Source organism: Lissotriton vulgaris, chromosome 6 (assembly GCF_964263255.1).
Source record: "Lissotriton vulgaris chromosome 6, aLisVul1.2, whole genome shotgun sequence".
Taxonomy (NCBI): domain Eukaryota; kingdom Metazoa; phylum Chordata; class Amphibia; order Caudata; family Salamandridae; genus Lissotriton; species Lissotriton vulgaris.
Window position 1 is genome coordinate 982,997,280 of NC_141694.1, and position 576,716 is coordinate 983,573,995.

Here is a 576,716-nt window from a genome sequence, read left to right on the forward strand (position 1 = left end):
ATCGCGCTATTGGGGGGGGGGGCGGACACCGGCAATGTGTCCCGACGCCCCCTCCTCTCCTCCACAACACTCACCGGGTCTGGCAGCGGCTGTAGAAGGAGAGCTCCCACTCCTCGGGACTCTCCAATGCTGCAGCTGGACTCTTCCCGCTCCGGTGCGGAGCCTGGAGACGCAATTGATCCTGTGGAGGCGGGGTGGGCTCCCGTCCTCCTTCCGTCTTCCCTGCTTCTTTCTCAGGCTGTGGGGGGGGGGGACTTCCGGTCCCTTCTCCCAGGGCTGCGCAGCTATTGGCCCGCCAGCTACCTGCTTACGGGTCGCCGCAGGCAGCGAGCGGCCCGTGGGGCAGCTTTACGGCAGGAATCTGGGGCAAATGCCGGGTGGGCACCGGCTCTTTGGCAATAATTAATAAATCGAGGTGGGCACTCGATATTAAAGGACAACAGCGGCAATCTGGGGCAAATACCGGGTGGGCACCGGCTCCTCTGCAATAAATACCAAATCGAGGTGGAATAAAAGCGCTCCCAGCGCTAGAGGGAAATAAAGCGCTCTCAGCGCTAGGCAGGTGATTACAGCGCTCCCCAGCGCTGAAGGACAAAATGAAGCGCCCCCAGGCGCTATAAGCAAGCAGAGCTTCAGCAAAGTTCTTCTAGGCAGGCAGGGGGGACAAGGCTGGGCCCAGAGCCAGCTCACTGGGCCTCCAGGCAGGGAGGCAGTCCAAGTGGCGGTCCTCCTGGCGCCCAGCCACAGCAGCCACCCCCCTCTAGATAGGATCAAGAAGAGAACAAATTGTAAGTGGACACAGCCCCTCCTTTGTCTGGCTTCAGGGTGAGGGGAAAAACCAGTCGCAGCTGGTTTGTGAGCACTCTTGATGTGCTCAGCCCCTCACTCTATTCACTGGAAGGGCTAGGGTCATCAGTCGCACCACAGGGGGCGGAGCCAGCATTGTGTGGGGAAAGCCCAGCCCTATTCAGGACCCAGGTGCACTCCTCCCCAGCCATCAGCATGCTAATCTCCACACTCACCACCGGGCAGACCCATCCAGACTCCTGGAGCCAGGCTCACCAGCCAGCTCCAGCCAATCACGTGCCAGCACACTCACTGCACACGCACACCCATGTCTAGAAGTGGCACTTCCACACTAGACACATACATGCCGCATACATCATTGCGCAGCATTCAATCACACGAGTCCGCACATACCAAACTCGAGCCTGCACACCTCACGCATCAGGAGCTACCAGGGACACAGACATTCCCCATGCATTCCTATGGGAGGGCAGGCCAACCTTACTCCACGCACTCAGAGTGCGCACGCACTTTCCACTGGGACACAGTGAAAGTGCGCAGAAACCAAAAATCACTACCACCAATTCACATTTAAAAAGCAAAAAGTTTAGGGGTGAACCTGCCAGAAGGGCCAAGTCCAACAGGAAACATTTGGTGGGTCTGCAAAAAGGGCTCCTCTTTATAGTCCTTGCTCTGATGGTCAGATTGAGAGAGCGAATAGATTTTTTTTAAAGAAGGGATTCAAGCCGCTTTGGAAAGTAATCTTGATGTGTTCGAGTTTCTTAAAGAAAAAGTATGGAGTTACCATTTAACTCCTAATACTTGTACTGGAGTTTCTCCTTATTTGTTAATGAGAGGCAGGCAAGCAAGATCTTTGTTGATGCCTTTCTAAGGTAAAGAGAAAAGTTCCAGAGATAATTTGGAGATTTCTATTATTAAAGCTAGGAACAACAGAGTTTGCTCATTCAAGTAATGATTCTGGGAATTATTCTCATTTAAATATGTGTTTCTTTTATTTCTTTTGTAGTTCAGGATCATCTAAGCTCATTATGTACAGTACTATGGGAAAAGCATTGTTTTACATCATACAGAATGTTAGACATGTAATGTGGAACGTATCTGTGGGGAGCTCAGGTTTGATTGTCAGAGAAGCGGTTGGAGCTGATCTGACAAGACGCCTGAGCTTTTTCACCTGTGGGTCTTTATATTTATTAAATTATATTAAGTTTTAACTTAACCAGTTCCTCCGCTCTTTACAGTAGTATTCACGTCCACACACAGTAGATGAGGTTAACTCAGAAAGCAATAAAATTAGAGAGGCATTCTGGCACTTCTAAAGCACTTTATATTCAGAGGAAGGAGGGGCCGATACAGACAGTAAGAGAGAATACCTAAATCAAGGAACACCCAGTAGACTTGCTGAAGAAGATCGAGATGATCTAGAGGAGACACCAGTCCTGGAAGAAAATCTAGAGACAGTGAAGGCTTTGCCTAGTGGAAAGGCAACTGGCCTGGACTCTATCCCTCGAGTTTTATATCAAATTTTTAGATCAAATTAAAGAGATTTTCTTAGATTTATGTGTGCACATATTTAACGGGGGACAACCACTAAGGTCATGGTCAAAAGCCAAAATAGTAGTGTTCCTGAAGAAAGATAAACCTCCGGATCAGATGGGCTCCTATCGCCCCATCACCTTAATCAAAGTGGATTCAAAAATATATTCCAAACTAATAGCGAATCGTATGGCACCATTAATCCACAAACTTGTTCCAAATTCCCAGCACGGGTTTGTACCTGGAAGAGGAACCACAGATCACATTCATAGAGTGATCATCCTATTTGACAGTACAGAGGTGACGGGAGACCCAATGGCGCTTATTCTCCTAGACGCCGAAAAGGCCTTTGACCGGGTCTCCTGGTCATTTCTGTGGCTGGCAATGGGTTATCTGGGCTTTAAACAAGGATTCATTCAGGCGGTACAAAAGCTATACACCGACCCTAAAGCTGTAGTGATGGCAAATGGCAATCTTTCCAAAGAACTAGCAATATCAAGGGGAACTCGACAGGGATGCCAATGCTCCCCATTGCTGTTTGCTATCTACATTGATCCCTTTATTCGCAGTCTGGAATCTAATGCAGGTATTATTACTATAGTGACCCAAGGCTATATGACTAAAACTCTTGCATATGCCGACGATATCGCCATAGTAACACCAGATCCGGCATGAGCCTTACCTATAATTGAAATGGAGGCAAAAAACTTTGGTAATGTGGCTATTGCTATGCTCTCAACCAGAGTAAAACCCAAGTGGTCTTAAACAATAAATGCACTATGGTAGATCCTCGTGTGACAACAAAAGCGACCTACCTAGGGGTTTGTATCAGTCCAAACTTGATAAAGTGGTCGAACTAAATCTGAACCCCCTGCTAGATAAAATGCAGAAAGACCTTCGCTGTATAAATAACCTACACTTATCCTTGATTGGTCATGTAAATGCATTAAAAATGGTTTATTTCCCTAAACTGCTCTATATGTTCAGAGCAATTAATCTGGAAATCTCCGAATATTGGTTCAAACTGATGGAGCGCACTTTTTCTAGTTTTATTTGGTCCTATTCACAACCCCGAAGAGCTTACAAGCTCTTGACTCTTCCCAAAGAAAAAGGAGGCCTAGCCCTCCCTAACCTTAAGTTATATTATTGGGCATGTATGCTTTCATATAATCATGAACTTTTTTTTCTATTAGATAACAATGAGAATGTCACAGGGTAAGACCAACCATCAATTCATCAGCTAGTACTAGGCAATAAGAGCAAAGGCTATCTATGGCGATTTCTCCATGATAGCTACCACAAAAAGGTCCGCCTAAAGACCTTACTGGGGGGGTTTAAAGCGTGGAAAGCTGTGAGGAAATTACTGGGCATAGGACGACTCTCGTTCTACTCTCCTCTAGGCAACAATCTGGTTCTCCCTGAAATCTTTGGAGGAGCCTGTATTGATAGATGGACTACGGCAGGAATTACACATCTTGGATGTCTTTTCTCAAATGAAGGGTTACACTCTTTTGAAACCTTGAGGGAAATGTATCAAATGGAGTGGAGGGATTTTTTTAAATATCTGCAAATCTGAGACTTTTTAACACGAAGGATTAGGGAAAATACCTCATTTGATAAAATACTGACAGCGGAAACCTTAAAAAAAAACAAGAAATTCACAATTGGTGAGATATACGCTCTCTTGTTATCCCTCCTTCCGGACAATCTTGAGAAAACAGCACAGAAATGGCAGGGAAAATTAGCAATCACCACTGAAGAATTTAATTATGCCTATGATCTATCCCAAACTATCCTTATGTCAACCAAACTGCAAACACAGTTCTATAAAACCTGCTTTTTTTATGTACTATACCCCTGATAGAATTGCTAAATGGGGGAGTGGGAGGGGTACATGCTGTTTTAGATGTACATTATCTAATGCGGATAGCGTACACATATTTTCCTCCTGTGCAAATCTATCCTCCTTAAAACTGAGCATTAAACGGTTTTTAACTAATGTCCTAAAGACCGAAATAGTGCTCTCTAATGAAATGATTTTGCTTGGGGCAATTAATCTCGCAGAACCATCCCCCGGACATGAACTAGTATTTATTGCCATGTCGGTCTTAAGAATCTGTATCTCCTCCGCCTGGCTCGACCCTAACCCACCATCTTTCCAACAGTGGGTCTCTAGACTGTTAGCTATATTTAACTTGGAAATGGCTATATATAAAAGAAAAGGTAGAAGACGGAGGGCCAGGGGATTGAAAATTTGGAACCCCTTAATGGAGTGGTCTCAATCCCAAGTTAAATCCCTGTAAAATAAGGCCATAACCAGCGTGATTTAAAAACTGCTAAAATAAAATTTTTATTTGTTATGGTTGTAAATTGTTATAAATCTATAATCACTCAGATGTTCCCTGTATCTTTCCAAAGAGAAGGGAAATGTTTTTGTTGTTTGATTAACTTATTTAGCCATTAATGTATGAGTTATGAATCCAAATGTCCTAATTTCTCTGTGTTTATATGTGAAGTATTCTTTGTTGAGCCTGTCTGACTGGGGGGGGGGGGGGTACTTTGTAAATTAAAAACCCAATAAAGATATATTTTTTTTTAAGTAGATGAGGTTAAAGATGTTATTTGAAGATATATGAATCAAGTGGAACAGCCCCACCAGGAGCATCCAGCATGATGCTCAGCCCAATGACAACTCCAGGCCTTAGCCCACAGATTCCCAGCATTCTCATGCGCATCATAACTGCAGCATTCTACAGACTGGGCTAGTGGTGGAGAAAGCATGTATATAATATAAACAAGGTGCAAGGATACTACAATGTACTTTCCCATTTAATTCAAACAAACCTAAGGGCTTTATCCCAGGAAGAATGAGAAATTGGATTGGTTCATGTAAGACATCACTTATCGGTACAGGTCCCAATGGCATTTAAAGAGGTATGAGCAGCAATAGTACTGCGTACGGAGGCATTTGACTGCATCAAATGTGGCCTATTAGAACAGGATTGACCAGAACAGGCTACCCCCAAAATGTATGCGACTTTCAATCCATTCACTCTTCTAGAATTAGAGTTAATGGTTTGTTCTTAGCTTTATCTTGGAATATGAAGTCTGACAGAGAGATCTGCGGTTGCTCTCTCATTTTGATGTAGGGGCATTCCCAACCATATTTCCCTTTTTGCTGACGATGTCGTAATATATTTAATGGGTCCTTTAACAGACAGCCAAAATACTTTCATCTCTGAAAATAACCAGATGTGTTTCAGTATATAATTAATGTCCAAAATACTGAATGGGTAGACATGGAAGCTCATGTCAATATCTGCAGGAATGTACTAATCGACTCCTAGACCAACCGTTCAAGTTTCAAACTATCAAAAAATAACCTAAATACCTTGGGATAGGAGGGACCTCAAAGTCAATTCTGAGGCCAACTATGCTCCACAGTTGCCTTCTTTTAAGGAGATTGGAGACCATGTCATTGGTCATAAAGGGAAGTGTTTATACAATTAAAATCCATCTGCTCCAGAGAATCCTCCACCTATTCCAACCTCCATTTCAGTTTGATAGATGTGACAGACACTTTAGAAACACGAACTAGATCTTTTCTATAGGCTATGTCTCTGCTCAGAATATTACAGCAATTACGTAAGAAGAATAAACAGGAAGGAGGCTTTACCACACCATAATGTTATTATGCAGTGCAGACATTAGGTCTGACTTTTGATATTTCAACTGTCAAACAGAGCTTTTGCATCCAATATGAAATGAAAGGAATGAAATATGACACTAATAAAGCGCAACAATCACCCCCAAAGGGGCATCTCGGCACAATGTACATTGAGTGGTCTTTGGGTCTGCCTCCTTCAACCACTGGCTTTCCTGAACAAGCTTTTGTAAGCCATTTACTTGAAAGATTAATGCTTCATTGGCCGTAGACAGGGAATGACTGGCAAAACACTCAATAGTAATCTCTCAACTACTGCGCTTAGGAGGCATTCTTCCACCTCAATGCAAGTGCTTGCATTGGACTGCACAAAAACTATTCTGCATCTAGAGCCTTCTTTGCCTACTCCTACTGGTTTCAATGTGCTTACAATGCATAAGTTAGCACATGACCACAAACCAATTGGCTTTGCCAGTGCTTATTTGCTCCAGGCAAATGGCTTCACCAAGACATGACACTGACATGATGCGTTAATGGAGAGGGATTGGATGACACCTCTCTCATTGAACCTTGCAGCAGGGTCTAACCTACCATTGCAGGAAAATCCTTGTCTCATCTTTTGATGAAAACCATTCTAACCTTCATGCGATCTCTTATAGCGCAACATGCTGAATGCTGAAATAAAAGTAAATGCTGCAAATTGAAGCAACACCTACTCTACACCTTGCCCAAGCTGTTAGTGGCAGATTCGCAACTATATGGGCATCCAAGGGCATAAGACATTCTTCCCAAATTTGTGAAAGGGGCAAACTTAATTAAGAACATGTGATGGCCTCCTTGGACAATGCAATTTGCTACCTACACATTTTTATCAGTTCAGTTCAAAGACCTTTATTTCGGTCAATAAGATTATAAAAGTATGTATGCATTACAACCACAAACATAACAGTGTAAGGTTAAAACACGCCAAACAAGGATGAGGAAATTAAAATGCAACATCTGTGGGAGCAGGGGAAATTTGACTGCACAGGCCAGTAAGCCATTTGATTCGGAAAAAGTGCAAGTGCAATAATGACAAAAACAACGCACAGGCAAAGATGCAAGCAAGCAAATCAATTAGAAGGATCAACCAGTGCACAGCAAATTTGATAAAATCAATAAATAAATAAACCTGGAGAGGATTGTACATAAAATATCTCGATTAAAAACCATCATTTTATAGTAAAAAAAAAAAAACAGTTAAAAAGAATAAATTAAGTTTTTTCCTCTCTATTATTGCAACAATAGAACAATCTATGCACTAGTAGCTTGGGTTGTTGTTATATATTTTTTTTCCTTTTCTATAAAAACCCAACTCCTGCACCACATTGCATTTAAGAACCGAGAGACAGAAAAGACAATGGGCTTAGAGGTATTGTGCTTCAAAACTCTGAATACCAGCTGACAATGCACGAACCCCAAGTTCCTATACAACTGTATAAGCCAGCACCGCCTTGCCACTTTGTACCCAGGGGGAAAAAAAAACATGCAACTCTGACTCCTCCTGATAGTTACACGCTGGGCACCCACGTTGGGCCAATCCAGACCATTTGGAAGTGAAGGCCCGGAGGGGAAGGGTGCTAAATCTGAACTGGAGGTATAATTTTCTTGCTGAGAACGGTAGAATACCATTGTTACAGCTTACACTAAAACATGTATATTTAAAGTAGTTTATTCCAGCATTTGTGGCACAGCAACAGCAGCATCTGGCTGGCAAACAGGAACAGTGGCAACTGACCTGGTGCCTAGCAGCAGTAGAGATTCTAAATAGAACATCAATACTACTGAAAGATGCACAGTACTTAAAGTGACATAGCCATTGCAAATAAGTACAAACATAAAATGTAACATATATCCGTTTTTTAACAAAGAATAGCGATCACAATATAGAACAGAAAATGGCAAACTGCCAAAACAAAAAGAACATTCAGGTTACATAATCAGCAAACCTACGTGGTGGACATCTGGAGCGAACAGACGTCTTAACTCTCGAGGCAACATCATCATTAGGACTTTTGCAAAGAAGGATAGTTAGTAAAACCTTGCAAAGAAGGACATTTAGCAACACGTTTGATGTTCCATAACTTACCATCTTGAGTAATGATACTGTTACTAAAGACCTTTACAACCTTCATAGGTTTACCAAATGTATTTAAACACTTGGTGAGAAAACCAGGTTTCTTAATCCTGACCCAATCACCAATACAAAAATTTGACTTCTTCACCTTCCACCTGTTCTCATATCATTCTTTAACCTTAGGTTGTTTGCACTTCACTCTTTGTGCAACATTTCTTATCAGATCATCAGAAAATGATTTATTAGAACATTTGTCTTGAAATCACCATGGGCAAATAGAAGAGGCTGGGTCACGCCCTTTTAATAAACGGAAAGGACTAACTTCCGTTGTTGAGTGTGGGGTTATCCTGTATAACCAAAGTTTTTCTCTTAATAAATTTCTCCAACCAGACCCAATCTTGATGACATCAGAAACAAAACCTTTCAACACCCTGTTGAATCGTTCAACTAAACCATTCTCATGAGGTTCATAAACAGAAATAGTACAAAGTTTGATGTTTTGTAGTTTGAGAACATTTTCCATTTCCAAAGAGGTAAGTTGCACCCCATTATCTGTTACAAGAACGGAAGGACACCCTTCTCTAGAGAAAACTTCTTTGAAAAACTCTATCACCATGTTAGTGGACACTGAAGAAACAAACTTGACCTTCGCCCACTTAGAGTGGTAATCAACCAGAACTAAAGCATAACGCGAATCAAGGGGAAGACACATAAATGGACCCGAAATATCAAAAGCAATTTTCTTCCAAGGTTCATTGGGCCAAATTGAAGTTTTTGAGGGAGGAACATTGCCCCTCAACATTTTCTCACTCCCCATACAAACCTCACATTCTCTTACCTTGCGATCCGCCATTCTATCTATACCGGGCCACCAAAAACAATTCCTTATCAGACGCTTCATGGCAGACATTCCAGGATGCATTTTAAGTGCAATATCTAAAAGTACATTTTGCATTTCAAAAGGAGGTACACATTTTCCAGATTTGAAAATCAAACCATTTTCGAATTCCATCTCATCAAGAACAGTAAACATAGGCATGGCACTTTCCGATATATTCTTTGTGTCAGGCCAACCCTCCAAAATGTATTTCTTAATAGTCTGTAAAGTGACATCTTGATCATCCGCAAGTTTCCAATGTGTGCAGGGCTGCAGACTGTCCAATGCTTTGCCCCAGGGATGGGACGCTACCTACCCCAACCCGCCTGCCAAGGACACTGTCAACATCCACAGCAGCCTGTAACGGGACATGTGCTGCTTTATAAAGCGGTCAATAGTGATTTATTGTGGTATATTCTTCAAATACTTCACTTTCGAGCAGTGCGCACAATGTGTACATTTGTACATGTATTAACGTGTGTAAGAAAATATGTTCAGGGTCTCCTTGTATCCCGTCCGGGGCAGTGCTGCCAGTGCCTTATGAGGGATACCTCTGTGGGACTCTGAAAGATCATAAAAACGTAGCACTGATTGCATATATCAGCGGTTATTCCAATAAAAGACATCAAACCATGCAGTGTTTGGTTGCTTTGGTTGAGCTGGCACAGTTTTTATTGTTCTTGGCACGGTAGTCCAATCCCCAATCCTCACTCTGGGCCAGGCCCAATTTCATGTTAAGGATTTTGGGCCCCCCGGGGCAAGACATATTTTGGGGGCCCTGAATTGAACACAGTTTTATTACTATTTCATCATCAAGACGCCAAACAATACTGAATTATATGCTAAACTTTAACAGAGTAACAACAGCTAAAATATGTCATGCTCGGGCCCCAAAATTCCCTAAGATGTTGCTGGGTAGAGAGACAGAGTCACAGGTAAAAACAGGGAGAGAGGTTTAAAGGGAGAGACAGAATAGAAAGGAGGCCCAAGAGAGGGAGAAAGTTACAAAATGTTTGTCGTTTTGATAATTTTCAGGACGGTTTGTGAGTGTGGTTTCTTTGTATATTTTTGGGTTTGTGCTGGGGAAGTTGTTAGCAAATCAGAGAAACTCCTCGAGTCGCTCAGGATGACGAAGAGTGACAACGGGAATAGTAAGCAACTCAGTGGAAAATCCCAACATGTAAAATATCATTTTGCGGCAAACCAGCTCAGGCTTTGTAAAGTATTGTACTTTGTTATGGGAGCAAGCACAAGCAAACATAGGTGGATCCCGAACAAGAGCAACAAGAATAGTTCAAGTGAATTTAGATCCAAATGTTATCTTTTTAATCACTCACTAGTGATCTGTTCTCGACTACGTGGGTCCTGGTGAGGTTTAAAGGTACTCTGGTGTGGATCCTGCGGCGAGGCGGCATTCTCCCTCCTGAACCGCTGCCATGATGCAGTGAGGAGTGTTTCTGCACACCCTTCACTTGCATTCTTTGATTTAAATCTGTGATCTACAGAGCATTACCGCAGAAAAGGCATCTCCAACAAGTCAACCCGTTCCTGTGCAAGAAGTTTTGGGGCACCAGGCGCAATGATAATTTGCTGTTTGAGGGCTCCTTTTCGCTAAGCAACACAGTCGTTTCGTTGTTTAGGTGATTTATTGGAATCTGGTGCCCTCGTGTGGCCATTTGTAGTGGCGCTGTGAACCAAGTATCTCTACACAGACCTTAGCCAACAGCAAGTCTTTCATATCAGCTGCTGCTGGTTTTACGATAGTGTGGAGTAATTGAGACCGTGTCATTGAACAAGTGGAACAGTATATCATGTTATTTAATTATTTCCTGTAAGATGCATAGCTCCTGCCAACTTCAAAGAGTGCGTGTGCACTACTGTCCTTTCACTTTACTGAGAAGGCCGCACGGGCATCTAAATAGGCAACTGTGAGACATCACACAGGCACCAGGGCAGGATTTCACAGCCACTGGGTCTGAGAGACGAGGGCTGGGACAACCAGACATGCAGAACAAACAAGTGCGTGCTTGCACTGCAAGTTAAGCAAGACAAGCCCGGCTTTGAAAATGGTGCAAGCGCAATACTGGCTCACAGAACATCAAAGTGGCTGCGAAAGTGAAAGTGATCGTGATCAAGCGTGGCGAGCGATGCATTTAATGAGCATGACGAGGAAAGCCATATGGCGCCTCTGCTCATAAGCGCGACCTCGGCACATGCACGCAAGCTGTAGGCCGGCCATGGTAGCATTTTTTGAAGCCCTCACTAAAAGTCTAGCCAGTCTAGCGCCTGCGCTGGGTCAGGCGAGACCTAAAAAGACGTACTGTGTATCAACAGTAGAAAAAGGGCCAGTCCTCATGGGAGAATACAAATGAAGACAAGGCAGTAAGTACTACAGAGTGCCTAATACGCCTATTAACGAATTAGAAGCCAACATTTACGAAGGTCATTGACACAAGCAAATGACAAATATAGCCGGAATTCAAGTCTATACTGGAATAGAGCATGCCTTTGCTGCCCAGGTTCGACCTAATAATTACATTCTTTGTATATTGACAGTTGTGGAAAGTAGAAATGCTGGAAATCGAAAATAATCCCCTTCATGAAACAGCAGAGCAAAAGAAGAAAGGTGTGAGAAATGGGAAGACTTGCACAGTCTTGAACTAAAAGAACAGCTGTTCCTGCAACACTAGATTACAGTACTTGGATTGGTGGGTGGGGGTCAGAGTTGGAATCATACTGGTGATAGAAAGCGGAGTTAAAATGTGTGGATCCTGGACCAGTTACAGCCGTACCCTTTCGCCGAATCCACATACTTCTACTTTTCCTTAATTTAAACGCAGAAACTCATCTGTGGGTCAAGTATTAAAATCAGATGACTAGGCGCAAACTCTTTCATACTTCTCCTGGGTGCAAACTCTTTCCTGCTTCTCCTGACCTTCCTCATATGTCATTTAGTGCTGCGCTTTGACGCTGATATTGTCCGCAGTGTCACACATAAAATTCTGGTGAGGACACGGAAGCACTTGTATGCCCTGTACCTCAAACCATCTTCCTTTTGCCCAAATTTCTTATGTTTGGTTTTTATTAATATATTTTCATGTGCAAAATAATGTAATCGAAACTGAAATGTCAAAGTTTACTTTTGTCACCAAATTGCAGAATAGGTTAGTGAAGAGAAGAGTGCCTTCGACAAACTGTAGTGTGCATTATACTTTACCAATAATCCCTTTTATGCAGTGCACTAACATTTTAGGGGAGTACGAAAGTGTTTTGTGTAAATGCACAGGTGTATGGCTGTTACCTATTTTTTAAATAAAATATATGTCAGAAAAATCTGGAGAAAGAGAGGCCAAAGTATCGGGCCATACGGCAATTAACATTCATGGGCTTGTATTCTTTACATGATAGGGTATTCATCAAGGCCTTGGCATTTTGTTGATGGCTACATTTCCCCATTTGCTCTCCTGTTAGGCGTTGGTAATGGAGTACCAAGAAGTCTTTTTTTTAGACTGCGAATTCAATATGTAATTGAGACTTTATTTAATTTGATGTTTCTTGATAAGAAAAATGCTGTTTGCATTACAAGTCACTGGTATTCACAAATCACCCTTGCATTTTCACTGGTTTCACCTTGCTGTCTTGATCACGTTACTGAATTTATCGCCCATATTAGTGATAATGGTATGCACATATCTACAATACTAACCCTCCTGTCAAAAGTATCTACCAAGCATTGTTGTATACTTTTTAGGGTCACGCTTAAAGAAAACAAGTTACTTACCTGTAATTTTGGTTCCCCAGTATTGGTAACTTTCATAGATTCCCATGCTTTGTATCATTCCCCGTCGTCGGAATGGGAGCCTCGGTAAATAAAGAAATAACAATCATAGAAACAAAAGATAAAATAGGCCTAGGCCTCATCTCATTTTGTAGCATATCACCCTCTTTGTGTAAAAGAGCCCAAACTTTCCGCAAGGACCAATCAGAACAGCCTCACCCCTTGGAACCTTCTTGAGAGAGCTCAGAGCCTCAGATTTTCGTAGCCGTTGTGCAAACAGCCACCATCTCAGTAAAAAGGCAGAGCTTTCCCCGGGGAGGCGGTTGGGCGCATGAGAATCTATGAAAGTTACCAATACTGGGGAACCAAAGTTACAGGTAAGTAACTTGTTTTCTTACCCCAGTATTGGAACTTTCATAGATTCCCATGCTTTGTATCAGAATAGCTAGCAGTAAATCACCAAAGCACATTTTGTTAGATACATGGCATCACAAAACCATATGACCATTCTTATAGCATACTTTGCTAAATTGTAACCAAGAAATAAAAACATTGCTGATGCCAAAAAATGTGCTTACCAGGATGGAGGGATTGTAGGGAAAGCTCACCTCTTATTGAAAAAGATTCCTAAGGACTGCTTGACAAACAGCAGCGTCGTCCCATCCTGCAGACTCTAGGCAGTAGTGCTTCGTGAAGGTATGTGTACTGCTCCACGTTGCTGCCCTGCATATGTCCTTGATAGCGACTCCAGAGAAAAGAGCCACCGACTATGCAACAGATCTTGTGGAATGTGCACGGACCTTTCTGCCCAGGGGCTTGCCCGGCTCCTGATGGCAGAATTGAATGGCACTGGAGATCCAGCGTGAAATGCCACTCTTTGCCAAAGGAAACCCCTTCCGAGGTGCGCTGTAGAACACAAATAACTGCGATGACTTTCTAAATGACTGTGCGCGTTCTAGGTAAAATTTCAAGCATCTTTGAACATCCAAAGAATGTAATGTCCTTTCCGCCGGAGTAGAAGGCCGCAGAAAAAATGACTTTAAGATCAAGGGTTCATTCAAATGGAATTCAGACGGCACCTTTGGGATACATTTCGGGTTGGTGCGAAGGATAAGCACATCCTTTTTAAATTGAAGGAAAGGATCCACTATTAAAAGTGCCCGGAGCTCACTAACCCTTCTAGCTGATGATAGCGCTAAAAGGAGGGCTAGTTTCCTAGGTAGGAATTTCAAGTCCGCCTTGTGAACCGGCTCAAACGGAGCTTTCATGAGTTGAGACAACACCAGGTTGAGCTGCCAAATTGGAGGAGGTGGGCGAACTGGAGAATACAGCGTTATAAGCCTTTTAAAAAACTGTTTAACAATTCTAGAGGACCATAGGGACGGGCCTGAAGAAGTGCGTCGAAATCTCGATAAGGCTGCCAGATGCCCCTTTACAGAAGAATGTGCCAGCCCAGATTTAGCCAAGGATAGAATATATGGCAAAATTTGATGAGGCAGAGATTTGTAAGGATGGAGACCTTGTCTTTGACACCACAGGCAGAACCTCTTCCATTTTGCCTTGTATGTTTTATTAGTGCTTGGTGCTCGAGCCTGGGACAACACCTCTCTACACTCCTTGGGGAGATTTAGATGACGGAACTCTCTGTGTTCAGGAGCCACGCTGTTAAGTGTAGTGACTTCGGATCCGGATGGAACACCTGGCCCTGATCCCTCGATAACAGAGATGGAATCTGTTGCAAGCGAATTGGATGATCCTGGGAGAGTAGGAGTTGTGTGTACCAGAACTGCCGGGACCACGGTGGTGCAATGAGAATCATCTTGCATGGCTCCGCCTTGATTTTCCGGAGTACCCGTGGTATGAGGGGAATTGGCGTAAAAGAATGCGCCGTACCAGGCAATCGAAAGTGCGTTCCCCAAAGATCCCTGATGGTGAACATTGCTTGCGTAGAACCGGCATTTGGCGTTCTCCGGGGACGCAAAGAGGTCTATGGTCGGTGTTCCCCAGACTGAGAACACTCCCTCCAGAATGGACTGGTTCAATTCCCATTCGTGAGTCACCTCTGTCTGGCGACTCAGAGCATCCGCTGTGATATTGAGAGAACCTGCCAGGTGTTCGGCCCGCAGATTGATCTTGTGAAGAATCGCATAATCCCAGATTCTTTGAGCTTCCTTGGACAGAGTTTGTGATCTCTTTCCCCCTGGTTTGCTGATGTAGTGCATGGCCGTCGTATTGTCCGTCCGGACCAGCACTGTTTGATTCTGAGCTCTGGGAAAGAAAGCCTGCAAAGCTAACCGAATGGCCGTCAGCTCCAAAAAGTTTATATGGCACTGGCGTTGCTCTGGACTCCAGTGTCCGCTGACTTGAAGCTCTCGGAGCACTGCTCCCCAGCCTTCCAAGGAGGCATCCGTGGTCATGACCATAGGAGATAGAGGAATCCTGAATGTTAGCCTTTCTGCGATGTTGTCTTTCACCAACCACCACTCGCATGCCTTTCTCATTTCTGGCGTTACCAACACCTTGTCGTTGAAAGAGCCCTCTGCTTGGCACCATTGTTTTTCTAGCTCCTCCTGCAGAGGACGCATTCGCAGCCTGCAATGCAGTATTAATGGTATGCAGGACGACATCGACCCGAGCAGGGACTTGTAGAGTCAGACTGAAAGGCATTTCTTGTTCTGCACCTGGCGCGCCGAGACGATCAATTTCTGTTGACGCTCGTCTGACGGACAAGCTGTGCATTGTTTTGTGTATAAAATGGCCCCAAGGAATTTTGTGGACCTGGAGGGTTGCAGGACTGACTAGTTCTTGTTGAGCTGAAGGCCCAGGTGACTGAACAAGTGGATGCAAGTTGAAACGGCTCGGGAAGCTTCCTTGAAAGATGGAGCTTTGACTAGCCAGTCGTCCAAGTAGGGGAAAACTTCTAGGGATTGCTTTCTGAGAAAGGCCGCCACTGGCGCTAACACCTTTGTGAATAGCCGTGGTGCAGACCGAAGGCCAAACGGAAGCACCTTGAATTGGAAATGGCTCTTGCCTACTGTGAAGCGTAAATATTGTCTAAGAGCTGGGTATATCGGTACGTGGAAGTACGCATCTTCCAAATCCAGAGACTCCAAATAGTCGCCTGGGTTTAGTAGACGAAGAATATCTTGGAGAGTGACCATCCTGAAAGACAGTTTGATGAGATAGGCGTTGAGCTCTCGTAGGTCTAAGATGGGGCGCCAAGTGTCTGCTGTCTTCCGAACCAGGAAGAACCTGGAATAAAAGCCTTTGCCCCTCTGAGAGAGAGGTACCGGCTCTATTGCCCCCTTGATGAATAGCTGGTGGGCTTCGAGATGTAACAGTCCCAGATGTATTGTGCGGTTGGCGCCTGGAGCTCTTGTTGGAGGAAGATCTTGGAATTCCAACGTATGGCCACTCTGAACAATATTCAGGACCCACTGGTCCGATGTAATACTCTTCCAGCTGTCCAGACAAAAAGAGATCCTGCCCCCCACTGATGTGACTGGAAGGGGAGGAACAGTAGTAAGAGCCAGGAGGCCGCTATTGCCTCTTGGCATTGTCGCGTCCCAGGCGGTTCTGACGCCACCTCTGAGATTGGCGAGAGAAAGACGACGATTGGCCCCGGCGTTGGTTCGAATATTGAGTCTTATAACACAGCGAAGACTGCGATGAATACCTCTTCTGGTTGTTGCCTCTATAAGAAGAGAAACCTCTCCCCTGTGCTCCTCTAAATGGGACCTTTCGATAGTTCAACGATCCCAAGGACTTAGCTGTGTCAGTGTCCTTTTTTATACTTTGCAGGGCGTCATCAACATGCTTACCGAAAAGCATCTCACCATCAAATGGGAGGTCCAGGATCTTATTTTGGACCTCCTGACGGAACCAGGTGGCTCGCAACCAGCCCTGACGGCGCAACACCGCCAACCCTGCCAAGGCACGGAAAGCCATAGAAGCTATGTCCATAGCACAATCAATTACTTTGGAGGATGATTTTTCTCCCTCCAGCAGAACTCTCCTGGCTTCTTCCTGTGTTGAGTCCCGCAGTTGTTCCACAAACGGCTCTAAGTCACACCACATCTGGCGATCTTATCTGCCTAGAATGGCTAGAGCATTTGCTGCTCGAACAAGCAGGCTGGCCATGGAAGAAAACCTCTTCCCCACGCTATCCAAGCGCCTACCATCCTTGTCCGGAGGCGTAGTCAGAGGCGTCAATGGGTTTTTGGATTTGCTTTGCGCGACCTGCGAGATCACAGAATGAGGCTTAGGCTGCCCCAGAAGACACGCCGGACTGCCATCCGGAGCTCTATATTTCTTCTCCAGCCGGGGAAGTAGAGGGATGACAGCGGCCGGATTCTGCATGATCTTGATCCCCTCATCCCACACATGTTCAATTATGGGAATGGATCTGACTGATTTTTTGTACTGCTCCTTGAAATCATACAGGAAACAGTCAGACTGCTCCCTTGTCATTGGCAGTCCGAACCTCCTCGATGCTCTCTCCATGAGGTTATGGAACCCCCCCAATATCTGCTGGCGGCGACATGGATGTGTCCCGCACAGTGGCATCCAGATCTTGTAATCCACGGTCACCTGTATCCAAGTCAGGGTCCTGTAATGGATCAGACCAAGGATCCGCCTGTACCTCCTCATCGGAAGATGTATCCTGCAGAACGGCATTGGTTGGTTCAGGGTCCATTGTCCGTGATAGCACCGCTGGTATGACCACTGGTGGTGTCTGAGGTACCACCTGTGTAGGAGGTGGTATGACAACTGGTTGCACCTGAATCATCACCGGAGTTGAAGGTCGTTCAGGCTGCACTGTATGTTGCGATGGAAACCTGGATTTGTAATCTTGCAGCATCATTTGTAGATCCGAGACTAGAGAGGCCGGCATGGCCACCATGTCCTGTCCCAAACCTGGAGGACGCTGTTCCTGAGGAACATAGTGATGCACCTGATGTTCATATGCATGCTCATAGTAATCTTCAGTGTCAGTCTCTTGAAGTTTCACATTCAAATCTGAGGGACTGTAGGCATCCCCATAATGGCCTCCATCCTCCTCATCCGACTCATCATCCAGAAGCATTGATGGTGGAAGAGGCGTAACACGTCTTGGAGACGTCATTTCCGGTGTAATTTTCAGCTTCTGTATCGGAAACTGCAATTTTTGACCCGTCGACGGTGTCGTCGCCGAAAATGCTTTCGCCATCGACGGCACACTGGACCTCGTCGATGGAGTCTTTATTGTCGGCGGCGGCAGTATCGTCGACGGTTTCGTAGTCGAGCTCGTCGTCATCACCATCACTGTCGTCGACGAGGCCGTCGACAGAACCTTCCCCGACACCATCATCGACGACGAGGAAGTAGTTATCGTCGACAAACAAACAGGCACCTTAAACACCGATGGAGTCGTCGACGTCAACCCCACCATCGTCGACGGTCCCGTTGACTGAGTCAATGAAACAATAGAAGTTTTAAGAGAAGGAATCGTCGTCGACGGATGCAGTTTTCTCTCAGGTATGGTCCCTGGATGGACTGCAGAGTGCTTTTCGACAGTCTTTTCCTTCTTGGACGGAGGAGAAGGGATAGAAACCTCCTTTTTGTCCTTTGTTGCTGTCTCCAATCCAGCAGCCTGTCCCAGCCCCTCCTTTTCACTGCCCTGAGGAGATTTAATGGGACTAGCCTTCTCAAACCTGTCAGATCTTATGAGGGGCCTTGACAGGGGGCTCGGCTGAAGTAGAGGGAGAAGACCTACCCCTCTTCTTGGATCTCCTGGAAGAAGACATAGATGTAGAATCTTCCTCATCCGACGAGAGCACCTCCTTCAGAGTCTTCATCTTTTGCAGCCAGGTCAATAACCGGCCCTCCCTGTCTCGCAATGTTTTTGTAGAAAAGGTTCTACAAATTTTGCAGTCTGTGGCTTTGTGGTCCGGATATAAGCAATAAATACAGCTTTCATGCCCATCTTCCACAAAAAGTCTCTTTTTTCCAAAAGATGCACAAGACCTGAATAAAGCCTTCTTCTCCTTGTCAGACATAGTTCCTTTGTAGATGAAAAAATTGAAGAAATAAGTTTATTTGAATTGAAAACTGAGCAGAGCTCAGTGGAGACTCCCTAGCACAACGTGCAGTAGAAAAATCTGAGGCTCTGAGCTCTCTCAGGAAGGTTCCAAGGGGTGAGGCTGTTCTGATTGGTCCTTGCGGAAAGTTTGGGCTCTTTTACACAAAGAGGGTGATATTCTACAAAATGAGACGAGGTCTAGGCCTATTTTCGCTTTTGTTTCTAGGATAGTTATTTCTTTATTTACCGAGGCTCCCATTCCTACGACTGGGAATGATACAAAGCAATGGAATCTATGAAAGTTCCAATACTGGGGTAACACAAACTTTCATTTTTAGAACTTCTTTTCATAACAATTGTGTTAGAATGGACAGCCTTAGTGTGGTCCACCCCCCCCCCCACACACACACTTTTAGCCTTCCTACTTCACTCTTCTGATCTTGTTTTTGCTGGCATTAGGACTGCACACTTTACTGCTGCTAACCAGTTGTAAAGTGCTAGAGCTCTCTCGGCTAAGCATATTGGTTCATCCCCAATTGGCATATTTAATTTATTTATAAGTCCCTAGCACAGTGGTAATACCTGTACCCAGGGCATGTAAATTAAATGCTACTAGTGGGTCTTCAACACTGTTTGTGCAATCCACTTAAGTAGGACTATAACCATGTCTCAGGCCTGCCATAGCGGAGCCTGTGTATGCAGCTAGCACTGCCCGGTTGACCTGCAAAAACCTTTCCTTTTCACTCCATATATGTCACTCCTAAGGTAGGCCCTAGACAACCCAGAGGGCAGTGTGCAATGTGGTTAAACGGCAGGACATGTACTTTTAAGTTTACATGTCCTAGTGGTGAAAAACCCTTAAATTAGTTTTTCACTACAGAACAGAAAGGCTTATATCTCCTGTAGGATAACATTGGGAGTACCTTATTACGGTTTATATGCTTAATTTCTAAATAAGAAGATATTACTGATTCAAGTTTGGGATCTCTGGAATCATAATTTAAAATCCTAACTTAAGGTGAAGTCAGATTTTAAATTACAATTCTGAAAATGCCACTTTTAGAATATTCGGTACAAAAGGGGGTGGTGATGGACAGAGCATCTGAATCAATCAAACACTCACACCCAGTCAAACGATCTGGGTTTAATCCATCACAGTTCTTTAGCCCACTCTGTCACCCCAGTTCAGAAATGGCTATATGCAAATCAGTCTGACCCTGTGCCTCATGGGAACAGTCCAGCCCGAACTGCCAAGCCATGTCTTCCCTGGACCGGAAACAAGCTTCCGAGCTTCAGCCCGGCTTGCTTGAATCCAGTGGCAAAGTGAGCAAGGGACTCACGTCTGAGCCTACCCTGCCACACTTATGGTGGCCAAAAGCGGTACAAAAGGGGGTGGTGATGGACGGAGCATTTGAATCAATCAAACACTCACACCCAGTCAAAATATCTGGGTTTAATCCATCACCGTTCTTTAGCCCACTCTGCCACCCCAGTTCAGACATGGCTATATGCAAATCAGTCTGACCCTGTGCCTCATGGGAACAGCCCGAACTGCCAAGCCATGTCTTCCCTGGACCAGAAACAAGCTTCCGAGGACCGGTTTATGGCATTCCAGCCGTCTTCAGCCCGGCTTGCTTGAATCCAGTGGCATCACCACCTCCTTTTGTACCACTTTTAGAATATTGGCATTTTCTCGCTTTAGCCATTTGGTTTCTGTAGCCTGTCTCTGATCACATGCCTGGGTGTAGTTGGCAGCTGGGCTTTGTGTATTACTCCTAGACAGCCACAAACAATGGGAGATTAGGTGTGTCTAAATAGTCCATCTCAGGCAGGATGGGACGGGGAGCTGGGCACAGCCTCACTTCCACCTGAATAGGCTGTGTCCTGTCAACACACAAAGGCCAGCATACCCCCTGTAGTAAGTCTAGAGCTAGGGCAGGAAGGGAGGACCTCTGTGCACTTCAAAGGCATGTCTCTAAAGTCTTCTCTGCTTCAAAAGAAAGCGTTGGGTAGAAGTACTGGATCTCAGACACCACCACTTCAGTACACTTCTGGACCTGTGGATACTCTACCAGAAGGACTGCCACTCTGCTGCACTCCTCCTTTGCTGTGTTCATCTGCTGCCCTCTTGCCTGGATGAAAATTACTGGACCTGCATCTCTTGACCCAAAAGTCAGTGACTCAAAGGGCTAGTTATAACAGGCTTCCAACCTCTGCACCTGGACTCTGCCATCTGCAAGGCTAACCTGCCAATTGGTGCCACCCCATCCTGGACCCTAGGAAGAGGACCTAAGGTGCTTGCCAGAAGAACCCATGCAACTCCTCTGTCGAGGAACCAACACATTGCTGCTTTTGCATGGATTGGACCTGTCGCAAAAGACTCGCATCACCGCTTCCTCCTGCATCGCTTTCGGAACCGCTGCTGCGCACTACACAACGCTTTGCAACCAGGATTTATGGTACACTATCCAGTGGGCCTAACTGGGTATCTGAAGCCGGCCCGTGCTCCAAGTCTGGTGCAACAAGGTATCCCCACTAGTGCTTTGTGGAGCTATTTTAAACTATAAGCTTTCAAACTCAATATCTCCAGTCTCCTAATTGTGTTTTTGTCATTTTAGTCTTGTTTTATTTATTAAAGTCAGGTCTATTTTTCTTACTTGGTGTGAGATATGTTTGTGTGGTGTGTTCACTGATTTACTGTTTGAAGGGTTGCATAAGTACTTTACACATATCCTTTAAGTGAAGCTTGACTGCCACATGCCAAGCTACCAGAGGGTGAGCATAGGTTATTTAGGGGTTGCCTGCCTCTTACCTGGACTAGAATTGTTGATGCTGCTTGACCAGTGTTCATATCCAAGTTAACTAGTAACCCAATTTCTAACAACTCTTCTTTGAGCGAACAGCTTAACTCTGCGGATAAAGTCTGTTCAGGAAAGGGGCCCTACTTCCTTCTTCCGTATCACTGTAGCTCACGATGTTATTACATTATGGGATATTCATTCTATGACTGTTGGGACAATACACAAAGTCGCCCAACTATTATCAAACTATCTTCTTAACAAAAAATAGACCTAATGGGTAAAGGGAGGAATATATCTTTAGCTAGGCATTTAAGAAAAAAAGTGTCCGATATCTAGGTTCATGTACAGCGAAAGACACGTTAGTAATTTCAAATAAGATCTCATGATGGAGAAGCAGTCAATCACTGTTCTAGGCTCCTTACCTCCGATGTAAACACAAGGATTTTATATGTATTAGTTCCTCAAGCAAAGTACGTCCATCATTCAGATGCCGAAGGTGAAATCGTACTACATTTTCCTGACGAAATTACGTCTTTATTAAATTATAAATTTTGTAACAAAACACAACTCATAAAGGAGACACCACAAATAAAATGGCAAGGATCAAGAATTCAAAGCCTTTGGGAAATTCCAGATCATGAACAGGGTTTATAAAGATCAGCAGCATCAAAACAGGAAGTCTTCTCCATTTCAATGTTTAGCTTTCTCTGCTGCAAACGAAAACTGAAGAATGGTTACAGTTTACCCATTAAACACTCCGTTACTCAAACACAAAACTATGCTGCACATGAATTTTATCACTTATCCATGCCCTACTTTCAGCATGGTTTCATTTTGTATTTAGTGTTTGTAGACTTACTTAATAAACACAGTGTCAGATAATGAGGGATGCATGCTGGGATACACTGACAAAATGTAATAAGATAAGATGCTAGATGGGTGAAAATATTAATAAAATGAAGACCTCTTGAATAAGCTACCTACAGATTCCTACATTAAGACAGCTTCGTAGCTGAAAAAAGGGGGGGGGGAAGACAACTTAAGGCACAGAGCAAGTTTCCATTCAAACACAGTTAGGTACATGTGCAACGCTAATGACTGTAAGCATTTCACAAGAGTCTTCTGTACGCTGGGCAATTAGACATCAGTCACTGTTCACTCTCCATCTGGCCTTCTAGGGGCCATGTTAGCCCTTGAATGCCCACTGTCAGCGCCACTTCTATCTTGCACATTGTGGCCTGCATTTAAATTTAACAGTCTCTGTTGCACTGATGACAAGTGAATCTGGGTGTCAGCAGATCTATCCTCACCATCACTGCTAGTATCAGATTCAATTTCTTCCACAGAAACATCTGGGGACGCTAGCCTGCCAGAAGACTCAATTCTGTCCTCTTCTCCTTCTAGCCTATGATTCCAGTCGATAGGCCCCTCTGCATTTATTTGCAAGAGGGCAAAAGAGGTCTCTATGGAAGTGCTAGTATCTACAGATTGCATTAACGGGCTTGTAGGTTGATCACTGATTGAGGTAAGGGGCCCAGTGGTGAATGCAGGATTTGGTGGTTGAACTGATCCAGCTCCCTGTGCAACATTAATGTCTGCTCCATCAGCCGAACTTTCTCTAGATAAGCTGAGAGATGTAGGCGCACAATCTAACCGGAGACCAGCAATACCCTTTTTTGGAATGTCTGTGATGTCCCTCTTGATTTTGCGCCGCCTGCCCTGCTCATTGCGCCGGAACTGTACCATGTTTTCTAGATCTGCTACGTACAAAAACCCAGCAATCAACATTTCTGTGTTCTTTTTGCCTTTAGTAAAGGCATCTTCTAGCTCTCGGCTGGTGCGCTCGTCATACTGCCACCATCCATTCCTGCCCTCATAATACCATGCTTGCTCTCCATTCCCTCTACTTGCTGCTTTCAATTCCTCTTGAGACAATAAGTTTGGTTTGTCAAGGAAGTCCTCAGGAATCTCTTGGCGGCACAGGGCACATCGCTTTCCAAGCCAGGAAGCTCCCTTCACACACAGGTAGCAAAATACATGTTTACATGGCAAACTGACTGGGTGCACACACGTCTGGAGGCAAATGGCACATTCGGGAACAGGCAGAGAAGCAGTTGCATTAGTACATGGCTCAACAATTTTCTTGCTGGTAGGAAGCATATTATCTGAATGATCAATGTCTCCACAGCCAGCCATCCTGGGGAAAAAAGGTAAAAACATATTTAGTACCAATTCCATGAGAAAAGTGGTAAATTCAGCAAAACAAGTTCAGCTGCTACAGGAGTTATTCTCAAGGATTACAATTTTTATGAGGGGTGATTATCTTGTTGCATTGCCCAGGATCGGTAGCTGACTCAAATCCCATTACGTTTAAATATGTACAAAGGGTATCAAACATACAAGGGTTCTTTTCAAACAATTCTTTGATTTTAAACTAAGATATTTGAGAATAAACAACGCCCTGCTCGCACTTCAAAGGAATTTTATTACCGCAAAAAGAAAAGTAGCTCACAACCTTCGATCAAATATTTTTATTTACACTGGTCCTTTTTCCAATTAGGACAACACACTCAACTTTGAACTCACAAGCACTGTTCGAGGAAGGCCCAGGGACAGGCATATTTAAAGCAAAAACCTTCAATTGCAATGAAAATGCATCTCTGAACCAATTCCAGCATATAAATAATAGAAGGGACTAAGCAAATATTCTGATGCATTATCACTTGCAATAAGAAGGCAAATCTAGCTAGCCTTCATCTCCACAAGGTTTTTTGGCAGAATTATTTCATACACGTTTTGCTGATGAATCACAACACACAATCAAAACACAGGGATGTGGAATTCCTATAGTCCAACGTCCAGGACATATTGTTCGGGGTCAAGGGCAACAGGTTTTAATGTGTATTTTGTCCTTGGGACAAGTAGGCCGGACCCCCTGCAGCACAAACCCTTTGACTGCCAGTTTACAGTAACATTATATATCGAGGAAGGGCATTGTCTGGAGTTAAGGTAATATTTGTGTCCATGCTTTAATGCTGTCAAACTTGTATTTATGGTTCATTAATGCAAAGCCTGTATTATTGGGGTTAGCGCTCTAAGTAAATGGCGTAAGCTCGGACTGCACTACTGACAGTAGTTCCTGTATAAAAATGGGTACACACGTTTTCAAAGTTTAGCAATATGAGTATAGGCTATGCTCCCAGAATGCTCTCTGATTAGATGCAAATATTTGCAGAAGCTTCAAAGCAAGATTGAGTCATTGCTTTCAAAATAAAATGTTCATATAAAAAAAAGGAACTACGGGAAAAAGCTAGCTAAACTACTGCAAAAATGTAGGTGCCATTTCTAAGCAGCATCATTTGGTAAAATGTGTTGATGCATGCTAGTATTTCCCAAAGATATTCATATTGGAAAATCAGTGTGACTAGTTTCAATAAGATTATGGGAAACAAAAATAAACACACATTGTCAAAGCGGGCAGGTCTGAAATTGGTGGTCAGCCTTTTGGTTTTGTCAATGTGTGACTTGTTTTGGCATAGTTTTTGTAAACCTTATTATTGTGGGAGATGCCGGGCCTTCACCATTATAACAAACAAGCAAAATTTATTTTTGGTCTCTAAAAGCACACATTGCCACAGTAGTTCCTGGCACTGAACAAAACTACTTTGAGTGCCAATATGCTCCTAGTGAAAGAGCAGAATGCTGTCACTCACAGTGAAGCCAGCCAATAGACACAGAGAAAGATAAAGAGTGAGAGAATTTTAATAAAACGCAAACAGTCAAGGTTAATGCCAGGCCTAATTAGGGGCCCGATTATTTAAGAAAGTCTCAAACGTGTACCCATGATATCCGTCATTGCATTAAGTGCAGATACACAACGTCCGTGAATTCACAAGAACTTACAGACGTAGTCCATCTATTAGAACTCCTAGAAAATATATGTGAACTGCATTTTAGCATGGACAAATATGTATGTGTAGATTTGCTCATGCAAAAATCTGAGGTGTTTGCAAGTTCACTTTCCCTCCAAATCTTTTTTCCCAACCCTGGAAGAAGTTTTACATCTGCCATTGTCAGGAGTAAAGTTACAACCTTTCTCAATATGGTAAAAGATTAGAGACGAGTTGGGGAAAACCCGTAAAACATTAAAGTTAGTAGGTTTGCACATACTCAATAGGGCATTCAAACCCTGGAACTATTGTTTAACGCTACCTTCAGCCTCAGTATGTAGATCTGTGGAAACGAGGCAACATAAGAGAATAGCTAGTATTCAAACCCTACTATGGTATGAGCCCTGGCATAATCAGAGAGGCATAATCTACTTCAGCCTCATTATGTAGATCTGTGGAAACGAGGCAACATAAGAGGATAGCTAGTATTCAAACCCTACTAAGGAATGAGCCCTGGCATAATCAGAGAGGCATAATCTATCAGAGAGGCATAATCAGAGCTCTTATATAATGAGATTGCGGCCACAGTTTGACGCAAAGGGAAAAGTGGGTTTTGTTACATGACGAGTAGATTTATGAAGCAACCTGCCTCATGGACGAGTAGATATTCTATTAAATTCCACACCCCTGAAAACAATCATAACTGCCCAAAATAACATTCAGAGCATTCACATCCATACATGAAGTAACCAGTAACTGAAAATACAGTACTACACACATGCTTAGCAAAGACACAAACAGCAACTCATTATAGAAATCTGTAGTCCCCTCTAAATTCACTTTCTTTTTCAGAGGGACTCCTACCAAAGAAGAAATAAGCACTAGAAAAGCCAATAGGTCGACACTGAATGCTAGTCTTTTGGCTTACTAATGCTTGTTTTTTTGTAAAATGTCACTGTTGAGCGAGCTGTTTGGCCCTCTAAATTACAAAATCTATATATATAAAAATGTAGTGTAAAAGCGAAAATGAACTTGGACTTAGCATTATGAGAGAAATTAAACCATCTAGAAACAAAATCACTATAAAAGGTTTTGCTGTGCAAAAGCAGCTGCGGTGCATTTTTTTGGTTGTGTTCTTTTATCATTTTATTATTGGTGAATCGTACTGAGAGGTGATGAAGGGATAAAATGCTCAGTTGTGGTCAAATGGCATCCTTCAGCCCTCCAAATGGAGAGGAGTTTTGTTTTAAGTTCTATAAAAGTTCTTTGTTTCTCCTTTTAAGAGAAAAATGTGTTAGGTGGTGTGGAGGGCAAAAAAGGGGCTGAGCACTGGTTAAAAGGAGGCTGTGCCAAGGGGAGCCCATGCCATGGGCAAGAGGCTAGTTTCATGGTGCAGTTAAATGTACAGGGGGAAAGCTATTGGTACACCAGTGTTGCACCTGATAGCCAAGAGATGAGGGTATGTAAGTTCGGTTTTGGAACAGAAAAGTTGCCTGAGGCAAATATATGCTGGAAAGTTAGAAATGGTGAATCTCACTGATGTGGTGAGTGGATGAAAGCTTTGTGGCGCAAAGGAATACTACGATTCTTCAAGATCGCCAGTATCTTTCATGTTGAATTCTCAAAAGGGTTACTCTATTGCTTTATCATATTGTGGACTCATGAGGGGGCTCCCTCCGATTAAGGATGAAAAAAATGACATTATGAGGCTCTGAATAGTAAAAGCGGAGAAGGTGGGAAGGTGGTGGCAGGCGTACAAGAGGAACAGAATGTTAGTTTTAAACAGGCTGTGACAAAGTAAGTACAAACCATGGTCAAAAATGTTTAATTTGAAGTGAAATGCACTTTACAAGCCTTCATTGCTCTTGTGAATTATTCAGTAAGCAAGAAACATACTTGTGTCCTTAGGGCATATTGTGAGCTAGAAAGGATCTGATATGCCTTCTTTCTGTGTAATCAATGCCTTCTTTCTGTGTAATCAGCTGATCAGATGCAATTGTTGGCAGAAAATTACAAATGTGCTCTTCTTGTTTAATCCGACTGTTAGAGGAGTAAAAAGACAATGAGTCTGTATTGTGGTATAAAAGGAATTCTAAAATCCTTTGAGAATGTAGGTACATTTTGTAGGAATTCCCGAAAATTACACTAATATTTAATGAAGAGCCCTCTGACGCGCTAAACCATAATGTCTATCAAAAGGAAAGGGGGAAAAGGGTGAGAGAGCTAAGAGCAGACTTACTGAACAAGCGAAATAGGACTGCTTATTATCCTTCTAGGCTTGTCACAGGGAGTCTAGCTCAAGAGTGCAAGTCATTTGGGGTTGGGGTAGGGGTGCGGTCTAGAGATCCGACTTAGACCAGGAATCGTCTACAGGCTACGTCAGTGATGCTCAACCTCTAGGTAAGCCACCACCTACCTGTATCAGCAACCCTACACTATTCTCAAATCACATTAACACACAAAACCAAATCAAGACAATTAACATACACAAGTGGCCTCTGATCCTCCTTCCCTAAGTCAATTTAAAAAGACTTTATTTCGGTTTTACAAAAACCATAAAAGTACATATGCATTAAAACAGTTAAAACACATACATTGTAAACACATTTCATAAAGTGCCATAAGTTAAAAAGTACAGTATCATCTTTACATCGGGAACAAAGCGACAAGTGCATTCATCTCAGAAAACCATTACATATCCAAACAATTTCTTAACCTAAATCAGTTTTAAAAATTCAGTAATATAGAGAATACTGTCATTATGCTAAAGTTGTAAATACATTAATGCCGGTTTTATCTGGGTAAAATTTTTTTTTTTTTTTAAAAGAGTTATCAGGTAGCGCTTGCGTGGATATTCATAAAATCTACATAAAAATATAAAATGCAACATATCCAGTGGAGACTTTCCGTCGCAGCCACAGGGTGCTGCCAATTTGTTAAAAACATCAGTTTTTGGTCTAATAAGCAGATGATGGAAAAGATTTAACCTGAACCTTGTTATCAGGAACTTTTCATGCGAGGTCAGTGAGCCCAACAAGTACGGCTCTGCAGTTTCACAGGTTTTCAACATGACAAATTTTCTCACGCTTTGTTTCTGGAGTTCCGCTTCTTCCCTTTGGGTCTTCCTAACCACGAGGAAGTCCCGTTTAATTACCTTCAGATCGCCCGTAACAATCTTACTCGGGTGTGCGAACAATTCCGAGCGTCCAAGCCTAGCAAAGCTGGATTTCACATATTTTAACCAAGGGGAAACCATTGCCTTCTCCTGGGTCATGTAATCATTCAAAATCAGATGTGTCAGTGGTATATCCTGGTTTAACCACAGTTTTAGCCAACAGGTCAAAGGGCGTAAAGACAAAATGTCACTTAGATATTGCATCCCTAGCTCTTCATGTACCGGGAGATTAGGTGTGCCTGCAGGAACGCACAAGATACGCTTCAGGAAGAAGTTTTCAATAATCTGGAGCTGCTCACCGGCAATGTACCCCCAAATTTCACTACTATAAGTTGCAGTTGCTACCGCTTTTGCATTATAAAGTTTCAGCATGGCACTGGCACTTAGTGGAGAAGTGTGGCTCAATGGTTAGAGCAGGCAGACCTCGGGTTCGATTCCTGCCTCGGCGGGTCTCGGGCTCATTAATTCCCCTGACCGGATATTCTCGCCTCAGTGCCTATTCTGATCATGGGTCCCACGCTGCAACTCTGGGCAATAGCTTGCTTAGTCACCACAACGGCCCCCACAACGCGAGGGATGCCTGGTCTGCACCACGGGGGTGCCCAGGAGTGGACACTTCACAGGGAAAGCCAGGAAGGGTTCCCTTGCGGTATTCGATCAAGCGCCGGGAAACCCACTGTGGGTAGCTGTGCGCTATACAAGTACAAAAACATTTACATTTACATTTTACCCAGTTTTGATGCAAAACTGAAAATGGAGGCATTAACCCTGACCATTTCCCCTTTCTTTTTTGTAAGATGAGGACCCCAATTAAGCTTGGAGTCAAAAAGGACCCCAAGATACGAAAATGTCTGTTATAGGAATCACTTCATCATCAAGTTTAAAGGAAAAGTTCCTGCTAGGTTGTTGGCCAACTTGCATGACGAATGATTTCGAGTTGTTGACCATAAGGTCTCTATCCGTCATGAACAGTTTAAAAGCATTTAATAAAGCCTGAAGGCCCCTCTCAGTTCTGAAAATTAAAACCGCATCATCTGCATATAAAAGTACAGGAATCCCCCGCCTGCCAACTCTGGGGCAGTCAGCCTGTACATCCTGCAACGCACTGTCAAGGTCATTAATATAAAAATTAAAAAGGAAGGGGGCCAGGATACACCCTTGGCGAACTCCCTTCCTGATGTCAAAATTATTTGTTGTGCTCAGATCTTGGGAGTATCTCACATTTGCTCTAGTATTGCTATGCAAATCGGCCAGGAAGTTGACAATTCCACTATCTACACCCTTCACCCTCATGGACTGCCAGAGCCTTCCCCTGTTTACACAGTCGAAGGCTGAGGACAAGTCCATGAAGGAGAGGTGGATGGTGCCCCTTTGAACTACAGTATACTTGCTAAGTATTAGAAAAAGGTTAAGACACTGCGTCACTGTGGATCGACCACTACAGAACCCATACTGACTGATAGACATGATATTATTTTCCGACGTCCAATCAGATAGTCTCTGCAGTACGATTCTTCCTATGATTTTAACCATAGAGTCTATTAAAGAAAGGCCTATAACAATTTGGGCTACTTTTGTCCCCTTTCTTAAAGACCGGGACAATCGTAGAGACCCCCCATGATTGTGGACAACCATATTTTGCTGCAGCATTAAAAAGGAACTCTAAAATAGGTGCCCAAAAACTTGGCTCAGATTTAAATAGATCAGGAGGAATCCCATCGGGACCAGGAGCTTTCCCAGCTGTTAGTCTCTCAATACCCTCGATAACCTCATCCCTAGAAAAACTAATCAGCTGACCATTAACATTTCATCCACCGGGCTACAATATAATTGCTTAAAATGTTGTTCCCACTCTTCCTTCGATATGTAGGATTCCAGGCCATCACCCGGTACCTGTACCAGGAAAGGTTTCTTCATTATCGCCCAGAATCTAGAGCTACACCGTAAAATGGAAGGGTCAAGAATCTCTCTCCATGCCTCCTCTCTTAGGAATTCCTTGTGTTTGGTAATAGTGGATTTATAGTATTTACGACACAGTTGAACGGTCTCCTTTATTCTCGGTTTAGCTGCTAGTGCCAACCTTAAATTTCTGGCTGCTTTAGAACGATCCCGATTAAACCACTTTGGTCCCACAGATTAAAATTTCTTTGCTGGGACCGACAATAGCTGTGTTACCTTGGCCGACAAACTTTGGAAGGCTTCAATGACCTTCCTCGGTTGTGGGCCTTCTTGTGTACATGCCAGGATTTCATCAGCGCAGATGGTTTTAATATCTGTATACAACAAATCTGGGGTAACTTTAGACCATTTAAGACGACGTCTCCCATCAGTTGTGCTTACCCTACCTGAGATGGATTTGGGCCAGCATTAGCTATCCAGGGACCCCTCAAGTGAACAGTGAGTGGATTATGATCACTGAATTCACTTTCTTCAATGGCAAAGGAATTCACAAAGGACTGCATTGGGGAGGTTATTAGTACATAATCAATAAAAGTTCCCCTACCATGCCCCTTAAAAGATGGAATCTCAAAGCACTTTGTAGGGTCAGTCAATGCCATGGTCGGTGTTAGATCTAGGTCATTAAGAAGATCGTTGAGAAGTTCCCCCTCTGTCGTATGTTCCAGATGCATACCCTCTAAGCGCGGACAACGCAAATCTGAGATACTTTTCGAAAGAAGATCCCCACAAGGATGAACATTAAAATCACCCAATATCATAAGGTTGTGAATACAATCCCTCATGGAATTTCTAATAAAAACATTCAGCGCGGATATCTCACTATTAACTGAGCATAGATTGACAGCATTATAAAAATTGACCAAACCAGACATACAATTTTCTCCCATTAGAATTAGACCGATAATGCCAGAATTGTTTGTAATAGCTCTGCGAATTTTACACGATAACGCAACAGAGATGAACGTGACCAATCCCCCCTTTGCTCTTCCCCTGGTTGTTGCTGTTGCAGGAACATAAAATGCTTTGTAACCTTCCAAAAAATGGTTACATTCAACTGACCAAGTCTCCTGCAAACAGATAACCTAAAACTGCTTGATGTACGTAATCCAATTACAGTCCTCCATCTTGGCACCCAATCCTGCAATGTTCCAAGAAATTACATTATTTCCACTTAATCTTGCCTGTGTGCTTTCCTCATGTCCCATTTCATCCAGTGTCTGTTACTTGGCCATCAGATTCCTCACGTCAATCGCACGCCTCCAGGCCTGAGAGTGAATCAAATCTGTTCTGAGTTACAACATTAAACCCATTCATACCATGACTATCAACATTGTACCGATATACTGCTTCAGGAACCGGAGGCTGGAAAGCTAAATGGACCAGTTTCCCCGCGTTTAGGAGGGGCTTTAATTAGATGGGTATAAAAGTACCCAAGGGGACGCACACACCCACTGTTCACATTGTAAACTAAAGAGGCTGCTCTTAATAGAACTGTAGCCATGTGTTGGGGGTGTTTGAAATTAACTACAATACAGTCCCCACTAGATGTTTTTGTAGATGGACCAATCCAGTTAACCCTTCGAGTTGACAAAATTTGGTCAGAGTAAGCAATTGGAAAGCCACATTTATTGTTCAACCATGATACCGTTTTATTTTTTAATGAATCATGGGATTCCTCATGTGGCTGAGCTAAATGAGGATCAATGGACGGAACATTTGTTAAAACAACCACATACCGTGTACAATCAGGAGGAAGGTTAATGTAGCGACTTTTCTTTACTTGTCTAATATCTGGGTTACCCTCAGGAACTACTATAGGCTGGGTATTCTGACCGATTGAGAGTGTAGAACTAGATGGTGCGGATTCAGATACAGCCATTTTCTGACTATTCTGCTGTGAAGGCATTCTACAAGTGCCCTGCCCATCTCTATTATGACCCTTATCCACAGTCTTCGGTTTTACGGCTGAGGTAGAAGATAGGTGTGTTGTTATCAATGCACCTAATCTATTAACTTCTAGGGCCACACTATCCAATTTAGCTGTCAGGGGTTTCATTAACTCTTCAATCTTTGCCTCTAGTTTTTCTTCAAGGGTACTAATCAATAAAGCAAATTGCTTCAGATGAACATAAGTTACTTACCTGTAAACTGTGGTTCTCCAGTATTGGTGTCTTTCATAGATTCACATGCTTGAATATTCCCAGTCGTCGAGGTGGGAGTCCCACGGTACATAAAATAGCAGTAATATATGCATATACAAGTCAAATTATCATGATTATATAAATATATAAACATATATATACACAATACAACAAATATCCAGAAAACTCAAAAGTACCATAGAACAGAATAGGCCCATAGAAAGCCTAAGGGAGAAACTCAACTTGGTAACATAGTGTCATTATGTTTTGGTCCAAATTCCAGCCAATCAGGCTGTAGCTCCATCTAGAACCTTCTCCTCAGAAGCCCAAGACCTCAGATTTTCGTAGCACAGAGTAACCAAAAGTGCCTGAGGAGAAGAGAGCCTCTGAGGGGAGGACGGGAGGGTCGCATGTGAATCTATGAAAGACACCAATACTGGAGAACCACAGTTTACAGGTAAGTAACTTATGTTCTTCTCCAGTATTAGGGGTGTCTTTCATAGATTCACATGCTTGAATAAGCGTAGAAAGCAGTAATCATCATATAAGTCATAAAGGTAACAGTAAGTTCAAGCATATAATAAACATATATTAAAATGAAAAAACCTTTATGACTGGAGGCGGGTAGCAACAGAGGCTCACCTTTAATGGAAAAGATTCCGCAGCACCGCTTGTCCTACTGCTGCATCTGCGGCGTCTGTTGACTGCAGACAGTAGTGCTTCGTAAAAGTATGGCTGCTCGACCACGTAGCAGCTCTGCAAATGTGTCGCAGAGGTACCCCCGCAAAGAGGGCATTAGAAGCTGACACAGCTCTAGTTGAATGAGCACGTACTGGAGCTGGAAGAGGCTTGCCAGCCCGTTGATGACAAAAGGTAATGGTGGAAGAAATCCACCTAGTAATAGTTTGTTTGGTAACAGGTTGTCCTTTGCAGATCGGGCTAAAGGCCACAAACAGTTGATCAGATTTCCTGAAGGATGCAGTGCGCTGAATGTAAAACTTGAGACAACGTTTCATATCCAGGGAATGTAATGAACGTTCCGCAGGAGTTTGTGGATCAGGAAAGAAAGTTTTTAAAATGACTGGTTCATTGAGATGAAAATCACTGGGTACTTTCGGAATAAATTTAGGATTAGTACATAGTGTAACAGCCTCTTTTGAGAACTGGAGAAAAGGAGGCTGAATTGTGAATGCCTGAAGGTCACTGACACGCCTAGATGACGTCAAGGCGAGCAATAGGGCAACTTTCCACGTGAGGAATTTTAAGCTTGCTGAATGGATGGGTTTAAAAGGAGGTAGGAGGAGTTGAGACAAAACCAGGTTTAAGCGCCAAGCAGGCGGAGGACGCCGAATGGGTGGAAACATACGGAAGAGGCCTTTGAAAAACTGTTGAATGATTCTAGATGAATACAGTGAGGTAGTACCATCATGACGGAAGCGCGAGAGAGCCGCCAGAAATACCTTCAGAGTGGAGTGGGAAAGTCCTGACTTTGCAAGGGATAGGAAGAAAGGCAGGATCTGTTCTGGTTTGGCGGTCATCGGATCCAAGGCTCTGGTGTGGCACCAGACACAGAAACGCTTCCACTTCAACTGATAGGTTTTAATGGTGGAAGGAGGACGGGCGTGCGCTAAGACCTCTCTACAGTCAGCGTCGATGGTCAGACGCGCAAATTCATGGTGTTCAGGTTCCAGGCATGGAGGTGGAGGTATGTTGGATCCGGATGGCAAATCTGCCCCTGCTGCATCGTGAGGAGGTGAGGCAGTGGATGAAGCGGAATTGGCTCGTTCTGGGAGAACAAGAGCAGGTCCGAGAACCGTGGGCGCCGCGGCCACTTGGGTGCGATCAGGATGATATGGCAGGGTTGAAGCCTCATCCTGTGCAACAAGCGCGGAATCAGCGGAAGCGGATGGAAAGCGTAGCTGAATGCGTTCAACCAGCTGATCGAAAATGCATTTCCGCTCGACTCTCTGTGGGGATGAAGAATTGCAAAGCGTTGGCATTTCCTGTTGGTGATAGTCGCAAAAAGATCCATCTGCTGCTGGCCCCACTGGCGGAAAATGAACTCGAGAGTTGGTTGATTGAGTTCCCACTCGTGGTTGTCCGAGAAAGACCTGCTGAGTGAATCCGCCAGAACATTGGAAACACCCGGCACATGGATGGCTGTGAGATGAATTTGATGGCGAATCGCCCATTTCCATATCTCCTGTGCTTGTTGGGAAAGCAAAAGGGACCTTGTGCCGCCCTGTTTGTTTAGGTAATGCATGCTGGTGGTGTTGTCTGTCCTCACCAGCAGAGATTGGCCTTGAACGATCCGTTGAAAAGACTTCAGGGCAAGGAAGATCGCCAGAAGCTCTAGGCGGTTGATATGCCAAGTGCGTTGGACCGCAGTCCATTTCCCTTGTACTGACAGACCTTCGAGATGCGTCCCTGGAGGGCTGGGGAGCGCATCGGTTGTAAGCGTCAGAGTTGGAGCAGTGTCTTGAAAAGACCGACCTTTTGAAATGTTCGGAGGGTGAGCCCACCACTCCAGAGCCTCCTGAATGTGAGGCGTGAGAAGGATCCGGTTGTTGTATGATCCTGAAATCTGTTTCCACTGCTTGTCTAACTCCTCTTGGACGACCCTCATATGTAGTCTGCAGTGGGGAATCAACTGTATGGCAGAGGAAGCCATGCCGAGGAATGATTTCAACATCCGGACTGAAACGTACAGTTTTGACTGCAGGGATCGTACCATCTGGAGCATATGGTCTTGTCTTTCCTGGGAGACAAAAAACATTGCCAGCTGAAAATCTAGTGAGGCTCCTAGAAAATCTCGCCGCTGAGACGGGCGAAAGTGTGACTTCTGGCAATTGATGGAAAGGCCCAAGTCCTGTAACAGGGAGATGCAAGACTGAGTATGCTGGATTGCCAGTTGGAGGTTTGGAGCCTTTATGAGACAATCGTCCAGGTATGGATAAAACTGTATGCCTTGTAGGCGCAGAAAAGCAGCCACCGGGGCCATGATCTTGGTAAAGACCCTCAGTGCTGAACGGAGGCCGAACGGCAGGACTCTGAATTGGAAGTGTAGGTGTCCAACTGTAAAACGAAGATATTTTCTGTGCCTGGGGTGGATCGGAACATGAAAATATGCGTCTTGGAGGTCGATCTTGGAGAACTCTCCGGGATTGAGGTAATGTAGAATCTGGAGCAGGGTCAACATTTAAAAAGTTTTGGACGTGATTCATTTGTTTAAAGCTCGTAGATCCAAAATTGGGCGCCATTCCTCCGATTTTTTCTTGACAAGAAAAAAGCGGGAGTAAAATCCTTTGCCCTGCTGGCCTTGTGGTACTACCTCGATAGCACCCTTCCTGATCATTAATTTGACTTGAGTCAAAAGGTCTTTGAAATGGGGAGGAGGTGGACCAGTAGGAGGGCGAGGTGGAGGAAATTTTGTGAATTCCAAGGTGTGTCCCTTTGAAATCAGATCTAGGACCCACTGATCGGAAGTAATGTTGGACCAGTTCAAGATGTAATTTGAGATTCGACCTCCAATTTTTACAGTCGGTGGAGAAATAGTGCTGGGACTGTCACTGTTTCTTTGCATTTGAACCACCTCTATAGGTAGTTTTTCTTTGGTATGGTCTGGAGGAGGTCTGACGACTCTGGGACTGGTAAGTTTGTCTTTGCCGGTTGTCATTGTAGGAGCGATATTGGTTTGATCCACAAAAAGTGGAATAGTTGCCTCCTCTACCACGTGCTCCTCGAAAAGGGCGTTTCTTATATTGGAGAGACCCCAACGCCTTGGCAGTATCCGTGTCTCTTTTGATTGATTTGAGGACCTCGTCGACATGTTTTCCGAAAAGCGATTCCCCATCATAAGGAAGCTCGAGGACTTTAGCTTGGATTTCAGGGCGAAATGCTGTTGATTTTAACCAGCCTTGACGCCGTAAAACAGCAGCTCCCGCCAACTGTCTAAACCCCGTAGAGGAGATATCAATGGCGCAGTCAATGATCTCCGAGGAGATTTTTTCACCCTCCTGAATGATGGTTTGTGCCTCTGCGCGAATAGCATCTGGAAGTTGTGGAAGCAATGCTGCAATCTCGGACCACATTTGGCGGTCATACAGTCCAAGAATGGCCAAGGAATTAGCTGCCCTTACAGTGGTGGCAGCCATGGTAGTACATTTTTCCCCTATGGAATCCAGCTTTCGGCCTTCCCGATCTGGAGAAGTAAGGGGCGTGGAAGGATTGCGAGACCTCTTGAGCCGCCTGAGTAATGACGGAGTCCGCCTTAGGTTGAGACACCAAACATGCTGGAGAATTTGCTGGTGCTTTATATCTTATCAAGTCTTGGCAGGACAGCTGGGATCGAATTCGGTCGCTCCATTAATTTGAGACCTTCTTCCCAAATGTGGTCAATTATAGGGTAGTGTGAGCTTGCCTTTGAGGTAGGTCTTTAAAATCGTAGAGAAAACAGTCAGTTTGTTGGACGTCCAAAGTTAGATGAAACCTCTTAGCAGTGCGGACCATCAAATTGTGGAAGCTGCCAATGTCCACAGGAGGCGAAGCCAATGGCGACGTTGGTGGAGTGGAAGGCGTGTGAGCCCTGTAATCATCCCATTCTTGAAGGGCATTGTCATCATCATCATTTGGATCCATATTTTGAGGATCAGGATAGTCATTGTCCGTATCAGGCAGGACATGCACCGGTGATCGTGACGGAACTGGTGCAAAGGCTTGTGTTTGCGGAGGAGGTTGCGGGACTGGAGAAACAGGCCGAGATGTAGGAAATCTGCGGTTATAATCATCCAACATGTGTTGCAGATTCCTTACCAAAGACAGTGGTATCTGTCGTTTGGTCTGACATAAGTGCTTCCGACCTATCTACTGGAAAAAGTTCTGTCCCATCTTCGACGTACTCTTCCTCCTCCTCATCATCATAATCCTGGCACTTAATGTGCAGCTCGGATGGACTATTCGCTTGACCAAAGACATTATCGTGCTCCGAATCATCATTGGAGTCCTCCTCCGCAGACTGAAATAACTTGTCAGGAAGTGCAGAACCACTCTTAATTGGACTCAGTTGAATTAGAGGTACGCGCCGCAGCGTAGAAGCAGTAACCACTGTGAAGGTGGTAGCTGTGGCAAAAGAATGGTGCAGTGTCAACGAGCCAGTCGACGTGGCGATGGAAGAGTCAACAGCTGGTTGAGGCGTCTGCACTGTGTCCACAGGTAAGGACTCCGTCGACGGATGTGTCTTAGGCTTCGTCGACGAAGATTTCTTCGCCGTCGACAGTGCCGTCGACAAGGCAATGGACTTGCTCGTCGACGAAGATGGTCTCGTCGACGAAGGGACAGCCGTCGATGAAGCCGTCGTCGACGGTAAGGCAGTCGTCAACGAGGTAGCTGTCGACGAAGCAGGTCCCGTCGACGGGCGACGACCTGTCGACGATGTAGTAGTCTTGGTCGAAGACGAGGAGTGCGTCGACGAAAGGCGCGTCGACTGTTGAATCTTCGTCGACGAGGTGGATTTAGCAGCCGTCGACGAGATCTTCAAAACAGAGGTAATAGGCCTCACCTCATGTGATGTCGTCGACGAGGTGGACGTCGTCAACGTAGTTCGAGGACATAGAGCATGTCGTCGTCGACGTGGAGACAGCATCCACGGATTTCGTCGTCGATGTCGTCGACTGACGCGTCGACGCGCCCGTCGACGAGCCAGGGCCCATTTTAGAGGATGAAGGCATGGCTTTGGACAATGACGCCAGAGAACTAGGTCCCGTAGGCGCATGTGGAGGTAAATCCTGTGGGGAGACAACCTTAGAAACATCAACAAGTCTTTTTCTTTAGAAAAGGAGAAGGTATCTCAGTCTCCGACCCACGTTTCTGAGAGGTCTTTGAGTGAAAAGAAGAGACACTCTCATCCTCCGAGACCATAGCGTCCGTAGTCTTCAACTTCTGAAGCCACAGAAGGAGACAGGCCTCTCGGTCTCTTAAAGTTTTAGGTGGAAAAGTACGACAGTACTTACAGGTCTTCACTTCATGGTCAGGGTAGAGACAGTAAATACATTTACTGTGTGGATCTTCATGAAAGACGCAGTTTTCCACAGGATGGACAAGATCTGAACAAAGATTTCCTTGAAGAAGACATGAAGAGTTGAAAATACAGCTAAATAAGTTGAAAAACTGAGTAGAGCTCAGGGAGACTACCTTCACACGACGTGCGGTAGAAAATCTGAGGTCTTGGGCTTCTGAGGAGAAGGTTCTAGAGGGAGCTACAGCCTGATTGGCTGGAATTTGAACCAAAACATAATGACACTGATATGTTACCAAGTTGAGTTTCTCCCTTAGGCTTTCCATGGGCCTATTCTGTTCTATGGTACTTTTGAGTTTTTCTGGATATTTGTTGTATTTTATATATATATATATATGTTTATATATTTATATAATTATGATAATTATACTTATATATGCATATATTACTGCTATTTTATGTACCGTGGGATTCCCACTTCGACGACGGGGAATATTCAAGCATGTGAATCTATGAAAGACACCCCCAATACTGGAGAATAATATTTATGGCTGCTACATTATTCCCCACAAGCAAATCAGATTCTCTGGCATGGCTATTTGGCGCTGGTTGCACTATATCTGCTCTTTTCTTTCCATGCTTTCCCCCGCGTTTAGTCATTGCTTTCTACATGATCTCACTGGTCTAGGAGAAGGTGAGGGCAATGGCTGCTCAGTTGCCTCAGTAGATATGTTGGATACATTTTCCTCGAAATCAACATGAACCTGCGCTGACAGACCTATAGCTTACTTCAGGTATATCATCTATGGCTAAGTCTACAGCTAGGGGCGGCATAACATCATCATCTGGCATCCGGTTACTCCCACGACCTAATGAGGCCCTACGTTCACTGTTAATTTGAGTTACCTTTTTAACAAGATAAGTATCCATAGTGCCTAATCCAGGTGCAGGCCTATCTTTATTTACTTTGGACATTGTCCCAATATAAAACAAGACAACAAGCTTCAAATGCACTTTAACCGTTAACAAGTGAAATACAATGCAAGTCTCACTTGGGTAAACAAGTCCTTGAATGCAGGCCCAAAGTCCGTGGCCCAGTCCGGCCTCCTCTGGCCTAGGAGGGCTCGCCCTTTGCCCGGCGTCGCCCACGCACGCGTCCCGCGACGCAGGAGGGTCTGCTTAGTTTTATGCGCCTCCGTGCGCGGAAGTTCCAGGAAGCTGTCAGCGTCCCAAGTCCAGCAGGGGTTGCTGGGAATTGTAGTCCGCTGCCCGCCCCACTCTGCGACCGCGTTGGCTGTTGCGGTGGCGGGGGAGAGCTGCGAGGTCCAAAGAGCTCCCTCAGGTCGGTCACACAGCTGCTGCACTTTGCCTCTCTAGAGTGATGTTAGCCCCAAAATAATATAGGAGAGCTGAAACCGGTCCCCCGTCGGCTGCCACGCACCGCCAGGAGCTATAATTTAAGATGCAGAATTGTTATATCAGCGTAGAAAAGGACAGGGCATTAAGCCCCTTTCGCCATTGTGTCTCCTTGGACGAGGACACGCTAAAGGAGTTTTCACTCTTAACTTTCTTTCCTATCTAGCCCAGGACCAGCCTCGAGGCCACAGCGCTAGCAGCAGCACAGTCAGGAAAGAGAAACCCAGCGCACCAGCATCAGAGAGACAGCTTGCCGTCCCTTCAAAAACTCCAGCCTCCCTCTCCTCACCTCCCTGCACTGGCGTCCAAGAAGCAGCAGTAGCCCAGATGCACGGAGAAAAACAAATGAGCTCCTCCACACTGCAGGTTTGATCGAAGGAAGCAGCCCTGCTCTGCCACGAAAGGAAGCAATTCAGGTCTGGAGCAAGGGAGCAGCGCCTCTCATCCCGATTCAGGTCTGGCTCCCAGTCACACGTGCAGAAGCTACGGCCTCAGACGGACAGAGAGAGAGAAGAACGCCAGCGTGTCCGCAGTTTCAGCAGGTACGGGCCGCCATTGCTGGGGGGCGGGGCGCCAATCACCAAAACCTTCCCCAAAGTCAGCAATGAAGGATCTCACCAGTGCCACTCACTTCCCAACAGTGTATTGCTCACTTCCCAGCTGCTCCATTTTGATCTCTGTAAGCAGAGCAGGGTGGGAGTATGAGTGATAGAAACTCACATCGGAGTGATAGAGTGCATAAAAAACTCCATGGAAGAATGCCAGAACAGAATATGGATCTGCCCCTACTAAGCTGCAGTCACTTCTCAGCTGAATGCTGGTGAGGGTGTGTTGTGACTCAAGTGTTGTCATACATTTTCTTTAGCTCACCTTCCCTACTGCTCAGCCAGGGTGAGTGTTGAGTACTTGGTGATAAGTGGAATGCTGAATTGGTGATATCATAGAATGCATGGGTACCTGATGAAGTGTCAGTTGGAGTGTGCAGGCTGAGCAGCAGGGAGGCTGCTCCTGGTGGAGCTAATCTACTAAATGTCCTATCTTCCACATGCTTATTTACGTACTTTAAACTCACCATCATGACTTGTAACTAAATCATAATAAACCGTCTTCTACAATCTACTCTACGGCCATCATGGACTTTTTATACCTTATTATAGGGTGTCTTCACATGTTTTCACCCTTACTTAGCACATGACAGTTGCTGAACTAAGTAAATGGGACTGAATGTTTAGATGTAAAAGGCGTAAAAGGCGCAAAAGATAGAGGGATCCCAAATGATGAACAGCTTTATAACCCACACAGAGTGCCTTCAAAAGGCCCAGGCGCACAACAGGCAGCCATTAAATAGAGGCCAGCTGGCCAGAGACAGAAACATGTTGAGGAATACACAAAAATGGCTATGACAACAGGTCAGGCAGGAAAAAGTCAAGAGGTACTGGTGGGTGACCAGATTTTCACCTTCACTTGGTTACTCGCACCACTTGTATAGGATCAGTGAGCGTGACTTAAAAAAGAAAGGGGAACCCTGGGGAGTGGCTTGATACCTCACTAGCAGGGCTATTCCTTGGAACCACGTTCAGTGGCTGAGACCCAGTATTAATAACAATGTAAATCTGGAGGGAAACGTTTATCCTTGGCAGCAGACAGAGTGCAGGCACACTAGGCATAACTGTTCCAAAGTATGCGATATAGAGGCTACGTAGTTCATATGCTGCAAATAGCTGTGGGCATAACATAGCTGGAAGTTACATGATGAAGATGATTTCGAAGAGGGAACAGATCCGAAAACACCAAATGCTGCACGGCTCGGTAAGCCCAAGAAAGGTGGGGGGTGGGGAGAGGGACTATATCAATGAACATGAGAGAAACCAGTTCCGATCTACATTTAGACAGAAAAGAGGAAGGGTGCCAAGGTATGCAGAAATGGGTGCATGCCATGCATGATGCACGTGTTCATGCACAGTACTGGCACACACAGCTCAGCTTTAAAGTAGCTACAGAAAAAGAGGTTAATAATGAGGGGAAAAAAAGAGACAGGCTATAACAGTTAAAAGGGTTAAATTCTCGAGGGATAGAGCAAATCCTTCAGTTACAGTTTGGAGCACAAGGTCTTGTATTTTGGTTATGGTTTGTCGCACATCAGAACAGTGATGCAGCAAGCAGTCATAAAACTCTTATTTTCGATGCTCAGATAACAGAAGGGACATTGACTTCTAATGCATTTGTACTAGGAACCAGGTTGGAGTATATTATGAAGGACGGATACTGGTCAGACAAGTTGAATTTCAAAGAATTTTATTTTAACCCAGTGGTCTCAGCAGTCTGGATAAGCTTTGCAGAGGATTACTACGTACTCCCCTGTTGTTTAGATTCTGGCAATGAGAGAGGCAAGTACTTTTCCCATCCTTGAAGCAGAAAATGCAACACTGAAAACTGCTGTTACTTTTTCATTGTGTGTTGTTCTGCCGCCATTATGTTTTTTTTGTTTCCATTACAGAATTTAGGGTTCACCGTAGTGTAATAGATATGATGTTTTGCGCCCTTCTAGACCTCTGGATGCTTATTTTCCCGAGGTATGCAGAGAAATGGTTTTGGCTGATGCGGATACTGAAAAACACAGCAAGATAGGCATGCAATACTAGTGTTGAGGTTGTTTGCACAAGGCAGCTTTACAGCCCTAGAAAGGTAGATAACAATAATTCACTCAGGTTTTATGGGAACATTATTTTGTTAAACAGCTCACAGCCGCAAAAAGACAAGTAAAGAGACAACCATAATACGTAGTGGGCCCAAATCACAAACTGCATTTTGTAGCATGTAAAGTAGTAAAGCTGTAGTACTTTTTACTAGAAAATGCAATTAAAAAACCTACTAGTATACACCTCCCCTTCTATTTTTTTTTCAATAAGAGAGCCCCACATGTGTAACTTTACTACTTAGGGGCAGATAACGATCTCGTTAGGAAGGCCTCCAGACAGTTTGCGGAATGAGCAAATCCGTTTCGATGCTTATGTTTCCGATTGAATGTTCCCCATTCCGAAAGTCCAAGTACGATGAAAAGATATTGTCCGCGTTGACCGAATCGCTTCCGAACCCAATCCTGCCAGTCCGACTCGTTCGCAGCCGAATGTACCACGCAATGGCGCCGGCTTCCGAATGAGCAAGTATGATGCAGATAGCCGTATCGTCTCGATCTCAGCGAGACGAAACGGCTGCAGGAATTGGACTTCGGGGGGCTGTAGCAGGCCCCCCTTCACCCGGGGCCCTCTGAATCGGTCCAGTGTGGGTACCCATGGGTTCCCTCTTTACATGCATGCAGTGTGGCGGGCATCATGGATTGCCCGCCAAAGGATGTATGCCTTTACCCACCCACTCCTTTTTGCTATAGGATCCCCTATACACGTTCAGTATACAGGCTCCCATAGAGTTCAATGGGAGTTCCTAGTCTCCAGCCCTAAACCATGGTCCCAAGCCATTAAAACTGCCCACCTCCCCATATCCCCAGCCCTAAACCCTAGTCCCCAGCCCTAAACCCTAGTCCCCAGCCCTAAAAACTGCCCGCCTTTCCTGCCCCCAGCCCTAAACCCTCAGACTCGCGGAGTGCAATTCACTAGGAAAGCCCTCCGGATCAGAGTCGTGTACACGGCTTTCCTAGTGAGTTCTTACTTAGTAGTAAGTGTCAAGAGGACCAACGGAGAGTAGCTGGAAAAAAAAAAAGAAGATTTACTACTAAATGGGGGCAGTTTAGGGAACAGTAAGGAGGGGATGGTGGATAAAGATGGACTTAGGGAGGAACAGACGCCCACTTACAAAAGGGTAAGCCTATTCCCATTCACAAACTGGGCTTCTAAAGTTAATATAGCCAAAAAGGGCCATAAACAGTAGTAAATGTACTCCTGCTAGAGCTGGAGAAAGTCCAGCATCCCACGTAGCCAACTGCTAGTACTGCAACGCCCTCCCATAGAAAGTATTTGAAGGCAGTGACTTAAAATAGAACCCCATGGCAAATAATGTTAACATTTAGTAATTTAGATTTTTTTTTAGCAATATATACATTTATTTGAATGTTAATATATATGAAAATAATTTTTTTATGGTCAAATATTTTGATGATCTTTTTAAATGAATGTAATCGTTATAAAAAAATGTATACATTCTAAACAGTAACGTAATTTTAATACATAAATAAATATAAACCTTTTAGTTTGTGCGATTTTTATAAAATAAGTCTTTAAAAATAATTTAAATTTAATATTTGATTCAAAATTAGGTTATAAGAGCAGTAGCTTACATTTTTGTTTTAAATTTAAAATAAATTAAATGTAGTAAAATAATTGACGTTAATATTTAATTAATATTTTTATAATTTTTTCGGGAATATAATAAAAATTTTAAAGTACAAGTTACTTACCTTCTGTAACGATATATCTGTAAGAAACATCAGTTAGTGAATTACCCCCAGGCGTCAGACTGGATCCAGAAAGTTTTCGTCAGCAGTACCCCTGCGTGTCAGGTGGTGTCGTTCAGCTCTGCGTCCGTCGTTGGTGTCGTGGTCGCTGAGATGATGTCACGGCAGCTACTTAGACGCTGCCCTCGCTCGCTGACGTCAGTTCTGTACACGACTTTCCATGTCAGATTGCAGAGCCATGCAACATACTGACCACTGGTGCATTGAAACTAGGACCCTGAAAGGATAATCTTCACCCTAGAAATCAGTTCGCAGAATGGGGAGGATGGGTGAGGCCGTAAGGAATCTATCACTAACTAATGTTTCTTACTGATATATCGTTACCAAAGGTAAGTAACTTGTGCATCTGAAAGAAACACATTAGTGATAGATTCCTTACCTTAGAATAGATACCCCAGCAACACAAACCCCGGTGGTGGATCTGCGAACCAAGATCACACCAGGATGTCCCGGAGAACAGAACGGTCAAAGAAGCCGTCTCTCCGGACTTGTCTGTCCAGGCAATAGAGCTTAGTAAAAGTGTGCATCGAGGCCCACGTAGCTGCCTGACAGATGTCTTGTAAGGGAACACCACGTCCCAATGCCGTAGTGGCAGCCGTCGCCCTGGTAGAATGGGCGCGGAGCCCCAACGGAGGCTCCTTTATTGCTTGCGAATAACAGGCTTTAATACACAAGATGACCCATCTGGAGATGGTCTGCTTGTGTACGGCCAGACCTTTCTTGGCGCCGACGTAGCCAACAAAGAGCTGGTCATCCACCCGGAACTGCTGTGTGCGATTCAGGTAAAATGAGAGCGCACGTTTTGGGTCCAGATGGCGGAGCCTCTCATCCTTTCTGGAAGGATGCGGAAAGAAGGTGCGCAAGGTGATCTGCCCGATGTGAAAGGCAGTGACAACTTTTGGCAGAAAGGATGGACGTGTCCTGAGCACAACCTTGTTCGGATAGACAGACAGAAGAAAGAGCCTGGAGCTCACTCACTCTCCTAGCCGAGGTGATGGCAACGAGGAAAGCAGTTTTCAGAGTTAACAGATGAAGAGGACAGATGTGAAGAGGCTCAAATGGAGCGCACATTAAATATGTGAGAACCAGGTTCAAGTCCCTCTGTGGCATCAAGAAGGAAATGGGAGGAAAAAGGTGAGTAATGACTTTGAGGAATCTGTTAACAACAGGGGACCTGAAAACAGAGGGTTGATCAGGGAGCCTGAAAAAGAGCAAAATAGCAGAAAGGTAGCCCTTGATAGTGCCCAGAGCAGAGCCCTGCTGGGCCAAAGAAAGAAGGAACAGTAGGACTTCAGAAAGAGGGGCAGAAAGGGGATCCAAAGCCTTTGCTGTGCACCAGGCCACAAACTTGTTCCACCTACAGGCGTATACCAACTTGGTGGAGGGACCCCTGGCTGCCGGAATGACATCACAGACTTCAGGAGGCAAGTCAAAAGGAATCAACTGCCACCGCTCAATCTCCACGCAAAGAGGTGGAGAATGGACAGGTTCAGGTCCCCTGCTGCTGCGACAGAAGATCCTCCCTAAGAGGCAGTCGGATCGGGGATCGATGGTCATACTGAGTAGCTCGGGATACCAAACTCGTCGAGCCCAGTCCGGTGCCACAAGAATGACTTGGGCCCGGTCGTGCCGGATGTTCTTCAGCACTCTGGGCAGACGTGATATAGGCGGAAAGGCGTACAACAGACCACAACTACACTCACGATGAAAAGCGTCGCCGAGCGAGTGCCGCCTTGGAGATTCCAACGCGCAGAACTGCTGACATTGCACTTTCTCTTCGGTGGCGAATAGATCTAACCAAGGCTCTCCCCACTGTTGAAAGAGACCTTGTGCCACGTACGAGTGAAGACGCCGTTCGTGATCCTTCATGCACCTGCGGCCGAGTTTGTCTGTCCTGGCGTTCTATTTTTTAGTGTGTATATCAAAGGTTATATTAGGGTGAGAGGAGGTCTGCCACTCTATCACAAGTGATCTGGGATGTCATCAGTGATGTCATGAGTGATGTCACTGACCAGGTCATGAGTGATGTAATATGTGACGTCATCAGCAGTGCATTGCGGGCGAGTTATAGTTAGCTAAACTAACTATAACGGGGGAATTTCAATGGTTTTGTACGAGTGAAATGTCCAGCTATAACGCCCCTGAAACCTATGGTTTTTTCAGTGAATTTCAAAGGTTTTTTAAATGCTAGTTTGTAACTATGCCTACAGAGATAGGACATGTGAAGAAAGAAGAAAAAACAAAGAGAAAGAAAAAAAGAAATGCAGAAAGAAGCAACATGAGTCCTCAAAGACGCAGAAAAGAGCAGGAAGAAGGAAAACGTGCAGAAAGAACAAACAGAAGAGCAGAAAAAAGCCTTGTTGCAAAATCATCCTGTACCCTCAACTTTTTCAGACGGATACTGGTGGTAACGGAGTCTGACTAACCAGTCCTAGAAAAACCAAAGGGGATGATGGACAGAGCGTTGACAATACAAACACTCACCCCCACTCAACTGATCTGGGTTTAATCCATCACCGTTCTTTAGCTCACTATGTCACCCCAGTTCAGACATGGCCATATGCAAATCAGTCTGACCCTGTGCCTCATGGGAACAGTCCAGCCCGAACTGCCAAGCCATGTCTTCCCTGGACCGGAATCAAGCATCCCAGGACCGGTTTCTGGCATTACAGCAGTTTTCAGCCGGGCTTGCTTGAATCCAGTGGCAAAGTGAGCAAGGGACTCATGTCTGAGCATACCCTGCCAACTTAGGGCGAACAAAGAAAAACCAAAGGGGATGATGGACGGAGCGTTGACAATACAAACACTCACCCCAAGTCAACAAGCTTGATTCCGGTCCAGGGAAGACATGGCTTGGCAGTTCGGGCTGGACTGTTCCCATGAGGCACAGGGTCAGACTGATTTGCATATGGCCATGTCTGAACTGGGGTGGCGGAGTGAGCTAAAGAACGGTGATGGATTAAACCCAGATCAGTTGACTGGGGGTGAGTGTTTGTATTGTCAACGCTCCGTTCATCATCCCCTTTGGTTTTCCCTAACCAGTCCTAGAGCCAGTGCTATATAAAAAGACACTTATAATACAGTGAAAACTCCTACATACACTAGGGAACACTATGTGTTGGGGTTCCCCTGTGATTAGCATGACCTCCTCTGTAAGCTCCTAGTATATAATAGGGCAGGGGGTTTGCCCACGTCACCTCAGGCCCAGTCCTCTCCCTTCACCACTGTGCAAACACGCTCTGTGGCCGTTTTAAGTTGGGAGAATAAGTCCCCTTGAATCCTGAGGGTCCCTTAGGTCCAACTAGCCCACTAGGTACCTCCAGTAAGCTCTACAGAGCTGCGTTGCAGAGAGGTGTAAAAAGTGTAACGGCCTGAACCAATTCTCTGCAACGCAGCGCGCTTACTGGAAGCACTGGGTGGGCTAGTTAGCCCCCAGGGGCCCTCGGGATTGAAGGGGAATTATTTCCACAATTTAAAACGTGCCACAGGGCGTGTTTGCACACGACACCTCAGGCCCCGTCCCCTCCCTTCACTACTGTGCAAACACACCCTGTGGCCGTTTTAAGTTGGGAGATTAAGTCCTCTTGAATCCTGAGGGTCCCTATGGGCAAATTAGCCCACTAGGTACGTCCAGTAAGCGCCATTGGAGGTGTATAAAGGGGCACGGCCTGCATCACCTCTCTGCAACGCAGCGCACTGGCGCTTACTGGAAGCACCTGGTGGGCTAGTTGGCCCCCAGGGTCCCTCAGGATTGAAGGGGAATTATTTCCCCAACTTAAACGTGCCACAGGGCGTGTTTGCACACGTCACCTCAGGCTCCGTCCCCTTCCTTCACCACTGTGTCAACGCGCCCTGTGGCAGTTCTAAGTTGAGAGATTAAGTCCCCTTGAATCCTAAGGGTCCCTAGGGTCAAACTAGCCCACTACATACCTCCAGTAAGCGCCACAGAGCTGCATTGCAGAGAGGTGTAAAAAGAGGCATGTGCTCTGAACACCTGTCTGCAACGAAGCTCTCTGGTGCATACTGGAGATACCGGTTGGGCTAGTTGGCCCTCAGGGGCCCTCAGTATTGAAAGAGAGGTAATTCCCCAAATTAAAACGCTACACGCGGCGCGATTGCACAGTGGTGAAGGACGGGGGCGTGGGCTGAGGTGACACGTGTGCAAACACACCCAGTGGCGCGGCTTAAGTTTGGGAATTAATTCTTGTAGCCATTGGGACCCCATCCCCCGGGGCTGGCCCTCTCCGTTGGGGACTGGGGGGGGGGGGGGGGTCCCCACTCCCACCACGGGCCCGCCGGCTCCCCGCGTCCCTCGGGAGCCGGCATTGCTTTTCCACATGGGCGCTGCTAAGATGCAGCTCCCAGTGTGGAAAAGCAATTCGGTTTGAATTTTGAAAGAGAGCAGGTTTTCTGCTCTCTCTTTCAAAATTCAAACCAAGTTTGTTATGGCGGGAGCCCTGCCATAGCAAACTACAGTGTCCTGGTGGTGGGCACCACGAGACACTGCAGGAACCGGCCCTGGGGGGGTGGCGGTCCCCAGGGCCACAACAAGGCTCCATGAGGGGGTCTGCGCGGCCCTCCTCGACAATTTCCAAAGCCCCGGGGGGTGGTGGTCCTCGGGGCTGGGGGGGTCAGTCACGGCCCCCCAATTTAAATATTTTGAGCCCGGCGGTGGTGGTCCACGGGGCTTGGGGGGGCCTTAGAGGCCCCCATCATTATATTTACAAGCCGCCCCCGCAACTATTAATGCTTTGCCCTGGGGCTTTATATATAAGGAACAATATCCCAAACTGTATTTATTTGTAGACAGTTATTAAGGATATCTGTACAGTATTATCCGGACGGAAAAGGAGACTCATTTGGATTGTCTATGTGCTCAAGGCATCTTTTATTAAACATTTCAAAAGTTTAGAGGATAAACATAATTGACAGTTAATTTCAACACTGCAATTAATAAATAGTATGTGACAGCCCAAGGTTGTACAAGGTGCACGAGTGCAAGGTGAGTGACACTACGGCGACACAAGTGACAGTGAGAGCAGCGTGGACGGCGCAAGGTGTATAGTGAACAATTATGTACACAACAACAAAGTGGTTACACATTAGTTCCAGAGGATTGTTATTAATTTTCAATTTTTTGCAGAAACCACTGTGCGAAAAGCGCATAGAGTCTCGCTGGAGAGTCGACGGCATTTCGATCCGTAAGATTTAGGATCATCATCAGGACAAGAGCGGGGCTAGAGGCAGTGCTTTTGGCCACAGTTAGGTGGTGGAGTGTAGCGGGAAAAGTCCATGAATTGAAGATTTGGGCGGGTGCCAGAATTGACGTCCCGTGGAGCGGTAAAATGCGGGCTCAGTTGAAAGGTACTTCTGATTCAGTACAACACGAGTAGGATTGGATGGTCAACCTGGATTGCGATGTCCATGCATAGGTTGGCGCCGATTCCAGCGTGATCAGCGAGGGTGGGGAGGGACAGTGAGTCAAGGGTAAACAAATTTCCAAAACCGCCGTGGTCCAAAAGGTATGTATACGCTGAGCCCAGCGCGGTCAGTGGCAGGAGCGGAATGATTCGGAAGCAAAACGGAGTTAGGCTGGTCCGGTGGTCAGTAAACTCTGATCCCAGCGTGATCGCGGCGTGAGAAGAGTCAATCTTTCCTCAGAGTCGGGACGGGCGATAGAAGCGCTGTCCTGGCGTTGCCCTGGGACTGGCGGTCCCGATGCAGTTTTTTGGGGGGGGGATTGGGCCCCCCCACACTTTGTTTTTGATCATGCCCCCGGGATTCTAATTACCAACGAAGCGCAGGTGCCCGCGCTTTTTTTTTTATCAGCAGGACCACGCACCCTGCGGGGATCTTGCAGTTTTTAAAAAAAATAAAACATTTTGGCCTTGGGGGTCCTTGTGGGACCCCTGACCAGGCCTAGGGGGTCAGGGTGTTTCTTCCCTGCCCCCTTTTTGTGTTTTGCAAGTATTTCTTTCTGCTTTTTTGTGCCTCGGTTCTACCGAGGCACAAGATGGCTGCCAAAACTTCCTGGTTATGAGTGTTGACAGCCAATTAGCATACAGCTCGTGCTCGGCAGGGTGCACGGATCCACCATGGTGATAGATATATATGTGATTTTAGTTCTCAGCAACTACTGAACGGATTTACACCATTTAACTAAATGGCATGACTCTGAACCAAGGGCAGGGCTCGAAAAATGTACTCGCCCGCTCGCAAATGCGAGTCAATTTCTTTCAGGGCGAGACAGTTTTTAGGCCTACTTGACCGGCCTGGCGAGTGAACTTTGTCGCTGTGCTAAAGTGCAGTGCCGGTAGAAGGCTCTAGAGGGCAGCTGTGCAAAATGTTCAGGAACTGCTGTGACAAAATGCGAGCAAAGCAAAGGTGTTGATTGGCTGATTGCAACTAGGCCTCAGCAGACCGACCCCGCGTTGCAATCAGCCAATCAGATGGTAGCTAATCTCCGCACAGTAAAGTGTATAGAGCATGTTTGCACACTTCTCATTGGCTGATTGCAATGAGGCGCGCAGGATATACTGCCTGAGAAGCGTGTAAATTGTCTTTGCCAACCCCTGTACCCAATTCACTTGACCGGAGGCAGGCCATGAACGACACTGGTGCCCCAGCAAAGCAGAAGTTCTCCTGCACCTGGGGTGTTTAACCATGATCCTGAGAGCCCTGCGCGTGAAGCTCTGCCCGTGGTGTAAGCCTGCGCCTGCCGAGGATGGCTCGATCTCTCTATAGGGGGCCCTACGGTAGGTGTGCTTGGATGGGGACACCGCCGCGGGTCAGGGGCTCTTGCTCCGATTGTTGGGGAGGGTGGCTTTGAAGGGGATTAACACACAGCGGGGCTATTGTTACGCTTGCTATTGTTTCAGACTTCAAGTCCTGGAAAAGCACAAACTTACCTGCAATGTAAATAAACCTAGTTGATTAGAAATTAGGCATAATTATAATTAACATGTGCGATCACATTAGCACTGCGAACTGCGATCACATTAGCACTGCGAACTGCATTTGGTCAGAAGGTTGATAGTGCTCAGAGAACCACAGCTAGATGAGGCACATGAGAAAGGTGAAGGTTGAGATTTCGAAAAGCATTCGTGAAATCTAAGAGGGAGGCACAGGCGACCAGAGGGAACTCCCTGCGCGTGCCTCGTCCAGTGGTAGCTAGCGAGGTGCCAACAAGCTGCCTGTGGTGCCCGTCAAGGAGCCAGATGTCAGCGCAGGAAATGTTGTATTTTCTCACAGCTAAGAAGTTAGATTACCCAGCTCTGCAAGGCGGGTGCAGTCGGGGGTGCACCGACGGGATGCAGAGGGTAAACAGCGCCATACAATTCCATTTGTTATTTTAATAATTACAAAAATATCTAGCTGCATAATACGATCTACAGTAAGGAAGGAGTGAATGGGTGGGTTGGCAAAGATAAAAGTGGTATAAATATAAGGAGGCTGGAGAATAGTGGACAAGAACGAAAATATATGTCTACTCCAAATTGTACAAACAACCACGTTAAACGCATATCTTTTTATTTTCCTGTGTGATTTGCATTTATCTGCATATGAAGAACGGCCGTTCACTAGGAGGACCAGGCTGGCGCCGACCTCATTAAGTTGAAATGCCAGCTAGGGGAGCCCACCAGGAAGTGAAACAGATGTAGGGGCAGGTTGTAATCACAATCTATGGTGTGAAATCGCACTGGGAGGCTTCCCTGTCACTTGACAAGATAGGTCCCACGTCAGCGACATGGAAAAGAGAGTGATGGAAAATGACGATATCATGTCAAGAGCAAGCAGGGTAATATTGTTTATATGGCTCTAGTTGTGCTAACACAGCATGACTGGTCTGATAGCAGGAACATAAAATCAGTGCTTTAAATGGGAAAAAATAAGTGCAGGTACTCAATAAAATAAGCTAGAGGTGTGGCAAGTGGGCGGAGCTAGGGGCGGGGCTAAGGGCAAGATTTGATGGTACATAAGGATTCTGTACCAGTTGCAGCACATATCATAACACATAAAATGCGTCTATGTAAACTAAACAGGTTAACTCATTACACAAAACGAAAGCCAAACAGGAGATGTTAAAATGTCCTTGTTTTGTAACATTTGCTGTTCCTTAATGCCCTACTGTTATTTTTTGTTGTTTGGCATAATAATAATTCTCAAGCTCGCACACAGATCGAAACAAGCAGACGTACACAAAAGCATTCCACACATTCCCTTTAATATATCTCCTGAGAGTGTCCTGATACTCTCCCTCTTTCTTACTCAAAAGCAGGCACACAGAAGCGGGCAAGCACACAGACATGAGCAAACTCACATTTAAGTCCATTGATGATTTCAGAACTCAGCAAATAAGTTCGAGCTATAAAACACTCTCCCCAAAAAATAACTGTCATTTTTATCTGAAAAAGCGGCAAATCCTAACTTCACCTATCAACTCACTTTATATTCCTCCCTCCCTCGTCCTATGTTCCTCTCGTGTTTTCCCCAACCAAATGCATCAACAGTTGTCATGGGAGCTAATTCCCCGGAGTGTTCCAACATTCCCTGCTGTGCATTGCCCTAGGGGCAGAGCTGAATTCACACCCATTGTCCCAGTACCCTGCTGCCCAGTCCGTGTTATCTTGTAAATGCTAAATGCAGCAATTTGTGTTTGGGGTGGGTGGTGTGGAGGGCACACAAAGGGAGCAGCTCCTGTGCTAAACATAAAGATTAAAAGAAAAACGTTTTGGTCAAGGATTGGATTGCGCAGCCACATGTTTTAGTAGGGCCAGTGCAATACACTAAATGGGACTGGATGACTGTCTGGCAGTCCCAGCCCATTTCATTCACCTAATGGGGAGGGGGCGGGAGAAATCGCTTTCAGCGGAATGGTCATTGCGCATCTGATGAACAGTGCAGGGTCGGTCTAGACCCTGCACTGTTAATCACAGCGTGATGTAAGACCTCTCAACACCCTGCAGTCTTGGGACATTCAAGGAGGCGCTGCTGGAATCTTCCAGCAGCGACTGCCCTGAGCTTGAGGAGATGCCTAACCTGCGTCTGCCGTGCCGATGATCAGGGTACCGGTACTCTTCCCTGGCTGCAGAGAAGTGCCGGTACTGACGGCAAGAAAATTCGGAAGTGCCGGTACTCAGTACCGGTGAGTACCGGCCCATTTAAAGCACTGCATAAAATACAATTGCAAGACCCCGTAAAAAACGTTCCAGTCATACTGTTATTTCTTTTCCAAGCCATGGTGCGATCTGCCCTTTCCTAGGCCGTGCTCTAGTATGTTTAAGGTACAGCGGTGTACCCAAGTACTGGTAAGAGTGTTTTTTTAAAAGATTTATATAGCGCTTACTCGACCCGAAGGTATTGGAGCGCTTTACATGAGCGCCAGTTACGTTACACAAGGACACATTCGCTTTTGTTAGGCATGGGGAGATAAAGTTATTTGCCCAGAATTACAGGATGCTGAGCCGCCGGGGCCGAACTCTAGTATGTTTAAAGTACAGCGGTGAACCTGAGTACTGCTAAGAGTATTCATCCGGAGCCACGCTCTAGTATGTTTAATGTACAGTAGTGTACCCGAGTACTGCTAAGAGTGTTTATGTGAGGCCGTACTCGTAACTTTCAAAACATTGCAGTGAGAATAGTAATGAGGCAAAAAAAAAAATTTGATTATGTCTTACTGGTCATAGATCAACTGCGCTGCCTATGTTTTGAAGAAAATGTGTATGCAACCAATTTGTGGGTCGAGTGCATTGGTGATAGGTCGAGAAGAAAATTCTTGTCACTAGACCTGCAGGTCAAGTAAGATTTTTAAGATTTGTCGAGCCCTGAAGGGCTACCTTTTTGCCAAATTTGGTGTAATTCCGTTCAGCAGTTCGGGCTTTAGCTGCGAATAAAGGTTCCTATGGAAAATTGCATGGGGAAAACACGTTTTGGAACCCCCTTTTTTTCTCGGCCCCAGTTTGACGAATCACCCCGAGACTTTCAGGATAGGAGCAGATTGGAGCGCCCCACGAGTTGTGAAAAGTTCGTGAAGATTTGTTAACCGGCGCCATAATTATTGGGAATAGAATGTTGCGGATTTCCTATGGAAAATAGGTCCTAACTATAACTACCTACAGGCGACCGCCAGTAGGTAATATATATATATATATATATATATATATACACACACACACTTATTTTAAGTATATATACACATTAATTTAACCTCATTTGAAATGGGGTTCAATTTTAAGTCCCTACCACCATCACTTTCTATGAGAGGGCGCTGCATTACCAATGGCTGACCATGTGTGGTGCTGGACTTACTCCAGGTCTTGGCTACTACAGTTTTGGGTCTTTTTTAGCTGTACTAACTTTACACTTGTAAATTTAGATTTACCCACTATTTCATTGGGTGGGGTATGCGCAAGTCTACACTTTGGTGTAAATATAGACTCTGAAACTGCCAGTAGCAAATGTACTACAAAGTGTAAGAGCAAATTTGCACATGTAGATTTAATCAAGTGTGAATTTACCAATGTGAATAGACCCCTACGTCTTTAAGAAAATATATGACGTTGTCCCAGAAAATAATTTGTTTTCAAGACGTCCTCCTACACTTATGTGGTTACAAAGGGACAAAATAGGTACTTGATGGCACAGAGATCTTAGAATGTGTTTAGGTTTAACATGAATACACACTCATTCAAGGACAAACGCCTGCTGAATATAAGCTTGGCATTCTAATTGTTTTCCCTTTTTCATTCCAGAAACAGGTGAGTGATGTGAAAGGTGCTGGACTTGGGAGGGCCGCCCCCAAACCTTTGCCTTCCTCCTATTTTTTGTTGAATTTGTTTTTCTTGGTCTTAGGCTTGGTGCACTTTACCACTGTTAACAAGTGCTTAAGTGTTTGTGATCCCTCCTGAAAAAATAGAAACAGTGGCTTGCATTCAATTGGCATATTTAATTTACTTGCAAGTACCTAGTAAGGTGACACTACCTGTGACCAGGTCCTGTAAATTAAATGCCTGTGCTGGGCTTGAAGTACTGACTGTGCCACCCACTTAAGTAGCCCTTTAAACATATCCCAGCCCTGCCTTTGCAAGAGCCTGTGTGTCCAGTTCAAACTGCCATTTCAACCTTTTGATATGCTCAAACCTTACCTTTTCAGGTCGAGCCTAGACAGTGCTTAACCCGTCAGGTGATCTGCGGTATGTACTTTGTGCGGTCTGACTCCTCCCACCGCTTTTAATTGGCTTTTGTCTGTATCATTAAAAAATAGTAGCCTGCAAATGGCTAAAGGTTGCTGCATGCCCCACCAACTCTTACAAGCTAACTCCCAAGGAGTATTGCCGCGGGAATGAGCTGTGATGCACGCTGCTAGCGTGCCTTATCTTGTCTTTCTAAACTATTCCCTGAAATCGCATTTTATTGTTGAGGGCGTAGCATGCTTGTTGAGTTCATAGTCACTATATAGTGCTGCATCAGGACGTAGAAGAGGCTACTCTTCTGTTAGCTCCATCGAATAAAACTATAACTGCTTGTAGTTATTTTCAAATGTACCCACCTGTTCAGCCACATGTGCATGTAGATGCTTGTTCTGAACACCACTAACTAGTTTCACATGCGCCGCGTACGAATGTTGAAAATCTGCTTGTTTGTGAAGTTTCTTCAGGAGTACAGGAAACAACCTCACGCAAAACAGTTTTTATGATTCACTTATCAATTAAAAGATATATTTGTGCAAAATCCAAATGTCTTTGTGGAAAGAAAAATGTAAGGCCTCATGATGTTGTGTATTCATATGTTTTGAGCATCATGTAGTGGCCTCTTCTCAACACTGATGAAGTTCTATATTTAAAATCTTTAGAGCTATTTTATGAACATAGTGGTTACATAGCCGAATCAACATTCTGTGTTATTTATTCGAGGTTGTTGGCAATCATGTATTGATGGAATACACTTACCCACAAGGCCAATTTACTTTCAATGAACTTAGGGTTCTAGAACCAGGAACAACTGAAATTCGGCTAACTCTAGGTTAGGCTGGACAGCACACCTGCCTGGAAGATTGTTTAAAAATGCATATAAAGGGCTTCGGCTCCACCTGGAACAAACAGCAGCACTATCTCACCTCATGCTATTGGTTGCTTGATCCATAATTCCTTCTGTGGATGCATGGCAATGCTTGGGGGAGCATTTTACATCTCAAGGGTACACTGGATCACACATTAAGTTCTCATATATGCACTGTACACAGAAACCATTTTTGTTTTGCTAATCACATCATTTTTGTTTCATGTTTTAGTCAGGATTCCATGTTCGTTTTCCCCGGTCTGTTTTATCCTTTATTTTCAAAATATTTGCCTTTCATACTGACAGTTGCATGGATAGTTATTTCTTGTTGTTTTCCCTTGTATGACTTTTCAAATTATTTTCTCCATCGGTATATTACCCATAGTTCTTACTCAATGTTTTCATGTAAAAAGGGTTGGACAGATTCAGGGGACCCTCCTAGCGGAGGGTCTGGATAGTGGGGAGGTTACTCTCATGTCATTTGTCCAGTTTCGCGCCAGAACAGGAGCCAACAGCTCCCAGGACTGGTTTGAACTGGACTATGCACAGGGACACCAAATCTGCCGTTCATGCAGTCTTTTGGTCGCAGGCAAACGCACCCACCCAGCCCTAATGCACTAAATCCTGTCTGTGAGGTGGTCACACCTCCCTGTGACCGTATGCCTATTGTTCTGTATTCCCCTGCTAGAGCTTGGCTCAGCATCAGGAGGGCAGAAATGTGTCTCTGGTCGGCAGCAACCATTTTGTGCTGCCTGGGACTAGAAGGTCGGTACCGGGAACACCAGAGACCCAACGAAGCTCGATTCTGAGGGGTGGAATCATACCTCCCACACCTGTTATGGGTGTGGGGGTATGATTCCACAATATTTTACACCAAACACGATAGGGTAACTTTCAGCTGTTTTAGAGTTGGGCATCATGGGGTCGCATAATTCCACTCTATATGTTGTTAATGGGTGATGCACTGACAACCCAGGAGAATGGACTCTAGGCTGCAGGGGTGTCCTGCTCATGAAGTGGCACCCTCTCACTTAGAACCAATCACCCTGCCCTCAGGATTGCAAAGGCCTGCTAGAGGGGTGACTTATAGGTTTTAAGTGCAGTGACCCTTAGATATAGTAAACCCATATCTTAAGTCGTGCATGTGGCAACTTACACAGGCTGCCATGGCAGGCCTGTAGGTTCCATTTTGCATGGCCTCTCATGGGTGGCTTAATACCTGCTTCAACCCATGGGAGGTCTCTGGGGTACCTATACCCTGGGTACATGGGTACCACATACCAGAGACTGACAAGGTTACCCCAGTTTCCAATGTGGAGTGTACCAAAGTACATAACAGTTTAGGGAGAAAGCAGCTAGGCTGGGGCCCTGATTAGCGGGATTCCCATCAGACTAGTCAAAAAGAGTATCGCATTTAGCAACAAGCATTTACAATGCAACGGTTTTGCCTTTGGAAAAGTTAGAGCTATTGGCATTGTAAATGACAATTTTTTTATTTATGTGTTCGTTTTGAAAACCGATAAATAAATGTCATTGTCATTTACAATGCCAATAGCTTAATCTCTCGCAAATGCCACACACACCCACACCCACAGAGAGCCCCCCCCACACAGAGCCCCCCCCCACACACACAGGGCCCCACACACACCCACACAGGGCCCCACACACACCCACACAGGGCCCCACACACACCCACACAGGGCCCCACACACACCCACACAGAGCCCTCACACACACTGCGAGCCCTCCCACACACCCAGACTGAGCCCTCCACACACACAGAGCCCCCCCCACACACACACAGAGCCCCCCACACACACACAGAGCCCCCCACACACACACAGAGCCCCCCGACACACACACAGAGCCCCCCGACACACACACAGAGCCCCCGACACACACACAGAGCCCCCCGACACACACACAGAGCCCCCCGACACACACACAGAGCCCCCCGACACACACACAGAGCCCCCCGACACACACACAGAGCCCCCCGACACACACACAGAGCCCCCCGACACACACACAGCCGCCCGACACACACAGAGCCCCCCGACACACACACAGAGCCCCCCGACACACACACAGAGCACCCCGACACACACACAGAGCACCCCGACACACACACAGCCCCCCGACACACACAGAGCCCCCCCACACACCCACAGAGCCCCCCCACACACCCACAGAGCCCCCCCCCCACACACCCACAGAGAGCCCCCACACACACCCACAGAGCCCCCCCACACACCCACAGAGCCCCCCCACACACCCACACAGAGCCCCCCACACCCACACAGAGCCCCCCCACACCCACACAGAGTCCCCCACACACCCACACAGAGCCCCCCACACACCCACACAGAGCCCCCCCACACACCCACACAGAGCCCCCCACACACCCACACAGAGCCCCTCACACACCCACACAGAGCCCCTCACACACCCACACAGAGCCCCCCCACACACCCACAAAGAGCCCCCCACACACCCACAAAGAGCCCCCCCACACACCCACAGAGCCCTCCACACACCCACCCCACACACCCCCCACACACCCACACAGAGCCCCCCCACACACCCACACAGAGCCCCCCCACACACCCACAAAGAGCCCCCCACACACCCACAAAGAGCACCCCACACACCCACAAAGAGCCCCCCACACACCCACAAAGAGCCCCCCCACACACCCACACAGAGCCCTCCACACACCCACACAGAACCCTCCACACCCACAGAGCCACCCACACAGAGCCCTCCACACACTGTGAGCCACCCTGTGCAAGTTATACACTGTTAGAGATGAACCGACCGCATAGGTAACCAACAGGTGTAAAAAGGACTTCAAAGGTGACAGACTGGGGAGAGAGATGATGATGTAGGGGTGAGAGAGAGAGGGATTGTGCAGATAAAAGAGGAGTGTGAAAAGGGTTGTACACAGCAAGAAGTCGGAGAGGGAGTGTGTAGATAATGGGTAGGTTTGGGTGGGAGAAGCTCTTTGTGTAACATCAGGTGTACAAGGGATTGTACAGGCAACAAACAAGTGTGAAAGGGGCTGCAATGATGTACACTGGTGAAAGGGAGTGCTGCAGACAATAGCGAGGTGTCACAGAGGAACAGCAGACAGTAGGTAGGTGTGAGATAGCTGGGCTGTGAAACTAACTCAAAGGTGGGAAAGGGTTCTTCACAGGCAAGAGACAGGTGTCAAAGGGTGTAATATACTTTTGCACAGAGCAGGCTGTGAGAGATGGGGGAAAGCAAGTCACAATGCACTTTATTTCCAACAGGCTTGTGCTATCTGCAGAAAATGGTCAGCACCAAAGGAGATCAACATGAGGCCAAGTGAAGGCACCCAAGGGGTGCAGCAGTAGAGGGGGATTTAGAAAGTACCACAGTCACAGTACATTAAGAGCACAACACAAAGCCTTGTCCGTGCCAGAAAGTAAGGGGTATAACTAAATGCATACGTACCACTAACGTCAATTTCTGTGGCTTAATGTGCAGTTTTCATGCCACAAAAACTATAACTGAGCCCTTTTTAGGTCTCGCCTGGACATCGCATCCGAAGGATGCGTCCAGGCTGGAGACTTATAGTCGTCTGACACGGGGGAATGAGGGACACAAAACTGTGACGAGCGGCTGGATTGAGCTGCGTGCACGCGCGTCAACATTCACGCATGCGCACATCACAGCCACACGCATACACAGCACTCACGCATGCGCACATACACACGCATACACAGGCACACCCCCGTCACCTACACGCATACACAGAGACCCCTCCACACACACCAGCCCCTCTCCTCTCGGCTCCACACACACGCACACGCATTTACACTTACACAGACACGCAGGCACCCAGACAGGCAACCCCCCCCCGTCACACACACGCATACACACAGACTCCAGGACACATACACATACACACACACATGCACGCTCACACACATACACAGTCCGCCGCCGCGCGCGCGCACACAGATGCCCCCCCACCCCAACAAGGCGAAGCCCCACTCACCGGCATCCTCAGTGCAGCGGCTCCCACCGGCAGCAAGACTCTTCTTCCCTTCTTCGGCACCGGGGCGCAGGGTAGGCTCCTGCCTGCTCCGGTGCTCCAAACAATCGCGGCTCTTCCGTGGGAGGCGGGGTAGGCTCCCGCCCTCCTACTTCCGGTTGTCCCGCCCGGCCTGCCTGACTTCCTGGTCGCAGGCCGGCGCAAAACGCTGCCTAAAAAATGCTTACAACAAAGGCTGCTTCTCAGTTTCCGCGACCGCGCTCAGGTTACCGGCGTCTTGTGTTTTTTCTTTTTTAATTGCGAGCCTTATATTTTCAACATTTTTCAGTCTCAATTAAGTGCATACTATTATATAACTGAGTTAAGGTCCCGCGACGAGGGGCTGAGCAACCGTAGTGGCGAAGCGAACCTGCCCTGTGAGGCGGCCTGATTGCTGTGGCGGAGCCGGAATCGCGGCGCGACAGACCGAGCCCGGGCCTCATTCAGGTGCGGAGAGAGGCGTCCGCGAAGTAGCAGCAGCTCCGGACTGAATTCCGGCCGCCTTTACCAAGATGGCGGCCGTTTGAGTGAGGTTCCGGACCACAGACGCGGAGACCGAGGGAGAAGCGGAACGGGTCCCACCCGCGAGGCACGGCGCTTGGTGGAGGTGCTACCCGGGAGCAGGGAGCGGGGGGATCCCTTCACCTCCCCCCCCCGCACCCCTCCCCCTCCAACGACGAAAACCGCGGGCGCTTGGATCGGCGGAGCTGGTCCGTTCCCGCAGGCGAGATTGGACGCCTACAACGGAGGTGAGCCCAGGAGTCAAAAGCGGAGGAAGGGACCGCTTGGGGGGAGGCCTTGCGCCAGCGGCCTACCGGTCCGGTGCATACCCCCGAATTCCCATTAGTGCCACCCGCATCGACGGAGGTGCCCTCTCCCCACCCCCCATACACACATTCCCGCCTGTGGAACGGCCGGTGGGGAGGACACACGAGACACGGGGGCAGGCGACAGACTACGGGAGGCACCAGCAGCGGAGGCTGACCCCGCCAGGGACGACACTAGCAAGGAATCGGGGCCACGCAGGGAAGGGAGAGCAGAACGATCACGAGAGCGGCAGGGGGTGAGACTCCGGACATTGCCCCCCCTCCCTCTACGTGACAAGGCACACAGCCGAACGGGGAAGAAGGCCCTGAAGCAGCAGTGGGGATACTAGGAACTGGAAGAAGAGATAGTGCCCCCCCCACCCCCCCCCCCTGCACCAGGGGTCATTGTGAGAGGACAAGCGCTACACGGGAGAGGGCCGGACCATATTCACGAACCGGGCGGAAGGAGAAGGGATGAGATAGCCACCTCAGCCAACCCTGACCTCAAGGGCCACACGGAGATAGACCACTTGCAAACGCACAACACGCCCCTGCTGGCAGAGACCCGCCTGGGATAGCTCCAAGGGACGGGCTTCGGAGCGACTGAAGACTGAGCACAGGGAAGAAAGACACCTGGATACGACGAGGGGGGTGGCAGGATCGCCCCACCCGGAACCCTGAGGTGGGTGCAGAACCAGACAAGCCCGATACTGTGCGTGCAGAGTGACAGTGAGTGCGGAGTGACAGTGAGTGCGGAGTGACAGTGAGTGCAGAGTGACAGTGAGTGCAGAGTGACAGTGAGTGCAGAGTGACAGTGAGTGCAGAGTGCGTGCAGAGTGACAGTGAGTGCAGAGTGCGTGCAGAGTGACAGTGAGTGCAGAGTGAGTGCAGAGTGACAGTGAGTGCAGAGTGAGTGCAGAGTGACAGTGAGTGCAGAGTGACAGTGAGTGCAGAGTGCGTGCAGAGTGACAGTGAGTGCAGAGTGACAGTGAGTGCAGAGTGACAGTGAGTGCAGAGTGACAGTGAGTGCAGTGACAGTGAGTGAAGAGTGACAGTGAGTGCAGAGTGACAGTGAGTGCAGAGTGACAGTGAGTGCACAGTGACAGTGAGTGCAGAGTGACAGTGAGTGCAGAGTGACAGTGAGTGCAGAGTGACAGTGAGTGCAGAGTGACAGGGAGTGCAGAGTGACAGTGAGTGCAGAGTGCGTGCAGAGTGACAGTGAGTGCAGAGTGACAGTGCGTGCAGAGTGACAGTGAGTGCAGAGTGACAGTGAGTGCAGAGTGAGTGCAGAGTGACAGTGAGTGCAGAGTGACAGTGAGTGCGGAGTGACAGTGAGTGCAGAGTGCGTGCAGAAACAGTGAGTGCAGAGTGCGTGCAGAGTGACAGTGCGTGCGGAGTGACAGTGCGTGCGGAGTGACAGTGAGTGCAGAGTGACAGTGAGTGCAGAGTGACAGTGAGTGCAGAGTGACAGTGAGTGCAGAGTGACAGTGAGTGCAGAGTGACAGTGAGTGCAGAGTGACAGTGAGTGCAGAGTGACAGTGAGTGCAGAGTGACAGTGAGTGCAGAGTGACAGTGAGTGCAGAGTGACAGTGAGTGCAGAGTGCGTGCAGAGTGACAGTGAGTGCAGAGTGACAGTGAGTGCAGAGTGCGTGCAGAGTGACAGTGAGTGCAGAGTGACAGTGAGTGCAGAGTGACAGTGAGTGCAGAGTGCGTGCAGAGTGACAGTGCGTGCAGAGTGACAGTGAGTGCAGAGTGACAGTGAGTGCAGAGTGACAGTGAGTGCAGAGTGACAGTGAGTGCAGAGTGACAGTGAGTGCAGAGTGACAGTGAGTGCAGAGTGACAGTGAGTGCAGAGTGACAGTGAGTGCAGAGTGACAGTGAGTGCAGAGTGACAGTGAGTGCAGAGTGACAGTGAGTGCAGAGTGCAAGTGCGTGCAGAGTGACAGTGAGTGCAGAGGGACAGTGAGTGCAGAGGGACAGTGAGTGCAGAGGGACAGTGAGTGCAGAGTGACAGTGAGTGCAGAGTGACAGTGAGTGCAGAGTGACAGTGAGTGCAGAGTGCGTGCAGAGTGACAGTGAGTGCAGAGTGACAGTGAGTGCAGAGTGACAGTGAGTGCAGAGTGCGTGCAGAGTGACAGTGAGTGCAGAGTGACAGTGAGTGCAGAGTGACAGTGAGTGCAGAGTGACAGTGAGTGCAGAGTGACAGTGAGTGCAGAGTGACAGTGAGTGCAGAGTGACAGTGAGTGCAGAGTGACAGTGAGTGCAGAGTGACAGTGAGTGCAGAGTGACAGTGAGTGCAGAGTGACAGTGAGTGCAGAGTGACAGTGAGTGCAGAGTGACAGTGAGTGCAGAGTGCGTGCAGAGTGACAGTGAGTGCAGAGTGACAGTGAGTGCAGAGTGACAGTGAGTGCAGAGTGCGTGCAGAGTGACAGTGAGTGCAGAGTGACAGTGAGTGCAGAGTGACAGTGAGTGCAGAGTGCGTGCAGAGTGACAGTGCGTGCAGAGTGACAGTGAGTGCAGAGTGACAGTGAGTGCAGAGTGACAGTGAGTGCAGAGTGACAGTGAGTGCAGAGTGACAGTGAGTGCAGAGTGACAGTGAGTGCAGAGTGACAGTGAGTGCAGAGTGACAGTGAGTGCAGAGTGACAGTGAGTGCAGAGTGACAGTGAGTGCAGAGTGACAGTGAGTGCAGAGTGACAGTGAGTGCAGAGTGACAGTGAGTGCAGAGTGACAGTGAGTGCAGAGGGACAGTGAGTGCAGAGGGACAGTGAGTGCAGAGTGACAGTGAGTGCAGAGTGACAGTGAGTGCAGAGTGACAGTGAGTGCAGAGTGACAGTGAGTGCAGAGTGACAGTGAGTGCAGAGTGACAGTGAGTGCAGAGTGCGTGCAGAGTGACAGTGAGTGCAGAGTGCGTGCAGAGTGACAGTGAGTGCAGAGTGACAGTGAGTGCAGAGTGCGTGCAGAGTGACAGTGAGTGCAGAGTGACAGTGAGTGCAGAGTGCGTGCAGAGTGACAGTGAGTGCAGAGTGACAGTGAGTGCAGAGTGACAGTGAGTGCAGAGTGACAGTGAGTGCAGAGTGACAGTGAGTGCAGAGTGACAGTGAGTGCAGAGTGACAGTGAGTGCAGAGTGACAGTGAGTGCAGAGTGACAGTGAGTGCAGAGTGACAGTGAGTGCAGAGTGACAGTGAGTGCAGAGTGACAGTGAGTGCAGAGTGACAGTGCGTGCAGAGTGACAGTGCGTGCAGAGTGACAGTGCGTGCAGAGTGACAGTGAGTGCAGGGTGACAGTGAGTGCAGGGTGACAGTGAGTGCAGAGTGACAGTGAGTGCAGAGTGACAGTGAGTGCAGAGTGACAGTGAGTGCAGAGTGACAGTGAGTGCAGAGTGACAGTGAGTGCAGAGTGACAGTGAGTGCAGAGTGACAGTGAGTGCAGAGTGACAGTGAGTGCAGAGTGACAGTGAGTGCAGAGTGACAGTGAGTGCAGAGTGACAGTGAGTGCAGAGTGACAGTGAGTGCAGTGACAGTGAGTGCAGAGTGACAGTGAGTGCAGAGTGACAGTGAGTGCAGAGTGACAGTGAGTGCAGAGTGACAGTGAGTGCAGAGTGACAGTGAGTGCAGAGTGACAGTGAGTGCAGAGTGAGTGCAGAGTGACAGTGAGTGCAGAGTGACAGTGAGTGCAGAGTGACAGTGAGTGCAGAGTGACAGTGAGTGCAGAGTGACAGTGAGTGCAGAGTGACAGTGAGTGCAGAGTGACAGTGAGTGCAGAGTGACAGTGAGTGCAGAGTGACAGTGAGTGCAGAGTGACAGTGAGTGCAGAGTGACAGTGAGTGCAGAGTGACAGTGAGTGCAGAGGGACAGTGAGTGCAGAGGGACAGTGAGTGCAGAGGGACAGTGAGTGCAGAGGGACAGTGAGTGCAGAGGGACAGTGAGTGCAGAGGGACAGTGAGTGCAGAGGGACAGTGAGTACAGAGTGACAGTGAGTGCAGAGTGCGTGCAGAGTGACAGTGCGTGCAGAGTGACAGTGCGTGCAGAGTGACAGTGAGTGCAGAGTGACAGTGAGTGCAGAGTGACAGTGAGTGCAGAGTGACAGTGAGTGCAGAGTGCGTGCAGAGTGACAGTGCGTGCAGAGTGACAGTGCGTGCAGAGTGACAGTGAGTGCAGAGTGACAGTGAGTGCAGAGTGCGTGCAGAGTGAGAGTGAGTGCAGAGTGAGTGCAGAGTGAGAGTGAGTGCAGAGTGAGAGTGAGTGCAGAGTGAGAGTGAGTGCAGAGTGAGAGTGAGTGCAGAGTGAGAGTGAGAGTGAGTGCAGAGTGAGAGTGAGTGCAGAGTGAGAGTGAGTGCAGAGTGAGAGTGAGTGCAGAGTGAGAGTGAGTGCAGAGTGAGAGTGAGTGCAGAGTGAGAGTGAGTGCAGAGTGAGAGTGAGTGCAGAGTGAGAGTGAGTGCAGAGTGAGAGTGAGTGCAGAGTGAGAGTGAGTGCAGAGTGAGTGCAGAGTGACAGTGAGTGCAGAGTGACAGTGAGTGCAGAGTGACAGTGAGTGCAGAGTGACAGTGAGTGCAGAGTGACAGTGAGTGCAGAGTGACAGTGAGTGCAGAGTGACAGTGAGTGCAGAGTGACAGTGAGTGCAGAGTGACAGTGAGTGCAGAGTGACAGTGAGTGCAGAGTGACAGTGAGTGCAGAGTGACAGTGAGTACAGTCACTCAGCACCACCACATTATCACTCAGAACCACCACAGCATCACTCAGAACCACCACAGCACCACTCAGAACCACCACAGCACCACTCAGCACCACCACAGCATCACTCAGCACCACCACAGCACCACCATAGCACCACCACTGCATCACTCAGCATCACCACAGCCCCATTCAGCACCACCACAGCATCACTCAGCACCACCACAGCACAAATATGTTCTCTCAATGTTTCAAGCTTTATTACAAATGTCACAAAAAGATGTTAATATTTCACTTCTGTTCTTGGATTTTGTTACAATAAAATACACTGAACATAATCTTCACAAAAGTTATTTACAAAAGTTTAAGCTATTGCCATTATAAATTACAATCACTTTTATTAAGTATTAAAAAAAATTAAAAGCCATTGTTATTTGTAATATCAATACATCTAAGTCACGTAAATACAAATGTTGCATGACAAATGCTATAGGTGTCACATTTGCGAAAGTTATAACTATTGGCATTGTAAATGACAAAGCTATTAATTTAGCTATTTTCAAAACCAACACATAAATGAACATTTGGTGAATTTCCATTAAAATATTTGACTTTTTTACTAAGATAGTATTATACTGTTTTATGCAAACAAAATTTAGATACTGCATAAATAACTTTAATAAAACATATTTTATATGAAGCTTTTTATGTAAAAAAAAAAACTATAGCATAAAGCAAAAAACAATTGCCATTTACAATGCTAATAGCTCAAACTTAAATAATGCGAGACCTATTGCATTGCAAATGCTTGTTCTTTTTACTCTTTGTTAAACATTTTCTGGACTTTGGGTGAAAAAAAAACAGTATTATAATGGACAAAGCATCGCTTCCAGTTCACACTGGTCATTGTATAATTATGTAAGGCAGGGTGCCTATTTTGGAGGCGAACGTAGCAGACAATCTGTAACAAAACTATTTTAAAAAAAAAGAAATTTCACATGTATTTCTTGCCGCTGAGGTATAAAGATGCTTGAAGAACAAGTATTGACAAAACCAACAGAAATGGCCTTTGGGACTCATTGATTTTGCCACTGGTTTTTAGCAATGATCTACAGCGTGCGTGTGGTTGCGAGTGTGTAAGAGGCGTGCGTGTGGTTGTCAGTGTGTGAGGGGTGCACGTGTGGTTGTGAGTGTGTAAGAGGCGCGAGTGTGTAAGGCGTGCGTGTGCCTCCAGAGTGCTGGTCTGGGAAAGGTGCGCGTGGGGCTGAGGGCGTGCGTGTGGTTGTTAGTGTGTAAGAGGTGTGTCTGAGAGTGTGTAAGAGGCGTGCGTGTGGTTGTGAGTGTGTATAAGGTGTGCGTGTGGTTGTTAGTGTGTAAGAGGTGTGTCTGTGAGTGTGTAAGAGGCGTGCGTGTGGTTGTGAGTGTGTAAGAGGCGTGCGTGTGGTTGTCAGTGTGTGAGGGGTGCGCGTGTGGTTGCGAGTGTGTAAGAGGCGTGCGTGTGGTTGTGAGTGTGTAAGAGGCGTGCGTGTGCCTCCAGAGTGCTGGTCTGTGAAGGGTGCGCGTGGTGCTGAGGGCTGCTGTGAGTGACTGCTGAAGCATGGGTGTGTGCGTGAGCTGTCAGTGGGGCCAGACTGCTAGAATGAGAGCACGGTGTGTTTGGGGTGCTGTGGGGAAAGGACGGCCTGTAGTCTGGAAGAGTCGGAGATGCGAGAGCTGAGTGTAAATGGCCTCCTGTGGGGCACTGGCTGTCATGTGCGGGGCGTCAGTGAAGCCCCGGGTGTGACCAATGCACGTGTGTACCTGCGCCAAGGATCCAGCGAGATGTCTCGAGCAAGGGCACCTGGTACAAGCTGAACCCTGATGAGACATAGTCCCCGGCAGTGACGTCACTCCTAACGCGCACATCTTTTCTATTGCAGTGACTGACGTGGTTGACCTGGACCTCGGCCTCTCAGGCCGCTCCGGCGGGATGGTCACAATCACCGTGCTGCTGGCAGTGGGGCTCTTCACGCTGGTTCCGGCTCTCATTGCAGCACTGGTCGTTGGGCGGGAAAAGTCACTGCTCCCCGACCCTATCTGGATCCCCAAACAGAAGTTCAAAAGGGCTGTAGCCAACCCCCTTCCGAGGACCTCTCTGTAGGCAAAGAGAAGGCAGGGCAGAAGTCAAGTCAAGTCAAGTCAAAAAATTTGTATAGCGCACTACATACCCAGAGGGTTTCAAGGCGCTTAGGAAGGGGAGGAAGATTATTTGTCAAATATCCATGTTTTGAGCTGCTTTCTGAACGCTAGGTGGTTCTGGGTGAGGCGAAGGTAAGCGGGGAGTGAGTTCCATGTCTTAGCAGCCAGGTAAGAAAAGGATCTGCCTCCCATGGTGGTCTTGTTGATGCGAGGAACAGTGGCGAGGGCTTGGCTGGAAGAACGTAGTTGGCGGGAGGGGGTGTAGAAGGATAGTCGAGAGTTGAGGCAATCTGGTCCGATGTCGTAGAGTGATTTGTGTGCGTGGGTAAGCAGTCGGAAAGTGATCCTTTTATTGACGGGTAGCCAGTGGAGGTCTTTAAGGTGACCAGAAATGTGTTCGTTGCGTGGGATATCTAATATGAGCCTGGCTGAGGCGTTTTGGATTCGTTGGAGTTTCTTCTGGAGTTTAGCGGTGGTACCTGCGTAGAGGGTGTTTCCGTAATCCAGTCGGCTCGTGACCAGAGCGTGGGTGACTGTTTTCCTTGTTTCGGAGGGGATCCAGCGAAATGTTTTTCTGAGCATGCGAAGAATGTTGAAGCAGGAAGAGGATACGGCGCTGACTTGTCTGTTCATTGAGAGTGAAGAATCCAGGATGACGCCAAGGTTCCGTGCGTGGTCTGTCGGGATGGGTGCTTTTCCGAGGGCTTCCGGCCACCAGGAGTCGTCCCAAGCAGAGGGGGATGTTCCTAAGATGAGGACTTCTGTTTTATCTGAGTTCAATTTCAGACGGCTGTCTTTCATCCATTCGGCTACTTCTTTCATTCCTTCGTGTAGGTTAGTTTTGGCGGTGCTGGGGTCATTGGTGAGAGAAAGGATCAGTTGAGTGTCGTCCGCGTAAGAGATGATGTTGAGGTTGTGTTGGCGTGCGATGGCCGCGAGGGGGCTCATGTATACGTTGAAGAGGGTGGGGCTGAGTGAGGATCCTTGAGGTACTCCGCAGATGAGTTCAGAGGCTTCGGACTTGAATGGAGGAAGGCGGACTCTCTGGGTTCTTCCGGTGAGGAACGAGGTGATCCATTCTAGTGCTTTTCCTTGGATTCCGATGTTATTGAGGCGTTGTAGAAGGGTGCTGTGGCAGACTGTATCGAATGCTGCAGAGAGGTCGAGGAGGATGAGGGCGACTGTGTCTCCATTGTCCAGTAGAGTTCGAATGTCGTCTGTTGCTGCGATGAGGGCGGTCTCGGTGCTGTGTTTTGCTCGGAAGCCAGATTGTGAGGGGTCGAGGGATTTGTTGGCTTCGAGGAAGGTGGCGAGCTGGTTGTTGACGGCTTTCTCGATGACTTTGGCCGGGAATGGGAGAAGCGAGATGGGGCGGTAATTTTTGAGTTCGGTGGGGTCGGCTGTTGGTTTTTTCAGAAGGGCGGTGAGTTCAGCGTGTTTCCAGTCTTCTGGGAAGGTAGCGGAGTTGAAGGAACAGTTGATGACGTCTCTGAGGTGCGGTGCTATGACGGAGTCTGCTTTGTTGAAGATGTGGTGAGGGCATGGGTCTGTGGGGGATCCTGAGTGGATGGAGTTCATCAGGCGGATGGTGTCCTCAGTGGAGATTGGGTTCCAGTCGTTAAGGGTGTTCACGGGGGGAAGATGGTCAGCAGATGGTAGGGTGGGTTGGTATCCGGGCTGGTTGTTAAAGCTGTTGTGGATGTCTGCAATCTTGTTGTGGAAGAATGAGGCTAGGGAGTCGCAGAGGGTTTGAGAGGGGGTGATGTCGTTGGAGTTGGCTGAGTGATTGGAAAATTCCTTGACGATGTTGAAAAGTTCCTTGCTGTTGTGGGCGTTGTTGTCAAGTCGATCCTTGAATGCTGTTTTCTTGGCTTTTCGGATCAGTTGGTGGTGAGTGCGGGTGGCGCTTTTGAAGGCGTCCTTGGTGCTGGTGGTTGGGTCTTTTTTCCAGGCCTTTTCAAGGGAGCGGCAGAGTTTCTTGGACTTCTTGAGATCAACGTTGAACCATGAGGCTTTCTTGCTGCCAGGTTTGTTTTGACGTTTTTTCAGTGGGGCTAATGAGTCAGCGGTGTTGGATAACCATAGGGTGAGGTTGACGGCGGCTTCGTTGGCGTCAGAAGAGAGGGCTGGGGAGTTTCGAAGGAGCGATGCGGAGATTTGGTCCGTGGTGATTTTGTTCCAGTTTCTTTGCAGGGTAGGTTGGGAGTGGTTGATGGGTTTCGGCTTGTTGTAGGTGAAGTGAACGCAGCTGTGGTCGGTCCATAGGAGATCCGTAGTGTGACTGAAGGAGACATGATTGCTGGAGGTGAAGATGGGGTCGAGTGTGTGACCTGCGATGTGGGTGGGGGAAGTGACTAGTTGTTTAAGTCCGAGGTTGGCGAGGTTGTCCACGAGGGTGGCGGTGTTGTGGTCGTGTATCTTTTCAAGGTGAAAGTTGAGGTCTCCTATAAGAATGTATTTTTTGGAGGGGAGCGCGTGTGGAGAGATGAAGTCCGTGATGTCTTCACTGAATTTTGCGCAAGGTCCTGGTGGTCTGTAGAGGAGAGTGCCTCTGAGTGTTGTTTTGGGGTCGATGTGGATCTGGAAGTGAAGGTGTTCCGAGTTGGCGAGGTTGGCGTCAGAGCTAGTAGAGATGTGGATAGATTTCTTATGGACGATAGCGATTCCTCCTCCTGTGTGGCTGGTACGGTCTTTGCGGGTGATCTTATAGTCTTCAGGGATGGCAATGGTGATGTCTGGAGCGGAGGAAGCGTTCATCCATGTTTCTGTTAGGAAGGCGACGTCTGGAGAGAAGGTGTCTAGTAGGTTCCATAGGTCAATGGCGTGCCTGTGCACCGATCGGGTGTTGAGAAGGATGCATTGTATGTGGTTGGGGTCGGGAATCTGTGGTGTGATCGTAGCGGAGATGTTGTCGGTGCCGATGAATTTGCAGGAGTAGCAGGAGAAAGGTCCATGGGTGTGTCCAGGAGCGGCTTGGACGCAGGTGGGGGAGCGGCCGGGGTTGAGGGCTAGGAGGGTGGCGGCATCATAGGTAATGCGGGGGGGCTGGGAGGCGCGAGGGGCAGGGGGTCTGGCGCTGGGCGCGGTCCAGGCGCGGACGGGCGTAGACGGGCTTACCTTTGGCGCACCTTCGGCGCGGATTGGGCGCAGTCGCTGCGCGTGAACGCTGCGCGCGGGAACTACTGTCATATGTAGATAGTGGAGGGGGAGGGGCGAGGGCGTCACAGCTGGGAGGCGGGGCGGGCACACGAGGACAACAACAAACAAAATGGAGGCGGAGGGGGGGGCACAGCGTAGCGCTACAGTCAAACGCACTAACAGGACAAAGCAGTGTGGAAACAAATAATAAAGCGCTAGCGAAGCAAAGCGCCAATAAGCAACACAGCAGATGAAGAGTCTACAATTAAAGCAGTTCAGGCAAGGCAGCGCTATTAATACAGCAGGCGGAATGTAACAAATCAGTTCAAACGAGGCAGCGCTAACAAATAATTAATGCAGCAGGCGAAACCAAATGAGAGACGCTTTTTAAATCAAGGTTCTGGCAATGCAGCGCGATAAAACCAGATGCCTGCAAGAGACACTGGGAGCGACCACTCAGCTTGTAGGCGAGGAGCGAGTCACGGCGCATGTAGGGAGTGGAGCACTCTTTCAATTCTGTGGGAGGGCGTCACAGCTGGGAGGCGGGGCGGGCACACGAGGACAACAACAAACAAAATGGAGGCGGAGGGGGGGGCACAGCGTAGCGCTACAGTCAAACGCGCTAACAGGACAAAGCAGTGTGGAAACAAATAATAAAGCGCTAGCGAAGCAAAGCACCAATAAGCAACACAGCAGATGAAGAGTCTACAATTAAAGCAGTTCAGGCAAGGCAGCGCTATTATTACAGCAGGCGGAATGTAACAAATCAGTTCAAACGAGGCAGCGCTAACAAATAATTAATGCAGCAGGCGAAACCAAATGAGAGACGCTTTTTAAATCAAGGTTCTGGCAATGCAGCGCGATAAAACCAGATGCCTGCAAGAGACACTGGGAGCGACCACTCAGCTTGTAGGCGAGGAGCGAGTCACGGCGCATGTAGGGAGTGGAGCACTCTTTCAATTCTGTGGGAGGGCGTCACAGCTGGGAGGCGGGGCGGGCACACGAGGACAACAACAAACAAAATGGAGGCGGAGGGGGGGGGGGGCACAGCGTAGCGCTACAGTCAAACGCGCTAACAGGACAAAGCAGAACATCCCCTTTTTCGCATCAGCTTTTCTGGGAGGCCCATGATTATGCTCTGGAGGGTTTTGTTGTGTCTCTCAACTAACCCATTGCATTGTGGCTGATCGGGTGTGGTGAACTTTTAGTTCACTCCACACTCCTTCCACATTCAGGTGACATGAAATTTGTACCTCTGTCAGTTAATACCGCCTAGGGGAAACACACTCTGGCAAGAATTCCCAGGAGGGCCTGGCCAACACAGGTGCTGTGGAGGTTCTGAGGGTTATTGCTTCTGGATACCTAGTGGAATGGTCCACCACCACTAGAATATAACTGTGCCCAAATGTTGTTGGAGGGTTCATGGGACCAATGATATCAATCCCAACCCTCTCAAAAGGAACCTGCACCACAAGTAGTGGTATGAGGGGGGCCTTTGTGGTACCCCCTAGGTCACCCCTGGCTTGACAGGTAGTACAGGAGTAACAAAACTGCTAAGGGAATTTCATGTGCCAAGGTGAGTAGGAGCCCCTAAACTTCAGAAGAATGCCCAACCTCTTGGTGGCACCAGGCTTGGGGTTTCTACCTTCTCAGTAAAGGAGTCCATCATCACAATAGATCCTGTGGGATCCACCGACACTCCCAGCAGCCTCAACAGCAGCTTGCTGTCTGAGGGGGTTCAAGAGTGGGGCAGGTTTGCTGCTCCATACTCAAGTCAGCCCTGGAAGTGTACCTGTCCCCAAGAACTCAACTTGATCAGGTGCTAGTTCATCTGAGACAGTTCCTTCACAGGGAATAAGATCATATCCTTACAAGAGACTGATCCTCACTCGGAGGGTGGGGGGGAAGACAGGGCCTTACCCCTCCTGCTCCTTCTCTTGGAAGGTCCTTGGTCCATTGTTCCAGGATCTGTTCGGTGTTTGTCAGTTTGGCCTGACCTGGTCACAGCAAACACATCTGCAGAGATGTCCAGCATTGCGGCAAAAATCCTAAGTTCCACTTCCGCCCAGGCTGAAGTCTCCAAATCATCGCCCAAAAAACATTCTACTGGTAGGTCTGAGCTAACAACAACTTTCTTAGGGCCAGTTACCCCTCCCCAGCTGAAATTAACAACTGCCAAGCAATGGTCAGTCCTGACATTGTTAGCATTGGTCACTTGGTACATTCTCCAAGTATGATTTGATCAGGAGCCACAAGATCCTGTGTCACCATAGTGACACTTGCACCTGTGTCCCTGCACGCTATGACCTCCTTACCATTGTTAAAAGGCTGTATTTGCCCAGATTACTGGGACGGACAAATAGGGTGACAATATCCATGCCACCACCATAGACTAGCACAGCCTGAGCTGGCGTTCTGACTAGTCAATAACCCATCTCAGAGACCAAGGTTAAACCTACTAATTCCTTGTTCCCTGTACCACCACTTGTACTTGTGCTAAGGGGCGCAGTTGCCTTAGGGGCAGTGGTGGTAGGAGGATTTTACTTGGCTTTTGGACCATCAGCATCTCTTGTCCAATGTGTCTTCTGTTTACAGAGATAACACAAAGGTTTATTTTTGCCTTTACATTTGCTGGATTGTGAATCATCCCCCAGGAGCATGTTTCTGGGGCCCTGATGACTGTTTTTGATCTTTACCCTTGTCCCAACCTTTATCTAGATTCTTGCTTCTTTTGGTTACCACCATTGTTCTGGTTTTATTGCTTCACCCTGGTTTTGACCCACTTATCTGCCTTCTTTCCCAATTCTTGGGGAGAAGTCAGATCAGACTCAATCAGGTATTGATGCAATAACTGATTTTGGCAAATAAGGATATACTCTCTCATAATCACATTGTACACTCCCTTAAAATCATTCACTTTGCTGCCAAACAACCAGCCTTTCAGAGCCTTAATGGCACTATCCACAAAGTCTACTCAATCCTGATTCTGTGCCTTCTGAGTGTCTCTGAACTTAATCCTATACTGTTCAGTGGTTAAGCCAAACCCATCAATGACAGCACTCTTCAAGATTAAGTAGTTGTCAGCATCCTCTTCTTTAACAGTGAGGAGCGTATCTCTACTTTTGTCAGCAAAGGAGAGCCACAAAATACCTGCCCACTGCTCTTGAGGGACCCTTAGTACTTTACAGGCCCTCTCTAAAGCAGTTATCTATTTATGGATGTTGACCGCAACATGGTAGGGAGGGACAATCTTGCGCAGGTTCCTATTATCAAAGGAATGTTCCTTAACTCTACGGACACTGTTGCTGCCACCATGGGTATCTAGTCCCAATTTTGTTCTGGCTCTCTGGACCTTTAGGAACTCGTTACCAAGGGTCAATTACTCTTGCCTAAGCCTAGCTTTCTCAAGTTTGAGAAACTGGTATGCATTATCATAACAGTGGTCCTTCTTGCTAGATACAGAGGTCCCTACAGACTGTCCTGAGGTATTACTTTCTGCAGAGGGAGATTGTGATCTCTTTGGTAAACTGTACACTCTTCCAGGAGGAGTAAAGAGAGGGTCCTCCACTCTCTTCTGGAAGATCTGAGTTGTCCAGGTGGGAACCATCAGGTTCCACCTGGTCAGTGTTAGATTCTACGTCATAGCAGGCGTCACCTCCTGACCTCTCTTCATTACCTGACCCACCAACTCGGTCCTGCTCATCTGACCCAACTTCCTTAGGTCATCTAACAGTAAGTAAAACTTTATTCGGTTTCAATATCCAGAAAACCATAAAAGTACATATTTAAAAGTACATTTATCAGAAAAGGAAACGTACATATACACTATTGAAAAATACCAGTTAAATAAAATAAAATGTACAAGATTTTTTTTTAAAAGGTTATGATTAAAGGTTCTTTCTGTGTCTGATACAGAATTTAAAAAACTTAATAGGTATAGCAAAATGTTCAAACTCTAAATGTTGAAGAACCAAAAGGGCAGGACGACATTGACGTAAGCCAAGACTTTTTAAAATTGGTACGAGATAGCGCTTTCTTGGTTCTGCATAGAATTTACAAAAGAGGGTCATATGTAATGTGGATTGGGAGGAAATACCATCACAGAGACATTGGGAGAGCAACCGCAACCAATCATTAGCTTCAGGGAATGCAGTTAACCTGAAAATTATATCCAGCCTAAAACGAGTCAGCAAAAGTCTGTCATAGCTGCCTAGAGGCCAGGTTAAATAGGGCTGAATCAACGTTGAGGTTTGAATCGATAAAGCGTGTTGAGTTGAGGATTTGTGGACTTCAACAGACAGGCGAAGCTCCGCTAGATGGGATAAACATTTAATTTTCAAAGTTTTCCTGCTGATATGACTTAGTTCTAAAGGGTTTAAATAAAATGGCTCTAGGCCCATATCATACAAGAACCCTTTAACATAATTGAGCCTTCCAATCTTTGAAGAGCTTTCTAGCAAAAGACAATCCTTCACAATATTTTAGGAGAAAAGTAGCTTTTCCGAGGTCTATATATGGTGCAATAGGAGTATGGGCTCTGCTTTAATGAGATCAGTGATATAGGGCAGGCTCAGCTCAAGATGGCAACTGATCGTGGATGTTCCCTGGGGAACTGCAAGAAGGAACCTCAGAAAGTTTTTCTTCACTTTTTGGAGGGAGTCAGCTTGAACGTATCCCCATACCCCAGCCCTGTAAGTAGCTGTGCTGAAACATTTGGCCTGGTATACTCTAATCAATTCCTTGGGCGCTCTTTTTCCTAATCTCTGGGTAAACTTTACCAGGGCCATAGTAGATTTTAAGAACTGAAGTTTTCTAGCCTCTATAGCTTTTTTCCAGGTACCTTTTTCGTCTATCAATATTCCCAGGTATGGGTATGTGGGGGTGTTCTCTACACTGGAATTGTTGATCTAAATCGTCATCCCTTTACCTCGTTTATGGCCACAGTTCATGATATATGTTTTTTTAATTTTTAAATCAAGATTTGACATGAATTTGATATAACGGGACAGATAACGCTGTAGTTCTATGGACGTGCGGGCTATGATCACAGCGTCGTCCGGATAAAGGAGGGCGGGGATTGGACGACGCTGGATTAGGGGTATGTCCTTTGCCCCGTCCAACATGGCTAATTCTAAGGAATTGGTGTACAAAATGAAAAGGAAGGGGGCCAGAACACAGCCCTGTCTGACCCCCGCTGTACTCTAAACGGTTCAGTCAATTCTCCCCCAATGCCGAATTTCACTCTGGCTGTGGCATTTGAATACATTTCCCGAAGAAATGTTACTAACAGTGCATCTACTCCCAAAGCAGTTAGGATGGTCCATAACTTCGAGTGGCCTACGCAGTCAAATGCAGCCGTAAGATCTACGTAGGCAAGTCGAAATCTTCCACCTTTTGCGTCCACGTACTTCCCCTTTATTAAGGACAGATTCAGAACTTGCTCAACCGTACCCAAACCTTCCCTAAAACCGTACTGGATATCCAATATAATCTGGTTATTTTTGGACCAGGACTGAAGTCGATCTAAGATTTTGCGGCCCACCGTTTTTCCGAATGAATCCAGTAGGGAGATAGGGCGGTAGCAAGTTGGGTTTAAACGATCACCCTTTTTAAATACTGGGATAAGAATGGACTTTGACCAGGAGTCTCAAAGGCCAAGTTTGCAGGTAGCATTTAATACCCTCAGTAAAATGGGGGCCCATAGATCTAGATTGAATTTGTAAAGATCCACTGGACCCCACCGGGCCCCAAGGCTTTACCTCCTTTACTGGCTTTTAATGCGGCCTCAACTTCATTTAAGGTGAAGTCCAGTGCAAGTGGAATGAATGGGGCAGTGTTTGTGTCCAGACTCAACTTTAGGGGTGGCTGATCTGTATTTTGGTTATCCACTATTCCAAATATATTTGAGAAATGGGCAATACAAGACTGTTCATCTATAGTTACCTCTATCTTGTTTATGTCTTTAGAACCTGTCAGGAAAGGTGAATTTATCACTTGCCAAAAGGCAGCACTATCATTTAAGCGACAGCTTTTGTGCAGTTCTGCCCATAATTCCTCTTTTATTTCTAGTTTTCTTGCCCTTAAGCCTTTGTTATAAATTTTCCTGAGATGAACAAGCTCTTTACTATCCCTGACTGGAGCGTTTAGTGCAATTTTCAGGTTTGAATGGGCTTTAATACAAGAGGAATTAAACCATCCTGCCTGATTGCGTTTTACTCCTTTGGTCTTAGAGGTTAGAGCTTTTTGGATGGAGTTGGCTACTAGCATAAAGTTATCTATGATCTCCTCTGGGGAAGAATTATCTGCTAACCAGATATTTATTTCCTACATGGAGTTCTTTTCAACTTTTTCCGTGATTTTTACTGGGTCGACTTTTGCCCACTTCAAAGCGTAACCATTTAGCCTAACCAATCTTATAGCCTCCTCCCGGTAGAGGTTCCGCTGTTTGTTCCTTTCTCCTAACATGGGAAGAGACAGGGAGATCGATATAGGAAAATGGTCACTAAATACAGAATCATGAAAATAATTTACAATAAAGGAGGAAGCAGTGCTTGTTAGAAAAATAAAATCAATACAGGTAAAAGCACCATTTTCATGAAAAGTTGGTTTAAGGCGTACCATAGGAGAGACCATTTCTACTGCCAAAGTTAATTGTAGACTCAAGATTGACTCATTTAAACAGTCCCCACTTTGGGAGTGGGTAAAAGGAGTGATATTTACATCATTTTCATCTGTGAGTCCACATGTATTTTTTCCATTGTGGGTGCAGAGCGTCAAATTAAAAGTCACCTCCCCAGATAATTTAAAGGTTTTTTCCTTGATATCTAATATTAAAATCTACAAGGTACGTACGAATTTCCTTAAAAATAACAATCAACTGTGTTGGAGATAGAGAGATAGATTATAGAATTTTCCTATCAGGATGGGGTCCGTATTATTTACATCAATTTGGATTATCTGGTAGTTGGGCTCGTTTTTTTAGGGCCGTGATTTTCCGGAATTTAATTACGTTGGTAACATACACCACTAAGCCTCCTTTTCTCCTTTTGCACGACACGCAGAAGATGAAATTGCGGGAGAGAAATACGTTTTATAGCCATTTAAATGGGCAGGAGAAACTGCCCAAGTTTTTTGTAAGTAAATGAGGTCATAATCCCGTACAAATGTAAGCCACTCGCCCATATTGACCTTTGTAATAAGGCCAGCAATATTCCAATAGATAATTTTAAAAGTTGCCCGCTCCCTAAGGGTGCAGCAAGTGGGGAAGTTGCTAAACAACTATGAAGATCATTGCCTTGAATTGAGTTAAACTGGTAAGCCAAAGTAAGCCTGGAATGAATATTGTGAGGGGATATCTGAAACGGGCTCAATTGGTGGTTTGGACAGGGAATCTGTGTTAATCCGTTTTTGGGAAGTCTTAATTAAATCTAAAATCATTGATGGATGGATTGTTTCTCTGGATACACTTGAGGGTACGCTTGAAGGAAAGGTCTGTAATGGGGTAGGGAAATAAACCCAACTGTTAAGTTTCATTTCGTCCAAGTGCAGACCCTTGATCGAGAGTTGATGGTCAATCGATTTCTTCAAGGGCAGATAACTGATTAAACCTGTTAATACTGAGCCATTTCCTTTTCCCCTATGATTTACTGTTGCCTTATAAAAATATCCCAAAGGAACAACCATGATGGTTGGATCAAATGCGGAAATTAGCTCTTTGTTATTTGAAAGAGATCGGACCATTCGTGGGGACCTAAAAGTTACGACGATACAATCGCCATATGTTGTTTTCGGCGAGGAACCCAACCATCCCACCCTGCGGACCATAAGAATTTCCTTAACGTTGCAGGGATTAAAGCGCTTATATTTTATTAGCCAGTCTGCTACTTTGTTTCGGAGCGATGACCAGGTTTCAATTTGGGCTTGTTTCAGAGGCAGAACCACCGTGAGGATTAAAACATATGGACATGATGCTGGGGGAAGATCTAAAATTACTCGGTTTTGTCGAGACAGGATAGTAGATGGATTATCATTATTTGATAAGTCATGTTTATTAATATGCTCTGGTGGTGGTCGTTGGGAGTTTGAGCCCAGTGTCATGGTTTTTCAGGGTTTCTGTGTTTGAAACTCTTGTTCTACCCGTCGTGGCCTCCTGAGTACTCTGGCTAAGACCTACATTTTGTATGGGTGCATCTGCCCTTGCATCTTGGACTGAAATTTGATTCGTAGTGGATAGTTTATATGACTCAATATCCTCTATTAATTCATCCAACTTGCTCTCTATTATGCTAAATCTCTCGTTAATAAGGGTGCTCACCAATGTCATCATAGCCTTGGTGTGTTCTTCTAAGAGACCCTTGATAAGCGTTTCAAAAATTGAGTTGGGACTGGTTATGCTCTTAGCAGGGGCCTTAATGGGGAGGGGGGGGGGGGGGGAGGATTGTTCTGGTTAGATAAGAATCAACCACCTCTATTTGTGAGTCTGAGGAGTGCATTTCCCTACAGATTGATTTTTGGGGAGCCTTTTTTCTCCCATTGTTCCGCCCTTTGATACCCTATTTCTTTGAGCATGGTATTGGCCCCTTCTTTGTTTTTTGTTGATTTCGAGTTTGGGGGGGGGGGGGGAGAGATAAGGGTTGGGGGTTTGAAATGGTAGTTCTTTGCTGGATTATGACCCTCTGTGCTAATGAGGTAAAATTTTCTTCCCCCCTAGTTAAAGGGAACAGTGTTGGGTCAAGCGAAAGCCTCCGTTCCGTCAGCTGAATCTCATCGCTGAGCAGGGATTCGGCTCTAACCAAGAAGGCATCCAGGGTTCCCACTGTGCTCTTTCGTTTATCCATCTTAGTTTTGCTAGTTTTAGGAAGGATACTCAATGTAGACGCAGAGAAAGCTTATAAACAGAAGACTTGGGGTTCTGGTCTACACAGGGGTCAATTGGGTCCCAAAAACTAGAAAATTGAGCTAAAGACAAAGTACCAAGGGGGGGGGGGGGGAGGGGGGGGGGTGGCCCTGCCCTGCCCCTTCCTGGCCCAGACGGGCCCTCATTTGGCCCGGGCTTGGCCCGGCGCACGTCCCGCGCCACAGTACGCGCAGCGGGGGTTCGTACCTAAAAATATAGGCTGTGGGCGGCGGAGCGCAGTGTTAGGTACAGGGCTCCTGGGTGTTGGAGTCCCGATTATGCTCCCACTCTCCCTCAGCTGGCTACAAGTTCTGGCAAGAGTCCCGTTGGTTCCAATGTCAACCGCTGCGAGCAGTAACATCTCTACCAGACATTGAGCATTGGCACTGCTCCCTGTGTTCAGCTTTCTAGAAGAACACAGGGCTTTCAATTCCTGGAATGAAAGCTCACTGTACAAGGCAGAGAGCCACTGGCATCTCCTTTAGTAGACATACTAAGTGTGGTGAGGTGTTGCACCTCCCTAACCTTTTGGGAACTAAACTCTCTCAGGTTGGAGGTTGGAGAAAGGGTGTGCGAGACCCTTGACTTACCCAACCCTAAGTTCAGTAGAACTTACTTATTCTAAGCTAGTAGTATATGTACAAAGTACTAGTGGTTTCTCAGTTAATCAATACAAAGATTCATCTGTTAAAACAATGCAGGCTTGAATCCCAGTGCTGCCACCAATGTGAGAAGTTGGCCTGGTATATGCTGTCCACTAATTAAAGTGGGCACCTTGCACCAGTTCAAACGACCCTTATGGTGATTTAAGAGGTCAAAGATAGCCTTAGAAAGGTATCCAAGTGGTAGGTGTGGAGAGCAGCCTTCAGGCTTATTCTTGAAGGAATGTTAGGCAGCTTGTTTTACCAGAATGCAACCATATAGTATTGTTTAAATGAAAGGAGAAACACACAGTAGTTATATAAATATGTATTTATTAATACAACACTTTCTAATGTGACACCGTATCTCATACACAGAGATAATCACAAAGCACACAATACTTTAGCACAGAAATGATAGTAAATAGCAATAATACACAGTGGGCCCCAGGAGGGACCAAACCATATACTAAAATAGGTATAAGAACCACGACTCGAGTCAAGACAATGTCTAGAGGTTGTAGAATCGCTTGGACCCCAAGGAACCACCCAAGGTGAAGTAGGTAAGGACCCCACGGAGGACGGGTCCAGTGTGGGAACACAACTGCGTGCTCCATACAATTCTATGGTAATGTCGCGGTTGACGTTTTAGAGTTTAAGGATCCTTCCCAGTGGAATTCGAAGAAACCCTGTATAAGTTAGGAGGTTGGAGAGCCACCCCACCTGTGGATCCCGAATTACTAGAGTTACCTAAACCAGGAAAGCCGGGTGTATGGGTCTGAAGTGGTGTCGGAAACCGCCATCGAACCCAATGGAGGACTACGAAGAGCCGCTGTTGGAAGGAAGAAAAGTGTCCGTCAGAATCCAGGTGGATTCTTGTTGAAGAGTACCTGAAAGCAGAGAGAACATAGTCTGGGTCACTCAGGAGTGACCAGGGGCTCGGTAGACTAATGCCCACCGTTGTAGAGTGTTTCAGGTGCGTTGATGGAGTGCTTTACTCTTCAGCTATAGGGACCAGGAGACGCTGAGGATGACCAGGAGCCGGATACGAGCTGTCCTACAAAGGATGTCGAGCACTGAGGGGGTCGGTGTCCGGCGTGAGCACCAACAAGCCTTGGCAACGACAACCCACGTTGATTAAGGTTTGGACCAGCAAGGTCCTGGGGTCTCACCAAACACAGGGGAGTCAGGACAGGCCTGGAGCAACCAGGAGAGCCCAAGAAAAGAAAGTTGACCCTCAAATGGAACAACAGGCCGGAGGCACAGGAATTGCCAGAGACCTCAAGCACTTTCACCAAACAGCAGCCCACGGAGCACTCCGAGTGAGGAGGCCGGAGATCTTGGTAGGAAATGGTGCCAGAGGTTGGGGCTATCCGGAGCCCAATACACTTGTTAGGGAAATGCCAACAAGCATATTCAATTGAAAATGTACGCAGTGCACAGGGGTTCGGGTATTGCAGCCCCCAGGAGGGGTTCAGATCTCAAAATTGAGAGGGCAGCTCGGACCTTGAGGGAAGTAGGAACCCACCTCCTGTGTTGTTGAAACCTTCAGAGTCCGTAGGAGCTCAGGGTCAGCAGACGCGACAGCAGTGTTGCGGTGCCTGCAAATGAAGGGAGTGACTCCTTCACTCCAAGGGAGATATCTTCAGTTGTCCTGAAAGTGCCACAGGTCCTGCATGGAGCCTGTATGGTGCACAGGCACAGACGATGCTTCTGAATGAGAGGGAGACAAAGTCGGGCTTAAACGAAGTCCAGCATGTCCAGACGGTCGAAGTGCAGTTGTTTCTGGTTCAGAATCTTGCCCACCTCGAATCTAGGGTCCTACAGCCAGGTTCCTTTCGTACCCATGGGAGAGGGTTGGACAGACTCAGGAGACCCTCGCAGGGGAGGGTCTGGACAGTGAGGAGGTTACTCCCTTGTCCTTTGTCAAGTTTCGCTCCAGAGCAGGAGCCAAAGGCTCCCAGGACTGGTTTGAGCTGGACTATGCACAGGGACACCAAATGTGCCCCTCATTCAGACATTCGAATGCAGGCAAGCACTTCACCCAGCCCTAATATACTTAATCCTATCTGGGAGGTGGTCACACCTCTCTGTGACAGGATGCCTATTGTTCTGCCTCAACCTTGGCTCAGAAGCAGGAGGGCAGAAATGTGTCTCTGGTCAGCAGCTACCATTCTGTGCTGCCCGGGACCAGAAGGCTGTTACCGGGGAAGACCAGGGACCAAGGAAGCTCGCTTCCGAGAGGTGAAATCATATCTCCCACACCGTTCGAGTATGATTCCACAATGTTTGACACCAAACACGATAGGGTTACTTTCAGCCGTTTTAGAGTTGGTCATCATGTGGTCACATAATGCCACTCTATATGACATAAGTGGCTGATGCACTGACAACCCGAGAGAATGCTCATGCAGTGGCACCCTCTGACTTACAACCAAGCACCCTGCCCTCAGGATTGTAAAGGCCTGCTAGAGGGGTGACTTATAGGTTTTAAGTGCAGTGACCCTTAGATATAGTACACCCATATCTTAAGTGGTGCATGCACCAACTTACACGGCTGCCACGGAGGCCTGTATGTTCCATTTTGCATGGCCTCTAATGGGTGGCATAATACCGGCTTCAACCCATGGGAGGCCTCTGGGGTACCTCTGCCCTGGGTACATGGGTACCATATACAGGGGACTGACAAGGGTACCCCAGTATCCAATCTGGAGTCTACCAGAGTATATAACATACTAGTTTAGGGAGAAACCAGCTAGATTGGGGTCCTAATTAGCAGGATCCTAGTCAGACTATTCAACAAGCATTGGCATAGCCAATAGGTCTCACCTTTGGGATCTTATAAGTGTTTAGCTACAGTTAGCGGTTTTACTAATGTTTGTAAGCTATTTTGTGGAGTATTGTGGCTGCAGTGCAGCATATTGATATTTTATAATAAAAAAGTGTTAAGCATTTTTGTAACTTTATATATCATCAAGAAGATAGTGTACAACTGAACAACCTTATGGGAGGATGGAGTTTGGGAAATAGTTCCTAAATTATAAGGCGAGCAGCAGACGGACAGTAGGGAAGAATGAATAGATGCCATATTTCGAGGGCGTATTGAGGCGGTGCTAAGGTGGTGATGTGCTGGTGCGGTGGTGATGCATAGGTGATGCTGAGTGATACTCAGATGGTGCTGAGCTTGTGCGTACCTGCATGCGCAAAGGATAGTAGTAAGCACTTAATCTCCCTGTACCTACCAAAAAATAACTGTGCCCTTATGTGATGTAACTTATGCTCATGTAAAAGCGCTTCCATATCTTCGGGTTGAGTTTGCGCTTTATAAAAAAAAAATTAAAAAGGGAAAGTTTTCTGGATGCGAGAGAAAGCAGAAGACATAATATATTTAACCCACCTCATCCACTTTGAAGTGTGAGGCTTGAGGAACGGAGACAAGATAAAGATACAGCGACTCCATGTGAAGCTGTTGCCCCACAGTAGGGCTGTTTGGGTTTGTAGTTGTTAATGTTTCTATTAACAGCTAGAGGTGGACTTGCCATAGACGTTGCAAGAGGCCTGGGTCAGAATCAGTGACATTTCAGCATTTCCAGTGTCTGCCGTATATGCTGTTTCTGTGACAGTCGCAAAGCAGGCTCCACTATGAAAGGCCTTTAGGGCAGAGTCAGTGGCATGCTAGGTGCATGACTGCAGGCCCAAAGGATAGTAGTAAAGTATTTTTCAATTTGTAGATTGTGCGGTCGTTGCAAGCAGAGTAAACCATTTAATAAAAGTTAATGGCACAATGTAAACAAAATATAATAATGCATCAAACGCTTGCTGTTTCTCTGCTGTGGTTAAGGAACTAATGTTAAAAAGTGCATTACATTAACCAATATATCTCTCTGATAATAATAAACCCTTTACTGCAATCAACAAAGACGGCTTGATCTTACAAAAAAAATTAAAAAAACAATACGAAAACAAACAGGAATTATGGGTATTCACCCATACACACAGGAGCATGTTAAACATCGGCTTCCACTTTAAACTGTGAGGCTGGAGGGATGTAGGCTCAGTAAAGATACTGTAACTCCGTATAAAGCAGTCGCCCAGAGTGGGGCTGTTTATGTTTGTAGTGGCGTATCGGGTGCCTCGCCTGGTTGACAGGGCTCCAAAGGATACAAAGTGCAGCTCTCCCGGAAGATGAAAGAGTAAAAGATTACAAAATTGCCAATAAACCGAGAGGCGTTTGAGCCCCCCATCGTGGGCTGGACGCTGGCAGCAAACTCTAAAGAAGGGGTAAGCTCCTGCTGAGGAGATCATTCCAACACTATGAATTTTAAGAAGCCACAGTGCCAGTAACGTATGTTGGAAGCATTTGTTCTAATCGTAGCAGGCATGCAAGCTCCAGCTGCTGACACTGAGCCAAACCGAAGCAAAGCAAGCGCACGCATCTCACGCTGAAGGTTAGAGCGGCCGCGAGCAGCCCTATGAATTTAAGGAGCCACAGTGCCAGGAACGTATGTTGGAAGCATTCGTTCTAACCGTAGCATGCATGCAAGCTCCAGCTGCTGACACTGTGAGACAAACTGAAGCAAAGCAAGCACACGCGTCTCACGCTGAAGGTTAGAGCGGCCGCAAGCAGCCCTATGAATTTTAAGAAGCCACAGTGCCAGTAACGTATGTTGGAAGTATTCGTTATAACCGTAGCCGGCATGCAAACTCCAGCTGCTGACACTGAGACAAACCGAAGCAAAGCAAGCGTGTGCATCTCCCACTGAAAGTTAAAGCGACCGCGAGCAAACAGCTCTTATCAAGCACTCGTGCTTGTGCTGGCATCCATCTTGCGGCACAAGAGCCATCTGTTTTCAATGAGCACGAGCGTCGATGCTCGCTCCCGCAAGGTGGATGCCAGCACAAGCATGAGTGCTTGAAAAGAGTGAGCTGACCAATTTCTAAAGGTCAGTATCACATTTAGCAAAAAGTGAGGGTAACCACAGGAAGCAGATCCTACTTTCCTACACCTATGGTCTGCCTTTACACAAAAGGCCTAATGACCCAGCATTGTCACTTCAATCAGCTTAGAACAAGGGTAGGGGAGACAGGAAATTCCATACCCTTTAAAGCAACTGTCTAGAAGCTTCTCTGACCTTCCAGAACCACGAAACCAAGGTATAAATGCTGGACCTCAGACCCTAACTCTTCAGTACACTTCTGGACCTGTGGATACTTTATCAGGAAGAAGAACTGCTGTGCTGCTGAAGGACTTCCACTCTGCTGGTATGCATTCTGCTGGTCTCCTGCTTTGATGTGCAGACCTGATGGCTGCTGCCAGCGGCCTGGGTGAGGAGAACCATGCCTGAATATCTTGAACACAGAACCCAGAAAGACTAAGGGTTAGTTGGTTGACCTCCTGATCTAGGGTGACAGTGCATTCCGGGTTTGCCGGGAAAGTCCCAGTTTTTCACCAGCAGCCCCGGCAGATTTCGGCAAATTTCACACATTACGGTTTTCAGAAAGGGATGACTGTAAATAGCGGAATATGCATTAATATGCTTTCTGAGCTAGGACGAGGTAGCAGTTCTTAAAAGAAAGCAATTTAATTAACACACAGGAGGCTGGGTTTTAAGTCTGCATTTTATTTAGTCCCTTGTCTGTGTTTGTGTTGATGAACACTGTAATTAAAGTATTCTGTGCCAATATAAAATTGTAGTCCTTCTTCCATGTTTTTTTTATGTCCTGCTTTTTGGTTTTCAAAAACTGGTTAACCTATCCTGATCTGAAGCCTGAGAGACAAACAGGCTTCCAACAACCTTGCTTCTACACCTGAACTCTGCCATCTGCGACTTTGCCCTGCCAAGAGGTGCCACACCAGTCCTGGACCCTTGGAACCAGGCTTAAGGTGCTTTGCCAGCTCTTTGGAGCCAGTGGAAATGACGCATCTCTGCTGCTGCACAGTGCAACCCCAAGCAAAACCGATGCATTTCCACTACTTTGTGGATTGGATGCATTGCAAAGACTCACACTGTCGCCACAGCCCGCATCGATTTTAGAACCGCTGCTACGGAACGCCTCTTTGGCACAGGCCCTCGCATTTCTCGTCGACGAACTTCGCATCAACCGACTGCGCGACACTTCCCAGACTTCGGATCGCAAGCCCTCTTTGTCAGGATCCTCATCGTCAACGCAACAATCACTGTGTTACTGTTTTAAGTGTTGCACAAATAATTTACACATTGCCTCTAAGTGAAGTCTGACTGCTCTGTGCCAAACTACCAGAGGGGTGGGGCACAGGTTCAGTTGGGGTTTGCTTGTGCATAAGCATGACAAGGACAGTCAACCAGTAACTTTACAAAAGGCCAACACAGTTCCAGAATATGATAAGCTTATCTTCCTGGAGAAAATGTGTTAAAACCCACCTGCATGTTCCCATGATGTAATTTGATGTTATTACGTCCAGAGGTTATGATATGGCCCCATTCTTCTTTGTAGGTACTTCAGAGACGAGTACATCCTTCACACAGCCATTATAGTTTTCCAGTCTCTTTCTTGCATTCTTGTCACCTGCAAATGATTGATGTCACCATTCAGGTTTTTAAAGTAATGCAAGATTGCCTTGATCTTTAACAGAGTTGTTAAACAAATAAAAGTAAAATCTAGAATTTATTCATGCCGTATTGGTGTATTCCTGTTAATGTCATGGGTGATATATTTTGAATAATAGTATGAGGTTAGCTGGCAAGGGTGAACAAAGGAAGTAAAACAATTGACCAAAAACATAACCCAATATTGCCGGACCTAAAGGGTAGATGGTATAGAAGGAGAGTAAAGCTGAAGTAAACATGAAGATATTTTTCAGCAACCAAGCAAATTCCAATTCTCCCTCCCTAAAATTCAATTAACACATCAAGCTATAAGTATAGTGTATCCCACTAAGCATTACTTGAACCCTATGCTTCTAGAGGTGCAGATGGAGACATGCAGCAGGGACTAAGCATACAATTCTATGGCAGGACCGGAGGCTTCGGATTATGCCTTTCTTCATTTGCTTTATTGCCAAACACAGCAGCAAGAAAAACTACAAACAACTAAATTTCCCATGAACATTAGTGAAAGAAAAAAAGAGTCACAATGGTAGTCCTTTGTTGCTCTCCGCACTCCGGCAGCTCCCATCATGCCTTGCAGCTGCTTCCTCTTCCTTCGCTGATCAGCAGCAAGTTAAGTGGTTTTCTTTGCTTCTCTGTGGCTTTTTGGGACTGTGTGGGTAGCGTTTTGGGTTGTAAGGCAAGCGTTGACCTTCTCATTCTTTCAGAGTCCCTTAGCGATCGCGGGACGCTTTTTAGCGCTCCTCACGCGATCTGGTCCTAGTGTGCTGTGCGGTGTGCGCTTTCCACCGCTAGGGGACGAGTTTTTCCTTTGTGTATAGTGCGCCTGAGGGACGCTTTTGAAGCGGTGTTGGCGCGTTTGTGTGACTTACTTACAGTGCCCCCTGCCTCCCGGCCTGACACCCTGCGGGGTTGTAAATTTAGGGTTGCCCCAGGTTGAACGCCCGAGAAGGGTTGTATCTTTCTGTTTTTGGTGGACACCCTGCGGGGTCGTAATTAGCGCCGGCGTGCTGGTGCTGGGAACGCTTTTGCTGGGTTGGCGCCCTGTGAACTAGAGGGCTGCAGCGTTCCCTGGGCTCTGTCCCGTGAATTGTGTGCCTTAGTGCCCCCCTCACTGTCTGGGCCCCCTCCCAGCTTACATTTGGTGCCTGTTAGGGCCTGTATTTACTGGCTGTGCTGCAGATCCTTACTTGCCAGAACTCACTTCAATAATGCAAGGGGATCACAAGCAGTATGCAGAGGGAGACCCCCTCAGCTACGCATTGTGGGATGACTATTTCTATCAAGCCGTGGATGATTCCATTTATAGGGCGGTGGACCAGGCCATGGTGCCCCTGGAGCAGCGACTCACGGCGTGTTTGGATGAGGCTTACTCCAAGTTGGCGGCTCTGATTCCCGCGCCGGCCACGGTCCTGGACTCTGCGTCCTCGTCCACCCCTCCTCCACCCAAAATGCCCTGTACAGAAGGGGTTGACGCAGAAGCTTTCGCTCGTGTTAAGAGCGCCTTCAAGGCGCTTGAGGGGTCCCAAGCCAAACCCAAACCCGCGGAGGTCCCCCCCCCCCCCGACCCCGCGTACTCTGTCCCCAGTTCCTCAGGACGATGAGGATTCCCCGGATTCGGATGAGGAGGCTTGTTCCTCGAGGTCCTGGCTCCCGTCTCAGGCGGCTTCTTCAGAGGGCCCTTCAGACATGTTGGACCCGGACGACATCGTCCACCCCGGTCCTCTGACTGGGTCCCGGGTGACAAGGTGGCCAAGTATGTGGCCGGTCGCTTGCGCAAACCAGTAGAGAAGGACGCACGCAACCGCCTTCGGGCGGAGTGCCCTCGGCCTACCCTGGAGGGCAAAGTGGCTATGACGCCAGACATCGACCCTAAAATGGCGACGTTCCTGGCAAAGTTTGTTAGGGATCCCCGTAAGGGGATTGACAGGTCCTGGCGCACTTGCCAGGAGAAGTTGTTAGATGCGGTTGGTCCTCTGACCAAAATCCTGGACATGGCAGAAGAGGCCAAGGTCACAGGAGATCAAATCTCCCCGGAGGTCCTGTCCAACTGGGCCCAGCGGGCCATTGTCTTTCTTGGAAATGCGAATTGTGCCCTCTCTACGGAGAGGAGGAGGTCTCTATTGATTAAAATTGACCCTAAATTGAGTGACCTCGCTTCTTCGGAGGCCGGCGCTGTGGCTCAGGGGGGTCTGTTCGGGGACCCTTTTATTAAGGAGCTTGGAAAGTTCGTGGCAACCTTTACTTCCTTGGACAGGGCGCAGTCCAATATCAAGAAGGTTTTTGCCCCTCAGGTTTTTGAGGGGGCCGGACGTGGCAGGGGCCCCTCGTTCGGCCGTGGCAACCCCTCTGATCGGGGACAAGGCTCCGGCCGCGCCCAGGACAGTGCCCGCTTCAACAACTTCTACCCCACCCGGGGCCAGCAATTTCGGGGCCGTGGCGGCGGCCAGAGGAGGTGGAAGAGGTGAGTGTACTGCCCTCAGCGAGTTTGCGGGTTGGGGGGCGCTTGGCGCAGTTTCTCCCCGCGTGGGCTTCCCTGACCAGCGATGCTTGGGTGCTGCAGACGGTCCAGGGCTTCCAGTTGGAGTTTCATGGCCGTCCGTACCAGCCTCAGCGTCCCCCTCCCATTGCCTTTTCGCAGCGCGACGCAGATTTAGTGCGCAACGAGGTGTCCGCCCTCTTCCACGAAGGGGCGATTTGTTGCGCGCAGGAGCACCCCGGGGGTTTCCTCAGCAATCTATTTTTGGTCGACAAGGTCGATGGGGGCCGTCGTCCAGTCATCAACTTGAAGGAGTTCAACGAATGGTTGGTTTACCGCCATTGGGAATCCATCTTCTGAGGGACGTTTTGCGTCCATCAGATTGGATGGTCAGGCTCGACTTGAAAGACGCTTACTTGACCGTGCCCGTTTTACCCCCTCACCGTTGTTTCCTTCAGTTTGCATGGGACGGTCAGGTCTACGAGTTCACCACGCTACCTTTCGGGCTCTCCTCGGCGCCGTGGTGTTTCACAAAGGTGTTGGATCCGGTAGTCGAGGCTTTGCGGGCTCAAGGTATCCGGATGATCGTTTACCTGGACGACATGCTCTTCATGGACCAGTGTCCAAAGCGCCTTTCGTCCCAGCTTCAGGTGGCTGTCAACCTCCTCCAGGATCTGGGTTTTGTTATCAACGAGAAGTCGTCTCTTCTGGTTCCCACCCAGTGCGCCACCTTTTTGGGGTTCACCGTCGACTCGGTGGCAGCCACCTTGAGCCTTCCTGCTTGGAAGATGGCGGAAGATCAGGCACGAGTTGCGTCAGACGCTGGCGAAGTCTCACACATCCTTGTGCCATTTGGCGCGGGTGGTGGGTCTCCTGTCCTCTTAAATTCAGGCCATCTTCCCAGGCCCCCTTCACTATCGGGCCATGCAGCGCCTGAAGGCGTATCACCTCCGGAAGGGTTTGACTTACTCCCAGATGATCCCATTGTCGGAGGAGGTGAGGGACGAGATGCGATGGTGGCTAACGCACATGGAGGCTTGGAATGGCCGTGCGATCTTCGGCTCCGAGCCGGATGTCATTATCGAGTCCGACGCCAGTCGCTCTGGTAGGGGAGCCAGGTGCAGAGAGTTTTCCAGAGGGGGAGCCTGGTCAGCCCACGAACAGTCATTGCATATCAACTGTTTGGAATTGCTAGCAGGCTCCTTTGCGGTCCAGTGTTGGACGAAGGACAGGGTTCAGTCTTGTGTCCTTCTCTGGATAGACAATGTATCAGCGGTCTGTTATATCAACCACCTGGGAGGAACCAGGTCCAAGCTGCTAGCGGACCTTGCCAAGGATTTTTGGCACTTTTGCCTGGACCGGCAGGTGTCGGTCACGGCGGAGTACCTGCCGGGTCGTCAGAACGAAGTGGCCGATTGGCACTCCCGGCACCTGCTGGACGCCAGTGTATGGAAGTTGGACCCTCTGGTGTTCTCCTGGTTAGCGGACAGATGGGGCCCCTTTTCGGTGGACCTGTTTGCATCGCGTCTGGATTATCAGCTTCCGAGGTACTTCAGTTGGCGACCGGACCCTCTGGCAGAGGCGACGGCTGCTTTCCTTCAGGACTGGTCGGGCGAGCAGGGGTACGCGTTTCCCCCGTTTTCCATGATAACGCGAGTGTCGGCGTCACTCCGCCGTCAGTTGGCGGAGGTGGTTCTGATCACCCCTTGGTGGAGGTCTCAAGAGTGGTTTCCGGTTCTTCTGGAACTTTCTTGGGATTCTCCAATCCTACTCCCCCACTCTCCTCATATTCTGCTCAGTCCGGAGGGGCTTCCCCACAGGTTAGTGCAGGAGGGGTCTCTGCGTTTGATGGTTTGGCAGATCTCCGGCGTCGCTGGACGCTCGCAGGCCTTTCGGGAAAGGCAGAAGACTTACTCTCCAAGGCATGGGCCGATAGCACGACCAGGAGATACCGGTCTGCTTGGCATAGATGGCGTCGCTGGTGTCTGCGACGGGGTCTTGATCCCGTGGGGGCAGAAGTAGTGCAGGTACTGAACTTCTTGGCGGGATTGGCAGAGGATGGCCTGGCTTACCGGTCAGTGAATACCTTCGGTTCAGCTATCTCAGCCGGTCATGACCTGGTTCAGGGTTCCCCGGTTGGGGAACATCCTTTGGTGTGTCGTCTTTTGAAGGGGATTCGCCCCTCGTTGCCCCCAGAGCCACGTTACACCGTCCTTTGGGATGTGAACAGGGTTCTGAACTTGTTTCTGTCCTGGCAGCCAAATCGTTTTTTGTCTCGCAAAGAGCTCACAGCTAAATTGGCTATGCTGCTGTGTTTGATATCTTGCAGGAGGGTTTCGGATGTGCGAGCATTAGACATCACTGCTAGAGTATTCTCCCCTGACGGGGTGTCTTTTACGGTTAGTAGGCGGACTAAGTCCCTTTCGAGAGTGATCTCGTACCCGGCCTTTCAGGACTCCCCTAAGCTGTGTGTGGTGTAGTGCCTCCGTGCCTATGAAAGTTTGACTGAAGACACTTGTCCTCCGGGCGAGAGACAATTACTTATTGCCCTACGTAAACCGTACAAGGCAGTCTCTTCCCCAACTATAGCCAGGTGGGTGCGTTGGGTAATGCTGGAGGCAGGGATTGATACCAAGCAGTTTGGTGCTCATTCAGCGAGAGGGGCGATGGCCTCTAAAGCTTTTGCCCGTGGGGCTCGGTTGGAGGATCTGATGAGGGCGGGCGATTGGTCCTCAGACTCCGCTTTCAAGAGGTTCTATTTTAAGCCAGTGTAGGAGGTTGCCCGGCTAGTGGTCGACAAGCATCGAACTGGCATAATCCGAAGCCTCCGGTCCTGCCATAGAATGAGAATTTGCCTAGCCTTGGTGCTGGCAAGTTCCAATTCTATTAAGGACTCGGAGACGAGGATTATCCCCCCAATGACTTCAGGGAAGTGGACCCTCCCCGTACGGAATGCAAGTAATGCATTTATGAGGTTTTTATTACTGGCTATGCTGATAGTACCTGCAATGTTCTTTGACATGCGTTTTTTACACTTGTAGCTGCTCGGTGTCTGACACTGCGTATTTTGCAGGGAATGACGGTAATAAACAGGAGGCGTAAGATGAATGGAGCATGGGCTTCGCGCGAAGGAAGAGGAAGCAGCTGCAAGGGATGATGGGAGCTGCCGGAGTGCGGAGAGCGACAAAGGACTACCATTGTGACTCTTTTTTCTTTCCCTAATGTTCATGGGAAATGTAGTTGTTTGTAGTTTTTCTTGCTGCTGTGTTTGGCAATAAAGCGAAGGAAGAAAGGCATAATCCTCGCCTCTGAGTCCTAATAGAATTGGAACTTACCAGCACCAAGGCTAGGCAAATTCTCATTAACTTCTAGTGTGGAAAAAAACTGCACGATGAGCGAAAGCTTAAATAAATCGAACCTTTCCCACTTAGACCACTGTTAGGCCCTTAACTTACAGAGCAATCCAGTGCTAGTAGAACACATACATAAAAAATACAATGACTATTTTTGTTAAACCATTAAGACACAACCTGCAGAGCGAGGTAGTGGGCAATCCGATCTACATTTTCACATATGTCTCTCAAAAATATCTACCTTTAAGCCCAACCCTTCTAAAATTGTTCCAGTTCTTTCCCTCAAAAAAAGGAGTAACAAAATCAATGAGTGAGGCCACCATTATTATCATACCAAAAGAAGGGAAGGATCCATTACTAACAAAAAACTATAGACCGATATCCTTGATAAACCTGGACTGCAAGATCTACGCAAAAGTCCTAGCGTCCAGACTGGACTTGATCTTACCTAAATTAATTAGTACATCACAGATTGGGTTCCTAAAGCACCGTATGTCTAATGACAATACGAGACTTCTCTGCCATGTTATAGAAAAGGCCAAGGCATTTGATGCCCCCTCCGTGGCGATTACCTTAGACGCGGAGAAGGCGTTCGACAGAGTGTCCTGGCTCTTCCTTAAACATTGTATGTCCACCTTCAACTTGGGTAATACCTTTATAGATATGGTCATGGCTATGTATCTCTCCCCATCCGCTCGCATTGCCATAAATGGCTCATTGTCAGATCCCTTTAGCCTGGAACAGGGGACCAGACAGGGTTGTCCCCTCTCCCCATCACTCTTTCTACTGGCAATGGAGCCTCTCATCGCCAGCATTAAAAAGAACGAGAACATCAAGGGCGTAAACTTTGGGGATACTTGTGTTAAGCTAGCCGCATATGCGGATGATATCCTGATAGTGACTGAATCTCCGGAGCCTTCCATCACCACCTTGATGTCAACCATTGAATTATACTCCACCCATTCAGGGTATAAACTTAATCGGGAGAAATCGGAGGTCAAACCTCCAAACATCCTAGCCACTAAGGACATGTTGGGGAACTCAGGACTCTGTTGGCAATCGGGGTTTATAAAGTACCTGGGGATAGAGTTTCGGGACTCCCTTATGGAAACCCTTCTACAAAATGAGAAGACCACCCTAAATAAAATAAAAAACCAACTGGATGGATGGTCCCCTCGCTTCATCACGTGGTGGGGTAGAATAGAAACCATCAAAATGATGATATCCCCCCTGGTAAACTACCTTATTTCAATGCTTCCTCTAACACTCACCCAAGACTTCTTCCATAAACTGGACCAATCTATAGCCAACTTCCTGTGGAAAGGGAAAAAAGCGAGAATCAGCATAAAAAAATTACGATTGGACAAATCTTTAGGAGGGGTCAACCTACCGAACTTTAGACTCTATGAGACTATGAGACCGCTTTCCTAGCGAAACAAGGTTCCCACTGGATAGCCCCCGCGATAAACTACACCCCGGTCTGGCTGGAAGTCGAACAAGCAATCCTAAACTGAATCACTCCGGCTGCGGCCCTCTCACTCAATTTAAATGAACTATCCCACTCGAAATCGATCTTTCGCAACACGAAAACGGCTCTTCTTAAAATCGATAAATTCCTAGATCATAGCATATGCCACTCAGGTTGGGAATCTTTATGGAACAATCGATACATACTACACAAAAGGCAAACATCTGCATAATTCTCAGTGGGTTAAGAAAGGCATCTTCTTCCCGCACCAATTATTCGAGGGGTCATACTCTATCCCGTTCAGAGTCTTGCAAACTACCTATGGCCTGGCGCCGCTGGACTTTTATACCTTCCTAAACATAAAAACAGCACTCTCTAGGGCGAAACTCTCCCTACCACCACCCTCCCTCCCATCTTACCTCAGTAGATTAAACAGACTTGGGCATCAAGTATCACATCTTTACAAACTTATTCGCCCCCAACATACCAATCTCACCTCTGCACTCACTCAGTTTTGGTCCGAAATGTCATCTAGACCAATTTCAGAGGAGGACTGGGCCAATACCTGGGAATCTTGCATGCGACATAAAATTAGCCCGACTTTATCCCAGACCAAATATTGGTTCCTCCACAAAACCTTCTGGACTCCTGCGCGTCTTTATGCCCATAACATCAGCCAAGACGCCTTCTGCTGGAACTGTAAACGGGCGGAGGGCGATCTCGCACACATTATTCTACATTGCGACTGTGTTACCCAATTCTGGGACAAGATATTCGACTTCATCAGAAAAATTTTCCCCATCTCCCGTCCAGAGAACTTCCTTAACTAGCTTTTGGTTTCACCCTAGAGCCCTCCCTCCACGCCGACGACAGGGCGTTACTTGATCTCATGCTCACTGCAGCTGTTAAAATTGTCCTCTGTAATTGGAAGGATTCTAGCAAGGCTACCTTTGCTTGCTGGCTTAACTGGATAATTAACCTCAGGGGAGCGGATAACATAGCTCTCCAACAATCACCATGGCGCCCCCCTGTGAGAAAGATGTTGTCTACCCTTGACAGTTATTTTACCACCCATAAACCACCTTAGACATTATCTCCGCCCCCCCCCCGCCCTCCGTTCCACTTGACACCATCACAATCCAACAGTGTGGAGCTAATCTGTTACTTCAGTTCACCCTGAATTCCTGAGCCCCACCTACATACCTTTGGTGCTCTAATTTACATGAAACTGCCCGGACACACCGCCTACGGAAGTATGTATTATCGTGTAACCTATTGTGTATTGCTTTTTACCCCTTTCGCTCTATTGTAATGTACTGTTCATCTGTATTAATGTATGTCTTTAAGTCTGTATTTTTTGTATTTATTTAATACTGAAACACCCAATAAAAACCTATTTGAATTTAAAAATATCTACCCGTATTTTCAATGTAGTGAATAGGAATTTTACTAGGACAACGATTCAGGGAATAATGTAACTACATCATGATCGTCTCTGCTGGCAAGAAACTTGTTGGGAGCCCTTGGTTCACTAAAATTGTTGTATTGGCCTTCATTTGTAATTGACGTCAGATCTGGACCAGTGAAGCCAAATGTGATTCTTGTTTTTATTATATGGTGGAGTTCCAGAACAGATCATAGTTTAGTTCAGACTGTCATACAAATTGCAAGCTGTATGGAAAACATGAAAATTAAGGAGCTTGAGGTGGAAAGGGGGAATATAAACTTTTTTTTTAAGCCCTGGTGGTGGGGGAAATGATGGACAAGCTGGGCGTGGGATGAAGAGAGCAACATGAGGCGCATGGGGTAGGGCATGTGAGGGGAAAGGAGAACATGAAATAGAAAGCAGGAAATATTTCTCTCATGAAGTGCATAAAGAAAACGAAAAAAAAAAAAAAAGGTTTCTGAAGGATACAAGTCACCCAATCAAAAGTATGGTAAAGAAGCTATGCTCCAGGGGAAGGACAAACAAGAGAAAGGCATTGAATAAGTAAGCAAACAAGCAAATGAGAATAAGAAAGCCAACCAATGATAACAGCTCAGCTCTGAGTCCAAGGTTTGTTTTTTGTTATGGTCACCAGGAAGTCTTACAACAATAGACTGTACTAAGTACGAAGGCTTATTGAAAACCCTCCAGTAGCACCAAGCCCAAAATGTTCCCTTTAACCTGATAGGGGAATCCATATATTAAAGATTTAAGTGAGTTCCTTGAATCATGTTTAGCTCACTTCATCACTAACACTTTACACCACCCCACCAAGAAATCCCTCGCACTGTAGGGCACAGCAGCGCCAGCCCGATGAGGAGCAACCGCCCGATGATGAAGCATGACATTCCTTAGGATGTGTGAGGGCAACAAGAGATAGGCTTGTTGACTCATCTACGTTTTGCCAAAAACCTTGACACCCTTTCTTCCTTCCATTCCCAGGAACAGTGACCCAACCTTTGAATTGAACAATAAAACGTAGATAAGTCTTAAAAAGCAGAGTATATTGAGTTGTTAGCACACACAATGAGTGGTTAGCACACACAACAGAGGTAGAAGAAATGGTCAATTTCAGCAAGAAAGGTTGTACCAGTATCTCTATTATCCTGTGCCACTCACTTCAACGACACGTGCAACCCCAAAGCCCCGCCAACGCATGAACCCCTCTCATGCCTATGTTTGCTGAAGACCTGCATTATCTCACAACCCAATGCCTGTCTCTATAGTCCCAGTCTTAGAGCATCTATAGAAGATAAGTCCAAACATGATTTGCAAGAATGTGGAGTCTCTAACAGTGTTGAGCAACTAACACAGGTCCCCATGAATTAAGGTAAGAAGGAATGAAATTCAGGGTGGTGAGGCAGTAAGGATGCTAGTCGAGAAGAGCTGAATGATACTGAAGGCCAAGAAGTAGCAAGAGAGCCGGTATTTAATAAGAGTGAGTAAGAGGCAAGGTACAGGAAGCTGAGAGATAGTAAACTTAGAAGCAAAATAGAAATGGCAGTAGAGGCACTCACAAGAAGAGTATATAATGGGGGCACTAATAACTGATAGAGAAAATGGAAGTATATTTGAGCTGAAAGAACTTAACCTAGGGGCAGCAATCCAGTAATAGTTTTTAGAAGAAGCATCAGAACAGAACCACTATTAAAAAAAGGGAGGGCTGCAATATGATATACTAACATATATGGGGCAGTTAAAAATAGCTACCAACAAAAGATTACGAAAGATCTTTAGCAGGCAAAAAAATGGAAATACAAACTGGTTTACCTTTAGAAAGTGACAACTTTGATTGGCAAAACAGTTTACATTTGAACTGAAATGAGAAGACAAAATGGACCGGTCCAAACTGGGCTCACTTGATGGGCCCAAGACTCCTCCATGGGGCTGTTTCTGTACCGAGCCAGATGGTTGGTGCACTTAATTTCATGCTGCAATGTATCCTTTCTACTTCTCTCTCTCTTGAACACACATATGTAAAGTAATATCCACAATGTAGGTGGTTCAAGCAGTGGCAGGAACAACAAACGACTCGACCAAGCCCTGTATTGATCATGCACACGATGAGAAGTGCACAAAGAATCCAACAGCATACTTACTGTTGTGCAAAAACTGGATCTTTTATTTTCAGAAACTAAGGTCTCAAACTTTACCCTAAAAATGGTATAATAAGAAATTCAGAACAATGATACACTTCTTCAGTTTACATATCTGACAAAGGATTCCCTATTGTGTATCACACTTTCCTCACAACAGGTCAGGCGGTATAATAAATAGTACACTGCATTATAGATGGTGTTGCTTTGCTTTTTACACTGCATGTTTGGACAAAAAAATGGCATCAGCCAAAGCGTTGTTGAATTAAAATGCCAGTACAGGTTGAGGGTGTCACGAGGCCACCAACCCGCCTGGCGTTTCCAGTAGCTAGGGAGAACAACATAGCCTCTGCACAGGTTCCAGTGTATGGATTGTATTGTGGTGGATGAGTGCCTGAACGTCGCTGCATTAGTTCATGACAGCTGCTCCCGCCAATGTCACAGCTGGCCTTGATGTGCCTGTGCTGTAAAAATGCCCTCTAAATGATTGGGAGGGGAGGCGAGAGAATGTCAGCCTGGGAGGATGGGAGATGACTGGCAGTATATTGAAAGTTTAACTGAGCCCAAGGACATGCACATCTACCAAATTGCTCGGTGTATAGGGGTGCAACCCTTTAGAAAGCAATATTTGCATGGAAAATATCAAAGCACCCACACTGGACGCATACTTCCACATAGGAATAGTATGCCGATTCCCCTTGGCAAAAGCTTGCTCATTTGTTCATTGTCTCAACACCCTAATACAGTGGTTCTCAATCTTTTGACTTCTGTTTACTCCCACTGAATCATTACTGGAATCCAGGGACCCCACTGAGGCATTATTGGAAGCGGGAGGGCCACAGCCTAAGCAGTTTCTATGATTTGAACTTTAAACAACACACAATACAAAACCAAGTATATACCAAACAAATGCTCAAATATTGTAATATTTTTGTTTAATTCCCAATAAAATCTAGATTGTTTCCCCACATTTCCAATTTTGCTTCTTTAGGTGTATTTACTTCATTATTTTAATGTATTAATCTTAATGTTATTTATTTTTGTAACACCATTGCGGACCACCTGAGTAGGCCTTGTGGACACGCTGAGTAGGCCTAGTGGACCCGCAGTAGTTCACACCACAGGTTCAAAACACTGCCCTAATACACAAAACATTATAAATGAATACTATAGCATGGCAATAAGTCCAAACAAGTAGCATTGGTTTTTTTTAATTCAGAAAGCATATACTGGGAAGCTTACTTACATGCTTAGCCTATCATCACTCTTAAGTATAGTATTTGTAAAGTGTTTATTAAAGAATCATATACATTGAACACAACCCCACACCACACATGGCCAAAGGCTGTGCATGGCATGGAGTTCCATGCCTGCAAGAGGTTGGCTTTATGAATGGTAATAAAATATTACTTTATGTCAAACCATAACAATCCATAGAAAAAAACAAAGGTTAAAATGACGTTACAGTTAGGAAAAAATGTCATTAACAAGGTAACGTTTTGAACTAACCAGTTATAGTTATATCTAGTAACCATAAGACAAAGTCAGTAGTTCTAACTTACTTAAAATGAAACCTTTATATTCAGCTATGCATGTCTGCCGGAGTTTGCCTAGCAAGCCCTGTGCCCAAACCCCTACTGCACATGGCTTGTGCTCAGCGGGGGTTTGGGCCTAGGGCCTGGCCCACAGCCAACCACATGGTCAAAGGTCTGTGTGGCGTTGGATGCTTGCAAGAGTTTGGATGCAGGGCCTGGTCATTGGTACTGCTAATTACCTCATGTAGTACATCACTCATGGCATGTTGTCTGACATCATTAATAACATCCCTGCACCAACTGAAATTACATAATTGATGACAACACTGTGAATGGTGTGGGAGCAAGTTACAGTTACTTTCGGGCACAAGTTACAGTTTCTTGAGATAAATATAACTGGTAAATTTCAGGGGTTTTGTTAGTTTAAAATGATATGCTTTAATTGACATTTTCACCTAAATATAACATCCCTGTAACCTTTATTTTTTTCAGTGATTTTCAATTTTTTTTAACGCAAAGTAATATTATTACCATACCTAACTATAGCATCAACTTAACCTTTACTTTTTTCGGTGAATTATTATATATATATATATATATATATATATATATATAGATATATATATATAGATATATATATATATAGATGTGCCCATCAATTGTGACGCAAACTCTGATTCTCAGGCCATAACAAAGACCGCAAGATTGAAATGTGTTGCCAGTGATTAAAATTGATTTGAAAAACTAATCCTGGATTTTGAGTGTTCATGTCCCAATTCATGGGCACATCTTTATTTGGATATTCACAACGGGACTTGCACAAGTTATACGCACCGACTCCAATAGGGGGAAGCAACCGGACTTGCGCAAGACACGTTTTTGCAGAGCTATATATAAATATATTACCCAGTGGCAGTCAACACTGGGTAGTTCTAGTTAGGTTTGTGGTTCCATAGTAAGTGCATATTTTGTCTTGCTAATAACTTTGGCCTCATTTGACAAATCTCAACGAAACATTGTAAACGACTGCTACTTTGACTAGTTTGCCCATGGAAAGTTTCGAGGTGATCCATGAGGGACAAGATCACTTTTTCGGCATTCATTTTTACACAGGAACTTTAGACACTACTACAGCTCAAATTGATGAATGGATTTACACCAAATTTGCCAGAAAGCTACATTTTGGTCCAGGAAGAGTGCTTTTTGATATAATATCCATTCAGTCGTTTTTGAGAAATGAAGGTTAAAAGAAATTGTATATATATCACACTGCACAGCCGGCAAATCTCAAACTGAGATCTGATTGGCTGCCACCACCTGAACCAGGAAATGGTGGCAGCCATCTTCAGACTCAGGAATCAATCGGAGTCCCAATTTTTTAAAAAAATAAGACATAAGAGGAAAAGGGCCCCTAGGACCAAAAACGTTCTTTATTATTTTGGCGCGAATTTGGAGGATACGCAAATCTGCAGCTAAATTTTAAATACAACAAGCATTTACAATACAATGGTCTCGGCATTATTAAAGGTAGAGCTATTGGCATTGCTCATGACATTTTTTTTCATTTTTTTCTTTTTAAAACATAAATATATGGTACTGTCATTTACAATGGCAATAGGTGAGCATTTGAGTGTAGTAGAGAGTATTCACGGACACAGAGCCACACACACACACTCGACTGGACTGAGTCCAAACTTCTACAGCTGGCTACAGTGAGTCTAAGGGATACAGATACAGCGAGTCTATCTACCTGGTTAAGCGACAAGAGCACTGAATGCTTGGGAAGCCGCTGTGGAAATGTAGTAACAACCACACAGTATAAGGGGAAGATCTGTAAAGGGAACAAGTGACTGCCCGAAGATTACTTAACGGCAGTGCTCTAAATGGACAGACCCTCGCTTCTTGAATGTGAAAAGGGGAGTGCCATATATTTTGAAGGATGTAATGCATTTAATGGGAGAGTAGCTGCACTTCTCATTAGCAGCTCAGCTCGACAGCATGGGAAGCCTGCAGCTTCGCACTTCCATTTTCAGAAAAAATGTTCAGTGGTACCCTAATGGCAACAACAATCACTGGGAAGGTGTTTTGAACAGCATAGTGCGAGGCTCGTGCCTGTGAGACATTCTGAAGTCAGTTTAACTGTGCACACGTTGTTTTATAACGCTATTCTTATCAAACATGTCTACATAATTAAATTGGCATGCGTTCATTTCATAGTAGTTTATGGAATGTGAATCTACCCCCTCTTTATCCACCCCCTCTCTATTCACCGAATCACTGGTGCATAAGACTTTCACCTAAATTGCATTTAAGAGAAGGCCTCTTTCTATTCAATATTCTGAATCTTTTCATTATTTGTTTTAGTCTTTTTGTAAAACGAAAATGATTTTTGCAATTTTGCTATGAGAAAATGGTGTTTTATTGCTTTACTTATCGCGACGTCTGGAAAGGGGCCGGTAAATTTGACAGAAAGCTACATCTTGGTCCAGAAAGAGTGCCTTTTGTGTTTTGGTGTGAATCTGTTCAGTAGTTTTGGAGAAATGTATACATCACACTGCGCAGCTAACAGATCTCAAACTGCAACAGGAAGCGGTGGCAGCCATCTTAGGACTCAGAAATCAGTCTGAGTCCTTCACATTTTTTTTTAAAAAAGACATAAGGGGGCAGGGTAAGGAAATCCGGACCTCTTACGCCTGGTGCCAAAAATATATTTTTGTTAATATAATTTTGGCAAGAATTTGCAGAGGATGCACAAAACTGCGGCAAAATACAAAAAAGTAAAAGAAGAAGGAGAAGGAGAACAAACAAGAAGACAACCTCCCTTGCGTCTTTTTTTTTTTACAACCCCACCCCCACCCCGGGTCGTTAGTTTATTTTTTAGGGGAAGGGACCTGCATGCCGTTTCTCGAGGATGTTTTGGGCCTGGGACCCCATTCCCCAAAGTTATTTTTAAAGGGAGGGTGGCGTGGGTCCCCTCCCTGAGACGCTTTAGGCCCCAGGGACCCCATCTCATTGGGCCTGATTTAATATATATAGGGGGGCCCACGTTGACCGAAGTCTTCAAAAGGCCCCAAGGACCCCATCCCCCAGAGCTGCTACTTGTTAAGAATAGGGAGGGGGCCGCGCAGCCCCCCTCCCTGAGCCATCAAACGATCCAGGTACACCTTCCCCCAGGGCTGGCTTACTTGCTGTGTCCTAAGGAGCCCACTTCCAGGACACAGCAGTTTTCCTGCCTAAACAGGTGTGGGCAGGGCAACTTGTGCTTTCTCCTGCCTGGCGGGAGCATTTTTAAAACTTCTGTCAAAGGTGAGCAAACACAAAGACTTTAAAGGCTTTAAAAATGCTACCACCCGCTGAGAGCAGACTTTTGATCAGTTTTCCTGCCTGCACTGATTCGGGCAGGGAAACAGGTCAAGATATTGCTTGCAGCCGGAGGGAGCAGCATTAAAATGTGCTCCTGCGAAGGTGAGTGGTTCGGATTATCGGGAAGAAGCAACACTGACTAATTAGGGAAGAATCAACGATGACTATCGGTTAGAAGCATCACAGACTATATTTGAAGAATTACAGACTATGGGTTGGTAGGTGGGAAGAAGCAATAACTACAGGTGGGAGGGTGGCACAAAGCAACACCGACTACGGGTGGGTGGGAGTCAAGAAGCAACACCGACTACGGGTGGGTGGGAAGTTTAAAAGCAACACTGACTAGTAAGAAACAACAAGCCGAGAGACTAAAGAAAAAGAGGAAGAAGTGATACTGACATGTGCTGGCCAATTAGGAAGCAGCACATAAGAGTGAGAATGAGGCCAAACAATGGTAAGCAATGGGTGGGCTCAAAGACCCTTGTAAGCAATATCTCCTGAAAGCGACAGTACAGAGGAATTTTGGAGTGCAGGGAGAGAGAAATAACCAGGAAAAGAAAGGGGGAGGGGGGCTACCATGATGCACTGTAAACATGGTAAGAGTAACCAAAATCATAAAGTACGATCTAATTAAGAAAGAGGATGTGGCGTTAGGGTTAGAGCTGCTGACTTTGGACTCCGAGAACCTGGTTCGAATCTCTGCGCCGGCTTAACATCATGTGACTGAGGGCAAATCACTTAATGTCTCATTGCCTTTAAAAAAGACAAAATCAACCTTCTGTAATGTAACAGGTGCTCATGTAAAGTGCTTCAATAGCTTTGGGCCCAGTTCCCATTGTAAACAAGCATTTGCAATGCAATATGTCTCGCATTAGGAAAGTTTGAGCTATTGGTATTGTAAATGACGAATTTTATTTATTTATGTGTTTGTTTTGAAAATAGCGAAATTAATAGCTTTGGCATTTACAATGCCCATAGTCTTAACTTTCAGAATTGTGACACCTATTGCATTTGTAATGCAATATGTGTTGTATTTACGCGACTTAGATGTATTGATATTACAAATAACAATGGCTTTTAATTTTTTTAATCATTAATACTTAACTAAAAGTTATTGTAATTTATAATGGCAATAGCTTTTGTAAATAACTTTTGTGAAGATTATGCGCATTGTATTTTATTGTGAAGAAGATCCAAGAACAGAAGTGAAATATTAACCTCTTTTTGTGACATTTGTAATAAAGCTTGAAACATTGAGAGAACATATTTGAACCAGTTGTTGTTGAATGGTTGCACAGATTGATGCTGTGGTAGCGCTGAGTGATATGGTGGCTACGAGTAATGCTGTGGCGTTCAGTGATGCTGTGGTAGCGCATAGTGATGTTGTGGTGCCCCTGAGTGATGCTGTGGTGGTGCCGAGTGATGCTGTGGTGATGCAATAGATAGATATAGTGAGTGCGATAGATAGAGTGAGTGCAATAGATAGATAGAGTGGGTGCAATAGATAGAGGGAGGGTGATAGATAGAGTGAGGGCGATCGATAGATAGAGTGATGGTGATACAGTGAGTGCGATAGATAGACAGATAAAGTGTCTTTATGTTGCATTGAGTATAGAGTAAGTATGTGGCATGTAATTATGTAGCACTGAGTGGGAATATGGGGAGTGTATGTTGTATTCAGTAGAGTGTAATTTTGTGGTGTGTAATTATGTGGCACTGAGTGGTATTTGGAGTGTATGTTGCATTGAGTGCAGTGTAATTATGTAGCATATAATTATATGGCACTGAGTGGTGTTGTTTGGAGTGTATGTTGCATTGAGTGCAGTGTAATTATGTAGCATATAATTATGTGGCACTGAGTGGTATTGTGTGGAGTGTGTGTTGCATTCAGTAGAGTAATTATGTGGTGTGTAATTATCTGGCACTGAGTGGTATTTGGAGTGTATGTTGCATTGAGTGCAGTGTAATTATGTAGCATATAATTATGTGGCACTGTGGTATTATGTGGAGTGTATTTATGTTGCATTGAGTAGAGTAATTATGTTGCGTGTAATTATGTGGCACTGAGTGGTATTGTGTGGAGTGTGTTGCATTCAGTAGAGTGTAATTATGTGGCACTGAGTGATATTTGGAGTGTATGTTGCATTGAGTGCTGTGTAATTATGTGGCGTGTAATTATGTGGCACTGAGTGGTATTTGGAGTGTTTGTTGCATTGAGTGCTGTGTAATTATGTGGCACTGAGTGGTATTTGGAGTGTATGTTACATTGTAGAGTGTGTGAGGGTGCAGAGTGTGAGGGTGCAGAGTGTGTGAGGGTGCAGAGTGTGTGGGGGTGTGGTGTGTGGGTGCGGTGTGTGTGGGTGGGGTGTGTGGGTGCAGTGTATGAGGGTGCAGTGTGTGTGAGGGTGCAGTGTGTGCGAGGGTTCTAATTTTGCACAAAAAAATATATAAAAAAGCAGTGTTGTGGTAGGGGGGGCGTTAGCAACAATGTGCTCCGGACAAAGTGCCAACAAATGGGCATACACTGGCACTAGTGCACGAGTGCATGCTTAGACAGCCGCTCGCGCCTGCCGCAGTACATCCTCTTACTCTTGGGATGATCAAAAACCTGCATTTCCTGAAATGTGCTAGTGAAATAAAAAAGCATTCGTTATTTCAGACTGTAAAAACATTGTTGTGCTTATACTTTCTTAGGCTGTTGCTTTAAGGCTCATAGCTGCATTGAATACTATATTATCACTTTTTAGAAATATTGAGTGTGTCCACTGTTTGCCAAATAACAACAAGCATTGGCAAATGATGAAGGAGGTGTGCCTAGATTGAGTGACCACATGAGGAGGAGGAAAGAGGGAGGAACAGGAGAGGAGGGAGCAGCGGCCGGATGTGGCATAACAGCCAAAGCAGCTGACCGTGAAGCTGGGGAACCATGTTCGAATCTCGGCGCTGGCTCAAGTATCCTGTGATTGTGTGCAAATCACCTAATCTCCCTGTACCTGAAAAAGGAATGTGTCCATCTGTAATGTAACTGGTGATCATATAAAGCGCTCTGATCCCTTCGGGTCAAGTTGGTGCTATATAACACTGCAAAGAAATATAATTTTAAATAAGCAGTGTGGTGAGCGGTATGAGGGGGTGGCTTGGTGGGGGTGGCACAGGGATAATAAGTGGCGTCAAAGGCGCAAAAAACATCTGTGTTGGCTGAGGGGTCAGCACGAGGAGATTGTGGTGGCAGAAGCTTAATAAACACAGAAGCAAAGAGCATGGTAATTGAAACTGCAGCTGTAAGCCTTTCATGAAGCCAGTGCAGGAAGTAAACAGTCCACTGAGCAGCGGTCAGGCGTGGGATAATGGCCAGAGCAGCCTACCTTCAAGATGGAGAACCAGGTTTGAGTATCGGCTCAGGCATCCTGTGATTGGTGCAAATCATTTAATCTCCACATGCCTGAAAATGTAATGTGTCTATCTGTAATGCGGTTTATGTAAAGCGCTCGGATCACTTCGGGTCCAGTTTACGCTTTATAATTTTCCACCCCAAAAATATATACAGGGGCGTGGCTTGCAGCCGAGCATGGCGGCAGCCTAAAAGGCAAGCTCCGTGAATAGAGCGGCCTCTCCAACTATCCGACCGTCAATCCGTATAAATTACGAACTCCAGAGGAGGGACCCGAGGCCCGGGACCGGGCGGAACAGACGGCAGCGACTCCGGTCACGATCCGACACCGGAGGGTGAAGCTGTGGTCGGCGGTACTGATGGCCTGGGCAGCACCACAGATCCGGGAGCTATCCTGTGGATGTAGCCGGCCGGAAGTGCAGCGAAGCCGGAGGCCCTGAACAGGAAGTGCCCGGTCGGGAGGCACGGAACAGCAGTACAACAGCAATCGGCCGGATTGGAGGACCGGAGGATGCGGGGGCACTGAAGAAAGGAGGAGTGTGACACCGTAACACCGGTGGAGAGTCAGGACCCGGCCTGTGGCTGCAGCAGGCAAGGAACATACAAGGTGTCGAGCCGCCATATTTACCGGAGCCACCGAGCCCCTGGCATGGGAAAATCCCGGCGCACGCATAATTGGGTGGAACAGTGGTGAGTGGCCAGAACCAGGCGCCCAGGACTAACGCGCACAGGGCTCAAAGGCGCCTTAACCCTAGACTACGCGGGGAGCACAGAGGGAGCTCGGGGCACCGGAGAATATCCTCAGACTCGGAGCGACCGGCCGCTTGTTACCCTGATATTACCTTAGTGCGACCCAAGACTAAGTGCTGGAAGACGCGGGCGAGGTGGCAATTTGAGAAAGTACCGGTGGGGGTGGAGCTGTCCCGTGGACGTAGCCAACCGGAAGTCGGATACCCTGAACAGGAAATGAACCGGTAGATAGGCAAGAAACTACAATGCATGGGTAACCAGCCGGACTGAAGGACCGGAATATACAGAGGCTGCGGAGACTCTGATGTGAGGCACGGGGTGGCACCGAAACACCGGTGGAGAGTCAGACTTCAGGCTGTGACTACGGCTGGCAGGGAATGATCGGGATGTCGAGCAGCCATATTGATCGGAGCTAACGAGCCCTAGACACGTACAGATTCCGGAGCTCGCAAAGTGGGGTATAACAGCGGTTTGTGGCCCGAGCAAGACATCCAAGACTAACGCGCAAAGGGATTGAGTGCCCCATAACCTCACATGACACCGGGACCACGGGGGGTACTCAGGATACCGGGAAATACCCTCAGGCACGAAGCACGCGGCTGCTTACTACCCTGCATATTTTAAGGAGACAATAATAAGAAGACACAGAATAAGTGACACGCTGAGAAATTCCCGGTGAGAGAGAGAAACCGGATCGAGTCAGGAGCCCCGGGGGTACCAGAAGCACCGTCGGAGTAGGTGAGCTGCCTGGGCGAAATAGTGCCCCGAGTAGCACCCCAACACAACACTGAAACATACCGGCGCTCCTCCAACAAGTGCCCTCACGAACTAGGTCCCATCATTGAACTCGGGAACAAGTCATCATGGCGGGCAAGGCCGGGAAAGGTAGCGCCACGCAAACCCGGATGGACAGATTCGCCTGCGACAAGGGCGCACCGCCCTCAACTGACGGAAAATCACCGGCTGGCAAAGCGACGGAGGGCGCAAATGGAAAGAAAGCAACACTGGACGATGTGATGAAGGCTTTGGCGCAGGTCCAGGCAACAGTAGGCACGATCTCCACCGAAATCACACTCATTAGGGCGGACTTCCACAAAATGTCCGAGAAGGTGAGCTCCATGGAGGTGGTAACAAAGTCGCTGGTGGAGGACGTCTCAGAGCTCCAAACTGCGATGGAAAAGATGTCGGCGGAAAATAAGGTGTTGCGAGAAAGACTTGACGACCAGGAAGGACGCTCTCGAAGGAACAACGTGAGAATCCTTGGGGTTCCGGAGTCTGAAGGCACGAGAGCGATGGACCTATACGTGGAGGACTTGATCAAGAACAAACTCAAACCCAAGGGCCTGTCCACTTTCTTCTCAGTAGAAAGAGCGCATCGAGTCCCAGGGGGTCAGCCGAAACCCGGCGCAGCTCCGCGACCAATCCTGGCCAGACTATTCAATTTTAGGGATCGCGATGCTATTTTACAAACGGCACGAGTGGCACCACCAATTAAAATCCAGAACTCCACGCTGGCCTTCTTTCCGGACTACACAGCAGAGGTTGCCAGTCGCAGGAGAACGTTCTTTGATGTTAAAAAGGAACTCAGGACACGAGAAATTCCATACTCAATGCTGTTTCCAGCCAGGTTGCGGGTGGTGGCAGACAATAAAACCTGGTTTTTCGACAATCCTGAGATTGCCCGAGACTGGTTGGACGGCTGGAGACCAGCAAGTAATCCACGTAGGTCACAAAGGTCGCAAAAGAACCGAGAGACAGGACGCTCTCTAAACTCCCAATCGTCTGGGCGTGAAATGGGGGAACACTCGCCGCTGGAAAGAACTGAGGCGGAAGATGATGAAGAAGAGCAGTAGCTGCCCGGCGCACACAGAACGTTCTATTGTTTTACATAGCTGCCCGATGGACTGCCTCTGGACACTGGGCTGAGGGCATCCAAGGAGAGGGAGAGAGGCTGTCGTCTCCGGAAAGTCCTTCACCCCAGCGAGCAAGTATTGTTGGAAGTGGGGTTGGGGTTAAGCACTCTGCTAAGTTGGGGGGGCGGGCAGTTCAAGGTCCGTATAGCAGGGAGGCAGGAAGGGGGGGTGGAAGGAAGGGGGTTGCGTTTGTTTTATTGTATTGTTTTGGTTTTCTGACAAAGTGATATGATGAGGCACATTGCTCACAAGAATAGAGCATGCAGTCGTCGGATGTTGCTGCCGCGCGCCCCTCACTCAGTTCAAGCTAGAAACAGCACACCGCACAGAGGCCAGCTACACTGGCACCAGACGACCCCATCAACACAAAGTAAGGAATAGTTACCCCAAATCCCAAATGGCTAGTCAAATGCAGACTAACACACACAATGGCAATTCTCCAGGAACTCCGGTGTCACCACTGCATATCATGTCCTGGAATGTCAGGGGATTGGGCGATAAGATCAAGCGGGGACTGGTGCTGCAGGGTATAGGAAGAGTGGGGCCCACTTTAGTCCTTCTTCAGGAGTCACACCTTACGGGTGCGGCCAGGCAGGCCCTTGACAGGCGGGGATATTACATGGTAGCGCACTCGGAATTCGCCTCTGGATCGCGGGGGTGGGTGTTCTGTTGCGTAAATATTCACAGTTCATAGTCCAGATGACCAAAGTGGATGAGCAGGGCCGCTTTGCGGCCGTACATGGGCAATGGGAGGGTACTCGGTTAAACATTGTATCGGTGTATGTTCCTCCGGCGTTACATGCGGTAGCCTTACCTGACCTGGGAAAGTTCCTTCTAGAGCTTCCGGAAGGCGATCTGATTATTGGAGGGGACTTTAATGCAGTCATTGACAACACGCAAGACAGACACCCACCTGGCGCTTCACGCTTTGGTGCTTTCCTGAAAGCACAGGGGCTAATCGATATCTGGCGCCACATGCACCCAAATGAACGACAATACACCTACTACTCAGCTACACATAATAGCCTATCCAGAATCGACCTTAGGCACCGACCGTCTAACGATACATGAGGTACAAATTAGACCGAGAGGCATCTCAGACCACTCACCGTTGACGCTAACCTTGTCCAGTAAGGAAAAGGCGTGCAAAAGAATATACCCAAAACACCCGGGATACCTCAGGATACCGTCCGTTGGCAAAGATCTGACAAGGGCCACGCGAAACTACTTCGCGGAAAACCAGGCCTCGGTTGAGTCCCCCTCGATATTGGGCGAGGCCTACAAGGCGGTCCTGAGAGGACAGGCTATATCTAGCATTGCAAGCCACAAACGTACTCAGAGGAGGGAGTTGGTGGAGCTTGAGATGAAACTCGGCAGAGCGAATGAGGCCCATATGGCTGACACGTCAGACGACACACTGCACGCTCTTCAGCTGCGTCAGCGTCTCCATGATGACCATCTAAAACGCCAGACGATGGCAGACGTAGCGGCTACCGCCCACAGGGTATACGACATAGGGGACAAGGCCAGTAAGCTTCTGGCTTGGCTAGATAAAAAAAAGGGGGTACCAAGACTATCCTACAGATAGCAGATGTGAACGGGGTAATGCACACTGATCCTGAGAAAATTGTAGATATATTAGCGGATCACTTCCAAGGGGTATATTCCCCAACGGTGGAGTTATCGGCAGACATGGCGGTAGCAGCGCTCTGCGATGTGCAGGCGCCGACTTGAGGACTGAAGAGATTCAGTTGGCTATAAATGCAATACGGTCAGGCAAAGCCCTAGGGCCCAACGGGATACCAATCGAGTGGTACAAAAAAATGTCAGAATCCTTGTGTGAACCCTTGTTGGCAATGTAGGAGGAAAGCCGGGAGACAGGTATCTTGCCCTCCGATCAACGAATGGCGACGATTGTGGTGATCCCGAAACCGGGCAAACCACCTTGAGACTGCGCGTCCTACAGACCGATATCGCTTCTTAACGCTGAGGCCAAAATCCTAGCGAAAGTGTTAGCGAATAGGTTAATGCCCCATTTGGCACACCTGATCCACCCCGACCAGTCGGGCTTCATGCCGCACAGAAGCACGGCGCTCAACTTACGTAGAGTACATGGAGCACTGGCGCGTGCCCCGTTATTAAAGGAGCCGGCCGTTATACTGTCCCTAGATGCCAAAATGGCGTTTGATATGGTGGAGTGGCAGTACCTCTTCGCGGTTCTGGCCCACATGGGGGTCGGCACCACATTCATCTCCTGGGTGAGGCTGCTCTACACGAGCCCGGCTGCACGAGTGGTGGCAAACGGACATATCTCACGTGAATACCGCTGGCGAGGGGAACCAGACAGGGATGCCCGCTCTCCCCACTGCTATTCGCACTCGTTCTGGAGCCATTGGCCGTGACGATTAGGAAGACCCCACTGCTAAGGGGGATTTGTTAGACTGAGGCCTGGAAAGACAGTCTCTCTGTATGCCGATGACATGCTGATTTATCTGACAGACCCGGTGAGTGGAGTCCCGAACTTGTTGGAAGTGTGCGACACGCACGGGCGTGCGTCGGGATACACCATAAATTGGGCAAAGTCGGTCATCTACGGCTTAAATGGCTCCACTCCTAATCTTCCGGAGATATGCCCATTGACGGTGGCGACCACCTCCTTTAAATACCTAGGGATCTACGTTACTCAGGACCCCAACGAATTCTTTCTGAATAATTTGCAACCCCCGCTTGTCAGGCTGCGGAATGATGCACAACACTGGAAGGCCCTTCCGCTGACGTTGCTGGGTAGAGCGGCACTATTTAAAATGATGGCGCTGCTGCGCTTCCTCTATGTGCTTGAGAACACACCAACATTGATACCTCCAAGTTACTTCCAAAAGCTCACCGGGATAGTGACAGATTTGTTGTGGGGGGGGGGGGGGGCCCAGCCCGTATAGCGCACGTAAAACTGAATAGAAGCTGGTATGATGGTCGCATCGCTCTGCCCAATGTGCAGTTGTATTATTGGGGAGCACAACTCAAGATTATTAACCAATGGTTACATGCTCCGCAGGACGATCCGGCCTATCTTGCAGACAGGACCCAGCTGGGCACACATAGCTTACTGGCACCACTATACCACAAGGGAACAGTGGCTAAATTAATAGGACCCACCAGACACACGGCAACATTATGGCACAAGGCACAGGCGAGGTTGAAGTGGGAGGGAGTCATAACAAAGCTAACACCGTTATGGGACACAAGGGCTCTGGGATTCCTACGCCGCTTCAAAGGATTCACCCAATGGGACAATATAGGGATCTCTACAGTAGGAGATTTGTGGTCGGGGGAGGGAGTAGTCCCATTCTCACACCTTCAACTACATAACAACCTAGGTCCAACGGAAACATATAGGTATGTGCAAATTAGGCACGCCCTAATGGCAGTCATCCCAGCAGGTACTGCGGTGCCGGAGGCCTCACCACTCGAGGATCGCCTACTCACTGACTTCATGCAGGAGGGTGCGACATCCCTTACGTATCGTAAAATCATGAATAACCTACCTGACCCATTAATAAAGCTGCGAGAAAAATGGGTGGACGAGATAGGTGACATGGATGAATCAGACTGATTAGCGGCATTAGCGTCTCCGCGCGAGGCGGGTATCTCAGCTAGATTCCGCCTGGTACAATTGAAAATACTGCATAGAATATACTACACCAGAACGACACTATTCAAACTTTGCAGAGCAGTACACCCACTCTGCCTCAGGGACTGTGCAATGGAGGGTACCTTCCTACACACACTTTGGGATTGCCCAGCTTTGATAAGATACTGGCAGCAGGTGATGCGTATCATTTCGCAGACACTGGGACTGTCCCTGGTGCCCGACCCGCGGATATGCCTACTGAATATATGGGGCCCGATTATGGGTCACGATAGGAATAATGACAGCCAAGAGGGACATAGCACAGAAATGGGGGGCGGCGGAGTTACCAACCCTGTCACAATGGTGTAGAAATATGGATGCAATTATGGTAACAGAGCGGGCGGTGTATCAACTGAGAGTGAACCCCCGCAAATGGAACAAAGTATGGCTGCAGTGGAACACATACAGGGGCGATCTATGTGAACCATTGGAGGAGGAAGATATTGACAGCTCGGGGGATGAGATGGAAGATATTTAGCACATGGAGTGACAGATTGCTGGACTCATTAGACGGAGGGGGAAGGTTGGGTCGTAGACCACTCTAGTAGTTTAGAGCCGGGGCTGGGGGGGGGGGGGGGGGGGGGGGGGGTGTAGGGGGGGGGGGGGAATGCGGGGTGGTTGAGAGGGGTGTAGTAATTGCCATATGGTAGAGCAGATGATGTATAGCACACAATGTCACTTATATAACTATTGAGTCAAAAGTTTGGTTATGTTATTAAAAATACAAAATGCAAGATGATACTTATTTATGCATACAATAGCTACGACACAATTGCGATGTATTTTAAAAGATATGCTGCCGGACCGATGGTTGTCGGCTAAATAGCTGTGTAATTCCTGCCTAGACTAATTAAGGTTGATTGTAGCAGGCCCCAGGGTTGTAGGCTTGATACGGTACTCTATTGAGATATCAATAAAATCTTGCAATAAAAAAAAAAAAAAAAATATATATACAAACAAGGAAAAGTACGGACCCAGGAGAGTCTATGACGCTCGCTGCTGACATCAGCTGTGATGGAAGTTTCCCAAATCCAACGAAAAGTAGGGACCCAGGAGAGTCAGTGAAATTATGGAAAATAAAAGGAAGCAAGCACTGTGTTTTACCGTCCCGATTACACACAACCTACTCCTCAGGGACCAACTCCAAAATGTATTCCTTCATTTTATTCAATGCCTGTAGCACTAATTAAATTAGAAACAACGTTCACTTCAAAAACCACTTCGCCATTGTCCCTGAACTCCATTGTGCTGTACTTGCGTCCGTAGAAGGTGGCGCATCCCGGTAGCCAAAGTGCATGAAGTGTAAATAGACCCTGAAGCATATTATATCCAAGTTATAAAATTCCCAAACGTAGGCAGACAAATAAAATTACTATCGTTTTTTTTTTAAATAATGTGGTTTTGGGCAATACGTTTTCAATTTTGGTTTACATAACTTCGAGTTCATCTTGTTATTTTGTAACTATGATCATAGATTGTAATCTATTGTCATTTGTTTAGGGAAAAAAGACAGACCGAAAGTCTGGTATAGTGTGAAGTGTTAGCATGTGTTTGCAAGTTGGGAAAGGAAACCAGGACAAGCAAATTGCGTGCTTAGAGCCCTGCAGTAAAGATTGTAATCTCTTGGCTCGCAGCATCTGTGAGATGCAAATGAACAACCAGCAGGATGATAAGCTCCTAAAAAAAATATGGGTTACTGCTAAAGTAAGGGGTATAAAGACAACATCTCCAGTGCATTTGCATATTTTTAAATGCACGCTAAATGTAATTACCTTTTTAAACTTGAGAAAAAAGAATACTTAATGTTTTCCCAAATCCAACAAAAAGTACGGACCCAAGGGAGTCCGTGACGCTCGCTGCTGACATCAGCTGTGATGGTATAGTTTCCCAAATCCAACGAAAAGTACGGACTCAGGAGAGTCAGTGACGCTCGCTGCTGACATCAGCTGTGATGGAATAGTTTCCCAAATCCATGGAAAAGTACGGACCCAGGAGAGTCCGTGACGCTCGCTGCCGACATCAGCTGTGATGGTATAGTTTCCCAAATCCAAGGAAAAGTACGGACCCAGGAGAGTCTGTGACGCTCGCTACTGACATCAGCTGTGATGGAATAGTTTCCCAAATCCAATGAAAAGTAGGGACTCAGGAGAGTCTGTGACGCTCGCCGCTGACATCAGCTGTTTACCAAATCCTACATAAAGTACGGACCCAAGAGAGTCCGTGAAAGAGAGTCCGTGAAATAACAGAAAATAAAAGGAAGCAAGCACTGGGCTTTACCGTCACGCTGTTTTGTTCTGTGCCAACTGCAGAATAAAGTTAAGTACTTGTGCCGACGGCAAAATGAAGTAAGCATTTGGCCACCATAGTAACGACTTAATCTCCCTGTGCCTGAATATGTCCTTGTGTAACGTAATCCATGCTCATTTAAAGCGCTCCAATACATTGTAAATAAAACCTAATAGCACTTATTTGAGGGGGCGTAACATGTAACAACCTATGCAATTAAATATTCTTAAAACTGAATGAATTCCGAATCAGATAGCTGATCGCTTATATTTCTGCTTTGTCTCACTTACTACAATCACCTTAAACGAAGTACAGCAGGATTAGGAAAGTGTGCCACTCCTCTGTATATTAACAAGTGTCTTCTTGAGCACGGCATCCAAGTCAAAAACGTTTTTGTATCCAGTGGGGTATGGAGTCTGTGCAATGCCAAGGTCCAGACAGCCTCCCCTGGGAGCAGCACAGGAGACATACAAGTGATTTTAAACATAGGGGTCATTTAGGAATGTAGCTCGCTTAAATTAGGAGTCTATTTGGCGAATTATAGCTGGAAAGGGCTAGGTTGGTTGCCAGACAATGGACAAAGTGCCCTCTGCTGGCCTAATTACAAATCTTTGTCGGACGGATCTATTAACTTCATGGGAACGTGCCTCTTTGTTGATGGTCTATTAAAGTCGAGAAGGAAATGGGCTGTGCTCCTGTTAAAAGCCCAGCTCGTAACAGTGTCTGGTGTCTTCGAGCCCAGAATTTGCAAAATTAGCAAATCCAGAGATTGCAGACCGGATCATTCCGCACATGAAGGCACTCGGAATTGCGGGCAGAATTCTGCCCGGAGATATAGCTCTGCCCGACTTTCTGCAATGGGTAATGAGGGCTAACTAACTAAAATCCAAATGTTTTTTCTATTGTAAAACAATGCTGATCTGACATGAAATTGTGACGCTGCTTTTATTACTGAATGTGTTTATTTTATTAGGACGCTCAGAGACAGGCTGTTCGAAATACAACTTAAACTGTGCTTTTCCTAAACTCAACGCCCCCTGCGTCTTAAAACAGTTTGTTAACTTGGTGAGAAGTGAGAACCAGAAAGCATGCAAGGCGCCCGTTCACTGCGTATTTTATGTGACTCAGCGGACACTGCATGCTTCCATGTGTCGGCTGCCCGCCGGGAGGAATTTATAGCTGAAAGCTGTCGACATCACTGGGCAAAACCTGCCGATGGCTGGGGGGGGGGGGGCGGAGCGGGAAGAGCTGCTCTCGAAGGCGGCTTTGGAACAGATGGTAATTTAAGTTAAAAAAAAGCCTTTGATGCGGCAGGGGGCGGAGCGGGAAGAGCTGCTGGCGTGGGAGGGTGATTGATGGGCGGGGCAGTGCTGGGGAAGCCTTTGATTTGGCCTGGCGGTCGTGGAGAAATGCTGCTGGCAGTGGGAAGGCTCGAGCATGCTCGTCCACGAGGAGTCACGTGACTCTCGTGCACTGCCCAAAATCCGCCTGTTAGGAAAGGAATTTTCTGGGTTAGCAGTAATAGGTTCGAGTAAACTCGACCTAAAAACTGCAAAATATATAAATAAAGTTTATTTAGGACTTCATCTTAGGCTGGCTGAAAGTTAAATAATGGCTGCATTTAGCCCTCTCCTACACCAACCCTGTCAGCTGACAAGGAGGTTACTTGTCATTTTAAAGGGGTAAGATAAAGAAAGAAATCACACTATTCATTCCAATAACGAGAGTGGTGACCACCCTACCAACACTAACAGTCAGGTAGGGTTGGATACTCGCCCCTTAGGCCCTGTATCCTACAATCTCAGGGCCAGGAACCTTGTTGGTGTCACCAGTACATAGACCAATACCAGGCACTCACCCACACTATCGCTACACGCCTCACCACCCTCTACACCTACTAATTCCACTCCGCCTCTCCCTATTCCCACTCCAAGCTCTGATCCCCATCTCCCCATCTCCCTATGTAACTGTGCCAATGGTCCTACCCAAACCACTAGTAACCCTATAAAAGTGGATCCTATCTCACCTGAGTGGGCTGCTCCTCCGAATAACTGCTTGAACAATCATGGCCTTGAGAAGAAGATTGATGACCGCAAGCATGAAATTTCGGTAGTCAAAGAGTTGGTGCAAAGCATTCTGCAGTTCTCCTTGAAAATGGAGAAGCGTTGAGTTTCACCCCCGCGATGAGGAATGATAACCACAATCCACAGATTATTTACTCTACCAAAGGTATTACCTCCTTCTGCTCCCATCTTAGCTCTAGCGTGAGCTAGAGGCCTCTACCTAACCACCACTCTCGGCCCCACAGACCCCCGCCTCAGTTATCTGATGAAGACATTCTCACTCTGCTTGCGTCCTCCAGACCCCTACCTCAGCTATCTGAAGAAGACATTCTCGCTCTGCTTGAGTCCTACTCTGACCCTAAAACGGTCACCCAATCCAACTCTACTCTCACCATCCCTTCAATCATTGCTGACCCTGCCAGGGAACTGAGCCTTAACCTCAGAAAGTTGACCATAGAAAACCTACGTCATATAAACACCTCGACTCAAGAAGTGGTCACTTCGAACCTGCACATCAAAGCAATGCTTCTCAATTGTAGATCAGCTGTGAAACATACAGCTGATATGTCTGATCTCAAAGTTGCACGTAACTCTGACCTTCTGATCATTACTGAAACCTGGCTCAATGATAATTCCTCCCCAATTCGTGACGTCTTAATACCTCCCGACTACTTTATACTCAGAAGTGATCAACTGGATAAAACAGGAGGGGGCATTGCCCGCATTCATCGCTCCAACCTCACAGTTAAAAAATCCTCTTGTACGGTCTAATTCTCCTGTGAACAGCTAGTCTAGCTAGTCTTTGAAATCTGGAACAAAGGCAAGAAGATTTGTGTGCAGCACTCAATCTATCACCCTCCTGGTGACAATCTAGTCTTCACAGAACAAATCATGGAGGTCATTAGCTCGAGCTCGAATCAACCCTGCCATATATTCCTCAGAGTCTTCACCCGTCATTGGACACAAATTATCCAATTGTCTATTCCTTTAAGACTTTCCTCTCTGACCTCAATTTCTCACAGCTCTGTAAAGGCCCTACTCACAATAAAGGCGCCACTCTAGACCTCATCATTGCCAAAGACAACTTCATACAAATAGGAGAAATCCTACCCTGTGACTGGTCTGATCTTATTCAAATTCCCTTCCTCCTTTTAGACAAGGGACTGGGTCGACAGGGCTAACCCATTAAAGCGAAACAAAGGACTCGCAATATGAGAGACCTCGACATTAGTATGATAACCTCAATTTTAAAAAGCAGATTTTATGTGCATAGGTCCATGGTAACTGCTTTTGTCACAGAGATTATTTTGCTACTGTGCACTTCATAAGTGACAATCGTAATCTAGCAGAGGGACCTATAAGCTGTCATCAAGGAGCTGCTTGCAAACTGCATGGTACCAGTTAGTAGCTTATGTTTTTCCCCAGTCATTCATTACCCTGATGCTGCTAAAAAGATTTATTTGGGAAGAAATACATTTTTAATGTTACAGTGCTAGCCACTGTGTTATGTTCTGAATCCTGAGTTTGTGCTTTTCCAGACCAATCACTCTTTAAAAATGCCTACCAGTATGAATGACATGTGAATACTACACCTTGTTGTCTCCTTTACCTTATGTAACATTTTCTATACACTGATTTACATGTATGATTCCTTGTCTCTATATGTGTGTGATGTAAAGTGCTCTGACATCCTACAATGGTATGAGAGATGCTATAAAACAAAGCAAATACATGTGACAGAGGGGGTATTCCTTCCGCGAACCCGTTTGCGCATGCAAAAACCTATTGGGACATGTACACAGCCTATTTCGTGAGTCCCAATTTTTTTGCTACTTGCTACATAGGTTTTGCAACATGCTATTTGGAAGGGGCATTCCCTTCCAAATAGTGAGTCTCAAAACCATGTACAAATGTTTTGCGACTGCAATTGCGGTCGCAAAACACTTGCAATTATCACCTACTTCAAGTAGATAGTAATGCATTCGCAAATGGGAAGGGGGGACCCCTTCCCCTTTGCAAATGCATGCAAAATTATTTTTTACGGGCAGGTAGTGTTCCCAGGGACCACTGCCTGCTCTTTAAAAATGAAACGAGTGAGTGAGGAGCTACACTAGCTAACAAGATGGCTGCTTAGGCTCCCGGCTCCGCCGACCTCCGTCTCCTGCCAGATGATCCTGTCATTTATCCTGTCTTTACGCCCTGCCTCCTTGTGTATGAACCGGACTACAGCTCGATCCCGAGATTTCTACCAGTTTGGTAGACAGAGTTATATAGTGTTAAAGTTTGCGGCCTAGCCCAGCTTGGAAGCCGGGGTCTCGAGTACTGGCCCAGCCGGGTTCCAGTTGAACAACATCGGCCGTGAGCGTGTGGCAGGGTCCGGTCTATTGCTGTGGAGGTTTTCTTGGCCCGATTTTGATGGCGGTCTGCTGAGTTGGTAAGCATCGAAGGAGGGGTGACGATGCACGACTGAGGCTGTGGGTGGAGGTCCCTGACCCGGTGGCCCGGTTAGCCACCCGCCGGCGTTCGCTGGGTTGGGATCTTCGCTTGCAGTGGCGAAGCGCAGATCGATGCCGCTGTTAACATTGAGTCCCCCTCTGCTGTGGTCCGTTCCACTTTTGACTGTTCCCCCGGGGAGACCGGGCTCTATGGTAGACGTGAAAATGGTCGATATCGAGCAAGGAGCAGTGGAGCGGACTGAGAATGAACCGTTGTTGCGAACTGTGCTGGCGGCCATTGGGGCTCTTCATACTAACGTGGAAGCCCTGATAGCGAGTTAGTTTGAAATTGGGCGGATTGGACCGGACCCTGCTCCATTAAAAGGAATGAAGCAGTTCGAGATACCCACGATGACCATTTTGATAGAGGAAGCGGGCCCCGTGCAACGAGAGGTGTCGGAGCCTCCGGCTGGTGTGATGGCCGATAGGAGCGAGATCGGTGCTTTGAATGGATCGCCAAGCCTACTATCAACGCTGACTGTGGAAGGACTAATTGGTGCTCCCTTTCCAGAGACTTTTGATGAGAACTGTTTTGGGCTTGAAACTGCGTCTCTCCCCTATCCGCCAGTTCCATTACGATGGCGGAGGAAACAACGTTGGGAGTTCATGCCGGTGAGGAGAGTCTTTGGACCTGATGGAGTTCTCAGTGACTTAACATCTTTGCTTGATCTCAGTTTGAACTTTGCTGCACTTTTCTCGTATTTTGACTATCCTGTGGAGGCGACAGTTCGTCCGGAAGCGGTTCGCACGTCCGATCGGAAGGGTCAAGGATGAGACTGATTGACTGGGTTTGACATCGTGGTCTTGATGGATGTGGGATTTGCTACCGTGATGCTTGCGGGAGGTTGGGCGGTGTTTACAGTTTCCCCTGTTGCGTACTGAATTAGCTTCTTGTGGATTTACTCTGGGGGATTCTTGGTTCTGCTGGGAGGGAGGGGGACCGGGGGCACGCACGAAGGTACCCTCCTCCATTTTCTATTTTTAGTATTTAGTTAGATGGGGCGACAGGCACACTGCTAGTTGGGGTTCGGCGAAAGCCATATGCAGGGGTGCAGGGTGAGGGGTATGGGTGTTAGTGTAGTTAGTTTAGGCTGTGGCGTGAATATTTTTGTCATTTATCCTGATTTAGTTTTTTCGTATCTGGGGGCACTACGCCTTTCTTAATCTTGTTCTGTTGGGTGGCGGCGACAGAGTACCGTAGCGCATCAAATGTAGCTTAATTGTGTGCAGTCAACCATTATTGAACGATATACGCTTCGATGTTTCAATGACCCCGCTCACTGTTTTTTTACAGAAATCCTGATATCTGAAAATGTTTGCTTATTATTGAAACTGAATGTGGTGTCCCAGATACGTCTTTGTTTTATATTTGAAAATAGAAATATATTAAAAAAAAAATGAAACGAAAAAGTTTAATTTTCTTTTTTTTAAATGCATGGAAAACGGGCTGCATTTTTTTTAAAAACTGCTTTATTTAAAAGCAGTCCCAGACATGGTGGTCTGCTGAGCCCAGCAGGCCACCATCCATGGGAGGGCTGGCAAATTGCAAGAGGCTCATTAATATTAATGAGCCTCGCAATTTGCGACCCCATTGGGAATCCCAAACAGTGTTAAACACACTGTAGTACATTTCATTTAGCGACTCGCAATTTGCCACTCGCAATGGGTCGCCGATTGTGAGGCTCTAAATAAAATGGTCGTACATCTGGTGCCCCAAAATCCTTAGTACTTTGAGTATTTGATTTGTGTGCACACGTGTTTTTGTTTTTTTTAATTAAATACTGTTTTAATATTTGAAATTTAACTCATACAGATTGCTTGGGGGTCCCCGGCTTCCAGAGGTGACTCAATGGGGCTCCTAAGGAGTCAAAAGTTTGGGAACCACTGTCTTACAACATAGGATGGGATTGTCGGGCCCGGTCCTAAACTGGCTAGTCTCCTTCCTTCACAACCGCACACCAAGGATCAAAATGAATCATGCCCTCGCTTCCAGTACCCCTGTCCTGATTGGAGTCCCACAAGGTTCTATGCTCTCGCCCACTCTCTTCAACCTATTTATGGAACCTCCTGCGGTCATTCTGAAGAGAGCCAACATCCAATACCACATGTATGCGGACGACACGCAATAGTACCTGAAGATCTCCTTGCAAGAGGACATAAAAAATGTTAATGCTGCACTTGCCCAAACTCAACAATGGCTAGCTCAGAACCATCTCCTACTAAAAACTCTCAAAACGAAATTTGTTTTTGGATCACCACACCTAATCACTCAGCTCCTACCCTTGAATGGATTAAACACCTAACTGCTCTGAACTGCACTCCTCACGTTGTAGACTCTGCCAAATCTTTAGGTATCACCTTGGATAAACACCTAAACATGCAAGCACACATCAGTGTTACTACTAGGGGAGACAATTTCCAACTCAGCACACTGAAGAAAATCAAACCATTCCTCCACCCCGAAGATCTCAGGCCAGCGATTCAATCTGTGATTATCCCTAGATTGGAATATGGGCTGGTGACCCTCAAAGGACTTCCCAAAGCTAGTCTGGCCCCTCTTAGAGCTACCTTGAATGCATCTGCCAGGCTTTTAACAGGCTCTAGGAAATTTTATCACATTTCACCCGACCTTTTGCAGCTAAACTGGTTATCTATTGAAGCAAGGATCTGACTCAAGATAGCCAGTCTAACTCATAAAGCCATACACCACAATACCCCATAGTATCTAGCTAATAAACTTGTGCAAAGGAACCTCGGAAGTACATCCACCCTTCTCTTGAAACCTCCAAGATTCAAAAACAAAAAGATTGTAAAACTGTGCATTCTCCGGTCTTGCTCCAAGAATTTGGAACTCCTTACCATCAGATCAAATCCTTCCACTACTTCCTTTAAAAAGTTGGTCAAAAGACTACTAATGATTGAACGTTAATCACGCTGATCATGTTAGTGTGTTCTGTTAATAACCAAAATCTTGAAATATTTTTCACTGATGTTCTATGACATATTTTTCCCTTCTTTTGATTCTAGTCCTAGATAGCTCCTTTAACTGCATCAAGTTGATTTTTGCTTGCTCCCTTTTTAGGTCTCGGCCTGCGTAGGCTGCGCTTACGCAGTCTCGCTGGCGAGTATTTATGTTTCTAGAGTAAGGAGCTTAAACCCGCCCCTCTTCTCCATTGGCTGGCTTCCTAAAGGGAGGCCAGCCATTGGAGAAAAGGTTTGTCTTTACATTTAAGCCCCGTCTTTTTCCGATTGAGGGGTGTGTTTTTTAGTTTCTTTCTCTCCTCTTCCCATTGGCTGGAATTTTACATTCCGGCCAATGGGAAGAGGAGAGAAAGAAAAACACGCCACCCCAGTCTGAAAATGACAGACGTTTCTCCGATCCATTTCTGCTGGACCTCGGAGAAACATGGTGGTGTTCATGGCGTGGTTCGAGGTTCATGACCATGTAATGCCTCCTGAAACGTAACTACAGTTTCGTACCTGTTCCCACTGTTAACTCAAACAGCGTGCGGCTCCTTTCTTACTACCGCCATGTATGCTATTTCGATTAACGTGCCTCCGTGGAAATAACTGCTTTGGCGTGTTGTGTATGCCTTGGCCTCTGTCGTATATTTTTGCTATGCCTCTCATTCAACTATTACTCCGTGCCTCTCTTCTACCCTTGTGGAGCGTCTCATTTCACTATAATTTTGTGCCAGTCTGCTCTGCCTTTGCCAAAACTCCCATTACACTATATATTTGTTTGCGGCTGTTATACCCCCATTAAACCTCCCATAACACATTCCCCATCAAATTGCATGTCGATCACGGGGTGCTCTACCCTCCAGTTATCTCTTACATTAAATACCAATTTTCTGACTGTATATTCTAACCTTGTAAAGCGTTATCAAACTACAGGTCCGTACCCGTCAGTCAGTCAGTCTACTTTTATTTGATTTGTACAAAAAAATCATAAAAGGGTGGAACTTACCACCATGCGATCAACATTTACATCTTTAAAACTGTACAAATAAACAACAAATCGATTAAGAAAAATAAAATAAAATAGCAACATGAAATTACACAAGCTTTACAAAGAATGTTCTAGAAGGAGACTAAGACTTAGGAAAGTGGTGTAAGTTAAGTCACGTTGCGCTTTTTTAACTCAAATTTAAAAATATTTACACTATACTAGAGAATGAAGAAGAAGGTATCCATTGAGTAAAATAAAAATGAATAAATAGAAATTAAGAGAGGGTCCATGACCGACTATAGCCAGGGCTATTACCCAGAGTCCTCTTTAGTTGGTGCCTTGTTTTCCAGCTCTTGAGCGGCGTACTTCAGAAATTTTATAGTATTGCAGGATAATTGGATCCAAGACCCGCTGAGGCATTTAATAACAGCCGCCCTACACGTTCTCACCTGAGCGTCTCTTAAGACTGGTAACAGAAGTGTTTTCCTTAGTTCCTGGAGTGCCGGGCATATACATATTAAGTGCAGAAGTGACTCTACGCCATTGCCGCAAAGGCGACAGTCAGATGTTGGCCACGTCCGTAGCTATTTAGGGGTCAGGTCTTTGCTCGAAAAGCAGCCCAGCCTTAGCAAACTTAATTTCCTTTTGTAATGGTCCCTGAAGCAGTCTTGCAAATATGGGTGGGGTTTCAGATAGATGTATGATAGCAGGACCATCCAGGCGTGGCTTTTACCAACCACGGCTGCTTTGTCCAGCAGTAATGACACTTGTTTGATTGATTTGTTAGTGATCTGTTTAAAAGAAGTATAAGTAATGGGTAAAATCCAGGATTCTTCCAGTCCTAACGCATGAAGTGCTTGCCTAAGGGACTTATATGTGGAATTAGGGCGGCCTGCCTGTTTTTCAACTTCTAGCCAGCACAGGTGAGCCAGGGAATGATCTTCTGCGTCCCTCATTCGCCAATAGTATTTGGCAAGGGCTCCTTGTCTTGCCGGAAACTGATTTGTGAGACCATATTCCAAACATATCTGGGCTTGGGAAATGTGACACGGAATTGAAAAAAGGTTTTTGAACAGTCTGGATTGGGCAAGATTTAGGACTATGGAGTCCCGGGTTGCCATCATCTCAGAGCCGTATGCAAGCGATGGCAGGAATTTAGCAGCTACAATCTTTAAAATGTGGCCGGTGGAATTTCCGCATAGATGTTTTTGGACGGTTATAAAGGCAAATTGGAAATGCTTAGCTTTCGATTTCCCCTGTTCCAAATGCTGTTTGTACCTTAACTTATGATCCAGTAAAATGCCCAAGTATTTGTATTGGTCTACCTGAGTTAGTATGGTGGAATTTATCTTCCAGGCAAATTTATTTCTCTTCTTGCGTGAACCAGAGAGACATAAGATGTTTGTTTTCTTAAGATTTATTGATAATTGTGCATTCGAGAGATATGTCGCGAGTTTGGAGATCATGCGTTGTAGACCAAGAGGAGTTTGTGACAAGAGCACAATGTCATCTGCATATTGTAGACTCATTATGGGTGAACTACCCAATTTTGGTGGGTCTCCCTGGATGGAGCGCAAGTCACTTCCTAGGTCCGCGGTGTAGATGTTGAAGAGGCAGGGGGCCAATACACAGCCTTGTTTTAAGCCGTTGAATGTACAAAATTTCTTTGTCAAGCATCGGCCGTCTCCTTTTTTCACTTGGACCCATGTGTCTGAATAAAGCTCTATGATTGCTCCCAGTAGCTTTGCCGGCGCGCCCCAGGCTTTCATTTTGATCCAAAGTTTGGATCTGGGGACTTTGTCAAAGGCCGCTTTTAGGTCCAAAAAACAAGTGTACAGTGAGTTTGAATTGTCAATTGCCTTTTTAGCAAGGAGGGTTATCGCGGATAGATTTGTGAGAGTACCCATTCCTGGGCGGAAGCCTGTTTGTGTCAGGGGGATTAGCCCTATACTGCTAACCCAAGCTTCCAATTCTACCAGTAAAATTGACGCGTAGATCTTAGTCTCCACATCTATTAAGGCTATTAGCCTATAGTTGTTAGGATCCGAGCGAGACCCGGATTTGTGTATTGGGTGTAAAATGCTGCCCCTCCACGATTCGGGGATGTTCCCGGTACTTAGACTGTGGCTGAATAAGGGGAATAATTGGCTGGCCCAAAAAGTAGGGTTTTTCCTGAATAACGCATTGGGAAGACCATTTGGTCCAGGCGCTCCATCTGCTCTTGTTGCTTTTATGACGTTAGAAACCTGCGTAGGTGTAATCAAATCGGTTTCTTCTGTGTACTTTATTGTTAATGGTTCGCTGGTAGCTTTAGGATCAATGGAGTTTAAATCTACTATTGTTCTGAGACTTGATGGAGGAGTCTCTGGGGGAGACTCGACTTTGTTGTCTATGGCTATATTGTCTGTGGAGTTATATAATAAATCAATGTGGCTATGCCAAAGCTGATCAGTCATGTCTGAGTTAAACTGCTGTGTTTGCCATTAAGCAAGAAGTTTATTTTTGCCCAAAAGACTTTTGAGTTCTGCAACTTGCTTGCATGAAGTATGGTACACGCTAGTTTTTCCCTATATACTCGCTTGGTTTGATTGGTCTCTCTTTTTTGCTCTTTTTTTAAGGCTTCAATTGTTTTCAAAGGTTGTTGTGAAAAATTAAGTTCCTTTTTACGTTCAGCCCTAAGAAATGCATTCATTTTCCTTTTTAATTGTCGTAATTTTGGGGTAAACCATTTCCCTCCACTGTTTCTTATGGTTTTATGTCCTCTGTGGTTAGATTGAAATTTCTTGTTTATATCTACTACAAAGGACTCCCAGCTCTTTATTATATCGTTTGATGTATCAGATAGGGAAAGCAAGGCCTTGCATGACGCCATTAGGTTTGGGAGGTTTTCTTTGTTCCAATTTAGCCGTTGTAGGTTAAAGATTTGGGTGTTCAAGGATAGGGGCAGCACTTGGTCTGACTTGCTTAGATGGATAGTCAAGGTGAAGGTCTGTGGGGGAATGATCACTTTCTCCACGTTCCTGAATATGGAAGTCTCTGATATAAGGAAATAGGTCGGGGTCAGCCAGGGTATAATCTATGGTTGATCCAGAGTTCTTAGAGACCCTTGTTAGGGCGGACGGTGTATCTAGGTGGCCCCTTCCATTTAAGGTGTACAAGTGGAGCGCTTCCAATTCTGTGTCACATTTTCTTCCCATTGCGCTTTGTCTACCTTGATTGCCCTGCCGTGGATCAATATGGGTGGGGAGGGTTTCCTCCTGGCGTTGAATTAGATTCATATTGAAATCCCTGGTTATAAGCATGTTTTCGCTTGGGTAGGTGGACTTTAACATGTTAATGTGGACTGGGCTGATTGCCCTGAGGCACTAGCGATAGCTGGAGGTGGTGCAGAAACGACTGGGACAACGGTACGTGGTGTTAAAGAAGGTTTTATTGGGATACCACGATGATTTTTCATCAATGTTCTCCTGGTTCTAAAGGTGAGTCTCTCCTTGGCGAACTGGCTGGGATCCGTCTTGGCGGTTGGAGTTCTTCCGTGGCTTTTCCTGGACACAGCGCTGTCTTCTAGGTCTGGTCAGGGTCCTGAGGTTAGGGCTGGTCTTGGCTCCGGTCCCCCATGTAAGAAAAGACCAACAGAGAGGGAGCCGTTAGTTCAGCCGTCCGCTGGGGTAATATTGCACCGAAGGGACCGGGTGATATGTGAGGGAATATTTGTCACCAGTGGGCTTGTCACTCAATCCTAAGTCGGTGCAGTGGGTGCGGGGGAAGGGACAAGACGGTGAGGGATATACGCGGGGTAAAGTGAAACAAAAGGGAGGGATCACGCAGGACACAAACAGGGGCTATTTACACTATCACATAAACTTGCTTTCCGCCCAAGCCGCCATACGCTGCCGTACCTGGGAAAGCCACGCTCCTCCCCCGGGAGAGTGGCACGGCGGCTCGCAGGGTCGTTGGCCTCCTGGCACTCCCTCGGTCTCTCCTCCGCTTGCTCCTAGGAATTCCTCCGTATTTCTCCTTCTCTCCGCGCTCCTCGGTTCCCCGTCTCCGTCTCCGCTCCTCGCCGTCTCGCTTGGGGTGATGTCACACGCCAAGTAATACACTTCCTCCTCCTTATCCAATCCTGGGCTAGTGACGTGCGTCGAAGGCCTGTCCTCCTCCTCTGAGTACGCCCACTTAAAGGAGCCATGTTCCTCTTCTTCAGGTTCGTCCTGGTCCGACCCCCATGTCTCAGTCTGCAACGAATCAGGGTGGACTAGGTCATTCCTGGGTGCCCACCACTCGTCACCCCTACGCATCCTTCCCACCCAGTTACAGTTAATTACGGTTACTAGTTGTTTTATTCTTTCCCCTTTTTGTTTCCCGCCGAGGTGCATGTAGAGATTCACAATCAGAAGGCCCATGTTAGGGGAAATCTCAATTTTAATGCATTGCATCCATGTAGAGTCTAGGTCAATGCGACTATAGGACCACACCCATGTCCACTGTTAGAAACAAACAGCAAATGGCTGTATAAATCAATAATTGATCCACCAGGAAGACCTATTGTCTCAAGCATAGGAAGTCTAACAGAACATCTGTCTGAATTTGTTGACGGATTTCTGAAACCTTTAGTACTTAACTTACCCTCCTATGTGAGGGACACAATGGATATACTAAATAAGCTGGAAAATGTGGTTTGGGAAGACGGAATGAGCTTTGTAACCCTGGATGTGGTGGGTTTATATACATGCATTAACCATGACACAGGGGAAGCAGCATTAAAACATTTTCTAGGAAAGAGAAGTGCTAGTTTGGTAGAACATTCTGAAATGCTCGTGGCCATGAGCTCTCTCATACTCAACAATAATTATTTTCTTTTCCAAAACGAATGGTACCATCAAATCAGGGGGACGGCGATGGGATCCAGGTTTGCTCCTTCTTATGCCAACCTATTCATGGGTTGGTATGAGAGGGAGCATGCCTGGAGCCGAAGAGCCGCCAATTGGACCGACCATATACTTTTCTGGGGTCGTTTCATAGACTACATTCTAATTCTTTGGAGAGGTACTGAGAAACAGATGGAAGAGTATTTGGCTTTTTTGAACAATAATTTGTTCAATGTGACACTAACCATGAACTTTCAACATGAAAGGATTGAATATCTGGACGTGGAACTCTTTGTAGTGGGAGATACTGTTAAAAGTAAACTTTTCAGAAAAGAGACCGCAACCAATTCCGTTTTGAGGGCAGACAGCTCACATCCAGTATCAGTTATTAAGGGCATACCATATGGCGAAATGGTCAGAATCAGGAGAAATTGTAGTAATGATGGAGATTTTAAAATTGAAATCAACAAGCTCAGGAATAGGTTAAAAAAAAAAAATCGGGGCTACTCCAAAAAACTTCTAGATTCTGCGTGCAAGAAAGTAAGTCAAATAGATAGGCATGCAACTTTAATACCCAAACCTAAAGATAAGGAGATAAAGAGGCCTGTGGCATTTGTAACAACATATAACACAGACAAAGACAACATTTTCAGGATTCTTAACCCCTTGCATGCTGATGACGGAGCGGTTCCGTCATCAGCTACGGGTGAGCTGTGCTGATGACGGAACCGTTCCGTCATGACTCCGCCCGCGCAAGGCGGAGTCAGCATGGGCGGGGAATTCCCGCCGCACGCAAGGGGTAAAAAAACATTGGCATTTGCTATTGGGGGTACCAGGTCTCTTGGGACAAATTGGAGCTATACCAAAAGTAGTGTATAGGTGTGGCCCGACTATTAGTAATCTTATTACCAGAAATTATGTTCAACCAACGATAACATTTAAACCAAACTGGATGCCTGTCACCCCTAATGGTTTTTACACATGTGGGGGGTGTAATATGTGTCCTTGGGGTATGAACAAGACCAAGGAATTTCAATACAACAGGACATGAACGTACCAGATCAAACAGTTCAATAACTGTAACAGTACAGGAGTGGTATATGCATTGATTTGTGCATGCAATAAAACTTACATTGGGAGCACTAAAAGAGCTCTCAAGATTCGCATGCAAGAACATAGAAGGGCTATTCTTAACGAAGATGTCAAATCACCCATCTTTGTTCACATTAAAAGATGTCATGAAGGACAAAAAGATTTAAATTCTCATGGTCTCCAAAAAAATCGAACCTGGTGTGAGAGGGGGAGACTGGGAACTATATATTAGGAAAGAGGAAGCGAGATGGATCAGTCGATGTAGAACAGTGAAAGAGGGGTTAAACAGTGATTCGGAAATGCATTACTTTTTGTAAGATTACCCCCACAGTCAATTCTGCAAAAATTAGTATAACAGCGTTTTCTGTTTAGTGGAATGTTCACCAATGTGACTTTATTTATGTCATGTATCCAACTTTATTTGGCTGAGAATTAAAATGTGTTTTACTGTAACAATAGTAGATAGAAGAAATAAACGTAATTCATAAGAAGAATACGTTAGTTTACTATAGAAGTACACATTTATAAATAGCATCTGGCTCATATACTCTGTTAAGATGTTAAATAGAGATAGTATTTGTAGACAATTGCTCTCACATCATGTGTAGAGATGGTCTAATTGTATTCTCTAATTATACTTATTGTGGTACTGTAAATCCGGACCCTGCTGTTCCACCGATATCGAGGTCCAACACCCGTATCACAAAATATCGTCGTACCATGACGAATTTGGTATCTACGGACCGGTAATGATTAGGACATTATCCCTATGCATTTGCGTCATGATTGAGTGATGCTAACACCCTTAAATCGTGGTTTCCGTCCCGAACCCTCAGACTCCATTTTGTAAACGGCATCCATCTTATGACTTGCCCTCATATAGTCAATTGATTAAGACCGAGTTTGATCTGAAAGGACACGTCCACCGTAGCTGACTTCCCCATGACCTGGCCGAAGCTGACTCCACTGCCTCCAGCCAAGCCTGTTCAGGCAGCTCCTCGCCCAGTGGCCGAGCAAGATATCATCAAGGCACAACATGTCATAAACCATTCACTACATACAGACCCTGTTTTCCATACACCTACACCTGTCCATGATTCTTGTTTATGACCAGTTTTACGATGGGAGGGTGCCCGACCTTATTGGTGTTTCATCGATATCTGATGGGAATTCTGGATCTGGCGGGGTAATCCATCACAAACTGGACATCTAAAATATGTGCTGACCAGCATGACTTCGCTCTTTGTATTATTGTAGAAATATGTGTATAGCCATATCATAAACTCGAGAATTCTTGCCCGCAGCTGTTATTCATGTATATAAGGAGAAGGCTGGTTCTGTAAAAACGAACAGTCTCCTGAGAACTTACGTCCCGTGCTGTCGTACTTCTAGGACACATGTTACTTGGTTGCAGCCAATAAAACTCGATCTCTGACTTCAACTAGAAGACTCTGTGTTTCTGTAGTCCAGAACAGGGAGAACCTAGAGGTCTTCGGGTGTGATCCCCTGGCACCACCGGGTCGCTAAAAACCCGGCACCTCTGTTGGCGCTCAACTCGGGCGATATCAAGCGGTGACGGTCCAAGCCAGATGTTCGTGAGGAGCTTCGTCTGAAAATTCCAGAGGACGGCCAGCCACTTCAGCGACCCCTGCATGTCGACGTGGTTCCGAAGGTCTTTGCTGCGAGGTTCCCCGTGTCCCGACGGCTACGAAGGACTGCTGCCCTGACTATCGCCCTGTTTTGGACCCAGTGATCCTTGGTAGAGCGAAACGATAGACGAGTCTTCTAGTGACGTCACCGATCTTCAATATTCAGTTAAGTATAAGTGGAGCGTCTCCCAGTTCTTAGTTTGGTTCTTAGTTTTGGTATCCCAGAGATACGGTTTGTATTGGTTCTTGCAAGCACCAAAACTGAGGGATTCGTGTATTCACGACAATATCATAATTAGATAATCCCTTGAAGTTTGAAGCTAGACTAGTGAGCGAAGATGCCTGGTCTCAGCAGACTTGGAAACTTGTTTTGTCTTGGTTGTAGTAGGGACTCCCGATTAGAGGATTTGTGTCCGGTTCCTCCGATTGGAACTCCAACATATGAGTTATATATAAAGCACGGAGTAGGTCCTATCACGTATAATGAGGTATGGATAAAATACACCCGCAAGGATGGTGTTTTAAAATGGCCCCAATATGGTAGTTTTAACTCCGAAATATTAGACAACCTCGAGGTCAAATTGTTCAAGAAGAAAGCCCGGCCGGCGATGTTTGACTCTTTTCGCTTATGGCGCAAAGAAGCCAAACAGAAAGAAATAAAATTAGCAAAGAAAAATAAAAAGAGACATGTCGATGGTACAAGCTGCCATCGCATACAGGGATAATGAGGAAGAGCAGGAAAGTGAACAAATGCTCAGAAGCAAGAAACTAGCAGTAGATAAATGCTACCCGATGTTACCACATGAGGGACAAGACTCAAAGGGAACATCCGAGAAAGATCCATTAATGTCCCATTTATTGAACTCACCACCCCCATATACATCGAGTATTGTTGGACCCCCGAAGCGTATTGTTATACCGCGCCCTGGCGCACGAAATGCAGCTCTTGCACAAACACCAGCTTCTCAAGGGCCGCCGCCTTTGCTACATACTCCATCTACTTCTACAACTTTGCCTACTGCTCCAACTATTCACTATGATACTACGTCCGCTACTGCCTCAACTTCCTCTGCTGTTGCTTCAACTTCCTCTTTACATCAGCCTGTCTTTTCTGGCGCATCTGCCTCGCCGCAAGCTTCTCCTTCTGTCAGACAGAGAGTGGCAAGTACTGTCACTGGTCTATTCTCGCCCTTCTTTGGGTCGCCTAAAACGACCCCTAAAACAGAACGTAGACAGTTGCGGAGTCAACTACCCGACTACGAGGAAAGAGAAGTGCTGAATAAGTTAGCGCGCAAATGGGTTACTGATACTGTAAGATATGATGTTCAGTCTGTTATGGAAGTTTTCCGTCAGTGGGATTCATCCACTCAAAGATATGTATTTGAAGAGATGTGTGTGTACCTCTGGGAAGATTTACAAGACAATGACCCAAAACGCAGAATGCAGGAACTAGCCCGCATGCGATTCAAATTTTACGAAGGCATGATTATAGGTGCAGATGTTGAACGAGCAATGGATCTGTTGTTATCTTATAGGAGTAAGGGAAACAGCTCTAGATCGTTTAATGAGGATGATATGTCTGGTAGGAAAAAGACGCGACAGTACCCCATGAGAGAGGTTCCTCCAGTATGGAGGGAAGGTGATGCGAATGTAAATCCGCCAATTCTGCCGCATTTTCAGCGTGTATGGGTACATGTCCCCTGGAAAAGATCCGAAGTTTTAGCACTCAAACAGACACTACCTGATCCACGTAAAAACCCAGCTGGATATTACAAGGAATTATCACAGACCGCCAGCTCATGTGTAATGAATTTAGCAGATATAGACATGTTGTTTGGGAATGTTGTTCCGCATCCTTTATGGAGTAAAATTCGTCATGCAGATCATGATCAAGAACTAGGTGACTCATGGGCTAATATTACTGCTACTGATGCTAGACAAGTTGGTGGTTCTAAACCCGAGCCTTTAATAGCAGAACTTCCCGGTAGGATTATCGCGTACATGAAAACGTTAATGCCTGAATTACGTGTAAATTGGGACAAGCTATCTGCATGCAAGCAGAAGAAAGATGAGAATGTGTCTGACTTTTTCACGAGATTTGAGGAGACCTTCACCGATCATAGTGGTCAGGACATGGCTACCGAGGGTGGCCAAAGATTGTTTGTAGACAAATTTGTACATAATCTGCTTCCTGAACTGTGCAATAAATTGAAAGATTCAGAGAGTGCTTGGGCTGTTTCCACGTTAGCGCAGATTTTAGCCACAGCCCAGTACTATGAAAATAGACGCAAAGACGAGCTAGATAAGACAGACAAGAAGACTAAAGAACTAAAAACTAAAGTTCTTCTCCAGCAAGCCTATCCGCCTCGCACTCCTAGTCAGCCCTATTATCAGCAACCACAGCAGTATTCGAGAAACGCGCAAGGAAACGAGTTTTCCCACCAGCGTTCTCCGTATGGCCCGAATCAATGTGCATATTGCAAAGAAGAGGGTCATTTCAAAAGTAATTGTCCAGCTCTTGCGCGACGCTTAAACAGTGTTTCCGGTACAAGAGGTAGAGGTGTTCAACAGGCTCCTAGAGGTAGGGGCCGTGGAAATTTCCCCCAGAATACCACTTCTTTTCCGCCTCAGAATTCTATGAATAGCTTTGACCAACAGAATAATGCGTCTTCCAGGTCAGCTCAGTACTATGCAGATGACTATTACGCAGAAAACGAGAATGAGGGTAATAATTGCTAGGACAGCCATGGACAAAGAGAGGGAGTTGTTTCAGTTCCAGTAGATCAGAATGGACCTTATGTCGAGGTGATTACATCCGGAGTGTCGGAGCCATTTCTGCGGGATACTGGTGCTACAAAAAGTTCTATTATGCACTCAAAACTTCCTGGCGCACCTTTGTCCGGCGAAATGAATGTTTCAGTAGGTTTTTCTGGCGCCCCTGTTAGAAACCCGATCTCCAGTCCCATGCCCCTTTCTGTTGGCCCATGCGAATTAGAAGCACCCCTCATTCTTACAACAGGTTGTGGCGAAAATTTGTTAGGTTTGGATTTGTTGAAAAGATTATATGCGACTTTGTACTGTTCTCCTTCGGGAGTACAACTTACCCTTGGTAAGAAAGTGATTTCCCCGATGTATTTGTCAAAGGAAAGAATTCCTACTGAGTTGTCATCTCTTCCAGATGTACTTTGGGCGAATGGTTCTAATGATGTAGGTCATTTGGAGATAGCACCGTATGTCATAACATTAAAAGCTAATGTTAGGTTGCCACGTATTCCCCAATATAGAATATCAAACGAATGTGAAAAGGCTCTGTTAGCGATCGTCTACGATCTGATTGCGAAAGATGTCATCGAAGAGACTACAGGCAACATTTGTAACAGTCCTGTTTTGCCTGTTTTAAAGCGTACCGATCCTTCACAGCCCCCTGTGTACCGATTTGTGATCGATCTAAGGGAAGTGAATAAGATTGTTGTACCACAGTTTCCAGTCGTCCCCGACATTACTGCCTTATTGACAATGGTTCCAGCCTCAGCCAATTGGTTTTCAGTGATTGACCTGAAGAATGCTTTCTTCAGCATCCCGATTGCCGAGCAGAGATATCTTTGGCTTCAATTTAGGAGGACGAAGCTTCCGCTTTAAACGCGCTCCTCAGGGCTACTGTGAAAGTCCATCAATATTCAGTCAGGCTCTGAAAACACAACTCGATACGATTGTTCTACCTGGTGGCGTGACTCTGATTCATTATGTAGACGATTTACTGATCGCTGCAGATACTGAAGAGATTTGCAAGCGAGCTACATTGTCATTGTTGCGTCATTTATGTGACATGAAGCACAAGGTCTCGCTTTCCAAATTACAATTTTGCAGACAAGAAGTAACCTACTTAGGTCACATCTTATCGAAGGAGGGAAGGAGACTGACCCCAGAAAGAATACAGGCAATTGCAGAATTGAGTGTCCCAAGGACACAAAGAGAAGTGCGTGCCTTCTTGGGCATTACATCGTACTGTAGACAATGGATACCGAACTTCTCACTGTTGGCCAAACCCTTGCTGGCATTAATGCGTAAAGACACACCCAATCCTTTGCCTTGGTCTGAAGATTGTCAGGCGAGTTTCCATGAGTTGCGTGAGGCATTATGTTCGGCTCCTGTGTTGGGCAACCCTGACTACAGCAAACCTTTTACATTATATGTCCATGAGAAGGAAGGTTGCGCATTATCAGTCTTGACGCAGCACTTTGGGGACAAACAACGCCCATGTGCATATTTCTCCGCGACTCTAGATCCTGTAGCTAAGGCATTACCAAGTTGCTTGAGGGCCACTGCTGCAGCGGCTGTCTGTATTCGACAGTCTGCTGGGTTAGTCATGAATAATACTCTGACCGTCATGGTCCCACATGCAGTAGATATCCTACTAAACAGGACGAAAACACAACATCTAACTAGTGCTCGACTATCCAGCTATGAATTGACCCTGTTAGCAAGTCACATTCACATAAAGAGGTGTGATACACTCAACCCTGCTACGTTACTACCCATTCCAGCAGAGCCAGATGAGGTCGGCAAACATGATTGCTGCTTTAGGACAGAGGAAGAGACAAAAGGGAGAGTAGACTTGCAGGACACTCCCCTCCCTGAATGTAATGATAATTTATGGGTTGATGGTTCATGTTTCAAGTTGCCAAATGGTGATACGACTGCAGCATATGCCGTGACAACATTACACACGATTGTAGAGACAGCTCGCATCCCCCACAATTCTGCGCAAGCAGCAGAGTTAGTCGCACTCACAAGAGCGTGTGTGTTGGCGAAAGGAAAACGAGTGAACGTGTATACTGATAGTCAGTACGCCTTTGGCGTAGCCCACAGTTTTGGACGATTGTGGCGTGAACGTGGGTTCCTGACGTCACATGGTGCGAAAATTCAACACGGCCAGCTAGTACACGACCTTCTCGAGTCACTGACCTTGCCCCTACAGGTTGCGATTGTGAAGTGCAGCGCGCATAGAAAGATTCGAGATGATGTTGGTCGAGGGAATGCATTTGCCGATGAGGTCGCGAAAGAGACTGCAAGGAACACAATGAGTCGGATGTATGTCGTAGGTCCTGCTAGATGGACCCCTGATGTGGGTATGTGTGAGGACACCATCAAAAGCGTGAAATCTATACAAGCTGATGCTACTGAGAAAGAGGTGAATGAATGGAGAGAAAGCAAGGGTAGATTAGACGCGAATGGTTGTTGGGTCGAACTGTCAGAACATCAGCGATAGTTGTTACCTAACGCCTATGTGCTCGCAGTGGTAACGATGGCCCATGGAATGGCACACATCAGTGTGAAAGGGATATGTAAGCTGTTGGCCCCAGTATGGCAGAATAGTGGTATCCCAAAATGTGCAGAGAATCTGGTCAGAAATTGTATGGTGTGTTTGAAGCAAAATCCCGGTAGGGGAACCCCAACCCCAGCTGGTCATTTTGCACCTCCAACGTATCCGTTCAAGGTCTTGCAACTCGATTTCATTCACATGGAGAGATGCAATAACCTGAAATATGTCCTTGTTGTCGTTTGCGCCTTCTCCAGGTGGGTAGAAGCGTACCCCCTTAAGAACAACACTGCATTGTCAACTGCCAAAGCCCTTGTCAAGGAATTCTTCCCTAGATTTGGCATGCCTAGAATTGTCTGGAGTGATAATGGAAGTGAATTCGTGGGACGAGTGATGAAGAGAGTGTGTGAGTGTCTAGGCATCCACCAGAAATTCCATGCTGCAAATCATCCCCAATCGGCAGGATTGGTAGAGTGCTATAATGGCACGTTAAAATTGAAACTGGCCAAAATCTAAGCCAGCACAGGTCTCAAGTGGCCAGACGCCCTGCCTTTAGCACTCCTGTCTACCAGGATGATTGTCCATTCCAGGTTAGGACTTAGCCCACACGAGATCGTGTTCGGGCGCCCAGCAAATATATGGGGAGTACCGAGGCCCAGAAAGCTCAGTGAGAGAGTACCCTGCACTGTTTGACTATTTGCACGAACTGACAACTAAACTGCATGCTTTACATCAACAGGTCCACAGCTCCTCTCCACCGGCGTCTGACGATCCAGGCCACGCCATCGAACCTGGCTCCTGGATCCTAGTTCGGAACTTCAGGCGAACAAAGAACGAGGAGCCTCGCTGGACCGGACCTTTCCAGGTCTTGCTGTCCACCCGCTCTGCAGTACGTGTCCACGGGAAAAAACACTGGGTGCACGGCGCCCATTGCAAAAGGGTCCCGCTGCCCCTTCCATATGACCGATGGGTCCAGCAAGGAGTTGCTGACTCCGAAACAGAGTTTATACCTCGTTTTGTCCCCTTCAGCGATGCACGATTAAAAGGAACTGGTACCGACAAAGAGAGCGATTGTATTTTGCAAGGATCTGTGCCACCGTCGATGCAGTTGGACACTACAGAACCTGAAACATTGTTTGAAGATCACACCGTGCCTGGAAAGGAACGATATAATCTGAGGTCAAGACCAAGGAACTGACATAATCGAATTAGTGCGATTTTCCCTTTTCTCCATGAACTATTTTTGATTTTACAGCTCTCTCGCCCAGGGAACTAGCTCATTTTTGATTTTCGAACCGCCATCCGGTTCTGCTGCTAGGGCCGCGGTTGAAGTCTGAGGAGTGCAGCCGGGGACGCCTAGGTCAACGGTTCTGGTCAGTCTGAGGGAATTACCCCGGACTGGACAGAGCGCACATCTTGGCAGAAGCAACCTTCCACCGCGGGCAGCAACCAGAGGATGGAGTTTCCGAGGGTAGAGAGACCTGCTAGACACATGAACTTTAAAACGAAAATATGCACTGTGATGGCCAGGAAGAAATTCCTGATAATATGTATTTTGATGATATGTAGCATAATGATGTTCTTGATTGGTTACACCTTATCCACGTTTCAAATCACCCTTGTAAACAACACTGAGCCCACACCTTCTCCGACTGCTTCTTTACACTCCTTTCACCCTCTTCCTGAACACGAGTCTGCCAGAAGACAAGAGTTCGTAAATAACTCCTTTATCCAGCTCCTACACCAGCACCAGTCTATAATGAACACATCGAATTGTTGGATCTGCGGACTCATGCCGCACACGACAGATAAGGGCATTCCATACTTCATCCTACCATTCAGTTATTACGGTTCTCTGTGGGCTTTCCAGAACATGTTCCTGTTCGCCCTAGAACCATACCCGCCCCGTTCCATGGAGAGCGATTCCAGCAACAAGGCACTAGTGGTAGGAATACGAAATATGAGTAGGGATGTTGACACGTATCAAACGATTCCTAAAGATGAACTCACTCCCTACAGCCGTTGGAATGTGACTAAATACGGGATCTCTTTGAATAAAAGCCAGAAAACAAAGAAATCCTCCCCAGTCTGGATAGTGCCCCACCGAGGTCACTTATGTCTGCAAGGTATTGGCAGGGATCCCAAAGCACAGTTGGGGAAGAGCATATGCACGGAAACATATGTGTTTGCCTCCCGAACTTCCCCTCCATTCTTGGCGGCTAAAGGCACCTATTTCGTCTGCCATGACAAAGCCTATACATGGTTGCCCCCTGACTTCTCGGGCACGTGCTTTATCTCGTTTTTGCTGCCACCCACCTACACGGCCGGGGCAGATTACCATCGGACAAGGACAGTTAGGGGTGTCGTGAGTCAAGACGACACTGCGGGTCAGGAGTTTGGAGACTTCGCAAAGGGTTTTCTGCCATTTTGGGGGCCCATGGTGAACAGCAGGAACATTCGACAATTGACGAGGATAGTTGAGTCCGCTGTGACTGAAACGGCCGGTGCCCTTAGCAACTTGACAGCTGAGCTTCAGTCGGATCGACTTATGACCCTTCAGAACAGGGTAGCCCTAGATGTCATACTTGCAGACCGTGGTGGTGTATGTAGAGTGATCCAATCTAGTTGCTGCATTTTCATCCCCGATAATGCTCCGACAGTGTACCAGGCCATCTCCAAATTACACAAAATCTCTGATTCCCTTCACATGGAGAAAGGGGATTGGTCTCTGCTAGGGTGGTTCCGGGAACTGATCTCTGCCTGGGGATGGAAAACTCTGATCTTCATCGGGATGATCTTAGCCGTTCTGTTTATGTTCTGCCTGTTTGTGCAGTGCGCTCCTGCAATATATGGCCTCTGCGCTACTTCATGTGTAAGGAAGCCTGTATCAAGGGACGATTTGAGCAACAGAATGATGCTACAGCAGCATCTCCATGAATTCATCAATACAGATTTGGACTCAGATTAGCATGAGTTATTGCCTAATGTGAGGGCAAAAGGAGGGTCTGTGGTACTGTAAATCCGGACCCTGCTGTTCCACCGATATCGAGGTCCAACACCCGTATCACAAAATATCGTCGTACCATGACAAATTTGGTATCTACGGACCGGTAATGATTAGGACATTATCCCTATGCATTTGCGTCATGATTGAGTGATGCTAACACCCTTAAATCGTGGTTTCCGTCCCGAACCCTCAGACTCCATTTTGTAAACGGCATCCATCTTATGACTTGCCCTCATATAGTCAATTGATTAAGACCGAGTTTGATCTGAAAGGACACGTCCACCGTAGCTGACTTCCCCATGACCTGGCCGAAGCTGACTCCACTGCCTCCAGCCAAGCCTGTTCGGGCAGCTCCTCGCCCAGTGGCCGAGCAAGATATCATCGAGGCACAACATGTCATAAACCATTCACTACATACAGACCCTGTTTTCCATACACCTACACCTGTCCATGATTCTTGTTTATGACCAGTTTTACGATGGGAGGGTGCCCGACCTTATTGGTGTTTCATCGATATCTGATGGGAATTCTGGATCTGGCGGGGTAATCCATCACAAACTGGACATCTAAAATATGTGCTGACCAGCATGACTTCGCTCTTTGTATTATTGTAGAAATATGTGTATAGCCATATCATAAACTCGAGAATTCTTGCCCGCAGCTGTTATTCATGTATATAAGGAGAAGGCTGGTTCTGTAAAAACGAACAGTCTCCTGAGAACTTACGGCCTGTGCTGTCGTACTTCTAGGACACATGTTACTTGGTTGCAGCCAATAAAACTCGATCTCTGACTTCAACTAGAAGACTCTGTGTTTCTGTAGTCCAGAACAGGGAGAACCTAGAGGTCTTCGGGTGTGATCTCCTGGCACCACCGGGTCGCTAAAAACCCGGCACCTCATTATCAAATATAGTAATTCAGTTGATATAGATTAATAGTGACTCATAATATGTCAAACTAGAACACTTTATATGTTTAGAATGATTATATTAGGACTGAGAATAATGATAGGATATGCGCGATTGGGTACATGCATACAAACTACTATGTTTGAGGAGAACTGTTAGTTTGGCCACCCCCAGTTTGGATGCGATGTTATATGTTCATATAGTAATATTTATCGGAAACATTACACTGGTTTCCACTTTGAGCACAATGAGAGCAGCACAAAATTATGTCACTAGGACTCAAATATGGATATGCAGACGAAGTAGGGAATGTAAACGCCCAAATTAAGTCGGCCGAGGCGATAAGGATATACAACACTGACTAGTTATTGCCACACCGAATTTGCCTGTATATTTCATAATACTGTAATCAAGATACATATTCCCCCTTGTATATATAGCAGTATAAGACGCAATCCATGTGTTACGTTATTTTCATTTTACGGACAAATACACATTAGATTGGCGGCACCTATCACTGTGACTGCCTCACAAACCGGAAACATTACTAGGATTTCCGCCTAATGCCTAACGGGACCGACATTAAAGCTACAAATACGCAATTGAACATGCGGACCTTGTAGGGAACTCATGTTATACCATTAAGCCGGCGCTTGGGCAAGCATTAGGCAAGATTCTTATTGGTCGAAAAATATACCGGAAATGCTATGTGAATTTCCTCTTTAAGCAAAGCGGGACTGTGGTTATAGCTACAACGCAAATTAATATTCGGACGTTGTAGGGAACTTAGGACGCCTAATTGAGCAGACTTTTTGGCGCAAAATAAGTTAGTTTTTGATTGGTTCAAGATATATTTAAATAACGTTGATCTTCAACACGGAATTGTCGACTCTTTACCAGGAGAGTCGATGCGGATGAAGCTGATCTTCACAGACGGAGGTAGGCGTATACTAGATACTCTCTTGATGAGTCTCCTTGCTTGTCAAAACAGACGTCCTTTGGGGTTACAACAAGGGGATCTTTAATTAAGTTTTGTTTTACATTTTCTCTTTCACAGAATTACAATTTTTGAAACCCTATCCTTACTAAGATTAGTTTCAAGACAAAGGGACTGAATTCACAGCTTTGGGTGAAGTTTGAATGGTATGATTTGCAGTTTATCTTGGGTCCCATGACTTACCACAGTCTAGTTTGTACTAGATAGCCTAGTAATGCTATCACCCAAATTAACTTAGTCATTGTACTTATTTAATATTAACCAACGAATTTACAAAACAGATATTTTCCTTTGTTTAGATTACTGGACGCTATTAATCTCATGCTACTAGTGCTGAAGACTTCTTTTTACCGCATTCGTTCCAACAATTTGATTCTAAAGGAAAATATTCCTCATCAATAATCCTCATATACTCTAGGTGAGCTCATATCACTATCTTTTTATATGAGTTTCTAACGTGCTTATAGCATCCAAACAGGGGGTACCCATTCAATATATAGGAATGTAATTATTCAACTTTTCGTCATGATAAAAGGTCTCAGGTATTAATGTCTTTTAGATACTTTTTATAACTTATGTGAGTAGCAGTTCTGTCAAAATTTCTCAAATTAATGGCGGTGTTAATTAGAATGTTATATAGGCAGGCTTTCTTAGAGCATCAGCTTAGATTGTTAAATAGGTAGCAATATGCAGACCTAGTGTTAATAAACTGTTAAACCAAATAATTATTCCAGTCATGTTACAGTGTTTAGATGGTTCAGCAACTGGCCATAACAGACCAAAATTCCCTCTTTTCTTTTGAGGTTGTACAGAGAAATGATACTATGAGGAAATTTGATTTGTATTCTCTGATTTATAGTCAGTTATAGATTTATATTACAAAATATTGTTTTTCTTTTTTACTTTTTACAGCCCTGATGATGTCCCTGTGAGGACGAAACGCGTAGGCTGTAAGATAATACATGTGATCATCAATTGAAGTGGCTGTATTTGAAACATCTATGATTTTGAAGCATCTTTAAACAATCACAAGTGAAGTGAAAAAGAACAAATAAAAATTGAGAAGAAGTAAAGCCTGCTTTACAGAGTTTTCTTTATATGAACTTTGTCACCAAAGGACTTTTTTGAAAATATGTTTTTTTTTTAAATATGTGATACTCCTTGGTTTTGTGTATATACAGTATTGTTGTAGTGGCCTTTGCGGTGGACCACTCCAAGTTGAGTATCTAAAAAAAATTCACTATTGCAAATACTAATAGATTAATCTCTTAAAGTGCAGGTTAGTAGGTGACTCTCGCCGCATTGTTTAGTATAGTAGCAAATGGCGGCCGTCTTACTAGCGCGGTGTATGCTTTTCCTATTGGCGTGCCCCTATGACAATCACTGCTTTTGCGTATTGTGTATGCTGTTCGATTTGGTATGTCATGGTTAGTTTTTTTTATTTTATGCACTTAGTCCGTGCCCCTGTTGTCTACTTCTTATGGCCTTCATTCAACTATACCTCTGTGCCTATCTTTTACCCTTGTGGAGTCTCTCATTTAACTACAGCTTCGGGCCAGTCTGCTCTACCTTTGCCAAAGCTTTCATTACAGTACAAATTTTTTCGCGACTGCTCTACCCCATAAAGCCTACCATAACACTATAATTCCAAGCCTTACTGTTTTCCCCTCGTCATCATTTCTATTACTCTGCCATCTTGTGCCTCTTGGTTTAAATTGCGGTAAGTCTACTTTAATATTTCAATCATTCCTTTCACTCTCTTATTAGTATGAGTCAAAGTATACTACAGCTCTGTGCTTTCGAGTTGCCCTGCAAGTGCGCAGGCAACTCCAACGTTGGGGGCAGGTGTGTGTGTGTGTGTAGCTCTGTGTGCGGGGCGGGGACTCTGTGTTCAGGGGGGGGGGACTCTGTGTTCAGGAGGGAGGGGGGGGGGACTCTGTGTTCAGGAGGGAGGGGGGGGGGACTCTGTGTTCAGGAGGGAGGGGGGGGGGACTCTGTGTTCAGGAGGGAGGGGGGGGGGGACTCTGTGTTCAGGAGGGAGGGGGGGGGGGGGACTCTGTGTTCAGGAGGGAGGGGGGGGGGACTCTGTGTTCAGGAGGGAGGGGGGGGGACTCTGTGTTCAGGAGGGGGGGGGGGGGACTCTGTGTTCAGGAGGGGGGGGGGGGGGACTCTGTGTTCAGGAGGGGGGGGGGGGGGGACTCTGTGTTCAGGAGGGGGGGGGGGGACTCTGTGTTCAGGAGGGGGGGGGGGGACTCTGTGTTCAGGAGGGGGGGGGGGGGACTCTGTGTTCAGGAGGGGGGGGGGGGACTCTGTGTTCAGGAGGGGGGGGGGGGACTCTGTGTTCAGGAGGGGGGGGGGGACTCTGTGTTCAGGAGGGGGGGGGGGGACTCTGTGTTCGGGGGGGGGGGGGGACTCTGTGTTCAGGAGGGGGGGGGGGGACTCTGTGTTCAGGGGGGGGCGACTCTGTTCGGGGGGGGGGCGACTCTGTTCGGGGGGGGGGCGACTCTGTTCGGGGGGGGGGCGACTCTGTTCGGGGGGGGGGCGACTCTGTTCGGGGGGGGGGCGACTCTGTTCGGGGGGGGGCGACTCTGTTCGGGGGGGGGGGGGACTCTGTTCGGGGGGGGGGGGACTCTGTTCGGGGGGGGGGGGGACTCTGTTCGGGGGGGGGGGGACTCTGTTCGGGGGGGGGGGGACTCTGTTCGGGGGGGGGGGACTCTGTTCGGGGGGGGGGGACTCTGTTCGGGGGGGGGGACTCTGTTCGGGGGGGGGGGACTCTGTTCGGGGGGGGGGGACTCTGTTCGGGGGGGGGACTCTGTTCGGGGGGGGGGACTCTGTTCGGGGGGGGGGGGGGGGGACTCTGTTCGGGGGGGGGGGGGGGGGACTCTGTTCGGGGGGGGGGGGGGGGGACTCTGTTCGGGGGGGGGGGGGGGACTCTGTTCGGGGGGGGGGGGGACTCTGTTCGGGGGGGGGACTCTGTTCGGGGGGGGGGGGAGGACTCTGTTCGGGGGGGGGGGGAGGACTCTGTTGGGGGGGGGGGGAGGACTCTGTTCGGGGGGGGGGGGGACTCTGTTCGGGGGGGGGGGGGACTCTGTTCGGGGGGGGGAGGACTCTGTTCGGGGGGGGGGGGGGGACTCTGTTCGGGGGGGGGGGGGGGGACTCTGTTCGGGGGGGGGGGGAGGACTCTGTTCGGGGGGGGGGGGGGAGGACTCTGTTCGGGGGGGGGGGGAGGACTCTGTTCGGGGGGGGGGGACTCTGTTCGGGGGGGGGGACTCTGTTCGGGGGGGGGGGGACTCTGTTCGGGGGGGGGGGGGGAGGACTCTGTTCGGGGGGGGGGGGAGGACTCTGTTCGGGGGGGGGGGGAGGACTCTGTTCGGGGGGGGGGGGGAGGACTCTGTTCGGGGGGGGGGGGACTCTGTTCGGGGGGGGGGGGACTCTGTTCGGGGGGGGGGGGACTCTGTTCGGGGGGGGGGGGGGACTCTGTTCGGGGGGGGGGGGACTCTGTTCGGGGGGGGGGGGGACTCTGTTCGGGGGGGGGGGGGGACTCTGTTCGGGGGGGGCGGGGGGGACTCTGTTCGGGGGGGGGGACTCTGTTCGGGGGGGGGGACTCTGTTCGGGGGGGGGGGACTCTGTTCGGGGGGGGGGACTCTGTTCGGGGGGGGGACTCTGTTCGGGGGGGGGACTCTGTTCGGGGGGGGGACTCTGTTCGGGGGGGGGGACTCTGTTCGGGGGGGGGACTCTGTTCGGGGGGGGGGGACTCTGTTCGGGGGGGGGGACTCTGTTCGGGGGGGGGGGACTCTGTTCGGGGGGGGGACTCTGTTCGGGGGGGGGACTCTGTTCGGGGGGGGGACTCTGTTCGGGGGGGGGGACTCTGTTCGGGGGGGGGACTCTGTTCGGGGGGGGGACTCTGTTCGGGGGGGGGACTCTGTTCGGGGGGGGGACTCTGTTCGGGGGGGGGGACTCTGTTCGGGGGGGGGGGACTCTGTTCGGGGGGGGGGACTCTGTTCGGGGGGGGGGGACTCTGTTCGGGGGGGGGGGACTCTGTTCGGGGGGGGGGGACTCTGTTCGGGGGGGGGGGACTCTGTTCGGGGGGGGGGGGACTCTGTTCGGGGGGGGGGGACTCTGTTCGGGGGGGGGGACTCTGTTCGGGGGGGGGGACTCTGTTCGGGGGGGGGACTCTGTTCGGGGGGGGGGGACTCTGTTCGGGGGGGGGGGACTCTGTTCGGGGGGGGGGGACTCTGTTCGGGGGGGGGGACTCTGTTCGGGGGGGGGGACTCTGTTCGGGGGGGGGGACTCTGTTCGGGGGGGGGGACTCTGTTCGGGGGGGGGGACTCTGTTCGGGGGGGGGGACTCTGTTCGGGGGGGGGACTCTGTTCGGGGGGGGGGGACTCTGTTCGGGGGGGGGGACTCTGTTCGGGGGGGGGGACTCTGTTCGGGGGGGGGGGACTCTGTTCGGGGGGGGGGGACTCTGTTCGGGGGGGGGGACTCTGTTCGGGGGGGGGACTCTGTTCGGGGGGGGGGACTCTGTTCGGGGGGGGGGACTCTGTTCGGGGGGGGGGACTCTGTTCGGGGGGGGGGGACTCTGTTCGGGGGGGGGGACTCTGTTCGGGGGGGGGGACTCTGTTCGGGGGGGGGGGGACTCTGTTCGGGGGGGGGGGGACTCTGTTCGGGGGGGGGGGACTCTGTTCGGGGGGGGGACTCTGTTCGGGGGGGGGACCTCTGTTCGGGGGGGGGGACACTCTGTTCGGGGGGCGGGGGACACTCTGTTCGGGGGGGGGGGACACTCTGTTCGGGGGGGGGGGACACTCTGTTCGGGGGGGGGACACTCTGTTCGGGGGGGGGACACTCTGTTCGGGGGGGGGACACTCTGTTCGGGGGGGGGACACTCTGTTCGGGGGGGGGACACTCTGTTCGGGGGGGGACACTCTGTTCGGGGGGGGGACACTCTGTTCGGGGGGGGGGACACTCTGTTCGGGGGGGGGGACACTCTGTTCGGGGGGGGACCCGGGGGGACACTCTGTTCGGGGGGGGGACACTCTGTTCGGGGGGGGACACTCTGTTCGGGGGGGGGACACTCTGTTCGGGGGGGGGACACTCTGTTCGGGGGGGGGACACTCTGTTCGGGGGGGGGGACACTCTGTTCGGGGGGGGGGACACTCTGTTCGGGGGGGGGACACTCTGTTCGGGGGGGGGACACTCTGTTCGGGGGGGGGACACTCTGTTCGGGGGGGGGACACTCTGTTCGGGGGGGGGGGACACTCTGTTCGGGGGGGGGGACACTCTGTTCGGGGGGGGGGGACACTCTGTTCGGGGGGGGGACACTCTGTTCGGGGGGGGGGGACACTCTGTTCGGGGGGGGGGACACTCTGTTCGGGGGGGGGGACACTCTGTTCGGGGGGGGGGGACACTCTGTTCGGGGGGGGGGGGACACTCTGTTCGGGGGGGGGGGACACTCTGTTCGGGGGCGGGGGGACACTCTGTTCGGGGGGGGGACACTCTGTTCGGGGGGGGGGACACTGTTCGGGGGGGGGGACCTCTGTTCGGGGGGGGGGACACTCTGTTCGGGGGGGGGACACGGGGGGACACTCTGTTCGGGGGGGGGACACTCTGTTCGGGGGGGGGGGACTCTGTTCGGGGGGGGGGGACTCTGTTCGGGGGGGGGGGACTCTGTTCGGGGGGGGGGGACTCTGTTCGGGGGGGGGGGGACTCTGTTCGGGGGGGGGGGGGACTCTGTTCGGGGGGGGGACCTTCGGGGGGGACTCTGTTCGGGGGGGGGGGGACTCTGTTCGGGGGGGGGGGACTCTGTTCGGGGGGGGGGGACTCTGTTCGGGGGGGGGGGACTCTGTTCGGGGGGGGGGGACTCTGTTCGGGGGGGGGGGGACTCTGTCGGGGGGGGGGACTCTGTTCGGGGGGGGGGGACTCTGTTCGGGGGGGGGGGGACTCTGTTCGGGGGGGGGGGGGGGACTCTGTTCGGGGGGGGGGACTCTGTTCGGGGGGGGGGGACTCTGTTCGGGGGGGGGGGACTCTGTTCGGGGGGGGGGGACTCTGTTCGGGGGGGGGGGACTCTGTTCGGGGGGGGGGGACTCTGTTCGGGGGGGGGGGACTCTGTTCGGGGGGGGGGGGACTCTGTTCGGGGGGGGGGGGACTCTGTTCGGGGGGGGGGGGACTCTGTTCGGGGGGGGGGGACTCTGTTCGGGGGGGGGGGACTCTGTTCGGGGGGGGGGGACTCTGTTCGGGGGGGGGGGGGACTCTGTTCGGGGGGGGGGGACTCTGTTCGGGGGGGGGGACTCTGTTCGGGGGGGGGGGACTCTGTTCGGGGGGGGGGACTCTGTTCGGGGGGGGGGACTCTGTTCGGGGGGGGGGGACTCTGTTCGGGGGGGGGGACTCTGTTCGGGGGGGGGGAACTCTGTTCGGGGGGGGGGACTCTGTTCGGGGGGGGGGACTCTGTTCGGGGGGGGGGGACTCTGTTCGGGGGGGGGGGACTCTGTTCGGGGGGGGGGACTCTGTTCGGGGGGGGGGACTCTGTTCGGGGGGGGGGACTCTGTTCGGGGGGGGGGACTCTGTTCGGGGGGGGGGACTCTGTTCGGGGGGGGGACTCTGTTCGGGGGGGGGACTCTGTTCGGGGGGGGGGACTCTGTTCGGGGGGGGGACTCTGTTCGGGGGGGGGGACTCTGTTCGGGGGGGGGACTCTGTTCGGGGGGGGGGACTGTGTGTGTGTGGGTCTATGTGTTTATGTGTGGCATTTGCAAGAGATTAAGCTATTGCCATTATAAATGACAATGCCATTTATTTTTCGGTTTTCAAAACCAACACATAAATGAAAATGTTGTCATTTACAATGTCAATAGCTCTAATAAATGCTTGTTGTTAATATTCCTTGATGCACATCGCATATCTTGGTTCTTTCCATTTGTATGATGTTTTACTCGGAGCGCTATAGTGCACCACTTATACTAATATATTACCTTCTTTATGTTCTGTATAATTGCTGACGACAACGCTGCACAGCGCTCTGATACCCCCTTGGGTCTTGTTTGCGCTCTATAAAACTTTCAAAATAACAAATAAATAAAATAAAAACACCTATGATGCTGCCCCACTCCCCTATACCACATCTATCCTACCATTTTAGACTAGAATAGTGGGATATTTTAAATATGCAAGTGGGGAATGAATTTTCCACATTGACTCCTATTGAAGCAGAGCCAATTTCAGGTGGGAAACAGCCAAAGAAGCCATTTTTGCTCTTCAAAAATCTGGACTTTCCTGCCTGAATCGGGTTCATTGGCATGTATGACACCAAATGCAGCCGCCGAAATAAAGAGTAAAGTAATCAATTTTTCAACTGCTAGGAGTGGGCCCAACGCTTGCTGAGATATAGCCTGCACTGAGTGGACAGTAATTTGGCAACCTTGCTGATGAAAGTGAATACAATAAGGTAGTTGGGGGCCCATTTGTGTACACAGATCAGCATAGCAGCCAAGGTTTATTTAATGTTTCCATGTGTGACATTTTCATAATTTCAGTGTAATTACGAGTTACACCTCAAAGACTACGAGTGACACGTTCTTACAAGCAAAATCAAGCAATGAAGACATGGGAAACATTTTGCACTCCTTAATTCCTTGGCAGGACACAATACAATACTATAACTTAACAGATAGAAAGTAAAAGTACTGTAAACAAGTGGATGGAAATGAACACTGAACCCTCACGCACATACTGCATACTCTCTTCTTACTCCAGAAAATAGAACCATCAAAGACCGCTCTATCTCACCCGAATCGCCCATAGCTTAGCTACCTCACGTTGATGAGGGCGTTTTGGTGTGTGTCAGCAGAGCTGCGAACCCCTCCCCCAACTAGGGCAAGGAAGGGAGCCAATGGGGTGTGAAAAACAACTCCCGAGGTATGATAATGAGGGACCACTTTAAACTGGCAAATTTGACAAAGAAATAAGCACGCAGGAATACGGACGAGCCTGGAGCACGATAAGAGAGAGGGGCGCTGCTGTTTGCATAACCAAAAGGCACACAGCTCAGTGCGCCTGTCATAAGACTGGAGCGCTCGGCCTGCGTCCAGCTCGCCCATTTGTGCGTGGGCATTGGCGCAGCCCAGTACCGTAAGACAAAAGAATCAAGTTCAACACCGACAGGGGGAATGTTTAGCACAGAAGAAAATCCTGTTGAACTGGGTGAGATTTCCGAGGGCGAGACTTACCTTCAACCTCTTGCATACTACAAAGTCACACACCGATGCCTGCCGCTGCTGCCCTCCAGCCATTGCCGTCGTTCAAAGCACCGCGCACGCGCGAATGTCAGGACTCGCGCGTGCGCACTACTAACAGCCAACGAGCCAGCGAAAACTTTGCACCTCATGATCCTGTCTAAAATGTGACACTCAAGCGCACTTTGTATCCCATGACGCTGTGCTACATTGAATGCGTCATTCACATAACATACAATTAATAAGAAAAGAGAAAACCTTCCTACCAAAGGATGAATCAGCTGCCGTGCAGTTGAACTCTAACCCCGGAAATTATCGCCCCAGCTGCCTAACAGCCGTCTTGATGAACGCCCCACCCCCCTGCTGAAGTCTTCGATGCCGGGTGTTTAGTCACGATTGCTTTGACAGGGAGTACCTGCTGTTGGCATCCGACCGACGTCGTCGTCAGACAGATCACAAGAGCGTCCACTTAACGTCGGTAGAGCAGCTGAGCAGGGTGCAGTGTCTGATCAGGTCGGTGTCAAGGAGAGCATACATATCTGTCAAGGTTTCAGATTGCAAGTGTGTGACATTTCCATAATTTCAGTGTGATAATGAGCGACATTTCAACGACTATGAGTGAGAACTCTGCGGTCGATATGTGGATAAGACATCTTTACCCCACCTAGTAGCTAATAAAACTCCTAGTGGAGAAACACCATCTGGTCTGCTATTATATAGCAGTACGCCCTCCATTAAATCCACAGATAATTTTTCCCCGCAGATTGATGTACAATCCCCGCATTTTAATTTATCGGGGATTTGTCCCCTTACATCTTCAAATTACCCAAAAAATGATAAACCCATCTCAGAGTCACTCATAGCCCTTGAGCAAATTCTGTCTTCCATATTACTTTTAATGGGAAAATTTGCTGTAAACTCTGATTGTATTTTGTCTTCGGTTACTGAGATACTGCAGGCATTGTTGGCACAAAATGTGAAAATTGTTGAAAATGTAATTAAGCCTCTCGTTACTCCTGCTAACACTGTTCTTGCTGTTCATAAAGAGGTTGATAACACTACTGAAGTGATGGGAAAGGCCCCTTTGGGATTATCTACAGAGGCGGAGATTCATAAGTCATCTAATCAATCCACTTCATCTGCCCTGCTTCTGAGAACCGAACCATTGCTAGTTGAGCAGGAAGAAAATGTGAGTGAAGTACCTCAAACGGGGGGCCATGATCTCTTTCCCATTTTTGTACATGATAAAAAGGAGCCAGAAGTTTCCTCGGGGTCTCCTAGAGCTGCCAAAATGAAATCAAGAGGGAAAAAGGGGAAACCTACACGTAAATATAAAAAGAAAAGACCTAGACAAATTATTTTTCCAAAACATATAATAACTGAAACACCCGCTCCTATAGAAAGAGGGTATAGCCCACCTTCTGATATTCCGGATAAGGTGGAAGTGGAAAGTATCTTAAATGATTCCAATGGAATTTCCCCGGTTGAAGTAACTATGGACAGGGTGGTTTCTGGTCCAGTAGTTGATGCCCCTGTTCCCCAACCTATAAGTATCGATGATAAATATTTCCCGATAGTAACAAGAGTATTTAATCCAACAGCTCCTATCTTTCTGCCTCAGACGGAGGTAGCTAGGAACGTAATACCTCAATCAGCAAAAAGCCCTATTTCATTTGTGGATACTTGTTCATTGGATTTTCTTCCATTATTTGATTCTGATCTAAAAATGAACAGATCTTGGCTACTCAGCTGCTTCAATGAGATTGAAAGTTTAAAGTTGGTTCTAACAAATGATATAGATTTAGTTCTCCCAATAAGATCTATAAATGGCCAACGAATAAGGGTAACGTTTTACTCTAAAATAATTGCTAATCTAGTTCTTCAACAAGCCGAAGCATTCCAATGTAGAGGAATTGACGTGCTACCTTTTGTTAATAAAAATTTGTGTCTTTCTCTTAATGAAAGAAATACAAAGTTGACCTCTGGACAGGATGTTTTTCCTATATGTAATAATGACCTAAAAATTTGGCTCTCCAGAGGCAAACGTATGGTTTCCCAGGTCCTTCCCTTACCTGGTAGCACAGATAACCCTCTAACTGAAGACTCTTCGATGTGGAACTGGTTACCTGGAGTTCTCTCAAATACCACCTCGAGAAACCCACGACCATCTTCACATCTTTAACCAGTGTTTAAAAATTGTCTCTTGGAATGCCGCTGGCTTGTCTAATTGCCCTGAAAAATTTGATTATCTCCTCTCCTTGAATGCGGATGTGTTATGTATCCAAGAAACATGGTGTGATACTCTTCCTTATGGAGGGAATGACTACTTCGTCCTAGAGGCCGCTGCAACTCCATCTAAAAAAGGCCATGCTAAAGGCGGAATTGCCTGTTTATTAGCCAATGCATTACAATGGCATTTCTCACATTATAAGAACGAGAGTAATCTATTCCAATCCATAACTATTTCTAACCTGGATCCTGTTGTTCAACGGTCTTCGTTTATAATATTAAATGCCTACATTCCTCCTGAAGATAATTTTACGACAGTTTTAAAACGTATGTTTTCCTATATAAAGCAATTATTAGAGGTGGATGACCCCCCATACTTACTACTGGTGGGGGACCTAAATTGTAAAGTGTCTAATACTTCCTTAGACATATTTAGAAATAAAGCAAAGGAAGAAGTATATAATATTCCCCAAGCTCTTCTGCCCAATAAAATAAAAACTAACAAAAGGGGCAAGATTCTTCTTGGGGAACTCAGTGCCGTGGAGGGAATTATTATAAATGGCAGAATGCCTTCAGATACCCCGGCTAATTATACTCATGGTTCAACCAGGGGAGAATCTATTTTGGACTATGTAATAACAGACTTTGACACGTTCTCTTTTCTTAAAGATTTGGTAATCACTCATACCCCCTTGAGTGACCATAAAATTATTAAATTAACTGTCTCATTAATACCCCCTGAATCTGACCTCTGGTCCTTAAAGAACAGAGGCTTTACTATTAATCGCCACTCAGATAGATGTTATTGGGGATCTAGTCATAATAAAGATGTACAAAACATCCTTACCCAATTTCTAACTGAGCTCGACTATTGGCAAGGTAGGGAATTCATGTTCCTTGAAACCCTCATCCAAAAAATCACCGAAATGGCTAGGAGTACAGGAAATTATAAAAATAAATATTTTTCTCCTAGTCCTCTATTAAGGTTAAATAAAGAAATCAATAAACTTGTTAGGATGCAATACCTTAATAGATCTGGGGAGAATGGGTTACAGCTAGCTCTGTTAAAAAGAAGGAGGGTGAGATTGAGAGCCAAGTTAAAAAGAGACAAAGAAGACACTTTATGGATCAAGCTAAGAGAGGCATCAAATTGTAAAAACTCTAGAGATTTTTGGTCCATAATAAGGCAAGGATGTGGATCTGTAAAAACGTCCACTCCGATTGTTATTACTGAAGATGTCTGGACCCAATTTGTGACCACCTTATATGCGCCCAATGATGCAGGGGGCGATGCATGGGTTCCAGATTTTAATACCGATTCTAAAATGGAACTCCCCACTGAGCATTCCATAGCTATCGCAATCAGGAGCATGCGCTCTTCTGGGGCTATGGGACCCGACGAATTGCCCATGTCTATAATTAAGCAAGACGTAATCACTTGGAGCAGGATTCTTCTTCCAGTGTTTCGGGCGTGTTTTAAAACTCGAACAGTTCCCGACTCTTGGCGGGGAAGTATCCTGATCCCAATTTTTAAAAAAGGAGACCGGGATAATCCCTCTAATTATCGCCTAATTGCTTTATTGGACGCGATAGGGAAAATTGTTGCAAAACTTTTATTAGTATTAATAACAGAATGGGCAAATTTAAATAATATTATACCTAGGGAACAGACAGGATTTCGAAAAGAGCACGGAACTCTAGATAACCTAACTCTGCTACAGGTAATTGTAGACAAATATGTTCGTGTACGTGGTGGGGGCATATATGCAGCATTTATAGATTTCTCCGCAGCGTTCGACAGGGTGGACCGACCGACGCTGTGGAGAAAGCTGTCGGCATTGGGTATGCCGGGATACTTATTGGATTTAGTTAAGTCCCTACACTGGAACACATGGTGTAGGGTGTTACAAGGCGGCGAAAGGGGTCTCTCTCAAGCTATCCCCTCCCGGAATGGACTAAAACAAGGATGTATATTGGCACCCACACTGTTTTCCCTGTATATGGCCGATTTGCCAACCGCTGTTGCAGATTGTGAGGGACTAGCCCCAAAAATTGGAGGAACTGCTATATCTATTCTAATGTATGCAGACGACATACTTGTTTTAGATCTGACCCCGAAAGGTCTCGCTAATCGTCTCCATACATTGAATGAATTCGCTGATGCACACTATATGAAAATCAATAGCTCAAAAAGCAAAATCATGTGCATCTTTGGTAAGAAGAAGTGCAGATCCAGGAGTTTCAACTGGACATTAAGCGGAGAAAAACTTGAGGTAGTTAACTCCTACACGTTTCTAGGCAAAATAATATCTTCTAACCTTAGTGAGAAGCCCCACATCGAAAATAATTCTAGAAAAGCAATGGCCCATGGTAGGGGATTATGTTCCTTGTATAAAGCGACGGGGAAGAGGCACTTCTCCTTATGCTTGGAGGTATTCCGAGCAAAGATTCCTGCTACCCTCCTTTATGGAATGGAATTGGTGGATCTAAATCAATGGGATTTTATGCAAAAAATGGAGGGGAAGGTATTAAGGAAAATTTCCTCATTTAATTCAGCCTGCTCCACATCTTCTTGCAGGCTGGAATTCGGACTGCGAAGTTGCTGGGCTCAAGGGTTGGCTGCTCTCGTAAGATGGGTAGCATGCTTGGCCCGAGGTAAACCAGGAACCTTACGAGAAATTTTAAAAAAGGAACTTTTGGGCAACTTTAATGAGTTCTCGCAGCTGGTAAAAATTTTTAGAAAAGCTGTTTCGATACTGGAACTGGATGAAAGTACGTTATTTTCACTTTCTCCATCAGAATTAAAGTTAAAGTTAAAAAGTATGTCCTGGGAACTATGTTATAAACTGGATATACTCGCCCAACAGAAGTATAAAGAAAGGGAAGCCCTGGTTTTAACCTATACACCTAAACTAGCCCAACAATACTTAACTTGGAACATTCCGCATGGTGTCCGTAGGATATGGTACCTTTTACGTCATAATTTGCTTCCACTTAATACACTACTTGCAAAATGGTATGGAGTGTCCCCCTTATGCAATTTATGTAATAATGCTGTTCAAGATCTCAACCATGTACTGTTTATTTGTCCGGTATTGCGCCTATTGCGAAAAAAATGGATAAAACCAATTTGTTTACAACTGGGAATTATGAATGTAAAAATGTTCTTCCATGCTCTTTTTTGCCCCCCTAACGAAATGTTCTGTTTCAGAATTTTTAAATATTTTAAAGAATTTTTAGATATATATTAATGTGATTCCGGGAGATGTTGATGAGTGCATTATTTGTAGATAACAAGTGGTTATTTCTGTTGATGTATGTAGCTTGTGTTTATTTTTGTTATGTTAATATGTACGTTATTTATGTGGCCCTCAATGAGAGCCAAATCATAATAAACTTTTGAACTTTGAACTTTGACTATGAGTGAGACTTTCTCGCGAGCAAAATCACACAATGAAAATTAGAAGAACATATATATATTCGAAATATGACCCTTCTCTCCTCCTTTGGAATTCACGAGGGACTGTTTTAAAACACAGGTTTCTGTCATTACTCATTACATTTGGTATATCATCAACGCTTAATCAGGCAGAGCAATTTATATGGATTGCACTGCTAAAAGCGTGTTTTCTTTGAATATTGTCAGAGCTGGAGTTAGAGATTCAAAAAATACTAACGTTTATAAAGCTTGCTTGTATTTTCTCTGCAACTGTTATGAGAGGTTTCAGCCTTTCAAAAGCCTGCTCCATCACTAACGCTGCTCACGAAGCAGAAACCGTAGTAAAACACAGGTGGTATCATCCCTTTGTGCTTGTTGTGACCAAACATGACAGGAAGGCAGGTAACTGTTGTACCTTACAATGTTGGTCCTCCTTATCGGCGACCTTAGTTATCCTCCGCTGTTGTCACTGTTGACCCTACGTCACACAATCCATTTTGGAATGCTAGGATTGTTACTTATTGTAGTGAATGAAATCCAGACAAGTTAGTGTAGATAAGGAGATTTAATGCCAATAAGATAAGTAATAAAACAAGTGGGAGCCAGGGAAGCGATGTCTTCAATCTCAACAGCTAATCACAGAATGAATGTCCCACATAGAATCAACACATCATACCATTCCACATTCTGACTCGTGGACTTAAAGAAACATACAACATAACACATCCCCCCCCTTATACAATGAAAGAAAATAAATACAGAAGAAAAAGAAATACAAAAAGAAACAAGTCAATAAATTACATAGCAAAATCTTTAAGCCAACCAGGCAAGGCTCTAGTTCTCTTATCGGGTAAAATATCGACAACCTTGCTCTGAAGAGTATCACATACATCCAAACGAGTAGTTGTCTGAACATCAGAACTGCAACCTTCGCCCACTCCCCCCTCATTACACAGGGAAGAACAGGGTTGCCTGAAGATACTCTGTTCAGAAACAGATACAGAATCATTACCAAGTTGAGACTGTACATGACTATTCTCAAAATGATCTTCTACCCAATCAAAATTATTGACAACAGGATTAGAAAACACCTCTTCACACTCTTGATCAGGATTCATGGCAATGTTTTTAAGATTCCACACTCTTCCATCGTCTAATCTTACCGAATTCTTTAAAACTTCAGCAACTCTACATGGTGGTTCAAAGCAACTCACGCCCTTAGGTACCTCAAAAGGTTTCTTAACTCTTACCCAATCTCCAACCTTGACAAGAACATCTTTAGTGTTATGATGACAATCATAAAACTCCTTGCTTCTATCATGAGTAGACACCAACTTATCCTTAACATCAACAGGAGACCAACTTGCTATTTTCCCATCAAAAAGCCACCCAGGGTTAAACTTACACCTCGCTGTTCTGCCTCTCATCATGGTGAACGGGGACATGCCAGTGCTGTTTTGCACAGTAACTCTATATGACCAAACTGCCTTCTGTACTTGCACCTTCCAATCTAGCTTACTATGCACAGAGGCCTGAATAACCCCTTTGATCACTCTGTTGAACCTTTCAACAGTACCGTTCCCACTAGGGTTATACAATGCTGTGGTTTTATGTTTAATACCACACCTGTCAAAATACTCCTTAGCCTGCTTGGACGTAAATTGGACACCATTGTCAGACAGCACACAAACAGGTAAACCCTCCACGATAAACATTTTATCTAAGAATTTAAGCACAGTCTGAGTGTCAACTCTCTCAACAAACTTAACAACCGGCCACTTGGAGAAAAGGTCAATGGCAAGTTTTTTGAGGTCATCCATCCACTCATCCACAGTTTCTTCTTTAGTTTGTTTCCTTTGAAAGAATTTGTGTCTTATGACCCCAATACACACTTTTGGTGCAAAATATTTATCCGTATTTCTGATAGCATTCTCAAATTCATCCAAATTGGGGTCATCAGATTTACTCATCCTGGAAAAGGTTTTTAACCCAATAGGTCCTAATGAATGTAGTAAAATTCTTGTTTTCTGCTCAGATTTCATTTTTTTTGTTTCATCAACAGCCTCTAAATAATTAACAAAATATTCTTTCCATTCTATCCACTTAATATTGGGTTGAGTGCCTTTAACCCAAAATGGTTCAGGAGGGCTTATTGAAAAATTCTGTTGTGCCATGTCTCTGTCTTTATTAGCAGTGCTTAAAGTGCAATCACCTTCTTCCATGCACTATACCACACTTAAAAAAATGAATTCAATAAATACAACCTTCTCCCGACTTCCTCACCTGTTGTAATAAATAAAGAGAAATATTCACCATTTACTTTTCTTTCACTTCTCTTGACCGGAATGTTCTTTTCATACACGATGTAATAATTAGTATGATTCGCGCTGTTAAATTTAAACTGTAACCTCTTATGTCACAGTATTAATTTCCTTCGTGACACTCTTCATAAATGTAAACAAATAATTAACAAAATGGCCGCCACGCTGGGTCGCGTTAGGTGACCTTACGTTCAGCGTCGTCTTCCGTGTAATGACGTGCCTTCAATCCGCTTTGCGCATGTGTTGTGACGCGCCTTTGCTTGCGTAGTCCTCCTCACGCTGAGCGCTGTGCGCATGGGCGCATGCAGAGTGGAACGGCAAACATGGATCGAAAGATGCAGGCAAGCCGGTATCACAACGGTTTCCAAAGATACAAGGTACAGCGCAACAGTAACGTGAAAGTTATAACGAACAGCGGTAGATACACAATCCAAATTACGATGTTAAATAACTCACAGGATAGTTCTTTTCCGGTCTGTTTTTTCCATAAAAAAAAATATTTCCTTAGAAACTCGCTCTTCACAACGAATCCAATATTAAAAGGTGACAATGTCCAGTTTCCCTCGTCGCCAATTTGTAGTGAATGAAATCCAGACAAGTTGGTGTAGATAAGGAGATTTGATGCCAATAAGATAAGTAATAAAACAGGTGGGAGCCAGGGAAGCGATGTCTTCAATCTCAACAGCTAATCACAGAATGAATGTCCCACATAGAATCAACACATCATACCATTCCACATTCTGACTCGTGGACTTAAAGAAACATACAACATAACACTTATGTGACGTCACCACCTGTCCCGGCCATTTCCCCTCTTTCTCCTGTCCCTGCCCCTGTCCCAGCTGTCCCCTGTCGGCCTTTCCAGCGTATCTTATTAGTAGATATTAACAACCTTCCTCCGTGGTCCGTATCTACTTTGTGGCAATGGCGACGAGGGTCTAAAGGAGGAGAGGCTCACAGGATCATCAAACCAACGCGAGTAAGCCGATGTGAGGAAAGCAGCTAGAAGTGCAGGCGGAAAACAAAGGTAGCGGGAATCCGAAAATAAAAATAAAGAAGACTGAAGTAAGTGAATCGGCGAATGTTGACAGCTGAGAGGAATTTGACTGGGGCACGGCGAAATTGACGCGCACGTAAAGCATCAAGGGATTGCTCAAGCGTCACACTGGTATTGCAAGCCCATTGGTGAATTGGGACTGACGTCATCGGGGCGGCCATCTTAGCGAAACCCCAAAGGAATCCTGTCAGTTTCACTGACTGAAAGAAAAGTAAAAGGATAGCGCGTATCTAAATATAAGCAAAATAAAGCTAACCCAGAGCACACATATGCAAGCAGAAATAACGGCCGTGTGAAGTAAATAAAACGGCAAAAGGGGTACAGGAAAAGAGGAGGGGAGGAAAACGAACAGAAGTAAATAGCCTGTTGGAATGTTTTGAAGGAAGCCAAAGAAACATTAATGCATGTGGAAAAAAACCGAAAAGGTGTACATGAATAAGTAAATAAAGATAAAACACAGCACAAATAAAGAATAAGACACACTGACAGCGAGGTGAAGAGAAAAGAAAATGGCCCAGAGTAACAACATCTTTGTTCCGCCACTATTTCTAGAGGAACCCGGAAAACCAGTAATGAAGTGGAAAAAATGGTTAAGGGCATTCGAAAACTATATAGTGTCAATAGATGGCAAGAAATATGACGCAGAAAGGAAGTTAGATCTCTTGTTCGGATTGTTAGGGAAAGCAGGACAGGAGGTGTTTGATAGTTTGCCAGAATACGAAAATCCACCAGGGGTATTCATACCACTCAACGAATATGAAGAAGCAGTAAAGAGGCTTGAGAAGCTGTACAATGAGGAAAGCAACATAATGGTGGGGAGGCATAAGTTTGCGCTCAGGAAGCAAGAGGAAGGCGAGACTATAGAAGAGTATATAGCGTGCCTAACAGTGCTAGCAAAGGATTGTGAGTTTAATGAGAGGACTGATGTCTACATAAGAGACCAAGTAGTGTTCTATTGTCACTAAGAAGGTACAAGAGAGATTGTTGCACGTGCAGGAACCCCACTCTACAGGATGTAACAGATATAGCAAAAGCAATTGAAAGGTCGTTGGTCACTACGAAAGTATTGTCAACCAGTAGTAGTCATGCCAGCGTATGTTACATACAAGACAAAAAGAAAAGTGAGCACAAGGGACCCGAGAAAAATTGGGGAGACAGGAGAACAGGAGGTAAAAATTTGAGTTGCTTCAGATGCGGTTCGCATGAACATCTCGCAGATCATAAGTCATGCCCAGCGATCGGCAAAATATGCGCAAAATGTAAAAGGTTTGGCCACTATACAACCTTGTGTAAAACTAGACTAAGAACAATGGAAAATGTGATGGTGAATAATGTGGGAGATTTTGACGAGGAAATGTGCGAGAAAATAGTATTGTATGTAGACATGGAAGGAGGAAGGATAAAAGGACCTATTGGAGAAACAAAAATTGGAGACATAGAGTTACAATTTACTGCAGATTCTGGGTCGCCCATAACAATCATATCAGACCTGATGTTCGAGGAAAAATGGCCAGATGTATCACTGAATGAAACAGACTTAAACCCCAAGGCTTTCGGAGAAATGGATATCGAAATGAAAGGATATTTCAATGACTCAGTCACGTTCAGAGGAAGAAAAATAAACACGAAGATATACGTGGCGGTGAAAGGCAGGATCTTGATAGGGTGGAAAGACTTGGTGAAGCTAGGCATGATACTCCAACCAGGAGCAAAGGAACCAATCATCTTAAGGGAAGAGCTAGTGAACAACATATGCATGGTGGAAAGCCAAGGGACAGTTGAAGAAGTAGTGGAAAAGTACGGAGAGGTTTTTAAAGATATTATTGACTGTGTACGTGGATTTATACATGAGATCAAGCTGAAGGATGGTGCAGAGCCCATCAAACACAAGGTGAGGGCAATACCATTGTCCGCAAGAGGAGAACTGAAAGAAGTGTTAACCAAGCTATGCAAAGAAGGTGTAATAGAGGAAACGAATGCATCCGAATGGGTGTCTGCAATAGTGGTCTCGAAGAAAAGGAAAACGGGTGAAATAAGACTATGTGTGGACCTAAGGTCGTTAAATAAAAACATTCTAATAAACTGCCACCCGCTCCCATTGTTACAAGACATCCTACAATCAGTGGCCGGATCAAAGTTCTTCACCCTGATCGACCTAAAAGCCGCATATCATCAGGTCACATTGACTGAAGAATCCAAAAACCTCACTACATTCATAACGCCCTTCGGTGCTTATAGATACATAAGATTACCCTTCGGCCTGGCCTCCTCCTCAGGGGTGTTCCAGAAATTGATGGATATGCTGTTTGGCGAAATCGAAGGAGTAAAAGCGTTCCAGGACAACATCCTGATACACACTAGAACAGAGCAAGAACATCTGCAAACGCTTGGGAGGGTACTAGACATCCTAAGGAAAAGAGGAATGACGGTGTCGAAAGAAAAATGTAAATTCATGAGAAGGAAGATAGAATATCTAGGACATGTGCTATCGTCAGAGGGGATAACTCCGAAAGACGACCTAGTCAAAGCTATCTGGGAGGCACCAGAACCGAAGGACAAGGAAACCCTGAAGTCCTTCCTGGGACTCAGCGAATATTACGCAAAATTCGTGAAAGGATACGCAGACAAGGTGGAACCCCTGAGGAAAGTGTTAAGAAAAAACACGAGCTACGTTTGGACGACTGAACAGGAGCTGGCATTTCAAAAAATAAAGTAAGACATAGCAAAGGCACCAGCACTGAAAGCTTACGACCCCAAGCTGGAGAACATAATCACAGTAGATGCCAGCGCAAAAGGCATTGGGGCAGTATTCTGCCAGGCAGAAGAAGGCAAAGAAAACACCATCACATTCATCTCAAGGAGACTAAACGACACTGAGAGACACTATAGCACGATAGAGCGTGAAGCACTAGCGTGTGTCTGGGCAGTGCAAAAGCTAAAGAACTACCTGTGGGGAAAGAAATTCAAAATTGTTACTGACCACAAGCCGTTGGTACATATGATGGACGAAGAAGGTAATGGAAGCGGAAAAGCAAGCTCCAGACTCATAAGGTTTTTGTCTAAGCTCCAGGAGTACACATTTGGCATAAGGCACATAAGCCTGAACAGTAGAGCTGACTGCCTATCATGGATGCCTATGGAAAACCAGGAAAATTAGTCATTGGATGACGTAGAGTGTGTAGTGGCCTGGATCGATGCATTGGATGACGAATGTGGGTCCATAACTGAAGAAGAATGGAAGGAAGGAATGGAGAAAGACTGGATAATAAGCAAGGTAATAAATTACGTGCAGACGAAATGGCCTCCAATAAGGAACTTGAAAAACGAATTCAAAAGCTATCAGCAGATAAGTGAGGAACTAACCATAGAGAACGGCCTACTAAGAAGATGCGAACAGTTAATTCCCCCGGCAGCATTGAGGGGGAGAATAATAAAATTGGCTCACAAAGGACACCCAGGAAGTAGCTCAACAAAGAACATTATCAAAAAGCACTACTGGTGGCCAGGAATACATCAGGAGGTGAACAACTTCATTGACAAATGCGAGTCATGTCTCAAAGCAAACAAACATTGGAAGGTAAGAAAAGGGGAGCTGCAGATGGTGGAGATACCGAGTGGACCGTGGCAAAAAATTGCTGTGGATTTCGCCGTCCCGTTCCAAAGATTGCCAGAAGACAACAAGTACATTATAGTCATAACGGATTACTACTCCAAATGGGTGCATTTCAAGTTTGTACAATCTATCACGACCGAAAAAGTAATCAAGTTCTTCAAAAAGACGTTCGCTGTAGAGGGACAGCCTAAAATCATAGTCTCCGACAACGGAGCATAGCTTATATCTGCACAAATGGTGGAGTTTTTGAAGAAGGCGGGCATCAAACAAGAAAAGACGCCGCTATATAGCCCAAAGAGTAACGGCCAAGTTGAAAGAGTGAATACGTTCATAAAAGAAGGGATCCAATTGGCCATCGCTTCTCAATTAAATGTTAAGGACAGCATGCGAGAAAAAATAAACACATATAATAACACCCCGAATGAAACAACCAAATTCACTCCGTTTTACCTTATGAGAGGGAGAGAGTGTAGGGACATGCTGACGTCTAAATATAACAATTGGTGTAGGAGTGGAGGAGAAACTGAACTGATAAAAGACAATGAGCTACATGTCAGAGAGAGAATCATATGCAAACAGGAAAAGACCAAGAAGTACGCTGACCAAGCCAACAAAGCCAAGGTGAAGGAAATAGAACGCGGGGACTGGGTTATGGCGAAGAAACCAGGCTTGGTGGACAAAGGAGAATCAACCTACAGTGGCCCTGTGCAAGTACAAGAATCTGCAAAAGGAGCAGTGTATCTAGGAGAAAAGGGTTGGCGAAGCAAAGACGATGTAGTCAAGTTGAAACATGGACAAGAAAAGATCATAATGAATGGGAAAAGAGTGGAAGAGGAAGGCGCTGATGATAGCATCCTAGAATGGGATGACGTTTCCGATAGCCAGTAACAATTGAAATAAAACAAACTAGGCACTTAAATGTAACACTTGTCAAAAACAATATTATCCACAAAGAGAGGTTACAAAAGGTCCACATTCAATATTTATTAACACTGTTATTAAAATCACATATCAAATTTCAGTTAAAAAAAAAATTATAATTCATATTCCAAATACCAAAGACACAATAATTGGAAATACAATAAAAGAAAAGAAAATAGTTCTTAAGCATAATTAGTAGTTGAAAAAAACAGTAAGAAGTGTCAAAGGGAAAAAAATCTCGACGCGCGTTTCGGCGGCCAGCGCCGTCTTCGGGAGAATAGCTACGTGTATTCTAAAGAAAATAAAGAAAATATCACAAGAAATCCAAAATAAGAATAAACCCAATTGGTAATATAAAATCTAAACAATTAAGAGTTTCTAGGACAACTTTATCACCTCTCATTTTTGAACAAGTTTACATAATTAATATCAACCCATGATTTTTTTTTTTTTTTGTAAATATCTTTTTATTGCAGTAACATCAGAAAGGCATACAGTATATTCGATCCATTCCCCTTGGTGCTCTGTTGAAGCGCCGCTCCCTCACCCCTGTATCACACAGCCATTCAGCTCACACCCCGGAGGTTGAGCGGCAATATCATGGGGGAAAAAAGAAACTGCGCTGGAGCATTCTGTATAGGTCAATAACTACCAGGTGGGTGGGAAATGGCAGAGCTGCTTTTCGGTCCCAACGCTCCAATTAATATCAACCCATGATGCGGGCTTTTCATTTCCTTGTTCACTCCGAAGAACCTCAGCCCAGGTAGTTACCAAAATAAACACTACATTTATAAGGAGGTAATATTTGCTCAACCTGGATTATTTAAATAACATAATATTAGTTTCAGTGAACAGACCTATGCTTTATTTTATTATGGAAGAACTCCTAGAACTATTAACAGAGGGTTCAAAAAAGGCAGGTATGTCTATCTAAGAACCAATGATGATGAACTCCATTAATAAGTGATATAAGAGCGTACTCTCAGCATGTCTCATAGAGACGGATATGACGGAGACTTATAAGTAGTGACATTTCATGGGTTTAAGGGATTTGCATTCGTAACGGTTGCTTTTCTTAAGGTTATGATACTTACATATAAATTTAGCAAGATGGTATTTTTAAAAAAGATCTTGTGAATAGATGAAGAGCGTTTCTTTGCTTCCAGACCGCACGGAATTCAGATAGACTGCAAAAAATTGTTACAGTTATTCTTCTGCTAATATATATTGGAGGAAGTGGAGAGTAGTGGTAATAGCTTTATGGGCTGTATTTAATACCTAAATTGATGCTGAAAATAAAAGATTCAGTTTGTTTCGGCTAGTATTTGGTAATTCAGCTAATTCTGCGACATACGCAATTCTCGCTACTTCTGTCGGTACTTCTGTCGGTGCCTGGTCGCCTAAACCCAAAATAAAACAAAAACACCCTTTAATGTCAGTGTTCCTAGAGGCATGTGAAATGGTATTAACACATAGTTGTCATTTTGAGTAGCCTTCAAACTAGAAACTCGTCTGATTTATATGTTGGGTTCAGGTCAGCGTCACAAGTAACCTCCGGTTTTAGTGTGATGGAAATCTAGAGAGTTAAGATGGCATAGACTGTCACTAATTTCTAAATTTGTCGACTGACAAGCTATTGACATGTTCAAAATAAATATCAATTACCTGCTCCTATTTCGAAGAATCACGACTACGGTAATTTTGTATAAAACCAATGATAATAGGCTCTATGGATAAAGAAAGTTGAAATATATAAAGGTAAAAAATCATTCAAAGCGCACATATTCTAATAGATAAGTCGTAGCGCAAAAGCGGCGGATACCTGTTTCAATTTCGAGCAATTCATGCACTCGCTCCGCGGACCGGTAAACATGTGATAAGTTACCAGCTGGAAAGTTAAAGGGAGAGGAGATAAATCACGACTAGTATTGATAAATGCCTAAGCGTTTGCAATATATCGTACAAGGTCATTGAGCAGACCGCAATAAATGCATACCTTGGCGGCTGCAGATGAGAGTAAATCTACTCAATGTGGAGATTTCTTTCACGGTCCAATATTCTTTTTAAAAGGAAAAGAGAATAAATTCAAATTTTCTTGTTGGAATTCAAAGAAGAGCAAAACCAACCCTATCCTAACTTCAATAATAGGGCGGTATGTCAAAGGGAACGTCGTATATCAAGGAAACGCCCAGAGATCCGCGTTACTGTAAAGAAACTTACTGAGTAGAATTAAGACAGCAGTTCGTAAGAGTCCAGGAGCGAGGATCGGGGTTCTGTTTAGCTTCTTTTCAAACCGATACTAACCGAGGGAGGAGTTCTACTTCGCTATTTAATCTGTTTTGGGCGGGTCAACAGGTTACAGCTGAAATGAATGAAATATTCACCCTCACGCTAAAAAGCGGTGAAGCCTAAAACGGACTGTGAAACTATGATGTGGACACTAAAAATGGACTAATCGAATTCAATTCAGTGGGTAAATACAAAGGAGGACCATTTAAAGTGACACGTAGTGATTTAAAACGGACCACGATGTGGATACTGAAAACTGACTAATCTGATTCACTCCAAAGTGTAGAAACAAACGCAGGACCATTCAAATTATAGCGTGGTGAAAATAAGTGTTGTCAAATGTCGCCTGATATGCAAAAGAACCATTATATGATCACATGGTTGAAACTATGCCTGATGAGATAGGCATTAATTCGTCAAATTCTGTCAATAGGGTCATTAAATAATTCTCATATTGGTTGCACCCATATAGACAAAAAATATCCAGAGATTTACGATAGCCAGTACTCTAGGGTGGAAGAAGAGTTGGGCAACCTGTCCAATGTTGGGAGTATGGCTGAAAGCGGCATCTTCGACAGGAGTCACCGCAGGGAAGACACAGACATTGCCCCAGTCATCTCCCCAGCACTGGGTGGAGTAGGAGTCATGACTAGAAGCGGAAGGCAAATCAGAATGCCCAAACGTTATGAAGACTTTGTCCAAGATTAAATGTGTTGTTAAGGGGTAAAGGAGGGAGATGTTGTACCTTGCAATGTTGGTCCTTATCGGCGACCTTAGTTATCCTCCGCTGTTGTCACTGTTGACCCTACGTCACGCATTCCATTTTGGAATGCTAGGATTGTTACTTATGTGACGTCACCACCTGTCCCGGCCATTTCCCCTCTTTCTCCTGTCCCTGCACCTGCCCCTGTCCCAGCTGTACCCTGTGGGCCTTTCCAGCGTATCTTATTAGTAAATATTAACAACCTTCCTCCGTGGTCCGTATCTACTTTGTGACAGTAACATTGTAAGTAGGTTTATTCTTCCAAGCACATATTGTCGCAGCGTCCCTTGCACCTCGGCCAGCAGCAACTGCCAAACTGACATGGTCGAGTAGAAAACCGCATCACAGTAGAATGTTAGCACAGAGATTCCACAGAGGTGCATGGCCAGTGACCACCAGTGAAATCATAACAGTGCTCAGTACTCTATTTAATGATGCTGCAGGCAATGTTTGTTGTAATATCTGGAAACACCAGGAGCACCAGACCAAACAGGACTATAGACATGGCAGTACATGAAGAAGGATCGTGGCCAGCAGACCGTGCCAGGCTAAAAGCACATTTTATTAAGCAGTAGATGTGGTGTCGTGGGCGCTAGGCCCACATACTGCAGGAAAGACTGACTCAGACACAGTGGTGATGGTGGTTAACTGGCCTCTAGCACGTGCACCCGGGCCCTTTTATTGACAGGGCCACGTCAACCGTGGCACCCGTGATGGATGGGTGTGGGGGTGCAGTGTGTCCAGCCCTCAAGGTAGTGGCTGGGAGTCTAGCTTCCTGCGGAACACTAGAATGTGTCCCGCAGGACATTACACTCCTCCCCAACTTTGAGGAACAAAGTGTTAGTCCAACCTGTAGGGATAAAACAAACAGTTAACTAAATACCACAGGGTCCATCAGTCTCTAGAGTCAGATGGCAGGACAACAGCAGACCTGGACTCGTGACTTTGCTTGCAGCAGAACCTTCTCGGTGGGCACCCGTAGTTTAACCTGAGGGGTTCAGGACACGACTGCTGGCTCGGAGACGTCCGCTGCATACAGTCAGCTCGCTGACGATGAAATGTCTTGCATGGCTTCCACTTTGCTGACGTCTGTGATGGTCTGTGGTGAGTTCTAAACAGTTCCTTTTAGTGGGTTGCGTCGTGAACATGGATGGAGTCCCAAGTGAGAATTCACAGAGGTGTTGCTGGACTGACTGTCCCTGTTGAACTGCTTGGCTGTAACCGGTAACCTATCGATGGGGCAAAGTCTCTTCTCGCTCTCCCGCCTGGGGAGGCCCGTTGTCGGGGTTGCTGCAAGACTGTAGGAGGGCTGCGCTGGGGCTCGCTTGTTTGCCGTCTGGGAGCATCTGCAGGACCGCCGAGGAGCCGTTACTTAGTCGCATGCACAACCCTCACGGGCGGATGAGTCTTGGCCAAGACTTGCACTCGCTGCCGCGGTTCCGGTGTAGGCCAGGTTCACATGTGGCCTCTGGTTTCTTTTGTAGGCTGGTGTGGCGACGGTGCAGGACTCCAGTCCGCCAATCTTCTGGGAGTGGTGTTGTTTGACGCAGGTGCTGATGGCTGGCGTGATGGTGGTTGGCAGGCATATGGTGACTCTGGATGACAGGTGGTGGTGACTTGCTGGGAGTGTTGTATGTCCGGAGGGACTTGGCAGCCATGTGCCTCCGCCTTGCTGAGCTGGAGTGCCTGTGGCAGTTTGAGTGTGGAGCTCCTCTCTTGCCTGGCTTGGGGCCACTGATGATTCCATTTTGAGGCAGTGTGAGGACGGACACTCTGTGCTGATTTTCACCCGTGGCATCTGTGGACAGGAGGAGGGATGCCACTTGACTTAGACTGCCGACGCTCGGGACGGACGGTCGCCTGGGGAAGCGTTAGGATGAGACGCGGTTGGCGCTTGCTGCGGCACGTTCAGTTCACCCATGAGGCTGTATCCAGGGACGTTAGTCTGCCTTGGTGGCTGTCTGGTGTGTCAGGGTGTGCTCTTGGCTTGCTGTGAGTCCTTGGTCTTCTCCCTTTGTTGGTTTGTGCAGCCCACCTGTGTTTCTCCGATTTTCGGGATGACAGGGCTGTCACTCTCTTCTTTCTTCGAGGGTGTTGTGTTTGGACCTCAAGGCGGCGCTGTCATGGTGCCTGATTTTGCCTTGGTTCTGGCGCGCTCCTTGTTTGCTGGGCGATGTGAGGTCCGGTCGCGTGTCGCTGGTTGTTGGAGCGCATGTAGATGTGGCGGCCAGCCACGTGGGACGTGCGGCTCCTCTCTTGCCTGTCTGGGGTCGCGGCCGACTCAGTCTTAAGGCAGTGTGAGGGAGGACACCATGGGTGGTCTTAGGCCTACTGTGGGGCTTCGCTGGGGTGATGGAGACTTGGGTGCTCTCCTACCTGCATTCAGCAGTGCTTCTTTGTGGAGAGGTCTCCTGGGTGCTGTCTGGTTCACTGGCGCTGTCCTCTGCGTGCCTCTGACTTTGCGTGCGCTTTCTTCTTCCTGGACTCTCTCTTCTGGCACTTGGTGTGCCTGTGGTGTGGCTTGCGGTTGTGCCTGTTCACCAGTAGGAGCGGGTGATGCAACCTCTTCACTGGTGGTGACGTTGGGCAGCCATGTGTGTTGCGGGCTCCGCACCAGTCTTTCTTGCGCTGTTTCTGGGGGCAGTTTCCTGGAGACTTTGCTGTCTTGGCTGGTCGTCCACTTCTTTCTAGCAGGGTTGTCTTTGGTGTCGTAGCTTGAGCTTGGACAGCGCTTGCCTGGTCTGGAGAAGCTTTTCTGGTGGCCTTTGGTGATGTGCCATACATAGTCTTTTCTCCTTTGACAGTCCTGGCAGCCCATTAGGGTGGTGTGCCATGCACCCTGTCCGTCTTTGTGTGCATCATTTGGGCTTGGCGTCTTACTGGGCTTTGCCGTCTTTTGCTTCTTGGCACGTTCTTGTGCTGGGGTAGTCCTGGGCCCTTGGCATCTCCTTGCTAGGTGTGGGTTTCTCGTGCGTGCATCCATCTGGCACATTGGGCTTGCTGCATAGGGACAGAGACACTGTAGACCTCTCATGCTCCCTTCTCTTGCAGGGCAGCTGGGTGCAGTCAGTTCTGGTACTGGCTTTGCTTTGCAGCCTCAGTTTCCATTGAGTAAGGGCGGTGCAGAGCTGTAGACGTCCCTGTTTTCGCCCGTTAGTTGAGGTGGGGTTGGATGCTTTCTTCTGTTGGTATGCTTCCTTTACTCCTCCTGGGCGTTGCATGATCAGGCTGCACTGCTGTGGGCTTTTGGTCGCACTGTTCTGACTGGGTTTTGGTAGGTGGCGCACGTTTGGGCTTCTTGAAAACTCTCTGTGGGGTTAACAGTCTCTCCCTTGTGCTCCTTGTAGCCCCTGACCTCATTACACAGTTTCTGTTGTAGCTCGTGCGAGGCACTGTGGTAGGGGCGACCAGGTGGAGCTGTGGTTGCGGTGGTTGCTGACACTGCAGGACTCTGTATGCGGCAGTGTGGGGTTATAGTGTGGGGACTTCTCAGTGTGTGTAACTGTTCCTGTTTGGTTTCTTTTATTGTGTGCGCACTTCATGCACTGCCTTACTGCTCAGGCACTTGGTAGCTTTTTATTTTGTTTTACTGGGGTCTGGCTTGCTTTGACTGGATTGTGGCTGCAACAATCTCCTTGATTTGGCCCATCTGACCTTTTGAGAGCTGGCTGTTTCTTCCCACAGTAACAACCGGCCGGGCTCTCGTGTACTTGCTTTATTTTGTGGAGTACTAGTGATGGTCACTAGGTGGCAGTGCTGCGCCTCTGCTTTGCAGGTAGTTCTCGTTTTATCTGCGGCCGTACTGCTCTTTCCTGCACCGTGGGGATGCTGGCCTTGCTGCTGCCGGTACCCGGAGTGTTCATCAGGGCACAAGTCCTAAAAAAAGAAGTGGGAGGACGCTGTCATCGGAAGTGACATCATGACAGGTGGCATGCACCATCGGGCTCATTGCTTCCCCGCTCACCCCTTATATGCGATTGCATCTGAGAAATCAGTGCGTGAGCAGCGCGCTGTGAGCTCCGAGCTCCTCGTCCCAGAGAGGCCAAAGAGTTAAGCCCAGCTGTTTGGCAGGGGGGGACGGCATCCACCTGGTAAAATAAGTGGGGGGACGCCGTCCACCCGCGTGGTACCCCGACTCGAGCCCTGGTGTTCATCGCAGTTCAAAGGCAGCCGTTGCTCTCCTTTGGACCCGAGTCGTGCAGGGTTAATGATAGAGGCAGGAGCTCTCTCCGCTGTAGCTCACTTCACTGCCTACTAGGCTGCCACGCTTCTCCCCTTCAATTGCTGACATTGGAGCCCTGCTGCGGCGACCCCTGGCGTTGGGCCCATCCTTCTGCCGGTGAACAGCTCACGCGCCCACCTTCGTACTGCCCTGGTTGTACGATGAAGGTAAGGGGGCTGTAGAGCAGCGCACATGGGCTGGGAAGCTCGCTTTCTCACTCCTTTTTGTTCATCGTGGCCTGGGTATTTTTAGTGCAGCATGCTGCAGTGGAGTAGATGCAGCTTAGTGCCAGGATTCGTCCGCAACACAGTGTAAAGGAGTTAGCAGTCCAGTAGCTGGGGTGGGCGGAGCTAGGTGGGCAGAGGGGAAGAGGTGGGGACAGGACAGGAAGGGGTTAGTTAGAGTAGGGACAGGGAACTGATAAGACATACTGAATAAAGCTCCAGTTAATACCTAAGATATGTGTATGTGTTCATTGTAGCTGGATGCTACAACTGGCGACGAGGGTGGGATCCAGTCAAGCCCACTGCCTGCAGAAAGTTTAAAGAGACGCCCTGTCCCTGTCCCAGGCAGCCTCAAGAAAAAAAAACGCAGCCGAGAAGTGCAAGCCGCTGATGCCCCAGGAGAAGAGGCCAGCCGCAGGCAGCTTGTTCCCCTTCGTGAGGGAGCCGTGAGGAGCTGTACATCCGAGCGCTGACAGGCTCGAAGAAGAGAGAAGTGGAGCGCGCCGACACGCGACCCCGCCAGAAGCGTGAGCATTGATAGTGCAGAGATCGGGAGCCTACTCCGACTCTGCTGCGTGCCCCACAGTGAAAGAAAAGTGCCCCAGTGTCGAGGACAACGTCCACCCCGACCGCCCAGCGAGAGCGATCAAGCGCCGGTAAACCCGAGCCTGAGACCCCGCCGTCGGTGAAATCCTCACGCGGGATGCGTGTACGTCGGCAGGCCGCCGCGAAAGAAAAAGCGGGAACGTGCTGAGCAAGGCGGGAGCCCACCCCAACCTCACCTGGTAGCTGCGGTGGCCAGAGAAAAGTGATGTGTGCTGCCCCCGAAGACGCCGACCGGTGAGTCCAGAGTGAGCTAGCAGTGCATGAACTGAGAGAGAAAGCCTCGTGTACCGGTACTGACGGCGGCCATCTTTAAGTCAGGCGCTCGTCAGGACAGACCCCTTGACTGTCATAGGGCGGCCATCTTGGAGTCAGGCAACAGCAAGAAGTCATCAAGCATTGGCAAAAGTAAACAAGCATTGGCAAAAAAAAAGGAAAAAAGTGAACAAGCATTGGTAAAAGCGATCAAACATTAGCAAAAACAAAGAAATAAACATTGGTAAAAGTAACATTAACAAGCAGTGACAAGGGAACCCAACGAATCTCGACAAGTGAATACTGGCAACAAGAACCGAACAAGCATTGGTAGCTAAAACAATTACAACTCTTGGAGACATACACCGGCAACCAAAATAAAAGAAAATAAAGGTCGGAAACAAGCACTGAAGACCCACCGTCAAGATGTCCAACCCTCCCGCACCAAAGAAGTCAAAGGAGGAACGCATCTACGAGCACCGGAGCCACTAACAGTCACAACTGGAAGCAGCATGGGCCTAAAATGGCAGGAATGGCTAGAGGACTTCGAGGACTATATTGAAGGGTCCAAAATAGAGCCGGATAAAGACAAGATAATAGCCCTTCGCAATTTAGGGGGGCGTGAAATAGGCAAGATTGTGCGAGAGATCCCAACCACAGACGGTGACACCTATGCCAAAGTGAGAGATGTGCTAAACAACCGTTTTCTGCACAAGAGAAACGTCGACTACGAGCGACACAAGTTCCACCAGCAGCGTCAGGGAAAAGAAGAACCCCTGAGCTCTTTCATACATCGACTGCGACGACAGTCCCAATACTGTGACTTTACAAATTTCTCGCCTGATGCAGCCATTAAATCTCAAATAATCACTGGATGTCATTCGGAGTCGCTGAGGCGACGGCTACTGAGAAAACCGCAAGAACTCGCAGAAATCGAGGAGAATTCCCGGTTGTACGACCAGGCTGAAGAAAATGCAGCGGACATCGAAACCGGTCCCAGTACTAGTAATGAACAAGCCAACCGCGTCTCTGACCGGCGACCTGGTAGACAAGATCATCGTGACAACAGCAGACGTAACCCACGTGACAGGTCACGTCGCTCCAGATTTTCGCCCCGGCGTCGCCCGGATTACAGAAGGAAAGAACCAGAGAGGAGGGATCGGCGACCCGATCGCACGAGGCGGTGTTTCAGGTGCGGTTACGACTACCCTCACATCGACTCCTGCCCTGCCATGGGCCAACGTTGCAGAAAATGTGGACGGTCCAACCACTTTGAGGCCATGTGTGGTGAATACCACAGAGAAAGACGCAGTGACAATGACAGACGTGATAGCCAGCAGAGGCCTTCGAGATCTGAGACCAAATGTCACCACATCAGAGCGGTTCAGGGTGAACCCACTCGATCTCCCGCGTCCTCCCACTCCAGCCACGAGTCTCGACGCTCCAGATGGGACCGTCGCTCTCCGTCAAGAGAATCTAGATCGTCTTCGTCCAGGCGGTCTTCATACACCACTGAGTACATCAACATCGCTGACAACGATCAGTTCAAACGTTACCCACGTCTCAACATCAAGGTGGGCAACCACGCAGCCAAATTCGTGATGGACAGTGGCGCGTCGCTCAACTACATCTCAGTTGCTGAACATGAACGCATGAACCCAAAACCTCACTTGCGTTTCGCGCCTGTCCGTGTGTACACCTGGATGTCGAGGAAACCACTCCTGTGTCTCGGCAAGTTCGACACCACCCTCACGCATGGCAGCATCTCCATCCCGGCAGTCATCCATGTCATTAAAGGACCCGATGCCGACTGTTTGCTGAGCCTCCCCACAGCTGAACGCCTTCATTTGGTGCATGTCCTCTTCAATGTGAATGACAGCTCAGACTATGTTGTGAAATTTCCATCGCTATTCCAGGGCCTGGGTAAATTGAAGGGCCGACAGATTCATCTGCACATAAATGAACAAATCAAGCCAGTGGCCCAACATCCACGGCGGGTGCCCTTCCACTTGCAATCTGCGGTTGAAGATGAACTGCAAGAACTCTTGGACGCTGACATCATCGAGTGCACGGAGGGTCCCACCCCCTGGGTGTCCCCGGTGGTCATTGTTCCCAAGAAGGGGACCCCCAACAAGGTCCGTCTCTGTGTGGACATGCGCCTGCCGAACACGGCCATCGAAAGGGAGAGACACCACGGCCCACATTTGAGCGACATGATCACAGCGCTCAATGGGGCGAAAGTATTTTCTAAACTGGACCTGAACAAGGGCTATCATCAGCTCGAACTCGATGACAGCTCTCGCTCCATCACTACTTTTGCAACGCACCTTGGTCTATTCCGCTATAAACGGCTCCGTTTTGGCGTCTCATCGGCTGCCGAAATTTTCCAAGAGGCGATACGTCTTGTTATCCAACACATACCTAACGCACTCAATTATAGCGATGATATTTTAGTTTACGGATCTGACATGCGAGAGCACGACATCGCCCTTGACCGTGTCTGCCACGCCTTGATGGACGCCAACTTGACCCTCAACAAAGGAAAATGCGAATTTCATCAATCGACCCTGAAATTCTTCGGTCACATCTTCTCGTCCAGTGGCATGAAACCGGACCCTGACAAGATCGCCATGCTCAACAACACCAAGAGTCCAGCCGACGTCAACGACCTACGCTCCTTCCTAGGAATGGCGAGCTACTGTGCCCGCTACATTCGTGACTACGCCACCGTAAGTCACCCACTGAGACTTCTCACAAAAGCTGGTCAGTCTTTTGATTGGACCCCGTAGTGTGAGCGTGCCTTCATTGCCATCAAACGCGCCGTGGAATCGGCCGACTGCCTCTCCTATTTCAACCCCAGGAGGAAAACAGAAATCACTGTAGACGCAAGCCCCGTAGGCCTGGGAGCCATCCTGGCTCAGTACGACAATGAATCGGACCAGAGGCGGATCATCGCCTACGCCAGTCGGAGCCTGACTGACCCCGAAAGGAAGTATTCTCAACCTGAGAAGGAGAGCCTGGCCGTTGTGTGGGCATGTGAGCACTTCCACATCTTCGTATACGGGAAACATTTCACGCTCATAACCGACCACCAGGCACTTGTCACAATCTACGGGAATCCCAAATGCAAGATGCCCCCCAGGATCGAAAGGTGGGGCTTACGGCTACAAGAGTACACCTTCACGATCGTCCACAAACTGGGGAAGGCAGAGAATCCGGCGGATTACATGTCCCGCCACCCCCGTGAATCCTCAGAGACTGCGCCCTCCATCGCGGAAGAATACATCCACTTTGTGACCGGTCATGCTCGTCCACCAGCTATCCCCATGCTCGCCATTCGGGAAGCGACCAACTAAGACAACATCTTACAGACTGTACTGAAGCGCATACAATCCAACAAGTGGAGGTACCACCCGCAGGAGGAAGAGGAGGACCCCGCCGTCAAGAAAGAACTTCAGGCCTTCCGACATGTCTCAGACGAACTCTCCGTAACCAGTGATGGCCTCCTCCTGAGAGATCACAGACTAGTCATCCCGGCGACACTGAGACAAGGAGTAATTGACCTCGCTCACGAAGGCCATCGAGGGGTCGTATCCACCAAAAGGGCACTGAGAGAGCGTGTCTGGTTTCCAGCCCTCGACCAGATGGTTGAGGACACCTTGAAAGACTGTCATCCATGTCAACTGACCAACCACAGCAACCCACCCGCACCTCTGCAGATGACCCCATTGCCCGACGGAGTATGGCAGGAAGTTGCCATGGACTTTTATGGACCCCTGCAATCAGGGAAATACGTAGTTGTCATCATGGATGAGTACTCCAGATTCCCAGTGGCCCAGTTCATATCATCCACTAGTGCCGCCTGCACTCTCAAGGTGCTTGAAGAAACCTTCGCGACATGGGGTGTCCTCAAGGTCATCAAGACGGACAACGGGCCCCGGTTCAACGGTCACGAATTCGGTGACTTTGCGAAGCACATGGACTTTCAACACCGCAAGGTCACGCCACTCTGGCCCCAAGCCAACGGCACTGTAGAGAGATTCATGTCCACCATCAATAGAACTTTCCAGTAAGCCACCGCCGAGAAGAAAGATTTGAGGTCAGCCCTGAATGAAGTCCTTTGTGCCTATAGAACCACTCCGCACTCTACGACGGGCCAGTGCCCGGCCACTCTCATGCTTGGGAGGACAATGAGAAATAGGATCCCAACCTGGGATGGAGCACTGAGGAAGCCCCTCTCGGATCAGCAACACAGAGACATGGTCGCAACGGATCAGTGCCGCAAAGAAAAAATGAAAGAATATGCTGACCGCAAGCGAAGGGCCCGGTCACCCTCCCTCAAGGAAGGCGACAAAGTCCTTGTCAAGCAAGAACAGCGCCAAAAGACTGACTGTCGCTTCAAGGATGAGCCCCTCACAATTATACAACAAAAGGGCACCATGGTGACCGCAGAATCGGAAAATCGGCGAGTCACCCGCAACGCTTCTCACTTCAAGAAATGTCCTCCTGAGGACCACGAAAACATAATCACAATCCCCACACCTGAGAGTCGAGACAATCCTGAGTCTGTCGCATCCGACACCGGACATTCATCGGCAAAGGAATCGTCTGCTGAGAACATTGTGTCCACACCAGCGAGACCCCGACGTCATGTGCAGCCCCCTAAGAGACTGATTGTAGAGATGGACTAATCTCTATTTCATTTGTTACGTTATTAAGAAAGGGGGAGATGTAAAGGAGTTAGCAGTCCAGTAGCTGGGGTGGGCGGAGCTAGGTGGGCAGAGGGGAAGAGGTGGGGACAGGACAGGAAGGGGTTAGTTAGAGTAGGGACAGGGAACTGATAAGACATACTGAATAAAGCTCCAGTTAATAACTAAGATATGTGTATATGTTCATTGTAGCTGGATGCTACACACAGATCACACCGGCGCAAGCTTCCTGCCAGTTAATTGCCGCCTCTGCTTTCTCCTTCACTGGTTGGGTGTGCACTTAGCTGGCGGGGGATGGTCTTCTCGCTCCTGCGCGGACTGCTTGCTTCTGGCGCCGCTTCGGGCCAAAGCAGTCGGGCGGTTCCTGGGTGGTCGCCGGTGTCTTGCAGACAGAGCGGGAGCACGGGGATACTCATCGCCCTCCTTTCTGTGCCAGCCGCCCTCCTTTGTCACGGGCTGTGCTGGCGCATGCTGTGGGGTAACTACCGTCCGTGTTTGTGCTGCAGACACAGAGACGGACAATGGTGGATTGATGCCTAACTTAGGGGTGGAATGACCACCCTCGGGCGCTGCGCCGTGCGGGGCGTAGGGCTCTTTGATTGCGGCGGTGAATGCTGGAGCGTGGTGGCTACCGCACCGCGGGCATGGTGGGGAGACTCATGCTTCTTGTGGCATTCTGATGGTGCCTGCAGGGGCGCTCGTCCACTCCTCTTCTGTTCGTTGCCGGGGCCACTGTAAGTTGGAGACGGCCACTCTCCGTGCCTTCCTTCTGAGAGACAGATGGCCGCGTGCTGAGCTCGCTCCTCACCACAGGCGCAGGCGGCGGACCCTATTCTCCTCACGAGGTACAAGGAACCATCATGCTGTACGATTTAGAAAAGGGGGTGGTGATGAACAGAGTGTCTGAGTTAAGCAGACCACTCTTACCCAGTCCAAAGATCAGGGCTTGATCCATCACCGTTATTTATCTCACTGCCCCATCCCAGCTCAGAACCTGGCTATATGCAAATCAGTCTGTCCCTGGCCCAGTGCATCATGGGAACAGGGCAGACCAAACTACCAAGCCAATTCTTCACCAGAAAGGAGACAAGCTACCGGGGACCGGTTTCTGGCATTTCAGCCTTCTTCGGCCCGGCTTGCTTGAATCCTGATGGAGCAGTGAGAAAGGGACTCATGTCTGAGTATACCCTGCCACACCTATAGTGGCCAAAAACGATTTAGAAAAGGGGGTGGTGATGAACAGAGTGTCTGAGTTAAGCAGACCACTCTTACCCAGTCCAAAGATCAGGGCTTGATCCATCACCGTTATTTATCTCACTGCCCCATCCCAGCTCAGAACCTGGCTATATGCAAATCAGTCTGTCCCTGGCCCAGTGCATCATGCTGTAGGCACATGGGGCTGGCTGCCCGCCTCGTCGCCAATGTGGTGTCGTGGGCGCTAGGCCCACATACTGCAGAAGGACTGACACAGACACAGTGGTGATGGTGGTTAACTGGCCTCGAGCACGTACACCCGGGCCCTTTTATTGACAGGCCACGTCACCTGTGGCACCCGTGATGGATGGGTGTGGGGGTGCAGTGTGTCCAGCCCTCAAGGGAGTGGCTGGGAGTCTAGCTTCCTGCAGAACACTAGAACGTGTCCCGCAGGACATTACAGTAGCATACAAGCTATTTCTTGGACTAAAGTAACCCTCACTCAAGCCACTTACTTGCAGCATCCACCTGCGAGCGAGTCGACGTCACGAGCAGCAATTTGGTAAACGGACACGCCTGATAGCTGCAATAAGTCGGACCGGCTCTCCCAGCACTGCATGATCATTGAGGGCTGGTGTGCTCTGGGCAGGGCTCCGGCTGCACCACGAGAGGTGCTCTGCCATTGCCGTCAGCAGCCAAATAATTATCATCTGCTGCACGTTTGCGCCGTGGCGGCAGGAGTGTGCACCCGCCTGTTAAAAGTGTGTGTCTGACAACTATGTCCTGACCACACTGACCACAACCATGTCCTGACCTGGGCACTGCCTCCTGTGACGTCAGTTGTAAAAGTAATGTGCACAGTGTCAGGTGAATCAGCAATGATTATCAATGTGTTGTTACATTGTAGCACTGCAGCCCATAGAGCTGCAAGAAGCTCAGCCAGCACCCAAGTCTGCCGGGAGCCGCACGTACTATGACCAGCGCTGCTACCCCAACTCTTCATTTAAGTCACTGTCAGTAATAGTGCATTAGCAGTCCTCCCGCTTTGACAGCTGAGATGGCGGTGATGCAGACCACCACACTGAAATACGTTAGCTAATACCTGATCCGTTTTACTTGGCAGGGCATGGAATGACAGTTGTAGGAAAGTAGTATCTGCTTCTTATGGTTACCCCCACTTTTTGCTTAATATCGCACTGCTTTTGACTAGTCTGACTTGGATCCTGCTAATCAGGACGCCAGTCTATCTGCTTTCTCCCTTAAATTGTCATGCGTGTACTTTGGTACACTCTAGATTGGATACTGGGGTACCATTATCAGTCCCTTTTATATGGTACACATGTACCCAGGGCACAGATACCCCAGAGGCCTCTCATGGGCTGAAGCATGTATTATGCCACCCATGAGAGGCCATGTAAAATGGAACTCGAGGTCTGCTACTGCAGCATGTGTAAGATGATGCTTGCACCAATTACTTCAGATATAGGTTCACCATATCTAATTGTCACTACACTTAAAACTTATGAGTCACCCTATAGCAGGCCTTAACAATCCTGAAGGCAGGGTACTGGGTTTTATGTGAAAGGGTCCCTTTGCATGAGCAGAGCCTCTCTGCAGCCTTTGGAGACCATTCTCCCGGGTTGTCTGTGACTCAGCCAGACATTTAGGTAGAGGTGCATTATAACCTTGCGGTAAATGCTGTCTTGAAAGCGGCTGCATAGAAACATATCTAGTTTGGTATCAAACACCTTGGAATCATACCCTCACACCAGTTACTGGTATGGGATGTATGATTCCACCCTTCTGAAACGAGCTTCATGGGGTCACTTGTCTTACCGGTGCCAGCCTTTTCAAACCGGACAGCACAAAATGGATGCTGCCAACCAGAGACCCATTTCTGTCCTCCTGCTGCTGAGTCAAGCTCGAGCAGAGAAAGGCAGCACAATAGGCATCCTGTCACAGGGAGGTGTGACCACCTCCCAGACAGGATTTAGTGTATTTGGGCTGTGTGGGTGCACTCTGAAAGTGACTGAAAGTCTGCACTTGGGCCACATTTTGTGTCCCTGGGCATAGTCCAGCTCAAACCAGTTCTGGGAGCCATTGGGTCCTGCTCTCACTGGAAGCTGGACAAAGGACATAGGTTTAGCCACCTCTCAGTCCTGCCCCTCCCCTAGGAGGGTCCCCTGAACCTGTGCAACTCTCTCCCATGGGTACAAAAGGGCTGACCTGGCTGTAAGACTTTAGATTTTACGTGGACAAGATTCTACTCGAGGAACCACTGACCACCTCGACTGGGTTTGACTTCGCCCCCGCTGTCCGTCCGAAGCTCAGTTTGTGCCGTTGCTCTACACAGGCTCCGTGCAGGACCTGTGGTGCCCTTAAGAGAACAGAAGAATCTCCGTTGGAGTGAAGGAGTCACTCACCTGCTTCACAGTCACCTTACCGCAACTGACCGATCTGCTGCTTCTGAGCTCCTGCGGACTCCGAAGATTGCAGCAAGACAGGAGGTGGGATTCCGAAGGTCCCTGAGGTCGATCTGCCCTCTCACCGAGTTTGAGGCTAGTATCCTTCGGTGGGACTCCATAACCTGAATCCCTGTGCACCGTGTCCATTAGCAGTTGCATATGCTTGCTGGTGATTCCTGAGCTTGTGCATTGTACTCCGTGTAGTCCTGACCCTGAGCACTTTTTGCACCAAAGAACTCTGACCTCCTCGCACCGTATGCTCCGTGGGCTGGTGCATTGCAATATTGCTTGAGGATTCCTCGCGACTCACGGTGATTCGCCCTCTGGGTCCTCCTGTGGGTCATCTTGATTTCTCGTGGGCTTCCCTGGTTGTGCCAGATGTACTTCTGGTTATTCGGCCTGTGGGTCCTCCTGATAGTCATCTTGACTTCTCGCGGGCTTCCCTGGTTGCGCCAGACGTGACCTGACTCCCCATTGCTTGGTGAGTCTCCTGGACCTTGCCGGTCCACACCGTAACCTGCTTGACCTTCTTGCGTGGGTTGCTTTTGCCAACGCTTGCTGGTGCTCCCGCCGGACACCGGCCCCTCAGCACCCGACATCCTTCGTGGGACAGCTCACCTCCAGCTCCTGGTCATCCTCGACATCTCCTGGTCCTTGTGGCTGCAGAGTCTAGCATCCCTTCTTCGCACCTGAAGCACCCGACATTGGTGGGCATTCGTCTCCCGAGCCCCTGGTCACTCGGAAGTGACCCAGACTCTATCCCCTCTACTTTCAGGATCCTTCCTTCCAGAATCCAGGGAGGATTCCACCGCACCCTATTCACCTTCACGGCAGCAGTACTTCTTCACAGCCTTCCGTTGAGAACGACAAGAGTTTCCAATGCCACTTCAGACCTATGCACCGGCTCTCTGGGATAGTTAACTCTGGTACTACGGTATCCATGGGTGGGGTAGCTCTTCAAACTCTTAAGTTCCAAAGGGTTCGCTCGAAGTCCTCCTAGAAGGGTCCTTAAACTTTAAAAGTGTAACCATAACTTCCCCATAGAATTGTACGGAGCCCGCGGTTATGTTCCCACACTGCACCCGGCTTCCATGGGGTCCCTGTCTACTCACCTTGGCTGGTGCCTTGGGGTCCCAGCGAATCTACGTGCTCCAGACATTGGCTTGATCTCAGTCGTGACTGTTATACCACTGTTTTAGTACATGGTTTGGTCTCCCCTAGATCCCACTGTGTATTGGGCTACTTACAACTGTTCTATTGAATTTGTAGTGTGTGCTTTGTGTTCTATCCTCGTGTAGAGGATAGTAGTGGGTATTCTATTAATAAATACATATTTTTATATAACTACTGTGTGGTTCTCCTTCATTTAGGCATTCAGGAGGTGATATTCTGGTAAAACAAGTAGCTGTACATACCTTCAAGATTAAGCCTGAAGGCTGCTCTCCATAGCTACCACTAGGATAGATTTCTAAAGGTTATATTTCACCTCATATATCATAAGGGTCGTGTGGACTGGTACAAGGTGCCCACTTTGATTAGTGGACAGGTGAGGTAGGGATCGAGTTTATTTCTGACTTAGCAGCCGTTCGGCCACTCTTATTGTGGCGTTCTATTTGGGCTAAGCCAGAGACTCGATTCACTCAAGAAATTATTCTTGATTGTATAGGATTGGACTACTCATCACGCATCCAGTGGTTGAAATACATTCATTCCTGGTATAAAACTTTATTTGAAATTGATGTTCTCCTTGACCCCGAACTGGCGGTTGCAATCCCCAAAAAAGAAATTAAACAAACATTTTTTAATTTTAAAAAGAAAGGGCGAGATAAGGTGTATGGCAAGCTAGCCACCGTGAAGTTCTATAAGGAACTAAACTTAACCCCGGGGTTTCAAGCCTACCTTTCGAATGTCTCTCGTCCCTCACACCAATTTGTACTAACCCGAGTCAGGTTGGGTATTGTACATCACCTTGTCGCATTCCCAAACCAGAAAACAAGATCTGAAACTCCCTGCCCGTGTAACAATACTTCACGCCAGAGCTGCTGTCATTTTTTACTTTTCTGTAAATTTTATCACTTTTTAAGGGTAAGGTATCTAAAACCTATCCTTTTAAAATACAATATTCGATCTTCAAAAAACGCTCTAGAGCTACTATCCTCCCTAGAGAACGTGGATATCTGTTTCTTTGTTGCCACTTTTATTTTGAAATGTACAGCTGCCAGGAAGAGCATAGTGCTGCTATAACTTTATATATTCCTGTCTGTACATAAATGTCTTTTTTAAATTTTTTTTTTTGGTGCAAAACAGAGATAACATCGACATCATCATCAGCCACATATTCATATACATTCGTAGGGACTTTTGAAACTACATAGTAGATGTACGAGGATAAACGGTGTATCAGCCCTCTTAGGTCCTGGCGTGAATCCAGCCATCTTGGTGACTTGATGAAATGGAATATACATGTATCGTAAAAATACAGTTTGCATTTTTTGTTTTTTTGTTGTCTACTTTTGTCTGTGTTTTGCCTTTAAAAAACATAAACAGTAAAAAGAGCACACATAGTTCGGCACGTAGGTGAGGTAGTTTCATCAGCATCTCGCATCACAGTCCATCCACAAGGGGACCAATCAGTTGTTCCTAAACCCCCTGCCCTTTTCACCCCCCCATACCACCCTCTTAATGTAGGTCCCGCCCGCGTCCGTGTATATCACCCAGCATTCATTTACACGCCCAATCAGAGGTCCTCATCACTCTCAGATCCCTCGAGATCGTCCTCTTCCAGTGGTTCACATATATCCCCCCTATATGAGTTCCAGGGCCGCCACACCCCGTTCCATTTACGTGGATTATCCCTCAGTTTGTATACCGCCCTCTCAGTCAGCATAAGCATGTCCATGTTGCGGATCCACTGGGCTAACGTGGGGAGATCAGCCGACCCCCACTTCTGAGCTATGTCTCGTTTCGCCGTCACCATCCCCACCGTAACCCAAGTTCTTGCATAAAAGGTGAGGTCGTCGGCCCCCAGATATTCAGCAGGCACAGTCGTGAGTCTAGAGTGAAGGAGGTGTGTAGTGTTTGGGCCATGGTGCGGAATACCCGTTGCCAGTAACTCACAATCAGTGGACATTCCCAGACCGTGTGTATGAAAGAGCCTTCCGCTCTGCAGCCTCTAAGACAGTACGGTTGATCAGCCCTGTGCAGTTTGTGTAGCATCGTGCGAGTGTAGTAAATCCTGTGTAGAATTTTTAACTGCACCAGGCGGAATTTGGAAGATATGCCTGCTTCACGTGGGGATGCCATGGCTACGTTCCACTCGGTTTCGTCCAGATCACCCACCTCCAGCATCCATTTGTCTTTCAGTTTCCCCAGTGGATCAGGCATATTGTTAACCAATTTGCGGTACGTCATCGATGTCGCCCCTTCCTGCAAGTAGTCAGTGAGTAGACGGTCCTCCAGGGGGGGAGTATTCGGGTGGGGATGTATCGGGCGGGATCGCCGCTTGTAGTGCATGTCTGACCTGAATGTACCTGTACAGCTCTGTGTCCCTCAGCTCATATTGCTCCTGAAGAGTTGCAAAGGAGATTACTCCTTCCCTCGTCCACATGTCCCCCACTGTGGAGATGCCGATGTTGTCCCACTGCGTGAAGCCCTTAGAGCGCCGCAGGTGGCCCAACGCCTTCGCGTCCCACAGAGGCGTCAGTTTTGTGACGATCCCATCCCATTTCAGCTTTGCCTGTGCCTTGTACCATATTCGAACCGTGTGTTTCGTAGGCCCAGTGAGTTTTGCCGCCACACCGCGGTGGTACAGTGGGGCCAGTAAACTGTTCGTACCCAGTTGTGCCCTGTCTGCCTTGAACGCTGGGTCCTCCTGCGGGGCGTGTATCCACTGATTAAGGATTTTGAGCTGAGCCGCCCAGTAGTACAGCTGTATGTTGGGTAGCGCAATGCCCCCGTCATACCACCCCCTGTTCAATTTTGCGTGGGAGATGCGTTGATTGCCCCATAACAGGCCTGAGATCTGTGCCGTTATTTTCTGGAGGGAGCTATCCGGCACCAAACACGGAGCGTTTTCCAGGACGTACAGGAAGCGTGGCAGAGCCATCATTTTAAAGAGCGCTGCCCGTCCTAGTAGAGTTAGGGGGAGTTCTTTCCAATGGCGTACATCACCACGGAGTCGGACTAAGGGGGGCTGTAAGTTCAGTGGTGCGAACTCTGCCTCGTCCCGGGTGACATGGATCCCCAGATATTTGAAGGACGTGCGTGCCAATTCTAATGGACAGGAGTCCGGGAGTGGCGGAAGTGGTCCCCGTAGTTCAAAAATTATGGATTTAGCCCAGTTAATGGTGTAGCCCGAGATTCGCCCATGTGCCGTACAGAGAGCCAGGAGGTTAGGGAGGCTCTCTCCCAGGTCTGTAAGATAAATCAGCATGTCGTCCGCGTAGAGGGACACTCTGTCCTCCCATTGCGGGGTCCATTGAATTCCTTTCAGGAGTTGCGTGGTGCGAATCGTAACCGCCAGCGGTTCTAAAACCAAAGCGAAGAGAAGGGGTGAAAGCGGGCACCCCTGTCGCGTGCCTCGGCCTAAGGATATGGTTCTTGAAATGTGGCCATTGGCCACCACTTTGGCTACGGGGTCTCTGTATAGCATGCGTATCCATGATACGAACACCGGGCCAAAACCCATACGCGCGAGCACCGCAAAAAGATAGTTCCACTCCACCATGTCGAACGCCATCTTGGCGTCCAATGAAAGGATCGCGGCCGGTTCCCGTAGCAGTGGGACTCGCGCCACCACTCCATGCACCCTGCGGAGATTTAAAGCGGTGCTACGATGTGGCATGAAGCCGGATTGGTCCGGGTGTATCAATTGGGGTAAACATGGCAGGAGCCTGCTCGCCAACACCTTAGCGATAATTTTGGCCTCCGGGTTCAGCAGGGAAATGGGTCTATATGACGAGCATTCACTGGGGGGCTTACCAGGTTTCGGTATTGCTACGATAGTTGCCATCCGTTGATCCGGCGGCAGCGTACCCTTCACTCTAGATTCTTCGTACATGTTAAGTAGGGGTGTGCTCAGGGACTCCGTCATAATTTTAAGCCATTCAATAGGGATCCCGTTGGGGCCCATAGCCTTACCCGGATGAAGGGCGCCGATAGCCAACTGAATCTCCTCCACCGTCAGGGGTGCATCTATGACTTTTGACGCCTCTGCCGTCAATTCCGGCAGGGGAACGTGCTCAAGGGCAATCCGGACCTCATCTTCTCCCACCACCGTCTCTGGGGTATACACTTCGGTAAAGTAATCCGCGAGGACTTCCACTATCTCGTCGGGGCGGGTGTGGTTGTTGCCATGTGGGTCAGTGAGTTGTAGGATGTTCTTCCCTCCCCCCTGCCTCTTGTCCAACCATGCCAGCAGTTTACTGGCCTTGTTCCCGATGTCATAGACCCTATGTTGCGTTGCCGCAATGTCCGACACCGTGATTCTTCGCATGTGGTCAGTGAGGCGACGCTGATGGACTTGGAGATCATGGAGAGTGTCATCTGAGGGATTTGCCATATGGGCTGTGTTGGCCCTCTCGAGGCCCAATTCTATGTCCAAGGCCTCTTGTCTGTGTGCCTTTTTATGATTCGCAATTACGGCTATGGCCTGACCCCTGAACACTGTCTTGTACGCTTCCCATAACGTAGAGGGGGAGTCCACCGAGGACCGGTTTTCCTCGAAGTAGAGCCGCGTTGCCTTCTTCAGGTCTTTATTGATCTGGGGAACTTTAAGATAGCCAGGGAAGACCGGAAATAACCTGTGTCGTTTCGTGGCCGTGGTGGTGATCGTCAAAGTGAGTGGTGAGTGATCTGAGACACCCCGTGGCTGTATACTTGTCTCGGCTACAGTAAGATGTCCGTTAATCAAAGCAAAAAAATAATCTATTCTAGAGAGGCTGTTGTGTGTGGCCGAGTAGTACGTGTATTGCTGCTGGTTAGGGTGTAGTGTACGCCATATGTCCACCAACCCCTGTGCATTCAGGAATGTCTGGAGCCTGTTGGGCCCTTCTATGTGTGTGCGTGGGGGGAAACGGTCTAAAGTGGTCGTGAGTGCCATGTTAAAATCCCCACCTATGAGCAGGTCTCCATCAGGGAGGGTCAGCAGGAATTTGCCAAGATCCGGCAAAGCCTCAGAGTGTAGTGCTAGTGGTATGTAAACAGAAACTACGTTTAAAAGTTTCCCCTCCCACTGGCCATGAACTGCCGCAAATCGGCCATGGGCATCGGTTGCTGTAGATTTTACAATGAATTTGGACGATTTCTTCTGCAGGATACCCGTGCCACGGGACCCCGAAGTGAACTCAGCGTGCACTATCATGTGATAACCTCTCCTATCTAGGGCCTTCGTGGCCGCCCCGTCAAATGTGTCTCCTGCAGGAGAATGAGAGCCGGCCCCCGTCTCCTTATCCCCTGCAGCACCAGCCCCCGCTTAATCTTATCCCCTAGACCTCTGACGTTCCAGGACATGACAAGCAATGGGTTCGTTGTGGTGTGACTATTCGTCGCAGCCATACGAAAAACAGTGATCCACCATGAAGCCCCCTCGCCGTTGGCGAGGTGGCAAGTAGAGGCAGGTGTAGGGCAGGCGTGACTGTATCTCACAGTCCATTCCCCCAGTGCCCCGAGTAGACCAGATGCTCTCAGTTACGTAAAACATACCTAGAAACATACGTGTGCTTAGAACATGAACCTGCAGGACCAAAAAGTCCCGTAGTGCAAACTTACCCAACTCCCGTTCCCCCCCCCTCCCTGCCCCCCTGCTGCACGGACTCAAAACTGCCCGCCCCACCAACTGAGCAGAGTGCATACCCCATCCCCCAAACAGTGTACTTGCGCGTTGGGGTGAGGGACTCTCCGCAGCCGGCAGTCTCTCATTCACACCCTCGGAGGCCCTTCACCCAGTGTCCAATGGCGGGAAGCGCGTGTGCAGCATTAAAGTCTCATTACCAAAACAAACATAAAAGATGACCAGATGGTCATTGTTCCCCGAACTCTTCCCTGCCTCCTTCTGCTCCCAAAGAGTCACTGTTGTCCGGTCCCCCTCCCGAAGCCTGGGATTCCTGGCGTTGGCCTCCAGTCCGATCTTTCTTGGGACGATTTGTCCGTCTGTGGTTCTGACCCGGTCTCCATCCCTCGAGCCACTCCTGTACGTTTTCAGGGTTGTCGAAGAACCACGTCTTGTTCTCCGCCACCACCCGTAGTCTCGCAGGGAAGAGCTTTGAATATGGCAGTTCTCTGGACCTCAGTTCTTTTTTCACCTCAAAGAACGTTCGCCGCCGACGGGCGACTTCCGCTGTGTAGTCGGGGAAAATGGCAACGGTGGCGTTCTGGATCTTGAGAGGAGGGGAGGTTCTGGCTGCCTGCAAGACTGCGTCCCGGTCCCGGAAATTAAACAGGCGTGCCAGTATGGGTCGTGGGGTAGCCCCCGGTTTCGGTTGGCCTCCCGGGACTCGATGGGCCCTTTCCACCGAAAAAAAGTTGGACAGTCCCTTCGGCTTTAGTTCATTCGTTATCAGGCTCTCTACGAAGAGATCCATAGCTTTTACGCCTTCTGATTCCGGCACCCCTATAATGCGGATGTTGTTTCGCCTAGAACGCCCCTCTTGCTCGTCCAGCTTCTCCCGGAGCATTCTATTGTCCTGCGCCATCTTTCCCATTTCTCGTTGAAGTTCTGAAACGTCCTCCACAAGGGATTTCGTTACCACCTCCATGCTCTTGACTTTCTCAGACATTTTGTGGAGGTCTGCTCTAAGTAGGGTGACATCCGTGGAGATTCCGCCAACGGTCGTTTGCAGCTGGGCCAGTGCGAGCATGACGTCGTCTAGTGTCGCCTTCTTTCCTCCTGGAGTGTCGGCCGTCTTGCCACCTTGTTCCTTCCCCGCTGGGGAAACGGTAGGCTTGTCGGAGGTAAATCGGTCAATGCGGGTCTGTGTGACACCGCCCTTAGGGCCTTTCCCCGCCATGCCGTTAAGTGTCGTGCTCCTCGTGCCCCTACGCTCCAGGATGTGAGGAGCGGTGCGGACCCCCTGTCCAGTCCGGTTTGGCAATAATCAAGTCTCAGCGGCGTCCTCCGGGTGGCGAGAAGCGTTGATTGTCGCCAGATGCGTAGCGACGACTCCGATCAAGAAGATGGCGGACGCCCGCTTCGTGTCCGTCACCTGGACTCTCGGTGCTGCCGGCGACGACCGCAGATTCGGTCTGGGCTCCAGAGATTACTCCGTGAAACGCCACTCCCTTGGTCCGCGCGGATCTCTGCATCCGACTCTCCAGGACGTACTTGGTCTATCGGCTCCTCCGCCTCATGGGCACTTCCGGTCTAGAACCCCCGGTTAGCATGCACTTCCTGCTGGGTTGACAGCCAGGGAAGGTCCCGGCTCAGGAGGTTGGGGCAGGCCGATCCGAGGCTTCGATGTATCTCGGGCAGCGGACGTCGGATCTTGTCGCCGCTTGTCGCTGCTTACTCCACCCGGTCCTGGGTTCTGGTACCTGCCTGTAGGGCTTGTAGAAGTGACGGATTTTGTGTTGGATCGACGAAGAGGCCGCTTCAGCCGCGGAGCTCGTCCCTTACGCTGCCGCCATGATCGGCTGCTAGCCACGCCCCCCATAAATGTCTTTTTTAACAGTATATTGCATTTTAATCTTGTATCTTGCCCACCGCATGTAAATGCATGGTCCTTTATCTTTTTGTTTACACATGAAATTAACCTCCCCGTGTTTGCCCGAGTCAGATTGGAACCTTTGCTTCAAAATGTACAGCTGCCAGGAAAAGCACTTTGTGTGATAATTATATTTATTCCTGTCTGTACATGCACGACCTTTTTTAGCTTTTTAGCTCCATATTATACCTTTAACTATGTATTGTTGACCAGCGTACGCCAGTGTATGTTCCCTTCTTCTTTATGAATTATTCTCGAGTTCACTTGAGTCACTTTGTTTTAGAACAATTACGTTTGCAATGAATTGTTTTTATATGTTTTATGCTTGTATGATTTGTATTTTTCAAATCGAATAAAAGCTTATGACTTGACTTGATTAGTGGACAGCATATACCAAGCCACCTACTCACATTGGTGTGCTGTGGTTGGGACTCAAGCTTGCTATTTTTTTACCAGATAAATCTCATTGAATGATTAACTGAAAACCACTAAAGTATTAGGCACATATACTACATCAAAATTAGAATGAGTAAGTTCTACTGAACTTGGGGCTGGGTAAGTTAAGGGTCTAGCACACCCTTTCTCCTACATAAGAGAGTTTAGTTCCCACCAGTTTAGGTAGGTGCATACACCACACCTAGTATGTCCTCTAAAGGAGAAGCCAGTGGCTCCCTGCCCTCTAGATAAAATGGCCTCTCATTTTTGGATTTGAAAGCCATGTGTGCTCCTGGGAAGCTGAAGACAGGGAGAAATGAAAACACCCAACGTCTCATTGAGGTATTACTCTTAGATCACCTTAGGAAGGCCCCAGGGCCTGATGAGGTAGATAGAGTGGGTGGAACAGGGAATGAGGACAGGCCAGGAAGTGAAACCGTCTTTGACCTAGGATCAAACCCTGACCAGGAGTACCAAAATGATTCCCCTGGACAACCTAGATCTTCCAGGAGGTGGGGGAGAAAACCCCAGTGGCCATCTCTTCACTCCACCAGGAAGAGTACAGAGTTTACCCAGGAGATCTAGATCTCCCTCTGCAGAATCTCACTATTCAGGAATTTCTAGAATGATTTACATATCCAATAACAGAGATAGCTCTTATGACAGACAGTGCCAATTTCTAGAGCCTGAGAAAGTCAAGCTTAGGCTCAGGCAAGAGCAATTGGCACTAGAGAATGAATCCTTAGAGCTCCAGAAGGGTAGAAAGAGATTGGGACTAGAGTTCCATGGTGGCAGCAACAGTGTCCCTCTGGTAAAGGAATACACGACCATAGGAACTTGAGCAAGACAACCCCTCCCTTCCATGGTGGGGATGACATCCACAAATGGATAACTGCTTTACAAAGGGCGTGTAAAGTACAGAAGGTCCATCAAGAGCAGTAAGCAGCTATCTTGTGGCTCTCCTTTGCTGACAAAGGTAGAGATAAGCACCTTACTGTTAGAGAAGGGAATGCTGACAATTATTCAGTTTTGAAGAGTGCTCCCATTGATGGGTTTGGCTTAACCACTGAACAATGCAGGATTAAGTCCAGAGACACCCAGAAGTGACAGTTTCAGGACTGGGTAGACTTTGTAGATTGTGCTAATAAGGCTCTGGAAGGCTGGTTGCTTGGCAGCAAAGCGAATGATTTCAAGGGATTGTACAGCAGTAGATCCTTAATACTTGCCAAAACCAGTGGTTGTGTCAGTACTTGGTTGACTCTGATCTGACTTCTCCCCAATAATTGGGAAATAAGGCAGATAGGTGGGTCAGAACCAGGGTGAAGCAGAAAAATCTGAACCAGGGTGGTGACTAAAAGAAGCCTGATGCTAAACCTGCAGAAAAGGGTAGGGAGAAGGGTAAAGACCAGAAGTCTTTTCCAGGGCCCCAAAACTTGTATCTGAGGGTGGGTCACAATCTAACAAGGGAAAAAAGGCAGAAAGAAGCCTTGGTATTTCCCGTGTAAGGAAAAGAAACATTGGCATAGAGATGCCAATTGTGCCAAAGCCAAGGATCCTCCTACCAACACCACTGCCCCTAAGGCAACTGTTCCCCCTAGTTCAGCTCCAAGTGGTGGTACTGGAAACAAGGATATAGTAGGGTTAACCATGGGATCTGAGATGGGTTCTGGCCTAGTCAGCACTCCAGCTCAGGCTGTGCTAGTCTGTGATGGGGGCATGGATATTGCCTCCCTATTTGTCAGTCCCAGTAATCTGGGCAAATGCAGTCAACAGCCTTTGATCAATGGTAAGGAGGCCATGACATGTAGGGACACAGGAGCCAGTGTCACTATGGTGACTAAGGATCTTGTGAGCCCTGACCAGATCATACTTGGTGAGCTGTACCAAGTGACCAATGCTAGCAATGCCAGGGCAGACCCTTCCTTGGCAGTTGTTAATTTCAGCTGGGGGGGGGGGGTAACTGACCCTAAGACGGTTGTGGTTATCTCAGACCTCCCTGTGGAATGCTTGTTGGGCAATGATTTGGAAACTTCAGACTGGACTGAAATGAAACTCAGGACACATGCAGCAGTGTTGGGCATCTCTGCAGATGTGTTTGCTGTGACCAGGTCACAAGCAAAAGGTCAGAACCACCACAGCTCCTTTGGTGGCCAGGGCCCTCCTGGGAATTTAGTCCAGAGTTGGTTTCCCTAAGGAGGTCTCAACTGACAGAGGTACAAACTTCATGTCAAGTTACATAGCTGCTATGTGGAAGGAGTGTGGAGTGAATTACAAATTGACCCCACCCTATCACCCACAATGCAATGGGTTAGTTGAGAGATTCCACAAAACCCCGAAGGCCATGATCATGGGCCTCCCAGAAAAGCTTAGGCGAAAATGGGGTGTACTGTTGCCCTGCCTTCTCTTTGCCTACAGAGAGGTTCCTCAGAAGGGGGTTGGTTACAGTCCTTTTGAACGTCTGTTAGGACATCCAGTTAGAGGTCCCTTGTGTCTAGTGAAGGAGGGATCAAACCACCTAAACAAGACATAGTGGACTATGTACTTGGTCTCCGCTTCCGGATGACTGAGTACACGAAGAAGGCTTCCAAAAACCTTGAGGCTAGCCAAGAATTACAGAAAGCTTGGCATAGCCAAAAGGCTGTTCTAACTGTGTACCAGCCAGGGCAGAATGTATGGGTGTTGTAGCCTGTGGCCCCAGCAGCTCTCCATGACAAGGGGAGTGGACCCCATACCATCATTGAACAGAAGGGAGAGGTTACCTACTTGGTGGACCTTGGAACTCCCAGGAGCCCCCACAAGGTGCTCCATGTGAACAGGCTCAAGCCGTATGTTGAGAGGGCAGACATGGGATTGCTCATGGCTACTGATGAGGGACAGGAGTAAGAGAGTGACCCACTCCCTGGTCTCCTCTCACAGAACCCTGATGATGGTTCAGTTAATGGCGTAGCCTTGGCAGGCAGCCTCACTGAACAGCAACAAACTGATTGCAGGAAAGTCCTCAATCAGTATAGACGTATCTTTTCCCTGACTCCTAGTCAGACCACTTGGTGTACCCATGAAGTGGACACAGGTGAAAGCCTGCCTGGTAAAAATATGCTCAGGCAACATGAGCATGTCAGGCACTGCATCAGGACTGAGGTTACCAAAGATGCTGGAATTGGTAGTAATTGAACTATCAGACAGCCCTTGGGCTGGCCCAGGAGTCCTGGAACCCAAACCTTACACCCAGGGTTATAAAAGAGAGATGATGTTTTGTGTAGACTACAGCGGCTCAATGCAGTCACTAGGACTGATGTTTATCCTATTCCCTGGGCAGATGAACACGTTTCTGATTACATTTGACCTCACTGCTATTTATTGGCAAATCAGACTAGCTGAGGGTGCCAAGTCCAAAACAGCATTCTCAACCCCTAGTGGGCATTATCAATTTGTGGTGATGCCTTTTGGTTTGAAGAATGCACCTGCCACATTTCAAAGGTTGGTGAATAAAGTTCTCACAGGCCTGGAAGACTATAATGTAGCTTATCTTGATGATATTGCTTTTCTTTAGTTCCACCTGGGAGGATCGCCTGGTCCACCTGAGAAATGTTCTGGAGGCCCTGCGAAAGGCAGGCCTCACTGTCAAGGCAACTAAGTGCCAGAAAGGGCAGAGTCAGGTTGTGCACATGGGCCACCTTGTGGGTGGAAGCCAGGTTCAACCATTGCAGAGCAAAATCCAGACCATCATGGACTGGGTTGCTCCAACTACCCAGACTCAGGGTAGAGCTTTCTTGGGCTTAACCGGGCACTACAGGAGGTTTGTCCAGGGATATGGATTCATGGTGACCCCCTTGAATGATCTGACCTCTAAGAAAATGCCTAAGAAAGTTCAGTGGACAGTCAGCTGTCAAAAGGCATTTGATGACCTAAAGCAGGCCATGTGCACTGCTCCTATTCTGCAAAGTCCTGACTTTTCCAAACAATTAATTGTTTAAACTAATGCATCTGAGTTGTGGGTAGGGGCTGTGTTATCACAACTGAATAAAGAGGGTCAGGATCAGCCATTAGCTTTTATAAGCAGAAGGCTGACCCCCAGGGACAAACGTTGGTCAGCTATTGAGAGGGAAACCTTTGCTGTGGTTTGGGCTCTGAAAAAGTTGAGGCCATACTTGTTTGGCACTTACTTCATTGTTCAGACAGACCATAAGCCCCTCTTATGACATAAACAGATTAAGGGCGAAAACCCCAAACCTTTGAGGTGGTCCATTTCCCTACAGGGTATGAAGTATACCGTGGAACATAGACCTGGGAGTAACCATGCCAATGCAGATGGACTTTACAGATATTTCACTTAGACAATTAAGACTCAACTGGTCTAGGTTAGTCTCATGTCCTTTCGTTTGGGGGAGGGGGGTTGTGTAGGAAAGTAGTATTTCCTTCTTGTGGTTACGCCTACTTTTTGCTTGATGTCTCTCTGCTTTTGACTAGTCTGGCTAGGATCATGCTACTCAGGACCCCAGTCTATCTGCTTTCTCCCTTAAAATATCATACATGTACTTTGGTACACTCCAGATTGGATACTGGGGTACTCCTATCAGTCTCTAGTATATGGTACCCATGTACCCATGGCATAGGTATCCCAGAGGCCTCCCATGTGCAGAATCATGTATTATGCCACCCATGAGACGCCATACAAAATGGAACTCAAGGTCTGCTACTGCATCCTGTGTAAGATGGTGCTTGTACCACTTACTTTAGATATAAGTTCACTATATCTAATTGTCACGTCACTTAAAACTTATAAGTCACCCCAATAGCAGGCCTTAACAAACCTGAAGGCAGGGTGCTTGGTTTTATGTTAGAGGGTGCCCCTGCATGAGCAGAGCCTCTCTGCAGCCTTCGGAGACCATTCTCCCAGGTGTCTGAGACTCTGACGACATATGAGTAGAGGTGCATTATAACCTCGCGGTAAATGCTATCTCGAAAAAGGCTGCATAGAACCAAATCGAGTTTGGTATCAAACACCTTGGAATCATACCCTTACACCGGTAACTGGTGTGGGATGTATGATTCCACCCTTCTGAAGAGAGCTTCGTGGGGTCACATGTCTTACCTGTACCAGCCTTCTCGACCCGGACAGCACAAAATGGATGCTGCCGACCAGAGACACATTTCTGCCCTCCTAATGCTGAGCCAAGTTCGATCAGAGGAAGGCAGCACAATAGGCATCCTGTCACAGGGAGGTGTGACCACCTCCCAGACAGAATTTAGTGTATTGGGGATGGATGGGTGCACTCTGAGAGTGACTGAAAGTCTGCACTTGGGCCACATTTGGTGTCCCTCTGCATAGTCCAGCTCAAACCAGTTCTGGGAGCCATTGGCTCCTGCTCTGGCGCAAAACTCGACAAAGGGCATGTGTGTAGCTACCTCTCTGTCCTGCCCCTTCCCTAGGAGGGTCCCCTGAATCTGCCCAACCCTCTCCCGTGGGCACAAAAGGGCTTACCTGGCTGTAAGACTTTATATTTTATGCAGACAAGATTCTACAAGAAGAAACCACTGACCTTCGACCCTCTGGACACATTGGGCTTCTCTGGACCTCGGCTGGGCTCGACTTCGTCCCCCTGTCTGTCCAAAGCTTAGTTTGTGCGGTTGCTCCATACAGACTCCATGCAGGACCTGTGGTGCATGTAAGACAACCGAAGAATCTCCCTTGGAGTGAAGGAGTCACTCCCTTGCTTCGCAGGCACCTAACCGCAACTGACAGGTCTGCTGCTCCTGAGCTCCTGCAGATTACAAAGATTTCAGCAACACACGAGGTAGGTTTCCCAAGGTCCCTGAGGTCGATCTGCCCTCTCACCAAGTTTGAGGCTGGTATCCCTCGTGGGGGCTGCATAACCCGAACCCCTGTGCACCATGCCCATTTGCACTTGCATATGCTTTTTGGCGATTCCCAAGCTTGTGAATTGGACTCCGTGTAGTCCTGACCCTGAGCAGTTTTTGCAACCAAGAACTCCGGCCTCCTCGCTCTGTGTGCTCCGTGGGTTGGTACTTTGCAATCTTGCTCTAAGTCCCCTAGCGACTCCTGGTCATACAGTCTGTGGGTTCTCCTGAGGGTCATCTTGATTTCTCGTGGGCTTTCCTGGTTGCTCCAGATATGCCCTGACGACCCATTGCTTGGTGAGTCTCCTGGACCTTGCTGGTCCAGACCGTAACTTGCTTGACCTTCCTGCGTGGGTTGCGTTTGACAAGGCTTGTTGGTGCTCCTGCTGGACTCCGACCCCTCAGCACTCGACATCCTTTGTGGGACAGCTCACCTCCGGCTCCTGGTCGTCCTCCACGTCTCCTGGTCCTCGTGGCTGCAGAGTCAAGCATCCCTTCTTTCCACCTGAGGCAACCAACATCAGTGGGCATTCGTCTCCCGAGCCCCTGGTCACTCTGAAGTGACCCAGACTCTGTCCCCTCTGCTTTCAGGTTCCTTCCTTCCAGAATCTAGGCTTGGATTCCACCTGGCCCTTTTCACTTCTTCACAGCCTTCCATTGAGAATGACAAGAGTTTCCGACGCCACTTCAGACCTATGCACCCGGCTCCTCTGGGATAGGTAACTCTGGTACTACGGTATCCACAGTGGGGTGGCTCTTCAAACTCTTAAGTTCCAAAGAGTTTCCCTCGAAGTCCTCCTGGAAGGGTTCTTAAACTTTAGAAGTGTAACCGCGACTTCCCCATAGAATTGTATGGAGCCCGCGGTTGTGTTCCCACACTGCACCCGGACTCCGTAGGTTCCCTGTCTACTCACCTTGGGTGGTTCTTTGGGGTCTCAGCGATTCTACATGTTCCAGACCTTTTCTTGATCTCAGTCGTGCCTGTTATACCACTATTTTAGTAAATAGTTTTGTCTCCCCCTGGAGCCCACTATGTATTGTGCTACTTACAACTGTTTTATTGAATTCATATTGTGTGCTTTGTGTTCTTTCCTCGTGTAGAGGATAGCAGAGAGTGTTATATTAATAAATACATATTTCTATATAACTACTGTGTGGTTCTCCTTCATTTACTCATTCAGGAGGTGGTATTCTGGTAAAACAAGCTGCTTTACATTCCTTCAAGATTAAGCCTGACGGCTGCTCTTCACATCTACCACTATGATAAGTTTCTAAAGGTTATCTTTGACTTCATACATCATAAGGGTCGTGTGGACTGGTACAAGGGGCCCACTTTAATTAGTGGACAGCATATACCAGACCACCTTCTCACAACAGTGATGCTAAGTATAGAGTTATTCCTAGTGTTCTTTTTTCTCACCTATGTCTGTTGGGAGACATATTGCTTTCTTGCAGTGGGCTTACAGCCCGTACATCGCTTGCCATTGGTTAGAAGTGAGGAGCCAACAAATTAATAGGGAAAGATGAGCCAGAGCCAAGTCAGATCTCTGGCTGGGCTCTACAAGCCATTGCAAGAGCCCAGCCCTGAAAATAATGACCATCTAAATCATGCAACGAATATAATTTAAAAACATGATTGTATCTTTAAAATTAAAAAAGGCATTTCTTTAACAACATGCATAAGCTTTTCACCTCAACACATCGGATTACCGTTGTACAGCCCACACCAGGAAGCCATCTATTGAAAGTTGATCTTATATCTGATAATAAAGAAAAAAATGAGGCTGTAAATTGAAATATATGCCTAGGATCACAAAATTTGGTCAAGCAGGGAAAGCCAGGACTGATCCCAGGATTTCTGGTTTCACATTATGAAATGCACCCAGTAGATGCCTACCTCCTATGTCCTTTTTAATACCAAAGGTTCATGCTTTGTTTGTATTTCTTGGTGTATAATCGTAGTGTGTGGTTGGCATGCAAAAGCCACATTAAAACTTGGCTAGTTTTAGCCTTAAGGGTCCAAAAGGACCTCAAACAGAGCCAGGCTTCTGGCTCAAGTCTTAAGTGGTTTTCCAACCTCTACCATTAGTTGGCTGTAACTCAGGGCTCGAAAAGCTATTTTTAGGGACCACTTGCCCTTTCTGGTGAGCTGGGATCCTCCATCTTCCCAGACAACCTGTGTTATGGGAAGCACTATTCACTGTCTCACTACACGTGATAATTTATTCTTTCTTCTTCATATATCAATAATCATATCTCAGCATATAAAATATGTCACAAAACAAGTTCATGCGAAGCTTTTATCAGCAATCTTACAAATCAGATTGCTGATGTATCCATCATGCAAAATACACAAAGCAAAATGTAAAATAAAATGAAATGAAATATGAATAACTCTCATCAAACCGATGGGTGTATTTCTGTCCTTCAAGATTGTTTTTATTCTTCTTAAATATCAGAAGAAATGTAAATCAGAATTCTTCAATCAACTTTCCATCTTTACACAAGTGAAGTCATATCCCAATGCATTTCGGTATGCACCTTCGTCAGGGGAATGCACTACAAATAACAAAGAATTCATCAAATCATACCCCCAGAGTACATTACTATTTACAATCACAATTGTATTTGCTTAAAGTGTTAAGCAGAAACCAAAGAATCTCTCGTTATATAAAACCACAATCTGTGCGTGATTGCACCTCATGCTCGCAAAAGTTCATCAAATATTCTCCATTAACCTTATAATCCGAAATGAAATTAAAAATAATATTAAAATTAACCTCCATGTGACCTCCACCTCTTGCCAGGTACCTACATGCAAACCCAAATCATTAAAATGTGCCTAATCTACTTCATATCAAGAGTTATCAAGCTCATGTCCGCTTACCTTCATAAACCACAATAGAAGCAGCTTTAATCAAGATTCGTGATCTCCTATTCTGTAACCACAAATGAAACAAACACTAAACTTACTGTTGTATTGAAAACCTTGTAGAGACAGTATTTATCTCAACGTGACTCCACTTACTTATTTTTGTCTCCTGGTTCCCCTTTACGTGAAACCTCTATCACGTTGTAACTGATCTGTGAAACGAGGGAGGAAACTCTCTTCCCCACGAAGTCCCTTTATACCCTGTGGATCTATCTGTAAGACGAAAGAGGAAACCCCCTCAGTCTTCTTATATTTGAAAATGCCATCAATTATACTATGCAGCAGCAAAACTTGCCTACCTTACTCGCGCTTGCATGATGTTTCTCCTCTCGCGTCTCGCTCTCTTGCTCTATCGCTCTATCGCTACACCGGCTCGTGTGCACGATGCCGGTATAAGGCGTCTGACGTCAGTAATTATTCACCGACAACAAAAACGGACCTCTATCCCGTGCGTCCCTATCCAAAATGGCGGGCGCAAATGTACCGATAACTCACCAAAATGTGCCATACAGCTCACATTAGTCAAGCTTGCCCACTTAAAAAAGGGGAAATAACTCATTTATCCTAATGAGTGTGATATACACAAAAAATATTAGAAATAAATAATGTTAGAAGAAAAATGAATTTTAACTAATATGAAATACAAGATTATTTCATAAGATTTTGGGAGCATGGATATCACAGCACTTACATGCTAAAAACATTACAATACAATACCAATAGTATCAATTTAACCAGTCTCTTATAGGAAGCATATCATTTCAATCTTATCATTAAGACCATAGGGGGTCAGTGTCCTGAGGGACTTTATCCAATAAGTTTCCCTTTGCGCTAGTAATCTAGTTGTATCAACATGTGATCTTTCCACCAATCTTTCTAGCACAGTGAATTTTAGTTGAGGTATTGTATGCCCTCTTTCATGCCAGTGTACAGCCAAACAAGATTTCATGTTCTTAGTTCGAATCATACTTTTGTGTTCGGTCATACGAACCTTCACCTTTCTTGTAGTGCGTCCAACATATACAAGTCCGCAAGGACATTTTATTGCATAAATTAGAAGACTTGAATTACAGTCTGATGTGTGTCTTAAGGTTATGTGTTTACCTGTTTGGGGGTGGGCAAATGAATTACCCACTAATACGTTGCCACAGTGGCCACAATTTTGGCACTTCATCATACCTTTCTTGCCCAAGTCTATGTTGTCGTGTCTGCGACCTTTCAATATCTCCTTAATGTTTCTTGATCTTGTTTCTTGATCTCGTATGACCGAACACAAAAGTATGATTCGAACTAAGAACATGAAATCTTGTTTGGCTGTACACTGGCATGAAAGAGGGCATACAATACCTCAACTAAAATTCACTGTGCTAGAAAGATTGGTGGAAAGATCACATGTTGATACAACTAGATTACTAGCGCAAAGGGAAACTTATTGGATAAAGTCCCTCAGGACACTGACCCCCTATGGTCTTAATGATAAGATTGAAATGATATGCTTCCTATAAGAGACTGGTTAAATTGATACTATTGGTATTGTATTGTAATGTTTTTAGCATGTAAGTGCTGTGATATCCATGCTCCCAAAATCTTATGAAATAATCTTGTATTTCATATTAGTTAAAATTCATTTTTCTTCTAACATTATTTATTTCTAATATTTTTTGTGTATATCACACTCATTAGGATAAATGAGTTATTTCCCCTTTTTTAAGTGGGCAAGCTTGACTAATGTGAGCTGTATGGCACATTTTGGTGAGTTATCGGTACATTTGCGCCCGCCATTTTGGATAGGGACGCACGGGATAGAGGTCCGTTTTTGTTGTCGGTGAATAATTACTGACGTCAGACGCCTTATACCGGCATCGTGCACACGAGCCGGTGTAGCGATAGAGCGATAGAGCAAGAGAGCGAGACGCGAGAGGAGAAACATCATGCAAGCGCGAGTAAGGTAGGCAAGTTTTGCTGCTGCATAGTATAATTGATGGCATTTTCAAATATAAGAAGACTGAGGGGGTTTCCTCTTTCGTCTTACAGATAGATCCACAGGGTATAAAGGGACTTCGTGGGGAAGAGAGTTTCCTCCCTCGTTTCACAGATCAGTTACAACGTGATAGAGGTTTCACGTAAAGGGGAACCAGGAGACAAAAATAAGTAAGTGGAGTCACGTTGAGATAAATACTGTCTCTACAAGGTTTTCAATACAACAGTAAGTTTAGTGTTTGTTTCATTTGTGGTTACAGAATAGGAGATCACGAATCTTGATTAAAGCTGCTTCTATTGTGGTTTATGAAGGTAAGCGGACATGAGCTTGATAACTCTTGATATGAAGTAGATTAGGCACATTTTAATGATTTGGGTTTGCATGTAGGTACCTGGCAAGAGGTGGAGGTCACATGGAGGTTAATTTTAATATTATTTTTAATTTCATTTCGGATTATAAGGTTAATGGAGAATATTTGATGAACTTTTGCGAGCATGAGGTGCAATCACGCACAGATTGTGGTTTTATATAACGAGAGATTCTTTGGTTTCTGCTTAACACTTTAAGCAAATACAATTGTGATTGTAAATAGTAATGTACTCTGGGGGTATGATTTGATGAATTCTTTGTTATTTGTAGTGCATTCCCCTGACGAAGGTGCATACCGAAATGCATTGGGATATGACTTCACTTGTGTAAAGATGGAAAGTTGATTGAAGAATTCTGATTTACATTTCTTCTGATATTTAAGAAGAATAAAAACAATCTTGAAGGACAGAAATACACCCATCGGTTTGATGAGAGTTATTCATATTTCATTTCATTTTATTTTACATTTTGCTTTGTGTATTTTGCATGATGGATACATCAGCAATCTGATTTGTAAGATTGCTGATAAAAGCTTCGCATGAACTTGTTTTGTGACATATTTTATATGCTGAGATATGATTATTGATATATGAAGAAGAAAGAATAAATTATCACGTGTAGTGAGACAGTGAATAGTGCTTCCCATAACACAGGTTGTCTGTGAATTGTGTCTATGTAGTACGAACTTGACTGGGGCTAGTCAAGATATGGGTAAGCACCAGTTGTAAATATTGTAAAGAAGGGACATAAATTTGTTTGAGTAAGGAGTGCATATTACACATTATTGTTTGCATCCTCCATCTTCCGTCATAGAACACACGTAAATGTAGGAAGATAAACTGACTTTTGACCTCTGCCTCTGAAAGCAGAGAAAATGATACACGACAGGATTTAAAGGCATCTTTATTGCTCACAAAGTGAAAGAGCTATAAAAATGCCTTTGAATCTTATCTTTCCACATTCTCTGGCTTTTGGAGATGGAGGTCAAAAGTCAGTTTGTCTTCCTACATATAGTTCTCTTTCTGTGACTAAAGTTAGAAAATTTTGTAAAATAAACTTTGTGACAATTGAACTGTGGAAGGCCTGTTAAATGAAAGGCTGTAAGATGTCAGGCTTTTTTTCTAACTCAACACTCAAATAGCTAAGTGAACTGTTCAAACAGTTCAGATATATTTCACTAGTTATAAAGACTTATTGTTGTAATTCTATGGTAAAAAAATATTTGTACAGGATCAAAACCAATTAGAACACTGTATTTGGTAATGTGCATGTTTTAAATATTTTTTATTGTAACCCAATTTCCAAACATTGTTTGTGCTCTATTATCAGTAAAACTGCATGTTAGTGGAAACGTTTTGTGGCTATTTCAATGGAAATATGCTATGTGTAAATGACAGTGAACTTCCACATCAATCTTTGGTAATATATTTATGGAAAGTGAGTTTTTAAACATGCACTGGGAATTATTACTGCTTTTGCCCATCCAGATGACAATACTACTAGTGAACTAAGAGGCAAGCCAAGGATAATGTGTACCCTGTATATGGGCTTGATTCGTTTCATACATGGAGCAAACATTTAGTCTAGAAAATAACAAGAGTTTTTTGCACAGCAGAAATAGTGAACTTGCATATTTGAAGGAGCTCTCTTATTTGATAATAAATAAAAAGGCGGCTTGCAGTGAGTTCAGATCACACCCACGTTTTTATTAGGTCTTCATTACTGACCTTGAGGGCAGTAAATGCACTATGTTACCTTTTTTATTTCCTTTTTATGCAAGAGAAGAATCCCTTTCCTAGAATACTCATTTGTTTCACTTGCTTTTTTTAACACTTTTTTTATTGTTGACATAGAACATACAACAGCAGCAGATGAGACACCTCACAGTTTATATTGTCAACGTTTCATGCAGTACATGCTTCCACAGTACATAGTTTGAGGTCTCATCTTTCTCTACGAGTTCAAGCTGCTTTGTATCGCCTTCAAAACAATACATGAAACATGACCGCTTTTCATCAGATTTAAAATCACCAAACACATTCAACAAAGGAACCTCCATTCCAGATTGGTATCTTGCCTCAACATCCCACCATACAAGAAAAAAAACATTGGTGGCACATCCTTCTCTGTTCAAGCAGCCAACCTTTAGAGTTTATTACCCCCAAACATTAGATCCAGGCATAATTATCTTATCTGCAGAAGACTACTCAAGAGTTGGCTGTTCCCTAAATAACGACCGTACTCAAACACAAGCGCATATACAACCTTTAATTTGAATACATGTATGTATATAGATGTGTGTATTTCTTTGTATGACTATGCATAACCATTATGTTTTAAAAATATATATTTTTTATTCTTCAGGTCTGCTTAACAAATGTACATATTTGTTATGGCTAAAATATATACATATATTATTCTATGCTTAACATGTATGTCCATCAATTGTTGTTTTTGCTTTTGTCACCCCGAGTGGGATGGGTATGCTCAGACGTGAGTCCCATGCTCTCCACACCACTGGATTCAAGCAAGCCGGGCTGAAGATGGCTGGAGTGCCAGAAACCGGTCCTCGGAAGCTTGTTTCCGGTCCAGGGAAGGCATGGCTTGGCAGTTCGGGCTGGACTGTTCCCATGAGGCACAGGGTCAGACTGATTTGCATATGTCCATGTCTGAACTGGGGTGATGTGGAGTGCAAAAAAACGATGGATTTAGGCCCAGATCTCTGTACTGGGGTGAATGTATGACATTGTTCTGCATTCTGTCCATTCTGGTTTTTGCAATCAACATGTATATAGGTCACTACATAGTTTTCATGTAAGTTATTTGGTTAGATGCTTATTGTTCTCCATTTATTTATCTATCTCAATATGTAAATATTATCACTATTTATCTACAATTGCTTCACTATTGAAATATTGAAAACATATTTAATAAACAAACACACAGAAGTACATTTGCTTAAAGTACAGCAACACAAATACAACTTAAATCTTGAGATATTATCTTCCTTATACATGTATACCCTACATGTACTTATATGCCTGTATCATTTTGATTGTCACCAATGCACTACCCTGTATGTCACCCTGTACCTCTCTCAAAATATCCTCTACCTCCACTCTGACATATGCCAAACCTCATTCTACTACTGTGATCTCCCAAACAACCCTTTCTAAATTCTCCCCTCATCTATCCCTCCTTAGACTCATCTGAAAATTAATTTTACTACTATGATCTCCCTAATCCATTTCTAGAGAAGTTTCCCTCCTCCATCTCTGCTTTTCTCATCCAAAATCTTTTCTTACTACTATGATCTCCTCCCAATAAACACTTTCTAGACTCTTCCCTCTTCTATCCCTCCATTACCCTTTTCAATACAACTAACAAACTCACATGTCCACCGCTCAAATTAACAAATTTTTCCCTATACTAATTTACCACTAATCCTTTTTGAATTTCGCAGTAGTGTGCTACTCTCCGAAAAGCACATAGATGCCTTGTCAGGTGTAGTAAGCGTCATATAAATAAACTTACAATAATAAAGCATCACCTAATGCGTTGTCCAATGGATTGTGAAAAATCACACAATTGTTACTAGACCTGCAGGTTTAGTAACTTAAAAAATCTACTTGACCTATCTGTAATGCACTTGACCTCTGTCTCTGAAAGCATTGCAAATGTGACAAGCTAACAAGATTTAATGGCATTTTTATTGCTCATTCACATTGTGAGCAATAAAGATGCCTGTAACTCTTGCTATCTTGTCACATTTGCTACCTTTCAGAGGCAGAGGTCAAAAGTCAGTTTGTCTTCCTACTCACCAGAAAGAGTGAGTAGGAACTAAAAATAGCTCGACCTGATTGAATCTGGCTCGCAAGTGCGAGCAGGCGAGTGGATTTTTCGAGCCCTAGATCTGATTTTAAGAGAGTGTGTTTTGAATAAAGGGTACAATCTGTCCAAGTGTAAGAGTTTCATACATCAAAAGGCACCTAAAGTTGATGTACAAGTGCAGGCACAAGTACATCATGCCAGGAATAGTGATTGGTATGGGGGAAGATGTACAACTCTTTTTGCGGCCGCAAATGGGAGATCCTCCCATTTGCGACAGCAAAAAAGGGAATTGGCATGTACAAATGCTATTTTGCGAGTCACTGACTCGCAAAATAGCATTTGCGACTCCCGCTTATAGGAAGCTGCGTCCTTTCCTAATAACGAGTCACCATGCCATTGACAATTGTTTCGCAACCAGATTTGCGGCTGCAAAAAAACCACTTGCAGTTTACCATCTACTTCAAGTAGATGGTAAACCTCTCACAAACGGGAAAGGGTCCCTTGGGGACCCCTTCCCCTCTCTGAGTATGTGAGAAAATATTTTTAAGAGCAGGCAGTGGTCTCAGCGACCACTGTCTGCCCTTAAAAAATGAAACTGAAAAGTTTCCTTTTTCTTTTTAAATGCATCCTGTTTTCCTTTAAGGAAAACGGGTTACATGAAAAAAAACTGCTTTATTTCAAATCAATGCTGACCCCAGCAGGCCACCATCGCTGGGAGTGCTAGCCATTCCTAATGAGGTCGCAAATTGCGCCAGCCTCATTAATATTCATGAGGCATGCAATTTGCAACCCCATTAGGAATCGCTAACAGTGTCTGAGACACTCTTATACATCCTAATTTGCGAGTCGCAAATTGCTGGTTGCAAATGCGATGCAATTTGCGAGTTGCAAATTGGTTGGTCGTACATCTGGCGCTTGGAGTATAAGTAACTCGCTTGTGTACTTGGCTAAGAACTGACAGCAGGGACTGGGAAAAAAGTATCAGGATGCTGGGGATGTCCATAATGAGTATAATATGGGGAGTGATAAGTCTATGTTCACAGGCATGAATGAAGAAATAATCGGACAGTATGAGATGCCATTGTGCTTTATGTTATCAGAGAATATCTAACAGTGGGAGAGATTCTCTAGCCCTATAAAAGTGAAGGAAGTAAACCCTATCTTGAGGAAAAGTAAAAAGCATGGTAATAAAAGAACATTCTGTCTTCCTTCTCTTATCGACTTGTCCTCTATGCAAGAGGGAGAGGATGTTTGGCTAGTAACCGAAACAGGAAAGGAGAGACATCTTGAGACTCAAGAGGGAGAAACTGCCTTGCCACATGATAAAGAACTGCAAGGGGGTTAAGTACTAATTAACATCAAATGGCTGCACTCAGTGAGCAATATATTGGATTCTCTAGCCTGCGAGACTTGTTAAGTATATTGACCATAGCCGAGATACAAATATGTTAATACTACATCTCGTGAATCTAAAAGCTTGCATCAGAAGCCGTATAATAATTTCTCCGATATTTAGGTACAGCAACAAGAGGGTGAAGGTTAGACTCCCTGCTAGACAGATCTACAAATGATTGAATTGGAAGTAGGAGGATGTGCTCCTAATCACCCATCAAAACCCTGATAAACTTAATGACCAAGAGAGAGGGTTAGGGGAAAGACACTCGTCGACTATACCCAAGCAATGGATAAAGCTAAGCTCAAACATGAGCCCTAAGCAGAATCAACTGAAAAGGACATTGCCTATGAAGACAATGAGTGAGCTTTAGTAGGCCTTAAGTCTGAGAAAGAGGAGGGATAATAATATAAGGTACAGAAGAACGCTTTCTCAGTTTTTTAGAAGAGTAGTGGTCGTAAGAGATGACAAGAATAGAATGCCTAAAAATGTCTAAGAAAAGGAAAAACTGAAGAATAACTAAAAAGGTGGTGAGAATTTTTAGGCTTGCCACCTTATCGTTACAAAAGGAGGCTAACTGCCCCCTGGAAAAAGCAAAGTCGATGGTAGTAAGAACCAATATTGATGAGAGGACTATTCAGTAAACCAATGTTAATCGAAAAGCATGAGGAAAAAAAATCTTAGCCTAAACCACAAAAATTTGGGTAAGTGTAGAAACATTTGAGGAAAAGCTAGATAATATATCATTGAAAGAACCAGCCAAGTTATTAATAAAAAGAACTCCAAGTCCTTAGATCATCACTAAATCTCCATTGACGTCTGTAACCCAGAACATTGTGGAGGATGAGTTCCCAGGAGACAAACCCAGATGCCAGGTCAATGGTGTAGTAAAATACTTAGGAAAAATGAGGAACCACAGTAGACATGACACTGATGACATAATAATATTGCGGGTGGATATATTTTCGTATGGAGGTCATGAATCTTTCTTAAATCGATCAAGGATTATTTTTTTTAGCTCTCTTCCAAAGCTATCAAAAGTAACATCCCAAGATATAATCTTGGTGATGTTGCTTAAACATAATACTCAAAGGTATAAAAACCAAACTGCATTGGTACACTTTTATTCAGCACTACCTGCAGAAATGGTCGTCAGCTGCACAGATGATTTGCAACGTTCTGACTATGATGTTTATGAAAATAACGAAAATATTGATTTACATTTCAAAGGAAATCAGAGGTATAAACTAATCAATCAATCAAGCATTTATAGAGTGCAGCAAATCACCCTAGGGGCTCAAGCTGCTGGAGCTGTTTGCCGTTGCGTTGAGATTTGATCATTCAAACATCCAGGTCTTTAGTTCTCCTCTGAATTGCTGGAGCAACAGTGTGATCCTGAGGGGGAGGTTGTTCCAAGCTTTGGCTGCCAGTGTGAAAAGGAGCTTCATCCACTCTTGCTCAATGGATCCGTGGGGTGTCCGCAAAGGAGAGGGAAGCTGATCAAAGGGGTCTGGTCTGTTGCTGGATGGTCAGGCGTTTGTAGATGTATGCTGGTTCCTTGTTGTGCAGGGCCTTGTGAACATGGGTCACCATTTTGAACTGACATCTCTTCTTAATTGGGAGGCCCTTTTGATTCCTTGAGATGGGGTGTGATGTGGGTCCTTAAGGGGAGGTCGAGTATGATACTTGACACTGAGTTCTGTTTTGTCTGGGGTCTTTTCAAGGAAGTGTGCCATAATTCCTATTTAGCAAAAACAACAGTTGATGGACAGAATGCTGAAGAATGTCATACATTCACCCCAGTACAGAGATCTGGGCCTAAATCCATCGTTTTTTTGCACTCCACACCACCCCAGTTCAGACATGGCCTTATGCAAATCAACCTTGACCCTATGCCTCATGGGAACAGTCCAGCCCGAACTACCAAGCCATGTCTTTCCTGGACCGGAATCAAGCATCCTAGGACCGGTTTCTGGCTATCAGCCGTCTCCAGCCGTCTCCACACCACTGGAGTCAAGCTATCCTGGCTGAAGCGGCTGATAGCCAGAAACCGGTCCTAGGATGCTTGATTCCGGTCCAGGAAAGACCTGGCTTGGCAGTTCGGGCTGGACTGTTCCCATGAGGCACATGGTCAAGGCTAATTTGCATATGGCCATGTCTGAACTGGGGTGGTGTGGAGTGCAAAAAAACAATGGATTTAGGCCTAGATCTCTGTACTGGGGTGAATGTATGACAATGTTCTGCATTCATGCTCTCCACACCACTGGAGTCAAGCTATCCTGGCTGAAGACGGCTGATAGCCAGAAACCGGTCATGGGATGCTTGATTCCGGTCCAGGAAAGACATGGCTTGGCAGTTCGGGCTGGATTGTTCCCATGAGGCACAGGGTCAAGGCTGATTTGCATATGGCCATGTCTGAACTGAGGTGGTGTGGAGTGCAAAAAACGATGGATCTAGGCCCAGATCTCTGTACTGGGGTGAATGTATGACATTGTTATGCATTGTGTCCATCAATTGTTGTTTTTGCATTTGTCACCCCGAGTGGGATGGGTATGCTCAGACGTGAGTCCCATGCTCTCCACACCACTGGAGTCAAGCTATTCTGGCTGAAGACGGCTGATAGCCCGAAACCGGTCCTAGGATGCTTGATCCCGGCCAGGAAAAACATGGCTTGGCAGTTCGGGCTGGACTGTTCCCATGAGGCACAGGGTTAAGGCTGATTTGCATATGGCCATGTCTGAACTGGGGTGGTGTGGTGCAAAAAAACGATGGATTTAGGCCCAGATCTCTGTACTGGGGTAAATGTATGACATTGTTCTGCATTCTGTCCATCAATTGTTGTTTTTGCATAATTCCTATGTAGAGCATGTTTCCGTAGTCCAGCCTGCTGATGATGAGGACCTGTGTGACGGTCCTTCTGGTGTTTGCCGGGAGCCACTTTAAGATCTTGCGGAGCATGCGAAGGGTGTGGAAGCAGGCAAATGAGACTGTGTTGACTTGTTTCTTCATGGATCGCTTCCTATCCAGGGTGATGGCAAGGTTGCGAGTGTGGCCTGTTGGGCGGGGGTGGGGGGGGGGAGACTACCGAGCTCCGCGGGTCACCCCGTGTCGGTCCATGTCAGGGTGTTGTCCCCAAATAATGAGGACTTCTGTTTTTTTTGGTGTTGAGTTTGAGGCAGTTGTCCTTCATCCAGTTCGCAATGTTCATCATACATCTCTGGAAGTTAGCTTTTGTTGTGAAGGGATCTTTGGACAGTGAATGGATTTGCTGTGTGTCACTGGTGTAGGAGATGATATTTAGTCCGTGTGATCTGACGGTGATGGGCAGGTGCGTCGTGTAGGTGTTGAAGAAGGTCAGCTGAGAGACAATTCTTGGGGGACTCCGAAGATGATCTTATTGGGCTTTGATGTGAGGGTGATCCTTTGGGTCCTGTTGGTGAGGTACGAGGTGATATATTTTAGGGCGTTTCCTTGATGGGATGGAGTCTGTGGGAGACAGTGACAAATGCGGCGGACAGGTCTAAGACGATGAGGCCTGCTGTTTCACAAGGGTCCAGGAGGGCTTTAATGTCATCTGTGGCTGCAATCAGGGCTGTATTGGTGCTGTGGTATAAGGAGGATCTAGATCAATTCAATCAGCTAGGTAATTCTCCGATTAGAAGCATTAACCAGACTGGTTAGAAACATAATGTTGGGTAAAGTAAGTGAATCGTTATAACAAAAACTGATAAAGGAAGACTAATTTTTTTGTTTGAATATGTTTTATTAGCATTTCTTAATCATGCCAGTTATAGTCAGTACAGACAACGACAGCAATCAGTGGAATATGAAAAAAAAAAAATACGTACATCATCTACAGTTTTCACAACATCATAGCGGCTACATTATTCAATAGCGGTGTGAAAGAAGACTGTTCATGCACAGCGGCGTTCTTACAGGTAAACTGTTGAGTTCGAATATGATGTATTGTATATTCCGGTATGTGCGGTGTCGTCCAGTACTGGTGACGGCTCAGGGGAAGACATGATGATGCGTCGTAGTGTGGGGCTGCATGTTCTCCCTGGGATATCGTGTTCCCTGGCCATTCCCTGCAGTCAATGTGCGATGAATCGTGTACCATAGGAGCGTATGAAAAGTTCTGAGCGTCAAATGAAGTGTAATAACTAATAACATATATGCAAAATTTAAATGAGTCTTACCAGTGGGGAAAATACCCTGGTTTTATAACGTAACCGTTGTAGGAACAGGGAGGTGGGATAAAACAGGGGAGAGAAGAAGGAAAAAAAAGTGAAGAAAAAACTTCCTCAGGTACACAAATAGGAAGGGGGAGATTGTGAGAAGAAAAGTGTTCTGATATAATTAGATTGAGGTGAGAGTGCTAATGAGGTGTGAGGATATGCAATCGCGGGGGCAGTTCCATTAGGCCTTGGGGAAGACGCCGGCAATGTCCAGCGTGTGGGGGGAGTTCCCTCCCAGGGGGGGGGGGGGGGGGGGGGGGGGGGAGGATGGGAGGTAGTGTGGTTGTGCCTAGTGTTCAAGAGGGCGTCAATATCAAGGGGCGTGGGGGTGTCTGATACATTTTGCATTATGTCCTCGTGTTATTGCTGCGTTGTAGAACCACGTGATGTGTCATGTGTCCTGTTGCTGACGGGGAAGATGATGGGCGTGTGGGGTTACCGCCCTATCCCATGTCTATCGTCAGTTCCGAAAGAGGGTCACTTCTCAAGTGATTCCTTGTTCCAGGCTTGCTTGCTCGAAGGAGTTCAGGGTATCATCCCAGAGCTGCGCAATGGGGAATTTCCTCAGCCCTTTCGTCTCCTCTCGGCGTAGTATTGTGCCTTCCGCCCTCGCCCAAATGGTAAAAGAGGCATACCAATGTCGAATTTGTGGGGGTTCGCTGTTCTTCCAGCGCTTGGTGAGCAGACGTTTAGCCGTGACAAGGCCCAGATCCCAGAACCTAGCCGGTACTTTATTCAGTTTGGTTCTTTTATAGAGCCCTAGGATGCAGGCTTCCCATGTGCGTGGTATATTCTCTTAAGTGCACTGTCAGCAGTGTTGTGATCGCGTCCCAGTATGACTGGACACTGGGGCACAACCAGAGCACGTGTAAGAGGTCCGCTCTTACCAGGGAGCATCTCTGACATGCAGTGTTGGTGACCGAAAAATATCTGTTGATCTTATCAGGCGATAGATATGCACGGTGCAAGATGTAGAATTGTATGGTCTTGAAGCGGGAGTTACGTGGAACATTGACTGGGCTATTCAACACCATTGTCCATTCTTTGTCCGTCCAGTCCCTCCCTCTATCCGCCGCCCATTTGTCTCTTAGCTGTAGGGTAGAGTGCTGCGTATGTACCAGTAGGGCCTGTGCTAACCAGTGCACCACGTGGGTGCCGTTACCCATGACATGTAGATATTGCATGAAGTGGTGCATTGGCGGTTCCTCAGACATGTCACCCCAGGTATCCGCTAGCTTACGTACTAGAGATGCATGCAAAAGAAACTGCCCGGCCGGCAGGCCCGTGCTCGCAGTGAGTTCTGCAAAAGGAAGCAGGGTTCCATTCGCATAAAGGTCTCCTAGTGTCTCTACTCCCGCCTGTGTCCATCTTTCCAGTGTGGCTTCCGTTACTACTCCGTCCTCCCTGGGAGTGCCCAGCAGGGGGAGCACCGGGGCGTACGGCCTCACCACTCGGGTCAGTTTTAAGCTGCGTAGGAAGCACTTGCGTGCCACCGCTAGGTGTAGTTGTGTAGGGCAGGGGGTCTTAGTTAGGGGATGGAACAACGTGCAAATTTGTGTGTGGGTCCAGGCAGTGGTGTCTGTGGCAGTATCCTCCAAATTCCTGCTGTCCAGCCATCCCGATACCAATTGCAGCTGTGCCGCCAAGTAGTACAATTCCAGGTTTGGGACTGCAAGGCCCCCAGCTTTAGTGGGCGTATATAGCCTTGTTAGTGCCACACAGGGTCGTCCTGTGTTCCAAATAAGGCCGCGGAGTAAGGTTTCCAATTCACGAAACATTCTGGTAGGGACGTAGTTCGGGATATTGGCGTAGTAATACAATAGTCGTGGTAGGACTATCATTTTCGTCAGCGCCATACGGCTTGGCACATTCAGGGGTAGGGTTTCCAGAAGGTCATCTGCGCGCGCAAAGAGGAGATAGCTCTCATCAGGTTCCCTTCCAGTATGTCCGGTGGGTTCCTGTATATGTGTATTCCCAGATACCTGAACGTAGTGGGATACCAATTAAGTCTTTCGCCACCTATTCGGACATCACACTCAGGCGTATCTGGGCTAAATGGATAAGCGCCCGATTTGGCCCAGTTGATTCTTAAGCCTGACATGCCCACAAAGGTCTGAAATATATCAGTTAGAGACCTCGGGGCGCAGGTAAAATCCCTGACGTACAGAAGCAGATCATCCGCGTAAAGCGAGACCGCATGTATTCCATCCGCCATCGGGATTCCCCATTCCTCCCCCCGTGCCCATAGTATCGTGGCCAGGGGTTCTATAGCCATAGAAAACAGCAGAGGGGACAGGGGGCAATCCTGCCTGGTGCCCCTCTGCACTCAGACGGCATCTGAGAGGAGTCTGCCCGTGCGCACATGGACGGTGGGGCGCTGATATAACAAGCTAACCATGTCGGTATAACCGTCCCCCAGGTCGTACTTTTCCATCACTGCTGTCAAGTATGGCCACTCCACTGAGTCAAATGCCTTTTCGAGGTCCAGTACGAGGCACCCCGATCTTGGCCATTGACGAGTAGCGTATTCTTGTACTCGAAACAGCCTGCAAATATTGTAAGAGGTGCTGCGTGTGGGAACAAAGCCATTCTGGTCGCGGTGCACCAGTGTTGGGACCAAAGGGGCCAGCCGCTGTGCTAGGGTAGAGGCGAGTATTTTGTAATCCGCGTTCAAGAGGGCTAACGGGCGATAGGAGCCCATGTGTGTACCATCTCTGCCGGGTTTTAGGATGGAGATGAGGTTGGCTTCATTAAGCGTGGGAGGAGTCTTCCGCGGCCGCCGCATACACTTTCAGCAATTCGGGAATGAGGATATCTGAGCAGGCCTTGTAAAATTCGGCGGGTAGGCCATCTGGGCCGGGGGATTTGCCATTGGACAAATTGAAGATGGCAGTGCGGAGCTCCTCAGATGTGAGCGGTGCTCCGAGATCTCCCTGCTGCGCGGCAGTCAATCGCGGCATTTGTAAAGCTGAGAGGTATTCCACGATATCCGTTTGGGGGACTCTTAGGCGGGCGTTATATAATTGTTTGTAGTGTCCCGTGAAAGCATCGTGTATTTTATTCTGCGTGTAGACCATCCCACCCCCATCAGTGTTTATCGCTGACACCGGTGCCGCGCGGTCTTCCTGTTTAATTAGCCAGGCTAGTAGCTTGCCAGGTTTGTCGCTGAGGTGATGTGTGCATGTTGAATGAGCTGCGTAATTAAGGTTACAAAGTCGTTCTAACAGCCGCGCGTGTTCCACGCGTGCCGCTAGTAGAGGGCAGTCAGCACCACCTATTGCGTCCTGTTCTCGTTGGAGCAGATCAGTCTCCACCTGTGTCAAGTCTCCCTCTAGTTGCTTCTGCATACACCCCTGTGTGCCCAGGCAGTGTCCCCTGATCACAACTTTGAAAGCGTCCCATTCGACCTGGGGGGAGGACGCAGTGCCTGAGTTGTCCTCAAAATATTGCGCTGCTTGTGTGAGGAGGGAGTCTCGGAAAAGTGCATCTAGCAATAAGGACGGTTGTAGCCTCCAGGTGGGGATGGGTGGATGTGGTCGCTCCCATGATATGTCTAGTATGTGCGGGTTGTAGTCCGAATGGGTGCGGCCCATGTATCGTGTGTCAATGATAAGGGGTAGCAGTTCAGCAGATACCATTTATCTATCCAGTCGCACATGTTGGTCATGCGTTCCCGAGTAGTATGAATATATCTTAGTAGTGGAATTGTGTGAGCGCCAAGCATCATGTAAGTCCCATTGCGTGGCCCAGCTGGTCAGCACCCTCATGGCCTGTGTGCTGGTGTGCCGGCTTGAGGTCGGGAGGAGCGGTCCAGTGTTGCGTCTAAGATGCAGTTATAATCTCCCCCCAAGATCCATGGGACGTCAGGCCATGGCGCCAGTGTTGGCGAGATTCGTGCGAAGAAATCTCCCTGGTCAGTGTTTGGAGAGTACAAGGAGGCCAGAACTACTGGTTGCCCATCCAGTTGGCCATGGACTATCACAAATCTGACATCAGGGTCATGTGTGTGTGACACTGCCAAAGGAGTCCCAGGCCGAACCCACAGTAGCGCTCCGCGGGCGTATGAGGAGTATTCTGTGGCGTATAACTGCCCGCGCCACCTGTGGTGTAATGTACGCACTTCCGTTTTGTTCAAATGTGTCTCTTGCAAGAGTGCAATATGTATCCGATGTCGTTTTAGGTAGGAGTATATCTGATATCTGCGAGACGGTGTGTGCATGCCCCTGACGTTCCAGGTACATATTTTTATCTCAGCCATTTCGTCCGTCTAGGTGACTCCTATTACCTCCATCCACTCCTGACCACACGCATTCTCCCCTGAACCTCCCGCACCTCCTCCCGCCTCCCGTCTGAACATAGTTGTAGTTGCATTAGCATGTAATCCTCATAATAGCAAAAGTGGTGGGAATATAAAAACATAACAGACCAGGAAAGGCCAAAACAGTAAAAAATACCAAAAGGTCGGTTGCTGAACATGCTGCCGTCCAAACTCTCAAAAGAGGCAATAAACCTTACAGTTATAGGGGGTGTTAAGCGCTAGGCACAAGTATAGCGATTCAGTAGTATTATCAGCAAAAGGGGTGTTTTCTCATCCCGGGCCGTAGACTACAGGCCACAGCCATCAGGTGTCACTGAGGGTATCACAGCTTAGTTCTATAGGTATGTGTCTGTCCAACGCAAGTCTCCAAGGGAGAGACCCCGCAGGGGCACAAGACCCCGGTCAGTTCCGGCCATAAGTAGCCAGAGTTCAGCTGGTAGGGATAGGGGGAGAATGGCACTAGCGTGATACACAGACAGTGTTCAATGTCCGGGAGTATTACTCACTGTGTATCTTCACTGTTGCTTCCCAGGGACTAGGAAGTCTCGCACCCATCGTTGCATGGCCCCACTCACAACGGGGTGAGCATGGAAGTCACGGACAAGACATTGCAGACCACGTGTCACTCAGAAAGATCTTGTTACTTTCTTCAATTGAGTAGATCCGCTGTCTGTGGCGTAACATCGGGTGGGTCCGCAGATAGCTGGGAGTCTGGTATTCTATAGATATCCTCATCATCACTCGGAAATGCGCGCGGACTAGCATTCAGGGCAGAGGACGGTGTCGGGGAGCCACTGATTTTTCGTGACCTTGCGGAGTGCATCCTGTTGCTCCAAGAGAACCAGGTCTGCAGGCGGGGAATGTGTTGTTGCCTCTTGTGTTTGGTGGGGTGCGGGTGATTTGCGTCTGCGGCGTCATCGCAATCCGCGTGAGCGCGACATTGTGGCGGTCCCCTGTGCTCGTCGGGGCGCCTCGTCCACGCCGCTATCCAGCCAGGCCTCAACCTCCTCAGGGCTAGTAAAAAAGTGTGTCTTGTCCTGTGCCACCGCTCTCAATTTGGCGGGGAAGAGGAGGGAGTACTTGAGACCCGCCTGTCGCAGCCTCCGCTTCACTACAAGGAAGGAGTGTCTCTGGCGTTGCACCTGAACTGTATAGTTGGGGAAAAGCATTATTTTGGCGTTATCGATCTGGACCTCTCCGAGTTTCCTGGTTTTGCGTAGGATTGCATCACGGTCTCTATAATTAAGGACGCGAAGGAGCAGCGGTCTGGGGTTGGAGCCCGTGGGAAGTGGTCTCATGGGCCCACAATGTGCTCGCTCCATCACGAAATGTGGCGACAGCGTGCCCTCTGGCAGTATGGCCCTCATCCAGTCTTCCACACGTTGTGTGGGGTCCGTCCCATCCCACTTCTCCGGCACACCCACGAGTCTAATGTTATTTCTTCGTGCCCGCCCTTCTGCGTCCTCAACACGGTCCTCTAAAAACTCGACTCTGTTCAGGAGGTCTTGTATGTGTTTATCCGTCTGACTCACCCGGGGCTCCAGGCCTGCTACCGTGCCCTCCAGGGACTTAGTGCGGTCTGCCAATTTTTTGTGGTCTACCCTGAGGTGATTGAGATCAATCGCCACAATGTCAATTTTAGTCTCCAGGGAGGTACGAGTCTGTTGGAGTGACTCTCCCATGCTTTCCATGACAGCCAGCACATTGTCCAGCTTCGTCGTCACGTGGTCGGCGTCCATTTGTGGTAGTGATTTATCCAACTTTCCCTTCGTTGATGCACCTCCGGTGCCAGTGCGTGTCTTCACACCCCCAGACATGGGCAAAACGGTGAGCGTTAGCGCCCGCTGTGTCCGAGAGGGTCCGCCTCGGCGGGGGTCACTCTGTCACGTTGCTCAGGCAGTTGGGGCACCAGGGTCCGACCACCCCGGGAGGCAACCAGGGCGCGCAGTATGTCCGGTGTGTGTGCCGCCAACTCTCCCCCTCATCAATCCTCAGCGGGTACAATGATCAGTGAGGTCAGCTGATCGGTCAGGGGCTGTTAGTTATGGCGATCAAGTAGAACATGGGGCTGGAGCTTCAGTGCCGTTTCGCGGTGGTGCAGCGCATGGCGCGATCCGTCAGTCTCTCCCTAGTGTTGTTTTCGCATCGGATCAGGTACCTAGTGCAGGGCACTCAGTCCCCGCTTCGCAGGGGGGGCGCCCACTCTCCCCGTCTCCGCCCGCACTCTCCAGCCGTCGTCCGCAGCAATTCGTTCCGGGAGACCGCTAATCTAGGGGGGTCACTTCAAGTATCCGGTGGTATAGTTCCAACGTGTTAGGGCAGCGGTGCGTCCCGGTAGTGATCAGGCCTCAACAAGCCGGGGGTGCGCGTTCCCCCCAGCACCTGGCCCTCAGGGGACTCCGGTTCCACGTGGTGTGAGGGTCCACCGCCAGGCCCAGTCCCCCAGCGGGATCTTCAGTCACTCGTGGCTTTGCCTTTCCATCTAGATTATTAGGTCTCAGCCGTGGTATGGGGGCGATCGGGTGTGTTCCTCCCGCCGTGGGCTCCCGTAGGAGGCGTGGTGTAGGGTGTGCCTCTCCTCAGAGTCCTCGAGGTTATTCGCGTCCGCCCAGCGGCGCCAGGTCCCAATGCGGCCAGGAGGACAGCACCGCTCCCCCAGGCGTGTCATGTCACTTCTGTCCGCTCCCTTTGCCAGGCGCTCGGAGCGGTCCCGCCTCTCCGTCTCCACGTGAGTCCCGTGCAGAGGTAGGTACAAAGTGTCTCCGTATGCTGTGTGTCAGCCTTGGCCTAGGTCTCTGGAGGTGCAAGTACAGCCGTCCGGGTTCGAGCGCCGGTCGCCGGGTGTCTCGGCAGTTCACCGCGTAGGCCGCGTTATCAGGCCTAGCGCCCAGGCGGAGACCTCGTCCTCCCGTGATCGCCCCCTCCGGTCTAGTGGCACCCGACGCGGCAGGAGTCCGCCGGGTAATGCCGGAGCGGTTCTGAGGAAGCGATCGACGTCAAAGTCGGCAGAGGGGTGAAGGTGTGTTATCTCTTGCTCCGCCTGTAGTTGTGGCCGGATCAGGATGATTGAGATGGAGAATCGGCCCGGGAAAGGGGAGCTCAGATCGGAGCTCTACCCTGCTGCTTCCGTCGCCATTGCGTGCCAAGCCACGCCCCCCCCCTGATCAAGGAAGACTAATGTATACGAATAGCAATGACAGTACCATTACGAAAATTGATAATTGGAATTGGATAGTGACAGCTATAAACTCAGAATGCCAGATCCCTAATTCACTACCCTGTAAAAAGCAATGATGACTTCATACCTTGTACGTCTTGGAATATTGCTGGCTTAAGAAGGAATTGGCAGTTGTTTGTTAAGAAATTGAGGGAAATGGACATTACTGTTGTTACATTACGGGGCATTTGCGAGTCAAATAATAATAATAATAATACACATTTGTAAAGCGCGAACAATCACCCGTAAGGGTCTCTAGGCGCTGGGGGCCGTCGGGAAGATTAAGCAAGCTATTGCCCAGAGTCACATGGTGCTGGGCTAATCTGCTGCTGGTGCCGAGGATCGAACCCTGATCCCCAGATTCCATTGTCAGTCGCCCTGGCCGTGGCGCCACACCTCTCCCTGATGATGACTGATTTTCTTACGTATAATGTTAATACTGTGTAAGGGCAATATAGCAGGGTATTTTGTGGTCTCCTAACAAAGAGAGCAATAAAGTCTAGGAGGAGTTGTAATGAATTTAAAGTATTTTTTTACAGTCCTAATAACAATTATGAATCAGAAGATCCCTCATAAGCTCTGTGGAGCTAATGATTTTATTATTATAAATATATATTTTCCGCCGAACAATCATCATGATAAGCAAGTCCATCAAATGCCACTTCTCTTGAATAAGATAAATATATCATATCCACAATGTAAAATGTTGCTATTTGGTGATTTCAGTGCAAAAATGTATAATCCTGATCTGCGTGATGCCTTAAAGTAGAAAGTAGAAAGGGAGGCAAGTTTAAATATTCCAACTCAATTAGTAATAAATAAAACTAGCAACCCCAAAGGGAGGAAAATGGTGAATATCTTAAATGAATGAAAAATTTCCTAGTAACCATGACGGAAATTTTCAATTCTATTAAGGACGTGGAGGTGAGGATTATGCTGTACTTTCCTTTATTCCGACAGCCAGCAGTATTCTACATAAACATCTTTTATTTATTTATTTTTTTACAAAAAACTAACAGTCCCAAGATGCCTTAGGCAGTTCACAATGTCCACCAATGAGCTCCCTCCATTGCTTCTGAAGGCATGTGCTTCCCAGGTTAACCTCCTCTTTCGAGACTGCGGCCAGAACCAGAACTCAAACCATCACTCATTGTTGGCTCCATCAGACCCTGAAAGAAAAGCAGAAGCCATGACTCTGCTTCTTTAAACTAAACAAGCAAGCAAGAAAACTCAACCAACAAGAAGGATTACCAAGAAACATATATTATCATGAAACAGTAATAACAATAAAGTAAGAGATACTTATACCATACAAGGCCTCGATCTTAGGAAGTGAATCTCACCCGGGCGGGAACAGGAGTTCGGAAGAGCCCTGGGCGGGAAAAATCCTCGCCTCTGCTTCCTTAATAGAATTGAAACTTTCTGTCATGGTTACTAGGAAATGTTTCATTCTATGGCAGGACCGGAGGCGAGGATTATGCTGTTTCAAAGCTTATCCACCACCAGCGAGGCCATATCAACGACTGGCTTGAAATAAAATCTCTTGAACATGGAGTCCGATTACCAGTCAGCCGCTTTCAAAATATCCTCCAACCTGGCCCCCAGGGAGAAGGCTTTGGACGCCATGGCTCCTCGCGCTGAATGGGCACAAAACTGCGAGACATATATACCCGCTTCTTGCATACCCATCTCACCCAGCGAGCAATAGTTAGTGGTGAAACCGCTTTGAAGGGCTTACGTAAGGAAATCAATAACTGCCGCTTACCTGGCGGCCGTGTCTCTTCAGTCATAGACTCATACTCCTTGAGGCATCTGACCACACATAACTTAGGAGATTGATCAAACGCTGGATAGGAAATGATTCTAGAATCTGTTTTCCTCCTACGAGATACATGATAGGTTTCCCCAAGAGGGGTGTACACCCTGCTTGAGATATCCAGCGCCCGCACGTCGGAGACTCGACAACAGGAAACCAGGCATAGCAGCATTGCCAGTTTCGCAGAGAGTTCCTTCCTTGACAAGAACCAATTAGATTGACAGGACTTAAACAAGCGAAGAACTTTATTAACGTCCCAAAGAGATGAATACCTCCGCTCCGGAAGGAGCGTCAGCCGAATACCTGGCAATAACTTGCACACCAGAGGACGTTCCCCGGCAGGGTGGCCCTGGACCTGCATATGACCAGCCGAAATCGCAGAACGGTACGAATTAATCGTCCTATAAGCCAAACCCTGGGCTGTCAGAGAAGCCAGGAAATTGAGGATGGCTACCACTTTTCATTCCATGGGATCGAGATCGTTCCGTACACACCAACCGACCCATCTAGCCCAGGCTGACCTGTACCGTTTGTGAGTGCCATCGGCCCACGCTGCTCCCAGCAGTCGTTTAGTGTCTTTCGATAGGCCACCAACTCTCCAACGATGCCTGAAATCTGCCAGGCCACCAGGGGCATCCGACCTTGTTGGAGGAGGGGGTGAGGGAGACCTTGAGGAGCCCTCAGGAGAAAGGGATCGCTGGGTAGAAGGATTGGAGAATCCCAAGTAAGTTCCAGAAGAACTGGAAACCACACTTGAGACCTCCAATACGGAGTTATCAGAACCACCCGCGCTTTCTGTCTGCGGACCTGAGTCGTGAGCCTCCTGATCATCGCGAAGGGGGGAAAGGCATAACCTACTTCCCTTGACCAGTCCTGCAGGGATGCATCCGTCGCTGCTGCTAGGTGATCCGGCTTCCAGCTTTAAAACTTTAGGAGCTGGTGATCCAGCCTGGACGCAAAAAGGTCCACTGTGAACGGCCCCCATGCCGTTGCCGAGATATTGTGGGCAAGACAAAAGGTCCATAAATCCTTGGCTAAATCCGCCAGAGCTTTGGATTTCGTGCCCCCTAGGTGGTTGATATAATGCACCGCGGAGACATTGTCCATCTTGAGAAGGACATTGCATGAGACTTTCTTCTTGGTCCAACACCGGATGGCAAAGGAGCCTGCCATCAATTCCAGGCAATTGATGTGCAATTGACTTTCCGTGGCAGACCCCTTTTCTCCGGAAAAGGAGTCCCCGCATTGAGGCCCCCAGCTATGCTTCCTGGTGTCTGTCTCTATGATCAAATCTGGTTCGGAACCAAAGGTGGCTCTGCCGTTCCAGGCCTCCATATGGTCAAGCCACCAGCGCATTTCCCTATGCACCTCTTCCGTGAGGGGGACCTGATCCACATATTGGAGACCTTTGTGAAGATGGGCGGCCTTGAGGCGCTGTAAAGCCCTTTAGTGGAGCGGCCCTGGGAAAATGGCTTGTATCGACGAGGACAAGAGGCCCACTACTCTTGCTATCTGTCGAAGCGAGGTGGAGGTACGAGCTAGGGTTCGTCTGAGCTCCCTGCGAATATTGACAATCTTCCTGGGGGGAAGGCTCAAGGTACGGGTCACCGAATCAGGCACTGCTCCAGAAGCAGAATATCGTCTAAGTACACAATGAGCCGAAGGCCCCTCGCCCGAAGCGTTTCCACTACCGGTTTCAGAACCTTTGTGAAACACCACGGGGCAGAGGAGAGCCCGAAAGGTAGAGTCGCGAACTCGTAAACCCGACCACTCCACAGAAACTGCAGAAAGCGTCTGTGTGGGGGGCACCATCCAGTCGCCGGGTTGTAACAGGTCGGGAAGAAGATGGATTCCTTCCATCTTGAAGTGTCGGTAAACCAGCCATTGGTTGAACTCCCTCAGATTTATGACAGGGTGTTGCCCCCGTCCGCCTTGCCACCACGAAATTATTGCTGACAAATCCCCTTTGATGTAAAGAGGTGGGAACTATAGCTCCTTTTCGCAAGAGATCGGCCACTTCCTTGTAGATAAGGGCGGCCGTGTCCCGAGCGAAAACCAGCGGCCTGGGCCGAACCGTCTGCGACGGCGTTCCGTAAAATTCGATCTGAAAACCTCAAACAGTTTTTAACACCCAGGCGTCTGAAGTAATGGTCCTCCAATTGCTTTCGAAAAGAGCTAGCCTGCCCCCCACCCTGGGTAGTGGTGAAGGAGAGACACCCACATGCTGTGGCCATCTGTTGGCCTCGACCTCTGCCACCACGACCTCTGCCTCCCTGATGGGATTGGAGGAATTCCTGATGCCCCGAGTCCGTGGACTTCTTACCCCCTCTTTGAGTGCCTTGGGTGAAGAACTTGCTGGCCGAGCGCCCTCTGCCTCGACCGGCACTGACAAAAACATGTGGGTTGAAAACCCTCTTGATAGAGGATTGAGCCTTGTCGAGAGAGGTGAACGTTGAGACAAATTTAGTCAACTCCTTAATGAACGGATCACCGAATAAGCAGCCCTGGGCTACCGAGCCCGCCTCCGAAGAGGCCAAATCGCCGAGCTTAGGGTCCACCTTCAGCAGGAAAGAGCGGCACCTCTTCATAGAGAGGGCGCAATTTGCATTGCCCAAAAAGACTATAGCCCGTTGGGGCCAGTTGGAAATCCGATCCGGGGACAAGGTTGAACCTGACGCTTTCGCCTCTTCAATCAACTCCAATATCTTGGTCATATCCAGGAGTTTATCCTGGTAGTTCTTCCAGGAACGATCTATGCCTTTTTTTGGGTCCCGGACGTACTTTTGCAAGAAGGTCACCATTTTGGAATTTACCTCAGGAGTCGTGGCCACCTTGCCCAGGAGGGCTGTTCTAGGGCACTCTGCCCTAAGGCAGGCCCTGACTTCCTTCTCTAGAGGCTTAGGCAGCCTACTGGCCACAAACGCCGACACCTTCGGAGAGGGGGTCCAGGCCGAAGACCTGGGGTGGACCAAGTCCTCCGGTACCAACATGTCTGAAGGCACTTCAGGTTGAGACGAGAGCTCTGAGGGGGGGCAGGAGGACACCAAGGAGCAGACGGGCCTGCCTCGTCCAGAGAATCCCCTGCTGAGTCATCTTCGTTGTCCTCGTTGGAAAACTGCGGTTCTTCTGTCGCGTCAGGGTCGTAATCCTGTTCCAGACGCTGAGACTTTGCCAGGAACGCAGACTTTAAGCATTCAAACGCATCCGGTGCAGGCGCCGTGGATGACTTGCGCTTTCCCACGCGAATGGTCTTGTCGGCCTGCTCAGCCTGAATAGCGTAAGCATACTTCATGATGCGCCATTCAAATGGCCCTATCGCCGTCTGAACTGCCTGGTGGATCGACGTATCCACCGCGTCGCAGAATTCGTCGTCCAGGGAAATGACCTGGAGGGTTTCCTCTTCCTGATACTCCGCCTCCATTGAAATTAAGGGCCCATTTTAAACGCAAAGCATGCCAAAATATATATGTAAATACACAGGCGCAAGGGCAACGATGGCTGATGTTATTAGGCGCTCAGCGCTAAGTTTTGTCCCGCCCAACAGTAGGTCAGAGTAATGGGGGCGACTCACCCTCAATTCACTGGGTGTCAAGAAAAAGGTCTGGGCCCGACCTCACCCTGCAAGCAAGCAGTAATAAGCTGAGGCGCTTGCAAAACGGCCTCACGGCAATCAGGCTGACCCAAATGGGTGTCAGGCTGTGGCACAGAGAAAAGGTCTGACCTGCAAGCAGGTGTACGGGTTCCACAGACCGGCATTGCTGGGGGAAGCACGAAACTGCAATGGACTCTCGGGCAGTAACGAAACTCGATGATCCCCACCTCAGAAGCGGCCTGGATCATCGAGTTCGCACTGCGCCCCCCTGCGAGCCGACACGCACCGCAGCAAGATCGGGGCAGCGAGCAGAGCTTGGCAACGGAGCTCCCGTGGCCCTGCCTGAGATAAAGAGAACCCATAGCTGCCAAGGTTTCAGATTGCTATGTGTGCCATTTTAATAATTTTAGAGTAATTATGAGTGACATTTCAATGACTATGAGTGACACTGTCTCGTGAGCAAAATTAAGCAATGAAGAGGAGGGAAACAATAATATCAGAAGTTGCACACATTTGAGGAACGAGAAACTAAGTTAACTGCTGCAAAACGTAAGAAATATAAACAACTTCCATTGATCAGACTCTAGCTAAAATTATAGAAATTGGATAAAGCAGCTTGGAAGTGGTTGAAAATGTCATTATAATCAGCTGAGTGACTCAGTCTCACTCAACAGCCACCAGTGACCTGAGCTAAAACGAAACTGAAAAACAAAGCAGAGACGTACTGTGTGAATGACAGGGGCATAGGCAAACTCAGAATAAGTCTAGAATGGAGTGCATTTGCTAGTAGGTGTCTGGGTAGGCACGTGATTGAGATGAGCCACACTTCACACATAGAACTGGGTACGCTCTCAGGTATGTTTGTACTGTCTGTTTTTATTAGTTTAAATGGTTAAAGTTCTCTGTAGTTTAAAATGCCCTAATAAATCGAAAGTAATCAATGGCATTTATTTGAACGGCGTGAATAAACACGGCACAGTTTGTTCTATTTAATAAGAAGCTAGTGGGGTTTGATGTGCTGTGCTAGCTGCCCTGACCCGGGCAGACTGAGTTTTTCTGAATAAGTGAAAGATCCGCCGTGGCCTTCATGTGCTGCGTCTTATCTCTTTTCCTCTACTTGTGAGGAAGAGTGACGCTCTGAACAAACAAGGAGGCCCAATGAGGGAGTGGGTGGGGGGGCTCCTTTACCAAGCAATAAAAAAACCTTTCCAGTCGCTTCAGAGCCCCGCGACCTCTCCCAAGGCTTCACCGAGGAGAGATAACCGAGGTACGGTGGAAGGGAGCTGCACGTGGGGGCTCAGCCAGCATCTCAATTTTGCGCACACAGGCTCTCTCTCCCACTGACCACGACCAGTCGTACATATGGCAATAGCAAAAATTTCACTAACCTCACAGAAGAAGGGCCCTCCACCTCCAGTCTGTCCAGGCAGCCCCGGTGTCACTGACTTCACTCCGCGACGATCGGCTACAGTAAGATATTTCATGATTCAAAGGGGGCGGTAATAACAATAGCTAGCACGTGGTGCCCGAGCAGATTAAAACCGGCGGACGGTGCCGTAGTTATAGACAGCACTACCTCTAAAGATGATGACATGCTGCGCCGCCTGCAAACTATCCAGCCGCATCGAGCGCCCAAAATAAACTGCGCGCGCTTCTGCAGTGACGTCTCACCGTGATGACATCAGCCTGCCAGTAAGAGCCGAGCCGGGGCAGTTACATTCAACCAGGATACATTGTACTAAAGCTGCGTTAGCTCAACTGAATCCCAAGCCTGCTGGAGCTGCCACAGACTCTGTTTTAATCAGGCTTGACAGTCAGGCTTGACAGTGAGAACCTAAAGTACTGATAATACACTTAGCTTTTAAATACGCTTATTTGCGTGACAATCCTTTAACATGCGGTAATGCGGAAATGTAACTAAAAATGCGTTAGTGTCACACCGGATGTGTGACATTTGGCAGGGCTGAGAACCAAATGTGAGCAACAAAAACCAAACGCGGCGGACCGCGCCACACCAAGAGGGCAAACCGTACCTCAAAGCGAAACCGAGGTCGCGGTAAACAGCCCAATTAAATGCCACACACAAGCAGCTCTGTCACAATGCGGCGAAATAAACAATAGCACAATACCGGTAAAATGCAACACCATAATATTCAAAAACGTTTTCTTGTACCAAATTGCAAGAGAAAAGGTACTTATCTTGCTGGCAGCAGGAAAGAAAGAGGAGGTTAACCTGGGAAGCACACACCTTCAGAGGCAATGGAGGGAGCTGATTGGTGGACATTGTGAATTGCCTAAGGCATCTTGAGACTGTTAGTTTTTTGTAAAAAATACATAAATAAAAAAAGAGATGTTTATGTTGAATACTGCTGGCTGTAGGAATAAAGGAAAGTACAGCATAATCCTCGCCTCCGGTCCTTCCATAGAATTTAGTTTCATAGATATTAATGGAAGATGTAAAAATTGATCAACCAAGTAAGCCTACTTTTGACAATGGCAAAACGTTCTCCTTGATTGATTATGCAATAATATTTATACAGAAGTTCTGTTTAGTTGATGATTTGGTAATATGGGAATTAGCTGGTAGTGATTATCAATCACTTCTATTAACACTTCACTGGGTGACCAGAGAAAGAGTTATTTGGTGGAACTCAGCTCCTATTCAGTGTAAGAAGGGCTGAAGAACAATATGGTCACTGTAAATAAGGAGTGAAGTAAAACGAATGGTTCAGAATCTCCTGATTTTATATTTCCGAAGCCCAGGCAATGAAATAATGATGGAATATGAAAAATTGATAAATGATATCCCCAACTGTCATTTAACCCCTTCGACGCTCATGACGAGCTCAGCTCGTCATGAGGTACACCTCTCGTACGCTCATGACGAGCTCAGCTCGTCATGAACGCATAGGCTTCTGTTTAGCGTTAGCGCACAGCGGAAAGACCAAGGCCAAATCATGGTCTGAGCAAGAAAAATTAAAAGCTAAGTCAGCTTTGAATATATAAATATGGAATGCATATAAATCTTATCATGAGGCTAGAAATAGGATGATTTAAGGTGTATAGGAGAAATTTCAGAATGGAAATAAGAATAATTGATTGGAAACAGAAGGACAGTCTATGGACGTAAGTTATTACAGCCCTCTGAAGAGTAAAACTAGGGGCCATAAAGAAACTTGAGGCCTGTCTAGTAGATGAAGAACAGTAGGTTAAGTATATGACAGACCTTTGTGTGTTCAAAACAAACGTAACAATGAAAATGAATTGCAGGAATGTCCAGTAGCGTAGTCATTCTATATTTATTAGGTATTTCTTGTGATCCTTTTCTAAAGATTGGAACCCAAATACTACCCTGCCAGGAATCCAGGGAATATAAATTTAAGTAGGGGTGAGAAGCATTTAATACCCTCAATAAAGGAAGTGACAACTATAATAAAGAACTTAAAGAGTTCTCATGCCCAAGACCTGGATGAGCTGTCAGCAAGCAGATATACTAAAATTGGACCCTGCCCTTTGTGCACAAGCTCTAAACCCCCTGATTGCTAATGTAGCTTGTGGGAGTAGAATACTGGATTCCTGGCAGGGTAGTATTTGCGTTCCAATCTTTAAAAAAGGATCACGAGAAATACCTAATAAATATAGAATGACAACGCTATTGGACATTCCCAGTAAAATGTATGCAAAACATTTGCTACAGGTCCTAGAAGCATGGGTTGAACAAGAAGACATTCGCCCAAAAGTCCAGTTGAGTTTCAGACAAAACCACTCACTGTTGATGGGTGCTTTGCATTTAAACTGATAATGGAAGACTATGTCCTAAATAGAAATTATCCATGTAAGTAACATATATAGACATATCTACTGCTTTTTATATGATTAATATGGAAAAAAACAAGAATTGGAATATACCCCCTGGTCTATTGAAGTTGATTGCCCAAATGCATGGTGGTTCTTGGACTCAAGTGGAACTGGGGAGCAATGGAACCCTAACAAGGAAAAACTATACTCCAAATGGCCAACGCCGAGGTTGTATATTGGCACAGGTGCTCTTTTCATTATATATATATATATATATATATATATATATATAAACTCAGCTCCTCCTCGGCTCTCACAGCGTTTCAAGCCGCAGCAGCACACGCTTGCAGATGAGGGAGACAGACCACAAAAGTCAGCAAAGATGGAATTTTATTTGCAACCTCTACAGAGACCAGCAGCTACGCGTTTCAGGCGGGTTGCCCTTGATCACGCTGCAACAGTGCAATAAACTAAATGCTTTTTTATACATATGCAGTGCTAAGTAAACACCCCCTAGTGGTGACATCATATATCATGTGTTAAAACAAAAAGTGAAGAAATACTATCACTAGGCATGTTGCGGCTAAGATTGCACATTAAAGTTACCGGATAAATCCATACATGTTGAAACAATTTCCCATATAAAAAAGGGAAAATCTACTGCGAGTGATAAAATCCATTGATAGTTAAAACAATAGATACACATAGCAGCTAAGCTAGAAATCATTGTATAAATACATATTAATAATCTTGTTCAAAGAGTAATAAAGGAAAGTAACTTATTAAACCTCATAAGATTCATGTGCAAAACTAGAATTAAGCAGCCATGGATAATAAAGAGCTAATGATGGTGCAAATGTGTGTACACGAAGTGAACAACAAGAACAGTGTGCAACCTAATCGACATCTAAGAGATAAAATCATTATTATATACAATACTACTCAGATCCCTGAGATAAAGTGGATATATTTACTTAATGACATAATATATCTCTTAAAAACAATCGATAAAAGATGGTAGCAAAAATTTCATAATAACATTTTTTGGGATATAAATACAAACCCTTCACCTAATACAAAAGTAGTATCAAAAAGATTACAAAAGTACAAAAATACAAAAACACCTAATAATGAATTCATTCAGGGTTTCTTAAATAACCTAATAAAACAAATGGTCAGAAATGTCATCCTATATACACATATATAAAATATATGCACGTAAATCTCAGGAAATAAATAAGGACCTATATGCAAAACAACGTTTTAGGAATAGAACATCAATGAAACAGCTGATCCATGTACAGGAAAGTGCAGTATACAGATACATCTAAGAACTGTATTTTGTATTTGTCAATATGGGCCGTGAAATTCAAGTTATAATATATATATTTATATATTTATATATCAAATTAGATATCATGGTTAATTTAAGCTCCAGTCGTAATTTCCCTCCAAAATTCGGGGGGGGGGGGGGATTTCAGCAATTCTACATGATGATGACACTATCCTATTGGATCATACACCGTTAGGCCTTCAAAAGCAGTTGAAGTCTTTCCCTACTTATTGTCCAACTGATGACAAACATTGCAAAAACGAAACTAATGATATTCTCAAAAGCAAGGAAAAAGAAAAATCTATTTAAATGATTGATTAGAATTAAGAAATTTTTAGGTCGTAAAATAATGTGAAAATGGGTATACTTTTAAAATATAGGGCCAGATGTAGGTCACCAAATGCCGGTCGGTAACGGCCGATTTCGGCCGTTACCGATCGGTATTTGGGTTTTGACATGTAGGTGGCCTTAATTTTACCGGATGTAGGTGGCACTTTAAACAGTGCCACAGGCCATTACCGATTCGTTATTTACCACCAAATACTATTTGGTGGTAAATAACGGATACCTGTGTACGTGCATCTACACCTGTGCCATGTGACACACATACATGCCCTTAGGGCATGTATGTGTGCCACATGGCACACAAGCCAAAATCAGGGGTGCAACAGGGTGTCAAAGTGACACCCTGTTCCCCTTGACAATTCTGTATTTTTACTGAATCGTTATTTACCGATTCGGTAATTGAAATTGATTCCTGTGGGCCTCAAGGCCCATAGGAATCAATGGCAATTACTAAATCGGTAAAAACCGATTCGGTAATTACCGAATTTTTAGCTACATCTCATTTACCGAATCTAGAATACCGAATCGGTAAAATTCGGTATTTTAGAGTCGGTAAATGAGGATTACCTACATCGGGCCCTTTATCTTTAAAAAAATATATGTTTATATGATTCTTTTTCGAGAAACAAAGTTATATCTCAACTGTTCCCCAATTCCCCCAACCAGAAAAGAGCAATTTACAGTACAATCTGTTAACAGTAATACAATTTCAGCAGTATCTCAAGACTTATGATTTTCAACAAAAATTAAAGACATCATACGCATTATGGACATTACTACCAGTTGAATAACAGTACACACCTAAGGTCTCATATCATTGTCATTTGGTTTTGTTGCCATATAATCCATGGTCTGTTGCAACTGTATCCCTGCAAACTCCAACATCATTTTACCATCTTTACACTGTCCAATGCAATCCAATTTGAGCCTCACCCCACAATCAACCTGTACCCAGTGCACATATTCTTGCAGCCAATGCCTATTAGGTAGGTAGCCTGGGTGTAATCCAACTTCTTGCTATACATCTCTTTGCAACCACTAGCCGCAGCTCAACAATTTTTCCTGCATGTTTAGTAGACTTAGTTCGAGGCACCAAACCCAGCAGGCACATCGGGACAGAGCATTGCAAGGGTAGGTCAGTCACGTCCTTCACTGTCTTAACCACTCCCCCCCCCCCCCCCCCAAGTCTTGTATCCCTGGACATTCCCACCACACGTGTATAAATGTCCCTGTAATGTACCTGCATTTAGGGCAATTGTCTGATTTAGAGGAATCTATCTTTTGTAACCAGCTCGTTGTGACCTAATCCCTGTGGATACATTTATTATGGATTAGTCTGAATCTTGCACTGCGCGCTACTTTCCTACAGTTGTCACACACGCCAAGTCTCGATCCTGCAGTTCGTCACTGAGATCTGTTTCCCGTTGTAACCTCAATGCACTCATGCGTGGTGCATCTTTCGGTGAAATCAAGGTATATAGGCCTAGTAATTAATGTACCCTCTCCTCCCATGTCCGGTAGGGTTTGATTCATGATGTGTGTTTCTGGTTCCTGTGGAAATCCCGCCCAGGCCTTGCGAAGTGCTGCAGCCAACCCAGCATAATCCAATAAGCTGTTCTCTGTCAATTTCCATTTAGCCGTCCATCCTCATATACATCTCTTAATGTGTGTGGAGAATTGCCTCTTCCCGTCTCAAAAACGCCAGTAATAAGTCCCGATAACAAAGGTATAAAGTGTTGGGAATACATATACATGTTGTCTTTCGTAATCTGTTGCCATACGTCTAGTAATGTCCAGATCTGCATCTGCAGTAGCCCTCTTTTCTTCCTATGTACCAATGGCAAGGCCAAGGGCTCACATGCTTTCACTGGTCTGGCAAGTATATTTGTCTTTGGGTCAGTATACTGTTCCGAAAACCAGTCAACTATGTATTGCAATTGGAAGGCTTGATAATAACTGCGGAATTGTGGGGCTCGTAACCTCCCAACATCCGAGGGTAATTGCAGCACTCTCAGGCTAATCCGTACTCTCCTATTTCCCCAATATAATAAGCAGAGTATTTCTTCTAGTAGTCTGAAGCAAGCATCTGGCACCTTCATAGGCATATGTTGCAAAACATACATCACTCTGGTAGAATAATCATTTTGCTAATCGCTATCCGTCCCATGATCAATAGCGGGTTCAGCCAGTGATGGATACTAAGCTCTACACTGCCCAGTAATGCCCCCACATTGGCATTGTATGGCTCTGTCATGTCTGAACTTAAATACACCCGAGGTAATTGGAGTCATCCGTAGATGTATGCCAGAGAAAGATCCTTCCTCAGGTCAGGTGTCTTTACTGGATACAGTACAGACTTATCTGCATTAAGTGTAAATCCCCACCTCCTTAATTGTACCATCTATTGCACGTCATGAACGTTCAGTATGTCGTAGGGTCAGCAAGATATAATCTGCATATAGGGAGACAATAATGCAAGAATCAATAGTGAAGGAGGCCCCTCTTTCCACCAACCAGCTATCCGAGAGCCTAATGCCTACCTTAAACCTGGCTTTACTATCTTTGTAAAGTAATTGTATCCACTTTAAGTAGGTGTCACCCAGTCTATACCTTTTCAATACACAGGTCATGGACTGCCAGTTTACAGTATCAAATGCCTTGTGTGCATCTAGGCTTGCTACCGCTCAAGGCTCCTCTCCTTTCAGAATCTGATCTATGATTGGAAATACCTTCCTAATATTAGTGGTAGTGGTTCGGCCCCCCACGAGCCCTGCCTGATCAGGATGTATCTGTTCCTTCGCTACCTTAGCCAAACAGTGATTTAGTATCTTCCCCAGGATCTTTGTATCTAGATTAATCATAGACAGGGCCGGCTCTAGGGCGGAGCGATCGGTGCCACCGCACCGGGCGCTGACTTGGGGTGGAGGCGCCATGTTTATTGTTTTGAAAGTACCAGAAGCCACGTTCTTTGTCCCAGCAATTTTCAAGCATTAATACAAATGTCTTGATAACGCCGGTGATTAATGTTCTTCCTCTAGAGCAGAGGTCTTCAAACTTTTTGATGCCGAGACCCCCTTGTAAAACCTTTTTAGGCTTAAGGACCCCCTTCCAACAAAAGTTTCTAGAAACTGGTACTCCTCATCATCAACAACTATCGAAAACCATAAATGTGTCTGTTAGACCTCATCACATCCATCCATCATTCATCCACCCTTTCATCCTTCCATCCATACATCCATCCTTCATCCATCCACCCTTTCATCCTTCCATCCACCCATCATTCATCCACCCACCTTTTCACACAGCAATCCATCATTCATCCATGCAACCTTTTATCCATCCATACATCCATCCATCCTTCATCCATCCACCCTTTCATCCTTCCATCCATACATCCATCCACCCTTTCATCCATACATCCATCATTCATCCACCTACCCTTTCATCCATCCATCCTCCAATCATTCATCCACCCACCTTTTCCCACTTCCATCCATCCATCATTATCCATGCAACCTTGTATCTATCCATATATCCATCCTTCATCCATCTACCCTTTCATCCTTCCATCCATACATCCTTCATCCATCCACCCTTTCATCCATCCATTCACCCATCATTCATCCACCCACAATTTCACACATCCATCCATCCATCATTCATCCATGCAACCTTTTATCCATCCATACATCCATCCTTCATCCATTTACCCTTTCATCCTTCCATACATACATCCTGCACCCCTCCACCCTTTCATCCATCCATCCTTCATCCATCCACCCTGTCATCCATCCACTCAGCATTCATCCACCCACCTTTTCACACACCCATCCATCATCCATCCACCCTTTCATCCACCCTTTCATCCACTCTTTCATCCTTACATCCATCCATCCTTCATCCGTCCACCCTTTCATCCTTCCATCCATACATCCATCCACCCTTTCATCCTGTCACCCATACATTCATCCTTCATCAATCCACCCTTTCATCCATCCACCCATCCATCCACCCATCATTCATCCACCCACCTTTTCTGTGCCTCTCTCATGGGGTGGGGTCAGTATCTCTCTGCGTCTTCTTCCTTCTCTCATGGGAGGGCACCTCTGTGCCTCCCTGCTGGGGGCGGGGTGGGGGGCAGACAGGCTGTAACAACATCTCACCGCGAAGAACAGACTCTGGCACACTTCTCGGCACAGGCGCCAGGTATATGGGCTCGTGGGACTTGAACCAATGATTTATGGGACGTGTCGGAGAGGGGGGGTGGGAAGAGGACCTTTCGTGTGCTTTACTGGCGGGACCCACATCTCCAGGCACTCAGCGTCCATTGAACTCAAAGGGCTACAGCCTCCTCCCCCAGCCATTCCCCCCTCCCCCTTGAGCCCGGCTGAAACAGCTTCAGGGACACACACAAAGCCACACCAGAGTACTTCCCAGGTCTTTAAAAGACCTTTTACTTGCTAACGAGGGTTTGATGTTTTTCACCCCTCGGTGTGAATTAGGCCTCCACCGTGAGCACCCTCAATCAGCCCGACGCCACTAAGGCAAACCACACAGGAACTGCACGCTCTGACAAAATCTTCCACCCCCTTCCCAGGACTCCATGACCCCCCTGGGGGTCACGCCCCACAGATTGAAGACCTCTGCTCTAGAGAGATCGGAGCTTTGTCTGCTAGAGGAAGTTTTGACTCATGATAGCGCAGAAGGTTAATATGCCTGTTGCAAAGAATGTGTCCCATTCAGACACTATAAATAGGTCAATGGGTTATCGTTTAGTAAGAGAGATTCTTTTGTTACTGGCTGTTTAAAAGTTAAAATCCTATTATAGAGCAGTCAGCTATTAACTGTCTTCAAAGAGCTGCATGCAAACTGCAAGGAATATACTCCAGCTACATATATTTTTTTGCCCAGTCTTTCCTTATCCAAATATTGAAAAAAGGATTCATTTGGGTAGAAATCAATTCTTATTATTAAATAAAACTCCTAACAATGGTGTTACATTTTACTTTCGAATTTGTGCTTTTTCAGAACAAGGACTCTTAACAACTTGTGTGCTGGGGCCATCATGAATCAAGGTAGTCATATGCTCATGACGCCCGGGAGCTGTCGGAGCGTTGTCACTCCGCCCACGCGATGTTAATTCCCCGCCTGTGCAGGAGAATTAATCAGTGGGCGGAGTTCGGACGGCTCGGGGCCGTCATGAGCACACGCCTACTGTGACTCATGATGGCCGTGAGCCGTCCTCAGTATGGCAGCGCCACGCCCAGCCCGCCCCCTCTGGCACCGCGGGGGAATTTGCCCCGCAGCGAAGGGGTTCAACTGTACTGCCTACGAGTATGGATGACATGTGACTCCTACACCTTTTAGGCCTCTATCTTATGTAACATTTCCTATACACTGAACAAGTATGATTGTCTCCATTCAATGTATGTGTGATGTAAAGTGTTCTGACACCTTAAACTGGTATGAGTAACGCAATAAAACAAATTAATCTAAGAGACAGTGGTTACGGAGACTTGAGGGGCACTGTCAAATGGTGGCAGTGAGGGAACCTGTGGTTAGGTGGTTCATATGGAGGCGCCAACAAACATTGTTGCACAGGGTACAACCAGTACTAAAGCCGGCCCTGATCATAGATCATGAGCAAAACGATTCACAGTCAGTTGCATCCCTCCCTGGTTTAGGCAGTATAACTACACTTCACTTAGCATGGCAAGTAACACTCCCTGTTCAAATGCTTCCTCACTTGCTTCATCACACCCTTCTTGCTTCTCTTATAAAGTAGAGTAAAACTCTGCAAAACTGCCTAAAATACCTTCATGCGTTATAAGAGTCGCTCCCTTTGTGCCTTTAATTGTAATGCCTTTATTCCCTCCCCATCTCTATTAACCAACCACATTAATAACCGGCTGGTGTTTCACCCTGTTCATATTGGATCTCTGTTTATGTCTTGTAATTATGATATCTGAGAGTTTCATATACTTCATCTAATTCCCCCTGCAATCTGTATCGTTCCTCCCAAAATGCTTTTGAGTGTAGTGTCTATCTATCTATCTATACCCTCAATTTGACGCTCCAAGTTCATAATTATTCACATTAATGATTGACGCACTCCATAAGTAGTAGCCATGCTGTTGCCTCTTTCAGTGACTGTAAAAGCATCCCAGCGGGTCCCAACCGAGGTCACTGAGCCTGTATTAGTAACAAAGAATGCCCTCACCGCTTCACCGATTACCTTCCAATAGGCCCGATCCTGTTGGTCGTATGGCTAAAATTACTACTGCAGTAATGAGGCCACGTACTCTCGTACTCGGATTATGGCCACCAAAAGGGCATGATCTGATAACGTACGATCAAGATATCGCAGCTCCCCAAAATCCATAGCCTGCCCAGTGTGTACAAACATGTAATCAATCCTAGTAAACGTACAATGAGGGGGAGAATAGAAAGAATAGCCCTAGTCTGCCCTCCGTAGTTCTTTCAGATTTAGTGTGCCTATATTCTCCAAGAGCGCCATTGGTGCCCTGCCCAACGGTTGCGCCACCAGTCAGGAGCAGTCAAGTTCCTTATCCGACACACAATTGTAGTCCCTAATCCAAATAATATCATTGTATGCATAGGGTGTCAAAACTCTTGTCAACTCCATAAAGAAGTCAAGGGTGTCTTAATATTGAGGCCATATGAAGTAAGAAACACCCTACGGAGACCTTCTTTTTCTCCTACCACTCCCACGTATCACCCATCTGCTGCTTTTAACTCTGTGGTTACTCATAATGAACGCTGTTCTCTACCCACAACAGCACCCCTCTCGCCGACGAAGTAAAGCTCGCAAACGATAGTCTGCCCCCCATCTTGTCGGGGTGGGCCTCAGCCAGGCCTACCAGTGCTAGGGGTTCGCCCTTCTCTGCACAAGTCCTCAGACCAATAGGAAAGAAGTGGACACGGAAACTGGAATGTAAAACAAAGCTTTAATTAATAAACCTCATGAGGTGGAACCAATTCACACAACACCCTTTGGTAGTGTATGAAGTAGCACACTGAACAGAAGGAGCATGGTCCTTTTATACCCACACAGGTGCTCAAAAGAATGCGGTACAAGTACAGAATAGAAGGGTTACATACAAAAAAGGTCATACAGAAATGCACAGTCAACAGAAGGGTGGAGCTAGCAGTTTGCTGACTCCGGTAAGAATAACGTGACATTTACAGACTAGAACAGGTGTATGGACAGTCACAGTCTCCTCTGCGCATGTGCAGAGTAGTAGAGCCTAAATATAGTCTGTCTATAAGCAAAATGCAAGAGTAAACAACAGCAAGGTAGGACAGAACACACTTTATTGAGATGATTATTAATCCTTCCAACTGCCGTCTTTCCAGAAGCAATTAAAAGCGCAAACCAAGCTTGGCAAGAACCCTTAGGAGAGAAAGGAAGATGAATAAAAGGTGTTCCTCCTTTCTTCTGGTGAGCAGGTTTCATCCCACACACCCAACAGTTGGTAGTATTTGTGGCATTGTGAGTGTGATGCAACATCTGAATAAAATTATTATTTAGGTAGGATTGTCAATGCTTTTGCTCATGGTAAGGAAGCATAAAGTAATGATGCTCAACTGGTTCTGGAGTAGTGGCCATCAAAAGCAGTCGAACAGGAGCCACTTTCTCAACAAACCAGGTTGTACTGCTATAGCCACCATAGCAACAACAAATCCTACAGCACAAATGGTCTTTTTATTACAGATCTTAGGAACAGTTGATCTCCCTGTAGACATGATCACTTCGTCATTGAAACAATTGTTGGAGTTCTATGCCCTGGGCATCCGTTGGTTTCTTCACCGAGGGTCAAGACGGGTGTCAATACTCAGGACTGATCCCCCCTCCTTGCCACATCGGCGCTCCGTTTCACCAACCCAGGACAGCAGCTCAACCAGTCTTTTTCAACAAGGCAGATTCTTTACTCGGTGTCAGTTGGTATCGCAATACTCCAGGGATCGTGTGGTCCGGGAAGACTCCCTCAGATTTGTCAGGTAAAATAGCGTGGCCCTTCTCCGTTTCCAGAATCTCTCGATGATCAGTCAGCGCAGCAGGTTTCACCAAGGTAGGCGACACTCGATGGCAATGAGTGCTATGGACCCAGCTCGTCCTGTTCGTCACTCGAACAGCTGTCCTCGTAGCTAGGAGCACCTGCTCCGGTCCTCGCCACCTCGGCTCCAAGCTGTTCGACATCTCGAAGGCCTTGACCATCACCTGGTCACCAGGACGGAGTTCGTGGGCCTCACCAACAGATCTGTCAGGAAGAGCTTCTCGAAGCTGTTGATGAATAGAGATCAAACAATCGGTCAACTGTGCTAAGTAATCATTCATCAGAACACAGGGTACATCATGTATGGAGCGTGGCTTCATCAGCCTCTCAAATACCACTTCATAGGGTGTAAGCCCAGATCGTGAATGTGGCACCGATCTAATGGACAACAATGCCAAAGGTAGTGCATCAGGCCATTTGAAAGACGTGGAAGCCAGTATTTTTGCTAATTTCAGCTTCAAAGTAGCATTATACCTCTCCACTAATCCTGCTGATTGTGGGTGGAAAACTGCATGGAACTTCTGTTTGATCCCTAATCCTTTCAGGACATGCTCAACAACTTGCCCAATAAAATGAGGTCCGTTGTCACTCCATAAAAGTTTCACAAACACCAAATCTAGGGAAGAATTCCTTTAAAAGCACCTTTGCTGTGGTGAGAGCCGTATTATCCTTTGTAGGGTATGCCTCTATCCATTTACTGAAGGCACATACCACCACTAGAACATACTTCAAGTTAATGCTACGTTCAAGTTGGATATAATCCATTTGCAAAACTTCAAAAGGTGCAGTTGGTGTAGCAAACCCTCCTCTAGGAGTCCATGTCCCTTTTCCAGGATTGTACTGCCAACAGATCAAACAGGACTGTACTATTCTCTTAGCTGTGCTTGCAATTTCTGGATGCTCCCAAACTTACGTAAGCAATTTCGTCACTGCGGAAGCTCCAACATGTGCCGGCCCATGTGCCATCTGAACTATAGGCTGTAAATAGGCTATAGGCAGTTTCCACTTATCCATTTCTTTGTTTCGCCAACAGGCCCTCATCATCTAACATTCCCTCTTTGGACCTTGCTCAAGTTCTTCCACAGAAGCAGATCTCTGTATGTCTAACACTTCTTGTCCAGCACCATGCCAGCGTTCAGCTTGTGACTTCACTACGTACATAGATGTAGTGCTTCGTTGCATTGCAGTCTCACGAGCTACGTGATCTGCAAAGGCATTGCCTTGTCCTGTCTTATCAGTCACTTTCTTGTGTGCGCTACACTTCACAATAGCTATTTTCTTTGGATATGTCAGTTCAGTCAAAGGATTATGCACTGTCTGCATCCAGTGGGACGTAAGAAAGCCTCTTTTCTTCCAAAGTAGGCCAAAATCATGGGCCACTCCAAAAGCATAGCGGCTGTCTGTATAGATGTTCACACGCAAGTCAGTGCTAAGTTCACACACTTGTGTCAACGCTATTAGCTCAGCTGCTTGAGCCGACTTCTGTGGTATACAAGCTGTCTCCACTACTGTCTAAAGTGTCGTAATTGCATATGCAGCTGATGTCATGCCATCTGGTAACTTCAAACAAGACCCTTCAACCCACAATTCCCCATCTACATCTGAAAGGGGCGTATCTTGCAAATCAACGCGACCCTTTGTCTGTTCCTCAGTAAGGAATATACAATCATGAAACTCCTGTGACTGAGGCTGAGTCGCTGGATATGGTAACAAAGTAGCTGGGTTCTGAGTCGCACACCTCTTCAAGGTAATGGGAGGGGCTAACAGTGTCAATTTGTATCCTGTCAAATGAGCACTAGTTAAGTGTTGCGTTTTAGTCTGATTCAAAAGGGCATCAACTGCATGGGGTACTAGCACCAACAATTTTTGTGACAAAACTATTCCTTCACTCTGCCGTATGGACCCAGCTGCTGCTGCAACTGAACGGAAGCACCCAGGTAATGCACGAGCAACAGGATCAAGAACCGCTGAAAAATATGTGCAGGGACGCTGCTTGTCACCATGTGGCTGCACTAAAACTGACAATGCACACCCATCTTTCTCGTGTACATTGAGTGTAAAAACCTTCGTGTAATCTGGAGTGCCTAACACTGGTGCAGAGCAAAGAGCTTGATGCAACTGACGAAAAGCATTCTGGCATTCAGTCGTCCATGGAAGGGGTATTGGAGTGTCTTTGGTCAAAAGCGCTAACAATGGTTTAACAATGTGTGAAAAACCTAATATCCATTGCCTACAAAAAGAAGTAAGACCAATGAATGCACAAACATCTTTCTGAGTAGAAGGTACTGGTGTGTCTAAAATTGCTTGAATGCGATCTAGTGTAAGTGCACGTCCCTCCTTAGACGGAAGGTGGTCTAAGTAGGTCACCTTCGGTCTACAATATTGCAATTTCTTCCACGACACTTTATGGTGGTGTGAAGCAAGAAAAGAAAGTACAGACAAAGTACATTTTTCACACTGTTCAGGCGTATCGGCTGCCAACAAGATGTCATCGACATATTGTATGAGAGCCACTCCTTCAGGCAAAGTGAAAGAATCAAGTTGTCTTTTCAATGCTTGGCTGTAAATACTAGGACTCTCAGTGTACCGTTGAGGAATTCTACAAAATCTGTACGATTGATTATTCAAAGTGAAGCCAAACAAATATCGGCTATCAGGATGAATAGGAATCGAAAAGAAAGCATTTTTCAGGTCTGTTACAGTAAATGTAGTTGGTGTTGGAGGAACTAAGGTAAGCAGTGTTATGTCAGAAACCAGGGGGTATTGCGGTACTACAATCTTGTTAACTTCTCACAAATCAATGATGAATCTGTAAATCCTAGTGTCAGTGTCTTTTTTCAAAATGGGAAGAATAGGACTGTTGCAAATGTTATAGGGAACTTCTTCCACAACCCCCACTTCAATCAAATCATGGACAATGCGTACAAGTGCTTCTTCGCCTTCTTGAGAAATTCTGTATTAAGGCAAGTGTGGCAATAAAGCACCCTCCTTGACACAAATATGTACTGGTGGAATAACCATTTGCCCTACATCAGTGTCTGAAGTAGCCCACAAAGTACTAGGGAGTGAAGCTAATGCAATGTCCTCTTTAACAAGAGATCTCTCAGTCACGGAGTAGTTGTCATTCAAAACACGTACTCCTTCCGGAGAACATCGTATCGTAGCCCTGAAATATTTGAGCATATCAAGACCCACAATATTGTCTGGGGTGTTCGGAGAAAGCAAAAATGGACATGGAGCAGTAAATTTGTCAACATGAAATGCAAGTGGTTGTGACAGTGGGCTAAGGGAAGGTGTTCCATCGAAACCTATCGATGTAATGGTTAAGCCAGACAGGGGAGCCCTTGGATCCAATTGTTTAGACAAGGCGCTGCGAGTAGCTCCTGTATCAACCAGAAACTGATCAGTAGAACCCAAAACATGCGCTGTAACATAGGGACCATTCTGATCTACTGAAACTTCAACTGATTCCTTACCCCATCCTAGGCAGTCCTATGCATAAGCAGAATCTTTCAAATTAGACTGCAAATAATCAGACATTTGATATTGATTCCGTCTATCAAAAGTGTTAAACCCATCCTGTCCACGTGTATTAGCATCAAACCTAGCACGATCATCTGTGCTTCCTCTAGGCCCTAAATATCCTGAACGATTTCTCATTTGTCCCCGTCCACGTGGATACTGCTGAGCACGCAATGCCGGACAATCAGCAGCCCAATGCCCAAATTTCCTACAGTACGCACATTTGTCAGCAGACAAAGTCGAATGAGTATAAGGAAGAAAAGACGGACCATAAGGCCCACGTCCACCTCTATCAATACCTCTAGAAGGCGCACCATAAGCTTGAGCCAACATAACCTTTGTTTTTAACTCTTTAGTCTTCGTATCCTCATTACCCTTCGCTTCTAATTACTGTTGCTCGTAATACTGAGCCATAGTCAAAAGAGAAACCGGAGAAGAGGTAGTCCATGAACTCTCACTGGCCTTTAGGCGACTAGCTATTCCTGGCAACAGTTAGGCGACATATTTATCGACAAACAGATGCATGCCCATGTCATCTGTCAATGACTGGCCTCTAAAACCGTGGAATGCCTCCTCAAAGCGTGTAAAGAAGTCAGAAACCGATTCATCTGCTTTTTGCTTGCAAGACGCTAATACATTCCAATCTATCTTTTTGGGTTGAATAATTGTCTTTAATTTAACAAATATAGCTGCGGGAAGATCTAAAATTAACTGACATGGCTTCTGTGCAGATTCCCTTTCTACATCCATTTGTTCCAATTCTTTCCACAACACCCCAAAAGTTGCACGATCATCAACTTTACGAACAGTCCTCCACATATCAGGGGGTAAATAAATCCGAAAAACATGTCAATATTAGGCAGAGTCATAGTACAAGAGCTAACGGCTCCCTCAATTTCCTCATAAAAAGCGGCTGGATTTTTCCGCGGATCAGGCAATGCAGTTTTAAGAGCCATGACATCCGCTCTGTTCCAAGGAGTATAAACCCAATTATAAATTAAATAACCCTTTGCATCAGCGGAATCCTTATTATCACTTGTTCCCTCGCCTCTAGGAGTAACATACAAAGGGACGGCTTCCTGCATAGGTTTCGCATGAAATATCATAGTCTTATCTGTTCCAGAAGCAGAAGCCTGTGTCACGCTGATCTGAGATGTTTGTGCAGCTGCCTCTGCTGCCTTTTTCTCTTCTCGCAAACGGACTGCTTCAGGACGCAGTTTAACCAAACATCTGATTGAGTCAGCCACCTGGGAAAAGACAAAAAGACCATCACGCATTTGCTTACAGTCATTTGCTACATCAACGGGCTCTAATTCCTCCGAATGTTTCCTAAACCGCTCAAGGACCTCTGCTGCAAATACCTCAGTAAAATATATTTTCTCCCTTTCCTGCTAACGTTTCATGTCATCTAAAAGTTCAGAAGCAGGAGCAACACTTCGAACTGCTTTACGAGCAGCAGATCTAAGCTCAGACGCACGCTCAGCGGACAACATAGAACAAGTTTCCCGTGCTTTCTCCTGATCTGCAGAAGAGTCTTCATCTGACTCATGAGGAGCAGAAGGAAAAATATACGGAGGCAGAGAACGATCTAATAACAAGAAATCATCTTGCGATTTATTAATGATAGGATAGAGAGGTCGCCGAACAGCGTATTGGCCAGTTACCTACAAATGGCGCTCCCTATCCTCTCTTTTAGTTCTTTCATTTCTTTATTTTTCACTTCTAACGCTTTCACATGAATGTTCTTGCGCTGTTCTTTTTCAATCAAGCCTTGTTCACGCTTCATTCGTTCACGCACTTCTTTCTCCCACATTTGTACACAGTCAAACATATCTTGCCTAGTCTTTCGCTTAAACATACATTGTTCCACATACTGAATCTTTCTTAAATCAAATGACCCATGCATAGGCCAACGCAACTCAGGATCCTTACTAGTTTATTTATTCCATAACGTGCTGTACATTATAGAAGAAATACCATACTTAATATACATGTCCCTATTAGGCGTGCCCCCCGGGGGGGCCGGTTGTGCTTCATCAAGTCTCAAACTGGTACCACTACAAAAGCAACACATCCTAAGGAGTGTGCTAGAAACAGGCATGCCGAAAATAGTGCAGAAAATGCAGTATTATACACAAAGTACACTTGTACGGTGCGCCGTTCAAATCTTAGTCAAAACAGAGAAAATTCTCCTCATTACCTGCCTATATAAATTGCAATTTACATATGAACAATCACAGATTCCAAAATTGGCCAATACAAATTCCAAAACCAACAGTAAGTCGTATAAAACGATCTTACCAATCACTGATATCAAACCAACAGCAAGTGTCACATAACGACCCTTACCAATCCTTGGCGTCCAGATTCCAACTGCCAAGTTCTTAAATCAACCAAACGGTCACTGCATGGCAAATCAACAGAAGAGATCTAAGTCGAGGACTGGCACCACCTGGATGGTCAGATCAGAAAGAGAGGAAAAACGCTGTGGTTTGCCAAGACGCGGGTCTCTTCAGGCAATGATCGTCCGTAGCGAGATTCCAATCCTTTGTTTCGACCACTCCTTCGGGCATCCGAGTCGCCGATGAGCCCCACTGGTTTGGCGTCAATTTGTTGGGGTGGGCCTCAGCCAGGCCTACCAGTGCTAGTGGTTCGCCCTTCTCTGCACAAGTCATCAGACCAATAGGAAAGAAGTTGGCATGGAAACTGGAATATAAAACAAAGCTTTAATTAATAAACCTCATGAGGTGGAACCAATTCACACAACACCCTTCGGTAGTGTATGAAGTAGCACACTGAACAGAAGGAGCATGGTCCTTTTATACCCACACAGGGGCTCAAAAGAAGGCGGGACAAGTACAGAATAGAAGGGTTACATACAAAAAAGGTCATACAGAAATGCACAGTCAACAGTAGGGTGGAGCTAGCAGTTTGCTGACTCCGGTAAGAATAACCTGACATTTACAGACTAGAACAGGTGTATGGACAGTCACAGTCTCAGTCTCCTCTGCACATGTGCAGAGTAGCAGAGCCTAAATATAGTCTGTCTATAAGTAGAGTGCAAGAGTAAACAACAGCAAGGTAGGACAGAGCACATGGTGAGCACATGGCAGACAAGATGGCTGCCGAATACAAGATGGCTTCAGCTAAATGCTAACCCGATCGCTGCCAAACTACAACAATCTAGCCCACAATTACTCATGTTCTTGGAGTAATAGATGCGTCTCTTGGAGCATAACTATTTTAGCTTTCTGCCTATGGGCGTAAGACCATATCCTTTGACGCTTTATAGGATTCTGGATCCCTTGACATTCCATGATACAATTGTTGCCTCCATGTGTTTACGTGTAGGTCCTCTCACATGCACATATTAAATGTACTGCCAATAAATACTGTTCTAGCTTTGGTTTTTTTATAACAGTTTTATTGGCTTTTCATCAAGTTACACAATACAGGCAATATTCGGTTTTCATTATGCAAATACATATAATAATTTCTTCTGTTTACACAATTCAGCATAGCATCTAGATATCAACGTCTGCTATTTTGTATTACAACAAATTTGCAAGTATTGGATGATTGAATCTTTGGAAGTTCCCTCCCCCATGGGTGATCTCTAGACTTCACGTGGTCTGAACTCCCTCCCCCAGCAACCACAGACATCAAATGACAATAGTAGTCCTTCCTCTCCTCCCTTTACACCTTAACACACATCCATTATATCTTCAATATTTCAAGTTCCTCCCATCATGGGCTTGCTTCAGGATCAGAGAGATCTTGTGGAGGTTCACATAGGTTTCCCCGATAGTCGTTCCATTTCCCCCAGATTTTGGACCATTTTTTGGGACAGCCCCTATGTACATATACAACTCTTTCTACCACCATCGCTGCATCCATATCATTCCCCCATTGTGTGCTCGAGGGTATCAGTCCGGAACCCCACCTCCTAGCAATGTTCCGCTTTGCAAGGGCCAGGCCCAGCGTCGCCCAGGTCTGTAACCCTCGATTCAGATCCGTAGGTGACCAGATATTTAATAGATAACACCTGGGTTCTGGCTGCTGTTCTATCTCACTGGCTTCAGAGATTTCCGACAGAACATCAGCCCAATACGTTTGTATTCTGGGACAATCCCATAGTATATGAAAGTATGTGCCCTGGAACCCGCAACCCCGCAGGCAGTTAGGCTCTGGGATGTGACCTAGCTTCTGCAGTAGCGTGCGGGAATAGTATATTCTGTGCAATATCTTTAATTGTATGAGTTTTAGCCGAGACGGTATGGAGGCCTCTCTCGCCGATGCAAGTGCGTACAACCAGTCTTCGTCATCTATGTCTCCTAGTTCCACCTCCCACTTGCTACGGAGAACCACCGTGGGGTCCGGGAGATTGTTCACCAGTTTGCGGTATGTGAGTGAGATCGCTTTCTTTTCAGGGTGGTCAGTGAGGAGTCTATCCTCCAGGGGGGAGGATTCGGCAGGTGTCGTACCTGGTGGAATGGCCCCTTGCAGAGCATGTTTGATTTGGGCGTATCGATTCTGCTCGGTATCCGCCATTCCGTACTTCTCTTGCAGAGCTGGGAATGTGATGATCTCACCCCGTACCCACAAGTCGCTTATTTTGGAGATACCAATGAGGTCCCATTGCCTGAATCCCTTAGTATTTGCCAAGGTACCAAGGCGATGTGTGTCCCAGAGCGGTGTGGCCAGCGTGAGCACTCCCTCCCATCCCAGGGCCCTCTGTGCCATATGCCAAATCTTAACTGTGTGGGCCATAGGGCCTGTGAATGTATGGCGCCGTTTGTTCGTATAAAGAGCCCTCAACAGCTGGTCTGGGGGATGTATAGTCCTATCAAGGCTGTAGGCTGGATCATGTTGTGGAGCATGTAACCACTGGTTGACTACCATTAGTTGTGCAGCCCAGTAATACAGTTTAACACTTGTTATGTTATGTTACATTTTATTTGTTCAGCGCACGTACTCCCGTGGGCTTCATGGCGCTATTGAGGTTTTTGAGAGCACAGCATAACACTTAAGGTACATTGGACAAAGGTATATTTCACATTAATTTAAGAATAAGTCTGTCTAAAAAGCCAGGTTTTAAAGGCCTGTCTGAAGGTGAGAAGAGCCTCGCTCTGTCTTAGCGACAGTGGTAAGGAGTTCCATAAGGAGGCGGCAAGAAAATGGAAACTGCTGCCGCCCTGACGTTTTTTCTTGTATAGAGGAACCGTTAGCAATTCTTGGTGGGCCGAGCGAAGATTCTGTGAAGGGGTATATTTGCCAACCAAATTCCTTATGAATTTGGGTCCCTTGCCCTGCAAAGCTTTAAAAATAATGCAGCCGGCTTTAAATGCAGCTCTCTGAGCTACTGGCAGCCAGTGAAGTTTTTCTAGTCCTGGTCTGATGGATTGCCATTTAGGTTGCTTACAAATGAGCCTGGCTGCCTGATTCTGGACATATTGTAATCTCATCAACTGACCTGCTGGAAGACCAAGATACAGGCTATTTGAAAAATCAAGCCGAGATAGAACTAACGCGATAGTTACCTGAATCAGAGCAGAATGAGTTAAGAGATGGGAAATTTTCTTTATCTTTCTCAGTTGAAAGAAACTAGATGAAACTACCATCCCTATATGACTTTTTAGCGAAAGATCCTCACTGAGAGTCACCCCTAAACTCTTAACTGTGTGGGATTTAGTGGGTTGAATTCCCATGTCCGATGGCCAGAAATGGGGACCCCAACTAATTTCACTTTTCCCGGGCAAGATGAGTCCTGTCTTGCCCGGGTTAAGTTTGAGGTGATTCAGATTCATCCATCTCTGGATATGAGACATAGTTTCCTGAAATTCCGCCACAGCGTCAGGGGAGTCCAGTGAGAAAACAAGTTGCAAGTCATCTGCATAGTTAAAAATTGTGACTTTATGATTTTTCAAAGAATACAGTAAAGGGGGTAAGTACAAATTAAAAAGCAACGGAGACAGGGATGATCCCTGAGGGACACCACAGGTAGAGACAGTTTTTGGGGCTGTAAATGTCCCCAATCTAACAGACTGAGTACGTTCGGAAATGAAGGACTCAAAGCAGGGCCTCTGAGGCCGGCCTGCTCGATACGGTTGACAAGAATAGAATAGTCAACCGCGTCGAAGGCAGCCGACAAATCAAGGAGCACCAGTGCCTGATGAGCGTCTCTATCTGCGTTAGATCTCAGGGTATTCTGGACCGCAAGTATCACTGTCTCGGTAGAATGGCATGGGCATGGGCCACTTGACAGGGTGATCCCCCCGTCGTACCAACTGCGGATTAGTTTGGAGTGCGCTATGCGGGCTGGTTTTCCATCCCATAATAGTGAGGAGATTTCTGCAGCTATTGACTTAAAATAGGTGAGAGGGACCAGAAATGGGGTGTTTTGCAACGCATAGAGAAACCTTGGGAGTGAAAGCATCTTAAATAGCGCTGCCCTTCCCAACAGTGTCAGTGGGAGGGAGCGCCAGTGTGTTACATCTGATTTTAGCCTCTGTAGAGGTTTCAGTAAGTTTTCTTCCACAAAAATCGATTCCTGTGGGGTGACATATATTCCAAGGTATCTAAACCCTCTAGTCACAGTTTGTAGGGTGTAGGCAGGAGGCAGCGTAGGTATTCGTCCATGTAATACATATAAAATACATATAAAAGCGATTTGGCCCAGTTAATCGTGTATCCTGACACTTCCCCGTAGGTCTTGAGTACGGGCATCAGGGCTGCCAGGGATGAGGTAGGGGACATTAAATATATCAATACGTCATCGGCGTAGAGGGAGATGCGATCTTCCCAGCCCGCCTCCCATGTGATCCCACATGTGATCCCACGGATCATAGGTTCCGTGCGAATTTTCACTGCCAGTGGTTCCAATATGAGTGCGAATAGGAGTGGGGATAGTGGGCACCCCTGCCTTGTTCCGCAACCTAGTGTGATTGTACGCGAGGTAGGGCCATTGGCAACCACTTGTGCCAGGGGTGCTGTATAGAGTAGTTTAATCCAACCACAAAATTTGGGGCCAAAGCCCATCTTTCTAAGTACCGCCAAAAGGAATGGCCACTCCACCAGGTCGAACGCCATTGTCGCGTCTAGGGATAGAATGGCCGCGCCTTCACCTAGCATTGGAATACGGTGCAGTACCCCATTAAGGCGTCGCAGGTTAAGGGACGTGTTTCGCCCGGGCATAAAGCCCGATTGGTCCAGGTGTACCAATGTTGTGAGGTGTGGCTGCAATCGCAGTGCCAATAGTTTCGCTAAGACTTTCGCATCCGCGTTCATTAGCGAGATCGGCCGATATGAGGACGTTTAGTCAAGCGGTTTGCCCGGTTTGTGAACCGTGACGATGGTGGCCAATCGTTGGTCAGTTGTAAGTGTGCCCTGTGCTAAACACTCATTATACATGGGAAGCATATATGGGATGATCTGTCGCGCCATTGTTTTATATAGTTCCACAGGTAAGCCATTCGGTCCCATTGCCTTGCCCGTGTGCAAGGCTGCTAGGGCCTTCCCCAATTTGTCCCCTGTTAAGTCGCCCTCAAGAGCTTGTGCATCCTCCTGTGATAGAGTGGTAAGGGGTACATCTTGGAGGAAGTGCATGCTATCCTCTTCTGTCACCCTGCCTTGTGCAGTGTATAAATTTTCATAATAGGTGGCCAGTTCCTCCACTATCCTTGGGGGAGAAGTTGTATGCGTGCCATCCGGGAGTGTTAATTTGGCTATCCACCTATCTGCTCTGTCCTTCCTTTCAAGCCATGCAAGCATTTTCCCTGTCTTGTCTCCTGATTCGTAGACCCTATGTAGAGTGTCAGCGAGTCTAGTTTTTGCCATTTCCTCTGCATATGTCCTATATTCGTGGGATGCTAGGGCTAGTGTTTGCGCCTTGTCCTCCGAGGGATCTGAGGCATGGACCAATTCTGCAGTCCAGACTGCCGTTTCCAGCGACTCAATGGTTGCCCTCTGGTCTTTCTTGTGTCTAGTGATAGTGGAGATAGCTTGTCCCCTAATCACTGTCTTGTACGCCTCCCAGAGGATTGACGGCGAGCCCACAGATACCACGTTTTCGTCAAAGTATTGTGTGGTTGAGGTTTTCAATGCTTTCGCAATTGTGTGGTTTTGTAAATAACCCGGATAGACTGGGTATATTCTTTGTCTTCTAGTGGGTCGTACTGTGTAGGTGAGTTGAACTGGGGAGTGGTCTGATATCCCCCTCGGCAGGTGTTCTAAGGCCGTTATCCTTTCAGGAGGGATCACTAGTGTCAACATATAGTCTATCCGGGAGAGACTATTATGGGCTCCCGAGTGAAATGTGTAGTGGCGGTCATTTGGATGTTTAAGTCTCCACATATCTACCAGTCCTAAAGCGTCCAGAAAGTTTTTAAACATTTGGTTAGGCTTGGTAGCCTCTCGAGGAGGCTTCCGATCTATCGCCGTGTTCAGTACTGCATTGAAGTCGCCCCACATGATTAGTTCCCCTTCCGGGAGTTCGAGTAGTAGTTTCCCAAGGTCTTGGAAGGCCCCTTGGTGTAGTGCCGGGGGGATATATACCGATAGTATATTGTAGGTCCGCCCCTCCCATTGACAAGTGACCGCCGCAAAGCGCCTTTGGTCATCAGTCCTTGTGTGTTTGATCATCAGTGGGGCACTTTTTTGGACAAGGATGCCAACCCCGCGGGAGCCGAAGGAGAACTGCGTGTGTGACCATTTTGAAACCCCAACGGTTCAGAGCCTTACAGGCCACTCCTACCAGGTGTGTTTCTTGACCAACTAAAATGTAACGGAGGGTGTTCATGAGATACAAGATCGATGTTAACCGTACAATGTAAATATATACATAAAGAGTATATGTGTACATCACAAGAATCAATCAATCAATCAATCAGGAGTTTGTTAAAGCGCAACTACTCATCCGTAAGGGTCTCAAGGCGCTAGGGGTGGGGGGGATGCAGGTTCCATTCCATCAAGGAGGGGGTCTGTCGAAGAGCCAGGTTTTGAGGTTTCTTGCGAAGATGGGGAGCGATGTTGTCTGTCTGAGGTGGAGCGGAAGGGCGTTCCATGCTTTGGCCGCGAGGAAGGAGAAGGAGCGGCCTCCCGATCTGGTCTTTCTGGTGTGGGGGACCACGGCGTAGGAGAGCTGGGCTGATCGTAGGGTCCTTTGGGGTGCGTGGAATTTAAGCCGGCTGTTCAGGTATGCTGGTCCGGTGCCGTGGAGGGCCTTGTGTGCGTGGGTGAGCATCTTAAAGGTGATTCTCGCCTCGACGGGGAGCCAGTGACGTGTGCGCAGGTGCTGGGAGATATCGCAGTGTTTTGGCAGGTTGAGGATGCACCCTGGCCATATGAAGCACCACGGGTGGGAGGGGAGAATCGTTCCCAGTATTCGAAAAATGTCCATTGCATTATAATGGTACTAGCATGTATTGACTGATATCTTTCTAATACACAGAAGGATACCGGTTACAAGAACATGATGACCCCATATTGAAATTAATCTGTCCTGAAGAAGGTGTGACCACATCCACGGCCTTAAACACCAAAACGTGTCGACGAACCGAATACTATAGAATCCAAATAAAGTCTAAAGGGACTCCAGCTATACTCCAATCTAGGATACTGGAAGTCACATGTGATTGCTGTTAAGACTATTGGATCTCATTTACTTGTAGCAAACATCGTCCGCTTTATTGAGTAAAGGGCTTTTTCTTTTTCTTATTCGCTTTTTTATTCTTGTTTATGTGAATATGTACGGTATGACTATACTTGACAATTAGGCTACAGGACTTGTGTTTCTCTACGTACATAGATACATGTTTTATTAACTTGATTTATTAACTTGCTGCACTATTGATTGCTTGATAGGATTTGTGTTTTCCTATGTATATAGATATATATTATATTAACTTGATGCAGTATTGATTGTTTTACTATATTTTACTGTATTATATGAGATGTCTCAATGTGAATTGTTTTCAGAGAAACACTTTCCCTGAAATGTAAAATTTTTTGTGTGTCTCCGATTGGAAGGAGAATCTTATCTGAATTTTAATAAAAGACTGTGAACGTTACATTTTAGTTGACTAGTAATTCAAGAAATACACTAATGTGATGACCTGAGTGAATGGATTGTAATTAGAATAGAGCCTAGTGAGTATTATCATTATCATCTAACCAGTCCAGGGATAGCTCTTCTGACTTTGATTGTCTACAGTACCCTGTTCCCTGGAACACGTGGGGTCTTCTCTCTTTCCTCTTCTTTCTTGTAATAGAACCAATGTGGGTGCTTTTCTTTTTAAATATTGGAGGACCAGTCCCCGTTTGATTTTATGTCCTAGGCCGTTTACATTCCATGATATAATAGTCAGTGGAGGGGAGATCAATGGTTGCGATTGGGGGTCAAGTGCCGCGAGATCGTGGTCTACCATAGTATCTGGCGTGTAGGTTTATCAGTACTACCGAGTTCTGCACCTGGGCCGAAGCCCGGTACATGCTAACGTCTGGAGTTTACTCCAGTGCGTCTACCAATCGCCCCATAGGGTGGGTGCAGTGTCTGACAGAGAGTAACAGGCGTCTCGTTAAGACTCGCCTCATTCGAGGCAACATGCCTGATTGTGTTGATAGGAACCAGAGTGCGTGGTGTGTGCACATATGAAAAGCCAGCCAATTCAGAAACAGGTAACAATAACAAAAACAAAACCAACTTAGTATGTGTAAATCCCTTACCCCCCCACCCTGCCTCCCTGCCCGGTGGATAAAACCTTTCCACCTCCCCAACTGAGCAGAGTGCTTACAGTCCCAACTCATGAGTATTGTTCGTGGGGGTGAGACTTCTGTGTCCTCTGTTGAACCCCCCTCCGATAATGTCCATGCAGTGCTGTTTGTGATCAAGAGTCCTACCTGCAGGAGTCCCTTCTTGCTTGACCGGAGTCTTACCATGTCCAGCCATCTACGACTGTCGGTTAGTAGTCTCTTCGCTTCCCATGTGCCTGACATATCTCGGCTTCTTTACAGGGAGTAAGTAGATGTCTTAGTCCAATAAACAAGTACCAAGGTGACGGGTACAAGTCTCAGCGTCCATAGTGCGACGACCCGCGCCTATTCGGTCTCGTTGGTTTCCTGAGGGCTTCTATTTCCGTTGTTCCATTGCGGGTCGCGATTTCTGGGTCCTCTCGCCGGTCTCCATCTTTCTAGCCAGTCCTGGGCTTCCCGCGGTGATTCAAAGAACCATGTCTTTCCTTCCGATTCGACTCGGAGCCTCGCTGTAAAAATCATAGAGTACTTGAGTTCCCGAGCTCGTAGTTCCTTTTTTACATCCGTGAAGCCTCTTCGTTGCTGAGCTACGGCCGTCGTATAATCTGGATAGAAATTAATTTCAGATTCATCAATTTTTAGCGACGGGCATGTGCGCGCTGCTTGCAAAATAGCGTCCCGGTCTCTGAAGTTCAAGATTCTGGCTAAGATGGGCCGTGGTGGAGCCCCTGGTTTCGACTTCCCTCCGGGTACTCAGTGGGCTCGTTCCACTGAGAAATATTTCGACAGCCCTTTGGGTTGGAGCTGATTATGTATGAGGTCTTCAACGTATAAGTCCAGGGCCGGGCCGCCTTCAGATTCTAGTACACCGATCAGGCGTACGTTATTATGTCTCGAGCGACCTTCCTGATCGTCAATCTTAGCCCTCAGTGTTGCATTATCGTCTTCCAACCTTTGGACTCTACGCTGTAGGTCTGACGTGTTTCCCACGAGCTCAGTAGTTGTCTTCTCCACCTCCACGAGACGATCCGACATTTTCGCAAAGTCTGCTCTAATCAGGGAGACATCCGTAGATATTGCGCCCATGGAGGATTGCATCGTTTTTAGTGCTGCCATGACGTCATGGAGGGTGATCTTATCGGCGTTATTCGTATCGGCCGTGGGCTGGGGCGGTGTCCGCGACGGCTCTCCTCTTACAGTGTCCGGAGGGTCTTTGTGGTAAACAAATTTGTCCAATTTCGAGGCCTGTTGGCCTCTTGGCCCCCTGCCACTCATTATGGAGGCCGCAGGATATATTGCGTAGCCTGGTGGTCGGGTTTGCTCAGAGTATCGTCACATAAAACACTATAACAGAGCGTCAGCCCCTCCAATCTATGGGATAGCAGGTCGGATTGAACGTGGTCTGTGCACGAGTGTGGCTTCTGCCCCCTGATTAGTGATGGCTAGGCCGCTGCGTCAATGGCCTGTAGTGCGGCCGCAATGGCAATTTCACTTTACATGCCCCTCAGTGCAAAGTCCGTGCGTTGCGATGGCCAACGTGTGGGCGGGATGCCGGGATGCCGGGGAGTCACCACGGCTCGTTAATGGGCCGGACTCTACCGACTTACGTAGGCAGCGCGCTTCCCTTCCTCACCTTCGCGGTGTCCTCAGCCCCCGGAGGCCGCCCTTGTCAATGGTGTGTTGCCCGCCGCATATTCCTCTCTGCATGGGTGGTCGGCCAGGGTTTAGCGGGACGTCTGTCTATGCTCTCAAATATTCTGTGAGCGCTGCCGTCGTTTGCCTTCAGGACGCGTCTTGCGTGCCGGATTCGGCGTCTGCTGCAGTGTGTGAGTCCCGCTGGGCTTGCCACTCACGATAGTCCCCGGCTCCTGGCGCCAAAACAGGCTGCAGTCCTTGCCACAGCGTAGCTTCTCGGTTAGACCACGTACAGGGACACGGGTGGGATTATCGTGCACCGGAAGGTCCGCCGCTGCTGGTTCTGCAGTTTAGCAACTGCGGTGATACAGGATATATGATCGGATCAGTGGAGGAGGGCTCTTCAGTTACAGAGCTCCTTCAGACTGCGGCCATCTTGGCTGGTCGCTAGCCACGCCCCCGTTCTAGCTTTTTTTTGCTTCCTCTCCAGAAACGTGTGACAAACATTGTCTCCCCTCCAGTGTGGCCTCCCCCAACCTGGCCACCACAATCAACACAATGTGTGTCATTCCCCCCTTTAATAACAACAGAATCAAACTTCCCAATTACAGCCCAGTGTTCCCCGAGGTGCCTGGTGTAGGTTCCCCAGATTCAACAACGCCAGTATGAACAGGCATGCCAAAAATATATCATGTATCAATCAATCAGGGGTTTGTTAAAGCACAAATACACACCCATAAGTAAAGGTCTCCAGGCGCTATGGGTGGGTTGCAGGTTCCATTCCATCAATGAGGGGGTCTGTCGAAGAGCCAGGTTTTGAGGTTTCTTGCGAAGATGGGGAGCGATGTTGTCTGTCTGAGAAGGAGCAGAAGGGCGTTCCATGCTTTTGCCGCGAGGAAGGAGAAGGAGCGGCCTCCCGATCTGATCTTTCTGCTGCGGGGGACCACGGCGTAGGAGAGCTGGGCTGATCGTAGGGTCCTTTGGGGTGCGTGGAATTTGAGTCAGCTGTTCAGGTATGCTGGTCTGGTGCTGTGGAGGGCCTTGTGTGCGTGGGTGAGTTTCTTGAAGGTGATGGAGCTAGTGGAGGGTGCGCAGGTGCTGGGAGATGTGGCAGTGTTTTGGCAGGTTGAGGACCAGTCTTGTGGCGGCATTCTGGATGTTCTGTAGCTTGTAGGGGAGGTTTTTGTTTATTCCGGCGTAGAGTGCGTTGCAGTAGTCGAATCTGCTAGTGATCAGGGCGTGAGCGACAGTCTTTTTGTGTTCGAGGGGGAGCCATTTGAAGGTCTTACGAAGGAGGCGTAGGGTGTGGAAGCAGGAAGACAAGACAGAGTTGATCTGGCGGTCCATTTTGAGCTCTGAGTCCAGGATGATTCCCATGTTGCGTACATGGTCTGTGGGGGTTGGCAGGTTTCCGAGGGGGGGGGGGGCCACCAGGTGTTGCTTCAGGCATCGGGGTTTGGGCCCATGATGAGTACTTCTGTTTTGTTGGTGTTTAGATGTAGGCAGCTGTCTTTCATCCATTTGGAGACAGCTTCCATGCCTTCTCGAAAGTTGTGTCTGGCAGTGTTGGGCTCGTTGGATAGGGATAGGATGAGTTGGGTGTCGTCTGCGTATGACACAATGTTGAGTCCATAAGGTTCTGACGAGGGGGGTGAGTGGAGCCATGTAGGCGTTGAAGAGCTTCGGCCTGAGGGAGGAGCCCTGGGGGACTCCGCAGGTGGTAGGTGTAGGGTCAGAAAGGAAAGGGGGGAGTCTGACCCGCTGCGTTCTGACGGAGAGGAAGGAGCGGATCCAGTCGAGGGCCTTGTCCTGGATTCCTGCATCGTAGAGTCTACGTACTAGGGTGCGGTGAGAGACTGTGTTGAATGTCGCTGAGAGGCAAGACAGACAGACAACCATTTTAGGACCACGCCATCCAGACCCATCCTGAATTTGAGGCGTTCAGGTAGTTTTTAATGGTTGACCGTATCGAAGGCGGAGGATAGATCAAGGAGGATTAGAAGGCAGGTTTTGCCTTGGTCTAGGGCTTGGAGGACATCGTCCACGATGTGGAGCATAGTAGTTTCAGTGCTGTGCCCTGGTCTGAATCCAGATCGGAAGTCGCCAAGTAGGTGGAAGTTGGTGATGTGCTGACTTAGTTGCTGTTGTACACACTTCTCCAATACTTTGGCTAATAGCGGGATATTGGAGATAGGTCTGAAATTGTCAGGGGAGGCTGGATCCAGTAATGTTTTTTTTCAAAATAGGGAGGACTTGGTCGGCTTTCAAAGGGTCCGGAATCAAACCTTGCTCGAGAGAGGCGTTGATTATTACAGTCCAGCAAGGAACAATAGATTGGGAGGCGGCAGCGAGGCAGTTGGAAGGTAGCGGGTCATTAAAGTGGTTATTTGGGTGTAAGATAGGGAGGATTTTGGAGATGGAGTCTTCGTTATAGTATTCTAAGTCAGTCCAGTGGGCTTGGTTTTTAGGTGAGGCCAGATGGGGTGGTGCGGAAAAAGGGGGCAGGTCAGGAAGGGGATGAGAGTAAGCGGAGGTACTGAGTTCAATTCGTAATGCCGTGGTTTTATCAGCGAAGAAAGAGGAGATTTCCCCTAACGATATTAGGGATTTTGGGGATTCTTTCGGTGTTTTAGCCAGTTTATTAAATTGGAGTTTGACCAGTTCAAAGAACTTGCGGTGTTTATTCATGGCGTTCCCCAATTCCAATCTGAAATATTCTTTTTTGGAGGATGTGCTTGTTGTAGGCGTTTCTCGCCTGGCGGAGAAGTTTTAGATGCGTTGCAGAGGGGTGTTGGCTCCAGATTCTTTCCGATTGCCGTAGGAATCTCCTCTCCATGTTGAGGGAACCAGTAAACCAGGGGTTTCTGTCCTTGATTTGTGTTCTTTTTAGTTTTAGAGGGGCAAGGTCGCCCAGAATGTTTGAGATGGACGACGAGTAATGTTCATTGAGGTCGCTGACCGTGGTTATGTTCGGGGGGGGGGGGGAGGTCAGATTTGCAGCGAGCCTCTAGTTTCATAAGGTCGAGGTTCTTAGTGTCTCTGGTCCAGCGTTGGGAATCACCGGTTGCGGTGTCTTTGTCTTGCGGGTCCCGGGTAAAGTGAAAGAGATGGAGTAATGGTCAGACCAGTCACATGGGTCTATGGAGATAAGTTTGACTGAGGATTCCTTAGAAATGATCCAGCCAAGCATGGCCCCTTTTGAGTGGGTTGGCAGAGAGCAGGCTTGAGTCAGGGCTTGGTCGGTTAGGAGGTCTTTGATAGCGTTGACGAAGGGATCTTTACTGTCATTCCTGTACAGGTTGAAATCACCCAGGAAAATCTCTGTGGCATTGGAGGAAATCTTAGTTGTGATGATTTCAAAGAGGTGGTCGGTGAAAGAGTCATTAGAACCTGGAGGGTGGTAAAAAATGTGCAAGTTACAATGGTGTAATGAGTTGCTGCAAATGGAGAGTGCGAGGTATTCGCATGAGTCAGTGGAGTCTGCCAAGAGTTCTGTGACAAGCAGGGAGGATCGGTAGATGCAGGCAATGCCTCCTCCTTTCTTGTTGGAATGTCTGTCCAGCCTGGCGATGTTGTAATTGGGAGGGACTAATAAGTCCAGGCAAGGGGAAGAGTATTCACCGAGCCAAGATTCAGTTAGTATAGCTAGGTCTAGATTTTTGTTCAGGATGAGGTCCCCAATATCAGCTGCATGCTTGACTGTTGAACGGCAGTTGATTAAAAGACCAGATAGGAGGGGGGGGGGGGGGGGTCTGGGGGAGTGTCAGGAGTCTGGACGGACAGAAATACAGGTGTGAGGTTGCTTTTTACCACACTTCTGTTATGGAAGGTAGCTGGCCTGTTGGGGTTGATGGCAAGTAAAATTTTATCAGGTCAAACTATTTTTAGCACCTACTAGTCCCATCTGGTGTGAAAACTCAGACTGGAAAAAACTGGTATTCTGTTCATGCAGAAAGTGAATGACTAAAAAAGATGCCATTAAATCTTGTTTTTATCTTGACACATTTGCTTTCTGTTCAAGAAAAAAGGTCACATTTAAGTTTGTCTTTCAACTAAATGCTGCTTGAAAACTAAGTTTTATTTCTCTCTCTCTTACTAGAGTTAGAGGTTTTTGTCAAGTGAGCTGTCTAAAGGTGTCAGTTATTTTTCTCTAGCATATTACTATTTGAAATAAATAGCCAGTAAATATTAAAAATATTTCAAAATATATCTGGAATTACAAAAGCACATTTTTTTGTAATTAAGAAGTGTGATGCAAACAGAGTTAAATAGGAGCAAAACAAACCAGAACACTTTACTTGGTGATGTGCAAGTGACACATATTTGTTGAAACTCTATTCACAAACTTAATTGTTTGTACACTATATAGTTTTATCAGTAAAGCTGCATGTCAGTGGGAAGGTTTGTGACCATTTCAATGTAAAATCTGCTGATCACAAATGACAGTGTGCTACCACTTTATGCTTTAGTTATGTATTTATTAAAAGTGATAGGTTTGAAACATGATTTCAGAAACATTCCTGCCCCTGCTCTGAAAAAATGCTGGTAATGAACTAAGAGGCAAGTCAAGGGTCATGTGCATCCAATAGGTGGCCAGATTTGTATTATATCTGGAAAGAGAGTTTAGTCTATTAAATCAAACAGCAGACATGCTGAACTCGCACATTTGATGGTGCTCTCATATGTGATAATGAAGAAAATGGCGGCTCAATTAATTAAATTAATTGCCTACGATCACATCATTTGAAACTAGTTTGTGAGCCAAGAGCATTACAAATACGTTGAGTAGATCATTTAAGTCACTAGACATGCAGGTCCAGTAACATTTTTATGATTTTTCGAGGGCTGTGCCATGCCGTCAAGATAGCATTCACCATCATATGAACATTAATGACGCTCCACAAACTGCATAGCCTCTTTAGGGTGGTCAAAGAAATGCCTCTTGCCCTGCCAGTCAACTCTCAAACGTACAGGAGGTAACAATGTGTATTTTCATCCTTTTCTCTGAGTTTCCTTTTAACTTCTACAAAAATCTTGCATATTTTTCTGAGTTACCATTCCATAATCTGGGTAAAAGGAAATTTTGTTACCATTATATTCTACTTCTCCTTGTGCGCGAGCTGCTGCCAAGATACCCACTTTATCTTAGCAAGCGTGCAATCAAGATATGTGGTGGCGCTTCAGGCTTAGGCGTGCCACCAGGAGTTCTATTAGTTCAATATTCTAGCAATTGGCCTTCCACACTCAATCCTGGCAGTACCGTGGGGAGCCAGCCCTCTAGTAACAGTTCCACTGGAGCCATCTCCGTGCACTCCATCAGCCCAGGAATGCACATGTTATTATGGCGAGACCGGTCCTCCAAATTACCACGTTTTTGCCCCTGGTCCCTTAGTTGGCTAGAGTGTGACCTCAAAAGTTCTTCTGTACCTCATGTTCTCTAACCCAAATCCTTAACACGTTCTCACAGCTTATCCATATCTTGGCACAACAGCATCACTGTTATTGGTACTCCATAGATTTTGTTTTTTCTTCAGTGATTACTTTATTTCCTAAGATAAGCTTCATTTTGAGGCTCATATGGCCTGCAAGGAGCAGAGGGCCAAGGCTGTTGCTCGGTCCATAAAGAAGATGGACTCTGGTCTGGGGCATAAGTCTGTTGAAGTTTTAAGAAAAACGTATACCCTAAAAATAATACGTTTATTACTTTATGACTCTGAAATCATGGTAGAAGCAGATATACTGCACCTGCAATCAGTAGAACTAGCTATTTGGAAAAACTGGCTGAGCCTCCCAAAATTTTCAATTAGTAGTGTACTTACGCTGGAATTGAGCCTTATTAATAGTAAACAAAGATACTGGCAGAGAATTTTAAACTATGGTGTAAAATTATTGTAAGCACCCAAGAGCACATTTAGGCACTTAAGCAAATACCAGTTAATTGAGGTGCAGACCATGTATTTGTCCCCTGATTTAACTCATATTAAACTTTAATTTGGGTGCTAGTAAAAATAAAGTAAAAATATGCTAAAAAAGCATGCTCTGGAAGCTGATATCAATAATTGCAGGAAGAGACCACAGCGTGCCCATTTACTATATACAAATTACAATGAGAAGTTACAACGGTACTTAAAAGATATAAAATCAGGTGTGGCCAAGATGGCGGTGTGAGCGGACGTGTCTCGCAGCACTACTACCGCACCCCCCAGCGCTACAATACTCCGCTGGTGGTGGGAGGCCATCGCAGCGATTCCGGCAAGGGAAGAGATCCGCTAGACGATCGGAGAAGGCAGAAACGCTTGCCAGACATTCCGAGCGACCTGCGGTGCAGCGAGGTGAGGGTGATAGAGCGCGCAGTTCTCCCGGGCCACCTGGGTTACCAATTCTTTACACGCACTGGGCCCTGGCGTGCGAATTTTCCAAACACCACACTAATAATTTGGGTGAACCGGGAGAGGATTTCTATATTTCTCCTCCTGCACGCTGCTATGAGTAATTAAGGTTTGGTTTCACCTCTGCATACCATGTACCTGACTTACCACAGGCACAATTCTTATGACGGATCTGGAGCTATAAGGGAAATAGCAGACAGGCCTAAAATCAGATACTCTTTATAATCAATACAATACTTATCCACAATTTCTGTAAAATGACCACAGACACCTGAGGATGTTTAAAACTTTATGTAAAGTTCAGAGAGAATATGACAAGGCAATAAGTGATAGGCAGAATAATGCGTCTAACATCAAAATCAACACCATAAAATAGCTATAGATTAATGCTAAGACCATTTGAGTATATGGGAAGACTAAAAGGTAGGACTTTTAGAACAAAACTAGTCACTGCAATTTTATACTAGAACATAGGATGTGGATGGGACCTAGAACACGTACTTAACCTAAGTGATTAAACTATTCTTACTATGTTCACCGCAATCAGGCTAAAGGTAAGGGAAAAATTGGAACATACTAATACAATATAACAGTTGGTAATTATATAAGGGAGGGGAGAGAAGGGAACAATTCTAAAACAATTGCATATAACTCGTTCTCAAGGTGATAGAGCAATATCACAGTCAAGAGTGCTTTATTAAGAAAATAGAGAGAGAAGACGAGAGAGAGAGAGAGAGACGCAAACCCACAGGTTAATATTTACCTAGGTCTGAGAGAAGACTAACCCTGGCCACGGGTCAGTTGGAAGGACGGGGACAAGGACCCTCAGGAAGGAATGCCAGAATGCGAGCAGGTACAGCTCACGGACAGTAAGGACAGGATACCCCTCAGGATTTGGGATCAGGACTGGGCTCCCCAAGGTACGACCAACACCCACAGCTTCAGAAGCAACGCCAGCGTTACCCCTTTCTGCAAGTAATCCGCCAGTAACCCCGATTGGGTTTCGAATTCCCCAGCAAAGTGCTTCGCCAGCACCTAGGATTATTTCCACCCCTTAGGAGTTTGTGGAAAGTATGGACAGAGTGCTCCGCAGCACTTCAGATTGAGCACCTATAGAGTTCGTAGGGTCAGTGACAGGTCTGCTACTCGGACAAGTCGGACAATTTTCCTAAGCTAAACTAGGGCAATTATACTGTTTTGGGGGCTCTTAGACCACCCACTAATGTTGCAAGTGACAGTTTCTCACATTATGATTGGTCAGAAGAGGTGGTGCGGTCATTACCACCTCCTAGAATTCAATTTTCTCATCCCAAATATTAAAATTTTCCTACCCGCCCCTTGGGTTCACGTTCCCATGCATAGAGTACAGCAATATAGAAAAAGATCATAATAGGTAGCAACAGTATTGCTTCTTCCAAGGTAAGATTTCGTCTTCCCAGAGATGTTCCCAGGCGCATTGTGCTTCAGGAGCCAGCTGGCTTGTTTCAGCTTCTGCGCAGTGGAGGTTTTCTCCAGTCATGTGACGGTGCCCAGCAGAGCCTCAAGTATGGCTCCGCTCCCGATTTCCCAGCCCCAGAGACGCGGTACATGAAAAGTAAGCGAGAACGAATTAAAATCACATATAAAACGATTACACTGTATACCATGATAAAATACTAACCAACCCTTATTTTATAATGACTATAGCATTATTGGTTTAATGCGAAAAAACAGATAGGCTGAAGCAGCGGTAGCAAGCGGAGAGCGTGGTGAGAGACAAGCGGCCATGTTTGCAACAGTGCGCATGAGCACAAACTCCCTCCAGAATGCGAGTGCGTCACATCACATGGGTATGACCGACGCATGCGCAGACTGAATTTCAGCGAAGCAGCCGTTTTTAGTGCAAGCTTCGTTCGTATGAAAAAAGACATACAAGCAAGCATCCTGGGGACACCCGCGTGTTTGGGAAAACACTTAATAAATGACGAACAATAGTGTTAATATGATTATACGGTTTAGGCAAGGGTTTTGTATGAGAGCAGGGCGCTTGCACGCGAATCCCAGCTCCATCAATCCCCTCTTTGATGATATTTACTATCATCACCACATAGAAGGAAACAGATGCCAACTTTTCTCATTCATCCATATCATTCATCTGAATTTCAACAAATTTTTCGTTGAGTTTTCTTGCAGCTTCTCTATGAGAGTGGTGATTTTTCACCTTTTTGTAAATTTCACTCTTTAACTCCTCTAATTCTAAATCATCAATATTTCTTTTCACCCCCCTCTTATTTACAGTATATTTCTTTTTGCACTTCTGGCATTTGCAGCAGATAAAAATGATTAATACAACTACACCTATTATAACTATTGGCATCAGTATTTTCCACAAAAGACTTCTACCTAAGTTAGTAAACCAACTACCTATAGAGGAGAGACCTCCAGTCAGTCTCGTCCAAGCACTGTCAACCTCCAACCTTTGAGTTCCTTTTCCAAATTAGTTATGTTTTTCACATATTGCTTTAGTTCGATACTTTTATCAGGAATGTAGGTGCAACAATGTTGCGCTTTCAGCATTCTACAGACTCCGCCCTCTTTTGCTAATAGGGTGTCAAGGGCAAGACGGTTTTGCAAAACCATTGATCTGATCGCAACCATTTCAGTATTGACCAGCAGGAATCCAGCAGCAGTGTCAGTAGATAACCGATCCACTACTGTAGACAATTTGCAGATTCTATGAGTGTTCAGAACTACCCCCATTCCAGGTATCAGTGCACTAAAAATATCACCTATAATTTCACCTACACTTTCACGTTTACTACGCACTAAGCCATTAGTCTCTTCATCGCTTCCAGCTGCATTATTCACATGGTATATTTTCGGGAAAACAATGCCAAAGTAGCAGCTTCCATACCAGTGATCTGGCAATTTGAAATAAGCCTTGTTCCCACATATATAATATATTCCGGGGAACACAGGTTCTGACCCATTTTTGAAACCCCAACCTCCAATTACCTTGTAATTATGTTCACACTCGCTGGAACCGATGAATACATTGTTATAGTACTCTGTCTTTTCCCTGTGGATACAAAGTTTCCCCTTTCGTTCAAAATCCAGCAACAAGGCAGGACTAGCTTCGCCTTGCGAGGTGTTATCCAAGTGCTCAGCCCACCTAGGGACTCTATCCTTTTCGTCATTTGCCTTCTTCTGAAACTTTTCTCTCCTTCTGTCTGCCATCTTTATGAACATCTTTTCCTGCTCTTGCAGAGAACAGGTCAGATTAGCTTGCCTTGCTTCATCTAAATCTATGTTACCTATAGTCAGAAAATATTCTCCCATATAACGGGTCACGTCACTTTTAATATGTACACGGTTCAAGTGTCCTCTAATAGGAAGTTCAGAAAATACTACGTCAGCATTTGAATAATAATACTGCAAAGTGCTCCTATAAAACAAGCTAGCTAATATGCTACAGGAAATTCCATAGGTTAAAGGTAGATGGTGATATGTCACACCTTCAGCCACTGAAGTTGGTAGCTTCATGCAGACATAACAGTCCTCTATTTCCATAGCTTCTACATAATGCACTAACAAGTTAGCAAAAACATTTAGATGCGTCTTGTTTCTCATTCTGTGAAAGTGTAGTCCATCCTCATCTGATGCTTCTAAATTAGGTCGTGTGTGTGTCAGTCCTACTCGTTTGTCGCGTCTTTCTAGGCTTCGTGGTGTTTCTGCAGTCTGCACAACCCCTACGTCTACTGCTTCGGGTTCAGTAGGGGACAAGTTGGGATTTTTGCTTATCATAAAAGGTAGAAAAACTGTTAGTCCTATCCACATTACTATTAACATTGCTACACTACACACGCATATTTTACAACAGGTTTTAAGACACCCACACCGGGATCTTCCAGAGACATTCGAATCAGACATTTTTAGCTTACAGGTGGCTTTTGCTACCCCTCTTAGTTTCTTTGCACCAAAGGCTCACTTCGGGGCTCTCTCAAGGAGGGTCTTCGTCAGAACTCCGATCAGCGATGGACTCTTCGTCACTGTTGCCACTGTTGCGTGGTTCGTCTATTTCCTCCAACACAAAGTAAGTCCACTCAGGGCTCCGATACAGTCGGTTTTGTTTCTTTAGTCTGTCGCTTTTTCTTAGCGATTTGCCTTGGGCTGCCTTTCTTTCACTTTCAGCCCTTTTTCGGTCTTTCAGTTTTTCTTCGACTGTCTTTAGTCTGAGCCTCAGTCTCTTGACGTATCGGGGTGCACTTCTGCCTCCGTGCCTCCCAGTCGTTGAGGAAACTTGGCCTTCTTCGTGCACTCTTTTTACTTTTTGATGTGGCACCTCTGTTTCCCTGCCTGTCTGACTTGTTCCAGGTCTTTCGTCTATTTCTTCTGCCTGGTCCCTAATCTGTCCCTGCTCAGATTCAAATCGTACTTTCTTTTTACTTCTAGTTATTGTTGTTTCCGTTGTCTGAGCACTTTGATCTAATTCTATCTGTTCCTGTTCATGCTCTTCGATCTCTTCGCTTTCTTCTGCATGAACGTCAGCTCTAATTTCTAACTGTCCCTTTCCAACTTCTGGAGTTTCAGGAGAAGTTTTGATGTCTTGATCTGACCCTTCTTGGCCTACGTCCTGATCAGGTGTGTTGTGATTTTCGTTGACCTGACCTTCTTCCTCTATTTCTAACTCACCTGGACTATCCCACTCACTGTCTAAATAGGAATATTTTCTGGTTCGTATTGGGTCATGAACCGGGTCGTCGGCGGGGTACCATTCAACGTCTCGACTTGTGCTCGGCAGTTCAATGTCAGCTAGCTCCGGACTCTCCTCCTCGGAAGCTTCTTCAGCTGAGCTGCCTTCAGCTCCAGTCGCGTTTTCTCCAGATACCCGCTTTGTGTGGCTGGCGTGGATCCACTTCGGTACACCAGCGCACTTTACAGCAGTTGTAGTGACGAGGATCACTTGTCGTGGCTTTCCCCACCTTGGTTTCAGGCAACTGCTCCGGGTGTGTTTCTTTAACGCCACCCAATCTCCTGGTTGCAGTTTATGTGCCGGAGTCTTTGGCCACTCGTCTTCAGTCTCTCCAATCTGCTGAGAGAGAGAACGCACTTGGTCACCCAGCTGCTTGCAGTATTCTAATACCATATCATCAGAAATGCTTAGCAGTTTGTGTCCGGGTACCCAAGCCTGTCGCATCACTCTTCCCATCAACACTTCATGGGGACTTAGGCCAGTTTTTCTGTTCGGGATACTTCTCAAACTCATCAGCACAAGGGGTAAAGCCTCTATCCAGTTCATTTTTGTGGAATCACACATTTTGGCCAGTCTGGATTTCAGGGTGCCATTTATTTGCTCTACTACCCCAGAAGCCTCTGGATGGTAGGCACAGTGCAGTCTTTGCTTCATTTTGAATGCTTTACAGAGTTCCAATAGGACATCGTTGGCAAAATGCCCACCTTGGTCCGTTTCGATTGTCTCTGGAATTCCGTACCTAGGTATCAACTCCCTGAGCAATAACTTGGCTGTGGTGAGAGCATCATTTTTCTTAGCTGGATATGCTTCCACCCACCTGGAGAATAGGCAAACTATGACTAGGATATATCTATACCCTTTACATTTAGGCATTGTTATGAAGTCTGCCTGCATCCTGACAAAGGGACCTATTGCCTTTCCAACCGTACTCTGTTCTACTACAGTCTTTTTCCCTTCATTGAATTGCTGACACACTAGGCACCTCTGGCAAAGCCTTTCCGCCTGGTTCCTGAACTTTGAATTACAGAACACCTTGTCAAACACCCGACACACTGCGTCTCTTCCCATATGTGTTGGTTCATGTATCATTCTGATCATGGGGTCGACCAAGCTATCAGGCAGTACAGGCACCCCAGTCGAGTTTACCACCACACCATCATCTCTCAGTTTGCATCCATTTGCTGCCCACCTTCCTTTTTCCTGCCTGTCTGTTGCCTGTTGCAAATCCTTTAATTCCTCCCACGTTGACACATTCTCAAACAACATAAGTTGGCAGCTGGTTCCATCCCACAGCGCAATTTGGAGTGACATATGGTATCGGGCACAAAACTGTGCAATTTGGTCAGCGTACCTATTACCGGCAGTCACATCATCATTTCCAGATTTGTGAGCCGCACACTTGACCACAGCCAATTCTTTGGGCAATTGGATAGCTTCCAGTAAGTTATGCACCACCTTTCCATTTCTGATAGGGGTACCTGAGGACGTCATGAATTCTCTTTGCGGCCACAACTGGCCGAAGTCATGAACAACCCCAAAACAATACTGGCTGTCTGTGTAAACAGTTATTCTCTTGTTCTTACCCCTCTTACATGCTCTGGTTAACGCGATGAGCTCTGCCACTTGTGCAGATTTCACCTCGCTCATGTAAGATGCTTCTATGGTTTCTGTCAATGTAACCACAGCATAGGCAGCACTCAGGCTCCCACTTTCATGTCTTAAACACGAGCCATCCACGAACATTGTTTTATCCCCATCAAGTAACGCTATTTCACGGATGTCAGGACGGGGCTTGGTACTGAACTCAGTTAGATCGATGCAATTATGCTCCCCTTCCTCTTCCATTTCTACATCCAGAGGGATAGGTAACAATGTCGCAGGGTTTAGGACATTGCACCGGGAAATAGTGACATTTTCGGCACCAATCAAAATTCTCTCATACTTAGTCAGCCGACTAGGTGTGAGGTACTGGGTCTTAGTTCTAGTCAGTAGGATGACAACAGAATGAGGAACATATACAGTGACGTGATGTCCCATGACAATGTTCTCACTCTGTTCCAGACTGACGCAAGTAGCAGCAACTGCTTTCAAGCATCCAGGTAATCCAGCAGCCACCGGATCTAGGGTGGCCGAAAAATAGGCCACTGGTCTTCTAATTAGTCCGTGCTCCTGGGTCAGGACTGAAAGAGCACAATTCTCTCTTGTGTCACAGAATAGCTCAAAGGGCTTGGTGTAGTCAGGCATACCCAATGCAGCAGCAGAACATAGACAGTTTCTCAAAGTCACCCAAGCGTTCATGCTCTCATTGTCCCAACTGACGGGGTCTTCTACGCCTTTCTTTGTCATATTTATCAGGGGTCTGGCTAGAGCTGCGAATCCTACAATCCATTGTCTGCAGTAACCCACAACTCCCAAGAACATTCTCACCTCCTTCTGAGTTCTGGGCAGTTCCATTGCTTTAATTATTTTGATTCTTTCGGTAGTAACTTTCCTGATTCCTTTTTCGATCTGGTGCCCCAGATATTTCACTGAATTTTTACAAAATTGTAGCTTGTCAGGTGACACTTTATGTCCTCCCTTTCCTAGGTGATTCAACAAGGCAATGGTGTCAGTGACGCAGTCATTTTGGGTTTTAGATGCTACTAACAGGTCATCTATGTACTGTACCAAAACAGACTCTCTTGGCAGCACTAGGGATTCAAGGCACTTTTTTAATATCTGGTTGAAAATCGATGGACTTTCGGTGTACCCCTGGGGGACACGATTTCAGACATAGATATGGCTGTCAAATTCAAAACTGAAAAGGAACTTGCTTTCTGGATGCAATGGGATGGAGAAGAATGCATGGCACAGGTCGATGACAGTGAACCATTCTGCATTCCAGGGAATCTGATATAGTATCACGGCAGGGTTGGGCACAACAGGGCATCAAGGCACAACAATTTGGTTTACCTTGCGTAAATCTTGCACCACCCGGTACTTTCCACTAGGCTTTTTGATCCCAATGATTGGTGAATTACAGGGACTGCTCATCACTTCCTCGATTATCTCTGCTTCGAGTAGCCGGGTAATTTCAGTCGCTACTCCAGCTTTTACTTCTGCACTCATTTTGTACTGTCTAGTTTTGGGGTATACAGCATTTGTTTTTATTGCTATCTTAACTGGGTCCACATTTGCCATTAAACCTACATCCTTTCCTGTGAAATCCCACACTTCTGGAACTACTCTTAACTGGAGCTCTTCAGGTAAATCTTCAACTGTTAAAGATTTGATATCAGAATCTTGTCTGACTAACATCAGCTTGTACACACCATCTTCATCGGGTGTCTGAAGTTCGACGCCTTTTGGTGTGCAATAGATGGTACAATTCATTTTGCACAACAAATCACGTCCTAGCAGGTTCACAGGACTGGAATCACAGACTACAAATCTGTGCATTTCTTTGAAATTTCCTATAGAAACTTCCATTGGTTCAGTTACTGGAGTACTTATTATTTGATTTGAGACGCCCACTACTTGGATCGCTTCTCCCGAGAGGGGTAGGTTAGGAACATCCACTGTTCTTACAGTAGATCTGGTAGCACCAGTGTCCAACAGAAAGGTGACGTCTTTTCCCTCAACCTTTCCTTCAATGTATGGTCCAGTCTGGTCTACCGGTAAGGAGGCGCCAAGCACGCACTCCTCATCCTCCCCTCTCAGGCCCCGTCAATCTTGATCTTCACAGAGGAAGGTATCATTTAGCAAGTACTGTGGAATGATTGCGTTTCTTTCACTCTCAACTTCCCATACTTCCGCCCTCTCATTCTGCTGACCCTGACCCTTAAAATTCTGTCTAGGAGCGCGAGGTACGGGGGGTAATTTTACCTGTTGCTGGTTCTTTCTTGTCCCCTCTTTCGGCACCTGTGGATTTAAACCATTTACAGGGGCATTACCGGCCTGCAGGTGTGGACACTCGTCTCGCCAATGCCCTATCTGGCCGCACCCATGGCACGGAAACTTTTTCATGGCTTCTTCCCGACTCATTTTAGCTCGGGGCTTTCCTCCTCCCCCAGCAGTGGCATTCTGAGCATTATTACTAGCAGTCAATTTACTTAACTGTTTTTCCTGCTGTTCGGCTAATTTCACCTGTGCCCACATTACTTTCTCCTTGAGGGCTTTCTTTTTATTTTCGATTTCATCTTCGCAGTATTTTGCATATTTTAGGACATCATCTATGGGCTTTCCCTGCCAACTGATTTTATTATCTCGAATCCATTGTGAGATTTCAGGTCTTAATCCTAGCACAAACCTGTAACTGAAATGGGTCATGTCTTTCATGTCTACGTTATCGATACCACTGTAAGTTTTAAATACCTGCAGTAACCTTTCATAAAATGAGTGCACCGTTTCATCACGTTCCTGGGTGGTTCTATCTATTCGGGTCCAATCTGTCTCCTTTGCTGGCACCTTTTTCTTGAGGTATTGTATGACTTGCTCATACTTCCTCATTACTTCAGGTGCGGGAGCTCCTGTTTTCTCATCTCTGGGGAATTCCTCACTGGGCCAATCAATTTCAATTTTACAGTCGGTCCACAAATCTACAGGGACCACAATGTCGAAAAACCCATCCAGGTCTTTCAGCAGACACTTCTGAACTTTTATGAAGCGTTCTACCTGCCTGTACCAGTCAACTGGCTTCTCACGTAATTTCGGGAAGTCATTTGTAAATGACACAATATCCTGTCTGGACCAAGGGACATGGACATATTTTCCTCCCGGGACCTCTCTCATGGGGCACAATTTTTCTGTAGGAGTTACTTCTTTTAACACGAATTCTGAAGCCTGAGACTTAGCCCTGCTGTCTTCCTTTTTCTTTGCCCACCGGGTTCTCCATTTCCCCACTTCGCCCCATTTCTGCAGAAGCTTCAATAATTCCTTTATTTGGATCTGTTTTCCCATTACATTCAGGCTTTCTAAATCCTTATCTGAAAAATCTACTCTGTAGGGTTTCTGAAGAATTTTGGAGCGACTAACATCAATTCCCATTTCTGTGGCTGTATCCATTATCCTTTCATGGAGCAACCTAGCACTCCGGGTAAGGTTTTTGCTGATAAACAGTAATTCTTCTTCACTGTACGAGCTTAGGCGCTCAACTCCTACATTCCCAGCCATCATTTCTTCTATTTCTATCCTTAATTTATATATTTCTAATGCTTTAGGTTGGGGAGTGGTCTCCTTCTCTAGCTCCTTTGTCCATCTGTCTAATTCTTCTGGGGAAACTACGGTGGCACTCCTAACCCCGGATGCACCTTCAATCAACACTTCCTTTGGTCTTGTCTGGCTTCTTGCCCCCGATGTACTAGTTCTAGACTCTCTTATGGGCAAATCCATCAAAACCACAGATTCACACTCACTTTCCTGATCCTCATCTATGAATACTTCCTTCCTCGGGGTCGGGATGCTAGGAGTAGGCAGTATTGGGGTGATAACAGGAGGATGGGGACTAGTCAGGTCATTTCTATACAGTGGAATAGCTGGACCAATAGTTACTGGAATAGTCAGGGAATCAGGATGGGGATGTATCTGGGCAATGGTTCGAACTAAATCCTCTCGCTGTTTAGCCAGGGCTTCTTTCTCTTTTTCCCGCAACACCTTTTCTGCAGAATTGTCATGCAATACCTGAGGTACCAAGGAAGGATAAATACTTGGGGCAGTTGGAGTGACCAATCGGGGTGGACCTTCTCCGAACGGCTGATAATTTGGGACCGTGGGTCTAGGTCTGCAAAACCCGTCCCCCTCACTGGCTTTACTGTCTGTACCTGTTCCATCTGTATCACTATCCCTCCCACTTCTGGGATATTTGGCAAAGGGATTTGGAGAATGCATAGGCTCTGACTCTGCAACATATGGAGGTGGATTTTTCATTAACAAATCTTCCAGGTGCTCATCTTCTGAGTCCCCTACGGGCATTAGGTGATGGGTCTTTTCTTTACATTTTCCTTTTCTCTCTTCTAATACCCCCATCATAGGAAATAATCCTTCAGTCAACATAGATTGCCTCCACTGTTTCATTTTCTGCTCTTTGGTCTGCGCTTGAACCCTCGGATACCATTTACTCACTCCCTTATCCATCCGGGGTTTATCTCGCTCTGCAGCCTCAATTTCCCATTCCTCCAGGGCTTCGTACTGTGTCAACCTAGGTCTAGGGTGTAATTCATTCATGCGGGTCCTTAGGTTAAACAGAATCCGACCATTAAATGTGCCTTCAACAGGAAATGCTAGGACTCCGTCATCTACAGTATACTTTGCCCAATTTTCTAACCAGACACAAGTGTGGTACCCTTTATCAAACAGCATGAAAGAAGCAGGGGTATTTGGCGGGGGAATGAGCACGCCTTCCCTCGTTCTAATGGGCTTGTCGGTTTTGAAAAAATTCTTTATTTTATCAGAAAATGACAGTTTCCTCTTTACTCCATACATCATGTGCGGTCTACCTCGTATAAGCTGCTCCTTATGAAATCCTAGGTGCTTTGGATTCGGTATGAAATCTGGATACCACATACAACTCTCCAGACTCGCTTCTAACTCGGCTTGATTAATTTTGTTTACCTTTGTGCTTCCAATGCTAGCGCGACTTATATTTCGCACCACCCAATCAGGTCAGAGAATACAAATACTGTTAACCAATGGGTGCGCGGCCTTTTCGCAAGACAGAGTCTCACGCTTCGGCACTCACCCCTCCTTTGCAAATTCAGCTCCACTACACACCCGCTGTCTTGACCAATGCCAGCGCGGCACGGAGTGACGTCAGAGCAGCTCTCCGACTGACTCCCTCCTTCACAAGGTAACGGAAACTTTTTACTCTCTCTAAAGTGCAAGTGCACGTTTTAGTCAACAACACACAACGTTTGCCACTATGTCTGAGTGTTCTAAAGAGAGAAAAGACTTTTCTTTCGCTACTAGTAAACCACTTCTGTCTACTTTTCATTCACTCTGGATAGACTTCTTTGCCTGTCCCTTCACACTAGTAACATAGAACCCGTTATTCTTCTGACTCATCCACCTTAGTCGGGGATATGTACTGAGCCAGGATTTCACCAGCGAACTATCTTACTTACCAGACAAGCCTCGGAGACCCTACTACTCCTTCCGTATGCGACCCTTACTAGGTGATATCGCAATGAAAGTTTTATAAAAGGCTCGTAGCTATCATTCACTCCAGAAACAAAGGTCCTAATTAGTGCTTCCAGTTATCCTTAACCCTGCACTAATACCTCAAACCTAGTGACTTCAACAGCTAACCGGATTCTGCTCACCGTTAGCTAAATACTTCCCCGGGGATTCGGACTACACTGAACATTCACAAACAATAGTTAATATAACATTTATAGCAGCAATGCAAAAATCATGTACATTTACATATAAATCCTTAAAACATTTCAAAATTTTTTGAACCAATACAATAGAAAATCAGCAGCACATTTTATTTTCACGGTTTGTTTATGACCTATCCTGTCTACCTAATCTAATTAGTCCAAACCATCCTCTGGCTGCCAGAAAATTACTGATAGAGCGCGCAGTTCTCCCGGGCCACCTGGGTTACCAATTCTTTACACGCACTGGGCCCTGGCGTGCGAATTTTCCAAACACCACACTAATAATTTGGGTGAACCGGGAGAGGATTTCTATATTTCTCCTCCTGCACGCTGCTATGAGTAATTAAGGTTTGGTTTCACCTCTGCATACCATGTACCTGACTTACCACAGGCACAATTCTTATGACGGATCTGGAGCTATAAGGGAAATAGCAGACAGGCCTAAAATCAGATACTCTTTATAATCAATACAATACTTATCCACAATTTCTGTAAAATGACCACAGACACCTGAGGATGTTTAAAACTTTATGTAAAGTTCAGAGAGAATATGACAAGGCAATAAGTGATAGGCAGAATAATGCGTCTAACATCAAAATCAACACCATAAAATAGCTATAGATTAATGCTAAGACCATTTGAGTATATGGGAAGACTAAAAGGTAGGACTTTTAGAACAAAACTAGTCACTGCAATTTTATACTAGAACATAGGATGTGGATGGGACCTAGAACACGTACTTAACCTAAGTGATTAAACTATTCTTACTATGTTCACCGCAATCAGGCTAAAGGTAAGGGAAAAATTGGAACATACTAATACAATATAACAGTTGGTAATTATATAAGGGAGGGGAGAGAAGGGAACAATTCTAAAACAATTGCATATAACTCGTTCTCAAGGTGATAGAGCAATATCACAGTCAAGAGTGCTTTATTAAGAAAATAGAGAGAGAAGACGAGAGAGAGAGAGAGAGACGCAAACCCACAGGTTAATATTTACCTAGGTCTGAGAGAAGACTAACCCTGGCCACGGGTCAGTTGGAAGGACGGGGACAAGGACCCTCAGGAAGGAATGCCAGAATGCGAGCAGGTACAGCTCACGGACAGTAAGGACAGGATACCCCTAAGGATTTGGGATCAGGACTGGGCTCCCCAAGGTACGACCAACACCCACAGCTTCAGAAGCAACGCCAGCGTTACCCCTTTCTGCAAGTAATCCGCCAGTAACCCCGATTGGGTTTCGAATTCCCCAGCAAAGTGCTTCGCCAGCACCTAGGATTATTTCCACCCCTTAGGAGTTTGTGGAAAGTATGGACAGAGTGCTCCGCAGCACTTCAGATTGAGCACCTATAGAGTTCGTAGGGTCAGTGACAGGTCTGCTACTCGGACAAGTCGGACAATTTTCCTAAGCTAAACTAGGGCAATTATACTGTTTTGGGGGCTCTTAGACCACCCACTAATGTTGCAAGTGACAGTTTCTCACATTATGATTGGTCAGAAGAGGTGGTGCGGTCATTACCACCTCCTAGAATTCAATTTTCTCATCCCAAATATTAAAATTTTCCTACCCGCCCCTTGGGTTCACGTTCCCATGCATAGAGTACAGCAATATAGAAAAAGTTCACAATAGGTAGCAACAGTATTGCTTCTTCCAAGGTAAGATTTCGTCTTCCCAGAGATGTTCCCAGGCGCATTGTGCTTCAGGAGCCAGCTGGCTTGTTTCAGCTTCTGCGCAGTGGAGGTTTTCTCCAGTCATGTGACGGTGCCCAGCAGAGCCTCAAGTATGGCTCCGCTCCCGATTTCCCAGCCCCAGAGACGCGGTACATGAAAAGTAAGCGAGAACGAATTAAAATCACATATAAAACGATTACACTGTATACCATGATAAAATACTAACCAACCCTTATTTTATAATGACTATAGCATTATTGGTTTAATGCGAAAAAACAGATAGGCTGAAGCAGCGGTAGCAAGCGGAGAGCGTGGTGAGAGACAAGCGGCCATGTTTGCAACAGTGCGCATGAGCACAAACTCCCTCCAGAATGCGAGTGCGTCACATCACATGGGTATGACCGACGCATGCGCAGACTGAATTTCAGCGAAGCAGCCGTTTTTAGTGCAAGCTTCGTTAGTATGAAAAAAGACATACAAGCAAGCATCCTGGGGACACCCGCGTGTTTGGGAAAACACTTAATAAATGACGAACAATAGTGTTAATATGATTATACGGTTTAGGCAAGGGTTTTGTATGAGAGCAGGGCGCTTGCACGCGAATCCCAGCTCCATCAAGGGTGTGTGAGCGGTGTGCCCCGGGAGTCGGTCGGACCCTCGTCTGGCTTACTGCTGCCCCTACGAGGAGCTTCTTGTCATCAAATGGCACCCGCTGAGCCCCTCTGAGACGCCACAAGCAGCACTCCTCGATTTCCTGCAATGAGGCAGATTGCTTTCAGGCCTGGTGGTGTGGCACGGAGCGGCAGGGGGAATTCCCGGCAGCGCTACCGGTCCTTCTCCATACACAATGGCTTCACTAGCTCTGGTCTCTCTTAGGTATGGAAAGGCTGTCCATGGCTACCGTGGGGGATACATCTGAGTATGCGAAGATATGGTCCCCTTTTATCTCCATTCTTTCTATGGAGTTCCAGGAATTGACATGTCCTTCTTATCTTCGTATTCTGAACTTGATTCCGGCCAACTAGGGGGGGGGTGTAGGGACGGGTTGTTTTTAATGAGTCCCCTACAGTACTTTTCTCTCTCTATCATATGGCCCCATGCTGGGCTACATCCAGCCCTTGTACGTAGTAAGCGATTTTCCCGGAGAGGGGTTGAGAGGGTGGGGAGGGGAGGGCGGGGTTGTTGGTCATTCTATTCTGGACCTTTGCATGCTTTCTTTTTTCCTTTTGCTTGTTGTGTTTTAGTTGCTTGTTTCTGGAAAAGGCAGACTAAGCTTCCCAGGCCTTGCTGTAAAGTCGCTGGGTCGCTCTCCCATGCATAAATATGCGTAATGCTTGCAGGTCTCTTATATTGCCAATATAAGTACGACCTTGGCAGTCTCCTGCTTTCCTTCTCCTTACTGACGTGGGCAGCCCAGGTTGAGTTGTAGGCGGCTTGCTGTGTTCTTAACATATGATAGTGTACTGCATTTTACCCCCTAATTACCCCTATGTAACCGGCCTGTTGGGTTGTAGGCACTGATGCAATGTTATGACTTGCTATGTGTTCTGCTAATAAACACTGATTTAATTCTAAAAGATATAAAAGCAAAAAAGATAAGACAATAGATGCTGAAGATGAGAATCAGCCAAGTACCGTCGTTTATAAAGAGGCGACCTAGTACTTTGATCTCCAACAAGGATCCCAAATAGAGGTTCTCTGTCGGTGCTGTGCACAGATCACTTTAACTCTATGTCATATATTAGAATTTTGTAGCGTTTTTAAATATGAAAGAAATGTTACTTTTCAGAGAGCTCCAGATACTACATACCTAAGACTTACTATTCTCGATATTGGCATGTAGCATTATCAAGCTATTCCTATAATGGTGATACATTTTTAGAAAAGGTAAATAACAGTTTGAGAAAATAAGGTGAATTTTAACTGTAATTTGAGACCTTTGTCAGTGTTGATAAAGTATAGGCTTTATACGATTCCCTTTATATTTTTTAAGTTGTATTGGAGTAGTTCTATTCAGCGCCGAGACACCTTCGGATATTTGTGCGCTTTATAAATTGCATAAATAAATACATAAATAAATTCTATTAATCGAGGTTATTATGATTTTTATGGAGTTAAATTGTATTTAGCCTAATATATATTTATTGTATTTATAATTTACGCATAAAGTCACATTACTAGAAGTAGCAATGGGTACTTTTTTTGAGCAGAGGGATGGGAAATTCAGATTGACTAAGGTGGCGTTATTTTATTTAATTTTAATGTGAATGTATTTGTACGTTTGTGCGCCTTGTTTGGCTCAAATCAAACAGTAAATCTGAAATGAAATTAATTTTAAAGCGATTTATATTTTTATATGACAACTCTGATGTACATGCCGCATAATTTAACAGCTTGGTTTAAAGGGCCATTCCGAACTTCTATCTCAGCTCTAGCTTCACTGTCCCTGTTAATGTACTGGCTTGCTCGCATGTAGGTGCCACTAGTAGAAGAGTTAAGTGCAAAATGGCTGCTCCCGCAGATCTTACATTTTGAGAATGTATTTAACTGCAACAATGATAAAAGTGTGAGTAAGCTGAACTACAGAATAACTGATGTTTGGGTAAATTGGACTGCCCCTTCCATAATGGATATTGTGAGGACTTGCTCAACATGTTACTACACCTATGAAATGATAATGATAGTAGTACAGGCCAGCATAGGTTCAGCAACAGGGATTAGTCACTTCCTAAAGAAAATGGGGAGCATGGAGCCCCACATTTAATAAGGCCTATAGCAGTGTCCGAGTATGTATGTGTTGGTGAAGATATTGCCTTTGCTGAAAAAGCACTCCACCTCGCATCCTCCGTCCTAGTCATTTGGGTAGCAGCCCCGCTATTAATAAGTGTATTATGTAATTCAAGCAAACAGTGTTCGATTCTTTCAAGCTGAATCTTTCTTTTTTCTGCATTTTCACTAACCTCCACTGACTAGAGCATAAAGGTGTTCAGTAAATAATGTTCACCTATTTCCAGAATGTTTTAGAATAATACCAGCAGCATATTTAAAACAGTGTCGTTTCCATAGGAGATCTGTAACCAACAAGTGACTGAATCTCAATGGGGGCGAGGAGAGGGCTTATGGGACACTCATTGCTTTGTTTTTATTCCTTCATACGTTAAAACACCTGAAAAGATCCATAGTCAAAGCAAATAAGCCTGGCCTTTTGTTAGGGCAAGGGTTTAGTAATAGTTGGGTGAGTTTATGTGTATTGTCACAGATCTCCTCAAAAGAAAATCACATACCTGAGAGTAGGGCCCTTTGCTAGACCAACTGCATTGTCAAAATTAATCTGTATCCTCAAAAATGAGTATCATGACAAAGAATTAGAATATCAATTTTACATTGTAAAACCAAAACATATAAGACAAACGCCACAAAAAAAGTATTGTAGATACTTATGACAATGGGCCAGTATCTTTGTTTAATCTTTGAGAAAGCATACATGCACCTATACTTTAGTTTGTGATCAAATAAAGCCATAAATCCAACAAATGTTATCATAACAGCTGAAGAATACAAATGAATGTGAAGGGTGATTAGTGAATAGCACAAGTCTTTATTTAAGGCTAAGGAATTAAAATAGCAGCATTTCCAAATCAAACGACTATAATAATTAATGGGAAAAAAACTGGGTCAGCAAAATAAATACACCAGACAACACACACTGGCTACAAGCTATATGCCACATTTCACCTGCAGTCTAACTAAAGGACTATTTGGCGTCTATTCCCAAACCCTAATGGGAATACAGGGGGGGTAATGTGAGAATTCACAAATGCCATTGCCTTGATAGACAGCCCAACCAGGCAATGGTAAGCCTTGTAAAATCACATGAAAGCCAACAGCTGAAGAAGGCAGACCCATAGTCCACTCTGTATGTACTTCTTACTGTACCTTTTTGAAGAATTAATGAGATGGGATTTTCCAGTCTGCTATACGTGTCCTTACCCATACCTAAAAATGAGAAAGCTTGTCACTGCATTGTCACTGCATACCGTGTTTTAAATGTAATACAGACTATGGCCAGAATTAGGATGACCAATTTTCATCCTGGTGAAAAATATATTCTCTTCTAACCCAGTTTAGACAGTCTAGAGAATCGTGGGCTGAAAGGCGTCTTGTCTGAAGTAAAGCAAAGTCTCCATGTTACTCTGAGTGAGTGTTATTTATATATATATTATACCTTTTCTTGTTTCTTTCTTCTTTTTTGGATATATATATATATATATATATATATATATATATATATATATATATATATATATATATATATATATATATATATATATATATATATATATATATATATATATATATATATATATATATATATATATATATATATATATATCCCATGAACAAGAAGCATTTGCTTCGAAATGCGCTGGGACATTTTTCTTTGTGTTGCCTTGAATTAAAATTCACGCTGAACGAAATTGAGCCCTGACCGTCTTGCATTATTGGGAAGAAGTAGAGTGCTGAGGATTGTAGGGGTTGACACCCCGTTAGGGCCACCGTCATTAGAGACGAGGGAATCGGCATTCAGGAGGGATATATATATCGGTAGGGTAGTTATTGTTAGGACCATATTTCCATGGGAAAAACATTTTTTAACTTGCCTATATCTTTAGCGCCGTTTGACAAATCTTCACAAATTTTTCCCAAAATAGTGCACCAAAATTCTAGTTGTGTATGGAAAGTTTTGGGGTGATCTGTCAATCAGGGGATGAGAAAAAGGGGGGGGGGTAATTCTCTCCTTTAAGTGCAACAAATACTCAAGTGATCAACTGGGTAACAAATTCAAGAAAGCTAATACGTTTTAAAGTGATTTGCCCTATTTGAGAACTCATTTTAGTTTTTTAGAGCACTAACCATCATTTCTAAGTGAATAAGACCCTTAAACTTTTATAATTTCTAAAGGAAATGATTTCAGTATTACAGTTTTGATTACATCAAAATGACGCCAGGTGTGCAACACTTTTATAATAAACATAGAATGTTAGCAATCTAGTTGATTATTAGAATACTGCGGGGAGGCAGCTGTCCTAGTAGGAGACTGTGATAATTGAGAGCAGCGTGCAGAGTCAACAAGTTTAACACACTGGGCCGACTGGAGGAAGGGGCAGTGGCAGCATAACAGACCATGAAGGGCAGGGGAAAGGGGGGCACACCTTGCAGGCTAGGCAAGAGAAGCTGTGGGAATATAACAGACCATTGAGAGCAAAAGGAAGAAGCAGTAACAGTACAGCCATACATGCCAACAGAGCAGATTTAGGCAGGAGACTCTCAATGTTTTTAAGCCTAAAATTGATTTATTTTCTCTGTCCTCTGTCTAAAATCACTTCTTTTTCAATGTAAGTCAATGGAGAAAATCAATTCCCCAGGTTTTATTTTCAAAATCTCCCTCTTACCAAGTTCAAAATGTTGCCAAGTATGGTGCATTAGAGGACTGAGGGCAGGTGGAATGGGGTAGGGACATGAACTTGGATAACAGAGGGCAGGAGGGAAATGGGCAGAGGCACCAAACTCACCTTACAGGGCAGGCATCAGGGGTTGCAGCAGCACAATACACCACACAGGTCAAGCGGGATGGCAGTGCCACACAGTGGACAGTGGAAAGCAATATAGAGGGGACAGGGCCATGCACATGTACAGCCGTGAGAAGAGGAGAAGGAGGCAAGGGCAGCAAGCTGACCATACCACACAGACAGGAGGGACAGTTGCAACATAATGAACTATGAAGGGCAGGAGGGAGGGGGCAGAGACACGACAAAGAACCAGACAAGGAAGGAGGGAGGGAATAGGGATCTGTTCATGGAAAACAGAGGGCGGAGGGCAGGGCTTGAGCAACGAGCTGACCATGGATGGCAGGTGGAATGGGCACTGGAAGCACAAAACACCATGGAGGGCAACAGTGAAACTATAATGACATACACACAGACATGGGAGGGAAAGTGGTAGAGGATCAGAGGCAGCAAGCTGACCACACAGGGCAGGAGGGAGGGACTGTGGCAGAACAGAAGGTCATGCGTGGCAAGCAGGGTGGTTAGTGGCAACACAATGACCATAGTGGGCAAGAGGCAAGGGGTCAGAGGCATGCACAAATGACCATGGAGGACGGAAGGGATGGGTAGGGGCTGGACACAGGCAAGAGAAGGCAGTGAAAGGGGATTCACAACAGACCACACATAGCATGCAGAAGAAGTTGCAGCACGGCAAAGCATGGATGGCCGTAGGACGTGGCAGCAAAGTGAACCATAGAGGACAGGAGGGAGGGGATATGGGTTACGGAACTCAGACAGGTAGGGTGATGATGGCAGGGAAAGGCAGCAATAATCTGACCATGCTAGGCAGGTGGGAGGGACAGTGGCAGCTCAACAGAACACTAGGAGTAGATAGGAGGAGCAGTGGCAGATCAATGGAACTTGGTGAGCAAAAAGGAGGGAGCAGAGGCAAGCAAACAGACATATGAGGGCGGGGGAAGGAGGATAGTGTCAGAAAGCTAAGCACAGAGGCTGAGCAGGAGCGCAATGATGGGACATAAAATTGGGCAATGGAGGGCAGGAGGAATGGGCAGGGACTTCAAACTAAATGGAAGGCAGTGGCATTGAACCATGCAGGGCAGGAGAGAGGGGGCTAGAGCATGGACTAGGATATCAGACGGTAGTGAGGAGATGGATGGGGCAAACAGACTGTTCATGGCAGGTGGGAAGGGCTGTGGCAGAACAATGGCCACACATGACTATAATGAGGGAGCAGAGACATGGACTTGGACAATGGATGGCAAGGAGGAGGGGCATAGGAACAGCAAGCTTGGTTTGGGGTCAGACCAATGCCAGGCCAGGCCCAGCATCCAACCCCCATTCCCCCACTCCAGCCAACTGTGCATTGCGATGGGCATTTTACTTAGCAATAAAAAAAACTAGAAATTCACTGAAAAAGCAAAGGTTACAGGGACTTAATAGTTAGGATATAGATTTTTTTTAAACCGTAGAAATTTACTAAAAAACCAAAGGTTACAGGGACATTATAGTTTGGTTTGGATTTTATACGCACAAAACCATTGAAATTTAGCTGTTATGGTTAGAGTTATTTCAAGTAATTATAACTTGTGCCCTAAGGCAACTATAACTTGCGCCCTCGCCATGTACTGCTAATTACCCCATATATTACAACAATCCAGGGGTTGATTCTACATTAGTGCTCTAGGGCTGCTCCCCCTGAAATTCCATCACATTCCTGTATAAATATTAAGTAGATCAAATTATTTAGAGATACAATTGTGTCTCTAAACAAATTGATGTATTTAATTCTGGGCTGTCTGTCCCAAGCTACCTGCCCCATTTCGCTCTGAAGCAGGAGACAGAAACCAGGTAGTAAATACATTTTCTGAACTGTGACGTATGACGCAGGGCTTACTGTTCTAAAGCCCTTCATTGCCATTGTAGTCAATGGCAGTATCCACTATAGGCCAGTGATGCTGTCAGTGTCATGGGTTTGGGTGCTGGGTGCTGGAGTCTCCGTCCCAGTGTGAGAGCAGCGTCCGTCATTCATAGGTATAGATCCCATTCTTTCCCATACGTCACATGTAGGAGTGGATGCAAGCAGATGTGTTTTGGTGCCTTGTTCTTGTTAATGGTAAGTGTTAAAATGCTAATCTTCTGTTATGCCTATTGCGCTGAGACCTCTCACCACGCTATCCTCCCCCACTGTGACACCCCAGGCCCTGGCTGCCTGTCGTTGGCCCAGTTACAAGTGGAGCTGCTGTATTTGTTCCCCTGCGAAATTGATCCAAAAGACGAGCAGGCCAGTGTTCTTGTTTCCTTGTGAAGTTGATCAAATATCTGAGTGAATCGCAAAGCGAGAGATATGTGTTTACAGTAGACAGTTATCTTCTGTATGACATTGAAACTGGTCCTATCCCCATACCCTTAAAACATTATTGCCAAAAAAAGATTGATTTACAAACAATGAAGGTTAAAAACTTTAAGGCAATGCATGTCAGTGATTCAGTTCCTCTCTTATTTCAAGTTTTACTTAACCTTGACTTCCTCAAGAGTTGTGTTTCTGTATTTTTTTCTGTGCATACTTTGAGCCGTGCCAGGTGTTTATGAGGAGCTTTGATTGAGAGCTCTGATGCTGACAAAGAAGCCAAAGCAAGGTGACTGTCAATTGGCTGGCCTCTCTGCAGAGCACACACAACAATTGTCATGTATTCCAGTTTAAAAAAAAAATCTTTTCATTGATTTTCATCAAAAATAAAGAACATAGTTTAACCAGTCAATAGAACTCAGGCCATTACATTTCTGCATTCATCATCCATGTGTAATTATTACATGTATATAATTAAAACAGAGTTAACTTTAAGATGGTGGCGCTTCCTCGTCTGGTCTATCAACTACAAAATCATCCACATCGGATTCCGCCCCGCTGGTTTCAGCAAGTCAATTCGGCGCTGGGGGGGGGTATCTGTGGGCTGGGGGAGCTGTGCGCGTGGCGCTGCGAATGTGTTTTCTATCCTCATATACCGGGGGGCTGGCCACATCTGACGTGCTTTCATACTACCAAGTGGCGCACCTGATGGTTCTAAATGATTGGTGGTATGGTGATAGGAGCGACCTGGCCTACGCGGTTGAACGGTTTTTCACGGGCTCCACGTCTGTGCATACACTGCTGTACTCGGCGCCGCTAAGAGGGTGCCTTCCTGTGGCCACCCAGGTGGTTTTCCACGTTTGGAGGGCTGCGCTACGCAGGATGGGATGGTGGAACGTGCTCACTCAAAAGACCCCCCTTTGGCGCAATGGTCGCCTGCCCCACCTGGACGCATTACTGGGCTTTAGAGGGTGGGATGTGATTGGTATTTCCACTCTAGGCGACGTGATGTCAGGTCTCTCCCTGAGAAAAAAAAAAACTTGTGAATATCAAAGGCCCCCTGAATTCTAAGTCGCGAAATTCCTAGGACAGGGAAAACAACAATGTGAGAATATATATTTCCTAGGCAATTATTAGATAATAATAATACTACATGGAGGGCTCAACGGAAAACAGAAAAAACCAATGTCTAAAAATACAGCATATTTTATTATATATTATGTACCAACTCTAGTATATTGGAGAGGTGTAACATAACATATCAGAGCACATTATTGCAAACAATACATAATATCCACGTAAAAAATCATCTAAGTTAAAAATACATAATACAGTAGTAATTACTATGTAGTATTATTATTATCTAATAATTGCCTAGGAAATATATATTCTCACATTGAGGTCTCTCCCTGAAGTCATTTCAGAATTTCCAGGACGAATTTGGGATGCCCCGCTCACAGTTGTTTAAATACCTCCAGTTCCGACATGCTTTGACGCCCTACTTGGCTGACCTGGAGAGCCTTCCTGAATTTAATCCTCTGGAGGCCAAGCTGTTTATGGGGGAACTGCCAGATAAGAAGCTCTCCTGTATTTATCAGACGCTAGTCCATCATTGCTCTTCCGACTTGCACAGACTTAAGTCCGCGTGGGAGGGCGACGTGGGGGACTTGGAGGATGAGGATTGGGCGGAGGCCCTGGCAAGCCCGAGGGGGGCAGCAATCTCTACACGCCTGCGACTTATACAGTTTAAGTACCTCCATCGCACTTACTTCACCCGACAGCGCTTGTAGAGGGCAGGAATGGTTGGTTCCCCTGACTGTCTCTGCTGTGGGTCGGAAGTGGGTACGCTTTTACACATTGTGTGGGGGTGCTCAGCGCTATCTAGATTCTGGACTGGGGTATTTAGCTGTTTATCTGAAGTGCTGGCTTGGGAGCTTCCCCGCGACCCCAAACTGGCATTGCTGCATGTTATGGAGGGGATTGGGGGTAACACCTTCAAACGTCATTTATTACTCCTGGGTCTTACCTTAGCCAAACAAGACATTGCCAGGGCTTGGAAGGCGCCCTGCGCCCCGTCGCTGGCTGCCTGAAGGAATGGACTTCTGCATGGGACTGGAGCAGCCTGTGTTCTTGGCCAGGGGTTGCCCATCAAACACTTTAAAATCTGGAAGAGGTGGGCTGATTACCGAGGGCTGGACTTGGACCCTCCGCCTGAATTGTAATGCCGAGTGATTGTGTTTTTGTCGAACGAGGCAGGCTAAAGGCTCTAGCGCGAGTGCGAAAAGCAGTGGCGATAAAGGGCACCCCTGCCTTGTTCCTCTTGCAATAGTGAAAGTGTCTGAAATATAGCCATTCACCCGTACTCTAGCTACCGGTTTTGTGTATAGTAGCTTCACCCACTGTATGAACATCGGGGGAAACCCCATCCTTTGCAGGATCGTCAGTAAATAAGACCATTCTATTGAATCAAAAGCCTTAGCGGCATCTAACATGACCGCTACGGCTTTAGTTGTTGGCGTTAAATAGTGGGAGAGGGCAAAGAGTGTTCTGGTGTTGTGAGAGGTGGCCTTTGACGGTATAAAACCAGCCTGATCCGGTAGTACCAAATTTGTCATAAGCGGCTGTAACCGGACTGCTAGGATCTTAGCCAGGATCTTTCAGGATCTTTAGTTGGTTTCAGGAGGGGTATTATCACCGCCTCCCTTAACTTCGGAGGTAGTACTGCCTGATCGAATGCGCTGCCATACATAGCTACCAAATGGGGGGCCAATATATCCACATACGTTTTATAGAATTCGCAAGTAAACCCATCTGGACCGGGGGCTTTCCCATTAGGTTGTGATTTTATAATCTCCGTAACTTCCTCCACAGTTATTGGCAGCGACAAGTATTCCCTCTGATTGTCTGACAGCCACGCAATGGCTACATCTTCCAAATAACTAAATATTTCCGCTGGGGGGCGCTGTTAACTGGGCCCTGTACAGCTCGCTATAATTACTTACAAAACTTCGTAGGATGCCCTCCATGTGTGTGATCAATGTGCCATCTCCAGCCCGTATTTGTAAGATTGCCTGAGTGCCTTTCCCTTCACAAATCTTAGCTGCAATGACTTTGCCCGGTCTGCCCCCTTCGCCAAATTGTCTAGCAGTGGGTCTCTTGGAAATATATTTGAGCTCATCCTCAGTGAAAGTTTGGTGTTCTGTGTATATCTGTCTCAATTCCCCCAATAATGCTGAATTTTGCGTTTGCTCATATTTAGTTTCTAGCTCTTTCATTCGGGTTTCACATTGTGTGATCTGTCTCCTAATATCTCTTAATATACCTAGCGTTGTGCCTATGCAGACCCCTCTCAAAGTTGCTTTAAACGCCTCCCACAGAATGCCCGGGTCTTCAACCGTCGACTCATTTAACTGGAAGTAATCTTTTATGGCCGTGGCTATGGTGTCTGCATAGATGGTGTCTGTAAGTGCTTTGGCGTTAAATCTCCAGCTGAATGGAGGGGGGGGAGTAGTGCGGTATCTGGTGTGATAACAAGACCGGATTGTGATCCGAGAGGGTTCTAGGCAGTGTTTTCAGGTTCTCTGTCCATGGTAAAATGTTATCTGATCCCAACCAATAGTCTATGCGGGACCAGCTTCCATGTGCCATATTAATGTGTGTTGCCCCCGTTATGTCTGGATGTCTCTCTCTCCAGAGATCCCTCAATATTAGTTCCTCCATTATATCCTGAATTTTCGCATGTGCCTTTCTGTGTGGTTCCCTGGAGGTCACTGACCGGTCAATGCGATCTTTTAATGCAACATTAAGGTCTCCTCCCCACAATATGTTGGTATCACTGAGCCCATGCATATGATTCCAAAGTTCCTGAAAAAAATCTGGGGTATCCACGTTGGGACCATATACATTAGCTAGCGTTATCTGCTGCCCCCTCAATATCCCTGTTAGTATAACGCACCTCCCATTGGGATCTAGAATCGTTCGAATCACTTTAAAATTTACACTCTTCCTCACTAGTGTCATGACCCCTCTGGAGTATGACGAGTAGTTAGCGGCGTGTGTCGTTTCCGCCCATCTCGCACCTATAGTTTTATGCGTGTTTGGTGCTATCTGAGTCTCTTGTAATAAAGCTATATCTACTTCCCACCTATCTAGACAAGTAAATATCTGCCTTATTTTCTTTGGATTCGTGAATTCCCGTACATTCCACATGAGGAGGTTCAAACTTGTTTTACCTAATGACTGCTCTCTATGAGGCATCATATGCGTCGTAGCAATTCCATGGCAATTTCATGTCAACAATGTCTTCTCCCATCTCCCTAAGTGACCCTTTACGAGGCATCTGAAGTACATCATGAATTTCAGCAATGCATCTTAAATGCTTTGACCTGTTAATGAGAACATAACCCCAACACCTCCCACCCCCACCCACTTCAGCAACCCAATCCTGCCGAAGCCATATCCCCCAAGTAACATTTCTAGATAACATAACCTTTATGGGGATCACCCATGTGGAGGCCCACCGAGGGTACACTACACCACCCAACTTAATGGATGGGGGCAGACCTAACTTAGTTATACAGACGCTCTGTTTCAGAAAACAACGAGGTGCATTGGCCTAGAACATCGGCGCCAATATCAAATCAGCAACATAAAAACGATAACCCACAATATCCTATTGTTTTATCCCATCCACCTCCTCCTGATTTGACATCCAAGGTGTTGGCAATTTCACAAACATGTGCAAAGTTAACCTTTCATCATAGAGTTCCTAGGACATAGTGCAGTAACTCCGTCAACTATCAGTCCAGCGTTAAATTATGCCTCCTTAAGCATGCAACAGCTAACTGGACTGTCCTCTGTTGGCCCCGTTGCCTGCTGTCGGCCACCAGTACAACAGACGATCAACAACCACTAGAGGAGTTCCATCGCAGCGCCAATGTTCAGTAGCTGTAGCACGTGTGCATGGTGTAACCGTGATATATTCGCTCATCTGCCCCCATTTTGCATAATAGTCCTGCCTATCATTGCATTCATCCGGGTGTAATACAAACGATCAAACTCAGCCATGGGTCCTCAGATTGCAATACAATCGGCAACCATACCGTCTTACCCATGATAGATATACTCGGTCAGAGTACAACACAGCTGGATGTCGCTGCAGTCGCTGCACTCAGTCATCATTCCAGTACCTTACCATCAATCAGAGTCTTGCTGCTGCTCTTTTCTGTCCACTTTCTTGCCTTTGCTTGTTATTTTTTTTATGAAATCCTGAGCCGCCTTAGGATTGGTGAGAATTACCGTCTTCTCCTCCCAGGTCACCTTTAAGCGTGCGGGATAGAGCATGGCGTAGTTTATCTGTAATTCCCGCAATTTAGCTTTGACCATAGTGAACTCCCGTCTTGCCTGTTGTACTGCAATGGTATAATCTGGATAAAATTCCAGCTTATTCCCTTGATGATGGAGCTGACCATTTTCACGTGCGAGCCGAAGTATGTTGTCACGATCCCGATAGTTCAATACACGAGCTACAATGGGCCTCGGCGCAGCACCCGGTGGCGGTTTCGGTGCAAGAGATCTATGTGCATTCTCAATTATAATAATTGGTGACAAAGCGCTCTCTCCAAAGACGTCTTTGCATAGCTGCTCAATATATGATTCCACGCGGCCCGTATTTGTTGATTCAGGAAGTCCCGCTATCCTTACATTATTCCGGCGGGAACGGGCCTCCAACTCCTCCGCCTTTGCCTTGATTACCTCGAAGCAAAACCGACGACAATAGATCTCGCAAAAGAACAGCGCATGCGCTGCAACGCAAGGGAGACCTAAAAAGTAAAATAAAACAATAGGTGGCAGTCACACAAAAATCAAAAACACAATAGCATTAGGATCCTACAGGCATAGATGACATATTTACAACATTGTAAGAACTTCCTTGAGGGACATGAAAAGAGATATATTAATTCTGGAAGTGTCTTTGGAAGAGAAGAGATGTGAGGTCAGTTTTGAAAGTCTGGGTAGAGGACTTGTATATAATATTGAAAAAGCTTCCACTTAAAGCCTTGGTGACACCACAACGATGTTTCTGCTCCTGCGTTTCAAAAAGAGAAGGGAAATCCAGAGAGAAAATGACTCTTTAAAGGATTTCCCTTCCCCTACAACGCTCACCTGCCATTACGTCATGCCGTAACTTCTCCACTAGTGAGAAGTGAGCAGTGTGAGCAGTGAGCACACGCACATTTTTGAGCACCAGCGTGTGGCCGTGAAAAATACGGGCCTGGCAAATAATGCAATCTGAGTGCTACCTTTCGTATGGCCCTTGTCTGTAATCAACCCTGTTTAAACACAAAATGCTTTGCAACAGCATTGACCTCAGTCAGCTTGGTCATCCCACCGTCTGACAACGGAAGCAGGCAAGCCGTTCGGCACAGAGCCCTGGCTCCAACGATAAATTATGTAGGTTTCGTGTTGGTACTTTTTTCAAGGCATGCTGTGGTGTGTTTTTCGTATGTCCTGAAACCATTATTTTTTGCTGTCTATTTAAGTGAAAAAGGTAACAGCGATAGTTTAGCCTTCCTGTCCTACTACAGTATGCGGTCCTGTCTCCTTGAACTGTATTATAAATGTTATTACCGACGTAATTAACCTTTTGACTACAAAATTGAAGGGTCTTTTCTTAAATCGTTTATGTATTATATTTCTTGCTAAAGTTTATTATTGCTGCTGCCATTAAAAAGAAATTTCTCTTTCGACACCAATTATTTTAATTTTGAATTTAAAAATAACTTGATCTTTTAAAGCCTAAAGTGCCCTCTTTTATTGGATGTTGTAAAAGCGTGCAGTGCATAAAGACACTGATTGTTGCAGAGGTATGCTTAGCTTTCTTTCTTTACATTTCTAGAGATGGCAGCTTGTACATGGAGACGTGTTCTGGAATTCTCAAGAATCAAACAGATGCAGCTCAGAGCCATGTCTCTGTACAGTGAGGCGCATGGTTTTCATGAAGATGTACTGAAGAGACAACTTTGCCAGTTTTCTGGTGGGTCCGTTGACCTTTCTCTTGGTGATAGTGGCATCGGTGTACTCACCTTGAACAATCCCAATCGCATGAATGCATTCACAGGTAATGCAAGTTTACGTTATCACTCTGGTGCTTTCTCTAGGTACCCTGGAGTCTACTTACTTTGCCACGGCACGCCCCCTTCTTATCTTTGAATGACCTGCTTTGTTGCCCACCATATTTTGGGTATCTCGCACACAAACCATATTTTGTTAATTCTAGAACTTAAGTAGTGCGTATGTTGATGAGTGCATTTTTGTATGCCCTGACCCTACGGCTTCCGTGCAAATGGGCTTATTGTAGTCCATTCCAATTTATTGGCTTGCTCGCACATCTTAGATGCTCTCTGCTCTGTGCTTACGTATCACACTTGTTTTTTACCAACCAGTTGCGAATGACCAGTCCTTAAATTGTGTGTGGTTTTTTTTTGTTAGAGAAAGCACAGATGTCCCAAAAAATGCAAAATAAAAACTTTTTATATAAATTATTTTCATTGTATAGGGATTCTCAGATCAGAACAGAGTGTACTAACTAGACACTATAGAAGCAATACAAGTTAAGAGGGGTTTCTTTACTCTTGCTTTACCGTTTTTCCCCCTTAACCAAGACTTAGAATTACTTCATAGGTGTATTTTATTATCTTAGGTCACTTAACATGGTGTCACCTGGTACATATGACATTATTCCTATTGTAGCACTCCATCCGCCCCACATAGTCTTAAAAAGTTCATGACCTTCCCCTTGACTTGTTTCAAGTTTGCAATTTGCATTAATGCCAGGTCAATTGCAACCCACGTCGTGACCTTTAATTCAGACGGCAACTGCACGATTTCACATTAATAGAGCAGTCATACAATACTTTTACTACCAGAAATTTCATACGCCACAAATTCCAGGGAATCTTCAGTTGATCACCCATTTAGCAATCTTTCTTTGTCCAATTGTTAATCCAAACAGCGTTTCACCTGTCTTACCTGTTTTTTGATCTTTAATGTTTAGGGCATGTACTCTCCAGGCATCATTCGCTGGGACTACTGTAGGAAGCTGGCTCTTTATATGATATACCAAAATGAGATCTATTGTGCACAGAGTCCAGGGGTTCCCTTTCGAGTAGCAGGGGCTTGCTCTTGCAATCCCAAGGTGCTCACCTAGGGGATTGTGTGTGGTCATTACAACGATGTACAACCTTATTCTACAATTGGTATAAAGATTCGGTAACTCAGTTTTCTAGTGGGTCTGCCTCTTCAAAAAGATGATTCTACCCCACATTCTCTATTCCACGCAAAACTACTTCTGTCCAGTCCCTCTACAATGCTTTCCTTCATTGCAGCATGCATTCACACGATTCCTATGGACACAGGCACTCCACAATTATCAATGGCTAAATGTACACAGCCCACGTTTGAGTTTGGGTTGGGAGTCTTGTGTGATGGTCTTTATATTGGAAATGTAATACATTTGTTGCATAATAATTCATGTATATATTATTATTTGTGGTGAAAATGCAAATAAAAAAGATGTATAGAAAAACATATCCCGAAGCAGATGGGCCTTGACCCCTTAAGTGCAAACTTTGGACAATGGAACACGGGTGCAGTACCGCTCCAGTGTGTCTGTTGGCCATTGGTTGACAAGCTCAGGAAGACGCTGGGAATGGAGCTCGGCCATCCCCAAGGGGGTCGGCCGAGCTCTTTGCCAGGGCCTGTTTTGGTTCCCAGTCCGGTCCTGGAGGAGTGGAGGCCATGCTGGGCAGTTGGTTGCATTTCAACCGTGCTGCCGTGTTTTGTACTACCTACAAACTTGACAATAGAGCATTGCCGTAATCCAGCCAGCTCACAACAAGAGCCTGTACTAAGTTTATTCTGACAGACAAAGGGGGGAATGGCAAAGCTTTCTTCAGTAATTGTAGCATATGGAACCAATTGTACATAGAACTTGCGCTTTCATGTTAAATTCACGATCTACCATGATACCAAGGTTTCTTACTACCTTGCTAGGAGTCGGTCATTGCCTAACTTTGTGGCCACCAGTCCACAGTCCATAGGATTTGAGCTTTCCCAAACAGAATGATCTCTGTTTTCCCTGGATTCAGCTGGAGAAATGTATTTGACCTCCACTCGTTCCCAGGGCCGGCTCTAGGGCAGTGCGATTGGCACCGGGCGGCGCTGACTTGGGGCATCATTTTAAAAAATGTATATTATCATTTTAAAAGCACTTGCTGCCTCGTTCCTGGACTCCAGCAATTTTCGAGCATCGATTAAAATGTCAAGATAACTCCCATGATTAATTGTCTTCCTGAAAGGAGACCGGAGGTTTGTCTAGTAGAAGTTTTGACTCATCCTAAGGTAGCGCAGAGGGTTAAAATGCCTGCTGCTGAGAACGTGTTCTATCTAGATAACAAAGTGCATTTAATTTAAATAGGTCAGTGGGTTATTGCTTTTGTAAGAGAGATCCTTTTGTAACTTGTCATTTATAAGTAAAATTCCTAATATAGTACATTGAGCTATTAACTGTCCTCAAAGAGCTGCATTCAAACTGCAAGTTATATGTTAGAGCTATATGTTTGTTTGCCCAGTCTTACATCATCCTAATCTCGGGAAGAGGGTTCATTTGGGTAGAAAACATTTCTTATTATTAAAGAGAACCCCTAATAATGATGTTACGTTTGAAATTCTGAATTTGTGCTTTTCCAGAATAAGGACTATAACTATATTGCCTACCAGTATCGATGACATGTCACTCCTAAACTACACCTTGTAGTCCTATCTGATGTAACATTTCCTATACACGAATTTACAGACATATGACTATGTCTTTGCAATGTGTGTGTGGTGTAAAGTGCTCTGACACCTTACACTGATATGAGTGGTGCTACAAAACTAAATGAATCTGAGAGACAGTGGTTATGGAGACTTGAGGGGCACTGTTAAAGGGTGCTAGTGAGGGAATCTGTGGCAGAAGTGGTCATTGGGGGGGGCGCCAACAGACATTTTCGCACAGGGCGCCACCAGTGTTAAAGCCGGCCCTGCTCGTTCATTCCGGCCGAAAAGCAGTCCTTTACTTTGTCAAGATCCTCATCAAAGGAAATGATAAGCTGAGTGTCATCAGCAAATGATAAAATATCAATACCATATGCTCTGACTAATTTGGCCAGCGATGCCACATACACATTAAATAATGTAGGGCTCAGACAAGAGCAATGAGGGATCCCTTTATCGACTAGCCTGGGCCTGGCTTTGGAAGTTCCCAGTGAGAAGCCCTACATTCTATCTTTCAGGAAATCCTGAAACCAGGCCAGGGCAGACCCATCGATTCCAATCTCTTGTAGTCTTTGGAGTAGGTTAACGTGGGACACAGTATCAAATATTGGGGATAGGTCTAAGAGCATGAGCATGGCTGGGGTGTTGGTATCCAGCGAGCACCTGATTGTATCAGTCACAGTAACCAAGACTGACTCAATGCTGTGCTCTGCTCTAAAGGCTAAGGGGATTTTCCCTGACTTGATAGAGAGGTTAAATAAAGATCTTACAGCCGAGGCAATCTGGCTTGCTAATAGGGCTACAGTCCTGGCGGGACAAGGGTCCAGAGGAGAACCAGATTTGCCTCTTTCGAGCACATACTGCACCTGTTCCAGGGTAAAAGTTTGGAAGTTAACCCGCCTATAGCACCTATTTCACAATACTATGTGAGATGCCTATATTCCTGGGGAAGACGCCCGACCCCATAAAGGCAATAGTCGAGCACCAAAACATGTTAATAGAAAAGACAAGTGGGGTCCGTTGCTCTGCATTCCTGTTTTTAATCTTGTGGTAAACAACATTTTAGCTCACCCACATACAATTTTAATATTAGTCTAACAGTGTAACAAAAGAAGAACATAAATGCTGACATAGGTAACATAACCGCACCCAAACTTGGGAATCCATAGCTAAGAGACGGTGTGAACAGTAATACTTATGAATGCTTCCAATTGTAAAATATGGAACCCACTGATAAAGAGTAGCACACTAGTTAGGTGAGTGTTCATCATCCTATATGAGTTTATGAATGTATGTTAATTCCGTAAGAGATGTGGTTGTTTCTTCCCGATCTTTTGTACATCTTGTATGTTTATGGAATTTGTACAACAGTACTTTATTGCCTCTCACTCTTCAGTGTATTAGCTATCTGTGTTGTGCCTGTCCTGTTTGTGTGAGTGAAAACTGGTTATGTCCCTTCTACTACTGCCAAATGCCCTTAACTATTTATGTTAGAGAAGGTTGTGTGCTGCTATCAATGTTGTACCATTATTGTGTGGTGAAGATACCCAAAAGAAAAAAGATTCATATTGCCAATGCTTGTTTAAATGCATCATGTGAGTGAAAGAGTAAACCCTCCCAAAATTATTTTTTAATGAAGTAGTCAACTTTGTAAAAATGTAAAACATAGCTGACTGTGCAATTATTAAAACACAGCTGACAAGTGGGGAATTTGGGGCATTTTACCGAGAAGCACTTTGTATACTTTGTATGCTGTGGTCTTGAACTCATAGTAAAACTGTTAACAGAAAAACGACAAGCCCCGCAGTGCAACAAGTTGTTGTTTGAAAAGAAAAAGAAAATTATATGTAATGGTATTGTTATATTCTGTGCCTGGAACAGGACACAGATGAAGTTCATTCGTGCTGCCATTAAACCTTACTTTAAAATCATCTTTTCTCTGCTTGGATGATTGCTACAGGTATCCTCTGCCCTGCTTCGGAAGTGGAGTTGTGAAAGGCAAAATCAGTTAGTTTCTAGCATTCTTCCTGTTTTATTCTGGGCAATGAAGGGTTAAACAGTCCAGTGGCAGAGATCCCTTTCAGATGCAATTTTGCCTCTCACTGTTAATCGGCTAACATTAATAGTCCTTAGACAACCTGCAATTGGTGTAATTTACCAAAACAATGCAAGCGACAACAGTTAGATGTGTATACAGACACTCGAGCAGGAAGTATAATGTCCAGTCACCGCTCTTCCCGAACACGTCCTCAGCCTAGAACGTGGTGGGATTTACAGCAGCTTAGAAGCGCCCTGCGCTGAGGAAGTGCAGCTCGAGCTGCAGGTGCCGACCCGTAAGGATGTCATGTCCTCCTACCAGGGATCCAATTCCAATTCCGTAGTCCCTTCTGAACCCTCCCTCACCATCCACAGCTTCTCCGATGTTCTCACGACCAAGTCACATCAAGCCCAGTAGAGGAGGGCCAGGGAAGTGAAGATGGGGGCTCAAGCCGGTAACGATCCCAAAAGCAGAAGGATACAGTGAATGGACTCATTTTTATGACACCAAGCTATGGTTGAGTGGTGCTTCCTTTTGCTCCATCATTCTATTGTCCTGCATTGAAGTAGGACTCACCTTACAAGTAATAACTGGCGAAAAGTCATGCTGTTTGTTCTCTTGTTGACAAAAGTCTCAGACAAATGTAGATTCTCCTAGTTTTATGATCAGGGAATCTGGATTTCAGTAAAGCAACGGAGGCTAGCATTATGCACAACCTTTTATTGCTACTCCAAACTGCAGCATTGTAAAGCAAACTTCAACTACACTTAAAGTTCAAGAATTAGAACCTCCTTTACAGTCTGTATAAACCAAAGCCCAGCAGCCATCTTCCTCTTTATAGCTTCTCCGAGACTGAACTTTCTTGGACTTGTAAATGATAAAATAACATATCCTTCTGATAGATACATCTGCCGTGTGGATTCCTCACCTTGTGAATATCCCCCTTGCGCCAGCAACGTTCGGAAAATTCTTCGTAGCACGCCGGCGTGGACGACGTCATAGGAGCACGGCATCGCGCGCAACTCCGTCTGACGTCACCGACTCCATATAAGGCCCACGTCGGCGTGATGACGTCAGTTCCCTTTTTTCCGCGTCGTCGACGCTAACGGTTTCTGGGATCTTCTGCGATACTTTTGTATCTTTTCGCTGTTTAGCTGATTCTGTTTCTCTGTTGGAGTTCACTTCAACGCCGGAGATGTCGTCGAGGAAGACAGGTTTCAAACAATGTGGTTCCTGTTCCCGGATGATGTCGATCACCGATCCGCATTCCGACTGTCTGTGGTGTCTTGGTTCAGGTCACAATGTTAAGAACTGTCGTTCCTGTGACAAGATGAACCCCAAAGCCTTGCGTGAGCGGGAGGCGAAGCTTCTGCTTGCAAAGGTGAAGGGAAGGGAAGCCGGAAGGTCTTCGAGGTCAGTGTCCAGGCGCTCGAAGTCGAGACAGCTGTCGCGGTCGAAGTCGAGGTCGGCTTCGAGGGCCAAGTCGAGGTCGAGAGAGAGATCGAGGTCCAGAGGGAGGTCGAGGTCCGGTTCCAAGTCGGCCTCGGGCCATGCTTCGGGCTCCTCGAGAAAGAAGCATAAGAGGAGTAAACATCACTCCAGACACCACTCTGGCAAGGAGTCTTCGGATTCGAGGAAGAAGTCACGTAAACACCACAAGGACTTCGTGTCTCCTTCTCCTGCTCTATCTCACGTTGGTTCTCCAGTTCAAGAGCCCGAACAGGATCTGGAGTCGCACCATTCATCGGTGCATGAAGAAGAGGTTCCTCGAGCACCGACTCCGGTTGTGGAGCCTGAAGAACAAGAGGGCCAGGGTGCGCCTTTGCCGGATCAGCCTCCTTCGGAGCGGCCGTTGGGTTCGTACCCACCCTTTCCAGGTCAGGATCCCTCGCAATTTTTAAACGCCATGTTTGGTGTTTACTCGAGGGCAATGTACCCCTCTGGTGCGCATGTTGGTCCCATGGGTCCTTTGTCTTTCAATTTGGGTGTGCCCCAGGCTTATGCCCCGGCCCCCTTTATGCCGTTTATGCCGACGCCTTGTACTCCTTGGCTCGGTACGGCGCCGCCGAGGTCGTCGACTTCGCATGCGGCTTCGCCGACTCCGGATCGGCCTCGTGTGGATTCGGATCGTGGTGCTTCCCGTCCTCCGGCTCCTCGCTCGACGTCGGCTCCGGCGCCGTCGGAGTCGTTGCCGGATCCGTCGACTTCGGTCCGTATGGATTGGTCGAGGCGCAGGGCTCAACGCCTCTTGGAGGAGAAGGAGTGTATGGACTCCGAGGTTGAGGAAGGGGAGTTGCAAGATCAGGGGGATTGTTTTGAGGACCTTCAAGACGCAAGTGGCCTGGAACTTTCTCCTGAGTGGGGTTTGCCAATCGTTTCAGACACTCCATCTAAGGACTTGGCACCCTATCATGTTATTATTAAGAAGGCTGCAGAGTTGCTAGGCTTGACTTTGCCCACAGTTGAGTACAAGCCCAACATCCTTACGGAAGTTTTGCATTCGCCTTCTTCTATTGTGGAGCCTACTCTTCCTTTTACAGAGGCATTGTCTGAACCAATAAAGGAGGTCTGGAAGAGACCTTTGTCTGCTCCTGCGGTTTCCAGGTCAGTGGCAAGGCGTTACAGGGTGGGCCCTGATGACCCTGATTTTCTTTCCTCGCATCCTGCACCGGAGAGTCTGGTAGTGCAGGCCGCCTGTTCCAGCAGGGCTGCCGGCTCTTTCCCTCAGGTGCCGGCAGACAAGGACTCTAAGAAATTGGACCAGTCTGCTAAAAAGATTTTCTCCTCAGGTAGCATGGCCTTGAAGTCCACCAATGCTACTTGCCTTTTGGGGAGGTACGTTCATGCCTTAATGGACTCTGTTAAACAACTTTCTCCTAAGCTTCCGGAGGACGATAGGAAGAACTTTATCGAGGTGGTTGCTGATACTCAGGCTGCAGCTCGTATGGTTATACAGAGTGGTATGGACACGGTGGACTCTGTTGCCAGAATTATGGGCTCTACTGTTGTTACAAGAAGGGCCGCATGGCTTAAGTCCTCTGATTTTTCTTCTGATGTTCAGTCTACATTGTTGGACTTGCCGTTTGATGGGACAGGCCTCTTTGGCAAGAAGGCTGACGCAGCACTGGAGAGGTTCAAGGACAGCCGAGCTACGGCGAAGTCTTTGGGCCTTCAGATGAGGGGCTCTGCGGCTAGGAAGTACAGGGGTTTTGGCAGATCCAATTTTCGTCCCTACAACCAGGGACAGCAGCAGCAGCAGCAACGTCAGAATCCTCTGTATAAATCCTACAGAGGAAAGCAAAGGGGCCGTGGTCGTGGACGCCAGGCCTCCTCCTCCTCTTCCTCTTCCTCTAATAACCAACCCCCTCCCCTTGCAGCAAAGCAGCCCTAGATCCGCCATTCTGGATCATGTGGCTCCGGTGGGGGGTCGGCTTACTCATTTTCTACGGGATTGGGAATTGGTTACATCAGATCTTTGGGTTCTCAATCTCGTAGAAAATGGGTATGCTCTTCCTTTCCAGGAGTTCCCTCCCAATTACCCTCCTTGCCAGGGTTTTTGTTCGGAGGACCACCTTGTTCGCTTGCAGGAAGAAGTCCTGGCTTTGTTCAAGAAAGGTGCGATAGAGGTGGTTCCAGAGCAGGAAAGGGGTCAGGGGTGCTACTCCCGGTATTTCCTGATCCCCAAGAAGGATGGCAGGTTACGTCCAATCCTGGACCTCAGGATTTTGAATCTCTATCTCAAGCAGGAGAAATTCAAAATGCTCACTCTTGCGCAGGTTCTTCAAGCGCTGTTGGAAGAAGACTGGATGGTGTCGATCGACTTGCAGGATGCGTATTTTCACATCCCGATCCTGAAGTCGCACAGGAAGTATCTCCGATTTACGGTGGGATCGCAACACTACCAGTTCGCGGTCCTTCCGTTTGGTCTTACTACTGCGCCTCGAGTTTTCACCAAGGTGATGGCAGTGGTGGCGGCACATCTCAGGAGGTCGGGGATACCTGTATTCCCGTATCTGGACGACTGGCTGATCAAAGCGGAGTCGCCCGAGAAGGTGCTTCATCACCTGCAAGAGACATCGCAGCTGTTGTTCAGGTTGGGTTTTTCGATAAACGTGCCCAAGTCTCACCTGGTGCCCTCCCAGCGCAACCTGTTCATAGGTGCGGTACTGGACACTACTGTATGTCGTGCATTCCCTCCTCCGCAAAGGATTCGTGACATTCAGGAAATGATTCCTTTGTTTCACAATGGAGCGGTTGTTCCGGTCCTGAAGGTCCTTCGCCTGCTCGGTCTGATGGCTTCTTGCATTCTCCTGGTCAACCATGCACGCTGGCACATGAGGGCACTCCAGTGGTGCCTCCGCAGGCAGTGGTATCAACACAATGGAGATCTCGGGGAGTCAGTGAAGATCTCCAGAGAAACTGCGGCAGATCTGTCTTGGTGGGGCGTGGAAGGCAATCTGTCTCAAGGAAAGCCTTTTCAGCTTCCACCTTCGGTGGCCACGGTGATAACGGATGCATCCACTCTAGGGTGGGGTGCTCATCTGGGGGATCTGGAGGTCAAGGGTCTTTGGTCTCCGGAGGAAAGGTTGCTTCACATCAACCTTCTAGAATTGCGGGCCATACGTCTGGCGCTCAAGGCCTTCCTCCCTTCCCTTCGCGGTCGGTCGGTCCTGGTCCTGACGGACAATACGACCGCGATGTGGTACATCAACAAGCAGGGAGGAGTAGGGTCGTGGTGTCTTTGCAAAGAGGCTCTGCGTCTCTGGTCCTGGGTTCAGGACCACCAGATTTGTCTGATGGCAAATCATCTGGCCGGAGTCCTGAACGTACGTGCGGACATTCTCAGTCGGCAGTTCTCTGCCGACCACGAGTGGAGGCTTCACCCGGAGGTTGTTCGCAACATCTTTCAGATGTGGGGGACTCCTCGGGTGGATCTGTTCGCCACTTGCGAGAATGCTCACTGCCCGTCATTCTGCAGTCTCCAGTATCCGATGCAAGGAGCATTGGGGGACGCGTTTCAGTTGAGCTGGAGAGGTCAGCTCCTTTACGCGTTTCCTCCCATACCCTTGATTCCTCGGGTTCTGAGGAAGATTCGCCAAGACCGGGCCCAAGTCATATTGGTCGCCCCGGATTGGCCAAGAAGGGTGTGGTACACAGATCTTCTCCACCTCTCCTCTCACCCGCCGCTCCGTCTCCCTCTCAGGGCAGACCTCCTCTCTCAGATGGAGGGGCAGGTTCTACACCCCCACCTCCAGACATTACACCTTCATGCCTGGAGATTGAACGGGGCAATCTGAATTCTTTCTCTCTCCCTCACGATGTGGTGGATGTCATACTTTCTGCCAGGCGTGACTCCACCAAGTCCATTTATTCGTATAGGTGGTCTAAGTTTGTATCTTGGTGTAGGGAGAGGGATGTTGACCCGTTAAAGGCTCATTTATCGGATATCTTGTTGTTTGCTCTTTCTCTGGCACGGCAAGGGTTTGCTGTTGCCACTGTCAAAGGTTACCTTTCGGCCTTATCGGCATTTCTCTGTTTGCCGGATCAGCCCTCTCTTTTCAAATCTCCGGTGGTATTGAGGTTTTTGAAGGGACTCACTAATAGGTTCCCTCCTTCTCCCTTCATTGTGCCTCATTGGGACTTGAATCTTGTGTTAACCTATCTGATGGGTTCGCCGTTTGAACCCTTACACAAGTGTCCAATGAGGCTTCTTTCTTTTAAGACGGTCTTCTTAGTTGCAATTACCTCGGCAAGGAGGGTAAGTGAGCTTCAAGCTCTTAGTTCTAAGCCCCCGTTTTTGTCCATCCATGCTGAAAGAATGGTTCTTAGGACCAGGGCTGCTTTTCTGCCTAAGGTGGTTACTCCCTTCCACCTGGGTCAATCCATTACCCTTCCTACCTTTTATCCTCCCCCACACCCTTCCAAGGAGGAGGAGAGGCTTCATCGCCTGGACCCGAAGAGAGCGGTTAGTTTCTATCTTGATAGGACTAAAGACTATCGAATAGACGATCAGCTCTTCGTGGGTTTTGCTGGCTGCAAGAAGGGCAGATCGGTGCACAAGCGCACACTTTCCAGATGGATTATTCTCTGCATCAAGATTTGCTACTCTCTGGCGGGTAAGGACCCTCCTGAGGGTATTAGAGCTCATTCAACTAGAGCGAAGTCTGCTACTTCTGCATTGTCTAGAGGTGTTCCTGTTGAGGACATTTGCAGGGCCGCGACTTGGGCCTCCCTCCACACTTTTGCGAAGCACTACTGCTTGGGTGCTGAGGTGAGGAGGGACGGCCACTTCGCGCGCTCTGTTCTCCAGGATTTCCTGGTGTAGCGGAGTGGACACCCTCCTCCGGGAGTGGGGACTGCTGTGGGACTCTATTCACAAGGTGAGGAATCCACACGGCAGATGTATCTATCAGAAGAACAAGTTACTTACCTTCGGTAACGCTTTTTCTGGTAGATACAATATCTGCCTGTGGATTCCTCACTGACCCACCCGCCTCCCCGTTGTCCACTCTGCTATACCTGGGTTTATGTGCAAATGTAATTTTGTTTTTATCTGATTTTGTATAGTTTTGCACTTTAATTGCTTTTGATTTGCATGTATTGTGTACATTGTGTATATATATATATATGTACTCGTTGGTCCGTCCGGGTGCCTCGAAGGCACGGAAAAAAGGGCGGAACTGACGTCATCACGCCGACGTGGGCCTTATATGGAGTCGGTGACGTCAGACGGAGTCGCGCACGATGCCGTGCTCCTATGACGTCGTCCACGCCGGCGTGCTACGAAGAATTTTCCGAACGTTGCTGGCGCAAGGGGGATATTCACAAGGTGAGGAATCCACAGGCAGATATTGTATCTACCAGAAAAAGCGTTACCGAAGGTAAGTAACTTGTTCTTTTGGCCACTCTTTTCTTCTATGCTCCGGTTTTTCCACTGTGATCAATTTTCTAGAAAAAAACAACATAACACCAAATGTAAGCTGAAATTTCTACAAACAACATAACTTTGGATTCAATTTATACATTTCACCATACATTTAACAAAACCTTAAACAAAATCCTCACTCTCCCTTCAATGCAACATTACTTGGACAGGGAGGGTGGGATAATGCTAGCCTTCGTGTCTTTCATGAAATCTAGATTCTCTGATCATAAAACTAGGAGAAGGGGCGTGGCCAGGCAGTCCAACATGGTGGACAAGCCGTAAAGAAGCTCCCCTAGCCACACAGTAATCCTGTATTTATCTTGCCAGATCGGCCTTCGAAAACGCACAACAACCCAGTGTAGTGAGTACATATACCTCACAGGTACCCAAAATGGTCCCAAAATCGCCCCTGATGTGAGTGGAGGGCTGTGGCACAGCGAATTCATTGCAGCCTTGAGAGCCCCGGCCTCAACGGAAAGGCAGCGTCTGGACCGAGGCGATAGACCAGCGTATACCGGAACAGCGGTTCCGACGTGCTCCACCTGTGCGGCACAGAGATCGTGGGCTGGGCCACCTTGAACGCCTTGGTCCCGTTGCGAAACCCTAAGGTTCAGCGGTTGAATCGAACCGTGGAGTGGGTGCCCTGGACAGATATTATTGGTTGCTGAGGAAGGTGAGGCCTCCGTCTGTGTGTGTGGCTGTCCTGAGGTGTGCCTGCAGTGGCTGCTTGACCGATAGGCAGCCTCCCAGCCTCTACATCGGCGGCGGGGTCGGACCGCGAGGTGTCGCACACATCAATGCATGGGACTGGGCTGCAGCTGTGAGGCGGCGACCGCTGGATTGAAGGGGCCTCTGGCGCGTGACTACCTGGGCCCCCTCTATGCAAATATCAGCAGTCAGATTGGACCTCAAGCCCAGATGCATTCCGGCTATGGAGGGGTAAATGAGGCCGAGTGCTGGGCGCAGGCCGTGGCTTGGGCGCGGCCACCGCCGCTGATGAGACACCTCACCCTTCATCTACATATCGGCGGTCGTTTCAGGCCGCGGGGCGTGTTGTGCATTGGAGCAGGTGGCCGGCACGACGCACGGGCTGAGACTCCTTGAGACACGCTCCCCATCAGCACAAGGGTGGCCGGGCCAGAACGTTGGGCGGTGTGTGTGTGGTTCTGAAGCTGCCTGGGTGAGTTCCAGTTTGGTACGTCGTACTGGGGGCAATATTGGCTACAGTGATCCCCTGCCCGAGGGATATAACAAAAGTGATTGGGATCCACTGAGGGAATAGAGTGTTTACAGATACAGATGAACAACCCCCATGAGTGGGAATCACCCAGCAATTTCATTAAACTCGCAGGGGGTCACACCTGCTTTGACCAGCTGAGAGATACCAATACATTGTGGGACTATTAGTGGGGAGTGGATCCGACTTACACGACGTTACAGTCATCCTGGTAATAAACTCCTCTGAGGTGTGACTACAACAGTAAGACGTCTACCACATCAGTAGATCGTCTTTGGTCTTATACAACACAATACAGGTACACGTGCTGCGCCGTACAGATCCCACTTATTGTTAGATACCAGAGTGGGCCTGTGACTGAAGATTTGCCACTAATATGTATATATATGACTCTAGCTGATCTCCGCAGAGAGTGAGGGGAATAGTGACTACATCCGGGGCAATTCATAAAATTGGGCCCCTGTCTCATCCGGATCTGAATTTATTGTTAAGCCTCTGTGGTCCTTCTTAAAGTGTGTGCCCCCTGCTGATATGTGCAACATGACTAAAGATAAGCTCCCAGATGCGACGGCCAAGCAAAGCACCATAGACAAATATGCTAATGCTGCGGCCCAGGCAGCTCCTCCCGGGGACCGGACGGTACCCACTCCCGATACTGCGGCTATTTTGGCAGCCATAACACAGTCCAGAGAAGCACTCCAGGCTAAAATCGGCGCGGTCGGCTCAGACATTGTTACTGAGGCAGGACCTTCGCAACGCAGAACAATGAATAACCAATGCCGAAACCAGAATATCGTCGACCGAAGATGTGATGGCTACCCTTCAAAAAAAGGTTTCCACTCTGGAGATGCTTACGAGGGGACTGGCTGCGCACACGGAGGATGCAGAGGGGCGCGTGCGCAGAAACAATCTCCAGTTCGTGGGGTTTCCCCAATGGCTGTGAGGGGAGCAACATGGAGGACTTTCTCGCTAAATGGCTCACCGACTGGTTTCCCAGGGCTGTTATCATCCTGCTTTATAGAACGGGCGCACAGGGCCCTGCTGCAGAAGCCGCACCCGGACGCCTGCCCGCCCTCAATTTATCATTGCTAGGTTTTTAAACTATAAAGACAGAGATGTAATTGTGCAGCAAGCCAGGCTCGAGGGGACCCTTACATACTCTTCCCATCCAATCATGATATTCCCCAATTATGCAAAGATGGTTCAGCAGCGTCAGCAGTCATTTGCGGAGGCCAAGGCTAGGCTACGTAAATTCAAAATTCAATACTCTCTACTGTTCCCTGCCAGGCTATGGGTGTCTTATAAATCGTGGACACACTTCTTTGAATAACCAGAAGAGGTGTTCAACTGGTCAGATGAAATCGTCTGATTGAAGCAGCACACTCCACCTAGAATAGATTCAGACGCATCATCTGGGGGCCTGAGCAGCAAGATCTCCCTGGCTGACGGAAAGCAACGCCGCAGGTCCCGCTCTGAGAGACGTTCTAAAACCTGCAGTAAATCCCGCATTCGATCAGCAGAAGATAAGTCTGAAAGACCATACCCTAACTGATTCTCCACAGGATAACACTGTATTCACTGCTGACAGCATTATAACCTGAGCTACTGTTGTCACTGTTCTCCCTTGATTCAGCAGACATTTGAATGTGCAAGGGAACTTCATTAGGGATCCATTGGCGATTGGCGATTCCTGACCCCCGTTAAAGTTGGGATATTCACCACGCCGCAACAGATACTTCAATGTTCCTGAGGTATTGGGGTCAGGGGAAGGGATAGGGAAGATGGGGAAGTTATTATTTAATTTCAGTGTCATACTCACACTTTTCCAATATACCTGCTCACGTAGCACGTTGCGCATGTATCATTTCCTACCCACGCATATCATTATCAATAACAACACTAGCTATGTCTGGAGCGTATGATAGGTGATTATGCATTGTCAGCTGGAACGTCCGTGGCCTGTTGGACAAGGTTAAAAGGGGGGCAGGAGTGTGCCAAGCAACACAATACGGGGCTGACGTGTTACTCTTACTGGAAACTCACTTAATGGGTAATAGGATGCCATCCCTGGCGCGCTTTGGATTCCTCCAGACTTTTCACTCTGGATTCACTAGGGGATCTTGTGGCATAGCTATTATGATCCATCGTAGGATCTCCTTTGTTCAATATAAAACATGGCTAGAACCCCAAGGTAGGTATATCGTGGTCATAGGCACTTTATATGGCGAGCTACTAGTGCTGGGCAGCGTTTACGCTCCCCCACCTCTGGCGTGGAATTTGGTGGGACTGCTGTTGACACTATGGATGAAGATCCCTCAGGGTCTAACAATAGTTGGGGGTGACAGGAACGATACCCTCCGTCCCTATACAGATAGGTGGTGCTCTACAGCAAAACCGCTAGGGATAAGAGAATCAAGACTATGATCCCTGATGCAGGGAATGGACTGGGTGGGTGCATGGGGACGACTACATCCAACAGACCAAGTGTATACATACTTCTCTAGTACACATGAGTCTTTTTTCCCGTATTGACTACACCTTTATATCCACCGCCCACATACACAGACTAGTAGCGACAGAGATCCTATCCAGAGGTTTGTCTGACCATTCCCCAGTACAGCTAGACCTACGACTGGGCTCTAAACGGCCCCCCTTTAGATGGAGAATGTCACCGTGGCATCTACAGGATGACACCTACAGAATACATGTGCATACTGCCATCACATATTATTTTACCTTTAATGCCGGAATGGTTGAGTCCCCAGAGATCCAATGGAAGGCTCTGAAACCAACACTTCGAGGGGTCGATATTGGTTATTGCTCCGAACAACGCAGATAACACTGTGAGAAACTAGTACAGATGGAGGCCCAGATACTAGACCTGGAACACAGAGGTAGGGCGAGAGATGGTGATGCGGTACGCCGACAACTACTCCACACACAACAAATATATGCCAGCAAACTTATTGACAAGGCTAAAATGGCTCTGCTAGCTACACGTAGCAGGATAAACTAGTGGGGGGATAAATCCACCTCTCTACTATACCGTCTGTGCCAACGCGCACACTGTCCACTAACTATAACAACTATCCGTGGTCCTACTGGGGACATGCTTACGGATCCACTCCAAATTGCTGGAAACTTTGCAAGATATTACGCAGACCTATATGCCTCCAAAGAGACTATTACATCTTCCCTCATTTATAAATGTATTGACGATATGACTCCACGGGCCCTTGCAAACTCGGTGAGAGAGGAACTAGATGGCCCGATAACGCAAGACGAACTCCAACAGGCACTCTCTACGATGCATTTGGGCAAGGCACCAGGCCCAAATGGTTTTCCGTGTGAATTCTATACAAAATATCCGTCCCTATAGATGGGCCCTTATCTGGCGGCACTTGGCGCGGCTATGAATGGTGGGTGCCTCCCAGTGAACTGGCGCCATGCCGAGATAGTAGTTTTTCCAAAAAGGGTCGGCCCCTGAAATGCCACGCCTCGTACCGTCCCATATCCCTCCTCAACGTGGAGGCCAAATTCCTGGCTAAGGTCATAGCTAATCGTATAGTACCGTACATTACAGATTTGGTACACCCTGATTAAGCAGGCTTCATGCCAGGTCACACCACACAACACAATTTTCGCTGCGCACACAATGCCATTGCGGCAGTAGATTCTCTTGGTGAGCAAGCAGCTCTTTTACTGCCATATATTGATTTGGCATTCAATTTACTCACCTGGACATACCTTTTCACGCTCCTGAGCCGGTTGAATTTTGGCCCCCGCCTTCTTAAGTATATTCAACTTCTGTATCCTGACATTACCGACATTATTGCCTCTGTCCGAGTTGCAGACTCAACCTCTCACACCTTCCCTATCGGACGGGGCACCCACCAGGGGTGTTCCCTGTCTCTGTATCTATTTGTGCGGGCTATGGAGCCCCTGGCGCCCTGCATACGGATAGATGGACAAATTTGGGGGTTTGATTGGTACCGCGAGGTCTCCAACCGGATAGCGGTGTATGCAGATGATGTCCTGTTCTTTCTTACACAGCCTAGTCGGTCGGGACCAAGACTGTTCTATATACTGCAGATCTTTGATGAGACATCCGGTCTGTATATGAATGCCCGGAAAGCCTTTCTATGGCCCTCTCGGGGCGAATGCCATGTGGGCAAGTAGGCGGATGAGATGACTGTGACCCGCAATGTGTTTAAGTACCTTGGGGTTTTTCTGTCACCCTTCCAGGCTCTGTCGTGGGAAGGAACTTGGCCCCACTGTGGGTACGGATTAAAACACAGACCCGGTCATGGGCACATCTGCCACTCTCTTTGTTTGGCAGATCAGCCATTTTCAAGATGGTCTCTCTACCCCGCCTGGTATATCAACTCCAAAACCATCCATACTTGATACCATACACTTCGGTTCAGCAAATGAATGCTACCCTTAGACATTTTCTCTGGGGCGGGGGCTCGGCTCAAAGAGCATTGAAAACCTGTTTCCAGTTCACATACTATGGGGGCCTTACAACACCTGACGTCCAGTCATACTACGCGGCCTCACACCTCCTCATCCTAAATGATTGGTGGTAAGGAAATAGAGGCGAGCCTGCCTACGCAGTTGAACGCTGGCTGATGGGCAATATGTCACTACATACAATCCTATATGCCAACCAGATACTGAAGGTACTTCCACCGGCAACTGCTACAGTATTTCGGATGTGGAAAAAATCACTACAGAAAATGGGGTGGTGAGATAAACTTACAAGAGAAGCACCTCTCTGGCACAATGGTATGCTTCCCCAGCTGTTGGGGTTAGTAGGGTTTTCCGGTTGGGAGGCTATCGGTATAGCTACGGTTGGAGATGTTCTCTGCAGTGGAGACCTGATGCCTTTTCAGGAACTCCTACTAATAACAATTGGGGCTGGCTCTAATCAGTAAGGCTGAGACTAAAACTAAGCTATTTATTAGAAAATATTCTGTTTGAACTGTTACACTAAGTTTAATATGTGTACAATCAAAATATTTTCTTATAAATAGCTATTGAATGGCATATCAAAGTATTGAACTGTGGTCTGTACTTTGACTACAATCTTGAGTCAAAATTGAGTATCTGTACTGGCAATTCTCTCCTGTTGTTTATTTTCAGGAACTCCAGCAGGGATATGAAATGCCCAGATCGCAGTTTTATAAATATCTCAAATTCCACCATGCCTTTTCCCCCTATTTTACATGCCAGGAAACTATACCTGAGTTCAACCCTATCGAGGCTAAAGTATATATGGGTGAGCTTGGAGAACATTCACGTCTGCTAGTACCAGCAACTCTAATCCGATTGTTTCTCCGTCCCTGCACACAACTTTAGCCCCCAGCACCCTTCCTCTGAACCCACTACATCCGCCCTACTCTTCTACCTCTACACCCATTACACAGAATACCACCTTAGGGCCTCCCTTTCCTTTGAACTCCCCTAGACCTACCACATCCTCTTGCTCTACACCCAGAGCACAGGATACTACCTGTAGGGCCCCCCTTTTGCATACTCAAAGGTTTTCTCCTCAACCTGCTCAGATCCCTAACTCCATCTATGCCAATCCCACTCTACCTTTGGAGCCCATAACTGAGCTCAAGCAGGGGTCCATCTCCCTGTGCAAACTTATCCTGTGTGGTTACCTGAAGGTGACGCCCTTCGACGGATTGAGGAACAACTGGCTGAACTGAAGCTGGACCACCTTACTGTAAAGGTTACCCTCCTAGAATGTTCATTAAAGGATAAGAAGTTGTACAAACCTCATCTTCCCCCCGGGTTTGGATCTTCCCACACCCCCTGCAACTACTTTAAGTGGTGAAATGGAAAGGTCCTCTGTTACTTGCCTGAGTAACCCACGCTGGCCCTCTCATTGTCTTCCCAACCTCCATTCCAGACCCTTTAGATTCCAGCCTCAGATGTCGGAGGAAGACACGCTCGCACTCTTACTATCATATGAGGACTATGTGGTCTCTCCTAGCATCATATCCACTATCACATCTGATCCGGATTGAGAACCTAGTGTTCACCTTAGATCCTTGAATAAGGATAACTTACTTCAGATCGTCACATCTCACCTAGTGGGAGCAACTACAAACTCTCATATCAAATTGATGCTTCTCAACTGCAGATCAGCAGTGAAGCATGTAGCAGATATCTCAGAACTAATCATATCACAAGAATTAGACCTCCTGATTCTTACAGAAACGTGGCTCAATGACTCCTCCTCCCCAATATTTTACATTCTAATTCCACCTGGCTATGACATTATCGGATGCGATATGGCTAAATCTAGGGGGGGGGGAGGGGGGGCATTGCCTGCATACATTGGTCCAGCCTCGTTTTGAACCAGACTCACATGGACATGAGGTCCTCCTATGAGCTCCTAATCACTGAAATTCGGAACAAGAGCAAGATTGTGTGTGTGCTTCACTCGATCTATCATCCCCCTGGGGACAACAACCTACTTTTCTTAGAACAACGAATGGAATCCATCTCTACCAGCTCAGCCCTCCATCCTAACCATATCTTCCTCTGTGACTTCAACCTTCAATGGAATGACTCTAATATTTGCTCTTTTAAGACTTTCCTCTCCGACCTCAACTACATACAGGCTTGCAACGGACCCACCCACTGCAAGGACGCTACCTTTGACCTCATCATAGCTAGTGATCACATCATTCAACTGGATTACATAGTACCATGTGATTGGTCAGATCATCACTAAATCTCCTTTCACATTCAGGAAAAGGTATTGCTTAGACAAGGTCAACCGCTCAAAAACAAGCAACATACTCGTAACCTGAGAGATATCAACATCTCTAACCTATCGAACTTGAGCAAGAATCTTCTGGAACCTCCCACTAAAATGAATCATTTGGAAGAGTTGACAGATCATTAGTTCAATGCCATGTCAAATATTCTCGACTCTGCAGCCCTGAAGCTACTCAAAAGGATTCCTTGCAAACAATCCAAACCTTGGTTCAGTGGTGCCCTTAATGACGAACGTCGCAAACTAAGGCTCTCTGAGAGACGCTGGAGAAATGCCCCCTCCCACCTCTAGTCTCAAACAGTTAAGGAAGATGATAAGCTCTTATAACAAACTCATTCGCATTGCTAAATTAGATCATTTCAGAGATCAGCTTGACAGCACTAAAAACCATCTCAAGAAACTGTTTGATATCCTCAAACAACAGGCTAATCCTATTACCGCAATCAAAATCGCTAGACCCTGTGAGGAGGGCTTCTCAGTGCACTTTGCTGAAACGTCTAGAAGTATTGAGCGGGAGCTGCAACGTGCGGCTGCTAACCTGTTGTCTATGAGCTCCTCGGGTTTGACTGTACCCACGGCAGTGTGTGCTCCACTTTACCCCACAGAGTACAGATCCAAAAACAATGCCTGCTGCAATACCTTCCGGCTACCGGATTTGGAGGAGCTGTCCCATTCCTTGACTTCTCTGAAACCATCCAACCATTTCAAGGCCTTACTCCCCGCCAAGTTGCTCAAAGTCCTCAACGTGGCCGTTCTCCCTCTCTGGTCCAGGATCATCCAACAATCTCTCTTACAGGGGAGGATTCCCGACTGTCTTAAAATGGGGCAAGTCACACCTATCCCCAAGAAGTCCAATGCAGACCTTACAGATCCCAATAACTTCCGGACAATCAACAACATCATGTCTTTAGCAAAACTGCTCAAGAAATACATTCACACACAGCTCTGCGACCACATCGAGAAATTTCAGCTCCTAGACCAACATCAGTCAGGCTTTAGATCAGGTCATAGCACAGAAACATCTCTAACTCACATTGTTGATGACACTCTTAACCAAGATACGCCCTGTCTTTTTTTTTTTTTTTTTTTGTATTTAAAAAACAAAAAAAATAATTTTTGGCCTCATTCGCCAGAAATGATATTTTCAGTATTGATTATACCGAGAATCTTTATGGATGCTCTTTTTGCAGACACCCAGAATGTATCTCACGGTACCGCCATGATAACAGTCAGCTCAGTCTCCCAATTTTCCAGACCCTTAAACTGATCTTAGGGTGGTTCATTCCGCAAAAAGGCATAATCATTGGACAAAGTTGTTCATAGTCCATCGAGCCAATTAATACAAGGAGTCCAAAAATGCTTCCTTCTCTTCCAGACCACTTTATCCAAACTAAGAGTATGCCTAATTGCCCTGTAACTAAGGAACCTCCTGAGGCTTGAGCCGGGAGTAGAGCGGAAACGCTAGCTTTTTAAATTGTAAACTGTTGTATGTCTTTTTAAAACAACTTGCTGCACTCCCCGTTCTGAGCACCCAGCACTGCGCAAACCCCCGGAGGTCAGCTGAACAAGACGCTGCCACCGGAGAGTGTTTGTTTACCTCGCCGCCATTACGAGGACACAGGCCACGCCCACCGGATAGGCCACACCCCCTCCTCACTCGCTACTTGGTACAAAAGCGCGCTGAATACTAGCGCTGTCCACTTGTAACTAAGGAACCTCCTGAGGCTTGAGCCGGGAGTAGAGCGGAAACGCTAGCTTTTTAAATTGTAAACTGTTGTATGTCTTTTTAAAACAACTTGCTGCACTCACCGTTCTGAGCACCCAGCACTGCGCAAACCCCCGGAGGTCAGCTGAACAAGACGCTGCCACCGGAGAGTGTTTGTTTACCTCGCCGCCATTACGAGGACACAGGCCACGCCCACCGGATAGGCCACACCCCCCCCTAATTCAATCTGCCTTCCATAAATATGTGTTCATACAGGAAGCGCAGCGGACGAGCGCAGCGGGCGCGACGAATGCGCGCCGAAGGCGCGCATAAGGCAAGCTCGTCTGCGCTCGTCCGCGCAGAGTCCGGGCCAGGGGCCATACCCCTTACAACCCAGGCCAAACAGACCATAGCCTACAGCACAGACGCTCTCCACGGCATGAGGCCCGTGGGACAAGACTGTTTGAGGTACTGTCTTGATACTACGCCCCTTCCAACCACTTGTCCAAAATGTCACGCCCCCCTCTCCACAGGGCAGAGCAAACCCTCAAAACATGAATATTTCATGCTTCTTTTAAACTGCAGATCCCTTCCCAAACATAAGGTGGAAATATCCCTCCTTCTGGAGGAACGCAAGCCGGACGCACTGTTTCTAACGGAAACATGGTTAACATCTGACTCTGACCCTGATGTGGTAGCAGCCCTCCCCTCTTGTTATCAAATCACTCGTCAAGACCGCTCAGATGGCAGAGGGGGAGGACTAGCAATCATATTCAAAGATCAATATTGTTGCAGACTCGCCGTGGAAAACATCCCAGACTGTGAAAGTCTAGCCTTTTCATTGGAGTTTTCCCCCAACCACTGCTTCTCGGGCACTTTGATATATCGCCCACCTGGCCCCCTCAAACAATTTCACAACTTCCTACCAGTAATAGTGGCGTCACGCATCTGCACTGCCGCCAACTTCACTGTGTTAGGCGACCTTAATTTACACTTCGATTCATCGTCGGACTCGACGGCTATTACATTAGCCGACGACTTGGCCGCATTACAACTCACTCAACGAGTAAACACTTCAACTCATGTAAAAGGACACCTTTTAGATCCAGTCTTTAGTAACTGTGTGGAGTCTGTAATTGAGTCCCCATTCCGCCTCCCCTGACCATTTTTTGGTGCCTTTCACCTGGCTTACCCAGAAACCCATCCCGGTAATACCCTCGACTAGATATGCTAGATCCTGGGCACGGATACAAGTGGAAGAATGGACAAACAAATTATTGGAAGAACTTCCCCCTAATAACGAAGATCCTTGTCTGGCAAACCAGGAGTACGAAAATTGGATTTTGCACTCCCTCGAAACTATCCTCCCTCTTAAGAAATCTATGGTAAAACGCTCCCACAAGACAGCACTATGGTATTCGGAAGCCCTCAGGAATAAAAAGCTCCAATGCCGGAAAGCAGAAAGAAAATGGCGCTCAAACTATTCTACGGAGGAAAAAACCTGATACCGGGAAGAAATAAAAGCATATAAAGAGGATATAAAAACTGCCCAAACAGCATATTTCTCTGACAAAATCCTAGCCTCAAAATCTAAATCCAGGGAAATCTTCCAAACCTTGCAAAAACTGACCAAACCACCTCCCCCTAGTGTATATGAGGAGAAATCTGTCTCCCAATGCAATGATTTGGCGGAATTTTTCTCGGCCAAAGTAAATAAAATATACACTTCCTTCCCTCTTGGCACTACTTCTCCGATAGCTCAGGATACCACCAGGGGGCCAGACCTTGGACTGGCCTCCTCGCCTACACTTGACCACTTTCCCTGCATGGATCTGGAAATGGTAGAATCTATGGCCCGGAAAGTTAAATCCGGCTCTCCAACCGACCCGGCACCTCCAGAGGCCATGTTACTCGCATCTCAGACGGTCCTACCTATCATTAAGAACCTTTTGAATGCCTCCATTGATTCTTGCATTGTCCCTCCTGCCTGGAAACAGGCAATGGTCCGAGCATTGATAAAAAAACCAAACCTAGACCCATCGGATTTCGCCAACTATCGTCCGATCTCACTACTCCCCTGGGTGAGCAAAATTGCGGAGAAATATATCAATCTCCAACTGGTTAGCTTTCTGGAAAACAACCAGCTGTTGGACCCTACCCAGACAGGGTTCAGGCCGAAGCACGGAACAGAGTCCGCCCTCCTCATGGTCATCGAGGAGTCCAGGAAAATTCTTGATCAAGGAGGATCAGTGGCAGTGATCCTCCTCGATCTTAGTGCGGCGTTTGATACGGTCAGTCATAACACCTTACTGAACCGTCTATCAAGCGTCGGCATCGTGGACAAGGCCTGGCTCTGGTTAAAATCATTTCTCAGCAACAGGTCGTTCCAGGTGTTCGACGGACAGACAGTCTCCTCCAGCATACCCCTGAAGTGTGGAGTCCCCCAGGGCTCCTCTCTAAGCCCTGCGCTTTTTAATATCTATATGAGGCCACTGGCTGAGGTAGTTCGTCCGTATGGAGTTAAGATCATCTCCTATGCGGACGACACCCAGCTGGTGGTCTCTCTAGCGCAGGAAGCTCAACACCCACTTTCAGGTGGATTAACAAAATGCTTGGAGGAGGTGAAGTCCTGGATGACCCTGTCATCACTAAAGCTCAACGGTGATAAAACGGAGCTCATGCTCCTGGGCCCGGCTGACCCGACCTTCTTCAATTCATTATGGCCCACCTGTCTAGGCTCCCCCCCGGCCCCGAAAGAAAACATCAAAAGCCTAGGGGTATAGCTGGACAGGAATCTCTCTCTTAATACTCAGGCCACAAAGCTTTCCGCCACCTGCTCTGGACTACTCAGGTCATTGAAGAAAGTTCTTCCTCTGCTCCCAATGGAGGCAAAGAAAACAGTCATACAGGGCATAATTCAGTCACGCCTGGACTCGAACAACGCCCTTTATCTGGGAGCCCCAGAGTACACATTGAATCGGCTACAGCTGGTACAAAATTGTGCCGCCCGTACCTTACTGCAAATCCCCCGCAGAACCCCAGTCAGGGAGGCACTGACCAGCCTTCACTGGCTCCCAGTACGCAAGAGAGTCTCTTTTAAAGCAATGTGTATTGCCCACCAGGCCTTCTGGGACTTGGGCCCCCAAATCACGCGTAGCCTAGTCAGCCAATATCATCCAGGCAGAGACCTGCGCTCTAGCCAGGCTTTTATGGCAACAGTCCCCAGAATTAAAAGGACTAGATCAGGCGGAAGAATGTTCACCTTCAACGCCTCAAAGATCTGGAACTCTCTTCCTTTTCATTTAAGATCGAATCCTGACCCTGTTTCTTTCCGCAAACAATTAAAAACACATCTCTTTAAATCCCCTTAAATAATTCAGCGCTATCCCCCCTTCTCCCAGTCTGCTATCCTCATTACCCCTCCATCTGGTTCCTCTAGCGCTTGGACGCCCCAGGGCAGCAATTCGCGCTATAAAAATCCATTTTCATTTTCATTCATTCATTCATCCAATCTACATATGACGGTACAGTAGTGCTCACCCACAATTTACAAATTTCCCTACGCGCTAGGATAATTAAATAAAGAAATAACTTATTACTGTCTTGAGGTACTTCCTCATAATTAGAAGGGATTCCAAAAAAAACTTGTTGCGTACTAACCTGTATTTCATACCCAAAAAGGGCTTTCATACCTTCTTGTACTTCAAACCAAAATTCTCTAAGTGCGGGACAGGTCATAAACATATGGAGGTCATCTGCTTTTTCCAGATTACACTTTGGACAACAAGGAGTAGGCCCCTTCGAAAATTTGGCCAGCCTAGCCGGAGACCAGTATACTCTATGGAGAGAAAACAAGTGATTCCGCTTTAAATTGGCAGGTGAGACCGTAAGATGTAGTAAGTCAAAAGATACTTGCCATAAATTCTGCAAGTCGGCATCCAAAACTTGGTCCCTCCAAAGTTGTTCCGGAAGGCCGAACTCTCCATCTTCTCCCTCCAGAATTGTCCAATAAAGCACTGATGTTTTGAGGATGCTTGTTTTCTTCAATAAGAGTTCATCCAAAACAGTCTTGACGCCTTTATCCTCTGTCACAGCCTGGGCCCAGCTTTTAATTTGTAGATACTTAAATTTAGATACATTTTTATCTGTAAGAACAGAAATGTCCTCCCAGCTCAAAAGGTTCCCTTCCGGGAATAACTGGCCCCATAATTTGATGTTTGCGCTCTGCAAAGCTATAGATAATAAGTCTGTAGTCCATTCTGGAGAGCCTGGGGAGTCCCAGATTGGAGCCATAGCAGAATAATATGCAATGTTCAGCGTTTTCCTGACTCTGGCCCACACATATGCCATGTCACTAAGGACCTTTAATCGCACTTTTTTTTAAAAACGCATGTCGCCAAACTTAAACATAAATGCATGAGACCCTCCCTGAATCTCAGATAGCATAGTTTGAAACATAAAGTCTGTTTCTGTCCCCCCTAGGGTATCAAATAACCTTATTCCTGCCTTCAATAATAGGGTCTAGGCATATCCTCTCAAGTCTGGTGCACACAGTCCACCCTTGCCTTTCTTTCTGCGGAGCTTTTTCCATGAAATTCTTATGCCTTTTGATGCCCAAATAAAAGAATTCCATTTAGCTTGGATCTTAGTTAGTCTGGCTTCTTTAAAAGCAACTGGAATATTCTGAAATATATATATTATTTTAGCTAACAACACCATTTTTACTATATTGATTCTTCCAATTAAGGTCAAGGGGAGAAATGACCAGCTTTTTAAAGATTCCGCCATTTCCTTCTCAATCTTTACAAGATTTTTTTCAGCAAGTTGATTTATATCCTGCGTAATTCGAATTCCCAGATATCTAATTTGGTGTTTCAAAATTGGAATAGGGTTTACCTGGGTTATATTCCAGCACATACATTCTGATTTAGATTGATTAATCAGATATCCAGAAACCTGGCCAAACTGCTATGCTGCTTTATATATAAGAGGAATTGATTTGATAGGGTCTGAGGTATACAACATTAGATCATCCGCATATAGAGCGACTTTTTTCACCCAGTTATTGTATTTGAAGGGTAGGATGCTTTGGTCTTGTCTGATCTTTTCTGCAAATGATTCCATGTACAGATCAAAAAGCAAGGGTGATAGCGGACACCCTTGTCTTGTCCCTCTTTGGATTTTTATAGGAGGAGATAGACTTCCATTTATTAATAGTCTAGCTATTGGAGCCTGGTAAAACGCTGCTATTACCCTACAAAAGTTTCTACCCAAATTAACATTTTCTAGTACTTTGGCCAGGAATTCCCAGTTAACGCGGTCAAAAGCCTTTGCGGCATCTAATGTAATAACCGCTAGTGGAACTTTATATTGAGAGGCAACATCAATTGCACCCACCAAAGCTTGAGTAAGATCTTGTATGGAGCGACCTCTGACAAAACCCTTTTGATCTAAGTGTAATAGGTGACCTGCTGCCCCGTTTAGTCTCTCCGCTAATATTTTTGCCATAAGCTTGTAATCTGAGTTAAGAAGAGAGATTGGCCTGTATGAATCACACTGGGATGCTCTCTTCATTGGTTTTAAAATAAGGACCACTATGGCATCGTTCCAGGAAACTGGAATTTTGCCTCCTTCCTCGTATATAAAGGTAAATAGCAAGTTCACAACTGGTATGACTACCGGTGCTAAGACTTTATAGATCTCAGAAGGTAGACCAACCGGGCCCGGGGCCTTACTTCTCTTGGCAGAATCTATTGCCGAGGCTATTTCAGCGGAGCTAATCTCTTTATTAAGATTATCCGAAGCCTGGTCATCCAAAGCTTGAACCTGGTATTGATTAAGCCATGACTGAATTGATTGTTGTTGTGGAAGTAAACCTTCTTTAAAGACTTCATCAAAAGTGATAGTAAAAAACCTGTTCAATATCTGCTCTATTGTTTGAGATCACATCCGTATTTGTGATCTGTACTTCCTTAATATTACTCTTCTTAATTTCCTTTTTTGTTTTCCAAGCTAAGAGCTTTCCACTGGCCTCTCCATATTCAAGGTGAGCTAATGAGCTAGCCTGCCATCGTTTCCTCAGCCTTTGATCTAATACCTGCTCCAACTGTGATTTACAAATTAACAAGTCTTTTTTACTGTTATCTCCATCTGCAAGACAGGGATCTGATACAGCTTGTTCGAGGGCCTTAATTCTTGCTTCAATCTGTGAAATTTGCGCCTTATATGCTGTGTGTTTTGCAACCTGAAATGCTAATAGCCGCCCTCTCAAAAAGGCTTTATATGTATCCCAGACAACCGGGAGTGTAGCTGTACCTAAATTAAGAGTAAAGAACTCGTTTGATTTCTCAAGCAATTTATCTATTACTTCTTCCTCCAACAGAATGCTTCTGTCTATAGTCCATCTCTTGACCAAGTGTGGACCTGACAATTTTAAGGTTAGAGTAACCGCTGAGTGATCAGAAATGTGGGCACCAAGGTGTTTTATCTCCTCCACTTGCTGACCTAAGTGTTCTGCAATTAAGAAAAAATCTAATCTAGATTTATGTCGTAATTTCTTGTTGTGGAATGTGAATTCTCGTTTTGTGACTTTTTTTGTCGCCAAATATCTTTCCAGCCGAACTGAGTAATCGCGTTAAATAATACAGCCCTAGTTTTAGGGTTATGGGAGAACCTTACAGTGGGTGATTTATCCAACTGTGGGTCAAGTACTAAATTAAAATCCTCTGCAAGAATCACTGGGTCCTCAAAATCCAAAAGTTCAACAAAAAGATCTTTGAGAGGAAGGGTATCATCCAGATTTGGACCGTAGTATCCTACGATCGTGAATTTATACGAATAGTGCTTTATTTTTGCTATAACCCATCTCCCCTTTTTATCAGACTTTGACTGTAACAAAGTAATCTCAGAATTAGATTTAATCAATATAGCCACCCCCTTAGTGGAGGTTTGTTGCGAGGTAGTTATCACCTGCTGAATCCATTTTTTCTTCGTACAAATATCTCTTATTTCTTGTTCGGTGGAGTGGGTCTCTTGTAAAATAAACATGTTTTCAGGTGCGTCCTTTAAATACTGAAGAATTCTCTCTCTTCTATGCTTAACCCGTAACCCGTTCACATTCCACGACAAAATCTTAATATAGGATGAAGGAGCTATCCTACCTTGCGCAATTTCTCCTTCCAAGAATATAAACAATTAGAATTTGAATATGGCGATTTGGACATTTTTTTTATTTTTTTTCCCCAATGCTCCCCACCCAGTGCCCTCACCTCCCCCCCCCCTGTCCTGTCCTCCCCCGGAGAACCCCCCTCCTTTTTCTTGGCCTGACTTGGGCCATTGAGACTCCTCCCCCCGGGTGTCTAATCAGTGTATGTTGAGAGCGCTAAGAATATATAGTTGAACATGTTAATAATAGATAGTACATATGCTATAATCTTCAATAACCTTAGTGTTTGTTGGCTTGCTCTCTTTGGTTCTCATCAGTTAGTAATTGAAGATATTCTTCTGCCTCATCCAACCTTTTTAGGACTTTCATTTTATTTTTATACATCACTTTTAGTGATGCCGGAAACTTAAGCTGGGCAGTAGCACCTAGTTGTTTAAAGGGCTCTAGCAGCTTACCAAGCTCCCACTGCCTAGACTCTGTAATAGAGGACACATCAGATCTGATCTGAGAAGAAAATCCGTCTAGCGACAGCTCGCTGTTTCTTAAAGCTCTATTAAGTATCTCTTCTTTTAGGGTATAGGTCAGAAAATGCACTAAGATCTTCCTGGGTCTGCTTTTATTTGGATTCAGCATGAATGGGTCTCTGTGAACTCGTTGGATATATTTTATTATTTCTTCTTCTGACACATCAAGCTCAATAGTTTGTTTAATTAGTCTGGCCACAAACCCTTTAATATTTCCCCCCTCAGCCCCTTCCGGAACTTTCAGGAGGCGCAAATTATGTCGCCTTTGTGCGTTTTCTAAGGACTCCATTTTTTCTTGGAGTCCTTGCTCCCTTAGTCTGAGATCCTCAAGCTTTTTACTGTGCTGAGTAGCCACCTTTTTAAAATCTGTTACTGAAGACTCCAGTTCGGTAGTTCTGGCAGCTAATGCGTTGAATTTTTCCTTTATCTCCTGTTGGTTGATTAGTGTTGCTTCAAAACCACTTTTTACCTCATGACTCAGGGCTTGTAGCATTACTATGACGGACTGATCTGTGGCTAGTGTATTTGAGGGAGTTACAGATACATCATCCTCACTATTAGTATTCATTCTATTAGTATTCATTATTGGCGTTGATACTTCCCCTTCTAACTCAGATTCCTTAACCTCAGAACTTTGCATGGTAATATGTTTTGAAGTTTCTTCCAGCTCAAAACCTGGCTCCACCTCCAAGTCCGCCTCTAAACCCTCCAGGGGTTGATATTTGTTAGCAGTTTGTATCCCCCTTAAAGACACCCCGGCTGAGGTCCCCTCCGACAATTTAAGTTCCAGAACTGAAGGCACGGTTTTAAAATATGCCTTCAAAGACGGAGGTGGTTTAGCCTTTTCAACCGGCTTCTGTACTTTAGCGTTTTTTTTGCCAATTTTCTTTAGAGATTTTGCCTTGGGTTTAGCTGAAGAGGGGGTATCTATGGAGACATTTAGTATAGGTTGCTTTCCTCCCTTGCTTCTGAGGGTATACCCGGAAGCCTGGGACCCTTGAGTCTCTCTTTCTGACATATACAATTTAGGGACTGAGGGAACTGTTTCAGCAAAAGTCTTACTTAGCCCATTGCATTGTGGTCTGGGTAGTTTTGATTTCGTAGTTTCTATGTCTCCCCCTAAACAAAAAAACCTGTACCCAGCTCTTCTCCCCTTCCTGAGCTCATATGCTGCCTTTGTCCATCGTATCAACCCCTGTCCTGAAACATTATGTGATCCTACCTTTGAAATGCAGGGAGAAGTCCGTGGAAAAGGGAGAGTTACGGCTTTCGCCGTATCAATGTAGATATTCCTCTTCAGACTGCCTTAACTACAGAATGCCAGCGAGGAGAAAGAAAAAGAATATCGGACAGCAAACAGCTAAGGCCAGTCTCCGTCCTCACACCGCAAGAAACCCTGTTGCACAGCCCGCTGCCGCTGTAATCGGCTTGTACTTCGGGGTTACAGCCCCGCCTTCCTTTCGCCTCCTTTCACCTCCTCGAGTTTGTTTGCTGCGGCGGCTGCATTGTTTGCTGTGGTTCACGCTGAAAAGAGTCGCGTGGAGGCAAGCGCGACTTCGTACAATTCTTCTGCCCTCAATTAGGAAAGAGTAAAAAGCTGTTTTCGCTGCTTCACTGCTTCACTCACATCCCGCGGAATGCGGCCACCCGAGTCTCTGGAGTCTCCGACTAGCCACGCCTGCTAGCCGCCATGTTCTCCATCACCCAAGATACGCCCGGTCTTCTAATTCTTCTGTACTTGTCCTCTGCTTTTGACACTATCAAACATGATAACTTGATTAACCTTCTTCAATATGGGATGGGGTTTTCGGCCCCTGTCCTAAACTGGTTCTCCTCTTTCCTGCATAACCGAACACAAAGAATCAAAGTCAACCAATCTTTGGCTGCTTGCACCTCGGTCTCTATTGGGTTGACTTAAGGTTCTGCACTTTCGCCCATGCTCTTTAATCTAGGCATGGAACCTCTAACTGCCATTCTGAACAACTCAAACATTCAGTACCAAATGTACGCGGATGACACTCAACTATATTTGAAGATCTTTCCTCCAGATGACATTAAAACTCTTAATGTAGCGCTTCAAAAAACTCAACAATGGCTAACGCATAACCATCTGTTACTTAATTCCCTCAAAACTGAATTTCTCCTGATTACCCCCGCAACCACGAGGCCCCCACGCAAAACTGGATAAAAAAAATCTCGGCACTCAACTGCACCCCGTATATGGTCGACTCTGCTTGCTCTTTAGGTGTCAGCCTAGACACATTTTTAAACATGCAAAGTCACATCAGTGCCACCATTAAGAGTGTCACTCATCAGCTCAACACTCTTAGGAAAATCAAAGCGTTCCTACCTCCCGAGGACATCCAGTCAGCAATCTAATCCTTAGTTATCTCACAAGTAGAATACGGATTTGTGACCCTAGCTGGGCTTCCTAAATCTAGGTTGGCTCTGCTAAGAGCTACTCTGAACACATCTGTCAGACTAATCACATATTACACCTGACTTAATCTAGCTTAACTGGCTTCCCATTGAAGCAAGGATCTGCTTCAAGATAGCCTGTCTGACACATAAAGCTATACATTTCAATAGCCCCGTTTACTAGGCAAAAAAACTCCAGCTCTCCGGATCCAGGCGAAACTTAAGAAGCTCGAGTACCCTACTACTGAAACATCGAAATTCAACAAAAAAAAGAACTTACAATCGCACCTGCTTAGAAGGGCATTCCAAGAATTTGGAATGCCCTTCCAACGGAGATCAGAGCCAACCCCTTGACTGCTTCATTAAAAAAACAGGTCAAATGGCTACTGTTAGAAGAACTTCATCACTAATTGCCTCTATGTCATCTGCTAGACACTTACCTTTCGTGCTTGAAAATCATTTTTACTTTGTGTGTTGAAATGTATGCTTGACAATTATTTTCACTTTGTGTTTGAAATATGTGCTTGACAATCATTTTTACTTGGGGTTTAAAATGTATTTTGTCATTCTTTGGAAGCCATTCGATGCTGAAACTGCTCGGGCCCCATCTAGGTGGGCTTTTACCTGTTTGTTCACTTACTACCTCTTCTTCCCCTAGCACCCTCTTTTACTTTATGCTTCAGGTTCCTCTAATGCTGCTTTATTGTATTGTGCTTATACTGTCTCTGCACGTCAACAACAGTTTTCCTCTTTGTACAGTGCTCTGATACCCATCTGGGTCCTGTTAGTGCTTTATAAAAAATTTCACAAAAATAATACATAAATAAATAAGATCACCAAGATATATCGGACATTGATTACAAACAATCTCACCACCCTTAGCAAAATAAGAGATATCTGGCAGGAAGACCTTTGTCCCCTGGATGATGAGGACTGTACTGAGGCACTCGAATGTCCACAGGGCGCGGTCATTGTGGCACGACTGCGGCTAATACAATTTAAATATTTACATAGGTTATATTATACTAGGAATAGGCTATGGCGTGCTGGGCTAATCTACTCTCCTCTCTGCCTATGGGGCCGCGCCATGGATGGCACCTTTATTCATACTGTGTGGCCGTGCTCGGCGCTTTCTAAGTTCTGGTGAGGTGTTAATACATGTATGTCAGAGGTCTTAGGATGAGATATCCCGAACTCACCACGATTGACTTTTCTCCATATCACAGACGATATTGGGGGTAACATATACAAACGACATTTATTGCTCCTTGGTTTCACACTGGCAAAACACGATATAGCTAAAACATGGAAAGATGCCTCCCCACCATTAGTGACAACATGAAAAAAGGGTCTTGATTTGTGTATGGGGTTGGAAATACCGGTGTCTAAAGCGTGTGGATGCCCTCAAAAACATTTTAAGATGTGGAGGAAATGGGCAGACTACCGGGGCATCTATTTGGAGCCCGTCCCGGATGCATCATTAGATTAGAGATTGACAAATGTCAATTGATGTGGGATAAATATAATTGTAATTGTTCCTCTACATGACCAGGGGGGTTATGTACAGCATACAGCCGAATTTCTATCAAATGTATGACACTATTGTTTATCGTTCGGGAAATGTGTTTGATTATGTTTGTTTTTCAATTGTTGTATTTGAATTAAAAATCAAGATCACATATGTTAATATTAAGGCTCCCTGTTTTCTGTTTTAACAGATTTTTATAGATAAATACAGACAGATAACAATGTGTTTTCTGTCTGTATTTATTTTTAAAAGTGGATAAAAACAGAAAATTGTGCTCTTTTTAAGTGACTCGCCGTGCTGTCTTTGATGAATTATAGACCAGTAGTTGAGAATGTGGACAGCATGGAAAATTACAAAACAGGATGAATTTCTTGAAATAATGGCATATGTCAACATACATTTATGGTATAATGCTAGTATTTACCAGTGGATGTACTGGGATGTAATATTTGACAGCTTAAATAGCGAAAACACAACAGACATCAAATTATGAGTATGCATGTATCAGTTAAATAAATATGGAAATTACAGTTTTTCGTTTTCATTTATACGCAAAACAAAAAATAAATATGGATAAATACATATAAAATGGTAAAAAAATAAATATGGATAAATACAGACGGAAATGTTGAAAAAATAAATACCATAAAACTGGGAGCCCAAGTTATTATGTATATGCTAGTATCTGGGAACCAGGTCGTCTTATACCAGCTGCAGCTGGTATAAAAAACAAACTAGTAGAATCTACATTTCCTGTCCAGACCAGTGGCTAGCATTATGCATGTTCAAAGCTGCGATAACACAATCGATGATGCATTCTCGATATGTTTTAAATAAAACCTTGCATATGCACCAGCATTTGACTAGTCTGCCGCCTTCAGAATCTCCTCAAGATGTCCCTCAGATGTAAAAACCTTATTTGCTATTGCACCTCTTACTGAATTTTTGCTTATCCACTCCTGCTTCAAGCATACATAATCTGGCCCAACGCACAATATTTGCTGAACTCACAGGATTAAATAGTTCCACATAAGAAATAAACAATTGTGTTACTTCATCCCTCCTGAATTCAGCAATCCTACTCTCATATTCCTTCAAACAACGCACAATACAAAGCTTCGGATGATCATCAAATCTTGGGTAAAATACTGAAGATGACATTGTTGTAATATTAAATATCACTCCATCTGGTTTGTAGAAGCGGATACTTACCTCTAAGGCGCAAACATCTGAAAATCTTGTAAAATACATCAAGCATAGTAGAGTGCGATCTTTTTAGATAATTGCCTTAGAGTCAGAATCATATTCGATGGCCAACTCTCTAATTTTACAACAATCAAATTAAATTCCCATCAAACATTACACCTCGGCCTAGAAGGCCTCTGCAACTTTATTTCTTTTATCACCCTGAAAATTAAAGTGTCTCTTCCAATGGAAACCCCCCTTCTGGAGCATGCCCTGCAGCCAGCGCTGGCTCATAACAATTTATAGTTCTGTACCTTAGTCCCTTCTCAAGTCTCTCACTAGGCACCAAGAAACCCATTTTTTCCACGTTCCAACATAACGTTTTCTTGTTCCAGGTACCCAGGACATCACGCTAGCAACATTAAATGGTGGACGGAGGATTAGACCCTCGGCTGTCAAACATCGTGCCTGGAAGTCAGTCCGTAAAAATGACTTTATGTCAGCACTAAGTGATAGGCCTGCAATTGCTACTGACGCTAATCAGGCTGCAACAGTTTTTCATAACTGGCTAAATAGACCAGCTAACACTGTTGCACCAGAAATGATAATGCGATCTCAACATAAAAAGGCCTCGTCCCCCTGGTACTCTGCAGATCTTAAACTAGCTAAAATTAAGTGCAGGCAAAAAGAACGTATCTGGAGATCTCAATATAACACTGTACAAAGGAAAGTCTACTGTGCTGCCCTTGAAGAATATACGGTCGCAATCATACAGGCTAAAACTGCCTACTTTACTGCCAAAATCCAAGAGGCTACAAACTCTCCAAAAGAATTGTTCCAAACAGTCTCTGCATTATTCAAGTGTCCACAGGACACAACATTCACACCAGACCAAAAGTTCATAGACAAACTGGCCGGCTTTTTTCAAAGCAAGGTCCAGTCTGTATATAATGACCTCCTAAAATCAGCTAAGGGTACAGCGAGAAATGTTTCAACTCAGCCTGATGACAAGGTCGAGCATTGCGGTCTATCGCAGTTCCCATGATTGGCAGAGGAGAAAGTGGCGGACCTGTTGTTAAAAATCAAATCAGGCTCTCCCCTGGACCCTTGCCCTCCATATATACTACATCTGGCTCAGGAGGAGATAAGTCCCTCGCTATCCCCTGTATTAAATCAAACTTTGATTTCAGGAGTCTTTCCAACGTCCTGGAAAAAAGCCTGTATTCATCCCCTCTTAAAAAACCCCAAGCTGGACCCACTAGACGATAAAAACTATTGTCCCATCTCCTGCCTGCCAAAGTTCTTGAGAAGGCTATGAACTCAGAACTAACATCTTATCTAGAGACTAATAACATTCTTGATAATACACAACATGGCTTCCGATCAAAACACTCTACGGAGACAGCCTTGATCATTGCAGCAGAGGAAATACGTAAGGTGATGGATAATGGAGGAAGGGCTGTACTGGTCCTGCTTGATTTAACAGCAGCCTTTGATACCGTGAACCATGCGGTATTAATAGAAAGACTTCAGCATGTGGGTATCAGTGGTATAGCTCTTGCCCTCCTCTCCTCCTTTCTATCGTCTGGGGAACAAGTGATTTTCTGGGATGGATATCGGTCTGAGTAGTTCATACTCCCTGACAGGGTCCCACAAGGCTCGCTGCTATCCCCGACACTTTTTAATATTCATGTAGCTCCCTTCGCTAGACTAATAAAAAGCTACAGTTTCACGCTGGTGTCATATGCTGATGCCACGCAGCTTATAGTGTCTGTAACTCAGTCCGTGGATGCCACGGCAGCCGAATTTTGCAAGTGCACTTCTGCCTTGATGACCTGGATGAATTCTAACTTTCTAAAGTTGAACACTGATAAAACTGAAGTTCTAGAGTTTGGTCAGAAAGTCTCGATTTGGAATCATCTCTGGTGGCCAACTGCAGCCGATACCTGTCCCGTTTCGGTCAACAAAGCCAGGAACCTCGGCCTTACGTTTGACAAAGACCTCACCTGGGCCTTTCATATTAATCAAGTGTCATCTGCTTGTTTTTTATGTTAAAAGGCCTGAGGAAGATTCTCCCATTCATCCCCTTTTCTTTGAGGAAAACAGTGGTAGTAGCCACGATTCTGTCCAGAATTGACTATTGTAATGCTCTATATTTGGGAGCATGTGCTGCTCAATTTACCAAACATCAGTCAATCCAGAACGCGGCAGCTAGGGTTTTGCTCAAATTACCCAAACATCACCCTACATCGAACAGTATGAAACAACTTTACTGGCTCCCAGTCCGAAGACATGTCGATTTTAAGACACAAGGCCTGTACATAAAGCCTTGTTTGGTGGTGGGGCTGAGGATGTGCAATCCTTGTCTTCTCGTTACGTACCATCACAGTCTTTAAGGTCAGCCACCCTTGCCGTGATACAACTCCCTAAGATAAAGAGAGTAAGATGTGGAGGCAAATGCTTCTCTTTCCTGGCATCCAAACTTTGGAACTCATTGCCTACACACTTGAGAGTGCTACCAAATAGATCGGTCTTCAGGAAGGAAATTAAAACATGGCTCTTTTCCCAACCCTAAACATGCCAGCAGTTATCTTTAACCACATTACCCAGCGCCAAGACGCCTCAGCAGTAGTGCGCTCTATAAATACCTTCATTCAGTCAGTCAGTCAGTCAGTCAGGATTCTTTGAGCAACTCCTGAGCCTGTTCTGAAAGTCCTTCAAAATGGTTTCCTCCACTGAAATGTTCCAAGCAAGAAGGCTCAACTCCCCATCCAAATCTAAAGGATGAACCTCTCCTCCTGGACCTGTCAAAATGTCTTCTGAAATTTGAATCAAGAAATGCTTGTCTACTACTAACTCCAGTAGCCCTGGACACAAGGCTGAGCTGTCCAGGAATGATTAATCAGAATAAACTAACATTTCTGTCTCTTCACCATCAACAACACCCTCTGAATCATTAAATGAGGGGAAAACATGACCCTTAAGTCCCTTCCAAACCTTTGAAAAGCATTCACAGCCTCGGCCTGGGGATCTGGTCTTCAACTGAAATACTGAGGCAACTGATACGTCAACCTTGACGCAAACAGATCCGCCTCCAGAGGGCCCCAAATATTCTGTTATCTCCTGATTAGATGCACACTCAACTCATTGTAATCTCAGAGATATCTTGAGTTCCAATCCGCTGCCGTATTGAACATACCTAGCAAGTATTCCACTTGCAAAACTATATTTTGTTCCAGACAAAAAAATTAAAATCTCCTTTGCTACCTGGGTTACATTCTTTGACTTGCTGGTACCCAATCGATTTATATTGAACAGACGTCTGACACATTGTCCATCTTTAATAAAACATTGCAATTCAGTGCAAATGTCCTGCTTTCATCTCTAATCCATTTATATGGCTCTTACTATCCTCCAATGACCATCTACAATCTGTCTCCAGCTGATCTAAACCAGCTCCCCAGCCGGAAAGGCTTGCATCTGTAAAATGTGAACATATCCCAAAAATCATTCGGCCATTCCATGCTTCTAAATTGTCTAGCCACCAATTAAATTATTCCTGTGATTCCACTGTTATCTGTACTTGGTCCCCATATCACAAACCTTTCCTTAGGCTTTCAGTTTTCAGTCCCTCTCAACCCCTGTAATGAAGAGGGCCCAGGAAGACCGCCTAAATAGAAGAAGAAAGTAAACCTATAACCCACAATAAAGATCTCAAAGTAATGAATGGTTTCTTCCGAATCTGTTTCACCTCTGATTTTATTTTCACAACCTTTCTTTTTGGTAAACTCATTCGCATGAGTAGTGTTCGCCTGAAACCCAAGGAACTCCATCTCCTGACAAGGAATCAGTCCTGATTTCTCCAATTTGATCAAAAAACGCAGGGACTCCAACAGATGCAGAACTACAGAAAGCTGTGTCATCCACTCCTGATTCAGGGACATAAAAAGGAAATAATCCAGATACATAATTGTTCGAATTACTCCCTGGAAAACATGCCACTGGCCTTGATGCCTTCGTAAAACGCCAAGGTACTGATGCTAATTCAAAAGGCAGGCAAATGAACTGGTGAAGGGCCTAACCATCTGAATTGCAGGAATCTACACCTCTTCTCCGCTATTGGACTGGTAAAATAAGCGTCTTTCAAGTCTAGTTTTACCAACCAATCTTTCCTTTCCAGAATATCACTTAAAAGATGGATACCCTTCACCTTGAAATGGCTGTAAATTAAAACCAAATTCAGATTTCTCAAATTTATTACAGGGAGTGGTCATGGCTAAGCAAGCGACCAAGATGGGTGCACAGCATTGAAGCTCCGGAGCATTACCCAATCATCTCCTAATCATGCAGCTTCTAACGTAGCTATGGGCCATCTTTTACCAAAAATTTTGTGTTGTTTGTGTTCTGAGCCTAGTTGGTTGCTGCCAGCTTTCCAACTGCCCCTAACAGGCCCGCACTGCAAAGCTGCCCGCCAAGGCCTGACTTAGTATTCAGAGCCCCCGCGGGGCCAGGACCGGTGGGTGAGTCCGCGGGCTGGGCCGCGGAGTGAGCACTGTCGGCAGCAGACACACCCCATTACTTCCTTAACTCCGCTGAGCTGTTGGGTTGGGCTCAGCCTCGACACAGATATCTGTCACCATGACACTGCTGCAACTGGACACAACCCATTGTGCGGTGAGTTCTGGACCCGATGCCTGGGTTCAGCCTTGCTGCGGGCCCATCGATAACCTGGAGCCTTCTCTGGATTCCTTTATCTGTAGTCCTGCTGCATGTATGGCTCAGAAGCATTTGGGGTAGCTGGCTGGTTTGGCGGCGGACTGAGGATGGGGCCTTGTGTTCTTTAGAGATGCTCCCAGGCCTTCTCATTACCAGCCTGGTTCCGGCCCTCCTCGCGTTGCCACTGATGGTTGGCAGGTGGATCATTACCCGCCCCTGGCTGGGGCTGATGTTGCACTACTGCACTGACTTACGTGTCAATTTCATATTCCTCACATATACTCCATCTGCCTGCTACGCTACTCACCTGGTTCTATTGGGGGCACTCTCATCTGTATTATATAATCAGAGTCCCTACAGACTCTAGTTTGGGTTGGTGCTCTTGTCCCCCCCTGCGCCTAATGATCAGCCAGTGACTCCCTTTGCAATTACTTGCTCCTTTTTCTTTTGCGTTTAGGACGTCACTACGCGGGGTACCCTTTCCCTCCCTTTTCAGAACGCTATTTCCAATTTGGCCTCCCCTCCTTCCTTCTTTTGGAGATTGTGGTGTGCATTAGTATCATGCACAACAATGTTGCAATGGGTAGTGATCCTAAACAGAAATGCCTTAATTTTGAGCCAGCTAGAACCCAGCGCCGCGAGCGTTCATCCACCAATGGTCAATGCAGGTCCATACATTGTGTGGTGTGGAACAGAATGTATAATTACGCTGACAGGGAAATTTATGTTGCCATGCGTCAGATAAAGGAAACAAGTGGGGGAGATCAATTAATCAATCAATCACTGCATTTCTAAAGCGCGCTACATACCCGTGAGGGTCTCAAGGCGCTGGGGGGGGTGGCTGCTACTGATCGCAGAGCCAGGTCTTGAGAAGTGTTCTGAAGGCCAGTAGGTCCTGGGTCTGTCGTAGGCTGGTGGGGAGAGTGTTCCAGGTCTTGGCGGCGAGGTAGGAGAAGGATCTGCCGCCGGCGGTGGCTTTCCGGATGCGAGGAAGTGTGGCGAGGCAGAGGTTGGCTGAGCGGAGGCTTCGGGTGGGGGTGTTGAAGATGAGTCGGTTGTTGAGGTATGTAGGTCCGGTGTTCTGTAGTGCCTTGTGTGCGTGAATGAGGAGCTTGAAGGTGATCCTCTTGTTGACGGGGAGCCAGTGCAGGCCTCTCAGGTGGGGTGTGATGTGGCTGCGTCGGGGAACGTCGAGGATCTGTCGTGCCGAGGCGTTCTGGATTCGTTGTAGTTGTCTCAGGAGCTTGGTTGTTGTTCCTGAGTAAGGGCGTTCCCATAGTCGAGTCTGCTGGTGACAAGGGCGTGGGTGACGGTTTTTCTCGTGTCGGGGCGATCCATTTGAAGATCCTGCGGAGCATTCGGAGGGTGTTGAAGCAGGACGCGGAGACGGCGTTGACTTGCCTTGTCATGGAAAGGGTGGAGTCGAGGATGACCCCCAGGTTGCGTGCGTGGTCTGTGGGTTCCGGGGCTGCGCCTAGCGATGTGGGCCACCAAGAGTCGTCCCAGGCTGATGGGGTGGGTCCGAGAATGAGGACCTCCGTCTTGTCTGAGTTCAGCTTCAGTCTGCTGTCCTTCATCCAGTCGGCTACGGCCTTCATTCCTCTGTGGAGGTTGGCTTTGGCGGTGTGGGGGTCTTCAGTGAGGGATATGATCAGCTGGGTGTCGTCGGCGTAGGAGATGATGTTGAGGATATGTTGTCGTGCGACGTGGGCGAGCGGTGCCATGTAGATATTGAACAGCGTCGGGCTGAGTGAGGATCCCTGTGGGACGCCGCAGATGATCTCAGTGGTTTTTGAGCGGAAGGGTGGGAGGCGGACGTTCTGGGTTCTGCCAGAGAGGAAGGATGTGGGCCAGGCCAGGGCCTTCTCTTGAATTCCGGCGTCGTGGAGGCGTGCTGATAGGGTTCGGTGGCAGACCGTGTCGAAGGCTGCTGTCCATCAGGATCCTGATGTCATCAGTGGCGGCGATGAGGGCGGTCTTGTTGCTGTGGTTGCTGCAAACCGGATTGGGAAGGGTCCAGGATGTTGTTGTCTTCGAGGTAGCGGGTCAGCTGTATGTTGACAATCTTCTCTTTCACGTTTGCCAGGAACGGGAGCAGGGAGATGGGCCGGAAGTTCTTGAGGTCTTTGGGGTCCGCCTTGGGCTTCTTCAGAAGGGTGTTGATCTCGGCGTGCTTCCAGCTTTCCGGGAAGGTTGCTGTCTCGAAGGAGCTGTTGATTGTTTTCCGGAGGTGGGGTGCGATGGTTGTGCTGGCTTTGTTGAAGATGTGGTGAGGGCAGGGGTCGGATGGGGATCCGGAGTGGATGTAGTTCATGGTTTTGATGGTGTCTTTGTCACTGACGTGGGACCAGGGGGTCAGGCGGCTGGTGCGGGTGGTGATCGCAGAGGTGGTGGTCTCGTTGGTAGGTGCGGGGTGTCGGAGTTGAAGCTGTCGTGGATGTCGGCGATCTTGCGGTGAAAGAAGGTGGCCAGGGAGTCGCACAGGTCTTGCGATGGTGAGATGTCGTTGCTGTTGGAGCTGGGGTTGGAGAGTTCTTTCACGATGCTGAAGAGCTCTTTGGTGTTGTGGGCCTTGTTGTCTAAGCGGTCCTTGAAGGCGGTCCTTGAAGGCAGTCCTGATGAGTTGGTGGTGTCTGCGGGTGGCGCTTTTGTGGGCTGTGTGGCTGTCGGGTGTTCGGTCGTGGAGCCATTTCTTCTCCAGCTTCCGACAGGTGCGCTTGGAGATCCGGAGGTCTTCGGTGAACCAGGCAGCTTTCTTGTTGGTGTGGTTGGTTGTGGAGGTCTTGAGAGGGGCGAGGGTGTTGGCGCAGTCGTTGATCCATTGTTTGAGGTTGGTCGCGGCGGTGTCTGGGTCGGTGGGGTTGGCGGGTGGTCTCAGGGCGAGGGTGGTAGTCAGTTGGTCCTTGGTGATCTTGCCCCAGCAGCGACGTGGTAGCTGTTGGGTGCGGTGGTGTGTGGTGGGTTTCCTGAAGGTGAAGTGGACGCATCTGTGGTCGGTCCAGTGGGGTTCGGTGGTGTGGTTGAAGGAGACGTGGGGGCTTGTGGAGAAGATGGGGTCCAACGTGTGTCCAGCATCGTGGGTGTGTGTCGTCACGAGCTGTTTGAGTCCGAGGTTGGCGAGGTTGGCGATCAGGGCGGTGGAGTTGGGTCGTTGTTGTTCTCGAGGTGGAAGTTTAGGTCCCCGAGGAGGATGTAGTCCGTGGAAGCGAGGGCATGGGTGCTGACGAGGTCGGCGATGGTGTTGCAGAACTGTGGGCGTGGTCCGGGTGGTCTGTAGACGAGTGTTCCTCGGAGGGTGGTGTTGGGGTCGGTGTGGATCTGGAAGTGCATGTGCTCGACGGTGGTGAGGGTGTCGTCGGTGTTGGTCGAGACTCTGAGGGTGTCCTTGTGGATGATGGCGATTCCCCCTCCAACTCCATTGGTGCGGTCTCTGCTGGAGATCTTGTAGCCCTGTGGGATGGCTATGGCGATGTCTGGTGCTGAGGTGGCGTTCAGCCAGGTCTCCGTCAGGAAGGCGACGTCGGGAGCGGTGGAGTCTAGGAGGTCCCAGAGTTCGATGGCGTGCTTGCGAGCGGAGCGGGTGTTGAGGAGGATGCAGCGGAGGTGGTTGGGATCTCTGGTTGATGGTTTGGCGGGCCGGATGCTGGTGAAGCTGCAGTTCCGGCAGAGTCTGCAGGGAACTAGGCTTAGTAATAAGGGTAGAGCTCTGTCTGCAGGGAACAAGGCTTAGTAATAATGGTAGAGCCTAGCTCTACCCTTATTACTAAGCCTTGTACCTTGCAGACACTTCTGGATCTACCACACTTGTTTCCTTTATCTGACGCATGGCGACATAATTTTCCCTGTCATCGTGATTATACATTCTGTTCCACACCCCACAATGCATAGACCTGCATTGACCATTGGTATTTATCCCAAGGGGTTCTTTTATGGTTATGCACTATCACTCAATTTCCTCGCACACTGTTTGACCATGTTCTGGTCTCAATCACCCTGGCTATTGGTACACATGCTTCAATGGTCCATCATTTGCGTTTCCCTACTGACGCATTATGCAATACTGTCTTCCGTTCTGAAGTTCGGGCGGCTATTCTAGAATTCTTTTCGACTAATTTGAATCTGTTGAGAAGCACTCTTGCCTTTGGGAGGCCTTTAAGACCTATATCAGGGGAGTTTATATCTCAAAACGTGCAAGCCTTCCCCGCAGTGTTCACCAGGAACTCACCAAAGTGGAGGACAAACTTCAGGCATTGGACTCTGATGATGTAACTGCACTACACACCCATCATCACTGTTACGGGTCACAACTACTGCAGGAATTCCTCGCTAAATGTGAAGCCACTTACCTTGCGAAGTATGTTAGGGCACGGAGGTACAGTGAGGGTGAACGTCCTGGTCAAACGTTGGCCCGTTTCCTCCTCCCCACTTATCATGCCATATATGTAACTAATTTACAGCGGCCTGAGAGCACTGATGTCATGGATGATCCTACCATACTGGCAGACTTTATGCACTACTATAAACCACTACACAGCTTTTATAAAGTGTATAAGCCCCTTTTGGTGCCACACTTTTTGGAAGTGTATGCTGAATCACTTAACCACAACTCTCTCCCGCCCTGCTACGGAAAGTTGTCATCACATTATTACTGAAACCTAATAAATCTCCCTCTCTCTGCTCTTCATATCGTCCACTGTCCCTTAAAAACCATGATGCTAAAATACTCACCAAGGTATTAGCCACTCACCTTTCTTTAATAATGTACCCCATCATATCTCCGATGCAGTCTGGTTTTATACCACATCGCTCCACTTCCATTCATTTACGCACCCTTTTCTCTAGAATCAATACAATTTCCCCCACCAACCCATTGGCGGTCGTCTTGTTAGATGCTGAAAAGGCATCCAATTCACTCAAAAGGTCCTTTCTCCATGCTACTTTTGCTAAATTGGGCCTCCCCAATGGTTTTGGTAATTTGATTTGCTTGTTATATTGTGACCCTATGGCCCGACTACGACTTAATGATACGCTCAGAGAACCATTTGCCCTGTCATCTGGCCCTCGGCAAGGATGCCCTGTCTCTCCTTTTTTGTTTATAATTGTCATGGACCCTTTGGTCCGCAACCCACAGGAGAGGCCTTTACATAAGTTTCTTTAGGTTCCCACGAGGGACATTACTAGCTTCCCTTTAGGCGGATGATATTATGCTTTTTGTTCATGACCCCTCTGTAAATCTGCTTCCGCTTGTTCGTGAGGTGCAGCGTTTTGGCATTTTTTCCGGCCTCTGGATTAATTGGAGCAAACTATTTGCCATTACCAATGCCAATGTGTTTTGCGATCTAGATTTTCACCCCTGCAGTGGTGCCCAGACTCCATCAAATATTTAGGCATTCATGTTCATAGAGACCACTCTAAGGTGGTTTGTTGCAACTATGGAGCTGCCTAAAGTTAACTTGAGATGCAAGTGGAAAGATGGATAAAGCTCCCATTGGGTATAACAGGGCAAATAGCCATTATAAAAATGGTCGTATTGCCTCCCTTTTTATATATATATATATATGTATATATATATATTTTACATATTCTCATTCCCCTTACTAACAGTTTTTTCATCTCCTTACGCAGTCTACTCATTTGATTAATTTGGGCGGGCCCCGCATTCGTTGGGAAGTCCTTACGCTTCCTTATGAGCGCGGCGGATGTGGAGTCTCTGATTTTCAGCTTTATTTGTATGTAGCCCAGGCCCATTATGCTTACTACTGGTATCAACCTGATGCCTGTCTACCTTTCCTAAAACCCGAAGGAGCCCAGTTAACACACGGGAAACATCACTTACAACGCAACTATTACCACGCAGTGCCTTTACAACGCGGTCATTACAACGCAAACCATTACAACACATTGCGCTGGGGGGCGCTCTAGGATAGGGAATAGATTTAATTTACTATCCAACACCTTCCCTAGTGTCCACGGGGACTGGAGTTGGAATAGTAAATTAAATAATTCACTATCCAGCGCCTAAAAGCACTATGCGTTGTAATGGTATGCGATGTAAAAACCGCGTTGTAAAGGCAGGCGTTGTAATAGCCTGCGTTGTAACGTCATACATCCTTTTTTTATTTTTTATTTTTTTTTATTTTATTGTTGCATCAGAAGGCATAATCAATGAAAAAAATCAGTAGTCGGCAGGGCGTCAACATTCCGCCTCTGTCCGTTATTTGCGCAACTTTTTGGTTCCTCAATTATCAGTGTATCACGTATATCTACAACATGAATATATAAAAACAACCCCAAAAAAAGGCAGCATACACCTCCTCTTCCCCCCCCCCACTCCCCCAGACCCACCTTACCTCCCCCTAGTCAAGGCATCCTTCCAACCCTCTCACATAGCCTGATCAGTCAATTTCCTTAAGGCCCCTGTAGTTACTTCTGACAGATCCACTGCTTTCTAGGCCCTCCCGTCCCTCAGCTCCTTCCCCTATGGGCCCCCCTCCAAACCATGATATTGCCTCCATTTTGCCCACACTCTCCGGAACTTCTTGGGGCATCCTCTGGCTTTATAAGTCACTCTTTCGGCGGCCATATACAAGTCCAGGCCCCTCCTCCACTCCTCTATATCTGGTGTTTCCGCTGCCCCCCAATATTTTGCAATGTCCCTTTTTGCCACCACCAACGCGAGTACCAAAAAGATAAGCAGAGGGCGTGTCAAGTCCACCTCGGTTGTCATACCTAGTAAAGCTAATCTAGGGTCACGCGTTAGGGCCACTCCCAAGACCTCTTCTAGCTCTGTGAATATGTGACCCCAGTATGTTTGTATGGCGTCGCACGCCCAGATCGTGTGGAAAAATCACCTCGCCGGTGGCGGCACCTAAGGCACGCCGAGTCTGTTATCCTTCCCATTTTAAGGAGGCGTACTCTGTCAAAATAGGTTCTGTGGAGCACATTCAGTTGGATGAGGCGTAGCCTTGATTTAATCGCCACCTCACGGGGGTGCATGAGTACAATCTCCCAGTCCAAATCTTCCATCCCTCCCACGTCTGCCTCCCACATTCTCCGTAGCCCTGTCAGGTCACCTAGCATGTTGTTTGTCAGTGTTTTATACGTGAGGGATACCGCCCGACCCATGACCTGCTCCTGAAGCAACCTACCCTCCAACGGTGCATACTCTGGAATATCTGTAAGCGTGATGTTGTGTGCCCTCCATGCATGCCTCAACTGTGCATATTTGTAGAACTGAGTGTTGTGCAGTCCAAATTCGTCTCTAAGCACCTGGAAGGACTTTAGTTCCCCCCTTGCAATCACATCTCCAATTGTTGAGATTCCTATATCATCCCACCTCCTGAAGCCTCGCAGTTTGCTGAGTTCTCTCAACCATTTGCAGTGCCACAGCGGCGTCTGTCGGGTAGGCCTCTTGTCCCACCCCATACGTCTAGTGGCCTTGTTCCATGCGGTCAGTGTGATCATCGTGGCCGGTAGAAGCGATGCTCGCACCGCCCCCCGTATAGATAGTACAGTAGGTTTTTGGTGGACATTTTAAACCTCTCTAACGCATAGGTAGGGTGATCTGCTGCTGCGTGTAACCAATCATTGATTGGAGCGAGGTGCTCCGCCCAATAGTATGCCTCTAGGTTAGGAAGGGAGATCCCTCCGCTGTACTGGTGGCGCTGTAGAGTTGACAGGGCCACCCTTGGTTGTTTCCCTAACCACAGGAAGGCCCGAAGGTCCGCATGAATTTTGTTCATCGTTTTTGCTGGCAGCTGGTAATACTCGTTCTGGAGCGCATACAAAAACTTCGGGAGGATAATCATTTTGTATATTGCCGCTCGGCCCAGTAGGGTGAGCGGGAGCTGCCGCCACCTGTTCATCTCTGTTGTTGCGCTGTCTACGATTCGTGCTATATTTTTGCTAAACGAGAGTTCCCTGTCTAGAGTAATGTATAGACCCAGGTATTGGAAGCCCTCCTTGGTATGTATTAGCTGCCCCGGGAGGCATCTCCCTCGCTCCAGACCCTGCGGGTCATAGAGGACGGATTTGTGCCAATTAATGGCATGGCCTGCCCTAGCACCAAAGCCATCCAGCTCCCTGAACAATTCCGGGATTGTTGTGTCCGGCTCGGTGATATACAATAGCACGTCATCGGCGTATAGGGATATTTTTTCCTGTGCAGAGTCAGAGTCTCCCCAGGAAAAGCCCCGAATCCCATGGTTCTGTCTGATCTTTATCGCTAGGATTTCTATGGTGAGTGTGAACAGAAGGGGGGACAGTGGGCAGCCCTGGCGCGTGCCCCTTCCGATTTGGAATTCACGGGACAGCCTCCCGTTAACCCGAACCCGCGCCCTCGGAGCTGTGTATAGGAGCCAGACCCATTTCTGGAACTTAGGGCCAAACCCAAATCTCTGTAGTGACGCCATCAGGAAAGGCCAGTGTACCGCGTCGAAGGCCTTCTCCGCGTCCAGGGAGAGGAACCAATGGGGCGCACTCCTCCCCTTAACTTCCTGTAGCCAATTATGTGTGCGGCGGAGGTTCAACTTGGTCGCCCTGTCTGGCAGGAACCCTGACTGATCCATATGTATGAGGTCCGTTATAACCGACCGCAGGCGTTTAGCTAGAATAGTGGCCAAGATCTTTACCTCCATATTGAGGAGGGAAATGGGGCGGTATGAGGCACATTCGTCTTTCGGCTTGCCCTCCTTATAGATCGGGATGATAGTGGCCAAGGCGAGGTCCGTGGTAGGCTCTCCGCCTGGTACGCCTCTAAATAGAGGGTTTTTAAATGGCGTTGCAATAGATCAGTAGCCCGTTTGAAAAACTCTGCTGGAAAGCCATTCGGCCCGGGGGTTTTTCCCGGCTTCAGTGAGGCTATGGCATCAGATATATCCTCCAGGGTCACCTCCGCCTCTAAAGCCGTGCTAGCCTCGGGGGACAGTATCGGTATCTCCGTGCCACCTATGTAACGCTGCGCGTCCTCACCCGTACCCAAGTCCCTGGCCCCATAGAAGCTCTCATAATAGGACACAAAAGCGTCCGCTATGGCCTCGTCTGTGTGCACCTGTCTACCTTCCGCCGACTTGATCCGATCCACCCACCTCGCTGCCCTTTCTTTCCTGCCAAGCCAAGCCAGGAGTTTGCCGGACTTGTCCCCCACGTCATACAATCGGTGGAGGGTTGCCAATGATTGAGTACGTGCCTCATCAGCGACCACCTCCCTGTAATTTCTTTGTGCATCTAACAGTTGTCTAAGTAATACTACCTCCTTCCGTTGCTGGTATTCCGTCTCTAGGGCCAAAATAGAGGTTTCCATGCTAGCTACCTCGGCATGTTGTGTACGCCGTGCCTCTCCCAACCTGCTCTGTATTCGATCCCTCAAGACCGGCTTCATTGCCTCCCAGAAGGTGACCCCTGAGTCGACCGTCCCTTCATTTTCGGCCACGTAGACCCTGATGTCTGCTCTGATGCCCCGCAGTATTTCCGGTGTTTGGAGGTCCCACGCCGCCAGGCGCCATTCACCCCCCCTTCCCTTCTCCCGCCCCAACTGTGCATAGAGTGGAGAGTGGTCCGATAGTCCCCTCGCTTTGTATTCCGCTATTTCACTCAAGGTAAGGTTCTGTCTGGATGTGAATATGTAGTCTAGTCTTGAAAAGACCCCTTGTGCCCCTGAGTAGAAGGAGTAGGCCACTTGTGTAGGGTGGAGCCACCTCCAGACATCAGTGAGTCCTATGACATTCATCTGTCGTGCTAAAGCCGAACTTGTCCCCACTTTACGTGCCGTCCCTGTCCGATCCTGTGCTTCACACATAACATCGTTAAAATCGCCACCCACTATTTGTACGGTATCTGCTGTATCCATGAGAATGGAGGTGATTGCTTTGAGGGTGCGCGCCTGGAGCTTTGGAGGCGCATATACCGAAATGATAGTGTACCTACGCCTTTTCCATGTCCCTTGCACGCCCGCGTAAGTCCCCTGTGGATCCAGCCAGGTGCGGGTGATACTGAATGGTGCCGTTTTTTTTATTAGGATCGCCACCCCCCTGGAATCCGATGTGTACCCTGCATGCGCTAGCACTACGTGGCAGCCTCTCGCTATAAACGCGCACTTATTGCCTCTGAGGTGCGTCTCCTGTAGAAGGATGATATCTGGCGCTACTCTCTTGAGGTAGGCATTCACCAGGCCCCTCTTAATCTTGGACCCTAAGCCATTCACATTCCATGTTAAGACGGTGACCCCTTTGTCACCCAATTGCGGGGTGTCTAGTGTACTTGCCATTGTGTAACGCGACTCTTTTCCCCAGTGAGTCCCTGTGGTGGAAGAGTTACAAGGTGTATCAAAGTGCGTTGCTGCTGCTCCTTAACTGTCCCCCCCCACTCCCCCACTTGTCCCTCTCTGGCCCCAACTCGTGGGATTTCGAAAACCTTCCCCCCCCCAACTCCCCTCCCCACCTCCCTCCCCTTCCAGTCGCATCCCAACGTGGGACCAAACTATACACGGGAGAAGGCCTGTCGCCCTCCCACACTTCCCTCCCATCACAAACCAAAGAACAGTAGAAGAAACTCAAAAAACATTGAAGGGCGTGTCAACTTGCGTGCTCCCCTTAGTCGAGCTGCAATCTCCCTGGTCCCTGAGCACCATCGTTCATGAGTGCGAGTCCTGTGTGTCCATAGTGGGCACCTGTCCCGATTAGTCCTGCTCCAAATGTTGGATTTCTTTGACTAGCGGGTGTACTGAATCTCCAACGCCATCTTCCTCTTCTCCTCTGGAGGCGCGGCTCTCCGATTCGTCTTCCTCATCTCCCTCCGAACGGATGCCATTCCGCAAGCAACTGAACCTAGAGCCAGGCACGGAGTCATTTCCCGGAGATGTTGATCTGCCTCCCCTCCTGTCACTTGTGCCATGGGTCTGATAAGGTGTTGCCGGTGTCTGTTTCCTTATCCTCCTAGTTTTCCGTCGCTGCGGTTTCGGTAGCTCTCATCGCGACCTTTCTCGCAATGATCTGTCCAGTGCTTCCCTTCCGGCCGCCTCTAACGTCATACATCCTTAACACACCTACTGATGTTCACTATATTGCCTTAAGGCCTTCCGTGTGACTATAACACTATGCAGATGCTTACCACTACTAGTTTGGCCTGGTTTAAACTACTATGGTCTCTTAGTGGTGGCACCATCTAATCCCCACACTTCCCACCGATAAGGAACCCCTGGCTCGCGCTCACTCTGGAACAACTGGTGCAGCGTTCTCTTTGTGCCCATGATTTGCGTACCATGAGTGTCTGTTTGCAGATAGCATACTCAGCCCCAGTTTCACTATGGCAAAGGGAGGACGGTCCACAAATATAGAGAGCTTCATATTTTACCGGTTGCACAGCATGTTGGGTCAAGTGGTGCCAACCATCCGACTGAGACAAAAGACTTCCCACCACTCTCGTTAGTGATCGTTTCCCCAGACAACAGTCTCCTTGTATCCAAACTGTACCACAATTCCTTACAATTGAAGCCCACTAGTGTGGAGAAAGACTGGACTGCAGGGGAACACAACTTGGATATTTCCATTTCAGATAAGACATGATATTACTGCTGCACGCAGACCAAACTGATTTCAGGGAATCAACGCCATAAAATATTGCATTATAAATACCTCCACAGGGCCTATACTACCCCGGACGCTGTGGGGAAATTTGACCCTACTAGATCTCATTGCTGTCCCAAGTGTTAAGTGGCTCATACAAACTTGTTTCACCTGACATGGACCTGTGGGGTGATAGCCTCCTTTTGGAGTGATATCTTCTCCAATGTATCCCTAATGGTTGGGCGATCTCTTTCACCTGACCCCCTTATATCCTTATTGGGGTACGTTCAACCATTGCGGTTATGTGGTTACACTGCCATTGCTTTATTACTTGCCAAATGACAAATCTCACTTCACTGGGGAACTCGCCCCCCCTAACGAGGGCCGCCTGGTTCAAAGCCCTGTCATATCGTGATACTACATCTGAGTAATACGCTTCTCTACTGCCAATTACATCCAGGCCTAAAGACATCTGGTAACCACTGCATAACTATTTGTTAGCTATCAATTGTGCTTCAGATGACGAAACAACAGACTACATTTTTTATCATTTGACAAATGCTTTTCACTCTTTTTTTTCAGTATTGTTTTTAATGATATTTGATATGCTACCTAGTCGTTATATACATATATATGTAATTGCTCTTTAAATCTCTTTATACTTGCTCTTTGTCTCTACTCTCTCATATTTTATCTGACCTTTTCCCGGTTCGCTATTCTCTATAACATTGGAGACCTATTGTACCACTTATGTAAAGGCCATTTAATTTTTCTTTTTGGCTTATTGTATGTATTGTTGTTAGAAAAATCATAAATAAAAGTTAATTATAAAAAATTATTGTAGGGCGCCAGCCCATGTCCTTCTTTCTGACCAAAAATATTGTGCTCACAAAACCTGCATCCGTTCCAGATAATCTCTCTATTGCTCCTTTTTTCAATATCTCTTGAATCTCCAAATCCACCAACTTCTGTTGGTCTTTCCCTTGTTTCCATCTCCTGAACAGGCAGGTCCCTGAACTCTATTGTGTATCCTTTTACCGCTTGTAGGACCTGTTGATCCCCAGTCAAACACTCCATTTGTCTACAAATTGTTTCAAAGTACCCTCTACCTTACCTTGGAAAGAACCAGAAATCGTCCTCGTACCTACCTTGATTTCCTTCTGTAAAAAAGAGCTCTTCCTATGGACTGATGTTCTTGGATTCTTCTTCCTCTTTGAGGATAGAAACCATTGGCAGACCAAAATCCTCTAAAGGAAGCTGGTTCTTGTGATTGGTAATGGGACCTTGAGTATTATCTGGCTAGAGAAAAATTCTCTTGCATTGGCCCTGTCGAAAACCCGTCCCCGAATACTCTTCTGAGAGAACTCTGAGCCCTTTCAGGGCTTGTGAAAGTCGAAAGCTATTTTTCCGCACCTTTCACTAAGCCTTCTCCAAATAAATACGCTTTAGTGTCCTCACTAGGCTCCTCTATAGCAAAATCCCCTAACTTAGGGCTAATGCGCATTAGGATAGCTTTTTGCCTTTCCGCCATCAACGCTGCATTCTTGCTCCCTAGAAAACAAAATGCTCTTTGTGACCAAACCCCTTAACAAATCTGTATCCACAGAAACTGACTTTGACTTAGCTTCCTCAGCCATGTCTAATATTCTCGTAAGACTGCCAATAACATCAGTTAGTCTATCCTGACACTGTTTGAGTGCCCTGACTAGACCCTTCCTGGGGTTACCACCCATCTTAAAAACAAAACTTATCAGATCTGGGTCTACGTCCAGGGTCATTCACTCCTTATCTTTAATCACAGGACGGGAGCATGCTGCTCTCATTACAGCCCGTGCTTCCTTCTCCAATGGCCTCTTTATCCATAACGTCACAAAATCTGAAACATTTGCCAAAGGCTACCATTCTTCACTTCTAGGGTGCCTTATCATATCAGGGCTAAACATATCAACCCCTGTGGATCTTTCATAATTCCTTTCTCCTTCCGTATTTTTTCTTTCTTATCAAAATCTAGATCCCAACCATCATACTCATAATTGTCAAGGACAAACTCATCGTAACTATGCCCTTCGGAATTGTAGGAATTTTCCTCATCAGGTCTTGCCTGGATCTCATGTGTGCCATCAAAGACACCTTCCTTTATGCCATGCTGGACACCCTCCTTAAACGTGATGCTTAGACCACATCTCTGCCATGCTAATAAATTAGCAGTGGCCATCCTTTTCTTTCCTGTACTTATAAATGTATTCTGCTCATCCTCCTCCAAGGACCAATATTCCTCATCTAAATATCTGATGCCTTCCTTTTCCTCCCTATAACAGAACCTAAAATATACTTCACAGAAGCCCTTACCTCATCCTGGACCATTTTCTTAAACATTTCAGCATCATTCCCAACTCCAGATGGTCCCCCTTTCTCACCCATCTTTTCAATTGTTTTAAAAATAATTCCTCACTTCAAGTCCAAACAGTTGTAATTTGTTTCCCTTTTAAAAAGTTAGCTGATATTAACTTACTCCCCTTGAGAGCAAAAGCGCCGTTAAAATTACGATTGTAACAAGCTGAAAATTAAGTGCATTACTTTGCTCACAAAACTGCTTGCCGGAGACTCCAATCTCCCAGGCAACCGCTTTCCCAACAAAATGGTTGCCTGTTCTGATGACTCAGTGATGTGCACACCACGCACAACATAATCGCAACAGGAGCCACAAAAATACGGCCAGCCACAGGGAACACTCGCCCCCCTCGCGCCTGAGCCGAATGAAAGACTGTGTCGGCACACAGCCCAAATAGGAAAATACCATGCTTTGAGACAGTTTCTCCCACTCTTCATGCACTTCTAGATGAGCGGTACACAAGGGTTGTTAGAAATGGGATCCCTGGCTGGCCAGGGCTTGTGCCAAAGTCAGTCAGAGACCACCATTCCCAAGTCAGGGCAAGGGAGTTACACGCCAAGATAACCCCTGCTCTCCCTCTAGGTAACGTGACGCGAGCAGCAAGGCTAAACTTGGAGGCTATGTAGGTTAAGTGTTTGTGCGCGCACCCAGCAACAACACCCAAGGCCCACCACAAAGGAAACTCCACACAAGGTTATATATAAAAATAGCCTTTGTATTATACCAAAACACATTAGATAAAAACACACACTTTACAATGTGCCAACAGGCACGGGCAGAATTTACAGGGGATATGTACAAGACAGGGACACCTGGACCACTGTCAGGAATATGCACTTTCAGACTTAGTACTTGGTAGAATTAGCACTTGGAACATAGAATATAAAATCACTGTAGCACAAATTAGCACACAACCAGTAACTACTGGTAACAGGTAAGTACCACCTACGCAACCCTAACCACCTTAGGAACAGGTCACGCAGGGAACCAAGACCTCACTAGCACCATCTGTACAAGGAGAAAAACAACCACCTAAGTATCACCATACATTTAGGGGTATAAGTACATTACACATGATGCATCACAGCATTCAGAGGTGTAGGGAAGGAAAACACATGATGCATAAACATACATTCAGCGGTGTAAGAACAAGGCACATGACGCATAGAAACACATTCAGAGGTGCAGGAAAACACAATTGCGCCAAACTCACATAAGTCACCACCTGTGACTGTCCCTAGGCCAACTGGCCTTGTTGGGGCTAGGACGCCCTGGGTCCCAATGTCAGGGGGGGCCTAAATGTGGCAGCTGCCCACTAAGTGCTGGGCAGCTGTGTAGACAATGAGGGGGCCAACGCTGGAGTCTCGCAGGCTCTGGCCAAAGCACTTGTGTCCCCCAAGAGCCTCGTGGCTCTAAACCAACAGAATGGCACTCCAGAGCCTCTCTGGGGCTCTAAAACAACTGTGGGCTGGGAGCCTCGCAGGGCTCAACAAATATGCCCCCACGAGCCTCTCTGGGCTCGCACACAAAATGCCGCCTTTTGGAGGCTCTCAGACTCGTAAACCAACTATGCCCCCGAGCCTCTCTGGGGCTCTTCAAGGATCGCACCCGGTGTGGGGGGAGCGGTGGGGTCCCTCACGGGGGACCCGTGAACAACTGGAGAGCCTCTCGTGGCTCTAAGCAATAATGCCCCCTGAGTGCTGCCACTGAACGATGGAGCGGCCCTCTGCCATCCTGGGCCGCTCTCGAACCACTGCTGAGCCCCCCAGACACCCACACTCACCGGGCTGCTGTGGCGGGGGCTCCTCTATGCGGCGGTTCCCTTTACTGGCTGCGGGGCCTCTCGGCTCTCGTGGCCGGACTTCTCCCTTCCAGGCAGGCGGCCGGGGCTCTCCCTCATGAGAGCCTCACTGACCCGACGCGGCAGGTTCCTTCCTCTCGGGCTGCGGGGGCGGGACTTCCGGCCCTTCTTCCGGGGCCGCGCTGCGGTTGGCCGACCAGCCAGCTGCTTCCGGGTCGCCGCGGGCAGAGCGGCGGCCCGAGGGAATGCTCTCCTTGTTGGTAGTCAATCCGGGGTAGGCTCCCGGTCGATGGAGGATAAAGACGTGGGGTGAGCACTGTGGGAAATAAACAATAAATCGAGGTGGGCACTCGATATGCTCAGCAATCCTGGGCAAATTCCAGGTGGGCACCGGCTTGGCACACAAAGCGCTCCCAAGTGCCTGATGAAAATTTAAAGGTCCACAAGTAACCATAAAGCGCTCCCTGCGCTATAGGTAAAAAGAAAGTGCTCCCTGGCGCTTAGAGCAAAGTAGAGCTTTTCAAAGTTCTTGAGGCAGGCAGGGGGGCAAGGCTGGGCCCAGAGCCAGCTCACTGGGCCTCCAGGCAGGGAGGCAGTCCAAGTGGCGGTCCTCCTGGCGCCCAACAGCAACAGCCCCCCTCAGCAAAAGGATCCTGGAAGAGAACATTTTCATGGGGTCACAGCCACTCTTTTATACACCTTTTCCCTTTGTCTTTGCTCAGGGTGAGGGGAAAAACCAGTCGCAGCTGGTTTGTGAGCACTCTTGATGTGCTCAGCCCCTCACTCTATTTACTGGCAGGGCTAGGGTCATCAGTCGCACCACAGGGGGCGGAGCCAGCATTGTGTGGGGAAAGCCCAGCCCTATTCAGGACCCAGGTGCACTCCTCCCCAGCCATCAGCATGCTAATCTCCACACTCCCCACCGGGCAGACCCATCCAGACTCCTGGAGCCAGGCTCTCCAGCCAGCTCCAGCCAATCACGTGCCAGCACATTCAATGCACACGCACACCCATGTCTAGAAGTGGCACTTCCACACTAGACACATACACGCCGCACATATCATTGCGCAGCATTCAATCACACAAGTCCGCACATACCAAACTCGAGCCTGCACACCTCACGCATCAAAAACTACCAGGGACACAGACATTCTCCATGCATTCCTATGGGAGGGCAGGCCAACCTTACTCCACACACTCGGAGTGCGCACACACTTTCCACTGGGACACAGTGAAAGTGCGCAGAAACCAAAAATCACTACCACCAATTCACAATCACAAAGCAAAAAGTTTAGGGGTGAACCTGCCAGAAGGGCCAAGTCCAACAAGGGTGAAACCTGCAAGACAAACCTTATTATGCCATACTATGCGCCTAAAACATATTTAAAAAAACTAATTACCATATTCACCAACATACATTTTTTTTCTTCGTTTTTTTCGTAACACCTTAAAAATGGATATCCTGCAATTTGGGAAACCATAGAAACAACCAATTTTAATCTACAAACTTCTCATATACAAATGAATACACCATTCAAGTTAAAAACCAACATAATATCTCAAATGTATCATTAATAATCAAATTGTAAAATAGGTCTGACAGATACTTAACTGGCAAGGAGCAGCAGATGAAAGAGGAAGATGGCTGCTGGGCTTTGGTTTATATAGACTGTATGGGGGTTTAATTCTAGAACTTTAAGCACGGTTGAAGTTTGCTTTAAAGTACTGCAGTTTGGAGTAGCAATAAAAGGTATGTATAATGCTAGTCTCTGGTCTTCACATGAAATCAGACCGCTACAAATTCAAACATCACAACTCCTCATTGCAACTTCTCAATAAAAACTTGCAAAACGTTGTCCATCAGTGTGTGGTTATTACATAACCAAGAGACGAAGGGAAGGGGTGTGCTTTATGTCCGTTGACAGAGTGTAACATGCTTCGACTTATGGTCAATGTGGTTCCAGGATTGGTGTCAAGTAATCATTTGTGATTGTTTTCTGTACAGTTTACACCATATATATCTTACTTGGAGCAGCCACAGCCAAGCACATCATATCTCTTTTTACTGTTAACAGGGGGTTCTGTTTCCAGAATTTCTGACTCCCATCTCTTTTTCAGTCACCTACACAGAGTCAGGGCACTCCAGAAGACTGTCAGCCATACTGGCCATCAAGTTTTCTTAGACTTGCTTTTTCATTGAGCTGAAAGTGTGGCAATTCAATTACACAGTTTGCTACAGGCGGATATTTTACTTTTGGTATTAGTACATTTTATGGTGATCATAATGTGCCATTTGGTAACAGTGCTATAAAAACCCCCATTGTGTTTGCACCCGCCATGTATACCCTCGCTCCTAGCTCTTCGCGCCAATCCACCTGTTGTTCTTGCCTTAAATGTATATTAGATCCATTCTGTTGCATTACAGATCCAGCATGATGCATCCATTGAATCGCTTTCCTGTTCTAAGTATAACCAGACGGTGTTCAGGTCTTTGAAGCACCTTCATGACAGCATGCCTGTACAAGTATCTCCTAACATATTGTATGGTGAACGTGGGCTTGTGTTTCTTGGGACGCTTCATGTACCCTCTCTGTTGGCAGGAACAATGATGGTTGAGCTTCTGGAGCGGGTGAAGGAGCTGGAAGACTGGAAAGATGGGAAAGGCCTTATTGTCCGTGGTGCTGGAAACACCTTCTGTAGCGGGTCGGATCTGAAAGCTGTGAAAGCTATGTCCTGCTCTCATGCAAGTAGTGTTTTGTTCATTCTTGTCAGGAAACGGATTCATTCAGCATGCCAGCACGCACAGTTCTGTCGTTTCAGGTTCTTACCTGTGAAATGCCTGAGAATGCTGTTAGCTAGCCCACTCGTTGCATGAAGTGGTAATGGTGTGTATCTACTGAGGCACGTCCGTCACTCCTGGGCGCAGTTTTTCCTGAGGTTTCAGTGGTATCTCACACACCCACCATCTCTGCGTTCGACATAGCAATGAAGCCAGAAAAGTCATAAATCGTTGGTTTAGAGATACATCAATAGTGATTCTCCTAACAGTAAACCCTACTATCATCCCCATCCCATTCTATCTATGACATTTTGAGCGTGGAAAGTATACCGATCGTAAATCATAACTTCAAAGGGTAGAGATGTTTTTTTTTAATTATTTAATCTAATTTACTGAGAAACGACAAAAAGGCATGCAATGTCAATTCCAATGTGAGAATGCATCTCGTCGTTTTCATTTGCTTATATTTGTTAATATTAAACAAAAATGCAAAGAAAGCATCTGCAATAACATATAGGAGTGCCTTCAAGACTTTAAGTGTAAGTATTTAATTATAGATGCCGATATGTATCCCCAAAAACATATAGAAATGCCTTTTTTTAATATAGTGTACCAAATGTTAGGAAAAAGTCCCATACTACAAATCTTACAGTCATTATTTTTGGGTCATGGTCCAAAGTGGGGTGCAGGTTTGACTGAGGGATGACCTGAATTCTAAGCTGTACTTCTAAAGTCAGTATGTTTATTTTGCTTATAACGTGCATCCCAGAAAACCTAAATTCTTCAACATTGTTAAGCTTTGCAGTATAAGGTAATGTGACATAGTTCAGTTACGTAGTCACAAAAGATGTTTAAAAATGGTTGTATAAAGATTTTGCAAAAAAATGCTGCCTAAACGACTGTGACACTTCTCAATTATTATTATTAGTATTATTATTGAGTACACCTTAGTTCATGTTATTTTTTCCTGAAGTCATATTCCCAATCTTACAGAAACATTATGGGACACCTTTAAAATTACAGGGTAGACATGACTTCCTCACTTCAGGCGATTTCATATGTACAACCTTAATGCTAATCCAGCTTGAGTATCTTTGCCCATCACAGTTCTGCGGATTGTATATTAGGGGATCCAACCCCTAACTCACGCCACTGCCGCTGCTGCCACAGCTATTGCCAAGCCCAGCCACGATCCGAGGGGACCGCGACGTCAACTAGGACGCTCTTTGCCCCGCATTGAGTTTCTTCCTGACGCGGGTGCCGGGGACTACTTCCCCCAGCATCCTCTTGCGGCTCCAGACACAGCGTCACGCCTAAGCGCCAGGAGGCGCTTTAAAAACCCACAAAGGCTCCCGCAGCGTGGGTTCCTTAACTCACGCCACTGCCGCCACAGCTATCGCCAAGCCCAGCCACGGTCCGAGGGGACTGCAACGTCGACTAGGACGCTCCTTGCCCCGCATTGAGTTTCTTCCTGATGCGGGTGCCGGGGACTACATCCCCTAGCGTCCCCTTGCAGCGCCGAACAAAGCGTCACGCCGAAGCGCCAGGAGGCGCTTTAAAAATGCACAAGGGCTCCTGCAGCGCGGGATGCGCGCAGGCGTTGCCCGGGCGAAGCCCGGGCCAAGGGTGGGCCATCCGCGCTTATCAGAGACTGGCTGAGACTGGACTGGGCCACCCCTCTAACGTTTGAACATTGACATATGTGGGGTAAGCCTAATTAGTTGTGTTAAACGCAGTTTAGAGGTCGTGGGCTTCAGTAGCTGTTAAATCGACTGTTTTCTTACTTATACCTCTTCCTGGCCCTTAACTACTGTGTTTCTCTGCTTTTGCAAGTTGAGAGCTACAGACAAAATTAAGAGTAATCTTAAGGGCCCTGCTGCCACATTAGACGCCTTTATCATAAGAGCAGAATCTCTACTGAATCATGAAATTCAACTAGCAGAAAGGCGTTTATCTCTTGACCCTACTAATTCCTCTATAAATAGGTTATTGCTTTCCCCTAAACCTACAGACAATATGCAAACAATTCCTTTGAGCCCTGTAATAACGGTCCAAAATGATTCACGGCTGTCAAATACTCCTATAATTTCCCCACAAGTACAGTTAGAGGCGAAGAGTAGCTCATTTAGTCTTGGTATAACATCAAGGCTACGGAAGCAATGTCTGATTGTGGGGGAAAAGGGGCAAGAACAGCTAGTGCACAAGAATGAAAAACCTGTTGTGAGGAATCCTAAGGAGAAGAAAGGTGGGGGGCCAACTAAAGCGAAAAAAATTAGATTATGAGGAAGGACGAACGCTATTTAAAAATTCAGTTAGCACACAGGCAGAACCAGATTGTGCTCCATATGCCTTACAGATAGAGGAAATAGTGGGAAGGGTAGAGTACACAATAAAAATGTCCCCTAGAATCTGAGCTTGAGGCAAGGTTAAGTCAGTTGGAGGAGCATATGAGTGCGAATTTAAAATTGCTAGAGAAAAAAATGGAGCAAGTGAATACTATATTAGGGCACTCGATGTTGAGTGATGGCCTTACTTGCATGGATACTCAGGATGGGGTCCCCCAAGTACAGACGTATTTACAAATGCAACCACAATTGGAGGGTTGGGTCACCAATGATAAAGATGGAACATGCAGGAGGGGTAATGTGCCCAGAGATGCACCTCTATTTAAACCTAATAATTTGGAATATCGTAAAGAGGGGCATATTGAGGGCAGGCTGCGGGCTATAGCTGGAACTGGAACGAGCCTGATAAATAGATCGTAGGTTCAAATAGCCCCTGATGGATTAAGCAGTCATCATGTTAATACAGTAATATACAGTCCAAAAGGTACAGATTTAATACCTAATGAGGATGTTATACAATTACTCCCAGCATCATGTCCATATGTATTGGTGTTAGCTGGAGTGCCTGCCTTAAGAAAAGAGCAGAAGGAATCTTGGGTTAACCTACGGAATAAAGTAGTGGACTGGCTATCAAAATTTAAATGTTTCCGTCCACTAAACATTGAAGATATTATTATGGTTCATAGAGTAGGGTGGCTGGGGGACTCATCAAAGGACATAAGCGGGGATTGCGTGGGTATTAATTTTAGACGCCTCACCTGGTTAGGAATATATTAAATGTCCAGGAGGAGAGCTCACTTAAAAACAGTTGTATTTGTACCTTACCATTAGGCTACTTTCATAGACCATCGATAGGGAGCAGTACTAATAATGTGGGCACTCCTCTATTTGTAAATAGATTTGAAATAGATCTAATAAATGCAGCCAAGTCCAAAGATCAAGCCGGCTTTTGGAGAATAACAGCGAAAGGGAATAAAATGGGCAGGTCTAATAAAGACCTGTTCCAAGATGAGAACACATGGGGTGAACATTTTTCCAGGCTGTACTCAGATACAAACTGGGACCAATTTGTCTTAACTAAAGATTTAGAGCGGGCCGCAAAGGCTGCCAATAAGCAGTTTAGCCAGGATGAAACAAATAAGGCAATTGAGGCCATTAAACGAGGGAAAGCCCCGGGGCTTGATAAAGTACCAGGAAATCTATTGAAACACGACTCTGAGGTTTGGGGACCTGTGATGGATGGGAAGGGGGGGGACGTAGAAGATAAGTACCACTACACTGGTATGATTTTCTAAGGGGTACTTCTTTATTCAGTACAACAATCAGTCAACATAATGTCTTACTCCTGGGAGAACAGAGCCGGTGGTAGTGCAGCTCGTGGGTAAGTTTGGTGAAAGTCCTTCCTTCTGCGCTCCTTGTCTTTAGGGTCCTTTTTCGACTGGGGTCCGTAAGGGCGCTCCCGTTAGAACAACAAAGAGAAAAAAAAGAAAAAGACCCTGGGTTACTAATTTCACCGGAGTTCCGGGTCTGGAAGAAGGGGGCGGGGAGTGAGGGGATCACCAGGGACTTCCACCAAAACACATCACTTTGTGAAATAGGCGCCTCAGTGTGTGCTCGAAGGGGGAGGTTATGTTTAGCGACTCTGATAGCAAACACAGCCCCGTCCCGTGACCTCCCTCAACCACCCCTACCCAGTCCCTCCCCGTGACAAGACGAGTCCTCTTATTCGGGCCCCTACCTTGTTTAGCCACACTTCTCCAGAAGCGTGGCGGGGCGGCTTGTGTTCTCGTTGGCCTCCTGGCTTTCTCGTTTCCTTGGACTGCGCGACTTCCGATTCTTCGTTCTCCTTAGTCCCGGGCGCCTCAGTAGCAACGCTGGTCAATTCCTTCTCCGCAGCAATGATGGTCAGCTCTTTCTCTGCTCCCGCTCCGGCTTCTACATGCGCGCCATCCCCTTCCGGGTAGAACGCTATCAGCTCCTTCCTGGCTCCTGAATGAATGACGGATGATGACATCTCCGGCGTAGTTCCCACCTCTGGGAAAGCCCAAGCAACATTAAAGGGGCCATGGCCGTCCTGCACTCGGGGCGGAAAGGAATAGGTGTTAAAGTCTTCTCCCTGCCCCTGGCAGACAGGAACCCCCTGACAGGACCATACATACATTTTCTATGTAATTCAATAGTTACAGGCACACCAATACCTGAAACGTGGAAAGGGGCAGAGACTGTGACAATTTTTAAAAAGGGTAACCGGCATGATCCTGCAAATTATCACCCCATCAGTTTAATCGATATTTTACAAAACGTTTTCGCCAGGCATATTTTAAACAGATTAACTGAGTGGATAGAGGAGACCAAAGTTATGTCAAAATATCAGGCAGGGTTTAGAATTAAAACCAGCACAGTCGATCAAGTTTTTAGGTTTACATGTATTTGCTGGAAATACATTAACATAAAGAAAGGCAGTTTATATATTGCCTTCGTAGATTTAAATGCAGCGTTCGATCTGGTACCCAGGCACTTATTGTGGAATACGTTAAAATGCTTAGGGGTGCCGGTTGAACTACTTGTACAGTTAATTAGGCTCCATGAAGGGAATTTTGTCAAAGTAAGATGAGGTCCAAGGAGAGAACTAACTAAGGCAATAGCAGTTAGTAGAGGACTGCGCCAGGGGTGCGTATTGGCACCCACGCTCTTCTCACTTTATGTAAACGATATTCCAAAATACCTGGGAACTTGCAAAAACGACTCTCCCAAGTTGGGGAGGGAAGTAATACCAGCATTATTGTCTGCCGACGATACCATCTTAATCTCGCAAACCCTAAAGGGACTTTAATGTCTTGTGGATTCCTTTTATGTATACTGTACTACGAAAGGCCTCGAAATCAATTCCGGCAAAACAAAATACATATCTATAAACCCTCATAAATCTTTCAAAAATAATCTAGTATTAAAAGGTCAAAAACTAGAATACGTGCAAAGTTTTAACTATCTAGAGATAACACTGGATACCAAACTATCTTGGAAGCTGCAAATGGAAAAGAATAAAATCGTTTTGCTCCAAAACTCATCGCCAATTAAAAAAAACATTCGGCTAGTACATCAAAAGCTGTTTCCCCCGCACTGGAGGTTTTTAAACATAAAGCACAATCAGCCTCCCTATATAGAGCGGAAAATTGGGGGCCTTATTGCAAAAACACTTTTGAAAAGGGAGAAAATAACTTGATTTGGAAATTATTAAGTATCCCTACTAGAACACCTCTAATCCCAGTGGTCATGGACCTTAATTTTAAACGGACTGACCATCATGCATTATTAAGACCCCTCTTATTTTGGGCGAGAATTTGGTCAACACCAGAGCTCCTTCATTATAGAGAGCATCTAGAAGAGATCATGAATTTTGATCAGTGTAAGGAGATCCCCTGGTTTAAACATGTAGCAGTATGGATGACTAAGTTGGGCGTTTCCCATTATTGGGAGAATCCCTTCCAATTAACTCTGGCCTGTAAAAAACAATTAAAACTATTATTTTGGGCACACATTAATGATAGTGTGCTACATGGTATCTCTGTGGGGTCTCTTACATTAAGAGTTCTTGCTTTTAAAAATACTGCGCAGTTTGAACCGTTTTTAGACGAGGTGCGCCCCCAGCTAGCAAAATCCCTGTTTTTAAAATACGAGGTTTTGCAGATAAATATTACTAAATCAAGATGGAGCAAAAGCCATGATAATAATAGTTGTGATCAGTGCACCTTATGTGCAAAAATGGCTGTAGAAAATGACCTACACATATTGTTCTTTTGCTCTGCATATGATGCGGCTAGGAAAAAATGGATAAGACCCCTCTGTAAAAACCTGAACATTAGGCATTGCAAAGAAGCAGAACATATATTGAAGACAGATACGTCACAAACAGTCGTCTTCAGCGTAAGCAGATTCCTATTCAATGTGTATCTTATAAGGAATAAAGCGGGATTAACATTTTAGTCACTAGGGGACTAATGGTCTCAAATTGTGAAATATTCTGCACTTGCTCTTTGAAAAATGGTTGCCTCATTGATGAATTGTGTTCTCCTCTGTTGTCAATATTACTGTTTTGTTATTTAGTTGTAAAATTAAAACTATCAAATACTAAGAATAATAATTGTATGTTGGAATAAGTCGTGATTTTATATGAAAAGAAAGCCTGGCTTTTTACACATTTTTTAAATATTTATTGATGTAGATAGGTTTTATTGGCGATTTTGATTTGGATCATGCAATTACCACGGATCAATTTGCCCCACTACGTTGCTGTGAAACTATTGGATTTATTAAGAATGTATTTTAATGTTAATTTTATTTGTATCTTTTATGGTTGGAACTAACCGAAATAAAGATTTGAAATGAAAATGAAATGAAATAAGTAAGATCACATCAGGACTAATCCTTACTAACCCCGCTATGATAGACTAACACAAGGAAGATCTTATGTTCTCAGTACAAGCTGAGAAAAAACCTACTCAAGCAGCGAAACAAAATAATTCATGAGACCTATAGTCTTTACATTGTAATTGTATTAGTCACATGCAGGTTAAAAATGTGTCTCACTTATGTCTGAAAAGACGAAATGAAGTTCGCTATGGTTTAAGACCTTCTTTTTTCACTCAGATTGTGGTTAAGTATTTACTATCTTTTAGACCTTCTTCGTGGCAATTATTTGAGGACCATGAAGCTCTTTTCTCAGTGGAGCAGTGTTAATCAACTAAGGATTATGGTACTCCTCAGCTGAGCCTGCCAAACCAATCAAATGCATTCAATAATGTGTGAAGCACATTAGATTCCACAAAAAGTGTAGCAAATATTTTAGGTTCAAAGCATGAAGATGTATTAAAAATTAATGGTTTACAGAAGGCAAAAATCAGATTAGCAGCAAATTATAATCAGAATATGGGTGCTACAAATATTATGCAATCGATTAAATGAAATCTTATGAAGCAGAGGACAAACCACCATCGGGTCACAATTAGTATCAACATTAATATATTCTAGGGATTCCTTCTCCAATACCACTAAACCGCTCAGCTATCTTCTAAGTACTTCACCTTATGAGAGCTATCTATCATGTTGGTTATGAATTTGTTAGTCTGGTTACTTGCAACCGGCACATAAGTACAGCATTGCTGAACATGAAGCATGCAACAGACTTTGCCTTTTTTACTGATAGGATGCCTAAAATATGCCTATTTCGCAGTACTATAGCTTGTATGGGTATGAGCTCGTGATTTAATGCAGTTAAAGCGCCAGCCCTGTTATTAGTCAAACGATCTACCAAAGTAGACATCTTTCTGATCTTCAAGCCATTTAAAGCTATAGGTATAGCAAAAGGTGTCTTAGCTCCAAATATATCCCCTACTATTTGAGAAGCAACAGGTTTAGATTTTCTAGGAGCATTTACACTCCTAGTATCTGTCATTTATATTATGGAGGCTCAATACATAAATTGCAACTCCCTACCCAGTTCGATGGAAGCTAAAAATAAGCACTCTGTCCGTACAAATACTAAATTCCTCTAACTACAGGTTCTTCTCTGACAGAACTTGATCACCCATAGCTTTGAACTGTTGTACACAATCATCCAACCCACCATCTTCAGCCCTTGAACCTGATCTTTCCTGCTTACCACACATAAATTTCCCTTCTTCTGTAAATCCAGGCTAAGTTTCTGATGTATTCCATATTTCCTAACTGGCGCTTCTTCCTTTTTCTCAATGTTTCTGGCAATGTTATGTGCAATTATTGCAAAAAGATGGGGCATTTTGCCAAGATCTGTTTATAGAAAAATAGAAATGTAAGGAAACCAACAGTCTGCACAGTTGAATCTGACTATGACACTAATTTAGAGTTAATATCAGGTATATTACAGTAGGACCAATCGAGTACTAAGACAAGATCTCGTCTTCAAATAAGATATACATTTACAGGAGCCCTGATGATGTCCATCTGTGGACGAAACGCGTCGGCTGTTTGTGTTACGTGTTTGAAATATTGAAGAATTGCTACTGCTTTGAACATCACCATCTCTGTTGAAAATCATCAAATAAATGAACATTTTGGAATTCACTTTTGTGAGCCATTTGATTTTGCGGTGAATCAGTCGCTCCCTCAATCTTCTGTACATGAATCTGACTATGAATCTGATTCTGGAGTTATTTCTGTTGTCAGGAATTGAGATGATGTTAACCCTTCTAAAGGTCATTATGATCAAGGTGTTGTGGTGGGTGACCCTTCACCATGCATTGATCCTATTGTGGACATCAATATTGGGAATCATACGGTGAAGTTGTTAGTAGACTCAGGGGCAAAAATCACCATGATTATTCAAGAATTGTTCAATGAGACGTGGAATGGTTCTCAAGCTCTCTCCCCTCCTGACCGCTCTCCCGTTTCATATGAGGGACGGAAGATAGATTTAATGGGATTCTTTGAAGAAGAGATGGTATTTAAAGGCAGGAGGATAAAAGGAAAGATATATGTTGCTGTGAAAGACCTCAACATATTGGGTTGGTTCCATCAGGGGCTTTTTGGGATGATATTGAAACCTGGAACCAAGGAGCAGGTATTAGTTGTTTACTGTGAAGATGCTAGCATCACTTGGAAAAACAAGTTTCCGGAAGTTTTTAGTAAGAACCTGGGTAAAATCAAAGGCTTTAGACATAAAATCATTGTTAAAAATGGAGCTATTCCCATTAAGCACAAACTTAGAAGGGTACCGTTTAGTGTGAGGGAGGACCTAGAAAAAGAATTAAAGGTGTTGTGTGATAGAGGGATCATCGAACCAACTGACTCCTTGTTGTGGCAAGAAAAAGGGGAGGTGGCAAGAAAAAGGGGAGGTGATCTTCGGGTCTGTGTGGACTTGAGATCTCTAAATAAAGACATATGGGTAGATTCTCACCCTTTACCAAAAATTAACAACTTATTTTCTCTCACCAAGGGAGCACGTTATTTCACCAAACTAGACCTAGCCAGTGCATACCATCAAGTGGAATTGGACCCAGAATCAGGTCATCTGACTGCATTTGTGTCGCCTCTGGAAACATTTCGCTACTGTCCGTTGCCATTTGGCCTTGCTTCAGCGGCATCTGTTTTCCAGAAGATAATGGGCAATATACTCAAGGGTGTTAAGGGCGTCCTGGTGCTTCAGGATGATGTACTCATTTTTGGAAATTATATTGCATCTCATGATAATGTCTTGGAGAAAGTGTTAACACTGTTAAAAAAACGTGGTGTAGTGTTAAAGGAAGAGAAATGCAAATTTCTGTGTTCAAAAGTTGAATACTTGGGGCATGTTATATCTCATGATGGAGTCAGTCCTCAACCAGGTTTACTTCAAGCCATTTTGGATGCCCCTGAACCAGTGGACAAAGCTGGGGTCAAGTCACTTTTGGGATTATGGGAGTACTACTTACAGTTCATTCCCAACTTTGCATCCATGGCACGTCCCATAAGTAATTTACTCAAGAAGGGAGTCAAGTTTGAATGGGGAGAGGAGTGTGCTGTTGCTTTTAGGTTGGTTAAGTCAGCCTTGAAAGATGGACCCATTTTAAAACCTTTTGACCCTAGTTTGTCTTGTTGTGTCACAGTGGACGCGAGTCAGGCAGGTATTGGTGCCTCCTTAACCCAATGGGGCAAGAATTGTGAGAATACGGTATGTTTCGCATCCAGAGTGTTAAGGACTCCTGAGCTCCAGTACTCGGTCATTGAGAAGGAGTTGTTGGCCTGTTCCTGGGCGATATAAAAGTTTCAACCTTACATCTGGGGCAAGTGGTTTTTACTCTTAACGGATCATAAGCCACTCGTAAACATTTTGGGGGGGAGTGTGAGTAAGTGCTGTTCTCCGAGAATTATGCGTATAGTGATGAAACTTTTGCAGTACCAGTTCAGAGTGGAACACATTTCTGGTGAAAAAAATAGACGGGCAGATTTCCTTTCCCGTTTCCCTATCAAGGTGAATGAACATGATGAAGTCAATCTAGATGACTTTTCCAATGAGGACTGTGATGACTGTCTAGTTGCTGTGTTAGATCTTCCTGACCTTGATCTGGCTTCTGAGACTGATTGGGTCCAGGCATTGGAATCCAACTGTGTGATTCATGAAGTCTTTACTTACGTTATAAATGGGTGGCCAAGAGAAAAACCTCTTCCAGTCTCTTTCCAGCCTTTCTGTAAGATTGAGGATGAGCTATCCATAGAAGATGGTTTGCTGCTGAGGGGGGACAAGTTTGTACCTTCTGATGTCTTCCGAAAAACTATCATTGATAGGGCTCATGAAGGCCATCTCGGCTCTACTCTCACTAAGCGGCGCAGCTGGGACACATATTGGTGGCCAAGTATGGACACCGAGATTGATCTGGTGGTTGCTAATTGTTGTGTCTGTGGTGCGGCTGACAAAAGTCTGAAAGTTTCTGTTCCTCCGTTGATCCCCATTGAGTATCCCAAAGGTCCCTGGATGAAAATGGGTATTGATGTCATGGGCCGTTCGAAGTTCTTCCTGGGAGTTCTCGGTTCATCTTGGTCCTCATGGATTCTGCATCAAAATGACCAGAGGTGAAAACGGTGAAGGAGGCTAACACGAAAACTTTTGTGAAGTTTCTCAAAGATGTGTGGTTGAGAGAAGGCATTCCTGAGACTCTGGTCTCGGACAACGAAAAACAGTTTGTCAGCACGGAATTTGAAGCTTTTCTTGTTGAGTCAGGTGTCAAACACCACAAGAGCTCCCTCTACCACCCACAAACTAATGGTTTAGTTGAGCGGATGAATCGGTGGTGGGGGAGTGTATTAAGTGGGCCAGAGCTGGTGGTCATGATATTTACAAGGCTCTAAACACAATGGTGTGGTTTTACAGAACTACGCCACACTCTTCCACAAAGGTTTAGCCTTTTGAGCTTTTGCAGGGACGTGAGCCTAACACCAGTTTTAGACCTGCCTGGATGAGCAAGTGGGTCAGGTCTGAATCTGATGTTGCCCAGCTGATGTCCTTAGCGTGTGAAAACGTGTTTATTACTCAAGCGAAACAGAAGCAATATTTTGATTCACGGAAAAGTGCTAAACTAGTTCCACTTAACGTCAAGATTAAAACTGCTGTTTATTCTAAGAAAGGGAATAGCAAATTTAGTGAACCAGTCAAAATTAGGAAGATTCTTGGAAATTCTGTAAAAGTTGATGGTGGTCTTTGGTGGAACCTTAATAGGGTGGTGAAGGTTCAAGTAAAAAATGCCACATCAGGTTCAGCGGAAGATGTTCCTTTTGGTTCCGATCAAACATGTTACAGGAAAAGGTCTAGTAACATTGTTAGACCTTCTAGATATAGGCAGTAAGTTTTCTTATGTCTTAGCTTGTTTTGTTGTTTTGTTTTCGTTTGGAGGAGGAGAAGATATGTTGTGACGTATCTCATGTATTGTATCTTTAAACATGCTATATGATGAATTTGCCCTCAGAATGTATGTTTCTTGGCAACAGAATGTACTGATTAATTCCTCTGGGAGCTGTTGGCAGAGCTGGTCTTTCCTGGCTCTGCTGCCCATGTAGCCAATAAATAACAAGCTTCTAACTCACTGTGTCAGTCTGGTTACTACAAAATGTAATAGTCCTGTACTTCCAATACCTTGAAGTACTGATTCAACAATTTAAAATAAACATTGTCTGAAAAATTAGATTCACACCCATCTTGGTGTGATCTTTTCATGTTAATTCTATGTTGGTCATCAAAATAGGTTTGATTAGATCTAATCAAACCTTTTGCTCTTCAGAAGAGTTAAGACTCCCTTATAAGCCAACCATTAATATAGTTATGGCTAATGCCACAACAACTAACAAAATTAGGCACTTTTACAGTGCGGATGACACTGTAGTTTTTCTCAAGTTAGAGCTAAAAGAATCAAAAAAGAAAAATCTAAAATCTTTCTGTTGACACTACTTGTGCAACCAGCAAAACTTTTAGTTATTTTCACTGTTAATAGGCTAGTTCATATTATACTCATGGATTAAGGAACCTAAAACTTCGACTGGATATCTAATGGGAAATTCTTCTCTTCTATTGGATACCCATTAAGACCTAATATCTTCATTGCTTACTTAAGGTACGAAAACATGAATTTTCGAACCTATGGACATTTGTCACTTGAGTTCAATAATCACACATTTTGTTTAGTTGTTAACTGTGGAAATATAGTTCAGGGGGGTTTTAGACATATTTGGAAGGTCTTTAGATTTATAAGCTGTCCAATCAGGATCACTTTTAACGAAGTAGACCACTCAAGAGCAGAATATCTCCAATTTTGCACTCTTTGTGTCTCTGTTATTCTGCCTTCTCTTGGTTCACAGTGACTAGCACTCTGTTCATTATGCTCTGGTTCTTACCTAATCATCTCTGGAATTAATTCTTCTTTCACCACATTACTTACTCGATCTCCACTTTCTGGCCACTTCTCTTCTCACTGCACTCTACCATCTGAAGTGCTTGCATCTCCTTCCAGTTTGTGGTGGCCCCTCTGGGAGGGGTACGAGTATTAGGATTTAAAACATTTCACCTCCTGAGAAAAACATTTTCTGGGGCAAAAATCACCTGTTCATATTTAGTGAGTCTGCTGTTTGTCAAATGCTGATTTTGAGTTTGAGTCAATTATATTGAGTGTGGGACTATCACAAAAAAAGTGAATAGCCCTTAAATATGCCATTGCACAGTTGGATGCTAACATCCACATGGGCTACAGTGTTGATGTATACAGGAAATGTGGCATCCACTGGATCGCATATGACACAGTAATACACCACTGGCTGTTTTGCTTTCCCGTGGGTCTGCGTCAACACCGACAATGTGCATCCTTCTCTCTCACGGAAATAAAGGACAAAATTCTCAATGTAATTGGGCATTCCTATGGCTGGTTTGCTGCAGAGCTTCTCTCTGTGCTCTAGGAAGGCCCTTGTGCATTAGTTGTCCTAGGGTAGGGGATCAATCACATCATTGTGTATAAGTCTCTGCCGCAACTTAGCCACTGGGCAAAAGTAGGGAATCCACTGACTACAGTAGCCCGCCATTCCTAAGAACATCCTCACTTCTCTGTTTTCCTGAGGCGATTTATTCTGAAGACTGTAAAGATAAGTTCTTGGTATACTCTCCTAGCTCCTTTCTCAGTCTGCTGTCCCAAGCAGAAAACCTCGCTCTGGCAAGACTGATATTTTGTAGGGTACACGTTGTGTCTGTTCTCTGCAAGGTGATTCAATATGTCAATTGTGTCTTTTTTGCAGTCCTCTTTAGTTATAGGTGCAACAACAGGTTGTCTATGTACTTCACTGGAACCAAGCTGCAAGGAAGCTGCAAGGCCTCCTGAGTTTTCTTCAATATCTGATTAAGATTGAGAGACTCTCTGTATACCCCTGTAGGATTCAAAAGCACAATATGATTTTCCGTAAAAATCATAAGGTGCAAAGAAATTGGCTTTCCTCATGTAAGGGAATGGAAATGAATGCTGGACACCGATCAATAACCGAGAACCACTTGGAATCACATGGAAAGAGTATCACAGAAGGATTTTGTACCACAGGACAACATCAGACTGCAATGTGATTCACCTTCCTAAGGTCTGGAACTATCCTCCACTTCCTGTTTGGGTCCTGCAAACCCATCACTGGTGAGTTGCAAGGTCTCCCTAACACTTCCTTCAAGATGCCCTGGATTCGATGACTGGCATCATTCCTTCCATCACGTTAGGTGTGAGGTTATATAATCTGCATTAGATCTAACTGTGTTTCTCACTGGATCAAAGATTTTAATAAATCCAATTTCTTTGCCTTTTTTAGTACCAGACTTTCTTGCTCACCGTACATGCTAAGTTAGGCAGCAAGTCTACCTTTGTTAGGACTGGGAACGACCCAACTGCTGCTTTGTGTGATTTCAACTTAAAATCAACATCCGTTTTGTGTGTCTGAAGTTCCACTCTGTCTGGTGCGCAACACAATTCATTTTGCAGAGTAAATTCCTGCCCAGCAGATTAACTGGACTAGAGTCACATATTACCAACTAATGGTCATTTTCAAGGGAACCTATTTTAACAGGGACCTTAGTCAAAACTGGGTTTCTACTTTGTTTGCTGGAGATGCCTACAACTTAGATTTGCTTTCCCAACATGGGTAGATTAGGGACATCTACTGTTTTCACAGCAGAGCGGGTAGTTCTAGTATCAATTAGAAATGATATGGGATAGCAATTCATCTGTCCATCCACATGTGGCCCACTATGGTCTACCTCTGGAACTGTGTCAAGCACACAATCCTCCCCTCATGTGCCATCATTGTGATTGATTATGTTCCAGTCCAGTGGAACTGTCAAAGACATGGAACTGTTGGAGGTTGTCATGGATTATGAAAGGGTTCAACATAATCTTACATTTTGGATTTAAACTTACCTTCTATTAACCATGGACTGTTGCATCATTGAGGTTTGGGACACATTAGCATTGCATGACCTTTTTACTTCCATATTCTTCATTGGCAACACATTTAAATTTAGCAGGTGAATATCATTCTACATTCGATTTGGGTTCCATCTGCATTCTCTCTTCCAATTGCCTGCCGGGTTGTTTTCTTCAATATATTTATGTCCATCCCTACATTTGAATTGGCCGTTATCACTCTGCTTCTGTCTTGCAAACCAACGTTTGCTGTCTGTGCCAGCTGGGCACCGTCTTGATAACCAACTCCCTGCATTCCTGCACCAAAACCAGTGTTAGATCTGACATTCTTGGTGTGATCTTTCTCAAAACTTGTTTCTTTCACATCTCCTTTGTTGCCATTAGGACTCTTTGCACTTGCCAATGATAACCACAGCTAAATTGCTTGTGCTCGCGCCCTAAAACATTGTAAAATTGGTTTACAACGGATTGGCATTTTTAATTACTTATAAGTCCCTTGTATATGGTACTGCATGTACCCAGGGCCTGTAAATTAAATACTTCTAGTGGGCCTGAAGCAGTCATTGTGCCACCCACTTAAGTACCACTTTAAAACATGTCTCTAGTCTGCCATTTTAGCCCGTGGGAGTTTTAAACTCCAATTTCAACCTGGCAAAATAAAGTGTTTAATACATATGTCACCCCTAAGATAGGCCCTACTGGCCAAAGAGCAAGGTGCATTGTATTTAAAAAGTAGGACATGTCTTTTTAAATTTTTCATGCCCTGGTAGTGAAAACTCTAAAAAGTGTTTTTCACTACTGTAAGACCTAGCTCTCCCATTGGATAACATTGGGTTACCTTATTACATTTAATAAGTGCTAACATTTGATTGGCAGCAGGTAAGAAATTTTGTGGTTAGGGTGAAATTAATTGTAATTTAAAATAGTCTAATGGAAAAGTCAGATTTTAAGCCAGAATTCTGAAAATGCCAATTTGAGAAAGTTGGCATTTTCTTGCCCTAACTGTGTTGGGCCTGCTACCAGGGTCCTGGGTCACATGACAGTGAATGGCTCTGCTGTTGCGATTTGTGTATTCCTGCCAGACAGTCAGACAAAGGGGACTGGGTGTAAACAGAAGGAATGATGAATTTGCTGAAATTGGATCAATGAAACATGTCGGCTTGAGGATGAACAACTATGGTATATAATTAACCAATTTTAAATGGGAGGTTTTCCAGCAACAGAATAAAAGATAAGCAGCCAGCAAAACCTTGCTTGGTTTTATTTGTTTGTTTGTGTGGGGGTCTATGTATGTACACATTATTCTACAGAAGTGTCTATATGTACTCACTGGTCTTTCTCTGCCACTATTCTCACGTGTGCACTTTTGATTTCGTCTGTGTACACTGTTTCTTCACATAGAGTGAGTGACCAATGATGAGAAGCGGGTCAACCGGTGATTGTTAGCCGGGAACCCCCTCGGGTGTTACTACCGTGAGGCACTCACTCCATTTTCTACACTTTTTCTGGTTCAAGGAAGTGTTGGCCTGTGTTTTTATTGTGTTGAGTTATGTATACATCCTGACCATAGGAATAGTGTTATTTCACACATCCTGGGTATATATACTGAGAACGAGATACTATACCCCTTTTATTGGTCTAATACACGGATGAAGTAGATTTGGTAAGGCTTTGTGTGATTAACTGTTAATTGAGTGGGGGGCAGCCTTACCGATCACCCTCCCACTATACCCCTAGTGATTTAATGTGGTAAGTACGGCGGCTCAGCCGTGAGGGTATTCCGTTCTGACTTTGTTTTTATTTTTGAGCCAATAGATTGTCACTGGTTGAACATCTTGTACCACACATTGCCATATAGTTTGCAGTGCCCCCTCTGTCCTGCTCGCCTGTAAGCACTTTGGGATGAATTGTCTGGCATTTACAGATGAACAGATTGCACTAATTGTAGCTGGCCCCTCATTATTACCTGATGCTCCCCTAAATACCGATGGAACAGCTAGGGATGAGTGGGAGAAATTGAGTAATCTTAAGAAGCGCTAGATACGGGTTGCCCTACATGGGGCCCTTATGACCGAATATTTGCGGGCAGGTGCCTCTCCTCCCAGCTTGATTATACGACTAGAGCCAAAGATTTTCCTTGAAGATAAGCAATTCCGGGTGGATTGGAGCTTTATAGCCAACAAATGCACCAGGGATTGGCTTATACTAATTATCAACACTGCGAAACGCCTTAGTGAGGCCCTACTGAAGGAAATTCTAGACTTGGAGGATAGTTTGAATACCAACTCCGCTCTTACTGATGCGAAGGACCAGCTAGCTCGGATTCAGGGTGATTTGGCAGAATACAAATCATATATGATCATCCAGAAGATCAAAGGCCTTAAGGAAAATCTTGACCGCCATACACACACGTGGGCTTTCCCCTATATCGAGGACGAATATTATGACAGACCAATAGAGCAAGCTAGGGCTCAACCATATCAAAGACCTGGACAGAATCTGCAGAGAGGGGGCCAGAGAGGCAATAGACGCACACCTAACAACTGGCGCTTTGATAATACCAGCAGTGAAGACGAGGAAGGGCCAGTCCGCCAAACAGTACCCACTAACAGCAGGGTCAATTTCGCCCCAGAAACCAGAACGGACGAAGACCTAGGGGCCCTGTTGATGGCTTTTTTAGGTCAAACCCCGAGAGGGGGTCGGGGGGGCAGAGGCCAACTACAGGGACAGGGCAGGGGGAGAGGACAACCAACATGGCAAACATACTCACCACGCATCACACAGAGCAGAGCCAGATCCTTTCGCAATTAGGTGGAGAAATACATCCATTACCCCCCAGTAGAAATGATATTGTGGTCAACCTATCCTCTCATGAATTGACACCCATTGAGCGTGGGGTCCTTAATAAGGGACTTGGGTTTGTACCCACACCTAGACATGATCCCTTTCTGTGTCGAACTGAGATCTCTGAGATGATGAGGAAAATAAAACTACACACCTTTTTTGCTGACAAGGAGAAAACTCCTTTATCATTATTTGACACTAACTAACCCCCCTCCAGTTTCTGTCCTCCCACCTCCCTGTTGGGCCCAGAGGTGGCAGTATTCGAACAGCGTATCATCCAAGAAATTGAAGCCCTTGAACTTCATCCCCAACCTTATCAGGGCCATATTATGACCAGGGAAGAATGGTTGGCTGTTGGAGCCTTACAAAAGAATGCTGCGATCACCATCAAGCCAGCCGATAAAGGCGGGGCCGTAGTCGTGTTGAACACCACCGACTATGAGGCAGAAATTCTTAAACTCTTGGGGGTCCGCACCATTTACCAGCCGTTGCCCGTGACCCCACTCCTGAACTTGCAGATACTATTAGGAACATGGTGGCAGAGGCAGTGGCCAAAAAATGGATTACTTCTAAGGTAGCAGACTTCATTATTAACATCAACCCGAGGGTACCGGCATTTTACATCTTGCCCAAAATCCATAAGCCCCAACGCCCGCCTCCTGGCCGCCCTATTGTTTCGGGGATTCAATCCATTCTTGAACCCCTATCACAGTTTGCCGACTTTTTTCTGAGGGAAGCAGTGGTCACACAGGAATCATATGTTCAGGACACTACTGACATTCTTAATATCCTGAAGGAGACAGCTTTTGATCCTGAGAACCAACTACTGGTCACTATCGACATTGAGTCGTTATACACCAGTATCCCCCAGGATGCCACGCTGGTGGCAGCAGCAAGGGCCCTGGGGTCGATGGAATGGTTCTATGACACTCCGCAGACGTTTGTGCTGCAGTGTATAGAGTTGGCACTAACCAAAAAATATTTTTAATACAAGGGCCAGCTATACTTACAGACCTCGGGGACCTCAATGGGGGCCACATTTTCTCCCAGTCTGGCCTGCATTTATGTGGGCCAGGTAGAGACAAATGTGGTCCTCCATCATTCCAATCCATATCATGACAATATTTTGTTGTGGAAGCGATATATTGACGACGTCCTCTGTATCTGGACAGGTACAGAGGACCGGCTCAAGGCGTTCCTACAATGCCTTAACCAAGTAGATACCAGCTTGCGGTTCACCTGGACTATCAGCAATACATCCGCGATCTATCTTGATGTGGATATAGTTGCTGTGGATCACAAATTGGCGACCAGTGTGCACCATAAGGAGACGGACAGGAATTCCCTTCTGCATTACCACTCGTTCCATCCGAGAGCCCTCCGGGATAATCTCCCGGTTGGGCAATTTTTGAGATACCGGCGCAACTGTTCCTCCGCCGAAACATTTTTGGATCAATCTACTGAATTAGTCACCAAACTTCACCAACGGGATTACCCAATAAAGGTGATCAAACACGCACGGAAGAGGGCTCTAAACACACCCCGTGAGGCCCTCCTGGAGCGGAACACGAAAGAGAAGCAAACTTGCCTTCCAGTGGTCACGACTTTTGACCCCCTGTTTACAGGATAAGACAGATCATAAGAAAACACTGGTCTTTATTGGATACCCCCAATGATAAAATGGCGGTCCCGCGGTTTGCTTTCAAGAGGGCTTCTAATCTACGCGACAAGCTAGTCCACACTCGATGCCCCAGTTCTAGCCAGGCGAGTACTATCCCCACGGGACACTACCCATGTGGTAACTGTTCCGTGTGTAGCCTCTCATCAGCCACAAAAAGCGTGACGCTGCATGATGGCAGAACTTGGTTCCTCAATCGTTTCAGCAATTGCAATACATCACACGTTATTTACAGACTTACGTGTAGTTGCGGACTATTCTATATTGGACTTATCACTCGCAAAGTCAAAATCCGCATACAGGAACATTTGAGTACTATTCGAGCTAAAAAACTTACCACGCGCCTTCTGCAACACTTCGCGGAGGCGGGACATGATCCTAAGGATTTAAAATGGACTGTGTTAGAAAAAGTGGTGGGTGACACACAAAATCTGGAGAATATCTTGGTGAGAAAGGAGGCAAGAAGGGAGAAGTGTGGCTCAATGGTTAGAGTGGCAGACCCTGATGCAGAGGTCTAGCCCGGGACCAGGGTTCAATTCACCGCCTCGGCGGGTCTTGGACTCAAAATTCCATGGACCTGATAATTCTCGCCTCAGTGCCTATTCCAATCATTGAGTCCCACTCTGCAACTCTGGGCAATAGCTTGCTTAATCTCCACAACGGCCCCCACAACGCTAAGGATGCCTGGCCTCCACCTTGGGGGTGCCCAGGAGTGGACGCCTCACAGGGAAAGCCAGGATGGGTTCCACAGCGGTATTCGTACAAGCGCCTTGAGACCCTTGCGGGTGAGTAGTGCACTATACAAGTATCAATTTATCAATTTTAAGATGGATTTTCAGCGAGAAAGCAGACCGGGAGGGGCTGAATGAAAATATTGAGTGGAACAGAGTTAGCAGGCGGTGAATGTTGCTGTGATATGTACCATTTGAGAGGTAGCCAGCCCTAGGTCACTGAGACAAAGCACCCATGTAGACACAATAGGTCCCCCTCATCCTTATAAATACGAAATATGGCACGTTATGATGTTCCACCTATCTTTTCCCCCTTAAAAACTTTTCTCAAAAAACTTTTCACGTGACATTGCTGTCAATTATAAGCATTTTCTTGTACAGATTACTTGAGGGCAATGAACTACTCCATCTGTTTCTCGTTATGGGCATGCCCCTATCTGATTTCCAGTGGTCATTTGCTGTTTTCAATAGGTGCCTTGGAGCTAGATTTCCAGAGCTATTTATAACCTGTATTTGAAAACAACCTTTTGTAAGTCTGATACTTTATTTATAGAAGTTGGAGACATTCCCAGTCGATCCCAATGCTTTATTGAGCGTTCATTGTCTCCAACTAACCCACTCTAAGATGGCCGCGCCACGTAGCGTGGTGGGCGGGGCCTTCGACACCGGCTACTTCCTGATCCTGCGTGTAACGATCAGCGAGGATCGTCTGAAGCGCCGGAGGGACTCAGCAGCAGTAAGGCATTGTCCGTGTGAACGATAGAAAGAGCGTGGGGCAGGAGTATTATTCGTGCATTTTTTTTATTTTTTTATTTTAAACTTAATAGGGTAACTCACTATTCCCAAGGAACTGGGTATAATCAATAACACAATGAAGAATGTTCCTGAAGGAATTATTCCATATTATCTCTACAATTTTTTAATATTGTCACGACAGTGACAATATTAAAAAATTGTAGAGATAATATGGAATAATTCCTTCAGGAACATTCTTCATTGTGTTATTATTCGTGCATGGCAACATTGATTTCATCGATGTTGGCCGGGGTTGGATGTATTTTGGGACATTTTTCAACCTGGTATAAACACAGGTTCAGCCGGGGTGCCGGGGTTTCAGCGGCACTGTTAATGGCGACTAAGAGCATTCATCTTGATAATCCTCGCTATTTGGGGGCATTTGCGATATGGCTTAAGTGAAGCACAGGCTGAGAGGGGCCCTCTCGGTATTTGCGGTGATGGCTGTGAGTTTTTATTTCTGCAGTCTTTAGTTTTCCGGTGGAGTACCGGGTTACATGCAGCACTCCACACGTCTAACACGCCGGTTGGCAGAGATGTTGACGTGGAAATGAATAGCACTGTGAGTCGCGCTAAACTGCTGAGTAACTCGGCAGGGTTATTTTATTCATTCTAGTTCTTCTTGGAGGTTGATTCCCATTCTCGTTTATGTTTTGGTCACAGGTGGCTCACATCAGTGAAGAGCCATTGGCGGATACGTGATCACTTGACACGGGGTCCATCATTTGGTTACCGGTATGTGCTGACTGGTTAACCATAAGGGAAATACTATGTTATGGCAATTTCTATGTTTGGTACAGGTGTGACGTCTTTGAGCATACCCTTCGGCTGAAGGGGTGCAGTACAATTATTAGAGTGCTCTGGTTTTTATTTACACAGATCCTTGCATACTATTTATATGTGAAGATTGAAAATAGTAAACCCTCATTTGTCCTGATGAATTTGCTGAAATTGGAGCAATGAAACATGTCGGCTTGAGGATGAACAACTATGGTATATAATTAACCAATTTTGAATGGGAGGTTTTGCAGCAACAGAATAAAAGATAAGCAGCCAGCAAAACCTTGCCTGGTTTTATTTGTTTGTTTGTGTGGGGGTCTATGTATGTACACATTATTCTACAGTAATGTCTATATGTACTCACTGGTCTTTCTCTGTCACTATTCTCACGTGTGCACTTTTGATTTCGTCTGTGTACACTTTGTTTCTTCACATAGAGTGAGTGACCAATGATGAGAAGCGGGTCAACCGGTGATTGTTAGCCAGGAACCCCCTCGGGTTTTACTACCGTGAGGCACTCACTCTATTTTCTACACTTTTTCTGGTTCAAGGAAGTGTTGGCCTGTGTTTTTATTGTGTTGAGTTATGTATACACCCTGACCATAGGAATAGTGTTATTTCACACATCCTGGGTATATATACTGAGAACGAGATACTATACCCCTTTTATTGGTCTAATACACGGATGAAGTAGATTTGGTAAGTCTTTGTGTGATTAACTGTTAATTGAGTGGGGGGCAGCCTTACCGATCACCCTCCCCCTATACCCCTAGTGATTTAATGTAAACAGAAGGAGCCAGCCTGCCAGCATGACAGTGTGCATGAATGATGCTTGGCAGGTGGTGTGCTTGGATGGTGCTTGGCAGGTGGTGTGCACAGCTGTGGCTCCACCGCAATGGCAGAGGAGCGTTGCCCCCCAAAAAATGGCAGGAAAGAAAAAATAAAACAATGATAAATACTTGTTTTATTTTTCCTTTCTAGCCCAGTCTTGGGGGTGAACGAGGGGGGTGACTGCGCATGTCGGTTTGGCCAGCCGTCTCACGCTGGCCAACCCGTCATCCACAGTGAAAGCTCTCTCTAACCCCAGAAACGCAGCGGGATTGGAGAGAGCAGGCAAGTCTGTCTTGGATAGTCAATCAAGGGTGCTCAGGCAAATCCTGAAGCTACTCTCATGCGTGAGATCAGCTTCAGGATTGGCTGCAGAGCATTCTGGGAGCCTGTGCCACCTGGACAAGAAGAGAAGAGTGTGACACGGCTGGTTGCAGGTAATTTTTGGTAATTCTTTAATTTATTTTTCCCACCCGTGACACCTATGACTGCCTGCCAGCCCCACCCACCCCGCCGCTCATCCCGAAAACCGACTGTGCCTCTGTCTGCATGGACAGGCGGTGTGGCTTTTTTGGATCCCCTAATGTTTTTATACCTGGAATCCCCTGCAAAGCTCAAATTTTGCCAAAAAGTCGTATTTTTCTGACATTTCTGTGTGGGGAAAGTTGTAGGATCACCGGACCAGTACAAATGTACTACCACCCAGCTTTCTCTTCGACCTAGCGATCAAAATGATGATACCTCACTTCTGTGAGTGCCCAAACCATAGCCAGCCTAAAAACGTATACAGAAACTGCTCTTTTTTGTACCCACTTTGGTACCCCTCCTACACATGTTAGGTACCATTTGTATCTGAAGACCTAGTGGAATGCTGGGTTGTACGACATTTGTGTCAGCCCGGTTATCCCACACATTTCCCACAAAGAAATATGAGGAAAATGTGATTTAAAAAAAAAAGTTTTAGCTAAATTTGAGGTTTGCAGGGGATTCAGAGTTGGAAAATGTTGGGAGAACCATGAAAGCCACACCTCCTTGTCTGAGTTTGATAGGTTTCCCTAAATAGCCGAGCCCAGGACCAAAAATGCAGGTGACTCTCGCAATAATTGTAACGTCTCCACTGTACGTTTTGGGCCGTTTCCTGTCACTGGCAGTAGGCCTACCCACACAAGTGAAGTACCATTTTTATCGGGAGACTTGGGGAAATGCTGGGTGGGTTGAAGTTAGTGGCTCCCCGCAGATTCCAGAACTTTCCATCACAGAAAAGTGAGGAAAATGTGTTTTTTTTTACAAAGTTTGAGGTTAGCAGGAGATTCTGGGTAACAGAACCTGGAGAGAGCCACACAAGTCACCCAATCCTATATTCTCTTGCGTGTCAAGTTTTACAAAATGTACAGGTTTGCTAGGTTTCCCTATGTGCCGGCTGGGCCAGGGTCCAAAATCCACAGCAAGGCACATTGCAAAAAAAGGGGTCAGTTTTTATGGTAAAAATGTGATGTGCCCAAGTTGCATTTTTGTCCGTTTCCTGTCGCAGGCACTAGGCCTACCCACACAAGTGGGGTCCCATTTTTATCGGAAGACTTGGGGGAATGCTGGGTGGGTGGAAGTTTGTGGCTTCCCGAAGCTTCCAGAACTTTCTATCACAGAAAAGTGAGGGAAATGTGTTTTTTCACAAATTTTGAAGTTTGCAAGGGATTCTGGGTAATAGAACCTGGTGAGAGCCATACAAGTCACCCCATCCTATATTCCCCTGGGTGTCTTGTTTTAAAAAATGTACAAGTTTGCTAGATTTTCCTAGGTGCCTCCTGAGCGAGGGTCCAAAATCCACAGCTAGGCACTTTGCGAAAAAAAAGGGTCAGTTTTCACTGGAAAAAATGTGATGTGCCCAAGTTGCGTTTTGGGCCATTTCCTGTCACGGGAACTAGGCCTATCCACACAAGTGTGGTACCATTTTTATCGGGAGACTTAGGGGAACACAGAATAGTAGAATATGTGTTATTACTAATTGACTTTCTATGCATTTCTGCCTTCCAAGTATAAGACAATGTGTAAAAAAGAAGACATTCTGAAAAATGTCCTCTAATTCACATGGTTGTACGGGTATCCACAACTTTGGAGATGTGCAAATAACCACTGCTTCTACACATATATTTTGTTCCCATTTAGGAAATACATAGGTTTCCTTGATATCTATTTTGCACTAATTATATTTTACCAAATTAATAGATATATATCTGGTTCACAATGAAAAACCTTTGCATGGTGCAGCTCAGTTATTGTCTCTCGGTAACTCGGATTCTTGTTGAACCTAAAAGTCCTATATATCCCTGCAACCAGAAGGGTCCAGCAAACGGAATGATATATTGCTTTAAAAAATATGCCGCACTTACAAGAGAGTACAGGTGAAAACATTTTTTCAGGTGCAAACATTGGCACAATTGGCTGTTTTTTTAAACTCGATTTCAATATTTTTTTATGTTTTAACTGTTAGTTTCAATAGAAAAACCTTAAAGGATCTACACAAATGACTCCTTACGGAATTCAGGCTTTTGCCTACTTTTCGGAAATGAATAGCTTTCCAGGATCAATTGTTTCTTTCACACCCATTTCTACCCCTAACTGGAAGGAGGTTGAAATCACAAAAAGTAGGAAAAATAGGCTATGTCTGAGTTAAATGTCAAAGCAGTGTAGAAAATGTTGGTTTTCTGACAAAAGTCTATGTGTTCCTGAAAGCTGGGAAGATGGTAATTTTAGCACCACAAACCCTTTGTTGATATTATTTGCAGAGAAAAAAACTGACGCTTTCTTCGGCAGCACTTATTTCCAATTTTCCCCCCAAAACACAAAATCTAGCTGTATCTTGGGTAATTTCTCAGTTCCCTACAGGAACATTCACAAACACTGGATACTTTTAGAATCCTGATGATGTTGGAAGAAAAGGATTCAAATTTGGGGTGAATACCTTATATGGACAAAAAGTTACGGGGTCCTAAGCGCAAACTACCCCAAATTGCCAAAAACAGGCTTAGCACAAGGGGGAAATGGCCTAGCAGCAAAGGGGTTAAGTCTTAAAAAAATTCATATCTCCAGTTCCCCTTTTTGTATTTTTGGTGTCTTTTTGTTGATTACCCCCTTCGCTGCTGGCGTCGGCCTTCGTAGTGCGCACGTCAGTTGGCCGACGCGGCCCGCCCACTACGCTAAACTGAATTGCCGCTGCAGTTACATTGTTCTCTATTGATATAAATTGTAGTGAGATTTTTATTGTTTTGTTTTTAAATGTTTAACTCTTTTGGTGCTTCTAAAAGCTTTACACATTTTCTCTAAGTTAAGCCTGTCATCTGTATACCATGGCTACCAGAGGTTGAACTCGGGTTTAAATTACTGAAACCTTTGTGCGGGCCTAACAGGTTAGTGATGTAATTGTTTGTGGTGGACTGCCTCCACCTCAATCAAAAAATAAATCACTTTCTTACAGGTATCATCACCAGTCATGGCTGATTCCCTTAAATCTGAGTTGAAGAAGAAGAGGGTAAATTGGGTTGAGCTATTGATTTTTCTGAACAAATGTGGGTGTAGAAACCATAAAGACATGTCTGAGAGATACACTGAAAGGCTCAGAGCATCTAGTGCTAGCATATTTGTTTTACAGTGTAAGTTATAAGGTTTTGTGTGTGGCAATTAAAATTCATAATGATGCTAAGAGAGCCACCCTCAACTCTTTCTTGAACTGTACTCTTATACTTTATCTAGGAAGGCAGCTTTATTGGAGACAAAAAAGGAGCTGAATACATTTAGAATTTTGCCCCCAATTGTTCGGAGAATGAAACAGCCTGTGCTGTGAGAATTAGGAGTTTCTTTTCACAGTAGGAAGCAGTAAGAGCCTTTTTAGGTAGGTCTTCTCTGTAGACTGCTTTAGCTGTTTGTTGGCAGTTCTTTTGTTTCCAAATATAACTTCTACCTATAGAAGACTTTGAGCCAACCCTTTCTTAATGATTGGATTGCTTTGTTTTCTATCTGAGGTATTTTCTCTTGATTTGATTGATTTTCTCCTTTTTCTTGTGTTTGCCCCACCAAGTAGCATTTAGGCCTCACAGTGTTCTGAGGTGTAAAGGGTTTTCTTTAACTACTCTAATGTGGTGGATGACTCATTCACGTCCACTTCATTACTTCTGTAGTATGGTGTGCATGAATGGGTTTTCCTCCACCTTGCATGAGAAAATCCTTCTGGAGCAAGCACCAAAAGGATTTTCGCTCCAGAAAAAAAATACAGAACTCGAGGAAAGAGCTTCCTTAGCATCCTAAATTTGTTTTGTTACTGTGATGTCCCAGAAACAAAAGTGAAAGCAGATGGCCGGATTATATATGGTCTGTTTTCATATTCATCGGTGCTTGGAACATAACTCTGCATCAATGTGTGCGTGAGAGGTAAGGCTGGGAAGAAGACATTGCCCCTTTTCAGTGGAAATATTTCTAGTGGATCCCTCCTTTGAAATCACACACACGGCCATGATCACCAAGCAAGGATCCATCCACTAGGCAACAAGGATACTTTTGTTGGGGGAGCAACCCCACCCCTTACGGCCACGTTTCCCCCACAAAAAAACTGAAAAGTCTTTTTGCTTCCCGTCCCGGGCAATGGGGATATTTGGGGTGTGGTGTATCAAATTTTTGGAGAACAAGCAAACACTAAATGTCCCTGCAATCAGATGGGCCTAATAGGTGTAACCTCTGCTACTTTTTTAAATCGTCCATCAGGGGGATTACAAATGAAAACATTGTTGCTTTGTCCCTACTTAATTCATTATGTCTGTTTCCTTTTGAAAACCAGGAGCAATCTCTGCAGATTAACCATTGCTAAATTAAAATTAAATTGAGTCTACTTTTCAGAAATGTATCTGTGATTTCCACCACAATTTAAAAGAAGGCAGAAACCACAAAATTAGGAAAATTATTTAGAACATTTTTAAGTGTGGGTTTTTTTTGTGTAGAAAGCTGGTAAAATAGCGATCTTAGGACAGCAAACATGTTGTTGATACCAGGCAAAAATACCCCTTTTTTGCAAAGCAGTTTTTTCCACACAAATATACAAAACAATGTTTCTCTGCATTTTGACTATTTTCTCAGAATTTTCCTGTAGAATCCACAATCTCTGGGTAACTTTAGAATCCCAAAAATGTGGGGTGGGAAAATGGAATGCACATTTGGCCTGGATACCTTCGGTTGGAAAGTTATGTAGGTTTAAGCCTGAAGTGTCCCAACCATCAAAAAGGGCTCAGTGCTGGGTAGAGCCTTAGTAGATAAAGGGCTCACAGAAACCTTATTGCTTGGCTGACAGCCCAGCATTCACATGCGTCAAGATTCATGTGTTTGCATTAAAAGGGCAGTTATTAAAGGCTTTTATTGCTGGAGCCAACTGGCTTTGCCACTGCTTCTATAGAGGCTTTGAGTAATTAAGAGGTTTGAATCATGTTTACATATTGCCATATGGGTCACCTGGTTTAGGCGGGTGGAGAAGACCAGACTGAGATGGATAGAGAATGAATCTCTCCCGGGAAAAGGGAAGTACAGAGGGTATAGGTAGGTGGCTCCATCTTGATCTGCAATAGTATTTGTATTCTCTCTTCTATCCCTCTTTCCGCCTTTTGGCCTCTTCTGGACCAATGGGTTACTATATCTGTTGCATCTGTAAGTTGGAATGAGTAAAGTGTTGTGTAGGAATTTGAGTATAGCATAAGTGGATGTGAACTTCAAGATTACATTATTGCTGTATGTTTCATTGTCATGGCTGGTAAACAGAAATTGAAACAAAAATGATGGACATTCTTTATAGATCCTTTCTTACACTCATCAAATATTAATGTGAGTTTTCTTGACTATCTAGGAAAGCGTGCATTGTTTATGAAAGTAAAAACTTAATTTAAGAATATTTACAGCATTGCTCAACCTTATTGTTGATAACTTTGTTAAGTCTTCTTGTGTATAAAGCTACTTTTTTCTTATTTTGTTTAGGAAGGCATAAAGATGTGCATGTATATGCAAAGCACATTGACAAGACTTTCAAGGTACTGGCCATGTTATTTATAAAATATAATTGACTTACATATTTATGGAAAGTGATATGTAGTATGTTTCTGTTTCTTTACATTGTACATGTATAAAGTCCTCAAACCCCATAATTCTGTTCTGCATCTTACACATTTGACATAATGATAGAAATTAAGAAAAAGTGTACAATAATTGACCACGCTCAGTGTGAGAAAGGGCCATATTTTGCATGATAGTCCCCCAGATTTTTGCCTTCCTAAGCTACACCCATTTTTGCTGGCCATAGGACTTTGTGCACTCTACATTGACAACCATAGGTTAGGTGTTTGTGCTTTTCTTTCTTAACATAGGTAAATTGGCACACACCTAATTGGCACATTTAATTTATGTCTAGGTCACTACCATATTGGACTACATGTATCTAGTAAAATAAATGCTATAAATGGGCTGCAGCGCTCATTGTGCAGCCCTCCTGCAATAGCACTGTAAAACATTTCTCCAGGCCTACCCTTGAAGCCTGTGTGTGCAGTTTCAACCTGCCATTTTGACCTGGCAAAATAAACCTTTTGCCAGTCCTAAGCCTACCTTTGAAATACCTGTAAGTCACCTCTATGGCAGGCTCTACATTTTCATAGGAGAGCGTGCGTGGTATTTAAAAAGTAGGAGATGTATATTTAATATTTTACATGTCCTCACAATGAAAGACCTCCAAAGTTGTTTTTAACTGAGGCAAGAATAGTACTCTCATAGGAAAACACTTGGTTACATTAAACAATTTATAATGCTTTACCTCAGTTTGGGAGCAGCTAGAACCATGATTAATGGACTCTTTTTAATAGTAATTGAAAACCCAACTTAATGGATAAGTAGGATTTGTTTTTTATCAGACTTGTTTTTATTAAATTTTTGATGACAATAAACAAAACACTTGGTAATATTGTTACATCCTATACTCGTATGCAGCTATTAGCACTCTATTTCCTTGTACAGAGTCTGTCGGGTGATCCAAGTCATATCTCCTTCAAGCAATTGCGCAGGTATTACCTTGAAGCGTACATAACTTTTGGAACAGATAAAAAGCAAAAAGAAATAAATCCTGTCATTAAACAAAAACCCTCCCTTTACCAGTAACCCTCCCCCTCCCATGATTCTATTACCCGTAATAGAATATTGTCATATTGCTCTCATTTGTGGGTAGAAGGCAAGGGGGTACACAAGAGCATCAAGATTGTAGTAGGAAGAGAAGAAAAAGAGAAAAGGTGGACCATAAGGAAGAGAGGAACTCAAGCACTTGGGGTAACTGGGTTCTCGGGTTCCGGAGGGACGAGCCTGATGCTGGTCTGTCTCCCGAGTAGGTTCTGGTATTGATAATGGTTCTGGTTAGAACTGGAACAGGTGCAGTGCTCTAACCCTTGTGGGGCAGGTAGTCAGCGGGAGACCGCTAGAGAGATAGCTGACTAAGGGGCCCCAAGCATATTCAACATTTTTGAACTCGTCCCTGTAGATGTCGCTCATACTTTCCATAGTGAGTGCCTGCCATAAACGCGCATGCCATTGTGTGATGGAATGAGCGTCTTTCCTCTTCCAGGCGGCGGCTATTGCTGTTTTTGCAGCCCCCACACAAAGCCACATTATAGCCTGGTCTTCTATTGTTTGATAATCCAAGCAAGGGTCCAGAAGACAGAGAAACGTACAGTCTGGGGACTCAGGAATGGGATATCCTAGTATCTCTTTGATTTGAGCTGAGATTTCGGATGAAAAAAGCCTAATTGTTGGGCAGTCCCACCATATGTGGCGAAAATCGCCCAGAATGCCAAACCCTCTCCAGGAAAGGTCTGATGTGTTGGGAAATATCTTTTTTAATTTTGTAGGGTATAGATACTAGTCATAGAGTATCTTATCGTGGGCTTCTCATTGGCCCAGTGAGTGGTTGTAACACCTTATGTCCTTCCATAGGGCTTTCCATTGTGTGTCCGTGATCTCGTGCCTTAGTGTGCCTTCCCAAAATTCAAGGTGACGTGGGCATTTTGAAGGGAGTGTATGTAGTAGTAGTAAATAAAGAAAAGAGATGACCCCTTTTACTGAGCCTGCCCCCATCACATATCGATCTAAACCGTAAATTCCCTTGTCGCCCCCTCTCTAATCTCACTTTGCAGGACCTAGTGCCTCAACTGGAGATAGTGGAAGTTCTCCGAGCTCGGCAAGTGGAAGTCTCTCTGACAGTTTTCAAATGTTAGTATATCCCAGTTGTGAAAAATGTCCTCTAACATGAGGCATCCTCCCTCCCTCCATGTGTCAAAGGGACCCTGCTGTAGTGCAGGGGGGGGGGGGGGGGGATTGGTTTGTAGTGTATGGGGTGAACGGTGGGGGGGGAACGTCGTCCAATCAGTTAGTCTCAATACGTCGTCCCAGGTTTTGAGTCGTTTTTGGTGGGGGTGCTGATATAGGCGTTAGCCGGGAGATCCGATTTTGGTTTCCAAAGGAGATCCCATATTACCATGCCTGAAATTGTCGATCCATGTGTAGCCAGTGTTTCTGACTCATGTTGTGACCATTCCACTATAACCCTAAGTTGTGCCGCTTTATAGTATAGATCCAGGTCGGGTAGTGCCAAACCACCCTCATCCGAGGGCCTCCATAGGAGATTGAATGGGAGCCTCGGCCTTTTATTCTGCCATATAAATTTCTTTAGTAGTGTGTGGATTCCATGTAAAAAGTTTCTCTCAAGATCTATGGGGAGACTCTGAAATAGATGCAGACATTTCGGGAGGACTACCATCTTGACAGCATGTATTCTGCCCAACCAAGAGAGATACAGTGGCGACCACTGCTTAAGATCAACTTGGAGTTGACGTAGAAGTGGAGGATAATTTGCACCACAGAGTCCTGAGATCTTGGGGGTCAGCTTTATCCCCAGACATGTTAGTTCTGGTTTGGCCCACTGGAGAGGGGTTGAGACCACCAGATCTCCCATCGCTGCCTCGGTTAACGTCAGATTTAGGATAATAGATTTGGGCAGGTTAATCATAAGCCCTGCTATCACCTCAAAGCCTCCCAGCTCCTCCCTGAGAGTTGTCAAAGATCGCTACGGGTCCGAAAGTGTCAGCAGGATGTCGTCCGCGAACAGGGAGATTTTATGTTCATCCGATCCAAAAGGTACTCCCCTGATCCCCTGACACTCTCTAATTTTTGCGGCTAGTGGTTCAATGCTAAGCGCAAAAAGGATTGGGGAAAGCAGACACCCCTGTTGTGTTCCTCTCTCTAGAAAGAAGGGATCCGAAGCTACTCCGTTGACCAAGATTCTGGCACTAAGGGCGGCAAAATTAGCCTTTATCATGTTTATGAATGTCTCGCAGAATCTGAATCGCTGGAGGGCTTGAAAAAGGAAGGGCAAATCCACCTGATCGAATGCCTTCTCAGCGTCTTTTTCAATTAAGTGAATCACTCTTCGCACATTGTCATGTGTCATTCTGCCCTTGATGAACCCAGACTGGTCCGGGTGTATCAGACCGGGCTTCAGGTTTTCTATTCTAGTAGCCAGGATTTTTTAATATGGTTTGGTGTCCAAGTTGAGGAGTGCTATGAGGCAATAAGATCCACATTGCTGTTTGTTCTTCTCGGGTTTGGGATCACAGTAATAAGTGCTTCAATCATAGTAGGTGTTACCTGTGACAAGTAGGATTTTATATTACTATGTTAGAAATGACACTTTGAGAAAGTTGTAATTTAATTTCTCTTCCTAAGCCAAATATTCATTTCTGCCAGTGTCACCAGACTATTAATGACTCTCCTGTGGTGTTATGTGTATTGCTCCCAGGCAGTGGGCAGAAGATTTGAGTATGGAGAGGCGTTTAATTTTCTTTGAGCAGAATGGCCTGGCGGTTGTGCCATGCCCTTCCTGAGCCTCAAAGGGGGCCTACCCTGTCCCAGGCAGACGTAGCTCCTACATAGGCCTCTCTCCCTTTATCTTCTCATTCAGCTTGGCACCAAACCAAGTGGGAAGGAGGGCTACCCAGAACTGGTTAGGTGTGACCACAAGAGAGGATTTTCCCATGATCCTAGCCATGCCTCTGGGTGGGATAAGCGAGCTCTGACCAGAGGAAGAAGGGTTCTGCCATGTTGGATTTAGGTAGAGAGAGCTTCTGTGGGATATAGGATGTGCTGTTAAAGTGAGTAGGGCCACACTTTTGATCCTTTATCTTATTTTATAGGGAGTAGCTAAGAGTTTCCCTCACCCACAGGCTGGCACTGGACATACATTTGACATAATCTGTACTCTTCTCAGATCACTTCTGGGCCTGTGGCAGAACAGAAGAGGACTAGACCTACTGTCTGTAACCTGAGAAGAGCCTTGAAGACTGGACCTGTTCTCCGTCATGGGTATCCAGGACAAGGAAGTGGACTCCAAGGTTCATAAGGCTGACCCACTATTTGGGATACAGATACACAACAAGCTCCAAGAGGCCTTTCCAACTGGACCTGCCCAATACCCTGCTGCTGGCCTATGCTGGAGTAAGTCTTGACCCCCCCACACAGCAAGTACGAGCCAAAAGGACCTGGACCCTTGGCCGATGAGAAAGTGTACTTCTCCTAAAGTTTCTTGAAACCTGGGACTTTTTGCTGTAAGAATGGATAGGGGACTGGGACCAACCTGCCAAACTGATCCAATGAAGTTGCATTGCAGCTGGGCCAAAGATATTGATTTCTTCCTCTACGTTCTTCTCAAAACCGATCCAGTGGGACCTCCTGGAGAAGGTGTCTGGCCTTCTGGAGCCCTCTTTCGTTACAGCGTGCTGCCTTGCCCATCTAGAAGAGTCAGAACTCCCTAAACATGACCAAGTCTGTCGGTATAAACCTTCAGCATGTGAAAAATCAAAAAATATCCAGCCGACGAGGAACTTTCCATGTTCACAAAATTCTAATTTCTCATGCTGTGAGCTTTCCAACTAAAACTCAACGCCTTAAGCGAGACCTCTCTCAGCGGTCAACCTATGACACAAAACCCTTTTCAGCAACAGCCTGCTGCGTTGCCGCACTGAGGATTTATTTTTGACTTTCATTTTAGAAAGTAAGTTTGAAGGTAAAACTGTGACACCCCTGGTCCCTGTATCGACCTGTGGTCCATTGCGATTCGCCTTAACTTTATACTTTGCAGCGGGCAAACACAACCAGATAAACCGTGGTTGGCGCTTATCTATCAGAGCTTGTTGGAGTTTTAGGTCATCATCCACAAGCTCCAAGACCAACTGTTGTGGAAGCAGCATGCACCGTTTCTGCATCCACCACATCACCACCGGTATAAGAAGAACGCAATGGTGTTGGGATGAAGACAAGGGAAAGGGGTTTGAGAACAAACAACAAACTAAATTAAAAAGCTAAAATAAAAGACTAAAACAGTTTACCAAAATAACAAACATGATGATCCACTATCCTCCAGAGTTCCCACTTAGACCTACAGAACGAGTAATCATAAGGAAAATATTATTAACCCCTTGGCTGCTGGGGTAATATTCCTGCTGTGCTGGAGGGCGGGGGGCCCGCACAGCGCCCCCATGCTCATGACGAGCTCAGCTCAACATGAGCCACAGTGCTCCTGTGCTCATGACGAGCTGAGCTCGTCATGGCCACACCCGTTTCCTCAGAACCTTCAGCATAGCAGGGGAATTATCCCAGCGTGCGAGCGTTCTGAGGGCCATGACGAGCTCAGCTCGTCATGAGCACAGGAGCACTGTAGCTCATGACGAGCTGAGCTCGCCATGAGCATGGGAGGGGTTAAAGATAGCAGGACAGTCATGTCACCCAAAAGGGGATCTGACAGATGCTACCTAAAAGGTTCTTAATGTTTGCTAAAAGGAGGAAACAAGATAAAGCGCCTACTAATCAAGCACACTGGAGGAGGGGCAGCACACTATGACTGCACAATGCTGTACACAAACAAGAATATCACGTGTAAATTACATTACTTGTCACAGCTCAACATTATATAGATCACAACACATAACTCATTTAGAGTATCAACCTGTGTACCTAGTAGATGTGCAATCTCCACAAGTATGCTAGAAAGTGCACACTGATATTTAGTGTTTCTCCTCATGCTAGCACGCCAGTTGCACAAAAATAAAGAGTTTCTAGTGAGTTTGAAAGAGAACACAATAAACAACAAACTTAACTACGCAGCTAAATAACTGCTGTTTTTAGAATGTTCATCAGCTTGAATGCCCAGAGTTCTTGATAGTGGTGAGAGGTACCAAGCTTTCCTTTATCCAGGTACATGGCCAGAGGCTCAAGCAAGGCCACAAGTAGCTCCCAACGAGCCCAGCAGCAGCCGGACTAATACCAAAGCGTGAGAGCTCTTAAATAGAGTACTTATATCCAGATGGAAAAGTGTGATCCAAAGTCGAAGACTAGGCAGGAAAGGTATCACATCTGAATTCCTTGATGCAAAGCATGGAATGTTCAGGAGCCAGGGTACTTATGGTTCAGAGTTTTAAAATTGCAGCAGGGACTTTGAGGCCTCATGAGAACTTGGCCGGTCGTCTCAAGTTGTTGTTGTGGATGATTTGGCACCTGAGGATGACTCACCCTTATGTTGTTGTTGTGGATAACCTGGCATCTGAGAATGGCTCACCAGTATTCTGCCCCTGTCTCCTGTTGTGAAAAGTCATAACAGTATTCAGTACACAGACCCACTTAATGTTCTGCCCAAAAAGGTGAACTAAGGTGTTGAGCTCCATACCCTACATACCCAGGACCATGATGAACTGAAAATGTGCACAGTAGGCCAAGTGGGTGCAAGTACTTAAGGTGTGGATGAGAGCGCAGAATACCAAAGAAGGCGCTTAGAGAACCGCAGGTTTGTATGCAAAGGGCACCAGCGCAATTCCCCAGCGGCAGGTATGGTGGCTACCCGTAAATCCCTGATATTAACACTTTTTGGTGCTATTTTTAAACATAAACTTTAAAAATGAATAACTCTGTTTCTACAGATACGGTTTTTGTCTTTCCGGTGTAATTTTATTAATTAAAATTTACTCTATGTTTCTGAATTATTTTGGGATTTATCTTGTGCTTTCACTTCATCACTGTTTGAGTACTGTGAAAATACTTTACACATTGCCTCTAAGTTAAGCCCGACTACCAGAGGGTGAAACACAGGTTGATTTAGTGACTCTTGTGATTCGCCCTGACAAGGATTGTGTCAGGAAATTTTACTGAACCTCTTTGAGAGTCCTCCTTTACAGGTTTCGCCTACAGATCACTAGTGCCATTCCCTAAAGTGTCCTTTCAGTCTCCCATTCCTCATCATAGGTTGGCTTTCTTGTCAATATCATTTGCTTATTGTTTATTTGATGGCTTCCCTTCCTCTCCTTGTGCTTATCCATCCCCTAAAGCCTAGCTTCTTTACCATCCTTTTGATTGGATGACATGTATCCTTTCATAGTTCACATCAGGAAACAATTTTTTTTAAAACATTCCTGTGGAATGCATGCGTTTTCTTGCTCTCTCCACATGTGCTCTGCCCCTTCACATTCCTGAACCCCTGTGCTCTCTGTGTTGCTTCCGACCACAACCCGCTCATCCATAAAAGTACAGAGACAATTATATTTTTATTAGGTTTCACCGAAAAGCAGACTTTATAATGCTGGTTTTCTTTTACCCTCTTCTTTTCACATGTTACATAAAAGCCCATGCTATAGCACTCAAATATAGCATTTATGTTACTGGGGGAAGAGTCAGGCTTTGTATGAGGCAGAAGATTGACGGGAAATGCCTCTTTTCCCAGAGGCCCTTAAAGCTGCTCCCTGTGATGCTGCAGGTACCATATGGCTACAGAATTTGTTCAAGTTCCTAGTCGTTTGGAAAGTAAATGGCAAACGTTTTCCTTTAAATTCGCACACTTGCTAAGATAGCGTTCATATTCCGTTAGGTACCTTCAACTAATCTTCTGACATTTTTAAACTGAATCACCTCCAGTAAGTGCTTACATTTTAGGTCGAGCCTTGGCAGTGCGCATGCGCTGCAAAGGAAAACGACCTTTTCCGAGCGCTTAGGCTTTTCAGCCAAGCACGTGCACGCCTTCCATTGCCTTCAATAGCAACGCGTGCACATCAGGAGATTCACTCCCGCGACTGAATCCCTCCCCCCTGCTGCCGCGCAAGTGTTTGTTGCTTGTTTCTTTTTCATCTCCACCCCTCCATCACTTGTCAGTGCTGCCCGCTTGCAATCAATCAGTTATTTGTCAGCCCCTGTCAATTCGCCGTTGATTCATGTCAGCTTTTGTTGCTGATTACAAGCCTGATGTGACTCGAAGGAAGAGAGTGCGGCGGAGGGGGGAGAGCCGAGAAGTCTCCTTTCAAAAGAGCCTTTCAATTAAAGGAAATAAATCGTTCTCAAAGTAAACTCAATTTGTATGCACACAAAAGGCGGACCTACTTCATTTAGCTCCGCCGACCCGGACAACCCCGCGCTGCACTCCCTCCCGTTGCCCACTTTAATTAAGAGGGGGCACTCCTTTTTTTTAGGTGGATAAAAAGTCCATATTTGTTAGGTGCTTACAATATTTCTGGCGGTCTTGATGAAACACTTTCTTTGGACTCTTGAGTGCGCGCGTGCATTGTTTCTCCTTCATCTCGCGGCCGTCAGTCAGCATTGGCGCGGGAGGATTGTTTAAAAACAGATGAAGATTGACAAGACGGAGCGGTGCTCGGATGCCAATACTGACAGGATGAACAAACGAGTCCCCGGGATCAAAGGCAGGGCCGGGGCCATTCATTACGGCCCCTGAGAATCTATGCGCAATTACAGCCTTCTCACTTCGGCTATTATATTGATTGCCGATGCCTCGAACAGTTTTATCACCAGCAAAACAGCTTATTTGTTGTCAGTGACTGTGTGTGCAACTCCTTGCCCCGGCTGACTTTTGGGGGTGGGGTAAATATTTCCCGCAACAATATTTTCAGTGCGGCCGGCTTCCACCGAAGGGGATTCATACGGGGCACAGGCCCTGCTCCTCTTTGCGCAAACAAATAAAACCGTTGTGCTTTGGCGAATTTGTTTACACACCAGCTCATTTTGTGTGTACCTTATGGGTTCCGTGTGATTAAAATGTATATATTTTCTGCCTGAACATACACAGCGGTGCCCTAACGGGTCTGCGCACACCTTGTCTTTCGGTTGCATACAGTCAACAAGGTTCAACACAAAAATAGGAGATTATGACAGGATTGTGTTTTAGAAAACACGTTTTCCATTTCAAGTGAAAGTTTAATTACCAGTTAGTGTTACACTTGTGTTCCTGTCCACTGGATATTAAAGTCTGTTTATGTGGACTACTTTGACCCGAGTCGTGAATTCTTTTTGAAACACTTTACTGGAGATTTATAAATACCCCCTAAACACCTCTGACACCAAAAGCCTTTGCACAAAACAATCAGATAAAAATGCGGGGTGGGGGTGAGTGTTTTTATCGTTTTCAGCTCGGGTTGTTAAATAGAGGTGGCTGTTTATTTATTTTTGTATCTAGCGCTCGTGTTCATTTTTTTTTTCTTTCAATTTGCAGCACTATTAGTACGTGCACTGTGCAGAACGGAAGCGTGCATATAGAGTATGTCAGTGTGCGTTTTTCTAATAATTCACATTGACATGAACCCCATTCAGGCACTTTACCCCTCTTGCCACGGAAAGCTGGCAGAATGGTGGTGCCGTGTCTAGGCACTAAATGGAATTCCTGTTATCACCCATTGCAGTGGTCCCGCCTTTTATCAACAGACCGGTGAAAGTCTGAGTCTTCAGAGCGTGACCTTCAGGGCTGAGCGGGGGCGTGTTTCCAAGGGACATGTGTTTGGGAGGAGATATTGGAAGTTATGATCGACATTGCAACGTCCACATAAGTGCAACTGCCAAGACTTGTTAATATTCAACCAAGTTTATCGACTTCAGGAGGAGGAAAGTTAGACCGGGCTTCGCTGTATTTAGTCTCTAGCTTGCAGGGCAGTGAATTCCAGATCTCTGCTGCCCTTCAGCCATCAGAGCTATTTCAGCAGCTTAGTTTCCCCACAGTGACATCGGGGCTGGTGCCAGGGCTTCCAACAGAGTAGTCTGGTCTGATGTGTTAAGTGCTTCGCGATGACTGATGTCGTTTAACTGTCTTTGCTGTTCATCATTGCAGTGTCGTCCTTGCAGACAACCATTCCTGACTTTGGCTTGAGTTAACCGCCGTGGCACCTTTCCTGAGTGACTGTCCTCAGTACAATGCTTCTGTTCGAAATGTTACTGCCACTACATAAATATAAAATAAAAACATCCTGATTAGCAATGACTTGTCAAGAACGTTCAGCCATTATCTCTCATGGTGCCTCGTGCCAGCCTGCCGTGATATCACCAAAGTCCCAGCCCTGCATGGCTGAATGGGTGCACACTTGCCTTGCTCAAGCCAATAGGTCCCGCCTTGGCAAGCTGGTGTGATGGTTAAGGTTTTTGTGTGACTGTGCCGTAAGAATGGAGGAGAACCTGCGCAAATCCCAGTCTAAAAAAACCTTCTTTAGACGCCACCGTTCTATGTAATTTCAATGTCCTCCTGGGAAGTACTAAGCTATTTTGCCAGCAAGGCTGCCCTGCAGAGCAGTTGTGTTAATGTAACAGGTAAAATATGGCTGCCCTGCTTGGAGGCGGCAGTTTGTAGGAGTGGCATAGATTGGGTCCTGCCGCAGCTTTACCCCATGCAGTCCAGGTGCTTCCTGGTACCAGAACCTATTCGTCCCAGACCAGGGTTGGATTCGGATTAAAAATCGGCCAGGCACGCCCACTTACTTATAAGGTCCCAAAGGCGAGACCTATTGGCTATGCCAATGCTTGTTTTCATTGTTTTCTGTTTACCTGTTGAAAAATATACCATGTTCTTTATATAGACTGATAATATTAAATTAATACGAGATACCTTAACATAAGTGTTTCCTTTTCCTCCAGTATTTTCATTTTAATTTTGCTCTTTTAACAATGTTTTAAAAGAAGCATTGCCAAAACCTATAGTTTAGCATGCACATTATAAAGGTGAGACCTATTGGATTTCGCAGTGTTTCTACCGAATGATGCAATGTGTGATCATTTGAGAAAGTTAATTAGCAGATTTCTCGACTCCCAGAGCAGCAGGAGAGAACAAGATGTGCCCATATTTGTACTTAAGACACAGAGAGGGACAGCCTATAGATTGCTTCATTCACCATATAGTGTGATCACCCTTTTTCGTTTCAGTAAAAACAAGGGCAATAGAAGAAATTCTCTCTACAGTACAATCTCTCTACTTTTTTCTCTCTCTCCCACTTATTCTTGGGCATTGTGGTGTTAATAAAGAGCTAATTTGTTCCAACATTTCTTCACAATGGTCAGACCATACCTTGCAATTTATAATCTTTATTTTGTAAGTGTAAATTCCTTTGATTACTATTATAGCTGCTTGGAGTCCTCCGTGTGTGGGGACAGCCACACTGTGCCAGGAAGAGCCCAGGAGGGGAAGGACTACACTCCCCAGCAGCGTTTACGGCCCCTCAATGTGCTGATTAGTGTAATATCACCCGTGGCGCGTGTAGCCGCTTGGAGTCCTCTGTGTGTGGGAAGAGCCGGGGTATGTGCCAGGAAGAGCCCAGGAGGCAAAAGTCTACACTACCCAGCAGCCTTTGTGGCTCCGCAATGCAGTGATAAGCGCAATATTGTCCTGTGGCATGGGCTGCGCGCATGGTTGTGTCCTGGCTAAGGACGAGCCCATCCATGCCGTCAGCGACTGGAAGAGGCTGGGCTGGGGCCCCCTCTGCGCTGTTGACCGCCTGGCACTGGAAATTGAGACTGATAGAAATGGGCTAGTGACAAGCTAAACATCAAGAGATGGGGGAAAGTAGTTAATACCCTCGATTCATTCCTGATCAGGGGGTTGAATTTGCTGTCAAAGGAGATCAAGCTTATTGAATGCCACCTCTCACTCGAGGAAGTGTAGGAGAGGCTTGGATTCAACTACAATGTCTCCGATGATGGATTTTTTGGCCCAAGCAGAGTCGGCAGTAAGTGTGGATCCATCTACAAATCTATGCAGCATCCCTTCAAGTTTTTGCGATGCTGGGGCAATCTCACCGATAGAACCACCAGTTAAAAGGAAAAGGGGAGGCACAAAGTGCCCAAGACCTGTGGGCAATAAAAAGCACTTGTATTATCTAGCAGCAGTCTTTGCCTTTCATATCTGAAAGAAACAGGTTAGTGTTAGATTCTTTACCTTAGAATATGCCCAGGCGTCAGACTGGATCCGGAAAGTTTTGCATAGCAGTACCCCTGCGCGTTGGTAGGCGTCGTCTGCGGCTCCGCGTCCGTCGTTGGCGCCGGGATGACGTCGCCGGAGTACTTAGACACCGCCCTCGCGCGCTGACATCAGTTCTTCTTTTTTCCGCGCCAGCAAGCGCAGATCTGGAAAAAGCAGTACTCCTTAGTCACTTTTTGACTAACTTTTTTGATCTTTTTGATCCTGTTTTCGAGTTGTAAGACTATCGGTGCCGGTAGGGATGCCCAGGTTCAAGCCCTGTGCCGATTGCAACCGACTGATGTCGGTTACCGACCCCCATCGCCGGTGCCTATATTGCCTTGGGGCCGACCTTGATGACAAGTCGTGCTCCGACTGCCGGGCCTTGACGTCGAAGGCTAGGCGGAAGCGGTCCCGTAAGCACCTCGAGCTCCGGCAGTCGTCCCCGCGCCGTTCACGGTCCTGGTCGAGGAGGAGGTCGAAGGACCGGTTGCGGGCCACAGTCATCGAAGCTCGGCGAGTCGACACCATTCGTCGGGCTCCAAGTCCTCAGGTAAGAGGCACAAGAAGTCGAAGAGACGACATCGCTCTTCCGACTCCCCCAGACGCTCGCGCGATGTGGCCGGGGGTTCGGGCGATACCGCCCACGCAGCTCCGCCGGAGCCGCAAGCACCCCTGCCAGCCCCATACCCGCGGTCCCTGGGCTGAACGCGACGCCGGAGGAGATCGATGCCTTCCTCATGGCCATGAGGTCGCTCTCTCCTCCGTCGGGTCCCGCTGTGGCGCCTTCAGGCCCCGCGGCCCTGACTGGGAGCCCAAGCGGGCCAGGTGCTTCTGCCCCTATGCCGTCGAGTGCTTCGGCCCGACGCCGCGGGGCCCCACCGAATCCGGCTCTGGATCCAGGTCGCCGCTGGTCGGCCTTATGACCCATCCGCCAGCGCCTACTCCCAGGGTGTCGCCACCGACGCCGTCCCCGGACAACGTCGTCCCCGGTCCGGATCCGGCGTCGGACCGGCGTTGCTCGACGCCGCTTTCGATGCCAAGAGAAGAACAATTCTTCTATGATCCGGCCCCATCCTTTGAACCTGAGTATCAGGAGATGGGAGGCGATGGAGATTGGGAGGGGTCTGAGGACCCTCTGGCACAGGAGTGCCAGTCGTATCAGGACTGGGCAGTGGATCTAGGGGAGGCCAGTGGTTTGGACACTTCGCCCGACACTGTCTTTGTCTCCCCTCCTACCATGGCTACGGAGGAGGGGGCTGCTTTCAGCGTGGTGCTGACGAGGGCGGCCAAGGCCTTGGCTCTTGAGCTCCCCATCGCGGCCGTGAGGACAAACCTCCTCACCGAGGTCCTTAACACCATGGCTGCTACGACTATTTCCCTCCTATGCTGAGATTTATAGAATACCATGGTTCATGACGAGCTCAGCTCGTCATGAGCACACGAGAGGTGTACCTCATGACGAGCTGAGCTAGTCATGAGCATTGAAGGGGTTAAACCGCAGGCAAGCTCTTCGGAGCCTCTACTGCCGCTTAATGAGGCCCTTACTGACGTTCTGTTGGGCACTTGGTCCAGGCCCGCTGCAGGTCCCCCTGTAGATTGGAACGTGTCCAGGCGCCACCGCCCGGCCCCGGGCGACCCTAGCTTCCTGTCCACCCACCCCACCCCGAGAGCCTGGTTATCTAGGCCTCTAACTCCCAGACCGCATTCCCGACTGCTCCACCTGATGGGGAATCCAAAAGGTATGAGCAGTTCGGAAAGAAGCTGTTCTCCTCACTCAGTTTGGGGTTGCGATCAGTCAACATCGCTTGCCTTTTGGGCCGTTATACCCACTCTCTGTGGAACACGGTCGCGGAAGTGCTGCCAGGTTGCCCGGAGGAGGCCCGGGTCAAACTCGCTCAAGCCCTTGCGGAAGGGCAAGATGCAGCACGGTATTCTATGTGATGTGGGCTGGACACCACGGATTCGCTGGGTAGGGCGATTTCCACGACGGTGGCGGTTCGCCGCCACGCCTGGCTGAGGTCCACCAACTTTTCGGCTGATGTCCAGAATTTCCTCATGGACATGCCGTTTGATGGCTGTCGTCTCTTTGGCGACAAGGCAGACAGTGCGCTAGAGCGTTTCAAGGACTCCAGGGCTACGGCCAAGTCCTTGGGCCTGTCGGGCCAGCACCAGCAAACAACTGCCTTTTGCTCCTTTTGTGGCCAAGGAAGGGGCGCCCCCTCACATCCTGCCAGCCACGGGCAGCAGACTAACATCCAGCGCGGCGGCGGACTTGGTAACCGCTGTGGCGTTGCCAGGGGACAGCGGCCAGGCCAGTCCACATCCACCCCCGCAGCATCCGCCTCAAAGCCTTCCTAGTCCGAGCTTTCAGGCCCATTCGACGCCAGTGGGGGGCAGGGTTCGCCATCACCTCCTCCACTGGCGCACCATCACATCGGACAAGTGGGTGCTGCAAATCGTCCGAAGGGGCTACTCCCTCACCTTCGAGGTGACCCCTCCAGCCATGCCACCGCGTGTCGGGGGATCACTTGCAACTTCAGCAAGAGGAAGTTACGGCCCTCTTGGCCAAGGAGGCCATGGAGCACGTTCCTGGGCCAGAAGTAGGGTGTGGTTGTTAATCCCACTACTTTCTGGTTCCCAAGAAGGCGAAAGGGGGCCTACGTCCTATCTTGGACCTGCGGAACGTCAACGGCTTCCTCCGGAAGGAGAAGTTCAAGATGCTGACTTTGGCTTAGATCTTAGCAGCCCTAGACCCTGGAGACTGGATGGTGATGTTGGACTTGCAGGATGCTTATTTTCACATCCCCGTCCTGCCGGCCCAACGGCGCTACCTGCGGTTCACGGTAGGCCACGAGCACTTTCAGTTTACTGTGCTCCCCGTCGGCCTTACCAGCGCCCCTCGGGTGTTCACGAAAGTGATGGCGGTGGTCGCAGCTCATCTGCGGGGTGCCAGTCTTCCCCTATCTCGACGACTGGTTGTTGAAGGCGGGCTCGCCCCAGACAGTCGTCAGCCACCTCCAGACTACGGCCAACCTCCTGCACCTGCTGGGGTTCTCCAACAATGTGCCGAAGTCACACCTGTGTCCTTCTCAGAAGCTCTTCTTCATCGGAGCAGTTCTGAACTCTGCGCAGTTTCGGGTTTATCCTCCCGAACAGCAGGTTTGGGATATTCAGGCTCTGATTCCGATCTTTCAGCCTTTATCCCGAGTCTCGTCAGGTTGACGCTGCGGTTTCTGGGACTGATGGCCTCCTGCATCCTTCTGGTGCATCACGCCCGGTGGCGGATGCGGGCTCTGCAGTGGGACCTGAAGTTTCAGTGGGCCCAGCATCAAGGCAACCTGTCCGACCACGTCCTGATCTCGGAGGGCACTGCAAGACAGTTGCAGTGGTGGCTCACGGACCGCGATTGGGTCAGCGGCAGATCCCTCTCCCTACCCCAACCGGAGCACGTAGTCGTGACGGATGCGTCCCTCCTGGCCTCGGGGGGCCACATGGGAGAGGCGGAGATCAGAGGCCTCTGGTCTCTGGCGGAGTCCCGGCTCCACATCAACCTTCTGGAGCTGCGGGCAATCCGACTTGCACTGAAAGCATTCCTCCCCTCTGTCCGGGGGAGTGTAGTGCAGGTGTTCACGGACAACACCACCGCCATGTGGTACTCCAACAAACAGGGTGGGGTGGGGTCGTGGACCCTGTGTCAGGAGGCTCTGCGCCTCTGGCAATGGCTGGAACATCAGGGCGTGACCCTGGTGGTTCAACACCTGGCAAGTTCCCTGAACACCAGGACGGACGAACTCAGCCGTCGGTGCATGATGGATCACGAATGGCGTCTGAACTCTGTCCTGGCGCAAGGTCTCTTTCAGCAGTGGGGAGAGCCTTAGTTAGATCTATTCACCACAGAAGAGAATGTGCAATGTCATCAGTTCTGCGCGTTGGAATTTCCAAGGCGGCACTTGCTCGGAGACGCTTTTCGTCGCGAGTGGAGCTGCAGTCTATTGTACCCCTTTCCGCCTATACCGCTTCTGCCCAGAGTGCTGAAGAAGATCAGGCGCGACCGGGCCCAAGTCATCCTTGTGTCTCCGGACTGGGCACGAAGATACTGGTATCCCGAGCTGCTCAGCATGTCAGTCGATCCCCTGATTCGTCTGCCTCTTCAGGAGGACCTTCTGTCGCAGCAGCAGGGGATGGTCCTCCACCCGAACATGTCCAGTCTCCACCTCCATGCGTGGAGATTGAGCAGCAACAGTAGAGGCCATTTGACTTGCCTCCTGAAGTCTGTGATGTGATTCTGGCAGCCAGGCGTCCCTCCACAAAATCGGTATACACTTGCAGGTGGAATACATTTGTGGCATGGTGCACAGCAAAGGCTGTGAATTCTCTTTCTGCCCCCCTTTCAGAGGTTCTCCTCTTTCTTCTTTCTCTTGCCCAGCAGGGCTCTGCTCTAGGCACTATCAAGGTCTACCTCTCTGCCATTTCAGCCTTTTTAAGGCTACCTGATCAGCCTTCTCTTTTCAAGTCCCCTGTTGTAAATAGATTCTTGAAGGGCATCACTCACATGTTTCCTCCTGTTCCCTTCGTGATGCCTCAGTGGGACTTGAACCTTGTTCTTACTTTTTTGATGTGCGCTCCTTTCGAGCCACTTCACAATTGCCCTCTTCGTCTTCTCACTCTTAAGACTGCCTTTCTGGTCGCCATCACCTCTGCCAGGAGAGTGAGTGAGCTCCAGGCTCTTTCTTCCAAACCTCCTTTCCTTTCTGTCCATCCGGACAAAGTTGTCTTTAGAACGCGTCCCTCTTTCCTGCCCAAGGTAGTCACAGCCTTCCACATCGGGCAGTCCATCACCTTGCCCACCTTCTTTCCGCCTCTGCATACCTCGAAAGAGGAAGAGAGGCTCCACCGTCTGGACCCAAAATGTGTGCACTCATTCTATATGACCGCACACGCCAGTTCCGGGTGGACGGCCAGCTCTTTGTTGGTTACGTGGGCACTAAGCAGGGACTGGCGGTGCACAAACGGACCATCTCTCGGTGGGTCGTGTTGTGCATCAAGGTATGCTACTCTTTGGCTAAAAAGGAGCCCCCTGTTGGGCTTAGGGCCCATTCCACTCGGGCCACGGCAGCTACTACTGCCCTGGGTCGGGGAGTCCCCTTGCAGGACATCTGTCAGGCAGCTACGTGGGCCTCGCTGCACACGTTTGCTAGACACTACTGCCGGGACAGTCAAATCCGGAGAGACAGCTTTTTCGGACGTTCCGTTCTCCAGGACTTTCTGGTGTGATTATTGGTTCGCAGACCCACCACCGGGGTTGGTATTGCAGGGGTATCTATTCTAAGGTAAGGAATCTAACACTAACCTGTTTCTTTCAGATGCACAAGTTACTTACCTTCGTTAAAGATAGATCTGTAAGAAACAGTAGTTAGTGTTAGATTCCTTACCGCCCCACCTATCCTCCCTGTTCTGCGAACCGATATCCAGGGTTAAGGTACATCCCTTTGAGGGCCCTAGTTTTATGGCAACAGTGTCGGTTTTCATCATGGCTCTGCGTTCCTGGCTTGGAAAAGCTGTGTATAGAACTGACGTCAGCGCGCGAGGGCGGCGTCTAAGTACTCCGGCGACGTCATCCCGACGACGGATGCGGAGCCGCAGACAACGCCTACCGACGCGCAGGGGTACTGCAATGCAAAACTTTCCAGATCCAGTCTGATGCCTGGGGATATTCTAAGGTAAGGAATCTAACACTAACTACTGTTTCTTACAGATATATCGTTACGGAAGGTAAGTAACTTGTGCTTTGGGTCGCTCTGCCTGTGAAAAAGGACGATTTATGTCTGAAACGCTTAGGCAATCTATTTTATCCCGGGAGTTGCGGATGGTGTTGCTGACTTGTTTTGATCGATGAGAGTGCATCCTAAAGCTTTGGCAAGTGGGGAACTTAATACAATGCACAGCAGCTATGCCGTGGGGATTGCACCACCGCAGGAAAAGCTGGCCGGTGGTTCTGCATGTTTAGAGCCGTTCTGGAATATCGTGTTGGCAGATTATTGATTGCAACGCTGTCTGCTTTCACTGGATAGCCCACTAATGGCTGAATTGATAAAAGTATATATTTAGAGTGACTTTGGTGTTTAAAACTAACTACGAGGCTGATTATAGAACTGCTGTTCCCAGAATGCTATTTTTTCATATCTACGAGCCTCCACCTGTGGGCAATAAAAGGCACTTGTATTATCTAGCAGCAGTCTTTGGCTTTCATTTGGGGTCGCTCTGCCTGTGAAAAAGGACGATTTATGTCTGAAATGCGTAGGCAATCTATTTTATCCAGGGAGTTGCAGATGGTGTTGCTGGCTTATTTTGATCGATTAGAGTACATCCTAAAGCTTTGGCAAGTGTGGAACTTAATACAATGCACACCAGCCATGCCGTGGGGATTGCCCCAGCGCAGGAAAAGTGGGCCTGTGGTTCTGCATGTTTAGAGCCGTTCTGGAATATCGTGTTGGCAGATTTTTGATTGCAACACTGTCTGCTTTCTCTGGATAGCCCACTAATGACTGAATTGATAAAAGTATATATTTAGAGTGACTTTAGTGTTTAAAACAAACTACGAGGCTGATTATAGAACTGCTGTTGCCAGAATGCCATTTTTTCATATCTATGAGCCTTCACCTGTGGGCAATAAAAGGCACTTGTATTATCTAGCAGCAGTCTTTGCCTTTCATTTGGGGTCGCTCTGCCTGTGAAAAAGGACGATTTATGTCTGAAACGCGTAGGCAATGTATTTTATCCAGGGAGTTACGGATATTTATATTGATCATGCAGCCCTCTTTTGTTCTATGATATGGGGGTGGATAACAAGTCTGTAGCAGACAAGGTCCCAAGACCAATCCAAGGAATAATGGCTACATTCTAAAAAGGGATAAAATCAATAAAGAGAGAGTTGTGCCATTGATAATATCTAAAAACAATTGAGTGAGGTATTGATATGCTTAGACCCTAATCACAATCTGGAAGGTCTGATGGTGGTATTCTCTGAGTACTGGATGAAGGTAAAAGTAATCTGGTCAGTTCTGATTCTCCCAAAACGATCCCATTGGTTTGCTGATTTGATGTGTCATATTTAAAGACCTTAAGGGAGCTGCGTGCTGCTCTTAGAATGGTCCCAAGAAATCAGAGACTGGTACGGTCTTTCTGTAACCTATATAGAGAGGTACGGAAGGCCAGAATAAGGGTCCTGAGGGAGGAAACTTGGATAAATCGGTTTCAAGCAGCTGCTACTAAAAACTGTAGGGACTTTGGAAAGTGATTAATGCTCCCTTTCTTAAAGATGATAGTGACCGGACATTAGATATTCATGTCTGGGACCCAGGCCTGCCCAGCTAATATCCGGCAGGTAGCCGTTATATATACTTTGTTCTTTGATATGGCAGAGGTGAGGTGAGGCGTGGACTAACCTAGTGCAGTACTGCAAAGGCCTCGGGCCCTGACAGGGTCCCTATAAATATTTTCTTAGATCATCAAGACCTCTGGGCCCCACTCTTGACCAATATTTGTAATGCTATGAGTAAGGTGAGTCCTCCAGCCTCATGGAAAAGCTCAATAATAATGACCATCTATAAAAAGAGGGACTGGCCTCTACCTCAGAACTATAGACCCATCTCTTTGTTAGATAGTACTGTAAAACTGATGGGGCGCCTACTGTTGAATAGGCTATAGGATTGGGCTAGAAAGAGGAATATACTGATACCATCACAGTACGGTTTCCATAATAGCAAAGGGACCATTGATCAATGCCTCAATTTGAGCTTGACTATGCCAAATACATAATGGCGAAGAATGGTCAGATCTATATGGCATTTATGGATCTGGCGCCTGCCTTTGATTGTATCACCCACTCCAAGTTACGGAAGATAATGGAAGAGATGGGTATAGAGGCAGCCATAATTAATTTAATAGGACAGATGTACGCTCAGGCTACTGCCTACGTTTGCTTTGGTAGGGATGGGGAGTACATAAGGTCTTTTCTGATTAAGCAGGGCATCAAACAGGGCTGCGTCTTTACCCCTTTTTAGGTTTTGCCTGGCGAAAAGATGCGCTCTGCGCATCTTTTTCGCGCAGGCGAAAACCTAATGAGAATAGTACGGGAGACAGGAACGGCCCCCGTCTTTCATTGGCTAGCTCCATAAATGGAGGCTAGCCATTGGAAGACGGGCCTGTCCGTCAATGCCGGACCAGATTCGGGGGCGTTCCCGAGATTTTTTGGCTTTTGGCTACGTCACGCTACATCAGCCAAAAGCCCTCAGGAACGCCCCCGAATCTGGTCCGGCATTGAGCCGGCACCCGCCTTCCTGTGCCCCGTTCCCGCCCCCCTACCGCTGCCTCGGCTCCCAGTTCCCGCCCCCCTACCGCTGCCTCGCTCTCTGTGTCTTCCGGCCCCGTTCCCGCCCCCCTACCGCTGCCTCGGCTCCCAGTTCCCGCCCCCCTACCGCTGCCTCGCTCTCTGTGTCTCCCCAGCCCCGTTCCCGCCCCCCTACCGCTGCCTCGGCTCCCGTTCCCGCCCCCCTACCGCTGCCTCGCTCTCTGTGTCTCCCCGGCCCCGTTCCCGCCCCCCTACCGCTGCCTCGGCTCCCGTTCGAATAACATGCTTGTCTGTGAATGCGGACACCACAGAAACCCAGAGGACTGCGGGCCTCCCTGCACAAAGATTTCAAGATATTACTTGCGCCATGGAGGCACCTATTTCAGAGTACATTGTCTATTTAGATGTTTTTGCTTCGCAGGAAAACAAACCACAATAAAGAAGGACATTGACTTGCAAGGTCAGGTGTAAATACCCCAAAATGTGGCGATATAAACAGGCGATAGACTACGCAAAAAAGATTAATGCACCCTTATAGTGATAGATCGAATACCCTTATAGTGATATAACGAATAGAAAATACTTATAATGTGAAAAAAGACGAATGACTAATTGACACAGGTGTAAATTACTAACAACCACACATGCCTGTAAAATGCAAAGAAACAGTCCAAACAACTTGGCAAGTACAGGATATCGCTGAACTTCAAGGATGTGAGGAGTAAGGGCAGTTAACAGCTACCGTTACTGTGCAATAAACGAGCAGACAATAGGCAGCTCTACATGAGGCTTTGTAAACACACATCTCGCCGCTGTGCTCTCCTTGAAAGTTCATGGCTCTCATTGTGCAAATACGGTTATTTGGGTAATGGCTTTAGGACTTTGGGAAACGTGTGCGGCTCCAGAGGCAGTTTACCTGAGATGGCCATGGCCAGGGGTAGGTTTCCGCGCCTTTCTGCTTCCGTGTCTCCCCGGCCCCGTTCCCGCCCCCCTACCGCTGCCTCGGCTCCCAGTTCCTGCCCCCCTACCGCTGCCTCGCTCTCCGTGTCTCCCCGGCCCCGTTCCCGCCCCCCTACCTGCACAACCAGTCCTTGGCGTCTCTGCTGCGTGCACAGATGCACTCGTGTGCCTCAATTGTGAGGGAGGAGCAAGCTGTTTAAATGGACAGGGTGAAAAAGAATATGTGCTTACAGCGGATACGGGAAGCACGTGCAGGGGTGTGGGTGGGGGGCTGCAGAGGATCAAACATGAAGCACGTGCAGGGGTGGGTGGCTGAAGAGGATCAAACATGCAGATTGAGAATCAGACTTGGAGGAAAACGTGCGCCGTCTGCGGCTGCCGGAGCCAGGAGATCCATTATCAAGGTGAGGAGGGGTTAGTGGGTGCTCTAGAAAAACATGCATGTTATCGAAATGCTCAAAGGTCAGTGTTCACCTTCCTCCCTCTTTCACACTTATTTAACACAGCCTGTTATCGCTTGAGAGAACTTCGGGGGGGGGGGGAAGAGGGGGTATTCCTCATACAAGTGCGAGTTCCTGTCGAGTGTGTGTGTGTAACTTCTACAGGCCCGGGTGGAAACTCTGGCGGGGGCTGTGCAGTTGCACATGTGTCTTCTGGGTGTCCTTACCCAGCGTGTGATTACTTGTGCACACAAGCCAGGGATGTTTCACGAGGTAAGAGAGTTTCTTATTTTTAAACAATGTACTTTTTAACACCCCGCGCGGTCCCCCCCCCCGCCCGCACCCCCAAGTCCCGTCCCCCCCCCCAAGTCCCGTCCCGTCCCCCCCACCCCCAAGTCCCGATGGAAGCTTCTGACCATTTATGGTTGTCCCCGTCCTTATGTTCCCATTTTTGGTTTATAACTTCTTGAACTACAGTAACTCATTATTCCTCTAATAACTAGTATATCTTTTCCGGAAAACCAACTGGCTCTGCAGATTTTCCTTTATTTATTCCAGTATTTTCTAAAGTGTTAATTTAGGGAATTGGATATCCTTAAACAAAGTAGCTTAACTTCCTAGTTGAAATATTCTCTCTATAGGTCAGAACTATGATCTTGAAACTCCAAATATATTTCCCTTACATTTTCTATTGTTGTTGAAATATTATTTCTACTTTTTTTTGCCTTGGTCTTCTACAATAGAATGACATTCCTAGCATACAATTCTCCAAAAGCAACCCCACCTCAGCTTACTCAAATTATGATTCAGAATGCCTTACGCCTAAGAGCTGTTTACGTGCCTCTGTTGCCTGCAATGTGTGGGGGCTCGCAGTGTGTGTGGGGGCTCGCAGTGTGTGTGGGGGGGGGGCTCGCAGTGTGTGGGGGGCTCTGTGTGGCTGTGTGTGTGGGGGGCTCTGTGTGGCTGTGTGTGTGGGGGGCTCTGTGTGGGTGTGTGTGTGGGGGGCTCTGTGTGGGTGTGTGTGTGGGGGGGCTCTGTGTGTGTGTGGGGGGGCTCTGTGTGGGTGTTTGTGTGTGGGATTTGCGAGAGATTAAGCTATTGGCATTGTAAATGACAATGCCATTTATTTATGTTAAAAAAAAACATAAATAAAAATAATGTCAAGAGCAATGCCAATAGCTCTAACTTTAACAAAGGCAAAACCATTGCATTGTAAATGCTTGTTTCTTTTCTATTTATACTGATGGAGTGCAGGCCTCTATGACCGGGTCTACTAAAGATGTCCCCTCTTTTAATGCAGCTTCCCTTCCTATACTGCTTTATGCAGATGCAGTGTTATGAGCAAAAACTGGGGTGGCACTGCAGAAATTTATAGAGGCTTACTCAAATTTTATGAAAGGTCTGGACCTTTGTGTTAATTAATCAAAATCTTTTGTTCTGGTTGCAGGATCACGCCCTAGGAAACTCCCAGCATTTTACATAGACACACGTAGGCTGGAAAGGTGGATACATTTTCCTACATGGGGGTTCTTTTCGACAGAAAGCAATCCTGGGTAGATATGGTAGCTAATAGAGCTCTTGTAATGGAGAAAAGTGTAATGGCCATTTTTAGGTCTCGCCTGAGCCACCGCGTATGCGCTGCCCTGCGAGACTTTAAGTAAGGGCTTTTTAACTTTAAACACACGCTCGTGCATGTGCTTTTTTTTTAATCACACCTATTGGCCTTTGCGTGTGTCTTTCTAAGAAAGACAACACTCAATTGGCCAAAGGCGGGTGCATGGCCAGCCTTCTCTCTGCCTTGGCCTAGAGTCCGAGGGGGCGAGCAGCAGTGCCATCTGTAACCAATTATCTTAATTGGACACAGATGGCGGTCAACGCTGGTCGCGTTTGTTTGCCCTTGTAGCGCGAGCTCGCCCGTTATTAGCGCGGTCATGTTGGTGCGTTGTATGAACTGTACACGGCCATCACTTATAATTTACTGTAATTTTGGCCCTAATTGAGAAAGGGTGGGAGACACTGGTGGTAATAATGTGGAATTTCAGAGAGAATGTGCTGCTCTATCCACAAGAATACTACTTGCTCCTGTGAGTGAAAACTTTGATTCGCATTATCATTTTTTTCTTACAGGCTGCCTCTAGTTAGCGTGGCATTAGTTCAAGGAAAGGCATTGGGAGGAGGTGCAGAGCTGAGCACAGCATGTGATTTCAGGTACATTGACATGGTTTACTCTGAGAACCAGTGTGCATGTTACTTTCATTGGGGTTCTTGAAGGTATGTATTTGTGTTTGCCAGCTACTCAAATCCTCGGTTTTTGTTTTTTCAAATATTTTGCATAGTCTCCGTATCTGTTGCCTTTCAGTGTTCATTGCATGTACATTGCACAAAATATACATAAAAAACAACTTAGGTGAAACATGGGGTTGGGAAGAAGTCCAGGTACTGAACAGCATTCACACTTGAGCAAGTATATATATATATATATATATCTCCTACTGTCGGTCGCCAGTAGGTGGTTATAGTTAGGACCTTGTTTCTATTCAAAAGCGTTTTTTCTTTTGCCAATATCTTTGGCACCGTTTGACGAATCTTTGCAAATTTTGAACTCAGGTCAGGTCCTATCTTAAATGTTTTGGGGTGATTTGTCAAGCGGCGGCCGAGAAAAAAAGGGGGTCCCAAAATGCGTTTTCTCCATGTTAATATCCATAGGAATTGTGAAACTGACTACAGACAGAACTGCTAAACGGAATTACTCCAAATTTGGCAAAAAGGTAGGTCTTGGTCCAGAAAGCGTGTTTTTTTTAAATGGTGTAAATCCATTCAGTAGTTGCTGAGAAATTCATAAAATAAAAATATCGATATCTGAGCACTGAGGAGGATTTGCGCACCCTCCTGAGCACGAGCTTCATTGTGATAGGCTGCCAACACTCCAAACCAGAATGTTGTGGCAGCCATCTTTTGACTCAGTTACGGAGTCACAAGAAAACAGTAAAATAAAGGTTAAAAAAGAAGAAAAGGGGCAGGGTAGAAACACCCTGACCCTCTAGGCCTGATTAAGGGGTCCAACAAGGAACCCCAGGGCCCAAAAAAGCATTAAAAAAGAATCTGCCAAATTCGCCCTGGGTGCGTGAATCCGGCTGAGAAAATAAAAAAATAGGAAGCTGGTGGGGTGATGAGGTCCCCTTGTGTCCTGAGGACTTCAGGAGTGAAGTGGATTTCATCCCCGAACAGCAGTGCGTCAGGCGGCGTTTGCAGAAATGTGTAAAAAGGGGGCTTGGCCCCGGACCACTCTCAGTAATTCAGCAATTAGGGATGCGGGGCCTCCCAGGCCCCCCAAGCCCCGGGGACCGCCACCTCCCCAAGGCTTTCTTATTTTGTGGGTGAGGGGGTCTCACGGGCCCCCCAAGCCCCACGGACCGCCATCTCTTCAGGGTTTTTGTTAATTATTTGTAGGGGGCCTCACAGATCCCCACCCAAACCCTGGGGACCACCACCTCTCCGGGGCTTTTTTGATTATCAAGGGGAGGACTTAGGCCCCCACCCCACAGCCCCGGGGACCGCCACCTCCCTGGGCCATTATTAAAAAAAAAAAAAGAAAGTGTGCGTGGGTGGCTCCTGCCCCTCCCACACTGCCCCGGAGCCCACCACCTCCCTGGGGCATACACTAATTTAAATGTGGGGGTCTGTAGCGGCCCCTGGCCCTGGGGGCCACCACCTCCTCAGGGCTTTGGCAATGTAGGTAGGGGGACGTGTGGTCCCCCTCCTGGAGCCCTCAATGGCTCTGGGGTCCGCCACCCCCCAGGGCCAGCTCATGCAATGTCCCGGGGTATGCTGTTTGCTATGGCAGGGGGGTAGCACGCCTCTCGCCCTCCCATAGCAAACACTGCTTTGCTTCTTGGATGCGAGAGCAGGAAACCTGCTCTCGCATTTTGAAGGCTGGCTGTGCTCGGATGGGGTCCCCGGGGCCAGAAGTGGCTAGGGAAGGGGGTCCATGTGGCCCCCCTCCCATTAAATAAAAATGTGAAAATAAAAAAATTAAAAAACAGCAACTCGCTGAAGGCCCCGCCCCCTCCCTTTATGACTCTGCAAACACGCCCCCTGGTGCGCTCTGCTTTGGGGGATTAAGTACCCGTTGCTAGTGAGGGTCCCTGGGGGCCAACTAGGCCACCAGGAACCTACAGTAAGCCCCACACTGGTGGTACAATGCCACGTCCCTTTTTACACCACTCTCCAAATGCTCCTCTTGGCGCACTGCTGGTGGGGTGATGAAGTCCCCTTGTGTCCTGGGGACCTCAGGAGTGTAGTGGATTTCACACCCCAAGCGTGTTTGCATAGATGTGTAAAAAGGGGGCGTGGCCTCGGACCACTCTCAGCAATCCAGCTGTGTGGGGTTTACAGGAGGTAACAGGAGGGCTAGTTGGCCCCCAGGGACCCCCAGGAGGCAAGGGGACTTCACTCTACCAGCCAGGGGGCGCGTTTGCAGAGTGGTCGACACAGGTCACACACCCTTTGTGGACAAAGGGGATGTGGCATGTGTCCACCTCTCAGCAATCCCACTGTGTGGGGCTTACTGGAGGTAACAGGTAGGCTAGTTGTCCCCAAAGACCCCCAGCGGCAAAGTGGACTTTAATCCCCATGCAAGAGCGTGCCAGGGAGCGCGTTTGCAGAGTGGTGGGGAAAGGGGGCGTGGCCTGATATGACAATTTAGCAATCTCGCTCTGTGTGACTTACAGGGATACTTTTAAACTGACCTCAGGCTCAGCAGTGAACACATGCAAGTGCAGAAAACGGCTGCTGGCCTCTAAATTGCCATGCCCTATCATATGCTAGGGACTTAGAGGTAGTTTTAATTATCCAGTATTATGGGTATCTTTCATAGATTCACATGCCTGAATCATTCCCCGTCGTCGGGGTGGGAGTCCCCGGTATATAAAGAAAGTAATGTCATAAAGACATATACATAACAATAGGCCAGAGGCCTCTCATTAGTAACATATCCATGTCCTTTTGTAAAAAGGACTGAACTTTGGCCAAGAGCCAATCAGATCTCACCACCCTCTAGAACCTTCCTGGAAGGAGCCCTAGTCCCTCAGATTTTCTACCGCACGTCGTGCTAAGGGTGTCTCCTCTGAGCTCTGCTCAGTTTTCTTTATATTTCTGGATTTATCTCCACAATTTTACTCAGAACTTTATTCCTGTGAGGAATCTTCTGCTTTTGTCATCACTGATTCTCCAAAGAAGGGACTTTTCAGACCTTGTCCTCTTGTAGCAAAAAGAGGCTTCATGTGGATGACAGGCATGAGGACTGCCTGTACTGTTTATATCCTGACCATTCAGCAAAAGACTGTAAAATCTGCCGTACTTTTTCGGCCAAAACTCTCAAGGATAGAGAGGGCCGACTGCTGATATGGCTCCAGAGACTTAAGGAAAAAGATCAACCAGTCTCTTCAGGTGAGAGTGAGTGTTCCATGGGTAGTGTACACTCTACTCCTAAAAGGCCTAGAACTTCATCTCCACGACCATCTGTACAGCCCCCTCAAAAGAAGACGCCCAAGTCTTCAGAGGATCCTTCTAAGGCCACTGCTGTAAAGGTTTCTCTACAGGATCCTACCTTCAAGAAACCTTTGGTGACATCTTCAGCCCTGCCTGTAACAATGTCGACAGCCACGATCTCCACTACGGTGGCGTCATCTTTATCATCGACTTCGACGACTACAACATCCTCGTCGTCGACGGGTAGGTCTGTTCCATCTATTATTAGTATTAAAAAGACCTCGACAGCGCCACAGTCGACGAGTACCTCGTCGTCGACGAAGCCTAAACTGTTGTCGTCGACAAAATCATCTACGCCGACGAAACCCTCTTCGACGGCAAGTTCATCGTCGATAAAGTCATCGTCGATGATGCCAGCGACGACAAGGCCGTCGACGGCGAACCTAGCGAAGCCGACGTCGACACCAGCGTCGACGAAGCCGTCGACGACAACACCAGCGTCGACGAAGCCGTCAACGATGAAGCCATCAACGACACCAGCGTCGATGAAGCAGTCGACGACGAAGCCGTCGACGACAACACCAGCGTTGACGAAGCCGTCGACGACGAAGTCGACCACAAAGCAAACATCGTCGACGATCCTGCTGTCGACGACGTCGTCGATTAAGAAGACACCGTCGACGACTCAGTCGACTGTCGACGATTCCCCGTCGACGACCATTCCATCGACGGCTGAATCACCTCCATTGAAGTGTATATATTCACACTTCAGGATGACTGCGCGTACACTTACGCCAGAATTAACATCGCCGAGCAGGGTACAACCTTTTCCCCCGGCTAATATCCTGGACACTGAGGACTCAGATGAGGGTTCTATGTTTCAGCAAGCGACAAGCCCATCTGAACTGCAAGTCAAACTTCACGAAAGTTCAGACTACGAGGAGCAGGAGCAGGAACAGGATTTGGAGTACCAGGAAGAAATCCATCCTCCACCGCTTCCACAACAGCCTATGGTGTGTCTCCCTGCTTCTATTGTGACAGACCTGCAGTTTCTCATTGCAGATTATAAACAAAGATTCCCGTCCACTGCTCCACCTCAGCCAGTGGTGACACAATCACTTGCGACACCTACAGTGGTCACACCGCTTCCTAAATCTCGACCGGCTCCTTTGGTTCTCCATCCAGAGCCATCTCGCTCACGCCCTCTGCCTTCCTCTGATGAGGAAGAGGAAGAAGAAGAAGAGGAGCAGCAACGTGAGGAAGGCGAGCTTCAGGAGGACGAATGGGATGAATATGTAATTTCAGGTCCCGCATCCCCTGTGCAAGCGCAATCGGATTCTCTTCCGGAAGACATTGGGGGTTTCCACAACATCGTAGAGAGAGCGGCGTTACGCTTCAGCCTCAAAGTCACTGCAACACCACAAGATTGTTTTCTTTACGATTTTAAAGACCCATACCAAAAGGCAGCACGATCTATTCCCATCATTGATCACGTCTGGGACCAAGGGGAGAAGATAATGCGGGCCCCGGCATCTCTGATGCCAGTGCTGCCCAGATTGGATAAAAAATATAAAGCTCCGGACTCTGCCCCAGCTTCCCTTATCGGCCATCCGTAGCCTGACTTGGTAATAACCCAAGCGGCACAACGCAAGTCAAAAAATCCTTCAGCTGTATTGACTGCGCCGCCAGATAAGGAGGGCCGAAAGCTAGACAATATAGGAAAGAAGTTTTCGTCCACGTCATCTTTACAAGTGCGTGCAGCAAACTCTTTGGCTCTACTGGGGCGTTATAACCGCCAAATGTGGGCAGACGTAGCTCCGTACTTGGGTTCACTTCAAGAGGAGCAAAAAGAAGAAGTGAGGAAGATTCTCCTCGAAGGCGAGCGCTCTGCCTCGGAGATGATTGATGTGGCACTGGATATCGCGTCCACAGGTTTCCGACAGCTGGCAGGAGCTGCAGTCCTGAGACGCCAAGGTTGGCTTAAGGCAACGTCTTTTCGGCCTGAAGTTCAAGCCAAGGTGTTAGACATGCCTTATGACGGTAAACTTCTGTTTGGACAACACATCGATGACATGCTTCAAGGTATCAAAAAAGATACAGATACCGCAAGGGCTCTCGGTACTCTTCAATACAAAAACCCTTCCTTTCGTGGCTCCAGAGGGAGAGGTCAGTCCTTCAGAGGCAACAATCAAGGATACAAATCCACCTACAGCTCAGGCCAACAATATAAAACCCAGTACCAGCAAAGGCAACCGCAAAACCAGTCGTCCTACAACAAATCTTCCTTTCGCGGACGGGGGGGGGGAAGATGGACACAGGCAGAAGACAATGACCATTCTCTGCCACAGGTCTCCAGTTTCTCTCCACCTTACAAAGTTGGCGGGAGAATTACATCCTTCCTTCACAATTGGCAACAAATTACGACAGATCAGTGTGTCCTCCAACTTGTTCAATTCGGACATTCTCTGGAGTTTGTGGAACATCCTCCTCAAACGCCTCCGATTCCAATGCAACACAAAAATCTAACACAACTACAATTGGAAATCTGCCTCATGCTCAGAAAAGGAGCGATAGAAAAAGTTCCCCGAACTCAGAAAAACAAAGGGTTCTATTCCCGATTCTTCTTAATTCAGAAAAAAGGTGAAAAATGGAGACCTATATTGGACTTAAGAAACCTCAACCAAAACCTCAAAAAACAGTCATTTCGCATGGTTTCCATCCAGGAGGTGCTACAACTCCTCAATGCAAACGATTTTATGGTGTCTCTCGACCTTCAAGATGCTTATTTTCATATTCCGATCCACAAGAACCACAAGAAATTTCTCAGGTTCAAGGTGGCGGGCAAGCACTACCAGTTTCGAGTTTTACCCTTCTGCCTAAAGTCAGCCCCACGCATTTTCACCAAGTGTCTGTCTCCAGTAGCAGAATACCTTCGCCAACAACATCACCAGGTATTCCCGTACTTAGACGACTGGCTAGTCAAAGCACCTACTCACACAGGCGTGACCAAGTCCTCCGATGCCTGTCTGCAACTCTTCAATGCTCTGGGACTCACACTCAACGAAGAAAAATCTGTCCTTCAACCGTCCCAGTGTCTCACGTTCCTCGGAGCTGTCCTAGATACTGCTCCAAGGAAGGCCTTACCTTCAATAGAACGACAAGTGAAACTAAGGACCTTGGCCACCCGGATTCAGTCCAAAAAATCTATCACCGTGCGCCTCTACAAGTCCTTCTTAGGGATGATGTCCTCGAACATCCTATTGATCCCACACTGCCGCCTTCACATGCGCCCACTTCAGGAGGTGCTTTCTGCTCAGTGGACTCAATGCAGGGGATCCTTCGACGTCGTCCGGATAACTCCTGCCATAGTCCATGCTCTGGATTGGTGGCTTCATTCTCAAAATCTACGACGAGGCCTATCCTTCATACTTCCAACCTCGCCACACGTAATAACTACGGACGCGTCCTTGGAAGGATGGGGGGCGTTTCTTCAGGACCTCCAAATCAATGGGCAGTGGTCCCTAGCAGAGAAGCAACTACACATAAATCTCCTCGAATTGAGAGCGGTATACCTGGCACTAAAAGCGTTTCTACCCAGGATCAGGAATTCCCCAGTGCTTGTGAGAACAGACAACACCACCACAATGCACTATCTAAACAAACAGGGGGGAACACGCTCTCTATCGTTGTCTCAAAAATCTCAAGAAATTTGGAATTGGCATTTACAACACAACATTTCCCTTCGGGTGGAGTACGTCCCAGGGACGGACAATGTCCTGGCGGACTCTCTCAGCAGGCAACGTTCCATGTGCCACGAATGGGACCTAGATCGTCATCTTCTCAGCTCGGTATTCGCCCGATGGGGCAAGCCACCTGTGGATCTGTTTGCGACTCACCACCACGCAAAATGCCAACATTACGCAAGCTGGCATCCCCAACCAGGATCCCTGGGGAATGCATTTTCGATCAGTTGGTGCAACGTATTTGCTTACGCATTTCCGCCATTTCCCCTGATTCCCAGGGTTCTTTGGAAACTGAAGGCAGAGCATTGCACCCTGATCCTAATTGCTCCAGCGTGGCCGCGCCAACATTGGTTCACGGAGCTTCATCTCCTATCACAGGACCCGCCAATCCAATTCAAACCTGGCCACACTCTCCTGACAATGAACCAAGGTCAAGTCCAGCATCCGGATCCAGCATCTCTCAGTTTGTCGGCTTGGCTCCTGAGTTCAGAGAGTTTCAGAACCTAGACATTTCTCAAGAATGCAGGACAATCTTAGCCCGGGCTCGGGCAGAGAGTACAAACAAAACGTATTCTCTTAAGTGGAAAAGGTTCTGTGTATGGTGTAAAGCAAATAAGATACATCCTTTTTCTTCCACTCCAGCACAAATTCTTCCTTACCTGCTCCATTTAGCGCATTCAGGACTGGCGCATGCCTCTATTAAAGTTCACCTGGCTGCGATTTCTTGCTTCAGGCGTTCATCGACTGGCTCTACTCTCTGGTCCGAGAGACTAGTTAAACAGTTTCTAAAAGGCCTTTTCAGGACATTGCCTCCGGTGAGAGCTTTACCACCCACCTGGCAATTGAACATCGTCCTTGCTCAACTCATGAAACATCCATTTGAGCCAATACACAAAGCTGACATCAAATACCTGTCCTGGAAAACCGCTCTCTTGCTAGCGCTCACATCTGCAAGGCGGGTTGGTGAGCTGCAAGCTTTCTCCATTCAGGATCCTTTCTTGCAATTCAAACAGGACAGAGTTATCCTACGAACCAACCCTAAATTCATCCCTAAGGTTCCATCTAATTTTCACTTGAATGAACCTGTAATTTTGCGGACTTTTTTCCCAAATCCACTTTCTGCAGCGGAGATGTCTCTCCACTCTTTAGACCTCAAGCGTTGTCTAAAATTCTACATTCATCGGACAGAACAGTTTCGGAAATCCAACCAGCTGTTTGTTGCTTTCAGTAGGCCTAGAAAGGGCCTTCCTCTGACAAAACAGAGCATTTCCCGTTGGATCTCGGCAGCAATAACTTTCTGCCATCAACAGGCAAATCATCCTCTGCATTCAAGAGTGAGAGCTCATTCTACCAGAGCTGTCTCTACTTCAATGGCGCTCTTTGCAGGAGTGCCCATTCTCGACATATGCAGAGCAGCGACGTGGAAGACACCACATACGTTCACCAAGCACTACTGCTTGGATTCTGAACTTATGAAAGATACAGCTGTGGGTCAAGCAGTACTTCGTCATCTATTTCACTAGAGGTGAGCCTTCTCTTTCATCCCACCTTCCTACTGCATACTTGCACATTTCTTTATTTCACTGTTTTGAGGTACTTGTTCTATTTCACAAATGGTATTCTTATATCGTGTGACTTTACATGTTGTACCTTACGAAATGTGCTGGATATTGCTTGTTACTCTGATTCAGGCATGTGAATCTATGAAAGATACCCATAATACTGGATAAGAAATGCGTTACTTACCTGTAACTGCAGTTATCCAGTATTGGTATCTTTCATAGATTCACATGCAACCCACCCACCTCCCCTGGAAGGGCTCACCTTAGCTCTCTCAGTAGGTACTATTTAGCACTGTGCTTACGAAAATCTGAGGGACTAGGGCTCCTTCCAGGAAGGTTCTAGAGGGTGGTGAGATCTGATTGGCTCTTAGCCAAAGTTCATTCCTTTTTACAAAAGGACATGGATATGTTACTAATGAGAGGCCTCTGGCCTATTGTTATGTATATGTCTTTATGACATTACTTTCTTTATATACCGGGGACTCCCACCCCGACAACGGGGAATGATTCAGGCATGTGAATCTATGAAAGATACCAATACTGGATAACTGCAGTTACAGGTAAGTAACACATTTCTTCCCCTGCCCTATTATGTACTAGGGCCTTATAGGGGAGGTCATGCCAATCACAGGGGTAACCCAACCCATAGTGTACCCTAGTCTATGATGGTGTTTTCACTGTATTCTAAGTGTCTTTCAGCATAGCACTGGCTCCGTGCGTGGTTAGGCAGTGCCCAGTGTCAGTCAGAGTCAGTTACCCCCAGTACCAGTCAGCAAAAAGTTGGGGGGTGCCCCGGGCACAGGATGACTTTGCAACAAGGCCTCTTTCTGCACGTCTGTTTGTTCTTTCTACATATCTCTTGCTTCTTTCTACACCTTTCTTCCTCTTTCTGGACTTCTGTTGCCTCTTTCTGCTTTTCTTTTGCTTCTTTCCGCGCCTTTCTTCCTCTTTCTGCACACGTCCTACCTCTGTAGGCATAGTTAGTGTTAGAATAGGGGGTCTCTAGTTGGCACAGGTAGGTACTTGTGACAAATAGGGACCCTTGCCTCTAGTCAGGGTAAGGGGGTACACTCCTAAAATAACCCCTGCTCACCCCCTTGGTAGCTTGGCACGAGCAGACAGGCTTATCTCAGAGGCAGTGTGTAAAGCATTTGTGAACGGATACAGTAATCAATTGACAACACTACAGATGGACGCCACACAAGTTTTATATCAAAAATAATTATTCTTTATATAGACTTATCACAAGACCACAAACAACAAAAATCCACATTACTGTACTTAAAACGGTCGTTTTAGCTTAGTTCTCTTTAGTTCTTGAAATGCATCACTTTGAGTCAATGTACCTCAAGATGCGACACGCAGGGCAACTAAAGTGTTGCAAGATGGAAATGCAGCAAAGACTCGGTGCAAAGAAATAAAGACATCAAGTTCTTCCTGATGCGGCACGCTTCTCCGATGTTGCGAGAAGTCTCGGCTCGAAACGTCAGCTGCAGCGGCGACACCCTTGTTCAGTGATGCGACGGCGGCACGCTTCTCCGTGGATGCGAGGCACTTCTTCTGATGCGGTGCAATGCGACAGCTACAGCGGCGACATCCTTACTCTGTGATGCGATGGCAGCGTCTGCGACGGCGACACGCTTCTTCCTCGTTGCAAGACGCTTCTCTTGATGCGGTGCAATGCGTCATCTACAGCGGCGACATCCACAATGCAACGGCAGTGGCTGCAACGGCGGCACGCTTCTTCAGGGTTGTGGGATGTTTCTTGAGATAAGGTGCAATGCGTCAGCTACAGCGGCGACACCCTTGTTCAGTGATGCGACGCCAGCGGCTGCAACGGCGACACGTTTCTTCCTCTTGAGTCGTGCTTCCAGCTCCTTGCGACACGCAGTCACTCAGAAGGCCCAAAACAGCAGCAGGCACTTCCAAAGAACTCTGGGGAGCTGGGAGTTGAAGTCTGTTGTCCCTGAGACTTCAGCAGGAGGCAAGCTCTTCTCTCATGCCCCTGGAGATCCTTCACAAGTTGAATAAAGTGCACACAAAGTCCGTTCTCCTTTCTTTGGCAGGCCAATCCCCCAAGCAGCACTTCCATTATCAAAAATTGGACTGTTCTGAATGCAGGGAACTTAAATCTAGAACGCCCAATGTTTGCTTTTTTTTTTTTTTTATCCTCATCTTGCGATTATTGTATGTTTGCGGAGTATCAGGTGTCTGCCTCTTTTCTCCTTTCCGACACTGCCTCATGATCTCTCTTGGCTGGGGAGTTTTGACCTCTGGTTTTTGAGGAGTTTCCTTTACTCGTTACATAACTCTACTTCTGGCTGGGATCGGGGGGAGCTAGCCAGCTTGGCTACTCGACAAGTACCATACTTGTCCACCAGAGGATGTAATCGCTTTAATCATAGGACTTAAGTAAGATATTTATTTGGGGTTTAGGAAGGTTTCAAAACTATCCCAGAACTTAAATCTTTTGCTAACATTCCTTAACTTATCAAGTTTATTGATTCTTATTGTTGAGTTCAGCCATTCTGCATGTGTTGGGCAAGAGGATCCTATCCATTTGATGCAAATCTTACTCCTTGCAAGAACTATTAACACAAAGAGGAGATTCTCCTCCTCCTTAGTAAGCCCCCATTCATTACCTGAGTTTATTATCCCAAAAAGAATAAGAGTAATACTCAGTTAGTTGTTTGGACAGGATAGTGCTCAGGGTCTTACCGACTTGGTCCCAAAACTCTTTCAATTGAGGGCAGTTTTTAAACATGTGGATGTCATCTGATTTTTCCTCTCCACATTTGGGGCATTTCTTTATTCCAGCATTCTTAAATTTGGAGAGTTTTTTTGGTGTCCAGTACGCCCTATGGATTGTGTATAAATGGTTTCTCTTCAGAGCCGCAGATTTCAGGCTGGACCAGCATTTGTCCACTGATTTTTCCCAAATTAAGTCCAAATCCTTGATTACAATGTCTTTCCCCCATATTTGGGTTTCCATATTGACGTTAATATCGTTGGCCATTATTAGAGCCCAGTACCACTTTGCTACTTCTTTTGGTAATTGCGTTGTTTTGATCATGTCGTCTTCCAATTTTTCATTCCCGTTTATACTGGGCAAAGTTCTGGACCAGCTTAACATTTGATAATATTTAAACTTGGATAGAGTGTTGTTTGTCATTTCTTGCAGTTCTAACCATGTTTTTAAGTTTGAGCCATTTAGTATTTGTCCCCAAAATTTAATGTCGGCTCTCTATAAGGCCAGTGCGAGAGTGTCTTTTAAGCATTCTGGGGTTCCAGGACATTCCCAGATAGGAGCCCACTTGCTATAGTACGGTATTTTTAGAATGCCTCTAATTTGTGTCCATATCTTTGCTGCATCCCTTAGAATCTTGAGCTTTATTTTTTTGAAGTATTTGGGATGTCCAAACTTAAACAACGCCTGATCCTCTGATTTTGTGATTGCTTTAACGTGAGCGGGGTAGTATTCGTGGTTTTTTAGTAATACTTTAATATTTTGTAAATTGAAAAGCTCTGCAATACTCCACTAAGTCTGGGCTGGCCAACCCACCATCTTTCTTGCTCCTCCTGATCTTTTTCCATGAAATCCTCGATCCTTTTGCTGCCCATATAAATCTTGTTATGTTTCTCTGTGCTCGAGCTAATTCCGTCTTTCCAAATTCCATTGGAATCGTGTTAAATAAAAAAGTAAACTTTGGCAAGACGGTCATCTTTATTATATTTGATCTCCCAATCAAGCTTTTAAGAAAAACAAAAACATCAAGGACCATCTGGTCCGTGCTGCATTACTAAACAACAACAAAAAAACACCAACACCCTGAATGATATCTGGGCTCTACCACCGTTAAAAGGTCACTTAAAATGTGGAAACTGTATAGTTTGTGCATTGACAATTGAATGTAAAGAATTTGTATTTGATAATATCAGGAATTAATTGACAATGTTTATAAACTGTAATACAAGCAATGTTGTATACGCAATTTTCTGCCCATGCAACAAAATTTACATTGGACAGACCACTCAGAAAATCCGCTTGCAAATTTCCCAACACCGCAGCAGAATCAGGTGCAAGACACCAAATGCCCCCCTGGTTGAACATTTTGTACAAAATGGACATTCGGAAGATGACGTCCGTTGGACAATTATCACTGTGGTCAAAATACCACCCAGAGGTGGGGACATTTCAAAATTGCTGAACAAAGAAGAGCTAAAGATGATCCTGAAAACCAATAGTCTCAACAAAGGACTGAACCGTCTCGAGGATTGGACCACACTCATTTAGAATGCTGTTTCCTTTTTGATCAATGTAATTCATTGCAATGAGCATTAAGCTATTTTATTGTGTATTTCTAGCCTCTCTCCTTCCACATGGTTCACTACTGCTTCCACAATTCAACTTTCCACCTTCCAAGATGCCCCCACCTTCCAGGGCTCTTCCTTGTCCTCTGTCTATTTCACCCACTCCCCGCCTGACTCTCTATACCCAATCACTGGATGGATCCCTATGGCCCCTCTTAAACCTTGTCCCAAAACACCACCATTACCGCACTGCCGGACACAGAATCCAGCTATTCAGCTCATCTCACCCCTATTTCGGGAAGTTGTAACCCCCAATTGAGGATCCAATCTGACACCGCGTCAATCAGTGTCTAACCTTGCCCTTCCTTATTTCCAGGCCATTGTGCCCCAGAGCACGCACACGCGGCTCCCAACTACCGATCCTGATCGAGGTATCCTGCCTTCGTTGAGTGACACGCCTTGACCCAGCACTGCACCCCCACACTTCCGGTTAGCATGCTCCTAACTATGTATTTCCTTCCTAGTTGCAGCCGCCGTTGTCGCTGCACCCACCTCCCGCCTCTGGTCATTCCGGTTAATAGTCCGTAATATCGGTACGCCCACAATGCTCACTCCCCTCTCTTAGGGTGCATTCGGACACCTAACGCTATCTCGCCTTAACCATTTCCACCACTATGAATCCCGCAATTCATATATCATTCACGGTTTTACTTTTGCACTACCATGACTCCTCTGCAAATCACCACCGTGGGTGAATCCTGTTAACTTATTGATGGTCTGTTTAAATTCGTTCCAAAGGTGGTTATGCCATCATTGGTTTTATTAGTTTTTCCCACTGTGCGCCTTACAATCCAGCTCCTAATTATTATGTGAATTTTGAAGCCAACTCTATCTCAACTATTCTTTGGTTCAACTGTTCCAACTACTAATCGTAGTGCTTATAATGTATGCATTATTTCGAAACGATCTTCTATGTTGAACACTGTGTCCCTTGCTTATCTCGATTTTTTGTTATTTTGACCGCTCACTTGGTTGCTCACGATACCGGATTGACTGCACGGCGGCATTGAGCATTGTTTTTACCCCGTTTTCCCTGAGCACCGTCTCACAATATAGCTTATTCTTGAAGTATTGGCGCTACGTTACGCCCCATTGGTCATTCATTTCAAATTAGTACCACCCCTCCTCAGATCCACGACCATTGGTTTCCTTGACTCACCCAGCGTAATGTTATCGCATATGGATACATATGGTCTTAGCCTTGGCTCACTAAGTTACGCTTCAAGCTCCCACTACACATTGCAAGGCTGCGTTGCCAGCACCATACTCATAGTTTAAATGTGTTCTATGATTACACCAACACCTCACCATCCTTCCGATTAGTCAGCATGGCTTTGTTGTTACCACCCTAACACCAGGTTTAATGCGTCTCTGCTTATTGCTTGGACTTAACTATCTTCTCCTAATTTGTCGTTTTTGTATTCCCCACCACCCCACCCCCTATCCTCCTCCAGTTGTTGTCCCAGGTTAATAAGGCTCTACTGTACAGGCACAAATTCCATGTCCTGATGATGATCCGCAAATTACCCCAATGGATCGAAACGCCGTTCGACACTTTAAAAACACCTTATACGTTCTAAATTCTTCATTTGAATATTGTAAAGGTGTTCAACACGATTTGTTCTTTGAAAATGTTGATCGTTTCTATGTAACAAACCACGAGCTTTGCCTGAGCCCCCTGTTTTGTTGTTCTGTCTTGTACCTGTTGGTATAATAGGACACAGGTTTGTGTCCCACTTTATGTATCAACTAGCAGCCCGTCCCGACGTTGTCAGGGTATGAATTGCTGCCGTCCAGTATTATATTGTTTTGTAGAATTTCGTTTTGATAGCATTTCTTATCTATGACAGGCCTGTGAAACGCTCCGATTCACAGTGCACTGCTGATGCACTTAAGAGTGCGTGTTCAGTAGTGTGCGAACTCGAGTTTCCCTACTTTATTTTTTCTTGCAATATTATATAGCGCTAACTCGACAACATGGCATGAGCACAATTTACATTACAGAAGAACACGTTCATTTGTGGTAGGCATGGGGAGACAAAGCGATTTGCCTGGAATCACAGGATGTTGAGCTGATGCAGAGATTCAAACGTAGCTCCCCAGCTCTAAAGTTCGCAATTTTAGAACTTGTGGCGGGAGGTGTGTCTAAAAGTGTATGTCGGTGCTGGCCATCAATAAGAGAGACCTGTGCATTTTTCAAATGGGTGGTGAAAAGATATGAGTATGTTGCTGGAGATGTGGGCCGCCGTGCCACCAATGTACTCACGGGGGAGGGTAAACACCCATTATTCCGCAACTTTCTTTCGGCATACCATCACTCCGAATACTTTCATTATTAAAGTACCATGACTCCTCAGTGCCATTATAAAGCATGGCATTACATTTTATATGCTTTTACCACTCATACATTTACAACGAAATTCGTTGTAAATGCATGAATGGTAAAAACATGTTTTTTTAAATGTTTGGATAAGGTAAGTATGGGTATAGGGGTATATGTTTTGGGGTACTGAGGTATATGTTTTGGGGTGTTTGGGTATTTTAAGGGTTCAGATATAGTTTTGGGTTATGGGGTACAGGGGTAGTTTTAGGGTTTAGGGATAGGTATGGGTTTTGGGGTACAGGGTTATTTTTAGGGTTCAGGGCTAGGTTTGGGTTTGGGGTATAGGGGTATTTTTAGGGTTCAGGGGTAGGTTAGGGTTTTGGGGTACAGGGGTATTTTAAGGGTTCAGGGCTAGGTTTGGGTTTTGGCGTACAGGGAAATTTTTAGGGTTTAGGGATAGGCTTGGGTTTTGGAGTACAGGGTATATTTATAGGGTTAAGATGGGTTAGTGTTTAAGGGTGTTGGGGTATTTTAAGGAGTAAGGGTGGGTTATGATTATGGGGTGCAGGGGTATTTAAAGGGAGCAGGGTGGGATTCGTTTTTAGGGTGTAAAGAGTAATAAAATAAAATAATAAATACAAATAATATAAATAATGCAATTTAAAAGAATAAATGTTTTAATTAAATTAAAAAAATGTCTATATATATATATATATATATATATATATATAAAGACACATATATATACAAACACATATTTGATGTTTTAATAATGTACTTTTACAACATATATGACTTTACCACACATGCATTTGCGTTATAATGGCAATGCACCTGCTTTACTGTGTAGAGGTCAGGTATGGCGCTATTCCCAAGGGCCGGAAGGAGCGCAAGCAGGGGCCATTGTGCAGGAAATGTAATCTTGCCTTAACTTCCGGTGATGCCTGAAGCGCACACTGGAGATTTTCCACTTCTGTTGTGCACAGGCCTCGCGCCACGCACATCCAGACACAAGGCCCGCCTCCACGGAAATAGCAAGAAAGGGACTATCCCCCCCCGGGAATATGTGATGATATTCAGCAAACCAACATCCCGCATACCATCACTCCGCAATTTTTATAACGCAGGACTATTACTCCGCAAAGACATAATTTCTAAAACTTTTACAACGCATATGACTTTATCACGCATACCATTAAAACGCAAATGCATGTGTGGTAAAGTCATATACATTGTAAAAGTACATTATTAAAACATCAAATATATGTTTGTATATATGTGTCTTTATTTATATATATATATATATATATATATATATATATATATATATATATATATATATATATATATATATATATATATATATATATATATATATATATATATATATATATATATATATATATATATATATATATATTCTGCTCCTGGGTCTGCCACACTATGAAGGAGCACTCGGACAGCTGAGAAAGGTTTGACCCTGAACCTTTATTGTTCGGTGTGAGCTGCGCACGCTCGTAGGCAGGATCTGCAGAAACTCCGTGTCGCCTGACGCGTTTCAAGTACAGTTTTCCTCAGAGGCTTTTAACGAACTTTGCGTGCAACACTCCCACATGCTTTCTGATTGGGCCATTCCACGCTATAAGCATTGTGGGAGTTGAAGTCCTTATAGTTCCTCTATGAACGCACTTTCTTTACTGCCACTCTGTATGAGCCCAAAGCTCAGGATGAGTCCCCACTTACGCCGCAGTTCTCATCCAACTCACTGTGGGCGTGGGAGGGGGTGTGGTAGTGGGCTCAGGTTCAGTAAGAAGCTGTACACCAGTATATCTCTTCAAACTGGGCTTTATTTTTATGGTGCGCTTTGTCCTAAAGGTTAGTCTTTCCCTTGCGAACTCCAGGTTGTTCGTGGTGGCGATGTCCTCTGGATGTTGATTATCCGGACTATACTGACCAGCGTCTGCTTCGTCCGCTTCAGTTCTCTGTCTCCGGCATACCGAGGGAAAAGGAGACCAACAGAGGGAGCCGTTAGATTCAGGTTGTGATACGGCGTATTCTCCAGGGGCTGAGTGATGGTGAAGGGACACCCGTGTATTTTGTTATCTAGCCGTGCTCGTGCAAAGGGGAGGGGTAGGCTCGTGAGGGTTACAGGACGGGTAGGGAGGGAAGACGGGTATCGGGACACACACGGGAAAGGCACGCACAGGGATATCTACAAATTTACACAGGGGCGTTCTTCTTCCCCACCCAAGCCGCCCAACGCCTTCGTACCTGGGAAAGCCACACTCCTCCCTCGGGAGTGTGGCACGGCGGAACACGGGGCCGTTGGCCTCCTGGCTCGCCGTCACTCGCGGTTCTCCCGTCTTCTTCGACAGCTCCGCTTCTCTCCTCACGCTCGCCTTCTCCGCTGCACTTCTCTCGCTCGCCTTCTCCGCTTCCGACCTCCGGGGTGTGAACACACCCACCATACAGGATGTCCTGCCTCTTGTCCAGTCCGTGATTACCGACGTCAGAGAGGGGCGGAGTCGCGTCCTGTTCACTGAAGGTCCAGTTAAAGGCGCCGCGATCTATTTCCTCTTCCTGCTCCGAAACGCTGTCCCATTCTGCCCTTGGTTTGTTAGTCTGTAGGAAGCGAGGGGAATTAAGAACAGGCATCCACCAGTTATTGCGTCTCTCTACCCCGACCTCGCTACACTCAGCTATTCCACAAATGAGGTAGGTGACATCCCATCTCGTGGCCCCTGTGTTGAACAGGGTGGTGCTCCCTCGCGGCTAGGCTGCCGCTATAATATTCTGCTCCTGGGTCTGCCACACTATGAAGGAGCACTCGGACAGCTGAGAAAGGTTTGACCCTGAACCTTTATTTTTCAGTGTGAGCTGCGCACGCTTGTAGGCAGGATCAGCAGAAACTCTGTGTCGCCTGACGCGTTTCAAGTACAGTCTTCCTCAGAGGATTTTAACGAAGTTTGCGTGCAACACTCCCACATGCTTTCTGATTGGGCCATTCCACGCACTAAGCATAGTGGGGCAGACCCAGGAGCACAATATATATATATATATATATATATATATAGATATATATATATATATATATATATCCAAACTTAGTTCGCCCGAAGGAAAGATGGAGCCCATGAGCAAGGTGAAAGATTCAGCTTTTATTCTTGGAAGGAGCGCAGCTTGCGAAATGGATCCAGAAAACAGCAAACAATGAGAGTCAGCCTGACGCGTTTCGTAGTTCATACTTCATCAGAGGCAATGACTGGGCTTCAAAGGCAGACGCTTATTTAGGCCAATTGACATCACTGGTACCCGCCCAGGTGGGCGTGGCCGCTCGCAGGGCATCATGGTACCTGCAGTCCAAAGTCCTGTCCTTCTCCGGTGAGTGGCCTGCCTCGAAGCACAATGTTCAAAATTATAAAAACCACAGTGGGGTATTCAGTATTTGATCAACACCGCAGCTGTCTGTGATGCTCCAAACAACACTCCTCGCTCCCAACTCGGTGGCGTTGTTGGACGTCTCCGTGGGGGGCTTGGACAGCCCCAGGGCTAACTTCTGCGGCACAGGCACTCCGCTAAAAATCCAAACTTAGTTTGCCCGAAGGAAAGAGGGAGCCCATGAGCAAGGTGAAAGATTCAGCTTTTATTCTTGGAAGGAGCACAGCTTGCGAAATGGATCCAAAAAACAGCAAACAATGAGAGTCAGCCTGACGCGTTTCGTAGTTCATACTTCATCAGAGGCAATGACTGGGCTTCAAAGGCAGACGCTTATTTAGGCCAATTGACATCACTGGTACCCGCCCAGGTGGGCGTGGCCGCTCGCAGGGCATCATGGTACCTGCAGTCCAAAGTCCTGTCCTTCTCCGGTGAGTGGCCTGCCTCGAAGCACAATGTTCAAAATTATAAAAACCACAGTGGGGTATGCAGTATTCGATCAACACCGCAGCTGTCTGTGATGCCCCAAACAACACTCCTCGCCCCAACTCGGTGGCGTTGTTGGACGTCTCCGTGGGGGGCTTGGACAGCCCCAGGGCTAACCTCTGCGGCACAGGCACTCCGCTAAAAATCCAAACTTAGTTCGCCCGAAGGAAAGAGGGAGCCCATGAGCAAGGTGAAAGATTCAGCTTTTATTCTTGGAAGGAGCGCAGCTTGCGAAATGGATCCAAAAAACAGCAAACAATGAGAGTCAGCCTGACGCGTTTCGTAGTTCATACTTCATCAGAGGCAATGACTGGGCTTCAAAGGCAGACGCTTATTTAGGCCAATTGACATCACTGGTACCCGCCCAGGTGGGCGTGGCCGCTCGCAGGGCATCATGGTACCTGCAGTCCAAAGTCCTGTCCTTCTCCGGTGAGTGGCCTGCCTCGAAGCACAATGTTCAAAATTATAAAAACCACAGTGGGGCATTCAGTATTTGATCAACACCGCAGCTGTCTGTGATGCTCCAAACAACACTCCTCGCTCCCAACTCGGTGGCGTTGTTGGACGTCTCCGTGGGGGGCTTGGACAGCCCCAGGGCTAACCTCTGCGGCACAGGCACTCCGCTAAAAATCCAAACTTAGTTCGCCCGAAGGAAAGAGGGAGCCCATGAGCAAGGTGAAAGATTCAGCTTTTATTCTTGGAAGGAGCGCAGCTTGCGAAATGGATCCAAAAAACAGCAAACAATGAGAGTCAGCCTGACGCGTTTCGTAGTTCATACTTCATCAGAGGCAATGACTGGGCTTCAAAGGCAGACGCTTATTTAGGCCAATTGACATCACTGGTACCCGCCCAGGTGGGCGTGGGCGCTCGCAGGGCATCGTACCTGCAGTCCAAAGTCCTGTCCTTCTCCGGTGAGTGGCCTGCCTCGAAGCACAATGTTCAAAATTATAAAAACCACAGTGGGGTATGCAGTATTCGATCAACACCGCAGCTGTCTGTGATGCTCCAAACAACACTCCTCGCTCCCAACTCGGTGGCGTTGTTGGACGTCTCCGTGGGGGGCTTGGACAGCCCCAGGGCTAACCTCTGCGGCACAGGCACTCCGCTAAAAATCCAAACTTAGTTCGCCCGAAGGAAAGAGGGAGCCCATGAGCAAGGTGAAAGATTCAGCTTTTATTCTTAGAAGGAGCGCAGCTTGCGAAATGGATCCAAAAAACAGCAAACAATGAGAGTCAGCCTGACGCGTTTCGTAGTTCATACTTCATCAGAGGCAATGACTGGGCTTCAAAGGCAGACGCTTATTTAGGCCAATTGACATCACTGGTACCCGCCCAGGTGGGCGTGGCCGCTCGCAGGGCATCATGGTACCTGCAGTCCAAAGTCCTGTCCTTCTCCGGTGAGTGGCCTGCCTCGAAGCACAATGTTCAAAATTATAAAAACCACAGTGGGGTATGCAGTATTCGATCAACACCGCAGCTGTCTGTGATGCTCCAAACAACACTCCTCGCTCCCAACTCGGTGGCGTTGTTGGACGTCTCCGTGGGGGGCTTGGACAGCCCCAGGGCTAACTTCTGCGGCACAGGCACTCCGCTAAAAATCCAAACTTAGTTTGCCCGAAGGAAAGAGGGAGCCCATGAGCAAGGTGAAAGATTCAGCTTTTATTCTTGGAAGGAGCGCAGCTTGCGAAATGGATCCAAAAAACAGCAAACAGTGAGAGTCAGCCTGACGCGTTTCGTAGTTCATACTTCATCAGAGGCAATGACTGGGCTTCAAAGGCAGACGCTTATTTAGGCCAATTGACATCACTGGTACCCGCCCAGGTGGGCGTGGCCGCTCGCAGGGCATCATGGTACCTGCAGCCCAAAGTCCTGTCCTTCTCCGGTGAGTGGCCTGCCTCGAAGCACAATGTTCAAAATTATAAAAACCACAGTGGGGTATGCAGTATTCAATCAACACCGCAGCTGTCTGTGATGCCCCAAACAACACTCCTCGCTCCCAACTCGGTGGCGTTGTTGGACGTCTCCGTGGGGGGCTTGGACAGCCCCAGGGCTAACCTCTGTGGCACAGGCACTCCCCTAAAAATCCAAACTTAGTTCGCCCGAAGGAAAGAGGGAGCCCATGAGCAAGGTGAAAGATTCAGCTTTTATTCTTGGAAGGAGCGCAGCTTGCGAAATGGATCCAAAAAACAGCAAACAATGAGAGTCAGCCTGACGCGTTTCGTAGTTCATACTTCATCAGAGGCAATGACTGGGCTTCAAAGGCAGACGCTTATTTAGGCCAATTGACATCACTGGTACCCGCCCAGGTGGGCGTGGCCGCTCGCAGGGCATCATGGTACCTGCAGTCCAAAGTCCTGTCCTTCTCCGGTGAGTGGCCTGCCTCGAAGCACAATGTTCAAAATTATAAAAACCACAGTGGGGTATGCAGTATTCGATCAACACCGCAGCTGTCTGTGATGCTCCAAACAACACTCCTCGCTCCCAACTCGGTGGCGTTGTTGGACGTCTCCGTGGGGGGCTTGGACAGCCCCAGGGCTAACCTCTGCGGCACAGGCACTCCGCTAAAAATCCAAACTTAGTTCGCCCGAAGGAAAGAGGGAGCCCATGAGCAAGGTGAAAGATTCAGCTTTTATTCTTGGAAGGAGCGCAGCTTGCGAAATGGATCCAAAAAACAGCAAACAATGAGAGTCAGCCTGACGCGTTTCGTAGTTCATACTTCATCAGAGGCAATGACTGGGCTTCAAAGGCAGACGCTTATTAAGGCCAATTGACATCACTGGTACCCGCCCAGGTGGGCGTGGCCGCTCGCAGGGCATCATGGTACCTGCAGTCCAAAGTCCTGTCCTTCTCCGGTGAGTGGCCTTCCTCGAAGCACAATGTTCAAAATTATAAAAACCACAGTGGGGTATGCAGTATTCGATCAACACCGCAGCTGTCTGTGATGCTCCAAACAACACTCCTCGCTCCCAACTCGGTGGCGTTGTTGGACGTCTCCGTGGGGGGCTTGGACAGCCCGAGGGCTAACCTCTGCGGCACAGAAAAAACCATAGGTTTTAGGCCTTATATAGTTAGGAATTAGCAGTTAAAAAACCTTTGAAATTCACTGAAAAAACCATAGGTTTTAGGCCTTATATAGTTAGGAATTAGCATTTAAAAAACCTTGAAAATTCACTGAAAAAACTATAGGTTTCAGGCCTTATATAGTTAGGAATTAACATATAAAAAACCATTGAAATTCCTCCTATATAGTTAGCTGGACATTTTATTGATATAAAACCAATGAAATTCCACATATAGTTAGTTGCACTAGCTATATATTTCGCGCATCCGCAATCCAATGCTGATGATGTCACATATTACATCATTCATGACATGGTCAGTGACATCACTGATGACATCACTGATGACATCTCAAATGACATCACTGATGACATCATCCAGTGTCTGTGTGTTTTTGTAAAGTTTAAATATGTTTTACATATTGAAGAATGAGTGGATGTATAAGAGTATGGATGAGGGATTTGATTGTATAAGTGAGTAAGTATGTCTTAGTATATCTGTGAAAATGTAAGCTGTTCTGTGTTTAACTGTATAGATGAAGAAATCAAAGTGTGATTGATTCTTTATAGGACTGACTAGGTGTGTGAGTAACTCCATGGATGAGTGGCAGTGTGTGAGTATCTGCATAGGTGTATGAGTGCATATGATAGTGTTGTAATGATGAGTGACTGTATGTACGAGTGACCTTATGGGTGAATGAATGAATGTGTGTGTAGACGTAGGAATCAGTGAGTGCGTATGTAGTAAATGGTATTGGTGTGTCAATAGTTTCAAAAATGATACTCTGTATTTTACACTAGGTGTAACAGAGGTTATATTAGATTGTAAGGAGGTGCATTGTATTATCACATGAAGTAAATCATCAGTGGTGTGATCATTGATGTTAAATGAGCTGTCATCAGTGATGTCATTTGAGATGTCATCAGTGATGTCATCAGTGATGTCACTGACCATGTCATGAATGATGTAATATGTGACATCATCAGCATTGGATTGCGGATGCGCGAAATATATAGCTAGTGCAACTAACTATATGTGGAATTTCATTGGTTTTATATCAATACAATGTCCAGCTAACTATATGGGTGGAATTTCAATGGTTTTTTATATGTTAATTCCTAACTATATAAGGCCTGAAACCTATGGTTTTTTCAGTGAATTTTCAAGGTTTTTTAAATGCTAATTCCTAACTATATAAGGCCTAAAACCTATGGTTTTTTCAGTGAATTGCAAAGGTTTTTTAAATGCTAATTCCTAACTATATAAGGCCTAAAACCTATGGTTTTTTCAGTGAATTTCAAAGGTTTTTTAAATGCTAATTCCTAACTATATAAGGCCTAAAACCTATGGTTTTTTCAGTGAATATATATATATATATATATATATATATATATATATATATATATATATATATATATATAAAACTTATTTCACAGTATGCACTATTTGTTGCGCCCTAGGAGAAATTCCATTTGGCCTGCCCTTCCTACTTGCATCTTTTCAGTGTCTTGGGAAAATAGGAGGGGTATGGGAGGTGAGAGGGGACAAGGAAAAGGAGAAAAACAGACTTCAGAACCCTGTTTACTACATATTTCTTTAAAGGCAGGTTTGTGAGAGACGACTGCAGGCTACTACTGCGCCCATTAAGGTCTGGGCTCTGAGAATGGACCCAGCTCGCCAAGCTAAAGGCCAACCCTGAGAACCAGGACACTCTACTGTGATTAACAAATGTCAATTATTCATTCATGAGTGAAATATTATTTGATGCTATTCTAGCTGTAGCCAGCAACCTTAACAGAAGATCCCTAGCAGAGGCTGCTGTGGAGCAACCCTGGGGGAGGAAAGGAGCCATGCTGCTCTCTGGTAATGAGAGTTACTGAAGGTCACCACTACTGGCAATCTCTCCCCTCCTTGCTGCTGTTGTGGATCTTAACCCGTTCCGTGCTCGTGACGGAACCACTCCGTCACGAGCCACGTGCGTGCTGTGTTAATGACGGAGTGGTTCCGTCATTGCGGGGCCGCCCACGCTGCAGCAATTCCGCGCCTGCGCGATGGAATTAATGAGCGGGCAGGGCGTGACGGAACCACTCCGTCATGAGCACAGTGCGCCCGTGGCTCGTGACGGAGTGGTTCCCCCCCCCCCCCGGCCCGCGGTAGAATTACCGCTGCGGCCAAGGGGTTAAAGGGGCCTTTTGTGTTTTCAGCTCAGGAGGCTGGTTACCTCAGTGAAGGCAAATCCCCCCTTCACCTGAATCACCTATTAGGATGCTAACTATTTATGTATAACTCTAACCACTAGTATATGTAGTAGACCTTTGTACTTACTACCATTCCTATGAGTTTAGAGTTCATCCGTTTGTATGTCTTCCTTGAGTGACTTTGCAACTTGTACATTTGCATTTTTTTTCTGTGTGTATCTCTTCGTTGTGTGACTTTACAACTTGTACATTTGCAAATGTTTCCTGTTTGTATCTCTTATGTAACTTGCGTAATCCAAAGTCCTTATGTAACGCAACTGGTTCTTTTGCAAAGGGCTCTGACACCTTCGGGTAATGTTCGCGCTATATAAAATCGCAATAAATAAATAAATCAATTACAGGCGAGAGGCCACCCAAGGGGCGTGGGGGAAGAGATGGGATGAGGGGATCTAGGAAGACTAACGAAGAGAAACAAAATGTTTAGAGAAAATGGAGGCACTGGTGGACAGAAAAAAAGTTACCTAGGTCAGCTCAATATACACCACTCTAAATCTAGGCGTCCTGGCCCTCATCACCCATGCCCAAGGCCGGCCATACTCACTAGTTTCACATTTGTTACATTTGCTACTGTAACTCTTCACTTGCACTCAATTCAATTTTATTAAGAATTTGGATCTATAATGAGGTCCACATAAAAAACACACACAATTATTATATAAATACAATTTAAAATACAAGCTGAATTCAATGCCATCATAAATAGGATAAAATATTAAACAAATTAAATTCCAGCGTAATCGTATCAAAATTCATTGAAACACAGAATTTACAACCATATAACAACGGCAGTGTTAAATTCAAATTAGCCCATCATCAAAGAAATGAGCCCCTTCATAGCCAGTTCACAAATCTCCATAACACAGAAAAATAGAAGGTCTACCAGCAAAGGAAAGCAATCAATAGCACCGGATGAGCAAGAGAAGACACAAATATTAATTAATCGACAAAGGAATTAAACTCAACAGCATATTACTTTTTTAACCTTTCATTTCTATATGTAAAGCGCACTAACGCGATTTAGGTAAAGCTAGCAGCGCTTTACCAAATGAAAATACATAGGTAAAACTTGCTGAGCCCTTTTACCAACACAGACTTTGGCAAGAAAGCGCGGAGAGTCGACTTTCAGCCACTTACCATTCAATGGTATCATCTACAAACCGAAACAGATGTTAATCATCATGTATCTCTACGAGCACGACTCCCCCCCTCCTACCGCCCAACCCCCCACGTTAATCTTCATTGAACCAAGCCAAGCGGCATCAGTCTACCAGTTGTCAACAAAGCACTGCCCCGGTAACGCGGCCACTGCAGCAGTTCAGGGGCGCTCCGAGTACCACTGAAAAGAATGAGTCAGCGGCTACATCGCCAGCAGCTCTTGGTCAAAACACATCATAATATGTTTCAAGTGCAATTGCGACGTGTTACCGACCTTGCTGTGTTCCTCCCTCCTTTGGTTCCCGTAAATGCTACAAGCAAGAGCAGGAATCCCCCTCCCCCCCTGCTCTGGATTTCGATGGACGCTTCCTAATTAAGGGCACAACATCGAAATGTTAGGCTAACACCCAAATCTAGGACTGGAAAGACTGCCCATAATAACCTGGAAGAAGGTGGTCGCACAGCAAAGGCTTCCCCCAGGCAGGGGGAAGCGGAAACCACGTCCTCCCGGCCCCGCCCACAACCAGGCGGCGGCCATCTTAAGGCAGCTCAGGCGGCGGCGGGGATCTCGGGGGGCAAAACGAGGGGTGGGCACCCTCGAAATGAAATTAAAAACATTAAAATGAAAGAGAGAAGCCCCCCAAGCCCCCCCCCCCAAAAAAAATCGTGAAAAATCGCGGAGTGCGCGCACTGTGCGCGCTTATAGATATATAATTGATTTCTCTTCTAATTTTCTCAGGAACTACTGGAGGGATTTACACTATTTAACAAAAAGCGTGACCTGCGTACCAGACACTACCATTTTGACAAGTTTGGTGTAATTCCCTTCAGTGGTTCAAGCTGTAGCCGTGTCTAAAGGTCCTATGGAAATTAACATGGGGAAAACACGTTTTGGGACCCCCCTTTTTTCTCAGCCCCCACTTGACTAATCCCCCCCAAACTTTCAGGGAAGGAGAGGAGCGGAGCGAGCCATCTTCTTTGAGAAATTTGCAAAGATTCATCAACCAGCGCCAAAGTTATTCCCAATAGAATGTTGGGGATTTCCTATGGAAACTAGGTCCTAACTATATATACCTACTGATGACCGTCAGTAGGTAATATATATATATATATATATATATATATATAACACACTCTTCCGATTTCACGAAAGTAATGGGCGCACACTCGCTGCCTTTCCACAATTGTTTTAATCAATTTTTACAGCTTGGAAACAAACAAACCGATCAGATCGGTTTGTTTGTTTCCAAGCTGTAAAAATTGATTAAAACAATTGTGGAAAGGCAGCGAGTGTGCGCCCATTACTTTCGTGAAATCGGAAGAGTGTGTTATATTGAACGGCGAGGTTCCGCCGTAGGGAAACGCACCCACATTGAGCGCTCGCAGTGGCTGGGAAAACAGGAACCGGCGTGTGAAGATATATATATATATATATATATATATATATATATATATATATATATATATATATATATATATATATATATATATATATTCACATTCACAGAAAAAAACCATAGGTTTTACACACGTTATAGTTAGGAAGTAGCATTTAAAAAACCTATGAAATTCACTGAAAAAACCATAGGTTTGACACATGTTATAGTTAGCTGGAAATTTTACTGATATAAAACCAATGAAATTCCACGTTATAGTTAGTTGGACTCACTATAACTTGCGCGTGCAATGCACTGCTGATGACGTCACATATTACATCACTCATGACATGGTCAGTGACATCACTGATGACACCATCCAGTGAATATGTGTCTTTCTGAAAAATAAATATTAGTGAGTAATGTTTAAATATTTAAATATATATATTAGTGTTTCACTTTGTGTATAAGTGGCTACATTTGTTGGTAAGTAGCTACATGCGTATGTATATGGGTTATTAGATGTTTCTCTTAGTATCAGTATGAGTGTCTATATGGTTTGGTGGGGGTATTACTTAGCACATAGATGCATGAGTAACTGACTCTCTGTTTGTATGTGTTTTGAAGACAGCATATGTGCAGGACTGTATGGGTGGATGAGTGTGTATATGTGTTTGTTAGTGAGTGAATGACTGTCTCACTAGTGTCTTTATCAGTAACTACATATGTTTTAATCTAGTATATGTGAATATTGATGTATATAAGTGAGTATATGTGAGAGTAAGAGATTGTAAGAGTTCTTGTTTAAATAAGTATGTGTTTCTATAAGTGATTGTTTAAGAGAATAAATATGTGTAATTTTCAATAGAAGTAAGGTGGAAGTGTGTGTATAACTCTATATTCAAATAAATGGATGTTCAATAGTTTATTTGCACGTGTGAGTATGTGTGTGAGTAACTTTTGGATGACTGTCGGTGTGTAACAGGATGTATAGGTGTATCACTTCATATGATGAGTGAGTATATGTATGAGTGACTATATAGAACTGTTGCTGAATGAGTAGATGTGTATATAGATGGTGGAATTACTGAATTGCTTGTTGTAACTGATATGGGTATCTCCATTTTTTTTTAAATTTCAGTTTCTATTTTTGAATATATGTTTCAAGGGTTACATTACAGTGAAAGGAGGTCTGTCACTATGTCACAAGGATGGTGTCATCAGTGATGTCATGAATGATGTCACTGACCATGTCATGAGTGATGTAATATGTGACGTCATCAGCAGTGCATTGCACGCGCAAGTTATAGTGAGTCCAACTAACTATAACGTGGAATTTCATTGGTTATATCAGTAAAATTTCCAGCTAACTATAACATGTGTCAAACCTATGGTTTTTTCAGTGAATTTCATAGGTTTTTTAAATGCTACTTCCTAACTATAACGTGTGTAAAACCTATGGTTTTTTCTGTGAATTTCATTGGTTTTTAAAATGCTAATTCAGAAATATGTCGTGTATGCAACCTATACTTTTGTCAATAAAGTTCTGACAATATTTTTTTCGAAAACAAGCCGTTTTCTTCACTGTTCAAGTTGCATAGAGACTCCTTGTAAAGCGATACAGAATTTGAAAGTCTGTACCTTGCCTTTTTTTGAACTCATTAAAATTTGTCTGTAAATAAAAATAGCCTTACTAAACTTTCGTGCGCGACCCGGTGTGCGCACTCTCGGCAACAGTTGTCAATAAAATGGTTTTCGCATTTCCAGGCTTTCGTGCGCGACCGAGTGCGCGCACCTGCCTATATATTTCGTGAAAACTTTGCAATTTGAACTTATTGAATTTCTTCATATACCCCTCAAAGAACTTATAGTACGTCAAAGAGACTGTACCTAGACTTTTTTTATTCTTATGAAACTTTTCAGTAAATGGAGCTGAATGTCTTTTTAAACTTTCGTGCGTTACCGGATGTACACACCTTGGTATTTTTTTTAGAAATATAAAACGTTTCATACTTTAACAATTGTGTGCTTAAATCCAGCTCAGAAGATATACAAAATCAGGATGGTAGTTGGTTCAACCCGGACCGTTTATTAAAGGTAGATCGTCCGACTCCACCGGAGGACACCCCTAATAAAAAGGACATATATATAAAATGCGGACTAGCCGCTGTATCGTGCTAGCAAACTATAACATATAAATCGTTAGAAAAAACAAAAGGAATCGAGCAAAATCAGTAGGCCACTGATGGAATCTCTTTTTGACCTCGCTAAAATAGAAAAATTAGGAACAACCCCTCATGAGAAATATGAAACTAGTGAGAAGAACCTAGCTCGACGCCATGATGGCTGCAAGACAGCTCGGCTCCGCCGCCCACCCCACCCAAAATAACGACAAACACTATGCAAATATTATAAATATATACAACACCCCAGCAAAGTAACAGGGTAAAACGTTTTATTAAATAACTATTTACATGGCAGCCTGCTGCAACATGAAAACAACACTTTCAATTGGTTCTTAATAGTTTCAATTCTGCAATTTACACGCAGCACTCCACCCACTTCCCTCACTATCTTTTCTACTCTCAAGAGAGAACAACGTCCTACATCTTTCGGAAGACTTTGGTGAAATGGCTACCGTATCTCATTCATCTTCCGAATCTGACCAAAATGATCGACTACCTTTAATAAGAAAAAATAAATCTTTCATCTGGCAATTTTTCACTTATCCTGAAGATCAAAAGAAAGTGAATGCACCAAAAGTAACCTGCACGATATGTGACTTGGTTCTCTCAAGAAGAAATCCAGCAAAAAAATATTCCTTTTCCATACATACCATGGTGCGGCATGTCAAACAAGTGCACCCTGTGCAATTTGCAGAGGCAACGACAAGAGCCCAGACCACGCTATTACCATTAGAGGTGGCCAGCACATCTTCTGATCGACGACCTGTATCTCCATCGAGTGCAGAGATGAACTTCAGATATTTAACTATATATGGTCTATAACCTATGGTTTTTTCAGTGATTTTTCAAGGTAAATATTATAAATATATACAACACACCAGCAAAGTAACAGGGTAAAACGTTTTATTAAATAACTATTTACATAGCAGCCTGCTGCAACATGAAAACAACACTTCTAATTGCTTCTTAGTAGTTTCAATTCTGAAATTGAACACCCAGTACATCCAGAGGTGATGTCCAACAAGTTGTGTGGGGGGATGCCTTGCTAATGCCGTCACCCCCACCACCTTCTGTAGGAAGGACTCTGCATATGCTTGGTCCCTGAGAGGCTTCGATGTCCCTGCCTTGCACAAATGTCATAAGTTCTGGATGTTGAGTGCCATACTTCAGGGTCCGACAAGTTGTGTGGGGGGATGCCTTGCTAATGCCGCCACCCCCACCACCTTCTGTAGGAAGGACTCTGGATACGCTTGGTCCCTGAGAGGCTTCGATGTCCCTGCCTTGCACAAATGTCATAAGTTCTGGATGTTGAGTGCCATACTTCAGGGTCCGACAAGTTGTGTGGGGGGATGCCTTGCTAATGCCGCCACCCCCACCACCTTCTATAGGAAGGACTCTGGATATACTTGGTCCCTGAGAGGCTTCGATGTCCCTGCCTTGCACAAATGTCATAAGTTCTGGATGTTGAGTGCCATACTTCAGGGTCCAAGAAACGGCGTGGGGTGCACTAGAAAGGAGAGGCGGCGCGAACGAGCCTCTCCCACCTCCCCAGGTGGAGGTTTCTTAGCTACACCCCAGCGCTTCACTCGACAAGCTGAGTTGCGCCCGCTCCTGCAGCGCATTGCCTCGCTCGGCCACCTGAATTGCACCCACTCTTGCTTGCCGGTGAGAACAACTGATCTGAAGAACGGCTGCCTGCGGTGCCTCCCTGAGCCGCTTGACGGAGGCCCCCGAGGGGCGGTGTGGTGGCACGGACTCGGAGGGGGCGCTTGGCTCCTGCCCCCTCCCCAAGTCTTGTTGCCCTGGTATGGCCTGAGATCGCCCACGACATAGGCGGCCGGCTCCCGGGGTCAGGCGGAACTTGTTGCCTTTTGACGCCTCTTCCATTCTGGACCTTGTCCCACAATCCGTTTGACCTAAAGACACGTCCTGCGGTGCCCTGGTCCAACCATCACATATACCTGCGCCAGGAGACGGCGTGGGGTGCACTGGAAGGGAGAGGCGGCGCGAACGAGCCTCCCCCACCTCCCAAGGTGGAGGTTTCTCAGCTACACCCCAGCGCTTCACTCGACAAGCTCAGTTGCGCCCGCTCCTGCAGCACATTGCCTCGCTCGGCCAGCTGAATTACGCCTGCTCTTGCTATTACAGCGTCTCACCCGCCATCCGGCTGAATTGCACCCACTCTTCCGATACAGCGACAGGCGGCTGCCACGGAGCTCAGGAAATGGCGGTCGGCTCCACAGACTTGGGCCTGGCCTGCAAGGATGGCTCTGGGCAACACTGGAACTCGGACGCTTGACTGCTAGGGCATGGGCCCCATTCCCAAAAGCGTCCCCTCAGCCTTGAAGATTCTACAAGAGTCACCGAGGCCCCCGACTCCTGCAGACTTCCGGTGGGGAGCGACTGCCATGATTGCTCGCGGAATGGCCACGACGTAGCCACGGGGTGCTCTCATGCTGACGCCAGCTTCAGTCTGAAACTCAGTTCCGGTGGAGCCCCAACGACGTATTGCGTTGTTGCGTAATGCGTCATATGACGCGCCGCGTTAGCGCACCCGGAAGTGCTCCGGTGCGCGAGGCGCGAAGCGCAGCTTCCCGGAAGCAATCCGGGGCGCGGCGCCGAGCGCGTAACGTAAGCATTTACATTTCAGTTGGTTCTCCCTCACAATATTTTCAATGTCACATAAAAGTCACCCATCACCCACTGCCATCTCTGGCTGTTTCCATGGTAACACCTCATTCTGCACCTGGCTGAAGGCACAGGTCAAAAGTTCATATCTCAACGTTCTACAGCAAAGTAACAACACTGTTTTCCCTCCAGAAACACCTGCCTATCCACAGCTCTATTACATGTCATTTTTTTCACACCCAATAGTACTTTTAGTTTTACATAACATTAACATGCAACGTAGTCTTCAATCTTCACGTATTAGAATCAACCAATCATTTTTTGTTTTTCAACCACACCAAGCCTCAACCATTTTTTTATCCTGACTTTCAGCTTCTAACTGCCATTCCACTTCCAGAACCCATCGGAGTACGAGTGCATCTGCCTTGAAAATGAAGATTTGGCTTTTAGGACACAGCTATATTCACTGGACTGGAAAATATGCAGCAACCAGACGAATTTCCAACCTCGATTTACCAAATGTGCAAATAACGTGGATTGGCCAAAGAGGATTGAGATGTCACCAATAAATCCCATTGGTGAAAACTTTTATGCATCTCCCATAACCAGACCTTATAATTGTGCACTGTGGTGGGAACGATCTAGGCACATTGACTGGGGTAGGTCTGGAAATGCTTCTAAAAGACACCTTTCAACAATTGATGACACTTTTTCCTCGAACTGCCTTGGTATATTCCAATATATGCTAAAGACAGAAATGTAATTGGTCCAATCAACATTGTGCACAAATTGAGAAAGCAAGGAGACATGTAAATAAATCTGTTTCTGCATTCCTCAGAGATTATAGCATGGGTTCTATTTACCACAACGACTTGCGTTACCACATGCAAGACATCTATAGGAGAGATGGTGTTCATTTCACGGATGAGGGAAACAGAATCTTCCTCTGCAACATCAGGCTCTGCATCGGTACTTACTTATAAATGCAGAAAAAACTCAATTAACACAAGGGCTCTTTTCAGAGCCACCTTATATCAAAGCACTCAAACGTCTGATTTATCTCCATTTTCACACTCTTGTAAATAGGTATGCGCGACCGAGTGCGCGCACCACGCAACTTAAAAAAAAAATATATATATATATTTTCGCCTTTAAGGGCCTTACTGCACACCCTGAGAAAACCTACGCAGCAAAACAATCTCTACCTTCTCCCCTTTCCATGTTCCAACGCTTTGAAATCAACAATATATTTACTCGCAATGACAAAATGGCGGTCAACACTTCCTGATTTCCTTTGAATCGAACGTTAACAGACGTCACGCAGCAAAATTCCGCTCGCGCGCGCAGCCGCTTGAGTGCGCGCACCCGTCCGCGCGTATAGATATATAATTGACTTTAACTTTAATTTCCTCAGCAACTACTGAACGGATTTACACCATTCCAAAAAAAGCGTAATCTGCGAGCCCGACTGTACAGTTTTGCCAAATTTCTTATAAATCCATTCAGCCGTTCGACCTGTAGCCGAGTCTAAAGGTCCTATGGAAAATAACATGGAGAAAACACGTTTTGGGACCCCCCTTTTATCTCAGCCCCCACTTGACCAATCCCCCCCAAACTTTTAGGGAAGGAGCGCAGCGGACCGAGCCATCTTCTTTGAGAAATTCGCTAAGATTCTTCAACCAGGGCCAAAGTTATTCCAAATAGAATGTTGAGGATTTCCTATGGAAACTAGGTCCTAACTATAACTACCTACTGGCGACCGCCAGTAGGTAATATATATATATATATATATATACATATATATATACACATTTTTTAAATTTAATTAAAACATTTATTCTTTTAAATTGCATTATTTATATTATTTGTATTCATTATTTTATTTTATTACCCTTTACACCCTAAAAACGAATCCCACCCTGCTCCCTTTAAATACCCCTGCACCCCATAATCCTAACCCACCCTTACTCCTTAAAATACCCCAACAGCCTTAAACACTAACCCATCTTAACCCTATAAATATACCCTGTCCCCCAAAACCCAAACCTATCCCTAAACCCTAAAAATACCCCTGTACCCCAAAACCCAAACTTAGCCCTGAACCCTATAAATACCCCTGTACCTCGAAACCCAAACCTACCCCTGAACCCTAAAAATACCCATGTACCCCAAAACCCAAACCTAGCCCTGAACCCTAAAAATACCCCTGTACCCCAAAACCCAAACCTACCCTCAACCCTAAAATACCCCTGTACCCCAAAATCCAAACCTAGCCCTGAACCCTTGAAATACCCCTGTACCCCAAAACCCAAACCTACCCCTGAACCCTAAAAATACCCCTGTACCCCCAAACCCAGCCCTGAACCCTAAAAATAACCCTGTACCCCAAAACCTAAACCTACCCCTGAACCCTAAAATACCCCAAAACCCAAACCTAGCCCTGAACCCTAAAAATACCCCTGTACCCCAAAACCCAAACCTAGCCCTGAACCCTTAAAATACCCCTGTACCCCAAAACCCAAACCTACCCCTGAACCCTAAAAGTACCCCTGTACCCCATAACCCAAAACTATATCTGAACCCTTAAAATACCCAAACACCCCAAAACATTTACCTCAGTACCCCAAAACATATACCCCTATACGCATACTTACCTTATCCAAACATTAAAAAAAACATGCTTTTACCATTCATGCATTTACAACTAATTTCGTTGTAAATGTATGTGTGGTAAAAGCATATAAAATGTAATGCCATGCGTTATAATGGCATTGCGGAGTCATGGTACTTTCGTAATGAAAATATGCGGAGTCATGGTATGCGGAAAGAAAGTTGCGGAATAATGGGTGTTTACCCTCCCCCGGTAATTACATTGGTGGCCCGGCGGCCCACATCTCCAGCAACATACTCATATTTTTTCACCACCCATTTGAAAAATGCACAGGTCTCTCTCATTGATGGCCAGCACCGACATACACTTTTAGACCCACCTCCCGCCACAAGTTCTAGAATTGCGAACTTTAGAGCTGGGGAGCTACGTTCGAATCTCGGCATCAGCTCAACATCCTGTGATTCCAGGCAAATCGCTTTGTCTCCCTGTGCCTACCACAAATGAACGTGTTCTTCTGTAATGTAAATTGAGCTCATGCTATGTTGTCAAGTTTGCGCTATATAATATTGCAAGGAAAAATAAAGTAGGGAAACTCGAGTTCACACACTACTGAACGCGCACTCTTAAGTGCATCAGCAGTGCACTGTGAATAGGAGCGTTTCACAGGCCTGTCATAGATAAGAAATGCTATCAAAACGAAATCCTACAAAACAATTTACTACTGGCCGGCAGCAATTCATATCCGGACAACGTCGGGACGGGCTGCTAGTTATTTTATAAAATGCAAAACCCCGAGCTTGAAGGGGGGTAGCAGGTAGAAGAGCAGCATGGGGGAAATCAGTATGATATTTTGGGACCCTTTGGAGCATGAGAAATTGTATAGCAGAAACAGGTAAAAACTTTTTATTTTTCAATAAAATCTTTTAATCAAAAAAAAAAAAAAAAAAAAAGGATTTGTGGCATGGCTGTCCCTCTTTTAAATGTAGATAACATAGTTTTCACAAGAAAGGTATTTTGTCACAAATTTGTGTCAGGGAGTACACATCAACAAAAGAAACAATGAAAGGATTTACAGCCTGGTCAGTTAGGCTGGACATGTTTCAGAATATGTTTATTTTTACATATCACATAGATCCTTCCTTAGATCATCATCCCTGGACATACCTGGCCCCTGATATACAGCCCATCACTTCTCATCTTGTTATGTGTGGGGATATTGAATGTTCTTTAAAGAAGTGTATCTTCAACTCGTTCTGGAATTGGAACAAAGTTGGGGCAGTTTTGAAGGATAAGGGGATGTTGTTCCAGAGCTCGATTACATAGATTGAAACGGCATGTTCACTTGTTTTTCTTTGTTGGAACTCCTGTTTTTCGAGTCTGATGGTATCCTGGCTTCGACTGCTGAGAGCCACATGAGATTTGTGCACTGATCTATCAATCAATCAATCAATCAGTACATTTGTAGAGCGCGCTACTCACCCGTTAGGGTCTCAAGGCGCTGGGGAGAAGGGGGCGTGCTGCTACTGCTCGAACAGCCAGGTCTTGAGGTGTTTCCTGAAGGTGAGATGGTCCTGGGTCAGTCGTAGGTGTGCGGGGAGGGAATTCCATGTCTTCGCTGCAAGGTAGGAGAATGATCTTCCTACGGTGGTGGCTCTGCGAATCTGTGGGACGGTGGCGAGGGCGGGGCTGGAGGTGCGGAGTTGGCGGGTGGGGGTGTGGAACGAGATGCGGTTGTTGAGGTATTCGGGGCCCATGTTGTGGAGCGCTTTGTGTGCGTGGGTGAGCAGCCTGAACGTGATCCTCTTGCTGACTGGGAGCCAGTGCAGGTTTCTCAGGTGGGCGGATATGTGGCTGTGGCGGGGGATGTCGAGGATGAGTCGTGCGGAGGCGTTCTGTATGCGCTGAAGGCGTTTCTGAAGTTTGGCTGTGGTTCCTGCATATAGGGCGTTTCCGTAGTCCAGTCGGCTGGTGACGAGGGCCTGGGTGACCGTCTTTCTGGTTTCGGTGGGGATCCACCGGAAGATCTTTTGGGGCATGCGCAGGGTGTTAAAACACGAGGACGAGACTGCGTTGACTTGTTTGGTCATCGTGAAAGAGGAGTTGAGGATGAATCCCAGGTTGCGTGCGTGGTAAGTGGGTGTCGGTGGGGTGCCCAGCGACGTGGCCCACCAGGAGTCGTCCCAGGCGGAAGGGGATTGTCTGAGGATGAGGACCTCCGTCTTGTCTGAGTTGAGCTTCAGGCGGCTGTGCCTCATCCATTCTGCGACCTCTTTCATTCCGTCCTGGAAGTTGGCTTTGGCGGTAAGTGGGTCTTTGGTGAGGGAGAGAATGAGTTGGGTGTTGTCGGCGTAGGAGATGATGTTGATGTTGTGTTTGCGGGTGATGGTGGCGAGGGGGCTCATGTAGATATTGAAGAGAGTTGAGCTGAGTGAGGAGCCCTGGGGTACGCCGCAGATGATCTTGGTGGCCTGGGAGCGGAAGGGAGGGAGGCGGACTCTCTGGGTTCTGTAAGAGAGGAACGATGTGATCCAGTCCAGGGCCTTTCCTTGGATCCCAGTGTTGTAGAGGCGGGTTATTAGGGTACGGTGGCAGACGGTGTCGAAGGCCGCCGAGAGGTCCAGGAGGATGAGAGCGGCTGTCTCTCCGTTGTCCATGGGGGTCCTAATGTCATCGGTGGCTGCGATGAGGGCGGTCTAGGTGCTGTGGTTGGCTCGGAATCCGGACTGGGATGGGTCGAGCGAGCTGTTTTCTTCGAGGAATGCAGTCAGCTGTTTGTTGACGGTCTTCTCGATGGCTTTCGCCGGGAAGGGGAGAAGAGAGAAGGGGCAGAAGTTCTTGAGGTCTTTGGGGTCCGCTGTTGGTTTTTTCAGAAGGGCGTTGATTTCTGTGTGTTTCCAGCTTCCCGGGAAGGTGGCTGATGTGAAGGAGCTGTTAATGACGTTCCGGAGGTGGGGTGCGATGATGGTGTCGGCTTTGTTTAAGATATGATGAGGGCATGGGACGGAGGGGGAGCCGGAGTGGATGGTGTTCATGACGCGGGTGGTGTCTTCAGTGCTGGCGGGGGTCCATGCATTGAGGCTGGTGGTGGGGGTCGTTGGTTTGGTGGTTGGAGGCGGAGTCTGGGGTCCGAAGCTGTCGTGTATAACTGCGATCTTGCGGTGGAAGAAAGTGGCGATGGAGTTGCAGAGGTCTTGCGACGGTGTAATGTCGTTGTTGCTAGCGTTGGGGTCGGTGCTGAAGAGTTCCTTGCTGTTGTGGGCGTTGTTGCCCAGCCGCTCTTTGAATGATGTCCTTTTGGTGGTGCGGATCATCTGGTGGTATTCGCGGGTGGCGTTCTTGAAGGCTGTCATGTTTTCTGATGTCCGTTTGTGGCGCCAAGCTTTTTCGAGGGTTCGGCATGATTTCTTTGCAATTTTGAGGGTGTTTGTGAACCAGGAGGTTTTTCTGTTGCTCGTCTTGCCTGGGGGTTTCTTCAGAGGAGCGAGGTCGTTGGCGCAGTTGGTGATCCACTGTGCGAGATTGTGTGCTGCGTCGTTGGCGTTGGGGGTGTTGACAGGTGGGTTCTGGCTCAGCGATGTGGTCAGCTAGTCTGTGGTGACTTTGCTCCAGCATCTGCGGGGGATCTGTAGCGTCTATTGGTGGGAGGTGGTCTTCTTGAAGGTGAAGTGGATGCAGCTGTGGTCTGTCCATTGTGGTCTGGTGGAGTGGCTGAAGGAGACATGGTTGCTGGCGGAGAAGATGGGGTCGAGCGTGTGGCCGGCGAGGTGGGTGGGCGTGTCCACTAATTGCTTGAGTCCGAGGTTGGCGAGGTTGTCGAGCAGGGTGGTGGTGTTGTTGTCGTTGTTTTTCTCCAGGTGGAAGTTCAGGTCCCCTAGGAGGATGTACTCTGGTGAGGCCAGGGCGTGCGGGCTGATGAAGTCTGCGATGGTTTCGCTGAATTGTGTTCGTGGGCCCAGGGTCTGTAGATTAGTGTTCCTCTGAGGGTGGTTTGGGGGTCGGTGTGGATCTGGAAGTGTAGGTGTTCGGCAGCGGTGAGTGTGTCATCGGTGTTGGTCGTGGCGCTGATGGTGTTCCTGTAGATGATGGCGATTCCTCCTCCAGGATTGTTGACGCGGTCCTTCCGGGTGATTTTGTAGCCGTCCGGGATGGCTATGGTGATGTCGGGGGCCGAGGAGGCGTTCATCCAGGTTTCTGTGAGGAAGGCGACGTCTGGTGCTGTGGTATCAAGGAGTTCCCAGAGTTCAACGGCGTGTTTGTGGATGGAGCGGGTGTTGAGGAGGATGCACTTGAGGTGGTTGTTGTTGTCGTTGCTGTGTTCGGTGGGTGGCATGCAGGTTCGGAGGCAGGTGAATTTGCAGGCCTGGCAGGTGAAGGGTCCGTGGGTGCGCCTCGGGGTGGCTCGGTGGCAGGCGGCTAGTCGTCCGGTGTTGAGTGCGATGAGGGTGGCGGTGTCGTATCTCAGTCGGGTGCCCTGGCATCGGCTGGGATCAGGGGTTCTGGCGCTGGGCGCGGTCCAGGTGCCAGAACCGTCCAGGCGCAGACGGGCGCAGACGGGCTTTCCTTAGGCCGCCCGCTTAGGCAGGAGGCGGGAGGGCAGGACGGCGAATGGGCGTGGGGGGGGCTGCACGGGAGTCAGTGGCGGGAAAAAAACAGGAGGGCAGCGGCGAAGGCGAGAAAATTAGGAGGAAGGAGAGAGGGAGGGACACAGGTCAGGATAGCGCACACACACAGGGGTACAAAAAGGAAGAGGGCACGCAGGCACACGGGGGCACAGGGAATCAAGTGAAGGTCCCCCAGGTGAGACCACGAGTGGGGCAATGCGAGGCGACAGGAATCAGCGGCCTAGCAGGAGACAGGCAGGCAGGGCGGACACAGGCAGGTGGAGCTGCAGCGGTGGGGAAGCGGCCTACCCAGGAGGGTCAAGGGTCGGATAGGCATGTGTGCAGGGTGTGATGGTTGTAAAAACGATGCAGCTAGTTTAGAAAATGGTGCGGCGCTGAGAACCGGTGGAGGCCCATCAGGATTGGGTTGATGTGATTGTATTTCCCAGGCCTTGGATGAAACAGACTGTAGAATGTAGGATCGCCTTAAAAAGGGGGATGGAGGCAGTGTGGAGTCAAGGAGGCTGTGTAGCAACAGAGTGTTTCCACCATTCAGGTGCAAGAGCACAAGGGCTTGCATAGAAGTTCTGAAGTCACTGTCTGGGATGAAATGTTTAACTCTCTTCAGCAGAGGGAGCTGACACAAGGCTGCTTTGGTTTTCCTGGTAATGTGTTCATTAATGTTGAGTTTGGTGCACAATGTGAATCGAAGTGACTTGGTTTTGGATGAAAGTTAGGGTTAAAAACAATCAATGTTATTTAGCCATGTTTATACTATTTTTTGCTTGCACTTGGTAAATAAAATATATTCTATGTTGGTGAGGTTAAGCTTCAGGTAGGTGCTAGACATAGAGGTCTGGATGATGTGCTGGCAGTGTGTAAGGCATTGGATGTCTGGAACTTTCAAGGGAAGATGTGTATCATCAGCACATTGGTGACGTTTCATGCTGGTATTGGTGAGGCTGACGTTGACAGGAGACAGGATGGAATCCTGGGGAACTCTGCAGATGAAAAAGGGTTCTTCTGGGACTTAGAGTTGCATATCTGAACAAACTGGTGTTCAGTTGAAAAGGCTGGAGGAGAACCATTGAAGGATGTTGCCTGTGAATCCCATTCAAGACTCCAAGTTGTGGATGACATCGGTAAGTTGCCAGTGTCATAGACAGCTGACCGGTTCAGTAATATATGCAGGGGTTATCATCTGTGATACAGGACTTTTGTCAGGGATCTCCAGGGTGAGCCATCTGTGTTGGTGAACTGCATTTACATTTACTACTGGTATAGCAAAATTGTGTTTTTTCTAACTGAATGCCTTGGTGTGTTGGTTCCCTTAGGCCTTAATTTCCGTACCCCCTCATGTATCCCTTTACAAGGTAATGATCTTCATCTTCTAGTGACAGGATGCAGTTGCAACTCTAGCTGATCAAGGTCAGTAGCAGCATCTGGCTATGTGGGAGCAGACAACAATTTTCGAATTCTGCATATTATTTTAAACTTCTTAGTTACACTCTATTCATACCCAGAAGCATTAGACTCGTCACACTGAAATCAAATGCACATCTCTTTGAAGAGAGATGCACATTTAGATCTGGCAGTTCTATAGATTTTGACTTCCTTCCACTGCGATCCTTTAGCTTATGTGATTCCAGTTTTACGAACTTCATGCACATTAGAGATGAATGGTGCTCACTATATGAAGTGACTAAATCTCTCATCTCTTGTAAGTAGTACAGAGTGCTAAGCTGCCTGTATGCGCAATGACTCTAATTTCATTCTTCAGAGCTCCGACTCATTTATTGTATAGTGCTGGTGAGAGAATGTTAAGAAATGAAAAATAGTGCATTTTTGGCTCATAGAAAGGTTACAAATTCTTCTGTTTGTGTGGTGAGTAGCAAGCGGGGTGTTGAAGTGCCCGTTTCCCTGCCCCTTCTGTCCATTTCTCCAGCAGGAGCCACCACTCAAGACAGAGGAGCAACTGAGGTCACTGGTACTCTGTCCCAGAAGATATCTTTAACTGGACTGCTTCAGACTGTAAATACAACACATTTACCCAACTGGGGGGTAGTTAGCACTGAGAATTATTGCTAGCCTATGTGCATCTCATGCACACCGCAGGGTCAGCCCTCTGGGCACGGAGAGGAGCCTAGCTGGGTTGTCCCCTTAGGCGGTGGTGAACTGTAGAAAGGTACACAAAAATAATCTTTCATATTCCATGCAGAGTTTGTGGAGCAGGTATCAGTTTACCATCATCCTTGTTAATTCCTACCGTCACTGAGGCAATGGATCTTTGCAATTGTTTTAGAGAAGATCGGGAGCTGTACATCACATAAATTATAATTACAATCACTAATCAATTTTCAGTCAATAATGAGAGTTTGGTATGAGTTAAGGGTTTTATAATTCAAATCTTTATTAAATCATCTTTATAAGGTCACAAGTTAATTTCATGAATCTCAGGTGTTAGAATCTCATTAGAAATCAATAAGTAAATCGCAATAATGTGCATTGAGCGTGTTCCATAAAGGAAAGAATCCCTATTCTGGGAATGGGGCAGAGGAAAGGTGTCAATCAAAACTCATAAATAGTTCTAGTTCGAGTGAGAAAGTGAGAGAGAAAGCATGCAGCTTTAGCATCAAAAATCAGTTCTATAAATCAAGAATGAATCTAAGCAGAACTACTCATAAAGAGAGGTTCAAGAAACTCTGTGAAGTCTCAAAGCATCATTGACTAAGTACAGTGGATTAATGGAATTGGATAAGCCTGGGTCTGCTCTAGGAACACCCACTATTATAGACATCACAGTCTGAAGCTTTTGCAACATATTGCTTCTTCCGTCTCCAGGCAGTCAATCAGTTTTTGAGGCTCTTATGGGAACAGGATCACTCCTCGTTTTCTAACAGGAATACAGTAGTCCACAGACAGCAATGTTGAGTGAACTTTTCAATTCAATGTTAACTCTATTAGGCTTTCACATCATTCATTCCCTTTGGAAATGCTGCATCTTCATGTATGAACTTCCTCATTATCTCACTAAATGACACATTTCTAATAATTTGTTAACAGTGATCTTTGTGTAAGTAGAAACATTTTGCAGAATTAGATGAAAATATGAATGCAACTATTATTCGTTATGAAAAACACGTTCATGGAAAAGTTAAGAAATAAACATTTTATGCACGTCAAGTATTGTCTAGTCATGTCAGTTTGTCCGGCAATGTTGTTTTAGCCATTTGAGGGCTCGTATGAGTAAATATGATTGCCTACTACAATTTTTGCAATTAAACGCTTTTTCTTTTTCATTAAAACCTACACATTAATTCTGCACATTTATTATAAATTGTATTATTTTCTCAATATTATTAAATAATTCCCCAAGGGGCTAGAAGGACATATGTGGCTTTCAGTCAACTGGCTATTTCATCCATTCCCATGCTTGTGTTGCAACTATGTGGCCATTAGAAACAGTGCTTCCTCAGTTTTTCTCATAACCCAAGAGAGTAAGGGACTCTAATTCTAAATTATTTGGAGAGCACATACCTCTGATTTGACATAGATGTTAGAGATTTCCTTGTTTTAAACAGCTTAAGTTAGAAGAACCAGGTACCAGTGTGACGACAGGAAATGATGTGGCTCAAATGTGGAGCTACAACTAGTCAGGTTTGTTAACTGCTTCTAATCATATATACTATAGTGGCACACACTTGTCTGTATGTGGTATATAGATTCATGTAGAATGTTATTCTTCATACCCCTTTTAAACGCTGTCTTAAACAGCATGTTATTCTATATTTTTAACAAACATTTTATCATTATATTGTAATTCCTGTATGAATTTGTATTTTTGTGAACATGGAGAAATGTAAAGCAGCAACAATGCTAGCTCAAGGGTTGGGACCTCATTATGTCAAGCGGATCGCCACTGACAGGCTCTCGGTAGCGGTCTGCCTGACATGTAGGGCATCAGTCAGACCACAGCATTACGATGCAGGCAGTCGGCTCGATAATGTCTGGGGGGGAAACCGCTGCCTCTGACAGGAACTAAGATCTCGTTGGGCGGCAGTCGGACAATAGAGGTGGTGCCTGCAGGTGGTGCCTGCTCAGGCACCACCTTAGGGATTAAGATGGTGGTCCCACCGCCATGAAAAGGCAGACAGAAACAAACTTTGGGAGCCCCCAAGCAGAGCCCCTGTCTCCCATGGTCTACTGCTAAGTAGCCTGAGCGGCACGTGTAGTGCTCCCCCTCCCCCAAACATTCATATGGAGTGTGCCAGTCACCACATGGTACTAAGTGTCTTTTTCTACTGTGGCTTGTGCTGTGGCCTTTTTCCTGGGCTGCAGCACAATCTGCAGTAGAAAAAGGCATTTTATGACCGCCTGCATGACAGTTGTATCCTATTAGGGCAGGCAGGACCGCTGGCTCATTGCCGGACGGTTCCTGTCCGAAGCAATGGCGGTCGGAAAACTAACAGTCCACCATTGTAATATGGCCCTTACAGTGTAGGTTCAAAAAACTGTGGGTTCTGAATACAACACTTCTTAAAACAGATACAGCAAAAGGGCTACAGACCGATCAGCGAAGTAGAGTCTGGCATTGATGTTGTATCTTGTGCCACAGATAGGAAGCAGAAGTGTTTCTTTCACATAAAGGAAATTCATAACGCCATGAATAACACAAATGCTGAATGTGGTTTTACTGATAAACTACTTAGACAGATACACTGTCTGTACCCGTAAAATGCCGAGCACGATCTGAGAGTGGTAAACAAGTATTGGATCTCATTAAACAGACATTTTACACATTGTTAATATTGCTAATTGTGTGAGCGTAATCCCATCTATTGAGTGGACAAAGTGTAATAGAATGAAATAGGAAAAGAGCATTGTTTATAATGTGCTAAGTAGTATTGACTTTTCTACTTTGGGATTCCTTTATTGTTGGACATAAGGCACGTTTTGGTGTAAAAACATTGTTGGCAGATCCCATCAAGAAGTCAGATACTTAAGGGACCTCGAGTGGTATGCTGCACTTCAAAAGTAAATAACCAACATGATGGGGGGAAAAAAACACCTGGAAGCAGGATTTTTATTTATCAAGGCGAGGCCAGGTAGTACACATTATACATGCCACTTAGCGTGTGATGATGAGCTGAATTGTATATTGGAGAAATTACATTTTTGTAAAACAATGTGCTAAAACTTGAAAGCAGACTACCGCAAAGGAAAATTGAAAAGAGCAAACCTAGCGATAGTGCAAAAGGATCAAGATTCAATTTGGGTTGAATTAAGACAAATTGAAAGCTTTTGAAAATTCAGTCAGATGATGAGACTGTTGGTTCCAGCTTGAAGAGCACTAGAAGGGATACTCTCAGTTATCAAAATGTTACATCTCCAAAGCAACCGGGGTTAAAGGCATTGTATATCCTTCAGGCTTCAGCTGTCAAGAGCACATGAAGCCAATGTGTGCCAGAACAGGAAAGGGTAAACAAGTTCTGGTCAACTTCAATTAGCTGTAATGAAACCAAGTCACTTTCCTGTACACCTACACGAAACAGAGGATAGGAACCAAAAGTGTGGGCAATACAGCCTTCCTACATGAAACATTTGTCCAATTAAGTGCCCGTGACCATACTGTAAGAATGAATTATGACAAAATCTATCAGTAGGGGTACCAAGACTAGAAAGTGGTACCTATGAAGGGGACACTGGCTACCTGAACTTGGAGTCAGCAAGTCTAAAATAGGAATGATATTATCTCAGCCGAAGACTGCCTCTATCAAATGAGATGAGAGAGAAAGCTGAAGCCTGAGCTATATTCTCCAATTAAACTAGTGTAGCTATAAGAACCAGTTAATCCTTTAAAAAATATCCACAATTGATGTGGTGGAGACTTGGTCAGCGTTAAGGCAACAATCAGACTCAACAAGGATAGATTAGTAGACTACGCCATATAAAGCCTACTATAAATAAAGTGACGAAACACCCAGAGAAGAAGAAGAAATGGACAGACATGAAAGAAGATAGAGAGAGAAACCACAAGAAATTGTAGGTTGACATACCAAATATTATTGAGGTCCCGTTGAAAGTGGTAAATGAGCATGTAAAGGCTTACAACAAAAAGAGAAAATAGATGAGGTGACTTCCCCTTTGTCTAGTAAAAAATGTTCCCATGGAACAGGTGCTAAAATAAGTTTTGTCAAATTGTGAAATGCATGCACTGGTTAGTTGAAACACAGCAAGACTAAACCAAAAGGTGGAAGATAAAGATTGGTTAAAGTGCTATAGTCAGCATGGCATCTGCGGCCTACAAGATACCTGGGCTCTGGTAACACTGTTTTGTGATGGCAGAAGCGCTTTTAGTATTCCCACTGAAAAATGTCAAAAGGATTAACCTTATTGATGTCTAGTAATGGATATATAACAGGTATAAAGGCCAGAGGATAGAAGGTTGATTCTTGTGGCAAACTAGCTATATTTCTGAAAGCAGTGGTCCACCGACATCGGGACATTAAGCCCCAGTCAAAAACGAGTTTGAATGGTCCTCAGTAGACAAAGATGTGGGTTTTCCTGATATAATAAATTCTTTTTGTGCAGATCTCAGTACCCTGTTAATGTCTAGCTCATTAGACAACCTGGCAGCAATTAGAATGTACTTTCTTTTCGTTCTTAAACTGCAGTCTGTAGTAAATTCAACAAATAGAGGGTGTAGGGGGTTGCTAGGTAGCACACAAGCGAAATGGTCGCACAACCGTGAGGCTCTTGCGGCTCCGTCTCATTTTTCTTTTTTTAAAATAATTTTTATTGCAGATTTAAAAAATAAGACATACAGTTGTATACATCGATGCGCCCGCTCCCTCCACATTCCACCTACAAATCTTCCATCAGTTCTCCTACACAGCCAGTATGCCCACATCCCGGAGGCTGGGCGGCGTCATTTAGCTAGTGTTTGATCCGATAGTGGTTTAGGAAGGACAGTGCGCACCTCCGGTCAGGAGAGTCTATATCTGCTTTTTTATCCCTAAACTCCCTTTCCCCAATCCTTACGGTTGAATGGTCTATGCCTGAAGCCAAATAGGTAATCCTGGCCTATGCTCCTATTATGGTCCTTTGACCCTTCACCAGCCAACTCGTCCTTTGGTGCAGTCACTCATGGGGTTACGCCCCGCAGGCACTCATTTTATCCCACGCATCCTGACCATACTACTCAGAGCACCGGCTTACTCCATCCTACTACCGATATCAACCCCTTATAACAACATGGGGTCCCCTATCCTCCCCTCCCACCCCCTCATCAACCTCAACTGGTGTGGGCCTGGCTCGTAATGAAAATCTACCCATGGGAAGAGACCATTGTGACCTTATTCGCTATCTTGTGTATCTATAGGAACTTCTTTTCACAACCCTTCGCGTTTAGCCTTCTTCAGTCTCTAAACTGTTTTTGAACATTTGCGTTAGGTCTTCCCATGCCCTTGCCATTTGCCCTTGCCATTTCTAAGCTCTTCTCATTAGCTGTGCGGGTAGCTTGCCTGCGTCTTATAGTTATTATATTATTGCAATGCAACGAAATAAAGATTGAACCGCGTCTAATAGTGCCTTCACTACGGGCCATTTGCACATTTCACTCGCCCATCTTGTACTCGAGGGGCCCTCCTTCGATTTCCAGTGCCAGGTTATCTCCCTCTGGGCTAGCATAAGGCCCAAGTCAATAAACTTGCTCGTGATCTTTGTATTTTTTGTGTGAGGAAACCACAGCAGCAGACAAGTCGCCATGTCATATTCTATTTGCCTGTCCGTGGCCCCGTTTAAGAGCTCCCCTACCTCAGCCCAATAGAGTCCCAACTTAGGGCAGTCCCATAACATGCGTTCGAGCTCTACATCAAGCATCCGGCATCGGGGGAAGGCTGCATCTTGGACCTGGAAATACTTCTTTATTTTCCCCGGGGTAAGGTAGGCCCTATGAAGCACAAAAAAGTGCACTTGTTGGCAGCGAGCATTTCTGCTCCCCTTCCATGTCCTCCTCAGAATCTGCCCCACGTCACATCTGGTATAGGTTTCCCCACTCTCTCCTCCCATTTCTGTTTGAGTGCAGTAAGTGGTTCTAATCCTTCTTGCAACATTCGAGACTGTAAGCAAGTTATCGCCTTGAAAGTGCCCGCTGCCATCACCACGTACTGGCAAGCCATCGTTGTTTTGGGTTCCAATTGCCCTGATTTCCAATGCTTCTTAATCGCCGAAGTAACAGCCATGTGCAGTAGGAAATGCCCATCAGGAAGACCATACTGTTCTTGTACTGCTCGAAAAGGCAACAATTCGCCCTCCGCATACAGGTCCCCTATTATTTGGAGCCCCAGGTCTTCCCATTCCAACAAGCGAGACCAGTCCCCCCGTGCGGCAGTGCCGTCAGCATACCCAGTGGAATTTCGGGTGCATATGGGTGATTGACCCCTGCCCTACGCTGACTTTTATTCCAGCACCATCTCAGGGTTCTTTCTTCTACCGTCAACTCCTTTAATTCTAGTTTTTGTTGCATGACAATATAAGAGAGTACATGTCTCTGGATTCCCTGCTCACGGTTCTGTTCCGGGCCCCTGAACTCATTTGCAACATTCTGCATGAGGACCTGTAGCTGCGCTGCTAAATAGTAGAGTTCAAAGTTAGGGACAGCTAATCCTCCGTCCAACTTCGGCCTCAGCAGCGTATCTAGCGCCACTCGTCTCTTCCCATGTCCCCAAATGAAGTCTATTGTGAGCGTACGTAGTTCGCGAAATAATCTCGGGGGTATCCACAATGGTAGTGTACGGAAATAGTAGAGTAATCGTGGCAGGGCCACCATTTTCAACAGAGCCACTCTCCCCACCACTGACAAGGGGAGCGTAGCCCAAAATGTCACACAGCCTCTCAGAGCCCTTATACAGCGCCCCACATTCCCGTCCAGCATGGCGTCCGTGTCATGATATATTCGGACTCCCAGGTAGGTGAAGCATGATCGCTCCCATATCAGTCCAGACGGCAACGCCGGCTGTTGCATGTCCTCCTTCAAAGGGAAAGCACAAGTCTTTCCCCAATCAACCCTAAGGCCAGAGAGAGCTCCAAATTCCGTGAGCAGGGCCACCGCTCCCTGTAGTGCTACTGTCGCGTCTTCCAGGAACAGAAGCAGGTCATCCGCATATAATGCAATATGATGCGGACCTCCGCTGCACATAAGGCCATTATAGGCCCTTCCCGTTCTAGCTTGGGCCGCCAGGGGTTCGATCGCCAATGCGAACAGCAAGGGCGAGAGCGAACAGCCCTGTCTTGTGCCTCTCTGGACCGGGTATTGCGATGATATGATATTACCCATTCTTACCCTGGCCGTCACTAAAGAATACAGGATCTTCGTCCATCTCCTAAATCGTTCCCCAAGACCAAGTCTCTCCAGCACTTTATCTAGGTAGCTCCATTCCAGGCTGTCAAATGCCTTCTCTATGTCCACCGACAACACAGCCGGTAGCATATCAACATCTAGATCACTGTCCAATATTCGTATTAGCCGTCGAACATTACCCAACGTATTCCTAGTCGGAATAAACCCCGCTTGGTCCGTATGTATCAATGCAGTCATGTGGGGTAGCAACCTCGTTGCCAATATTTTGCTCAGGATTTTATAGTCCACCGTTAGCATTGATAATGGCCTATAAGAGGTTACATCACTACCATCCCTTCCAGGTTTTAACAGGGGAATCACCAGCGTCTCCCTCATGGACTGCGGTAGATGGCCCCGTTCCGCCGCTTCATTATACACCTCCACTAAACGAGGCGCTAGAACGTCTATGTATTTCACATAAAATTCTATGGGGAGCCCATCTACTCCTGGTGTCTTATTCTTGGCCATCTGCTTGATCGCTCCTCTCACCTCTCCTAACTGGGATTTCTGCCCTAATTTCTCAGCATCTTCTTCCTCCAACTGCGGTAGTTGGGTCCCCATTAGATAGTCCTCTATGTCTGGTCCCTCAGCCTCTAATTGAGTACGATACAATATAGTGTAGTATCTCAAGAAGCACGAGAGAATTTCGGACTGGGAGTACACTACATCTCCCGATTCTATTCTCATGTTTATTATTGAGCATCCCCCTGGCACTGGTGTTGCTAGTTTCGCTAGAAGTGTCCCCACTTTGTCTCCCTCCGCATGCACTTTTACCATATACTGTCTGTAGTCAAAGCATCGCAATCTTTCAGTCTCAACCGCACACGTTCTTTAGCCTCCCCTAGCTGTTCCTGGAGCCCTCTCTGCTCTGGTCTTTGTTTCTCTACTTCCCGCAGCGCTGTTTCTGCCTTCTCCACATCTGCCACCACCACCTTCCTCTCTCCTGCGTGATTGCTAATGCATAGCCCTCGGACTACTACTTTGAAAGCGTCCCATTCCGCTCCCCTGTCAGAAGCCGTCCCTTCGTTCATTGCAAAATAGTCATCAATTCCTGTCTGTATATTAGTGCTAAAGATCAGATCCTCCAGGGTGTCCGGTCGCAACCGCCAAGTGGGAATCGCAGTTCTCGCCTGTTGCCACTGGAAGGTCACCACTTGAGGATTATGATCCGACAATGTCCTGGTCAAGTATTCAGAGCGAGTCGCCAGGGGTGCTATCGCACGACTACAAAGAATCGTGTCAATTCTAACATGCAACTCGTGGAGCGCAGAGAAAAAGGAATAATCCCTATCTTCTGGATGGTGCCCTCTCCATATATCTGTAAGCCCCCACTTGTCCTGCCAATCCGCTCTCAGTTTCGCCGTTCTGCGGACCAAAGAATCGTTCAGTGGGGGATGCGATCTGTCTAGAAGTGTATCAGTTATAAAATCTCCCCCCGTTATCACAGTACCAGCTAGAGAGTGTGCTAAGGATCCAGACAATTTATTCAGGAACTGGGGTTGGTCTGTGTTTGGGGCATAGACCAAAGCACCACTTCCTTTCCATATAACCTCCCCTCCACCGCCACATATCTACCCTCCTGGTCTACCATTGCAGCTGTCATCTGGAAGGGAGTCCCCGCTCTCACCCATACCATGACCCCTCTGGCAAACGCCGAGTATGTTGTACCAAAGACCTGACCCCGCCATCGCCTCTGTAATGCTGTACATTCTTGCCTAGTCAAGTGGGTTTCTTGGAGTAGCGCTATGTGGATCCCTCGCCTCACCAAATATGCATGCACTTTATGGCGTCTGGACATAGTATGCAATCCACGTACGTTCCATGTGATACATTTCAGTTCAGGTAATGTCCCCATCGTCAAGGCGCTCTGTACTCTCCCTCCTCCCGCATTGCCAGCCCACACCAGGACCTTTGAACCTTAACCCCACAACTTGTTGAACAATTCCCAATACCCACCCCCCCCAGAACAGGACCCAATAACACAGTATCAGTCACCATCCAAACTTCCATAACAATTCACACACCCCTACCCTGCAGTTACCACCACAGGCCGCCTTAAGGCCTATAGGGAAGTAGGCGTAGGCCCGACGGGTGACGGTTCACGTCCCAGCTCCGGCCCATCAATCCCCACAACAAAAAGGTGCAGCCCAAACGTTTACATTACCCATCAGTTGTCCCATCTGACCCTCAACCAAGTCCGATATATTTACCGGTCTCGGACTTGGTGCGACTCAGAGATCGTCAGCTAATCTGGGTGTAATGTCCGGACCTTTGACACTGTCTGTGTCTGAGAAATCAGGGCCCGAGTGTCGTTTATCTTCTTCAGAGTCCGTGCCCCTGGTTGAGTTTTCAGTTTGCGACCCGGTGATCGCCGCCGTGGCTATCAGAGCATCTTGTCTGTCCGCCGCCAATTGTGCGAGCTGCAACGCTTTCTTGGACTTATCTCTCTTGCGGATCCGTTGCGACTGGCGCATGCGTGGCTGCTTGTACTGTTCACTAGGTCCTCTGTTTCTGCAATCCGTCCCTGCTCTATAGGATTTGAGCCATGTCCAAGCCTCATCCGGTGTCAGGAAAAACTGTGACACCATCCACGATAATCCTCAGCTTTGCAGGGAATAATAGCGAATACTGAATCCCTTCATCTCTCAGCTCCTTTTTAATCGCCAAGTAGGAGGCTCTTCGCCTCTGTATGTCTTGGGTATAGTCCGGGAAGATTGTGACAGTACAGTTCTCTACCTTGAAGGGCCCATTGGAGCAAGCATTCTGTATCAACAGGTCTCTGTCTTTATAATGAAGGACCCTGGCTACCACCGGACGCGGAGGGCGACCGGGCATTGGTGGTTTGGCCGGTACCCTGTGTGCTCTCTCCAGGGTGAAGAAAGAGGATAAACCCTCCGGGGCCACTCGCGACCTGAACCAATCCTCCAGGTAAGTTACCATGTCTTTCCCTTCTATTTTCTCCGGCAGGCCTACCACCCGTACATTGTTGCGCCGATTGCGACTTTCGGAATCCTCTGCCCTTTTCTCCAGTGTTGCCAGGCGCTGTAACGCACCCTCCAGCTTATGCTCCACCGTCACCACCGCCGGCTTCAACTCCTGTATAGTCGATTCAGCCTCCTTTACCCTGTCTGCCAACTTCGCATGGTCCGCTCGTAGTAGGCCCAGTCCTGTAGCCACTTGTGAGATATCCTGATGCAGGGATTCCTTCGTCGTCGCAATTGCTTCTAGGATTTTGTCCAGGCGTTCAGTGAGCCTCTTCTCCAAAAGGCCGCCCTCCGCGTCTTCGCTGCTGCATTTCGCACCGTCTTGGTCTGCTGCTCCCTCTGGTTTGCCCTTAGGTTTCATTTCGCCTGGGTAGGTGTATTACTGCTCTGCCATCCGGGGTGTCCCTGGTCAGGTCTCCTGTTGTTGGCCACTCTGTAAGGGCACCGTAGGGGGCAAGGGCTTCTCACAATCACATAGCGCGCCAGCTCCCGCTTCACCAGTCCTACTGTTTAGCACCTCCTGCGAGAGTCCCACAGCCGGTCTCCGCAACAATATTTCTTAGTATGCGGGCCGCGTCACACCCAGCTTTCCAGGCCCATCATTTTCATTGCACCGGCTAGCAGCCTCTGTCCCATTGAACCTTCACCGGGCTTTCTCCAGCGATGGCTCATTTGCCCATCGTGGTCCGTCTGCAGCGGGCTAACTTCAATGGTCAGTCTCGGGTGCTTCTTATTGTACCATTAATCACAGCCCCTCGCGCTATCTTTCTCACTTTCCCTGTGGGAGTGGAGGAGAGGGGGAAGAAGGACCAGACTACCAGGACCACTTGCAGCCCCTCAGTAGGTGTGTACAGGCCCGCGCCGGTGTCCTCCACTTCATGTAAAGGCCTCCCAATGTCCGCAGGGCAGGCACCTATGTTCTCGGCGAAGTAGGCAGCAGTCCCCCGGGCGCACACCCAGCTCCACCACAATCAGCCTCCGCGCACCTCTTATTTCTCGAGCTTCGGGCTCTGCGCCGTTCTGGAGCTCCCTCTCCGATCCCCCCGGTCAAATCCCTCAGGCGCTCAGCTGCTGGGCACTCCTCGGTCTCCCGGCGGCTTCCGCCTCCCACCGCCGTCACTTCAGCGCTCTCTGGGCCCACCTCCCGATCACCTCCGTAGCGGGCATTTCCGGCGAGGCAGGCCGTCTCAATCGGCGCATTCAGCGGGCGCCCCAATCAGCAAACACGGGTCCTTTTCTTTCTCGCCCAGGTCTCTCCTTCGCGAGCTCAGTCTCCGAGCGCCGCCGCCATTTTGTCGCGTCTCTCACCTGAGCTCGGACCGTTTCTCTCGCCACCGAGGCACTTCGCAGCCCTCAGATGGCACCTTACTCGGCCAGTTTGGTCATTGGGTGTTCCGACACCTGTTACTGCGAGATGGCTGCACCACAGGTCCGTTTTCAGGATTATTTGCGGGATCCGGCCAGGAGCTAGTCGCTCACGCCGCCTCCGCCATCGGCGCCCTAGCCACGCCCCCGCGGCTCCGTCTCATTATCCGAGTAATTGTCCTTCCCCGGAGGCTCTAATCTCCAATTTACCACACCGAAATGTTGAATTGGATCCAGTAACACTGCGGAATGAGTGTGGAGGCTCCTGGCCGCGGACGCTTGCTGCTGTGAATCCCCCGCAGTGTATCCGATGGAAGGGCTGCTTGTGTCTGATCTCCTCAGTCGGCTGAGAGAGCTACGCCAGAGCCGCGGTGCCCACGTGGCGTCTGGGCCGAGTGGCTGCAGGGACTGTGAGCTGCACTACCCTGATGCGGCGGCGGTGAGTGAGCGTGAGAACAACATCCCCAAACGCTCGTTGCTCCTCTGCGCGCTTGCAAGTTGGAGGCTGGTGGCCCACAATAAAGTTTTATACCACTCCCTACAGCGCTTGAAGATCGGGAGGCAGTAGAAGGCCGCAAATAGTATCTGCACATTGCTGACTGCACACTCAGCTGGCGCTGGCCCCTGCAGGACACATGAGGCACGCTGGTTACAACTCGTCAGTGAATAAGGAGGCGCTGCATTGTCGGATCCCACACCTCAGCTCATATTCCTAGGTCTGCCCCCATGGCACTCGCACAGTGAGTGGCAAATCAGACGAGGCAGCCATCTTGAAGGCAAGACTGGGGGGGGGGGTCCACTATAGCACACAAATCAGCGCCAGGCTATCCACTGGTGGGCTCTGAGGTGCAGTATTCACTCCTAAGAGCTGCTAATGGCATAACACAGACGGCATAGCTGCTGAGCACAGACCCGGGCGTTTCACGCTGCTGCAGCCCTCCCCCTCAACATCGTCACAGCCTTTGTGGGGTGAAATAGAGCAGCCACACAGATAAAATCACTCAGGCCTGCCCTCGATCTTCCTGGAAGCGGACAGCTCCGGGGCACAGAATTAAAGTGGAGAGGCTGTCATCTCACCCCCTTTATCACAGGAGCCCTTGGTGCTGCATGGTGGGTGCCCACAACATTTGTGAACTTGCCTTACCTTAGCACAGGCCGGACTCCCCATGAGGCACTGCACATGTATTGATAAAAAGCAATCAAGGCCTACTCGCATTGCTGGCCCTCTCCGATATCCGAGTGTGCTGCAGCTGGGGACAAAGAGACATTGTTAGCTGATTTTACTGTACCTTCCCTGAGGTCCCTCTTGTTTGGTCATCGTACCACTCTTCTCCTTGCACCTCAACGCTTGGGTTCATACACCGCTAGCATCAAGACGCCTTCACGTAAAGCCAATCACGCTCTGCAAGATGGGTAAGGCAGACGCGAAACAGACAAGTTTGACATTTGAGGCAAAAAAGGCACTTTGCACAACAGGAAGACCCTGATCATGCCCAGGAATAACCAATGCAGAAGACAGGGCAACCACGGGACCCAGACATGACGGAATTTCTCCTTGCTATGCGGCAGAGCCTCACATCCATAGAAGGCAAAATGGATGGAATGAACTCTCGTATGGACGCAATAGTCCATAAACTAGACAAACATGAAGAGCACATAAAAGAGACTGAACGCTGCATCTCTGACACAGAGGACAGTACAGCAAATATGCATAAACAAGCGGCGCAGATGGATAAACTACTCCGTGTCATAGCTGTCAAAAATGAAGACCGTGAAGCGCGCAGCCTCCGCAATAACATCCTTGTGATTGGCATCCCGGAGAGCACCAACACTGGCCGTATGGAAGAGTATATAGAGCAGCTGCTATCGGCACTGATGTCTTGTCTTCCCAGTTCATAGTAGAAAGGGCACACCAATCCTTGGGCTCTAGACCGCCAATGGGGGGTACGCCACTCCCTATAATCGCACGGCTGCTCAACTACCGCAACCGTGATGTGGCACTCAAAATGGCACGTGAAAAAGAAATCTCACTTTCCAGGGCAATGCATTCACTCTCTACCCTGACTTCACGGACGCTGTACAAGAAGAAAGACAGACGTTAACTCCCGCCAAGCAGAAACTTTGGCAGGCACAACTTGACAACGCGCTCATGTATCCAGCTAGACTGCAGGTGATCCACCAAGGCAAGCAACATTTCTTTTCAAATCCGCAACAAGTAGACAACTTCCTGAAACGCATTAAGCGGTCAAACAATCTGCACTTTTCACAAGAACACGCACTGGGATCGTCCTCTCCGGACAGGGCATAGCATGCTCCACATGCCTTCTGTTCCTAATCTTGTGAGGATAGCATAACAATACGCTGCTTTCCTCGCTCTGAATGCAGAAACTACCTTCTTTCGGCTGCTGAGACAACAGAACACGGACACAAAGCAGCAACAGAAGCTTCAAGACCAGATACGTTTCCTCCTGGGCATGAATGACACTTAGTACAGAGCACCCCTATCCCTACCGAGTTCGTTTCTCCGTCACCTTACAACTTGGAGGGGAGGATGTCACTGTGCTTGCACCTAGGAGTCTCCCCCCCTCCCCCTGGGCGATCCCACTTACTGCAGATAACAATGCAGGATGTTTTTTGTTCTTCGGGTTATGTGGGAGTGGGCGGGTCTAGTTATTCTGGCATGGTTGGGATGCTACAGTGGGTGGGGTGGAACGGGGTATGTTTATGGGACATGATACATTAGTGAAAGAGACACAGACTACGTTTGTCTTGTATGTATTGTATCCAACCTGCAGTTGTAGTACATACACCGCTATCTCTTTGAGATTCCAACTCTTCATATGGCAAACGTAACCACTAAGCAGAATCTGCACTTCCTGATGTGGAATGTTAGAGGGCTTGGTGATCCGAGTAAATGCAGGCAGGTTTTGGCCTAGTTAGACTGCCATCGCATCCAGATTGCTTTACTCCAGTAAACGCACCTTAACCCTAACCAGGATTCATCTTTTGCGGGTAAATAGGCAGATTTCAGGACATTATCTTCATACTCCTCATACTCCAGGGGTATAGCAATAATTATAAAAAAGCCACTCCATTCATTCCCATTGGGTCTTTGCAGGATCCACAAGGTCGCCACTTTATGGTCTGGGGCAGATTAGGTACAGAAATGATCACAATAATTTTGCTACTACACCCCAATGTTGACGACCCTGACTTCTTCGCCACGCATTGGGGGAAGATTCTTGACTTAGGCTTCGCTCACCTAATATGGGGGAGGGGGATTTCAACACTACCCTTAACCCGGCACCACAGCACTATACCAGATCACATAAGCTACTGCGCAACCTAGTGGCTGACAATGGGTTACTGGATGCATGGTGACATTTGCACCCACGCAAAACTGAAGGCACACATTACACAGCCCTACATGCACCTTGGACTAGATTAGATTTCTGCCTGATTTCGCGCAGACTAGGCCCATCGATAATATCAGTTGCTCACTTGGCGAGAACATACTCTGACCATTCTCCTGTCCGCTTGACACTAAGGGCCATATGTATCAAGGCTGAATGGGTTCGCAAACACCAAAATTTGCGAACTCATTTTCGCAAAATGGTATGTATGAAGGAATTTGGGTGCAAAATAAGGAATCACAAAATTTGCGATTCCTTATTTTGCGATTGCATTTAAGGAATCGCAAATTTTGCGATTCCTTAAATACAATGTATTAAGCAAAAAAAAAATCCAAAATGCCCTTAAGGAATCGCAAATTACCACCAACTTCTAGTTGGTAGTAAGTTGCGATTTCCTTAAAAAATGCACATTTCAGCATTTTTCAAAGTGCCATGTGACGCACATACATGCCCTTAGGGCATGTATGTGCACCACATGTGCACCCATACTTATTTCAGGGGTGCAACAGGGTGTCCTTTGGACACCCCTGCACCCTTGAAATTATTCTCAATTTGCGAATCGTAAATTGAGAAAAAATTCCCATTCCTTCCTATGGGCCAGGAGGCCCATAGAAATGAATGGGAAAGTATTCCTTAATTGCGAATTCGCAATTTGCGAATTCGCTATTAAGGAATATCAAGAAATCGCAAATAAATTGCGATTTTCTTGATACAAACCAATTAACGATTCTGAAATAGCGTTTTCTTAAAAATCGCTATTACAGAATCGCTAATTGGTATCTTGATACATATGGCCCTAAATCCTCCAGGGTATGACTCCCCTACTAGAAGTTGGAGGCTATCGCCTCTCACTCTACTGGACACTGCATTTCACAGCGTACTAGGGCAAGAAATTACAGATTTCTTCTAGCGCACCCTAGGGTCAGTCAACAGCATAGCAACGGTTTGGGAGGCCTTTAAGGTCACCATCCGAGGTTTCTGCATGTCCAAGTGTTCAGGAGTACTAGGCGAAATCCAGGGCACCCTGAGGAAATTGGAAGGTCAACTCAAAATGCTAGAGGCCTCAATATCAGGTAGTGCAGACGGGATGGCACAGCGGGAATTCTGAGAGAAACTTTCAGAATACATAGAGACATGCGGAATGAGAGACTCGATTCAGAGGTAAATACTAGGTGGCCTGCAGATATGGAGAGGGGGAACACCCGGGCAGAGCCCTAGCAGAAGTACCCCACAGGCCCTGCTTCTCTAATTATGTTCTATAGCTCTCAGGCCAGATGGCCCTCAATATAGACACTACTGATATACTAGACAAATTCAATACACATTATTCTAGGCTGTACTCCTCTAGTAGGCACAGCACTCTAGACCTGGCCCCATATCTGGATGAGGTTGGCTTGGGGTGGTTGGGAGACTCGCAAAGGGATGTTTTGATTGCCCCATTTGAGCTGGACGAAATACGAGAAGCTATAATGCAGATGAAGTCCGGTAAAGCCTCTGGGCTCGATGGGCTCCCCATAGATTTTTATAAAGCATATATAGATCAACTATCCCACATCCTGCAGACTGTTTATAAAGAAGCTCAAGTAGATGGCATCCTTCCGCCCTCAATGAGAGAGGCTCTCATTACCTCCTTATTAAAGCCAGGGAAGCCTGCAGATCACTGCGACCCTTACAGGCCACTGCCCCTCATCAATATGATTCTAAAATACTAGCTAAGGTATTGGCTAATCGGCTCAATCTGCTGATGGACAAATTGGTCCTACTGGACCAATCAAGGTTTATTCCAGGTTGAGCAACTACGCATTACTTGCGTACCGTCTTTTCCATATTACAGAAAGTACCTCCTGAACTAGCCATTGCAGCAGTTTTTTAGACACCACAAAGGCTTCGATTCAGTTGAATGGGACTGTTGCTCGGCATCCTGCAATGCATGGGACTCAGCCAGGGCAAATGCAATATTACCCCCGAGTATCCACAGGAGCCCCCAGTATTGACTCCTCTGCACGTGATGCTTCAAGCCACTACCCCGGCTCATTCCGTTTCGAAGCTTTATCACACAATATATTCGCAACAGGTGACAGAACTCGCTCACACACAGTGGGACAGGGAGCTCGGTTACGAGCTATCAGACAAGCAGTGGGCGTACTGCTGCCAACAGACAGAGCAAGTGTCAACAGCTAGCAGACTGCAGATTACGCACTATAAATTCCTGCACCCACTATACTGTACACCAGCAAAAATGCATAAATACAAACTCAGAGATACAGATAGATGGGACAGATGCAGAGTGGAAGGGGCCAATATTTTACATTTAGTGTGGAGTTGTGTGGGAGTACGCGAATATTGGCGTCAAGTCTTTGTGGCTCTCGAGCAGATAACTTTGCTGCCCTTAGCAATGCTAGAGGTCTCCACTACTTGCACTGCTGGGATATACCGAACTCATAGACAAACCCACTCACAGATATGTTGCCTTGGCGTTATTCATGGTCAAACGCTACGTGGCATGTAGCTGGTGGCAGGGGAGGGCACCGAAGTTCAAAGATTGGATCACTGACCTAATTTACTGTCATGATCAACTGTCCAATTATGCCAAAATGCTCCCTATGGTCTCCCGTCCTAAAGATATATGGGGTCCTCTTCAAACCTATCTACTCTCCCATCCAGCAGATACAGTGGCCACAAATGGTTGCTCGTTGATATAATGTCATCGCTGGCTATTGGCAGACTGACTGTTGCATGTAATAATAATATTGAGATGGCTGTACGGTTACATGGAAATGGGTAAACAAACTATGTTATGATTGTATTCTCCCATGCGGTTATATTACTCACTTTCGATCCTCAACGTTTATTTGAATCTACCACCAGATCCTATGTAGCAGTGTAGGTACAATGTATCATCCACTGTGCTATGTCTTTTCTCTTTCAGGCTCAAGACTGTATGTAATAATATATTGATCTACAATGCATTATGGGAATATCATCTCTGTTAAAGATACATATGTTCCTGGAGGGTACATGTATTCATCTGTACTGTCTGCACAATACATGTATGATGCTGTTTTATTTTTTTTGTTTGCATAAAACTCCAATAAAGACATTAAAAAAATATATATAATTTACATAGTAATAAAAAAAAATAGAGAGTGTCGACTGCTGTAAAAAGCATTGATTGGTGATGAGTGTATCCCAATCAAAATGAAACAGAAGGACTTAGTACAAAAGAAACCAAATATAATAAAAGGCAAATGCTTAAACAGAGCAAGAACTACAAAAATATTAAATTGATTAAGGGTGAACAAAACTAGTGAATCATTACAAATATTGGAATGCCTTTTTGAAACCAAAATATCTAGTCACTCCAAAGTGTCGAGCCACCTTTCGACATGGTGTGGGCACAGTTGATCAGTGCTTTATGTTATTTGTAACAGTCTCTCAATATACATTAATAAAGATGTAGCCTCTATACGCAAGAACCTAAACATGGCACTTGATATGAAAAGTCAGAAAATCTACGTCATATGTTAGGCAAGAAAGAATGCCATTGGATCTACTTTATTTTCTTAAACACTTGCATATGGGTAATACAGCAAGGGTTCACTACAAGAAGTTGGGCAATGTGAGTGATCAAGTTCCAATAACAGCCAGTGTTAGAAAAGGGTTTTTATCCGCCCATACCTTGCCTAGCCTCGTCTATCAGGAGGGTTCTTTTCATTAATTTAAAATGTAACTTTCCTATATTAAAAACATATCCCTGCCGATATTGGTGTTTTCTGCCAATACTGTATTACCAAACACAATTGAGTTGTTAAAACTGATTTGGCAACCAAGTCTAAGATCAGGCGCACAGCTATAAGTATAGGAATATATTGCAAATTCAAGTAATTCAAGAGAGTGAACTCCAAGAGAGAAAGGTACTGGTTACCGACAGTGACCCAAAATACCCCGGAACTCCAGGGAATAGACAATCAAATAGTATCTCTCTGAGCTCCACAAAATTAATCAATAGGTTGCAATTCACCAATCAAGTACAATGTCCAATAATATTCAGTGCAGAAGTGATATCTTCATTGCCAAGTAAAGTCTTTAGTTAATGAACAGTTCCAAAGTTCCAATATTCCAATCTCCTTTATTGGTTTTTCTTTACTCCAATTCACAATTTCGTCCTTAATTGTATTTCAGCCAACACGTGTTTCGTCTGATGCTAATCCTTGCATCAACAGACTTCATCAGGGCTCAATCGCAATTAAGTCTTGCCAAAAAGCAACATTTCACTATGTTTTAGGTGATATGTAGAAATCAGTTAGAAGAGCCTATAATATAGGTGTGTTCTCCCTGAGAGGTACATCAGATCAGATGCAGCAATAAGAGATTCAGGATACACGAGTACGTGTACCTGTCCAGTTACTTGCAGCGTCTCCTCGTCAATTTCCCGGCTTTCTACATATCACCTAAAACATAGTGAAATGTTGCTTTTTGGCAAGACTTAATTGCGATTGAGCCCTGATGAAGTCTGTTGATGCAAGGATTAGCATCAGACGAAACACGTGTTGGTTGAAATACAATTAAGGACGAAATTGTGAATTGGAGTAAAGAAAAACCAATAAAGGAGATTGGAATATTGGAACTTTGGAACTGTTCATTAACTAAAGACTTTACTTGGCAATGAAGATATCACTTCTGCACTGAATATTATTGGACATTGTACTTGATTGGTGAATTGCAACCTATTGATTAATTTTGTGGAGCTCAGAGAGATACTATTTGACAATTGAGTTGTTAAGGCACAAGTTTATAAAGGTTTTTTTTAGAGTATTGTTCCTCAAACGTCTAAAAGTAATTGAGGCAGAAAGCAAAACAATGTCCTCTGAAAGAATAAGAACAACAAAGAAAATCTTTAAGGTGAAAGTACACCTATTGAAACAAATGCAGACCTTTACTCAATCAATAAGTATATATAAAGTGCAGCTAACTGCCCAATAGGGCATCCAGGCACTTGCAAGTCCCGTAGGCTTTTTAGAACAGCCAAATCTTGAGGGCCATTGGCAATTCAGTAAATGAGGTGATGGTTCAGACTTGCGTGGGGAGGCTGTTCCAGGTCTTTGCTACGATCTGGGAGAAGGAGCATCCTCCACTTCTGCATTGGTAGATGTGGGAAGTATGGGCAAGTGAGAGGGAGGTGGAGCGTAATCTCTTCAACAGTTGATGGAAGTTCAGGTGATGGTAAATGTAGGCAGGTCCATGGTTGTGTAGAGCCTTGTGTGCATCGGTCAGAAGCTTGAATTGGCATCTCTTCTGTACGGGAAGTGAGTGGAGTTGCCTGAGGTGGGGTGCATTGTTGGTTCGTCGAAGATGAGCCTGGCTGCGGTGCTCTGTATGGTCCAAAGTCTCTGTAGGAGGTGGGGTGCGATTCCTACGTAGAGGGCGTTGCTGTAGTTCAGTCAGCTGGAGATAAGTGCCCTGTGTAATGGTGTGCTTTATGGTTAGGGGTAGCCACTTAAAAATTCTTATGTAGCATGCAGAGAATACAGCGTTGATCTGTGATTTAATAGTGAGCTTGTTGTCAATGCTGATTGTGAAGTTTCTGCCATGGATGGAGGAGTGGGTGTGGGTCCTAGATCTGATGACCACCATGAGTCATTCCATGGGTTGCTGCTGTTACAGAAGATCAGTACTTCTGTCTAGTCTGTGTTCAGCTGCAGACAGTTGTTCTTTATCCAGTTGGCAATGCCAGTGGTGTAACATAGGCCCCCGCGGTGTGGGGGGCCCCTGAGCTGCAGTGGGCCCCCTCAGCACAGTACCCTGGCCTGCGAGTCTGAATTGAGTCGGGAGGAGGGGCCCTCCATGTAAGTGCAGGGGGGCCCCCTCAGGGTTCGTTACTCGACTGGGCAACGCTTGCCATGTATCTGTGGAAGTTTGTTCTGGTAGTGGTTGGTCATCGGTGAGTGAGAGGATGAGTTGGATGTCATCTGCATAGGAAATTATGTTTCGACCGTGGGATCCGACGATTTTGGCGAGCGGGGTCAAATATATTTACTCACCTAGGTATAAGCTTTGCAAATACATTGCCCTGTACACCACCTTTTCACAAGTTGCCTATAATGCAAAACTATTTAATTACCAAAATGAAAGTACTTCCTCCAAAGATGTAAAAGAGATTTATTAGGCTCAAACTGTTACTTTAGGTATGTTTGGGAGATGGTCGAGGTATAATTGCATACTGAACAAAATTCTTGTGGCATAAAATAACTTTTGGCGAGACATATTATCCTTGGGCAGAGGAATCCCCTGAAGCTATTTAGCCTACAGCCAGGCTTAAAAGCAATAGAAGATGTCTCATTTTGTTTTGCTTAGAGGTATGGCTGAAGGATGAGTATTTTTTATACAGACTAACTCATAGTCATATATAGTCATATATAGCTTTATTCAGAGTCACGACAAACATCCATAAAAGCAATTGCATAGTTAAAAAAACAACAAACCGAGTTAATTTCACTACATATAAAAAAGGATTAAAAGCAGTATCATCATAGCATCAAAATGATAAAAAGCCAACTAATTAAATTCATTCAGGTACATTTAAAGGGTTGGAAACATAATAACAAATTACTAAAAGGTCACTACTACCTAACGTTCTATTACACATTTATACAAATATAATCCTAAAATGATTAAAGTGTTTTAGTACAGTGTTCCCTTCCAGATTTTATTGTTCCCAGTTACCTTAGTGACCATGGCTCATTGATGTATATTCCCATCACTATACTCTATATGGTATCTGTTTTCATCTTCTTTCTGGTATAAAAAAACTGCCCAGAGGAAAGATGACCTACTGCAGCAGATCTCTGATGTTAGTAACGACAGCAAGTACAAATAAACAGGACAGCATTGTTTAAAACTTAACTGCCTTATAATTGGAAAAATATACCGCTTCCTGTATTTAGAGTAAAATGTACACAATAGAACCACTTGCATGGTATTCTGCCGCAGCCTACCATCACACTGACAATTTACCAGATCTGGTGAACACTCGTTCATAGTGGGAAAAGTACATAATCTGTGAAATATATCCAACCTTAGACGTGTAAGCATAAAACTTATCGCGTGAGTTTAAAACAGTTAAGGTAAGGCTGCATATTAAAAGTGGTTAATATGAATTGATTGTGTAAAATGGAAGATTTGGGGAGTTTTTTTGTCAGATTAAGTTTTTCCAAGTGAGCCACCACCAATGTTTTCAGTGTATTTCTGCTAATGGTAACTAGTGTTTCTCTTCCAGGGGATCCTCATCAATAGTCATAAGCATTAGAATATTCCGGTGCGGGACCTCGGAAACACTATATTATATGTGCCCCACACATAAATATCCATATATATATATATATATATATATATATATATATATATATATATATATATATATATATATATAAGCAATTGCAGTAAAGAATTTCCCCCATACATGAAAAAGCATGCATTAGAAACATGAGAAACAACAACAAAGTTTGTTTTAGAACGGTTTTAATGCTCAGAAAGCAGTAGAAATTCTTATAAAACACTAAAAGCATAGGAAGCTCCCAGGCTGCATTGCAAACACCCAGTCTAAAAAGACTGAAAAGCTAACCTGTAGCTGTATGCAATAAACTGACACTGTGCCTTTAAGGCACTCGTGACCCCCAGCTTCCCATTATGCCTCAGGGGTGACAGTTAGGTCAATTGTTCTTTCTGGCTCCTTCAGGAAGGATCCTGCCAACACAGCTCCACTCATTTCTGTTTTTCTGATAGAAATGTACTTCACTTTTCACAGTTGTTTGACTTACTTTGACATTTTACATCTAGTCAAGTAAGAATCTGTCTTTTATTGACAGTTTTGTGGGTATTTTCTACTTTGAAATGCCTTCACTTTTTGACAACTGCCCTTCGTGTGGCAACAAGAAGGCCAAGACAGACAGCCATGAAGTCTGTATTCTTTTTTTGCCTGAAGAACATGACCCAAAGGCCTGTCCTCACTGCAAAACCCTGTCAGGTAGAGCTCCGAAGGACAGGGTTCGCATCTATGGCCTAGCTCAAAGGTCATCCAGAGGAAGGTCTCCGGTAAAGAAGGGCTCCAAGAGGGCTAGACACCTTCAAAGTACAAGTCTTCACACCCTTCAGCTTCAGCGTCGGGCTCGGAGATTCAGGTACGTCGTCGACGGCTAGAATTCCAGACCCTCCGCCATCGTCAACTCGGCGACGATCGGCGTCGAGGGCCAAGACCCCTCCGCAGTCGTCAACCCGGCGACGATCGGCGGCGAGGAACATCACACCTCCGCCGTCGTCAACCAGGCGACGATCGGCGGCGAGAAGTGTGACCCCTCTGCCGTCGTCAACCTGGCAACGATCGGCGTTGAGGAGCAGAGACCCGTCGTCACGACGTTCGGCGTCGAGGAGAGGCTCACCTCTGTCGTCGCAGAGAGCACAGAATCCTCCACCGTCGAAAACCAGGCGTCAATCGGCGTCGAGGACAAGATCTCAGTCGACGTCTCGTAGGCGTTCGGCGTCGAGGGTGACCAATACCCCTCCGCCGTCGTCGCGTAGACACTCGATGTCGAGATTGACTGCTCCGCCGTCGCCCCAGCGGCATTCGGCGTCGAGGGCTCCGTCGTCTGCTTCACATCGCCGCTCGACGTTGAGACATCACTGATCCTCGCGCCGCTCGCCGTCTAGTCATTCGCCGTCAAAACATCCGACGCCGAGGCATCAAGAGCGGGCTGGGTCGACTTTGAGGAACTCCGCTTTAGGGAGATCCAGAGGGGAATCAGTGAGTCTAGTGACGGAATCAGCTTCCCGCCACTCATCCTCGCATTCGTCTGGGCAAGCTTCCTCAAGATCACCCTCAAAGTCTAGAAGCCCTGCCCGCAAGTCACCTTTGCGAGACCCTTCTTCTCCGACGTGAGGTTGTCCCCTAGATGGAATCTGCCATTGGATCCTTGGCGAGATTCAGGGGCTACGAGGCGGATGCAAGAATACGCCAGTCCTATGCACAGGTCTCCTCTTCAGAGACTAGTTGAAGAAGTGGACAGACTCAGCCCTCCCAGGCGCAGAGTCCAAGCTGAAAGATCGCTTGTGAGAAGGCCTACTAGATCTCGTTCCCCCAGAAGCGAGGAACGTTCAGGAAGATCATGAGGCACAGTGCTCATCGCAGGAGTAGGAGGACGCCATCTACTTCTTCTACCTCCTCTACCCAATCTTCCAAGAGGGATTATTCTCCCACGCTTTTGGATAGCCCTATCTCTAGGGTCTCACTGGTTGATGACATCAACACTTTCCATGATGTCCTGCAAAGAGGGCTCAGAAGCTCAACATTGAGCTGTCTGTTCCACAAGTCACTACAACAGTGATTTTTGAGACACTTCACCAGAAGTCTGCTTCACGTCCTTTGCTGCCATTGGTTCCAGGGATTATGGACCCTGTCAAAGACATATTTCTGTCTCCAGCGACCATTAAAGCGGTGCCGGCTCGCATCCAGAAAAAGTACAAGCCAGCAACCTCCGACCCGGTCTTTGTCAAGACTGACCCCCCTGCAGACTCGGTGATCGTAGCAGCAGCACGAAAAACACACTCTGTCACTGCTACCTCCTCAGTCCCTCCAGATAAGGACAGCAGATCACAGGACTCGTGGGGTTGTAAGGTCTGCAAATCTGCCGCTTCTACACTGAAGGTCTCCAGTGCAGCCGCGCTGTTGGGTAGATATGATAGAGCCTTATGGGATTCCATGGAGCGTTTCAAGTCCAAATGCCGAAAGAAGACCAGAAGGACTTTGAAGAGACACTGACAGAAGGCTGTCTGGTGGCAAACCAGATGATTAGCACAGCTGCGGACGGCGCAGCCCTTGCGGCGCATTCGTATGCCCATGGAATTTGCGCCAGAAGGTCGTCTTGGTTGTGCCTGACGGGCCTCAAGCCCGATGCACAACAACGCATCTTAAACCTTCCTTTTTCTGGTTCCTCTCTCTTCGGTGAACACACTGACGACGAGATGAGTGGAATGAAAGCCGAACAAGAAACAGTCAAAGCAGTCGGTTTGGAAAAGAAAAAAGAGTTCAAGCGCCGTTTTAAGACCAACAATGGCAAAGGGGCTCAACAGAGGGTTCAAACCCCTCAGTGGTCCCAAAACAAGAATCAGGGCAAGACCCAGTTTCGAGGAGGAAAATCCAACCGAGGTAGAGGAGGTCAACAACAACAATCCTCTACATCAACGAGGGGGGGGAGTCATGAGCAGTGGCTTCCTCTGGCGCTGTTGCCCACTCCAGTGGGAGGAAGTGCTTCACGACATCTGGTAGAGTGGTGCAGCATCACAAAAGATCGTTGGGTGCTGAATATACTGCACAATGGACACACTTGGTTTCCGTGCGCCCGCAAAGAACATTCCTCCAAAGAAATCTCGTCCTCACCAGTTAGATCTGCTCCGGAGAGAGGTGAAGGTTCTTCTTCAAAAACAAGCTATAGAAGAAGTATCTCCCTCGCAAAGAGGAAAGGAAGTCTACTCCAGATATTTTCTTGTCCCCAAAAAAGATCAGGAGAACAAGTTCCGTCCCATCCTAGACCTTCGCCTGCTAAACAAGGTCATAGTCAAAGAGAAGTTCCGCATGTTGGCTCTTCACCAAATATGTCCACATCTGCAGGAAGGGGATTGGATTTGTTCTGTGGATCTGCAAGATGCATACTTCCATATTCCAATTGCACTGCGTCATCCCAAGTACCTGAGGTTTGTGGTCGGCAACAAACACTACAAATACAAGGTGCTGCCCTTCGGGCTCAAATCAGCACTGCGAGTCTTCACCAAATGCATGGCAGTGGTGGCAGCCTTTCTTCACAAAAAGGGGCTCTTCGTCTATCCGTACCTAGACGACTGGCTCCTAAAAGGTCCATCTCCTCTACAAGTAGAGAGCGACTTCCGCCTTTGCCTGAACCAATTGCACAATCTCGGCCTCCATGTCAACATGGAAAATTCAGTCCAACTGCCAACCCAGTCCATCCACTACCTAGGCTCCGTTCTGGACATAAGCTTGGGAAGAGCGTTTCCTTCGGAGGAGAGACTTTTTTCGATGCAGCAGAAGTGCAGCATTCTGCTCGAGACCCGAAGTCCAACGGTCCGTCAGGTAGGCTCCCTGCTGCTTTCCATTACGTCCTGCATCCTTCTCATACCACACGCCAGGCTGAGGATGCGTCCTTTGCAACAGTCTCTGGAGGACCAGAGGGACCAATCGACAGGACGTTGGGAAGCCCGGATCAGTCTTTCCCAAGCAGCGAAGATTTCCATCAAGTGGTGGACTCGACCTCAAAATCTGTTGGTGGGAGTTCCTTTTCACTAACCTCTCCCGGCACAGTCAATAGTGAGGGACGCGCCTCTTCAAGGCTGGGGGGCACACATGGGGTGCCTTCAAATACAAGGTCGGTGGTCAGCTCAAGAACAGACCTACCACATCAACATGCTGGAGCTCCAAGCGGTGCATCTCCCTCTCAAAGCCTTTCTCCCTGCAATCAAAGCCAACTCGGTCTTGGTGCAGACAGACAATACGACCACCATGTTCTACCTGAACAAACAAGACGGCATGCGATCACGCCCTCTCTCTCTGGAGTCCCAGGCGATCTGGCACTGGCTTCTTGCTCGGAACCTATCGCTGGTAGCAGTGCACCTTCCAGGCGAGCTAAACATCAAGGCAGACGCACTCAGCAGGCATTTCGAAGATCAACCAGACTGGGTGCTAAACGAAGAGGTAGTGGTAGAACTTTTTCATTGTTGGGGTCGTCCAACTATAGACTTGTTTGCAGACGGCGAAAACAGAAAATGCCACGCCTTCGCGTCCAGATTGCACCGCCCAGGGATGCAGGGGAATGCGTTCTTGATGGATTGGTCAGGAACATTTGCCTACGCATTTCCTCTCCTGTCTCTGATTCCGAAGGTGGTTTCCAAGCTCCTCAGATCGGACATGGAGAGGATCCTAATAGCTCCGGACTGGCCACAGCAGTAGTGGTACCCGGATCTTCTGCATCTGTCTGTGTGTCCACACAGACGTCTACCTTGCAGGCCAGACCTGTTGAGCAAGATGAGCGGGATGATTCTACATCCCAACCTCCCCTCTCTGAACTTTCCCCCCTAGCCAGATTGATGAGAGAACTCGGTTTTACCCCGATCTCGTATGCTGACGATACTCAGCTCCTCCTGACCTTTGACAAAAAAAATCTGCCTATCCAACAGACATTCTCGGAAGGCATGAAAGCGATCGCCGCTTAGATGCAGTCCAACTTCCTGCAACTTAACGCAGGTAAGTCAGAGATAATGTTGTTCGGAGGAGCTGACATCTGCTGGATTCCTTCTTGGTGGCCGGAGGAATTGGGCGTTGCTCCCACTCCGAAGGAGGTGGTTAAAAATTTGGGAGTCAGAATAGATCGTAAACTGACTTTGGAGACACACGCCAACACTACAGCAGGGTCCTGCTATTACATCCTAGGTTTCCTGCGCAGGATATTTCCCCTCCTGCCTACTTCAACTAAGAAAACACTGATGCAGGCATTAGTACTTAGCAGGATAGACTATTGCAATGCCCTTTTGTTTTCAGCCAATACGGCAGCCATTAAGAAATTGCAGGTTGTCCAGAATACCGCCGCCCGTCTTACGGTCGACGTTCCGGCGAGATCACCCTCTGCTCCTATTTTAAATCAATTACATTGGCTTCCTATTATTAAAAGGATTAAGTTTAAAATTGGGTGTATTATACACAAAGCCCTTAGAGGGCAAGGACCTATGTACCTGACCCAAAAATTGACCCCCTACTGTCCCTCGCGCTTACTCAGATCTAGTTCTGATCTGTTGTTCACAACTCCTAGGATCAAAAAAGCGCGCAGTGGAGCTAAGGCTTTTTCGTTTCAGGCACCGATGTTTTGGAACTCCCTACCGCTACATTTAAGAGCCTGCACAAATCTGACCCATTTTAGGAAAATGCTTAAAACATATCTCTTTTAAGTATATTAGGGGCCGGTTACTATGTTTAGTCTAAGCGCCGAGATACCCTCATGGGTGATTCAGCGCTATATAAATAATAAACATAAACATAAACTTGACGGCATGGCTCCTGAAGTCCTGCAGTATGGACATCTGAATTTGCCACCTGATTGTATGCGCATTTTAAAAGAAGCTAAGAGGCCCTCCACAAGAGCGTCATATGCGTTCAAGTGGAAGAGGTTTTATATTTGGTGTAGGGAGCATCATCTTGACGCTACGAAAGGGCAGGAGGATGTTATTCTTCCATACCTTCTTTCCTTAGCAACATCTGGTTTGAAGTATGCTTCCATTAGAGTGCACTTGTCAGCCATTGTGGCGTATAGGAAATCACCGAGCCAAAACTCTTTCTTCCAGATGCAAGTGGTCAAGGACTTCCTTCAGGGGTTAAAGAAAGTCTACTCCCCGGTTCGAAATCCTTTTCCTCCCTGGGAGTTGAACCTGGTATTATCCACGTTGATGTGAGCTCCTTTTGAACTCATCCACAAAGCAACGTTACAACATTTATCTTGGAAGGCCGCTTTCTTAGTTGCTATCACATCGGCGCGCAGAGTAAGCGAAATCCAAGCGTTGTGTACAAAAGAGCCTTACACTGTTTTCCACCTCAACAGAGCAGTCTTAAGAACACATCCATCTTTCTTACCTAAGGTTGTGTCTGATTTTCATATTAATCAGTCTATTTCTCTTCCATCCTTTTTTCCAACTCCTACAACCCCGGCTGAGTGGTCGCTGCACTCTTTGGATCTCAAAAGAGTGCTTACATTTTATTTGGAAAACACTAAGAGTATTAGGAAGACGGATCAGCTTTTTGTCAATTATGGTTCCATGAGAACGGGTTTTCCAGCTGCCAAACGAAACATCTCCAGATGGATCGTCTCCTGTATCAAATTGGCTTATCAGCTAGCGGGCAAGCCCTTACTGCACCTAAGGCACACTCTACTAGGGGGAAAGCGGCCACAGTAGCTTTCCTACATGATGTCCCTATGTCAGAGATTTGCAAGGCTGCAACCTGGAGATCAGTTCATACCTTTACTAGGCATTACTGTCTAGAATCTGATTCCAGGACCGATACTCAAGTAGGGCAGGCCTCTTTGAGGAATCTATTTGGGTAGCCTGCGGCCTGTTCGAGCTTAGTTTTACCTAGGCTTAATAATGATATACTGTTTTTATTGATCCTTTGCCCGCAGGGAGATGAGGTGAGGCTCGCTATTCTATTCTTATGCTTATGACTATTGATGAGGATCCCCTGGAAGAGAAGGATTAGTTACTTACCTGTAATCCTAGTTCTCTTCCAGGGGTATCCTCATCAAAGTCATTAGCAACCCTCCCGCCTCCCCGGGCAATTGACTACTTTAACTTGGAGATATTGTTAACCTAATTGTTTCATGTTTTTTTCCGTCTCCGCAAAGAACAACTGACCTAACTCACCCCTGAGGCATGATGGGAAGCTGGGGGTCATGAGTGCCTTAAAGGCACAGTGTCTGTTTATTGCATACAGCTACAGGTTAGCTTTTCAGTCTTTTTAGACTGGGTGTTTTCAATGCAGCCTGGGAGCTTCCTATGCTTTCAGTGTTTTATAAGAATTTCTACTGCTTTCTGAGCATTAAAACAGTTCTAAAACAAACTTTGTTGTTGTTTCTCATGTTTCTAATGCATGTTTTTTCATGTATGGTGGAAATTCTTTACAGCATGATTCAGCTCTGGTGTTTAGTAGGCTGCAATTGCTTATATATATATATATATATATATATATATATATATATATATATATATATATATATATATATATATATATATATATATATATATATATATATATATATATATATATATATATATATATATATATATATATATATATATATATATATATGTGTGTGTGGGGCACATATAATATAGTGTTTCCGGGGTCCCGCGCATGGGCGGGAATATTCTAATGCTTATGACTTTGATGAGGATACCCCTGGAAGAGAACTAGGATTACAGGTAAGTAACTAATCCCTCTGGTTTATCAGAATATTCTGGATGGGCCTTGTCACCAAGGAACTGCTGGACATACGTCGGCTATGGGATAGACTTATATGCACTTAAGTTAAGACAGTCCGCAATTATCTTTCGGTTGAGAGCTGTGTAATCTGAAGTCCATATTTTGTGCCACAGCAGAATTGGTTCTATCTTAACTAAATTAGTAAGAAAGGGGGCGCCGAGTTCGGAATGGAGTGCATAGGCTGACGTGCTTTTAGGGACTAACTCAAAGAGAACAGATGAGCATAGAGAGAACTGCACACTTCTCTTGATTAATGCATGTTAGGAATATCTGAGCCATGATAGGTTGTGAGGAAATATGCGGGTTTTGTTAACAAGGAACAATATATTTAATAGACCTGATTGTACTTGGACACACAAAACCTTTACAGGATCCTCGGGGCAGGGTATTAATATCTCTGCTGAAACGCTGGCTTCAAACAAATGCCAATAGCGGCCAATCCTGCGTGTCCAAATTTTTAATGTTTATCAGTCCACCCCACTTGTACTTCCACTCGGTAGTGTGTACAAAAAGAACAAGCATTTGCAATGCAATAGGTCTCACATTTGTGAGAATTTGAGCTACTGGAATTGTAAATGACTTTGGTCCAGATGTAGGAAGCCTAATTCCGGTTGGTAACGGCCGAAATTACCGAATTTTGGCCGTTACCGACCGGAATTAGGCTTTTCAGATGAAGGTGGCCAAATTGTAGGATTCGGTAATTTACCGAGTCAGTAACTTAAAGAATCGGTAAATTACCGTATTCTTAACATACTGATTCGGTAAATTACCGAATACTTAATGTAGAGAGCACTCAAGTGAGTGCGTTTTACATTTAAGGATTCGTTATTTACCACCAACTATTAGTTGGTGGTAAATTCCGAATACCTTTAAAAAAGCAATTTTGTGCTTTTTATTCAGTGCCATGTGGCAGACATACATGCCCTTACGGCACGTATGTCTGCCACATGTCACCCTTGCACTATACAGGGGTGCAACAGGGTGTCAATGTGACACCCTGCCACCCTTGTAGGTCTACCCCTATTACCGATTCGGTATTTACCGAATCAGTAATTCTCATTCATTCCTATGGGCCTCCAGGCCCATAGGAATGAATGGGGAATACCGATTCGGTAAATACCGAATCGCTATTTACCTAATTTTACCGATTCGGTAAAATTTACCGAATCATTAGCTGCATATCATTTACCGATTCTAAAATACCGAATCGGTAAAATTCGGTATTTTAGAATCGGTAAATGATATTTACCTACATCTGGCCCTATGCCTTTTATTTATGTGTATTGAAAACCTGCAAGTGGTGCTTGAACACGCACTTTGTACATGTAGTCCTTGCTTACGAGAAGGCTGCCAGTGAAAGTGGCGCAGGTACTGCCAGCCTTGCTTCTCGAAAGCAACAAGTGCAATGTCAGTAGATCAAACTCTCCCAAATGCGAGAGCTGTTGCATTACAAATGCTTGTTAGCTATGTGATTTACTAATGTAGCCACTTTTATTTTGGTGCCTAGTTTCTGTCCCAGTCCGACCCTGCCTCCAGTCTATCACATAAGTAATCAAAGGATTAACCCTCTGACCTCAGCCACTACACACTAAAATCAAAAACCCATAGCTCAAGGAATAAGATTGAGCCACCAGCCCGGGAAAATAACTGGAGGACAATACCATAAAACATAACCAAAAGCTGATTCAGACTCATTTTTGTGTAAACTGCTCAGACTGACAAAACTTCTCAGTTGTATTAAATAACACCAGTAGCATGAGGTGCTCTACACTAAAGACGATAACATCAGCTGACGGCTTTGGTTAACTTGTGGGAATTGCCTTTCCTGATTTCAAATTTGTTGTCTGAATTGGGACAATTCTTATTATGTGGGAGTCATTGCTGTTATTGTCTTGTTTGGTACTTCCTACACCTCATATGAACTGTTAATGAAAGTATTACACTAAATAACAAATGCTTGTTTGTAATTCTCCAACGATAAAATGCATGCTCTGGATCTGTGGATTGCGTCATGGTAAAACAAGAAATGATTGCCACGCTGCTTTTGAGATTGTATTTTAAAAGCACATGAAACTGCATTTTTTCCTTTTATTTAATGTGAAGGTTTTATAAATTCCCTGTTTGGCTACTAGGAGAGCTTGTATTTTGCAAGACACCTAACGATAACAGTATAAAGGCTCTGGAAGACTCATATTCTACATGAATCGATTTAAAAAGAAGATAAACAATATATATTAACACATCTTAAAAAACATACGTCCACTAAAGTTTGATTTTTAAAAATTGGTAGCATATGTTGACAAAGTTCTCCATTTTTTCAACTCAAATATGTGACCTCTTAATTTGCTAAAACGCAACGCATCCATGTATGAGTGCACCTCTAAAAGTTAAATACATGTGGAAATATATCATTGTATTCATTCTCAAAACAAATACGGATAAATATTATTAAGATGGCAAAAAATAAATATGGATTCAGACGAAATGTTAAAACAATACCATTAAACAAAGTGCGGGGGAATTATAATGTAGACGAAACTTCAAGTCCCAGAATACAGCAGTCCAGACGGTTGCATTCTAGGATTTCCGTCCAAACTTGTTAACATGTTTTAAAGAAATCCCACCCTCTTAAAAGCGAAACTACGAGCCTGAAAAGTTGCATTCAGGGGCTGGTAGTTTTGCTTTTAACTGTAAGTTTAGGAACAAAAAGCCATGAAATGTGTGATGAGCTACAATGTCAGTGCATGCTCATGTTCTGGCCTGATGCAGGAGCACTTGGCAACCATGAGAAAGGATAGGGGCACTTAATTAGTTTGGACAACCGAAGATGAAACTGCGGAGATCACCAGAGCCTCGGTACCAAAATACAAAGTTTTAAGAAGTGGCCACTTCTGAACAAAACCATGATGACATACATACATGTTAGATGTGAGGGGTGGATGCCTTTTCAACACACAAGCGGACACAGATGCAAATCTGCCCGTTTCAGAGATTCACTTAGTGCAAAGGTGCGCGTGCCGCAGTACAGTCATCCAACACATTATTTAAATAAAACAACTGGTACGACAACCAAAACTTCGCCAATTTAAATTAACTCCACCACTCACAAATCACTTTACCAAAAACATATGTTTTGCCTCCTTGTTGGAAAACCAGCTCTACCCAGTGGACGGACGTGCTGCTCACCAGGGCACCCCTCCTCACCACGGTACAGCTGGCACCAGAGAATGCCCTTTTCACTGAAGTTCAAAGGTTTGCTCTCAGGGAGGCTGCGGACGCCGTGCTGCCTCCGTGGACTCCTTTGATGATCATGTTTGTATTTTATTAGTCGTTAATCTGGAGAAAGCATGGAATAAACCCTGCAATATAATCTGGCTTTGAAACTTCGACGCTCATCCTTGCAATATGATTAATACACCAGTGTGTGGGTTAGTAGACGATGATGGGGATTTTGTTGCCCATTTTAGTCATAGTCACTATGGTAATGGCTTAAATAGGCTATTAATCATAAATAATCTTGTATTCCTAATACTTTTGAAATATTAACTGGCCCTTTAAGCTTTACTTTTTCTAGTCGCTCTCACTCCTCGACGCTTGATTATGTCTTGGTCTTTGACCCTATAAGGAAGCTCTTTTCCCAATTTAAGGTGAACTTTTATGCTTTTAGCGATCATGCTGCAATCACGTTTCTTATCCATTCTCTTCCAAAAAGGGAATACCTGTTAAACTTCATATCAAACCAGTGATTGCAAGGGAGAATGGCATTGTCTTGAAGTGGGAGACAGTTGATGTTGTGAAGTTTCGGTGTAACATAGTCTCCAAACGAACTTCAGAGAAAATACATGTCTAGACCCAATATTCGATGATGTCCTGTTTACGCTAGAAAAACCAAAATGCGCCCTTAACCAGTGTAAAAGAGCGAAAGCACCTGGACCCGACGGTGTCCCAATTGATATTTTCCTTGATAAGCAAGATCTCTGGGCCTTGCTTTTAACAAACGTTTTTAATAAAATTGCTCAAATAGGTGTTCCTCCCTCATGGAAGACAACTGTAATTGTGCCTATATATAAAAAAGGAGATAGATCAATCCTAAAAAAATATAGGCCCATATATCTGATAGATTCTACCGCTAAATTAATGGGCCAGCTTTTTTTTAATAGACTTGAGGAATGGGCTTTGGGAAAGAACATCACAATTCCAAGTCAATTTGTTTTTAGAAAAGGTAAAGGCACAGTGGATCAGTGCTTGAATCTGAATCTAATAATAGCCAAATATACAGCAGCTAAGAATGGTCAACTATACTTGCCTTCATGGATCTGTCGTCAGCCTTTGACTGCGTGGCACAGTCTAGGCGGTGGTAGATCATGGAGGCAATGGGGATTGATATACAGATTATTAACATAATCTGTGAACTGTATACTGGAGCTACTGCTTGTGTTCATTTTGGCAAGGGAGGAAAATGCACTACACACTTTAAAATCACTAGAGGTGTGAGGAAGTTGTGCATCCTTGTGCCCTTTTCATTTGCACGTTACATAATTGGTGTAGAATCTGCTTTGTTAGGATCCACCCAAGATGTCCCCCACATAAATTCAACACAAGAACTGATACTCCTTAACGCGGAGGACACAGTGATTTTGGCACGTACTAGTATTGCGCTGCGTCGACTTGTAACAGAATATACAATTTTATGAAGAATCTGGACATGAAAATTAATTACCCTAAGTCTTTTGTTCTTCTTGCAGGGCCAAAACAGTGGAAATAGCCACAAATTCACATTGAAGGGGGGAAGCTAGGTGTTGTGGACTCTTAATTATTTAGAGGTCATGTTTGACCAACATAATAATTGGCGCAGTATGGTTTCCGATAGGGGTTTACAGTTGGAAAAAATATTGGGGCTCTCTTTAAATTCGCTAAATAAATCGGCTCCAAACCTATTGAAGTGGTAAAGAAGGTTTATGAAGCGAAAACTGGATCTGCTGCCACCTATGGGGCAGCTGTCTGGGTTATCTCATATTCTTCTAAATTGCAACGCATAGAAGATGCCTTTTTAGAAAACTTGGCCTCCCTGCCTCAGTCATGCTCTAATTTTAACTGTCATACGAAGTTGGGAGTACCTTATATTAATGATAAAATCTGTATCGCACCCATTCTGATGTGGCACTCGGTTTGGAATACGGAGACTCTCTCAATGAGGCCAGTGTCGGGTCAGAGTCTGTCAGAGTAACCGAAGGCTGAGTTGTTTCCACTGAAGGCGATGCTGCTGTGGCTGCTACTGCTGTGATAGATGCTAGTTGAGCACCAGTCTCCTTTAGTTTTTCAGTGGAACGACCCCCTTTCTCCACTCGTTTTCCAGCAAGATTATTGTTTGCCGTATTACAAACTGTATTGTCTTTATTAGGACTAATACCATTAATCCGGGAGACCATCCTTTTCACTCCTCCCCTTGCTTGGACCCATTTATGGAGAGAGCTATTTTCTGAATTACATTTCCCATACATATTGTTTTGAGATAAGCTCTGCTGTAAATTGTCCTGCCTCTGAGATGTCTTCTTGGTTTTGACTTTAGCCTTAGTTCTCTTCTCACGAGGAGTCTTGATAGATCTGACACCCGCTGTTGAGACTGCTGTAGCTGCTAAAATATCATCGCTGTGAGATGCCAGCTCTGCCCACTCCTCTAAGACATTGTCATGTGTTTTTCCCCTATCAACACATCTTTATTAATTACATTGCTAGTTGTAGCCCCCAGATTATTGCTTTCAGAGTTTCCGCCTCTTAACTCCATTAGGGATTGACTCATTAGGTCACCCATATTCGGTGAGCTTACTGACGTAGGAGTGGCCTTTCTGTCCTCTATAGACAGATCGGTTTCTGCTTCTCTTTGTGTCCCATTTTTAGTCCCAGCACCAGTCTCCATGCTACATTGTATCCCTGGTTGTGATACATTTTTAATCCCACTCTGACACATCGGTATAGCCTCCAGCAGTGTCTCAGATAATTTGTTTCTGTTGTCCATATGACTTACTGAGCCGGTTGCAAGCAGCTCAGCAGCTTTCCCTGTTTGAAATAAACGTAGTATTGGCTTACCGACAGCTGAGCCTCCAGCCTTGCTCCCAGCAGCAGCAGCCTCACTCGTATCCCCTCTTGTGTCAGTATTAGCAAGGGCACGGCCAGCCCGCGTCGCCCTCTGAGGATTCTTTGGAGGCGCCATGTCCCACTGCAGCGTTGTCCGAAAGCCTAGAGGAAGCCCAGACCAGTTGCGTGCCGAGCGGCAGCCAGACAGCCAGTGTAGTAGCCTGAACGCCAGCCGCCTGCGTCCGCCTTCAGCAGCGCCAATCAGCCGGATACGTCCTTGAGTCCTCAAGGTCTCTCCGATCTTGGGATATTGCAGTCAAAATCGGTAAAAGTCAGCTTTGATACAGATACAAATCCAGCAGGGATTATCCCTCAAGACAAATCCCGAGTAAAGAGACTATTCCTGGAGAAGGTAGCCTCTCGTAGGGCAGCACAGGAAGGAGTCAAATTCACAGTCCGCGCACATAGCCTGGTCCAAACAGGAGAGGGCATGGAACCCTATCTCACTCTTATGCCTAATGCACAGGACAGATTTTTAATTACCCGTTTTAGGCTCAATCTTTTACACCACATACTGGCTGACCCCCCAGGTTTTTCTTCAACTGTTGAGCAGAAGGGTGCCTGCGGCTGCGACAATTTGTCTCCGCAGGACACCCTTCATTTTGTACTATTATGCAGATTTTATGTACTTCCTAGACGTAGATTTTTAGTAAGTATTTTAAAACAGGCCAAGTTTTGACAAGCTAAAGTTGCTCTCCTATTTTTGCAAAAGGCAAATGATCCCCTCACGTTGACCTGTGTGATGAATTTTATTAAGGTTGCCTTAAGGCTCCGAAATACAAGAGGGCAGTGTTGATGGATTGCTTTGTGTCTTTCCTTCTTATGTTAATTCCTCTTCGGCTTATCTGAATCGGTAATTGTCACATGAAATTTATGAAATGTCTTTTTTTATGACTTTTTAACTGTATAAAATTGTACTTTTATGGTGTTATTAAAATACAGAATAAAGGAATATGATAATGATAATGATACAGATAAGTAAAGCGAGCGGTTTTCAATCCATCGCTTCGCTGCTATTTCCCCAGTTCCGGGTTAAGCACAATTTAATACGCCACCGGGTGTAGGGAGGCTTTCCACATGCGGTGTGCTCCGTGGCGGTGTCAGCCCGCCATCTTGCTCCTCCCCTGACCTTTAACAAGAATCCTGCAGAAGAAACAACTTGCACCCTGCACTTTACTCTACTTTCCTAGCCTGCCCGATACTTCTTCTTTTGCTGTTTAATACTACCCTGGGTCACATTTTATCGAATTTTTATTGTGTTTTAACAACAATCTATTTTAGGTCGCTAAAAATGTCAAAAAAAGGAATCTAATGCATGACTGTAAAGGTTTTAATTAACTGTACAATAACCTCAACTTCAACTGTAGATGCAATGTGTTGTTTACTTTACTAACATGTTGTATTCTAGGTTTTATTGTTGTAATCACTCTGTTATTGTATGAAAGTGTAAACTGTGTGAGCTTACAATAAACTAGAGCGTGCCTTTTACAGTTTTTATTAATTTTTAGCTCTGTTATGGTGCTTATGTTATGAGTAAATACAGAATAATACCAAATTTGCTTGGGTAGAGGCCTACAATCACACCATTTAATTACATACTCGTAAATAAAGCACGCAGATGATGTAACCATACATTAAAAGAGAAGATAATTGCAATGACATACATTGTTGAATAGAATTAACTCTAAAATGAAAAGATGAAGGATTCACTGTGAGAAAGTCCTATAATTAGTTCAGTTTTTCTGTGGCTTCTCGGTTTAGGTGTGACACAATAATCTAGTTTATTTTTCCTATGTATTTAGATTCCCAGTCGAACATTGTACTACTCTGCATCTCTTTGAACACTTTTGCTGACGTTTTAATGAATATATATATATTTTTCATTTCAGGCTGATGACTCCAGAGAGTGAGATTCGATTTGTCCACAAGCACATGGGGTTAGTTCCTGGCTGGGGTGGAGCTGCCAGGCTGGTTCATATCATAGGCGGTCGATGTTCTCTTCAGTTGTTAAGTTCTGCGCATAAAGTGAATCCTGAACAAGCTCTGGGCATGGGACTAATTGATGCCATTTTATCTTCGGATGACACAGCTTTCGATGAGACACATAAATGGCTCTCGCAGTACACCACAGGCCCAGTGGAAGTCATACAAGCTATAAAAAATGTGGTTGTTTCAGGAAGGGAACAACAGCTAGAAGCTGCACTGAGAACGGAGAAAGATATATTTGGAACAGTGTGGGGTGGTCCTTCCAATTTACAAGCGTTGGCTCAAGGGACAAAACACAATTAAAGAAGGAACCTTTCCCTACAAAAGATGGTTAACAAGGCTATATATGTCAACGCTCTAAAATCTGTCAGTTAAGCAACCACATCCTTAAATTTGATAACTAAAATGTGGATTCTCTTCAAGACCATATTACAAAGACTGGACGAAAATGAAGAAGAAACAATTGATTATGAATTAATCATGCATAGGAAAGGCAACGTCGACCGAATTTAGTGTGACCTGTATTTTATATAACACATTTTAACTTTGATAATTGCGGCAATATTTTGACTATCACTGAAATTTTTGAATACTCCAAAGATAATTTTCGATCTTTCTCCTTCCTGTGTAACTTAACAGAATAGGGTACCACTTCCTTACAGGAACTACTACTTTCCATAACTGTCATTACGAACCACTTCTGAATTACTAGCTTCCTAGCTGACAAACTCGGAATTCAGACGTTACGTCTGCGTTACGTAGACTTCCACAAAAGCCTCACATGATGCCTGATGTCGCTCTGTACCGTTCTTGAACTGTACCTCTGTGACAATTTTTTTTGACCTGTATGACGTAATATTTTTTTTAACACAATAATTTCTTTTTTGATTTCTGTAATTTTTTATTGAGTATAAAAAAATATATATTTACATGGAGCATGGGATATACGTGAGCGGAAAGACAGAGAAAGAAGAAGGAACAAAAGAGGCAAGGAAAGGAGTGCCAGGGGGGGGGGGTAGTAGTTCGAGGATGGGGGCAAAGAGCTGCTAGCAAGTATAACCACCCCTACACTAGCAGCCTGCGAACAAGACATCCTAGAGCTAGACATAACGGAGGATGAGATAGCCAAAGCCACGGCAAGCCTCAAGGATAATAAAGCGCCAGGGCCAGATGGCTTCACAGCTAGCTTCTACAAAAACTACATACACATCCTCAAACCCACAATGAAACAGGTATTTACAGAATGCGTCCAGACAGGTCACATGACACCCTCGATGGCTGAGGCAAACATAATTGTCATACCAAAGGAGGGGAAGGATACAACTGAGGCAAAGAACTTCGGACCGATCTCCCTCATCAATGTAGACTGCAAGATATACGCTAAAGTACTTGCCAACAGACTCAATGCATACCTACCCCAACTCATACACAACTCTCAAGTTGGCTACCTCAAAAACTGCGTGTCCCACGATAACACGAGACTACTATGCCACATAATCAACCACTCCTCCAGGAGCAACAATGCCGCAGTCATGATAGCCCTAGACGCGGAGAAAGCTTTTGACAGGGTCTCATGGCCCTTCCAAGAGCAATGTATGGCGAAATTCGGTTTAGGACCGAACTATAGGAAGATGGGGATGGCCCTATACAGCAACCCCAAAGCATGGGTGGTGGTCAATGGAGGCACATCTAACACACTCAACCTAGGCAGGGGTACGAGACAAGGCTGCCCACTATCATTAACACAATAATTTCTAAAAATCTAATTCAAAGTTTCTATTACAACATCAGAGAGGTTACTGAAATAGAAAGTTGTAAACTTAAGCAAAGTTATAGGAATTATGAAACTACAATATGTGTTTTTATAATACACTACAGTGGCTAATTCGGGTGTTGCACTATTTATTAAATATGATCATGTAAATATGATATGTCTTCGAAGAAAGATCTAAACTGGAGCCCATTATGTCTAAATGTGTTTTTAAAAAGGTACCAATACCCTTTTCGATTTTCTTTTTCAGAAATCATTGCCCATTTAAGTATATCTTGTATACTCCAAGGCGTTCTTATTGGGGTATGATGTTAGGCAGGGCCCTCATCCATACCCCTATAATCAGTTTTATTTACCAGCCCTTTTGACATCAGGTTGTGGGCCTGCAACAGTCATTTATAGGATGACTACTATTGATCAGTTTAGATGCATTAATAGAGGAAATGTTCACACTTCTAGAATTAATCATTTATTATGGGTTCATCATTAAACTATTTAAATAACTAATTTATCAGTCTCATGTACCTTTGCCTAATCTGGAGTACAGTACTCAAAGGTTTTCCTACAACTAGAGCTTTATCTTCATTATCAAAGAACTTCAAAATGGCAATGACATCAGCTGTTGTACTATGTGAATATGGAGAAAAAACTTTGGTGAAAAACAGATCGGTGACCCCAAATCTCTGAAATACAGCTTTGATGAAAAGCCAGTTTGGTGAATTACTGAAATGGTGAAAGAATATGGAGTGTTATGAAATGGGGTGTGGTTGTTATGTACAGCGCTATGATATTCATGGGTCATGTTTCTGCTTTATAATAATCTTTAAATACAAATGAAATAAAAGGTATCACGCATCTGGAAACATAAACTCCCATCAGTTCCCAAAATGGAAGTATATGAACATTTTAACACAATGGTGGACACTAGCACTGTGAAACAGGTAATAAAACAAGCATTGGCATAGCCAATAGGTAGCGCCTTTGGGGCCTATAAGTGTTCAACCAGAGCTATCGGCTTTGCCAATGTTTTTAAGCTATGTTGTAGCGCATTCTACATTTAAAGGACAACCAATGTGTGGATATATGAGATGAAAGAGTGTGTGTCTTTGTTATAGGTGTTTATTTATTGTATGCTTTACACATATTTGAAAGGCAGTGTGTCTTTTGTTTCTTAGGGTTTATGTAGTTTGGAAAGGGAGCGTGTCAGCATATTTTTTTGTTTTGTTAATTGGTTTTTGGTTAGCGAAAAGAGACACGCTGACAGCATGCAAGTTGATTATAAAGCCTCACAGCTTAATGTCTACTTTTTGAGAGCGAGACGGGTGCGAGAAGGAGGGGGGGTGGCGGGAGAGGACTGAATAGGTTTGAGCAGTCCCATTTGGCATTAGTAGTAAATTTTGTCCCCTCAAAACTTGTGTAAATCTAAAAAGGTGAACAGGTTTACAGAAGAACATATCTAAAAAGGTCACAAAATTGTCGGCAGGTTCGAGGTCTGACACGTCATATCGTGAGAACAGAACCAACCCACTTGTAAAGTCATCCAAAGCTCCCCTGAAAGAAAACCTCACTGCAGCGCCCTGCAACAAATGGAAGCGAGACCAGACCATCTTCCACCAGGAACTACAGCTGTAAAACACGAAAGTACGCATCATTGATTCGTGAGCCGGCTGCCTGCTCCGTCGTTACTGCTCAACCCAGAAAGGGTTCAAACCTGACAACCACCCACATGGACATACATAAATACATGCTAACGGCACCTACAGACTGCGCTGTGCAGCCCCATACATCTCTCAGCTCGTCTAATGCATATACAGCGTACAAAGTATATGGAAGATCTGCCAGCCAAAAGAGCTGTATAAATGTTTAGATGATATCCAGGGGAGGTGATTCATTAACAGCAAAGTGTGGGTTGCGTAAAGCCCGACTAATTAACCTGGCAAAAGCATTTTAAATCATATGCCTGCAGGTTACCATTACTGACCACTCTGCCCTCTAACCATACTCAGGGTTAAAACAGGCAGGCTTTCTTTCTACTTCAATGCAGCTTCATATCCAAAGTTTTGTGTATCCAAGGTTTAGTTCTATAGACAGCTCTCACATAAACAGAAGTGACACAATTCGAATTCAACTGCCTTCCCCTCTCCCACCTCCCGGGTAAATCTTTTGCATACCCTTGGGGCATTAGCATTTACATAAAACACACACACAGCATGCTGATCAGATTACACTTCCCTATATGCTAAAATGCACACATCTTCTTTTTCTTGGGGGAGGGGGCATGTGGAACATACCTGCTTTGGCAGTACACGAATGACCGTCATTCAAATGATGTTAGAATCAATGGGAACTAGCTACAGGGTAGAAACTCCTTGTGTATGTTTGTAGATGACATCAACATTTGAAAAAACATTTGTTTTTAATAAAGACCCTCACTCACCAACCTAGTTGTTGGCATGCTTCATCATCGGGTCCCACCCAAGGCACTGAGTCTACCTTGAGTGTGCTTCAACGCCTGATTACAGCGGAGCAGGTATTGTGCCGTGAGTGTGCAGTGAAGGTGAATGGTGTGTGGGTTAAAGAACTGTCCAGAAGGTCCCAAAGGACTATTTTAATAGTGGGCCCTTGGCAGTGATAAAATACTGAGAGGTGGGGATGATTAATGACTGGATGAGTAACAGCCGTCTGAAGCTGAACTCGGACAAGACGGAGGTACTCATCCTCGGACCCACCCCCTCAGCCTGGGACGACTCCTGGTGGCCGACCACACTGGGAACAGCACCGACCTCCACCGACCATGCACGCAACCTAGGATTCATCCTCGACTCCTCCCTCTCCATGTCTAAACAGGTCAACGCCGTCTCCTCCTCCTGCTACAACACCCTCCGCATGCACCGCAGGATCTACAAGTGGATCCCGACCGAAACAAGAAGAACGGTGACACAGGCCCTCGTCAGCAGCAGACTGGACTACGGCAACGCACTCTACGCAGGAATCCCAACCAAACACCTACGACGACTACAACGCATCAAAAACGCCTCCGCCTGACTGATCGTCAACGTCCCCCGCTGCAGCCACATCACCCCCCACCTGAGAGACCTACACTGGCTCCCCGTCGACAAGAGGATCACCTTCAAGCTCCGCACCCACGCACACAAAGCACTCCACAACGCCGGACCAGAATACCTGAACAGCAGACTCAGCTTCTACACCCCCACCCGCCAGCTCCGCTCCGCCAGCCTCGCCCTCGCCGCTGTTCCCTGCATCCAACAAACAACCTCTGGCAGCAGATCCTTCTCCTACCTCGCCACCAAGACCTGGAACACCCTCCCTACCCACCTCCGGCAGACCCAAGACCTACTCACCTTCAGAAGACTCCTCAAGACGTGGCTCTTCGAGCAGTAGCGGCACCCCCTCCCCTCAGCGCCTTGAGACCCTCATGGGTAGGTAGCGCGCTTTACAAGTACTCTGATTGATTGATTGATTGATTGATTGATGACTCCAATATCCAGTGTGGTCAACATGTTTCAGCCAGGTCTCAGTGTTAAACTGGCTTTCTTCAGGACCTTGTGTGTGTGTTTTAAAATGGTGGTCTAAAAAGTGTATATTGAGACCAACTATGTTGCGCACGCTCTAAGGTTTGGTATGTGGAAGAGGATGGTTTCCTCCAATGACTCGATTCCTGTAAAGGAAGAAAGACGACAAACAAACAGACAAACAAACACATGTAGTTTAAATCGCTTCATTTTGGCTCATTCAAATGAGCCATCCAATGTTCTACATATACACAAAAGGCATGCTCAAGGGGCCCAAACAGATATTGTATCTGGAACACGGTTAAAATGCCCCTCCATTCCAGTACAACTGGGCAGAATGCAAATGAAGACATTCAAACATATCAAAAGGTTAAAAACATGTAGAGTTGCTAAAACGTCTACATTCCAGTGGTAATTCTGCGGTACTGAGACCTTGTCGTAAACGTGACAGATGCCAAATTCAAAACAAACTGAGTTTCGCGTTGTCTTTTGTGTCGTTGGAAAAGCAGTACTCCGCAGTCCACGAGCTCCCCTAGCTTTTGTGTCAGATGGCCTTGGAGGTGGCAGCTGACCCTTCCTTGGCTCCCCCAGTTAACAAGGCCTTTTTTTCTATTTTTCTTTGTTTGAAAGGGAACCTCTAGGCACTTTTTGTGAATTAGTTTCTCATCTGCAAAGAGAAACACGCTGCCTTTCTTCACGCTCATAAAGAAATTAACAAACGGGCCTACATGAAGAAACCAAAAGAAGCCAGTGCTAGGATGCTTGTTTCCAGTCCAGGGAGGACCTGGCCTGGCAGTTCGTGCTGGACTGTTCCCATTGGACGCAGGGTCAAGACTGATTTGGATATGGCTGGGTCCAAACTGGAATGGCATGGTGAGCAAACAAATGATGGATTTAGACCCAGATCACTGTACTGGGGTGAATGTATGACATTGTTCTGCGTTCTGTCCATCAATTGTTCTTTTTACATGAAGAAATGGCATTCTGAAAAACTGGTTGCAAAGATTTTCGAATATACATTTATTTTTGGAGGCATAATGCCTGCACTCCTAAAATTTTCAATTGAAATAGAATAGATAAGTAAGGGTTTCGGAGTCGCCTGGGGTGGACTGCAGATGGACGGTTGGAACGGAGACACTCTGCCTTTTAAAACGCATAAAACATCGTACATTTTTAAATTGTGCTGAAAGGCAGCAGACAACAGGATTGGGCGGGAGCAAAGTAAAACCCAACAGGAAGTTAAACAAGTGGGAAAGAAAGGGCTGAATGTTGTGCCTGCAGTAAGAGAAACTCAATAAAGAATACAGTGCTTACAGTCTTAAGAACACATACAATGTAACAACTGAAGTAAAAGGGCCAGTCGCCATGGGAGGTTACAAATAAACACAAGGCGGTACTAAGGAGGGACTAACAGCCTTTTTATGAATCAGAAGCCAGCATTTATGAAGGACAATGGCACAAGCCAATGACCAATATGGGCGGAGAGTGGGCAGGGCTTCTATTCCATACTCCACTACAACAAGTCTCGCAGAGCAGCGCATGTGCGCTTACTCTAGGCTCGACATAAAAAAGGGTAGGTGGTACCTGCTGCACAAGGTGTTTAACAAACAGCTATAAAACAGTTTCTGATTCCTCCACTAGATTTTTTTGATACTGGCTGGAATAGCCTGCTGACTAGGAGCCGCTCTTAAAATAGTTTTATCTTTTGCCATACCAATTAAATCTGCTCTACCAAAGTATTTTTTACCCAGAGCAACAACAAATGTCATATAAGATATACAACATACAAGATATCCAAACTAAACTAGAGACAGAGTTTTTCAGGAGGCCTCAGAAGTGAACAAAACAAGTGCTTTGGTTAGTGGAAAAGAAAGTTAAACAATCTGGAATACCACAGTGAGAAATGTTGCAATTGAAATAACATTTTGTAATTTTTGAATTGAATAACTGATCGCTTATGTATTCTTCGTATGTCATAATTTAGGCAACTGCTTGCGACATGAGTCCTTTAGAGGCAGAGAATAGGTCCTATAAAGGCAGATAATTGTGAAATGAATGCAGTAGGTTATAGAAATTAAAATATCATTCCAAAGATGATGCACTTAGAAACAATAAGAATCTTTGTGCAAACTGTGCAGAGGTTGGGACCTGAAGACGATTCGATTCAAAGGCTGTGCAGTGATAGTTACCTACACACAATGTCCATGAATTGTACATTTAAATTATAGTTGTCCATTGACAAATATTATTAAGTGTGTTCCACAACATGCTTCCCTGCCTTTAGCATCATAAGCAAAGTAACTATTTCACTATCAAAGGGCTCGCACATTCTGCCCTTTCATGTGAATTCCAAGTGCACAGAAATATGTTAAACACTCTGGTGGCAGTGATGAGATACATTACTTAATATCTAGCGAATTTAACTGCCAGATGGCTCATCCAGGTGCTGATTTTTATGAATAAATATATGGTCTGTCAGCTGGGAACTCGAAAAGGAGAAACACTTAGATAATTCGGATGTGCTGTTACTTTCTCTGCGAAAGTACATTCAGGTATCTTTACTCTGAGATTGAATCAACATTCCAAATCACTACAAATGATGAAATATGTGTTTTCTTGTTTATAGAAGACAATTTATTTGTACCCTTTTCTGATTATTTTTTCTTTATCCTGGGTTACTATTCCTATTTCTTCTTCACCTTTTATCATGGGCTTAATATATATTTCGTTTTGAAATATGGAAAGGGGCAAATGACTGATCCTATTATATGTGAAAGTGATGAGGATCTAGTTGATGACTTATGCAATGTTGAGAAAAAAACTTACAAGGATGAACACTATAATCAACTGTAATTCCTGGTCTACGGTTTTTGCTGTCAATGCCTCTCCAGTTGTGTGCCAAAGCATTGGCTTTTTGTTTAAAATAATGTGAAAGAATAATAAAGACACTCATTAAATATTTCATGAAAATCGACTTTGGCTTGTTGTCATGACTCTGATCTTCATGCAGGGGCGGCTATTCCATAGGGGGAGGAGTGTCACCCCACTGCTTTCTCGCAGTGCGAGAAGCAGAAACATAAAATTATATTTTAAATATCATTTTATGTTTCTGCTTCTCACACTGCAAGAAAGCCGAAGGGAGGGTATGCCTGGTTGGGGGCAGGCGGATGGGCGGATCGGGGAGGAGTGGCTTGAACCTCTCTGAGTACCCTGGCTGTTTGGTCGGCCCTCTGGGGCCGACCAAACCAGTCATGTGCACTCTACATTTTCTCTATGTAGGCTGAAACCAAACGTGGGACCCAGCCCAGGAGAGGTGGCGCGGGACCCGGTTAGGTACGTTTTTTTTTCCTTTTCAACACCCCCCACGCGAACCGCCCGCCCCGACCACCCTCGAGTATTACGAGCAGCTACTATCTTCATATGCCATCTTCTCTGCACATTCCATACATGTGATGTTATGTTTTTCTCTTGCTGTAACATGTTTATTGACAAGGTTTGCACTTTTTATAAAATGGGAATGATGCAAATAAATTGTCAGTGCCTGCTAGGTTAGTTGCAAAATACGTGATGAATGGTGCAGCATTAGAAGCGATTTTTTTCCATCCAGTGTAATGAAAGAAGCTGATCAATTTACTTCTTCACTGTCTTTGGTGAACGCCTTCCTAGCAGCACATCTCTTTTTAGGTCGAGCCTACGTTGCTCCTCGTGCAGGATTATCTGTTGTATGTTCTTTGTGGGCTCTAAAGAATTGCCGCAGGACTTAACTGTTTTTGCTTTCTGCTTAGAAAGTTTTTTTCTACACAGCATCCCTTAGAGGCGCTTCTTCGAGTGCATGGCTTGCGTCAGCACCGTATTTTAGTGCATCTTAGCACCCTCATTCCCTGTTATTGCTGTCACATCCTTCACGCACCCCACCCTCCCATTTGTTCTACCCCCTCCTGGCCTCTCTCTCTCTCACCCTCCTTTCATGTCCTCCCAGTCGTTGCGAGGAAGTCTGTGGAAAAGCAGGCTGTTTCGTAGACTTCCGCGCAGCATTCGACTTAGTAGACAGGAATTGCCTGTGGGAGTCCCTAAGAAAACTTAATATCCCAGAGGGGCTCTTGAAAATTATCCAGGAGTTACATAAACATAACTGGGCGCAAGTGATTAAAGATGTAGACGGAGCCTTGACTCCCCTTATTATTTGCAATATACCTGGCTGATCTCCCATCTATTCTAGAAGTGAATAGAAGTGCTAGCCCCAAAATGCATGGGAAACATCTGTCCTGTCTGCTGTACGCTGATGATTTGGTAATTTTTGACCAAACAGAAATCGGATTGCAAAGGAAGTTAGCTGCCTTCAATGAATATTGCTTGGCTAAACGCCTGACGGTAAATATGGATAAAACTAAAATTCTATGTTTTGGGAAGAAAACCCTGAATTTTAATTGGTATCTGGGAACTACTAAACTAGAAATTGTGAACGAATACAGATACCTTGGTATTTGGTTTGAAAAGTCTTTAAAATGGGATATCCATTTAGTAGGCCAGACTGCCAAAGCCCATACATCAGGATGCGGGCTAAGGAAATTTAGCCAAGTTTACGGGGATATGTCACATAGACCATTATTGAAAGCCTATAAGGCAATGATACCCCCACAAGTGCAGTATGGAGAAGAAATTTCTATATTTGAGCGGGAAGAATAATTGGGACATTGAGGAGGGGAAATTTGTAAAACCGTTGATGTCACTACCCGGCTCCTCCATGATTCAGGCAATCCGCTTGGAATTAGGCGTGACCTCATGGAACATACAGGTACAAGTGGCTCTTTTAAGATTTTGGAAAAGATTGGGGTCCGAGGAAGTCACAAAAGTGTCACAATGGTGTAAAGAGGAGATCTTGCACAGCGAATTAAATTGGGCTAGCAGGATCAGAATGAAATTGTGTGCACTTTGTAAAAACTTAAATGTAAAATTTGACCAGGCAACACTGTCGGTTGAAGCCTCAAATGCGGAGCTTAGAACAACAGGAAGAGAAATATCCAGGCAAAATGATATGATATATTTGAAAAAGAAAGTGTCAGTCCATTATATGATAAATAGCTGGGAGAATGATACATGGTATCCCTATTTGGATACACTACCTAATGCTGGATTAAGAGCCGAGGTGCTCCGATGGAGAATAGGGATTAACTGTTGGGTTTCTCTGAGAAACAGAAAAGCAGAATTGGTACAACCGGATGGTAAATGCCGCTGTGGATTAGGTACCAAGTGTGATAATCTACATATCTTACTAGACTGTCAAAAATGGGTGTCACAGAGGAAACTGTTTTTGCGACCCTTGTTTTTAAAATATGGTATAACTGAGCGCCCCTTAGCAATTAACCTACTTACCGGCATGCCAAATCTTGATATAGCAATCGACATGGCAAAATATATGAAGGCGGTAAAAAGGACTCTGTTGGATCCAAATATAGTTGGATAGAAATTGGCATGAAGTAATAGTAGATCACGCTCTAGAAAATTGTGTCTAGGGTGGAACGCTATCCCTAAGTTAAAGCTTCACTGTATTGCTGATTACAATATTGGGTGTAGTGCTGTATGAATATTTGTCTCTTTTAAAGTATTTGTGGAATTTTGTATACATGTTTTAAACTATTTTATTGTAATATGTATTTTGTTTGGAGACCAATGGTCTAATAAACATACTTTTACTACTACATGTCCTCCCAGTCCCCGCAAATGTTAGCTCCTTCCGCGCTGCCGCCAGCATACTTTTAAATTGCTTTGTCTTATTTCCTACGACCCTTACTTGTTATTTTGGCCATGTTCCACAGACTTTGAATAAAGACCCATTTTACAGACCAAAAAAAATACTTAATTCTGGTGTGTCACATGACCCAGAAATAGACACACTTAGACCATAAATTACGCTTATACTAGAATGAAGCAGACACAACAAAACAGAAGCGGTCTGGACCACAGCCTCCGGTGCGGAGTGGTGCGGGCGGCACTGCGGGGGCCCGCCGAGGTGACGCTGAGGCCGCGAGAGACTTGTAGGAAGGAGCAAGGCAAAGCAATGTATTCTGTTCATTAAATGAGAAGCGTGCTTTAAAGGGTTTAGCTTGTGCGTGCCTAACTATTTTTAAACAGGACAGGGTGACAAAGTCAAAAGACATGGCAGATGCTTATATGCTGTGTACATTTATTCAGAAATACACAGACTCTTGGGTTGGTATATTGTGTGACTTGCGATATGCACACTTCCGCAAATAAGCAAGGCCAATCCACATCTTTGAGACTCATTTACTTTTCCGAGCAAAATCTGATTCAGAAGTAAACTCCCGTTTGCAAACATGGGATTAAAACAAGTACACCTATTGTACATCCTTCTAGTTTTTTCCTGCATAATTTGTACCTAGAAGTGGACGAGCCACTGAAAGCTCGAACCTGAAGCCTGGTTCCGCTCGAGGTTCTGTTGGAATCTGGATGTCCGCTTTTAATATGGCTTCTTCTTCACCATCGCTCATCTACCTTCATGCACCAAGTGGTAAAACAAAGCACTATTATTTGAGTTACAAAGAAGACACAAATAGATATCTGTTTAGTGGCTGGTTTGTACAAAGTGAAACCTGAAAACCTGCGTTAAACACAGATTCCCCGCTTAAAAAATCTGAGTGATCGTAGGCAAAGATTTGATTTTATTGATAGTTCTTTTTCTACACTATAGCAAATGAAGGCACCTTCAAAATCTCGTGTTACAAATATAAGCTGTACAAAAATATATATTGTGTTTGATTTAAAAGACTATAATGTTCAATTATCCGCAAGAATCTCGACCATATACAGGGTGCATGTGACAACTATTTTGCCTCATAGTTCACTAATGGCGCTTTAACCAGGGTGGGGGCCGGGGCAGAATCACCAGGGTGGGGGCAGGGGCAGAAAGGTTCAATGTTCATGCTTAAAAACTATCATTTAAATACCTACTTCCTAGTGCTCTGCTTTAATGGACATATTAATGTCTAAGGTTCCACAGGAATACTGTTCAAAATAACTGGGTCTACTGGCGCTTATCCTACTTATTGACTTGATGGATGCATTTTTTACCCTGCTTATATTTACATCTTTGCACTAATAATGACCAGAAATTGTTTCTCAATAGATATCTATATATATCGGATATCTTAGGTGAAATTGTAAATACATACCTCAAGGTGCTCCTCTTCATGGTCTGGCAAAGCGAACCGGATGTGGAAAGGTGAAACAGGGCTTCCCTCCACCACAGAAGAGTCCCTCACTCCTCCACCAGTGGCACTCTGTCTCCAAAGCCTCTGTTGGATGTAGACTGTGTCCAATAGATCAGACTGTCCCCTTGCCCCACTAGTGGAACAGGATCACCTACTTGGCTACCATCCACTCCGGAGGCGGACGCAGAGGAACTGGCCAAGACTTTGTGCCACCTGCTTGTGCAGTTCCCCTCATTGCAGGCTACCCAGGGATGGAGAAAGGGCAAGCTGGGCCACAATCACTCAGATACTTAATAATTCACATCTATCTGATGAACTATAGTGGCACCTCCATTGGCTGTGACCTCAGAACATCGACGTAACTCTCCAAAACCAGTTGCTGACAGCAGCCAACCCACTAGTAACCTGAGTGCCTAAAGGACAATTACTGGGCCTTGAGGCAAAGCCAAAGTGAACATGAAGATGCCCCATCAGGATGAAGTTATGACTGTTTCTCTGGGTATGGAAAATGGCTGCCCCACAGCAGATGAGGACTGACCAACCTCTACTCCCAAATCTATCCACATAATTCTACAGCACACCATGCCACATAATGACACTTCACAAATCCACTCCACACCACACCAAACAATTCCACAACTAACTAATCCAAAAAACCCACATAATTTGACTACACACCACATACATACACTCCATAACACATAATAAAAGACATTGGCATTTACAATGCCAATAGCTATAAGTAAATTCATGCGAGACCAATTGCATTTCCAATGCTTGCTGTATTTTCTTACAAAATGTCCTTATGAGCAACAGAGGTGCTTATACCTACTCATACACAGAGACTTAGCCATGACAAAGGTTACGTAATTCTGACCATCTTGACAAATTACCTTAAGTCCATTCTGAAATTCAAGCTTACCCTTACAAACTATAGGAATGTATTAAATGTTCATATTTGGTCTAAGGAACACCAAATCCCAACTACCATATGAGACAGAAGAAGTTCTTAAAGTGCCCTTAGACAATCCACATGACCCTATAAATATTAGAACACCAACTAACAAAAAAATCTGCCTCAAGCTTTCTAAAAGGCTTGTTAGACAACTACAGATCAGTCCATGCCCAAAAATGTAGATGATACAGATTGCTTCTCGATCTTGTTATCCTTAAACTGATTGAAACATGGTTGAACCAATATTATAGCCCAATGTTAGTATGCTCACAGCCTTATGTCCGCATCATACTCCTTCTGGGGTGTTCCATTTTTTCAGGTGGGTAGAGAAGATAGAAGGTGGAGTGATGCTCTTTAATAAAGACAGCCTTAAAAGCAAAAGTACCTTGGATTTCCACTTCAAAAGTAGGCTTGTACTTGTGAGCACTACATAACTCTTTCCAGGAAGTCAAAGTTTCTGGAGGAGTTGATATGTTATATTACTGCAAATAAATGTTTGAGATTAAATCACATTATGTTAGAAAATGAAATTCAGACTGGATGAACAGAAAACGTGAAAGGATCAACAATAATAGAGTTGTTCAAGACAAAGACCAGTCTTAATCATTAGAACTAGTGTTGATCGAGGTAGGATGCCATGTTTAAATAAAGGTTTCAGTAATGGTATGCAGTTCAGGCCATCTACATATCTCCTTTGAATTGCCTTTCCCTAAAACAGCCCTGAAAGACCAATCCATATTAACCATGATATTATGCAGAAAAAGATGCACACATTCTTCTCAGCCTAAGATGTGAAATAACTTACTCTCTAATATTACATCCCAGCCCTAACCTTCTTGAACAAAATTGTGCCTGTAAACCTAAAAAGAAAAAAAATCAACTGACTACCTAAATGAAAAAATGTCAGTTTAGATCCAAAACCCACAAGCACAAATTTAAATAAACTATCCAGACAAGAAATTCAAAAACATACCAGCAGCTAAAAAAATCTAAGAAATAGACTCAGCAGGGAACAGACCAAAAAAACATTTGAAATGATGGAAAAAGTCGTTAAACACTTTCAAAGAAAGAATGCCAAAGAGTTGTAGTATTTCCCAATAACAAAATTCGAAACCTTAAACAATGAAACCGAGATAGACACCAACATTTTTCAAACTCAAATGGGAGACTCTTAAAAATATGTGGAGAAAACAAAGAACAAACGAACATCCTACTCACATTCTCAGTACCCTGTTCAAGCCACTATTACTAATTTTATAGAAACTCATTGTTCCTGTAAGAAAATGCCTCTTTTGGTATGATCACCCCGCTGTTTGGACTGACGCTGCTGGTTATTTGACTCTGCACTGGGACTTTGCATAGCAGGCCCCAGTGCATGCACTCTGACCCCTAAAACATGTAAAATTGGCTAAAATTCTGATTGACACATTTAACTTACCTATAGTTCTTTTAGTATATGGTACCCTGTGTACCCAGGCCAGTATGTTAAATGTCACTAGTGAACTGCAGCTGTTATTGCACCAAAACTAAAGGTAAAACATGTCTTACTGTAGCATTATGGTGCAGTTTTAAAACCGCTATTTCAACCTGTCAAATTAAACATCTTGACAAGCCTAAGGCTTCCTTTTTAGGTCTCGCCTGTCGATGCGCATGCGCATCGAGCTTGCGAGTCTATGGGGGCTTATCCACTCTTTATCCAACTTGCAAGGAATCGTGGCGATTCCTTGCAGTGCACGAGAAATTTAAGCTCAATGCGCATGCGCATTGAGCTTAAATGCGCGTGCACATGCCCCCAGCCGCCTGCTTTGCCTACTCTCTCTCTCACAGCCTCCCCCAGCTCCGCCCCCTCACTTCTTGATTGCACGTCCGCTAGGCCGTGCCTCCCCTACTCTCCTCCCCCCTCCTCCTCCTACTCTCCTCCCCTGCCTGCCTGCCGTGTCGCACCTCTCCCCTCTCCGCCCCCTCCCCTGCCCGCCGTGCTCTCCCCTCCTCTCCTTTCCCACGCTCGCCTCCTGAAAGTCGTCTTCGTTTTGTCTCACCGCTCTCCGTTTACTTTCCTGCCTCCCCCTCTTTCACCCCTTTCTATTTTATATCCCCAATTTTCTCCTTTTTAGTTTTATTTATTCCAGTTCGTGTGTCGCCTCTTTCTTCCTTTGCCCATCCAACCTCCGTTTTTGTTCTTCCTTTGTCCCTGCTCAGCAGCCCCGCATGCCTTCCCCAGCAGCACCGCACACACGCCCCTTCCCCGCTGTCCCCGGAGCAGCGCGCAGACACCCGCCCCCGGTGACATGTCTCTCGCTGCCTCTGTTTGTGTTGGTGCAGCGAGAAATGTTCTGTCACAAGCCCGGGAAATATCAACACCTCCGGGGATTATTTATTAACAAGCGGGCTCCTGCCCCGCCTCTCTCCTCTCCTCATTCGATCTCTCTCATTCGGCTTCTTCTGCTGCTCTCCCCTCCTCTCCTTTCCCACGCTCGCCTGGGAGCCCTAATGAAATGTATTGACGCGGGGCTTAAAAAGTTTGAAGACTAGGGCTCTAGGGCCTATTGGCTTAGCCTGTGGCCAATGTTAAGCTCCAAACTCCTACGAAAGGTGATGTCACCCATCAAATACAGGTAGCCCCGCCCACACTCCACAAACACCCTCTGCCTAACAGCTGAACAAAGCCACACTTGTGTCGAAGTGGAAAGTCCCCGACGATCTCTGTTCGATCTTTAGTCTGCTTTGCTTTCACTTTCTTTTAAGACAGTAAAGTTAGCATTTCCAGGAAAGGAAGGACACCCACGCGCAGTACATGTGAATGCCCTCACCCTCACTCACCCTCAACCCCTCACCCTCACTCACCCTCAACCCCTCACCCTCACCCTCACTCACCCTCAACCCCTCACCCTCAAACCCTCACTCACCCTCACTCTCACTCATCCTCACTCACCCTCAACCCCTCACCCTCACTCACCCTCAACCCCTCACCCTCACTCACCCTCACGCACCCTCACTCACCCTCAACCCCTCACCCTCACTCACCCTCATCCTCCCTCACCCTCACTCACGCTCACTCACCCTCACTCACCCTCACCCTCACTCACCCTCACCCTCACTCACCCTCACTCACCCTCAACCCCTCACCCTCACTCACCCTCACTCACCCTCACCCTCACTCACCCTCACCCTCACTCACCCTCAACCCCTCACCCTCACTCACCCTCAACCCCTCACCCTCACCCTCACTCACCCTCAACCCCTCACCCTCAACCCCTCACTCTCACTCATCCTCACTCACCCTCAACCCCTCACCCTCACCCTCACTCACCCTCACCCACCCTCAACCCCTCACCCTCACCCTCACTCACCCTCAACCCCTCACCCTCACTCACCCTCACCCTCACTCACCCTCAACCCCTCACCCTCACTCACCCTCAACCCCTCACCCTCACTCACCCTCACCCTCACTCACCCTCACCCACCCTCAACACCTCATCCTCACTCACCCTCACCCTCACTCACCCTCAACCCCTCACCCTCACTCACCCTCACTCACCCTCACCCTCACTCACCCTCAACCCCTCACCCTCAATCCCTCACCCTCACTCACCCTCAACCCCTCACCCTCACTCACCCTCAACCCCTCACCCTCACTCACCCTCACCCTCACTCACCCTCACCCTCACCCACCCTCACCCTCACTCACCCTCAACCCCTCACCCTCACTCACCCTCACTCACCCTCACTCACCCTTACTCACCCTCACTCACCCTCACCCACCCTCACTCACCCTCAACCCCTCACCCACCCTCACTCACCCTCAACCCCACACCCTCACTCACCCTCACCCTCACTCACCCTCACCCTCACTCACCCTCACTCAGCGCAACCACAGCATCTTCACTAAATATATTTAATAAACTTTAAGCTATTGGCAATATAAAATAAAATCCATTTTATTTACGTATTAATTATTAATTGTTTTTTAAAGCCATTGATTTTTTTAATATCAATACATATAAGTCACATATAAGTCCCGTTAATACAAAACATGTTGCTTTACAAATGCTAGAGGTGTCACATTTACAAAAATTATAACTATTGGCTTTGTAAAGAAGAAAGCTATTAATTTAGCTATTTAGAAAAAACAACACATAAATAAAAAACAAAAAAATAAATAACACCTATAGCTCAAACTTTACTACTGCGAGACCTATTGCATTTCCAATGCTTGTTAATGCTTATTAGTCACCCCTATGGTAGGCCTTTAATGTCCATAACGCAGGGTGCATGTCATTTAAAAAGAAGGACGTATGTTTAATAATTTGCATGCACTAGCAGTGAAAAATCTCTACTGTGGCAAGGCTAAATTTCCCATAGTCTAACACTGGTTTACACTTTTACATTTGCTAAATTCAGTTTGGGAGTATCTAGAAAAATGGTTCAAGAACTCCTTTTAATAGTCATTTAAAACCCTATTTAATGGTAAATTTAAATTTTATAATACTATGTAGGAACAAACACTTTTAGAAAGTTATCTGTTTTCTGTCAAAGATCAAAGACCTTCCTGCCAGTGTCCAGTTGTCACCTGACCCCTGATGGTACCCCAGCAGTGAGATGTGGATTGGTTCTACACAGTGGGCAATGGGTGTTGGGAGGTATAGTTAGTTTTTCAGCAGGATGGCCTGGGTGCTATGCCCAGCCCTTCCCGGAGCTTCAAGGTATGCTTATCCTTTCACTGGCAAATGTAGCTCACACCGGGGCCTGCTTCCCTTTTGTCCTTATAGTAAGTCTGGCTTTAAGTACAGTGGGAGAGCTGACCAGAACTGGTTTAGGAGACGGACGTTTGCTCAAGGGATGCTTTAAAGTCACCTTAGTGTCCATGGGTAGGGTGTATGTTGAAGCCCTGGCCACCGTACCTCACATCCTGATAAAGTACAGGCAGTGGCCAATCATGAACAGAACCATGGTAGAGGCTCAGAGGGATACAGGACCCAGTATGACCAAAGTGGTGGCCCGGCTGGTTTCTCTAGAGCAGATTATTCTTGATACTATCCACAGGGTAGTCAACGGTGACAATGAGGTGAAGTGTAATCACATGACAATGGTAACCTTTGATTGGGTAAAGGTTACTGGCCTAAAGAAGTTAGCTGTGAGCCCTGCCATTCCTGGCGTGTCTTTTGGGAAAAGACAAAGAAACCTTTGCTTGGGCTGAAGTGGAAAGGAAGACTCACACATAAATGTTGGGGGTTGTCTGAATGGGTTTTTGTGGCCACAAGGGCACATACAGCCGTCAGGGAAGTGAGCCTGGAGTCTGCATGGCCCAGGTTCTTACAACCAAGAGGAAGGGCAAGAGGCGTGGGATACACAGCCCTGAAGGAATATGACCTCCTCCCTTCCCCATCAACCATATTGAACTTCCCCAACCCTTGAAGGTCTCCGACACCAGGCTGAAGAAAAGAAGCAGAAGTAATCAGTAGAGCCCATAGGAATTACCGGGTAAAAGCTGTCCTATACAGTGAGGCTAGAGCCTCATAGCAGGGTCAACCAGGAAATTGGTGGTCCGCCAACAGTACAGGGCCTTCCTTTGAAACTAAGCCCATGATACCCCCTTGGCCTGGCATTTTTTGGACCAACCAACCAAAACCCTGGGCCTGATGATTAACCATTATTACTCGCACCAGGTGTCTGGCGAGGTGGGAGGGCTTAGGCGCTCCTGCACCACCTGTCAAGACAGGAGGGCAACCCAAGGCTCCCTTAATTTCACTACCTTTAGTTGGGACTCGTTTTGAGAGGATGGGGATTGACATTGTGGGGCCCCTAGACCCTGAAACTGCTTTAGGGAATAGGTTCCCTCTTGTTGGTGGTTGACCATGCCAATAGGTACCATGAGGCCATAGCCATGAGGAAGGTAACTGTGACTGGGCCCTGCTTGGTATTTTTACCGGCTTGGGGTTCACCAAAGAGGTTATCTTAACCAGCAGAAAACACTTCATGGCTGTATACTTGCAGGATATATGGCATGAGTGTAGGGTGACTTATAAATTCACCAACACACTCCCAAACCAATGGTCTTGTGGGGAAATTCAACCTGCTGGACATCTGCAGCATCTCCTCCCCAAGATTCTGACAATTGAGGCTTGGGAACCTCCCAAAACCTAGGCTCATGCCAGCGCTTTCCTTTGTCTAATAGGTTACTATAGATGGTTTGTCCATGGGTATAACATATTTGTAACCCCCCTGCAAGAGCGGACTTCAAATAATCAGCCACAGAAGGCCATATGGACTGAGGAGTGGTGGAATGCCTTTCACACCCTGACAGAGGTGCTCTGTGCAGGAACTATACACAAACTGACTGACTGACTGACTAGACAATTATAAAGCACACCAATGCCGAGCTGTCTTGGTGCTAAGAGGAGGTACCTGCAAGTGCGACTAGATCGATGAGCATTGAGAGTAAAGCCATGTTTTAATGTGCTTCCTAAAAAGTATTCTACTTGGTTGAAGTCGGAGTGGTGTCGGAAGTGAGTTCCACAATTTTGCAGCTTAGTATGAGAATCGTTTTCCCCCCACCTCACTCTATTTATCTTCGGAATGACACCAGTCCCACATTGGAGGATCTAAGACGGCATGCTGGATTATAGTGAGGGAAGAGAGCTTGTAAATCAGACGCCCCTCCTCCGTAAAAGCCTTTGTGGACTATACACAGAGCCTTAAAATACACCCGTCGTTTGAATGGAAGCCAGTGTAGTTGCTTTACCTCGGCAGATGTGGAGTGGTGCTTAGGAAGAGCATTGGAATAATCCAATCTTGACAGCACCAAAGCTCCAACCACTGTTTTCCTCAATGAGAAAGGGATGACGGGTAAGATCTTCTGGAGGACCTTCAAGGTATAAAAACAGGCTGAGGACACCTGGTTTATCTGTGGAGCAAGAGTGGGATCTTTGTCAATCAGGACACCCAAGTTTCTTGCTTTGGGTGCCGGCACCGGGCCCGTTCCAGCTTCAGAGGGCCACATTGGTTGATTCTAAACAGATGCTTTTGTGCCAAATTCCACAACTTCGGTTTTACCCGTGTTTAGTTTTTAAAAGTTGCGGTTCATCCAGATCATCAAATCTGCGATGCAATTTCGAAAACGTTCCGCCGTATTATCTACGCTGTTTGTTACGGACACCACTAACTGTGTGTCGTCAGCGTAGGACACAAGCGAGAAACCGTGGTTCCTTATTAAGCTGGCTAAAGGAGTCACATAAATGTTAAACAAGGTGGGAGATAAAGCAGAGCCCTGAGGGATTCCACCCGGGAGAGGGAACCGGTGTGACTTAGGTCCATTCCAATGTATTAGCTGTTCCCTATCTGACAGAAAAGATGATAGTAGGGTTAGGGCCTTTCCACTGATGCCAACCTTCTGGAGCCTATGTATCAGCACTTCGTGATTTACTGTATCAAAGGCCGCTGTGAGGTCAAGCAGGATAAGGGCCGCCCACCCATCCCCATCCATTGCTTTACAAACTTCCTCTGTCGCCACTATCAAGGCAGACTCAGTGTAATGCCGGGCTCTAAAGCCATTTTGAGTGGAATCTAGTAAGTTTTTGTGATCTAGATATGATATTTATTTGACATTCATGGCTTTCTCCAGAACCTTGGACTGCAGAAGAAGACACGAGATGGGGCGATAATTTTTGGCCTCTAGAGGATCAAGCGAGGGCTTCTTCATATACTAGCTCTTTTCCAGTCACATGGGAAAATTCCAGTACTAGTGACGTGATTTAACAGTGGCATCAGGGAGAGAGCAATCTCCTCTGCAGCCAGATGTAAAATATATGGGGGGCAAGGGTCAAGAGGAGACCCGGATTTTGTTTCAAGCAAAAGATCATGGACCTTTTCTTTCTCCAACTCAGAGAATTGTGTGAAGCTTCCTTGTGATAATTTCTCTGAATTATCTCCCTGATGAATAATGCCACCTGTTACAGCTGTGTTTACAAAATCATTGTATACATTCTGAACTTTGCTTTGAAAAAACACAGCCAGATCATTCACAAAGTTTTGCTCCGGAGCAAACACAGCGTTTCTCGGGCAACTAGACAGGGCATTGACGGTTTTAAATAGCTCCTTCAAGGAGTTAGAGGCCTCCTGGATTTTTTTTTGTAAAATACGCTGTTTTGGCCTGTTTTATTTCAGTTTTATACTCCTTATTCCTGCAATGAGTTTGTTGCCCAAGCAAATACTTCGGAACATGGGATTTTGACAGTGTGATCACAGCTATAGGATGAGGGTCGGATCAATGACTTGCCTTTATCAATAGGAGGCTACTTCCCAGAGAGCAGTATTGGTATTTGATATTCATTGATTTATAAAGCGCCTGAATCATCCCGCCAGGGGTATCTCTGCGCTAGAGTTGCTACAGCCAACCACAGAAAAGGAGCAAATTAGAACAATGAGGTTTTTAGAAGCCTTCTGAACTGTAAATGATCTGGACATTGTCTCTAGTGGATGGGAAGTTGGTTCCAATAGGAAGGGGCTAGGTGGGAGAAAGCTTTACCGCCTAGGCGAGATTTTTTATAGCACGGAGTAAGAAGTAAACATTTGGTCCATGATCGAAGGGACCTAAGTGGCAGATATTTGGTAAATTTCTCTGCTAGGTAGCTGGGACCTTGGCAATTCAAAGATTTGTGGACCATACAGCAAATCTTAAATCTGATTGGCTTCCATACCGGAAGCCAATGCAATTGATGCAGAAGGGGGAGGGAGGCTATTCGGGGGGGGGGGGCATTGGAGACCAAATGAGCCGCAATGTTCTGGACTAGATTCAATCTATTGAAGGAGGCTTCATTAGTTGAAATCAGCAAAGCATTGCAGTAGTCAAGGCAGCTTAGCACCAGTGCCTGGATAAGAGTTTTTCGAGTGTTTAAAGGTGAGAAGGGGAATACTCTTCAGCAAAGATTTAACACATGGAAGCCTGCGCCAACAGTAGATGTGGTGTGCTCCTTCATTATCAATGTCTGATCCAGGCAAACTCCCAGATTTTTAACCACCAGTTTGGGAGTCGGAGCGGCGCCCAATTCCTCTGGCCACCATCTCGGGGACCACCTCACCAATGCATCTCCAAACAACATGATCTCAGTTTTCCCCGCATTAAGGTTGGAGGAAGTTATCCCTCTTTCAGCCAGCGATGGCCGCCATGCCCTCCGAAAAAGTAGACTAGACATTGGGATTGTTTTTATCAAAGGAAAATAGGAGCTGATTATTGTCAGCATAAGTTATTGTGGACAAATCCCAAATTCCTTAGTAATCCTGCTAATAGAGTAACATATATGTTAAATAAGGTGGGGTTGAGACTGGAGCCCTGAGGTACTCCCTTAGTCAGTCCTGTAGTCTTAGAGAGGAAAGGGCCTAGGTTAATGGTCTGAGTTCTATCAGACAGAAAACTCAACATCCAGTGTAGAGCTTTCCTTTGGAGGCCAATTTCCTTAAGTCTCCTGAGCAGAGTCTGATAGGAAATGGTGTTGAAGGCTGCTGATAAATAAAGCAGCACAAGAAGCACTGCTTGTTCGTTGTCTAGGGACATTCTGATGTTGTCGGTGACAACAACAAAAGCCGACTCCGTGATGTGTCTGGGTCGAAAGCCCAACTGAGATGGATCAAGGCAGTTCGAAGCTTTGACAAAGTCAGAAAGCTGTTTATTTATATGTTTTTCTAATATCTTGCTCAGGAGAGGTAGCAATGAAATGGCGCGATAATTGGATACATCCTCCATGTGGCCCTTAAGGATTTTACAGATGGGAATTTATTTGCGCTGCCTTCCATTCATGTGGGAGATGACCCTCTTTCATAGAGCAGTTGAGGATTGAACAAATGGGGGGCGCTTGCTGTTTGGAGAGCAGTGAGTCGGTCTTAGCAGGAATAATGTCCAGCGGGGAGCCTGATTTTTCTGTAGCTAATAGCGACTCTACAGTGACTCTACATCCTTGGAGTCTCATAGAGAGGAAAGCCTTTGCTGTAGTTTGGTCACTGAAGAAGCCGAGTACCTACCTGTTTGGGACTCGCTTCAATGTTCAAACTGACCATAGGCATCTCAAATGGCTCATGCAAATAAGAGAGGAAAACACTCAAACTGCTAAGGTGGTCCATCTCTATACAGGATATTGACTTTGCAGTGTATTACTGACCATGACAATGCAGATAGCCTTGCCGGTATCTTCCACTTAGATGATGAGAACTGCCAAGGGATGACTGAGGAGCTCCTCACCTTTCATATGGAGGGGGCCATGTAAGAAAGTGTCTCTTTTTGCATGATCACCGCCATTTTCTTGGACTGATGCTGCTATGTTTTTTTTAACTCTGCTCACTGGGATTGTGCTAACTAGGCTCCAGTGTATGTGCTCTGACCCCTAAAACATGTTGAATTCGCTAAATTCCTGATTGTCACATATAGGTTATCTATTGGTCCCTTGTATATGGAAGCATGTGTTCACAGGGCTTGTAGGTTAAATGTCACTATTGGACTACAACACTTATTATACCACTGCTTATGAGACAAGGTGAAACATGCCTTCAGGCCTTGCACTTCAGCCGGGTAGTTCAGTTTTACAACTTCTGTTTTGACCTGTCAAAATAAATATTTGGACAGGTCCAAATCTTCCTTTTTGAATATTTAAAAGTCACCCCAAAGTTAGACCTTAAATGCCCATTGCACAGGCAGGGTACATGGTATTTGTCACCTGACCCATGATGGCTCCCCTGGAGTGAGATGTGGATTGCTTCCAGACAGTGGAAAAAAGGCTTTGGGTGTGAGGAGGTGTCTTTTTTCCTTCAGCAGAATGGTGCTGTGTCCAGCCACTTCTTGAGCTTCGGAGGGTGGCTACTATGTCACTAGCTGATGGAGCACACATCTGGGTATTTCTACCTTTTCTCCTTTTAGTCAGACTGTCTCTGAACGCAGTGGGAGTGTCAGAACTGGCCAGAACTGATTAGGTGAGGATAGGCAAAGCAGTTCCCTTCACCCACAGGGCATAAAAGTGGAACTCCAGGATACCTTCTTCAGAACACTGTTGGACTTGTGGAAAACAAAAGAAGAACTGTTCCTGCTGTTGAGACATAAGAAGAGAACCCTAAGGGCCAGACTTGCTTCCAATTGTACCCAGGGCAAGGAATTGGAGACCAAGGTTCAGTTGGCTGAACTTCTTATAAGCGACAGGGCCACAAAGACAAGCAGTCCACTTTCTGTGCGTACCCTGTTGGTGATTTATTTTGTGGGGAGTCCTAACCCCCAGTGGTTCCCCCAGGTCCTGGCTCCTATACTGGTTCTAGTTGTACTCCCGCTGTCTCCAAATTGCAACTAGTGAAACTTAAAAACTTTCTGCTAGATTTCTGCCTGGAGAACGGACAGAGGCCGCGATCACCATCTAAGCCTCAGCCATAAATGTTGAATAGTCGGTCTGCCTTAACTTGCTATGTTGCCCCGCTATAGGACAAACAACGTCAAGAAAAGTTTCTGAGTCCGAACGTAGAGTGCTTCACTGGGACGAACACCATGCTGCATAAAACGACCAATCACTGGGGAGACTCAGATGCCACACAGGAGAAAATATCCCTATATGCCGATGATGTCCTGTTGTTTGTAACTGACCCAGACACGACAATCCCGGAACTGTTTAGAGAACTAGCGGGCTTCGGTGCAAGGGCAGGCCACACTATTAACTGGCACAAATCAGTCCTGTACGACCCGCAAGGTATGGAACGGAGGGAGTGCCTGCCAGGGCTACTCATTCATACAAAAGAGGGCTTTCAATACCGAGGAATATATATAACCCTGGACAGGGAACTCTCCTTCACCAACAATGTGGCCCGAGTCATGGTAGGCGCTACGGCTGAGATGGATAGGTGGAGACAGCTCCCGCTCACTTTGCTAGGTCACGCAGCACTCTATAAAATGGTCCTACTACCGAAGTTCCTTTACGCACTTCAAAACGAATACTATCCGCTGCCAGCCAAGACTTTGACTAAAATCCATGCGGATTTGCGGGCGTTCCTGTGGTTGGGGAAACAGCCGAGAGTCGCCCTATCCACACTACAGCGCCACCAATACAGTGGAGGGATTTCTCTTCCCAACTTGGAGGCGTACTATTGGGCGGAACACCTCGCCCCGATTAATGAGTGGTTGCATGCGGCGGCCGATCACCCTACCTACGCACTAGAACGGTCTAAGTGGGCAAACAAAACCATACTGCACTACCTCTATGGAGGGACGGTGGGGAAGCAGTTCCTGCCGTCCACGAAGATAACACTGACGGCGTGGTATAAGGCGACGAAACGAATGGGATGGGACAAGAGGTCCACCCGACAGACACCGTTATGGTGCTGCGCGTGGTTGGGAGAACTCAATAAACTGAGCGGCTTCAGACGATGGGATGATATCGGTATTTCTACAATAGGAGACGTGATTGCGAGGGGGGAACTGAAAACCTTTCAGGCGCTTCAGGAAGAATTTGGCTTGCATTCCACCCAGTACTACAAATATGTACAGCTGAGACACGCATGGAGGGCACAAAACATCACACTAATTGACATCCCAGAATATGCGCCACTGGAAGGTAGATTACTACAGGAACAGATACTGGGCGGGGCGATATCCCTCACGTATAAAACTTTGACCAACAATATGTTAGGGGACTTACAGGACCTACGGGACAAATGGGAGGCAGAAGTGGGGGGTATGGAAGACCTGGATTGGGAGATGATTCTCATGCACCCACGCGAGGTAGCGATTAAGTCGAGGCTTCGACTCATACAATTCAAAGTGCTACACAGATCCTATTTCGACAGGGTGCGCCTTTTTAAAATGGGGAGGATAACTGACACAGCGTGCCTTAGGTGTCACCAGCAGAATGGCGATTTTTTCCACACACTTTGGGGCTGCGAAGTCAGTCAGTCAAATATCTTTATTTCGGTTAATTAAAACCATAAAAGCAATACACAATTCATTATTAAACATACATACATTATACAAGTAAAAATTTACAAATATACAAATATACACATGATTGCAGTTCATTCATTCATGGTTAAAACAAATAAGATCTTTGATACAAAGAGTGGATACTAAGCAGTCCAGATTCAAAGAGGCCACCCCTGTTTCCCACTATTCTTATTACATTTTTCCCAAAACATAGTTGACAGAATATCAACCTAGTTGATTGTTCGTCTGGGTGAGTCTTATTTTGTTTGTGCGCGCTGCCGCTACCAAAAAACTGGCTACACTGTATGTGACCTGCACAGAGTTAAGCATTTGCAGATGTAAAAGTGCAGGCCTCACCTGGACAAAATTAAGATCTTTCAGAATTGGATATAAAAAAAATTTGCGGGCCACCAGATAGTGTTCACAGAACATCACTAGGTGAAGCGTGTCCTGTGTAGAAAAACTATCACAAGTACAAGGTGAGGTATTTTCTGGGGTCCCCCACTTTGTATAGGCACCAAGCACAAGGTGAATGAGGTTAAATCTGAACCTAAGTAAAAGAAAACGATGGTATGGTTTAGTCACGTATTTTAAGTAAGGTTCCATGACTGGGGAGATTGATAGTTGGTATATTGATCTCACCATTGGTTTACTAAGTTCGACCTCCTCCCTTTCTGTCTCCAACAAATTCCCGAAATGCAACTTGACCCACCCTACATCCTCTTTCCTGAGACCCTGTGGTAATGAATACATTTCTGGACGCCCCAGCCTCACGCATGCCGCTCTAACATACGCAAGCCAGGGTATCCTATCCGCTTTATCCAAGGCCATACAGTCTTTAAGTATGAGGTGGTTCAGCGTGATCTCCTCATTTGTCCAGGTTTTAACCCATCGTAGCAGGGGGGTCATTTTTAAGAGATCAGTAATATATCCTAAACCCACTTCACAGTGAATTGAAAATGTAGGGGATGACTGTGGGAGTGACAAAAGAGATCGTATAAATTTGTTTTCTATAGTTTGAATACCTGGTGATGGTACATAGCCCCAGATATCGGCCCCACATGATGCAATTGCTAAGCATTTTGATTTATAGATGCGGATCACAGCCTCCATGGGTCTCGAGCCAAGTCTTTTAGAGAAATTCATAAGACCTGTGGTAGATCTTACAACCACATTGCCCTTGAGTTTCAACTGAGGACCCCAGGTTCCCCTTTCATCAAAGGTAACACCTAAGTAACAGAAGAAAGGTACCCTGGAGATTGGTGTTTCATTACATCTAAAAGTTTTGATCTTCATAGTTTTCCTACGTGGACCAGTTACCATGACGTGGGATTTTGATGTATTAATTTTTAAATCCAAGGCTTCCATGAAGGAGCCAAATTGGTCTAGCAGTCTTTGTAAGCCTGTGCCTGTGCGTGCAAGTAGGACGGCATCGTCCGCGTACAGGAGGACCGGGATGGATGACCCTCCCATACGCGGAACGTCCAGGGTGGCTAAATTCAGAGATTTACCCAGGGAATTGATATAAAGTGTAAATAGGAGAGGGGCCAGAATACAACCTTGTCTGACCCCTCTCCCTGATCTGAATTGCTCAGTACACCTGCCCTCCCTTGTTACCCTAACAGAAGCTGACAAATTCTGATGAAGATCATGTAAGAAATTGACCAAAGTAATGTCCAGACCCATGTCCCGCAAAATAAGCCATAGTTTAGAGCGATTAACCAAATCAAATGCGGAGGATAAATCCATAAAACCTAAATATAAAAGCCCCTCCTTCACCACTGTATATTTACTAATAATAAGGTGAAGATTTAAACATTGGTCCATGGTCCCCCTATGTGCTCTAAAACCATACTGGAGGTCGGAGAGAACCCCACTCCCCTCAAGCCAATCCCCAAGTCTTTGTAGGATGACTCTGCCCAAGATTTTAACAGCAGAGTCCAACAAGGAAATTGGCCTGTAGCAAGCAGGATCCCCTCTGTTCCCCTTCTTGAAAATCGGGACAATAATGGAGGTTGACCAGGAGGATGGGAAGCCTGCGGAAGGTATTGCATTAAAGACGTTAGTTAATATTTTGGACCAAAATTGTGGGTACTGAATGTAAGATCAGCAGGGACCCTATCGGGTCCAGGGGCCTTATGTTTGCTTGTATCTTTGATCGCCCTTTCCACCTCGGAGATAATAAACTTAATGGTCATAGTGTTTCGAGGAGCCGCTATGTCTGGGGGGGTTGAAACCCCTGACTTAGTTTCATAGATTTGTTTAAAATGGTTAAGCCATCTTTCATCTTCGATCACACAGTCCATATCTGTTTTCCCATCCTCGGTGAAAAATGACTGATTAATAGTGGCCCAAAATGTTTTGCTATCTCTCAGTACGTCTGTGGATAGTAGTTTGTCCCAGGCTTCCTCCTTGATTTGTTTCTTACGTTTAGCAAATGCAAATTTATATTCTTTTCGAAGGCTCGCCACAAGTGCCTTATCTCTGGGTCTGTGTTTAAGTGCTTTCAGTAGGGCACTATGGGTGAGCGAGCATTCCTTATCAAACCATTTATATATCTTCTTGGTACCTTGTGAGCCATTCCTGGATTCCAAGTTCTTGGAAATCCTTGAGCATATCTCAACATAGGCAGCCACAACCTCAGGCCCTAGTGAAGTGGGATCAAGGCAGACTGCCATTTTAGCCTCGGTTTCCTGCGCTAGTGTGTTAAAAAAGGTTTCGGGGACAATCTTCTCCCATTTTATCCTTCTACCCTGCTCCTTAGTTGAAAGATCTCTTGGGGCAACCACACCTATGTTTCTTCCGGACAGGAAACAATCAAGGTCCACGGTCAGTAAGACAGGGTTGTGATCGCTAAAAATGGTGGGTACCACCCTGTATTCCTGCGCTTTTGCTAACACCCCAGATGATACAAAGATGTAGTCAATGATGGTATTTGCGTCTCTCCCAATGAATGTGGGCGCTCTAGTCTCATTATTGCCAAGGCCTGGTTCGAATAAATTTGAGTTGGCAAGAAGGCTCTCAAGCCCCTCACCCTCCTTAGTGTGTTCAAAGTGGGGAATCCCCTCAACCGGTGATCCTCCGTATGTATCATTATAGCAGTCCCCCTCACAGGGGTGAATATTAAAATCGCCCAGGAAAACCATCTCTGGGACGGAAGTGCAATCGTTTTTATAGACTGACAAAAAGTCTGACAGGGCAATCAGGTGCTCATTCAGAACAGAGCCCTCCCTGGAATTGTAAAAGTTAATAAATAAAAAAGTTTGATAGTCCGAAATAGCCCACTCGATTATTAGCGTATTCATATGAGCAGGTTCTATTTTTTTAAAAACCCCAACCAAATTCAGTGAAAACAGTATGAGCAGGCCTCCTTTAGCTCTCCCTCTTACGCCCGATACTGCTGGGATGGAGAAACTGTGAAAGCCGTCCAGCGAGAAACAGGTCAATGTATCCCATGTTTCTTGGAAGGCCAATATATCGTATTGTTTAACAAACCCCTGCCAGATAGAATCTGGAAGCTTAGCGGTTATTCCCGCCACATTCCAAGTAAGGATTTTACAAAATGTTTTTTGAGATTTATGCACCCCCCTGACCTCAGCAACTACAGCACCCTTATCAAAAGATGGAATTAAATTTAGCATCTGCATGTCCAAAATACTATTGTCCTTTTGCAGAGGGGTGGGGGAAATGTTAGGCCTCTGTCTAAGTGGTGAGCCCTGTGTTTGTCAGTCGACCCAATCCAAGGTTGACAGACATTCATAGCGATTAGCAGTTGGGAAGTTGTAGTGATTATCATACCCATTTGCAGTCTGGTGGTAATAATATGGGTGACTATTTTGAAGCCCTGCGACAAACCCACCTTGAAGCGGTCTGCCTCTTCTTCTCCTGACCAAGTTCCATTCCTCATCACCACCCTCATCCCAGCCATAAGGTTGCGCCTCCCATGGGGGGTTAAACCTCTGTCTGAGTTTTTGCTCATGTGGGCCCCTTAGCCAACTCCATCTTTTATCTACTTGATTCCCAGGTAGGTAGAAATAAGAGAGGGGCCTAGCAGTAACGGTGCTTGCTTGATAACGAGAGGTTTCTCTACATATGTGTTCTACCACCTGTGTGTTCTCAAAAGTGACCACAATGCAATCCCCTTGTAAGTTTTTCCTGTTCCCTCCCACCCATGGGGTTCTCTCCACCATTAGAATGTTGCTTGAAATGTTTGGCGGTAGGGGATGATTTTTGGAGAGCCAGTGGCACACTTTATTTTTCAAGGCCTGGTAGGATTCTACTTCAGATGGTGAAATTTCCGTGACTCCGGTGAGAATCACTACATAAGGACAGGCATCAGGGGGAAGATGAATATTTCTTCGGGCCGTTACCTTATCTCTTGGGGCCAGGTCCGGGTTTGGGGTCGGAAGTGTGGGATCATTAGATTTAACTTGGGGAGTTGTCTTGGGTTTAGTTGAGTTCTCTGTTAGTTTAAGATCAGGGGTCTTTGTTTTAGCACCTCCCAAGTGTGAGATATTACTAGGAATCTTAGGAACATTATTTTTAGCCACAGTGGCACTTTTACCCGCCAAGGATGGCTTATTAACTGTATTCACTACATGGGGTGCCTTAGTGTTCAAGTTGAAGCTTGGGGCACTTATATCCTTATGAATGTTTTTCAAAACAGTTTCTAAACAACGTAGCCTAACCTCTATGGGTTCGAGTAGGGCTTTTAACATATTAAAGATATTATTATTTGCCGTGCTTAACCCACTCCTATCCTGGCTACATTTGGCTAGATTAGTGACTTCACCACTTAGTTCCAGGATTTCCTCCAGACTATTGTCTATGATGGTGTCGTCTGGGAGACTTAGAGGCAAGGCAATTTTTGTCGGGTGCACCCCCCCCTGTATCATTTGCACAGACTGCCAAGTTATTATTCACAGTTGCCGGGTCTAAGATGGTTTTGTCCCGGTTGTGGGCGGTATGTGCTTTCTTCCCTTTAAAGGTGGTGGATTTAATGACCTTTTGTTTAGGGATTGCCCCTTCTTTCAAACCCCTTTGATTTGTAGCACTGACCGAGGGTGGATTATCTAGCTCATTACTATCTAAGCCACTCTCTGTCAGAAGGTTAAGATTCGGGGTGGCCTCCAGATCCTGTTGTGAGCTTAAAACATCAAAGTCCCCGGTATTGTGTACCATAGCGAGAGTATTGTTGCGGGACTCGATGTTGGGCGTACATGCCTGAGCAATGGGACCTAAAGAAGATCTCTTGGCCATAGCTAGGTCTTGGGACACCCTTCTGTCCATTAATACTATCCCCTCATCAATCAATGCATTGGTGCGAACAATAAAGTCATCCAAAGTACCGGTTAATTTTTTCGCTCCTGCAACAGCCATGCTTCTGGTCTCCCGACAATTCATGACAGACCCAACTACTAATCACAAATGACAGTTAGAAATGTTAACACTGTAGTGGCAGGCCATGTACTTAGGGCTTAGCAATGAATAATAAATGTCAACCCTGTAGACAGAAATAAGATGATTGCTGGCTTACAGTATCTGTGGCCAACAGTAATTGGGCTGAGAGTGATCGAGCAGGGGTTTGATCCCAGTCCAGGCTCCTCAGGCCTCTGAGGGCCACAGAGGGCCCACTCTTTGCCCGGTCTTCGCCCCGGGCCACGACCCGCGCGCGTCCCGCCATGCGCGTTGTTAATCCTGCTTGAGTTAGTAGAGGGGGCGTGGCACTGGGAGGGGGCGCGGCTCGGCCGGGAAGAGGAACCAGCTGTTGGTGTTTGAAGAAATGCTGGTCCTCGCAGTCCCGAGCGCCGCGCCTCTCACCTCCTCTGCGGCCACGGGATTGGACTCTCTGTTGAAATATCACCAGGCACTCAGGGATTCAAAGGCGCTACTCCTGTAGCAAGGCTCTGTAAACCGTCAGCAGCAAACACCTCTAAAGAGCGGCTCCCGCGAAGCGGGGGCCGCGAGAGGTAAAGTACAGCTTGCAGGGGGCGTGGCACTGGGAGTGGGCGTGGCTCGGCCAGGAAGAGGAACTAGCTGTTGGTGTTTGAAGGAATGCTGGTCCTCGCAGTCCCGAGCGCCGCGCCTCTCACCTCCTCTGCGGCCACGGGATTGGACTCTCCGTTGAAATATCACCAGGCACTCAGGGATCCAAAGGCGCTACTCCTGTAGCAAGGCTCTGTAAACCGTCAGCAGCAAACACCTCTAACGAGCGGCACCTGAAGTCATTCAAGAATACTGGGAGGGTGTATTCATGGAATTGGATGAAGTACTGGGTGTGAACCTACCGCGCGACCCTAGATTGGCGCTACTGGGCATGACGACAGAAGTAGATCTGACTCGCCCTTTGATCATCTTTCTGGTACTGGCTTTAGTGGTAGCGAAAAGGGATATTGCACGATACTGGGGGGCACCCGACAGGCCAGATTTAGAGGAATGGAGGAGGGGGCTAGATCTGTACATGGCGGCAGAAAGAGTGACCTACAAAGCCAGGGGTTGCCCAAAAAAGTTTTGGAGAGTGTGGGCAAAGTGGAGACAATACCATGGACTGGATTGAGGCCGTGAGGATGATGAGTAGGAGGTCGGGGGAGTCCCTGACGCGGTAGGACGTACAACAGTGACAGTTGTAGGCCATGTACATACGTGAATGCCCAGACCATGTATGCGAGGTGGGTAAAGGCTACATAGAGGGAGTGGGGTGGTCCGGGGGGGAGGGGGAAGAGGTGGGTAGGTAGTCTGCTGTTTGGGGGATTGTTTTATTTTATTATGTTCTCTTTATGTTTTAAATTAAAGAGCTAAGTGTTCTAATGATGCTTGTGGAATCCAGAAATAAGAAAAGTTGCGCAACTAACGGATAGGGCGGAATGTTGACGCCCTACCGTATGCTAATTTTTTCATTTGTGATACTTCTGATGCAACAATAAAAAGAATAAAAAAAAAAAAAAATTAACGACCAATCCTCCCACGACATGGACTTCGTACTTCGCCCGCTCATAGTTTTTCTGTCTTCATCGATGATCACACCAGGAACCCACCCTCATTGAGCCTCACATCAGATCCAGCTTGCCCCACAGATGACTAGTCTACAACACTTTTTCTCCAGAAAAGTTTCTAAGTCAGATGGTAAACTTTCTACTGGGAAAAACCTGGTCTCTGTATCCAATTGATGATCCATCGCGGTCAGCCTTAACCTTTGACTTAGATCCAGTCTAGCATAACCAATTGACCACGGTTCGGGATTTTCACTTTTTGATGCTATTCTCATTTATGTTTAAAGTATTTTATTCATCAAGACATACCAAGACAAGTATACATTATCATGAAGCAACCTGTGAGGACGGGTGAAGCCCCATCCCTGGCGAAGAGCTGTTAGGCGCAGTCCGTATGTGTTAATCGAACACAGCAGTAGAAGGAATGCATTGTCATAGTATGAGATGACATTTCCATTGCAAACACCCCTCCAAACCCCGACTTCCAACACCCCTAACCCAACCCCCCCCACCCTCCCCACCCGTCGTCCAGTGCACAAGCCCTACCAAAAGCATACATCAAAGCCTCCTCACACAGGGAAAGTGAGGCACGTATCTAATCACTGATCTGGCGTTGCTGGGCTCGTGAGCCGCATGAGGCGGAGGTATTTGGGACAGGTAAGCTCCCTAAACTCTGTGAGCAGTAAGGAATGAAAAGGTTGCCAGAGTTCGTTAAATTGCGCTATGTCCTCAGCCACCATGAGGGACAATTTCTCCATACCCAGCACGTGCCACAGTCTATGGAGCCAGCCCGTGATGCTGGGTGTCGTGGTGGTGCACCAGTGTATCAAAATGTTCTGGACTGCCGAACCTAGGGCAATGGCTATTTGCCTACCCCTGCGGGATTTAAGGGGGTACATTAGTCCATTCCGAAGCCCTAGCAGGGTGTATGCAGGGAAGCGCGGAAGCTCAATGCCAAAATGAGAGTCTATTTCATCCAATACTTCCTTCCAATAGGCGTCCAAGAGAGGGCAATCCCATAGAATGTGTGTGAGTGTACCCCGGTGCCCGCACCCTCGCCAACACGTGTCCTCCCTACTACGGTCAAATTCGTGAATCCGCTTAGGTGTGTAGTACCAGTAGGTGGAAACCTTAGTCAATGTGTCAGTGAGGCCCATGTGATATGCCGAGTGCCGCGCTCTATAGGAGATGTGTTCCCACTCCCTAGGGCTTAACGTCCTCCCCAACTCTCGCTCCCAGCGTTCCCTCCCCGGGTTGTAGAGGTGCGTCGAAGGCTGTTGCAAAAACCTGTAGAGGTCTGTGATCAGTTTCGAGTCTGACGTACGTGATAGTAGCCATTTTTCGTACGGTGTGAAGTGTCTATCGGTCGTCTCCCTCACCTGTGGTTGAAGAGCCCAGTGGCGAGCTTGCATGTAACGGTGCATCTCGGTCTCGGGGAGGGAAAACTCCTGACGAAACTGCGGGAAGGGGACCACCCCCTCTGGGCCATACATGTGACACAGAGCTCTACACCCCGCCTGCCTCCAGTGTGTGAATGCCCCCTTTTCCATTCCCGGGGTAAAGTCCGGGTTGTAAACTAACGGCGTGAGCGGCGACGGGAACGAGGTGAGTTCATACTTGATGCAAGTAGCATCCCAGACCCTCAGAGGCACCCTAGTAACAAGAGAGGCGCACAAATTCGTAGGCCGGTGAGACCGGCGCAGAAATGGGACCTCCTGCAGGGGTCTACCCGCCACCGCCTGGTCCTGGAAAAGCCAGTGCCTATCAGACTCCCACCTACACCATTCCACGAAATACCGCAGCTGCGCTGCCTGGAAGTACTTACGGAAGTCAGGTATTCCCAAGCCTTCCACCTCAGGGGCCAGAAGTGAGAGGGCCCTGCGCATTCTGGGCTTTTTCCCCTGCCATATGAACCGTGCAACATCCAACTGTAGTTGCGGGATCCACCCGACCGGCGGCTGGAGCGGTAGAGCCCGGAACAAGTAAAGAACCTGAGGTAAGACCGTCATTTTAATGGCAGCAATCCTGCCAAACCAAGAGAGGGTGTCGCGGTTCCATCAACTTAATTCCTCCCTGACCTTCGCACCCAGGGCCGCGTAGTTGGCCGAGACCATAGCCGGTAGAGTGGGGGCTATCTTGATTCCCAGATAGGGTACCGCCTCTGATGACCAGAGCATGGGAAATCTGTTCTGCAGGTGCGTCCTAGTGGCCGGCTCCAGGGAGATATCTAGAGCCACCGACTTCCCCATGTTCATCTTAAACCCCACGACCGCACCAAAGGAATCCAGCTCCTAGATGCAGGCCGGCAAGGCTGTCCGGGACTCAGCCAGCGAGAGGATGACATCGTCAGCATAGAGGCTGATAGCGTGCGTGAAGCCTCCCATCCGTATCCCTGTCACTACCGGATTGTCACGGACCCGTTGAGCGAACGGCTCCATGTAAAGGGCAAAGAGCAAGGGCGAAAGCGGGCATCCTTGCCTAGTGCCCCGTTCGATGTTAAAGGCCCTAGAGTTGTACCCGTTCACGCGGACCACGGTCGTTGGCTGCCTGTAGCAGTTGAGGATCATGTAGCGGAACTTTTCCCCTATGCCCACCTTCACCAGGACTCGTTCCAGGTAAGGCCAATGCACCCGGTCGAACGCCTTCTCCGCGTCCACGGCTGGCAGCATTCTTTCCCCTGGAATCCGGGATGCTTTCTCCACCAGGTGGACCACCCGTTTTGTATTGTCGACCGTTTGCCTCCTCGGGACAAAACCAGCTTGATCAGGATCGATAAGACCGGGCAGGTTGAGGGGCCAATCGACTGGCCAAGATCCCCGTGTAGAGTTTTAAGTCCACGTTCAGAAGGGATATTGGTCTGTAAGAACCACAGTGCTTCGGGTCCTTCCCTGGTTTAGGAATGACAGTAATGGACGCCCGTAGGAGGTCAGGTGGAATGGCCCCTGGTTCCGCAAACGAGTTAAAAAGACGGGTAAGGATAGGGGCTAGCGACGTGCAAAACGTTTTATAAAAAAGCGCGGTGTACCCATCCGGGCCCGGCGCCTTACCGTGTTTAAGCCTGGCAATAGCAGATACCACCTCCTCTATTCTAATATCCCGATCCAGGTGATCCGCCTACAAAGGATCCAGGGAGGGCAAGGTGACCGAATCCAGATAGGAGACCATGGCCGCCTCGTTTGGTGGTTCACTAGTGTAGAGATCCGCGTAAAACCCGCGGAACACAGCCGAGATACGAGCATCTTCTGTTTCTGCCGCACCTGCAGGGTCAAAATTCTCCCGCACCAACTGACTCTGGCGTGCAGCTCGGAGCCTATTGGCCAGCAACTTGCCACAACGGTCTCCCCCTTTATAAAAAGCGTGGCGCAGCCGGAGTGCCGCGTACTCCGCCCGATCCAAATCAAGGGATGCCAGAAGCTTTCTCGCTTCCTTGAGCTGCCGCCAAATTCGGGGTGCCCCCGTCCTGCGATGTATCAGTTCAAGCTCACGAACCCTATCAGTAAGTTCTTCCCTTTTGGCCCTTCGTTCTTTGTTTTCGGCTGCAGAGATTGCCAAAAATTCCCCCCTGAGGACTGCCTTCAGGGCCGGCCACTGTGTGGCCCGGGTGGTGTCGGAGTTATCGTTGTGGGCCAGATAGTCCCGGAGCGCATCCTCAATACGGTCCACCACCACTTTCCTGTGCAGCAGAGTATCTGGGAGGTGCCATGTCCTAGGAGGATGAGCGGCCGGGGGCAAACACAGTGTAGCATCAACCGGAGCGTGGTCCGATAGAGACAGCACACCCATTTCCGATCCCGAGACCAGCGCCCGCACCGGAGACGTAACCAAGAGGTGGTCGAGCCTCGCAAACGTCTTGTGTGCGTGGGAATAATATGAGTAATCCCTGTCTGTGGGGTGCATATGTCGCCAAAGGTCAAGAAGGTCTATCTCCGCCAGACGCGCCTTACAACAGGCGGAGAATTACCCGACCTGCGGGGAGCGCTGTGCCGATCTGTCTACAGCAGTCGAAAACCATATTGAAATCTCCTCCGAGAATAATATGTCTGTCTGGCGAGGCAGTAATATCCTCAACCGCTGATTGCAGGAAACGTTCCTGTCGATCATTAGGGCTATAGAGGGACCCGATCGTGAATGTAAGCCCCCCAATCCTGAACCTGTGTGCCAACAATCTGCCCTTCTGTTCGGAGAACTTATGGAGATGTTCCCCCTTAAAGTGTCTTGCTACCAGAATCGCCACCCCTGCTGTCTTAGTGGTGCAAGAGGAAAAGAATTGGATGGGGAACCTATGTGAGCGTAGTCTATGTGTGTCCTGTGGCAGCAGGTGCGTCTCCTGAAGGAGGCATATGTCCGCATGAGTGTTCTCCAGGAGGGAAAGCACTGCCCGTCGCTTGACAGGATTATTCAAACCCCGGACATTCAGGGTCACAACCTTAAAGGAGTAAGGAGGCATAAAGGACTATGTGTGTGAAAGCGTAACATCCCTGTCCAGGTGCGGTGAGAGGCATGAACACCCACCACAGTGTCAGAGGCAGAAAGGCAGAGAAGAAACAATACATGGTCACGCAGCTTCCCCAGCTAGGTAAACGAAGATGTGTTGTTGACTCCAGTGTATTCAGTAGCTGCGCAGCGCAGTGGACGGCCTCCTCCCCTCTCCCCGCAAGCGCACGGCGACCCCCTCTGGCCAAGACAAGGTGAATGAAGGCCGCTAGAGCAGCTAGGACCTGCATGGTGCACTGGACGACCCCCCTCCCTTCACCCAACTCCCGGATCCCCCCGGAACTCCCAGTCCCCAACTAAACCCCCCCACAACCCCCCCCTCCCCACCTCCCCCTTCCCCCAAACCGTTGCAAAGGTACCATTGTCCCAGTCCGGTCCATAACGGACAAGTCCGTGGAAAACACAGAAGTGAACGTCCAGCCACTACGCAACTGCCCGCTCCCCCCTCCCTCCCCCGGGCCCCCAAACGTGCGGCAACATAGAAGTGATGTCGATCTCCCCCCGGAGTTCTTCTCAGGCAGTCAGTGCGACCTCACCGGACGCTGTGTCTCTGGCCACCCCTCTCACTGCGCTATCCATGTCCGCTCGGATAGTAGGCGAGTCCGGTATTGCAGAGGGGGTGGAGGGCCGACGACCAGGGACCGACTGCCAGCCATCTCTAGTGACACATCGACGGCGTGGGGTGGGTGGGTCTTCGTCTGTTGCAGTGATTCCCAGCACCCCGCAGATGTCTTGAAGGGAGCGCAGCTGATGCAAAGTTCCATTCCAGCGGAAGATGAGGCGGAAGGGATGGCCCCATGAATACTGAGTGTCATGCTCCCGTAGGAAGTCAGTCGCTATCTTAAAAGCTTTGCGTTTCTGCAACGTGATTGCTGAAAGATCTTGGAAGAGGGCCACGCGGTGACCCCTAAATTCCAGTGATGGCTTGGCTCGGGCTTCACGGAGGATCCTCTCTTTCAAGGGGTAATCCGGCAGGAAGGCCAAGAGATCAGGAGGAGGCGCTGAGGACCGGCGCCGCAAGCCCACTCTATGCGCCCTGTCTATCCTGACAAGAAAGTCTGTTGGCTCACCCAATATCTCTCGGAACAGGTCTCTCACGTAGCCAGCCGCGTCCTCCCCTTCTTCTCCGAGAGGAACACCCCGGACCCGAATGTTGTTTCTCCGGGACCGGTTCTCAAGGTCCTCTGCGTGTGATTGAAGATCGATGTGTTGGTCCCGCAGCCGTATCACCTCTTGCTGGAGCTGCGTGATCTCTTCGTCTCGGGCGTGTCCAGCTTCCTCCACGGAGGTCACCCTCTCGCCCAGGCCATCGACCTCCCTCCGCACCTCTCGAACCTCCCCTGCCACCTCCTGCTTCAGCGTTTGAAAGTCCTCTCACAGGGAGCTGAAGAGTGATTCAAGAAAAGACCTGGTGACCGGCGGTTCTCCACCGCTCGCCACCTGGGAGCCGCTCGGTTGGCCTGGGGAGTGCTGTCCCCGATCTTGCCTCGCATTGCTTCTGCTCAACATGTCCGGCAAGGTACGATCCCCCTTCTTGTTCCCCTTGTTTGCCGGCCATTCTGCGCGGCGTAGTGCACTCCTTGGCTACCTGCAGAGGCACTGAATGGCTCGTCGTCCGCGGTTCGCTCACCCCGAAATCCGGCTAACCTCTGAGCCTTCTAGTTCACGTGCCAGGCCCGCACTGGTCCTCACCACCTCAACCGCAGGCAAAAAAGGCGTGGGTACCCCAAGTCCTCTGCGTGCCACTCAATCACCACCATGCACCACACTCTGTATTGCCGGCCGCTTCTCGAATCAGCGCCACAACCAGGGGACCTCCGGCTTCTCGGGCCGAGCGTGAACAGTGCGCCCTCTTCCCCGGGGCAGTCGCGCAAGGGGGGCAATCCAGGCCAGCCGCTCATCCGCCGCGCCACCTCACCTCCAATGCACCTGGAAGGCCACTCGCCAGACTGGGGATGCAGGTTCCGAGCCCCTCCCAGGCTACACTGGTCGGAGCGTCGATACGGCAGGCCGGGCCGCCTCCAGCGGCGGGAGAGCCGAGCGGGCCCCCCACACTTCCACCAGTGAGGCCCGCCAGTCCAACCGCCATCCACAAGGCGATTCCGGAAGTGCAGGCCGCAGCCGCGGCGTTGTGTAGTTTCACACGCCCGGTGGGGTCCCAGTCCTCAGTCGCCCTACCGGGGCTCTCACTCCGCTGCCCGGGTCATCCGCCGCTCAAGAGGCAAAGCTCTACTTCCGTCTTAGCTCCATCAAGCGGGGCACGGCCGGCCAAGGGTGTCCCCGGGCTCCTTCAGGTCCCGCCGTGTAGGCCGCAGCCCCGGCCTCACGTAGTGCGCGGCGCCGGAGGCCGCACCCCAGGCCCTCCGTCACCTGGAATCTGTCGATCTAAGCCACCGGGACCCTGCACCGGAGCAGGTAAGCGCAATCTCCACCGCCAGATAAGACCCGCAGCCTCGGGGCACCTTTCGCACAAAGCTGCAGTTACGTGGCGAACCCGGCTCTGCCACCGGCCCACGCCCAGGGCCGTCGATGCTCCCGGCAATGCTTCTGGGGTCGTCCAGCTACACCTCCGGGGTTTTGTTGTCGCCCCGGGCGGCGTCACCAGAGTCTCCCTTCCTCCCGTTGCAGATTCGCAGCAACGAGGAGGGAGAACTGCTTATACAAGCGGCATGAGGGCCCAGGTTCGGAGGAGCACACGGAGAGTGCGTCCTCTCACTCCCCCATCTTGGCCACGCCCCCGCTATTTTCATTTAAAACTGTAAAAAATCATATCAGGGGTTCCTGTTATTGGATTTTTGTCTTTCTGGTGTCATTATGTTCACTAAAAAAATTCTATATTTTTTTTGTTTTTAATTAGAGTGGGATTTTTATTAGGCTGTCTTTTTGATGTTTTAACTGTTTTTGTTCTTCCTTTACTAGGCAAATGCTCATTCTTCAGTTTATGTTCGATTGTAAAAAAAGCGCACATTACTAAACACACTGTAGGCAGTAGACATTTAGAGAATGTAGTAGAATACAAATGCTACCATAATTATGATAAGAGATATACATAAAGTCTTGTACATAGACAAATCATGCTTACTTATACTAGTAGATTTAACTGCTGCATCTGAAATAGTCGTATCAATTTCCTTCATATTCAGATTTAGGTAGGCGGCATGGTAAATAACTAATTTAAATGCTACCTGACTTAGATATTGTACATCAAAAATGAGACTGAACACTTCAGAACTTTTTCCATTCCTCATGGAGGGGGGTCATGGATTAAATGTAGCTCCTTCTCTGTCTAGCTTATTTGGTGAACACGTAAACTGCAATGATGATAACAACAAGCTATATGTAAAAATTCTCCTTTGAATAAGATGCTGTCGCTATTAAAAAAAATGCCTCAAAACTATATATAAGTGGCTATAGAAAATCAATTTCCTTCTCCATATTAAACTAAAAAAAACACAAAGGCATCCCCTTGGATTTATAATTTATTCCCCAGAGATATAATTTACCATTGTAAACAAAGCAACATCACTGGGATGCATGCTTGACAATGCACTTTAAGTACAAAGCCACATAAATGATATTATGAAAAATACTCTACGGCACATACAGTTCATTTGAAACTTGAAATGCCTAGTGACTAAACACAATCTTTATATTTTAGTTCAATCACCAGTCCTCTCCGTATTAGGCGATGGGTTTGTACTACTTACAAGGTTACTCTATTCAAGCCTTTCCCCACTAAGTACACTTCTGCATTTAAAGAGGTGACTATTCTCCAAAACAAGGTGGACTAAACAAGTGACCATGGTGCTTAAAAACCTAAAATGACTTAAATATAGAAGTGGAGGCATATTGATATTTTTTGTGTGGATTGCAAGAACTCCTGTCCTCTGCAGTACCGGTGCAGTGCTGAGGACGAGAATGCCTCATCGTCCCTCTGTTGCTCACAGCAGAATGGTTTCATTTTTAAGAATTTTAGTCGAGCTGTGAGGAGAAAGCTTCCCTTATCTCCTGATTTGTGTTTTGTTGTGAGAAGAGGCATAATGCCCCATGGGTGCTGACGTCGCTGTCTTCAGTCTGATTGCTGCTAACAGGCTTATCACACTGGGCGAGGTACCCTTGGAAAGGGAGGAATCATGCAGTTCCATTGGTACCTCTCTCTAGTGGATTCATGCTTCAGAATAGCTGTGCTTGGCCAGTGCCAAATAGGGATCCACCCACTAGCCACTGTGCAGCTCCCGGGGAGGGTTAATGGCTCTCCCCTACCAAGAACCACATCATACTTTCTGCTTCTATGGGGGTATAGAAATGGGGTTTACCACTAATCCGCCTTCCCGTAGGGAGCAGGAAGCCCGCAAGACCTCAGGAATTGAGAATTAAACAATGAAAGGGGTGGGGGCCTGCCTGTCATGACTTCAGACTGCATCCCCTATCCATAGATAGCTAGCAGACTTTTTGCCCTCTCAGGGCAGATCTTCGGACGTACCTTCAAACAGAAAGCACATTGGACACTAGGGATAGGTTTTAAAAAAAAGAATGTAGTAAGGTTTTGAACTTCCTAGCAGCAGACCGCATCCCGACCTCTAAAGCCCCAACAGTCTTTCTTCGCCAGGAGTGGAAAGATTGGGGGTTTTATCTCCTATCTGCCCTCCGAAAGGAGTAGAAAACACATTAAAAAAAAAGAATGGAGTGGGGTCTACTTCATCTTGACGTCGGGCCTCACTCCCAGTCCCACTCTTAGAGGTTAACAGCCTCTCTGCCTACCTGGCATGGGCAGATTGGAGGATTATTGGAGGATTATTCATAATCTGCCCTCCAGGGGAGCAGCAGGAAGTGTTCTGAAAGGAAAGTGAACCAGGGGGCTATATGTGTTTGTGCCCACTCTTTGCACCATGTGGTAGTCTGCCTTTGTTCCAACTACGAGCAGGGCCGGACTGGGAACCAGAACCGGCCCTGGCATAGTGCTCGGCCGGCCCCCCTCCCCCCCTCCGGGAGGAGAGGGGAGGGGGAGAGGTGCGACCGCGCTCTATGACAGGGCCGGTTTTCGGCCGTTTTTGTTGCAGGGCCTTTTTTGCAGCATAACGGCCCTGTAACAAAAACGGCCCCAGGGGCCCAAAACCGGCCCCCAACCATGCGGCCCACCGGGGAATTGCCCGGTGCCCTCAACTGCCAGTCCGGGCCTGACTACGAGGAGGTACGGACATGGGTGTAGAAGCAAACAAGCATTGGAAATGCAATAGGTCTCGCATTAGGAAAGTTTGAGCAATTGGTATTGTAAATGACACTTTTTTTATTTATGTGTTGGTTTTGAAAATAGCAAAAGTAATAGCTTTGTCACTTACAATGTCAATAGTTTTAACTTTCGCAAATGTGACACCTATAGCATTTGTAATGCAATGTGTGTTGTGTTTACGTGACTTAGATGTATTGATATTGCAAATAACAATGGCTTTTAATTTTGTAAATAATTAATACTTAAATAAAATTTATTGTAATTTATAAATGGCAATAGCTTAAACGTTTGTAATTTAATTTTGTGAAGATTATGTACAGTGTATTTTATTGTGACGAAAATCCAAGAACATTGCATTTGCACCTGGTGGTGTATGTGGTGGTGGATGTGGTGGTGGATGTGGTGGTGGTGGATGCGGTGGAAGTGGTGGTGGATGTGGTGGTGGTGGTGGATGTGGTGGTGGTGGTGGAAAAACGGGAGCACACAAATTAATTTTAAAAAATGCAAAATGTAAAAAACACACCGCAAACCAGCTTGCGCATCTAAAACCACAACGCATCCCCACCTCCCTAAAAAGAAACCCCTAACTGTTTGGCAAAGATAGATATTGTTATTATTTTGAATTATTCTGAAATCTCCGCCCGAGAAATACATGACCGTTTAAGCAAGGTCTGATGGGTGAGGCGACTCGGTCTCCTGGCCGGCGTGGGGCTTGCCTAATGAGTATTTCTGCCTGAGTGCATGCCTAGGACAGAGGGGTTGTAAGCCTGTGATGTCCTTTCAAGTGAGGGATGTGTATGCGCGAGATGCTCTCCCGTGAGTGAAGAGCATGCGTGAGATTCCCTCTTTTGAGTGAAGGGTGTGGAGTCGGACGAGATGCCCTCCTTAGAGTGAGGTCTGTGGGTGAGTTCGTTGCCCTCCATTGAGTGAGGTGTATGCGTGAGATGCCCTCCCGTGAGTGAGGTATGAGGATCATATGCTCTCCCTTGAGTGAGGTGTATGCGTGGGATGCCCTCCCGTGAGTGAGGTGTGAGGATCATATGCTCTCCCTTGAGTGAGGTGTATGCGTGAGATGCCCTCCCGTGAGTGAGGTATGAGGATGATATGCTCTCCCTTGAGTGAGGTGTATGCGTGAGACGCCCTCCCTTGAGTGATGGACGAGGTGTTGGCACGGTGAGGGGCGAGGTGTGTAGCTGGGTCTAGGGCTGCGGATGAAAGATGTGAGCCAGGTGAGGTACGGGGTCTCCATGGCACGACGAGGCGAGTAGCCGTGCCGAGGGCTTCGGGTGAGATGCCTAGGTAAGGTGAGGGATGCGGTGAGGGTTGAGATGCGAGGAGGGTCGCGGGTGAGACGTGTGAGTCAGCCAGGTGAGGTATGAGACGCTGGCACGGCGGGAGCGAGGTGCATAGCCCGATAGAGGGGTGCGGGGGAGAGGTGAGCGCGTGGATGAGGGCAGGAGTGCGCGTGGGGTGCCAGCCCTTACCTCCAGAGCTGGCGGAGGCGCCTAGTTCATTGTTCTGCCGTCTCGGGGAGCCCAGCCCGCTCCTCAAGGTGCTGCCTCCTTCCTCCCTCCAAGAGTGGCATCTCAAGCAGAGTACCCGCCGCGGTGCCAGGGCATATGGCTGGCACGTCACTGGCAACAGCTATCATATGAGAGGGGCTGATTGACATGCGCCCGCATGCCTGCAGCAGTGGCATGTGCATGGAGTACAACATGAGTCTCCTACAAGGGGCATGGTGGTGGAGTCGCGGAGGGGGTGGGTGGGGGGGGGTCGTTTCTGCACAGGGTACGGCCAGGGAGATAGATGCCTGACCCTAATGAAAAGGAGGGTGAGTCTGTAGGGGTGTTTATGTGTGTGGGGGGGGGCTCGTGGAAGGGGTGTGTACATGAAGGAGTGTGCTCTGCATGGAATACACCATGGGGCTTCTAGAAGGGGGCATGGTTATGGGGGCTGAGCCTTCGGGGGAGAGGGGGGATACACGCGGGGAGAAGCCTCGGAACCTCATGCAAACGGCGGTGGAAAGGGAGCAGTGTCGGCACGAGTGGCATGTGCATGAGTACGCCTTCAGGCTCCTGCAAGGGGGGGCATCTAGAAGAGGTGGTCATTTGATAATAAAGCACTGACAGGGCCCGTAGCCACTTGAGGGGAGAGGTTGGGGCAGATAGCAGGAGGGGCCCGAACCTGGAAAAGAAACAGCTGTAGTGAGTGTTGAGGAGAAATGCGACACGGCGGGCAGGGGAGGGGGCGGAGCGGGGAGAGGTGCGACACGGCAGGCAGGGGAGGAGAGTAGGAGGAGGAGGGGGGAGGAGAGTAGGAGGAGGAGGGGGGAGGAGAGTACGGGAAGACGGAGGGCATTTCTGTGGGGAGGAGAAATGCGACACGGCGGGCAGGGGAGGGGGCGGAGCGGGGAGAGGGAACAGACGGAGGGAAGGCAGATAAGGGGAGGGGGGAGGAGAAATGCGACACGGCGGGCAGGGGAGGGGGCGGAGCGGGGGCCTGGAGTGCGAGGGGTTTTAACATATGGCTGGGGAGTTGCAAAGACCGTAACACGGAGGGGGAGGGGGGAGGAGAGTAGGGGAGGCACGGCCTAGAGGCCGTGCAATCAAGAAGTGAGGGGGCGGAGCTGGGGGAGGCAGTGAGAGAGAGAGCAGGCAAGGCAGGCGGCTGGGGGCATGTGCACGCGCTTTTAAGCTCAATGCGCATGCGCATTGAGCTTAAATTTCTCGTGCACTGCAAGGAATCGCCACGATTCCTTGCAAGTTGGTTAAAGAGTTGGTAAGCCCCCATAGTCTCGCAAGCTCGATGCGCATGCGCATCGACAGGCGAGACCTAAAAACCTGTCAGGCTGCACAGTGAAAAAGCGCCACAAAGAGGTGGAGCAGAGTCCGGGCTTCCCCAGAGGGTGCCCCTGGGAGGGAACATGGCAGTCTTTTGCCCAAATACTACAGCCATCCCCATGGCAAGTGCGAGGAACTTTGGATTCCTATGGTGTAGTTATGATATAAGGGCCACAATGATGGGGTAAACCCCTCCCCCATCCTGTACCTACCCTAGACATAGCAGAATTGTTTTCTGATGCCCTGGGCTGGGACCCAATGCCATGAAAGGCCAGCACCCCTCACAATTCCTTTTTTGACACTGACCCTTTTTGTCTAAAGGGTTTTGTGTTCCCTATGGTCAGGACGATAGAAGGTGCCAGGGACCCTCTTATCTCTGGTGTCCACTGTGCTTGTTGGGGCAGGAAGATAGGAGGATGAATCCTAAGGAAGCAGAAAGTTTGGTTGGCGTATGGGCTGAAGGCAGGATGGGCAGGACCCCACTCCCCATTCTTGCTTTTTCTAGATGACCTGGTGGGTTATCTGACCCTCCAAAAATAAAACCCAATCTTCCCTCTCACAGTTGCTGAAACCCCACCAGATTACCAGGGAAAATGAATGGCATGGGTTATGAACACCCTTGACATCAGGCCTGGCCCTCAAATACCACATAGTTTTTCTGCCCGTAGGGGGAATTACATTTGAGGAGGGTTAGCCTGTCTCTGCCTGGCTATGTCCAAAAATCCCCATTTCCCTTTTTGTCTCATGGAAATGGCAAAAGTATTCTGGCTGTGGGTCGGCCGGCACCCAGGAAATGCTGCAAACCCTGGGCAGTTCTGAAACTTAGTGAACCAAAGGAACACACAATGGTTTTGCTTGTCTGGTTTCCAGCTCATTTTCTTATTCAGAATGCCCAGCAGATGTCAAAATATAGATAAAAAAAGATGTTTTTCCTATGTTTATGTGGCCAAAAAATCTGACGCTTCAGGCCAATTGCCAAAGTATGTCCATCCTGTTTTCGCACATTTCTTCTGATGGAAACCAAGCTCCCCAAATTTGTGTGAAACTAACGCACATCATAGGAACGGACCAAACTGTAATCATGTGGACACCTCATTGACATCAAATCGCCTTCACACTTTAAGCGGTTCCTGTTGTGTGCAATAGGCCCACCCACATAAGTGGAGCACCATTTTTATTGGGAGAAGGTGGGGCAATGCTAGGTGGTAGAAATTTTATTGATCCTCACAGAGTATGGAACTTTATTTCATGGAAATGTGAGAAAAAAAGTGTTAGTCTTAACCAAATGTTGGCGTTTGCAGGGCATTTTGGATAAATAAAATATAGAGGGATCCATGCAAGCCACATTACCGTAGACTTGCCTGGATATCTAGTTTTCACAAATGTCTGGGGTTGATAGGATTCCTTGGATCACAGCTGAAGTCTAAGCCCAAAAACAGCAGCAACCCACATCCAAATAATAAATGAATTTCAATGTGAAAATGTGATGTTTTTTTTTTTGTGCCTTTTCTGCCACTGGCGAGAAGTCTGCCCCCACAAATTGGGGACCGCTTTTATCAAGTGAAGTGTGGTAACGCTGGGTGCTAAGACGTTTGTTGATCTGTGCATATTCTGAAACCTTTCCTCACATAAATCTGAGCGCAGCCTGTGTATTTAGCCAATGTTTTCTGTTTGCAGGGCATTCCAAGTAACAAACTGATGCAAGGCACACAAGCCAGGACTCACCACAGTATCTAGTTTTCAGAAGTGTCTGGGTTTAGTAGGTTTGTCTGGGTGCCAGCCAGTCCTAAACTCAAATACAGCAACAACCCACATCCTACTAGGAATGAGTGAATTTCAATGGAAAGAAATCTCGATATGTCCTTTTGGCCTCTTCAGATCTTTACTGTCACCATGTGATGGGTCCACCCACACATATGGGGTACGGTTTTTATTGGTTGATGGGTGGGTGGGAGATCATTTGTTATTATTAAGCATGGGCGGAAAATCCGTTACGCTCGCGGATTTTGTGGATTTTCGGTAAATTCGCAATCCGCGAGATTTGCGAATTTCCCGCAAAATCCGCAAATTCGCACGCAGCAGATTTTTTTTCTTTGCGGTGTAAGTTCGCAATTGCGAACATGTAGGTGCGGCGGGCAGCAACAATCTCGCACTCGCGAAATTACAAAAATTGCAATTCTGCACAAGAAATCTACTAGCAAGCAGCATAGACCTTCTGAAAATGATGATTTTTATCAGAATAACTCCTCAGGTTGACATTTGCCTGCACTTTTTTGGATTTGAGGCCTTTTGATTTTCTTTGGATAACTTTTGGATTAGAAATCAACTTTGTCATATAAGCTTGGTGGGGCATTAAAGTTGCTGTAATGCTGTTCTGCAGAAAAACGAGTTTTGCAAAAGTGAAAGCAGGTTCAAAAGTTCAAACTCATCATTAGTAACCGTTCCCTGTAGTGCTTCCTGACAAGGGCCCCTCCAGACTTCAGTTGCTAGTTGCAACAATTGTATGACCCTGCTCTGACCCTCACAGCAGGCTCATAGAATAGCTAACAGAAAGCAAATTACAGATAAGGAAGCAGGTGCCAGACTGGAATTTTAAAACAGTGTCACATTAATAAATCAACCCCAAATTAATTCATGTCAGTTGAAGCAGGCAGGTGTGCTTGCTTTTTCCCCCCATAATCTACAGTGATGATGAACCAACCAGAGGGTGGCATAAGGCATTGACGTACCAGAGGGTGGCATGGGTGAAACAGAGGAGGCAGGGGTGAAACAGAGGGTGCTGGGAACCTGTGATGATGAACCAGACGTAGAAACAACATAATCGTGACCGTTGCGAGCCGACATGTAAGTTCGCAATTGCGAACTGTTACAAAGCCCTCGCGAACTGTCAGAAATCCTTGCGAACTGGCAGAAATCCTTGCGAACACCAAAAAAAAAAATCCACAAATTCCCAGTTCAGTTGCTAGTTGCAACAATTGTATGACCCTGCTCTGACCCTCACAGCAGGCTCATAGAATAGCTACAAGTAGGCCACAAAGGTCCTGGAAAAAAAAATTGCACTGCAACAGAAAGCAAATTACAGATAAGGAAGCAGGTGCCAGACTGGAATTTTAAAACAGTGACACATTAATAAATCAACCCCAAATTAATTCATGTCAGTTGAAGCAGGCAGGTGTGCTTGCTTTTTCCCCCCATAATCTACAGTGATGATGATCCAGAGGGTGGCATAAGGCATTGATGTACCAGAGGGTGGCATGGGTGAAACAGAGGGTGGCAGGGTTGAAACAGAGGGTGCTGGGAACCTGTGATGATGAACCAGACCAAGAAACAACATAATCGTGACCGTTGAGAGCCGACATGTAAGTTCGCAATTGCGAACTGTCACAAAACCCTCGCGAACTGTCAGAAATCCTTGCGAACTGGCAGAAATCCTTGCGAACACAAAAAAAAAATCTGCAAATTCGCGAGAATTCGCGGATTTTGCGGATTGCGAGTTCGCAAATCCGCAGAATTCGCGAACCCGAGATTCGCAAAATTCGCCCATACTTAGTTATTATCCATTGAATTTCTTTCCATTTTTGATTAAGAAATGTATGCTAGTAATCAAGAAAGGGTACTTTTTTGCAAATGCCCTTTGAATTATACTTATGGGAAATCCCACATTTTGAGTTATACAAATAACTACTGTTCCCAAACTCATAATTGTGGGCAAATAAAAAAAATACATACAATTCAATGGTACCCGTTTTTCATTTATCAGATTCTGCTGTCTGAATATAAAATACAAGCATCATGCTAAAGTGCAGCTCAGTTGAGGACAGAGTATTTTATTTGAACAACCAACAATTGTTATTTAACCATGTGACCAAAAGACTCTGATGAACATAACAATATATTACTTTTGTAGATAGGGTATTGGGGCAAAAAGTTACAGAGGAAAACATTGTTGTCTATATTTTTTCTTATTTACATCATTTAATGGCCTCTTATTGAATTAGGAATGTTGCCTACTTTTCAGGAATGTGTACTTTTCTATATGCACCCTGTTGGGAGAGAAAAGTCCTTTACATGGTAATAGATTACCACCCCTGCCCTGAGTGCCCAACTGTACTGATGTCTGGATCCCCAATGCTGATTTTTGTTATAGGCAAATACAGATCATGAGGGTGTGCCATGACATAGACCAGTCTCACGGATTGCAGTCTTTTTGGGGACCCAAAGCTTTTCCCTCAGAGTGGTGGAAGGCTACTGCCTTTGCCAGGAGTTAAGTAGCACGAGCTGGGTGGTGACAGCATACCTTGCAGTGATCAGTAGGAGTGAGCAGGACCTTTTTAACCTGTGTCACTGAAGTGAGGCTTACTCACTTTTAAAGTTCTGCTGCTATGTGCTTAACTTTCCCTTGGTCTACATCAGTTTTGTGTGAAGTACTTCTCAGCACAGAGGTGGTCTAACTGAGCGGGAGGGTGCCTGGGAAGGGTACAATACAGGGATAATGCAGTACTGAGCAGTACATTCATAGTGAACACATGTGCTTGGTATATGTGCCTATGAGTGGTTCAGTGCCTGAAGGAGGTAGTGCTCTGCATTGCACGCAAGATAAATGCATGTGCTGGGTGTATGTGTACCTGTGAGTGGTACAATACATGTAGAGTGCCCTGCATGCATGTTAAAAGCATGGGCTGGGTGTATGTGTGCCTGTGAGTGGTACAATACTTTAAGGGTACAGTGTGTGCTTGTTAAATGCTTATGTTGGATGTATGTGGGCCTATGAGTGGTACAGTACATAAAAGATACAATTCTGGACAGTGCACACATGTTCAATGCATATGCTGAATGTATGTGTGCCAATGAGTAGTACATTACATGGAGTGTACAGTACTGTGTAGTGTGTGTAGGCTGTATACATGCACTGGGTGTATGTGTGTGTTTGGATGGTACAATACATAGAGGGCCCTGGGTTCCATTTTGAGAGACCCAGGTGTGCTCGGTGAAACAAGAAATAGAGGTAGAGAGACCCGTCAAGACAAACTTGCATATAGCTGGATTCCAGTAAGCTGGGTGGGACACGCACTGGGGAGGGGAAGACCAGGCTTTCCTTGTACACGTCAAAGGGTGCTCTTTGATTCAGTGAGTTACAAGGTCGGACCTCGGAACATCTCAGTAAGAAGATGGGGCTGATAAGAGAATCTATTCGATTCGATTCGAATAATCTTTATTTCGATCACCACAAGATCATAAAAGATATACAATACAGTCTATATAAAACTTAAAAACGTATTAAACAACATTAGTGATCAGAATAAGCTAAAAGTGGAAATGTACCACGGGTTTAAAATCATCTTAAATCTTCAAGTCTTTTACACAAGCATTTTTACACAACGAATTCGAGTGTACCACATAGAGGTTAAAAATTTGGAAAGAGCAAAAACTACAGTAGGGGACAAATCTGTCTTTAGGACTCTGTAAGCGGGTAAAAAAGTTCTGAATCCAAGATTCCTGAGCAAGGGGACTAGCCAGTATTTCCTGCTCCTCACATAGCCCCTGCAAAAGAAGACAACATGGACGTCGTTCTCCTTCTGGTGTGCACATACCGGGCAAGTTTCTGAGGAGAAGCGAGAAGACCAGGATGCTGTAAATGACGCTAGGGGAAGAGTTCCATATCTCCATTGGAGAAATAATTTCCTAGTCAGTTGTGGGGTAATGGCATCTAAGACACTTTCGAGTTGATAGGAGTCTTTTGTTTTTGTGAAGTGGTTGGCCAATGAACCGTCCCGGGTGCCTTCTGTAGCTCTGAAGAGCATGTGTTCATAATAAGCTCTCCCCAGTACCTTTTTCGGGATCTTTGGACAGGTGTTTAGTGGGTCCAGCCATAGTTCAGGGAGTCCGATTGCCTCCAGCGTTCCCTTGATGTATATGAGCCATGGAATTCTTTTGGCATTGGGTAACTCTAAAAATTCCTGCAACTCAGCTCTATAATTTGAAAGGTCTGGACTACTCCATAGACGCCGCCAGAATGTCAAAGGCTTAAGACCCAGCTCCTCCGTTATTGGTCGAATGCCCAAGTCCAGCCTGAGCGGGAGTAATGGAGTACTCTGCGGAAGAGCAACTATCTGTCTCAGGAATTTATTCTCAGTTGTTAATAATTTGGATGATGGAATGTGACCCCACAATTCGCCCCCATATGTAACACCCCCCCCCGGGCTTGGGCTTTGTAAATATGGATAATGGGGCTGAGTGGCCGATAGGAGGATTTGTTCACCAGTCTCATAGTGCCACCCGCCAACTGTGCCAGTTTGATGTTCACTTTCGACTGGTGGGACGACCACGTTAAGTTTTCATTAAGAGTGATCCCCAAATATTCAATTATGTGTACCCGTTCCAATTGGATTGATCCCAACCTAGGTGGTGCACGGTTATGGGGCTTGGGATTGAGAATCATATATTTAGTCTTTTGTGGGTTGATTTCAAGTCCCCGGTCTAAACAGAACTGTAAGAACCCGTCCAAAACACGTTGAATGCCCATGGGGGATTTAGACAACAGCAGGGTGTCATCTGCAAACATAATTGCAGGCACCCTGCTGCAAGTCAGTTTTGGGGCGTCAGTGTTGGGGATCCTGGTCAGGTGGTCGACTACCCCGTTCACAAAGAGGCAGAACAGGGTCGGTGCAAGCACACAACCCTGTCTTACCTCTCTGCGAACGGGGAACCTTTCGGTTAACTTGCCACCTCTGCCACACCTAACACGGGCATAGTTGTTATGGTGCAGTCTCATCAGGATAGCAAAGATATCTCCAGGGACATTCAACTCCTCCATGACTTTCCATAGTTTTGCTCTCGGTACAAAATCAAAGGCGGCACGCAAGTCTACAAAGACTGTATACAAGGTACCGCCCTCGATTACAGCTGTTCTCCAATAAAGGAGGTTCAGCCTAAAAATTTGATCAATTGTGGACACCCCCTGTCTGAATCCCACCTGATAGGGGGTCAGGACACCTGCCTCCTCTACCCAATCCTGTAACCTGTCCAAAATCAGTCTCCCAAAGAGCTTTTGGGATATGTCGATAAGACTGATTGGGCGAAAGTTGGCTGGGAGCAGAGGGGACCCCTTTTTATAAATTGGGACCACCTCTGCACCCAGCCAAGTATCCGGGACCTCCATACCCCCCAGAATAGCGTTAAATATCAATGTGAGGTATGGGGCCCATATCCCTGGTTCCTGCTTAAATAGGTCCCCAGGTACCCCATCAAGGCCAGGTGCTTTCCCTGCGGACAGCCCAGCTATAGCCACCCTCACCTCTTTTTCTGTGAAACGGTCACCAATTGGACCTCGAACTGTCATACTGTTTGGAGTGTTGGGAGACCCTTCTTCTACTGAGTACAGTGCCTGAAAATGACTCTGCCATAAGCTAGGAGCTATATTAGGCTCAATTGCGGAGGATAAGTCTTCTGTGCCGTTGGAGACTAAACGCAAAAATTTGCGTGAGTCTTTGATGGTTAGGGATTTTGAGAGGTTTTCCCAGTATTCTTGATCCCATTCGGCCCTCGCATCCACCAGGAGCTTTCTATAGGATCTTCTCCTGTCTTGAATTTCCTCCCTGCTTTTACCTCCCTTAATAGCAAGTAACAGTTTAGCCTTAGATTCCCTACAGGTAGCATTATACCAGGTCTTCTTGGCTGGGGGTCCTATTCTTTTCCCAGGCTTTGAAAACAGATCTAGCTCCAGGGTACTAATTAGATCTGCATGTGTCTGAACAAGCTTTTCTCTATTGGCTACACCTTCCACCTCCTTCCCTATCTGAAACGCCTTCTCCAAGAGTGGGATTATCCTTGCGTATAGTTTTGGTATTCTGTCTCCGCTAGTGGCCAATTTCTCCCACCTGACTTTTCTCCTATTATTTTCTAATAGGAGTCCTGACTTGTCTTTATCCATGCCAGGCATGATATCCTCGTTCCCTGGTGAGATGTAAGAAAGTTCCAGGGCATTGTGATCACTGTCCCTTCTTTCAATGACTTTAAAGTCAACTACGTGTGACCACATTGCTAGTTTGACAAGGATATAATCTAGTCTAGATTCTCTACCGGTTTTGTTGTAAGTACAAATACTTGGTGTGTCCGATTTACAACGACCATTGCAGGCCCTTAAGCCTTGGTTTAAAGTGAGGGCAGTTATCTGCAAGGCCAGGGGGGTCCAGGCTCTGGGGGGAGGCGCCACCGTCGCAGGAACCAGCCAACGTGAGTCTTCCTCGAGAAAGGGGCCATCACGTAGGCCTGATAGTGGTTCATACTGTCAGTTTAAATCACCTCCCAGCAGGCATGGAAGTTCCCAAGGAATACCATCAAGAAACACGGAGAGTTGCTCTATGGTGCTAGATTCTTTTGAGGTGGGTACCGGCCTTGAGTATGTATTTATGACCACCAGTTTCGAGGAATTTGGCCACTCTAGTAGGATCGCCAGAATATCGTCGGAATCAGTTTCCAGACAGATAGCCTGGCAGCCTAGATCCGTTGCTACCCATGTCGCGAGTCCTCACGATGGCCTGCCCCTTCCCCCCCACTTAGCGGGTTTAGAAAAGACTGCATATCCCTGGAATAAGAGTTCCTCGCGCGCCCAGGTCTCCTGAAAAAGTAAAATATTTTTGGATCCAATAAAAGAACCCCACTCTGTGGAGTCAATTTTACTGGCTAATCCTGCGACGTTCCAAGAAATCAGAGTTAATGGGAGTGGTTTGGTAGTAGGTGGGTCTATAGTGGTGGTATGCACAACACTAATCTCCGAGGTGTCTAGCTGAATTGGGGGTGAATAGGCCGGGGCCAATCTTTGATTAGTATGGATCACAATAGGGTCCTCTAAGATAGGCTCTGGGGCTGGATTTGGTTCCAATGCATTTTGCACCCTTGTGTGTGATGTGGGTACCGGGAGCGAACGATTCCCCATCTGTTCTGATGCGGGCAATTCACACCCCTCATTATCCAAGTGTCAATCCACCATTTCTAAGCTACTATATCTATTGTGGGTAGGGAAATGGGCTGGATAATGCATTCTATGGGGGCCTGGAATTCCTCTCGTAAATCCTCTAAATAAGAGAATCATAAAGAGTAGGTCTGGGGCCCTGAGCAAACCTTGTGATGCACATTTCACTGTGGCTGAATTCCATGTGTGAATTCTAATCACTCTCAAGAACTGTGTTGTAGAACTATCAGCTTTGAAGACACTCCTGCTGTGGGAAACTGCTTTTCAAAAGGAAGGAGTAGAGTAGTGGACACTAAGAATCCGACCCTAAATTACATTGGTGTCTGGAATTGGACTAAAAGAAGAGGAGTTTGAGACCCAAACAATTGTCAACTGCAAAGCAGCCTCAGCAAGACTTCTACCTGTGACCAGGACTGGAAGCAAAGGCCTACTAGTCCCCCTGCTGAATGAGGTGACATTACCTAGGGAATCCAAGACCACCTGCCCTGGTGCCTGGAGCACCAGCGCCTGCCTACTTGACAAAACCAGTGTGCCCTGTGAAAAAGAGGAGTGTGTTGGAGGGAGTGAGATCCAGTAGGGAGCCTTGTCAAGAGGACTCACTGTGTGAGTTGTGAGGAAATGGTGGGTGTATCGATCAGGTCATTGCCCATGTGCAGGACAGAGTTGGTGACCCCCGTATGCCAGGAGAGGGCAGCTGAGAATTTAGCAGTGTGTCATGCTGGGACGATTTGGTCAGGGCCGTGCATAGTAGCGAGGTGGCAACCTCTTATGCCAGAAGGGGCCACAGTTGAAAAGACTGCTCTGCTTTAAGGGCCGTAGGCTTGGGCAGTAGCTTGACACAACTCCATATGGCAGGCAGGGCCTCCGTGGGCAAAACACCATGTGGTAGGGAAAAAAAGCCAAGTGTGGTAGCGAGGTGGGGACCCTCTATGCCAGGAGGGGGTGCCGTGGACAATTTTATTGTGCTAATCCGGCCGGAGCCCGTGGACAGTGAGTTGTGGTTACCCCAGATGTCAGAAGAAGTCACTGGAACCACAGAGGACAACGATTTATTCCTCCCCCCGTCGTAGAAGTGAAGGCACCATGGGAGCACATGCACACCATCACCTAGGCGAGGACCCAAAGACACCCCCATCGGTACCATAATTTATGCTCACCCCACAGGAGCCAGAGAAAGTCTCTGGTTGCTTCAGAACTGCGATTGAGAAATTCTGCACTTGCTGAGTGCATGCATCCGCCTGAGTCGTCTTACCTGAAATTGGCTGCAGCTGCTATGAGAGCCCATGGATGGGTCACACTCAAAGAATCGAACACTTCACACCTGCTGGTGCAGGTAAGAATGGTTCCGGGCCTGTAGGCCCCGGGGGAACTAGAGTTGTGGACTCTTGAGACTTAGACTACTATTGGGGCATACCGTGGATGTTACCTTTTAGTGAATGGGGAACAACCACGATTTCTAATGCAAGAGTAAGATAGTGCACTGCCTAAGAAACACTAGAGCTCCAACCTAAAATCCTTCTCATTTGTCATGAAAGTGTTTATGTGGCTGGCAGTGATTTATTGCTGCTGCTACCTGCATGTTGAGTTGTGAGCCCATGTTAACTATCCTGTATCCACACCTCCCCCCCTTGATGGAGTCTTGGACTCCTCGGCCACGCAACCCTGAAAGTCAAGTGCAGAATGGGTACTTGGCCCAGTTATTCAGAGTCTATTGTAGATCAGTCTCCGGGACATCAAGAGTAAAAGGCTCAACCCCGACAGTTTGGCTCAGTAGCCACTGAGTGGCCCGTGGCCATCTGAACAGGGTTCTGACACACTACTACGTTTCCCACCTGTTTTAACCATAAATTGCAAGTAGGTAGAGAACACAAAAATAGGAAACGTATAATACCACTTACAAAATTGCAAAACCCGTGGTAGAAATAGAATAAATATATATATATATAACATATTTTTATTTTTTTACACTGTCTATTTCTGAAAGATGGAACAAGAGTGATCTGAGCACAGCAACCCTTTGGTTGATGCAATTCTGGGTGACTCTAGAATCCCAAACATGTTGGCAACAAATGATGAAAACTTGGATTGTGTTGCAGAGTGACCCCATTTTGGGTGGTCACCCCAAGTTGTTTACTTTGTCTTTTGGGACTCATCTTCTGGTAATCTTGAACACTAGTTCTGGGACACTGCTATCCCATGCCCAGTGTATGTTATGTTGTTGTTATGTTACCTGTTTTGTAGAGCGCAACAGCTGCCCCAGCGACGGGGCGTCCCGGCGCTAGAACCGTAACACAATCTACTGGATGCGAAAGAGGGACCTACGGGGCGGGAAATAGATGGGTTTTAATCGCTCTTCGGAAGGCTAGCAGATCATCCATGCAGCGGATGTGGAGAGGGAGGGAGTTCCACAGCTTGGCCCCCAGTAGTTTGAAAGAGCGACCTCCGATGCGACAGAATTTCGTCTGGGGTATCAAAGCTAGATGTTGCCCCATAGACCGGAGGTTCCGTTTGGGTTTATAGGGGGTCAGCAGAGGACGGAGAAGCTCTGGGCCTTCATTCTTCAAGATTTTAAAGGCAAATAAGAGGGCCTTGAACTGGATACGGGCTTCTATGGGCAGCCAGTGAAGTCTGTACATAGTCGCTCTTACTGAGCACCTTCTTGGAAGGCCTACTATCGCTCTAGCCGCCGAGTTCTGGATTCGTTGGAATCTTTTTGTCTCAGCTTTATTAGCTCCCAGCAACAGGACGCTCGCATAGTCCAGTCTTGACAAGATAGTAGACTGTACTATGAGTTGTCGTGTCTTGGAGTCGAAATAGCCTAGGATGGGGTATAGGCTTCTCAGTAGTCCAATGCAGGTTGCGGCGACTTTTTTTGTGTGCGCTTGGAAGCTCAGGGTCGAGTCCAGCCATACCCCTAGATTTCTTACTAAGTTTTTTGGAGGGGGTGCTGGGCCCAGGGACTGAGGCCACCATAGATCGTTCCAGTTGTTGCTGTTTTTTCCCATTATCAGTACCTCGGTTTTGCCACCGTTCAGTTGGAGGCAATTTGCTGTCATCCACTTGGCTACAGCAGACAGTCCATCCCTGAAGTTGGTGGCCTCCGGGGAGGGGGCCTCACTAAGGCTGATGACCAACTGAGTGTCGTCAGCATACGACACCATTGTGAGGCCCCATGTCTTAGCAACCTCCGCCAAAGGTTGCATATATAGATTAAACAGGGAGGGACTGAGAGCCGAGCCCTGTGGGACACCTTGTCCTATGTCTTGGGGTTTGGAGATAAACGGAGGGGCAGATACCCTGAATGATCTGCTGGTTAAGAATGACCGAAACCATTGGAGCGCCGAGTCCACGATTCCTATATTTTCCAGGCGTTTTAGCAGAATGGCATGGGACACCGTGTCAAAGGCCGCGCTAAGATCGAGCAGTATCAGCGCGGCACTTTTACCGGTGTCCATGATTTCCCGCAGGCTCTCAATGGAGGTAAGGAGCGCGGATTCCGTACTATGGCCCGGCCTGAAGCCATGTTGGGAGGGGTCCAGGATATTATTTTTCGCCATATACTCACTGAGTATTTTATTCGCGTGGGCTTCCGCTAATTTAGCGACCCAAGGTAACAGTGAGACAGGCCGGTAATTCTCTGGTTTAGCGGGGTCTAGGGAAGGTTTTTTTATAATCGGAGTTACCCAGGCCTGTTTCCAGCTGTGACCCTGTGAGAAAGTGCCATCTTTCTTGCACTGGTATGCCCCCACTTTTTTTCTGAACTGCTGATGTACCTTGACTGAGTGTGCCCTGGGTTCCTGCCAACCAGGTACCTAGGGCCTGTGTTCCTTCACTAAAAGCTGTGTTGAAACTAAAACCCAATTGGCATCTCTGTCCACTTGTCAGCCCCTAGTAAATGGTACCCTAGGTACCCAGGGCCTGGTGACCAGAGAAGACCCCTGAGGGCTGCAGCACTTATTGTGCCACCCTCAGGGGCCCTGTACCCTGACACCCACACACTGCCTTTGCAGGCTGAGTGTCTGAGTACAGACCTAAACTAAGAGTCGACATGGCACACATCCCTGTGTGCCATGCCCACAGAACCTACTGCCCTGGCATACTTCAGTCACCCCTCTAGCTGGGTGCCCTATGCCAGAGGTGTGGGCACAGGTGCATGAGCCTTGTGCCCCTACAGTACCCAAGGCCATTCCTGGGCACTGTAAGTGCAGAGATGCCTTTAAGTGTATATGGTGCTGGGAGGTTGTCATTACGAACTCCACAGCACCATAATGGCTACACTGAAGATTGACAAGTTTGGTACAAAACTTCTCAGCACATTAAACCCGCACTGATGCCAGTGTGGGATTTAATGTAAAATGCACTAGAGGGCATCTTAGAGATGCCCGCTGAGAATCTAACCTACAATCCTCGTCTGGGCTGAGTGGCTGCAAAGGCTGCCACACAGAAGACATGCTGCTGGACCCCTGGGTGGAGAGCCCCCGCTCTCCTGGGCCTGCAACAATGCACATCCTGGGCGAAGTGCTAGGTCTTCTCCCCCAGGATGGGCAGGGGGAAGCTTCAAAGGCATGCCGCCTCTGTGAGCTTCTCCAGACCATTTGCTGTACCCAGCAACTGGCCCCCAACAGTTCTGACCCCCACTCTGGCAGGAAGACTGGCGGGAAAAACTACCTCAGAAAGGGGGGGGTGCCAGCCTGTGCCAACCCCACCCCTCAGGTGGGGAGACGAGGTGAAGCACGACCCCAGGCTCCGGCCATCTTGAAGATGAGGAGCCCTGCCCAATCCCAGCTAGGCTCCTGCCCCCCTCCAACAGGAGGGGAGCAGGCTAGGGGGTGTACCCACCCCAGGACAGGGACCTATTGGTTCCTGCCCTTGCCCTACCTATAACACCCCTAAATTCAGTATTTAGGGGCTCCCGGAAGCCCCTAAATTCAGTATTTAGGGGCTCCCTGAACCGTCCCTCCTCAGATCCCGATACCAAAAGAAGAAAGAAGGTCAAGAAGAAGAAGACCCGCCGAGCAGCTGCTAACAACAGTACGACAACAACTGACTTGGCCCCAGCCCTTCCGGCCTGTCGATCCTGGAACCTGCTCCTGCCTAAATCCTGGCGACTCCTGCGGACAGCAACCTTGGGACACCCAGAGGACCTGCCTGCCTTGACCCTCTCAAAGACTGGGACTCCCATCAGCAGAGGTTCTACTGCAACATCCCCCCTGGTGCCAGCCAGGAAGCTCCGGACCAGCCTACTCTGCACCCGCCGTGCCCTGCCCGTGCCCGTGCCCGAGTGATCCAAGACCACGGGGGACATCCCCACGGCGACTGGGACCCGAAGTCCAGTGCCCAAATACCCTCCTCAACGAACCAGACGATGCCTGCAGACTCAGAACCAGGGACCCCTCCCAACCGCGACCAGCTGAGGGTAAGCTTTTCCGACACCAAAGACACCCCTGAGCCCTACAGCCCCCTGTGCCTCCCTTTGGGGTAACTACCTGTGCTCCAAGATCACAACTTACCTCTCGACGTGCTGGTCGCCCCTGTAGAGTCTCTGCCCCGAGCCTGCAGCCTTTGTTCCCTTTTTACTTTTTCCATTGAATAACATTGAGCGCCCGACGGCTCAATAGCACCCTGCACCCAGCCGCCCGAGTGCCGCTGGCTGTGCCACCTTTGTCCTATCCTGCTTCCCCCTTTGTCCTAAGCAAGTGACCAGGAGCCCAGCTCCTACAGCCGCGTGGCCTGCTAACCAGCAGCCACCAACCGGAGGTCCCCTGTCCCCCATTGGATAACATTGGGCCTAACTACCTCTGCACCCAGCCGCCCCTGCGCCGCTGAGGGTGAAACAACTGTACCTACCTGACACTGGGGGACCCCTGAGACTATGCCCAGAACCACAACTTCACCAGTCGAGTACTAACCAGGAAACCGGTAACTCACTTACCTGCCATTGAATAACATTGACTGGTTTGACTCGAAAAATCTTCTGTTTACTTTTGAAAACATAAAATATTCATATAAAATCATCTATATTCCAAAATACTCACCTGTGGTCAGGAGAGGATCCAGTACTGTACCCTGCAGCCCAGTACTGAACCGCAAAAGTAATCCCTAGCGGGTTTACTAGTAACTTGTGTTTTCTCCATAGGAATTCATTGTCTGCTTTTCTATGAAATTTCTTCCAAGTGTCTACTTTTGAAATCTAAAAATATTCTTTAAAAATCATACGAAATACTGAAACATAACTACCTACCTGTTTTAAGTTGAGTTCCCAGTGCTGGCCCTAGGAGCCCAGTACTGGATTACAAAAGTAACGAGATCGTACTTTACCTGCACCCTGAATTTTCTTCCATTGGATAACATTGCCAGATTTCTGTTGAAAAGTTTCTAAGTGTGAACTTTTAAAATAGCTTTTTATTCCTGAAAGATCACTACAATACCTAAAATGTTTTTGCTAAACTGTTTTCAGCTTAGACCCCAGGACTGAACCTAGGAGCCAGTCCTGGGATTACCAAAGTAATCTACAAAGTAATTCACTGTGTTTATATAAGGAAATCCATTGAGCTCAATGTGACACATGTGGACATAATAAAAGGCAAGATGGCGTCGGAGTGGTCGTGAGGAGTAGGCAACTCTCCACTTAGTTCCTGACCCCTGTTTGCGGGAGCCTCTCTCCTCAGCCGACAAGTAGCGGATGACTTAATATGACCTAATAACCAAAATACAGCATACAACGGAATACAACATTACCTGGAGACTCAGTGGTTATATCGACATCAGGGATATTGTGCTAGTACTCCGAGATGCCGAGATGGAGCCGATGGTTGTTTAGGGTGGTGCAGAGCGTGATTGGGCCCTACCACAGTAGGCTCCATTGAATGTCGTCATTGAGACCCCATTGAGACCCCTAGAGACCCTTTGAGACATTTGGAAAAGATTTCGAGCGGTTTCGTGTGGCAATTAAAAAGCCTTAACCTGCGAGAGACCAGCAGTAAGTTAATACGAACATAGTGAACAAAAGCCTGAGCAGAGGCACTGCCGGAGGCAAGTGGCAGGAGACAAAGCACAAGGAGTTAAAGAGCCAAGGGTCGGAGTGTCGGAGTTAAGAGCGAGGAGCCAAGAGCCAAGAGCTAAGGGCCAAGAGCAGACAAACAGACAAGAAGACAAGCAGACTGGCATCAGCCGGCATCGGAGGGGAGGAGAGCTTCGTTAACCGGGATTGCTGCGGGAACAGCGGGAAAAGGCAAAGCAAAGCAAAGCAACCAGGCATATGAGGGATTTGAGCAGGTATCGTGTTTTTTCAGTATTTCAACATCGGGAGCGGCTTTAGGAGAGTTGAGGGGTAAGGACTATATGCAAGCGGTGCTCTACCTTTCCAGCTTCCTCCCGCACCCGTACCGTACCCACCCACTCCCCGTTTGCACTCGCAGCAGCACCGCAGCAGCACCGGGTCACGCACCAGGTTTTGGATTCAGCTCCGTACCTGAAGCCTCGCACCCGACTTGACACTGATGCAGAGACTGGTGCTGACATCGGTGCCAGTGTATAATACGGGTTTTAGATCTGTGTCCACTCAATAGGGGGCCAGCCGGTACGTCGCGTTCATTACAGCTTCAGGGCGTCAGAGGCGTGCTCGGTGCTCCGTGAATCTGTGAATCGGCTCTCTCTCTCATTGGCCTCTGAGATCGGAGTTCTGCTGCTCTCGGCTGCTCACGCCACGGTTGTCAGAAAAGGCACGGATGCCGGCGGTACTCCAATATGACACAGTCTGGAAAGTCTTTCAAAGGAGTGAGGCTATAGATCAGGCTAGGATTCAGTGTGTGGCAACTGGGTGTGTACTGGGCTGGATTCTTAGTACCAATACCAATACCAAAAGCATTTCCAGCCTTCTGGGTCCAGTCGTGACCAGCAATAGATTTTTGAGACCTGTACTGCCAAAGAGGCGCATCCAGAAGAACTCTAAATCCTCAAAACCCTTTAATTATTTGAAGACTGTGGCTGTGGTTGTAGCAATTGTTTCCTGTCGCCAGGCACGTTTTAACCGTAGCCAGAGAAGGGGGCCGGGGGATAACGAGGTGGTTGCCATGGCCGGTGTGGTTGGTGTGGTCGGTGTCGATGGGTCCAGTAGCGGATTTGCACAGAACGAGCAGAGGGTAAACCACACCCAGAATGAGAAGGACGTGACTAGTCCAAAGGGGGGAGTAATCACGCAGCATGATCCCGATTCTGATATCCAAAGCCAGGGTAATCCTGTACGGCGGGTTGAGACAAGGGGTGCAAAAAATAAAGAAGACAGAGGCAAAAACTGGGAAAAGGAAACGGAAGAAGAGAGGTAAAAAGATAAAGAAAAGGAAAAAATAAAGGAAAAAAATAAAAAGACAAAGATAAAGACAAAGACAAAGATAAAGGCAAAGATAAAGAGAAAGATAAAGACAAAGACTTAGACTTCGAAACAGGTCCGGAGAATCGACAGACGCAGGCCAAATTGGAACTACTGGCCAAAAAAGCAAAGCGACTGCAGGCTATCAAAAACCTTAAGTCAGCAGCCAAGTCTAGTGGTTCTTCGAATAACACTCAACCGCGGATCACAACGATCTTTAGCTCAGTTTCTAAAGAGTCTGCCGACCAGAGGATGCCTGTAGAAATGCCTGTAGAAATGGATAACGATGTAAACGATGTAAACAATAAATCCAATCTTTCGAGCAATCTGAGCAAGCACCAAGTATCAATTGATGAGAAAACAAAGATTGGAATTATGAGTAGTTTGAGTAGCACTATGACTATTAGATCTACAGAATCCATAGAAAACACAAAAACTACGGGAGATCAAACAGCTACACAAAGTGAAGAATGTATACCAAGAGCCGATCAAGGTGCCCTGCCCGCCTTACCATCGACAACCTCAATAAGCCTAGAGCTTGGAAATACTGAACAAACCAAACCAAAAAACAATGCCTCCTGGTCAACCTTTGTCACCTACACGGAAGAAGAAATTGGCAAACTGCTCAGCACTCTGAAACCATCCAATCACCTCACGGACCCCCTTCCTGCTAACGCTGTCAAAGTCCTTACCCCGTCGCTCATTCCACTCTGGACCAAAATCATTAACAGCTCACTTCAACAAGGGATCATTCCGGACTCCCTCAAAGTCGGACAAGTCACACCTTTGCTAAAGAAACCTACAGCCGACCCCTCTGACCCAAACAACTACCGTCCCATTACCAACATTCCGACTCTTGCCAAACTGCTGGAAAAATGCGCACAAATACAATTGACTAAACACATTACTCAGTTTGATCTCCTCAACTCTCATCAATCAGGCTTCCGAGCAAATCACAGTACTGAAACTGCTATGACTCACATAATAGACGACGCCCTCCAAATCCTAGATCATAACGACACCTGCCTCCTCATCCTCCTTGATCTCTCCTCCGCATTTGACACCGTCAAACATGAGAACTTACTCGAACTATTAAACACAAGAATGGGCCTATCTGGAACTGTGCTCAAATGGTTTACGTCCTTTCTGCATAACAGGTCGCAGAAATTCAAGAGCAACAACTTGATGTCCGCGCCAAGACCTGTATCGCTAGGCGTACCACAAGGATCCTCCCTATCCCCAACTTTGTTCAACTTAGTTATGGAACCTCTCACCACCTTGCTGCAAGAATCCAATGTACACTTCCACATGTATGCTGATGACACCCAACTTTATCTCAAACTACAATCACCCAAAGACATCACGCTCTTGAACTCAACGATCAGAAGCACTCAATCTTGGCTGGCCGCTAATCATCTCAAACTCAATGCCCTTAAAACAGAGTTCCTTCTGATCTCACCACCCGCGAAGATCACTACCGCAAAAATGTGGCTTAAAGACCTAACGGCACTTAATGTTCAACCCACCATTGTGGACTCAGCAAAATCTTTGGGCATAACACTTGACACCAATCTCAGCATGCAGGAACACATCAACAAAGCAACTAAGGGAGCGAACTACCAAATCAACACCCTTAGGAAACTTAAACCTTTCCTTCCAGCCAAAGACTTCCAAACTGCGGTACAATCACTAGTCATACCTCGAATAGAATACGGCAGCACCGCCCTCTGCGGTCTCCCCCTAGCTTCTACGGCACCCATAAGAGCCTCTTTAAACGCCGCAGTGAGACTTATCACTGGATCAAAAAAACACTCACACATTTCCCCTGACTTCAAATCCCTGAACTGGCTGCCGTTTGAAGCCAGAATACACCTGAAAATCGCTTGTTTGACGCACAAGGCTCTCCACCTGAGCTCACCTAGATACCTCGCACAGAAGCTGACGATTTCTGGAGGCTCCAGAAACACTAGAGGCACAGACAATCTTTTGCTAAAGCCTAAAAGATTCTGCAAGGAAAAAACCTATAAACGTTCCTTCTCGGGAATGGCTCCCAGGATTTGGACTTCGCTTCCCCCTGAAACCAGGCTGATCTCATCCTCCATACTTTTCAAGAAAGAAGTAAAAGCGATCCTCATGGCTAAATACACTTGAACCACTACTGGGGATAAAACTACAAAGACTCGTTACTCATCTGTACTAATTGTTCGAACCCTTTGTATTTTTATTTTGACTCTGAATTTGATTTACTTGACTGTGTTATGATATCACTTCAATGTACTTCTAACATGATTGATGTATCTGCGTATACATGCTCCCCTCCTCTGTAAAGCGCTCTGATATCTGCGAAGAACTTGTTCGCGCTATATAAAACTTTCAAAATAAAACAAAATAAAATAAAATAAACACGAGACCCGGATTCAAACCAGAATAAGACCGGCTTTCTAACAAACAGGCAGGGAACAGATTCCGAGTCAGAGGCCGAGTCTGTGTCAGAATCCGAAATTTATGAAACTGGGATGTCTACTTCGAGTGAACCTCAGAGACTTCTATACGAACAGATCAATACAGACTCCCCTGAACCATCAGATTCTAATTCCAACTCTAGGAAAACGAAAACGAACAACTCTCCAAAAGACAATAGTGCTAGGAAAAAACAAGAAAAAAAGAAAAGAAGACAAAGGAAACAAAATAAACTATGTGATGAAGATACAACCGACCAAGGAAGTAACACAGATTTAACCAATCGGATCGATCATAAACATAGGAATATGTCTTCCCTCGCTATGTCTGACTCAAAGACCGCACACATCCCAAAGGGTAATGGAGGTGGGGTAGCTGAACCGTACCTGGGAGACATATTTAACTCAATCAGGAAGCTCCAGGAAGATGTAAAAACAGACAACAAGAAACTCCAAGGGGCAATCAACAAAGTTGGCCAAACTTGTTTGGAAATCTCCGACAGAATGGCCTCGGTCGAGCAACGAACAGAGAATCTGGAAAATGATGTCTCGGCCCTTCAGAAACAAGGAAACGAACAGGATGGGATTATTCGAGACTTAATGATAAAAGTAGAGGATCATGAAAATAGGGCCAGGCGTAAAAATCTACGCTTACTGGGGATTCCTGAGGGAGTGGAGGGAAACGACTCAAGGAACTATATGATATCCCTGTTCAAAGACTCATTCCCTGAACTAGCTTCTTGGGATTGGGACAAAGAGGTCCAGCGAGCTCACCGCTTTCCCTTCACCCTAAATAAACGAACGCAGGGATCTGAGAAATACCCCAGAGCCATGTTGGTTTGCTTTGGTAATTTTCTCTTACGGGAAGCAATTTTCGATCTGGCTAGACCGACCCGTAAAAGAGAATACAAAGGTTATGCGTTTTTTAGTAGACCTGACTTTTCCCACGCGACGGTGGAAAGAAGATGGAGGCTTCGGCAACTCTTTACCCCGTTTGAACAGATAGGCGCCACGGTCTTCTTACAAAATCCGGCTAGATTAAAGACGGCATCACTAGAAGCTTCTCCAGCGAAATTCAAGCACAAACATATTTGGAGGAGATCACCGAACGTTGTAAAGATAAAGATAAACTCATAAAAGGGAAGAAACAAAATAAATAGACTATAATTGTATTTTCAAGTTGAACTACGTTCTAATATAGGGAGGAGGCCGAGGCTGAGAGGGAGACTTGAGAGGGGTTCCCTTTTCTACTTTCAATTTTTTTTTTTTGAAGGGGAGAGGATAGGGGGGCAAGCATGAAAAGAACTAATAGCTTAGTATAGGACATATCAGGAATCATATTACCGAATATGAACTATTAGCTCTCCCGAAGGTAATTGGGGTCAGGACTTGGAGATGCCAACTGCCTGTGGATCAACGAGATGCCCACAACCTGGGCCCACGGGCAACAGGTAGCCTCATTAGATGGAGTGTGGGGGGGAGGCGGGGAGGGCGCTAGTTGTTGGGGGGCTCGCGGGGGAGGGGGAAAGGGGCGACGTTACAGGCAAAAGAAAAGGTCAGAATACATGTCTAGGCGCACAACCGAGATAAAAAGTGGCTACTTTTTCAGGACCAAAATAGACATACCCACAGAGTCACAAAACAAAAAAAAAGAATATTTATTTACAAATGGCTAAACTAAAAATATTAACAATTAATATATGTGGGCTTAATGATGTCAAAAAGCGGCAAAGACTAGCAATAGGTCTACAATCAATTGGAGCTGAAATAATATGTCTTCAGGAGACACATGTAGAGGGATCTCAAAGACATGTCCTTAACGATCTGGGATATAGAGTTGTTGTTGCCACTACACAATCAAATAAAACTTGTGGGGTCGCTATCCTGACACGGGGCGGGGGATTGTGTTTTTTAAGATCAGCAGCAGACCCAGGTGGCAGATGGGCTATAACCGAGTGCCAATATTCTAGTGGGAAAAAATTTACGATCTGCTCAATCTATGGGTGTGTCACCGATGATCCCGAACTGCTGTTGTTTCTATCAAACAAACTTGCACATTGGCCAGTCCCCATGATTGTTTGTGGCGACTTCAATATTAATCTTCCACCAATATGGCTTTCAGGTAACACCTTTAATTATCAAGGAAGGAAACCCAAAACATATAAGGCTCTGAAGGAACTTTGTGGTAGTCATGGGCTTGTAGATTGTTGGGAGATGAAACAACCATACAACCATGGGTATACTTTTTTCTCCCACCCCCATCAAAAACATGCTAGATTAGATTACATCTTTATGTCAAATACTATCCTTTCCAAATGCACTATAGATCGGTTGCCCAGGGTCTTCTCCGACCATAACCCGCTACTTATGAGCCTCGATACTGAGACAATTAAATCTGATCGCAGTAACTGGACTTTTGAAAGAGCTTTATTAACTAATGATAAATACTGCAAACATATGGATAAATGGATCATCGAGTTTTTAAGTTTTAATATGGGTAGTGCTCCATTGGAGGTGGTCTGGGACTCATTAAAAGCAGGGATTAGGGGGGAAACCCTCAGATTTTCAATCCAGAATAACAAAGAGGCTAAACAAAATTTGAAAAACCTACAAGATAATCTGGCCAGGAAGGAAGAACATTTAGTTAGACAAGTACAAGATGGAAACAATATAGAAGGGGCTATCAGAGATGTAACTATAGCAAAAAATCTAATATCCGAAATATTCACTAGCAAAGCAATCCAGAAGGCTACCGCGAATAAAGAGAAAATATACGAATGGAGCGAACAGGTGGGGCACCATTTGGCAGTTACTACAAGACAACAAAACTCCAAAACTATGATTACAGCAATCAGAGATCCTGTTCACGGTTTAACTCAAGATCCAAAAGAGATTAGGGATGCCTTTAAGAGATATTATTCAGAGCTTTATACCGAAACTGGCAATAGTCAGGATAAAATAGACGAATATCTAGACCTAGCTACAAGGACATGCCTATCCCAAATAGATCAAGAAACTCTTGCTGAAACTCCAGATTGGGTTGAAATACTATTATCTATACGCAGTCTCCCCTCTGGTAAAGCATCTGGCTTAGATGGAATCCCTGTGGAATTGTATGCCAGATTCAGTAGTGTACTAAAAGACATCTTAACCAAGTTGTTTACTCATGTGTTTCTGAGGGGACATCCCCCGGCATCTTGGGCACGAGCTAAAATCATTGTGTTCCCTAAAAAAAACAAAGATCCAACCGAATTAGGTGCATATCGCCCAATCACCCTAATTAATAACGACTCCAAAATATATTCAAAATTGTTAGCAAGTAGATTGGCACCCATAATCCATAAAATTATTTCTGTTAGGCAGCATGGGTTTGTCCCAGGGAGATCAACCACGGACCATGTCCAGCGGGTGATCACTCTCTTCGACATGGCAGAGGTAGCAGGAGACCCTATGGGCCTAATATTGCTGGATGCAGAAAAAGCATTTGATAGGGTCTCCTGGCAGTATCTATGGTCGGCCATGTCGAAGAGCGGGATCGGGGACCAATTCATTCAAGCTGTTCGGAAAATGTACGTCACACCCGAAGCAGTGGTTATGGTAAATGGGGACACCTCTGATACCATTAAAGTGACGAGAGGTACAAGGCAGGGATGCCCCTGCTCTCCCCTACTCTTCGCCATATTTATCGACCCATTTATCACAAAGCTGGAAATGAACCAAACAATACAACCCATCAAGACATCCATTGGCGAAACTAAGACCCTAGCTTTCGCAGATGACATTGCAATTGTTACGGCCGATCCCGATATAACAATCTAGGAAATGGAGGAAGAAGCGAAGAGGTTCGGGGAGATCTCTGGGTATAAATTAAACCAAACAAAAACCCAGATTGTAATCAATAACAAGATTAACTTTGCCGATGGTAGAGTTGTGGACAATGCATCATATCTTGGCGTAAATATCACTTCCGACCTAAATAACTTAGTGACCCTGAATTTGGACCCACTATTGAAACAAACAAAAAAAAATCTAACTAGGTTACATAATCTACATTTAACAATCATTGGAAGGTGTAACTTAATTAAAATGGTATTCTTCCCCAAATGTTTGTACTTCTTCCGTGCAATTTGTCTCAATTTTGATTCCTCGCTTTTCAAGGAAATAAACAACGTTTTCTCTCGCTTTATATGGGGATACGGGAAAACACGAAGAGCCCACAGATTTATTACACATTCAAGGGAAAGAGGTGGTTTAGCCCTGCCTAACTTCAAACTGTATTGGTGGGCTACAACTATTAAATACAGTCGTCAACTCCTAACCCCCAGGCAAGATTCTAATTCCATCTGTTCAGTACCAACTCCACAGGAACTTATCCTGGGCAATAAGGCCAATAACCATCTATGGAAACTATCATACGATTGCCATCTCAAAAAAGAGCGTTTTAAAACACTCAAGGGTATTTATACCGTTTGGAACCAGGTTCGAAAACTTTTGGGGATTGGTAGGTTTTCCTATTATACAACGTTAGAGAATAACACTAATCTTCCTGGAATTTTTATGGATTCAGTTATGAGGCGATGGGTCCGATGTGGAATTTCACAGTTCGGCTCGTTATATGATTCTATGGGTTTTTGTTCCTTTGAATCCCTAAAAACCAAATATGGGTTAGACTCCCATGACTTTTTCAAATATCTGCAGATCAGGGATTTCATCTTAAAAAAGGGGGGTGGCTGCAGTTGTTTTAAGTCAAGTCAAGTCAAAAGTTTTATTTGTATTGGTACTCGACAGAGGACCACAAATATGCAGTTTACAGAAAGTAAAAAATAATTTCACATTTAATCAATACAATGGTAAAAAAGATTTTAAAAATTTAAAGAAATTGTAGCAAACAAATTCATTTGGTGGCTGTTTACACAACTCTAATAGTTCACTCACTCGGATGATTCTACAAGTGCGATAAATAGGGGCAAGGTATCTTGTGCGTGCTAAAGTTACTTTTGTACTAGGACACACGAACAGCAAGTGCTCAATGTTTTGGTCGCCCCCTTCACACAAGGGGCATAACGACGATCCTCCTGGCAACCATCTTACTGTGTAGGATAGTACGGGTAAGATACCCAGTCTTAACATAGTGATTGACCTCCTTGCGCCGTGAGTCAGGGAGAACCCGATATAGGGATGAGTATGGTGGTATTCCAAAGAGTCTACGAAGGATTTATATGTTGACAATTTTTTACAATGTTCGTAGTCTAGTTCATAGCTTAACTTCGGGGTGAAGCATTTTAAAAAGAGTTTCAGTTGGGCTGCTGACCAACTGACTAAGATTTCCGGGCTAATTTCTGCCATTTGAAATATAGCTGTCATATTGTTTAAAAAAGTCTGATTTTTTGTTTCATCATCAAAGGTTTCTTTTTACAGTAGGTATCTTAATGTGCCCTCCTTTGCATGGAGAAGATTGTAGCTCCACCTAATTACATTGGCTACCGCTGTAGCGTAGGAACTTGTGATAGAGAATTCCAAACGTAGAGCTTGAACTGGTATGGAATCAGAGACCTTCATTATTCTTTTTAAGATTTTCCCCTCTTTACGGTCCATATAGGTCCACTGTTTTATCGGAATATACTCTGTTGCATATGATAGCACAGGAGGAATTTTTACTTTATATATTTTTATCAGAGAAGAAAAGTGCCGATTCCCAGTAGAACGATAAAGTCTTAAGAGGGCCTCAGCGTGCACTTCAGATTTCCTCATTAAGTTGTCTATCTGTTTTACATTTGAGATGTTCTTGGATAGTATCCTGCCTAGATAAGGATATTCGTTCACTATTTCTATTTTTTCTCCGCCAAGGCTCCAACAGTATTTAACACTAGATTTCTTTCCCGAAAAGACCACAATTTTTGTTTTCTTTAAATTCGGAATTAAAAAGTTTGCTTTTGAGTAATTGTAAAGAATGTCCAGAGATTTTTGCAGACCGAAGGGAGTGAGATCAAGCATCACATATCGTCAGCATAGAGTAGTACTTGTATGCTTTGCTTAGCAATTTTTGGGGGTAAACTTGAGCCCTGCTGTAACTGTTTGGGCAAGTCGCTAAGGTATAAGGAGAATAGTAACGGGGCCAAAAGACACCCTTGCTTTAGACCATTAGCTGTATTTATCCTTTTTGTTAAACCTTTTTCTCCCCCCATTTGTACCTGGCACCAGGTGCTGGTGTGAAGATTCACTATAGTTTGGAGCAATTGTTCTGAGATTCCAAGTCCCCTGAGTTTATGCCATAAGGTTGGTCGATCAACACGATCGAACGCAGTCGAGTAATCTATAAACACTGCGTATACTGCCTGGGATTTTCCTGTTACATATTTGTCTAATATTGTTTGGATGATAGCAATATTATCTGTAACTGAATGTTTTGGCCTGAAACCAGCTTGGAACATTGGAATTTTATCCAGTGAAAAAGCCCAATCCTTTAATCTTTGTAGAACCTCTGCTGCAAAGATTTTTCCTGCAGCATCCATTAATGCAATTTGCCGATAATTTCCTGCAGTTATCTTGCTCCCCTTTTTGTGTATTGGGATGATGGTACTCCCCTGCCAGGATTTTGGGATTTGTCCAGTTTTAAGGATATGATTAAATAGATTCGATAACAACTTGCTCCATTCCCTTGGGTTTGCTTGATAGATCTTTATAGGAATCTGGTCTGGGCCAGAGGCACCTGTTTTTCTTGCTTTTCTGATATTCCATTCCACTGAGGTAGCTGTGATTCTGAGTATTTGTAAGTCATCTTTTCCCTTATTTTTTTCTGGGCTTTTCCCATCAGAGCTGATCGGGTTTGCTTTATACAAGTCAGTCAGATAAGTTTCCCAATCCTTTGGTGGAACAGGTATTGAATGGAGTTTCTTTTTCGTCCCAGTTAATTTGGCTATGAGGGACCAATATTTGCGTTGATTATAGTCTTGTGCAGCTACTTGAATGTCAACCCAATTGCTATCTTGTATTTCTTTTTTATTTCTTTGCTTCTCTCTCCTGAGTTTATTTTTTAATTTATTGATTTCTTTCTCGGTAGACAAAGAAGAGTTTATGTATTGTGCACGTACAAGTTTGTTCAATTTTTTCTTCGTAATAGTATTTTGGGTATTTTGGATATTGTTTTTGTTAAGGTTTTGATTATTCCACCTGCTAACTCCTGAGGAAGCACGATGTAGTTTATCTAGTAGAAAATTTTTGAGCTCCTTGATTATATGTTCAAAATTTTCTATTGGGTCTTCCGAGATTGTTTTTGCTAGGAGTTCAGTATGCTCAATCAATGTGGATATTCTGTCCAGAATTTTAGAGCTCCAAAAAATTCGTCTCTGTTCTTTATTCATCAAGACAGAACTTCTATGAAAAATTAACTGCCTATCAGATGCTGTTTGAGGCCTCCATTCAGTAGTTAGATTCATCAACGCATGGTCACTCTCTTGACTTAGCTTTACTTGTAAGTATGTGGCAGTCTCCAATAGGTTCATGCTGCAGATGATGTAGTCAATAATAGATAAGCTTCCGTTGCCCCGTCTAGTGTATGATGCCGGAATATCACCTTCTGTATTACCATTCAGGATTACTCCATTTAGAGTAGGTAATGTTGATAATATTAGTTTTCCTCTTTTATCGGATTTTAAACCCTTAGGGAATTGTGGGGCTGAGAATTCGACAGATTCCTCATTGTATAGTTGTACCCATTTACTAATTTCCAGATTAGAGATTTTCCCATTTAGATCACCTGTTATTATGTATGGAATGTGTAATTGGTCTTCTACTATCTGTATAATGGTTTCCATAATCTCCAGAAATGTGATATCTTGATTCTTACCGGGAGGGGCATATACGTTAAAAAGCAAGATTGCCTTTTTGGTTGCTGCATTATGTGTTTTTAAGAAGACTTTAATACATTGCAGGTTGTATGATTTAGTCTGAATAACTTCCTGGGCCCACATGTATTCCTCCCTCAGTAGAATGGCCAGACCACCTTTTGCGTGGCCCCGATTGGTGGCTTTGGCTGGGATATCGTAGACATAATAGCTTTTCTGGGAAAATGATTCAGTTGCCCAGGTTTCTTGTAGCATCAAGATATCTGGATGGTTACTTATGGCTTCCGTCAATTTAATCTTAGTTTTTCCCGCCATATTCCACGATGTTATTTTTAAACCATTGTTAAACAGATTGTCCTGGACATGTAGAAAATTTATTGCTGTTCAAGGTCTCAGATACCCATGACCATGACTTTATACATTCACTGTAGTCTTTTCCCTTTGAGTCTTGACGCCATACTGCCCTTTCTCCATTTTCCACCTTTATTTTTAGTATATCTTTCCCTGAGTGATTAGTTCCTGAGTTCATCGTTCCAATCACGTCAGTATCTCTCAGACGATTTTTGTATTGAGAGTTAGAGATTAGACGTAATTGGTCATCATACCATGAGGGGATTCTATTTTCTTTTGGATCCATTCTTTCGATGACATCGTATCCGTGTTTGTGTAATGTCTCTTTTTCATTGAGTATGATCCCGGGAATAACAGATGACAAAAAGGTTACTGTTACTATTTTATTATTGTCTCGTTGCGGGAAAATTACTAAATCTATTTCATTGCTGTTCAGGGATTCCAGTGGCTTTATATAGTGAAGGAGGTTGATGACCCTTCTTCTATTAAGAGGGACCGTATCCGTTGGAAAAAGTTCTTCAAGTTGTAATGTTTTGGAATACGGCATTCCCGTTCCATAATGGTTTTTTTCTTCGTTATTCCTTTCACATATATTTTGGTGTACTGGTTTTTCAAAGAGCTTGTATGGATGAAATTCTTTTGCTGCCGGATCCAATAATTGTAATTTCTCTTCTTTTTTTCTGTAGCTGGTTTCTATTTTTTCAATATGTTGAGACTTTATGGATTCAGCTTCTTGTTCTTGTACTTCTAGTGTTTTATTGACAGTTAAAAGCTTTTGGAATTTCAACTTGCGGTTTGTCTTTTTGTGAATACGTCTTAGTGGCTTTTTCCTCTTTCTTTTTCCTTTAACTTGCTCAGTTTCTATCTTTTTGTTTGTTTTTTCACCCTTTTCACTTTCTGATGTCCTGTTAAGGCTGGCTTCTTGAGTATTTTCAACAGTATCATCATTTTTTTGTGTATTTGATTTGATTGCTTTTGTGAAAATTGGATATTGCCTTTCATTTTGAGGTTTTTCCGTAAATAGTTTTTTTAAGGAGAATATTGATGTTTCATGTTGACTTTCTAGCTTTCCCTTTTTTCGTTTTAGTACATCTGATGTCTGAGTCCCACAGTTGTGTTTTAATGTCTCCTTTTCAGTGTTGTGATTACTTGTATTGTTCTTTTGTAGTTCATTATTATTGGGTATCAATTGTTTTTTTTCCATTTCAGGGAGTTCTTTTCTTTTCTTCTTTTCCTCTACTAGATGCTTAAGGATTCCAATTTGAACGTCCAACGTTTGGTCCGAATTTTCTAATATATTTCCCAGAAAGGAAAGGACCGACTCTAATATTTCATGTAGCGAAAAGAGGGCTTTTGACATTGGTGTAACAATGTTAGCTGAATAGTTGGTTTTTATATTGAAAGGGTCTACAGATGATTCAAGTGTAAAAGGTTGTTCTAGGTTTTTTAGCAGAGGAGGACTATTAGTTAATTTAAACTCTGTTTGATTTTCTGATATCTTTGATTTATTTGCACAAAGTTCTTCTAGTTGGCAAGTATTTCCAAAGCTTTTTTTGGGTGTAGAGGATACCAAATGAATCTCCTCTTGATCCTGGGATTGCAGATTTTTGGAGAAATTAATGGATTTTTGTATGTTGTCAGAAGCCAGATTGCTCACATTTAGATTAAGATTTGGTTCAGCTTTAATTTCAGTGCATACTTCAGACCCTGTGAATATTACTGAATTGGTTATCGTTTCTGTCTCCAGTATTTTCTTATCAGTTTCGTCTTTGGATGTTAGGGCAGAGAAATATTCACTGATAGCCGGGGTCCGTGTTATGCAACCTTGTTTTATTGCTTTATCTGTAGTTTTCCGTACCGCATCCTCTGTGCCCATACGTTTCATGAAAATAGTCCGTGATCGAAGTTTTTTGAGCCCCATTTCCTTTTCGACAGAAACTGTTGTTACTATCAAGCTTCTAATCCCCCGTACTTAGGGAGCAGTGTTTGTCACAATTGTTACAATTTAGCTTTATTTATCAGAAGCAAATGTTGGTGGGGTGGCCCGTCCCGTCCTTGTACGTCCTCGGACGGCCACAGACGGCCCGCCCTTTGCCCGGGCTTAGCTCCGCGCTTAGTCCCGCGCGCGTCCCGCGTCGCGGTGGTCTAAAGGTGGATTTTATACGTTTCGCCGGTGGGCGTGTCCGTGGGCGTGTCGCCTGGGGGAAGAGGAACCAGCTTATCCCAGCAGGGGTTGCTGGTCCTCGCAGTCCCCCGGGCTGGATGTGTAGTTCCGCCTTGGCCTCTGACCCTATGGACTCGAGCTGGGAGCGTAGGACAGAGCGTGCCGACTGCAGCTCTCGCTCACACCAGCGAGTCCTCGGGGAGGCGGCACCACGGAGCGCGGAGAGATTAGTTGATCCTTACTTGCACAAGACTGACAGCGCAGGAAGCAGGCAGCAGTGAGTGCTTTGCTCGCACAATACCGGCAGTACTGGTTTCAGGGAACAGCCAGTCCAGAAAACTCTAGCAATCGATACTGTGGTTAGATCAGAAATGGTTAAAATTGGAGATATCTATAAAGACTTAACTGCAGCTTTACCAGATGATGTGGAGAAACATACATGTAAATGGCAAAACAAAATAGCTATTACAGAGGAACTAGCTCGTAAAGCATTAGAATTGTCCAGCTCTATATTAATGTCCACTAAGCTACAAGCCCAATTCTACAAAACCTTTTTCCGACTCTATTACACCCCTAAAAAGATATCCAAATGGTGCGAGGGTAAAGGTACACTTTGCCCTAGATGTGCTATGCCCAAGGCTGATTTGATACATATGCTGGCCACATGTCACACATTAGATACGATTAAACGAGAAATCTCTATTTTCCTATCTGGAATTTTAGAGACTAATATAGAGATTACCACAGCAGAAATAGTAATAGGGGTGGATAGGGTTACTAGACCTAGCGCCATACAGGGACTCATATTTATCTCGATGGCGGTACTAAGAATTTGTTTGACATCAGCTTGGTTGGATCAATATCCACCTACATTTTTACAATGGCGGACGCGCTTGTTAGCTGCATACAACCTCGAAATAGCAATTTATTGTCGGAAGGGCTTGAAGAAGAAAAAAAAGGGATTAGAAATCTGGGAGCCGGTCCGACTATGGGCAGGGAGACCAGACTAACAATGAAACTACAAATTAGTAATGAATGTAATTACTAAAATGGAGAAGTCCTTTGATCTTTTTGTTTCTTCTGTGGTTTTTTTTTGTTTTTCTGTTTTTTTTTCTTCCTTTTTTTCTTCTCATTTTTTTAAATTATTTATTTCTCTATTTTTTTATTTTTCTCTCTTCTTATCCTTCAGGTTTTGTGTAGCCTTATTCGATATTATCTTATTTGTGACAATACCAAAATGCTGCTTTTGCAATTGTAGAAAGTTGCCTGTATCGGGGGAGGGGGGGCGCTCAGGGGCGGGGAGGGTGGGACAATATTACCTCTGTAAAAACTCAATAAAGAGAATTAAAAAAAAAAAAAAATTGTGTTGCCTACTGCAACCCCTGTACCTATTGTATTTACAAAGTTAATTGCCTTTATGAAAAGTTCTCATCTGAGACCTCTCATATTGAGAACAGTACATTTTGATACCTGTTGGTTCTAGAAATAAAACAACTATATCTTTTGATATAAAAACAGGAGTTCAGTCTTTGAGTGTGTGAAACCTTTTGCTGATTGAGTGTGCGCAACAAATGCTTTACACTGTCTTCTGGTACTGCCTTACTGCTCGACCAAGCTACCACTTTAGAGAGTAAGGTCACACCTGGCTTTAACCTCTGTTATACCTCTGGGGTTTGTGGATTCTATACACACTGTACCTTATTCTGGTCCAGTATTTATAGAACCACTTTCTCACATTGGTGGATCAGCGGTGGGATACCAACTTGCATTTGTTGGACTACTTGGTTACCATCTGATCACACGATAGAACTCATAAATTGCCTTCAGAATTCTGAAATTGGGTTTTCCAAAATACTAAAAGTCTTGTCAGGGCCTTGCTTAAGTCCCTTTAAAATTTAAAAAATGTAAAAGTCACTATAGTCAGGGTTGAGGGTTAGAACTATCAGGTTAGAATGTCTCGATAACCCCCAACTATTAGTGAGGATAATATTGCACAGGACCTGGTGGAGGAGCTCGACCTCACACCTTACTTACACTTAAATTTCCGAGAAGTAAGGTCCCTATGCAAACTGATATTGTCCCTAAATTTGAGGAAGGTGATGATATCACCAAGTGGTTCACAGCCTTTGAGCGGGCTTGTGATATGAGAAGAGTGAAGAAAACTCTATGGGGGGCACTCCTGTGGGAACTGTTCTCTGGTAACATGTTTCTGACCCTCTCTGGGCCAGATGCAGGGTCTTATGACCTCATGAAGAAAACTCTGATTGAGGGATTTGAACTCACTACTGAGGAGTACAGAATTAGGTTCAGGGGGCTCACAAAACCCACACCCAATCCTGGATAGATTTTGTAGACTACTCAGTAAAGACACTGGATGGTTGGTTAACTGGACACACTGTGCATGCTTTTACTGGACTTTATAATTTGTTCATGAAGGAACACATTTTGAGTAAGTGCACAAATGAAATGTTGCATAAGCATTTGGTGGACCTAGGTCTAATTTCTCCTCAAGAATTGGGAAAGAAGGCATACCATTGGGTCAAGACTAGGGTGACAAGGACAGCCACTGGGGGTGACCAAAAGAAGGTGGTTACAAAACCTCTCCAAGGGAAAGGTGGTGAGAATACCCAAGATAAAACGTCTGAGTCTTCCAAAGGGCCCCAAAAACCTGTCCAGGTGGGTGGGTCCCAAACTACTCCCTAGGTGCCTCAGCCCTATAGAGGGAAGAACTTTGATCCTAACAAGGCCTATTGTAACAACTGTAAAACGTTGGGACATTTAACTGTAGGCAAAAACTGCCCCTACAATAGGGCCCCTAAGGCACCCAATACAGCTACTCCAGGGACAGTAAATCTACAGATGGGATTAGAGGAGTGCCCAGAGCAAATCTGGGAATACACTCAAGCTAGTCTAGTCTCCTTGGGGGAAATGGAGGTTTCCAATGTAGCTGGTGTGCCACCCAACTGTAACAAGTATCTGCAATACCCCTCTGTAGGATAGTAGGGTCTGCTATCCTATGGTCACCCCACATTTTTGCTTTTTGCTTCACTGGTTTATGACTTAATGTGGCTGTGGGCCTGCTAATCAGACCCACAGCCAGCTGTTCTCTCTCTAAATTAATGCCAATGCACTCTAGGTGCATTACGAATTGGAACTGGTTCACCTTATAGGCCCCTGTAACAGTGAATGCAGGGTACCCAGGGCATAGGTGTAGCCAAGACCTACCAGGGGCTGCAGCATGTATTGTGCCACCCCTGGCCTGGCCTCCATATTTGACACAACTGGCTGATCACTCAGCTGGGGTAAGTTGGTGTAATCACCTCTTGCTTAGATATAGTATACCTATATCTAACCTAACTGGACACATGTTAACCTGTGAGCCACTCATATGGCAGGCCTCTACAATCCTGGAGGCAGAGTGCGTGGTTACATGTGAGATGGTGCTCTGGCACGAGCTGAGCCTGTCTGCAGCTGTCGGGAACAACTCCCTTAGCTGTTCCGGGATATTGCCATACCATATACTCTTAAGTGCATTATAATCCTCGCGGTTATTTGCTAACTTTGGTTTGGCTTTATCAAAACATGTCGAGTAAGGTGTCATACGATTTGGAATACTATCCCCTCGACAGTTCTGTCAACGGGGATAGCATTCCTCCCTTCTAGAGGGACACAACATGTACATAACCTGAACCCCGGTTAAAGTTAACCAGAGCCTCAGCATCACAAAATGGATGCTGCCACACAGACACAAGTCTGACCTCCTGCTGCTGGGAGTCCTTCCAGTGAGGGAGGCTTGGACAAAGGGTTTCCTGCCTTGGGAGGTGCGAGCACCACCCCAGACAGGGTTTTGTGTATTGGGTAGGACAGGGCTGAATAGATTCAGACATGCCTGGGGCACACAAGGTGTCCCTGTGCATAAGCCAGTCCAAACCAGTGCTGGGGCTTTCCAGCCCCAGTCCTGGCGCGGAGCTGGACAAAGGAAAGGGGGTGTAACCGCCCCCCTTCCTGGTCCCACCCAGAGGAGGGACCTAGTAGGTGATCCGGCCCCCAGATTTGGAATAAGAGTTGGAGCTGTGTCCTAAGACTTCAGATCATCCTGAATCAACTTGAAACTAAGAAGATGACTGGAGTTCGACATTCTGCTGCACAGAAGACTGAAGAGCATCTCCCTTGTGGCCTAGGAGTGGCCACCCTGTGAACACAGGTACCATCCAGCAACTCTACGTCTGCTTTGCCGCCGCCTCCTGCCGGAGCCCGAGCCCAGAGCCTGACGAGATCCAGACTCCCAGACTTCTCACAGCCGGATCCACAGTTCCTGCAAAGAAGGGACCCGTGGAGGCACCGAGAGACGTGGGACCGGACATCTCGAAAGACCCCCGTGAAGCTGACTGAGCAGCACCCGAGGCACCCTCGATGCTGTGCTTTGGGGATTGAGAAGCCCCACAACCGAGCAGCCCTTGCACCGAAGATCAGCCCCCCAGCATCTCCACGATCTTTGTGGCGCCCTTTTGCATTGTGCCACTCGACGCGCCATCCCGGCCACTTGCCACGTGGTCAGCGGCCATCTTGGCGAAGAAACCTACAACTTACACTGCGGGTCTGGTTGCGCCAGACTTGCCCTCGCTCCTGTAAAATGGAGCACCCGCTCTGACCTTGCTGGTCTGAGTGAGAAGCTTGCATCGATTCCTGCGTGGCTTGCATTAGCCAAAGCCTGTTTGCTCCGATCAAGAAGCCGACACCGCCATCAGCTAGAGCCTTCGTGGGACAGCTCGTGACCGACGCCTGGACGTCCTTGACCTCTTCGTGTCCACGTGGCTGCAGAGACAATCTTCACCTCATCGCCTGTTTGCACCCGACATCGCCTGGTTCCATCCTGGTTCCATAGTAGTCACTGGCTAGTGACTTTGAACATGTCCCCTCTGCTTTCAGGTCTTCACCACTTCAGATCCACCCTTGGATCCACCGGAACTCTTCGCATCGAGCCGCCTGCAGCATCTTCAGCTCCAAGCACCATCGACCTGCGTGACGAAACCCGACACTACTTCGCACCTGTGCACCCGCTTCCTGTGGGTGAGGTAACTCAGCAACGCCGGTGTTCCCACACTGGTACACACCTCTAGTGTCTGTGTCTAAAGTTTCATTCTTCTAGGTCACTCGGAAGGTTCCTTAATAACTAACTTTGTAACTTTTACGCACCATTGACTTAACATTGGTATATGCGTGCACTTTCCGCACTGCACCCGAGTCCCGCGGGACTTTCCCGACTTCTTCACTGTTAGTCCCGAACAGCTCCAGCGATTCCCCAGGCCCTAGGCCTACTTCCTTTCAGCTAGGTGGTTCTTATACCACTATTTTAGTATATGGTTTAGGTGGCCCCTAGGGCTCATCCATTTTGTGCAACTTTTGTATATTTAAACTGTGTTTTGTTTTAACGCTTATGCTTCTGTGCTCATAAAGAGTATAGGGGATACTTGTTGTAAATAAATATATAAATATTTTCAATATATATCTGTGTGGTGTCCTTTCATTTGGTATTCAAGGGGATTGTGTATGGTAAAACAGCTTGCTTCACATGCCTTCACAGAGTTTAGCCTAAGACTGCTTTGCCCACGCTAGTAGGATAGCTGGTCTATAAGATTGACTTACAACCAATCATCATAAGGGTTGCTTGGCATGGTACAAGGTGATCACTAGAACTAGTGAGCATCATATACCAAGCCAACTTCTCACATTGGTGAGCAGCGGTTGGGATTTGAGCTTGCTATTTGTTTTACCATTACAATCTTTGAGAGCATCATTTGAAAGATCATACAGGTACCTGCTAGGTACATATTAAAACAAGACTAGTATACTTAATTTCTACTGAACTTAGTTGTTGTAGAGGATAGGGAGTAGCACACCCTGACTACAACTACTAGATAGGTTTAGTAGGTAAACACCAGTGTAGGTAGATTGCAACATATCCACCCACACTAGAGCAATGTCTGGAGCAGAGGGATCCACTGGGAATGTCTCTGTTGAGAGTGACCCTCCAAGGGCACCATCCAAATTTGCTATGTTATATTTTAAGGAATTGAGGCAGCTGTGTGCCTCAAGAGGTCTTAAGACGGGTCCAACCCCTACTACAGACCACCTTAGAGAGCTCTTAGACCAGTCTGAGGCTCTAAAGACCTCCAAAGCAGACCCCACAGGGAATGCTGAAGGAGGCTCTCCCACTGAAGATGACAATACTGATACCCCTGTCCCTGTAGTCCAGCTAGATGAGGATGACTAAGTCACTGGAGATGCTCATCCTGATGAGGAGGAGGAGGAGGAAGAAGAGGAGACAGAAGGGGGAGCAGTGATTCTGATGATGGTAGACTTAGTCAGGTGCCAGCCAGCAGGCTCAGGCAGGCTAACTTAAGTGTATTTGGGACTGAGATAAGGATGACCTTGCCCAGCCACCCAAGTGGACTTAACCAGGAGCCCAGGATGAGGAGGAATCACTCAGGTGAATCCAATACCTCCCAAGCTTCTAGAGGCTCTCATGGTCACTCCAGAAGGGGGATGACTAGCCCTCAGAGAAGGGAACATGAGGCCAAAATGAGAGAGGCTGAGCTTAGGATCCAGAAGCAAGAATTAGAAGTTGCCCTGGCCCAAGAGAAACTTGCTAGAGCAAGACAGCCTAGAGAGAGTGGGTTAGTACCCACTGGTGGCAGCATTATCCCCAGGGATAAAGACAGGTCTTTTGATAACAGAAACCTGAGTAAGATTGTGCCCCCCTACAAAGCTGGGGATGATATCCACAAATGGATGACTGCAATTGAGAGAGCCTGCAAAGTACAGCAGATCTCTCAGGAGCAGTGGGCAGCAATCTTGTGGCTCTCCTTTGAAGGTGGAGGCCGAGACAGACTCCTCACAGTTAGTGATGGGGATTCTAGAAACTACCTGGTCCTGAAGAGTTCTCTGATTGATGGGTTAGGCTTAACCACTGAACAGTACAGGTTAATGTTCAGAGATACCCAGAAGACACAGACTCAGGAATGGTCTGAATTTGTTGAATGTGCCACTAAGGCTCTGGAGGGATGGTTGCTGGGAAGTAAGGTTACAGACTATGAAGGATTGTACAATTTGCTTATGAGAGAACAAATTTTAAATAATTGTCAGAACCAGCAGTTGCATCAACATTTGGTTATCTCAGATCTGACCTCTCCCAAAGAATTGGGAAAGAGGGCAGACAAATGGGTTAGAACCAGAGTTAAGCAAAAGAACCAGAACCAGGGTGGTGACCAAAAGAAAACAGACCAGAAGGGTGGGGAGCAGAAATCTAAAGACCAGAAGTCTTCAACAGGGCCCCAAACTAATACTGAGGGTGGGTCCCAAACTTCCAAGAAGAAGAAGAAAGAAGGTCAAAGAAAACCCTGGTGTAGTACTTGTAAAAACACCTCTCACTGGACAAGTGAGTGTAAAAAGGGTGGAGCCCCCAACCCTGCAGCCCCTAAGGCACCTGCACCCACGAGTACAGTCAGCAGTGTTGGTCCACAAACTAAGGGGGTAGTGGGTATCACCTTGGGAACTGAGGGAGATTCTGGCTTAGTCAGAACCTTTACACAGGCTGTTCTGATTTGTGATGGGGAACTAGATTGGACCCCTACTGTCAGTCCCAGTAATCTGGGCAAGTACAGGCAGACACCTTTGATTAATGAAAAAGTGGCTCAAGCATACAGGGACACATGTGCCAGTGTCACTATGGTGACACCTAGCTTTGTGGACCCTGGACAATACCTACCAGGTGATAATTACCTGGTGACCAATGCCAGCAATGTCACCACTACACATAGTGTGGCAGTTGTTAACTTTTCTTGGGGCGGGGTAACTAGCCTAAAAAGAGTTGTGGTTAGTGCTGATCTCCCAGTTAAATGTTTGTTTGGCAATGACCTGGAGAACTCTCTATGGTCAGAAGATGAGTACAGGACTCATGCAGAGATATTAGGGATATCATCACATGTCCTTGCTGTGACCAGGTCACAGGCCAAACAGTGCCTCTCTGAACCTCAGGTCTTGGATCCTGGAACAATGGACTAAGCACCTTCCAAGAAGAAGAACAGGAGGGTAAAGGCTGTGCCTTCCCAACTGCCTACAAGTGAGGATCAGCCTTCACAGGAAGTTGATCTTGAAACCCCTGAAGGAACTGTCCCTGAAGAACTTGAGCCTGATCAGGTTGAGTTTCTGGGGACAGGGGGACCTTCTAGGGCAGACTTGGGGCAGGCTCAGTTATCCTGTCCTTCTCTTGAACCCCTCCGACAGCAGGCTCCTGCTGAGGCTGCTGGGAATGCTCAAGGTACCCATAAAGTATATTGGGATGATTGGCTCCTTTATTCAGAGGATAGAGACCCCAAGCCTGGTGCAACCAGGAGGTTGGTTATACCTCTGAAATTTAGGGGCTTCCTTCTCACCTTGGCCCATGATATTCCTTTAGCAGGACACCTAGGCCAGTACAAGACTTGGGACAGGCTTGTCCCTCACTTTCACTGGCCTCACATGTCTGAAGATACCAAGAAGTTTTGTCGCTCCTGTGTGACCTGCCAAGCCAGTGGCAAAGCAGGTGGTACCACAAAGGCCCCCCTAATACCACTACCTGTGGTGGGGGTGCCCTTTGAAAGAGTGGGGATTGACATTGTAGGACCAATGGATCCCCCTACAGCATCTGGGCACAGATTCATACAGGTGGTGGTGGACCATGCCACCAGGTACCCAGAGGCAATTCCCCTTAGGACCACTACAGCTCGTGTTGTGGCCAGGGCCCTACTTGGAGTTTTCTCCAGAGTGGGGTTTCCTAAGGAGGTAGTATCTGATAGAGATGCAAACTTCATGTCAGGATACTTAACAGCTATGTGGAAGGAATGTGGTGTCAACTACAAGTTCACCACTCCCTATCATCCACAGTGTAATGGGCTTGTTGAAAGATTTAACAAGACCCTAAAGGGTATGATTAAAGGATTACCTGAAAAGCTCAGGCGAAGATGGGATATCCTTCTACCCTGCCTTCTGTTTGCTTACAGAGAGGTCCCACAAAAGGGGGTTGGCTTCATCCCCTTTGAATTGTTGTTTGGGCACCCTGTAAGAGGACCCCTGTGTTTGGTGAGGGAAGGATGGGAGTTACCTCTCAGAAAGCCCAAGCAAGACATAGTGGACTATGTACTTGGTCTCCGCTCCAGCATGGCTGAGTATATGGAGAAGGCATCCAAAAACCTTGAGGCTAGCCAAGAATTACAGAAAGCTTGGCATGACCAAAAGGCTGTCTTGACTGAGTACCAGCCTGGACAGAAAGTATGGGTGTTGGAGCCAGTGGCCCCAGCAGCACTCCAAGACAAATGGTCTGGACCCCATACTATTGCGGAAAAGAAGGGAGAGGTTACCTACTTGGTGGACCTAGGAACTCCCAGGAGCCCCCACAGGGTGCTCCATGTTAACAGACTGAAGGCATATGTTGACAGGGCAGACATGGGCTTGCTCATGGCTACAGATGAGGGGCAGGAGGAAGAGAGTGACCCTCTCTTCCGACCTGCTGACTCAGAACCCTGAGGATGGATCAGTTGATGGTGTGGCATTAGATGGCAGCCTCACTGAACGTCAGCAAAGTGACTGTAGACAAGTTTTGCAGTCATTCAGACATATGTTCTCATTGACACCCAGTCAGACTAACTGGTGTACCCATGTGGTGAACACTGGTGACAGTCTTCCTGTGAAAAACAAGATTTACAGGCAACCTGACCACATCAGGGACTGTATAAAGACTGAGGTGCAAAAGATGCTGGAATTAGGTGTTATTGAGCCTTCAGAGAGCCCCTGGGCTAGCCCAGTGCTTCTGGTCCCCAAACCTCACACCAAAGATGGCAAGAGAGAGATGAGGTTCTGTGTGGATTACAGAGGACTCAATGCTGTCACCAGGACAGATGCACACCCTATTCCAAGGGCAGATGAGCTAATTGACAAGTTGGCTTCTGCCAAATATTTGAGCACATTTGACTTGACAGCTGGCTATTGGCAAATCAGGTTAGCTGAGGAGTCTAAAGCCAAAACTGCATTTTCTACCCCAGGTGGGCATTACCAATTTGTGGTGATGCCCTTTGGTTTGAAAAATGCACCTGCCACCTTCCAAAGGTTGGTGAATCAAGTCCTTACTGGGTTGGATGACTTTTGCGCAGCATATCTGGATGATATTGCTGTCTTCAGCTCCACCTCGGAGGATCACCTGGTCCACCTGAAGGAAGTGCTAGAGGCTCTGCAAAAGGCAGGCCTCACTATCAAGGCCACTAAGTGCCAGATAGGGCAGAGTAAAGTTGTATACTTGGGCCACCTTGTAGGTGGAGGCCAAGTTCAACCACTGGAGAGTAAGATCCAGACCATAAAGGACTGGTCCCCTCCAACTACCCAGACTCAGGTCAGAGCTTTCTTGGGCCTGACTGGGTACTACAGGAAGTTTGTTAAGAACTATGGGTCCATTGTGACTCCCCTTAATGATCTGACATCCAAGAAGATGCCCAAAAAGGTTCAGTGGACAGTAAACTGTCAAAAGGCATTTGATGACCGGAAGAAGGCCATGTGCTCTGCACCTATCCTGAAGAGTTCTGACTATTCAAGAGAGTTCATTGTCCAAACAGATGCTTCTGAGTTGGGAGTGGGAGCTGTGCTTTCACAACTTAATATAGATGGTCAAGACCAGCCCATTGCTTTTATTAGCAGAAGGCTGACCCGCAGAGAGAAACGTTGGTCAGCTATTGAGAGGGAGGCCTTTGCTGTGGTGTGGGCCCTGAAGAAGTTGAGACCATACTTGTTTGGCACTCACTTCAAGATTCAGACCGACCATAAGCCCCTCTTATGGCTTAATCCGATGAAGGGTGAAAACCCCAAACTACTCAGGTGGTCCATTTCCCTACAGGGGATGGACTTTACAGTGGAGCACCGCCCAGGGACTGACCATGGCAACGCAGATGGTCTCTCCAGGTACTTCCACTTAGAACATGAAGACACAACTGGTCAAGGTTAGTCTAATGTCCCTGCGTTTGGGGGGGGGGGGGGTTGTGCAGGAGAGTAGGGTCTGCTATCCTATGGTCACCCCAAATTTTTGCTTTTTGCTTCACTGGTTTATGACTTAATGTGGCTGTGGGCCTGCTAATCAGACCCACAGCCTGCTGTTCTCTCTCTAAATTAATGCCAATGCACTCTAGGTGCATTACGAATTGGAACTGGTTCACCTTATAGGCCCCTGTAACAGTGTACCCAGGGCATAGGTGTAGCCAAGACCTACCAGGGGCTGCAGCATGTATTGTGCCACCCCTGGCCTGGCCTCCATATTTGACACAACTGGCTGATCACTCAGCTGGGGTAAGTTGGTGTAATCACCTCTTGCTTAGATATAGTATACCTATATCTAACCTAACTGGACACATGTTAACCTGTGAGCCACTCCTATGGCAGGCCTCTACAATCCTGGAGGCAGAATGCGTGGTTACTTGTGAGATGGTGCTCTGGCACGAGCTGAGCCTGTCTGCAGCTGTCGGGAACAACTCCTTCAGCTGTTCCGGGATATTGCCATACCATATACTCTTAAGTGCATTATAATCCTCGCGGTTATTTGCTAACTTTGGTTTGGCTTTATCAAAACATGTCGAGTAAGGTGTCATACGATTTGGAATACTATCCCCTCGACAGTTCTGTCGACGGGGATAGCATTCCACCCTTCTAGAGGGACACGACATGTACATAACCTGAACCCCGGTTAAAGTTAACCAGAGCCTCAGCATCACAAAATGGATGCTGCCACACAGACACAAGTCTGACCTCCTGCTGCTGGGAGTCCTTCCAGCGAGGGAGGCTTGGACAAAGGGTTTCCTGCCTTGGGAGGTGCGAGCACCACCCCAGACAGGATTTTGTGTATTGGGTAGGACAGTGCTGAATAGATTGAGACATGCCTGGGGCACACAAGGTGTCCCTGTGCATAAGCCAGTCCAAACCGGTGCTGGGGCTTTCCAGCCCCAGTCCTGGCGCCGAGCTGGACAAAGGAAAGGGGGTGTAACCGCCCCCCTTCCTGGTCCCACCCAGAGGAGGGACCTAGTAGGTGATCCGGCCACCAGATTTGGAATAAGAGCTGGAGTTGTGTCCTAAGACTTCAGATCATCCTGAATCAACTTGAAACTAAGAAGACGACTGGACTTCGACATTCTGCTGCACAGAAGACTGAAGAGCATCTCCCTTGTGGCCTAGGAGGGGCCACCCTGTGAACACAGGTACCATCCAGCAACTCAACGTCTGCTTTGCCGCCGCCTCCTGCCGGAGCCGGAGCCCAGAGCCTGACGAGACCCAGACTCCAAGACTTCTCACAGCTTGATCCACAGTTTCTGCAAAGAAGGGACCCGTGGAGGCACCGAGAGACGTGGGACCGGACATCTCGAAAGGCCCCCGAGAAGCTGACTGCGCATTACCCGGGGCACCCTCGACGCTGTGCTTTGGGGATTAAGAAGCCCCACAACCGAGCAGCCCCTGCACCGAAGATCAGCCCCCCAGCATCTCCACAATCTGCGTGGGGCCCTTTTGCATTGTGCCACTCGACGCGCCATCCCGGCCACTTTCCACGTGGTCAGCCGCCATCTTGGCGACGAAACCTACAATTTACACTGCAGGTCTGGTTGCTCCAGACTTGCCCTTGCTCCTGTAAAAAGGAGCACCTGCTCTGACCTTGCTGGTCCGAGTGAGAAGCTTGCATCGATTCCTGCGTGGCTTGCATTAGCCAAGGCCTGTTTGCTCTGATCAAGAAGCCGACACCGCCATTAGCTAGAGCCTTTGTGGGTCAGCTCGTGACCGATGCCTGGACATCCTCGACCTCTTCGTGTCTACGTGGCTGCAGAGACAATCTTCACCTCATCGCCTGTTTGCACCCGACATCGCCTGGTTCCATCCTGGTTCCACGGTAGTCACTGGCTAGTGACTTTGAACATTGTCCCCTCTGCTTTCAGGTCTTCACCACTCCTGATCCACCCTTGGATTCACCGGAACTCTTCGCATCGAGCCGCCTGCAGCATCTTCAGCTCCAAGCACCATCAGTGTCTGTGTCTAAAGTTTCATTCTTCTAGGTCACTCGGAAGGTTCCTTAATAACTAACTTTGTAACTTTTACGCACCATTGACTTAACATTGGTATATGCGGGCACTTTCCGCACTGCACCCGAGTCCCGCGGGCCTTTCCTGACTTCTTCACTGTTAGTCCCGAACAGCTCCAGCGATTCCCCAGGCCCTAGGCCTACTTCCTCTCAGCTAGGTGGTTCTTATACCACTATTTTAGTATATGGTTTAGGTGGCCCCTAGGGCTCATCCATATTGTGCAACTTTTGTATGTTTAAACTGTGTTTTGTTTTAACGCTTATGCTTCTGTGCTCATAAAGAGTATAGGGGATATTTGTAGTAAATAAATATATATATATTTTCAATATATATCTGTGTGGTGTCCTTTCATTTGGTATTCAAGGGGATTGTGTATGGTAAAACAGCTTGCTTCACATGCCTTTACAGAGTTTAGCCTAAGACTGCTTTGTCCACGCTACTAGGATAGCTGGTCTATAAGGTTGACTTACAACCAATCATCATAAGGGTTGCTTGGCATGGTACAAGGTGATCACTAGAACTAGTGAGCATCATATACCAGGCCAACTTCTCACACCCTCCATTATTGGAACTAGAGTAGAACCCCTGAGGGATACACGTGCCAACATCACTATGGTAAAGGAAATGCTGGCTTCCCCAGAGCAATACTTAGTGGGGAAAACGTACCCAGTCACCAATGCTGACAGCATTATCACCCAACGCCCTCTGGCTATGGTGACATTAGGTTGGGGAGAGGTTACTGGCCTGAAACTAATAGTGGTCTCTCCACAATTGCCAGCTGACTGTCTGCTTGGAAATGACCTAGAAACCTCAGCCTGGGTTGAGGTTGAGCAAGTAACCCATGCAGCCATGCTGGGTATCCCTAGACTGGTGTGTGTGCAAAGCTAAGCACAGGGCAAACAGAAGGGTGAACAAGTAGGTTTAGAGTCTGAGAATATGGCCCAACCAACCAAGAGAAAAAGCAAGGAGACTGGGGGACCAGCTTCTACACAGCAAGTCTCTCAGGACCCCTCTCCTCAGGGAGATGACGTGGAACCCCTAGAGCGAACTGAGCCCATGGAGCTTGAACCTTAACAGGTTGGACTCCTGGGCCCAGGGGGACCCACTGGGGAAGAGCTGTGCCAGGGCCAGCGAGACTGCCCCACTCTTGAAAGCCTGAGGCAGCAAGCTGTTTCAGAAGCACAGGGAGATGTCAGTGGTACCCACAGAGCTTATTGGGAAGAGGGATTACTGTATGCTGAGGCAAGAAACCCCAATCCTGGAGCTACCAGGAGGGTGGTAGTGCCACAGAAGTATAGGGAATTCCTCCTAACTTTAGCTCATGACATCCCCCTAGCTGGACATCTGGGGCAGACCAAAACTTGGGAAAGGCTAGTTAGAAACTTCTATTGGCCCCATGATGAACCAAAAGGTGAAGGAGTTTGTGAGCTCCTGTGTTACCTGTCAGGCCAGTGGCAAGACAGGTTGCAAACCAAAGGCCCCCTGATACCCCTGCCAGTGGTGGGGGCACCCTTTGAAAGGGTAGGTGTCGACATTGTGAGTCCACTTGAGCCTCCCACAGCCTCAGGGAACAAATTCATTCTAGTAGTAGTAGATCATGCTACTAGGTACCCTGAAGCAATACCCCTTAGGGTTACTACAGCTCCTGCAGTAGCCAAGGCCCTCCTGGGTGTCTTTACCCGGGTAGGGTTTCCTAAGGAGGTGGTTTCAGACAGAGGTACCAACTTCATGTCTGCTTACCTGAAACACATGTGGAAGGAGTGTGGACCCTCTGCTGGATTGGACGGGGACCCTTTGCTGGATTGGACTTCGTGCTACTAGGACCTTTGCTCTTGGACTCCTGGTTCTGGGCTGCTGACCTGCTTCTACACCACTGCTCGCCGGACCCGCTTTGCGGGTCCCGCTTCGCGGGTCCCGCTTCGCAGGGGAAGCCACCGAGGAATCTGTGGAGCTGCTGTGTTGACAGAGGAGTGTTGGGGCATCTGCTCAGGGCTGCTAGCGTTCTGCAGGGACTACATTTCCCAGTAGTCCCTGCCTGGCCAATTTAGATCACCTGGCCCGCTCTCCCTGTTAGGCCCGCCCCCTGTGCACAGATCGTGTAAAAGAGACTCCCTGCCTCCCACCTGTGGGACCCTTTGCTGGATTGGACTTCGTGCTACTAGGACCTTTGCTCTTGGACTCCTGGTTCTGGGCTGCTGACCTGCTTCTACACCACTGCTCGGCGGACCCGCTTCGCGGGTCCCGCTTCGCAGGGGTAGCCGCCGGGGAATCTGTGGAGCTGCTGTGTTGACAGAGGAGTGTTGGGGCATCTGCTCAGGGCTGCGAGCGTTCTGCAGGGACTACATTTCCCAGTAGTCCCTGCCTGGCCAATTTAGATCACCTGGCCCGCTCTCCCTGTTAGTCCCGCCCCCTGTGCACAGATCGTGTAAAAGAGACTCCCTGCCTCTCACCTGTGGGACCCTTTGCTGGATTGGACTTCGTGCTACTAGGACCTTTGCTCTTGGACTCCTGGTTCTGGGCTGCTGACCTGCTTCTACACCACTGCTCGCCGGACCCGCTTCGCGGGTCCCGCTTCGCAGGGGAAGCCGCCGGGGAATCTGTGGAGCTGCTGTGTTGACAGAGGAGTGTTGGGGCATCTGCTCAGGGCTGCGAGCGTTCTGCAGGGACTATATTTCCCAGTAGTCCCTGCCTGGCCAATTTAGATCACCTGGCCCGCTCTCCCTGTTAGCCCCGCCCCCTGTGCACAGATCGTGTAAAAGAGACTCCCTGCCTCTCACCTGTGGGACCCTTTGCTGGATTGGACTTCGTGCTACTAGGACCTTTGCTCTTGGACTCCTGGTTCTGGGCTGCTGACCTGCTTCTACACCACTGCTCGCCGGACCCGCTTCGCGGGTCCCGCTTCGCAGGGGAAGCCGCCAGGGAATCTGTGGAGCTGCTGTGTTGACAGAGGAGTGTTGGGGCATCTGCTCAGGGCTGCGAGCGTTCTGCAGGGACTACATTTCCCAGTAGTCCCTGCCTGGCCAATTTAGATCACCTGGCCCGCTCTCCCTGTTAGCCCCGCCCCCTGTGCGTCACACTTAACCTATAATAGTGGTGTCTACTTCCGCTGCGCGGGAGCGTCCCGGGAGAAGCCCGGGACAAGGGCGGGACCGTCTGTGGCCGTCCGTGGTCGGGCGAGGTTGGGTTGGGCCATTCCCCCTGGTTAATTTTGTATACATTATTATTGGTGTTAGTATAATTTTGTTATTGTTATAGTACTAATTAAAACTGCAATGCCTCTACGCTCCGGCATGGAACATACAGTACATTTGCAGACTGCTAAAGGGGTGGTCTCCGGTCCATTTGACGCATTCATTACTCGAGCTACTGGGATCTTAGAAAAAGAGATAGCGATGGCCGAGAAAAGGCTTTCTATTGACCTAGTTAGTGGGAAGCGTTCCTCTCTGGGTAGGTTGGCAATAATACCCAGCCCCGTTGCACAAGCCCCGAGTAACAGTCTACATTTGGTTACAGCAGAGGTGCACCGCGAGGGGGAAGGGGAGGGCATCCCACCCTCCGTGGGGGAAACTGATTCGCATCTGGATGATACCCAAGATAGCAGGCGAAATGAAAATGAAAATGAAAGTGTGCTCTTGGCCAGCAATTCTGAGTTGGACTCACTAGGTGATGAGGACCCGTTGAGAATTGCACCAGGCAAAAGGAAAAGGCGTTTGGGCCATCAGGGGGGGGGAGCTTACAAGATACCAAAGACTATTGATCTGGCCCACACTAGCGCCCCAAACCCCGAGGCCCTTCCTACCCTTTGTCCTGCCCTGGTACCAATAGATCCATTACGCCCCTCCCATATCCCCTTTGGTTCCTCTGACCCATGTCCAACCTGTTTTAATAGTGATTAAAGCTTATTGGTAAAAATGGAGGCTATGATTAAAACTCTTTTACTTCCTGTACTTGAGAGAACAAGGTTGATGACCTCTAAACTGGATGCACTTGAGTCCATTGTAAATACTAATACTGGTTTACTACATAAGTTTACTAGCCCCAAAAATGCCGCGGGGAATCATTGTTCCTCTACGATCAACACAAAGGGCCAGAAAATTGCATCAACTGGTAAAACAGTAACCTCCATGACCACTGGCTTAGCATCAAATTATCCTGACCCTAAAACAAATAAAGATTCAGTGGCGGGGGGATCCTCTAGGGTTAAGGATTGTACTCCGGTTGTAGGGTCTTTGTTGCAGGTGCCAAAGAAGGCCACCTCCAAATCTAATCCCCAACGAACACCGGCGTTACGGCCGCAAGACCGTGCAAAGGGTGCTCCTAGTACATCGTCTGAGTCTACCCCAGGGCAGGCAGCTAAAGTGAGCATGAAATCTACCACCCCCTTAGGGAAACCTAACAAGCGGGCTCACCCTCGCACAGACCTACCCCCTGAAGCAACCCGGCATACGATAGTTTTAACTGGTGTAGCACAACTTAGGGAGGGTGCCAACGAATCCTATGGGGACCTTCGTAACAAAGTGGTATTCTGGTTAAACAAAAATCGCCCCCTTCCCCCATCATCCTCGACTGAAATTTTGTTTGTGAGGAGAGTTGAATGGGTGGGTCACGGCAGTAAGGACTTAGAGGGGGATTGTATCATTATATCTTTTAAAGATCCCTGGGTGGTAGATTTCTTACGTAGTGAAGCAAGGTTTGCAAGATTGCATAGCATGTGCAGACCTTGGGTCTTGACTATTTTTATCCAAGACGATTCTGTGAGTTTCCCCCGAGACATCTACCCTCAAGATTGCCAGTCAGGAGGCACCAAGCTGATAGAACACCCTACCTACCGCAGTACCCATTATTGTTTAACCGCTTTGAGCCCCTCTCTGGCCTGGAGGCCATTGATTGACTCTACCCGGTTGCAGGGAATGAAAAGGTTATGAGGAATCGGGTGAGCGAGGCAGACGGAGCTGGTTTGAGATGCCTCAGGGGGTTGTTGGGAAAGAGAGAATGGAGGTGCTGGATCCAGGGCAGAGTTCTGAAATACCCACAGGGGGTGTGATAGAAGGTGCAGGTGGGGTGGGGTTCGAGCAGGGGGGCACTAGCAAGGTGGTAGTGGCTCGAGATGCGACTAGGGTGGAGAGTCATCAAGTGAGCTTAGCTGGACCCATGGCAGTGGACCGGAGTGGGCCACGTAGCGTAACAACAATACAGGAAACACTCAAATTAGCCTCTTGGAATGTGGCAGGGATTAAGGGGCGGATGGATTCTGAGGATTGGTTAGAATATATTGATACATTTGATGTTTTATTATTTCAAGAAACCTGGGCACCGGATCCAATTCATAGGGCTGGGTTTTAAATTTTTTACAAACCAGCTATAAGGGGCAGCAAAGGCCGGGCATCAGGAGGGCTCGTGACATGGGTTAAGCAGGCAATAGGATACCATCCAACTGAAATATTTGCGGATCACCCAGATCTCTTGGGCATTAAATTAAGCAAGGACGGCTACCAGGATCTCATAGTCATTAACATCTATGCACGAGGCCAACCGGGTGGCCGTTGCCCTAGCATTGTAGACTTTGTGGACATATATCTTGAAGGGATAGGGAGAGACAAGATACTTGTTCTAGCTGGGGATTTCAACTGTACTTTTGAGCCCCTCTATGCTGTAGGGGATAATTGGGGGTTAGCAGAGGATGTGGTTTGGAAGATACCAGAACTGTCCGTTGATAAAATCACAAAAGGGACTGAGGCAGCTCTACATTGGATGGGCTTGTGCCTGAATTGGGGGCTAAGAGCTACAAATGGCCGTACTGCCTCTGATCAGGGAGGCAATTCCACCTTTGATAATGGGCTAAGGAAAAGCCGTATAGATTATATCTTGTTGAAGATGGAATATTGGCCACTTCTGATAGATTTGGAGGTAGTACCCCGCCCTGAAAGCGATCATAATCCTCTGTCACTTAGCCTGAGACTTCCGGATGCATGTGGAAGAATTCCACCAGTTGTTCACTCGACAGGGGACACTATCCTGACCAACGATAGAAGAAGGCTTAAATGGACAAGGATTGTGGGGGATGAGTCTATTCTGGATAGCATTACGAATGTGGTTTCCAAGACTGCTAACGACATTTCAACCCTTGTCACCACTAGGGGTGATATTGATAATATTTGTGAACTTCATGAACAATGCTTCGCCCAGCTCAAGGTCCTTCTAACGCTGCCACCAACCAAAGGCACCCCAAAGGTGCATGCCTCCCGGCAGAAATGGTCGAACAAGCAATGTAGGGAGGCCCACAGAAGATTAGTGAAAGCAGTTAAGTCCAGGATTTTGAGTGACATAAAGGAAACTGGGGCACAGTATAAAAAAATCCAGTGGGAAGCAAAAAGAAAGTGGGAAGATAATTATTGGTCTGACCTTCTGGATGCCTGCACTTCCAATAACCAGATTAAGTTCTGGGAAACTGTAAAGTGGGGCAGAAATCCCGACTCCCAAATACCTACTAACCATGTATCCGCAGAAGCCTGGGTGGAGTTCTACTCCGGTCAATTCAAGGATTTGAATTTAGAATCCACTACAGGTTTACCCAGGTTACAAACTATGTTTGTCCATACAGAAGAGCTGACTTTTACAGAGCAGGAGACCGAGATTGCACTTGGCCTGACCCAGCGGGGGAAAGCACCGGGGATGGATCTAATCCCAGCTGATCTATATAAAAACAATCCCCAACTTTGGGTTCCCTACATAACCAGGATCATAAACACTATTGCTAAGGGGGCCAGGATCCCCGTGTCATGGAAGGGGGCTGAGTTCTCCCAATTTTTAAAAAAGGCGATCATTCGAACCCAGGGAATTACCGTCCAATTAGCCTTATAGATTCATTCCAAAAGGTCATAGCAAGGATGGTCCTTGCAAGAGTTCAGGGCTGGATGGAGCTAGAGGGTATATTGTCCCCAATGCAGGCCGGCTTCAGATCTGGTACAAGTACCATCGATCAGATTTTCAGATTTTGTCCGATCTACTGGAAGGTGGTGCTGCTGGGCGGTGGAACTATCTATGCCGCGTTTATCGATCTGAAGTCGGCCTTCGACTTGGTGCCAAGGGCTAAACTTTGGTCCGTTCTTAGAGACCTGGGATTGCCAATTGAATTATTAGATCTGATTGTCAGATTACACGAGGGCAATTTTGCAAGGGTTAGGTGGGGAGGCCAAGGACAGGTGACGGACTGCTTCCCCATAACACGGGGCGCCCGTCAGGGGTGCGTACTGGCGCCCACGCTCTTTCTATTGTTTATCGATCAAGTGGTTACGTTTTTTGCCAGTACCCCCACTGATGCACCCACTCTGGGGGGGACCAGGTTTCCTATGCTCATCTTCGCTGATGACACATTACTCCTCTCCAAGACCCGCAGCGGTTTACAGTTAGCACTGGACCGGTTTGAGGAGTTCTGTCGCATCAATGATCTTAAGATTAACGTGAGCAAAACAAAATTTATGGTGCTCACTAAGAGTCATCCCCTAAGGAGTGCAGTGACTATGAATGGAGAGAGTTTGGAACAAGTCGAGGTTATGACCTATTTGGGAGTAGCCTTGGACTATCGTCTCCGTTGGAAAGCGCAGGTGGATACATTACATTTAAAATTTGCGCGTCTCACGGGTTGTCTCCTACAAGAGCAAAAAAGGTCCCTTACTAAACGAGTTAAACCTGCACTTCGGATCTATACCACCAAGGTTAACGCTGCAATTTTGTATGGGGCAGATCTTTGGGGACATATGGACCTCTCTACCCTGGTGAAAACGCAGTGCAAGTTCATGCGGAAACTTGTAGGTCTACCCCAATCCTCTCCATCTAAACCACTTTGTCTGGATATGGGCTGTAACCCAATAAACAAAATGGCAAGGTACAGACTGGTGGCTTTTTGGAGACATGTTTGGACCTCTCCTGACCTTAGTCTTTTTGCTAATGAGCTTGCAGAAGTAAGATCAATTTGGGGGTCCTATAGTATTCCATGGCTGCGTGCAGTAAAATCGATCCTGGTTGAAATGGGCCTTGAACAGTTGTGGGTTTCCCCGGGATCTAATATTTTTCCATCAAAACAGGAGTACAAGGCACTTTATTGGGCCTCTGTTCGTCAAGTTTTGGTCACTGCTTCTGGCTCCGCTAGTTTAACAGGAAGGTTCCTGACTCACAAGTTGGATCCCTTCCTAGAGAACTACTGGGACATTATCACTAGGCCACTTGACAAGAAACTTTACCACCAGTTTCTTGTGGGATCCTTGCCCTTGAATTCGTTCACTAAAAACTGGCCTAATGGAGTGAGTGAATATTGCCCTTGGTGCCCGGGACACAAGGAGAGTGTGGGTCATCTTCTATTTGCCTGTTCGATTTATCAAGCCCCTCGAAGTAAATGGATAAAACCCCTTTGCCAGCGACTTAAATACAAAGGGTGTGCTGAGGCTATTTGGGCACTTAGAACTAACACCTCTGATGTAATTGTTGTGAGCGTAGCCAAATTCTTGGGGTGGGCATGGGTGATCAGAACGAGAAGTAAGCAGAAATGATTTAGATCCTGTCTCTTTTTTAATTCCAATGTTTTTAATTCCAACCTTTTTAATCTTTTTTAATTTCTAGGTCAGGTTTGTCTTTGTATTGTCAGGCTGTTTAATTGTAATTTTAAAATAATGTTATACTCTATATGTATGAATTTCATGAAATTCGAATCTGTATACAGTAATTGAAGCTATAATCGTGTTTGCTGTAATACCAACTTTTTATAATAATCTGCATGTCCAAAACATCACGTTTTAAAAAAAATGTCTTTTATGATTTTATTATCGAAATAAAGACTTTAAAACCTGAACCAGAGTGTGGTGTGCAGTACAAATTTAATACCCCATACCACCCACAAACCAATGGTCTTGTGGAAAGGTTCAACAAGACATTGAAAGGTATGATCATGGGACTCCCTGAAAAACTCAAAAGGAGATGGGATGTCCTGTTGCCATGCCTGCTTTTCGCTTATAGGGAAGTGCCACAGAAGGGAGTGGGGTTTTCACCCTTTGAACTTCTGTTCGGTCATCCTGTAAGGGGACCACTTTGTCTGGTGATTGAGGGTTGCGAGAGGCCTCTCCAAGAACCCAAGCAAGACATTATGGACTATGTGCTTGGCCTAAGGTCCAGAATGGCTGAGTACATGGACAAGGCATCCAAGAATCTTGAGGCCAGCCAGGAGCTGCAGAAGCACTGGTATGACCAAAAAGCTTGAAAATATATGTCCCGCACCTTCCAGTTCATCACGAGTTGCACAGCTGTATATACTTAGTATCGCAAATGATTCACTTTCACAAAAGTTTTTCCAACGTTTATCCATATTTATCCAAGTTTCATTGTCACGCCAGGGCCAAGAGATTCATTAAAACTTATGCGTATAATTACTTCATGATTGCCCATCCAGGCTTAAACATGCGCAATGCTCTGAATCTCGAGTCCTCCACATTATACAAGAATTACGTCACACCCAATGCATTTCGGTAAAACCTTCGTCAGGGGTATCTATAATGTTAAAATACACATGTATGCATCACTTTAAAAAAAAAAGTCATAATTCACAAATACATTTAATGAATATACCCAATGTAACTCTGTGACTTTAACTAAACCCATTTTGTCCCAACTAGTCGTAAATGCCCCATAACGCCCGTGCTAATCCTAATATGACCCCAATAACATGACAAAAAATGATTAATGAAATCACCCTCTCATACTGAATCATCAAACTGTTATATGGTAAATTGAGGCCCTAACATAGGTGCACCGTGTCAGAGGCACAAATCCTTCGTGCCACAGAGACAGGCAGGCCCTTTCACCCAGTTAAGGCCCTTTCACCTACATTAGCCCTCCCTTTACAATACCGAGCAACAGAGGCTGTCCCTTATCTGATGTGTGCTCTGGGCACAGAAGATGGTCCATCTTAACTACGTAATCTCCATATCCAACAGTGACTAACCTAAGTCACAACAAATTCTTAGAAACAGACCCTTAGCTCTTGGGATTTTTCCTAGCACAGGATTATG

General features: G+C 46.5%; 2 protein-coding genes and 1 pseudogene across 4 annotated transcripts; 1 reads left to right on the top strand and 2 right to left on the bottom strand.

Moving 5' to 3' along the window:
- Positions 1–22,149: 22,149 nt before the first annotated feature.
- LOC147708292 (E3 ubiquitin-protein ligase RNF146-like) lies at positions 22,150–150,290 on the bottom strand. 2 transcript variants are annotated; one of them, XM_086927017.1, is made up of 3 exons: positions 150,109–150,290; positions 87,549–87,693; positions 22,150–23,834 (listed from the first exon to the last, which is right to left on the bottom strand). In XM_086927017.1, exons 2-3 carry the CDS (start codon positions 87,560–87,562, stop codon positions 22,793–22,795), a joined length of 1,056 nt encoding a protein of 351 aa, XP_086783143.1. In that variant the 5' UTR covers positions 87,563–87,693; positions 150,109–150,290; the 3' UTR covers positions 22,150–22,792. The 2 variants fall into 2 exon arrangements, with proteins under 2 accessions (XP_086783143.1, XP_086783144.1); XM_086927018.1 differs by lacking the exon at positions 87,549–87,693 and having other exon boundaries at positions 150,109–150,272.
- Positions 30,019–31,785, bottom strand: LOC147708293 (uncharacterized; annotated as a pseudogene).
- A 200-nt stretch (positions 150,291–150,490) lies between the features above and the next one.
- ECHDC1 (ethylmalonyl-CoA decarboxylase 1) lies at positions 150,491–480,296 on the top strand. 2 transcript variants are annotated; one of them, XM_086927019.1, is made up of 6 exons: positions 150,491–150,627; positions 287,520–287,741; positions 345,029–345,175; positions 373,665–373,713; positions 397,857–397,937; positions 477,285–480,296. In XM_086927019.1, exons 2-6 carry the CDS (start codon positions 287,522–287,524, stop codon positions 477,682–477,684), a joined length of 897 nt encoding a protein of 298 aa, XP_086783145.1. In that variant the 5' UTR covers positions 150,491–150,627; positions 287,520–287,521; the 3' UTR covers positions 477,685–480,296. The 2 variants fall into 2 exon arrangements, with proteins under 2 accessions (XP_086783145.1, XP_086783146.1); XM_086927020.1 differs by having other exon boundaries at positions 345,029–345,171; positions 373,661–373,713.
- Positions 480,297–576,716: the final 96,420 nt, after the last annotated feature.

Coding starts and splice junctions, on each gene's coding strand:
- ECHDC1 (XM_086927019.1), top strand. CDS start 287,522: ATGGCAGCTTGTACATGGAGACGTGTTCTGGAATTCTCAAGAATCAAA. Junction 345,176..373,664: donor TATGTCCTGCTCTCATGCAA/GTAGTGTTTTGT, acceptor TTGTTTAGGAAG/GCATAAAGATGTGCATGTAT. Junction 373,714..397,856: donor ACATTGACAAGACTTTCAAG/GTACTGGCCATG, acceptor TTTTTCTTACAG/GCTGCCTCTAGTTAGCGTGG.